This window comes from Mesoplodon mirus, assembly GCF_964341445.2.
Source record: "Mesoplodon mirus genome assembly, chromosome: 12".
In the NCBI taxonomy this organism is placed as follows: domain Eukaryota; kingdom Metazoa; phylum Chordata; class Mammalia; order Artiodactyla; family Ziphiidae; genus Mesoplodon; species Mesoplodon mirus.
Genome location: NC_138988.1, coordinates 52,598,958 through 53,089,210, shown reverse-complemented (window position 1 = coordinate 53,089,210; position 490,253 = coordinate 52,598,958). Strand labels below are relative to the sequence as shown.

General features: G+C 44.0%; 7 protein-coding genes across 15 annotated transcripts; 4 read left to right on the top strand and 3 right to left on the bottom strand.

The window, feature by feature from the left end:
• Positions 1–3,196: 3,196 nt before the first annotated feature.
• GPD1L (glycerol-3-phosphate dehydrogenase 1 like) lies at positions 3,197–124,086 on the top strand. 9 transcript variants are annotated; one of them, XM_082637555.1, is made up of 9 exons: positions 3,197–3,463; positions 18,962–19,139; positions 33,094–33,234; positions 34,679–34,817; positions 41,505–41,617; positions 52,746–52,979; positions 53,221–53,327; positions 55,315–55,443; positions 60,616–60,703. In XM_082637555.1, exons 1-8 carry the CDS (start codon positions 3,291–3,293, stop codon positions 55,406–55,408), a joined length of 1,179 nt encoding a protein of 392 aa, XP_082493681.1. In that variant the 5' UTR covers positions 3,197–3,290; the 3' UTR covers positions 55,409–55,443; positions 60,616–60,703. The 9 variants fall into 9 exon arrangements, with proteins under 9 accessions (XP_082493681.1, XP_082493679.1, XP_082493676.1 ...); XM_082637553.1 differs by having other exon boundaries at positions 55,291–55,443; XM_082637557.1 differs by lacking the exon at positions 3,197–3,463 and adding an exon at positions 4,137–4,259 and having other exon boundaries at positions 55,291–55,443.
• Positions 124,087–124,170: 84 nt separating this feature from the next.
• CMTM8 (CKLF like MARVEL transmembrane domain containing 8) lies at positions 124,171–216,176 on the top strand. The gene is made up of 4 exons (XM_082637563.1): positions 124,171–124,470; positions 209,955–210,128; positions 214,181–214,297; positions 215,744–216,176. The coding sequence occupies exons 1-4, from the start codon at positions 124,324–124,326 to the stop codon at positions 215,825–215,827; spliced, it is 522 nt and encodes a 173-aa protein (XP_082493689.1). The 5' UTR covers positions 124,171–124,323; the 3' UTR covers positions 215,828–216,176.
• Positions 216,177–227,624: 11,448 nt separating this feature from the next.
• On the top strand, positions 227,625–275,332 carry CMTM7 (CKLF like MARVEL transmembrane domain containing 7; the record flags this gene model as incomplete). The annotated part of the gene is made up of 5 exons (XM_082637562.1): positions 227,625–227,783; positions 265,402–265,575; positions 270,238–270,336; positions 272,839–272,920; positions 274,743–275,332. The coding sequence occupies 5 exons, from the start codon at positions 227,625–227,627 to the stop codon at positions 274,754–274,756; spliced, it is 528 nt and encodes a 175-aa protein (XP_082493688.1). The 3' UTR covers positions 274,757–275,332.
• Positions 259,353–263,216, top strand: LOC309813033 (UDP-N-acetylglucosamine transferase subunit ALG13-like). Its single transcript, XM_082637564.1, has 2 exons — positions 259,353–261,857; positions 262,123–263,216. Exons 1-2 carry the CDS (start codon positions 259,368–259,370, stop codon positions 262,411–262,413), a joined length of 2,781 nt encoding a protein of 926 aa, XP_082493690.1. The 5' UTR covers positions 259,353–259,367; the 3' UTR covers positions 262,414–263,216.
• Positions 275,333–316,997: 41,665 nt separating the features above from the next.
• Positions 316,998–320,977, bottom strand: LOC309813120 (speedy protein E4-like; the record flags this gene model as incomplete). Its single annotated transcript, XM_082637712.1, has 6 exons — positions 320,670–320,977; positions 319,939–320,151; positions 319,249–319,307; positions 318,679–318,806; positions 318,155–318,334; positions 316,998–317,166 (listed from the first exon to the last, which is right to left on the bottom strand). Exons 1-6 carry the CDS (start codon positions 320,776–320,778, stop codon positions 316,998–317,000), a joined length of 858 nt encoding a protein of 285 aa, XP_082493838.1. The 5' UTR covers positions 320,779–320,977.
• A 32,983-nt stretch (positions 320,978–353,960) lies between these two features.
• Positions 353,961–399,454, bottom strand: CMTM6 (CKLF like MARVEL transmembrane domain containing 6). Its single transcript, XM_082637561.1, has 4 exons — positions 399,235–399,454; positions 380,301–380,477; positions 359,481–359,579; positions 353,961–356,707 (listed from the first exon to the last, which is right to left on the bottom strand). Exons 1-4 carry the CDS (start codon positions 399,370–399,372, stop codon positions 356,585–356,587), a joined length of 537 nt encoding a protein of 178 aa, XP_082493687.1. The 5' UTR covers positions 399,373–399,454; the 3' UTR covers positions 353,961–356,584.
• Positions 399,455–420,769: 21,315 nt separating this feature from the next.
• DYNC1LI1 (dynein cytoplasmic 1 light intermediate chain 1) lies at positions 420,770–467,227 on the bottom strand. Its single transcript, XM_082637549.1, has 13 exons — positions 467,004–467,227; positions 466,737–466,810; positions 444,835–444,951; positions 443,867–444,097; positions 434,892–435,061; positions 432,283–432,376; positions 429,658–429,793; positions 428,959–429,070; positions 427,158–427,217; positions 426,987–427,031; positions 426,204–426,324; positions 424,882–425,037; positions 420,770–422,840 (listed from the first exon to the last, which is right to left on the bottom strand). Exons 1-13 carry the CDS (start codon positions 467,147–467,149, stop codon positions 422,728–422,730), a joined length of 1,575 nt encoding a protein of 524 aa, XP_082493675.1. The 5' UTR covers positions 467,150–467,227; the 3' UTR covers positions 420,770–422,727.
• Between the last annotated feature and the right edge of the window lie 23,026 nt (positions 467,228–490,253).

The window sequence follows — 490,253 nt, the reverse complement described above, 5'->3', positions numbered from 1 at the left end:
GGAGAGGGATGAATTGGGAGATTGGGATTGACATACATACACTACTATGTATAAAACAGAGAACTAGGGAATATCCTGGAGGTCCAGTGATTAGGGCTCGATGCTTTCACTGCTGAGGGCCCGGATTCAATCCCTGGTCGGGGAACTAAGATCCTGCATGCCGCATGGTGAGGCCAATAGATAAATAAATAAATAAATAAATAAAATAGATAACTGATAAGGACCTATTGTACAGCACCGGGAACTCTACTCAATACTCTGTAATGACTTATATGGGAAAAGAATCTTAAAAACAGTGGAGATGTATGTATATGTACAACTGAATCACTTTCCTGCATACCTGAAACTAACACAACACTGTAAATCAACTATACTCTAATAAAAATTAATTAAAAAAAATAAAATAAACACTGCAGCAGGCTCCCACCTGGCCTCTGCCTCCTGGCCCTGGCGATGTCAAGCTCCTCCTTTAAACCCTACAATGGCTTCTTCTGCCCTCAGGATTTAAGTTCTAATTCTTTGAAATCATTTATAAGGCCAATCATGATCAGGCACTTCCTCTACCTCCCTACCTTCATTTCTCTCCATTTACCCTGCGCCTCATACTCTTTCCCTTATTCCTTCTCCCTTCCAACCATACTGAGCTCCTTTTAGTTCCTGAGCATGTCATCTGTCTGTAATCTCTGAATCTTAGCTGATACTCTTCCGTCTGCCTGGAAGAGCTCCTTTGTGTGCCCACCCGCCGCCAGCCCCTCACCTTGCCAACAGCACCTTTTTCTTCAGGCTTCAACAAAGATCTTACTTTATTTAAGAAGCCTTCCGTGAGCCCCCAAATCTGGGACAGAGGCTTTTTTTCTGGGCTGCCATAGTAAATTACACTGTAGGGTAATTACCTGTCAACTGGCCCTGTATCTCCCTCTAAATGTAAGTATCTAAGAGGGGAGGGACCTTGCCTCTCGTTTCATACTTCATCCCTGGGACCTAGCACCGCGACTGGCACACAGCAGGTTCTCAGTAAGTACACACTGAATGAATGAGTAGTCAGATGAGTGTAAGATACAGAATCCCCAATTCCTGGCTCTGACTCCCCATGGGAACTTTGGGAAGTCCTTTTTAGTCTTGCTGTATCTCAATGTCCTCACGTATAATATGAAAATACACTACAGATTGTGGCAGTTTTAAAACCTGGCCCCCAACTTCTTTGACATTGTCTTACTGAGAGGTGAGGCTTATGTCCCCTCCCCTAGAATTTGGCCTCTGTGATTTCTTGACCAAAAGATCACATGACAGAAGTGATGCTGTGATTAATTTAGGAGTTCAAGTCTTAAGAAACTGGCAACTTTCATTTCCTTTCCCTTGAGATGTTTGCTGGTAGGATGCAGGTACGAGGGGAAGCAGCCTTTGGGGAGGCCCACCCACGTGGAGAACACTCAGGCCTGCAGCCCACCAGCCAGCAGTGGGCACCGACTTGCCAGCATGCGAATGAGCCAGCTTGGAAGTGGATCCTCCAGCCCCCTTTGACCGTGCACCCCATGTGGAGAGAGACTTCCCCTCTGATTCTGAAGCTAAAGAAATGAATGTGGTTGCTTGGAGAGCTAACTTTGGGATGCTTTGTTAAGCAACAAGAAGTAACCAGGCGGATGTTGAGCCCTGCAAGTGGAGTGTTGCTGCTACCTGACATGCAGCATTGGCTTTGGGACCCGGTAGCAGGCAGGAGTCGAAAGGCCCTGGGAGGGTGTTAGGGACAGGGTAGGAAGCTGGTGGTGAGGGCTTAAGAGAACGAAGGAAAATGTTAGCTGGAGCCAAGAGAGTAAAGGAGACTCCAGTTATATAGGAAAGTTTGGAATAGTGTTGCTGTGCCTCCTGTAATGCAGAAAATCAGAAGTGTGCTGCATGAACTCAATGACCTGGTTAAGGAGATTGCTAGGCTGAGTTTCTAAAGGGCTGCCTGGCTTCTCCTAGCTGCCTGGTGAGTTTTTACCAAGATACATGCGTACCCCAGTTATGTTGTCAGGTGCTGTCTCCACGCACCGAATCGTATACACCCTGGGACTTCTCCAGGTCCCTCAAGGGTTCACACGTCCAGTGAGACGGGCTAACTTGTGGTCCTCCAGGTTGTTTAACCCTCTTCTGGGTGACCCACAGAAGGCCAACCTCGGCAGCCCTGCCATCTTAGCTGACCAGGAGGGGGACTGGCAGAGGACCAGCCATCTCAGCACTGGATTGTCTCACTCCTCTGTCCTGGAGCTTCTCCCCTCCCCCACGACCTTCATTAAATCAATACACAAAAATGTTTATAATATATGTAAAAATGTAAAGCATAACCAACCTTCCTCTCCACTAAAACCACAATCTGTACTTTGTGTTTCCTTCCCTTCTTTTCCCTTACAGTTATACTATGTATGTATATATCCCTGTTGATACATGTAATTTTGCATGATCTTTGTAGCCAGTCTAGAAAATAAATGACTACTCACTATGTCCATCCTGGCACAATGTGTTATGCATCTCCGGTGATTGATAAACCCTGTATGATGTTGTGCAGAATGGGTCCACAGAACATCCAGGCAGTTCATTTTCATGCAGGTGCAGCTGCAGCATTGCCGAATGGGAGCGTCCATATAAGGAATAAATCTTTTAGGCAAAGCTTAAAAATGAGCCGATCCGTTGGTGTGAATCTTGGCAAAGTATGTTGACTCCTCAAGTACATGAGTTCATTACTTAATTAGACAAATCTGTTTGGTAACACAAGTGGCAAAGGGAAAAAAATGAATAAAGCTTGGATAGTCCATCTTTCACATCATTCCCGCTTTGGTATCTTTCCTGGCAAATAACTGAGAACTCACCACCAGTGAGGAGTGGAGGGCATGTTCTGTCTCACTCATTCTAAGTAGTTCCTTGCCTAAGTGTCATAAGTAACAGAGATAAATTTTTCATACAATGTAGAAGTGAAAACAAAAATAACAGTTAATCCTCTGGGCATCAAACTAATAAGCCTAGTATTTTTCTAGGTACTAGAGTATTTGTTTCCTCAGCCAGTCTCCACTGATATTTTAGTTCTCTGGTTCTCAATCTTGAGTCCTTTTGCAATCACCCCTTGAACTTTAAAAAATTTGAATGTTTTGTATCCCATTCCGGGAGATTCTGATGCAATTGGTCTGGGGTGCTGACTGGGCGTGGGGATTTTGAAAAGCTCCAAAGACTCAGAGCTGCAGCGGAGTTTCAGAAACCCTGGTTCACACCGCTTTGTCCTCCTCCTCAGGGTCCAGCGCGGCGCCTGGTGGAAAGTGATGCTCAGAATGGATACACAACGTCCTGTTTCTCAGGAAGGAGGGAAGCGTGGTCTCAGAACCGCAAACCTCCTGGTGTCCTGGGGCGAAGACCATGAGGAGGCCAGTCCTGCCAAGCCAGTGGGTGACGGCGACGCCGCCCGCGTCCAGCTCTCCCCCTCCCTAGTGCGCAGGTACTGTCCGGCCAAGTCCCGAAGGCCTCAGAAGATACACGGCCACCGCGAAGTTCGGCGGTGCCAGGTGGTTTCTTGTTTCCACAAGGGAGGCGGAAGCTGAAGAGGATGGGGTGGCCACTTCGAGCTCTGGACCAAGCCTGGTTGACTTTAGAGTCAATCCCGGATTCTCTCTCGGCTCCAAACTGCAGCCCCGGCAGCCCTTCCCGAGAGGGTCGGAGTGGGGGGCACCCGGGCCAGCCGGGTCAGGACTGCTCCGCGGGGAGGCTAGTGCAGCCCCCGGCAGCTCTTCCCGAGAGGGTCGGAGTGGGGGGCACCCGGGCCAGCCGGGTCAGGACTGCTCCGCGGGAAGGCTAGTGCAGCCCCCGGAGCCCGGAGCGCGAGTCAGGGCGCAACCGCCCGGGGAGGCAAGGGGCGGGGCGGGAGCGTCGATCTAGGGGGCGAGAACTACAAATCCCGACAGGCCTCGGGCAGGGCTGGGCGGTGCCGGAGCGGGGCCGGGAGGCCAGCAGGGCCCGGGCGTGCGCGGTGGTTCTCGGGAGTGGGGGGGCGGGTCCTCCCGGCTGTCAGCTGTAGCCCTGTGCGCTCGGGCGGGGATGGTAGCGGCCATTGGCCGAGAGGCGGGAGGGGCGGGGCTGCCGCGAGCATCAGCTGGTTCAGGCCGAGCGGGAGGAGGCGGAGGCGGAGCGGGCGAAGGCGGGCGGCCGGTCGGGGAGGCGCGCGCCGGTCTGCTGCGTTCCGGCCTGGCCATGGCAGCGGCGCCCCTGAAAGTGTGCATCGTGGGCTCGGGGAACTGGTGAGCGGCGGCGGGCCGGCGGCGCGGGCTCCGCCTGCGGGAAGCCCCTCTGCCGGACGTCCGAGGGTGCGCGTCCCCGCCGCGGCGTGGGCACCGGGCACCGCGCGTGGGGAGGCGGGGCGGGCGGCCTCGCGGCCGGGCTGGGCACCGCGCGTCCGGGGAGGCCGCGCCGAGGCACTGGGCGGGGAGGCCCTGGGCCCGTGTGCTCGTGGGGGCGGCGCGGAGAGAGGGGACGGCGCACCGGCGGGCACCTGTCTGCGCTCACGGCACTGCGCGGCGGGCGCACGGAGGCCACCTGCTCGCCACGCCCGGGGGGTTTGCGCAACATCTTCAGGGCGTTCTTCATTTCTCCTGGGCACATCGCCTGGGTCGAGTTGGAGGAGGCTCGAGCGTTCTTGCTGGGGTTTCCGAATCGAGGAAACCGAGGCAGAGGGGACTGAAGGGCGCCTGCTATCCAGGTCGAGGGCGGGGCCGGCTCTGCCCTTCCAAGTGCGGGTCCCGCTCCGGCTTCTGCGAAGTCTAGTATCTTAATAAAGTATCGGGAAGAAAATCCAAGTTCCTACAGGCCGGGCTCCCCCAGTAGCTCAGGGACTTTGGGAATTCTCCTTTGGGGGGATGTTCGCGCAGCTTTGCTTCTCCGATAGGCTTTATTTGACTTTAGCGTTTATAAAGCACTTTGTGCCAGGCGTTCTTTTAAGCACTTTAAATGTCAGCTCTTTTAGTTACCTTTCTGAAACTTACACAGTGGGATTATTTGGTGTGTTTGGGTTACTGTAGAGGAAAGTGGACTGGGGGAGAGGAGGCAGAATATGGTATAGCATCTGATATTTTCAATCTTTTTTCCACAGCTGCGCCCTATTTTTCCCACATCCGAGGGACTAGTATAGAATAGTTCAAAGTGATGTCCTTAAAGTCCTGTTTTTTGGTGGCCGGACACTTATCACAGTTCAGGCTTCTAGGAGTCCTGCAGCAATTGGTACTAGTTACTAGGTCTCCGTCTTTAAGACTTGGCCCAGAAAGTACTTCTTTCAGGAAACCTTATCTGATTCTCCACTTTTCCATCCCAGCAAGGTGAGGGGCCTCTCCCCGTGCCTCTGTTGCTGACATCTGTCATTGCAAGGTGATGATTTATTTGATTATCTGTTTCCACTCCTCCCCTCCCAGCTCTTGAGAACAGCATCTACCTAGTGTCGGGCATATGCTAAGTAAATACTAAATGAATGTCTAAAAACTAACTTTTTAATGTGAAAATGTAATTGTATATGATTTGGCAATAATTCACATTGTTTAAAAGGTACCAAAAACCCCACAAAAAAAACCAGTGAAACATCTCCCATCCACACTTGTCTCCCAAGGTATCTCCTGGAAGAAGACCAGTGTTACCAGTTTCTTCTGTTCTTTCCGGAAGAATTCTATCAGATGCAAGCGAATGTTTACATATATTCTTTTATCTCTCTGCCCTGCAAATACTAGGATATTATGCACTTTTCTGTAAACTTCTTTTTTCAACCAACAACAGAATGTTCTGTCCCACACCTAATGGAGTTTGTACCTACCCACTGCAGAGCTTCGTATGGACTTTCAGCTGGACTTTGCCAGTTCTGATCCCAAGGTCACTTGAGTGAAATGTCAGCTGCCTTGTGGGCCCTGAGACTGAAAACGCGCCCATTCAGTGTGTGTTCTTTAACATTAGTTTCCTCTTCTGTAAGAGGCCACAGGACCACAGACAGCACCTTTTCGTCCTTTGCAAGGTGCAGGAAAAGTGGCATGGCTGGGCTACGCCAGATTTGGGCCTGAAACAAGAGTTGTGAAGTGACCCTCCTGCAGCCCTGCCCCCCCGTCCCCCCTCCCCCTGCTGGCCCCATGCCCCCGGCTTCCCGCAGCTTCTCTCTGATGTACTTGACTTCTTCTTGGCTCACTCCAGCCCAAGGAAATGGAGTAGAACTTGGCTAGTGACACTGGATCAGAGCAATTGAGAAATGTGCCGATGGTCTGGGCTGGCTGCCGGTTCCGTTAATGATGGGATCAGACCGGAACAGTCGTTGGCTTCCTTGTCGCTGCCCTGGGTGCAGAGCCATGCTAGTCCTAGAGAGAGGCTTACGACCTCCCCAGAGAGATTCAGGAACTTAGGAACAGAAAAGGACACAGAGAGGCTGCCCAGGGGCCCACTGAGTGTTCAGCTCTGGTCAAAGACATTTGACTGTCTGCTCCATGCAGATACGGTGGTTTTTCCAGGGATAGGGACACAAGTGGACACCATCCCTTCCTTCAGGTCACAGATAGAAGAGGATTTGGAAAATAAATTCAAAAGAAATACAAAGTAGAATGAAATATCTGTCACAAGATTAGACGTTTTAGATTTTTGTTTTTGTTCTGAATTTTTTTTTTTGTTCTCATGTGGCATGTGAGATCTTAGTTCCCCAATCAGGGATCGAACCCATGTCCCCTGCAGTGGAAGCACGGAATCTTAACCACTGGACTGCCAAGGAAGTCCCAAGAGTAGACATTTTAAATAGTGTTTTTAGTAATGTTTCTTAAAATGTGGTCCAAAGACAACTTGCATCAGACTTCGCACTGAAGCTAGACTTGCTGAATCATATTCCCTGAGGGTGGAACAGATTTTTCCCTAAGGGATTTTAGCCGCCTGCTGATTTTGAAACAGGTTACCAAAAGATGGACCCTTCCAGATGCTCAGGAATAGGAAATTGCTTAAGCATTGTTTACATTTGGGACTTTTTTTAAAAAGAAATTTATTTATTTATTTATTTGCTGTGTTGGGTCTTTGTTGCTGTGCCCGGGCTTTGTTTGGTTGCAGAGAGCAGGGGCTACTCTTTGTTGCGGTGCGTGGGCTTCTTGTGGTGGCTTCTCTCGTTGTGGAGCACGCGTTCTAGGCACGTGGGCTTCAGTAGCTGTGGCTCATGGGCTTCAGTAGTTGTGGCTCACGGGCTCTAGAGCGCAGGCTCAGTAGCTGTGGCATACAGGCTTAGTTGCTCCACAGCATGTGGGATCATCCCGCACCAGGGATCGTACCCGTGTCCCCTGCATTGGCAGGCGGATTCTTAACCACTGCGCGACCAGGGAAGTCCCTACATTTGGGACCTTGAAGCAGCTCAGAATGCTTATGGAAATAATGATGTTACATCTATAGCTAAAAGGTGACTCTAAAGCTCACATTGGTGCGTCCCCCAATGTAAATAATCATCAATTGCTATGCAGATACCTGAAGACTGATGGGCCTGTCCCGCCCTCCCTCACCTCTTTTCCTCTAGACGGTGGGAGAGAGGAGGCCAAAGGGGCCTCTTGCATCCAGCTGAGCCCTGTTGTGCTGCCCCCTGTGGGGATGCAGGGAGGTGCTTCCTAACCGACGTGGCTTTTCTTGGTCCTGGTGACTCACAATAGCAACAGAAAGGAAAAAAAAAAAGCTTCTTAGGTTCCTCCAAAGATGAAACAAAGTTCCTTCACCAGAACCTTGGGAAGGGCACCCAGACACAGTACAAGATGCAGTTCTAGAACTAAAACCTCAGGGTTGTATTTGCAGTCTAAGTCCAGAAACACCCCACACCTCCTTGGGAGGCCGGGTCAGGCAGCGGTGGAAGGAGGCACTCGGGATTCCCACCCCCCGGGTTTCTGGCCCCATCAAGTTCTAGGTCCTTGAGCAAACTGCTTCCCTCCAAGAATCATTGCTCCTGACATGGGTACCTGCTGTCTAGGATCGTGGTGAGGATGAAATGAGATGATCTGAGAGAGTGCAAAGTGACTAGCACTCAGTAGTTGGCAGCTAATGAAAAAATGCTGTCTGGGTTAGTTCCATCATCCTTGACCAGAGCCATCACAAAACACCTTTTCAAGGTCAGCGGTTAATAAGGTGGAATTGAAACCCAGATCCTTCTAACTCCAATGTCCATATAAATTCTTAGCATTTTCAGTGAGAAGTGTACTTTTACCAATGCCAATCACAAAATGCTAAGGAATAGAGGCAGAGGAAGGGAGAAGGTAAAAGAGCGGGAGGTGTTTCCGGGAGTTATCTTTTGCCCTTGTTTTCACCACAGCTTGACTCCTGGGACTGAAAGTCAGGGAGAGCTTTGGCCTACTTTGCACTGATGAGTGAAACTGGACGTGTGGCTGACCCTTTTTGTCCTGTTGGAAGCATCTGAATGCAGCCTGGCAGCTCTTTATCCCCCAGTGTCATCGTTTTCGACTGTGCTGCTCAGTGCCTGTGATGATTCTTGCTGTACCCCCACGTGGAGAGCTCGAAACAGTTTAGGCATCTGCGTGTTAGCTCCTCTGAGGTCAAAACGACCCCTTCCTGGTCCACAGACGGCGCTGACACACCTCTACTGTGGAAGTTGGAGGGAGAGGTAGTGGCGGTTCGGGCTGACCTGGGAGGAGACCCATTTCCCTTAGGAGCCAAGCTGAGGACACCTGCCAGGCTGATCTGCACACCTGTTTCTGTTGTTGTGCAGTGTATACATCACAGCTATATTGGGGATGAGTCTGATTTTCATATCTTAGCCCTCTTTCACCTCTTTCATCATTCTTCACTTCCTCCCCTCCCTTACGGGGGATAATCATAACAGTTACCACTTAGGGTCATTTTCTGTGTCTGGGATGTGTGTTGTTTCATTTAAATCTCATAACAAGTCTGTGCGGTAGTACTGTTATTCCTGTTTTATTTTTTTTGTTTTGTTTTGTTGGTTTTTTTTTGCGATACGCGGGCCTCTCACTCTTGTGGCCTCTCACGTTGCGGAGCACAGGCTCCGGACGTGCAGGCTCAGCGGCCATGGCTCACGGGCCCAGCCGCTCCGCGGCATGTGGGATCCTCCCAGACCGGGGCACAAACCCATGTCCCCTGCATTGGCTGGCGGGCTCTCAACCACTGCGCCACCAGGGAAGCCCTATTATTCCTATTTTAGATGACAAAACTGAGATTAGAAAACTTTTCAAGGTCAGTGGTTAATAAGGTGGAGTTGAAACCCAGATCTTTCTAACTCCAGTGTCCGTGTTTCTATAAATTCTTATTATTTTTAATGAGAAGCATACTTTTACCTGAGAACAAATCCCATCATCACAAAAATATTGAGTAGCTTACCCTCCCAAAAAAGTCTAGTATAACAATATTCCACTTAAGAAAAATCAAATTGAAATGAGGTCTTAAAAATCATCCTGGAGAGACTTCCCTGGCAATCCAGTGGGTAGGACTCTGCACTTTCACTGCTTGCGGCACAGGTTCGATCCCTGGTTGGGGAACTAAGATCCTGCATGCCTTGCAGTGCGGCCAAAAAAAAAAAATCATCCTGTTCAGTTTCCCTCCAAAGGAGGCATCCCATTTCTTGTAGACGTGACATGATCATAGTTTACTGTTTTTAAGGCACCTGATCTTAAAACTAATCTAGTAAATTAATTATTAGAAAAGTCTTATATTTGAGAGGAGAATCTGTCACCTCCAGCTTCTACCCATTAGTCTGTGAGCAGTGCTGAGGCGAGCCTACTCTTTTTTTTTTTTTTTTCCGGCTGCGTTGGGTCTTTGTTGCTGTGTAGAGGCTTTCTCCAGTTGCGGCGAGTGGGGACCACTCTTCGCTGCAGTGGCGGGCCTCTCATTGCAGTGGCTTCTCTTGTTGTGGAGCACGGGCTCCAGGTACGTGGGCTTCAGTAGCTGTGGCTCGCGGGCTCTAGAACGCAGGCTCAGTAGTTGTGGTGCACGGGCTCAGTCCCTCCATGGCATGTGGGATCTTCCCGGACCAGGGCTCGAACCCGTGTCCCCTGCGTTGGCAGGTGGATTCTTAACCACTGCACCACCAGAGAAGACCGAGCCCACTCTTTTCTAAAACATGTCCCATTGGATAGAAGAGTCACATGTCCCCTAAGTCTTCCCTGTGGCAGGCCAAGTAGTATCTCCAAGCCTCTCAGTCCTTGCTGGTGGGAAGTTGTGTCTGGGGTCGTCAACCATCCAGGTCTTTCTTCTTCCCCTCATCCCTAATTCCCAGGCTTGATGACGCCAGGGACTAAGCCAGAAGTCCCCCTGCTCCTTTAAGGTTATCCTAGTGGCACTTTGCCATCATTCTACTTTGGGGCTCAGTTCCTTCCACAGTTGGGTGCTAGGAACTTAATTGATTATCTGTTGCTGCCCCACTATCTCCCCTGAAACTTAATGGCTTCAAACAGCAATCATTGATTAGCTCCTGATTCTGGGGGTCAGCAATTTGGGCTAAGCGGGGAGAGTCTTCTGCTGGTCTCACCTGGGCTCACTCATAAGGCAGCGGTCAGGTGTTTAGTGGGCTGGGGCTCTTGGTCCTCGATGCCCCCTTTCACAGTGGGCGGGCTTTGGCCAGGCTAATGGGGGCGACCGGCCACGTGTCTGTCTTTCTGCAGCAGGCGAGCTTGGGCTTCTCCATGTCGTGGCTGGATTCCAACTTCAAGAGAGAGTTCATATAAATTCCTCACATAAGTGGAATCATACAGTAATTGTCTTTTTTGTAACTGGCTTATTTCACTTAGTATAATGTCCTCAAGGTTCACTTCTTTTGTAGCATGTGCCAAAATTTCTTTCCTTTTTAAGGCTGAATGATAGTCCATAGTATGAATATACCAGCTTTTGTTTATCTGTTCAGTCCATCAGTGGACACTGGGTTGCTTCCACCTTTTGGCTGTTGTGACTAATTCTGCTATGAACATTGGTGTACAAATATCTCTTTAAGATTCTGCTTTCAAATCTTTTGGGCATATGCCCAGAAGGGGAATTGCTGGATCATATGGTAATTCTATTTTTAGGTTTTTGAGGAACCACTGTATTGTTTTCCATAGCAGTTACACCATTTTATATTCCCACCAGCAGAGCACAAGGGTTCCAATTTCTGCACATTCTAGCACTTGTTTTTCTTTTGTTTTAATATAGTAGCCACACGAACAGGTGTGAGACGATATTTTGTTAATTGCATGTGATGCATATGATCATATGGCATATACAATTTTGCATCCTGTTTTTTGTTAAATGTAACATTCTATTTGAGGCTTTTCCTCTGCAGTTTGGATTTTGATAGACAGAAAGACTTTTTTTTCCCCCCAAATGCTTGGCTTTTATTTATTTATTTGTTTGTTTGTTTGTTTTTGGCTGTGTTGGTCTTCATTTCTGTGCGAGGGCTTTCTCTGGTTGTGGCAAGCGGGGGCCACTCTTCATCGCAGTGCGCGGGCCTCTCACTATCACGGCCTCTCCTGTTGCAGAGCACAGGCTCCAGACGCGCAGGCTCAGTAGTTGTGGCTCACGGGCCTAGTTGCTCCGCAGCATGTGGGATCTTCGCAGACCAGGGCTCGAACCCGTGTCCCCTGCATTAGCAGGCAGATTCTCAACCACTGCACCACCAGGGAAGCCCCAGAAAGACTTTTTCATCTGCTTCTCCCCCTCCTTTTTTTCTCTATGTGAAGTTGTTCACATTGATCTTTTTTCCTCTGTGGTTGCCATCTTTGATTTTAAACTTAGAAAGCTTCCCTATCCAGAGATCAAATAAACATTCACCAAGTTGAATCTATTTTTAAAATACTTTATTTTTCACATTTGCATCTAATACTCTGGCATTTGATTGTACTTTAAAAGCCCTTTAACTGCAAAGAATTACACAAAATGTTAACAGTTGTTCTCCCTGGGTGGTAAGATTATAATTTTTTTTTTGTCTTTCATGTATTGCTTTTATGAATAAGAAAGTAGATGTTATTTAAACCAAAACTGATCACCCTCTTCCCTTGGATCCACATGTAGGATCAGCCCTGGGCATGGGATGGGGAGAACCTAGCTGAACCTTTGTTTGTTCTCCCTAGAGAGTTTCCTCCTTGGTAAAAGAGGGATGGTCTGTGGGGTCCTTTCTGTGCCAGTAAGCTTCTGCACCCCGTGCAGTTCTGGGAATTGTCAACCTGACTTGATAGGCATCCTGTTCCTTGGTTGATTAAAATGTCACATCTTTTTAGAGAGGAAGAGGTGAGTGAATGCCAAGGGGTTGGGGGAAGGGGGGTGTTGCCAGTGGAGGTTAGGACCTCCAGCAGGTGAGTGTCTGTCCAGCTGGGACCCAGGGAGGGAGAGCAGAGTGGTGAAGACATGGCCTGGGCTGCGGATCTCTCCTCTTCCACTGACCACCAGTGTGATCCCGGGAGTTCAGTGTGTTCACTTGAAAAATGGGGATCGTGATAGTCCCTGTCTCAGAGGGTTGCTAGGGCTTAAAACAGATAATGTGGGTAAGGTATTGAAAACAGTACTCTCGTGGTAATCAGATTGCAATACATAAATGTATCAGACCAAGTGGTTATACCCTTTCAGTTTATACAATGTTATTTGTCAATTACGTGTCAATCAAAAACAAAAAGCAAACAAACAGTGCCTGACACCTGGTAGTCAGCAAATCCCTACCCTGTGCCTCTTGCCCCATCCTTCCCTCTCCCCTTCCCTTTCCCTCTGCTCCTTTCTCAGCCTCCTCTCCCTCTCTCCCCCTGCTGCTCATAACCTCTCCCCTCCCCCCTTCCTCCACCTCCCACCAGGTGTGGACTCTGGGTAAAAGCAGAGGACAGTCTCCATGCCCCGCCCTGTTCCTGCACCTTTGCTCCACGGGCCCTTCCCTCTGGCTCGAATTCTTCCCCACCCCAACCTTAGACTTACCAGCTTTATCCCCTGTGTCCTCTGTGCCCGGCACAGTGTCTGCATGGCATAGGTGCTTAATGTGTATTCTCAACAAATGATTCTACTCTACCCCTCAGCAAACAGGAATTAGTAGAAAGTGTGGGCTTTGGAAACAGATCTGGGCCAGAACTGCTGGCTCTACGTGGACAGTGTGACCGGGTGACTTATTCGTTCTCTCTGAGCCTCTACTTCTTCATCTGTAAAGTGGGGATAACGTGGCTTCTGGAAAGATGAAATGAGCTCTTGTGTCAAATACCCGGTGTGTACCCAGCTGGCACTGGGTTGTGATTTCCCACCCCAAGTCCCTTTTAAATTTTGTTGGTTGGGCTTCCCTGGTGGCGCAGTGGTTGAGAGTCCGCCTGCCGATGCAGGGGACACGGGTTCGTGCCCCGGTCCGGGAAGACCCCACATGCCGCGGAGCGGCTGGGCCCGTGAGCCATGGCCGCTGAGCCTGCGCGTCCGGAGCCTGTGCTCCACAACGGGAGAGACCACAACAGTGAGAGGCCCGCGTACCGCAAAAAAAAAAAAAAAATTTGTTGGCATAATATTGCTGAGGGTGCAAACTAGTCTGTACTTTGAGGCCCAAGACCTGTTGTGGTAAGATAATTCATGATTCCATGGGAAATGTGATATTATATCCCGGAGTAAAGACCCAGGACTGGCCGTCAGTCGTCCTGAGTCCCCCTCCCAGTTCTGGCACTACCTGGTTGAGTAACCCAAGGTCAGAGTGACTGAGCCTCCTGTGTCATGTCTTAATCTGCCAGGTGGAGGTTTAGATGGAATTAAACCTCCTTTAAACTGCCCTGGTCGCTTTTGTTCTGCTTATTCACATAGACTTTCTTTAAAAGTTGACTTTAAAAGAAAACTTTATATCACCACTCCAAAGACTGCAAGTAGAAGGTAACAGCAGCCACCAGTAGAATGGAAACAAAACAGTATTATAAAATCCTTGCCAGATACTGGTCCCTGCCAAGGCTCTGAGTGGAGGCCGCCTCATACTTTGGGAAGAAGGGAAATTCACACAGGCTGGGGAGCTGGGAAACACCGCAACACTCACATGAGACATTCGGCGCTCTCTCAGGGAGGCCAGGAGAGTTGAAAAGGGCACACATGCGTCATTGTCACTTGGTGCTGTGTGTGTGTGGGGGGGTGTGGGCAAGCGCTCAGCCATTGGGGCTACCTCTGGCCCCCACTCCTCACTTGGGGGAAAACCGGACTCATTGCAGACCTGGCCTTTAGTAGCTGGACGAGCTGGCAGGTGGAGCGATGGCTGCTTGTGCCCTTGACCCAGCCGTGTTAACTATCTGTGCCTGACCGGGCTGGAACAGTTACAGGACAGCCCCTGAAACAAGGAGATGCCACCACCGTGGCCATGGGACCCCAGCCCCGACCATGGCTGAGCCACACACAAAGTGCCTCCATGGACTGGACTGGACGCAGTATTTTTATTTGATTTTAGGCTCAGTTCTAATATATCTGTGCATATTTTTAGACTGGTCCTCTGTAGGCCAGGCATCTTTTTAGGACAGGGTTTTCACTTATATGTGGATTTTATGTAGTTGCCTTCAAAACACACGGGTTCTTCCAAAACACTCCCTTTGCTATTTGATCCTCTTCTTACACATATGTGACAAACACATTTAGTACCATTTCAGAGCCACAGAGGAGTTTTGGGTATGGATTATACTTAAAAACAAAAACAACTTCATTCAGGTGTAATTGAAACACAGAAAACTCAGACATACTTAATATTTGATGGGTTTGGAGATAGGGATATGCCCATGAAACCATCACCACGATCAAGGTAATAAACATCCATCACCTCCAAGAGTTTCCTCCTGCCCCCATCTCCCCATTTTTGGTGGTAAGAATATTCAGTACTATGTTAGCTATGGGCTTGTTGTATAGAATATATAGCCTTTATTATGTTGAGGTGAATTATATACTTTTGAGGTTTTATAAACAACACAGAAAAGGTGGACAGCAAAGAAAATACTTGGTTCAAATGGAGATGGTACTGAAAGAGATTAAAACAGAACAAATTAAAGTGTTTTCATTTCTGATCTCCAAAAAAATATATTATTGTATAAGTTATATAGAAAGGAACAAGACTAGGCCTTATAGGCATTAGAATCTTTTTGTTCATCTCCCTGGATTCATTTTTTTTTTAATTAATTTATTTTTGGCTGCGTTGGGTCTTCGTTGCTGCACGGGGGCTTTCTCTAGTTGCGGTGAGCAGGGGCTACTCTTCGTTGTGGTGCGCGGGCTTCTCATTGCGGTGGCTTCTCGTTGCAGAACATGGGCTCTAGGTGTGCGAACTTCACTAGTTGTGGCACACGGGCTCTAGAGCACAGTCTCAGTAGTTGTGGTGCACGGGCTGTAGAGCACAGGCTCAGTAGTTGTGGTGCATGGGCTTAGCTGCTCCACGGCATGTGGGATCTTCCCGGACCAGGGCTCGAACCCGTATCCCCTGCATTGGCAGGAGGATTCTTAACCACTGCGCCACCAGAGAAGTCCCTCCCTGGATTCATTCTTGAATTGAATTTCATGCTTCTTCCCCGCGTCCATCTCCTCCCTTCCCTTCCCTCCCCTCCCCCATCCATGAGTGGCAGATCCAGTAGCTTGGCCCAGAATTACCTGGAGTTACCTCAGCGTTGCTGAGTCTCATGCATCCCTTAGCTACCACTGCAAAATAGCCCACCCTCCGCCAACTCGGTGCTGAAAATAACAAGCACACGCTGAAAATAACAAGCACACATTGTTGCTTGTGCATCTCTGGATCAGCTGGTTAGTTCTTGGCTTGGCCCGGCTCCCTCACGTGTCTGTGATTAGCTGAGTGTTGGCTGGAAGCTCTGCTTTGCCTGCTTTTCCCATCCCTGGTGAATGAAGCCCTTTTTGCTTCTCTGCAGAGGTATGGTCTTCCTCAGCACCGTTCCCATGTCTTCTCCCGGGACCCCAGCCAGGTCTGTCCACCTTGGTTCCCTCAGCTGAACGCTGGGCAGGCTAGCCTTCCCATGGATTACCTGGGTTACATCTGAGTCCTTTATGTTAAAAGTCCCTCGCAATTTAACCTTCTAATCACAGTGTCCCTCATTCCCTTTCACCTCTTATCACACACAGGATTGTGAATTCCTTTTACCTTGTTCATCTCTCAAGTGGGTGGGAAGCTTTTGAGAGCTGTGCCTTTTATATCACCAGCATCTAGCCCAAGGCATTATGTGCAGTAGGTGCTCAGGACATTTTTGATAACTGAGATAAATGCGTGAATGAATGACTGAATGAGGTCCTTGATGAAACCTGGGAGGAGGTAAAGTGAGGTCCTGCTGACCTCCCATGAGTAAAAAATGCAACTGGAGTTTCCCTTATTTTTGTTTTGCTCTTCTAAGCCCCATTTGAACACCAAAGAACAAGGTATGGTGGGCTTAGTTCTTTCTTTTTTTAAATAAATTTATTTATTTATTTATTTGTGGCTGCATTGGGTCTTTGTTGCCATGCGCAGGCTTTCTCTAGTTGCAGTGAGCGGGGGCTACTCTTCGTTGCGGGGCGTGGGCTTCTCATTGCGGTGGCTTCTTTTGTTGCAGAGCACGGGCTCTAGGTGCGTGGGCTTCAGTAGTTGCGGCACGCGGGCTCAGTAGCTGTGGCTCACGGGCCGTAGAGCGCAGGCTCAGTAGTTGTGGCGCATGGGCTTAGTTGCTGCGCGGCATGTGGCATCTTCCCGGACCAGGGCTCGAACACGTGTCCCCTGCACTGGCAGGCGGATTCTTAACCAGTGCGCCATCAGGGAAGCCCTGGTGGGCTTAATTCTTAATAGTTCCAATTCTTTTTTTTTTTTTTTTTTTAATTTATTAATTTATTTATTTAGGCTGTGCCGGGTCTTAGTTGCAGCATGCAGACTCTTAGTTGCAGCATGCACGTGGGATCTAGTTTCCCGACCGGGAATCAAACCTGGGCCCCCTGCACTGGGAGCATGGAGTCTTACCCACTGGGCCACCAGGGAAGTCCCAATAGTTCCAATTCTTAACTAACTTTTCAGCAGAAACACAGTAGGTTTGCCTCTGGTTGCAAATGCTTGGCTTCCACAGGAGGCGGCTGTAAAGGGAGAAACAGGTGTATTCCAGTAAGACTGTGGACCATGGGTAGGGGGTTCATGGTTCTAGTTTATTTTCCCACTTGATTTACTAGACATGGATTCCTAGTGTCTTATAGATCCCCTCCTCGGTTTGCTCAGTTCCCCAGAATCACACTTGCTCTCTTTGACCTTGTGTGAGTTATTAGGATAAACATTAGGGTAAAAGTGATAGTGATGGTGGGGAGATTCTCGGACTTTTTTCTGCAGGGTGTCAGAGGAGAATTGGATTAATGGATATTTAGCTAATAAACTGTCCTGCTGACAGAGAATAAGGACTTCCCAGGGAAAGCCACAGAGCTTTGATGTTTACAGCTATTCCTTTGTGAGGAAGGAGAGCACCAAAGTTCTAGATCCTTGTGCAGAGCAGCTGTTCTCAACTGGCCGCACGTCAGTCCCAGGGGAGCTTTAATAACTGCTGATGCCTGCTCCCACTCCAGAGGTACCCATTTCATTGATCTTGGCTGTGGCCTGGGACTCAGTCTCCCAGGTAATTCTATTGTGCAGCCAAACATAAACATAAGGATAACTGTCTCCAATCTGTTCTGCATCAGCTTGGTCCCACCCCCTTTCTGTCATCACCCCTTACTCCATTTCACAAATTGTCTGAATCATTAGAAAAAATCGTTAGAAAAAATAATGAACGCCCTGACACGTGAATTCTCAAGGTGCTCTTTACGATTCTTTCCTTTGCTCTTCACACCAGGAAAGTTAACTAAGAAACTATTTCTCTGTTCGGATTCCTATAAAAGAGCTTGATTGGTTCAGCCGGGATTAGGTCCCACCCATGGCCCAATCAGTGTGCACTCAACACACCTGTGAGATGAGCACAGGCGCTCGCTGACCATCATCACCTCTGCCACGGGGACCAGCCGCACACCCACGGCTCTTGTGCAGAGGACTGGCTTTAACTAGCATCTTCTCTTCCCCTGTGGGAAAGCCTGTGGGAGACGGATTCATGACCAGAATAGGTTTGGTGAATAGAGATGCAGAAAAAAGGGAGCTTCTAGAGGCCTCTGGGTGTCTGCTGGGGGGACCCATGCCCTTGCTGTGCTCCTTTTCTGGAATCCACTTGGGTCTTGTCTTTCCTTTATGACTGTACATGGAGCCTGTTGCAGTTCACCAGAACACAGCTTATCCTACGGTAGCTGCATATTAATCTCCTTGATGGATTTGAAACATAGCCTAGTTGCTTCGGAGACTTCATGAACACTTGAAGTGTTATTTTTATGCCATCCTTCAGGTGGATTTCTCTTCCTTCTGTGATACCCTCTTCCAAGATAGGTTGGTGCTTACTAGTTTCAAGGGGTGGTGCTTTCTGACCTTATAGCAAATTCTGGGGCTTTCCTGATCATGGGGTGGTATTTCCAAGTGAAAACAACTAAGTTTCAAACAGCTTGGACTTCCCTGGTGGCGCAGTGGTTAAGAAACCGCCTGCCAATGCAGGGGACACGGGTTTGAGCCCTGGTCCGGGAAGATTCTACATGCCATGGAGCAACTAAGCCCATGTGCCACAACTACTGAGTCTGTGCTCTAGAGCCAACGAGCCACAACTACTGAGCCCATGTGCCACAACTACTGAAGCCTGCACACCTAGAGCCCATGCTCTGCAACAAGAGAAGCCACCGCCATGAGAAGCCCGCACTGCAACGAAGAGTAGCCCCTGCTCGCCACAACTGGAGAAAGCCCGCGCGCAGCAACGAAGACCCAGTGCAGCCAAAAACAAACAAATAAATAAATAAATTTATTAAAAAACCAACCAAAGAAACAAAAAAACAGCTTGTGGCTGAGGCGACATCACATCTGAGTTCTAAGCTCAGTGCTTGAATCAGAACACAAGTCTCCTGAAATATAATCTAGTGCTTTTTCTCTTCTGCCCAAGTGAGTTTGTTTTCTTTTCCACTGTTTCTTTTGCAGGGGTTCAGCTGTTGCAAAAATAATTGGTGATAATGTCAAGAAACTTCAGAAGTTTGCCTCCACGGTCAAGATGTGGGTCTTTGAAGAAACGGTTAATGGGAGAAAACTGACAGACATCATAAATAATGACCATGAAAATGTAAAATATCTCCCTGGACACAAGCTGCCAGAAAACGTGGTAAGACTGGTTAATTCTAAAAGTTACACTCAGTTGAGTTAGCACTTGGGATGTGGGGAGATGGGAAAGCTGCTTCCCGGGTCTCCTGTTCCTCTCTACCACCAGGTTCATTGCTTGGTCCGTTTTGGTTTTCCTGACTCTGAACATGGGCCTTGTGTTAGTTTGCTAGAGCTGCCATAACGAAGTACGATAGTCTGGGTGGCTTAAACAACAGAAATTAATTTTCTCACAGCTCTGGAGGCTTCACATTGTCTGGAGGAAGAAATTTTCCTCTACCCTCTAGGTTCTTCTGTCTGGTCTGAGAATTAAGTTGACATGAGACAGATTAACAGGAGAAAATCAAACAAAGTTTAATAACATGTATGCATAGGAGAGAACCAGGAAAACTATGTCATTCACCAAAATGGCTGAAGCCCTCACCTTAAATATCCTCAGCTAAAGACAAAAGAGGATGTTGAAGGTGGGGAGAGTCAGTTCTGGGAGGTGATAGGGAAAGCACAGTAAACAAGGGTAAGGTGTTTACGCAGATTTAAGTCAGTGCCTGCCCCTTTCCTGAGAGTTTCTAGAGATTTAGTCCTCCCAGCTCTTCCAGGTACTTGGAGGGAGACCCCCTTACAAATGGAGATTTCCCTCATGAATGTAAATGTTTCTTACAAAAGGACAACTCCTACTTGGTTTTCAGTTTCTTCCTTGTCTGCTGTTTCTTAAAAAACAACCACCTTAAGATAATTAATGTGCCAGGGCTGCCCTGGTGGCACAGTGGTTGAGAGTCCACCTGCCGATGCAGGGGACACGGGTTCGTGCACCGGTCCGGGAAGATCCCACATGCCGCGGAGCGGCTGGACCCGTGAGCCATGGCCACTGAGCCTGCGCGTCCGGAGCCTGTGCTCCGCAACAGGAGAGGCCACAACAGTGAGAGGCCCGCGTACCACAAAAAATAATAGTAATAATTAATGTGCCAAAGAGGCATATTTTGAGGTGGCAAAATCTGCTCCCCTACAAAGCCCAAGATCAAGGTGTTGGTAGGGTTGGTTCTTCTGAGGCCTCTCCTGGACTTTTCTTCTTCCTGTGTCTCCACGTGGTCCTCCCTCTGTGTATCTGTGTCCTAAGACAGACACCAGTCATGTTGCAATGGGGCTTACCCCAGTGACCTCATTTTAACATAATAACCTTTACAAAGAGCCTGTCTCCAAATACAGTCGCATTCTGAGGTACTAGAGTTAGGACTTCAACATATGAATTTTGGGGGAACACATTGCAGCTCATCATAGGCTACTTTCTTGGCATTCAGAATGGTGGCCACATCAAAGCTAGAACTAATAATTTTACCTTTGTCTTGTGTCTCTTGGTAACTCCCTGGATACCTATTGACGAAAAATTAATCAGTCGGTCTAAGAAAGAAGTAGAAATTTTATTCGAGCCAAATTGAGGGTTATAACTTGGGAATAGCATCTCAGTGTTGAGAACTGTTCTGCCCATTAGAAGTCAAGGCATAGTTACATAAGTTTTTTGAGACAGAGGGCTTTATGTTAAATGAATTACTGACAGTTCATACAATCCAAATCTGTACAAGATAAAGAAGGAATGTTATGTTTAAGGAGTTGTCTCCTTGATGCTAAAAGAATGTTGCTCTTCATGGTTGAGCAGGTGTTTCTGCCGATGGGGAAGGTTTGGTCCATGTGTAATGCAGATACACAAAGCACAGTAGAGGGGAGAGAGGAGACCAAAGGGCAGAGAAAATTTATTTTGTTTAACTTTTTCTTGTCTTGCCACAAAATATGAATTTTATTTCACATACCCTTTCTAAGCACATGGACATTGGTCCATCCCTAGGCCAGCTAATGCACTGGTGAAACCGTGCACCTCAGATTGGGACTTGAACCCACGTGCTGGGACTCAAACCCAGCCAAAACCCACAGTCTTCCAACTGAGGTCACACACCTGGTTTCAGGACTTAATGAAGCTCAGGTTCTTGATGTCTCATCGCAGAAAGAATTCAGTGAGAGACAAAGTGAAAGGTCAGAAGTGGATTTATTTAGAGAGAAACACACTCCACAGAGTGTGGGCCATATCAGAAGGTGAGAAAGGCACCGGGGTATGGGGGTTGTCAGTTTTTATACTGGTGGGTAATTTTATAGGCTAATGAGTGGGAGGAGTATTCCAGCTATTTTGGGAAGGGGTGGGGATTTCCAGGAATTGGGCCACCACCCACTTTTGGATCCTTATGGTTGGCCTTAGAACTGTCATGGCGCTTGTAGGTGTGTCATTTAGCTTGCTGATGTGTTACAGTGAGCATATACTGAGGCTCAAGGTCTGTTGGAAGTTGACTTGTCCACCATCTTGGACCCATTTGGTTCTAATCTGTTTCTGTCATGTCCTTGGGCTCTGTCGTTCTTTCAAAGGTTGTGCCCTGCCCCCTTCCCTCCAGTTTTATTGGTCTGTAATTAAAATCAAGGTCAAGACCTAAATTACCGAATAAGATTGGAGGAAATAGAAAATGGGAAGACTGACAGTTTAAAATTCCAGCTTATTAGTCCTGAGCAGGAAAAATCTAGGTTATTGCCTGGCCTCATTCCAGTGACTTGCAGAGGAAGGAGAAGGTGAGCCTGAGAATGAAAATGGTGACCCGGCTGCTTGTGTGAGTGGAATTTATGAATTCCTGTTCCAGATTCACCCCTGGATGGCTTTCTGTAAGAATCTGTTTGAAAACCAGCCCAGGTGGCTGCCTGACTCCTAGCAGGGGAGACAGATTTCTTGGCTGATGAATGCCAGCAAGTTTGGAGATGCAAAGACCTTGCTCACTGAGGATTTCCAGTTGCCTTTGGCTACAGTGTTCATTGGTGTCAAGCCCTGTGCAGAGTAGTTTACATGTATCATCATGTTACCTGAAAACTGGGTTTACCTCTTAGATTTATTACTTGGAGCAAGTAAGGAGAACACCAAGGATCTTTCCTAAAGCAGTGTCACCCCAGCAACAAAATTGGGGAAGTTTTTTTTGGCAAGAAGTAGATTTAGTAATATAGGACGCTTGTATGAGATGCAAGCGGTCAGGCGAGGGAGCTCTGCCCTGAGGATTAAGTGGGCTACAATTTTATAGTCAAAGGCAAGGGGGAGGGGGAAAATTTGTGAAGTTTTAAGCTAAGGGAACATGCATACTCAAGAAGGGTCTTGGGTGGTGGACTGAGTGAGTCCAAGCTAAAGTGGATTGAAAGTTACAAGGGTTGGAAATGGTCAACATCATCATTCCTTAGGTTCCAGTTGATCTGGTGGTGTTTAAACCCGAGGCGGGTTTAAATCCTGCAAACCGCTTAAGGTAGTGCTTTAGGCCAGTGTAACTGGGAGTCTTTACAACTGATGTATTATCTTTGCTATTGTTACTTCTCTTGCCTGATAAGTTTGTCCTTTTGATCATTAATTACTGAGACCTGTTCAAAGGCAAGCACTGGGGCTCAGATCACAAAGTGGCTTAGGCCAAAGATGGCTTCTCTTCTGTCAAGAAAGCCATGCCTTGTTCTCTTTCTCCAGGGAACCCCATCCCTGTCTGGTTACAGTCTCATTTAATGTTCTCAGTGACCCTCTTAGGTTGGTGCTATTAGCTTTCTTACTGTGATGGTGATTCTGATTTTATAGGGGAAGAAACCAGGGTTCAGAGAGGTTAATGAACTTGCCCCAGGTCACAGAGCTGGTGGCTGGCACACCTGTTCCTGAGCCTGCTGAGTCATGGCCTTTTAGACAGTGATGACTTGATGACTTCCCTGTGTCACTGCACTAGGGCCGGGCAGCGTTTCCCTGCAGTTACTCCTGGTTCAGTAAGTGGGGAGAGGAAGGTTCCCTAGGGTTCTGAGCTGGGCAGTTAAGTTACCCAAGTGTCTGGTGGAAAGAGTAGAGGCGCCGCTGTTCCCGCGGCTCTGGAAGGCCTCTGAGGTCATCTCTAACCATGCTTGGCACAGACCATTCCTCCGAGCTTCCCTTCTCATACCTGTCGGGATCGATTACTCCTTCCCTTCTGTAGAGAGTTCCTTCCGCTCTGTGTGGACCACTCTGTACCCCCACCTGCCCCAGGCATGTGGGCTTGACTTTCTGGGGTTTCGTTCTCCCAAGGTTCCTAGCGTAGTGCTCAGGGAACATGGGGGGAGGTGAATCTGCCAGATGGTTCTCTGCCTGCACAGAGAACAGGGGAGCAGGGGGGAAGGAGGGAGTCAAGAGCCACGTCCCTCAGAGCCTGGCCCATGACTGACTCCACCCCCCACCTCCCCGGGTGCCCAGGTGTGGATGAGGGAGGAACTCTCTGCTCCCAGATGGTTGATATCTGAAGCCTTGTAGGCTCATAACAATTAGTGTATCCGTTCCCTGGACTGGACGTTTGCATGGTTTCCGGTCGTTTGCTGTTATAGACAGTGCCTCTGGGAAAGGCCTTGTCTCTGTCCCAGGGATGGCATCGCTGGGTCACAGGGATGCAGCCTGTAATCTGCCAGATGGCACCACCGGTTTCCAGTGTGATAGTGAAACCGTACAACTCAGATTAGGACTTGAACCCACGGGTGGGGACTCGAACCAACTGAAACCCAGATTGGGACTTGAACCCACTGTCTTTTAATTAAAATCATACACCTGGTATCAGGACCTACTGAAATTCAGGTTCTTTATGTCTCAGCTCAGAAGGAATTCAGTGAGAGACAAAGTGATAGGTAAGAAGAGGATTTATTTAGAGAGATCCATATTCCATAGACAGAATGCGGTCCGTCTCAAAAGGCAAGAGCACCCAGGGAGAAACACACTCCACAGACAGAGTGTGGGCCATCTCAGAAGGCCAGAGGCCTCGGGGTTACAGGGGTTGTTAGTGTTCACAGGCTGGCTAATTTCATAGGCTAATGAGTGGGAGGAGTATTCTAACAGTCTTGGAGAAGGGGCGAGAATTTCCAGCAATTGGACCCCACCCACTTTGGGGCCTTTTATGGGGGGCCTTCAGTCATGGTGCCTGTGGGTGTGTTGTTTAGCATATGCTAATGTATTATAATGAGAGCTTAATGAGGCTCAAGGTCTACCGGAAGTCGAATCTTCTGCCATCTTGGGCCTAATTGGTTCTGACCAGTTTATGTTGTATCCTCAATGGCTGTGTCCTTCTTTTAAAGGTTGTGCCCTGCCCCCTTCCCTCCTGTTTCAGTTGTGCCCATCTCCACACACCTAGTGGGGTTGGAGAACTCACATCCTTCCACATCCTTGCTGGCACTTGGTAGAGGACACCCAGGGTATTGGAAAGTTTTATTTCTTAAGCTGGCAGAAGGTACACAGGTGCTTGATCGTTTGTTTTTCCTTGTGCTTTCTAGATTCTAGAATTTGTATGTATGAAATGTCTCATAATAAGTAATTTTAAAAGTTGAACAGTGGTGAAGCATGGTGGTGAGTCGGACCTGCTGAGTGAGCCTGGGCAGCCCCCCTCCTCTTGGTAAGATGGGCCCCTGTGAGTAGTTTCCTTAGTGGTGCTGTGAGGAGTAAATGAGATGATTCACATAAATTGTTTAGTGTTAAGAATCTGTTGCAAAGCTAGGGCTTTGTTTTTGTTGGTTTTTAAAAAATTTTTATGTTTATTTCAGAGTTTTTCAAATACCTCATTCGATCATTTAAAAAGTCAACTAGTGTTAGACCAAGACCGATTATTGTTACCATTTTTTAAGATGAAAAGCCAGACATAAGATTAATTGACTCAGAGCAAATGTGGATCTAGAGCTAAAAAGTTGGCTTTACTCATTTCTGTCTTGCGGATTCAAGCAGAAGAGATGTGCTGCATTTCATCCACGTCAGATTGTTTTCTATGACGTCTGCCACTTTTGCTGATTGAGACTGTGAGTCATGCTTGCTTGGTGCCCCCAGACTGCTGCCCGCCTGACCCTTCTCCAGGTCATCACGTGCTCATATGTGACCCCTCCACAGGGGAACCTTCTGTAACAATGACATCACCATGTCATCAACTTCTCACTAGAAGCTGAGGCAGTCTGGGTTTGTGATTTCCCCTTAGACCTGAATGGAAGAACATTTCTGATTTCCTGTCACTACAGGATAAAAATTGTTGGTCCTGTGTTATGGCTGTCTGCCCAGGGCCTTTGTTTAGAGGAGGTCACCCAGGTAGAGAGCTCTTCTGCCTCGGTCCAGCTTTAACCAACCTCAGTGTGATTCCAGGATTGACAATTGCAGCATCTTCTGTGAATTACAGTTGTCATGGCATGTCATCTTTGTCGTCTTCTTTTTGTTTTTCCCCAAGTTTATTTATTTATTTATTTATTTTTGGCTGCGTTGGGTCTTCATTGCTGGGCACGGGCTTTCTTTAGTTGCGGGGAACGGGGGCTGCTCCTCGTTGCAGTGCGTGGGCTTCAGTAGTTGGGGCTCACGGGCTCTAGATCGCAGGCTCAGGTAGCTATGGTGCACGGGCTTAGTTCCACAGCATGTGGGATCTTCCTGGACCAGGGCTCTAACCCATGTCCCCTGCATTGGCAGGCAGATTCTCAACCACTGCACCACCAGGGAAGCCCTCATCTTTGCCTTCTAAGCCTTGCCAGCTCTGTTTTTTTTTTTTTTTTTTTTGCGGTATGTGGGCCTCTCACTGTTGTGGCCTCTCCCGTTGCGGAGCACAGACTCCGGACGCACAGGCCCAGCGGCCATGGCTCACGGGCCCAGCCGCTCCGCGGCATGTGGGATCCCCCCAGACCGGGACACGAACCCGTCTCCCCTGCATCGGCAGGCAGACTCTCAACCACTGCGCCACCAGGGAGGCCCGCCAGCTCTGTTTTTAAAAACAGCTTTATTGAGATAGGATTCACAGACATAGAATTTACCATTAAAGTGTACAATTCAGTGGCTTTTAGTATATTCACAAAGTTGGGCAACCATCACTGCAATCAATTTTAGAATATTTCATCACCTTAAAAAGAAACCTCAGAGCTTCCCTGGTGGCGCAGCGGTTGAGAGTCCACCTGCCGATGCACGGGACACGGGTTCGTGCCCCAGTCCAAGAAGATCCCACATGCCGCGGAGCGGCTAGGCCCGTGAGCCATGGCCGCTGAGCCTGCGCGTCTGGAGCCTGTGCTCCACAACGGGAGAGGCCACAACAGTGAAAGCCCCGCGTACCGCAAAAAAAAAGAAAAAAAAAAAAAAAAAAGAAACCTCATGCCCTTTAGCAGTCACCTCCTATTTCCTCCTGTTCCCAGCCCTAAACAACCACTAATCTACTTTCTGTCTCTAGATTTGTCTGTTGTGGACATTTCATGTAAATGGCACCATACAATACGTCATCTTCTGTGACTGGCTTCTTTCACTTAGCATAATGTTTTCAAGGTTATCCACGTTGTACCCTGCATCAGTACTTCATTCCTTTTTATGGCTGACTAATACTCTATTTTATGAGTGTACCATATTTTGTTTATCCATTCATTGGTTGGTGGACATTTTGGTTCCCACTTTTTGGCTATTATGAATGGTATTGCTGGGAACATTTGTGTAAAGTGTTCTTTTTGAGTATATACCTAGGAGTACAGTTGCTCGGTCTTATGGTAACTGTTTAACTTTTTGAGCAACTGGCCAGACTGTTTTCTAAAGTGGCTGCACCATTATACATATTCCCACCAGCTGTGTGTGATGGTTTCAATTCCTCCACATCCTCACCAACACTTGTTATTATCTAACTTTTTGATCCCAGCCATCCTAGTGGGTATGAAATGGTATCTCACTGTGGTTTTTGTTTGTTTGTTTGTTTTGCGGTACGGGGGCCTCTCACTGTTGTGGCCTCTCCCTTTGCGGAACACAGGCTCCAGACGCGCAGGCTCAGCGGCCATGGCTCACGGACCCAGCTGCTCCGCGACATGTGGGATCTTCCCGGACCGGGGCACGAACCCGCGTCCCCTGCATCGGCAGGCAGACTCTCAACCACTGTGCCACCAGGGAAGCCCCTCATTGTGGTTTTGATTTTCATTTGCCTGATGGTTAATGATGTTGATCATCTTTTCATGTGCTTATTGGACATTTGTATATCTTTTATATCTGGAAAATATAAAACAATATACCATTTGTATATCTTACATATCTGAAATGTTTATTCAGATCTTTTGTCCATTTAAAAAAATTGGGTTGTTTTTTTATTACTGAGTTGTAAGGATTCTTTCTTAGATACAAATCCATTTTCAGCTACATAGTTTGGAAGTATATTCTCCCATTCTGTGAGTTTTCACTTTCTTGATGGTATCCTTTGAAGCGTAAAAATTTTAAGTTTTGATATCATTTTTAAACTTCGTTTTGTGGCTGCATTGGGTCTTCATTGCTGCGTGTGGGCCTTCTCTAGTTGCAGTGAGCAGGGGCTACTCTTCGTTGCGGTGCACGGGCTCTAGGTGCGTGGGCTTCAGTAGTTGTGGCACGCGGACTCAGTAGTTGTGGCTTGCGGGCTCTAGAGTGCAGGCTCAGTAGTTGTGGCACATGGGCTTAGTTGCTCCGTGGTATGTGGGATCTTCCCGGACCAGGGCTCAAACCCGTGTCCCCTGCATTGGCAAGCGGATTCTTAACCACTGCGCCACCAGGGAAGTCCAAAAAATTTGAAGTTTTGAAATCCAATTTAGATATTTTTCTTTGTTACTAACTCTCTGGATTTGGTTCCTTACATAGGCCTGCATTCACTGATGTTTCCTCAGTGCCTGGAATAGTGCCAGGCGTTATTTGTGGTTTGGCTTAGTGCCAGGGACAGCAGAGGTGGTAAGGGAGAACTAACCAGGCTGGAGGGTTCTGTTTCAGTGCTTTCGGTGGTGTCCCGTGGGATGGAGGGTTAGGCCAAGATAATTAAAAAAAAAAAAAAAAAAATGACCACTGACTTGGGTAGTAGGGTTGTGAATATATCTATTAATTTTGGCTTAAAGGCTTTTGGAAATTAGAATATCAGTTCAGTAGGAGCTTCATTGTTAACTCTTTCCTGCCTGAGTTTAGCTTTCTCATTTTCATTGGAGGATTCATCTTCACTGGTGCTTCTCAAACCTAAGTGTTCCTCAGAACCACTTGGAGAATTTAACAGGGATCACTGGATCCACCCCTGGAGTTTCTGATTCACTGGGTCTCAGGGGAGGCCCAGGCATTTGCATTTCTGAGGATTTCCTGGGTGATGGTGATGCTGTTGGTTGAGGAACCACAGTTTGGACACCACTGGTCTACATAATAAGTTTATATTACTCGTATAGTATTGTGGAATTCAGGGGGTTAGCACCTTCCTTTTTTCCCCCCAGAAGCAAGCTCACTTACCACGCTGGTGTATTTATATAAGAATCGTCAGTTAAGGTCGTCTGTACCTGAGGATCATTTTTCTGAGTGTAGAGCCAAGGATGTGAATTTCACCTACAATCTTGGCCTAAGTTGAGGTCAGGAGAACAGGAGGAAACCACAATATGTTTGAACCCCTACTGTGTGCCAGCTGTACTTTGCTCTGTGTATTACTCACGCTGTTGTGTTTAACCTAAATGCTTATTCCCTGAAGAATGTAGGCGATTTGCCTGTGGTGTCCAGTTAGCTAACTGGTGGTAGAACTGGGTCAAGATGCCCACACACTGCACAGTGATAGCTAATCCAGGGGGAAACAAAAGAACCTTCAGGCTTGGCCCACAGACTTTACTGGCTCTGTTTTAAATGATTTTAATTATTATTAGTTTCTTTATTAACTTGGACGAGGAGCCCTGGATTCCTGGCATCGAGCGGACCAGCCATGATGCCTTTGTTCTGATTTGATTACCTGTCCTCCTTGCCAATGAAAGGCAAGCCCTTTTCTTCTGAGCTGTCTTTCCCAACACATTTCAGGATCTTTAATGGTGGATACCCTCCAGAAGATTTTGGCAGGTGACCCATGAAATAGGTCATCGTTTCCAAAGCAGTGTCTCGATTTGATTCAGGGTAAAAGATAAGATAGAGGCTTAGCTAAAGCTTTAATTCTGAAAGAGGGTGTTTGATTTACTGTGTTCGTTGAGGAGAGCTCATTTTGATCCTGTGTAACAGGAATCACGGGCCGTGTGCACCACACAAATGCAGCTCTGGCTTACAGGTTGCTTCTGTGGGTTAAACCCTAAGCACTTGGGCAAGGTCAAGGACAATGGAAGGACATCAGTCCAGGCTGAGTGAGCCCCCAGGCATATTGTCCCAGAGACCCGTCACACCCAACCAGCCACAAGTTCTTTGATTTGTTGAGAAAGGAAATGTAAGAGACAGGAAGAAATCCTGGGCCCTCTGGCAGCTTCCATGGGAATATTTTGTAACAGGGGACATAGGGATGGGCTGATGCCTTAAAGGTTAAGAATTTATAGGAGGTAGGTAGATTTTTCTGATAAGTAATCTCTTTCACTTGTTTCATATCACTGCAGAGTGCTGTTACTTATATTAATTTGAAAGTGCTCTGTGAAATAGCTGTTAGGAAAGGTGATTTTTATCCCCATTCTGTAGGCGGGGTGACAGGTCAGTGAACAGGAGTCATCTGTCCAGGTCCCACAGCTGATCAGTTGCAAACATGGGACACAAACATACATCTTTTCCATCTTTTCTCTGGTTCTGGTGTCTTTTCTATCTCACCATGTCAGGGAAGTACCCTGAAGAGATGGAAAGGGCGTGTGTGTGTGTGTGTGTGTGTGTGTGTGTGTGTGTGTGTGTGTGTGTGTAGGTGGGTGGGGAAGAGGAGAAACAACAGGTAGAAGGGTTTTCATTAAAATTTAAGTGGCCATATGAGAAGGGGGTCAAGAGCAGAAGTCCCTGCGTAAGGCTAGTAACCCAAGGGGGAGTGGGCAGTCAGAAGTCTTATAAAGGCTGGTGCTTCTGGCTGGGACCACAGGGAATGTGTAATACATAATGAGCCTTGCCAATCAGGGACAAGCAGAGCCATTGTATGTTGGCATCGGGGCTAATGGAATAGAATAAGTAACTGCTTTTTTGGAGGAGGTAAAATCTCCAGATGCCAGGGAACTAATAGGCAGGTAGAGTTTTGGTGATGAGTCCTTGCTATCCAGCCTAGATTACCAACCTGAAGAAGCCCCTTTGAAGAGGAAGGCAGGTTTCCCCCAGCCTTTGGGGGTATGAATAAGGAGGGAGAAGTGCTAATCTCCGGGTTGTGATCTGCTCTATGGGGAACGACTTTGTTGCCATTCAGATCAGCTTAAGCTGATGTTTTGGGTTATATGACTAAAAATTCGGGTAGGGCCGGTTTCAGGTGCGGTCTGAAACAGTGGCTTAAGTGATGTCAGTGAGGCCCTGTTTTCCTCTGTTTCTCTGCTCTGCCTTCATTCACATGGGAGCCCCTTGGCAGGTCTAGGTTCTGCCCCTCACATTTGTAAAATGGTTGTAGCTGTTCCAGACCTTGCACTGTCATCCCATACTTTTCAAGGAAAGACCCAATAGCTGTTGCAGAAGTATAAGGAAGCAACTGTTCCTCAGAAGCTCCAGCAAACATTGGCTCCTATTGTTTTATGTGCCCATTGGCTTGAACAACTTAAGGACCATCCATGGAGCAGGGGAGGTGCCCATTCCACCCAAATTGCATGGTAAAATGGGGAAGCAGTAGCTTTTGAAATGAAATCTAGAGGCACTTTTGCTAGAAAGAAGGGGAATGAAGGCTGGGCGGTAAATGACAGGTCTTGCATACCAGCCAAAGGGAGGAGGAAGTGAAGTAATGCCAGGTAGATTCCCTTGGGGAATATTTTCAGTGAGGGAGTAACTCTTGCACACGTTAGTTAATAGGCTAGACTAAGCTGTAAGGAGAGACAATAATGTGACTTTTAAAGGACAAAGGGATTTATTTCCCTCTCACGTAATAGTGGTCTAGCAGCTTTGCTTCACACCATTGTTCTTGGTCCCATCTTTCTTCATCATTTCTGTGCCATCTCCTAGATCTAGGTTGTCAACTAGCACAAAAGTAGGAAGGGAAAGTGTGGAGGAAGCAGCCACTGTTTTAAGGGCTCTGGGCCTTAAGTGGTGTGCACTGCTCCGTCTCACATTCTGTTGATGAGAACTTGGTCCTTGGCCTTCTGTAACTGCAAGGGCTGCTGGGAAATGCAGTCCTGAGCTAGGTGACCAGTGACCAGCTTGCAGCTCTGTGTTTATGGAGAAAGGGGAGAAGAAGTTTTGTCAAGCAGTTGGCATCTCCATCACAACTCCCAAACTAGATTTCCTAGGAGGCTTATCCATTCTGAATGATGTTCCTGTGGCAGATAGCACTTCCTCAGGGAAGATTCTGCATCCAGTTCCCTTCATTTGGGGAACCAGGAGTGCTTAATGGGAACTATGTCAGTTTCAGTTAGGTTCAGGTACATACGACAGAAAACCTAAAATAGGGACTTCCCTGGCGGTCCAGTGGTTAAGACCCCACACTTCCACTGCACGGGGCTCGGGTTCGATCCGTGGTTGGGGAACTAAGATCCCACATGCCATGTGGCACAGCCAAAAAATAAAAAAATTAAAAATAAATAAAGGAAAAAGAAAAGAAAACCTAAAATAACAGTGACCTAACCAAACGTTTGTGCTTTTTTTCTCTTAGATAAAAGACGTTCATCACATCTTTTATTTATTTAATTTTGTTGCCCAACAGAACTTGATTGTAAATAAAAAAGAAATCTGTTATATACTTTTCAAAAAAAAGAAAAACCATGTTTGTCGTGATGATGCATCATGATGTCAGGGACTCTGTTTTGCCATCTCAGCATTTGCTTTGCTCCTCATGGTCCAAGATGGCTGCCTGAATTCCAGCCATCTCTTCACATTCCCTCTGGCCAAAGGAGGAAGAAAGGCCTTCAAAGGCATTTCCTGGAAGTCACACGCAACACTTCGATTTACACCTTATTGCTCAGAACTTAGTCACACAGGGCACCTAGCTGCAAGGGAGGTTAGAGATGTAGCCTCCTTTCCTGGCAGTTATGAGTCTCACCCTAAACTGGGGGTTCTCTTGCTGAGGAAGAAGGGGGAGAACAGACGTTGGGCAACAACAGGCAGTCTCTGATAGAGACCACATGCCCCTGTGTCCTCACTCGGTGGCCTCACCTCTGCCTCTGGGGGGGTGTGTGTGTGTATGTCCCCATGTTAAATTTTAAAACCCATCTTTGTACTTATCTGAAGGGAAGAAATCATCATAATAGCTGACATTTATTGAGTGCCTACCAGGTGCCAGACTCTGTTCTATGTCATTTATTTTTCACAAGAGTGCTCTCGAAGTGCTTACATAGGAGAGCTTAGCATAGGACTGTTGACAGAGGTGTGGGCGGAGTCGAGAGAACCAGAAGGGCTCGGTGAAGTATCCAGAGATTAGCAGCAGCAGAAAGCCATGGCCACCCCTGAAAGGGCAAGTGGACAGACCAGTGTCACTCCACCGGCCCCACCAGAGCTTAGCGACGCAGAAGAGGGGCTGCCTCAGACCAGGTCAGGAGGTGGAGCTGTAGAAGGAAGCCAGGCCAGCACCCCTGCGAGCCGAGTAGGAGTGGCCCCAGGAGCAAGTCAACACCCTGCCTGTCTCTCCTCCCACCTTGGAGTCCCCGACAGTGCCCACCTTGGGCTGAAGCCACCTGGAAGCCAGAGAGCAAGGGTGCCTGGGGAAACAGCCCACAGAGTGCAGCCTCCTGGGGAGAGAGTGGGGCAAAGAATGGTAGAAATGGATGCGGGGGAGTGGGGTGGGGGTAGGTGGGAGAGCAACAGAGAACCACCCGCACAGGATGGTTATGACCGCCTTTTACAGGGGAGGGGACCGAGGTGGGGAGAGGGTAGGGCACTCACCCAGCTGGTAAGCAGCAGAGGCAGGACCCTGCTGGCCTCAGATGCACGTCTGCACGTCCCGAGTGGGGAAGGCAGCGCAAACACAGCTCTGATTTGACTGTCAGTCTGCACAGCGGAGGCATCTGATGCCTGGTCAGCGCGTGGAGAGATGTGTTTCGGACTGGGAGTAACCATGTCCCCCTCGCCCTCGCAGGTTGCTGTTGCGAACCTCAGCGAGGCCGTGCAGGACGCAGACCTGCTGGTGTTTGTCATCCCCCACCAGTTCATCCACCGGATCTGCGAAGAGATCACAGGGAGGGTGCCCAAGGACGCGCTGGGCATCACCCTCATCAAGGTGACGGGCCCTCGCTGCACGCCGGTTACTGGGAACTTCCTTTCCTCTTTCACCTCTTGGAGATAAGGAGCTGAAGGGAAGTTATGGCTGGTTTGGATTTGTTTTTTTAAAGATGCCCGGAAGAGAATCAAAACCACGCTGTCCACGAGCCTTGCTCCTCTCACATTTAGGAGGGGCTGCTTTCTATGTAGAGAGGGTTCGCAGGGGCGGGGGGCGTGAGAGTGGGGTCCCCCAAAGAAAGAACCACCAGCTCTGGAAATCTTGCATGGTTTGCATTCGCTGGGAAATTAATCATCTTTACTTCCCAATTCTGGGTTTATTCCCGAAAGAGAGAGTTTTTAACCAGAAGTCCACAAACCACCCACAGTGGTCCACAGATAGAATTCAAGAGTTCATGGACCTAAATGTGGGGGCGGAATTGCATTTTTATTCATTTTAACCTCTAACTGAAACAAGTGTTTCCTTCGCTTATGAGTGAAGGCCACAGGCCAGAGTTCCAATGACAGTAGTACTAGCAGGACCTTGACCCTGTGATAATAGAAATTACAGGTATTTTCGTATCACTTTACCGTGGCTTCAGATATCTCAAAGTATCATTTATGCTCAACACTACTTGGAAATTATGGTAATTATTATACCTGCCGTGACATCTTTTTATAATTACATTAATAACATACATATACTACTTGTCACATTTTTTTTTAACATTTGATAACTATATTTCAGTATAATTGTCTTCCTGGGTAATCTTATGTATTTTGCTTTATGCATATGAAGTCTGAGAATGAGTCCATAAACTTCCCCAGGCTGTCAGGGGAAGAACCCTCTGTGAGAGAGTGTGTTCCATAGTGTTCATAGGTGAATGTTTATGAAAGCAAACAGTTCAATGTCAGTCATCAATAGAATGGACAGATGAATGGTGGAATACTACACAGTAGTAAATGGGAATGGACCAGAGCATTCATGCAGCCGTGTGGGTGAATCTCCAAAGTAATAATATAGCACAAAACAGCACACAGGTGAGCAGTACAGTTTCATTTATAGGTTTTCAAAAATATACTGATATAACTTACTGTTTAGGTGTAGTTTTATGTGGCAAAATGATCAAGAAAAGCAAAGGAACAGGGCATAAAGCGTTCAGGATAGGGCTTCACCCTGGCAGGGACCAGGAAACACTAATAAGGAAGATGAACTTGGGGAGAGACACGGGACTTCAGTGGTGTCCTTCATGTTCTCTTTCTTAACCTGGGTGGTTACATTTTCATTTAGTTTTACTCTTTAAATGGTACATACACAATATGTCTGTTTACTGTTGTAAATAAGAGAGGTTTTTCAAGTTGCGTATGCCATTGGAAGTCTGAATCTAGATGACCTATAAATCAATGATCTCCTGCCTCTTGGCCTTGGTGGTTCATTTTCCCCTAACTTGCTGACATCCTTGCAGGGCATAGACGAGGGTCCTGAGGGGCTGAAGCTCATTTCTGACATCATCCGAGAGAAGATGGGCATTGACATCAGCGTGTTGATGGGAGCCAACATTGCCAATGAGGTGGCCGCTGGGAAGTTCTGCGAGACCACCATCGGTGAGGGCCACCTGGGGAAGGGACATTGGGTGTCTTAACAGGCACACTTTCTGTTTCTGGAATTTTCTGTAGTGGACTCTTCCCTCCTGCCCTTAACATTCTTGGGGTGGACATTCAGTGGGGTGGGAATTTTATGTAGGAGGCCATTCTGTGGGACTGAAGCGTTTCAGTAACCTCTGGAGTGAAAGTAAAGCCAAGGAGACCATGTTGACCTGCTGTGATCCAGTAATGCATTTTCCAGGTTAAACACAAAAACACAAGGGTACTTGTACCAAGAAGCAGGTGGTTACATCCATGGTGGGGCCTTAGAAACCCAGCTTTTCTTTCCTTTTTTTTTTGTCTAAACAACAGGAATTTATTTCTTACAGTTCTGAAGGCTAGAAAGTCTAAGATTAAGGTTTAACCAACACTTTTCTATGATGAGGGCTCTCTTTCTGGCTTGCAGACAGCTGCCTTCTTACATGGGGGTGGGGAGGTGGGATCAGGGAAAGCAAGTTCTCTGGTACCTCTTCTTATAAGGGAAACCCAGCTTTTCTTTACTCACAAGTGCCAGGATCTGGATCCTCATTAGATTCCAAGGAGATCTAGAAATTAATGGGAATGATCCCCACTTTCAGATGAATAAGCCCAAGGCCCAGAGAGTAAGTTACCTGCCCCAAGGTCACACAGCTAATATAGAACCCAGGCGTGAACTTGGGTCTCCTGTTTCTTGAAACAGAAAGCTCTTTCTACTCTTACACATTGGTGTTGTGAAAATTTTTGTTTCTTTTAAAAAGGGCTTTGGAATTCCCAAGTGCCCATATTATAGGACTCATAGAAGAGTAATACTGTTGGGTTTGCAGGTGCTTTGCAAAAGTGTATTTAAGTTTGTCTGCCACTCCAGAACTTACTTCCACTCTTGTCAAACACACCAGCAATGTGAATCATTTCTCCTTGGCAGCTTTGTTAAAGGAAGCTCTGAGCATCTGAGCAAGATCAGGCTGTCTTGAGTAAGATGGGATGTATGGGGAAAGGTTCTCATACATGCCTGTAAGTTAGGACATTTTCACTTTCTTTTTTTTTTTTTTTCTTTTTTCTCTTTTATTTGGAATTGTACAGACATTATCTGATTACAGTGGAAAATAGAGATAATCAAAAGAAAACCATTTTTTAAAAATTTCTTCAAATTTTTTATTGGAGTATACTTGATTTACAGTGTTGTGTTAGTTTCTGCTGTACAGCAAAGTGAATCAGTTATACGTATCCATATATCTACTCTTTTTTAGATTCTTTTCCCATATACGTAATTACAGAGTATTGAGAAGAGTTCCCAGTGCTCTATATGTAGGCCCTTATTAGTTATCTGTTTTATATGTAGTAGTGTGCATATGTCAATCCCAAACTCCTAATTTATCCCTCCCCCTGCTTTCCCCCATGGTAACCATAAGTTTGTTTTCTATGTCTGTGACTCTATTTCTGTTTTGTAAATAAGTTCATTCATACCATTTTTTTTAGGTTCTACATATAAGCAGTATCATATGATATTTGTCTTTCTCTGACTTACAAAAACCATTTTTAATTTCATTTAAATTTCATTATTTTTTTCTATTTGTGGCAAACTATTTACGGCTCTGGTTGTTATATACTCTTTTATAATTGTTTCATTTACTTCTATCAGCATACATCTTCATAGCTGCATTCTGTTGACAATCCATTTATCTGGGCACTTAGAAAAATTTTTTTGGGGGGGGAGAAACAATAATTTTGGAGAGGAGAGGTATCACAAATAGTAAAAGGAAGAAAACAAAATGACCTATAATAACATTACCCAGGTTGATATTTACAAGAGCAATGTAGTCACAGGTAAGAAAACTCAAACAGTACGAGAAGGTATAAATTAGAATTAAGATTGTAATTTCCCACCTATTCCCTCTTCCCAAAGAGAATCACTGTTAGCAGTTCCCATGTATCCTTCCAGAAAAAAAATTTTCATATGTATGCTAGTCTGTATATAGGTTTTATTCTTTCATAGTTAGTTCTTTTATTCATCTATGCTTTTAATGTAGCCTGTCAAATTGTTACGTAATTACTTTTATTTTTCAAAAATAATTGTTAACTAGTTGTTCCAGCTCAATCCTATTTGCCAGTAATCAATTTGCTAATCAGTTGGTTAGGATTGACTGGTTACACCAAACGTTCTATAGGGTTGAGACTTCTCCAATCCTTGATGCAAAACTGTAGATTTGAGGGACTTCCCTGGTGGTCCAGTGGTAAAGAATCCACCTTCCAATGCAGGGGATGTGGGTTCGATCCCTGGTTGGGGAACTAAGATCCCACATGCCGGGGGCAACTAAGCCCACGTGCCACAACTACTGAGCTCACACCTCAATGAGAGAGCCTGTGTGCCACAAACTACAGAGCCCACGCACCACAACTAGAGAGAGAAAACCTGCACACCGTAACTAGAAAGAAGCCTGTGAGCCACAACAAAAGAGCCCACGCTGCAACGAAAGGTCCTGTGTGCCACAACTAAGACCTGACGCAACCAAAAAAAAAAAACAAAAAAAACCTGTAGATTTTAGCTAGGATTTTTACCTGCCTCTTGGCCTTGTTTCTCCCAGTTGGGTGCATTAGACTTTTTTGGTGTGTAACACAGACAAATGCACAGAAGTTACATCTCTTCCTCTGGCTTCTGTTTACCCAGTGCTTCTACTGCCTTCTCTGTGGGTTGGTCCATGGCTGGTAAGAGTGACCTGAATTAAATTAACTTAACTGTTGAAAGTAAGATAGAACAGGAAAGTGATATTTTAAAATTTTTCTTATTTTATCTGAATTTAATTGTGAGGAAATATCAGACAAGCCCAAAGGAAGGGACATTGGTACAAAACAACTGGTCCACACTCTTGAAAAATGTCAGTGTCATAGAAGATATTGAAAGGCTAAAGAAATCTAGAGAGACCTGACCACTAAGTGCAGTGCAGGATCCTGGGCTGGATCCTGGTTGCCATAAAGGCAACACTGGGGTAATGGGGGAGATTTGAATATGGGTTGTAGTTAGATAATTGTGTCAATGTTAAATTTTCCGGATTTGATCGTTGTGCTGTGGTTATCCAGGTCTCCTTTCTTGATGACATAAGCAGCCAACTCATTTTTAATTATGACAGATTCAGGAATCTTAGTCCACTTGAGTCTTCTGTGGAGGAGGAAGAAGGTGGCATTGTTTTCAGTGTCTGGTAAAAATACTAACGAGCATGGGGAACTGCGGCACCCCCTTGTGGTGAGAACTCCCTTCCTTCTTGGGACTGACTTCACAGAGTCTGAGACTTCCACTCAACCCACAAATATTGTTCAACGTCTGTTATGTATCAGTCATGATGCTAAATGTCAAGGATTCATAAGCCCCTTCTATGTAGAAGGAGCTTCTAGGTACACAAACAATAGGGAATTATAGACTGAGATGAGGGTTTTGAAGGAGTCTTATTAAATAGGTTGATTACCTCCAAAACTTGGTGTGGAAGAGAAGTGGGATTTTCCTGTCTTTTAGTTCATATTGAGTTTGGGGAACCCTTCCACGTGGCTGATGGGCCTTCCCTGTTCTGGACCAGATGCCATGGGTCCCTGCTTGCTGCATCACTGCTTATGACTGGTAATAATAATACGGTCAGTGCTTTCTTATCCATGATTTAAAACAATAAAAGATCTAAAAATTTTAAAGGTACATTTGATAATGCCATTTGCAGCAACATGAATGGACCTAGAGATTATCATACTAAGTGAAGTGAGTCAGACAAAGACAAATATCATTTGATATCACTTATATGTGGAGTCTAAAATATGATACAAATGAACTTATTTACAAAACAGAAACAGACTCACAGACATAGAAAACAGTGGTTACCAAAGGGGAAAGAGGGTGGGGTTGGGATTAGCAGATACAAACTACTCTATATAAAATAGATAAGCAACAAGGTCCTACTGTATAGCACAGGGAACTATATTCAATATATAATATATTCCATATCCTATAATAAACCATAATGGAAAAGAATAAAGATAAATAAAAGGTGAGTTTGAGAAAATGTAAGATTGCTGTAAATCAAGCTCACCTATCTAATGGACACCATGTGTAATTTGCAGCCACAGAGGCACCAACAGATGCCACCTTGTATCAGTGGCAAATGGAGAACAGTCTTCTCCCTGCCATGTGTCACGTTACTCACAGCTGCTGATGGTTGGATTAAAGTGGCTCGAGTGGGAGGAGTGGGGGCCTGTCTGGAACGCTTGTCTGGAACGCTTGTGAGCCTTGAGGCACCAGGCAGTGGCCGTGGCGGTGAGGACAGAGGAAAAAGACAGGAATAACATCACAGTGTGAGACCGGGGCTGGTTTGCCCAACCCAGGTGATGAAACGGTGCTGCAGGTCTGGAGGACTGTTTAAAAAAGGAAGAGGACAGTTTGCTCAAGCAGACGTACTTCTAATATTTGGACAGAGGAGAACTCAGCTAAATGACATCATAGCAATGCCTGTAGAATAGAAAATGTGTTTCTTTTTTTGTTGTTGTTTCTTTTTGGGCTGCACAGCATGGCATGCGGGATCTTAGTTCCCCGACTAGGGATCGAACCCGTACCCCCTGCATTGGAAGCGTGGATTCTTAACCACTGGATCACCAGGGAGGTCCTGAAAATGTGTTTCTAAGTATTGGGTGTAGGTATTTTAAACATTTTATTATATGATGGCAGATTTCCTTAAACCAAACAGAAGTAGGGAGAACAGTATCATGACACCACTGCCCATCTTTAGTAATGATTAACTGCTGGCTGGCCTTATTTCACCTGTTTCCCACCCTCTTTCCACTCTCCCCTGGATCATTTTGACATTATATTACTTCTGGGTGTAACTTAGATTGTTGACAATCCTCTTGTTTTCTTCCTGCGTTGGAAGACCATAGTTCTGAGTGTGATGTTTGTTGCTTGTTTATCTTCTCTTTTCCCACCCCTGAGAGGAACATAGCATAGAGAGGGAGTGCGGGCCCTGGAGCCAGAGCACCTAGGTTAGAGTTGGGGCTCTGCCTCCTACTAGCTGTGTGACCTAGGGCAACTTGGTAAACCTCTCTGGGCCTCCTGTCTGTCAATGGGGCAAATCAGTCATAGGCATGTAAGTATCAGCTATCTTATTATTATTATTATTATATAGACCTTTGTGTGATCGTTGTGAGCCTAGGCTGTTTTCACACCTGATTCCTATTTAACCTCAGACAGTCCTGAGCTGCCATAGTGTTTTACTCATGAGGCTAGAGGAGGTTAAATCAGAGGTTTGCCAACTTGTCTGCCCATTGGAGTCACCTGGGGAGCTTCAGAAATTAGTGATGCCTGCTCCACCCCAGAGCTTGTAATTTAATGGGTCTGGGGTGTGGCCAGCCTTTGGTGTTTTTAAAGACCCTGGGTGATTGTAATGTGAAAACAAGCTTGGGAATAGGCTTGAGAACCTCGAGGCAGGAAGGGCCACAGTGCCATAGTCCCCAGGCTCTGTGTGGAGATCATCACGTGGGAGCTAGGTCTTGGCTGGTGAATTTTATCATCCTTATTTCTGGAGCCCTCCCAGAGCAGAGCGCCACCCTGCATCCCACCAACCAGAGCAGATCTCACATCAGGCTCTACGTGTAAAGTTTTATTTTTGTTTTGAACTGAAAGTCGCTCACCAAAAAAATAACGTGAAAAGTACTGATCCTCTGTGTCATTCTAAGCACGGTCCCAAGGGAGGGGATACAACGGGAACAAAAATGAGGACCCTTTGAATTGCATTTCCGTCTTCCACAATTGTTAGGAACATGTTTGTTGATGTTGTATCAGTTCTCTTGTTGCCATAGTGATGCTAAGTAACAAACAATCCCAGATTCTCAGTGACATCCAAAATAAGCACAGCTAACACGTCTGTCGGTCCGCTGGAGGCTGGCGGATCAAAGCTGGGGTGGTTCTGCTCCTTTGTCTCATCTTCCTGTAGAGTCCAGTGGGCCAGCCAGGATGTATTCTCATGGTGAAGGCAGAGAGACAAGGGAACCAGCCCTACTGCTGCACAAATAGGCTTCAAGCCTCCACTGTCAGGTCTATTAATGTCCCATTGACCAAAGCCAGTCACATGACTAAGCCCAAGGTCAAGGGGTGGGGAAATCTGTCCCACCACCCTCTGTGAGTCCAGGCACGTCCTCTGGTCAAGCCAAATGTTGGTAGAAAGGGATGTACTTTCCTCCCCTGGAAGGAGCTTATAAGTGTGCGTGGTAGCAAAAAATTGCAACAGTTTTAGATATCAAACAATAGAAAGATGCTTAGATAAAATATAATGCATGTATGCAGTAAAATACAAAGCAGCCATTTAAAGTAATGTAGAAAGTGTATGATGTCACTGAAAATTATTCCTGCCATAAATGGGGAAAAGCAGATTATGAAATCACATATGTTGTTCTCAATTTTGAGAAAAACTATGTATATTCCTATTTCAGTAAGTTAAAGATGTATGCCAAATTGTTAATGATCCTGTGGTGGGACTGTGGAATATTTTAAATTTCTATTTCTAGTCCTATGACTCTTCAAAATTTCCTATCAGGAAAATATGTTATTTTTGTAAGAAGAAAAACGTCATTTTAAACTGCGTTAGATGCAAACATTAAGATGAGAGGCTGTTATTACTGTCCTTTTTTCTAACCTTTCAATAGGCAGCAAGGTAATAGAGAACGGCCTTCTCTTCAAAGAACTTCTGCAGACTCCAAATTTTCGAATTACAGTGGTGGATGACGCAGACACGGTTGAACTGTGCGGTGCTCTGAAGGTACAGCAGCCTTGGTCTTCCTGCTCACAGGGGCGATCGATCACACAGGGCCACTGCTAGCGTCACTGCAGCCAGTCCTGAAGAAAGGCCTCTGTGTCCTGTGCACGTACTTCTGGGGAGAATGGTGAACGGGCGGCCTTGTTTATCACTTCCTGCCTTGCCCCAGCCTTTCCTTGGCGGTTAGATTTCCTCTCTCACTCATGGTTGGCTTTTATTTGTAAATCTGGGAGAAGGGTGGGTTTTTGTTCTTTGGGAAATTGACAGCATTAGCATTTGGAGAGCCAGGGACTACTTTGATTGTGGAGTCTTACCTGGGAGTGAAGTATTCTATTAATTTATACATTTCTCCTTACTGGCTTGAGCAGGAAGAGGAACTTGGCCCCTCTGAATGATGCTACTTTACTGGTTTGACGGTGTGGTTGGTTGTTGTTTTTTGTTTTGTTTTGTTTTCTGCGGTACGCGGGCCTCTCACTGTCGTGGCCTCTCCCGTTGCGGGGCACAGGCTCCAGACGCGCAGGCTCAGCGGCCATGGCTCACGGGCCCAGCTGCTCCATGGCATGTGGGATCCTCCCGGACCGGGCACGAACCCATGTCCCCTGCATCAGCAGGCAGACTCTAAACCACTGCGCCACCAGGGAAGCCCTGGTTGTTGTTTTTAAAGGAAGAAAACAATCTGCTGCTGACAGGTCTTTCTAAGAACAGCTTTATCTTTGCCTGTAAAGGGAAAAGATCAGATTAAAGAACCGGCTTCTATTGGCTAGTGGCTTGGGAGGGTCAAGGGAAGTTTCCGCACTTGGTCTTGGGCTCCTTACTTGTTCCCCTCTGCCTTTAAAAGTCGTGGTTGGGGTCCCTCTATCCTGACTGTGGGGGACAGCCCACGGGAAGCTGGGCTGCAACTTCTCATCCTTCTCCCCTTGGAATCAGAGCTGCCTTAGCTGCCATCTCAAAAAAAAAAAGGAAAAATAAAGAGCTTCCATGTGAATAGATACCCCCTTTGAGTCACTTTTGAGTAATTTCTTTTGTAGCAGAAGCGGCCTTTCAAGAATTTGAGCACCTAGGGTAGAAAATTAAGTAATCTGGCATTCGCCTCACTTTGTCAGGTGAAAATTGCAAAGATCAAAAGAATGCAGGGGAGACCAGTCCAAAGAGTGCCTTCCCACGCTTTCTCCAAAGTGTATACACCTTTTTTCCTGGTCAGAATTGAAAACCACTTTTTAGAATTAATATCGTGTGTGTATGTGTGGTCACGTCTCCATACAGTGAGAATTTTAGAAATGGAAGCCAACGAAAGACTTGGGCTCCCAGGCAGTCCATCTTTTGGGCCTCTCACTGTTGTGGCCTCTCCCGTTGTGGGGCACAGGCTCCGGATGCGCAGGCCTAGTGGCCATGGCTTACAGGCCCAGCCACTCCACGGCATGTGGGATCCTCCTGGACCGGGGCACGAACCCGTGTCCGCAGCATCGACAGGCGGACTCTCAACCACTGCGCCACCAGGGAAGCCCCAGTCCATCTTTTGGAATGCTGGTGGGGGATTCTCACATTGCACATGGCCTGCTATACATTTAAGATGCTGGCTTTGGCTGTGGTGTTTATTTTTGTTGGTTGAGATTCTTATGTGTTTTTAATAGTCCTTCATTAAACTAATAACAACTTGCCAGCAGTGGCACCATGAAGGCCTAATTGCTCAGCATGGTCCGTGTGCTCTAAAGCTGTCTTGAAGTGACTGGGTTATTTTTGGTGGTGGATGGGGAAGCTGTGAGAACCCGCCCAGAACAAAGGAACAGGGGGAGAAGAAAGACTCTAGATTGAGGGCTCTGGAGAAGTTTCTGCTGATGGGACCACATGCTGGTCCTGTGTCTGAACTGAGCATGGCTTTTCATGTCTGTTGGCAGGAAGCCTCCCGCTACCCATGATAGAGTGGTTCGTGGGGGGCAGAGGCAGATGGGGGTTGGGGACCATTTATCATCCTTCCCTTGGCTTTCCTTTAAAACAGGATCAGTTACCATCATTGCTGCCGGCTTGCATCAGAGCTGGGAGTTTTGAAAACTGAGAAACAGGTGCTTTGGCAGTAATTGAGTCTAACCATCCCATTGGACAGATAAGGAGATAAGAGAGCCAAAGAGTAAATGACTCAACCGGCTGTATAAAAAAATTAAATTAAATTTAAAAAAAATAAAGAGTAAATGACTCAAACTTAGCAAATATTAGCACGGTCAGAATGTGATCATGGATTTTAAGATTCAGTCCGGTGTTCTTTTGTTACTCTGGACGACCTGACTTTTCTGGTTGGTGTCCAGGCAGTTGAATGAAATGAAGCCCTCCCTTGCTACAGCCTGCCCAACCAGGGCAAATGGGCATGTGTTTCTTTGATTACATAATTAATCATTTTGTTGTTTTCTTCCTGATTATAAAAGGTAGTTTCACACAACAGAGAGATGTAGAGAAGAAAGTGAAAATGACTGATAGACAGTCCCTACATCCTGAGATAATCACTATTAATGTTTGTTGTCTCCCCTGCCAGTCTTTTTAGCAAGTACACATTTTTAAAACAAAAACTGGATCTTACTGTTCAAGCAGTTTATGTTTTACTTTTTTTAAAATTTATTTTATTGAAGTATAGTTGATTTACAATGTTAATTTCTGCCGTACAACAAAGTGATTCAGTTACACACATATATACATTCTTTTTTGTATGTTTTACTTTTTCCACATTAACAACCTTTAGTAATCTTCTCCACACTAAAAAAATTTTTGAAGTACACTTTTTTGTGTGCTCAAAAACATGAGGGCATTTGACTTGCCAAAAAAAAAAAAAAAGGAGGAAGAAACATAACAGTTCCTTACAAGGATAAAAGAAAAAGAAAATTCAAAATGCAAAATCATGTTGTACCAGTGCATCTTACTGCTTCAGAATGTCCTTCACCTCTTAGCTAAATTAATCTCTTAATCACTACGGGAGTATTCCTTTTTAAATATCAACTTTATTTAGGCATAATTTGTGTATATTAAACTACATCCAGTTAAATATATAATGCAGTGGGTTTTAACAGTTGGGTGTATATACCCTGAAAATCATCACCACAATACAGAACATTTCCATCACCCCAAACAATTCTCTATGTCTTTTTTTGGTAAATTTATTTATTTATTTATTTATTTTTGGTTGCGTTGGGTCTTTGTTGCTACGCATGGGCTTTCTCTAGTTGCCGCGAACGGGGACTTCTCTTCGTTGTGGCGTGTGGGCTTCTCACTGCAGTGGCTTCTCTTGTTGCAGAGCATGGGCTCTTGGCACATGGGCTTCAGTAGTTGTGGCACACAGGCTCAGTAGTTGTGGCTCACGGGCCCTAGAGTGTGGGCTCAGTAGTTGTGGCACACGGGCTTAGTTGCTCCGCGGCACGTGCGATCTTCCCGGATCAGGGCTTACTTGTGTCCCCTGCGTTGGCAGGCAGATTCTTAACCACTGCACCACCAGGGAAGCCCATGTATATGTCTTTTTATAGTTCATCCCTCTTTCCCAAGCCAGCAGCCACTGATCTGCTTTTGTACACTATAGAATTTTTATAATGGAGTTGTGCAATATGTACTCTTCTGTGTCTGGCTTCTTTCACTAACAGTGAATTTTTGTTTTAATGTAAAGTTTAAGAGGTACTTCATATAGAAAAGTACAGAAACCATAAGTGTACAGCTCAGCCTATGTTATTTTTTTAGTTAATTAATTAATTTATTTTTGGCTGCATTGGGTCTTCATTGCTGCACGAGGGCTTTCTCTAGTTGTGGAGAGCAGGGGCTACTCTTCATTGCGGTGTGCAGGCTTATTTCAGTGGCTTCTCTTGTTGTGGAGCACGCTTCAGTAGTTGTGGCACGCGGGCTCAGTAATTGTGGTGCGCGGGCTAAGTAGTGGCACACGGGCTTAGTTGCTCCGCGGCATGTGGGATCTTCCCGGACCAGGGCTTGAACCCCTGTCCCCTGCATTGGCAGGCAGATTCTTAACCACTGCGTCACCAGGGAAGTCCTCAACCTATGTTATTTTTAATAAATACTTTATCAGGATTAAGTTTCATTAACAGAGACCCAAAATAATAGTGGCTGGGACTTCCCTGGTGGTATAGTGGTTAGGAATCCACCTGCGAATGCAAGGGACACGGGTTCGAGTCGTGGTCCGGGAAGATCCCACGTGCCGCAGAGCAGCTAAGCCCTTGCGCCACTACTGAGCCTGCGCGCCACAATTACTGAAGCCCGCGCCTAGAGCCCATGCTCCACGACAAGAGAAGCCACTGCAATTAGTCCGCACACCGCAACGAGGAGTAGCCCCCGCTCACCGCAACTAGAGAAAGCCTATGTGCAGCAACAAAGACCCAACACAGCCAAAAATAAAAAATAAATAAATTTATATAAGTAGGTAAATAAATAATAAAACCTGTGCATTAAAACCAGGTTTAGTTTCACAAACAATTAAAAAAAAAGTAGTGGCTAAGCAAAGCAGAAGTTTATCTGTTTCTTGTGTAAAAATCCTGAATCCATATGACAACTCCATTCCACCGAATTCTCAGGGACGCAGGCTCCTTCCAGCTCACGAGGTATGGCTCTTGTACTTGTATTCCGAGATGGTGACCAGATCTCCAACCATTGCATCTGCCTTCCAGGCAGCAGGGTGAAGAAAAGGATAAAGGGCATGTGGCAGCTGTCTTTTAAGGCAGGTTCTGGGAGTCACAGTGCAACACTTTGGCTTCATCTTAATGGGCAGTTAGTACTTAATTGTGTGACTATACCTGCTGCAGGGGAGGTTGGGAAATTTCCCCCTCTCTCTGGGTAGCCATATACTTGCATGAAAGTCAGGAACTCTAGGACTCAGAAAGAAGAGAGTAGATTGGGAGATACACCCATTACCTGTGCCACAGAGGCTCGGCGTTCTTTGTAGGGTTGTCTGTGGTGAGGCTCACCACCCTAATTGCTGGGCGTGTAGGTTTCCTCCAGGGCTTTGGCTGTGATGAATGTACTGTGGGCCACAGCCTGGTGCCCAGTCTCAGCCAGGGCCACATGTGGCTGTGTGCATTTACATGCAAATTAATTAAAACTTTTTTTAAAATTCAAAATTCAGTTTCTGAGTCACAGTAGCCCCATTTCAGAGACTCAGTAGCCACATTAGTCTTCAGTGAGTCTCAGCAGCTAGTGGCTGCTCTGTTGGACGAGCAGATAGCAAACATTTACGTCATCGCAGAAACTTCTGCTGGACAACACTGCTCTCACTAAGGCAGCTTCTCATCAGGGTGTGCAGCCTGGTGGGCTGAGCGTGGGCTTGACTTTGGGCCTCCTAGACATCTCAGACAGGTGGCCTTACACAGTACCCAACCTGCAAACCATACGTGGTACCTCAGCGTAGTTAGCCTACACTTTTCAGGTTTCCGTGAGGCGAGGTCAGATGCACTCGGAGGTGGCCTCAGGAAGAGTCAGGCGGGTTGTTGGACTTACAGAAAATACTGACTTGGGTTTTAGCAGGGCCATTCTCCCTAGGTGGTGAGAGTGTTTGCATAAACTGTGGGTCACATGGGCCGCTCCTCCAGTTTTGTAGTCTTTTTGTGGGAGGGTGTGAGCGAAAGAAACAGCCCTATCCAACCCACCCCGATTCAGGATTGCAGAGACCGCACTTCGCGGAGGATGATTGCCTCTGAGTATTGCTATCACCCGGGAAATGGGCAGGGGCTTAAGGATGCCTGTCTTCTGAAAATCATGGTATTTTTAGCTCTGTATTTAAAATAGTGAATAAATTTTCACTGTTCACATGAATAGTTTAAAGCAGATCTAAATGCCCAGCGGATAGTGATAAATTTCACAGCTGAGCGATCTCATCCGGGTGCTATTCAGACATGATTTGACCAGCTCAGTGTGTTTATTTTTCTTTTGACAGTGATAAGTGGTAGGTGAGAGAGTGAGGATTTCAGGATGCATCATATGGTGATTAAACAGGCCCAGGGTCCCCTTAGGAGGGAGGGGTTGACTCTGCAGTGGCCCCTCCTCCCCGTGGTGTGGAGGCCAGACATCCAGGGGAAACTGGGAGGTGGTCCCAACCTGTGTGCGCCTGGGCCACGGGCACCCTCCTCTGCCTTTTCTCTGAGCGCAGTGACATAGAAGGTTAGAAGCACGCATTGGAGCTCAGGGCTCATGCGTTACAGCTCCTGCTTGGATGCGTCCAGTGACTGAGAGCGCAGTCCCTTTGCTTCGGTCGTTTCCGTTGGGGGGGCTCAACTCTTCTTGTTAGAAAGTTCTTGTCTTGCTGAGCTGGCCCCTCTGTGCCTTCCACTCACTGGTCTGGAGCAGCCTTGTGTGATCTGCTCCCTGGAGAGAACTAGGAAGCTGGGCTGCCAGGGCTCGAAACCCAGCTCTCCTGATCCTGACTGTACAACCTTGGGTGGGCTGCGTACCCCAGGTGCCTGAGTTTCCTTGCCTCTCACTGTGTGTAGTAACAGGACCTGCCTTGTAGGAACGTTGTGAAGATTAAATCAGTTGATAATATATGAAGCACTTAGAAACAGTTCAATAAGGTTAACTTTTTTTAAAACATCTTTATTGGAGTATAATAGCTTTACAATGGTGTGTTAGTTTCTGCTGTATAACAAAGTGAATCAGCTATACGTATACATATGTTCCCATATCTCCTCCCTCTTGCGTCTCCCTCCCACCCTCCCTATCCCACCCCTCTAGGTGGTCACAAAGCACTGAGCTGCTCTCCCTGTGCTATGCAGCTGCTTCCCACTAGCTATCTATTTTACGTTTGGTAGTGTATATATGTCCATGCCACTCTCTCACTTTGTCCCAGCTTACCCTTCCCCCTCCCCGTATCAATAAGGTTAACTTTTGTTGTTATTTTTATTATTCTTTCCCATAAATCTTTTCTCCTCCTAGGCCTCCCGCTTTTGCCTCCTGAGCCTCCATGCAGGCCCAAGAGGCAGTCCTCTTTGATATCTGGTTGCAGAGGTCTCAGGAAGGTCTCTTGGACCCGGAGAGGGGTGGGGGTGGCCAGGCCACGTTTGACATACCATGGAAGCAGCAGGGGACAGGGAACAGGGGGCCCGTGGAGCCAGGCACCGGGGGCGTGTCCCACGTGCATCACTTACCAGCCGGGCGTTCTTGGCAAGCCGTTGACCTTCAGTGAGCCAGCAAGGGGGACAGGCACACGCTTGCCGGGGTTGCCATGAGAATTTGGATGAGACCGTGTGTGCAGTGGCCTGGTGGGCTCACTGTAGGCGCTTCGTAAATAATCCGTAGGAGCCCCTTGTTGAAAGGAAGTCCGTGTTATGTCCCATCCAGTCTGTAGACGTTGGCTGGGGTTGGTTTGTCAAGTGACCTCCAGAGTGGGTCGCGTTGTGAGGAAGAGGGGGGGCCCAGGGACACAGCCCAGGAGGCATCAGAGAGCCATTTCCACAATCTAACCATTTGGAAGCTAGGCCTTGGCATGTTGCCATGGTAACTTCGATAAAACCATTTGTTGGGCTCACCAACAGTTGGCTTCGTGGCCTCTGTGGTCAGTCCCTCTGCACGGCCTTAGGTGTCTCTCTGTTGCCCCAGGGCTGTCCCACTGTCTGCAGTCCAAGGGCAGGCCACAACTGAGCCAGATTCCCTGGAGGAATGTCACCACCGGAAGAGCCTTGAGAGATCTCGTCCAAGCCCTGAATTTAACAACCAAGGCCAAGAAGGCTCAGACAGGTGGAGTGATTATCCCAAGGTCACACAGCGACAAGGCAGACTGAGAACCAGAAGCCCTCTGAATGTCACGCGTGTGCCCCTCGTATCTCCCTATGCGCTTCCTCAGTTTGGCTGCTATGCCAGGAAGGGTGACTGGGCCTGTTTGGGCCCAGCCTTGGGTGTTTTCTGTTGCTCCTGGTCTCTGCACAGTGTCCCATCTAAAAGGTCTGGCGGTTCCATCCCAGCTCAGCAGCTCCGGGGCAGAGCCGCAGAATGGACCTCAGTTCGCCCGTCAGCATCTCTCCAGCTCCTTCACTCTGCCTCTCCCCTCTCTGCACGTGATGCTGCCAGACGCCAAGCGCGCCCAGCCAGGAATCGCCCTCCCCCCATCCCTGTGCACACGCAGCAGGTGCCTGGGGCTGGTGGTTGCCGTCAGGGAGCTGCTGAGACCTACAGTCTGCATTGCCTGTGTGGTGGGAAGGACTGGAGAAGCTCACAGGTACAGGCAGAGGTGGTACCTTAGGAAAGCATGCTCCCGGGTCAGGAGGCTGGATTCCTCAGCTCCGCCTGCAGCTGTAGGAGCCGGGGTCTGCGTGGATCCTGGCCTTTGCAGAGGAATAGCCAGAACCAGAGTAAGGCCTGATGTGATTGCTGAGGAAGGGAAGGTTCATTTAGGGCCCCTGCCTTCTGGTCCCACCGAAGCTTCTAGAGGGCTCACGGGAACTTCTTCATCTGAAGTGGCCGCGTCCTGTCAGGGTGAGCCTGGCCACATCAGTGCTGTGTTTGATCTGTTTTATAAAAAACTGCATATCAACCAGAGAAGACATTTTTCCTCCCCGGGTCATTCCATTTTCTACCTTATCCCTCAGATTTTATAGTCCTGAATGTTTTTAAAAATGTTCTGTCTTTAATTAATTTTAAAAAATTAGGGGGAGTGAGGAAGAAATGTACTTATTTTAGCTTATTTCTCATTGTTACTAACTGGCTTCATAGTTAAAGGTCTCTTAAGGCACAAATCCATATATAGGCATCAGGTATTATGGCAAAATGCTTGTGTGGTTAGACAGAGGCAGAATACTTGCATTTTTTCCTGCATTGAGTGCTCTTGGAGAGGGAGCTGGTAACACGGAAAGAGCTGGGAACCTGAGGGTTGACTGGTGTCCCAAACAAGTCCACCCCCCCACCGCCACCCCCCCGTCACCTCCACTCAGGCATTACTTGGCATATGTGATTGTCTGGTTTTACATAGGATTTGAGACCCAGTTCAGATGCCACTTCCTCCATGCAGGCTTCCCTGCTTTGAAATGAAGCTTCTCCGCACAATCTCGTCCTTCTGTCTCCTGACGTGCTTTTCTATGTCTTTTCCCAGTGATATTGTCAACTCCTTGAGGACGCCCTGTGTCTAATTATGTCTTTGCAGCCCCCCACCCCCTGAGGGCACCCTCAGCCCCTCCAGGGTCCAGCGGGGCTTCCCACAGTGCACGCTCAGTACACATGGGTTGAAATGAGACCCAACCTTCAGTACCTCTTACGGAATATCGCTTTCTGCTGAGCATCATTGTGATTTGTGCACAGGTTTTATTTTCCTGCTAAGTTGGGGGTGGCGAACTTTTTCCAGAAGAGCTCGTTAGAAAATGTGGGCTTTGCAGACCATAAAGGGCTCTGCACAACTACTCAGATCTGTTGACAGCACACAGGCAACCACAGACAGTATGTAACTGAACTGGTTTCCAGTACAATGTTACTTATAACACTTGGCCCTAATTTGCTGACCCCCGAACTAGGTTATCAGCTTCTGAAGAGGCAAGTCTGTGTCTGATCTGCCTGGTGTCCAGCATAGAGCCATGCAACAACCCAGCGCTTCAGAAATGCTCATTTAGGGATTATTAAATTTATTTATTTACTTACTTACTTACTTATTTTTGGCTGAGTTGGGCCTTTGTTGCAGTGCATGGGCTTCTCATTGCAGTGGCTTCTCTTGTTGCGGGTCATGGGCTCTAGAGCACAGGCTCAATAGTTCTGGCGCACGGGTTTAGTTGCTCCGTAGCATGTGGGATCTTCCCAGACTAGAGATCAAACCCGTGTCCCCTGCATTGGCAGGTGGATTCTTAACCACTGCGCCACCAGGGAAATCCCAGGGATTATTAAATGAAACAAAAGGCAGAAACTTGATCTGCACGTATGCATTCATCATCACGCAGCACTTCTGACCCAGGTACGCTCCCAACAGAAGTGCCTGCTCACAGCCACCAGAGGTCATGTACCAGGTGTCATAGCAGAGCCATTTGTAATGGCTCCAAACTGGAAACTACCCCAATGCCAATCAACAGAACAGATAAATTGCAGTATATTTGCACAATGGAATATAATGTAGCAATGAAAATAAATGCGTTATGTGTAAAAATACGGCTGAAGCTCACAAACGTGATGTCAAATTGAGACAGAAGATAGACACGAAGGATTACACCCTGTATGATTCTATTCATATATAGTTTAAGGACAAGGAAAGTAAACCTGTGCCATTAGAAGTCAGGAGAGAGGTTACCTTTGGTGCATGGGTGACCAGGAGAAGGTCAGAGGGGGCTTCCTGGGGCACTGGTTACGTTCTACTCCTTGATCAGGGTGCTGGTTACACAGTTGTGTCTGGTTTGTGAAAATTCATCAAGCTGTGCACTTATGATTTGACCACTTTTCTGTGAATGTTATAGTTGAATAAAGCATTTTATTTATTCAACTGTAAAAGAAAAAAAGGGCTTCCCTGGTGGTGCAGTGGTTGAGGATCCGCCTGCCGATGAAGGGGACACGGGTTCGTGCCTCGATCCGGGAAGATCCCACATGCCGCGGAGCAGCTGGGCCCGTGAGCCATGGCCGCTGAGCCTGCGCGTCCGGAGCCTGTGCTCCACGATGGGAGAGGCCACAACAGTGAGAGGCCCGCGTACCGCAAAAAAAGAAAAGAAAAGAAAAAAAAAAGCCGTTTGTTCAAACAGTATTTGACCAGAGACTATCATCCATCGTTCCCATTCTGGCTGATGCCTCCCTCTGAGCACAGTTGTGGGCTCTTTGCCCTGTGAATGGGAATATGGGAGCCTGGTGCCTTCTTTCTACTCTCTCTCTCTCACGGGTACAAAAGCAGAACCCCGGGTCGTGGGACTTCCCTAGTGGTCCAGTGGTTAAGACTGTGAGCTCCCAATGCAGGGGGCCTGTGTTCGATCCCTGGTCGGGGAACTAGATCCCACATGCTGGAACTAAAAGATCCCACACGCAGCAACGAAGATCCCGCCTGCTGCAACTAGGACCCGGCACAGCCAAATAAATAAATAAAGGTTAAAAAAAAAAAAAGAACCCTGGGTCGTGTGGGACCCAGGGGAGCCAGTGTCCCTGCCTTCCCTGCATTCTCTCCCCCAGCGGGCATGTGACGGCATCCCCGGGCTTCTTGTCTCCTTTGTAGAACATCGTGGCTGTGGGAGCTGGGTTCTGCGACGGCCTCCGCTGTGGCGACAACACCAAAGCCGCTGTCATCCGCCTGGGGCTCATGGAAATGATCGCCTTTGCCAGGATCTTCTGCAAGGGCCAGGTGTCCACGGCCACCTTCCTGGAGAGCTGCGGCGTGGCTGATCTGATCACCACCTGCTATGGGGGCCGGAACCGCAGGGTGGCCGAGGCCTTTGCCAGGACCGGAAAGGTAGCCCCCGGTGTGGGATCCCGGGCTGGGGAGATCCGCTGTCCTGGGGGTGGAGGCTGTGTGTGCTGGGCTTGTCCTGCTAACTGCCATCTGCCTTTGCTTAAAAGCGCTTCAGTCCTACACCCTTTGCCTTGTATGTCATTATCTTTTCTCGGCTTGCAGCTCTCCTCCCCCACTCTGCTCTTAAAATAAGTGATGCTCTAGATTTTACAGGAGATTGTTTTCATCCTTTGTTTTTAAGACCATCGAAGAATTGGAGAAGGAGATGCTGAATGGGCAGAAGCTGCAAGGACCTCAGACTTCGGCCGAGGTGTACCACATACTCAAACAGAAGGGGCTGCTCGACAAGTAAGTGTCCCATTGTCCATGAGGCCAGAGGAGCGGCCATCATCCCCCTGCCTTGCTCACAACCCCCAGCCTGGTCAGCACGTGAGCACAGGCATTTGATGAGTGTGTGCAGAAAGTTACTGGATTAGTTCCATCCTTTGTGTGATGTGAGGGTCTATGGCAGGAAACATCTGCCTACCCTGAAAATGAGCATTTACACAAAACACGAAACGAGGGAGGAAGGCTCAGCGCTGTAGGGCATAGTACAAAATAGGAAGTTTGAGATTCTGGCTTGTCCTGCAGGGTGTTTGGTAAGAGCTACATGACGTACATTTTAAATTTTAAAAAAAGATTACTTTGTCCCTTTAAAAAAAGATATAGCCTTGTTAATGAAATGTCAAACAATTCAGAAAAGAAGGAAGGACAAGTTTCCCCCAGGACTCCAGCACTAGAGATGCCCTGTTTAAGGTGTGAGGTATAGCCTTGTAGTCTCCCCACCCATCCTCGGCTGCCTGTCCAGGCGGGTCACGTGCTAGAGGTGGCTTGGATCAGCTTGCTCTGCTGCGGGATGGAGGGAGGAAGCCCGGTAATCCCACAGAAGCTGCCCAGCGTCTGAGGCTGCCACAGCCCTTCCTCCTGTTGAGTTGCTAAGCCTGTCTCCATAATCACGATGCCACCACACCACCCAGTAAATGCCTGGGCGTCCTTAACTCTCCTGTAATAGTCTGGAGAGGTGGGTGCCTGGGAGAGTGGAGAGCTGGTCCCCAGCGTGCACTTCTCTGCACCGGGAGGTGGGTCACGGGTCTGCCATCAGCTCCCTTACCCTCTACAGGTCAGTCTAGATGCTGCTGGTCCCAAGCACCTGCATCTTGACCCTGCCGCCTGCATCCAGCTCTCCCCCTTGTTCAGCCGTCCAGTTCCCTATTGGAAGTTAGAAATGAGGGGCAACAGAGCATTTGTCTTCCTTCCTTAATTTGCATTTGATTTTTTTGAAACGGCTTTCAATGCCAGCCGGGCAGGAGGGGGAGTCATAAACAAGCCTCGGAGGAGGAGAACTACCTTTCAATCATGATTAAAAGGAAAATACCCATGACATGCTTGGTTTTCCTTACCTATTTAACAGCAGACACTGATGGGTTTGTGTGTGATTGGAGCTACTTTAATGACCGTTAAGTCTTTATCAGGAATTTTTGTTTTAAGTCTTAAAAAAAATACCTGGGTGTTTGATGATGGTGAGTCTCTCCCAATCACAGTTTTAAAGTGGCATCTGTGTGCAACCAAGGTCGAGTCCTAGGATCCCACAGTAGTATACAGATAGGATAGGGTCCTGTCCTTTGATAGGATTCTATGAGTTGACACACTGGCCTGTGTGAGTCTGTGTGTGTTGTCTAACTACTGGAGGATACAGGCTGGAACAGGTGTTCTGGGATCAGTACCTGCCTGTTTAAAAGCAAGTGTAACCAAGCAGGAGAAACCTGCCTCTCCACGGTCATGTCCCATTTTCTTCTGATTAGAAATTGACCCGGCCATCCCTGTGCTTAGTGAGGTCGCTGCTGGATTGAGGGGCACCTGCCCTTCTCCCAGGCCTAGTGTCGAGTCCCATGGGTCCACCCCCCACTGCGCCCGCCCCCAGTGGCACAAGTAGAGCCAAGTCCTGCTATTCTCCCTTTGCACCGCCGCTTACCTGGATTTCTTTCTTTTCCATTCCAGCCATCACCGTGCTGGTCTTCCTCCATTTCCTTCTCCCTTCCCTGCTATAGAAAGAGCGCTGAGCAGGAGGACAGTGGCCTTGTGTCTCATTGGCTGTGTGGTCTTGGGCAGGTCATGTTTTTAGCTGCTCTGTGCCGTTTATCCACAAAGTCAAAGGGGTAGACCAGATGACTGCTGTGGTGACCTCTAACTCAGAGGCCACCTGCTCTTAGAGAAGGAGGTCCACAGGCCTTAGGTTGGCATCTCAGTTGAGTACCAACTTTGTTTCTAACAGTGTGTCCTGTGACCCCTGCTTTAGTGGAAGCGGACCTCCCTTGGCCCCAGCCACCTCCTTCTCAGACTCCTGTGTGCATCTGTCCTGCGGTTTGGCCTGCCTGGACACCCCCTTATGAGCATCTCAGCCATCACCGCCCACAAGGCAAGCCAGGTCTGTCCTCAGAGAACCTCTTTTGTATCCTCCAGATACAGATCATTTTCCCTGCTTTGAACTTACTGTTTAGAGCAGCAGTTGGCAAACTTTCTCTGTAAGGAATCACATAACAAAGATTTCATCTTTGTAGACCACATACAGGACTCTGCCCTATAGTCTTTGTTTCTGTTCATAGTTCTTTAAAAATGTAAAAATGATTCTTAGCCTACAGGCGGCACAAAAACAAGTCACAGGCCAGACTTGCTTCTCAGGCCATGGTTTGCCAGCCCCTGGTTTAGACACTATTGCTGCTAATGTGCTATGGACTTATTGCATAAACTTACAATTTTACTTTTATTTTTCAAATTTGGGAGTGGGGGCACATGCTTTTGGCAGAAAAAAAAATTAAAGTCATACAAAAAGGCACACAGGGGCTTCCCTGGTGGCGCAGTGGTTGGGAGTCCGCCTGCTGATGCAGGGGACACGGGTTCGTGCCCCGGTCCGGGAAGATCCCACATGCCACGGAGCGGCTAGGCCCGTGAGCCATGGCCACTGAGCCTGCGCGTCCGGAGCCTGTGCTCTGCAACGGGAGAGGCCACAACAGTGAGAGGCCCGCATACCACAAAAAAAAAGAGAGAGAGAAAGAAAAAGGCACACAGGTTAAAGTGGGTCCTGATCCCTACCCCTGATGGAGGTGGATTTCTCAGGGTTCAGTGAACTTTCCACATGGCCCTTTTGTTTGTGTGATGGGTAACGAACTCCACAGTCTGCTTTGTCCCTTTTCATCACTTCAGAATTTTTTTTTTTTTTTTTTGGCCATGCCATGCAGCCTGTGGGATCTTAGTTCCCCAACCTGGGTTCGAACCTGTGCCCCCTACATTGGAAGTATGGAGTCTTAACCACTGGACCGCCAGGGAAGTCCCCTAGGATATATTTTGAAAATCATTCCACATCTGCACCTAGAGGTCTCATTTAATGGCTGCAGAACATTCCATGGTGTGGGAGAACCTCAGTTTATTTATTAACCAATCTTCTCTTGATAGACATTAAGACATTAATAGACATTGTTGGGGTTTTTCTGCTGTTGTGAAATTTGCTTTATTTAATGTCCTTGCGCCTGTGTCTTTTTGACCACGTGTGAGTATCAGGTGTTTGTATTAGTCTGCTTGGGCTGCCACAGCAAAATGCCACAGACAGAGTGGCTCACACAACAGAAATTTGTTTCTCACAGTTATAGAGGACAGAAATCGAAGGTGTTGGCAGGGTTGACCTCTCTGAAGCCTCTTCTCCCCGCATCTTCTCGTGGTCCCCCCTCTGTGTACGTCTGAGTCCTAGTCTCCTTTTCTTATGAGGACTGCAGCCATATTGGTTTAGGGCCCATCTTTTTTTTTTTGGGCACACCACCGGCGTTTGGTATCTTAGTTCCCTGACCAGGGATCGAACCTGAGCCTCCTGCATTGGAAGGCAGAGTCTTAACCACTGGACTGCTGGGAAGGTCCCACGGTCCATCTTAATGAACCCTTTTCACTTAATTACCTCCTTCAGTGCCCTGTCTCCAAATATAGTCATTCTGAGGGGCTGGGGCATTGGGTGAGTTTGGGGGAGGGGTACAATCAGCCCATAACAGTTGTAAGTTCCTTGAGGGCTGGGGCCTCATTTATAATACTGCACATCCCTGCTCATGATTGAGGCCTGACGCATCTAAGCCCTCAGTATCCATTAGTAGGATAGCTGATTTATTTGGTTTATGCCCATTTTTTAATAAAATATTTTGTCTTCCTTTCACTTTTTGAAAAAAAAATTTATTTTTTGGGAAGTATTGTTGCTGTGCAATATTATATGCTACAGGTATACAATATAGTGAATCACAATTTTTAAAGGTTATACTCCATTTACAGTTATTATAAAATATTGGCTATATTCCTCATGTTACAAATGCATGTAGCTTATTTTATACATAATAGCTTGTACCTCCTGTTCTCCCACTCCTGTATTGCCCCTCCCCCCTTCCCTCTCCTCGTGCTTGCTGGTAACCACTAGTTTGTTCTCTATATCTGTGAGTCTGCTTCTTTCTTTGTTATATTCACTTGTTTGTTGTGTTTTTTAGATTCCACATATAAGTGATATGGTACAGTATTTGTCTTTCTCTGACTTATTTCACTTAGCATAATACCCTCCAAGTCCATTTGCTGCAAATGGCAAAATTTCGTTCTTTTTTATGGTTGAGTAGTATTCCATTGTTTATATATACCACATCTTCTTTATCCATTCATCTGTTGATGACCATTTAGGTTGCTTCCATATCTTGGCAATTGTAAATAACGCTGCTATGAATATTGGGGTGCATGTATCTTTTCAAATTAGTGCTTTTGTTTTTTTTCAGATATATGCCCAGTAGTGGGATTGCTGGGTCGTATGGTAGTTCTATTTTTAGTGTTTTGAGAAACCTCCATACTGTGGAGCCACCTCCACAGTGGCTTTACCAATTTACATTCCCACCAATAGGACTGTAATTTTTTTCCACATCCTGGCCAACATTTGTTATTTGTGTTCCTTTTAGTGATAGCCATTCTGACAGGTGTGAAGTGATATCTCATGGTGGTTTTGATTTGCATTTCCCTGATGATTGAGCATCTTTTCATGTGCCTGTTGGCCATCTGCATCTCCTCTTTGGAAAAATGTATATTCACTTCTTCTGCTCATTTTTTAATTGGGTTGTTTGTTTTCTTGTTGTTGAGTTGTATGAGCTGTTTATACATGTTGGATATTAACCCCTTATTGGTCATACCATTTGCAAATATCTTCTTCCATCCACTAGGTTGTCTTTTCATTCTGTTTATGGTTTCCTTGTCCTCCTTTCACTTCTAACCTTCTTTAGAGAGTTCCCCAAACTGATCTAATTGGCTTTGTAGTTGTAGCATCTTAAAATTTAGAAAATAGCATTTAGATGGGCATTATAACTTAGTGGTTGAGTGTTGGCTACAAAGTCAGAAACTGTGCCTCAGTTTCCTCATCTATAGAGTGGAGATAATATTATCTACCTCATAGGGCAGTTGTGAGGGTTAAATAAATTACTTATTGATAGAAATCCCCCCTCTCCCTACCTCTGTATCACTTGTTAACATCTCATCTACAGAACACGTTTTGGAAATGGCTGGTCATAAAATTGCTCTTGGCTTCAAGAGCAACGCCCAGTTAAAATGCCTTGAACAGTAGGGTTATTTTTCTCACGTAACAAAGAATCTGGAGGTGGACATTATTGGTGTTGGCTCAGTGCCTCTGGATTAGAAGCTTAGTGATCTTGTTAACCTTCCCTCAAAGCTTCAAGATGGCTCCGGCAGCTCCAAGCATCACATACACAACTGCACTCAGGGGCAGGGAGCAAGGGCAGCCTGGGTAGCAGATTTTTCTTCCAGTGCCTCTCAAGGAGAGAAAGATCTTCCCCAGAAACTCTCCCAGGTGTATTGTGTCTTGCTGGCTAGAAATTACTGGGCCAATTCTAGGTGAAAGGCTGAGAAAGTGAGCCTTAGGCTATTTCCAATCTCGATAAGGAGAGAAGGGGGTTGGGAATGGTTTCGGGTAGCCACTTACCACCTGCCACCCTGCTTGAGGGACATACAAGTTGTTCTCATCTTAGGAAGAGGAAAACTCAGCCATGGAAGGGGTTGAAATCTCCAGGCTCTAACTCCCATTCACAAGAATTTATTCAACAAATATTCACTGAGCACCTGCCCCTTGCCTGCACTGGGCCAGGCTGTGCTGATGCAGAGGTGAACAAACTAGGCTTGGGCCCTGTCCTCTCGAACAGTCTGGGACCCAGTGGCCACCCTATGGCTGCATTTATAAGCTGTTTATTTATTGCACATCCACCATGTGTCAAGTGTTGTACTGTCCACCTTACACACAAGTCAGTTACTACAATAATCTTGAGTGTCCAGCTCCATTTTGCAGATGAGCAACAGGGTCAGAGGGTTTGTGAAACTTGCCCAAAGTTAATAGGCTGTGGAGTCAGATTTGATTCTCTACCTGACTCCAAAAAAACCCCAGAACATTCTGAACCTTAAAAAAACCACAGTGGGGCTTCCCTGGTGGCACAGTGGTTGAGAGTCCGCCTGCCGATGCAGGGGACACAGGTTCGTGCCTCAGTCCAGGAAGATCCCACATGCCGTGGAGCGGCTGGGCCCGTGAGCCATGGCCACTGAGCCTGCGCGTCCGGAGCCTGTGTTCCGCGACGGGAGAGACCGTAACAGTGAGAGGCCCACGTACCGCAAAAAAAAAACCCACAGTGACAGACTGTCATAAAGACATATGACTAATCAGCACTGTTTGCTGTTCTTAAATTACATGGTCATTATAGGATGCTTAACTAGATAATTTTCAGAATGGCTTTTAAGATTCCTGTGATTCTTTCAAGCTCACTTTAGGCTGTGTGTGTATGTGTGTGTGTTTAAAAGCCTGATTGAAATTATAAAATTATTTCCTTAGTGATTTTTGCCATAAAAAAATAAATAACTAACTTGCTGAGCCAGCAGTGCCCTGGGATAATGTTATCCTTTCTTACAGTGGATTCTTAGCTCACTCCTTCGTGCCGTCATCCATTTCAAACTTTCATTTATACCTGTGTTCACATCTTGGAAGAAAAGGCAGAATAAACCCCACTTCCAACATGAGATCAGCGCTTCGCTAATTGTGGGTCCCCACGTTGATTCTTTTGAGAATGTTCCAGGCCTGCATTATTTATGGTGCTGTGTGGGCTGCCTCATCTTCATTCTTGGATGATTCATTTTGGAGAAGCAAGAGCAGTACCTCCCTGCGATTTAAAATTTATTCTCCAACCTTTTAAAATAGTGACAAAAACTTGGATTCATTCTAGATTTGGCCAAGAGCCTGAGCCACAACTCTTGATGTCATTGACCACAGATCACCCTGTAAAGACTACCCTGGGATGTGAGTGTAGACAGCGCACTCCAAACAGCAAGGCAGGGGATGGTTTAGGTTGTACCAAGTTCTTACAGCCACTGTGCAGAGGCTCTCTGCAGACCAAATAATGGAGGGATGTGAAGGCGGTCGCTTTGCTTTCCAATACTAGCATATGCTAGTCTGTAGTCCGTTAGGCAGAAGAGAAAGACTAGTTGGTTCTGTGAGGTAGACCAGATGGCTTAACTTGTCTTCTCCTGTCCCCTTGACCAGGTTTCCATTGTTCACTGCGGTGTACCAGATCTGCTACGAAAGCAGGCCTGTTCAAGAGATGTTGTCTTGTCTCCAGAGCCATCCAGAGCATGTATAAAGTGAATCTTGCAACCTGTCAGGGAAAGGCCTGCCTTTCCAATCAGTCATTTGGATTCAGATGGAAACCGGGACTTGGCAACAAGATGTTTGCTTGACCGTAATCCCAACATGGATGTGTATGAATTTTTACAGGTTCATTTTTGAATTGCGAGATGAAGTTCATTGGCTAAGATGTTACTGGGCAACATCTAGACGCACATATATGAACGTGTGAGTGTGTGTTCCTTTTTCATTCTGCGGATATTTCTATGAACCAAAATTAAAGGCCCTTTTTAAAAATCACTTTTGAAATTTTCCCACTGTGGTAGCTTATCAGATTGGAACTATCGCAGCTAAAAGTTTTGGATCTAATTCCTATGTATTCCAGTGAAGGAATTTTTTTTTTCTCATTCTCTTGAGGTTAAAATTTAACCAACATTAACATGGTAAAGTGAACGAGTGAGTGAGTTCAAAGATCAACATACTGTAACTTTTAAACACTTTCTCAAAGCCAACATAATTAACTACTTTGAATTGTGGGTGATCTTTTTTTTTTTTAACAATTACTTATATTTTTTTTTTTTGCGGCACATGGGCCTCTCACCGTCGCGGCCCCTCCCGCCGCGGAGCACAGGCTCCGGACACACAGGCCCAGCGGCCACGGCCCACGGGCCCAGCCGCTCCGTGGCACGCGGGATCCTCCCGGACCGGGGCACGAACCCGCGCCCCCTGCATCGGCAGGCGGACTCTCAACCACTGCGCCACCAGGGAAGTCCAACAATTACTTATTTTTAATTAGGTAATCCACTCATATATTTTCCTCTCACTGCAGTTTTCTGCATTTTTAGCCTCTTTTCTCTTCATTAGCTACCAGAATGTGCTTTCATAAAGGCTCAGCAGTGGCAGAAGACAGAAAACTCATCTGGGACTTTTCTGCTGTGACTGACATATTCTTCTGATTAATGACACTTGTATGATGCTTTTTGTCAGGTCGTACTTTTGTGCAAGTATTTCCTTTAAGCCTCACAGATCCCCTGAAAGGGGGCTGCTGTTATTCCTCTTTTAAGGTGCAGTCACTGTGCCTTGTCGCCCAGTGAGTAGGGGCACAGCCAGAGGCTCTCAGACATCACTGAGCTGGTTTGAACTCCCGCTAATTGGTTGTCGCAAATGCCATTTGCAGCCTTTCTTGAGGCCGTCGGCGGGCTTCCTGCAGCTGAGGCTTGCGTGGGTCCTTGTCTAGAAGGATATCACTCAGTGTGGACCTCACTCCAGCAGCTTCACTTGGAGTCTCTTAGAAATGCAGGTTCCCGGGTTGCACCCCAGACCTCTGAAGCGGGGGTATTGTGTCTCTGCTTTGACATGCCTTCCATGTGTTTCAGTGCTCACTACTGTTTGAGAACCACTACTGTAGAAAATTTATTTTAGACTGGCATTTCTCAAATCATGTTCCATAGGAAACGAGTGTCCCGGGATCCAGTGGTGGTTCCGGTGTTCCCTGGCAAGGTCCAGTGAGTTTGGGAAAAGCTGCATCTGTACCCCCCTCCTGAAGGGGTAGAATGTGTGTTAGTGGAACCTGTTTATTTAGCCCAGCAAGTCCCAGACAGATTGTGGAGATTTTTTTTTTTTTTTGGCAAGGAAACTTGCCAAAGTTTCCAGGCTAAGGTGACCTTAGGACAGCTCAAGTATACCCTTCACTCTCTGCAAAAAATGAGGATGAATGACTACCTGTGGTGGTGTTCATTCTGAACCTTTACAGTTCTGGTCTGCCATGGATCTTTGACGTAGCTTTAAGGTGACACTATGAGGTACAGCCAAGTGGATGTCAACCTCGCTGAAACGCACATTGTGTGGACTAAGTGCTTTTAATTCTAGAATTAGAATGGGAATTACTGTATCTTCGTAAATGTGATTGGTTTCAGGATAGCATTACAGTTACCTTGCATAGTACTTGATAAGTGTTTAAGGGAATGTATGAATGTCTTACATATTCATGGATTTTCAGTCACTTTGAGATTTTGACCTTTTTTATTTTCCAGCTTGGGACTTTTTCCCTTCTATACCCAAAATGATTATAGAACAGGTTTTGTGGGAATTTTAAAAACTCCTATACACAGAAGTATATGAAAGCACACAAAATGCTACAAATTTCATTGATTTTAGGGCCACTGTTAAGTCAATCCATTTTTGCTTGTCTCATAATTAATCTTTTGAAAAGTTTGTACATAGGTAACAAAGTGTTGCTTTTTAAGATACATAAAGGGCTGTAAGCTAATTGTGGTGTCTGTCAAGTAGGATCATCAGATGTGAGGAATTCGGATTTTGTCTTTTGTATATTCTCATCTGCATTCAGCTTCCTACTCTGGGTTTTTGTACTTGAGCGTTTTTTCTTTATAAATGCCCTCTTACCACTCTGAGGTCTTCTGACTGTACCTCTTGAACATAATTATAATATTCTGCACATATGGAAAAAGGTAAATTTTATATAAGTTTGTGCTTTGCTAACTGTAGATATTTATTACTCTACGAGTTATCTATTTTTATAACCACCTGTGGTCCATCATTTATTTTAATTCACCTTTCTTACTAATTATGGTAATAGGGGAGGGAGACATCTAGAAGAGAAGCTTAATTTATACTGTTTCAGCCAAATCTGTGAATGTAAAAACTACACTGTTGCCTTGTATAATCCAACCTACGATAATATGGAACAAATATCTGTCTTGAAACCCATCCTAGCAGGTGGAATTGAGCTAAACTCCTTCTGGTTTTTCATTTAACTCTTAGCTATAACATTGGCCCCATGGTATCGGCCCAGGGAGTAGTGAGGTGCCACTGTACAAAGGAATCTTCAGTTTTTCCACTAGCTCTAATCTGAGCCTTTTACCTACACACGTACCATGTTTGTTTACAGACTGTAGGTGGATATAATTTGAAAGCTTGATTTAATAAACATTTAATCCCCCAAACCTGTGCTACTTATCCTGTTTTTTTTTAAAATCAGCTTATTTAATAGTTTTATTTGTTTAAGAAGCTCTTTTTTTTCTCCCTGAATTGTGTTGCATTGACAACAATAAAAAGGCGAATTTTAAAAGAAAGGCTTTATCTCTAATGCACTGCTCAAATACATCTGCTTCCATTTGTCTGTGTTCCTTTCTATTGCTTGCTGATCTTTTTATATAATTGTAAGTGTAGGATGGAGGCCTTCCAGTTGCAGCCATCCAGTGGACTGTGAGGGAAATCCCCAGGAGCCTGAAACAAATGGGGGCTGATGGCCAGAGCAGTAAGGCTTTGAGGTGGCTCTGTGGCTTCAGGGGAGGGTGTGGGAGTGCTCTCCATTATCACCTGGGGGTTTGGGCTATAAAGCTTATGCTAGAACCTCCAAGGGCTACACTGTTGGGAAGAAAAGGGCTAAGAAAACACATGTATGGGCAGAAGCAAGAAAGTTGGACTCCAGGTAGAGAAAAAGGTCTCTGCTGAAAACCTGTGATCATGCCAGCACCACAAACAGGCTTTGGGTTTGAATTTTTATATCCAGGAACCACAAGCCAAAGTTAGCATAAACGTTGGAACTTGGGCCAGTAATGCCGGTAGGTAACTGAGAGAAGCAAAAACAAAAACACCTGCAGAAATCACTCTGGATCCAGGCTGCACAGGCTTCCCATAAGTATGCACTTCCTACAAATATTCTCACTGAATATGCACTTTTAAAATTATAAAATAATTGCAAAATAGTTCATTATGAGTGGAAGTCAACAGCTTTTTGGAAACAGAAGAATTAGATGCCCAGATATTTAATTGAGCAAAATGAGAGATGCTTTGAGGGGTAATTTTAAAAATAGAGACATAAAAGGAGGATTAAAGAATTAAGGTCAAATTACTGTTGGGAGTGGAGGAACAACAAAGGAGACTTGAAAACAAACCTATTAGAACATCTTGAGATGAATATAATTTACCTTATGTCTTTGGACAGATTAAAGAGTAGATTTGACAGAGCTGTAGAGGGAATTAGCAAACTGGAAGATAGGTATGAAGATGTTAACAGAAAGTAGCAGAGAAAATGAGAATTTAAGGAGTAAGTAGAGGATAGGATAAGATTCAACATACATCTGAGAGAAGTTCCAGAAGAAAGAAGAGGGAGAGGCAATTTTTGAAAAAATGAAGTCTGAAATTTGTCCAGCATTTATTGTATGTGATCAATTTTGTTATTCTCCCAAATATATTTCCATTAAAATTTTACCACATAATCTTTATAACTTTTTATGACTACTTGTAAACTTAAGTTGACGGTGAACCCTTTCTTTCTTTTTTATTTTGAGGAAATAAGTTGTATGAGAAAGCTATAAGCATAATCTACTAATTTACTGAAGGTGTGATTGATTTGAGTACTGAAGCAAGCTGCGTCCCCTTTGGTTTGGATGAGTACTGAAACAAGCTGTGTCCCCTTTCGTTTGGATGAGTACTGAAGCAAGCTGCATCCCCTTTCATTTGGGTGGGAGGTGTAGCGCTGTGGCAAGGCTTGGGTTCAGGATCATGCTTCATTGTCTTAGTATACATTTGGTCAAGGCAGCCAAGTCCTCTTTGAAGCGCATTTTCCTCATTGTTTAAGCGGGAATAATATCCATGCAGTCTAGCTCAAAGGATTATTGTGAAGGTCAGTGAAAAGCAGGAAATCTTTTTTTTTTTTTACATCTTTATTGGAGTATAATTACTTTACAGTGGTGTGTTAGTTTCTGCTTTATAACAAAGTGAATCAGTTATACATATACATGTGTTCCCATATCTCTTCCCTCTTGCATCTCCCTCCCTTCCACCCTCCCTATCCCACCCCAGGAAATCTTAACATATTAAAGGAGAAAGATTTATAGCTGCTTATGGCAGAGACAAGGATATATATTAACTAAATTATAAAATTTTTTCTGAGATGCACAAACTACATTTCCCAGCCTCCCCTGTGGTTAGGTGATTGAATTCTGTCCAATGACATAGGGAAGAAAAAAATGCCACTTCCTAGGGTTACGATTCTGTTTGTCTTTACTCTTTTCCTGTGTGCTGACTAGATATCAATTTCCAGGATGACCTGGAAGCCGTATGTTGGCTCTTAAAGCCTGGATTCCTACATGACTGTGTGGAGAAAGTCCCCCCACCCTCAGTCCACGTTGGGCTGTGATAGTTACAAAAAACATTATTATGCCACTGAGATTTAAGTGTTATTTATTACAGCAGCTGGCATAACTTACCCTAAGATGTTGCTAAAAAGACATTTGAGGAGTTAAGACGAGATGGAACTTACAGATATATCAAGAGATTTCAGAGAATTTATACATTGGTTCCTATAGCATCCTAGTATCTATTTTGGCATCGCTTGTTTGGACACAGGAGGCTGTATTGGAATGTGGGTGGGTACACTGTGGTTATGTCTGTTCCTCTCCTCCCAGGACTAACTTGCTAAGTTCAGACTTTGTATATGTAATTGTCCCTTCTCCAGAATTAATGCCATCAAGTTCCAGGATTTATAATGTGTGCATATATATATTTTTTGGGGTCATGCTACGTGGCTTGGTGGGATCTTCGTTCCCGACCAGGGATTGAACCCAGGCCCTGGCAGTGAAAGCTCCGAGTCCTAACCACTGGACTGCCAGGGACCTCCCTAACATGTGCTTCTTTAACACTGGAGTGTCCTTAAGTTGTCTTCCTCATTTCAAAAGCTTCTAATTAGAAAAGTCATTAGATTTTCGATAAGCCTACATTCCCGCTGTCAACTCTAAAAACCTCGTCTAGGGCTTCCCAGGTGGCGAAGTGTTTAAGAATCTGCCTGCCAATGCAGGAGTCACGGGTCCGAGCCCTGGTCCAGGAAGATCCCACATGCTGCGGAGCAACTAAGCCCATGCGCCACAACTACTGAGCCTGCGCTCTAGAGCCTGCAAGCCACAACTACTGAAGCCCACGTGCCTGGAGCCCGGGCTCCGCAACAAGAGAAGCCACGGCAACGAGAAGCCTACGCGCTGCAACCAAGAGTAGCCCCTGCTCACCGCAACTAGGGAAAGCTCGCACGCAGCAACAAAGACCCAGTGCAGCCAAAAATAAATAAATAAAATTTTAAAAATAATAAAAAATAAAAACCTTGTCTAGCAGAAACCAAAAGGAGTGACTCTTCACCTCTGCTTCAAAAACTAAAGAATGAAACATCTCTGAATTTTACACATTGAGTAAAATTGAGCCATTGGAAAGGTACCTTCATCATTGAACTTGTAATTTGTCAGGTTGGTGTTATTCAACTTGTTGCAAATGGAAATACAGTGCTTTTATGCTTTGATAGAAGTGTTATTTGTGATTCTTTTTTGTTATAACTCTTATTTAAAATAATCTTTGGGAAACAGTCACTTGATTCCAAAATAAAGTCCATTTGCCCACTGCCCAAGTAGCCACTGTTAACTAATTTCTAATGTGCTCTTCTAGAATTTCATTTTACATAAGCAAATATATACTTAATCCCTTTCCCATTTTCCTACACAAAATAGAGCTTACTATACACCTTGCTTTTTTTCAATCAACATTATATCTTGACCATCTTTTATATCAGTGGTTTGTTTTAAGCAACTTTTTAAGAACTGTTTATTTTGAAATAATTATAGATTCACAGGAAGTTGCAAAGATAGTACAGAAAACTCTCAGGGCCACCCAGTTTCCCTGAATATATCAACACCTAGTTTTTAAAATTGTAAGTTAAAATAATAGTGGTAAAGCACTTTTAGCTTTACTACTCTGGTTCTCCATATATATGAATTTATTTAATCCTCAAAATTTGTCATTCCATATACAGACAGGAAAGCTAAGGCACAAAGAGGCTAAAGAACTTACCTAACAGAGATAGTAATTGATAAAGCCAGGATTCAAACTCAAGCAGGTTGCCTTCAGAATTTGGGTTCTTAAATTTTAGGTTATGTCACCTCCTTTGAGTAATGGCCGTTCTTCATGGTGAAACAAAATCAGACAGTGACTGGAAACGTCAAAGATGCAATCAATCAATTCTTCCTGAAAACGTGTATACATACACAGTGTTCATGCATGTATTAGATATTAAAACATAATACTGTTCTTCAAAAAATCTACAGACGGGACTGTGGCACAGTGGCTAAGAATCTGCCTGCCAATGCAGGGGACATGGGTTTGAGGCCTGGTCCCGGAAGATCCCACGTGCCACAGAGCAACTAAGCCCTTGCACCACAACTACTGAGCCTGCGCTATAGAGCCTGCAAGCCACAACTACTGAAGCCTGCATGCCCAGAGCCCGTGTTCTACAACAAGAGAAGCCACCGCGATGAGAAGCCTGACACGGCAACAAAGAGTAGCCCCCACTCGTCACAACTAGAGAAAGCCCACGCACAGCAACGAAGACCCAATGTAGCCAAAAATAAATAAATTTATTTAAAAAAAGGAATGGATAAAGAAGCTGTGGTACATATATACAGTGGAATATTACTCAGCCATAGAAAGGAACGGAACTGTGCCACTTGTAGAGACGTGGATGGACCTAGAGACCATCATACAGAGGGAAGTAAGTCAGAAAAACCAATATCATATAATATCGCTTATATGTGGAATCTAGAAAAATGGTACAGATGAACTTAGATAAGTTCAGAAATCAGAAATAGAGACAGATGTAGAGAACAAACGTATGGATACCAAGGTGGGGAAGGGAGGGTGGGATGAATTGGGAGATTGGGATTGACGTATATACACTACTATGTATAAAACAGATAACTAATGAGGACCTACTGTATAGCACAGGGAACTCTACTCAGTGCTCTGTCGTGACCTAAATGGGAAGGAAATCCAAAAAAGAGGGGATATGTGTATATGTATAGCTGATTCCCTTTGCTGTACAGCAGAAACTAACACAACACTGTAAAGCAACTATACTCCAATGAAAATTAATAAAAAAACAATACCGTTCTAAAACTTTCTTTTATAGTCTTAATATTGGAAAATATAGATCTCCCACATCCTTTAAATATCTGCATATGTTTAATTATATGACTTCCATAATTTATTACAGATGAATACTTAGATTGTTTTCTTTAATTATGGGAATTGCTTCAGTGAACATCCTCGCACATGTATCTCTGTTCACTTAGGTAAGTAAATCTAGAGGATAAAGTACTAGAAGTGGAATGGCTGGCACAAAGTTATGTGTTTTATATTTTAACAAACACTGCCAAATTAACCTTCAGAAGGATGGCTGCAATTTACACTTCTGACCTCATTTTCTTTTCCTGATTACTTCTATAACGTCTACTAGGGATACCTTTATAACAGAGATCTAAATCGAATCAATAAATCCGAGAAATACACAATTTTATATTTATCAAGAATTCAGGGGGATTCCCTGGCAGTCCGGTGGTTAGGACTCAGTGCTTCTATTGCCGGGGGCTCAGGTTCAATCCCTAGTCAGGAATTAAGATCCCGCAAGCTGCAAGGTGTGGCAAAAAAGAAAAAAAAAAGAATTTAGAAGTCTCTCCTACCAGTTTTACCATAAAAAGTAAAATTTTGTTATTCAAAACTACAATTTTGGGCTTCCCTGGTGGCGCAGTGGTTGAGGATCTGCCTGCCAATGCAGGGGACACCGGTTCGAGCCCTGGTCTGGGAGGGTTCCACATGCCGTGGAGCAACTGGGCCCGTGAGCCACAACTACTGAGCCTGCACGTCTGGAGCTTGTGCTCCGCAAGAAGAGAGGCCACGACAGTGAGAGGCCCGCGCACCACGATGAAGAGTGGCCCCTGCTCACCGCAACTAGAGAAAGCCCTCACATAGAAGCGAAGACCCAACACAGCCAAAAATAAATAAATAAATACAATTTGAAAAAAAAAAAAAACTACAATTTTGTTAAAAAAACCGTCTTACAGCTGTAAGAATTGGTGGTGCTGAAGGTTTATATAGGCACAGAATATGTCATGTAAGTGAGCTGTTTACGAGGAACGTTGAAATAAGAAACGTTAATTAAAAATTTAAAACATCACAAATTCACTGTTTAAGCAAAACCCCAGAAGGCTCTTTCTTGTATCAATAAAAAGCAAGCTGAAATGGGTTAAGATGCTTGTCAGGAAATTCCCAGTTCCAGTGAACGATGACCCTCCTGTCCACTAGAGGTCACTCTTTGGAAATGACTTTGCCCCAGGCAGTCGGCAGCCTGCGAAAAATAGCATCATTGTTCCTGTGGCTTTTTGGTCAAGTGGCGAGAAGGCCATGCATTTCTTATGAGCTGAGTGGAGTTTGTGCTGGGCAATTGTCCAGGATCTAGGTTTCGTTTTGACTTTGTAACCCAGAACCGTAAGTTTTGATGTTTTGCTTTGACTCTGTTCTGTATCCACTTAAACATCGGACTGGATTTTGTTGCTTCTGGATTTCTTTCCCTTCCTTGATTTTGGACTCCCACTCATGTCTGTCTTTGTTAAATGTCTGTCTTCTTCTCCCTCTTATTCTGACACTGACATTCTGGCAAAAGCAAAAATATCTGCTTCCTTTTTTTTTTTTTACAACTTTATTGGAGTATAATTGCTTCACAATGGTGTGTTAGTTTCTGCTTTATACATATACATCTGTTCCCATATCCCTTCCTTCTTGCGTCTCCCTCCCTCCCACCCTCCCTATCCCACCCCTCCAGGCAGTCTGCTTCCTTTTTGTTCTCAGGAAAGACTCCAGGAACATATTTGGGGAAATGCTTCTAAAGGATGGACCTTCCTTCCATGCTTTAAAGAAGTTTCAGCCAGGAGGGTGGTATGCAATGAAGAAAAAAACCTCTTCGCATCTGAATCTTCTCCCTGGTTTGCCTATTCATTATCTTTGGAGATAGTGTGATTTCCATTTAGAGGCTATTTTATCAGGAAGTGAATGAAATTTAAGCTTCAAGACTCTTACTTGTACTTATCCCTTCTACACAGCCTTGTACCTAACTTTGTTTTCTTACTTTTTTTGGCTGCACTGTGTGGCTTGTGGAATCTTAGTTCCCCAACCAGGAATCGAACCCAGATCCTCGGCATCAAAAGCACAGAGTCCTAATCACTGGATTGCCTGGGAATTCCCTGTATTCTTTTTCTTAAAAAGAAATCACCAAGTTCTAAAAGCTTCTGGCCCCTTACATGGAGTCCACATCTAGTTTCAAGACTTTGGAGTCAGGTCGGAATTCAGGTTCTGGCCTGGTGGGACTTTGGGCAAATTACTTAACCTCTCTGGGCTTCAGTTTCCTTGTCTGTAGAGTGTCAGGTTTCTTGAGGAGTCAGAACATGTATAAGTTGCTTCTTACAGTTCCCTGAACATATTAGGGAAGTTCAAGATGGAAAGAACGTGGGGAGAAAAAGACAAATCCATACTTGGTTTGAATTGCTTGGGGGCTTCTGCAGGGAGACGTCCAGGAGACAAGAGAACATTGTAGACCACAGATCAAAAGCGGATGAGCGTCAGAGGTGTTGGGTGAGGCCATTATGAGGTCGGATTGCCCTGAGGGAGGTCTATGAGGTGTGGAGGGGAGGGGGTCTAGAGCCCAGGAACCACTAAATAAGACTGAGGTGCCCAGGGCAAGGCCTGGACAGAGTCCACATTTCATTTTGTTTCATTTCAATCATGGCCCCAATTCCTCGGCCCTCTCTGAATCCACCTTGGCCATGAGACTTTACAGATGGAGTCTATCTCCCAGCCCTTGAGGATAGGGCTTGGAGCGTGACTGGCTTGGCCAAGGCAATGGGGTGGAGGTGATGGAGTGTCAGGTCCAAGTCACATACGTATTTGCCAACTTGACTTTCTCCTGTACCTTTGCTCTCTTTAGACTACTTCTAGGAGGTAATATGAATCATATTTTAAATATTTTACTACATACAGTAGCTCAAATTCATTTATTCTTAAATGCTAATTTTTCATTATGTGAATAAATCCCAATATAGCTATCCATTTCCCTATGGATGGCATATAAGTTGTTGAAGTTTTTTACTAATACAGAAAATAATGGAAGAATATTCCTGTGCATGCCTCCTGTGTATGTGGGTGAGACTTTCTCATGTGTGTATACTAGCAAGTCGTGGAATAGGCACACTTTAGATGTACTCAAATATTGCTAAATTGCTTTCCAAAGATTTTGGACCAGTCTGCTCTTCCCACCAGCAATACATGAGAATACATTTAGCATAGCTTAGTGTCATCATCCTAATTTTTGCACTTCTTTTTCCAATCTGATGGGTCTGAATTGATAACTGGTTGATATACTAATGTTTATTTCCCTGACTTCCAAAGAAGTGGAGCCTCTTTCCATGTGTATATTGACTTCTGGTTTTCTCTTTTGTGAATTGTCTGTGCACATCCTCTATCTCTTTTCCTGTTGGGTTGTTTGCCTTTTTTTTTTTTCAATAGACTTACTCCCACAAGGCTTTACATAATCTTTGTATTTTATATTATATATTCTATATAATATTAAAGATAGTATATAAAGAACATAATGTATATCATATATAATACATAAAAATATTATACATTCTTTATATGTTTTGTTGCTTATATGCACTGCAAAGATCTTTCAGTAATTTTTTTTTAAATAAATTTATTTTTGGCCACATTGGGTTTTCGTTGCTGCGTGCAGGCTTTCTCTAGTTGCGGCGGGTGGGGGCTACTCTTCCTTGTGGTGCATGGGCTCCTTCTCATTGCGGTGGCTTCTCTTGTTGTGGAGCACCAGCTCTAGGTGCACCCGCAGGCTCAGTAGTTATGGCTCGTGGGCTCTAGACCTCAGGCTCAGTAGTTGTGGCGCATGGGCTTACTTGCTCTGCGGCATGTGGGATCTTCCCAGACCAGGGCTCGAACCCGTGTCCCCTGCATTGCAGGCGGATTCTTAACCACTGTGCCACCAGGGAAACCCTTTCAGTAATTTTTTAACAGCTTTATTGAAAGATAATTCACATGTCATACAACTCACCCATTTAAAGTGTAAAATTCAATATTTTTTAGTACAGTCAATTATAGAATATTTCATGAATATTTAGAATATTTTCATGACCTCGTAAAGAAGCCCCCTGCCCTTTAGCTAGCTCTCCTTTCCCCCCATCCCTCCAACCCTAAGCAACAACTAATTTGCTTTCTATCTCTATAAATATGCTAATTCTGGACATTTCATGTAAATGCAATATTTAATATGTGGTCTTTTATGACTGACTTCTTTCAGTTAGCATAGTTGTTTGTTTTTGGGTTTTTTGGGTTTTTTTTTGCCACACCGCAGGCTTGTGGGATCCTAGTTCCCCAAACTGGAATCAAACCCAGGCCCCTTGGAGTGGAAGCATGGAGTCCTAACTACTGGACTTCCAGGGAATTCCCAGCATAATATTTTCAAGGTTCATCCATGTAGTATGTATCAAGATTTCATTCCTTTTTATGGCCAAATAATATTCCAGTGTAGGGATGTACCACATTTAGTTTACCGATTCATCAGCTGAAGTAATGTTTACTGAAAAATGTGACCAAAATTAAAAATTGTTCTGATTTCTGCCCATCTGATCTGATTGCTTACCCCTGTCTTCCTCCCACACATGATAAGAAAAGTTGTTTTGACCAAAATAATACAAAGGTTTATCCCTGGCTTTGAATTGTACTTTATTGATAAGAAACCTTAATCCAATGCCCATAATTAAAGAGGTAGCTCTAGAGGCCCTTGGCATCCTAAGTGTAGACCTGGATCAAGCATCCCCATCCCCTGAGCTCATTAGAAATGCAGGCTCTCAGCCTTCCCCAGACCTGTTGGGATTAAACTCCAGTTTAAGGAGATCCCCAGGTGAGATGTATGCCCATTAAAGTTAGAAAAGCTCTGCTCTACACTACTATTTCTTACCCTGCATCCATATTGAAACCACCTGGAAGGCTCTGCAAACAACAATTTTCTGAAATTCGGATTCACTGGTCTTGAGCGGGTTCCAGATTCCCTGGGCGACTCCGCTGACCTGCTGGCCTGAGAAGTGCTGATAGAGATGTCTTTTAGGGGCAATCTCAACTTTTTCCTGTAAACCACTTTAATGTAGGAATATTTATTCTATATGTCAAGGGTTTGCAGTTCTGTTTAGCAAAACTGACTGGATGGCTCTCAGGAAGGGACCCGTATGTCCCTTTTCTAAGGAATTGGAGTGTGATGGCCAGTTTCACCTTCTGCTCTCTGACCTCGCATCTTAGTGGGCATTCAAAGCTCTGCTGACGAAGATGGTCTGTGTTTCTCAAAAAACACAGCTGAAGCCCCGGTGCAGGGCATGCTGCCAGGATGTGCTGGTTTCTCTTGGTCCATTTTCAGCATCCAGTGTCCAAACTTGCTCTGCGAGGAACGGCTACTGCTTGAAGCAGTGTTTACCCCAAACTGACTTCTTTCCTGCTTCTGCCAACAGATTAAATACAATAGGAACAAACATCTTGGGTAGACACCAGGATTTGTCTCTTTTTAAATAAACCCAATCCTGATCTTATCTTTGCTAAGGAAGCTCTGGCAGCAACAAGCTGTCAAATCTATTTCCCTGCCTTCTTCTCATCTCTCCTAGGACTTCCTTCCATGTGCTGGCTTCCTCTGTGCCCTGATTATGTGCCCTGTCGTGTTGTTATGATCTCATGGCTACGATGACCAGCTCATGGTTCCAGGTGGGCAGTACAACTCCACTTTGCCTGTTGGTAGAAAGTTTCACCCCTTTACCGGGTGTTGTCTACATCTCCCTGTCACAGTCCTCCCCTACATCTGTCTCAGTGTCGCAGCCATGCCCCAGCACTGAGGCTGAGGCCACTTTTCCGAGTTAAAGGAAACAGGAGGGAGGGGGCAGGAAGATATGTCTGTTCTGTGCATCCTGCCATTATCTAACTCACAGATACATGTGCGAGGTCCTCTTTTTTTTTTTTAATTGAAGTACAGTTGATTTACAATGTTGTGTTAATTTCTGCTATACAGCAAAGTGGTTCAGTTATACATGTATATACATTCTTTTTTTTAATATTCTTTTCCATTATGGTTTATCCCAGGATATTGAATATAGTTCCCTGTCCTATACAGTAGGACCTTGTTGTTTATCCATTCTATATGTAATAGTTTCCATCTGCTAATCCCAACCTCCCACTCCATCCCTCCCGCAACCCCCTCCCCCTTGGCAACCACCAGTCTGTTCTCTATGTCCGTAAGTCTGTATCTGTTTCATAGATAAGTTCATTTGTGTCCTATTTTGGATTCCACATATAAGTGATATCATATGATATTTGTCTTTCTCTTCTTGACTTACTTCACTTAATATTTATGATCATGCCTATGTCCATCCACGTTGCTGCAAATGGCATTATTTCACTCTTTCTTATGGCTGAGTAGTATTCCATTGTATATATATACCACATCTTGTGTGAGGTCCTCTTGAACTTTCTGTTACATTATATGCAGCCACCTCAGAGCTTGGGCCAATTTGACTTATTGGAAGGAGTGACTACACAAGAATCAAAGACCCTGAGGTTCCTGAAATGCACACCCAGCAGGGCACTCACAGGTGTTGGATGGCTTCTTGGGTTCTCTCCAGGGGTAGCTGAATTGCTAAGCTGCTAACTTGACCTGCTTCTCTCATACTGTGCCAAGGAACCCTGCTTTATTTTCCAGGCACCGAGTGTTAAATCTCCTGTGTTGGTGACACTTTCCTAATTCCAGCTCTGGGACATTCCCTGTTACTTAAAGTAGGCTCCTTGGAGGGTTTTCATCCAGTCAAGCCTTCTCAAACCTGGGCAATTCAAGGTGTGCGTCTCAGTTTGAGATAGGACAGACCTCATCTGACCCAGCATTTCAAAGCTCTTTACACAGAGCCAGTTCTGTACCCGACAGAAGCCAGGATCGCTTGCTCAGCAGCTGGTACCTGGGCCGGCTGTGGGCAGTTACTCTTGGTTTTGATCTTTGCAAAAGACGTTTGCTCATTTGCTGGTATGCTGCCTCTCTGATCACACGGCATGTCTGCGCCTGTGCCTGTGCATCCTTCGTAAATAACAGCTTGTTCTTTTCTTTCAGCCAGTGCTTGCTTACCCTTACCTGCCCTTTTAATTTGTTTAAACTGGTTTCATTGTTGCAAATTAGGGCTCTAATAAATAATTCAGTAGGCTGAGCCCAAGTCCCCGCCTCCCGGAGGTGGGAGCCCCTGCACGACATTTATTGGTGATTTCCAGGGAAGGGTGTAGAGCCGTTTGCCGTAAGATTTATTTTGTCTCCAGAACAGCCCGCCACAGCTTCTGAGCCGTCTCTGATGTCCTGCTGTTCTGACAAGGATTCGATGTGAACATCGTTTCCTTTCACTTGTAACTGCAGGGGAGTCTGTGTTCTTGTTGGTGCAGAGAGCTGTCTTCTTTGTTGGTTTCTGTTAGAGAACCTTCTGAAACAATAGCCTGGAGTGTGTGTGTGTGTGTGTGTGAGAGAGAGAGAGAGAGAGAGAGAGAGAGAGAGAGAGAGGGTGGGGGGGAGAGAGAGAGGACATGAAACAATGCTCTAGGGATTGATTTCATTTGATCGTTCTGCCTAAGTTTCTAGGTTTGTCTGTCTGTCTCTCTCAGTCCCCCACCCTATCCCAGCTCTTTCTTCCCCGCTCTTGTTTCTTTTGCTCATTCCCAACCGCCACATCCAGTCCCACCCACCTTAACTGACCTTAATACACAACATTATATATAATTCCACTTTAATTGAACTTAATAAGTTCTAGTGTGCTCTGTTATTAAATGACAGCAGTCATATAAATTATTTTTTCCTTAAAGAAAAGGAAAGGGTGGTGATTTAAGTACTTTCTTTTTCTTATCAGTTTTGAAAATGCCATATGTATGGTTTTATTATCAAATTTTCCATCATCCTGTATGATCCCACTTTTTTCATTTTACATTAAATCAAGAGCATTTCCCCAGAGTATTACATATTCTTAGAAAATGTATTTGACTCTTTGTAAGTTGATGACATCTTAGTGTTTGTTTCTTTTTAATTTTAGGATATACCTAAATAACCATTGTTGAATTGCAGGTACTAGAATTACAGGATTTAAAGTGTATCTTTTAAAAGTTAGTAGCCACGTAGGTGGGCCCAACTTACTGCCCAGCCAGCTGACGTTGAGCAGTATCTTGGCAAAATACATCTTTGCCCACTGAATAGGTGAAAATGGTACCTTGATATTTTAATATTTTATTTTAACGTGCATTTCATTGATTCCCAGTGAACTGAAGACTCAGATAACAGCAGTAAGAAAAGGAAAGAAGTTTACTTGCAAGAAATATGAGACAGCCAGAAGGATCTGCTATTCAAATTAAAAAACACAGCAGGTCATTAAAGCCAAACACTGCAGAATTACCAAGGTGACTAAATTTATAGTTGGTATGTTCAGGACTGAAAACCAGCAATTTCCTTACCGGGTTATCATTTCTATGAGGTTGTGGCCAGACTTCAGACAGCAGCATTGCAAAAGTCAGGGATAAAGTTGTTTGCATTAAGTTGTCAGCACCTTACAGGCAATGCTCAGGAGTCCATTTATTCGAGGGGCTAGAATTTGACAGGCCTGAAAGTGTATTTTCCCCTAAACCTGGGACTTCATGGAAGCAAGATGTCAGTTTTGCTTCCACAAGACTTTTTATGTGTAGCAAGGATTGTGTATTTCTTCTTTTGTAACTATATATTTGTGTCTTTTGCCCTGTTTAATTTTATTGGGGTTTAGCTTTTGTTTACTAGACTACTTGTATTTTACTTGCTACATATTAAAAATCCATTGCTGTATATTGCAAAAAATTGTTTCCTGTGTCATTTGACTTTTGATATGGTTTGTGGTTTTGTTTTTATTTAATTATTTTTTAAATTAATTAATTAATTATTTTTTGGCTGCATTGGGTCTTTGTTGCTGTGCATGGGCTTTCTCTAGTTGTGGCCAGTGAGGGCTACTCTTTGTTGTGGTATATAGGCCTCTCATTGCAGTGGCTTCTCTTGCAGAGCATGGGCTCTAGCTGCGCGGCCTTCAGTAGTTCTGGCATGCAGGCTCAGTAGTTGTGGCTTGTGGGCTCTAGAGCGCAGGCTCAGTAGTTGTGGCGCTCAGGCTTAGTTGCTCCGTGGCATGTGGGATCTTCCTGGACCAGGGCTCGAACCCGCGTCCCCTGCATTGGCAGGCGGATTCTTAACCACTGCGCAACCAGGGAAGTCCCGGTTTGTTGTATTTTTTAATCATAGCTAACACATATTTTTATGTAGTCAAATCCACTGACTGTTTCCTTTATTATTTCTGTTTTGGTACCATGCTCAGAAAGTACCCAGCTGTTTCTCAGCTCTCTCTCTCTCTCTCTTTTTTTTTTGTTTGCTTGTTTTTTGGCTGGTTCACGCAGCTTGTGGAATCTCAGTTCCCCAACCAGGGATCGAACCCATGCCCCCTGCAGTGGAAGCGTGGAGTCCTAACAACTGCACTGCCAGGGAAGTCCCTCTTTTTCTTTTTAATCGAAGTACAGTTGACTTACAATGTTGCGTTAGTCCCAGCTCTTTCAATATTGCTTACAGGCAGTCCACAAAATGGGAGAAAATATTTTCAAATCATTAATCTAATAAGGGGTCAAGGGATTTTCCTGGTGGTCCAGTGGTGAGGACTCCATGCTTCCACTGCAGTGGCCCGTGTTCCCTGGTTGGGGAACCAAGATCCCGCAAGCTGCGCAGTGCGGCCAAATAATAATAATAATAATAATAAGTTAATATACAGAATTTACAAAAAACTCCTACAACTCAACAATGAAAAACCAAACAACGGGTGAAAAAGTGGGCAAAGGACTTGAATAGACACTTCTCCAAAGAAGATAAGCACATGAAAAGCACATGAAAAGCACATGAATAGATGCTCAACATCACTAGTTATTAAAGAAATGCAAATCAAAATCACGATGAGATACCACTTTCCATCCATTAGGATGGATGTCTATAATAATAATAATAATAACGAGTTAGTGAGAGGGCTTCCCTCATGGTGCAGTGGTTGAGAATCTGCCTGCCAATGCAGGGGACACGGGTTCGATCCCTGGTCTGGGAAAATCCCACATGCCGCAGAGCAGCTAAGGCTTGTGTGCCAAAACTACTGAGCCTGCGCTCTAGAGCCCGTGAGCCACAACTACTGAGCCTGCGTGCTGCAACTACTGAAGCCCATGTGCATAGAGTCTGTGCGCCTAGAGCCCGTGCTCTGCAACTAGAGAAGCCACCACAGTGAGAAGCCCACGCACCGCAACAGAGAGTAGCCCCCGCTTGCCGCAACTGGAGAAAGCCTGCGTGCAGCAACAAACAACCAACGCCGCCAGGAAAAAAAAAAAAAAGAGTTAGTGAGAACGTGAAGAAGTTGGAACCCTTGTGCTCCGCTGGTGGGAATGAAAAATGGTGCAATTTCTGTGTAAAAGAATACAGGGGTTCCTCAAAAAACTAAAATTAGAATTACCATATGATCCTGCAATTCCACTTCAAGGAACTGAAAGCAGATATGTGTACACCCATGTTTATAGCAACATTATGCACAATAGCCAAAAGGTGGAAGCAACTGAAGTGTCCATCAATGGATGAATGGATAAACAAAATTCAGTATATGCATGCAATGGAATACTATTCAACCTTAAAAAGGAAGGAAATTCTGCCATTTGCAACAACATGGATGAACCCTGAAGACATTACGCTAAGTGAAAGAAGCCAGACCCCAAAGGACAAATACTGTATAATTCCACTTACATGAGGTACCTAGAGTGGTCCAATACAGAGACAGAAAGTCGAATGGTGGTCACCAGGGGCTGAGGGGAGAAGGAAATGGGAAACTGTTGTTTAATGGATATAGGGGTTCAGGTTTGCAAGATGAAAAATTCTAGAGATGCATGGTGGTCATGGTTACACAATGATGTGAATGTACTTAATGCCACTTAAAAATGGTTAAAACGGTTTTATGTATATTTTACAACTTTAAACAATATATTGCTTATATTTTCTTTTAATACTTTATAATTGTGCTGTGGTTTTTTAGGAACAATTCTGATTGTGAAAAGTGTCAGCAATTCCTATCCACAGTGCAAGTTTCACCCGTCGGTGGTGGGAGGTTGGTTGTTGGGGGCCTGATGAAAACTAAACCAAAGGTGGGGCTTCCCTGGTGGTCCAGTGGTTAAGATTCTGCACTTCCACTGCAGGGGGCGTGTGTTTTGTCCCTGGTCAGGGAACTAAGATCCCACACACTGCACGGCCAAAAACAAAACACAAAAAACAAACTAGGGGCTTCCCTGGTGGCGCAGTGGTTGGGAGTCAGCCTGCCGATGCAGGGGACGCGGGTTCGTGCCCCGGTCTGGGAGGATCCCGCGTGCCGCGGAGCGGCTGGGCCCGTGAGCCATGGCCGCTGAGCCTGCGCGTCCGGAGCCTGTGCTCCGCAACGGGAGAGGCCACAGCGGTGAGAGGCCCGCGTACCGCAGAAAACAAACAAACAAACTAAACCAAAGGTGAGTTACGAATGGGGACAAACCCTGGGAGAGAGTTGGTGTGCCCAGCAGCCTCTTTGATGACAAGGAATACAGATTTTCTTAGACTACCTGTTCCTATTTTGTTGTGTAACAAACTACTCCAAACTTTGTAGATTGAGAACAACCTTTTTATTACATCCCATAAATTGTGTGGGGCAGGAATGTGGGCAGGGCTCAGGCTGAGCAATTCTTCTCATGATGTTGATTGAGGTCACTCAGTGGTACTAGCTAGTGGTTTGTCCGGAGAATCCAATATGGCGCCTTGGTGGGGATGCCTGGAGGGCTGGGCTCAGCTGGGACTGTCAGTTGGAGAGCCTACATGACCTATTCAAATGGCGGTGTCAGGGAAGTCAGATTTACTGCCTGGTGGCTCAGGGCTCCCTGAGAGAAGGTCCCCAGAGAACCAGATGGAAGCTGCATGGCTTTTCTGACTCAGCCTTGGAAGTCACATAGAGTTCTGCTGCATTCTGTTGGCTACAACATAAGGTCACCCCCTAGATTCAAGGAGAGAGAAATTACCTGCCACCTTCTGATGGGGAAGTGGTGAGGTCACAGTGGGGGAGTATGCGGGCTGGAGATATTGTTGTAGCCATCTTTAGAAAATGCAATATCTCCTCCTGCTAAGAGAAAGAGGATTTATTATAAAACTCAACAGAATTAGGCAAACCCTGGAATGGAAGCAGAGCGGGACCAGCAGTCACTAGTCTGTGGCCTCCTGCGAAATCTGTGCTTGGGTCCCTGTCTGCTTGGTTTTTCTTGATCTTCCTCAATTTCCTGTGACCTCTGCTCTCAACCCAACCGCCTCCACAACCTCTCACCTGTGACCTACTATGGCCTCTCCTGCATTTCTCAAGCTTCCCCCAAAATGGCTTAGTTCAGATTCCTGAGAGACACTCTGATCGGCTCCTCTGATATTTCGCAGCAGCCCTTAGCCCAGTCATGGGAGGGGCTGGGAAAGAGGAGCAGGGCAGGTGTCAGATCCCACTGCCTCTGGTTTTCACACCTGGCTGCATATTGGAATTACCTGGCAGATTTTTAAAAAATCCTCTTGGCCTGGGTCCCACATCCAGATGTTCTTATTTCTTTGGTTTGGGGTTAGAGACTGAAAAGGGGTATTTTGTAGATACATGGTACCCATGCTTCTCCCACACTCAGGGAAGGCTATGGATACCCTGGGAATGACCAAGAGGTCTGGACAGCAAGCTTGCCTGGGGCGTATCATTTACCAGACAGGGAAAGAAAAACAGGCTTTTCTTGTTCTGGGCTTTGATCTGTGTTGTTGCTTGTTTGTTTTTTTCACAAATAAAATCTCAAAGAATTTGTAAGCTAGAAGGGACCTTAGAGACAACCTAATATAACACTTTCATTTACAGATACGGAATAGGGCAACCACTTCTTCCGGGTTTGCCTGGAGCTGTCCCAGCTTAGCACTGAGAGACCCACCATGGAAATCCCTCAGTCCCAGAAAAACCGAGAAGGCTGGCCACACTATATGGAAACTCATTAGCAATCCCTCCCCGCTCTCCTCTTCTCCCAGCTTCTGGCAACCACTTGTATCTACTCTCCATCTCTATGGATTTGCCTGTTCTGGACATTTCATATAAATGGAATGCTACACTATGTGGTCTTTTGTATCTGGTTTATTTCATTTAGCATAATTGTTTTTAAGGTTCATTCATGTTGTAGCAGGTATCAGTATTTCATTTCTTTTTATGGCTGGATAATATTCCATTGTATGGATATACCACATTCATCAGTTGACGGACATTTGGGTTGTTAACACTTTTTAAAAAAAATATTTATTTATTTATTTAGGCTGCTCCAGGCCTTAGCTGCAGCATGTAGACTTCTGAGTTGCGGCATGCGGACTTGTTAGTTGCGGCATGCAGACTTCTTAGTTGCAGCCTGTGGGCTCCTTGCTGTGGCATGCAGGCTCTTAGTTTCAGCATGCATGAGAGATCTAGCTCCCCGACCAGGGATCGAACTCGGGCCCCCTGCATTAGGAACGTGGAGTCTTACCCACTGGACCACCAGCGAAGTCCCTGTTTCTACTTTTTGGCTATTATGAATAATGCTGCTATGAACATTCATGTATGGTTTTTGTGTGGACATATGTTTTGTTTTGTTTTGTTTTTGCGATACGCGGGCCTCTCACTGTTGTGGCCTCTCCCGTTGCGGAGCACAGGCTCCGGATGCGCAGGCTCAGCGGCCATGGCTCACGGGCCCAGCCGCTCAGCGGCATGTGGGATCTTCCCGGACCGGGGCACGAACCCACGTCTCCTGCGTCGGCAGGCAGACTCTCAACCACTGCGCCACCAGGGAAGCCCTGGACATATGTTTTTAATTTTCTTGCATATACACCTCAGAGTGGAGTTGCTGGGTCATATGGTAACTTTATGTTTAACATTTTGAGAAACTGCCATACTATTTTTTATAGTAGCTGTACCATTTAAGTGCCCACCAATAGTGCGCAAAGGTTCCAAATCTTCCACATCCTTGCCAACACCTGTTATTTTCTGCTTTTTTGATTATAGCCATCCTAGTGGGTGTGAAGTGGTATCTCATTGTGGTTTTGATTTGCATTTCCCTGATGACTAATAATGTTGAGCATCTTTTCATGTGCTTATGGCCCATTTGTATATCTTCCTAGAGAAACTGATATTCACATCCTTTGCTCATCTTTAAATTGGATTGTCTTTTTATTATTGAGTTGTAAGAGTTCCTTATATATTCTAGATACAAGTCTCTTGTCAAATACATAATTTGCAAATATTTTCTCCCATTCAGTGGGTTTTCTTTTCATTTTCTTGACTGTGTCCTTAAAGCACAAAGGTTTTTAATTTTGATGAAGTCCTATTTACTTTTTCTTTGGTCGCTTTTGCATGTCCTAAGAAACTATGGCCTAATCCAAGATCTTGAATATTTTTTTTTACAGTATTGAGCAGAGTACTTTTATTTTATTCTATTTTTAAATTTAATTTTTATTTTATATTAGAGTATAGTTGATTAACAATGTTGTGTTAGTTTCAGGTGTATAGCTAAGTGACTCAGTTATACATATACGTTTATCCATTCTTTTTCAGATTCTTTTCCCATATAGGTTATTACAGAATATTGAATAGAGTTCCCTGTGCTATACAGTAGGTCCTTGTTGATTATCTCTTTTATATATAGTAGCGTGTATATGTGTGAAGATTTTAACCTATGTGTTCATTTAAGAGTTTTATAGTTTTAGCTCTTATATTTGGTTTCTGATCCATTTTGAGTTAACTTTTATATATGGCGTGAGGTAGGGGCCAACTTCATTCTTTTGCATATGGCTATCCAGTTATCCCAGCACCATTTATGAAAGAGACTTCTTGCCCCATTAAGTGGTGTTGGCACCCTTGTCAAAAATGAATTGATCGGGGCTTCCCTGGTGGAGCAGTGGTTGAGAGTCCGCCTGCCGATGCAGGGGACACGGGTTCGTGCCCCGGTCTGGGAGGATCCCGCATGCCGCGGAGCGGCTGGGCCCGTGAGCCATGGCCGCTGAGCCTGCGCGTCCGGAGCCTGTGCTCCGCAACGGGAGAGGCCACAACAGTGAGAGGCCCGCATACCGAAAAAAAAAAAAATGATCATAGATTTATGGGTTTCTTTCTGGACTCTCAATTCTATTCCATTGGTCTATATGTCTATTCTTACACCAGTACCACACTGACTTGAAGACTGTAGCTTTATATTAAGTTTTGACATAGGGAAGTGTGAGTCCTCCAACTTAGTTCCTCCTTTTCAAGATTGTTTTGGTTATTCTGGGTCCCTTGAATTTCCATATTATTTTAAAGATAAGCTTGTCAATTTCTTCAAAAAAGCCAGCTGGGATTTTGATAGAGACTGCATTGAATCTGTAGATCAGTTTGGGGAGTATGCCATTTTAACAATATATCCTCCAATCCATAGTCATGGGATATCTTTCCATCTACTTAGGTCTTCATTAATTTCTTTTAGTGTTTTATAGTTTGAGTGTCCTAGTCTTATGCTTCTCATGTTAAATTATTCCTAAGTATTTTTATGCCTTTTGATATATTATAAATTGAATTTTTCTTAATCTCATTTTCATATTGTTCACTGCTAGTGTATATAAATATAATTGATTTTTGTACCGGTATACATTAGAGATATTGTGGGTTCAGTTCCAGACACCACAGTAAAGTGAACATCGCAGTATTGAGTCACATGCCTTTTTTGGTTTCCCAGGGCATATAAGAGTTATGTTTGCACTGTACTGTATTAAATGTGCAATAGCATTATGTCTTTAAAAATGTACATACCTTGGGCTTCCCTGTTGGCTCAGTGGTTGAGAGTCTGCCTGCTGATGCAGGGGACGCGGGTTTGTGCCCCGGTCTGGGAAGATCCCACATGCCGTGGAGTGGCTAGGCCTGTGAGCCATGGCTGCTGGGCATGCGTGTCCAGAGCCTGTGCTCTGCAAAGGGAGAGGCCACAACAGTAAGAGGCTCGCATACTGCAAAAAAAATAAAAAATAAATGTACATACCTTAATTAAAAAATACTTTATTGCTAAAAAATGCTAACCATCTTCCAAGCCTTTAGTGAGTCGTAATCTTTTTGTAGGTGGAAGGTTTGAAATATTGCGAGAATTACCAAAATGTGACACAGAGACACGAAGTAAGCAGATGCTGTTGGAAGAATGGCGCCATTAGACTTGCTTGATGCAGGGTTGCCACGAACCTTCAATTTATAAAAAACTCAGTATCTGCAAAGTGTAGTAAAGTGCAATAATACAAGGGCTGTATACTGACTTTGTATCCTGCAACTTTGGTGAACTTGTTTATCAGTTCTAATAATTTTTAGTGGGTGCTTTATGATTATCTATATATAAGATCATGTCATCTGCAAATAGATGACACAAAGTTTATGTCTTCCTTTCCAGTCTGGATGCCTTTTATTTCTAATATAACAAGCCTAGTAGACTTGTCAAATTGTTGAATGTTGAATAGAAATGGTGAGGGCAGACATTCTTATTTTGTTCCTGGTCTTAGGAAGAAAACATTCTGTCTTCTGCCACTGAGTATGATGTTAGTTTAGTTGATGTGAGCTTAGTTTAGTTGAGTTTAGGTTTGTTTTGTTTTATTTTTTCAAGTTTAGGAGGTTCTAGTCCTAGTTTGTTGAGTGTTTTTATCATGAAAAACTGTTGAAATTTGTCAAATGCATTTTCTGTGTCTGTTGAGATGATCATGTGGCTTTTTTCACTATTTTAAAATTTATTTTTTATTGAAGTAGACTTGAATTACAATGTTGTGTTAATTTCTGCTGTACATCAAAGTGACTCAGTTATACATATATATATTCATTCTTTTTCATATTCTTTCCATTATGGTTTATCACAGGATATTGAATATAGTTCCCTGTGCTGTACAGTAGGAGTGGCTTTTTCCCCTTGATTCTATTTTTGTGGTATATTACATTGATGGATTTTCAATTGTTGCCAACCTTGCATTCCTAGGATAAACGCAGCCTTCTCCACTCCCAGCCTGGGGACCTGTTACTATAAACCATCCCAGCCGGCCACTCAGCTCCTCCACCACTGAGGGTGCATCCAGATAAACAGGGCTCCTGGTCTGCACGGTGCCAACCTGTTCACCACTATATCTATCAGGTCCTCTGGCACCTAAATAACCTAATGCTTAAGGGCTCAGCCAAGGAAACCACTGCTCTGCTTTTCCCAACAGTCAGAAGTAAGATTCTCAAACAAAAGAGGAAAAAAAGAAATAACAGGAGAGAAGTTTGTTTCTTTGTGGTCATTCAGCTTCCCTGTTGGGTGGGCCAAGGGCCCCTTGGACCTGATTTTCTGGCCACGTCCTATGGGATCTGCGGGCTAACTTGTTCCTGGAGAAGGTGTGTTTTTTCTTCCAACTATAGCTTCTCACCTGTTTGACAGGCCTCTTAAAATAAGGTAATCCTCTCAGAGCTGGAATAAAATATGTGGACGTTTTGGGCAGGCTAATACTTTGGCATTCCCTCAAACTGATATATTTAAATATTTGCTTAGGGACTTCCCCAGTGGCGCAGTGGTTGAGAATTCGCCTGCCAATGGAGGGGGCACAGGTTTGTTCCCTGGCCCAGGAAGATACCACATGCTGCAGAGCAACTAAACTCGTGTGCCACAACTACTGAGCCTGCGCTCTTGAGCCCCCGAGCCACAACTACTGAACCTATGCGCCGCAACTACTGAAGCCCGAACGCTCTAGGGCCTGCATGTTGCAACTACTGAAGCCCGTGCACCTAGAGCCCATGCTCCACAAGAGAAGCCACCACAATGAGAAGCCCACGCACCACAAGGAAGAGTAGCCCCCGCTTGCCACAACTAGAGAAAGCCCATACACAGCAATGAAGACCCAACACAGCCAAAAAAAAAAAAAATTGCTTAATGGGAGTAGGAGGAACCGAGCTTCTATTCATGCACAGGTGTGAACACTTCACAGCGTATACCTCTGCTGGCTGGAGCAGTCAGTGCACTTAACACACAGGGGAAAGGAAAAAACAAAAAGATTTCGCTGTGTCTGCAGTGCCTCTCTCTCCAGTTTACTTTTAGGATTTTGCAGAATTAAGTTACTCATTCAGTTTATCACTTACTATCATCAAGAGCGGGCCGGGCCTCACTTTTATGTTTATTTCATTGGATTTCCCCCTTCACCTCAGTTCCATGCTTCTCCCCATGAGCACTTACTGTAATGTGTAGATTTCTTTGGATATGAACCTACTTTGGGAAAATACAGAGAATTGTTTAATGTATGTATGTATTTGAAATGCGTGTAAATGGTAATTCAACTTCAGCTGCATAAGAATCACCTGGAGGGGCTTCCCTGGTGGCGCAGTGGTTGAGAGTCTGCCTGCCGATGCAGGGGACACGGGTTCGTGCCCCGGTCCAGGAAGATCCCACATGCCGCGGAGCGGCTAGGCCTGTGAGCCATGGCCGCTGAGCCTGCGCGTCTGGAGCCCGTGCTCTGCAACGGGAGCGGCCACAACAGTGAGAGGCCTGCGTACTGCAAAAAAAAAAAAAAAAAAAAAAGAATCACCTGGAGAAAACACAGATTCCTGGGCCCCACCCCAGACACTGATTCTGTGGGTCTGTGTGGGGCTGAGATTCCATATCTTTTTTTTTTTTTTTTAATATTTTGGCTGTACTGCATGGCATGTGGCATCTTAGTTCCCTGACCAGGGGTTCAACCCTGCCCCCTGCATTGGAAGCGTGAAGTCTTAACCACTGGACAACCAAGGAAGTCCCTGTACTACATCTTCTTTATCCATTCATCTGTCGATGGATATTTAGGTTGCTTCCACGATTTGGCTATTATAAATAGTGCTGTTATGAACATTAGGGTGCATTAACTTTTCGAATTATAGTTTTGTCTGGATATATGCCCAGGAGTGGGATTGCCAGATCATATGGTAGCTCTGTTTTTAGTTTTTTGAGAAACCTCCATAGTGTTCCCCATAGTGACTACACCAATTTATGTTCCCACCAACAGTGTAGGAGGGTTCCCTTTTCTCCACACCCTCTCCAGCATTTGTTATTTGTAGGCTTTTTAATGATGGGCATTCTGACCAGTGTGAGGTGGTACCTCGTTGTAGTTTTGATTTGCATTTCTCCAATAATTAGCGGTGATGAGCATCTTTTCATGTGCTTGTTGGTCATCTGTATGTTGAGAAGTACTGTTTTAGATATCTCTCTATTATATATATATATATATATATATATATATATATAATTTATTTATTTGGCTGTGTTGGGTCTTAGTTGCTGCACACGGGATCTTCATTGTGCATTGTGGCACACGGGCTTCTCTAGTTGCGGAGTGCAGGCTTCTCTCTAGTTGTGGCACGCAAGCTCCAGAGAGTGCAGGCTCAGTAGTTGTGGTGCGCGGGCTCTCTAGTTGTGGCGCACGGGCTTAGTTGCCCCGTGGCATGTGGGATCTTAGTTCCCCAACCAGAGATTGAACCCATATCCCCTGGGCTGGAAGGCAGATTCTTAACCACTGGACCACCAGGGAAGTCCCTATTTTCTAAAAAATCTTTATTTATTTATTTATTTATTTGGCTGCATCGGGTCTTAGTTGCAGCACGTGGGATCTTCGTTGCGGCATGCGGGATCTTTTAGTTGCAGCATCTTTAGTTGCAGCACGTGGAATCTTTAGTTGCAGCATGCAAACTCTTAGTTGCGGCATGTGGGATCTAGTTCCCTGACCAGGGATCAAACCCAGGCCCCTTGCATTGGGAGCGCAGAGTCTTAGCCACTGGACCACGAGGGAAGTCCCCTATCCCTCTATTTTTAAAGTTTTATCATTCAACATCATATTTGCAAGATCTGTCCATATTATTGTATGTATCTTTAGTTCATTGATGCTGGCTGGTCCAGGAATTCCATGGTCTGCCTCTCTTCGACAGTTTACTTTTCTACTCCCCAGTGATGGGCAGACATAGCCCTCTGTCACACATAGGATGCTGCAATGAATGTTCTTCTATATGTGTTCTCACGAACTCAGGAATGAGTTTCTCTGGGCATATCCCCAGGAGTGAGGAAGGCTGGGCTATAGGTACATATTGGCAAATCTAATTTCTCTAAGTATTTCCAGACTGCTTGCTTTCCCAGGTGTCTAAACCAGACCGGCTCCCTCACACAGCAGTGGGTTAGGAGTCCATAAACTTCTTAGGAGGCATAAAGGGTTTTAAACTTACATAATGAAAGAAATCTGTCAGTCTCTATAAACAGCAAGATGAGAAGCAATATTTGGTTTCAGAAGTTTTAACAATCCAACACTGAGCAGAGATAGGTCTGTGCTGGTCAGGAAAACATATGCTTACACACACACATGCTCACACACACACACACACAAACAGACATATACAGAAACACACACACACAGAGGCACACACACTCCAGCCCAAGGGCCTGGCCTGCATCAGCACAAGCAGAAACCATTTCTATTTCCTTGTCTTACCTCATTGACCGTTACGCCACACAAATCAGAGGCTGGCAGGTTCCCAAGCCCCCGATCTGCCTCTGACCTCTGCTCTGTGAAGCTCCTAGAAGCACCTGGGCTGCTCCAGTGGCGGGTTGGGGAGACCCTAACTCTCAGACTCACCCAGCAGCTTTGGGACAGTGGCTCCACAACCCATTGTCCGAGATGATCTGACGTCACTCATGGGGTTTGCTTTCCTGTTGATTCCTGCCGCTGTCAACAATAAGCACAAAAATAGACTCTTCCTGAATCGTCCAGGCTTCAAAACGACCAGCAAAATGGTTTAGCAGATGCCTTAGTTGACCTTACACATTTCTGAAAGTTATTCTTTTTGACACTTGTAAATGAAGGTAAATTGGACGTTATACCGTCGGGGGTGCTGCAATGGCTGATGGCTTGATGGTGGGCAACATTCATTGTTGACTAGAATGGCAGGTGGCGTTTCCTGTCTACCATCCTGAATCTGGTTAACTTGGCAACAAAGCTTAGGCTGAGGTGTGGGATGACCTGGATAAGGATCTTAAAATACCCAGGGGGCAGTGGTGGGAAGGTGGTTGAGGATTGTGCACCTTGGTCCAGAGCCCAGAACTGCATTCCTGGGCATGAGAGAGGCAGGTTGGGGGCTGCTGTGATCTTCTCACAGGGATAACAGTCGGGTGATGGAAGATGCACAGCCTTTCACGCAGTGTGCTCTCCCCCATGGAAGAGCTCCAGCAGCACCTGACAGGTTTGAGAGCACCCCTCTACTGAGGGAAGAATTTTGTTTCCCCCAAAATAATGTTTATTAGGTTTCCTCAAAAACAGAAAAAGATGAAGAAGAAAACCAAAAGGGTCCATAATCCACCACCTAGGAAACTAGCAAAGGTGACAAATAAAAATACTGAAAAGTGTTTAAAACATGTTTTGTTTTTTCTGGCCACACCACAAGGCTTATGGGATCTTAGTTCCCCAATTAGGGATCGAACCCAGGCCCTCGGCAGTGAAAGCATGGAGTCCTAACCGCTAGACTGCCAGGGAATTCCCTAAAACGTTATTTTATTTTTAAAGGTTTTTTTGATGTGGACCATTTTTTAAGTCTTTATTGAATTTGTTACAATATTGCTTCTGTTTTATGTTTTTGGTTTTTTGGCCGCGAGGCATGTGGGATCTTAGGTCCCTGACCAGGGATCTTACTCGCACCCCCTGCATTGGAAGGCGAAGTTTTAAGCACTGGACCTCCAGGAAGTCCCCCTAAAACGTTATTTTAAGTTCTATCTGTTACAGTTTACACTGGTAGTGGAAATGGAGGCTTGTTTTTTTTTGTTTTTATTTTTTTTGCAGTATGCAGGCCTCTCATTGTTGTGGCCTCTCCTGTTGCGGAGCACAGCCTCCGGACACTCAGGCTCAGCGGCCATGGCTCACGGGCCCAGCCACTCCGCGGCATGTGGGATCTTCCTGGACCGGGGCACGAACCCGTGTCCCCTGCATCGGCAGGCAGACTCTCAACCACTGCGCCACCAGGGAAGCCCCGAGGCTTGTTTTTTTCAGCTGGAGCCAGTTGGTAGAAGGTCTTGACTATCCCCAAATCTCGATTTTATTCAGATGATCTCAAGTGGCTTCTTGCGTTTTGGGGGCCAAAGTTGGCGTTCAAAAGCTGAAGTGTTCAACCAAAGAAGTTGTTTTGAGAAATGTATGTGAGTTGCTTGCAGCCATCAGGAGCATATAGGTTGAAACGTCACAACTCCTTGGGGGCAGAAACTTCCAGAAAGAAATGAATTCCATCTATTGCCAAGCCTGCCGGGTTTGCTTCTTTAAACGTAAATCTCCACAGCTTCCACCCAAACCTGTAGTTTTATTGTCAGAATTGGGTCTATAAAGTAATACAATTCCTCTCTTGGGGTTGTAAGCAGAGATCCCATTTATCAGGGCCCTGGCCGCATTCCTTGTCACCCTGTGGGGGAGGGGAAGAGCAGCCTTTATGAGCAAGCCCTGTGGTGGACAGCTATTGACCCGTCTGCTCATGATAGCACTCCCCCCTCTGCTGGCTCTGTGTTTTGCCCCTATCCTGCCCCTGGTCCCATGCTTAGGGCCATCTTCTTTCAGACCTCACCCCCTAGGCCACAGTGATTGGTAAACCCCTAACCCCAAAAAAGCCAATCACATTATTCAATCTCTTCCTGCTGTAATTGGTACGAAGATCTACCCCAAGCTGGGCCAAAGGCAAGAGTGCATCCCTCTCAGATGAAGGAGCCTGAGAATCACAGATGGCCATGCCCTCCATGCCTGGGAGAAATCCACTGGAGAGAATGAAGACAATGCTAGGTGTGGCCACTGGTGTTTCCAGAAGGTGGCCACGGTCGTATTTCACATGTCACACGCTTTTCCAGAACCTGGCCACTCCCCGTCAAGAGGAGAAGTTTATCCCCAACCCTTGAAGCAGGGTGGGGCTTTGTGACTGCCTTCCCCTGATAGGGAGGGCAGAGCGTACCGTCTGACTAGGAGGCCAGCTCATAGGAGGCAATACAGCTTCCCCCTGGCTGGCCCTCTGGCACCTGCCCTTAGAATCCAGCTCTCATGCTAGCAGTAGTCACATGGAGAGACCTGCACCTGGAGCCCTCAGTGCAGATGATCACCCAGTTAACAGCACCAATTTGCCAACATGATCGCGCTACCTTAGAAGGAGCCCTTAAGTGAGGCCTCCAGCTGACACTGCATGGAGCAGAGACGAGCCTTCCCTTCTCTGCCAAACCCTGTCCAATGCAGATTCATGAGTGTAATAAGTGACTATTGTTGTTTTAATCTACTGATTTTTGAAGTGGTTTGTTATGTAACAATACACAATTGTTGGGCTTCCCTGGTGGCTCAGTGGTTAAGAATCCGCCTGGCAATGCAGGGGACACAGGTTCGAGCCCTGGTCCAGGAAGATCCCACATGCCGTGGAGCAACTAAGCCCATGTGCCACAACTACTGAGCCTGCGCTCTAGAGCCCACGAGCCACAACTACTGAGCCCGCATGCCACAACTACTGAAGCCTGTGCACCTAGAGTCCGTGCTCTGCAACAAGAGAAGCCACCACAATGAGAAGCCCACACACCACAACGAAGAGTAGCCCCCGCTCACCACAACTAGAGAAAGCCCACGTGCAGCAACGGAGTCCCAACACAGCCAAAAATAAACAAATTAATTAATTAATTTTAAAAATACACAATTGTTATACTTGGGAACATGGATAGTCAGTAAGGTTTTTAAAAATTTTTGTTGAAGTATAGTTATACAATGTTGTGTTAGTTTCAGGTGTACAGCAAAGTGATTCGGTTATACATATGTATATGTATTTTTTCAGATTCTTTTCCATCATAGGTTATTACAAGATATTGAGTAGAGTTCTCTGTGCTATACAGTAGGTCTTTGTTGTTTACCTATTTTATATATAGTAGTGTGTATATATTAATCCTAAACTCCTAGTCACAGTGGTTTTTGAGTGCTTAGTTCCATTGTCTGTGAGGCCTACCAGCACCTTCTTGAAGTAAGAGAATCCTGGTTAACACTGGTAGTCATGATTAAGGAAGGGTTCTACTGAAATAAGAAAATTTCCTGACACCCGCAGGGCCTGGTACACCCCCAAGACTGTAACTTCTGGACTACTGGATTTCAAGAGGAATAAAATTGCCCCCCAACCCACCCACCATTACCTTAAAAAAATCTATTATAACAGAGTTGCCAACTTTAATATTGTTACATTAGACCACTTTAAAAAAGTCAACTGCTATCTACTTTTACTATTATCTTATATAAGAAAGGATATTTCAACATTAAAAATGTTGGAAGGACACCATCTCAGAGTAAAGAAGAGTCCTTTAAATTGAATATATTTGCTGTCATACAAAATTTACCACATTGACATTTTTCCCTCCTTTTCATATGGTACAATGAAAAGTTTATCATTGCCAGGCATTGGTCCTTGATATCTGGATATTGGAAAATTTGCTGAGTTCTACAGGACGAGGGGAGCAAAGTTGAGGACAGCAGAGTATACTCTCTAAGAACTAACTTTAATGAACCCTGGGATAGTGGATAAAGAGGTGGTCAGCTTGGCATGGCTGGCCCTTCCTAGCAGCATTTTGTGCAGAGCTGTCCTGCAGAGAGACCTGGACGTTAATGAGGACCTTGATTCACAAAGCCGTATTGAATAGAATAGTTGGTATGTGGATTTGAGAACCAGAAGAGAGCCATCTCAGTGTTAATCACTTTTTTTTTTTTTTTGGCTTGGGCAACTTACATCTCAGTTTCCCTGAGTGATAAAAAGGAATGTCTTAGGTTGAACTTCCCAGAAACAGACTCTGAGACTAGAGTCTCATGTGAGACTCCCACAATGAAAAGGAGGGAAAAATGTCAATGTGATAAATTTTGTATGACAGCAAATATATTCATGTGAAAGTTATGTATTGGGAAGTGTTCCCAGAAGAAACCCACTGCGGAACTAGATGGTAGGATGGTCCCTTTGACTCAGGGCCACAGGGATTAAGGGCTCCTGGGGAAGGTCTGTAAATTGCCAGGCATTTGTAAGCCGGCGCCCGGCAGCCTGAGGGCTGTGTTAGGACAAAGACACCAAAGAGACTCAGCTAGAGAGCTTGTGTGAAGGGAAGTGGTAAAGAAATCCAAGGGGATGTGGAATGCTGGCACACCAACTAGGGGATGATATTCATACTGAGCACCTCATTTAGTTGTTGTGCTTGGCTCTTGGTCACTCCGTAATTTAAAAAGAAGAAGAAGGAAGAGAAGAGGAAGAAGAAGAGAAGGAGGGGGAGGAGAGAAGGGGGGGAAAAGGGGAGAAGGGGAGGGAGGAGGGGGAGGAGGCAGCGTGGGGAGAGCTGGCGCCCTGTGGAGCTGTCACTCATAAAGCAGAACTGGCAGGCTCAGCCTCATTTCTTTACTCCTCATGACCAAAGCATAAAGCTGAGGGTAAACAACGTGGGCTAAATCAGGCCTCCTCTCTTCTTGAGTCTTTTTGTTTGTTTGTTTACTTTGCGGTACGCGGGCCTCTCTCTGCTGTGGCCTCTCCTGTCGCGGAGCACAGGCTCCGGACACGCAGGCTCAGAGGCCATGGCTCACGGGCCCAGCCGCTACGTGGCATGTGGGATCCTCCTGGACCGGGGCACGAACCCGTGTCCCCTGCATCGGTAGGCAGACTCTCAACCACTGCGCCACCAAGGAAGCCCTTGAGTCTTTTTATTTATTTATTTATTTGTTTGTTTGTTTGTTTGTTTATTTATGGCTGTGTTGGGTCTTCGTTTCTGTACAAGGGCTCTCTCGAGTTGCGGCAAGCAGCGGCCACTCTTCATCGCGGTGCGCGGGCCTCTCACTGTCGCAGCCTCTCTTGTTGCGGAGCACAGGCTCCAGACGCACAGGCTCAGTAGTTGTGGCTCACAGGCGCAGTTGCTCCGTGGCATGTGGGATTTTCCCAGACCAGGGCTCGAACCCGTGTCCCCTGAATTGGCAGGCAGATTCTCAACCACTGCGCCACCAGGGAAGCCCTTGAGTCTTTTTTTTAATACAATTTTTAAAGGTTACATTCCATTTACAGTTATTACAAAATATTGACTATCTTCCCCGTGTTGTGCAATACATCCTTGAGCCTATCTTACACCTAATAGTTTCTACCTTCCACTCCCCCAGCCCTATATTGCCCCTCCCCCCCCCCACTGGTAACCACTAGTTTGTTCTCTGTATCTGTGAGTCTGCTTCTCTTTTGTTATATTCACTAGTTTGTTGTAGTTCTTTTTATTTATTTATTTATTTACTTACTTATGGCTGTGCTGGGTCTTCGTTGCTGCACGCAGGCTTTCTCTAGTTGCGGCGAGTGGGGCTACTCTTTGTTGCAGCACAGGCTTCTCATTGTGGTGGCTTCCCTTGTTGCAGAGCACTGGCTCTAGGCACGTGGGCTTCAGTAGTTGTGGCTCGTGGGCTCTAGAGCTCAGGTTCAGTAGTTGTGGCACATGGGCTTAGTTGCTCCGCGGCATGTGGGATCTTCTTGGACCAGGGCTCGAACCCGTGTCCCCTGCAAGGCGGATTCTTAACCACTTTGCCACCAGGGAAGTCCCTAGTTTGTTGTATTTCTTAGTTTCCACATATAAGTGATATCATACAGTATTTGTCTTTCTCCATCTGAATTCTTTCACTTAGCATAATGCCCTCCAAGTCCATTTATGTTGCTGCAAATAGCAAAATCTCGTTCTTTTTTATGGCTGAGTAGTATTCCATTGTATATTCTCTTGAGTCTTAAAGAGAACATTCTTCCCACTGGTAGAGGGGAGGCTGTGTTGTTCTGCCCAGGCCCCCTTTCCCTGGCTGGTGCCCCCATTCTCTAGCTGCAATTGAGTTTTGGCTCAGAGCCACTTTGCTCAAAGATGCCTACCCCCTACATGAGAAGGTGGGGCCTCCCAAGCGGTGAACAGGCTGATGTAGGAGTAAACAAGCCCAGCCCCCCGCCCCAAGGTGGGACACTCCCTCTCCAGGGTTCCTGTGAGCAGGCTGAGGCTGGACTTTGGCTGAACTCCCGTCTCCACGGAGCTTCAATCCCTGGCCCTATCCTGCCTCCCTTCATCCCTTACAGGTTTTTCCTGAGATAACAACCTCAATAAATCATGCACAGGACATCCTCAGCTCAGGCTCTTCTTTTTTTTTTTTTTTTTTTTTTTTTTTTTGCAGTACGCGGGCCTCCCACTGTTGTGGCCTCTCCCGTTGTGGAGCACAGGCTCTGGACGCGCAGGCTCAGCGGCCATGGCTCACGGGCCCAGCCGCTCTGCGGCATGCGGGATCTTCCTGGACCGGGGCACGAACCTGTGTCCCCTGCATCGGCAGGCGGATTCTTAACCACTGCGCCACCAGGGAAGCCCAGGGAAGCCCTCAGGCTCTGCTTTTAAGGAACCCAATCAAAGATAAATGGTTTAGCAGGAAGAGGTGTCAGAAGAACCAAGTCTTAAAACCCTTACTTGTTGGATGATCTTAGGTTAAGATACTTAATTTTTCTGCACCCTCTGGTTTCTTTCTTTTCTTTCTTTTTTAATTTTTTCTTTTTTTAAAATTTTATTGAAGTATAGTTGATTTGCAATGTTGTGTTTGGTTTCTTCTGTACAGCAAAGTGACTCAGTTATACAAATATATCTATTCTTGTTCATAGTCTTTTCCATTATGGTTTGTCACAGGTTATTGAATATAGTTCCCTGTGCTATACAGTAGGACCTTGTTGTTTATCCATCCTATGTATAACAGTTTGCATCTGCTAACTCCAAACTCCCACTCCATCCCTCTCCCTCCCTCCTCCCCCTTGGCAACCATAAGTCTGATCACTATGTCTGTGATTCTGTTTCTGTTTTGTAGATATGTTAATTTGTATTGAATTTTAGATTCCACATATAAGTGATATCATATGATATTTGTCTTTACCTGACTTACTTCATTTAATATGATAATCTCTAGGTCCATCCATGCTGCTGCAAATGGCATTATTTTATTCTGTTTCATGGCTGAGTAATATTCCATTTTGTATATGTACCACATCTTCTTTATCCATTCATCTGTTGAGGGACATTTAGGTTGCTTCCATGTCTTGGCTATTGTAAATAGTGCTGCTATGAACATAGGAGTGTATGTATCTTTTTGAATTACAGTTTTGTCTGGGTATATGCCCAGGAGTGGGATTGCTGGATCATACAGTAATTCTACTTTCAGTTTTTTGAGGAAACTCCATACTGTTCTCCATAGTGGCTGCACCAATTTACATTCCCACCAACAGTGTAGGAGGGTTCCCTTTTCTCCACACCCTCTCCAGCATTTGTTTTTTGTAGACTTTTTAATGATGTGGGCCCTAGTTTCTTTATGTGTTCATTCATTCATTCGTTGACCAATGAACACTGGGCTAATCGTGTGACTTACCTGCAAGATGGTTAAGAAATTACCATTATAATTCATTACCAATGAATTATAATTCATTGCAATTATAATGTGGACGCCCAATACAAACTGCAAAGCTCTAAAATGTAAGGGTTACTTTAGGGCTACATTCACACCACCCTGTTATAGCACTTAACACCTCTCAATCTCAGATTCATGTCCCAAAGGGTGAAAGAGGACTGTATTTTCCTCCATCCTAGGAACCACTGTATTTCTTCAAATCTGAAATTCTGTCAACTTTAAGATACATCATTATCTTGTGTACAATTAAGAAAGGAAAAAAAAACACCCTGTCAATTAAACTAGGAGACAATGACTCCTTACCACTTAGAATTTTTATTTTATATTAATTGATAGAGCTCTTTTAGACTTATTTTATTTTGAAAATTTTCAACCATACAAAAAAGTTGCAACAATTTTATACCATATATCCACAGCCTTAAGCTGTCAAAATAACTTTTGTATGTGGTGTAAGTTGGGGTCAGTATTCTTTATTTATTTTTTATTTTTTATTTTTTTTGGTTTTTTTGTTTTGTTTTGCGGTATGCGGGCCTCTCACTGTTTTGGCCTCTCCATTTGTGGAGCAAGGCTCCGGATGCGCAGGCTCAGCGGCCATGGCTCACGGGCCCAGCCGCTCCGTGGCATGTGGGATCTTCCCGGACCGGGACATGAACCGGCGTCCCCTGCATCGGCAGGCGGACTCCCAACCACTGCGCCACCAGGGAAGCCCCAGTATTCTTTATTTTTATTTTATTTTATTTATTTATTTTTATTTTTTTGCGGTACGCGGGCCTCTCACCGTTGTGGCCTCTCCCGCTGCATAGCAGAGGCTCCAGACACGCAGGCTCAGCGGCCATGGCTCACGGGCCCAGCCGCTCCGCGGCCTGTGGGATCCTCCCGGACCGGAGCACGAACCCGTGTCCCCTGCATCGGCAGGCAGACTCTCAACCACTGCGCCACCAGGGAAGCCCTTATTTTTTATTTTTTTTAATAGCTAGCCATTGTTCCAGCACCATTTGTTGAAAACAATGACCCTTTCCTATTGGATTTCTTTGACCTTTTTAATAAGCTTATTTAAACATATATTTGATCATATATCCCTCTTGCATTTATGTAGAAGGGAAATATATTTGTTGATTCATATATATGTACCTTATATATCATGTGTATGATATGCTACATATTACACACATATATACCATGTATGTAGATATAATATATACATGAGTAATAAAATTCACATTTGTAGTCTTATTCTTCTGAACCACTTTTTAATCCAGAGTCTTTGTGTAGATGTTTTCCAACATGATATTCTCCTCTAAGACATCAAGAATGTCATTTATTCAGGATCTCTTTAGAAAGTACTCCACTATTGTCTCTAGAATTTTTTTCCAATGACCTGATGCCCATTTTGCAAGTTTTGATTTTGTGCTTTCAAGATGCTACTGGAAGGGTCAATGGAAGATTTTCATACAACAACTAGGGCTCATATTCCTTCTTCAAATGCTTCTTAAATGATTTGTTGACCAAACCATTGAAGGGTAGCAGTTAACCAGTATCACAAACAGGAATTATAGCTAAATTCACAAATTTGTAGGCAGAGATGACTACACCACAATTGCCATGCGGCCAACAGTGATTTTAGGACACCATTAATGACCTCTCTATTTCTGAGGTGTCAAAATGTGAAAAAGAAAAAAAAAGGCTATTCCAGCATTGTGTACCCAGTGCCCGGGCCTGTGCCTGCCTACCAGGTGATCTTCAACAAGTATTTCTTGAATAAATAGATTTTTTTTTTTTATCTTGAAAAGTCCTTTGACCTTCTGTGTTCCCCTGTTCAGTAGTTCTGACCTATAAAAATACACTGTCATTACGTTTTCCAAGCCCCAAACCACCTGCTTAATAACTATAAAACTATAGTGGTAGTACCCACATTACTTTATTATTTGTTTTCTTGGATTTTGCTAAATGCAATCTCAAGAGTGAAGGATGCACCAAGTGTAGGTGTTTCCAAAATAAATTAAAACCGTGCTTTTGAGGAACTAATGCTAAGTGTGGCCTGGGAGACAGGCTTTTCTGTTACAACTAAAACATCAGTGCTATAAGTTCTGTGGTTGTGTATAGCTGCTGATTTCCATTTGAAGCAATGTTGTATTTAAATAGTACTTTAGGGATTTTGCTGGTGGTCCAGCGGCTAAGGGTCCATGCTCCCAATGCAGGGGCCCCGGCTTCAATCCCTGGTCAGGGAACTAGATCCGACATGCATGCCACAACTAAGAGTTCTCATGCCACCAACTAAAAATCCCGCACACGGCAATGAAGATCCTGTATGCCGCAACTAAGACCTGGTGCAGCCAAACAAATAAATAAATAAATATTTTAAAAAATTAAATAAATAGTACTTTAAAGAAAAACGTATTTCTCATCATCAAAAAAATCTACAAACAATAAATGCTGGAGAGGGTGTGGAGAAAAGGGAACCCTCTTGCACTGTTGGTGAGAATGTAAATTGGTACAACCATTATGGAGAACAGTATGGAGGTTCCTTAAAAAACTAAGAACAGAGCCATATGATCCAACAATCCCACTCCTGGGCATATACCCAGAGAAAACCATAATTCAAAAAGATACATGCACCCCAGTGTTCATTGAAGCACTATTTACAATAGCCAGGACATGGAAGCAACCTAAATGTCCATCAACAGAGGGATGGATAAAGAATATGTGGTACTGGTACATATAAACAATGGAATATTACTCAGCCATAAAAAAGAACTAAATTGTGCCATTTGCAGAGATGTGGATGGACCTAGAGACTATCATACAAAGTGAAGTAAGTCAGAAAGAGAAAAACAAATATTGTATATTAATACATATATGTGGAATCAAGAAAAATGGTACAGATGAACTTATTTGTGGAGCAGAAATAGAGATACAGATGTAGAGAACAAACGTATGGATACCAAGGGGGGAAGGGGGGCTGAATTAGGAGATTGAGATTGACATATATACACTATTATGCATAAAATAGATGACTAATGAGAACCTACTGTATAGCATAGGGAACTCTACTCAGCGCTCTGTGGTGAGGTAAATGGGAAGGAAATCCAAGGAAGAGGGGACATATATATGCCTGTGGCTGATTCATTTTGCTGTACAGCAGAAACTAACACAACATTGTAAAGCAGCTATGCTCCAATAAAAATAAAGAAAAAAAGAGAAATGTATTTCCAGTCTCATTACCATTAAGTATAAATGTATTCATTCCATCAATATCCTTTGTTACTTTAAATTCAGCTTATTTAAACCAGAATGGCATAGCATTTAAACCAATGTGTAGTCCATCAAAGCCCATTAAATATTCTGTGTTGACATCTATCCAGGCTTGTGACTTGATGTCAGGTTGCATATAATAATAATAGTTGTTACTAGGTCCTTCTACTATATAGATACCTTGGAGAATAATCTTATTTGACTCTAAAGAGTCCAACTGGTCTCTTATCATATTTATGGCAGGATTTTCCCCTGAACATTTGGTGTTTCAAAAAGAAATGATCTTGTCAGTTTCCTGGTTTGGATAGTATACCATAGTCATGTCAGAAGTAACCATTAGGGGAAGCTGGGTGAAGGATACCTCGGACCTCTGTACTATTTTTGCAACTTCTTTTGAGACTTAGTCAGTTCGGGCTACAATAACAAAGTACCAGAGACTGGGTGGCTTATAAACAGCAGAAATTTATTTCTTACAGTTCTGGAGGCTGGAAGTCTGAGATCAGGGTGCTGGCGTGGGTCGGGGTCTGGTCAGAGGCCTCTGGGTTGTATCCTCACGTAGCAGAAAGACAGGAAGCCAGCTCTCTGGCCTATTCTTTTCAGGCCAGTAATCCCATTTATGTAGTTTCCACTCTCATGACCTAACTTACCTCCTAATACCATCACCTGGGGTTAGGGCTTCAACATTTGAATTTTAGGGAGAAAAATATTCAGTCCATAACAAGACTATAATCATTTCAAAATAACAATTTCAAAAAAAAAAGTGATCTTTTGGATCATTATGTCTTGGCTTTATGGTTAGAATTGATTTTTACACCATTAACAAGTAAAGAGAAATTGCCCCCTGGAAAAAGTATCTTTGCATTGATATTATTAATTTTTTTCACTTTTTTTGTTCACAAAGCATATTTATTCTAAGCTTTAAAGATTTCTTTTTAGGGACTTCCCTGGTGGCACAGTGGTTAAGAATCCGCCTGCCAATGCAGGGGACACGGGTTCGATCCCTGGTCTGGGAAGATCCCACATGCAGCTAAGCCTGTGTGCCACAACTACTGAGCCTGTGCTCTAGAGCCTGTGAGCCACAACTACTGAGCCCATGTGCCACAACTACTGAAGCCCACGTGCCTAGAGCCTGTGCTCAGCAACAAGAGAAGCCACCACCATGAGAAGCCCACGCACAGAAACGAAGAGTAGCCCCAGTTCACTACAACTAGAGAAAGCCCGTGCTCAGCAACGAAGACCCAACACAGCCAAAAAAAAAAAAAAGATTTCTTTTAAAAAAAATCCCACTTAAGTTGAAAGCAAAAATGATAGTTACTTCTGGAGAGTGGAATAGGGAGGAAGTAATTTTCATTTCTGGCATTTCTTTACTGATGGAATATTATACAATGAATTTTTATTAGTTTAATAATTTGGGGAAGGAAACATGCTCAGAGCAGACTTTTCCTTAAACAGCTACAAGACTCAAATCACCCAGTGAAAATGTTCCTGAATATTCCTCATTGTCAGAGGGGAACCTTTTTCCATTTTTAGTGGTTCTGAAATTTATGTTTTAGGAATAATTTCAGCATGGGAATAAATTTATACATCAAAACTATTTCTACTACTCTGATAAATAAATATGAATTACTGAATTAAAACTGACTTTTTGCATGCATTTCCCCAAACGTTCTAGATTTTTTCATAATGGATTAGATAGTTATTAAAATTTCATAAAACATCATTTTTATTTTTTCAGGAGCAAAATATATCATTCTCCAGCCACAGCTAAGTCATACACTATAAATAATTTTATCTTTCCAGCTGTGATATTACTTTAAATGTTGAAAGATCTTAATAATTTTTTTTTTGGCCTCGCTGCATGTGGGATCTTAGTTCCCAGACCAGGGATCGAACCCGCGCCCTCTGCATTGGAAGCACAGAGTCCCAACCCCTGGACTGTCAGGGAAGTCCCCTTAATAATTTTTGACTGCATGGTAGATTCCATTTTTTCCAAACATTGGTTTTTGTTGTTGTTGTTTTTTAGCATCCAGATATACTTTTTATTTTAATTTTTTTCTTTTTCCTTTTTATTTAATTTTTATTTTATATTGGAGTATAGTTGATTTACAATGTTGTGTTAGTTTCAGGTGTACAGCAAAGTGATTCAGTTATACATATATGCATTCTTTTTCAGATTCTCTTCTCAGATAGGTTATTACAAACTTTGGTTTTTCAGGAGCAGATCTTGTTAAATAAAAAGATTCTGAGATAACAAGGTCCTACTGTATAGCACAGGGAACTATATTCAGTATTCTGTAATAGACCATAATGGAAAAGAATATATCTGTATATCTACATATCTATATATACACATACATACATACATACATATATATATACACACATATATGAATCACTTTGCTGTACACCAGAAACTAACACAACATTGTAACTCAACTATACTTCAATTAAAAGGAAAAACAGATTCTGGGGTCATTTCTATATTTGGAACACTCCCTGGCTTTTGCTCATGTTCATCTCCGTTGTTTTCCTCTGCCTGGTATATTGTTGTAACTCTATCATTTATTTTTTTCGTTTCCCAGCATGCTAATGGCCAGTTGCTGGTTAGCTAATGGGCTCCAGCACAATTCAGTAAATAGAATGAAATCATTAACACTGGACTTAGTCCATCTACCTCAGTAGGAAATATCGGTCCTTTGGTGACTGGTGGTTAATCATTCAGTAAACAACTGATAGTCTTTGTAGGGAGACACCTTTACCAAGCATGACCTGCAGTAGAATTAGGGTGACCAGGTAAGTTATCCTCAAGGTGGGACAGTTTTGAGAGTCAGAGAAGACACTTTTTTTTCTTTCTTTTGGCTGCACAGCTTGTGAGATCTCAGTTCCCCGACCAGGGATTGAACCCGGGCCGAAGCAGTGAAAGCCCAGAATCCTAACCACTAGGCCACCGGGGAACTCCCAGAGAAGATACTATTGGGTTGGCCAGAAAGTTCCTTCGGTTTTTAAAAAATATTTATTTATTTATTTTGACTGCACTGGGTCTTTGTTGTAGCACGCAGGATCTTTTGTTGCGGCATGCAGACTTCTTAGTTGCAGCATGTGAACTCTTAGTTGCAGCATGCATTTGGGATCTAGTTCCCCAACCAGGGATCGAACCCAGGCCCCCTGCATTGGGAGCACAGAGTCTTAGCCACTACACCACCAAGGAAGTCCCCCTTTGGTTTTTAAGTAAAAATAAAAGACACATTTTTCATTTTCTCCAAGAACTTTATTGAACAACGTATTCATTGTTTTGTTCCACTACCTTCTGCCATTTTTCAGGCAACTTCATAGCTCCATCTTCCCAAAACTTTTTATCTTTTTGAGCAAAGAACTCTTCCAGCTGCCTTTTACAGTCTTCCAGGGAATTGAAGTTTTTTCCAGTAAGAGAATTTTGTAAAGACTGAAATAAATGGAAATCCAAAGGTGCAATGTCTGGTGCCTAAGGTGTATGAATCAGAACTTCCCAGCCAAGCTTTAACAGTTTTTGCCTGTTAAAAAGGCAAAGAAACATGTGGTCTTGCGTTATCCTGATGGAAGATTATGCGTTTTCTGTTGTCGCTTTTTGTAGAGTGCTGCTTTCAGTTGGTCTAATTTGGAGCAGTACTTGTTGGAATTAATCATTTGGTTTTCCGGAAGGAGCTCATACTAGAGGACTATCTTCCAATCCCACCATATACACAACATCACCTTCTTTGGATGAAGACTGGCCTTTGGTGTGGTCGGTGGTGGTTCCTTTCGCTTGCCCCATGATCTCTTCCGTTCCACGTTGTTGTATAGTATCCACTTTCATCACCCGTCACAATTTGTTTTAGAAACAGAATGTTTTTTGTTATGTTTCAGTAGAGAATCACATGCGGAAATATGGTCAAGGAAGCTTTATTCGCTTAACTTATGTGGAACCCAAACATCAAAGCAATTCACATAACCTAGCTGGTGCAAATGATTTTCAGCGATTGATCTGGATATTTTGAGTATGTCGGCTGTGTGGTATAACGTTGATTGTTCTCAGTAAATGTCTCGATTTGATCGCTATCGAACTGGATTGATCAAATCCAACTGATTTGATCAATTTCAACTGGTCTACCTGACCCTGGAGCATCGTCCAGCGATAAATCTCCAGTACAAAACTTCGCAAACCACTTTTGACATGTTCGATCAGTCATAGCACCTTCTCCATACACTGCACAAATCTTTTTTTGTGTTTCAGTTGCATTTTTACCTTTCTTGAAATAAAGCATAATATGCCAAAATGTTGCTTTTTTTCTTCTGTCTTCAATATTAAAATGGCTACACAAATATTCACCAATTTTGATAAGTTTTTTTCTAAATGCATGCTAATATGACAGCTGTCACAATACAATATAACAAAATTGTTTCGAATGAAGTTAAAGACAACTAAGTCCTACCAGAGCAATCTTAGGGGGAAAACGAACGAACTTTTTGGCCAACCAATATTACCATGAGACCTAGACAAGATATGTAAACTCACACTGGCTGAAAAAACAAAACAACTGAAATAAAAATTACCATCCATTTCAGATCCCCTAGTACTTTAAAGCTATGCTTTGAAAAATCATGTGCAATTAAGTTATTTAACTTGTGAAGAACTTTTTTTTTTTATAAATTTACTTATTTATCCTTGGCTGCATTGGGTCTTTGTTGCTGCCCGTGGGCTTTCTCTAGTTGTGGCGAGCAGAGGCTATTCTTCGTTGCGGTGCGTGGGTTTCTCATTGCGGTGGCTCCTCTTGTTGAGGAGCACAGGCTCTAGGCATGCGGGCTTCAGTAGTTGCAGCATGCAGGGTCAGTAGTTGTGGCTCTCGGACTCTAGAGTGCAGGCTCAGTAGTTGTGGCGCACAGGCTTAGCTGCTCAGCACCATGTGGGATCTTCCCGGACCAGGGCTCGAACCTATGTCCCCTGCATTGGCAGGTGGATTCTTAACCTCTGTGCCACCAGGGAAGCCCCGAACTTTTATCCAAAAGACCATTGTATAAAAGGCAGTGTTTTTTTTTTGCCTCACCACAGCTCCCCGACCAGGGATGGAACCCATGCCCCCTGAAGTGGAAGCAAGGAGTCCTAACCACTGGACTACCAGCAAAGTTCCTAAAAGGCTTTTTTTTTTTTTTTTTTTGGCTGTGTTGGGTCTTTGTTGCTGTGCCGAGGCTTCTCATTGCAGTGCCTTCTCTTGCTGTGAAGCACGGGCTCTAGGCCCCTGGGCTTCAGTAGTTGTGGCATATGGGCTCATTAGTTGTGGCTCATGGACTCTAGAGCGCAGGCTCAGTAGTTGTGGTGCACGGGCTTTGTTGTTCCATGGCATGTGGGATCTTCCTGGACCAGGGCTTGAACCCGTGTCTCCTGCATTGGCAGACGGATTCTTAACCATTGCGCCACCAGGGAAGTCCCTCAAGGCATTTTTAAAAGCAAAATTGCCCAGCATAATTTTTGAAAGTTCTGTGGGCATTTGGATACATGGAGAAGGTTAAAGAAAATTTGTTCCTGGAATGAGTATGCCATCGATATATTAATTTAATACCAAAGTTAATAAACCAGCTCTAATGGAATAATTATTTGAAAGCTCCTATCCAAATCTTTCCTTTTTCACCCATTGCTATTCCCAGCACTCTTTAAAACTGCAATCCTAGCCACAGCAGATAATTATATATGCTGTCTGGCTTAAAGAGTAAATTAATTTTGCATGTAATTCCCCCCAGAATCTACATGACAGGCAATTCTATTTTATACGTTTTTTTTCAGAATGGCAATAAATAGCACAAGATAACTGATATGAAACCAACTATTTAAAATCTACTTCCTTAGATATTCCCAGTCCAAAAAGCAAAAGTTTTTCTAGAGGGACTTAGAACCTGTAAAATAAAATTCCTGCATGGGTCTTTAATGGCTGTGCCTATTGACAAATATGTTTGTTTTCCGGAGTCAGCTGCGTGGGGTGAGGTGGGCTGCATACACTCTGTGTACAGAGGCATTTAAAGGGAGCAAAGTCTTGTTTGCCATCCAAAGAGGCCACTCCATGGGGGCAGGTTAGAAGTTATATTTGCATGTGTATTGCGGATACCTGAGCAGTAGGTACATTGTGAAAAAAACACCTGAATACTTGTTACATGATATTTTGACAAATATGGGTTGTCCCCTCTCTGGATGACGGATCCAGGCCGCTATAGGGAAGAGTATTGAATTCAGGTCCTAGTTTTGAGCACCCCGGCTTGCTCTTGTGTGTGTGAAATGAGGGTTTGGAGCCCTGCGGTCTCCAAGCCCCCTTCTCACCAAAAGAGTCCAAGCCCAGTCCACAGCCTTAAGGGAATGAATCAGGTGGAGCAGCTGATGCAAACAATTTTCTTTTTTGACAGCTTTCAGGCTTAACTAGATGGCACAGTGTGCCAAAGGGGATGGGGGAGGTGACAAAGGAAGAGATGTTCTAATTCCTATTTGGATCCACAAGGCTCTGCACCTGGCCTGTGAGTCTACCAGGGATAACCTTCTTTGGGATACTTAAAGGAATAGATATTCAGAGTAATAACATAAGACCTCAGAAGTCACCTACAGCATTGCCTCATTTCCCAACAAATAATAATGATTGTTATCACCCAAATAATAATTATTACTAGTAATAAACAGTAAGAAGGCAGACTTGGGACTTCCCTGGTGGTCCAGTGGCTGACTCCATGCTCCCAATGCAGGGGGCCCGGGTTCGATCCCTGGTCAGGGAAGTAGATCCCACATGCCACAATTAAAGATCCTGCATGCCTCAACTAAAAGATCCTGCATGCCGCACCTAAAGAACCCACGTGCCACAACGAATATCCCACATGCAGCAATGAAGATCCCGTGTGCTGCAACTCAGAGCCAGTGCAGCCAAATAAATAAATAAATAAATATTTTTTAAAAAAGAAGGCAGACTCAGGTTTTGTGGGGTTTGCAGACTCAGGCTTCTGCAGTTTTGAGGGCCCTCTTGAAGAAAGAGAATACACAATTATGAGTACAAAATTAGGCAAGAAATGAAAAGGCATTGGTAGGGGTGCCCATAGAGCCTTTGGAAGGGCCTGTGCAATTGAGGGGCCTGTAGTCTTGATCTTCATGGTAAGTCTACCTTTGATGTCTATGACCAACAAGTGTTAGAATGTCAGCTCCAGAGGGTCAGGGATTTTTTTTCTTTATTGACATATAGTTGATTTACAGTATTTCAAGCGAACAGCAAAGTGATTCAGTCATACATACATATATATATTATATATATATATATATATATAATATATATATGACTGAATATATTCCTTATATATATATATAAGTAATCCAAGGCACAGAGAGGTTAAGTTAATTGCCAATGGTCACACAGCTAGAAATGGCAGACCTGGGTGTTCTGGCTTCAGGATCTATGCTTCTGGCTACACTCCTGCCTCCCAGATAAGGCTCAGGGAGATCCAGGAACCAGCAATAGTTAAAAACAGCCCGGCTTTTATTCATGCCTGAAGTAGTTCCAAGCCTCTGGCATTTGCCTACGGTATGCAATCCTTAGATAGCGCAAATAATGACTGCTCACTAGCAAGGGAGACCAACATGTCTCAATTTAGTCTTTATTAGAACCCAGACGTAGTTGAAACATATGAGAAAAGGAAGAACGGAGTTAAGTCACACTGTAAACCTACTTGGAAAAATGGGAAAAATGTTGGGTGCCTTTCCATTCAAAACCAGTGATTTCCAGGGTTCAAGGGAGTTACCTTAATCACTGTCACCCTGCTCTCAGCCCAGCCCTAGACCCAGCCCAGTGAGAGAAACATTTTCCCAAGGAGACTACCTGATATTGGGGAATTCCCTGGCAGTCCAGTGGTTAGCGCTGCACGCTTACACTGCAAGGCCACAGGTTCAATCCCTGGTTGGGGAACTAGGATCCTACAAGCCTTGCTGTGTGGCAGAAAAACAAAACAAAAACCCAACCTAATTGACATAAATATGATTTAAAAGAAGATTCAAATATATTTAAGTTGCATCCCATTCCCTCCAAAACAATTTTAAAAATCTTGCTCTGATATTATCAAGGAACTTGCATTCAAAGACATATTTATAAGGAGAATAACTGGGCCATCCCTCCAGGGAGCGCCTTCCATTTCCTTGTATCCTTGGGAAAGTGATTTAATCTTTTTTGAGCCTTTATGGTTTTCCCCCTGAAAATTCAATCAAGACACCGATGCTGAGCTGGAGGACTTCCATTTGCCCCTGTAGCTCTCCTCTCCACCCTTTCCCATCCTGCTGCGGTACCAGACTGCCCTGGAGGCTGCTCTCTTTAGCCACTCAGGAGCCTCAGCAGGAGATTGGAGGGAGGGGAGGAGAGGCCCTTGCAAGGCTAGCACAGGCTGACTGCTTCATCTTCTGTACAATGGCAGCAGAATGTTGTGAGAATCAGGGATGAAGGGAATTGGGAAGCCTGTTTCCTCTACTGGCAGTTAAAGTGAGCCCTCTGGGCCTTGGGTGAGGCCAGGGAAAGGGTTGGGGAATGGGTACCCATCTGCCACAAGCCCCTGCCTCCCAAAGCCCAAAAAAACACCACCTGTGGCAGGTGAAGAACTAAACCTCTGGGAGAGGAATTAGTCTCAGAACCGAAACTGCTTAAAAGGACCCTGTTGGAAAGCCAGCTGTGTGGTTATTAAACATCTCTTTAAGATCACAAGTTCAGTGCTTGGCCCTGCCAGTAAGAACTCTAGTGAAAGTATTCCTTGGGAAATTACTACTTGCCAGGCACAAATCCCTTAACTTACACTCACAAAAACCCAGCTAGACAGCATGTACGACTATTATCATCCCCATTTTTCAGGTAAGCAACCTGAAAGTTCAAGTAGCATGCACAAGGTAAAAAAGTTAATCATGGCTGTCTGGTTAGCTACTACTATGTAGCAAACCATCCCAAAACTTAGTGATGTAAAACAACCACCATGTTATCATGTCAGGGATTCACACATGGACTCAACAAATATTTATTGAATGACAGCTGTGTGCCACCTTCTGTGCAAGTCCCTGGGGAAGAGGAGCTTGACTCAGTTTGGAAGAAAGACTGCCAGGTAAATGCCCATCTCCAATAAGGTCATTCCAACAGTGGAGGGTTGTTCACAGTCCAGTGATGGCACGAGGGAGGCCATGACTAAGTCTTCTAGGAAGAACCCAGAGAAGGACAAGTCTGAATTGGGTCTTTTAAAAAAAAAAATTTTTTTTTTAGATGTTGGAGGTAGGAGTTTTATTAATTAATTTATTTATTTTTGCTGTGTTGGGTCTTCATTTCTGTGCAAAGGCTTTCTCTAGTTGTGGCAAGTGGGGGCCACTCTTCATCGTGGTGTGTGGGCCTCTCCCTATCGCGGCCTCTCTTGTTGCGTAGCACAGGCTCCAGACGCGCAGGCTCAGTAGTTGTGGCTCACGGGCCTGGCGGCTCCGCGGCATGTGGGATCCTCCCAGACCAGGGCTCGAACCCGTGTCCCCTGCATTAGCAGGCAGATTCTCAACCACTGCGCCACCAGGGAAGCCCTGAATTGGGTCTTGAAGCGCGAGTAGGAGTTTGTCTAGCAGAGACCAGGGAGAAGGGGCAATCAATCCAGGCAGAGGATCAAAAAGCACCACAGCATCCACAAAGAGAAAGCTCCTATTTGTTCTAAAAGTTCGACTTGAACAAAACTGTCTTAGCTTAGGTTTCCCCCAAAAGCAGACATGAGATGAGGATTTGAGTACAAGTAGTTTATTCTGGGATCTTAAGGGAACACGAGAAAAGCGCTGGGAAGTGATAAGGGGAAGGGAAGGCGGCCAATAAAGGGAGCACTGTTAAGTCAGTTACAGACTCTGGGCACCTAAGCTTAGTCCCTCGGGAAGCTCTCAGAAGTGTGCTGGAACACACGCCGCAGATTTCTCCCGACCCAGGAATGAGGACGCTGAGCTGCATATGCGCTGACTCCTCAGGGCCACGTTGAGGGGTGCCTCTCTGCTTTTGAGCTCAGTGTTCCTCCCCCGTGTAGGCTTGGTCCTCAGTCCAGCTTCCCCTCACAGTATTGAGATAGGCTTCTCTTCCAACCAATCAGGATTCAGAGGTAGGAGTATCCCGACTGCCTTGAACCAATCAGGGACCAGCCAAGGGGCTGGGGTGGGGTCAGGCTCATTCTCCCATCTTGGCAACCCTACAATGATGGAGGGGTATGATTGATGTTACAGAGGCAAACTCAAAGTCCAACAAACCCACCCTGTCACACTGGAAGTTACCCTTCGACTTCAAGACCTGGTTCAGGAAGATCTAAGGAACTGTGGCATATTTTCATAGCTCCAGGTGGCTGCTGCTTGGAGCCAGGTACTGGGGAGATGACCCAGTTCCCTGTTCGTTCAGTTTTGTCTCTACTCTGCCGTATTTCATTGGTCACTGGTGCTCCTGAAATCCTACAGATTTAAGTTCTTTGGTTTTGAGTTTCAACATCTGCCTCAACCCTTTTTAGGAAACGTGATTCTTTCCCAAGAAAAACTACGGAGTTGGGGAGATTGAAAGGTGACAAAGAAAAGCCCAGGATTGGGGTGATGGGCATTCGGGGGAGAGCACAGACCGTTTCCTGTGAGGCTAATTTGGAGAATAATAAAACAAAAGAGTCCCCTCCCCCAGCGAAGGTCACCTTGTATAAAAGAGCAATTGTTCTGCTATGGTTTTCCATTATTTCCTTCCCATGCTGTCTGCCCCGCTTGATGGACTCTGGAGTGCTTTTCAGTTCAGCTGCTCAGCGCAGGGCAAAGCATAAACTGAGCAGCCCACTTAAAAAAAAAGAAAGAAAGAAAGAAAAGAAAAACTCTCTCCTGTGTTGTGGACACGGAGGTGTTTGGAAGCCTAATATTTATTCCCCCTTCCCCTGCCCTCAAGCAGTGGTTTGGAGAGAACGCCAGGCTGACACCTAGGGGTACGGCTCTGGAGAGGGTAAGGGTTGAGAGTTGGACAGGCATACGGTCTCCAAATCAATTCTTGTAAAAGTTTAAGTCGAATCTTTAGGGCTGTATTTTTGCCTGGAGCTGTTTACCATCCTTAAGCCTACAGCAAATTGTACAAAGCAGGAAAACTGCTTTCTTGGAATTCACCATCCTAACAGAGTAGGATCTTCAGTACTGACTCCCCTACTTGCTTTTTGGCAGGGCGGGTGGCGGGTGGGGGGGAACAGGGCGAGAAGTGGGGCGGGGAATGTGGGAAGGGAAGACTCTTAAGGCCATAGTTCTCAAATTTTGCTTCCTATTACCGTCATCTGGGGAGCTCTTCAAAATCCCAATACCCAGGCTGTACTTCAGTCCAATTAAATCAGAATCCCTGGGGGTAGGGCCTGGCCTCAGTAGTTTTTAATATTCCCCAGGTGACTCCAATGTGCAACCAGGTTTGAGAACCAGGGGCTTAAAGCAGTGCTTCTAATACGCACGGAAGCACCCAGGATTTTGTTAAAATGCAGAGTCTAGTCCAGCAGGCCTGAGCAGGGCCCGAGGCTCTGCAATGCCACTGCTGCAGCGGCTGGTCTAGGCACCACTCTTCAAGCAGCAGGATCTCCAGACGTTTCTTTAACGTAAGAGAGGAATGGAGCCACTGACAAATCACAGCAAAGCAAACAGCTTTTCAGAACACACAGCTTCCTGCTTAAAAATCTTCCTGAAAATGTTCCTCTTTGCTGTTAAGATACATTGCAAGTGCCCTACCATGGCTACAAAGAATCACCTGGGGAACTTCCCCCAAAACACTGATGCCAGGATTCCATACTCCATCTCATTCAGACCAATTAAATCGAAGTTTCTGGAGGTGGGGATTGGACTTGGACAGTTTTTTAAGTTCCTCAGATGACTGATGTGCAGCTAGTTTTGAGGACCCCTTGTACGAAGTCATCTGGCCACTGCTGTTTCCGTGGGAATGCCCCCCCACCCCCAATCCACAGGGTTGTGGTGCATCGGCCATCGTTGATTGTATGAGGGAGCAGGCAGTGGGCTTAAACTACACTCTTGGACCCCTTCCCTGGGAATTTGGGTGGGAGATGCAGATTCCAGCGTGGTCTGGCTGCCCTTGTTAACCCAGGAGAAATGGGGTAGAGAAGTTTTGGCTACCATATCCCCACAGATAGACCAGGAACAGAGAAAGCTGGTTTCCTGCAGGAAACAGGAGAAGAGGCAAAGTGGTAGTGAGGACCCAGGGGTCCCCAGGTCTCCCATCTTGAGGCTGTCTATGGCCAGAATGAGTGAGACCCTCAGTGACCACCTCCTTTGTCTCTAGAAGAGGGCCAGCTTCTGGGTTGGGGGGTCTTTATGTAATTGTCCCCCGCAACTCAGAAGGTCTGATAGGACCAACAAACCTTGAATAGTCAAATAGGAAAAATCTGTAAAACTCATACTAAACACAGCACTTCTGTATCATCAGCAACTGACCTCTTCCCCTTCTATCCCCCACCATTAAAATTCCTGAAAAATGAGAAGACACTTCACAAGTTTAAAAATAAGGACTGCTAGGTTCTCAAATTTGTTCTCTTTGTAGAGGAATCATCAGCCTTGAATTTCTGCAGCTGTGGCTTCTAAATCTAGCCCTCTGCGGATGTTGGGGGTATAATTGCTTGTCTTGCCTGTTTTCTCATCTACAGCATGGAACTAAGAGCACCAATCTGATCAGATTGCTTTGAGGAGTAACTCATAAAAGTGTATTGATCACGTTACAGATGTTGTAGAAATGCATCTTATAAATGAGTCACCTTTTCCCAGAGCATCACTGTGGAACAGTGGAAAAGAGGCCTTTGGAGAAGGTTTCTTGAAATCTCAGCCCATCCATCTACGAGCTGTGTGGTCTTAGGCAAGTTTCTTACCTACTCTGAGCCTCAGATTCTTCATTCCAAATATGGGCTAACAATGCCTATTTGCAGAACGTCTGTGGGGAATGAATGAGACAATGTGTGAAGACAGTAGGTGCTCAAAGACATGTTTCCCTTCCCTCCATGACTTCACTCTTGACCTAAGGTGGATTCGTTAGGTTATGTTCTTACAGTGTTACTGTAACGAAGACTACCTAACCCTAACCCTTCTCTCCCCAAATAGCAATGGTTAAAATCAGATAAAGATTTCTTTCTCTCTCCTGTAACACGCTGAGCATAAGGCATCAGGCTGATGGGTTCTATGGTGTTGGGCACCCATCCTTTCACCTTGTCCCGCTGCCTTCAACAGGCAGCTTCCATCCTGTGGCTTAAGGTGGCAATTTCCCGCTGGTAGGAAGGAGAGACAGGGTGTTGGGGAGTGAGCCTCTCCCCTCTGGAGGCAGGGCCTGGAAGTTCTACTCACATTCCACTGGGCTGAATGGGAGCTAGAAGGCAAACTCTGGACCCCCATTTTGGGGTTGAAATCCCAGTTCTACCACTTACCATCTGTGGTCTTGGCCAAGTCAGTTAATTTCTTTGCACCTCTGTTTCCTAATCCTTCATGGGGTTATTGTGAAAATTAAATGGGTTGGTACATCTAAAGCACTTAGAATAGTTACCTGAAACATATGAGACTGTAAGTTGTTATTGTTGTTATTATTATTTGTTTAGCTATATGGCCACACCTAACTTTGAGGGAGGCTGGGAAATGTCCTTAACTAGGTGACTGTGTGCCCTGCTAAGACTCTAGAGTTCTATTATTAAAGGAAGGAGCGGACAGGGGACATCTGAAGACAGCTAGAGTCTCTGTCATGTCAGAGTTGCTAAAATCAGTCCTGTAAAAAGACTGCTGATGAGAAGCGATTGTAATCTCCAATTTGGGCCTAAAAACCCTATGTCAACTCCTCCTTGTGTGATGGGGTGGACATGATCCACTCCTAGAGATGGAGACAATCATCAAAACGATAATAATGTGAGAGGGGCTTCCCTGGTGGCGCAGTGGCTGAGAGTCCGCCTGCCGATGCAGGGGACACAGGTTCGTGCCCCGGTCCGGGAGGATCCCACATGCCGCGGAGCGGCTGGGCCCGTGAGCCATGGCCGTTGAGCCTGCGCGTCCGGAGCCTGTGCTCCGCAACGGGAGAGGCCACAACAGTGAGAGGCCCGCGTACCGCAAAAAAATAAAAATAATAAATAAATAAATAACGTGAGATTTTCCTGGTGGTCCAGTGGTTAGGATTGGGCACTTTCACTGCCCTGGTCTGGGTTCAGTCCCTGGTCAGGGAACTGAGATCCTGCAAGCTGTGTGGCGTGGCCAAAATAATAATAAGAATTAAAAATAAGAATAACGTATGAGGCTCTGTGCCGAGCGCTGTCTCAATTGTCTGTGACAACCTGTTTAGAGGTCCCACAGTACTGTGGTTTTATGAAAAGTACTTTTTACTCTTTTCCCGCCTCAGTTCTTGTTGCATGCTTATCAGCTTCCACGCACGAGGCTAGGAGTCCGTGGTGAATTCCATTCTCACGGGCAGTGAGTTTATAATACATTCCGAGGCTCTCACAGGATGCCCCCCTCTGAAAAGCACAGATCCCACAAAACTAGTCCACCTGCTCCTTCTCCGTCAGCCCCCACCCCTGACTGTGCCAGGAGACCTTACTGGCTTTTCTGGTTACAGATTCACCAGGTCGAGGGAGGGGAGAAACCCAAGTGCAGTCTGTCATCCATCCGTTAATAAGCTTGATGCTAATATGACTTAGGCTTGTGCAAATGTGGACGTGCTACCCAGGCTTTGAGCCTCTCCCCCACCATCCAAGGCAAGTACATGCTGCGCGCAAAGAAATAGCAACTTACCTGTGAACGAAGTGGATTTGACCCTGGGAATTCCAAGACAAATACACAAGGGGGTGATTCTTGGCATTATAAACAGGCAACCCCATAATACATTTTACCTTTTATTTGCCAGCAACTCTTCAAGAATGCATTTAAATGTATCTCTTTGTACAAATGGGGTGTTTCATTGGTGCTTCTCGGACTCTGGCTAAAGATCCTAGCTGCCTTTAAATTTCTCAGCATCCTCTCTCTTCAGTCAAACAGTTAATCATCTATAAACAAACCCTCCAATTAATTCTTTCTAAAGCAAAGGTAGTTGGTAAGCAAACACCCACTCCCTAAAATTGCTTGCTTAATGCGTTCCTCTTGAGAGTCCATTCTGGAGAGACTTGGGGGTATAATTACTCTGCTCTTTATCTCTGCCGTCCAATTTTTGGGTGTGCTTCTGATTTCATTTGGAAAGGTTCCTGGCGCTTCTTTGGGTGTGGTCAGCTATGTGGGGACAGGTCTTTGCTCATCCAGTACCTAGGTCAGAGGAATTTGCTCGTGGGCACCTAATTAACGCTATTCATTAGCATTAATTAACTTTTATTCATTAAAAGGTGTTGGCAACAGGACCCTCAAATTCACCTCTGTTTCAGATTGTTATAAGAGCCTAGAATTTTTTTCAGTCCTACAAAGCAAAGTCTGTAGATTAGGCCCATGGAGCCTCCACAAAGAGATATTCACAAGCACAGGGTATTTTTAGCAGCGGCTGCTTCCGATTTCCCACCCCTTTTGGAACTTCTAGGGCGGCTCCTCCAAACGCACCGGGTCTCCTTTCTGAATCCAGCGCCCACCCTCGTGGGCCTCATTCTGACACGTTCCAGGGTTTCCATTTGCTTGTGACTGATGCTGTTTTATTGTTTGAATGTGATAAATGGGCCCCTGCAAGGTGCTGCAGGAAAACTTGCCCTTCCTTCCACAGACCTCAGTCATTTTCCACTCTAGGACCTGGTGTGAGGGGTCAACTAAGCTGCCCCTCGGGAGGGAGTGAACGGTACCCCCCCCCCCGCCCCACCTCCCAGTCCTCTTCTTGAGCTTTGGTTTGGTGGAAATGTTATATGTATCGTCAATTTAATTTTCTACTTGCTTGTAAAGTACTTGCAGAAAAAGTAAAAAGCTTGACGATCACGAGAGCCTCAGGTACCTGATCTTGACTTTATTCACTCCTCTAGGAAGATGATAACACACACACACACACACACACACACGCACCCCTGCAGCTCTCAGTGACTCAAACAGGAGCGGGTATGGTATGATAACGAGCTTCATAAATGCTCGTTGATGGAATTTCTCCCCATCTCCCCCTTTGCCAAGCACAGTGTAATTAATGTTTATGGACCAAATGGAGAGGGAGCAGGCCCATTGCTTTTTACCCTGGACAGCCAGGCGGGCTGAAAACCCATCTCACCATGTATCTCAGCGAACACGAACACACCGTTCCAGCGCTTCCTGATGGGGGAATTGTGTCCTTCCTCTGGAATTTCCTCCTCTATCCCAGTTCTTTGCTTAGTTAACTTCGTTCGAATGGCCCTTGAAAACAGTTAAATGTCTGCTTCTGGAAGAAACAGTCCCTGGTCCCCAGGCTGACCATGCTGCCTTCCCACTGTGCAGGCTGACCTTGGGCCCACCCCTGGCCTGGCAGGGATCCCACCCATCACTCATTTACTGCTCTCTCCCCGCTTCTGATGACATATTCAGTAAAGGAAGGGACAGTCGTACAGAGCTGTGTAGTCCAATAGTGCACAGCACATTGTAGATATTAGATCAATGTTTCTTGAGCCAGTGGCCGCAGCTAAGAACTCTGGGGAGCCCATCTTTTTCATTGAGATCAAGACCCTTAAAATTTTTATTTTTTATTTTTATTTTTCATTTTATTTTATTTTGGCTCTGCCCAGCTTGTGGGATCTTAGTTCCCTGACCAGGGATTGAACCCGGGCCCTCGGCAGAGAAAGCGCCGAGTCCTAACCACTGGACCGCCAGGGAAGTCCCAAGAAGATTTTTTAAAAATAGAATAGAATTCAACTTAAGGCAGTGCTTGACCCAAAATAAGCCAATAATAAATTAATTACTACTTAGTTATTATTATTACACCTTCTAAACACCTAGTTCTAAATCAGCTGACTCTTAACCCCTCCAAATTTTCCCACTCTTAACCTTCCTCGGCTCCAGAGAACCCTGATCAACCCTAAGCATCCCTCCACTGATTTCACATTTCACTCACCTCTCTCTCCTCAGTAGTTCCTCCAGCCCCTCCACCCTCAGAGTCACCCTCCCAGACTTCTAGAGGGCCTCCCAGGGGGAGGGAGAGGGAGAGGGGGCTGGGAAGGGAGAAGAGAGCCTTCCCCCTTTGCCTGAATCAGGTGATGCCAACTGACGGTTTCTCAGATTCGTTGTTCAGCCCACAAAGGTGACACATACAGTCTTTTAAAATAATGGACGTTAACTGGCAATATTTAAAAACTGGTATTTTAGTGGTTAGGACTCCAAGCTTTCACTGCCGAGGGCCTAGGTTCGATCTTTGGTCGGGGAACTAAGATCCCACAAGCCGCGCTGTGTGGCTGAAAATAAATAAATAAATAAACGGGGATTTCTAGCAATACTAGGCCTAAAGTTTTGCAAGGTAGCAATCAGGTGGGGTAGAAACCCAGGTGGCCCTTTTAGAGCATTCGTGCTCTTGTTCACCACAGACCCCACCATTCTCTATGACATGCCCCTCAACTGAGTTTGAATGTTGAGCTGATTTCACTGCATTTCCAGGTTCCCAAATGTGGATTTATGGTAAGAGGAAAGTGAAATATTTCTGGTCCCTGTTTCTAACACTAAAACACAAAAATAAAGTGTGACCCGGGGGATCATATGTTTCAAGAAAAATGGGAGTGAATGGACTCCTTTGTGTAAGGTAAGAACCTTCTACAAAGTTAATATTCTAAGCCCAAGTGTATCTGGTTAGAAGACCACAATTCAAGAAGCCATTCTGAAACAAAACCGGCTGATACATTTACTTGTTTGACCTTATCTGCTAACCCCAGAGGACTTAAGGCCTCTGGTCAAATTGAGAGAGCATCTTGGAACCCAAACAAACAGACCTACAGCTTCATTGGTGAATGGATTTGGGCCCCATGTCTGCCTGTTTTCAAGTTGAGGGCAGACCAGACTGACTGGTAGCTTTCAGGACTGAGTGAAAGAACATTTTCACTTCTAAGCCAAACTCCTGCTTTCCCTACAAGACACATTAATAACAAGAGGAGGGGAGACTGGAAGTTCTGGGATGGATAAACTACAAAATCAAATGTGCTTGGAGAATCTGAACTACAGTTGGAACTAGAGAACCCTATTTATGATCAACCATAAATATTTTTATTTTCTTAACTTTTGGAAATAATTTCAGACTAATCAAAAAGTTGCAAAAAAAAAAAGATTTTCTGTAAACTTTCACCCAGATGCCACAAATATTAACATTTTACATAACAAGAGTATCAAGATTGAAATCATGGGATTAACACTGATACAATGCTGTTATCTAATCTACAAAATGTATTCAGATTTCCCCCACTGTCTCACTGAGGGTTTTTTTTTTAATTGTATATTTTTGAATTCACATGTGTTTTATTCTATTTTTTTATTTTTTGGCCGAGTGGCATGTGGGATCTTAGTTCCCCAACCAGAAATCGAACCCGAGTCCTCTGCATTGGAAGCACGGAGTCTTAACCACTGGACGCCAGGGAAGTCCCCTGAGGTTCTTTTTCCGACTCATCTAGCATTTTACCTTGCACTTGGCTCTCAAGTGTGGAACAATTCCTCAGTGTTTCTTTGTCTTTTATGACCCTGATACTTAACAAAATGTCCTTTGATTTTGGTCTGTCTGTTCTTTCCTCATGACTGAAGTCAGGTTATTCATTTTGATAAGAAGACCACAGAAGTGATGTTGCCTTCTCCTCGATGCGTCAGATCAGGAGGTACACGCTATCTGATAATACTGACTTTGACATCTGGTGGTGTCTCACAGGTCTCCCTACTGCAGACTTACTTATGAATTCATAAGTATTCAAAGGGAAAACTGTATCTTCTGGGGAGATACTTTGAGATGATGTAAATATCCTTTTTTCTCATCATACTTCCACTCACTAATTCTAACATCCATTGATGATTCTTGCCTGAAAAAATCATAATTAATTTTAAACTAGAATAATAATGAAGAGAAAGGAGTGTTAGATGAATCTATAAAAAATTCTTTATAAATGAGAATGTCCCTTGGTCCTCTTTCAGATAGTAGGTAAAAGTCACAAGGTGTCCACTTTTTCACTGAATTATTGATGAGCCTTGGGTCCCTATGGAATGGCCTGGGCTCCACGGATTCTTGGCAATGCTACATCTCATAGCTTGCTTCTTGGGTAATATGGCCTAGTGGAAACCGTATTTCAGACTCTGTATAAACCCTCAACAACCCACACGAGAACATTCTTCCATGCAAACAGATCTCCTTAGATTTCTCTGTATCTGTTTGTACCTGGCCTACTCATGCTGGTACTTGTGGTGTTGCTTCGCCTGTTCCTATAGGCTGGGTGATGTCTGTCTTACCTGTCCACCTTCTCCTCCATTTTAATGAATTAGATACCTCCTACAAGTCTAAGCTCAAAGCTCTGTTCTTCATGAAGTCTTTTATAGGAGGGCAGGGCCTACCTTTTCTTCCTCTGATATTTTTCTGCATTTAAGAATAAAGTTTGGGGGACTTCCCTGGTGGCACAATGGTTAAGAATCCACCTGCCAATGCAGGGGACACGGGTTCAAGCCCTGGTCCGGGAAGATCCCACATGCCACGGAGCAACTGAGCCTGTGCGCCACAACTACTGAAGCCAGTGTGCCTAGAGCCTGTGCTCAGCAACAGGAGAAGCCACCGCAATGAGAAGCCTCTGCACTGCAACGAAGAGTGGCCCTGCTCACAACTAGAGAGGGCCCGCACGCAGCAACGAAGACCCAATGCAGCCAAAAATAAATAAATTAATTAATCAATTAAAAAAAAGAGAAAACACAGGTGTGAATTTTCATGACTTTGGATTTGGCAATGGAGTCTTAGATATAAAATCCAAAGCATGAGCAACAAAAGAAAATAATCTAGACTTCATCAACATTAAAAAAAAAGAATAAAGTTTGGGTTTCAGCATTCATTCAATACCTCCTCTGGTGGGGAGGGAGATAAAGAAGGGTAGTTCATAGTCCCTCAAGAAGTGGTAAAGAGAGGTGCGTAAAATGAACGAATTCTAAAGCAAAGAAGAATAAGCTTTATGGAAATCTAATGGAAATCACAGAAAAGGTGGCTTTTGAAATGGGCCCAAAGGATGCAGATTTGAGCTGTGGGTGAAGGTAGGAGGCTTTCTAGGCTGAGAAAAGCTGGTTAGGGACATAAAGTGGTCACACTTACAGAGACATGTGAAAATGTATTTGGGGTTGGAATGGGAAGCATTCTAGAGCACTTTGGGAAAAGGGCTGGAAACGTAAGGTGTGCCACCTCCTAGCGGCTTTTATAGTGTGCACAGTGGGACATTAACCCAGATCTGAGCCTGGGGTTTCAGGACAATAATTCTTACAGGTAGATGAAGGGTGGATTGTATAAACATGTCATTGGAGGAATGGACATCCCATCAGGATGCTTCCAGGCAGAAGATGAGCACCTGAATTTAGGCAGCAGTTGGAAAGGAGCAGCCCATTTGTCAACAACCAGTGTATAATTGCTTCTTTGTAATTCTGAAATCTAAGAAGATGAAAACCAAAAGTTTCAAGTTTGCAGAAAATGTATTTGGTAGAAACATATGACTTAACCTGGTATGAAGTTATTCATTGTCTTTTTTTATCCCACTTCATGGATTAAAAGATGAAAAGCTGTGGATTAAAAGCAAAGGCCACAGTCCTTTGCTGCTTCTCTCATCCAGACATGGTGTCTTTTTCCCCTCTGTTTGAATCAGGCTGCCCTTATCACTGGCTTTGACCAATAGAATGTAGCAGAAATGATGCTCTGTAGATTTCAAGGCTGGATCTTAAGAGACCTGCAGCTTCTGCTTATTTTTTCCCCTCTTGGAAGCCAACTACTGTGTAGAAGTCCAACTACTCTGAACCCACCATGCTATGAGGAAGCCTAATAAGCTTCACGGGGCGGGGAGAGAGAGAGAGAGAGGCCAGGTAGAGGAGCACTGAAGTGCTCTGAAAAGCACTGAAGGCTTTTCAGCCTTTCCACACCTGCCCTGCCACCGGCTGAAAACAGCTGAGTTAATGACTCCAACCAACACCCTGTGGAGCGGAAGACTCTGCCAGCCAAGCCCCGCCCAAATTCCTGACCCACAGATTCATGAGTAAGATGGTTGTTATTATTATTTTTTTTTTATTTTTTGCGGTACGCGGGCCTCTCACTGTTGTGGCCTCTCCCGTTGCGGAGCACAGGCTCCGGACGCGCAGGCTCAGCGGCCATGGCTCACGGGCCCAGCCGCTCCGCGGCATGTGGGATCTTCTCGGACCGGAGCACGAACCCGCGTCCCCTGCATCGGCAGGCGGACTCTCAACCACTGAGCCACCAGGGAAGCCCTAGATGGTTGTTATTTTAAACCACTGATGTTTGGGAGCATTTATCGCACTGCAGTAGATAAGCCAAACACACACTTAATTCATGTACGTATTTTCATTGCCGAAAACTAGTGTATTTGATGAAAGTGCCACTCCAGACCTCACTGAGGGTGTTATATGGTGTATGGTATATGTACATTTTTACCTTTCTAAATTAAAGATCTGAGTTTTGAAATCCATTTGGCCTTAGGGGTTTTCTGAGAAGGGCTTGTCCTTTGTAATACAGAAACAGAGCTGTTTCGACTTCCTTCGTGCCTTCGCTAAATGTCCTGCATGATGCCACAGACAGCTTCTCCAGCCATTCCATGTGTGTATCTCTTATTTCCACAGCTGCAAAATTGGTTTCTCTAAACCAGTAGCTCTCAAACTTCAGTATGTATCAGAGTCTCCTGGAAGGCTGGTTCAAAAACAGCTTCCTGGCCCCTGCCCTCAGAGTTTCTGATTCAGTGGGTCTAGGATGGGGCTTGAGAACTTGCATTTCTGAGAGTTCCTGGTTGATACTGATGCTGCTGGTCCGGGTACCACACGTTGGGAACCGCTGCTCTCGGGGAAAGGGCTATATTTCTTTCTTTTCTTTCTTTTTTTTTGGGGGGGGGGTACGCGGGCCTCTCACTGTTGTGGCCTCTCCCGTTGCGGAGCACAGGCTCCGGACGCGCAGGCTCAGCGACCATGGCTCACGGGCCTAGCCGCTCCGCGGCATGTGGGATCTTCCCGAACCGGGGCACAAACCCGTGTCCCCTGCATTGGCAGGCGGACTCTCAACCACTGCGCCACCAGGGAAGCCCCAGGGCTATATTTCTTATTCTCTTTACCCACCAGCCCAAGATACTTAGCAAATGCTCATGGATGGAATTTCTCTAAATCGTCGTCTTTGTAATGCTTTTGAAGCCTTAACTTTTACTCCCTGAGGTCCGCCTGAGTAGGCCCTAGACTAAAAGAAACGAATTCCTTGTTTTGTTTTATTAGATTGTATGCAATAGTTTTTGCTTTCTCAGCTCAGCTGATAGGACATTGTGGAAAAAAATGTCCCTTCTGATCTTTTTTAAACGTGTCTTGGGGCAGATAAGAGGGAATGGCTTTGTGGTGACCCCAAAGCAACGCTTTATTTGTGAACAAGGATATTTCCTTTTGGGGGTTTCTGAATAAAATAGAACCATCCTTTCTTGCCATCCTTTCACAATACAAAAGGAGAGAGCGCCACGAAGATGCTTTTGTTGGCCATGCGCCCATCTACGCATTTTACAGATGGCACCACTGAGGCACAGAGAGGTGGAGGTCCTTGCTCCTGGTCACACAGCTGAGAAATGCAAGTGCCGGTGTTGGAGCTCGGGTCAGCCCGACCCTCTAACAAGCTGCCTCACTGTGTGGGGCTCCCTCCTCCTCTCCCGCACCCCAGGAAAGTACAGCCCGTTAGTCAGAAACTTCAGTTTGCGCAACACACACACCGTTCAAGCTTTCCTCCAACATTTCCTCCCGAGGGTTATGGGACACTGATTCATCATGACCAGGGATCCCAAATATCTCCCCGCTCTCATCTCCGGGCCAGGCGCCGGCGCCGAGGCTCCACGGATCCCGGCGATCGAGCCACTGCGAGCGCCAAGAAGCATCTCGTCTTCCAAACCCAGCGAAAAAGTTGGTTCCTCAAATTATTCCCGGCAGGAGCGGCAAGAAATCACGTCGGGCTTCGGCAGCGGAAGCGGCGGCAGGGGGAGAAGCTCTGGTTGGACCGTCCCGGCGGCCTAGCATCGATCTCGGGTCTAAGGTCCGGCCGGATCGTAATTCCAGCCGCTCTTACGCCCCTGGAGTCACCGCCCCTCCCCACCCCCTCCATTCCCGGAGCCGCAGGGTCAGGAGGCCTGGCTCTCCCCGGGGTCCAAGGACCCAGGGCTGGCCGCCACCAGGTGGAAGGAGACAGGTTAGCGGCGGCCCGCCCCCGGGAGGCGGGGCCTGGCGGAGCGGCCGCGACCCCCGCCCTCCCTCCCCCCACTCCCCGCGCCCTCCCTCCCTCCCGCTACTCCCCAAGCCCTCCTTCCCCCAACTCCCCGTGCAGCCCGCCGCCCCGCGCGCGCCAGCGCGTCCTCCCGGCCGCGAGCCCCGCAACAGGTGAAGCGGCCGCCGCTCCTCGGCGCCTCCGCGGGGCGGTCTCTCCTCGCCAGCCGCGCGCCCGCCCCTCTCCACGCCCCCTCCCCTCCGCCCGGCCTCCGCCGCCTCCCTTGGCTGCTGGCGGCCTCCCCTCACCCCGTCTCCTGCTCCGGGGCCCCCGCGCAGGCCGAGAGCCCGCGCGCCTAGGAGCAGGGGCAGCCGCGCACTCGCCGGACACGCACTGTGGCCGGACGGATCCCGGCGGGTGCCCCCCGTGCGCCCTGGTCCCCGTGCCGCCGCGCTCCCCTCCCCCCCCCCCGCCGGTGTCCCCGGGCTCAGGGCCGCGCGGCCAGCCCCGAGGCGCCGGGGGTTCCCGAGGCGGGGCCGGCCCGGCCGGGGCGCGACGATGGAGGAGCCGCAGCGCGCCCGCTCGCACACCGTCACCACCACCGCCAGCTCCTTCGCGGAGAACTTCTCCACCACCAGCAGCAGCTTCGCCTACGACCGCGAGTTCCTCCGCACCCTGCCCGGACTCCTCATCGTGGCGGAGATCGTGAGTACCTCCGGGCGGGCGGGGCTGGGGGCAGGGGCGCAGCTGGGCCCCGCGCCGTGCTCCTCGCCTGGGAGCTTGTTCACATGCTCGGGAGGGCTTCGAAGGAGTCCTTTTTGTTCAGCCTCTTCTTCATCCCCAGGTGCCGAACTCAGAGACCCCCTCTCTGAACGAGGTCTCATCACCTTGGGCTCTTTTGGGGGAGAGGGTCGTGACCCTTGGGAGGTCCATTGGAGAGAAACTCGACTTGCTGGGCCCTCTTTGTGGGCGTGGTGTGTTCTGGGAGCAGGATGCTTGGTGGGCATTGAGTTTGTGTTAATGAGTGTCAGGGACACCTGGTGCCTCCCTTACCTGCTCTCTACCTGGGTGGCCTTTTCCCTAAAAACAAAACTTTACGAAGATTAGAGGAGAGGAGAAGACTTTTTCTTTTTTTAAAATTTATCTCCCTGGTAGTAAAATCGAGGTGAATCAGGAGACGTTTACTGAATAAAATCTGAGGGTCTCTTGTCTGGTGCTCTTTGAAGACCAAAGGGTCTCCTGTTTGGTGCTGTGCACATCCTGGTTTAAGACTCAGAACGTTCCTGGGGAGAAGGCCGGGCATGTGCCTTCTCCTCTCCATAGGAAGACATGGAGGCTGAGAGGTCAAGTGATCACCTCTTAGGTCCCTTCGTGGCTGAGAAAGGACGCCGGCCGTGTTAACAGCTAGTGGTTGCCACTATTTATTGTCTTCATCCTGTGCCAGGGTCTTGTCAAGCGCTTTAGATGCCTTCGTGCTCTCATGTACCACACAACAACCCTATCCTGTGAAGGTAGCTTTAATTATCTCATTTTACATGTGAAGAGACTGAGGCTTAGAGAGAGGAAGTATGTCGCACCTGGGGGTGGTGGAGGTGGGATTCAAACCCAGGCCTGCCTGACTCCAGGGTCCTGCTCTTAACTGCCAAGGGGCATCCCTTCCAGCTGTCTAAGCAGCACCCCTTTTGCTGTATCTCGTATACTTTCACTTAAACATTTGTGGGATTGAAATCTAGCCTATATGGGGCCATGATGGTGCCGAAGTGACTGAGGACCCCAGTGGTTCCTCTGAGAAACCTTCAGCAAAACCTGTGCACATCAAGTAGCTTGCTTGCTCCTCCAGAGTCTCAGAGCCCAACCCAGACCAACTGAATCAATCCCAGATGTATCCAGTGCACGAGGAGTTTGAAGTGTTTGCTTAGCCCATGCCCCAGCTGGTTGCCCCATATAGTTCCCCCAGCTGGCATTGAGGCCTTGAGATCCAAAAAAAAAAAAAAGCTGGGGTATTGGAATCACTGTGCAGGGCCTGGCTTATAGGAATCCAACAAATATTTGCTGTGTGAATGAAGGAGTTGGCAGGCTCCCCTGCTCCAGCAGAACGAGCAGAAGCTAAAATGACAGAGATGGGGCTTCTACCCTGGGGTGGATGTGGACCAGACTTAAAGTAACACACCTCTTGTTTTCTGATTTATTGTCAATAAACTCCATGTTACATACTTTTTTCCGAAAGTTGGAAAGTGAAAGAAAAAATGTAAATGGTCCACAGTCGCGTTCTAGAAATAACCACTGTTGATATGTTAGCATGTATACTTTACGATTTCAATACGTTTTTTGAAAAAAATGGAAAAATATGTAAGAAAAATTGTCCTTATTACTACTAGAGTCGGGTTTTTATTTTTGACACGTCTATATATGCACAAGTTTGAAAGAGTCATGGTTCTACGGGTAGAAATGTAAGTTTCCGCCACCATCGCTATACCAGAGGTACCCACGTTCACATCTCTTAGAGCTCTAAATAATGTGTTTATAATTCTGGTTCTTGATTCCAACCACCCCCCCTCCCAAATTGTAGATGTTATTCAGTGGCTTCCCACTCTGAAAGATGAGGCTTTAGCTCTCTTGGACCACCTCTTCCCCACCCCCATTATACATACTCCTTTCCTGTCTTTGGGTTACATCACTAACCAGTGCTACCTTAGGATACCGGAAACACTGTTCACAGAGGAGCCACTGAGTGGTCTATGAGTGCTTTTCCTTTTCTGTCCAATTTCTTGTTTTCCCTGGAGTTTGTAATTCTATTTCCATTTTTTAGTTCTCTAGATATTTAGACACTAACTTTACCTTAGTTGTTTGAATCCCCTTTCAGGAAACTGAGACACAGCAGGTACTCAGTCAGGGTCATCCTTCTGACCAATCCTCTGGGAGCTACTGACCTCCTCCCACCCAGCCTGCTCACCTGGGCACAGCTGATGGCCTGGGATCTCCTGCGTGTCACCCTGGAGATTCTCTTCCCCTCTCTCCTGGGTTGGACCCTGTCCTTCCCATGACCTGTGTCCTTCTCTGTCTTGACTCACTGCCGCTGGGGGAACACACAGCCTCCTGAGAAAGGATGCATGTGTAAATCGAGATTTGCATCTTTCAAAATGTCTTGATTCTACTGTTACACATAATTAATAGGGTGACTAGGTAAAGAAGGGTGGATTGGAAATTGTTTTCCCTCAGAATTTTGAAAGTATTCCTCTGTTATCTTCTAGCTCTTATAATTCTTTTTAAAAAATTCCAATTCTTGATCCCCACCCCCCCACCCTTTCTGGAAGCTTATAGAATCTTCTTTCTCCCCAGAGATCTGTAACATCCTAATGATGTGCCTTCATAGGAGTCCGTTTTCTTCCATAATACTAAGGACCTGGTGTGTTCTCTCAATCAGGAAAACTCATGGACGGTTAAGGAGATTTCTAAAAATTTGATTTTTTTTTTTTTTTTTTTTTTTTGCGGTACGCGGGCCTCTCACTGTCGTGGCCTCTCCCGTTGCGGAGCACAGGCTCCGGACGCGCAGGCTCAGCGGCCATGGCTGACGGGCCCCGCCGCTCTGCGGCATGTGGGATCTTCCTGGACCGGGGCACGAACCTGTGTCCCCTGCATCGGCAGGCGGACTCCCAACCACTGCGCCACCAGGGAAGCCCAAAAATTTGATTTTTTTTAAAATTAATTAATTAATTAATTTATTTTTGCTGTGTTGGGTCTTCGTTTCTGTGCTAGGGCTTTCTCTAGTTGTGGCAAGCGGGGGCCACTCTTCATCGCAATGCGCGGGCCTCTCACTATCGCGGCCTCTCCCGTTGCGGAGCACAGGCTCCAGACGCGCAGGCTCAGTCGTTGTGGCTCACGGGCCTAGTTGCTCCGCGGCATGTGGGATCCTCCCAGCCCAGGGCTCGAACCCGTGTCCCCTGCATTAGCAGGCAGATTCTCAACCACTGCGCCACCAGGGAAGCCCCAAAATTTGATATTTTATCTTTACGTTTTCTTAGTTTTTTTTCTGAAATTCCTTTTACACTTTTTTCCCCTACGCATGTATCTTCTTATAATTTTTCTCATGGATTTGTTAACTGCTGTGTTTCCTTACTGTGAACATTTTCAGGGTCTTGGATCTCTTGCATTATTACAGTTGTCTGTCACATAGAAGTACTGTATTTGAGTTCCTCGGCTTTCTGTTTTAAAACTAACATGTTCTAGGTTGTACTGGTACAGCCAGAGGTGTAGCAATCTTCCTGTTTTTCCCTCTCTTTCCACACTTTTCCGGTGACTTTCTTTTCTTTTTTTTTAATTAATTAATTTTATTTATATATTTATTTTTGGCTGTGTTGTGTCTTCGTTGCTGCGCACGGGCTTTCTCTAGCTGCAGCGAGCGGTTGCTACTCTTCATTGCGGTGCGTGGGCTTCTCGTTGCGGTGGCTTCTCGTTGCAGAGTACGGGCTCTAGGCACGCAGGCTTCAGTAGTTGTGGCACACGGGCTCAGTAGTTGTGGCTTGCGGGCTCTAGAGTTCAGGCTCAGTAGCTGCGGCGCACGGGTTAGCTGCTCCGCGGCCTGTGGGATCTTCCCGGACCAGGGCTCAAACCCTTGTCCCCTGCATTGGCAGGCGGATTCTTAACCACTGCGCCACCAGGGAAACCCTCCAGTTGACTTTATGGAGGGAAAGTTCCTTAAAGTATATATTGATGTGTCAAAAGGTACACAAATCTACATATTCTGTTTTGATACATATCCTGAAGTTATCTTTCCCCAAAGCTGTATTAATTTAAACTGCCATCAGTAATGTGAGCCTATTAAACTAAAAATATTTTTTTACATTAGAAGAACTTTTAAAATTAAAAATGCTAAGGATCACCCTAAGTGGTATACTATGTTTTATTGATCCAAGATCGTTTTTTGTTCATGTTTTAATATCTGGGTCAGGATGCAGCTTACAATGGATGGTTTCTTGAACTTATTGAAAAATGGTACCACTGCTTCTTTATCCCAGGATGGCGGCAGGGCGGTTTCAAACTATTACTCTTCCAGCCCTTAGATTAGGTTAGACCTGCCCCCAGAAGAATGCTACTTTCTGCCTTGAAAATACAAAGTACTGAGACAAAGAATTACTAAGAACCTGACTCCCTGCTTGAGCCTGGGGGAAGTAATAGAGAACAAAACACGTTTCCCCAAATCTGTTGTCAAAATCCCTTGCCCTGGCTTTCTCACAGGGGTGAGTGATAATAGCTAAACCTGCTAAAATACTCTAGGCTGTGCCAATGTAACATCGTGTAGAAACCAAATTGTATTGGTTTCCTTCCTTTTAAAGTTTTATAACAAGCTGGAAGCAATCTAGTACTTGACCTGTGACTCGTAGGATGCTGTGATCTCATAACAGTTATGAGTATATGAAGAATAAAAGTGATTTGTCAGAAGGTGAGTTAATCTCACCCTTCCTGTTATTGGTGACTTCAAAATGAGTTATGTCATCCGTGTAATAATGTCAGATCGCCTTTCATTTACTTACTGTCATGAGCAAAGTTAGGGGAAGGACAAAATAGGGTTTCCCGAGAGCTGGAATCTAAATTATTCTATCCTGTTGAGTTCTTTTTAAAGAATAGTGAACATATTTTTTCTGCTTCACAAAAACAGTACCTAGTCTTGGTAGAAAAATTATAAAAATGCAGGTAAGAAAAAAAAAAAACCCTTTAATTCTCACCCCCACGGTGGTTACTATCAGGCATGGTACCAACCCATGTCTGGGAGTGGGGAGACTTTTCAAAAATTTTTGGTTATTGTAATGCCTGAGGTTTCTATTGGTGTTTAGTGCCCTGGGGGCCAGGGAGGCTAATGTCCTAAAGTGCCTGGGACAGTACCCAACCATGAAGAATTGCTTTGCCAGCTGCCAACAGCACCACCGTTGAGGAACTCTGGGTGAACCACTGTTTACCCCTTGGAGTAAACCATTCTAGAGTTTCTTAAGTGGTTGTATGTTACTTATCTGTATTTTTTTAAAAATGTAGTCACTTGTAAACTACTCCTTGTTTACTGCTGTGACCATCTGTGCTGGACATCTTCCATTTGTCACTTGGATGCACTCTCCACCCAGCTCTCCACCCTGCAGGCTGACTTGCACGGATCGTGTCCAGGGTCCCCTCTGATGTCCCACTGGATTCCGATGTCCTCCTGGCACCCGCAGGAGGCTGTAAGGTGGGAGGGGAGCAGGTTCCTGGGATTCCTCCCTGCTGGGGCTCAGCAGCCTGGCTGTGTCCCTCCGTGCTGGGCGGGCTGTCTGGCAGTCCTCTGCACTCGGCTGTTTTCCCTGGCTCTGCTGACTGGTCACTCCCAGCTGCTTCCTCTTGCCAGGCACTGCGTTATGGCTTGTGGTCTTCTGCACCCTGCTTTCTAAATAAGACCTTTATTAAACTCTGCTCAGATTACCCAATCTAAATGTGCCAGTTTCTGGGGAGACCTGATAAGTTACCTTTCCCCATCAGTGATTAATTTCTTCTGGCATTCTTTTTTTTTTTTTAATTTATTTATTTTTGGCTGATTGGGTCTTCGTTGCTGCGCCGCGGGCTTTCTTCTAGTTGTGGTGAGTGGGGGCTGCTCTTCGTTGCGGTGCGCGGGCTTCTTTTGTGGAGTATGGGTTGTAGGCACATGGGCTTCAGTAGTTGTGGCATGCGGGCTCAGTAGTTGTGGCGCATGGACTTAGTTGCTCTGCGGCATGTGGGATCTTCCTGGACCAGGGCTCGAACCCATGTCCCCTGCATTGGCAGGCGGATTCTTAACCACTGTGCCACCAGGGAAGCTCTCTTCTGACATTCTTTTTCTTTTTTAAAAAAATTAATTAATTTATTTATTTAGGGCTATGTTGGGTCTTCGTTTCTGTGCGAGGGCTTTCTCTAGTTGTGGCAAGTGGGGGCCACCCTTCATCATGGTGCGCGGGCCTCTCACTATCGCGGCCTCTCTTGTTGCGGAGCACAGGCTCCAGACGCGCAGGCTCAGTAGTTGTGGCTCACGGGCCTAGTTGCTCTGTGGCATGTGGGATCTTCCCAGACCAGGGCTCGAACCTGTGTCCCCTGCATTAGCAGGTAGATTCTCAACCACTGCGCCACCAGGGAAGCCCTCTTCTGGCATTCTTAAAGGCCACCTAGTATTCCATAAATATCCAGGTTCCTGCTGCTCAGTTTAGGTTTCTTTCTTTTCTGTAACAGTGTTGTAACAAACTTTCTTTAAGCTACATCTTTCTGTATGATCTTTAATGTTTTCTACAGATGAGTACTTAAGATTGAGTAACAGGGTATATGAATCTTCTTTAAAGTCAAATTTATAGAGGTATACAGTAAAATTTACCCTTTTTAGTGTAGAGTTCTATGAGTTTGGGCATAGCCGTGTTTAAAAAGCAGCTTTATTGAGATATCATTCACGAAAAGTTGATCTTTTAAAAGTGTACAATTTAGGGATTTTTAGGATATTCACATTTGTACAGCTTTCACTACTGATTTTAGAACATTTCTGTCACTGCAAAAAGAAACCTCTACCTGTTAGCAGTCACTCCTTGGTCTCCCCTGGCCTCAGCCCTTGGTAACCACTAATTTACTTTCTACCTCTATGGATTTGTCTATCCTGGTCATTTCTTTATAAATGGAATCCTATAATATGTGGCCCTTTCTGTCTGGCTTCTTTTACTTAGCATAATGTTTTCAAGGGTCATCCAGGCTGTAGTATGTCTCAGTACTTCATTCCTTTAGTTGCCAAATAATATTTCATTGTATTATATATATATATATATATAACATTTTGTTTATTCATTCGTCAGTTGATGGACATTTGGGTTTTGACTGTTATGAATATGCTACTGTGAACCTTCATGTACAAGTTTTTCTGTGGACATAGTTTTCAGTTCTCTTGGGCATTTACCTAGGAAGGGATGGCTGGATCATATGGTAACTCTTTGTTTAATATTTCGAGGCACTGCTAGACTGCTTCCAAAATGGCTGCACTGATTTACAATCCCAACAGCAATATGAGTGTTCCAATTTCTCCACATCCTCACCACGATTTTTTTTTTTTGATTCTAATCATCCTACAAGGTATGAAGTGGTATCTCATAGTGGTTTTGGTTTGTATTTCCAAATACAAGCCCTTGAATTTTAGTATCATGTTGCCAATTTCTGCAAAAAGGGAGGCTGGGATTTTTTTTTAACAAATTTTCCTTTTTTATATATATAAATTTTATTTATTTATTTATTTATTTTTGGCTGCATTGGGTCTTTGTTGTTGCGCGCAGGCTTTCTGTAGTGTGGTGAGTGGGGCTACTCTTTGTTGAGGTGCGTAGGCTTCTTATTGCAGTGGCTTCTCTTTTTGCGGAGCATGGACTCTAGGCACACGGGCTTCAGTAGTTGTGGCACGCAGGCTCAGTAGTTGTGGCTCGTGGGCTCTAGAGCGCAGGCTCAGTAGCTGTGGCGCACGGGCTTAGTTGCTCTGCGGCATGTGGGAACTTCCCGGACCAGGGCTCAAACCTGTGTCCCCTGCATTGGCAGGCAGATTCTTAACCACTGCGCCACCAGGGAAGCCCTGGCAGCTGGGATTTTAATATGGATTGTGTTCAACCTGTAGATCAATTTGGGGAGTATTGCCGCCTTAAAAAAATTGTTTTCCAATTCATGAACATGGGATGTCTTTCCATTTATTTAGATCTTCTCTAATTTCTTTACCAATGTTTTATAGTCTTCTGCATACATGTCTTGCATTTCTTTTGTTAAATTTATTCCTAAGTACTTTATTCTTTTTGATGCTATTGAAGATGGAATTATTTTCTTAATTTCATTTTCAAATTGTTCATTGCTAGATCATAGAAATCCAACTAAGTTCTGTATCCTTGACCTTGTATCCTACAACTTTGCTGACCTCATTTATTAGTTCTAATAGTTTTGTGTGTGTTTGTGTGTGTGTAGGGGGTGGGGTGGGGTTGGCCTATGTGTTTTTAAGGCTTTTGATATTACTGCCAAGTTGTACAGAAAGGTTTAAACTGATTTGCATTCCCTCTAGTGGTGTTTCAGTGTTTGACAGGGTTTGTTTTTGCAAATGCTCAAACTTTTAATATTTGCCCATTTTCTTGGGGTGGGAGATGTTCAGATTAATAAAAACTGACTTGGCATAAACACGCACCAGGCAGACCATCAGCTAATATTCAGGGGAGCCTTGCACATGTGACAAAAAGCAAACTTTAAAAAAATTTTTATTGGAGTAGAGTTGATTTACAATGTTGTGTTAATTCCAGGTGTACAACAAAGTGATTCAGTTGTACATATCTCCACTCTTTTTTAGATTCTTTTCCCATATAGGTAGGTCATTAGAGAGTATTGAGTACAGTTGGCTGTGCTATACAGTAGGTCCTTATTAGTTATCCGTTTTATATATAGTAGTGTGTATATGTCAATCCCAAACTCCCAATTTATACCCTGCCCCAACCATAAGTTTGTTTTCTACATCTGTGACTCTATTTCTGTATTGTAAATAAGTTCATTTGTACTGTTTTTTTAGATTCCACATATAAGTGATATCATATATTCGTCTTTATCTGACTTCACACAGAAAGCAAATGGTTTTTGTTTGTGTTCCTGTGATTATTAAAATTGAACATTTTATATATGCTTATTAGCCATTTATTTTTTCTTTTAGTAACTACCTGTTGTTGTTTTTTTCCTTCACCCATTTAAAAAAATAGGGCTCTTTTTTTTTTGGCCGGCTGCATGGCTTCTGGGATCTTAGTTTCCTGACCAGGGATTGAACCCGGCCCCTTGGCAGTGAAAGCGTGGAGTCCTAACTACTGGGTCACCAGGGAAATCCCGGGGCTCTTTCTTTCTTTAAAAAATGTTTTAGAGATATTAAAGGGAGCAAAGACGTTAATGAAAATTACCTCCCAGGAGGGAAATAAGATTGGTTTTGGGGATGTGTTTGAATAGGGATGTTTGCTTTTTAACTCCTTATCTTTTGTATGGTTTAAACTTTTTATAATGAGAATATATTTATACATTAATGTAATTACAGAAGCTTAAAGCAGTGTGTTCATTGTACAAATAAATTTAAAATCATGTATATATAGAGTGAAAACTGAATGTCTTTGGTCTCCTCTAACCTACCTCCTTCACTCCACATTTCTTTCTTTTTCTTTTTTTTGGCCGCGCCCTGTGGCGTGCAGGATCTTAGTTCCCTGACCAGGGATAGAATCCGGGCCCCCTGCAGTGGAAGCACAGAGTTCTAACCACTGGACTGCCAGGGAAGTCCCTACCATTCACATTTTTCTGTACACTTGTTCTGTACACTTGCAAATACACACGTAGTATAAAACAAATACACATGAATGATTGTATTACGTATTCTGCAATTTATTTTTCATTTAATAATATCTTGATATTTTTCCATATCGCTTTTTGTTGATTTATGTTTCCTGTGTATTATGGGTATTAATTTTCTTTAGTCATTTGTTATTAGTATCATTCATGACATTTTTCATCAAAATAAGTTTCTAATTTGCATGAAATCTAGAGTGTTACCTTTATTTAGCCTTGCGGGGTTTAGTTTGCTTAAACATGGCTTCCTTATCCCCAGGATTACACAGATATTTGAAGAAAATATAGTTTCTTTAAATGCTAAAAATATTTATCAGTAGGAGTTCTCTGGTGCTCCAGTGGTTAGGATTCAGTGCTTTCACTGCCATGGCCTGGGTTCAATCCCTGGTTGGGGAACTGAGATCCCGCACGCCGCACGGGGTGTATTTATTTATTGATAAATACAAATTATACAATAAATACATAAATTAAAAAAATAATTTTTTAAAAATTTGCCATCTAAAGCTGTAAGTTCTTTCTGTGTGGATACGAATGTAATCTCACTTTTTTCCCCCAAATGCATAGCTAGTTGTCTCACCATTAATCATATTATATTCCCACATATGTGTAACTATTTCTTGACCCTGTTCTATTTCTGAGTCATTTCCAAATTGACTATAGCTTTATCATGCATTTTAATATTCAGTAGGGTAAATCATACAAATTTTTCTCTTTCTTGCTGTGCTTGTATACTTACACTAACAGTTAGAGGTGATTTTTTTTTTTTTTTTTTTTTTTTTTTTTAAGCTAATTGGGCCTCTCACTGTTGTGGCCTCTCCCGTTGTGGAGCACAGGCTCCAGACGCACAGGCTCAGCGGCCATGGCTCACGGGCCCAGCCGCTCTGTGGCACGTGGGATCTTCCCGGACCGGGGCACGAACCCACGTCCCCTGCATCGGCAGGCGGACTCCCAACCACCGCGCCACCAGGGAAGCCCTAGAGGTGATTTTTAAAATCAGTGTTCCTTACATTCCACTACAACTTTGATTGAGATTGCATTAAATTTATAAATTAATTTGAAGAGATGTCCTTATAATATTGAATTTATCACCTAGGAATATTGTATCTCTCTATTTATTTAAGGTCATTTGATGCTCTTGAAGTTGTAAGTTTTATCCAGATGAGTCTTATGTACTTCTTACTATATTTGATAAATAGGATTTATAAAAAATGAATTGGATTTGGCAATTTCTGACTATTTGTGGTTTGTAAGAAAGCTGTTGATTATCTTGTTTTACTCTTGTGTGTAGCCATTTTATTTGAGTAATTAGTTCTAATAGTTTTATTATTTTTTTTTGTTTTTTTTTTTTTTTTTTTTTGCATTACGCGGGCCTCTCACTGTTGTGGCCTCTCCCGTTGCGGAGCACAGGCTCTGGACGCGCAGGCCCAGCGGCCATGGCTCATGGGCCCAGCCGCTCCGCGGCATGTGGGATCCTCCCGGACAGGGGCACGAACCCGCGTCCCCTGCATCGGCAGGCGGACTCTCAACCACTGCGCCACCAGGGAAGCCCAGTTTTATTATTTTATAAGTAAATTATAGTAATATCTGTGAAACAACGATGGTTTTCTTTTCCTTTTTATATTTATACTTTTTTTTTCATTATTACATAGGTTAGGACTGCCAGTGTAATATTGAATGATTGGGATGAGATGGGTATCTTTGGCGGACTCATAACTTTAATTGCGGTGTTTCTAATGCTTTAATGATAATACAGGTTTTACTGTAGGTTCTGGTAGATATTCTTTATTGAAGTAAGGAAGGTAGGTTTAACTGTGTAACTATTTTAATCAGGAATGGTTGTTGAATTGGGGAGATAGGATTTGGTTGGGGGGTGGGGTGCCTTTTTATTAGGTGATCATATAGGTTTTTGTTTTTTTCTATTTGCTAATGGAGTGAATTGTATTAGGAAATCTAATGTTGAATCATTCTTGTACTCCTAGGATAATCTCTGTTTAGTTATAAGGTATTCTTTTAATAAACTAGTGGATTTAAAATTTTTTTTAACTCTTGGATTTGATTTGTTAGTATCATATCTGAGGGTTTTGTGTCTATGTTCATATATAAGACCAGCCTTGTAGATCACTTTGCTGTGTTCTATTTTGTCTGATTTTAATACTGCCACTCACCCCAGCTTTTTTTGGCTAGCATTTATCTGATATGTTCTTGTCCCTTTTTAATTGAAGTGAGATTCACATAACATACCTCAGAGATATTGTGGTTCCAGACCACCACAATAAAGCAAATATCAAAATAAAGCTACTCACATGAATTCTTGGGTTTCCAAGTGCATATAAAAGTTATGTTTATACTATACTGTAAGCTATTATGTGTATAATAGCATTACATCTCAAAAAACAAATGTACATACCTTAACTAAAAATACCTTGTTGCTAAAAAATGTTAACCATCACCTGAGCCTTCAGTGAGTCCTAATCTTTTTGCTGGTGGAGGGTCTTGCCTGGATGTTGGTGCTGCAGACTGATCAGGGCGGTGGCTGCTGAAGGTTGGGGAGGCTGCGGCAGTTTCTTAAAACAAGACAGCAGTGAAGTCTGCCACATCAATTGACTCTTCCTTTTATGAATGATTTCTCTATACCACGCAGTGCTGTTTGACAGCATTTGACCCACAGTAGAACTTCTTTCAAAATTGGAGTCAATCCTCACAAACCCCGCCACTGCTTTATCAGCTAAGTTTATGTAATATTCTAAATCCTCTGTTGTCATTTCAGCAATCGATTAAGTTCACCATCTTACATGGACTGGGTTCATGGTGCCCCAAAACAATTAAAATAGTATCATCAGAGATCACTGATCACAGATGACCATAACAAATGTAATTAAAATGAAAAAGATTGGGACTTCCCTGGTGGTGCAGTGGTTAAGAATCTGCCTGCCAATGCAGGGGACACGGGTTCGAGCCCTGGTCCGGGAAGATCCCACATGCCATGGAGCAACTAAGCCCGTGTGCCACAACTACTGAGCCTGCGCTCTAGAGCCTGCGAGCCACAACTGCTGAGCCCACATGCTGCAACTACTGAAGCCTGCGTACCTACAGCCCACGCTCCGCAACAAGAGAAGCCACCACAATGAGAAGTCTGCGCACTGCAATGAAGAGTATCCCTCGCTCGCCACAGCTAGAAAAAAGCCCTTGTGCAGCAACAAAGACCCAACGCAGCCAAAAAAAAAAATTAAATAATTAATTTAAAAAAACAAACAGAAAAAACCCTACTTAACATAATGAAAAAGTTTGAAATATTGTGAGAATTAACAAATGTGACAGACACAAAGTGAGCAAATGCTATTAGAAAAATGGTGCCAATAAGACTTGTTTGATGCAGGGTTGCCCCAAGCCTTCAATTTGTAAAAAACACAATATCTTTGAAGTGCATTAAATCAAAGTGCAATGCAATGAGGTATGTCTATAAAATTAACTCTTAAAATGAACAATTGAATGGCATTTAGTACATTCACAATGTTGTGTGATCACTTCTATCTAGTTCTGGAACATTTTTATCTCCTCAAAGGAAACCCTACCTTTAATTTTCTTCCTTTTTGTCATCTGGTTATGCCTTCTGTATTGATCATATAACTAGATTTTAGTTCTATACTGAGTCTGAGAATTTGTCTTTCAATATGGAAATTTTTAACACATTCATATTTATTGTGATAACTTATTTAGAATTCTTGGTTTTCCTTATTTTTCCTCTAGTGATTGAAAATTATAAATTCCATTTCTATTTTGTTTGGAGTTACTTTTAAAAATCTACCCAAATTATTTATACATATTTTTCTAACTACCCAGAGAATTAAGATGTGTAACCACATTCCATTCAGGAGATAACACTTAACCTATTCCTCACTATGCACTTTGTGTTAGACAATTTTTTGTTTTTTTAATAACCTTTATTGAGATATAATTCATATACCATACAGTTTACCCACTTAAAGTGTACAACTCAGTGGCTTTTGGAATATTCACAGAGTTGTGCAACCATCACCATAATCAATTTTAGAATATTTTCATCGTCCCAGAAAGAAACCCCATGCCCATTAGCAGTCATTCTCCATTTCCCCACAGCTCTCCCTATGCTATCACTAATTCTACATTCTGTCTCTATAAAATTTGCCTATTTTGGACATCTCATATAAATGGAATCCCACAATATGTGATCTTTTGTGACTCTCTTCTTTGACTTATCCTGATATTTTCAAGGTTCATCCATGTTGAAGCATGAATCAGTACTTCATTTCTTTTTATTGCTAAATATTATTTCATTGTATGGCTACATTTTATCTATCCATTCATGAGTTCATGGACATTTGGGTTGTTTTCACCTTTTAGCTATTGGTAATGCTGTTAAGAACATTTATGTACAAGTTTTTGTGTAGACATATATTTTCGTTTCTCTTGGATGTATTCCTAGGAGTGGAATTGCTGGATTGTGTGATAACTTTATATTTAACTGTACGAGGAACTGCCAGACTGGTTTCCAAAGTGAATGCACCATTTTAAAATCCCTGGGCTACTTTAAAAAAAAATGATTTCTTGGAATAATTACTTGCCAGTTGTCTGAAGCTTTCCACCCATATTGCCAAACAACTATTTTGACAACTACAGGTTTAATTTTTTTCATGCTGTTTTTTGTGTTATTTGCTTTCTTGGTTTATTTTTCACTTTTGAAGTACCTCCTTGAGTAATTCTTTTAGCAAGGGTTTGAAGGTGTTGAATTTTTTGAATCCTTGCACATCTAATAACATCTTTCTTTTACCTTTATACTTGAATAATTTGATTGGTATAAAATTGTAGGTCTTAAAATTTCTTTTCATTAATTATTTGAAGATGTTGCTTCATTGTCTTCTAGCATCTGGTGGTGTTAATAAGAGACCTGATGGTCTGGTAGTCCCTGGACAGGCCTGTAAGGTTCAGTCCCCCCAACCCCCCTTGGTCTCATGATTGCCATTCCCACAGATTTAGTTGCAGTACAACATTACATGAATGATGCCTTGCACATTAAACTACCTATGAGAATGTAGAAAGCTGGTGTTGATGGTGTAGCAAGAAATTTTAGGTGGAATGTTGTTACTATATCAGGGTGAAATGGCTCATGAAAGGCAGTTTTGCAACCATATGAGGTAATTATACTGGAGCATCAGGTTGATGTGGTTGGGAGTAAAAGATTGTTAAGCCTCCACCTGGAGTTTCCTGAGTCCTGGTGGGATCTGTGCCTGGGCAGGCTGAACGCCCTCATTCCAGCCTGGGAGAAATCAGGAAGACCTTGAAACCCCTTTCTCAGGACAGCTGTAGCCAGATGTTCCCTGCTGAGAACATGTCCTTTGCATCAGTTGCAGTAAACTGTGAGCTTTATAGTATTTAAGTCAAAGACTTGTTTTACTAGGCTTCAAACCCACTCTTCTGGGGGAATTAGGTTCTCACTTCCTTTTTTTTTTTTTTTATTTCCTTTTAAGTAACCAAATTAAAAAAAAAAAATCTCCCTGAAAGCTTTTGGAATTTTCTCCCCTTCTTTAGAGATCATATGCTGTACCACTATGAATCCAGAAGGGCATTTTAAAATTCATCTTTCCCAGTACTCGTTGGGCCCTTTATAACTAATATTCAAATCTGTCTTCAGTGCAGGGAAATTCCTTGTATTTCCTGCATCTGTTTTTTTTCTGTTTTCTCTTTCAAAAAATAATCTTCATTCAAAAGACGTTCCAGAAGAGATTAAACTGTCTTCAATATCTCCTAACTTTTTTTTTATACTTTCCGTTTCTTTGTTCTTTTGCAGAGTCCCAGGACAATAACACTTCCAGCCCAAATTCAGGTGGTTTTCTGTTGAGTATGTTCTGCTCTTCAGCCCAACTCCTGAATTTTTATTTTGGCTTTGATAGTTTTAATTCCCAACATTTTGTCATTCTTTTACTTTGTAGTCTGATTGCTTTTTTACTGAATCACTTTAAGACTCTTGGGTATACAGTTGACCCTTGAACAACACAGGTTTGAATTGTCTGGTTCCATTTACAGGTGGGTTATTTTCAATAGCAAATACTGCAGTATCACATGATCCGAGGTTGGCTGACTATAAGTTATACTCAGATTTTCAACCGCAGAGGGTCAGAGGTGGTCCTAACCCCTGCGTTGTTCAGAGGTCAATCGTATTTAAGCTTTTCTTAGTTTACAAAGAGACCACTTCTGCTTGTTGAGTCTGTTGCTTCTATACGGCTGTTTTCCTCAATCATTTGGTGTTTCATGATTGTCGATTTGTAATTGTAGATGAGATGGTTGGAGACTGTTTGCTCAGCTTAAGTGAGAATCCCTGTGCCCCCAGCAGCAAATGCAGGTTTTCACCACATGACCTGCATCTAGTGTCTTTTTCTCAGAGGAAAGGAATTATTAATGGGGTAGAAGGGGCATTGGCAGTGTGGCTGCTCAGGCTTTGCTATGAGGTGTGCACATAGCTTGTTGAAGCATCTGGAAGTCTTGAAGCTTTATCTTGGAGACTGTTTCCAGAAGTAACTGCTAGAGGGGATGTGGAGAGAATGATTGACAGCTCTCTAAGTCTTTAAATTTAGTCCTTATCAGATTACTCTTGGATCATTCCTTTTCCCACTTCTGCTGTTACCTTTAATCTTTGAATTTTTCTGAGCGTCTGCTTGGAAATTCCCCTTTTTGATGGTCCTCTGTTTTCCTCTCCAGGGCTGAAGACTGGAAACCCCATTGCTTATCCTTAGTTTGTTCCCACATGCCTCCCAGGAATCCCTCATGGCTATAGATAGTTGCTGTTGCTCTTTGCAGCTTCTCAGCACTACTGTGTATTTTAAAATTATTTGCATGTGTGTGGTGTTTTTTGTTATTGGTCATTTCAGTGGAATTTGGGAAGGATGGAGAGAGAAACATACAGGTCTAGTCAGCTGCCTTGAGAGAGAAGTTCTGCTATTTTGTTATTCATGTAAAGGCATTTTTTATGGATATAAAGAGTATTGACCTCCTTTCTGTGTTGCAGACATTTTTTTCTAGCTTTTCATGCCTTGACTTTATTTACACAGTGTAAAGCTTATCTTTAAGTTTAATCAGTCATTTTTTTTCCTTATGTCTGGTTCATTAGAAAATTCTACTTCTCTAACAAAACTGAATATAATTAATTATACATTAATTTTTAACCTGTGTTTTTCTTATAGTACTTTTTAATGTTTAATCTTAATTATTTTAGCTGAAGGTAGAAAGTTGGGCTCTAACTTTGCTTTTAGACATCTTCTCAGTCGTCCCAACATGATATAATGATAATCTATATATCTATTTTTCATTCAGTAATCTGGGTTGCTCTCTTTATTTCATTTATTTGGTTCTTGTATCGACTTGGGCTCAATTCTGTACTTTCTAGTCTATTCCAGTCTTTGTTCCCAAGTTTTAAAATCTGTCATTCTAGGATACATTTTACCATATGATAACATAAACCACCCCAGCCATAAATTTTAGAATTTTCTAAAAAGTCATTCACTGCTGTGTCCCCTCTCCTCTGTAAAATTATCTTGGCTTTTGATTGGGTTATTATGTAATACATAGATTAATGTTTGGAAAAGGGATTTATACTACTTTATAGTTCCTAAGAAGAAGACTCATCAGCTGTTCCCTTGTCTTCTGTTACATCTTCTTATTGATTCTTAAGCTCTTCAAGGTCTTTTCCAGTCTATAATGCTGTGAGTTTTACAGTGTAAATTAATAATGCGTATCTTATTTATTCAGTCATCAAATATGTGTTGAATAGTTATTGTGTTCCAGAACCTTTGTCTAACGTTTAGAATATAGTGGTATAGCACCTTTCTATTTTTATTTAAAGGAATGATCAATGATAGGATGTAAGACATGAAAAGAAAAATATGCTTAGGATGATATCGAAGGGTAGTTTTTAAAAAATCCTTAAATTTTCAAATTTGAGCAGAAACTCAAGAGGCATTTATTCCTTGCTGGCCTTTCGTCTTTTATTCATCTCAAGGACTTATATCTGAAATTTAACACATGCAGAATACAATTTGTTTCCTTTTTTTGCTAAGATTTATGGCTAGAGTTATTCCCAGGAAGGTAGTAGTACTTTTCCTTAGATGAGCATTTTACCATTCATTTTCATTTAAAATTAAATGAATTTCCATGTTTATTATCTCACTTGATATGAAGCCAGCCCCAGGTTTTGGGGAATCCCTTCTTTCATTCCCATTTCTAGTTGAGCCATGATTTGAGGAAGCAGTTCTCAAATTATATGTGAATGAGTCAGCCACACCTTTGTGGGGTGCAAGGGGAAACAGTTCCATTGGTTGCTTCTACCTCTCCCATACGTACCCATGAGATTCATGGTAACCAGCCCAGTGGAATCTCCCTTCCACGGGAACGTACTATATCCACTGTCTCGGTCAAGGTTCAGTTGCAGACGACAGCATCCACTTTAGCTAGTGGGAGCATCAGGAGACTTATTATTATAAATCACTAGATGGCTTCCAAAATTTTTGGTAGAGCTGGGGGAGCAGGCTCTAGGCTGAGCTTCCAGCAACACTTCCCAGTATAACACCACAGAACTGGCCTATCCTAGGAAGGCAAAGAAGCAGGATCTCCTCATTGCTGCTGGATCTTGGACCTCCATTGTGACACACGGCCCCACGTGCCCCCTGACTTATCTGTCAACACTCTGAAGCTAGGGATGGGACACTGGGATTTCAGTTACCGCTGCCAGAAAAAAACAAACGCTGCCTTGGCTGAGTCTGCCAGTGGGAATGCAGAAGCTGCTGAAGCCTGTCTTCTGGCCTCACGATGTGGTCTTTGGCTTCTAAATCCTGCATGGGTGTGTCTGCCAGAGCTCCATCATGTGTTGGACCTGAGCTGTGGCGGTCTGGCTTTCCAGCGTCTCGTGAGAGTGAGCAACGCTGTGAGGGGAGGGGAGTGGAGCTGAGTGGCTCCATGTGCAGTGCTTGCTACGGCCACCTTCATTGGATTCTACCAAGGTCACTGTGTTGGAGGTGGAAGACCTCCTGTGATTTGTCACACTTCTAGAACATTCTAAGGACTTGCCCTTTTTCCATTTAGATGTGCATTTTCTTTTCTTTTTTTTCTTTTTTTGGACATGCGGCTTGCGGGATCTTTGTTCCCCGACCAGGGATTGAACCTGTCAGTTCCGCCAGAGAATTCCCTCTAGATGTGCGTTTGATTTCTAGCTCTGTGACCTTGCATGACCAACCTAAGATTTCTTGAACTTCCATTTATAATAATGAGAAGGGTGATGATGACTTCACAGGTTAGCAGATGAAGTGAGCTAAAATATATGTAAGCCCTGTCTCAGAGGGAAATATTAGTTTATTTCTTGGGTAAATGTAGGTTCATTTCTTCCCTCAGTAGGTCCAGACTCTGTAGATTAACCCGCCTCGAACAGGGCTGCATTTGGAATGAGTGGCCAAATCTTAGTTTCTTGTGAGTTCTCATGCACCCAGCAATGAGCATGAATATAGAATTTAGCCTCTGTGGTGTGTAGTGGGGTTAGGGTTAGGATTAGAATTTTAACTAAAGAAAGCTTAAAAGTTACATTGAGAAACACAAAGACCTGCTTATTTTAACTTTTCAATACGATTAGTTCATTTAGACTGTGAAAAATTAGTAGAGTGATCTAGCCACAGTTATGAGTGATGCCAGGTTTGTAGATGCAGTGGAAAGATTTCATCTATTTGTGTTCCTGTGTAGACTTTACTCAGAGAAGGTCTAAAAAGCCACGGGGTGGGTCCGTTTTCCAAGGGTCTGAGTTTAATGCAGTGTTTTGGAAAACATGCAAGGCATTGACCTTGCTTCTTATCTTGCCTCCCCCTTACCTTCATCTATCCCAAATCTAATTATCAGAAGTGCCACTTTCTGGGGGAAAAATAATTCAGAGGAGAAAGACATGTTTATCATTGATTTATAACCTGCCTTGTTTCCAGAAAGGACTTGAGGCAGGACAAAAATCTTTGAATTGAAGTTTTTAAAGGATGCAACAAGAAATCTACATCAGTCATGGATTGGCAGGCATCAAAGATCACTTTAGAAAAAGAAACACTTTATCTGAAGCACTAAACTTTGAACAGACTTGAAGGAACATTCTTGAATAAGATTCTTGGAGGCACAAAGCCACTGTGTTGCCCGACACCGTGTGCGGCCGTCAAGGGGAGAAAGTATGGAAGATTTGTCAGCCAGTCTTCCTTCAGCTTTAGGTTTACTTTCGGGGGAACAAAGTCTGTGTGCTTTGAGGCCCTGCCTTTCTCCGGATTTCACAGGCCCAGAAGTTTCTTTAGAGATGGATGTTTGAGGAGATCTCAAATAGCTGTATTTAATATTCTCCTAGCTTATAGTTTGGAAGTCATGGCTAAGGTTCCTTTAACTGTGACATGAATCTTGAGCGGTTTTCCTTTTCATTCACATTTCAAATCATGAGCTGATGTTCACACTGCCCTGGGAGGCGAATGTTGGATTTTTTTAACTTCCCTTTATGTGATTAGGTTGATTTAGTGACAGGTGCAAGACCAGCGATCAGGTTAACTAGGCCACTCGTTAAGATCAGGCTGGCTTAGCTGCCAGCTGTGGAACGAAGCTCCGGTGGGAGTTGGCCCTCACATTTCCCAGCTCCTGAGGCACTTAAAAAAGGTGGAGCCACAGTCTTTTCATGGCTGACATATAATTAAGAAGTGGGGAGGTGTGTCCTCTGCAGACTTTATGATGCCCCCAGAACTAAGATTCCTTCAAACTTTTTTGTGTGAAATAACATACATCACTAAACCCATATATAATTTAAAGAATAATAAAACAAGTAATCATATGCTATCCACTCAGTTTAAGAAATAGAACATGACCTTATCTTAGAGGCCCCTGGTGTGCCCTGCCCACTTCCCCAGAGGTAACCCACTGTCCTGGCTTTGTATTCTGTAAAGTTCATGGTCCGGCCATTCTTTAGCCTTGACTTATTTTGACCGTTAACAGAATATAGTATCACGTGATATTTTCTTCTACGACTTGCTACTTTCATTCATCACTCGGCATCTTCCACGTTGCTACATGTGTATTCACTCGCTTTCCAAGTTGTAGTCCATTATATCAATGTACTGTCACCTGCCTCTTCTGTGTTGATGGCTGCCTGGACTGCCATGTTTTAGATGGATTAAATTCTCTTTTTTGTGTTTCTCTTTTTTTTTTTCCTTTCTCCTATTTGTTTGGAAGTTATGCTCTGTCCGTTAGTTAGGTAGATTCTCTACCTATTGTAACAAGCAGGCTTAGTCTGTCATCCAGGTTAAAATGAATCCGTAGTTTTCCCTTGCTCTTACACAGAAACAGAGACCTTGGAACTCTAGCTCAGATGACGTCCCTCACAGTTTAAAATATGGTCTAGCCATTTAGTTCTGTCCTCTTCTCTACCTACAAGATAGGCATGACACTTGTATACAATCAACAATTTAGTTTTATCCACAGCCCACATGGTTGCCTGACATCTTTGCTCACTGTTCCTTCTTCCATCTCAGACCTCCCATCTGTTTTTGTTTTTCTGAAAATCTTTTTCTTCCTCATTCTTGAAAGATTATTAGGCCAAATTCCAAACTGACGGTCATTTTTGTCTCAGTTCATTGAAGGTATTGTTATTTTGTCTTATTGGTTTCCATGGTTGCTGTCAGAGTTGGCAGTCAAAGCGTAATTCATCATTCCTTTTTTTTTTTAAATGAATTTATTTATTTATTTATTTTTGGCTGCATTGGGTCTTCGTTGCTGCGTGCGGGCTTTTCTCTAGTTGCGGTGGGCAGGGACTACTCTTTGTTGTGGTGTGCAAGCTTCTCATTGCGGTGGCTTCTTTTGTTGCGGAGCACAGGATCTAGGCATGCGGGCTTCAGTAGTTGTGGCACGTGGGCTCAGTAGTTGTGGCTCGTGAGCTCTAGAGCGCAGGCTCAGTAGCTGTGGCGCACGCACTTAGTTGCTCCGTGGCATGTGGGATCTTCCCGGACCAGGGCTCAAACCCATGTTCCCTGCATTGGCAGGCGGATTCTTAACCTCTGCGCCACCAGGGAAGTCCCCATCATTCCTTTTTAAATGAACTGTTTTTGCTTTTAAAATTGTCTTTGTATGTACAGCAATCTCATTATAATAGGTCAAGCTGAGGATTTCTTTTTATATATCCTTGGGTTTAATTGGGATTCTTGAATCCAGTGATTGATCTTTCAACAATATTGGAAAACCCTCAGCCATTATCTATTGAAATGTTGAAAGTATTACCTTTGTCATTTTATTTCATCTCCTTCTGAAACTCTAACTAAATATGTGTTAGATCCTCAGACTCTATCTGCCATGTCTTTTATTTATTTATTTATTTTTTCTGGCCACACTGCGAGGCTTGTGGGATTTTAGTTCCCTGACCAGGGATTGAACTCAGGCCCATGGCAGTGAGAGTGCCGAGTCCTAACCCAGGACCACCAGGGAATTCCCTGCCGTGTCTTTTAAATTGATAATTTCCAACTCTGTGTTCTGATATACATATGTATCAATGTTATTGCTATATCTTCCATTTTAATAATTCCTTCTTTAGTTTAATTTATATACTCAAATTTTAATTTCAATTCTCTTACGTTTCTAGAAATTCTTTACCTTTTTCCTATCTACTATGCCTATCACAATCTTCACAGACCCAGACCCAACCCAAAGGAGAGACTGCATATGGCTCTAAATTGAAAGGCAGATTTTCCCCCTCTACCATTGCCAAGGGTATTGGTGAAATGGCTCAGAACCTCAGTATCCCTGTAGGTGGAGCCTAAAGGCCTCCTGCCAGCGTTCTCTTGGTCTCCTGCCTCCTCCCCCATCTCCCCTGCCCTTCGTTGTTGCCCGTCTCCCGTATCCATAAGAAGCCCACCAGCCCAAGTGCTGGGTTAGTTTTGGGCACTGACCAGTGATGGGGGCTGGAGCTTGGCCAGTGCAAGCTGACCTCTGCCTCCATTCTAGTGTTCTTGTGTCACCCTTCCCTCCTGGCTTACTCGCCCTCCTCACCTCCAAATCCATCTGCCTCTGTTATGCATCTTAATCCGGTGAGGGCGCCACAGAACAAGGGTTCTGCAGCAGGCTAGGAACCAGCTCCCTAGAGGGCAGATGACACTATAAATAGGAACTACTTCTTCTATAACGTGATTGGTTTTGTTTTGTTCATTGTGCTCCTTGAGCAACAGTAATGCCCTGGTATTTCTCCTGTCGTTACATCGGCTCGCGAGGATGTCACGTGGTCTGCACCTGTCTGAGCACCTTGATGGGCGTCATCGCCTCTGAGCAGTGAGAAGAGTTGCCTCTGGTTAACCGTGGACCTTTGTGTGGGTGATTCCCCTGCGTTCCTGGGCAGAAGGAGGGCTCAACTGAAGTTGCGTCACCAGGAGATTACTTTTTAGAAGGATCCCTTGGGGCCCTGCCCGGCGCCGATGCCACTCAGTTGGTGGATGAGCAGTGGATGTCATACCTTCTAGGTCTTCTGCCACCTCCCACTCCTTCTCCAGGGAGCTGTCTGTCTGGGTGAACCTGTTCAGTGAGGCTCCAAGCCCTTCCATAGGAAACTGAGGGATGCCTTTCTCACCACCTATTTTTTTTGCACAAATGGGTGACACCTCCAGACACTGCTGTCCATCCCTGTCTCATGAGAAATTCTTTAATCTTGAAAAGAAGCGGGAAGGGAGAGAAAGAAAGGGAAGCGTTCACCCTGGCAGAGGCCGCTGGTATCCAGGGAGGCCCTGCATGGTGGGCTGCAGGCAGGTCAGACCCCATGGCTGCTGCTGCTGCTCTCGGGCTTGGACAGCTGGTGCTCTGGAGGCGGAGTTGCTCTGAGGCCTGTATTGAGTGATAAGAGTTTGCACGAACTCTCTTGTGTGGCCCAAACATTCAGGACTCTGAATGTCTTGTCACTGTTGTCACCCTAAATTGTTATTTGTTCTGATGACAAGTCTTTGTTTCAGAGAAGCCCATGAAACAGAAATGAGCCTGGCCTGTATAGTGTTGAAAATCAGAATTCATTGCCAATATGTAAAAATTAGATATTTTAAGAAAATTTAGATTTCCCAGGACTTCCCTGGAGATCCAGTGGTTAGGACTCTGTGCTTCCACTGCAGGGGGGCACGGGTTTGATCCCTGGTCGGGGCACTAAGATCCCGCATGCCACACAGCAGCATGGCGAAAGAAAGAAAGAAAGAAAGAAAGACAGACAGACAGAAAGAAAGAAAGAAAGAAAGGAAGGAAGAAAGGAAAAAAAAGAAAGAAAGAAAGAAAGAAAGAGAAAGAAAGAAAGAAAGAAAAAAGGAAAAGAAAATCTAGATTTCCCTGTTCTCTTGGAAAATTGGATCAAGGCACAACCTGGGGCCTACAGTCCCTCATGGCAGTCATTCTCTGGAACCAAAAGGTGGCTGGCCTCTACCTGTAAGAGTACTGGTTAAATGCATGTTTGACTATTGTGACAAAGACCAAGATACGGAGCTTAAACCAGGCAGGAATGTGTTTTTCTTGCATTCAGCAGCCAAAAGGCTGGTTTCCCAGAGCAGATAGGATGGCTCCAAGGTGCCAGGGATCCAGCTGCTTCTGTCTTGTTCTCTCTCTGCCCTGAACAGTGGGTTCATCTATGGTCCCAGATCCTACTTTGTTTCCCACCGTCATGTCTGCACCAGGCGCCAGTAGTAGGGCAAAGTGGAGGCTGCACCCCTTCAAGACCCAACCTGGAAGTTGCACGTGTCATTTCTTCTCTTTTGGCCTGTCCTGTTGGTTTAGCCACATCTGGCTGCAGCTAAGGCTGGGGAAATGTGGTTTCTGTCTCTATGGCTGTGTGAATAACTAAAACCCATTTCTTCATAAAGAGAGAAGGTGAGAGTGGGTCCTGCTTTATGCCACTGCAGGCCCTGTGTTCACCTCGATGCAGCCCTCCACCCCGTCCAGATTGCTCACAACTGAGCCCGAGAGTCATAGCTGTTCATTGCCTTATACCTCACGGGTTTCACTCATTTTGTTACCTGCTTGGTCCCAGTAGACATTTGAGGTTGCTTGCTCAGCTTTACCCTGATCATCTCTTTCAACACACCTTCAGGCTTTTATACTTCCGCTACCTCTGTTTAGAGTTCCCTTCCCTCCTGTTCAGGCCTGGCAAACTCCTTCTCAGGATAACTCTGCCCCTTCTTTCCCAAGTTGAGTTCTCCCTGCTTTGTCCCATCCTAATACACAAACTGCTAATTCTACACGATACCTGTCACTTACCTTTATATCCTCGATGCCTGGCAAAGCACCTGGTGCATAACAGGGTAATGATCAGTACCATTTATTGAGTGTTTACTCAGAGAAAGACACTTTGTAGAACTTGTATAAACATTTTTAATGTACCACAATGAAATAGCGTGTTAATCGCGGCCTTTCTAGTTGTAGATGATGGAAACTTGACCCAAACTGACTTGAACAACAGCAGAAAGGAGAAGCATTTATTGGTTCATGTATCTGAGAAATGGAGGTATGGGTCTAGCTTCAGGTATGGCTGGAACCAGGAGCACAAATGATAGCAGAACTTAGTCTTTCTCCATCTCTTGGCCATGCTTTTTTCTGTGTAGACTTTGTTCTCAGGAAGGCTTTCTCTACATGATGACAAAGATGCCACCCACAGTTCAGTATTATTTTTATAGTTACTGATTCCAGGGAAAAAAAAAAGAACATGAATCTTTTTCTTCATAGTGGTAACCGAGTGCTGGAGGAGGTCTCGCATTGGCCTACCTTAAGTCGTATGGCCATTCCTGGTCCAGTCAGTATGGACAAGGAGATAGAACACACTGGCCACACCTGGGTCATCTGTCTACTTCTGGTACCAGGGGATGGAGTCATCCCCTCTCAAATTACATTGCAGAAAAGGTAGCTCTCCAAGGAGAGAGAAAACAGGCAAAAGCATGAGCCCACTATATCTGGAACTACCCTTATCCCATTTCACAGATGAGGCTAAAAGAAGTTATGGTGATGTGAGATCACAACCAGGAAGTGGCAGAAGTGGGATTCAAACCAGGTCTTTCTGACTCCAGATGGTGGGTGCTTAGTTCACTGCACCCAACTGTTTGGAGAGTGAATGACCCTGGAACTCCTGTCTTTGTTTGGGGAAAACTGAGGTTTGATGCCTTTATGTATGACTGTCAGAATATGGAATTATCTAGTATCCCCACCATGGGAGGATTTTGTGTAGAAGTACACATGTAGCTATAAGCTCTGCTTTCCCTGGAATACATCTGGTGGCTATACCTGAACACACTTTCCTTGGCTAGCAAAGAACTCATTTTACATTAATGGAAGTAGGAGGAGTCAGGTAGCTGGATTCTTCTCTTGGAACATTTTGGTTACTTTAGCACATGCATTCCCAATGGAGGCAATATTATCTGCAAGGGAGCGAAAACTTGTTCCCAGTGGGGGGAAACAAAAAAAAATCTTACTCTTTTCATGTATAAGTGCATATATATGTATAGTACACAAATAGATATATGGTTTAGCTGTGGTATTTTTAAAAATAGTTTTATTTAGGTATAATTTACATACCATAAAATTCACCTGTTTTGGGCTTCCCTGGTGGCACAGTGGTTGAGAGTCCGCCTGCCGATGTAGGGGACACAGGTTCGTGCCCCAGTCCGGGAAGATCCCACATGCTATGGAGCGGCTGGGCCCGTGAGCCATGGCCGCTGAGCCTGCGCGTCCGGAGCCTGTGCTCCGCAACGGGAGAGGCCACAGCAGTGAGAGGCCCGCATACTGCAAAAAAAAAAAAAAAATCACCTGTTTTTAAGTGTACAGTTCATTGTTTTTTAGTAAATTTACAGTTTTTCAAAAATTAAATATAGTTAATTTGCATTATTGTGTTAGTTTCAGGTATACAGTAACGTGATTCGTATACATGTGTGTATATATATACACACACATGCATGTATATTAGATTCTTTTCCATTATAGATTAAATATGGTATTTATGGTATTAAATATGGTCCCCTGTGCTGTACAGTAGGACCTTGTTGGTTATCTGTTTTGTGTATAGTATATACATATGTGTATATGTTAGTCCCAAACTCCTAATTTCTCCCTGCCCCCCATTTCCCCTTTGCTTACCATAAGTTTGTTTTCTATGTCTGTGAGTGATTTGTCTGTGGTATTAGAATTGCATGAGGAGACTCTGCTCTCATGGGACCCCTCTCAAAAACAACAGCAAATTTCTTCAAGATCATATACGCCTCCAGTTATCACACTTTTCTCTGTTCCTCTTTGCAGTAAAACTTTCTTGAGGATCTCGGTTCCCCGACCAGGAATCGAACCCAGGCCACGGCAGTGACAGTGCTGAATACTAACCACTAGACCACCAGGGAACTCTCTGCAGCAAAACTTCTTGAAAGACTTGTCTTTATTTCCTAATTCCTCTCATCCCATTTGCTCTTTTTAAAAACTGAATTATAATTGATATGCAGTATTATATTAGCTTCAGGTGTACGCATAGTGATCACCACTGTAAGTCTAGTAACTATCTGTCGCCATGCAAAGTTATTACATTATTATTGACTGTATTCCCTGTGCTGTACATTACATCCCTGTGACTTATTTATTTTATAACTGGAAGTTTATACTTCTTAATCCCCTTTGCCTATTTTGCCCGTTGCCTCTGGCAACCACCAGTTTGTTCTCTGTATCTGTGAGTCTTTTTCTGTTTTGTTTTATATGTTCATTTGTTTTGCTTGTTATTCCACATATGAGTGAAATCATATGGCATTTGTATTTCTCTGTCTGACTTATTTCACTTAGCATAACGCCATCTAGATCCATCCATATTGTCACAAAGGGCAAGATTTCATTATTTTATTTTATTTTTATTTTATTTATTTTATTTTTTATAAATTTATTTATTTTATTTTATTATTTATTTTTGGCTGCATTGGGTCTTCATTGCCGCGCGTGGGCTTTCCTTACTTGCGGCGAGTAGGGGCTACTCTTCGTTGCAGTGCGCGGGCTTCTCATTGCGGTGGCTTCTGTTGTTGTGGATCCCGGGCTCTAGGTGCGCAGGCTTCAGTAGTTGTGGCATGCGGGCTCAGTAGTTGTGGCTCGCAGGCTCTAGAGCACAGGCTCAGTAGTTGTGGCTCACGGGCTTAGTTGCTACACGGCATGTGGGATCTTCCCGGACCAGGGCTCAAACCCGTGTCCCCTGCATTGGCAGGCAGATTCAAACCACTGTGTCACCAGGGAAGCCCTATTTTATTTTATTTTATTTTAAATTTAATTTAATTTATCGCCATGCTGCGCGGCTTGTGGGATCTCAGTTCCCAGACCAGGGGTTGAACCTGGGCCATGACAGTGAAAGCGCCGAATCCTAACCACTAGGCCACTAGGGAACTCCCAAGATTTCATTCTTTGTATGGCTAATACTCCACTGTATATGTGTGTATATATGTATATAGACACCACATTTTCTTTATCCATTCATCTGTTGATGGACACTTAGGTTGCTTCCATATGTTGGCTATTTTTTAAAAAATCTATCTATCTATCTATCTATCTATCTATCTATCTATTTATTTATGGCTGTGTTGGGTCTTTGTTGCTGCTCACGGACTTCCTCTAGTTGCAGAGAGTGTGGGCTACTCTTCATTGCAGTGCACGGGCTTCTTATTGCAGTGGCTTCTCTTGTTGCAGAGCACGGGCTCTAGGTGCGCAGGCTCAGTAGTTGTGGCACATGGGCTTAGTTGCTCCGCGGCATGTGGGATCTTCCCGGGCCAGGGATCGAACCCATGTCCTCTGCATTGGCAGGTGGATTCTTAACCACTGTGCCATCAGTGAAGTCCCTATATGTTGGCTATTGTAAATAATGCTGCAATGAACGTAGGGGTATATATATCTTTTCTAATTAGTGTTTTTATTTTTCTTTGCTTAAATACCCAGAATTTGAATGCTGGACCATGTGGTAACTCTATTTTTAATTTTTTGGGGAACCTCCATACTCTTTTCCACAGTAGCTGCACCAATTTACATTCCCACCAACAGTGCACAAGTGTTCCTTTTTCTCCATATCCTGGCCAACACTTGTTATTTCTTGTCTTTTTGATGCTGGCCATTCTGACAAGTGTGAGGTGATATCTCATTGTGGTTTTGATTTGCATTTCCCTGATGATTAGTGATGTTGAGCATCTTTTCCTGTACCTATTGGTATTCCATATGTCCTCTTTGCAAAAATGTCTATTCAGGTCTTAGCTCATTTTTTAAATTGGTTGTTTGTTTTTTGGATGTTCAGTTGTATGAGTTCTTTGTATATTTTGGGTATCAACCCCTTACTGGATACATCATTTGTAAATACCTTCTCCCATTCAGTAGATTGCCTTTCCATTTTGTTGGTGGTTTCCTGTACTGTGCAAAAGCTTTTTAGTTCAGTTTAGACCCCCCCCCCTTTTTTTTGTATTTTTGCTTTTGTTGTCCTTGCCTGAGGAGACATATCCAAAAAGATATTGCTAAGACTGATGTCAAAGAGCTTTATTGAGAGTTATCATAAATGGATGTTGAATTTTGTCAAATTCTTTTTCTGCATCTACTGAGATGATTTTTATCCTTCGTTATAATGTGGTATATCATGTTGATTGATTTGCAGATGTTAAACCATCCTTGCATCCCTGAAATGAATCCTACTAGATCATGGTGTATGATCCCTTTCGCATATTCTTGAATTTGGTTTGCTAATATTTTATTGAGGATTTTTTGCATCTGTGTTCATCAGGGATCTTGGCCTGTACTTTTCTCATCCCATTCACTCTTGAACCCACTCCAGTCAACCTGTCACTACCCCACCCAGCCAGCTCTGGTCACCACTGGCATCCACTTTGCCAAACCCAACAGTAAACTTTCAGTCCTCATCTTACTGAAGCTGTGTAATACATTGACACAGTTGACCACTCCTTTTTTCTTTAAATACCTTCTTTTCTTGGATTTGGGGTTATTGTCCTAAATTCATTCTCTTTTATCTCCTTGGATGTCCTCCTCATCTTCTTTCCTGGTACCTCCTCATCTCCCCAACTCTAAACATGGGAGTGTGGGGACTCAGGCCTTACAACATTTTTCTTGTCTATCTGCACTTATTGATCTCCAGAATCATGCTTTAAATGCTCTCTCTCAATGTCTGTGACTCCCACTTCCTTTTTAAATTTTTTTGGCCACACCACGTGGCATGCAGGATCTTAGTTCCCTGACCAGGGATCGAACCCCGTGCCCCCTGCAGTGGAAGCGCAGATTCTTAACCACTGTACCGCCAGGGAAGTCCCTATGATTCCCAATTTCTATCTCCAGCTTGGACCTCTCCCCTGAATCTTCCCTGAATCCCAGATTTGTATAGGTCTCTTCTTGTATGTTTCATTGGCAACTCAATTTTCGGGAAATATGGGGGTCAGAGAAACATGTTAAAAGAACTCGCAAGAATGCAGTTAGTGGGGGCTTCCCCGGTGGCGCAGTGGTTGAGAATCTGTCTGCCAGTGCAGGAGACATGGGTTCGATCCTTGGTCCGGGAAGATCCCACATGCTGTGGAGCAACTAAGCCCGTCTGCTGCAACTACTGAGCCTGTGCTCTAGAACCCGCGAGCCACAACTACTGAAGCCCGCATGCCTAGAGCTCTGCAACAAGAGAAGCCACCGCAATGAGAAGCTTGCGCACTGCAACAGAGTAGCCCCTGCTCGCCACAACTAGAGAAAGCTCGTGTGCAGCAATGAAGACCCAACGCAGCCAAAAATATACAAATAAGTAAATTTAAAAAAAAGGGGGGGGGGCTTCCCTGGTGGTGCAGTGGTTGAGAATCTGTCTGCTAATGCAGGGGAGACGGGTTCGAGCCCTGGTCTGGGAGGATCCCACATGCCGCTGAGCAACTAGGCCCATGAGCCACAACTACTGAGCCTGCGCGTCTGGAGCCTGTGCTCCGTAACAAGAGAGCCCGCGATAGTTAGAGACCCGCGCACCACGATAAAGAGCGGCCCCCGCTTGCCACAACTAGAGAACACCGTCGCACAGAAATGAAGACGCAACACAGCAAAAATAAAAATAAATAAATAAATTAATTAATAAACTCCTACCCCCAACGTCTAAAAAAAAAAAGGGAATGCAGTTAGCAAAATCCAGACTGTGTCTATAGGACAAATTACCCAATTTCTTCAAAAAACAAATTTTAAAGAAAAAATAAAGTGAGTAATGGGAGACAAACCTTATAGATTAAGAGAGACTTAAGAGATAAATGTCCGTGAGTTACATTTTAGGGACCTTATTTGTATGTTGATTAAACAAGCCAATGGTAAAAACAATTATGAGATAATCAGGGATATTTGAATATTGACTGAGTATTGGTATTAAATACTGTTAATTTTTTTAGCTGTGATGATGGTGATTTGGTTATACTAGAAAAGAAAGTTAAAATCTACCCAGAATGTTATCAGTTCTTCCCACCTCCAGTATTACCACCCTCAGCCAAACCAGCATCCTTTCTTGTCTTATTTTTACAGTTGCCTCTTAACTGATCCCCTTGCTTCTGCCACCCCAGCCCCAGTCTGTTTTCAGCAAAGCAGCCACGGAGATCCTGCTAAGATGTGTCATGTTATGCCCCATCCATTTCATTTGGAGTAAGAGCCAAAATCTGTTCAGTCTACAAGACCCCATGCCCCACTCCGCTCCTGGGTCAGCCTCTCCAGCTACTCGGCTTCCTTGTACCTGCCTTATTTTTCTCCATAACATGTATCACCATCTGACAATCTGACATACGTACTTTTGTGGGGCTGATACTCCTACTAGAATGAGAGCGATGTGAGAGTAGGGACTGTTTATATTGCTCACTTCTATACCCCCAGGGCTGGAAATATCTCGTTACACATCATAGGCACTAAATAAATGTTTGTTAAAAGAAAAACATGTTTCATGGAGGGGAGAAGTGGAGGACATTAGGGAAAAAATGTTTACAAAGGTTCCTTGGGAATGAGGGACAATCATGCAAAAAGGTTGAGAAATGGGCCTTAGCCCAAGTCGTGGGAAAGCGCGTGATCATCTAGGAGCTGCTATTACCCTCCTTACTGTATTGTTCTTTGCTCTTTTCCCTCGTGGGACAATCTGTGTCATTTTATCCGTGACAGCTACATGTCATGGAGCAGAACTTGGCTAATTGACTCTTACAGGGGAAAGCCCACTTGAATTTCTTCTTTCTGGACTGAACCACAATCTCTTGAGCTCATCCTATGTGGCTAATGTTGACCATTGCTTGGGACTCTTCCCCCATGATAAGATGTTTACTGCCTCTGGCTCCCAGGATTGATCTTGACACCAAAAACATCTTCAGTACATTTCACACACGTGCACATACCCCCATTTGAGAACTAGGGTACAGAGAGCCTTTGAGGAGGAGTAACAGAGAAATGAGGCAATCCATGCAGAGACTCCAATGCACTGTTAGTTTCTGGCCAGAAAATGATGCTCTGGATATTCAGAATGCCTTTGGTGTCTTCTCTGAAACTCCGTTTATAATTATCCACTGGGTATTTTATTTGTAGCCCACTTGTTTCTAAAAAGGATTTGAAGTAGCTTTAGGAGTATATATAAACCCCCACGCAAATATACACTTACATTTAACAAAAGAAAATGGGAAAAACTCTAGCCCGGGAAAGCAGGAGGAAGCAGGTGAGTGAGCATCGTGGTGGTGGCGGGTAGGAGGGGCCCACTGCGCCCCACGCTCTCTGCTGCCCACCGACCAGGAACTGGGGAGATGTGCTGCCCCCCACGACTGCCGCACTCTGCTTTGTCACTCATAAGTTTTTATTTCTTTTAGTCATCATGTTGTGTTTTTTATTGAAAAATCTAAGTAACTGATTCTATAGCATCATCGAAAAAAGTGTATTTAGGACTTAGAGTAGACATTCTAGATGATTCGTGTGTGCCTCCACCTCTGGCCAAGATCACAGTTCAGAAAGGCCGTGAACTGTCCCTATTCGTCATGGTACTCTGGTACCTGGAAGGCAGGAGGAACTCGATAAATATTTTATTGAGTAAATGAATGGTACTACTGTTCTCCTTACTGGAACAGAAGAAGCCAGTCAATTGTTTGAGGGAGAGTTTGTTTGGTTGCTTGGTTTTCTTCCTGGTTCATTTTGTTTTGTTTCTCTCTTTTTAAAAAAATTAATTAATTAATTAATTAATTTTTGGCTGCATTGGGTCTTTGTTGCTACACGCAGGCTTTCTCTAGTTGTGGTGAGCGGGGGCTACTCTTGGTTGTGGTGTGCGGGCTACTCATTGCGGTGACTTCTCTTGTTGCAGAGCACGGGCTCTACAGTGCAGGCTCAGTAGTTGTGGCACACAGGCTCAGTAGTTGTGGCTCACGGGCTCTAGAGCACAGGCTCAGTAGTTGTGGCACATGGGCTTAGTTGCTCCGTGGCATGTGGGATCTTCCCGGACCAGGGCTTGAACCCGTGTCCCCTGCACTGGCGGGCGGATTCTTAACCACTGCGCCACCAGGAAAGTCCCTGTTTTGTTTTTCTTGTGTGTGTGTGTGTGTGTGTGTGTGTGAATTTTTTTTTCTTTTTTTAATTGAAGTATACTTGATTTACAGTGTCGTGTTTCAGGTATACAGCACAGTGATTCAGTTATACATATATATATTCTTTTTTTCAGATTCTTTCCCCTTATGAGTTATTACAAAGCATTGAATATAGCTCCCTGTGCTGTACAATAGGTTCTTGTTGGTTATCTACTTTATATATACTAGTGTGTGTATGTTAATCCCAAACTCCTAATTTATCCCTGCCCCCCTTCCTGGCTCTTTTTGAGAGTTCTCTCATGTGGGCAGTTATATCAGGAATGTTGAGTGGTGTCCTGGATCTTGTCCTCAGAGAAGCTTGGGTGAAACTTCAGATGCAGGGTCCATGCAGCCTTTCCTTGTAGAGGGAAGTTGCAGGCCTGGCATCGCAGGGCAGTTGAATGAGGGAGCATTTCAGAGTCTCCAGCGATGCAGTCTAGGCACATTTGACCTGACCCAAGGAGGAAGCTTAGGACCCTCAGGGCACATGGAGAGCAGCCCCTAAATGTTACTGCTTCTGAGGCAGCAGCGGGTACGTGCTGGAGGCGGTTCGGTTGGAAGTTAGGTAATATAGTAGTAGAAAGCAGGGACCTTGCACAGAATTATACATAAGCATATACCCCAAAAAAGTATTTGCAGAAATGGATGAAATCCACATGATTTCTGTAGACTAGTTAAGTGTATTGTGCCTGTCTCAATGTATCAATGTCCTGGTTTTAATAAAGTACTACAGTTAACGTAAAATGCCGCTATTGGGAGAAGCTGGGTGATGGGTACCCAAGACCCTTCTGTACTGTTTTATGAGTCTATAATTTAAAATAAAAAGTTTGTGTTTTTTGGGGTTTTTTTTTTTGTTTGTTTTTATAGCAGGGACTGGCAACGGAACTGACTTCCGCCTCACCCTATCCTGTGCTGATTGGTGACTTTTTCCGTATCCCTTATCCCGACTGATAACTACATACTGCTCTTTGCCTTTCTCCCCTTGGGAATATAAAGTCCTTGAAAGCAGAAGCTGTATCCGTTTTGTTCACTGCTAAATTCCCCCCTACTTAGCACAGTGCCTGGCACCTGTTTTTTGTACTCAAATGTTTGAATGAAGGTAGCACAGGTGACTTTGAAGTTGAGGCTGTTCTGGTTTTCTGACAAGGAGAACAATGCCACCTCCTTCGGGCATTGGGAGAATTAAATGTCTGTAATGTGGGTGGAACTCAGGGCCTGCCTGAGAGCAAACACTCGACTCAGGGCTTGGCACACTTTCCACAAAGAGCCAGAGAAAATGTTCGGGGCTTTGCAGGCCATGCAGCTCTGCACCACAGTGAGGCAGCCATGGGCAGCCTGTAGCTGAGTGAGCCTGCGTGTGCTCCAGTGCAATTTTATTTGCAGACATTGAAACTTGAATTTCTTTCTTTTTTTAAAAATTTTATTTATTTTTATTTTTTGGCTGTGTTAGTCTTTGTTACTGTGTACAGGCTTTCTCTAGTTTTGGCGAGCAGGGGCTACTCTTCATTGTGGTGCTTGGGCTTCTCATTGCGGTGGCTTCTCTTGCGGTGGAGCACAGGCTCTAGGCGTGTGGGCTTCAGTAGTTGTGGCACGTGGGCTCAGTAGTTGTGGCTCGTGGGCTGTAGAGCGCAGGCTCAGTAGTTGTGGTGCATGGGCTTAGTTGCTCCACGGCATGTGGGATCTTCCCGGACCAGGGCTCGAACCTATATCCCCTGCATTGGCAGGCGGATTCTTAACCATTGTGCCACCGGGGAAGCCCTGAAACTTGAATTTCATGTAGTTTTCACTTTATGAAGTATTTGTCTTCTTTTTTTCCCCAACCATTTAAAAATATAGAAATCACCCTTAGCTCATGGGCCTGTGGGCTCTGCCTTTTTCCCAAGCTCGTTCTCCATGTTAGTGGCTACAGGCACACACAGAAACTCTGGAAACTCGAGACTTTGGGGCAGAGTCAGTGTTCCCCCACACAAAGGGGTAAGTGTAACCATCCCTCTCTGGGCTGGGAGGAAGGCCGCTCCTGGGGCCTCAGCCTGCATTGTCCAGGAAGCCCCATTTCCTGTGTACATATTTCACAAAAATCCCCTCAGCTCCAGGCACCTCTCTATGGACTGTTCTCCAGATGAACTTGTCTCCTGGAAGGTCAGATAGATCTGGGCTCAGCCTGCCTGAACAGCCTTTCAGCTCTGGGAGGGCGGCAGGTCCCTCAGTCCCTCTGAAACCCAGTTGCCTCCACGTTAGAACTGGAGTTGTGATGTGCAGTGGAGTCAGGTTTGTGGTGCTTCCCATCTTTTATTTTGAGCTGGCTGACATCCACTGAATCCCCTTTTCTGCTTAAGTAGTTACACTCATCCAATAAATACGTCAACATGTTGCTTTGAGAACTGACACACAACAATATGTAAGGTCCCTAGCACGTAACCACTGTATTTTTTTTCAGTTTTAATATATTTTTATTAAAGTATAATTGATTTACAATGTTGTGTTAATTTCTATTGTCCAGCAAAGTGATTCAGTTATACGTATATACCTACATTCTTTTTTTTAAACAATTTCGAGTTGGGTTTTTCTTCTATTATATCAGTGCATTTTAATAATATTTATCTTTGCCTGTTATTTTATTTTATTTTTTATTTATTTATTTTTGGATGCATTGGGTCTTTGTTGCTGCGCACGGGCTTTCTTTAGTTGCAGCAAGCAGGAGCTACTCTTCAATGCGGTGTGCGGGCCTCTCATTGCAGTGGCTTCTCTTGTGGAGCATGGGCTCTACTCATGCGGGCTTCAGTAGTTGTGGCACATGGGCTCAGTAGTTGTGGCTTGCGGGCTCTAGAGCACAGGCTCAGTAGTTGTGGCACACGGGCTTAGTTGCTCCGCGGCATGTGGGGTCTTCCTGGACCAGGGCTCGAACCTGTGTCCCCTGCATTTGCAGGCGGGTTCTTAACCACTGCACCACCAGGGAAGTCCCAACCTTCTTGTTTACTATTTTATGTATATTAGTGTGTATGTGTTAATCTCAACCTCCTAATTTATCCTCCCCCACCACCTTTCCCCTTTAGTAACCATAAGTTTTCTAAGTCTGTTTCTGTTTTGTAAATTAGTTCATTTGTATAGATTTTTAGAAAGTGATATCATGATATTTGTCTTTGTTTGACTTTCTTCATTTAGTGTCATAATCTCTAGTTCTATCTGCATTGCTACAAATGGCATTATTTCATTATTTTTTATGGCTGAGTACTATTCCAGTGTATATATGTACCACGTCTTCTTTATCCACTCCTCTGTTGATGGACACTTAGGCTGCTTCCATGACCTGGCTATTGTAAATAGTGCTGCAGTGAACATTGGGGGTGCGTGTGTCCTTTTGAATTATGGTTTTCTCAGGGTATATGCCCAGAAGTGGGATCACTGGATCATATGGTAATCCTATTTTTAGTTTTCTGAGGAACCTCCATACTGTTTTCCATAGTGGCTGCACCAATTTACATTCCCACCAACATCGTAAGAGGGTTCCCTTTTCTCCATACCCTCTCCAGCATTTGTTATTTGTAGACTTTTTAATGATGGCCATTCTGACCAGTGTGAGGTGGTACCTCATTGTAGTTTTGATTTGCATTTCTCCAATAATTAGCGATGTTGAGCATCTTTTCATGTGCCTATTGGCCATCTGTTTTTCTTCTTTGAGGAAATGTCTGTTTAGGTCTTCTGCCCATTTTTTGATTGGGTTGTTTGGTTTTTTTGTCCTTGAGTTGTATGAGCTATTTGCATATTTTAGAAATTAAGCCCTTGCGCATAACTACCATTTTTATTGGGTACCTTCTGTGATATTTGAACCCAGATGAGGTAAGGGAGTTCCCAGCTAGAAAGGAATACAGTAAGATTGTCACCATTTTCTTAGACACACACATACACACCTGCTCAGTTCTCTCAATTTGAAGTTTTTTCTTCAATATTTTATCTTTATCAGAATTAGCATGACACATAGTCATGAATTTTTTTTTTTTCAAAGTTTTACTTAAACCTCCCAGATATTTTGTTCCTAACCAGGTTGGGGGCCAATGTGATCATTACTTTTACTCTTAAAATCACGAAATACTTCAGCTGCTAATACTATTAAACTATTACTAGGTGAATTATTTTCTCAGTGTTCAAATAAATTTTAGTGTTAGATTTATTGGGTGCTGATAAAGGTTTATATTTTGTCATTGTGTATGACAGGAACTACAGTTATTCTACCAAATCAGAATACATTTAAATTAGAACATTGGATTTAGCGTGATATAAGTTTAGTAGAATATATAAATGCATCTTGGGAGGCTTTTAAAGGTTGATTAGATTGATAGAATCTGAATAAATACTTTAGAAAATTAGTCTTTGTATAAAAATCCTCATTATTTCATGTATCTTCCAGCTGTATGGAGATGGCCAAGTCAATTCCATTTCTGTACACAAGCAATAAACAGTTTGCAATTATAATTTTTAAAACTTACTGTATATGACCTTTATAGAACAGAGCTATGAAAGATGAAGATCTAAAAAAATGGAAAGCTATACTGTGTTCATGAATGGGGAAGCATCAATATTGTACAGATGTCAACTCTTTCCCAAATAAATTCATTCAAAATAATTACAGTCCAAATCACAAAACCTTTGTGTGGGTAACTGTAAGGTATGTGTAACTTAAGCTGCTTTTAAAATGTGTTCCTATGTGAAGCAAGATAGTCTGGGGCCAAATTTCGAGTACTTTGGTGCTAGATTATTTAGTTTAGATGTGATCTAATATGGCAGTGTTTCTTAGGCTGGAGTCAGTGTTTGTGTTTTCAGAAATTAAAAAAAATTTTGAGTAACTGTAGTGTTACAAGCAAATTCTGGACATTCTGAGTTTGCCCAAGGGTTGCCAGGCATCTTCAGGGCAGACACTTGTGATGTGTTTGCATCACCTTGATGCTGAGCTGTAGTCATCCATCATGGGCTAATGACAAAGGAACAAACAGACTGATTATATAGGGGTCTGGTTAGACCAAGTGAGGCCAAGTAATGCCACAGTTCATGAAGGGGCTTGCGGCAGCTGGAGTAAAGTGACTGGAGAATTGTATTTCCACACTGGATATGACATGGCTAGTAAACACAAAACAACTGACACAACTGCTTTCAGTACCGTATCTCAGTTGCAAAGAGTGTCTGGTTTCATAAAATCTTGCTACTGAAAAATAACTAGTGTTGTTGATTAGAAGTTTATTGGATTTATGGTTTTGTGTTCTATTTAATTGCAAGTTTGGTTTGGTTTATCAGTGTGGAGGAACCTGTAAGTAAAAGATGTGTGTTTGGGAATTCCCTAGCAGTCCCGTGGTTAGGACTCTGTGCTCTCACTACTGGGGCCCGGGTTCAGTCCCTGGTCAGGGAACTAAAATCCTACAAGCCGCGAGGTGTGGCCAAAAAGAAGAAAGAAAGGATGTACGTTTAGTTCTCATTCATACTGACATTACATGACTTAGCCATCACTGAGGGTTGTTGTAAGAATTATGTTCACTTTAAAGAGGCCCATGTACTATTGAAGATGGAGAAATACTAAAACAGGCTAAGTAGGGCTGGAATATGATGTAGATTTTATTTTTCTTTCTCTGCTGGCAACCTCATGGGAGATGAGAGGCAAAGATGAGTTTGGGTGGAGAAGCATATTTGTTGTAGGTCAACTGTTGACAAGTCTGTAGGCATTTCACTTAATCAGATGAAGAAATGGAGAAAAGTTAAGTGACTTATTGAAAGCCACGTAGCTGGAAGTGAAACAGAGAGGATGCCAGTTCAGCCCGCATCCCCTTCTACCAAGCTGTCATGCAGGGATGAGTGGTGGCCTCACTGGGATGGTCACAGTTGGATCCAGGAAAGGAAGGAATATGGAAACCTTATTTCTTGAATTTTCCTTTTCCCACCTAAAGGTCTGAGGTACCCGGCACCCGCCTGGTTTGTGGTGAGTTAAGCCAGTGACCTGGGCACAAGTCCTGGGCCCTACATCCTGCCCCCTTACACCTGGTTCCTCCTGTGTGAATTTATTTTTTAGAGGAGGAGGTGGCCTTTGCCGCCACTCTGGATGGCTAGTGGGATTTATTTTCCCAGCCTGTATGACTTGGTAATTTAACATATAGGGTATGAATTAGGTGAGATTCTATCTCCTTAAACCCCTCCCATGATCTGTAGCTCTCATTTTCTTCTGTCCAGGCTTACCTCGTGGCTTGATTTTTAACAAAATGCTCTGGAAACAGAGAATGTTCCGTGTTTTTCAAGGCGGTTATTGGAGAAAATATTCAGAAAAAAAATCTGAGCATTCCTGAGTTTGAGTTTGAGCGTGGGAGAAATGTCTGCCCCCTCATTCAACCCACATCACCTTGGGTCGTGACCTCCTTGTGGTGCAGGGCAGCTTGGAATTGGAGGAGATTCCCAAGGGGCGTGGAGCTCCTCTTACAGAGGTGCCTCCTTTCACAGATGAGGAGGCTGCGCCTGGAGACCGGGGTGTGGCAGAGCCGGGCCCCAAGTCCCAGTGTGGAGCCTCTCTTGTTTCACACACATCACGACTTTGTGTTTCTGTTTTCTTAATTGCACTTAGTTTCCAAACAGGCATATACTAGGTAATATGTCTACATGGTTCAAAAGGCAAACTTACGCGAAGCTGTGCACAGAAATATTGCCCCCCACCCCTGTCGTTAACCCCGCCTCTCACACAGGACAGCCTTAGGCTTCTTCTTTATCCTTCTGTCACTTCTCTAGGCTGGGGTTCCTCAGCCTCAGCACTGTTGACGTCTGGGGTTGGGTAGTTCTTTGTTGGGGGACAGGGGGCTGTCCTGTGCATATGCACTAGATGCCAGAAGCACCCACATGCCTCATGACAATCAAAAATGTCTCCAGATGTTCATCAAACGCCTCCGGGGGCAAAACTGTTTCAAAGTTGAGAACTGCTTCTTCAGGCAAATACAAGCATCTTTATTTCCCACCTCTTTTTACCTTAACAAGCTCTATACACAGCTCCTCTTCCTGCGATGTCTGTCTGCCTGTCTTTCTGTCTGTCTGCCTATTTTTACTTTTCCGTGTACAGATATCCCAGCCACCCCCCCCCCACCCCGGGTCCTCAGCTGCTCGCATCCTTGGTGGCGGCACTGTGATGGAGTCAGCGAGTCCCCCTCGTTGGGCCCTGGCTTGTAGGCTGCTGCTGGTCAGCCGCTTATTCATGGCCATGGTCCCCTTGTGCAGGTGTATCTGTGGGATAGGTCCCCAGAAGTGGGGCTCCTGGATCAAGGGTAAACTTCTCTCATTTTGGTGGCTCTTGCCAGCTTTCCCCTCCACGAGGGCCGTGCCCTTGGGCAATCCCATCAGCTGTTTCCCCATTGCCACACCATCGGTGTTGTAGAAACTTCAGATTCTTGCTGGCTCTGTAGGTGAGCAATGCCACGTGTTTCCTCATCAGCCAGCATTACATCTATTAAAAAAAATTTTTTTTAATTTTCTATTTTTTTGGCTGCGCCGCATAGCACGTGGGATCTTAGTTCCCCAACCAGGGAAGGCACCCCTGCCCCCTGCAGTGGAAGCTCGGAGTGTTAACCACTGGACCACCAGGGAAGTCCCAACATCTATTTTAATAACCTTATTCATGGTGAACAAGGTGCTCAGTGAAATGCAGCCTCATCTGCTTTCCCGCGTGGCAAGTGTCCTGCACTTGTCCATTTCTGGGTCTTTGCTCTTGCCGTTCCTCCCCCAAGAATGCTCTTCCTCCTCGCTTTCAAAATTTTCACTGTCCTTTGAGGCTTCCAAACGCCATCTCCTCTGAGATAGTTGAAGCATAGGACAGACCGTGGATGCTTGTTATTGTGTATCTTTATTCAACCTGGCACAGTTGGAACCTGTTTTCCTTTGTAGGAATCTGGTTTCCCTTTGCCACTCCCTTGAGACAAGCCACGTGTTCTGCTTCTGGCCCCATTACTGGCCTGATGACCCTGGGGAGATCACTTGTTCTTCTGGAACATTTATTAAATGACCTGCTGGGGCTGCAGTGTTGCTTCACTCTGAGGGCTCTGTCGACGTTATTCCCTGGGAATGGCGCCCGTAGGGTTGCTTAATGTGCTGTGTTGCTTCAGATGTTCCTACTGGATTTGAGATTCCATGGGTTGCAACCTCCGCCTTCCTCACCCAGGTTTTTCTTGGGAAGATCAGTGCCTCGTTCAATCACAGAGGCACAGGAGGGGTGTGTGTGTGCCCACGTTTGCGTGGGTGCCTTTGTGTGTTGTTGATCCTTGGCCCCGCCAGTACAGGGCAGCAGAGCAGCCCACCTACTGTCCACGTTTTTATCGTTTTAATAAGCCTCAGGAGGTTACCTTTTCAGCTCATTCCCTATGCGGTTGCTCTCAAAAGATGGTGGTTTTTCTGGGAGATTTGTGTTTTAGTCACTGGACAAAGAATCAATCCCCGTATTCTGTGTTAGTGTAAAAAGATGATTTTAGGGAAATTGCCCTCTACTTTTGAAGAGGGATCACACCATTTCCTTGCCTTGAATGGACACAGTCTGAGCTTGAACTTTTAACCAGGCTACTCTCTTCTATGAAGCAATATTTGTGACTGAAACTCCCCTTGTGGAATAAATGGTTGCCTCACCCAGACAACCCCATAGCTGGTCTCAGCCCTGTCACTGCTGGGGTGGATGCTCCAGGTTGCTTTGTCTGCCTGAAGTCCCAGTAGTGTCGTTACAGCGTCTTGCAGAAAATGGTGGTGAAAGATAATTTATTCTATTGTTCACCGGCCTTATCTGGAGGAATACTTCATTACCAGCTTGTGGTAGTTAAAGAAAATAAAGTTCTTAAACTCAGGGGGCTTTGGCAGTTTAAAATAGGAAAAGAAGATCTGTATGTGGGAAGAATTTGGGGGAATAGTTTGGGTACTAATTTAAGGACTTGGAATGTTTGTTTATGAGGGAACTCTGGATGAGAATAGCCAGAGAGAAGTCAGAGATGCCAAGGAACCCCAGGGCAAAGGCAAAGAGGCCTGGTTTGTGTTCCCCAGCACATTTCATGGTCATTGGCAGTGTTCCTTGTTCATAGAATCCCCACACACTCTCGATAATCTCCTAACTAAAAACTTCGAGCATTGGAAGATCTAAAATATGAGACATGCAATTGGCATGTGACTCATTGCTTTTTTTTTTTTTTTTGCGGTACGCGGGCCTCTCACCGCCGTGGCCTCCCGCGTTGCGGAGCACAGGCTCCGGACGCGCAGGCCCAGCGGCCACGGCTCACGGGCCCAGCCGCTCTGCGGCATGTGGGATCCTCCCGGACCGGGGCACGAACCCGCGTCCCCTGCATCGGCAGGCGGACTCCCAACCACTGCGCCACCAGGGAAGCCCTCATTGCTTTTTGAAATCTTTCCTTAAAATTTTTTTTCAGAATTCTTGGTCTCTTTCCAGAGAAACCTTAGCAGGAATTTTTCTTTACATCCAGCTTTGCTTATAAAATGAAAACAGTCCTGATTTTATATTTCATTTGCTCTCCCCTATCAGCCAGCCCCTCATCACATGGCTAGTTTAAACCCATCGTGGTTGGGTTCATTTTTCGAAGAGTCTGATGTATTTCCACGGAGGACAGTCCGAGGTCCTAGACAAACAACCCGAGGTCAGAGGATGTTGCGGCACCATTTTCCAATGTAAGTGTCTCTTCCTTCTACTCCTCCTTTTGGAGATGTGTTCAAAAGGGAGCATTGGTTTAAATCAATGAAAACGTTGACTTAGGTTACCCTGTATTTTGTAAACACGTTGGAGGACTTCGGTTTAACCATAAGAATGCCAGGATTCTATCTAGTTTGGCTGTTCCTACACTAGACATACGTTTTTCTTCTACAGGAGTCATTAACTCAAGGGGAGAAACATCAAAAACTCGTGGAAAGATTTAAGAAAAATTTATCCAGAACTGACCAAGTGCCCTTTCTGTATCCTACTAGAATGTTGTCTAACAAGCCTCCTGAAGATCATCTGATGTTCTAAGGCAGAAGTCAGCAATTTTTTTTTCTATAAAGTGTCACATAGTAAATAGTTTAGGCTTTGTAGGCCATTTGATCTCTGTGGTAACTACTGAACTCGTTGTATTGTGAACACAGACATAAACAATGCATAAATAAATGCATTCAACTGTGTTCCAATAAACCTTTATTTATGATTGATATTTGAATTTCATGTAATTTTCATGTGTCATAAAATATTTTTCTTTTGATTTTTTTCAATCATTTGAAAATATAAAAATCATTTTTCACTCACAAGCCCTGTGAAAACAGGCTGATATTAATAAGTTGCAAATGATTTTTGTCCAATTAAGATGTGAATGATTTCTCCCAGGTAGGAAAGGCCCATCAAGGCTAAAGCTTTATGCCCTGTAGGACATTAATTAGTTTTTGGGTTTTTTGTTTTGTTTTGTTTTGTTTTGTTTGGCCACACCACGCGGCTTGTGGGATGTTAGTTCCCTGACCAGGGATCGAAACTGGGAGCTCAGTAGTGAAAGTACGGAGTCCTAACCACTGGACAGCCAGGGAATTTCCTAACTAGTTTTGTATCAGAATTTCTAGTCTATTCCAGAGTTCATTTTTTCCATAAATTTTTTTCCTCCACTTCGGTTTTTGTGCCCTCCTTTGAGCCAGCTTTGTCATCCTACTGATTCCTTCATCAATGAGTTAAATCTTTGGCATGTCTCCCCTATATTTACATGAGAGGCAAGTGTTTAAATTTTCAAAAAGTATACTTTGACAGCCACATGGATAAAAAGCAACATGGTACCTTTTAAATAACAATGTAGAAATTTCTGTTCATTTCTGTTTAAAACTAAGAACAAGGCAATTCAATAAATCATTCAATATAAAAGATTTATGCCCTATCTTCCAACTTGCCAGATGAGTGCAGGAAATGGTCAAGGTAGGGTGGAGGTGGGTGAAGAGGGGCAGAGGGGAGACACAGCTCAGGGGGATCTCTTGTGCCCGCTTGGGCTCAGGGGAGCTGTAGCATTGCTTCTCCAGGCACAGTGGTGACATTGTACTGGAGATTCCTGACAGCTCACACAGTTTTCCAAGAATGCTTTTTGGCTCCAGCCAGAGGTTCTTATTATTGATAGTCTTAAAACAAAGAAGGAGGAAAAATGTTTTTTTCAGAAGGCATTAATGTGGAGAAGCTGGGTGGTATTCCAGAGAACATTGGACTGGCTTTAGAGGTTCTGAGTTTTGAGTTTGTAGCCAACTAGCTGTGTGACATTGGATAAATCAGGGCACTTTTGTTTTTGCATATCATATGTAAAATGGAAAGCTGGGACTCTCTAGTCATTAATATTCCTTCTGGTGCTGAAAATTTTGTAACAAAAATAGACTCATTCCTTTGGTGGAATTAAGAGTAGTCACTAAATTCTAATTTTTTTTTCCTAAATAAGAATAACATACTCTGTAAATGACAAGGACCTACTGTATAGCACAGGGAACTACACTCAATATCTTTTTTTTTTTTTTTGCGGTACGTGGGCCTCTCACTGTTGTGGCCTCTCCCGTTGCGGAGCACAGGCTCCGGATGCTCAGGCTCAGCGGCCATGGCTCACGGGCCCAGCCGCTCCGCGGCATGTGGTATCTTCACGGGCCGGGGCACGAACCCGTGTCCCCTGCATTGGCAGGTGGAGAGGCTACTCTTTATTGTGGTGTGTGTGCTTCTCGTTGTGGTGGCTTCTCTTGTTGAGGAGCACAGGCTCTAGGCATGCTGTAGTTGTGGCACGCGTGCTCAGTAGTTGTGACTCGCGGGGCTCTAGAGCGCAGGCTCAGTAGTTGTGGCACACAGGCTTAGTTGCTCCGTGGCATGTGGGATCTTTCTGCACCAGGGATTGAACCCGTGTCCCCTGCATTGGCAGGCGGATTCTTAACCACTGCGCCACCAGGGAAGTCCCTAAACTCCTTCATTTAAATTTCCGATTTAACATTTTGCCACACTTGCTGTACCTCCTTGTGTGTGTGGTTTTTTTTAAAATACATCTTTATTGGAGTATAATTGCTTTACAATGTTGTGTTAGTTTCTGCTTGTGTATTTTATTTTTTGTTCAGTCACTCTGAAGTTGCAGATATGACAGTCCCTAAATACTCCAGTGTATCTCCCAAGAACAAAGATACTCTATAATTGCAATCCCTTTATCACACTGAAGGAATTTAGCATCAGTTCAGTACTATATAGTTAATGCAGCCCATATTCGCATTCCCAAGATGTTCTTTAATGTCCCAGTATGTCCCTATAATGTCCTTTCCCTCCACCTTTTCTGTTCAAGGATTCAATCAGGATCACAAATTGCATTTGGTGGCCATGTCTCTTTAGTCACTTTTAATCTAGGAACGTCCTCAGCCTTTTGTTGTCTTAGGACACTGACATTTTAGGAGTCCAGGCCATTTTCTTCTGGAATGTTCCACAGCCTGGTTTGTCTGTTTCCTCATGATGAGGTTCAGGTTAAACAGTGTGGGCAAGAATACAAGGTAGGTGGTGCTGTATGTTTCTGACCAGGTCACATCAGGAGGCACATGATCATGGCTTGTTTCCACAGCAGCATTGCTGAGTGTGGTCTCCGGGTTACAGGGGTATCTGCCAGATCTTGTAAAATGGGGCGCTCTTGTCATAAGTCTGTGGGGCCCTCTTTTGAGACCATGTGAGTGTACTCCTCCCCAATAGACTTTCACCCACTGATGTTCTTCTTAGCCCTGTTTGATTTGTTGTTGGAGGCTGCAAGGGAAAAAGAAGTAAAAGGAAGGGCGTCCAGTCAGATCCTTGTAGAACCGTCCCTGTGGCTCCTTTCTTTGTATAATTGCAAGAAATGAACGATGTGCGTGCTCTGTCGCTTCCAGATTGTTTCACTCCGTCTATATGAACAAAAGAAGCTTATTGAGCTCCCTCTCCCCATAGAGAGACCTCCAAGGCAAATATTTGTCTGGAGTCAGTAGCCTACAGTGATTACTGAAGGTCTGGGTGAGGTTATTGAAATGCCTGGTGTTTGCCCTGGTGGCGCACACAAGACAAATGAGGCAGAATTATGTGAGCGTGGTTACGCATTGGTTTTCATGTTTAGTTAATAGGACAGAACAGGGATGTCCGCTTCAGCAGCGCTGGCTAGATAAACAGCCTCTGCAGTGTCATGAGAAAAATCTGCAGCATCTACCGCTGGCTTAAAGGGACATTTAAACTTTGTAAATAAAAAGTTTGACTGTAAAATGGATAACTAACAAGGACCTACTGGATAGCACAGGGAACTATACTCAATATTTTGTAATAACCTATAAGGGAAAAGAATCTGAAAAAAATACGTATAACTGAATCAGAGTGCTGTACACCTAAAACTAACATGATACTATAAATCAACTATACTTTAATTAAAAAGAAAAGGTTTGACGAAAAACTTAGAAATATTTCTGCATGGATGTGAAAACTCAAGTGGATTTTGTATTGAATATTTCATCTCTCCCCTTAGGGTAGTGAGCGAAGACACTAGTTTTGAGCTACTAGGTGAGAACCATCGAAGAAGGAAAAATGTTGGCAATCTGAATCCTCCTGGAGAAGTATTCTGTAGAGTGTGGTATAATTTAGTCATCTGAGACGTTATTTGTTTCAAACACGTTCACTGTTTGTAAAGTGCCATCTCAGAATTGTAGCATCATGTAGCCCAATCCTTTATGGCAGTGGTCCTCAACCAGGGAGTGTTTTTTTATTTTTATTTTTTTTGCGGTACACGGGCCTCTCACTGTTGTGGCCCCTCCCGTTGTGAAGCACAGGCTCCGGACGCGCAGGCTCAGCAGCCATGGCTCACGGGCCCAGCCGCTCCGCGGCATGTGGGATCTTCCCGGGCCGGGGCACGAACCTGTGTCCCCTGCATCGGCAGGCAGACTCTCAGCCACTGCGCCAGGGAAGCCCCCCAGGGAGTGGTTTTGACCCATAAGGAACGTATGGCAAAATCTGGAGATTTTCTTTTTTTTTTGGCTGCACCTCATGGTTTGAAGGATCTTAGTTCCCCAACCAGGGATCGAACCTGTGCCCCCTGCATTGGGAGTGTGGAGTCTTAACCACTGGACCACCAGGGAAGTCCCTGGAGGCTTTTTTTTTTTTTTTGGCGGTACGTGGGCGTCTCACTGCTGTGGCCTCTCCCGTTGCGGAGCACAGGCTCCAGACGTGCAGGCTCAGTGGCCATGGCTCACGGGCCCAGCCGCTCCGTGGCATGTGGGATCTTCCCGGACCGGGGCATGAACCTGCGTCCCCTGCATCAGCAGGCGGACTCTCAACCACTGCGCCACCAGGGAAGCCCCTGGAGACATTTTTGATTGTCACAACCGGGAGGGTGCTATTTGGCATCTACTAAGTAGAGGCAGGGGTGCTGCTAAAATATCCTACAGTAAACAGGACACCGTCCTCCACCACACATACATACTACCAACAACAAAGAAATATCAGGTCTAAAATGTCAGTAGTACCAAGGTGGAAAAGCTCCTTTTTACAGGATAAAAGAGTTCTGTTATCAACAAATGTTTGCAGTATATGAGGTACTGGGTGTTCCAAGAAAATTAAGACACTGTGCTCAAAGCTGATGATCTCATTAGGAAAACAGACCAGTAGACAATCACCAAACTCTGTTAAATGCATGTTCTTAGTTTACAGGCCACCTTAGCTGTTGGAGAGGAACTGATGCATTAGGCTGAGAACAGGCGCTTCCTCTGAGCTGGAGTTTACAGGATGAGTCAGCGTGGAGGGTTACGAAATCACTCTTCTGTTCATACATTAGCATTGACCTCTGCGAGGCCTCTTATTGTTTCCCCTTTATCCTCCTTTTCCTCTACACCATGGCAACCATACTTAGGGTTTAAGTGTAAGTCTTTGATTTTGCATGTTTCCTTTTTTTCCATAAAATGCGTTTTATTGACTTGTGTGGATATCTTAACACAATTGCATTTGCATAAATCATCTCACTCACGTTTTTTTCTAGTTAGCTCTATGCTGTTAGAATCAATTTATTTTGCTACACACCCGTCTGTTCTGTTGCTTCTAGTTGCTGCATGGTACTCCTTGGAGTGTGTGTTATCAGTTAGTTATGCTTAGCGACAAACCACCACAAACTTAGTGACTTGAAACAACAGTCACTCAGTTTTCCTGAGTCTGAGTGATTGGTTGAGTGGTTTGGCTGATCTGTGCCTGGCCCTGGTCATCTCAGCGGGTATCACTCATTCATCTGGGGTCTGCTGGGGGCTTGGTAGTTTCAGAGGTCTTTGGTATATTGTGGTCATCCTCTGTGAGGCTAGCCCAAGCTTGGTCACATGGTGGCAGGACAGGAGTCCAAGAGAGGGAAATGCACAAGGCCTAGACTTGGAACTTACACACACTCATTGCCATCATATTCTGTTGGCTAAACCAAGTCATACGTTCAACCCATATTCAAAGTGTGGGGAAATACTCTACCTCTTGAAGGAAGGAGTGGAAAAATCACATTGCAAGGGGCATGGTAGTAGGTTAATTGGGGCCATCAATGCGATTAGTCAAACAGAGTGTGCGTCCATCACCTTTTACCTATCCTGTCTCCCAGGGATGCTTGGCCAAGTTCCTTCCAACCCTGGATGCTGTGATAATCATCCTTGTATATTGTCACCCGTGGACCTGTGTGAAAATATGGGGGACACAGTCCCAGGAATAAGATTGCTGAGGCATAGCATATATCTACACTTAGTTTGACTACATGCAAACATTCTTCAAGACACTTGCTGTAGGCCTCACTCAGACCAGCCGTGCCGTGTTCTTGTAGTCCCACACTGCCGCCATCTCTTTGGAAGCACCCAGGTTAGGCCAGCTGAGACATGATGAGGACCAGACGTAAGGCCCTAGAAATGGAGAGAAGAGGTAGAATTGACCTGGCGTGGTAGCCGATTGGATGGGGAAGGTGAGGGAACAGCAAGAGTCTGTGGTGTCACCTGCCTGGCTCGTCTGGGTAGGTGGGGATGTGGCATTGGGGTATGGGAAGAAGGGACCCTGGGGGAGAGAAGAAGTCCTTGGCGTCAGTGTTAGCACACCTGCGTGTGTGGATGTGCAGCTGGAAAGAAGTTGAGGTTAAAAGTGAGGATCTGGGCACACACGATGAGGGGAGGTGACTGTGGGCTGGAGTTGTTGGGGGCAGAGGCTCTCAAACCTTAGGATCACCAGGAAGATCGCTAAATCTCAACTCACTGATCCCCCCGCAGGGTTTCTGACTCAGTATGTCTGGAGTGGAGCTTCCAGGTGACACTGCTCCTGGTCTGGGGACCACCAGTGTAGGACAAGAGGACAAGTGGAGAAGGCCCTGGAGGACCATGTTCAGGGAATGTGCAAAGGAAAACAAAGCAGCAAAAGAATCTGACAGAGTGTAAGCTCTTAGAAGACAAGAGGCTGCTGCTTTAAGAAGAAACCGAGGTGCAACTTAAGGCCATTCCCGTTAGGAGCACAATTCAGAAAGAAAAGAGAAAAAAGGGAGATGGAGAGAAGCATATTTTTCTTCTTTTATTATTAGTAGTAGTACTATTATTAATATTAGTATTATTACTATTATTATTATTCCTACTGTTACTATTTCAGGATGGAAGAGACATAAGCTTCCTTTTCAGAAAAATAGAAGAGGAACCGTGGCTCCCTCAGGCTCCACCCACCTCTTGTCTCTAATTTGGCCTGGGTAGGAGGATGCCTTCAGGCTAAAGGGTCCTGCTCTCAGCAGCATCAGACAACACAGAAGCAGGTTCATGTCTACAGACTGTTGGGGACCTTAGTGATGTGAACTAAAAAACAAGCAAGCTGCAGAGTAATCTGTTGAGTTTTCTATATGGGGAGAAACAAATGTATAAAGTTGCCTGCCCATCTCTGTGTGTATATGTGCTCGGAAGAAAACAGACGATTTGCAGGGATGCCCCTTAGCACACACCTGGGCACCTCCACTGCCCAGGTCCTTCTCCAGAGCCTTGGAGTGTTGGGTGGGACAGTGGGAAGGACACTGATATAGGACACAAGGAGATTGGGCTCTGTCTTTGTTCACGACCTCGGTGTTACTTAACCTCTCTGTGCCTTGGCTTTCCCGTCTGCAGAGCCTGGGCCCCCTGCATTGGGAGTGTGGAGGTTTATCCGCTGTGCCACCAGGGAAGTCCCCTAAGTTCAATTCTTTTTTATTTATTTATTTATTTATTTGGCTGCGTTGGGTCTTCGTTGCTGCACGCGGGCTTTCTCTAGTTGCGGCGAGGGGGAGCTACTCTTTGTTGTGGTGCTCAGGCTTCTCACTGCGGTGGCTTCTCTTGTTGCGGAGCACGGGCTCTAGGCGCACGGGCTTCAGTAGTTGTGGCTCGTGGGCTCCAGAGCGCAGACTCAGTAGTTGTGGCGCACGGGCTTAGTTGCTCCGCGGCATGTGGGATCTTCCTGGAGCAGGGCTCGAACCCGTGTCCCCTGCATTGGCAGGCGGATTCTTAACCACTGCGCCACCAGGGAAGTCCCAATTCTCTCTCTCTCTCTCTCTCTCTCTCTCTCTCTCTCTCTCTCTCTTTTTTTTTTTCCCCTAAGTCATAGAATATATGGACTGCTGTGGGTTTTTTTTTTTTAATGTCAAACATTTTCCATTTATAAATATTTCAGGGCTCCACGCTCAGCTCACATCCAACTGGTTGTGAGTACAGATTTGGAAGTCTGTTTGCCAATATGGTGGACATTTTCCTCTGATAAGAAAATGCTTTTGTGTATAATTTATTCCTAAAAATGCAGGACAAGCCACTGTTTGAAAATGGAACACCAGACTTACATGTTACTATTAGAGACCTGGATATTGGGAAGTGGCCTGGAATCTGAATTTATAAGTTTTTCTAACCATCAGGGTGGTGGAGGACCTCTGACATCACCTGTCACTCCCAAGCTGTGTGACCTGGGACGGTCACTCAGTCCGGGCTTCTCTCCTCATCTGAACTGAGACTGGTGATAGAATTGACTTCAAAACTGTACAGGGTCTAAGTGTGTGGGTCCACGGAAAGGGCTCGAAGCACCGCCTCGCTCTTAGGGGCTGCTCAGTAAATGTTAGCTCATTTTTTATGTAAGGACTTAAAACATAGATTAAACAGTAAGCATGGAAAATTGTGATTACTTCTTTAAAGTAAACTCTTCATGTCTGACCTGGTTCATCTCAACTGAAATGACATTTAGTAGGAAAACAAGCATTCATGTCGGAGGAAAGACAATGCTAAAGGGAAGGAGGAAAGAGATGCTCGGAACTTTGTCTGGGTTTTATTTTGAAATTCACATATTGTTGGTGGGAAAGTAAATAAAAGTAAATGGAAGTCTAACCTTTATGAAGGGCAGTTTAACAGCAGGTATTGTAGGAACAGGCACAGGTACTCTTTGACTCAGGAGTTACACTGCTGTATAAATCTACCCCACAGCGAACCCGAATGCATACAAAATGGTATTTGTACAAGGTGAGCCTTTGCAGCACTGTTTGCAGAGCAGGAGACCGGAAACAAACCCAAATGTCCACCAATGCGGAACTAGCAAAGACTCTACACTCAGGAACATTATGTAGCAGTTTAATGAGACGTAAGGATGCTTTCTAAGTTCTTGGGAAAGAGCTCCAAAACATATTAAGTCAGGACAGCAAGGGGAGGCAGAGGGGGAGAGTTAAGTGTAATTTCGGAAAGATGCGCAAGAAACTAATAACAGCGTTTGCCTCTGGGCGGAGGCAGGGAGCAGGGGAAGCTGTGGGAGGAGAGACCCAAGAGGGATCCAGTGACCTGGAGACGCCTTGCTGTCTGACTCTTTATACTTTTCCATTTCCGAGCCATGTCAGTGTATTACCTGTTTGATGAATTAAAATAATCAGAAGGAATTTCCACCACAACCTTCCACTTTTGATAAAGGTGACAGCAAACTGTTGCCAAACAGTGCTGAGACCTTGGGAATTTCTCTCCATGTTTAGGTCTCGGGAATGTGTAGTTTTATTTTAATTTTATTATGGGAAATTTCAAACTGAGGGTAATAAACTCCCATCTACCCACTGCCCAGCTTCAGTCATTTTTTTCCCTTGCTTTTTATTTATTTATTTTATTTTTTTATACAGCAGGTTCTTATTAGTCATCCATTTTATACACATAGTGTATACATGTCAATCCCAATCTCCCAATTCATCCCACCACCCACCACCACCCCCCACCACTTTCCCCCCTTGATGTCCATATGTTTGTTCTCTACACCTGTGTCTCAGTTTCTGCCCTGCAAACTGGTTCATCTGTACCATTTTTCTAGGTTGCACATATATGCGTTAATGTACGATATTTGTTTCTCTTTTTCTGACTTACTTCACTCTGTATGACAGTCTCTAGACCCATCCACGTCTCTACAAATGACCCAATTTCGTTCCTTTTTATGGATGAGTAATATTCCATTGTATATATGTACCACATCTTCTTTATCCATTCATCTGTCGATGGGCATTTAGGTTGCTTCCATGACCTGGCTATTGTAAATAGTGCTGCAGTGAACATTGGGGTGCATGTGTCTTTTTGAATTATGGTTCTCTCTGGGTATATATGCCCAGTAGTGGGATTGCTGAGTCATATGGTAATTCTATTCTTAGTTTTTTGAGGAACCTCCATAGTGGCTGTGTCAATTTATATTCCCACCAACAGTGCAAGAGGGTTCCCTTTTCAACACACCCTCTCCGGCATTTGTTGTTTGTAGATTTTCTGATGATGTCCATTCTAACTGGTGTGAGGTGATACCTCATTATAGTTTTGATTTGCATTTCTCTAATATTTAGTGATGTTGAGCAACTTTTCATGTGCTTCTTGGCCATCTGTATGTCTTCTTTGGAGAAATGTCTATTTAGGTCTTCTGCCCATTTTTGGATTGCGTTGTTTGTTTTTTTAATATTGAGCTGCATGAGCTGTTTATATATTTTGGAGATTAATCCTTTGTCCGTTGATTCGTTTACAAATATTTTCTCCCATTCTGAGGGTTGTCTTTTCGTCTTGTTTATGGTTTCCTTTGCTGTGCAAAAGCATTTAAGTTTCATTAGGTCCCATTTGTTTACTTTTGTTTTTATATCCATTTCTCTAGGAGGTGGATCAAAAAATATCTTGCTGTGATTTATGTCAAAGAGTGTTCTTCCTATGTTTTCCTCTAAGAGTTTTATAGTGTCCGGTCTTACATTTAGTTCTCTAATCCATTTTGAGGTTTTTTTTTGTGTATGGTGTTAGGGAGTGTTCTAATTTCATTCTTTTACATGTAGCTGTCCCGTTTTCCCAGCACCACTTATTGAAGAGGCTCTCTTTTCTCTATTGTATATCCTTGCCTCCTTTGTCATAGATTACCTGACCATAAGTGTGTGGGTTTATCTCTGGGCTTTCTATCTTGTTCCATTGATCTATATTTCTGTTTTTGTGCCAGTCCCATATTGTCTTGATTACTGTAGCTTTGTAGTATAGTCTGAAGTCAGGGAGTCAGATTCCTCCAGCTCCGTTTTTTTTGCTCAAGACTGCTTTGGCTATTTGGGGTCTTTTGTGTCTGTATACAAATTTTAAGATTTTTTGTTCTAGTTCTGTAAAAAATGCCATTGGTAATTTGATGGGGATTGCATTGAATCTGTAGATTGCTTTGGGTAGTATAGTCATTTTCACAATGTTGATTCTTCCAATCCAAGAACATGGTATATCTCTCCATCTGTTGATATCTTTAATTTCTTTCATCACTGTCTTACAGTTTTCTGCATACAGGTCTTTTGTCTCCCTAGGTAGATTTATTCCTAGGTATTTTATTCTTTTTGTTGCAGTGGTAAATGGGAGTGTTTCCTTAATTTCTCTGTCAAATTTTTCATCATTAGTGTATAGGAATGCAAGAGATTTCTGTGCATTAATTTTGTATCCTGCAACTTTACCAGATTCATTGGTTAGCTCTAGTAGTTTTCTGGTGGCATCTTTAGGATTCTCTACGTATAGTATCATGTCATCTTCAAACAGTGACAGTTTTATTTCTTCTTTTGGATTCCTTTTTCTTCTCTGATTGCCGTGGCTAGGACTTCCAACACCATGTTGAATAACAGTGGTGAGAGTGGACATCCTTATCTTATTCCTGATCTTAGAGGAAATGCTTTCAGTTTTTCACCACTGAGAATGATGTTTGCTGTGGGTTTGTCATATATGGCCTTTATTAAGTTGAGATAGGTTCCCTCTATGCCCACTTTCTGGAGAGTTTTTATCATAAATGGGTGTTGAATTTTTTAAAAAGCTTTTTCTGCATCTATTGAGATGATCATATGGTTTTTCTTCTTCAGTTTGATAATATGGTGTATCACATTGATTGATTTGCATATACTGAAGAATCCTTGCATCCCTGGGATAAATCCCACTTGATCCTGGTGTATGATCCTTTTAATGTGTTGTTGGATTCTGTTTGCTAGTATTTTGTTGAGGATTTTTGCATCTATATTCATGAGTGATATTGGTCTGTAATTTTCTTTCTTTGTAGTATCTTTGTCTGGTTTTGGTATCAGGGTGATGGTGACCTTATAGAATGAGTTTGGGAGTGTTCCTTCCTCTGCAATTTTTTGGAAGAGTTTGAGAAGGGTGGGTGTTAGCTCTTCTCTAAATGTTTGATAGAATTCACCTGTGAAGCCATCTGGTCCTGGACTTTTGTTTGTTGGAAGATTTTCAGTCACAGTTTCAATTTCATTACTTGTGATTGCTCTGTTAATATTTTCTATTTCTTCCTGGTTCAGTCTTGGAAGGTTATACCTCTCTAAGAATTTGTCCATTTCTTCCAGGTTGTCCATTATTTTGGCATAGAGTTGCTTGTAGTAGTCTCTTAGGATGCTTTTGTATTTCTGCGGTGTCTGTTATAACTTCTCCTTTTTCATTTCTAATTTTATTGATTTGAGTCCTCTCCCTCTTGATGAGTCTGGCTAATGGTGTATCAATTTTGTTTATCTCCTCAAAGAACCAGCTTTTAGTTGTATTGATCTTTGCTATTGTTTTATTGTTTCTATTTCATTTATTTCTGCTCTGATCTTTATGATTTCTTTCCTTCTGCTAACTTTGGGTTTTGTTTGTTCTTCTTTCTCTTGTTCCTTTAGGTGTAGGGTTAAATTGTTTATTTGAGTTTTTTTTTTGTTTCTTGAGGTAGGCTTGTATAGCTATAAACTTCCCTCTTAGAACTGCTTTTGCTGCATCCCATAGGTTTTGGGTCGTCGTGTTTTCACTGTCATTTGTCTCTAGGTATTTTATGATTTCCTTTTTGATTTCTTCAGTGATCTCTTGGTTATTTAGTAATGTATTGTTCAGCCTCCATGTGTTTGTGTTTTTTACGTTTTTTTCCCTGTAATTGATTTCTAATCTCATAGCATTGTGGTCAGAAAAGATGCTTGATATGATTTCAATTTTCTTAAATTTACTGAGGCTTGATTTGTGACCCAAGATGTGATCTATCCTGGAGAATGTTCTGTGCACACTTAAGAAGAAAGTGTAATCTGCTGTTTTGGATGGAATGTCCTATAAATATCAATTAAATCTATCTCGTCTATTGTGTCATTTAAAGCTTGTGTTTCCTTATTAATTTTCTCTCTGGATGATCTGTCCATTGGTGTAAGTGAGGTGTTTAAGTCCCCCACCATTATTGTGTTACTGTCTATTTCCTCTTTTATAGCTGTTAGCAGTTGCCTTATGTATTGAGATGCTCCTATGTTGGGTGCATATATATTTAGAATTGTTATATCTTCTTCTTGGATTGATCCCTTGATCATTATGTAGTGTCCTTCCTTGTCTCTTGTAACATTCTTTATTTTAAAGTCTATTTTATCTGCTATGAGTATTGCTACTCCAGCTTTCTTTTGATTTCCATTTGCATGGAATATCTTTTTCCATCCCCTCACTTTCAGTCTGCATGTGTCCCTAGGTCTGAAGTGGGTCTCTTGTAGACAGCATATATATGGATCTTGTTTTTGTATCCATTCAGCAAGCCTGTGTCTTTTGGTTGGAGCATTTAATCCATTCACGTTTAAGGTAGTTATCGATATGTATGTTCCTATGACCATTTTCTTAATTGTTTTGGGTTTGTTTTTGTAGATCCTTTTCTTCTCTTGTGTTTCCCACTTAGAGAAATTAGTATTTGTTTTAGAGCTGGTTTGGTGATACTGATTCTCTTAGCTTGTGCTTGTCTGTAAAGCTTTTGATTTCTCCATCGAATCTGAATGAGATCCTTGCTGGGTAGAGTAATCTTGGTTGTAGGTTCTTCCCTTTCATTACTTTAAGTATATCATGCCACTACCTTCTGGCTTGTGGAGTTTCTGCTGAGAAATCAGCTGTTAACCTTACGGGAGTTCCCTTGTACGTTACTTGTCGTTTTTCCCTTGCTGCTTTCAATAATTTTTCTTTGTCTTTAATTTTTGCCAATTTGATTACTGTGTGTCTCGGTGTGTTTCTCCTTGGGTTTATCCTGTATGGTACTTGCTGCACTTCCTGGACTTGGGTGGCTATTTCCTTTCCCATGTTAGGGAAGTTTTCGAGTATAATCTCTTCAAATATTTTCTCGGGTCCTTTCTCTCTCTCTTCTCCTTCTGCAACCGCTATAATGCAAATGTTGTTGCATTTAGTGTCGTCCCAGAGGTCTCTTAGGCTGTCTTCATTTCTTTTCATTCTGTTTTCTTTATTCTGTTCTGCAGCAATGAATTCCAGCATTCTGTCTTCCAGGTCACTTATCCATTCTTCTTACTCAGTTATTCTGCTATTGATTCCTTCTAGTGTATTTTTCATTTCAGTTATTGTAGTGTTCATCTCTGTTTGTTTGTTCTTTAATTCTTCTAGGTCTTTGTTAAACATTTCTTGTATCTTCTCGATCTTTGCCTCCATTCTTTTTCCGAGGTCCTGGATCATCTTCACTATCATTATTCTGAATTCTTTTTCTGGAAGGTTGCCTATCTCCATTTCATTTAGTTGTTTTTCTGGGGTTTTATCTTATTCCTTCATCTGGTACATAGCCCTCTGCCTTTTCATCTTGTCTACCTTTCTGTGAACGTGGTTTTTGTTCAACAGGTTGCAGGACTATAGTTCTTCTTGCTTTTGCTGTCTGCCCTCTGCTGGATGAGGTTATCTAAGAGGCTTGTGCAAGCGTCTTGGTAGGAAGGACTGGTGGTGGGTAGAGCTGGCTGTTGCTCTGGTGGGCAGAGCTCAGTAAAACTTTAATCCTCTTGTCTTCTGATTGGTGGGGCTGGTTGTTGGTTGTTTGCCCAAGGTGACCCAACACTGGAGCCTACCCGGGCTCTTTGGTGGGGTTAATGGCAGACTCTGGGAGGGCTCACGCCAATGAGTACTTCCCAGAATTTCTGCTGTCAGTGTCCCTCACCTCACCGTGAGACACAGCCACCCCCTGCCTCTGCAGGAGACCCTCCAACACTAGCAGGTAGGTCTGGTTCAGTCTCCTATGGGGTCACTGCTCCTTCCCCTGGGTCCCGATGTGCACACTACTTTGTGTGTACCCTTCAAGAGTGGAGTCTGTCTTTCCCCCAGTCCTGTTGAAGTCCTGCAATCAAATCTCGCTAGCCTTCAAAGTCTGATATTCTAGGAATTCCTCCTCTCGTTGCCAGACCCCCTGGTTGGGAAGCCTGAGGTGGGGCTCATAACCTTCACTCCAGTGGGTGGACTTCTGTGGTATAAGTGTTCTTCAGTCTGTGAGTCACCCACCCTGCAGTTATGGGATTTGATTTTATTGTGATTGCGCCCCTCCTACCATCTCATTGTGGCTTCTCCTTTGTCTTTGGATGTGGGGTATCTTTTTTGGTGAGTTCCAGTGTCTTCCTGTTGATGATTGTTCAGCAGTTAGTTGTGATTCTGGTGTTCTCGCAAGAGGGAGTGAGCACATGTCCTTCTACTCCACCAAGTTGAACCAATCCCAGTCATTATTAATTTATGGTCAGTATTGTTTGCTCCGTATTCCTACCCATTCTTCCTCCAGGAAGATGTTGAAGGAAATGTCATTTCATCCATAAACATTGTGGTGAGTAGCTCTAAATGATAGGAATTAACTCAATGTTTGAAAATATTATATTTTAAAATAGAAAAAATATTTAAGTCAGCTTCTCTCTACTCCCCCACCCCCCATCACGATACTGTCTCACTTGAAAATTGACCATGCTGGGGTTTTTGTTGAAATGTTAATTCTCAGTCCATACTTTAAAAGGTTTTACCACTTCATTCATCACTTCACCTTGCTTTTTTTTTTTTTTTTTTGCGGTATGCGGGCCTCTCACTGTTGTGGCCTCTCCCGTTGTGGAGCACAGGCTCTGGACGCGCAGGCTCAGCGGCTATGGCTCACGGGCCCAGCCGCTCAGCGGCATATGGGATCTTCCCAGACCGGGGCACGAACCCATGTCCCCTGCATCGGCAGGCGGACTCTTAACCACTGCGCCACCAGGGAAGCCCTCACCTTGCTTTTTAGGTGCTCTCCAGAGAGCTACTTCCAGCATTTTCTATGTGTGAAGTTTGTTCTTCTCAGTTGGACGGTCTGCTGACTTCCATCCTGTGAACACATAGTTAACGATGCTGTCGCCTGCATTGGTGGTTCCACTGATCCATTTAACACTCGCTCTAATGAGCTAAGAAGGGGAAAACACCACAAAATATTCAGATATTGGTGCAAACTAGCTCTGCTGAGAAGGGAGGCATGGCAGAGCTGTCAAAACCATCCTCGAAAAAAACAACCCTCGGTGGAAATAGTGGTTTGTCAGTTCACGTTGGGATACTTGACATAAAAGGCTTTGGGAGCTGCAATCAGTAATATGCAGAGTGGACTTGAAAGTCCAGGCCCCTGTGGACGTCCTCCTGCAGGCGTGCTCCGCTGGAGCAGCTCTGTCGGAGAGGGAGTGCCCCGAGAAACTTCTGCTTCTCCCCCCGAGATCTGTGAGTCTGTTGTTGAAAACCTAAACTGACCCCAAATGGTGCCACTCCCTCAGATCCTTAGTCAGTTTCCCTCGTACATCTGAAATCAAATCAGACTTTGAAGAAATGAAAAAGCCAAAAAGTGGAAAGAACCCAAATTTCCATCAGCTGATAAACAGACAAACACCATGTGGTGTGGTATACAATGGAATGTTATTCAGCCATTGAAAAAAATAACATGCTGCAACGAGGAAGCCAGACACAAGGGCTGGGTATCGCATGATTCCATTTATATGAAATGTCCAGAATAGGCAGATGTGTAGTGACAGTAGATCAGTGCTTACTCAGGGCTGAGGGTGGTGATGGTGGGAGGAAAGGGGGAGGGATTGCTGATGGGGAAGGGGTTTCTTTAGGGTGATGAAAATGTTCGAAAATGATAGCGACAGGTGTACAGTTCTGTGAATACACTAAAATGCATTGCATTGTACACTTTAAATGGGTGGGGTTTATAGTGTGTAAATTACATCTCAATAAAGCTGTTATTAAATAGCACTGGATTAATTTATATGCCTCGAGATGTACCTGAACCTCTTCCTTGGCATCTGTTTTTGCTTTTTGTCCTGGACTTGGGGTGTGGTAGGTGAGATGAAGGAGGAAGGAGATGTGGTTTCCTTTCATCTCTGAAACTCCATGTAAACTTAGTTTCTCTCCCCGCAAAATCACTGGAAAACAGAAGTGACTTTATTTGACCCTGTGATCTTATTTTACTTCCCGTCCTTCATTCGGGGTTAGGACAGTGGTTCCTTTAGCAGCTAATGGCTTCCTTTCTTCTCTACCCAAGAACCCCCCCCCAAACCTATTTTAAAGCATTGTTGTACTTCTTTTTTTTTTTTTTTTTTTTTTTTTTGCGGTACGCGGGCCTCCCACTGCTGTGGCGTCTCCTGTCGTGGAGCACAGGCTCCGGACGCGCAGGCTCAGCGGCCATGGCTCATGGGCCCAGCCGCTCCGCGGCATGTGGGATCCTCCTGGATCGGGGCACGAACCCATGTGCCCTGCACCAGCAGGCGGACTCAACCACTGCGCCACCAGGGAAGCCCCATCGTTGTACTTCTTGGGCAATAGTCGGTGACTTTCCTTTTCTGGAGTTTTCCTATGTCGGCGGTTACTTTGGTCTTGAGAAATCAGTGCTAGTATCGGCTAAGAATCAGCCGTTTTATTTATATGACCCACAAGGAGACAGGATTTAAATACAACACCCAAGGGGATTCCCTGGCGGTCCAGTGGTTATGACTCTGCATTTCCCCTGCTGGGGGCCTGGGTTTAATCCCCGGTCGGGAAACTAAGATCCCGAAAGCCAAGTGGTGAGGCCAAAAAATTTAAAAAATAAATATAAATAAAAGCAACACCCAAGTCAGAGGTGTATTTTCCTCTTGGTGTAAAAGCTGTGCCAACATGCTTCCCAGGGAAACGTGGCACTATTTAAACGGCATTGGGGACCTAAGTGAGGCTTGGGTCTTGCACCAGCTTGTTCACTTGACAATCTGCTGAAAATCGAAAATTGTATGGGGAGCGGGGGAGGACCACACAGTTCGTGAAAGTGTACCTGTGGGCGCGCGTGTGCGTGTGTGTGTGGACTGACTCCTCGGGCCTCCCTCCTGGGACACAAGAGGGAGAGGCACATCCTGTCCTGACCTCTTCAGGGAGATGTTCTGGTGAGCAGCAGCGTGCCTCACAGGTAGGGGAGCCCCACCATAGTATCCCAAACCGCTTTTTAGGTGCAAGGAAATTGTGTCTGTAATCTGCTAGACCAGGAGTTGGCAGACTACAGCCTGGGGGCCAAACCTGTGCTGCTGCCAGGTTTCAGGAATCTTTGTTCAAACCCAGCCATGCCTATTGGTTTGCATATCAGCTGCTCCCAGGCCTCAGCCACAGAGATGAGCTACTGCAACTGTCTGTCCTGAAAAGCCTGAACTATTTACTCTCTGGCCCTTTACAGAAAAAGTTTGCTGACTTCAGTGCTCAGTGATGAATTCCCTTCCCACGGGAGTCCGGGAACAGGCCTATATCCGTGGTACTTGGAACTTGGGCACTGTGTGTGTTTGAGAGGAAAAACCACAGGTCTCAGAGCTAAACTACAGAACCCAAGTTAGCAGGCAGTTCAATCCAGATTATTCTGCATGGCATGTTAGCTCTGTATTAATCAGATGGCTTTTTCTTTTTTTTTTTTTCCCTTGGAGTTATCAAGTAGGTCATTATTTTTGGTCATCTTTCAAGTGTTCTTTAGTGGTGGGTTTATAACTTATTAGGAGCATTTAAAGTCATTGAGGAGCTGGCATGAAGCTAATTTACATTTTGCATGACATCAAGTTTAATATTTTATCCATGAGGGTTTTAATGTCCTCGTGGATTGGTAACCCAGGTAACTTGCTTGCTGGGCCACTTTTTTTTTTTTTTTTGCGGTACGCGGGCCACTCACTGCTGTGGCCTCTCCCGTTGTGGAGCAACAGGCTCCGGACGCGCAGGCTCAGCGGCCATGGCTCACGGGCCCAGCTGCTCTGCGGCATGTGGGATCTTCCCGTACCGGGGCATGAACCCACGTCCCCTGCATCGGCAGGCGGACTCTCAACCACTGCACCACCAGGGAAGCCCTGGGCCACTTTTAATGCTGTCCTGGTCCCAGACACCTGTTGAGTTCTTTGCTTACAGGGTTTCTAGGAATTTCCTTCTCTCTACAGATGGTGGCAGTGGAAGAGGCAATGGTGGCAGCCACCTCCCCCCAAACCCAGCCATGGCTACAGTTGGGTGGTCTGGGGATAGGCAGCTGACCTAAGTCGGCCCATCAGTGGTGTCCCCAGGAAGTTTTTTTTTTTTAAAGTATTTATTTATTTCGGTTGCGCCAGGTATTAGTTGCGGCACGCAGGATCTTCACTGTGGCATGCAAACTCTTAGTTGTGGCATGCATGAGGGATCTAGTTCCCCAACCAGGGACTGAACCCTGGCCCCCTGCATTGGGAGCGGGGAGTCTTACCCACTGGACCACCAAGGAAGTCCCTCCCCAGGAAGTTAGACTTGAGACTTGAGTTGCTGTCATCTCTCCCTAAGTGACCAGAGCACTGACACTGGCAACATGGGTGGCCTTTTTCTTCTCCGTGGCTGAGTTACAGAGAAATCCAGAGGTGGAGACAGCAGAGGGAGCTTCTTGCCTTCCCCAGGGCATCTTGGTCGATCTTGGTTCCTGTTTCAGCAAAGTGGGTGTTTTAGGGGTGGGTGGGGTTGGACCTCCTGGAGAACCGCATGAGCTCTCACCACAAACGCTGGCCCAGCTGCCAGCCCTGGGGCCTGACCTTTCCCATAAGCAGGGAGGCAGTGAGGTCCAGCCTAATGGTTGTCAAACAGCCTGAGGATGCTGGAGCAGATTCAGGCGGTTTGGTTGGAAGAGGTTTGGTCCTCCCGACTGCACTCTGACAGCTGCTAAGCTCCCGAGGCCGGCAGGGCTGGGGGCGGAGACGGGACTGCGGGGTGGATGTTGTGGACCTGCCCTGGTAGCTTTCCACTTGCCACTCATCTGCCAGGCTTCCTGTCCCCAGTTCGCTTCCTCAAGATGCATTCCTGGGTTTCTGGGAGCAAGCATCAGCGGTAAAACAGCCATTTCCGCTTCTTCCTCTGACTCTCCATCTTCGTCTTAAGTAGTTTACATACACAAGCTCTATGTATAAAAAGCATGTTTTTAAATCTACACCAGCAGGGCCAGACTTTGACTCTCAAACTTGGTAACTTTCACCCATAATGTAGCTCTGTAGTTTCTACCCCTAATAATCCTCCCACATAAATAGTTCCCCGTAGCTCCTGAACCAGAGGCCGAGTCATCACAAGCTTTGCCTAGTATCCAAGAGACTCCCAAGAGCTCTGAGGCTTTGTCACCAAGCGGTGTCTGTCATCCAAGGAGTCTGACCTGCTACATCCCTTTCGGCCTTTTTGAGCATAACTCCAAAGAGGCGGCCCAAGATCTTATAAGTGACCACAGCCTCCAGAATCAGAAAATCAGGTGCAGATCCTACACCTGCTGCTGGCTTTGGGCAAATTGCCATCCTCCCTTCTGTTTCTGCATTTTAAAATGCGGACAAAATTACCGACATTGTCAAGTTGTTGCCTTGATAGGTGGTGATACGTAGGAATCCCCTAGCCCATAACATGGACTCAAGGAATGCTAGTTGTTTCTTTTTTTTTTTTCCCCTGTGTAAAATGATGCAGACCCAGCCCAAGGCTGATCAGTTCTGCTAGTTGCCAACACATTTGGGTGGATGCAGCAATGAATGGCTTTGAAACTGGCCAAGCGAATTTGGGGTATTTCTGGTGAACTTTGACTTGGATGCCAGCCCCACGTTTCTACAACTGAGTTGGCTGGGCTTTCTTTTAACATCAGGGCCCTTCCCTTCATTTCTGTGTGTTCACAATGATGAGACCTTTCACTGGTGGCTTGCAACACGATCTATTGGACCATTTACTTAAGAAGAGTAAAGTGTGGTGTTGGGGGCCTGGTCATGAAGCTGTTTGCTTGTAACGTGAAAACATTTCTCCCGTCTAGGAGCCCTACCTCATGAGTAGCGGAAACCTCCTTCCATCCACAAATGCCTTCTAGTTATCCCCCGTGAAAGATGTTCTCTGGGCTCTCCTTTCCAAAGACAACATGGACTTGTTATAAATATTATAAATGCCTATTTGTTAAAATGTTCTGCCTCCAGTGGGCTGCTGCCAATTTAGTGTAATCATCCCAGGTTTATTGGCCTGTGTGTCCTCCTCTTATGTGAAGCTCTGTCAGGCCTCTCTGCGAGAGCACAGGAAATAGCAGGTGGACCTTTTTTCCTCATTTAGGGAATTATTACTGTTAAGCTCGTCTAAGGGAAAAGGAGGCTGGGGTCTCTCACGTCATCTTGCCCAGGAAGGAGCTTGGTGAACTGTTTAAAATTTCAGCTCCTTTGGCAGCAGCATCTTATTCCAGTTTTAATGGGAGCACTGGTTTGTGACCATGCCCGGTGGAGCATCGCCTGCCTATTTAAATTATGAAATAAACTAAGGGGTTTCTAGGTGTTAACTCAGCTGCAGGGAAGAAGTTCCAGTAATAGAGATGCATTGTTATTGGCAGCCTTAAAAAAACCTCCATGGTCGCCTGTTCTTCAGAGAAAAGTCCAAGCTGAGCCACGGATAATTAGCTTCTCCCAGGGGAGGGGAGGGGAGGGGACTTGTCATTTTTAGACACTCAGTGGAAGGAAAATGTGTCAGTAAGTATGCAAATTAACAAGTCTTGTTTCTATAAGCCTGGGCTCATCAAGTTTTTCAACCAAAAATCTCCCCAGCCTCTGAGAGTGAACTCAGGGATCTGAGGGTGAGGCTTGATGCTGCCCAGGTGGATTTTTTTTTTTTTTTGGAGTTTTATATTTTATTTTTAAAATTCCTGTGAGCCTTCTCCTCTGCAATATTTCTGGTTTTGATTTTCAGTGAAAAGGTACTGTCTTAGTCCGTTCGGCTGCTTTAACAGAATACCATAGACGGGGTGGCTTATAAACCTCAGAGATTTCTCTCTCACAGTTCTGGAGGCAGGAGGTCCAAGATCAAGGTGCTGGCAGATTTGGTGTCTGGTGAGAGCCTATTTCCTAGTTCATAAATGGCTGATTTCTCACTGTGTCCTCAATGGCAGAAGGGAAGAGGGAGCTTCCTGATGACTTGTTTAGAAGGGGCCTAACCCCACTCGTGCACCGGCCTCGTGCAAGCTCCACCCTGATGACCTAATCATCTGCTAAAGGCCCCGCCTCCAAATACCATCACATTGGGGGTTAGGTTTCAGCATGTGAATTTGGAGGGGACACAAACTTTCAGTCTATAGCTGGTATTTAGTTATTTATCTGTGATAGCACTTTTCCCCTAACTTACCCCCAGATCTTCGGATAAAATTGATGCTAAGATAATGTGGCTTCCCATACAACTGTGCTGCGGTGTTGTTTTCTGTTTGTTTCGTCTCCCTGGCTACACTGAGCATTCTTCAAGGGAAAGAGCCGTGTCTTTTTTCTTGTACACGCTGGCCTCGTGCAAGCCCATCTCTTTGGTTGTCCTGGTGTACAGTAACCTTAGTGCCCGTCATTCAGCTGGTGGAAGAAGGAATGTGGCAAAGTGCCACATCCTCCCCAAGATTAGTCATGTGTACAGTATTCCTGGACAGTCACAAAGGAAGTCCCAAGGGGCCAGTGGCTGACTGTAAAATGCCGGGTTGAGCATCTGAACCCACGGAGTGGAGGGACATTACCCTCCCAGGAGCAATGGTAGGTGATGGCATCACCTAGGATGCAGACACTTAATGGGAGCCGTGAAATAAGCCGGCTCAGGACAGCTGGCTTAGAACCTTCCCTCAGGATCGCAGGTCTGCTCCTAAGATGAAGCAGACGCAGCCAGGTGGTGCAGAGGCCAGCCCGGCAGGGGCCCCGGCACTCCCCTGACCTGCTGGCTGTCCAGGCAACATTACGTTGAAACAGATCCTCCCGATGACGAGCCGCGCTCGATTACATGACCGGTTCACCCCATGCAGCCATTGCCAAAGGAGATTTTGAAGGTGTGCCAACTCAGAAATGCTGATGCCAGAAATATCTGTTTCCAAAAGTGCCTCTGGTCCTGTCATGCCCTCCTGGTGAATAAGATCTGAACTCCTTAACCTGCCGCCCTGAGCTCTCCACAGTGTGGCCCCAACCACTCTGTCCCTCCGCGTCTCTCGCTGCCAACCCTCTGTCTTTGCCCACATCCTTAAAGTGGGTGGGAGCCAAGCCCCCGCCTCACCACTGCCTGCCATCCTGGCCTTCCTGAGGCTGTCAGTCCTCTCCGAGCACCCAGAGTCATCTTTTGCTTCTCCTGAATGAACCTCTCAGCATTTCTTGACGTGATTGCACTTCCTAGGCCCTTACCCTGGGCTGTGCTGCCATGTTGTTTTCTGTTTGTTTCATCTCCCCGGCCACACTGAGCATTCTTCAAGGGAAAGAGCCGTGTCTTTTTTCTTGCACGCGCTGGCCTCGTGCAAGTCCATCTCTTTGGTTGTCCTGGTGTACGGTAATATGAGTGCCCCTCATTCAGCTGGTGGAAGGAGGAAAAAATGGAGTTTCAACACAGATGTGCTATAAATAGATGCAGACTAGGAAAACTCAAGTTTACATGGAGTTAGAAGGTAATTATGCTCCCAAACAGGATTTTATGCATCCTCTTGTGAATGGCGCTTCTCTAAGGCTTTTAAAATAAATTTTGATTTACAGCAACTTGATAACCTCTTTTAGGAAAAAAGCTAGAGTGAAGTTTGAATTTGAGACTCCCAAACAAGATTGCCAAAATAATCCCATTGCATTTTTCTTAATTACAAAATATCAGATTCAGCACGTGAGGGGTTTTTGGAAGGCAATTGGAAGGGTCCAGTCCAAACCACCAAATCGTATAAGCTGTGCTGCGGCCTCTCCTTGCCCTTAATGTAGAGAGAAAGTTCATTCTTTATATGACAGGTCAAAAAGACTGAAGTGTAGAATATACTGATAATGGACACTGCCTGCACAGTCTTCAGTAATATGGCAAGTTAGCCTCCTTCTCCGTGGATTCTTTTCTGTTGCAGTAGTAGGTGAACCTTCAATCAGTGAATATTAAAACCCATGAATATATACCTATATGTGTGCTATAGAGGTATGTGATCCTCACCAGCAAGAAAGAAACACTTAATTGGTTTTTTGAAAAGATCAACAAAATTGACAAATCCTTAGGTAGGCTAACTAAGAAAAGAGAAGAAAGACCGAAACAAAATAAGAAATGAAAGAGGAAACATTACAACTGATGGGACAGAAATAAAAATGCTCACAAGAGACTATTGTAAACAATTATATGTCAACAGATTGGGCAATCCAGAAGAAACAGATAAATTTCTAGGAACATATAATCTTCTAAGACTGAATTGTGAAGAAATTAAAAACTTGAACCAGACGTATAACTTAGAAAGAGATTAAATCAGTAATCAAAAACCTCCTAAAAAAGAACCAAGGACAAGATGGCTTCACTGGAGAATTCTACCAAACATTTAAAGGAGAATTAACACCAGTCCTCTCAGACTTCCCAGAAATTGAAGAGGAGGGAGCACTACCAGACTTATTCTATGAGGTGAGCATTACCCTGATACCAAAATGAGACAAAGATACTGTAAGAAACCTGCAGACCAATATCCCTAATGAATGTAGATGAAAAAATCCTCAACAAAATACTAAGAAACCCAATTCAACCACACATTAAAAAGATTATACATCATGATCAGGTGGAATTTATTACTGGAATGCAAGGATGGTTCACCATATGAAGGTTAATGTATAACACACCACATTAACACATGAAGGACAAAAGCTGCATTATCATTTCAATTGATGCAGAAAAAGCATGTGACAAGATTCTACACCCTTTCGAGATAAAAATGCTCAACAAACTAGGAACAAACTCAACATAAGTAAGGCTATATATGAAAGCCCATAGTTAACAATGTACTCAATGGTGAAAAACTGAAAGCTTTCCCTCCGAGATGAGGAAAAAGGCAAGGATGTCCACTCTCACCACTGCTTTCAACATAGTACTGGAAGTCCTAACCAAACTAAGTAGGCAAGAAAAAGAAATAAAAGTCATGCAGGGCTTCCCTGGTGGCGCGGTGGTTGAGAGTCCACCTGCTGATGCAGGGGACACGGGTTCATGCCCCGGTCCGGGAAGATCCCACATGCCGCGGAGTGGCTGGGCCCGTGAGCCATGGCTGCTGAGCCTGTGCGTCCAGAGCCTGTGCTCCGCAACGGGAGAGGCCACAACAGTGAGAGGCCCACGTACCACACACACACACACAAAAAGTCATGCAGATAGGAAATGAAGAAGTAAAATTCGCTCTCTTCCCAGATGATATGATCTTGTATGTAGAAAACCCTAAATATTTCACCAAACAAAGCTCCTGTTAAAACAAGTAAATGAATTTAACAAAGTTGCAGGATACAAAATCCACACACAAAAATTAGTTGCATTTCTATGCACTGGCAGTGAATAATCTGAAAAGAAAATTAAGAAACAATCCCATTTACAATAGCATCAAAAAGAATAAAATACTTTGGAATAAACTTAATCAAGGAGGCAAAAGACTTGTACAATGAAAACTACAAAGCACTTCTGAAAGAAATTAAAGAAGACAAATAAATGGAAAGACATCTGTGTTTGTGGATTGGAAAACTTAGTGTTGTTAAAATGTCCATACTACACAGAGTAGTCTACAGATTCAACTCAATCGTATCAAAATTCCAATGGCATTTTTTGCAAAAGCACAGAAAAAAATTTTTTTAATAACATCTTTATTGGAGTATAACTGCTTTAAAATGCTGTGTTAGTTTCTGCTTTATAACAAAGTGAATCAGCTATACATATACATATATCACCATATCTCCTCCCTCTTGTGTCTCCCTCCCTCCCCCCAACCCTGTCCCACCCCTCTAGGTGGTCACAAAGCACCGAGCTGATCTCCCTGTGCTATGTGGCTGCTTCCCACTAGCTATTTTACATTTGGTAGTATATATAAGTCCATGCCACTCTCACTTCATCCTAGCTTACCCTTCCCTCAAGTCCATTCTCTGCATCTGCGTCTTTATTCCTGTCCTGCCCCTAGGTTCTTCAACACCATTTTTTCTTTTTTAGATTCCATATATATGTGTTACCATATGGTATTTGTTTTTCTCTTTCTGACTTACTTCACTCTGTATGACAGACTCTGGGTCCATCCACGTCACTACAAATAACTCAATTTCGTTTCTTTTTATGGCTGAGTAATATTCCATTGTATATATGTGCCACATCTTCTTTATCCATTCATCTGTCGATGGATACTTAGGTTGCTTCCATGACCTGGCTGTTGTAAATAGAGCTGCAGTGAACATTGTGGTACATGACTCTTTTTGAATTATGGTTTTCTCAGGGTATATGCCCAGTAGTGGGGTTGTTGGGCCATATGGTAGTTCTATTTTTAGTATTTTAAGGAACCTCCATACTGTTCTCTGTAGAGGCTGTATCAATTTACATTCCCTCCAACAGTGCAGAAGGGTTCCCTTTTCTCCTCACCCTCTCCAGCATTTATTGTTTATAGATTTTTTGATGATGGCCATTCTGACTGGTGTGAGGTGATCACCTCATTGTAGTTTTGATTTGCATTTCTCTAATGATTAATGATGTTGAGCATTCTTTCATGTGTTTGTTGGCAGTCTGTATATCTTTGGAGAAATGTCTATTTAGGTCTTCTGCCCATTTTTTTTTTTTTTTTTTTTTTTTTTTTTTTTTTTTTTTTTTGCTGTACGCGGGCCTCTCACTGCTGTGGCCTCTCCCGTTGCGGAGCACAGGCTCCGGACACACAGGCTCCGCGGCCATGGCTCGCGGGCCCAGCCGCTCCGCGGCATGTGGGATCTTCCGGGATCGGGGCACGAACCCGTGTCCCCTGCATCGGCAGGCGGACTCTCAACCGCTGCGCCACCAGGGAAGCCCCTTCTGCCCATTTTTTGATTGGGTTGTTTGTTTTTTTTGATATTGAGCTTCATGAGCTGCTTGTAAATTTTGGAGATTAATCCTTTGTCAGTTGCTTCATTTGCAAATATTTTCTCTCATTCTGAGGGTTGTCTTTTCGTCTTGCTTATGGTTGCCTTTGCTGTGCAAAAGCTTTTAAGTTTCATTAGGTCCCATTTATTTATTTTTGTTTTTATTTCCATTTCTCTAGGAGGTGGGTCCAAAAGGATCTTGCTGTGATTTATGTCATAGAGTGTTCTGCCTATGTTTTCCTCTAAGAGTTTGATAGTATCTGGCCTTACATTTAGGTCTTTAATCCATTTTGAGTTTATTTTCGTGTATGGTGTTAGAGAGTGTTCTAATTTCATTCTTTTACATGTAGCTGTCCAGTTTTCCCAGCACCAAAGCACAGAAAAAATTTTAAATTCATATAGAATTTCAAAGGATCATGAACATCCAAAAAATCTAGAGAAAGAAAAGTAAAGCTAGAGGCCTCACACTTCCTGATTTCAAAACTTGTTATAAAGTTGCAGTAATCAAAACAGTATGGAAATGACATAAAGACAGATGTCAAGCTGAGTACCATCACTAGTTTTCAATCCCAAGGGAGCAGAACATCTTGTACTGATCACCAATCTCAGGCAGCACTTCAGACACTTCTGCCACTGCACCTTGGAACTGGAGTTACCAAGAAAAACACAACTGGATGGGACATTGCTTTACCTACGTGGAGAAGAGACATCAGTTTCAGTAGTAGACATCAGTCCCTCCTCACTAGGCAGCCCCCCTGGTGGCCAACACAGAGCAGTTGGCCTGTGAGCACCCTTCTTAAGCCACAGCAGAAAGGCCCCAACGCTTCCCCTTTGGAGTCTGAAAGCTGGGACATGCCTGAGGGCCATTGTGTACATACTAAAGCAGAACAAAGGAACACTCATTGCGCTTGAAACACGGAAAGATATTCCCACACAAGGTGATAAGCCCTGCACAGGCTCTCTGGGTTCTTTATCTCTTGGTAATGCTGTGTTCCAGGCCCAAGGCCCATTCTTTTTTTTAAGGGAACTTGATTGATTGATTGATTGATTGCTGTGTTCGGTCTTCATTGCTGTGAGGGCTTTCTTTAGTTGTGGTGAGTGGGGGCTACTCTTCATTGCGGTGCGTGGGCTTCTCATTGCAGTGGCTTCTCTTGTTGCAGAGCATGGGCTCTAGGCACATGGGCTTCAGCAGTTGTGGCACGAGGGCTCAGTAGTTGTGGCTCGTAGGCTCTAGAGCACAGGCTTCATAGTTGTGGCGCACAGGCTTAGTTGCTCTGCAGCATGTGGGATCTCCCTGGACCGGGGCTTGAACCCGTGTCCCCTGCATTAGCAGGCGGATTCTCAACCACTGCGCCACCAGGGAAGTCCCTGCAAGGCGGATTCTTAACCGCTGGACCATCAGGGGAGCATGTCACCGGTGCCTTTCCAGCTCCGTGGAAGCAAGACCTGACTGCTGAGGGATCCGAGCCCTCGGCTAAAGATGAAGCACAGCCTTATTTCCTGCACTCAGAGTCACTTAGACACCCAAAGGGCACGTGGACCGAGGGAAGGACAGACTGCATAGAACAGCAGCCTGGACAGAGAGCTGCAGAGCCCCCCACATCCAGCACATTGATCCGGCTTCCTCAATGTGAGGGTTCGGCTTTTCACACCGCAGCTGTGGGTCGAGTGCTCGGCATCTTTGGTGGAGGAAAGCGGTTCATAATCCTCCTTGCTTGATTTTTATTACAGTGCTTTTAAGGTTGACTTTAACGAGCGGCCGTGTGACTTCTGATACTGTTTATTTACAGTGTCTGAACTGCTTTGTCTGATCTCCTCCTTCTCCTGGTGCCTCAAGGGTGGAGGACAGAGGTGGAGCCCCACCGCTGGGGGGACGTGCCCACAGGGGGCCTGCGATGCAGTAGAGTCAGCACACAGGAAGGCTCGTTCGTGTGAGATGCTTCCTTGACCTCAAGCATAGCTGTGCTCCTGTGGGCAGTGCTGGGAGGTTCCATAGCAGAAAGGAGTCCTCAGACCCGGCTTTGTAGACTGTGGATTTGGACCTGACCTTACACTGGGGGTCATGACTCTCGGCACCACGCGGCTGTGTGTGGCTGAATGAGATGAGTGATGTAACTGGCAAAACCATAGGCAGACACCGATGCTGATGAGAGGCAAGACAGTTACCGTCGTGATGGGATGGAGGGTCCCCGCAGGTCAAAGAGGAAGGTGCTGCTTTGTAGAGATCCCCGCTCCCCATAATTCCTTTCTTCTCCTCCTTCCTATTGCTTCTTCCCTATAAGCCTTTCATCTCTCTTCTGTTCCTTAAAAGGTATCCCTTTTCCTTCCGCCCTTTGCCTTTTATACCCCAGCGCTTCACCAAAACGGAAGGAAGCCAGCATTCAAAGAACTTTGCTGAAAGAAGCAAGCAGGGCTGGGAGCCGGGCCGGCGTCTGACCACAAAGGGCTCCCTCAGCCTCAGGGACTGAGGAGGCCTTTGGGTGTCACTGAACCCAATCCCTTCACCCTGAGAGTGCTGCTACCACACAGTTTGCTCTGTTTTCTTGAAGCCTCTAAGCTATTTGACCAGGACTGACTGCTCCTTTGCTTACTGGTGACCCAGGACCATGAAGCCAGTGTTGTTCACCGATTCATGGAGAATATTGAGATGATGTGTGTCCTTTGTGAGGTCTGAGATCTTTGATCAGGTCATTGTCACCCAAGATCCCTCGTAAGCCCCTGGTGTATGGGGTTTGGGGGAAAGGAGGGAAGGAAGGTGGGCCTTCTCAGAGCTGAGCTGCTGGGGGCTTTCAGAACACGTGGCTGGACCCCTCCCCCAGGGATGCCGATTCAGTGCTGGGTGGCCTGAGAATCAGCATTTCTTCTTCTTCTTTTTAAAAATATTTATTTATTTGGCTACGCTGGGTCTTAGTTGCGGCATGTGGGATCTTTAGTTGCAGCATGCGAACTCTTAGTTGTGGCATGTGGGATCTAGTTCCCTGACCAGGGATCGAGCCCGGGCCCCCTGCATTGGGAGCGCGGAGTCTAAGCCACTGGGCCACCAGGGAAGTCCCAGAGTCTGCATTTCTAACAAGCTCCTTGGAGGTGTGACTGTTGCTCTGGGGACCACACACTTGGAGAAGCAAGGCTCGAGGGCAGAGGTTGGCAGATGATAGCCTGCCAGCCAATCCAGCCTGCCACCTGTTTTTGTAAATAGTTTTCGTGGAACACGGTTACTTCCATCCTTTTGCATATTGTCTGTGGCTGCTTTCATGCCACAGTGGCAGAATTGAATAGTTGTGATGGAGACCATATGGCCCAGAAAGCCCAGAGTATTTACTGTGTGGCCCTTCACAGGAAAAGTGTGCCAGCGTGTCCTCTAGCGCGTCCTTAATGCCCTGAGCCCCGTGGTTCTAACTACAGGAATAGACCCCACTTTATTTTACTGGCTGAATACTCTAGGACCCTTACTGCCAAGATGCCAGCTCTGCTAAGCATTGCATCATGTTTCCTAGAGGAGAAAAGCATGAGACCAGTAATCACTGCTGTTTATGTAGCTCTTTGCAGGTCACAAAACACCTTCAGACCCTGCAGCAACCTAGATGGTGCCATGCCCATCTCATGGAGGCACAGACTGAGGCTTAGAGGGGCCAGAAAGTTAGTGACGAACTTAGGTCTTCAGTCCTCCCTCCCTACCACTCTGCCTCTGGACACAAGCCCACATTGGATGAACTTTGTGTATTAGTCATCTATTCTGCGTAACAGATTACCCCCAAGCGACACAGTTTTAAACTGCAGTAAATGTGTATTATCACTCGCAGTGTCTGTGGATCAGGAACTCAAGATCAACTTAACTGGGCAGTTCTGGGTCAGGCATTTTCCTGGGGCTCAGTCAGGTGTCTTCTGGGGCTGCAGTCAGTTAAGACTTGACTGAGCCTGGAGATCCATTTCACCAAGGCAGTCACTCGCCTGGCTGGCAAGTTGGTGGGAGGACTCTGTTTCTCTCTGTGTGGGCCTCCCCGCAAGACTGCTTGAGTGTCCTCACAGCGTGGCTGCTAACTTCCCCAGAGCCCAGGAGAAGCTGGATCCTTTTTATGACCTAGCCTCCCAAATCACATAGCATCATTTCTGCCACACTCCGTTCAACAGAAACATTTGAGGGGAGCCTGTACTCAAGAGGTGTGTCAAAGAATTTGTAAATATATTTGAAAACCAGCCCAGTATGCAGATTTCCATTCAGTTGCCTGCTGGGACTATTGAGGTTCTGTGGTTTCCCTCAGAGCAGGCCTTTAATTGATCATAGATGTCACACTAAAGTTCCAAGCAAGAGCAAGGTTAAGTCACAAACTACTAGCATCATGTAGGCCTCAAGCTTTGTTCTGCTCTGCAGCACCCAAGGGTCTCCTTGAGGAGCAGTCAAACAGGGCCAGAGGGAGACACCCACCCTCATGGTGTGTGAAAGTGGGAAGACGACCAAGAAGAAAGTGGTTTGAAATACCCCTGGGTGATTCACATATGCATCTCCCAGGTGCTGGTCCCCCCACTCCCATTTGAAAACTGCTTTCCTATCTCTGTCTTCCCCATTTCCCAGATTGGGAAGCAGAGGCCCGAAGAGGCACAGTTTCTTGTTGAAGAAAGCAGCAGGTATTAAGCATACTTCAGTAAAGCTTAGTTGGGGCACGTGGATTAAATTTGCCCTTCCAAGTCTTTGTATTAATTAATCCTTATCGCAAGCCAGCTGAGTACATTTCTTGTCAGATCTTTTTCCAGGCAACATCTGGGTCTAATGGGTGGGTCCCAGACCGAGTTTATTCTTCCACATCCTGCCACCTCTGTGGAATGTGCTTCAAATGTAGGAACTTATCCAGACAGATGGTAAACTCTGATCTCATCCCACGGAAGAGGGACCGTAGCTCCTAAATCTTTCATGAGCAGTGTTCGGGCACCCTCTAGTGGGTAAATGGAAAAGTTCGCCATGCTTGCTGAACAGAAGCACTACTGATGTGGAAGGGGCGTGGAGGTGACGCGACGGCACTCAGCAGGTGTAGGGAGCTGTCATCTTGAGTATGATACAGTTCCTCGATGGTGCAGGGAAAGGGTGCACGCTTTTTCCCTATCATCCCCTCTGGCTCAATGTGTTAATAATCTGGTTTATTTGAAACAATGCAGGAAACAAAAATACAACAACTATATGTGCATGTGTGTATATTTCCTGATGCAGAGAGTAAGTGTGACGGTTAACAGGATTGGCTAAATTTTTTCTGTAAAGGTCCAGATAGTAGATATTTTAGGCTTTGCAGCCAAAGGCCATGCACTCCGCTGTTGTAGCATGAAGACAGCCTTAGATAACACTTAAATGGATGAGCATTGGCCATGTTTGTGGATTGTACATAACAGGCAGTGGGCTGCGGGTGACCATGGCCCACAGTTGTCAACCCCCATGAAAAAGAAGGAACTGGATTGTGTTCATCTCTCACACGAGGTGGTAGAGTCCTCAGGAGTGGGAGCTCTTGCCCTGCTCACCTTTGGACCCTGAGCACCCAGCACCGTGTCTGGCTTGTAGCAGGTGCTCACGGCGTGGTTGCTGACCTGAGATGGCTCTGATGTCAACCTCTGTAACATATCAGCTTTCTTCCAGGATTTCTTGGTCTTCATTGAGTTAAAAACAGCAACTCTCTGAATCGGATGTTTAAAGCATCAGAGCAGATAGGATTTGCAGCCATCCCTGTTTTCTTTCTATTTGTCTCTTTTAAATGAACCAAGGTGCCACGTGAGAGGCCAGCAGATAATAGGCTTTGTAACGATGAGCTCGAGCACTGCCTGGTGGCCCAGCATCAGTGGGCAGCTCTGAGGAATTTTGTTTTGCAGAACCAGGCATGGGTTTGCGTCAAGGCATCTGCTCATTTTACCAGAGCTTATTTCTGCCCAGAGACTTGTGCTTGGGAGGGGTTGGCTGGTGGCATTCTAGGTGATGCTCCAAACCAGCACAGCAAGAAAACAGAGCAGGTGCCGGCCTCTTCAGCCTTGCATGTGGCTGGCCCTCAGGGCAGGTTTGTGGTCTGCCAAACGCTCTGTTTTTGCCATTATTAATCACAATAGTAGTTATCATTTATAGAGCATCTTGTCTCATGTGAATTCTAGAAAATACATTTTATCCCTGGGTACAGATGAAGAAACTGAGGCACGGAGAAATTAACTGATTTGGGGCATGTTATTGATATTATGGGGCACCATAGTTAAAAGTCTGGACTAAGTTATGTAACACATAGTGCCTGTTTCTCCATTTGTAAAACGGTCCTGATGAAAGTTATTCAGAGGGCAGCTGTGTGGGTTAAAGTGAGGTGAGGCATGTAAAGCTCTTCCTTACTCTCTAGGACATAATGTGTTTTTACTATTACCTGGGGCCTGGGCATATAGTAAGTGCTCAGAAAATATTGGTTAAAGAGATAAATGTGATTTGCCCAGTCACACAGCTGGTCAGAATTCAAAGCCTGAATCTTTCTACCAGGCCAGATGGCCTTGGCATTGTACCATTTAACCAAATAGGAACGGAGGACATGGTAACCATGATATTGAGGGTGTCCACACAGGCAGAGAGGGCAGAGCTGAAGGGTCAAACGCTCCTGGTTCACTTAGCCTGGCATCTTCTTGGGCATCTTGGCCATAGGAGAGGCCTCAAGTTCAGTCCGTATGTCAGGGAGCTGGACATAGGTAAGACCCCTTGGCTCCCTACAGGTGTAAAAATCTTGAAAGATAGAGAAGAGGATACTGGGAAAGGAGGAGGGGACGGATTCCTGGGAGCGACTGTCAACCCTGTTAATAATACTAGCATAATAGTAACAACTGACCCAGCACCCAGCTGAGCCCAAGCACTGCTGTGCATATATCAACTCACTTTGTCTTCCAACAACCCTATGAAGAAAGTTTCCGTATCCCCATTTTACAGATAAGGAAACAGGCTCAGGTTGGTAACTTGGCCAAGGACAGGCTGGATCTGGAGTACCTGATTTCCCCACTGAGCCAGCTCTGCTTCTCAGTCTGACGTTACCGCGAGTGCTAGCACCACCCCAGCCAGAGAATGGGGAAGTGGAGAAGGAGAGGAAGACATCAGGACCCGATGCTCCAAATTAAAATAACATCAGACTAGATGTTTGGTTCTGCTCTGACCACTAACTAGCTCTAAGCTTGTTGATCCCAAGCATCTCCTGAGCTTCTCTTCCAGCATTCACATTCTTTGGCCCTCAAACCGCTATGGAATGAGTCTTGACTTTGAGAAAAGGTGCTGTCTGGAGACTGACATCCGATGCCAAGCCATGGGTCAGTCTCCTCTGGAACTGAACTTCCACCTGACCTTCGTGTATTGGGTCGGAGCCTGTGGGAGACTCACGTCATCAGTGGGATGTCTTTGAGATCTCAGAGTCTTGGCTTTCCCCCATCACCCAAATGTTGCCTGGCTAACCCCCATTCACCTACTTAATCTTAAACTGCCTCTGACCATCCAGACCTGGTTGGGTCCTTGTGCTTTACATTCCTGTATCAGCCTAGTTTCCTTTCGTAGGACCTAACCACAGTTCATAGTCGAATACCCATTGACGGACCTTTTCCAGAGGCAGAGACCACGTCTGTTTTCCCACATCAATGCACCACCGGTGCACACTCAGTGAGGTTTTTTTTTAAAAAATAAATGATTTATTTATCTGTGGCTGCGTTGGGTCTTCGTTGCTGCGTGTGGGCTTTCTTTTTAGTTGCAGCGAGCGGGGGCTACTCTTCCTTGTGGTGCGCGGGCTTCTCATTGCGGTGGCTTCTCTTGTTGCGGAGCACGGGCTCTAGGTGCATGGGCTTCAGTAGTTGTGGCACGTGGGCTTAGTAGTTGTGGCTCGCGGGCTCTAGAACGCAGGCTCAGTAGTTGTGGCACACGGGCTTAGTTGCTCCGCGGCATGTGGGATCTTCCTGGACTAGGGCTTGAACCCCTTGTCCCCCGAGTTGGCAGGAGGATTCTTAACCACTGTGCCACCAGGGAAGCCCTCAGTGAGGTTTTTGAATGTTTGAATGTTGTCACGTGTGGGTGGTATTAAACATGGCAGGAGGAGACAGCCTGGCATGGTCATATTGTTTGGTTCTCTCCTTGCAGAACACATAAGAGAAAGTCTACAGTAGCCAGTTTTCGACGCCACTTTATTGCAAGGAATTAATCTGGTCAATGATCTAAAGCCCAATGAGGTATTTTGGAGGTGTGCTGAGCTCACACCTGGATCAACACAACTCCCCCGGGGCAAAGCCAGCTGGAAACAGCTGGTGCGTTGCTCCCAGGGTAGCCTAGGGTAGCCTAGTTCATTGTCAGAAGTCACCTGTCTGTTTTCAAGGCTGAAGGACAGATGGTGCCTATCCCGGTTCCAGGCTAAAGTCATAAAGAAATCAGCCAACCTGTAGTGCCTCGAAAAAACCCTGGCTCATAAGAGATGCTCAGTGTACATTTGAATAAATGAGAACCTTTCAACTCCTCTGAGCAGCAGAACAGCTGTCACAAAGTTCAGAGGCTTCAGAGGCAGGAGAGAACTCACAGACAAACTCAGTGTGTCTTTCAGTGTGATTTTTAAAAATCTAAGGCATCTGTTTGCTTGGTCCACAGGACCCTAGAATAAGGAAGCTGCGTGGGGGCATGTGCATGCGGAGGATCCAGCAGGGCTGTTGGAATCAGCTTGCTGACGGTCTCAAGAGGTCACGACGTTGAAGGTTTTCAGTTTTAAACTTTCTTCATAGAAAAAACACAGATATCTGGTACCATTCAGGAAGCAGGGTGGGTGGGGCAATCAATCTCATTCCATAAGGCAGTTAATTGAAATATTCAGTCCAGGGCTTCCCTGGTGGCGCAGTGGTTGAGAGTCCGCCTGCCGATGCAGGGGACACGGGTTCGTGCCCCGATCCCGGAAGATCCCACATGCCGCGGAGCGGCTGGGCCCGCGAGCCATGGCCGCGGAGCCTGTGTGTCCGGAGCCTGTGCTCCGCAACGGGAGAGGCCACAGCAGTGAGAGGCCCGCGTACAGCAAAAAAAAAAAAAAAAAAAAAAAAAAAAAAAAGAAATATTCAGTCCATTGCATCATCCCTATTGCTTTCCTCTCCTTGTTATCATTTGTTCAGGCCAATATTCAGTATTTATTATCTCTGTGTAAATATTAGAGTCAAGTGTTACAGTGAACACTTAACTACAAACAGCTGCTAATAGTTTCTTTTGGTATTTAGTGACGTTAATAACATACATATTTTTTAAGAATTTGCTCACTTTTCTTTTCACCGGGGCACGAACCCGTGTCCCCTGCATCGGCAGGTGAACTCTCAAACACTGCGCCACCAGGGAAGCCCCCTACCTCGCATTTTTCTAATAGCCTTTCAGTAAAGTTTCCCACAAGCCATTCCCATCAGATAATCAGAGTTCTCATTTTTATCTTGGATGCATTTCTCCTGGGGATCTCCCTTCACCTTGGAATTCCCTTTACCTTTCTGTTGGGCTGACTTTCTGGTTTCCTGGATCCCTTGTCTTCCTCTTTCTTGGCTTCCTCCCTCACTTGGGGTGGAGCAGATTCCCTAATTGACTCACCAGTTTAAGAAGAAGGTAAAGGGGCTTCCCTGGTGGCACAGTGGTTGAGAGTCCGCCTGCCGATGCAGGGGACAAGGGTTCGTTCCCCGGTCTGGGAAGATCCCACATGCTGCAGAGCGGCTGGGCCCGTGAGCCATGGCTGCTGAGCCTGCACCTCCGGAGCCTGTGCTCTGCAATGGGAGAGGCCACAACAGTGAGAGGCCCGCGTACCGCAAAAAAAAAAAAAAAAAAAAAACAAGAAGAAGGTAAAGTGACAAAAGGCACGGTGGTGATGGCCTTCACCATGCCTGTCTTTTGTTTTTGGGTTTTTTTATTATTTATTTATTTATTTGGCTGCACTGGGTCTTAGTTGCGGCATGCAGGATCTTTTAGTTGTGACATGGGGGGGATCTTCCCTGACCAGGGATGGAACCGGGGCCCCCTGCATTGAGAGTGTGAAGTCTTAACCACTGGACCACCAGGGAAGTCCCTGTCTTTTGAGTCACTCGGCTCCAATCTGACCGGGTTGCCTTCTGTGCCTGGGTCATTTGTCATGCATGCCTGGATTTCCCCTCCTTCTGGGGATTACCCTCAGCTTTCTCCCACAGAGTTCTGTTGGTTTACTCAATAGTTTCTCTTTTAGAGTTTATACCCTCATTTCGTTGGGTCATATCCTTCAGTAGATTACTGAGAGAGAATGTGTGGAAGGTGGATTTTTTTTAGATGTTGCATATCTGAAAAAAAAAAAAGTCTGCCTCTTGCTCTTCACTGATTATTTTCCTGGGTAATTTCTGGGTTAGAAACCACTTTCCAATTTGAAAGCATTTGCCATTATTTTCGAACATTCTGTCTGATTCTGGAAAAGGTTAAAAGCCTTTCTGTTTTCTGATCCTTGGTGGTTCTTTGATTGTTCAAAACATCTTCTCTTTGCACCTGAGGTTCTGAGATTTCTGAACCTCGGTTGGGTCTGTTTTCATCCATTATGCTGGGTACTCAGGGGAGCCCCTTCCAAAAATGTGTCACTTTTGTCTCCTTTCCTATTCATCTCATTCTGATGATAATTTTAGAAGGGTTTGGGGAAGGAACAAAGTTAGATTCATGTGTCCATTTTGACATCTTTACCCAAAAGCCTAAAATACATGCTGAAGCTACAGGAATTGGTGCTGGCACAGCAGTCAACACAGATGAGTGGAATAAAGTTTCCAGAAACTGACCCAAAATGTGAGAAGTCACTAGTAAGTGATAACAGATCACCTGACCATCTGCTAGAAAAAAAATAAAGTTGGACTTTCTTCACCCCGTATATAGATTCAATTCTAGTTTGTTTAAAGATTTAAGCATACACACAAAACTATCAGAAAATATAGGAGAATATTTTTATAATCATGTGCTGAGGAAGCCCTTCCTAAGCACATAGGAATAGAAGAAGGCTCAAAGAGCTACCAGTTAACTGTGTAACAATTTTAAACTCCCATGTGACTAAAGACTGAATTTTAAAAAGCTGGATGGGAAAATATTGCCACATACGTAGTTTGTTACCATCCCTGTTATGTAAAGTTTTCTACAGATCGGTAAGAAAGTGATTTTTTTTAAATGTCAGTAAATCAGAACTAGAAGTGGTTAATAAGCATTTGAAAAGATGCTCTTCCATCCACACAACTGATCAGGAAAACGCAAACTAAAATAAACAAGAAGGATACAGTACATCTGTTTTTAGTGTGTGGTCCCTGAACCAGCAGCATCCCCTGGGAACTTAGAAATGCAGATTCTCAGATCCCTTCCTAGACCTACTACTAATCACGAACTCTGGGGGGAAGCCCATCCACCTGTAGGTTAACAAGCCCTTCAGTTGATTCTGATGTTTGAGAACCATTGCTGGGCAGCTGAGAGAGTGAACAAATGACGTTCAGTGTCGTGGATGAATCTCACAATGTTGAGTGAGAGAAATCAAACATGGGAGCATGGGGCTTCCCTGGTGGCGCAGTGGTTGAGAGTCCGCCTGCCGATGCAGGGGACACGGGTTCGTGCCCTGGTCTAGGAGGATCCCACATGCCGCGGAGCGACTGGGCCCGTGAGCCATGGCCTCTGAGCCTGTGCTCCACAACGGAAGAGGCCACAACAGTGAGAGGCCCGCATACTGCAAAAAAAAACACAAAAAAACCAAAAAAAAACCATGGGAGCATGGACGATAGGATTCCATGTCTGTGAAGTTCCAAAACAGGATGACAGAAACCAGGGGGGTTGGGACCCTCGGAGGAGGGAATGAGTAACTAGGCGTGATGGAGCGCCCCCCACCCCCCGCCGCCGCCGCAGCGGTGCTAGTCATGTTCTCTTTCTTGAGTGGATGCTGGTTGACACAAGTTGGTCCAGTTTGTGAAAATTCATTGAGCTGCTCACTTAGGATTTGTACACTTTTCTCTGTGCTGTACTTCAGTCAAGCAGTGAAGGACAAAACATGAGATCTCTTTTGTTTTGTTTTTTAGTCAGGTTTTTAATCATTTAAAACCTGGGCATTTAATGAGGTTGGAAGGGAAGAGCAGACATACTCAGATGAGAGGATGAATTAGCACAAGTTTTTTGATGAGTAATTTGACAGTACCTCTAAAGCTTAAAATATTCCAGAAATTCCACTTCTAGAAGTCTATCCTGGAATTCACGTTTGCAGAGGTATACATTATATAAGAATGTTCCCTGGGTATTTTTTGTACAAACATAAAGGAGACAACTTAAATTTTTCTCCATAGGGAACTGGTTACATGAATTATGGAAAACTGGGCAGCTGTTAAAATCGACATAGATCTGGAAAGAGGTCCTTGGTGGCATGGCTGACTGAAAGAAACAGGTTATAGGCACCATATACTGAGTGATCCGTTTTTTTGTTTGTTTTTTTTTGTTTGTTTGTTTGTTTTTGTGGTACACGGGCCTCCCACTGTTGTGGCCTCTGCCGTTGCAGAGCACAGGCTCTGGACGCGCAGGCTCAGCAGCCATGGCTCACGGGCCTAGCCGCTCTGTGGCATGTGGGATCTTCCCGGACTGGGGCACGAACCCGTGTCCCCTGCATCGGCAGGCGGACTCTCAACCACTGCGCCACCAGGGAAGCCCCAGTGATCCGTATTTTTAAAGGAGAAAGAAAAGGATTTGCAGGTGGTAGTTAGAAATGCAAGCGAAAGAAGTTAGGAAGGCTCAATGTAAAATTTTTATATTGGTTTCTCGAGAATTTACAACTGGTGTTTGTAACTTCTTTGTGTGTTTTATATATAGTTTTTATACTGCTGTGCTTATTTTTACCTGCACTTATCACTTTCTTAAACTTTTTTAACTCTTAGATTTACCATTCCAAAAAAAAGGCTGGCTTAAAATAATGTTTATCAGTGAAAAAACAAACAGTATTTTTGTACTCTAAACAAAGATGTAGTTACACGCACACACACACACACAGAGCTGAGTAACATTTTTGTAGAGTGCTTTTCATCAGTATTTGTTATAGTGAGAGACAAAAAGTGTGCTTCTGGATATATTTCACTTACCTAGGAAATTCACTTGGGTAGAGTAATTCTTTTCTTGACAGTTCTTTTCCTGTGTTTGCTAGTAAGATCTTGGGTCAAGGATTCCTGTTTTTTGAGAGACAGCTCAGTTAGCGATATTATCTCTGTGTGTAAAAGATGACCGCCGCTAGCACATTAGACAGAGCGTCTCTGGATAGTGGACTCCACTTGCTTTAATAATGAAAACATTTTCACATTCAGAGCCAAGAGCTGTTAGCTGAGCCTGTTCAGCTGGCACAAGCTTATGCTGGCAACTCTTAACCTCTTGCACCCTCCTGGAGAGACAGCTGCCACGTTGCAGTGGCTCTTCCTGTGGTTATTTCCTGTGTGAATCAACAGAGAGCCCTTCTGACCCCTTCAGTTTGAATCAGGAAGCCCTTGTTGTTGTTTCAGACCCTGCCATGCTGGATGAGGTGTGTTACCTGTCTTACTGATCCAATGGAATAGCACACCTGTGTGTGTAGATGACCTGTCAGTTGTGATGAATTCTGGGCCAAAACCCCATGGGTGTTGAGGCTTGGCACTTTCTGGGATTTTATCCTGTTTTGTGCTTCTTCACTTTCAATAAATTTCGTTGCCACAGATGTAAACACAAAAATACATCTCCATTAAATGTTTCTTCGGAATTCATATATGACATCAAGCAGATAAAAAGAACATCAACTTTCAGGTCTAAGGAGAGGAAGCAGCAGCACTTAGAGTCTGTTCCCTGTTCCCCAGCACAGACATCCAGACCTCGCCAGGGAGGTGGGCTTGTCTCAGTGGACAGTTTAAAAGGTCCCCTGGAAGGCTGTCTGAGGACTAAGTGATCCTAACAGGAAGTCTTCTTTCCTAAAGAGGGGCCTGAACTCTTCCCCCTGGACTGTCCACTTCTAACCCCATCCTGAGGTCTCTGGCTCCCCTAGACTGGATAGGTTGTAAACTGAGCCCAGGTCAGCCCTTTAACCTGTTCCTGTTGCATCCTTCCAGCTGAGGAAGTGACACCCTAATCCACTGGGGAGTCTTTCCAGAAACCTGGGGGTAATTCCACTTTATCCTAATCTAATCTGTCAAATCTTTGAAGGTCCTGTCTCCTTCTGAAATTTGCCTTGAATCACTCACTTCCCAGTATTCACCAGCATCTTGGTGTTGGACGCATCATCTTCTTCCACTTGGATTATTACAGCAGTCTCCGAACTGTTTCCCTACCCCTACCCCCCACTCTGCTTGTCTGTTCTCGCCGTGCAGTCAGAGTGATCTTGCAAAAACTTAACCTGATCTTATCATTGTCTTGCTCAGAATCCTCCTGTAGCTCTTAGGATAAAGTACAAAATCCTTAGGTCTCCTGGGCCCACGTAATCTGACCCTCCCCAAGCCCTCTAACATCTTGTACCCATGTCCTAATGTCCTCCACTCTCCTACAGGTTCTAGAAGGCCCTTCCCCTGGAGCCGTCTGCCCATGCCATGCTCTCTGCCTGGGACGGTGTCTTCTGCCCGTCTTACTAGCTCCCAGAGGGTCTTCAGGCTCTTCCTCAGCACAGCCCCCTCGGACATTTGTTGTTCCTGCCTAAAAGGTCACAGCCCCCGTCACAGACCCTTGTCACACCCTTTATTTCCTTCAGAGCATTTTCACAACTGTAACTATTCAGATTTTTCCCCCATGAGACTCTAAGTCATGCATGAGCAGGTCTGTTTGGTTTCTGCCCTGCTGTATCCTCGGGGCCCGCGGAGCAGGAAGCCCGGCCTGTGGCATGTGCTCAGGGCAGGTGCTCAGGTGTCAATGCCGAATGACCAGCTTTGTGATTAGAGTCACTTTCCTGTCTTGTCCCACATCCCATGGAGAGAGCTGAGACAGGAAGGAAATCGCCTGCCCCGAGTTACACAGCAGCCAGATCTGCTGCCAGAGTCCGTCCCACACGCCTGATGCTGTCTCCTGGGAATAGGGTTTAGATGCCAACTTTCCTATGAGTAGGAATAAAGTCCTCCTGGGCCCTGGAAGGCCTCCCTCCTTGAGGACCAGAGACTCACACGGCGTAGGCCAGCATCCTTCCTTCACTCAGTGGTGATGTGGTGGGGCTTCGGGCTTGTCTTGCTCTGTAGCAGCAGTGAAGTCGGGTGACCGTTGCTGGAATAAATGCATGACTTATGTCTTGTTCCCTTCACAGGTATCGGGAACATATTCCAGCCACAGATGTGTGTTGTTTTGTCCCTCTTTATTAGTGCTGACATTTAAAAATCGAGATCATCACGTACAAACTTGAGTTTCTGTGTTCTCCTGGGGGTGGGGGTGGGAGAAAGATTGAGAAAACCAGCCCACACCTGCCCGGAGCTGGGCAGAGACTTCCCCCAGAAACAAGGCGTGGGTTTCTTGTTTGTCCTGGTCTCTGCCCTGCCTGTTCTGTTCATTCATTTTACCTTCCTGGCATTTGCAAGAATGTGAGCTTGCAGCCAGATCACATTTGGTACATGTACCCATATATATGAGTAAAACTTGTAATTGACACTTTGTATAATTGCTTTTTTCTCTGTCCCCACTTCCTCCTCCTTCTTCATTTTCTCTTCCACCTCCCTTTTCTTTTCCATGGCCTCTCCTCTTTTACAGGTTCTGGGACTGCTGGTATGGACACTGATCGCTGGAACTGAGTACTTCCGGGTCCCTGCATTTGGCTGGGTCATGTTTGTAGCTGTGTTTTACTGGGTCCTCACCGTCTTCTTCCTCATCATCTACATAACGATGACCTACACCAGGATTCCCCAGGTGCCCTGGACCACGGTGGTAAGTAAACCATGGGTGTTCTTCCTGTCCACTGCCCATTAAGTAGGACGGAATTTAGTCCTTCTCCAGACAATTCGGGATTGTCAAAGCAGAGGGCAAAGCCAGGGAGAACCCAGCACAGGTGTTTTACACCTGAGTGTGAAACAGCATTGTTGGAAGGTCCAGGAATTCCTTTTAGGCAAAGTAGCAAACCGGTCCTCAGAAGAGTGAATCAAGAGAAGCTCTGTTCTCTGTTTTATTAATTCCCTATAAGCAGTGTCATCTAAGAACAGGTGTGTCAGGGCATAGCCTCTGCAGATCTTCTGTCCTCCAAACCCCTCCTGGGGCCGTGGCTTTAACCCTTTTTGTACCAGAGTTCTTTGATGTTGAGAGGTGAAGAGTTAGAATGAAAAATGAAAGTCACTGTTAGAGCAACTAGGTGACCTCACATGGGGGAGCAAGAGTGGTCCAGAGTGACTGGATTCTTGGGCTTCCCTGGTGGCGCAGTGGTTGAGAATCCGCCTGCCGATGCAGGGGACACAGGTTCGTGCCCTGGTCCGGGAAGATCCCACGTGCCGCCGAGCGGCTGGCCCCGTGAGCCATGGCCGCTGAACCTGCGCGTCCGGAGCCGCAACGGGAGAGGCCACAACAATGAGAGGCCCGCGTACGGGGGTTGGGGGTGTGTGTGGGGTGTGGGGGGGGTTGGGGGGTGTGGGGGTGTGTGTGGGGGTGGGGGGGGTGAATAAAAAAAGCCTGACTGGATTCTTGTCCTGACTCCATTCTGGGTGCATGATTACAAAGGGAGCCACAGCCTAGGGGTGGGGCAGGGGGAATAGATAAGAAAATGTGTAGATTACAGAACCTGTCTTTTTCTGCTTGGGTGCCAAAACAGAATACTCTAGACGGGAAGCTTCAGTGACAGAAATTTCTCTCAGTTCTAGAGGCTAGAAGTCTAAGATCAGGTGTCAGTATAGTTGGTTTCTGGTAAAAGCTCTCCTCCTGGCTTGCAGATGCCTGCTGATCTTGCTGTGTCCTCACATGGCAGAGAGAGAAAGAGAGGATGTGAGCTCACTTTCGTCTCTTCTTAGAAGGGTGCTAACCCTCTCAGGGGGACCCCACTCTCATGAGCTTCTCTAACCCTAATTACCTCAAAGGCCCCGTATCCAAATACTATCACGTTGAGGGTTAGGGCTTCAACATATGAATTTGAGGGGACACATTCAGTCCATAATATTCTGCCCCGGGCCTCCCTGGTGGCGCAGTGGTTAAGAATCCACCTGTCAATGCTGGGGACACGGGTTGGAGCCCTGGTCCGGGAAGATCCCACGTGCCACGGAGCAACTAAGCCCGTGTGCCACAACTACTGAGCCTGCGCTCTAGAGCCCACGAGCCACAACTACTGAGCCCACGTGCCACATCTACTGAAGCCCACGCGCTCTAGAGCCTGTGCTCCGCAACAAGAGAAGCCACCGCAATGAGAAGCCCACGCACCACAACGAAGAGTAGCCCCTACTTGCCTCAACTAGAGAAAGCCTGCATGCAGCAACGAAGACCCAACACAGTCAAAAATAATAAGTAAATAAAAATAAATAAATGTATAAAAAATATTATACTAATATCAATAAAAATAATAACATATTTAAAAAAATTCTGCCCCCCCAGTCTTGACCATCTCACATGCAAATACATTCGTTCCATCTCAGCATCCCCCAAACTCATTCCAGCATCAACTAAAGTCTTGATCCAAAGTCTCCTTTAAGTGTCATCTGTGTCAGATATGGGTGGGGCTTGAGGTACAGTTCATCCCGAGGCAGAATTCCTCTCCAGCTATGAACCTGTGAAACCAGACAAGTTGAGTGCTTCCAAAATACAGCGGTGAGACGGGTACAGATCGGCATTCCCATGTCAAAAGGGAGAACTAGGAAAGAAGGAAGGGGTGACAGGTCCCCAGCAAGCCCAAAAGTTACAAGGCAAATTCCATCTGATCTTGAGGCTCCAGAACAAGCCTTGTTTTGGTTCAGTGCTCTGCCGTCCCGGTGCACTGGGGTAGCATTGTCACCCTGGTGTCTCTTCAGGGTGGCCCTGCCCCTGGGGCACTGGGTAGGGACATCCTGACTCACAGAAATCCCACCCTTTGAAACTGAGGAGGAACCAGCCTGCCCACTGGGCCCGCAATGAGAGTGGCAGCCCTGAGGACCTCTGAATCACCTTCGGATGATTCATTGTTTTCGTGAAAGATAAAGCTATTTCGCAGTCAAATAGTTCTGTGGTTCTGTCCCATAGAATCCAAGAAGTCCCACAGCCCTCCTTCATTTTGGCCCGTCTGCATCCCCTTCAGTTCAAACTCGTAATGTTTCTACTGGTATAATCCCTTACCTATTCCTGGCTTCTGCTGAGATGGTCGATTAGATCTGTGGCTTGTACCTGTAATCTCTTTATCCAAAGGCTGTTCGGCCACACCCTGAGTGTTCTGAAAGAGCTTTCTCATGTTTCACAATATGGCTGAGCTGAGAACTTTTCAAATCTTCAAGTTCTGGTTCTTTTTGGTTTTGTTATTTTTGGTTTTTTGGCTGCGCCGCACGGCGTGTGGGATCTTAGTTCCCTGAGCAGGGATCGAACCCGCACCCCCTGCATTGGAAGTGCGGAGTCTTAACTACTGGATTGCCAGGGAAGTCCCAGTTTTGGTTCTTTTTTGCTTAACAATTCCTTCTTCAATTCATCTCTCTCCTTTTGCATTTTCCTCCAAGCTGTCAGGGGAACCAGGCCACTCCTTTGGCACTTTGCTAAAAAAATTTCCTCAGCTAAATGTTCAGTGTCATTGCTTGAAGTTCTCCCTTCCACAAAACACTAGAACAACTTTCAGACAAGTTCTTTGCCACTTTATAGCAAGGATCACCTTTCCTCCAGTTTCCGATAACATATATTCCTCATTTCCATCTGAGACCTCACCAGAATCTCCTTAAACATCCATATTTCTAGCGTGTGCCTCAGAACTCTCCAGCCGCTCTTCATTAGCCAGTGCCAAAGCCACTTCCATATTTTTAGCTATTTTGTGACAGTTCTGAAGGGACTCAAAGTCTTGGTCTCCTGACTGCTGGCCAGGGTTCTTATTTTGCTGACCTCTGGCTTAGAGCATCTATTAGTCTGTCTCTCCTCCAAACCTAAGCCTCCCTCATTGATTTATTACATTAAGAACTTAAAATATTGCCTTTAATGTTACTGGGTTTTTTTTTTTCATGTTTAACACCGCTCCCTTCCGAAACTCCCTGGTTTTAAAATGCTCTGATTTGCATTTTCAGAATTTATCATCATGAGGTGTGTCCCCATTTTATAGCTAAGGAAACTGAGGTTTGGAGCCTCCTGACTTTGCACGGGTTCACGCACAATTGGGCCCATGTCTCTCGACTTCCATCCAGCAGTTTTTTCTGATGTCATCCTGCTCTGGGCACTCCTCTGCCTGAGTAGTGAGTAGAGCCCTGGCCAGCAGTCAGGAGACCCCTCCATGTTGGGATTCCACACTCACTCGTGTGAAGAGACCAGAAAGTCATGCAAGTGAGCGTAAACTCTGTTGAATCCTTGCCACCCAGATGCACTGACTTAAACAACCGCAGGATATTCTTCACAGAGAAGTAAGCTGGAAATGTGCTCCCAGGATCGCTACCTCTTCTGTTGTTGTTGTTTTTCCCCTTCCTAAGAGAATCCAGAAATCTGGATTTCTGTGTGAACTCCCCCAGTTTTAAGATGTTTACAGCCAAATTTTGAAAATTTTACTTGCTGCTGGCAGATGCTAGACGTCAGACGTGTCTGCCTTCTGGTTGGGATATTTTATTTGCTGCTCCAACTGCGGAGCCCCTTTGCAACCCCTCAGAGCGTTGGTAAGCGAGGAAGCAGCGTGTACCAAATACCCCCAAGGCGCCAAGGAGCTGCCTTCTCATCGCCCTTGTCCCCTGCCCCCCTCACGAGTCCAGGTGGGCCCCTTGCCACAGCCGGGGTGCGCTTCTGGCCGCTTCTGAGGTCCGGGTGTGCCCAGACCTTCCCAGGCTCCCTAAACACTCTGCGCCTCTGTCTCCCAGGGTCTGTGCTTTAATGGCAGTGCCTTCGTCTTATACCTCTCAGCCGCTATTGTGGATGCGTCTTCTGTCTCCCCGGAGAGGGACAGTCACAACTTCAACAGCTGGGCAGCCTCGTCGGTGAGTGAGCACTTCATCCCCATGGTCTCCTCCTCCCTCCCCAAGGCCGGCTGAGGATCTGGGCGAGGAGGACAAAGTTACCTGCAGGGAAAAGCATCACCTGCGGGAGGGACACCTTGGCAGTGAACTTACTGGTTTGAGCATCATGGGGCCTCCCGATGGCCTGGAGCACAAAGTGGCTGAAAGAGTCCACTCGAGTAAAAGCCAAATGCTAGAACAAAATAACTGTTTGAGGGAGAAAAAATGTTTGAGGGATTCTAAGAATAATTCTGCTGCCTACAGTGTCAGTGGGAGAGAGAGGCAGAAAATGAGCACACTAGGATTCTGTTTGTTGAAGTAGAAATGTTTGTTTATGCTCTAAGGATGCCTAGGAAGATAGACACCAGCAGAGGCTCCTTCCAGGGACTGTGATGGACCATGAGGAGCATGGGATGAGGGGCTTCTACTTTTTAATTTATGCGTTTATGTACTGTTCGCATTTTTAAACTATAAGTGTATATTTTTCAAATTCAAAAAACGAATTTTAAAAGTTTCTCTGAGATGGGCCTTATAATATTCCATCCGCAGTAGAAGTGATGGGGGCGGAAGGCAGGCAGTTAGACAGGAAGACCAACAGTATGATGTTAAAGCTGGTGGGTGATCCATGGGTGTTCATCGTATTCTTGACCTATATTTCAGAATCTCTATTTAAGGGTAAAGAGCGTGGGTCCACGTGAGATTAAAAGTCACAGGGCTCAAGTTAGCACACAGCAAGAATCAGCTGGGCAGATGCAAACTAGTACATATAGGATGGATAAACAACAAGGTCCTACTGTATAGTACTGGGAACTATATTCAATAGCCTGTGATAAACCATCATGGAAAAGAATATGAAAAGGAGCATACATATATGTATAACTGAGTCACTTTGCTATAAAGCAGAAATTAGCACAACATTGTAAATCAACTGGACATCAATAAAATTTTTTTTTAAATGAAGAATCAGGTGGAACTGGGCTGTGGTTGCCCCAGGAGAGGGCCTGGCGTTTTCCCAGCTCTGCACTCACATCCCATGTGGGCCCCTGGCTTCCTTCCGCCCACTCAGCTTGTTTGTGTAAACTGAGCCTGTGACAGTGTGAGGTTAAGCTTTGGTCTAAAATCACCAATACTAAATTAGAAGTACACAGGCTTTTCTCAGATGCACACCACCATATTCATCCCCACGTGAACACCCTGGGCTTATTGGAGTAAGACTACAGGCTTTCCAGATAGGTTCCAAAAAAGAAAAACAGCCTAGCCTGAAATTATTTCAGAAGGAAGATAATTGAACCAATAAAGCAGGTTTAGATGAGAAAGCTTGGAGTCAAGGGATGCCATAAGTGCATTATTCAGTAGAGGTGAAATGACAACTTTTGCTAATTAGGATGTGCCCTAAACCCCCTTTCTATTATGCTTTGTTTTCTCCAGTTCTTCGCCTTCCTGGTCACCATCTGCTATGCTGGAAACACATATTTCAGTTTTATAGCTTGGAGATCCAGGACCATACAGTGATTCACCATTTTGAGAATTAAAAGGGAAAAAAAAAGGAAGAATCTCACTGTAAAAACAGCTGTAGGTATAATGTATATTTCCAGAGAATTGTATTTAACTAATGTTTTTATATACTTAGTTAAATTTGCTCACAGTGGTTTGTTATAATTAAACTGGATACTTATTTGCAAAGTGCTGTAGCTTATAATGAATCTTAAATATCTTGTTGATGTCTTCATAGACCTTATTTTCTTAGGCAATGTATTAGAAATAGATAAATTGCTAATATTAAGAATGCATCAAGTTTGTAAACCTAACTTTTAAAAATGCCAGATTCTTTTTTCATTAAATGTTTTACAATCCAGGGTAATGTGGCGTCTGACTCAAGAAAGGAGATCTATTGCTGAAGCCTGAAGCTGGGGGCTGTGGGGAATTCTTCATCCTCATGGGGTTGCCTGGGGTGATATTGCCAGGAGACACTGTCCACAGCCCCCAGGCCAGCATGGTCAGAGAGACCCTTCTCCCCAGGTCTGGGGATCACCGGCGGCATGTCTCACATGCCAACTGGTTGGCACAGAAAGCATCTAATGAGACACTAGCCGTAGGACTTAGTAATGAGCTCGCCTTAAGTGGTGCTCTGAGCACAGTGGCTGATGTGCTGGTGGTATTTTTTTCTAATACAGATTAAAATAAGCTCATAACCATTAAAAGGATAAATACTTCCATGTACCTTAAAACCCATCTTGCTGCCCACAGAGACACAGGTACCATATTAGGTGGAACATACCGGACCAAAAGGCTCCAAATCTCCAAGCCCTAATATTTTGTAACATTGTTATTAGATATTTTGAGACAGTGGGAAGAACCCTGTTCTGGAGGCAGATGTGCACTTAGAGGAAGTGTTTTTAGGCAAGATGGTTCTTGCTGGAATGGCAGTGTATCTTGGGTGAGTTTTCAAACTGAAAAACAAAAAACCACTGAAACGTTAGTTTAGTTGATGGTAGGGAGAGGGCTCAGCCGTGCACTCTGTGGACATGGCCCCGTGGCCACCTCTTTTCTGCTCGTGTGGCAGTGCTGTTTTCTTTCTGTTGTGTGTTGTTTGCATTGGTTTTCCTGTTCATCTAATTCCTTAGCCAAGCTGTTTCCCCCTATAAAGGAGAGTTGGGATTTCTTCAGTGTCTAATGACACCCACCCCAGACCTTTGAAAGGAACAATGAAGAATGTTCTTGGGTTGTGTGTCCAAAAAGGTAGGGGGGAGGGGACACCAAGAGGGAGAGGTGGGGTGGAGGGTGGGAGTGGGTTGGCGTGGGGAACACGAGAGGCCTCTTTGGGTCCCGCGTGTAGCTGTGAAGCTTCAGCTTCAGTGATGCAGACCTGCAGGTGACCAGGGCTACGATCTTTCTGGAGCGGCGTTCCCAGTCATCACCCGGACAGCCTCCGACTCGCTGATTTTGCAAGAAGAGCTGAAATAACTAGTCAGGGTTTGTGTGTGCTGCCGCTCTGTCCATCTCTCCCTCTCACACTCCCAGAAGCATGTTCACCTTGCATGTACCTGGTGGATTTTTTTTTAATTGAAATATAGTTGATTTACAATGTTGTGTTAGTTTCAGGTGTACAGCAAAGTGATTTGGTTATATGTATATATATACACACATATTCTTTTTTACATTCTCTTTCATAACCTGGTAGATTTTTAAAGTACTTTATATTGCAATCAAGTCTCCATAAGAGGTAGAAAAACTGTAACCTAATAGGTCTGTTTCTGGAAACAGTCATAAAGAAAGAAGCCTGCTTTTATGATTGTGTGTGTGTGTGTGTGTGTGTGAGTATGATTTCTATAATCATGGACACATATATAGGAAATAACTTCCAGAGTAAAAGATTTCATATGCCACTTTGAAATGTCTTCCAAATAGACCACAACCAGCCGTAGGCCTTTCCTGAACTGGTAGCGCCAAAGAGATCTGTTTCAAGAGATCAGTGATTCATTTGCATCCTTGCGGAGGGGACTTGCTGTCATGTCTTTATATATGGGTTTTCAAGAGCATGACCCTTTGTGTTGCCTTAAAAGTTCATCCCAAAAAACCACCAAAAAACCAAAAAACATTTATTTTTGGCTGAAAGGAAATTATTTCTTCTTTTGAATGCTGAGAGACTTTGTTCATGAATAATTTTTAAGTGTGGGTTTTTAGACAACAAAATGATTCTCTGTTATTCAGCTAAAGCTATAAGTTTTGAACTGGCTTTAATTTTTCTCTCGAGAAAGAAGAAAAAAACAAAAGCAAAGCCACATGCAACACAGCCAGCATAACAAGAAGAATAGGTTTCTGGGGTTGAAAAATGTTGTTTCAGGGATAGTATAGAGTGTGCTTACACTCTGCTGTCTATGCTCGCTGTCTGCATTCACCTCTCAGCCCTTCCAGAACCATCACGTTCTCTTTGATAGAGCTGGGTGGATTTTAATTTGATGTATTTCCACACTCGTGGCAAATCAATGAAATGCTTTAGGCATTTAATCTCTCTCCATTGCTATTTCCAACTCATAGCCCCCAAAGGTAAATATTTAGCCAATATTTTAAAACTGTAAGAAAATCTAGAGACAAGAATGTTCAGTGTCAGTTGCTTTTGTACATTTTTAAATTGCTCCCTTCATAGGAAAATCCCTTCAGGGTATCAGCACACAAAAGATTTTAAATACATAAAATATCTCTGTGTAGAGGACAGACATTTAAAACCACTAACTGAAGATGCAGCCCTGGGTAGAATATCAATTTAAAAGTCTGTATTTCTGTTCCCTAGACAATTATTAAATTAAAAAGAGAGATTTTCACAGAAAAAAACAATCCAGGCATACAGGCAGACCTCATTTTATTGTGCTTCACCTTAACAACCTTCACAAATTGAAGGTTTGTGGCAACCCTATGTGGAGCAAGCCTATCGGTGCCATTTTTCCAGCAGCATTTTCTCATTTCATGCCTCTGTGTCACATTTTTGTAATTCTCCCAATATTTCAGACTTTCTCATGTTTCTTATGGTGATCTGTGATCAGTGATCTTTGATGTTACTATTGTTCATTGTTTGGGGGCACCACAGCCATGCCCATACAAGATGACAAACTTAATCAGTAAATGTGTGTGTTCTGACTGCTCCACCAACCAGCCATTCCCCATCTCTCTCCCTCTCCTCAGGCCTCCCTATTCCCTGAGACATAACAATATTGAAATTAGGCCAGTTAATAACCCTACAGTGACCTCGAAGTGTTCAAGTGAAAGGAAGACTCACATGTCTCTCGGTTTAAATCAAAAGCTAGAAATGATGAAACTTAGTGAGGAAGGCATGTCCAAAGCCCAGACAGGCTGAGAGCTCGGCCTCTTGTGCCAAACGGCCAAGCTGTGAATGCAAAGGAAAAGTTCTTGGAGGAAATTAAAAGTGCTCCTTCAGCGAATACACGAACGATAAGAAAGCAAAACAGACTTAATGCTGATACACAGAAAGTTTTAGGGGCCTGGTTAGAAGATCAAACCAGGGGCTTCCCTGGTGGCGCAGTGGTTGAGAGTCCGCCTGCCGATGCAGGGGACATGGGTTCGTGCCCCGGTCCGGGAGGATCCCACATGCTGCGGAGCGGCTGGGTCCGTGAGCCATGGCCGCTGAGCCTGCGTGTCTGAAGCCTGTGCTCTGCAACGGGAGAGGCCACAACAGTGAGAGGCCCGCGTACCGCAAAAAAAAAAAAAAGATCAAACCAGCCACAACATTCCCTTAAGTCAAAAAAAAAAAAAAAAAAAAGCCCACCTAGAGCCAGGTCCTAAATCTCAATTCTGTGATGGCTAAGGGAGATGAGGAAGGTGCACCAGGTCCTATATCTCAATTCTGTGATGGCTAAGGGAGATGAGGAAGGTGCAGAAGAGAAGTTTAAAGCTAGCAGAGGTTGGTTCATGAGGTTTAAAGAAAAAAGCCGTCTCAACATCAAAGTGCAAGGTGAAGCAGCAAGTGCTGATGTAGAAGCTTCAGCAAGTTGTGCAGAAGATCAGATAATTCATGAAGGTGGCTACACTAAACAGGAGATTTTCAGTGTAGACAAAACAAGCTTCTACTGGAAGAAGATGCCATCTAGGACTTTCATAGCTAGAGAGAAGAAGTCAGTGCCTGGCTTCAAAGCTTCAAGGGACAGGCTGACTGTTGTTAGGGGCTAATGCAGCTGGTGATTTTAAGTTGAATCTAGTGTTCATTTACCATTCTGAAAATCCTAGGGACCTTAAGGGTTAGGCTAAGTCCACCCTGCCTGTGCTCTGTAAGTGGAACAACAAAGCCTGGATGACAGCACATCTGTTGACAACATGGTTTACTGACTCTTTTAAGCCCACTGTTGAAACCTACTGCCCAGAAGAAGATTCCTTTCCAAATATTACTGCTCATTGACAAGGCACCAGGTCACCCAAATGCGCTGATGGAGACGTACAATGAGATAATGTTGTCATGCCTGCTAACACGACATCCATTCTGCAGCCCATGGATAAAGGAGTCATTTCAGCTTGTTATTTAAGAAATAACATTTTTCATAAGATTTTGCCATAGGTAGTGATTACTGTGACGGATCTGGGCAAAGTCAATTGAAAATCTGGAAAGGACTGATCTAGATACCATTAAGAACATTCTTGATTTATGAGAAGAGGTAAAAAATATCAACATTGACAGGAGTTTGGAAGAAGTTGATTCCAGCCCTCAGACTTTAGTGGAGGAAGTCACTGCAGATGTGGTGGAAATAGCAAGAGAACTAGAATTAAATGTGGAGCCTGAAGATGGGACTGAATTGCTGCATCTCCTGATCAAACTTGAACAGAAGAGAGTTTGCATCTTATGGATGAGCAAAGATAGTGGTTTCTTGAGATGGAGTCTGCTCCTGGTGAAGGTGCTGTGAAGGTTGTTGAAATGACAACTGAGGGTTCAGACTGTTAGTTGATAAAACAGTGGCAGGGTTTGAGAGGATTGACTCCAGTTTGGAAAGAAGATCTATGGGTCAGATGCTATCAAACAGCACTGCAGGCTGCAGAGAAGTCATTTGTGAAAGGCAGACTCAATTGATGAAGCAGACTTCACTGTTGTCCTATTTTAAGAAACTGCCACAGATGCCCTGACCTTCAGCAACCGCCTGATCAGCAGCCATCAACATCCAGGCAAGACCCTCCACCAGCAAAAAGATTAGGACTCCTGAAGCCTCAGGTGATAGTTAGGATTTTTTAGCAGTAAAATATTTTTAAATCAAGTATGTACATTGTGGGGTTTGTTTTGTTTTGTTTTTGTGCGGTATGCGGGCCTCTCTGTCGCGGCCTCTCCTGTTGAGGAGCACAGGCTCCGGACGCGCAGGCTCAGCGGCCATGGCTCACTGGGCCCAGCCACTCCGCGGCATGTGGGATCCTCCCGGATCGGGGCACGAACCCGCGTCCCCTGCATCAGCAGGCAGACTCTTAACCACTGCGCCACCAGGGAAGCCCTAAACAGAGCTTTTATATGCACCGGGAAACCAAAAAGTTTTTGTGACTCGCATTATCGTGGTGGTCTGGGACCAGACCCGCCGTATTTCCGAGGAAAGCCCATATAAGCCTGGGGCAGATGTGTGCACACTTACACTGAAAAAGGGCAACCTGAGAAGTATTTCCTAACTTGGCCTTTCATAAATGTTCTGGCTATGTTCTTGCTGCCAGTTGTAAGCAGACAGCTGTAAAGGAAGGTGAGGTAACTGTTCCAGTGCTGATGACCTAGGATAATGGGGAAGATTAGAATATGTGTTGTTATAAGTAAACTTAGGTGTTCGGTGTATATAAAAGAGGATCAGGTTTGGGGGAAAGTGCTTGGCAACCTAGAGGTGATGATTTTTCAGAAACTTAGGAAGGTGAGTGGCAAGCAAGTTGAAGAGACATCCCATTTGGAAGGTGTGTTTTGAGAAAACTTGTGTGTCAATGGAAGACTTTTTTCTAGAATATTCGGAATAACTCATCCAGGATGTAGCCAACCTTGTTGCTGCCTCAGCATCCCTTCTCCCCGCCTCTTGTTATCCGACTACCCTAGTTTTTATTGCACATCCATACCACCCACTTACACCCCAGCAACTTCGGGGAAAGTCAGCTCCGCTGTGCTCTAGCAATGGCCTAAGCCAGTCCCACCTCAGCCACAGCGACTGGTTCAGGCAGGGGCACGCGACCAGGCTTGCTGGGGAGTTCTGGGAAAGGAGTTCTGAGGAAATGCGTAGGCAGGAAGTTGTTGGCAAATATCTTGCGACCACAAGGAGAAGCCAGTCGCAGGATGAAGGTGACTGGATGAGAGATGGAGGGGGAAAGAAACTTCTTAATGATGACATCATTGAGCTTCCAGCTCCTCCAGCATAGTGGATAGAGAACATCTGTACTGTGAGGAAAGGAACCAGGTGAAAACTACATACGCTGCAGGGATGAAGTGGTACATTTCCAGAAATCTATTTCACTATACATATGAAGAGCCTTAAAAATTATCCATTCCCTTGAACTTGGGGATGTTTCTCTTAGGAGTCTAAGATTCATGCACAAAGATGCTAGTCCTGGTCTTATGTATAATAGGGAAAAAGAACTAAATTAGCCTAAAACCCTAACAGTAGGAGAATGATTCAATAATTAATTAAATCCATTGAATGAGACTTTAGAAATGAATGCACTACAACCCAAGTTTAATCAGAGTCATCATCATTAATGATTTAACTTTGTATTTTTAACACATTTTTCAAGCTGTGCTTGAACTGTGGTTGCTAGATTGGTTATTAAAACGAAAATCAGTTGTTAAAGTACTGTCTTCCTAAAAATATATAATGGAGAAAAATAAGTTGAGCACACACAAAAAATCAATGCTCCCACTAAAAACCCTTTGTGAGTAATTTTTTTTTTTTTTTTTTTTTTTGTGGTACACGGGCCTCTCACTGCTGTGGCCTCTCCTGTTGAGGAGCACAGGCTCCGGACGCTCAGGCTCAGCGGCCATGGCTTACGGGCCCAGCCACTCCGTGGTATGTGGGATCTTCCCGAACTGGGGCACGAACCCGTGTTCCCTGCATTGGCAGGCGGACTCTCAACCACTGCGCCACCAGGGAAGCCCTGTGAGTAATTTTTAACAGGAAATGTTTGCAGTATAACTTGGAGTTTACAACAGGCAGAACAAACGAAACTGTAAAGGGTGGTGGGATCATGGGGTGATTTCAATTTTCTTTGTTTTTTCTGAATTTCCCCCAATTTTCTACGATGAGCAGGAAATACCTTCATCATCAGGAAATAAACATTTTAAAATAAAAGACGAGAAGGCAGTGGTTTCAGCAGGTCAAAAAAACAAAAGGATCCTTATTATTTGTGGAAAAATTAACATCTTCAAGTTCTCTTATAAAGGTGGGCAGGTGACCAGAGCAATTGCATAAAAACCATTCAGAGGACTATGCCCATTCCTTGGTCTCCTTTTGAAGGGAAGTGTAGTCATCTTTGGTCATCATTTATTTCATTTATGAAAGATTTCATGGATAAAGAAGGAAAAAGAGCCTCCTTTCCTCTCCTCCCTCTCCCCTTCCTTCCTTCCCCTGTCCTGGTAACTTCATAGGAATACTGATGCTGATAGAAAATATTAGCACAAAAAGCTAATAATTCCTTACATTTGTATGTTGCTTTGTTACCTTTTTTAACATTTTCAGATTCATTTCTGTTTGAACCTCAAAAATGAGCGCTATCAGCCCATTTCACAAATAGGAACACTGAGGTCCAGATAACTTCACTTGTGGGCAGACCAGCAACCAAAGTCCCATCTCCTCATTCCAGAGGTCAAGCAAATAAAACCAGGACCTTTACGCAGACTGTCCCACTGCTAAAGGAGTTAGGGGTCCTCCATTGCCCCACTCTTGCAAGTGTACAGCCCCAAAGCATAGCAAGTCACAGCCAGTGGAGAGCATTCACAAAGCAGATGGTCTACAGGGAGCCTACAGTCTACTTGAGGAGTCATGGCAGCACACAGGAAATTATCAGAAAATGAGAGAAAATTGTCCAAGGTCAGCTTCACTGCTGATCCATCCAGTGTCACTGTGCTCTCATCAACCACTGCCAGACATCAGTCTGCAACGTGACATCCACCATATAGGGTGGGCTTTCCAGAGACACATTGGGCGGGGGTGGGGGTAATTCGGGGACCACCTGTGTGAGTCAGCACCAAATTCTCAAGTGTAGGCAGGAACCAAGTACAAACATCCTGAGCGGGGCAGCAAGCGTTAGCAATATTTCGTGCCCCTCAGTTGTTTACAGACGTTTCTTGGGGGTATCGGAGGGACGTGGTACAAGGCATGTAAGCTGGTCAAGGTTTATGAACAAAAAGGGCAGATCTGAACCAAGGGCAGCCCAGAGGTTTTTGCTTCGTTGTTTGCTTGCTTGTTTTTTGCTAGGTCCTGGCTCAGAATGCTGTTTGCCCGTCTGCCAGTGCCCCAACCTAGCAGACACAGCCGTCCTCTATCCCGGCCTATTTCAGGGTCCACTAACGTGTACCAAATGCCTGAACATGTGTAATCTCATTCACTCCTCACAGCAGCCCTGTGAGTAAGCAGCGCCGCCCCCTGCTTTGCAGATCTGGAGATTCCTGCTCCGAGGCACCTGGATTCCCAGCCAGGTCTTCTAATTCTGAATCCAGTGCTCTTTCCACGCTACTCTTTTCTTGAATCTCCAGATAGGTTTCCCCCCATTTGCAAGTAGAAGATTGTTCCTTATGCACAACAAATAATGCAGAGTGAGCATTCATGTTCAGACTTAGTTTTAATTTAATAGACCAGTAAAACTGATGTGACCTGTTAGTCACACCTGATAGTCATGATTATTCTTGGGCTTCATGGCAATTAAGCATAAATAAATGGTTCTTCCACTATCAAATTGAAAAGCAATAAAGATGCACCGTTGTGTCCCAGGCATTGTGATTGGTGCCATGGATGACAGGATAAAGGCCCAGAAGAGCCTGCACACTGTTGAGGACTTGCTATATGCCAAGCACTGTACTGAGGACTTTCCAGGCCTTAATTAATCTAATCCTCATAGGAGTCATGTCAGGTGGTATTTTCCAAAGATGACTTGACAGTATCACCATGCAACTTCCTAATCAAATGATGGGAGCCCACCAGGGTCACCTTACCCTTACTGGGAAGTGGTGGGAAGTCAGGGAAGGCTTCCTGGAGGAGGAGGGGCCATCTCAACCACACACACTGAAGGATAAAGAGCTGTTAACCAGCCGTCGGTGGAGAAGGGAGTTCAGACAAACACTCAGAGGCATGATATAGCAGAGGGCGTGACGTTCATTCAGGCTTGAGCATGGGGTCCAAAGGAGTGGAAGCTGCTAGATTTGGCTGGAGAGGTGGCAAGACAAGATGGCAAAGGTGGGTGGGCCCCCTCTTTTGAGTGCACCCAGCCCTGCACCCACCAAAGCCCTTCCTCCCCAGGGGGCAGCCCTTCCCACCAAGAAGTCATTGCCCCGTGTAGACACCTCCGTGTACTTGGCCGCAGGTCTGGTCTGTGGAGCCTCTTCTTGCACTCCGGGCCAGCACGCAGCTCTTGTGCTGCCAAGCCTCTCGCTCGGGCTTTTAAGTGATCATGATAAAGCGATTAACGCAGAGGGGCCACCACCAGTGATTATTTCCGATCTAAGCTGGGTGGCACGTGGGCCAACGGCAGTCCAAGAAACCCAGCCAAGTCTCAGCTCCAGTGGATTCCGGAAACGCCAGTGGTTCTCAAACTCCGTCATGCATCTGAATCACGTGGGAGGTGGAGGGCCGACCTTGCCAAAACACAGATTGCTGAGCCTCACCCCCCAGAGGTTCTGATTCAGCAGGTCTGGGGCGGATGGGGGTGGGGTGGGGCTAAGAATTTGCATTTCTCACCAGTTCCGGGGTGATGCTGGTGTTGCTGGTCTGGGGACCATACATGGAAAATCACTGCACAAAAACCATTCAGAGGACTATGCCCATTCCTTGGTCTCCTTTTGAAGGGAAGAGTAGTCATCTTTGGTCATCATTTATTTCATTTATGAAAGATTTCATGGATAAAGAAGGAAAAAGAGCCTCCTCTCCTCCCTCTCCCCTTCCTTCCCTCCCCTGTCCTGATAACTTCATAGGAATACTGATGCTGATAGAAAATATTAGCACCAAAAGCTAATGATTCCTTACATTTGTATGTTGCTTTGTTACCTCTTTTAACATTTTCAGATTCATTTCTGTTTGAACCTCAAAAATGAGCGCTATCAGCCCATTTCACAATTAGGGATAGGATTTAGAAGATGGCTGGAGAATTGGATGAAGGCCCCTGGAAGGAGGGGAAATTATCCACTGCTGGGTTTTTCTGCTTCCCTGAAGCCCTCACTTCAAAAAAGACCCCCTGTCATCTCCATGATGGGTTCCGAAGCCTTGGAAAAGTACAAAAGTGAAGATGTAAATCTGTATGGAAAACGACATGCATCTGGAGCTGTCACAGAGCGCCTGCACGGCTATCACATTGTCACAGCAGCCCCGAGATGCAATTATCTTTGTTTTATAGAGAACGAAATGGAAGGCACTGTGACTATTATCTAAACAGAAAACAGGTATTAGAGGCAATTTTTTTTGGTCATGAAAACTTTGAAATGTACGCACAAGTAGAGAACATGGTATTACGATTCCTGAAATGCCTCAGCTTTGGCAATGATGGTGCTCAACTTGAGTGGTCATCAGAATCACCTGGGAGACTTGTCAGAACAGATTGCGTGAGTATCTCCACATTCTAGAATTATCAAGACTTTGCCACATTGACAGTCTTCTGATGACAGGACAGCACTAGCATCCAATGATGTCATGAGGTAGATTTTTTGTGTTATTTCGAAACATTTGGAGATATATCAAGTTTGGCCACAGGGACACTCTGCTCAGAGAGAACACTGATAACATTTCATTTCTGTAGTCCCGCTTGCTCATTTTAAAACTAACCCGGAAGGAGTGCAATGTAGCATCTCTAACTGTTTGACAGCTTCTGCTAGAAGTAAACCTATGTTCACCTTGTGACCCAGCAAACCCACTCATTAAGTATTTTCCCGGGAGAAATGAGAGCTGTCCACCAAAAAATCTCACCAGAATGTTCACCACAGCTTTATTGGGATTAATCTCGATGCATCTTGTTGAGTGAAAGAAGCCAGACACAAATGAGAATATTCTGCATTATTTCAAGTACATCAAGTCTGAGAAGAGGCAGAACGAATCTATAGTGACAGAAAGAGGGAAGGAGCAAGAGGGAACTTTTTTGGGGGTATCGGCCCGGTATTTGTTGCTGTGGGCGGTGGTTACACAGGTGTACATTACATACACATACAGAACAATTAACGGAGCTGAACACGGAAGATTTGGACATTTCAGTGTATGTGAGTTATACTTCAATCAAGTACCCTTAGCACCGCAGCCGCACCCACACCAGATCCCAGGAGGCTGACACCCAGCTGTGCCCGGGCCTCGCCCATCTCGGAAAGGCCACGGCCCCTGGCGTCCGTTTCTCTCCTCCCTCCAAGCCCAACTTTCGCGACTCCCCGAGGGCGGGGGCTGCCGCCACCTTTCCGGAGAGCTCGGGCCAGGCCCTCCCCCGCGCGTCCGGCGGAGGCTGGGTGGGCGTCCTCAGCGCGGGCCGGGGGCGCGGGCCCCGCCCCACCCCAGGACCCCGCCCCGGCGCTCCGCCCCGCCCCGGCGCCCCGCCCCCGCGGCCCCACCCAGTCTCTCCGCTTCTGGCCTTCGACCGCGGCAGCGGGAGGCTCCCGGCCGGCGAGGGCCGCGCGATGTCGCACGGACCCGGGCTCGTCCGCACCACGTGCAGCAGCGGCAGCGCCCCGGGAGCCGGGGCCGGCGCGGGGCAACTGGGCGCGAGCTCTTCGGAGGGGCTGCTGGACCCCGCCTACCCCCGCACCTACGCAGCGCTGCTGAAAGTGGCGCAGATGGTAAGAGAGGCCCGGGCGCGAGCCGGGGTCACACGGGGTGGCCGCGGCAGGGACGCGCTCGCGGCGGGAGCATCGCGCCCCGGGCGTGGGTCTCGCCGCCCAAGTCAAGTTGGAGGGGGCTTCCTCGGGCGAGTTGCGCGTGCAGCCCCCGCGCTGGAGCTCGGCGCACCCAGCCGGCCTGCTCGCGCCGCCCCCGCTCGGAGGTCCCAAGTTTTTCCAGCCACTCTGCGGAGCCTGCGAGCTGGTGACCGAAACCACGGCCAAAGTTCCTGTGTGTCTTTCTTCCTCTTCTCGGGCCGCGCCGCTTCGGACCCAGGCCGAGGGTGGAGAGCGGCCGGACGGCGGCGCTCAGGCCGCGGAAGCCGACCTTCTCCCGCCGCCTCTTTCCCCGGACCCCTCGCCGCAGGGCTTCCTGCTCGGGGCTCACCCTCGCCCGAGCGCGGGGTCTGAAAGCCAGGCGTTCACGGGGTAGAAAGCCCTGGGACCCTTGGGGCAGCCGTCCCGGGCCCTGCCCCTCAAGTTCCAAGGGCGGGCCCGTTCTCGGGGCCGTTGGACGGCAGTGGTCAATGGGGAAGGCCTTTTGGGGAGCCGGTACTTATCTGGGGAGAGCGGGAGTCGCCGGAATGGGGGTCACTGTGGAGCGGGCAGGACGAAGGCCTGGGCGCCGAGTGCCACCGGCGCTGCAGGGACCTCCAGCAACGCAGACCTTGCCCGGCCTGTTACCCTGTTCCGCACTCTTCTCTGCCTTCCCATGTTTTTCTTCCTTACAATTTTAAAATTTTAAACACCTTTCCCGTTTGTTCGGTAAGTTTTGAAACTGGGCTGGGTTCTTTGTGACTCCACTCCTTGTCATGTCTGCAGCCAGAATGGTGAGGGGGAAGTGGTAGTTTTGAAAGGGGGGGTGAAGGAGGGGTTGTGGGTTAGACGCAAGGTCACAGACCCAGAGGCAGGGCGTACCAAGGTGGGCCAGCCCCAGGCCTGGACACAGGGTGAGGGCTGCCCAGGCATCCACAGCTCTGTTACTCTGGGTGCTGAGTGTGTGTAGAGGGGGCTCTGGTTTCCTGCTTGGGCCAGACCTGAAGGGAAGAGGGACTTAGTTCCCTTTTCTCAAAGAAGAGCGTCTAGATGGACTAAAAATTAGGAAGTAGAGGCATTTTAGTTACTTACAGAAAAAAATCATGCTGAGCTGTGTTGGTTTTGAGCAAGGCATTCTGGGGGTTCAGGCTAAGAGATCTGATCAGCCAAATAGAGGGGACCAGCCTACTTCCCCATCCTTAAAAAAAATGGGTGGGAGTGGGTCAGGCCTTAGCTGAGCATTGGAAAATGTATCAGGAGCTGAATGATGAGTTTGGTGGAGAAAAATCACGGTCAGACCCTCTGTTTCGGTCCATGAGTTTAATGGACAAAGATTATGGAGAAGAGAAACCTCTGTTTCACTCTAAGCTCCTAAGCTAGCCTCTTACCTCAGGCTCTTGTGCCAAGTTGCAGGTGACAGTGATGGGCCGCTTGTTCCAAAGAGAACAAAGACTTGGAGGATTGCTTCTCTGTGTGCCCAGAGGACTCTCACATCTTCCTCCCCTGGGGACTGCCGTGTGGCTGCAGGCTGGTTTGAGCAGAGCCCCTGGGAGTGAAGTTGCCCTTGCTGGATGGTCATATTACAACAGAGAGACCATTTAGTACTCTCTGCGTGGGCCCCTTGTCCATCTCTTCCCCATTCTCCTCCTTCTCCTCTTTTCTGGGAGTCTCCCCAAGTCCATTACTCGAGGAAGGAATGTCCATCTGGAACCTCACAGAGTGTAAGCTGGAGCCGGGTCTCCTGGCATCACCTGGATCCCTGAGGGGCCTGAGCTGCAGGGATCCAGAGGGCCTTGCTCAGGGCTCCACCAGCACTCCTCATGAGTCTGTTTGTTCAGCAGACGTTGTGAGTGCCATGTTCATCTCCATTTCTGCGGAAACAGATGGATTTGACAGAGCCCTTGCCCTCAAGGAGTCTTTGGTTCTGAGGAGACACACAAGTCCCCAAACCCCGTGGTTGGGGAGATGAAAGCTCTGTGGTTGCCCACATAAGGGAGGAAAGATGGAGGGAAGACGAAGGTGACATTTGAGTTGAATCTTGGGAGATGAATGTGGGTGTGTTGGGCTGGGCGTGCCCCGTTGGCCTCACCATGTCCTTATTCAGTGTGCGAAAGACAGAGCTGGGTGATGCTGGGGTGGTGGAAAGGAAGGAGGTAGGGCGAGACATGGGCCAGTGTTGGGCAGTTAGTTCTTCCCCTTCCCACCCTGACATGTAGAAAGAGGCTTCTCTCACTTCTTGAGCATCTGCTCTCTTCTTACCTCTGTGCAAGCGAGGCGTGTGGAATACAGCCGTTAACAAGATAGATCCTTTCGGCAGTGACTGGGACATTTGCAGAACCATAATAGGGAAGGAGAATCAGAGTGTAGTTTCATAAGCAGTAAAGATGGAAATTTAAGTGTCTTCCAGAAGGTTCCTTTATTTTATTTTTATTTTTTGGCTGCACCACGGGGCTTGTGGGATCTTAGTTCTTCGACCAGGTATTGAATCCAGGCCCTTGCAGTGAGAGCACAGAGTCCTAACCACTGGACCGCCAGGGAATTCCAAGAAGCTTCCTTTATTTACTCAGTAAATATTGAGCACCTGCTGTATGCTAGGGCAGTGTGGAAAGCAGAGTAAACCAGACAGGTCATCTCCTGTTCTCTCTATACTGTAATAGGGAAAGTATTAATCAATTGGTTTTAAATATAAAATTATAAACTGGGACAAAAGCTATGAAAGAGAGGTCCTCAGTGTCATAGAGGATTAACTAGGGGGTCTGCCCTGTCTGGGAGGTAAGGATGGGCTTCTCTGAGGAAGGGATATTTGAAGGATGAGGGAACAGTGTTAGCAAAAGAAGGAAGAGCACAGACAACGGCTCTGAGGCTGGAGGAAGGAGTAGTGATAATGGTTGGAGGGAAGGAACACGGCTGGGAGTAATGTGGGTGAGTCTGGAGAAGTATGCCAAGACTAGACTATCTAGGGTCTGCCAGATAGTGCTGAGGATATGGTCCTTATTCTGAGACTATCCCAGAAGTAATCATGGTATCAACCCACCACTGAAGTGATGGTTCTCAACCTGGGGCTGTACAGCCCCCTAGGGGTCATCTTGGAACTTTGTGGAAGCTTTTTTCAGTTGTCACAGGGATTAGGGTCATATTCAGGATGCATTTTATTCATTTCATAGAACGAAGAGGTACTGCAAGTACTTATTTACGCTTCTAAAGAGGTGGATTGTCAGAAATACGATTGAAGGAGCCTAAGTGGGTGTGTGAGTCGGGGGAGACTGCCTGAGTTTTCTGGCCAGAGAGAGCATCCTAAAGACTTTCTAGGAGGTCGGAGCAAGTATGGTCTTCCCTTGGACATTCACAGCCGAGATTCCAAATGGAGTTAGACTTTGGGGGATCGCAGCCTCCGATATAACCGTGAATAGAATATAACCGTGAATAGAGTGGAGAATGAGCCAGCATAGCCCAGAATGGCCCACCCCTCCGTGTTCTGTTTCAGATCATTTGGTTCCCAAATGCAACCTGCACCCCCATGCCCTGTTTCCTGGAAGCTGCAGAGTTAAGGGCAGCGAAGAACCTCACTGTCAGGAGTCTTTGACCCAAACCCAATCCCGATCCAAGAACAAGAAACAGCTGTCCATCAATGGTCAAACAAATAAAAATGATAAGACATAAGTTATGGGCTTTGTTCCCAATAACAGAAGTAATACTTGTTCATCGTAGAAACTTTGAGAAACACAGGGAAGAAACCAGAGTCTCCCACTCCCTCTCCCCCAAGATTGATATTTAAAGTAAGATTTTCTACTATTTCATAGGAGAGAGAGAATTTGTGGTTGTTGGTTTTGTTTTGGTTTTACAAAAGAAGGGTGATGCTCTACAGTTTGTAAGTTTTTTGCTTAATATGTAATGAATGATTTCTCATGTCACTTAAGGTTTGTCTGCAATTAGGTTTTGAACAGCGTTTTTATAGCCAGTCACTAATGTCCCTTAGTCTGTGTGACCAGCCCCCTCCCCCTTTTTGTGGCTCAAGGAGCTTCCAGTTCTGCCTATTCACAAATAAGACAGTGATGAACTCCCCTGTAGAGAAGTTTTGGTGTGCAAAGCTGTAAATACTTCCCCGGGATAAATGGCCCTCACCTTTCACAGAGAGAGGAATGGAGCACCTCTTTCCCTGCTGAGCATGCTGGCATTAAATAACTATCTAGACTTGTTAACATCTAGAATCAATAGTTGTCCCTTTATCATCCAGAAATTTCAAGGAGCCAAATGTGATAGTAGTAATATTTTAAGTCATAGTAGTATTTTTGGTGTCTGATGGTTTGGAAAAGGAACAGTGACATGGATGGACTGGGAAATTTCGTAATGCTTTTATTTTATTTTTTTAGAGCTTAATAAGAAAAGATTTATTTCTTCAGAGTTTATATCAGTCATTGGTTGCTGGTGTGAAAATTTATCTTTTTCACAAGTCACACAGTGCAAGGCTGATGGAGTCACCACCGTGACTTTGGGACACCCTCTATGACACATGCCTTCTTCAGTTGAAACCAAAGAAGATAACAAGCACATAAGGATCTTACAGGTTCTCTTTTATTCTTTGGCTCAAAGGTGATACCATTGGTCAGAAGCAGCCGCATGTCCTTTCCAAAAGCAAGGGGTCTTGGAGAAATCATCTTCTGTATGTCCAGTATGAAATGAGAACTGTATAACGTCTACTGCAGCCTTTCTTTTCATCAAATACTTTTAAAGGCACTTGTATTTAAGCTATGGCAACAGCCACGTACATTGGAAGGATGATAGTACCACGAGGGTATGAGGCATTATTTATTCAGGCTGCAGAGCATGTGGATTTCCTAACTACTGGCAAGAATTCCCCTCCAGGGCACCCCAAATAACTGCCTGTCCCCCCTTACCCCCGATTGGGAACCACTGGCTAGAGAAGATGGTCCTGATGCAAATAGCAGCTGAAGGGTCCATGAGGCTGGGGGACCAGGGTGGGAATGGGGCTGGTGCATTGTCCCGCATGAGTCCGGACAGAGTTGCACAGGGTTTCTGGCATTACAGTGGGTCCTGGAGACCCTCCAGGACATTCCGAGGCCTCCCTGTGTGGGTCAGTGCATTGATTTCAGTTCTGTACCAGGGAAGGCCTTCTCTCTGCTCCCTTCCTCCCATCCCTCATCCCCCACTCTCAGTGCTGGCACTTCCTGCCTGGGCCCCTGGCTGTCCATCTGTTTCCTCCCCCTGCCATCTGCCCGAGGTGCTGCCCCAGGCCTGCTGCCTGGGAGCCTCCCTCTGACCCGCCGCCTGCCAGATGCTCTCCTTCTTTGTCACCAGTTTGGCTCAGCAGTTCCTTTGCCCACTGCTCACTCCCGGGCATTCCTCTCTGGGGTCCTTAGCAACTCCTGGCATCCGTGGCCTGGCTCAGGGCCTGGTGCTGGCAGCTGGTCCTCCAGCCCCGGGTCTTCCTGAGAGATGAGGGCTGGCAAGGAGAACGGGGCCTCTCCCCAGTGCAGCCCTGTCCTGCTCCCTGGCGGAAATGAGCACCGAGAAGCTTCTCAGTGTCCTGCTGAGAAAGCCTTTCACCTGGTTTGTGTTTTACTTCACAGCGGCAGTGACAAGGCTATTCCTTTCCCTTGAGCAGCCTTTTACTTTACATAAATAGAAGGATAGATTGATTGATAAAGAGAAATTGTCCATACAGTGGTTGCCACACATTACTCATGGAAGAGGTTGCTGTGAAATTTAAGAGTAAAGAGGGTGTCATTTTCATTTTTTAGAGATGGAGAAAGTGAAGGGAATTCAGAAGGGAATGAGAAGGAGGGGGGAGAAATTAAAGGCTTTCGGGTACAGAGTAACTTGGACCTTCTGGAAGGCAGAGGGAGTGATTAAATATAGCATGACCCTCCATACCTCTTTACTCACTTCTTCCTCTTAGGTTTTCTTTATTCCCCTAAGGAGGTGGCAACAATGCTAATATTGTTTATAAAGAAGTCTTTTTTAAACTTTTCCTCTCAAATGATGAAAGTGATACTTAACTAATCATCATAGCATCTGTCACATGTTGAGTTCCTGTTAGGTGACAGCCACTGGGCTGGGTGTTCTACATGTGTGACCTCATTTAGTCCTCACGATAGGTAGGTCCGATCATTATCTGCCCCTTACAGATGAGGAAACACAGAGAAATTAGGTAACTTGCCCAAAGTCACAAAGCCATTAAATAGTGAAGCAGTTAGAGTCCAGATCTTGAGCTCATAAAAGGACAATTTGGGGTTATTTTTTATCATTATCAATATGCCATGAGAATTTTTCCAAGTCATTAAACCTTATTTGAAAAGGATGCTGTGATAACTCCACATGGTAGTTGGTTGGACCATAACTTATCCATTTGTCTCCTCATGGGTGGGCAGACGGTAGCAGAGCTAAAAGGAGGTGCTCTGAGATATGACAGCAGGTACTAATGACAGTTTCACCTTTTGCCAGAGATGAACTCAGCCAGAGTGGGGAAAACCCCTCACTGGGGTATAGGCCAGACAGTGTGTGTCGTATTTTATAGAGCGTTTCGCATGTACTCTCTGGGCTGCTGGAAAGCTTAAGAGGAAACCATTAGTATCATCTTTGTGTTTAAGTCCTAAGTTCCTCCTGCGAGGAGAACTAAGGTTTGGGTGTCTGCTTTAGTATGTCAGGCAATTTTACATGCAGTTTCCCTTTGTTTAACCCTTAATGACTCTGTTATTTATTTTCCCTTTCTGTTGGTTGAATGAAGGCTGAGAGGGTTTGTAACTTGCCCAAGTTTCAAAAATTCCATTAAATTCTGGAGCCAGCATTTGAGCCTAGGTGTGGCCAAGGCCCAACCCTTCCCCACCATGGTGTGCTGTCTGTCTGTGTATGTATGGCAGACAGGCTCCCAGGCTAGCCCACTGTGGCAGACACACCCTAGGGGACCCCCAATGAGTCACAACCTTATGTAATTCCATCCTCTTGAGTGTGGGCAGGACCTGTGACTTGTTCTAACCAATAAGAAATAGCAAAGATGATGGGATGTCATTCCCATGGTTATGTCCTATGCCAAGGTGAAGGGATGCTGCAGATGTAATTAAGGTTCTAAATCACATGATTCTGAGTTGATCAAAAGGACATTATCGGGCCTCCCTGGTGGCGCAGTGGTTGAGAGTCCGCCTGCCGATGCAGGGGATACGGGTTCGTGCCCCGGTCTGGGAGGATCCCATATGCCGCGGGGCGGCTGGGCCCGTGAGCCATGGCCGCTGGGCCTGCGCATCCGGAGCCTGTGCTCCGCAACGGGAGAGGCCACAACAGTGAGAGGCCCGCATACCGCAAAAAGAAAAAAAAAAAAAAAAAAAAAGGACATTATCTCCAGGTAGGCCTGATCTAATCAGGTGACAGCCCTCAAAAGAGGTACAGTTAAGTCCCCCACATATGAACGAATTCCGTTCCAAGAGTGCGTTCGTAAGTCCAGTTTGTTCGTAAGTCCAACAAAGTTAGCCTAGGTACCCAACTAACACAATCGGCTATATAGTACTGTACTGTAATAGGTTTATGATACTTTTCACACAAATACTAGATAAAAAACAAACACAAAAAATAAAACATTTCTAATCGTACAGTCCAGTACCTTGAAAAGTACAGTAGTACAGGACAACAGCTGGCACACAGGGCTGGCATCGAGTGAACAGGCAAGAAGAGCTACTGCCTGGAGGAGGGAGAGGAGGTGGGAGATGGTAGAGCTGAAGGATCGTCAGCAGTAGGAGACGGAGGGCAAGCTGCAATTCCACTCACGCCTGACGTTGATGGCACAGGTCTGGTTCCCTGCTGGATTCAATTCTCTCTACCCTCGTGAACAGGGATCCAGTGATAGTCGTAGCTCTCACTGCTGGTAGATCCTTTTGTCTCGTCATAGATGACATGGTAGCCCTGGATTGCGTTTTGAATGGCTGCTGCAACCTTCGTGTACCGTTCTACGTTCAGGTCCTGTGCTTCAGAAACTAACAGTGCCTCCTCAAGTAAAGAAAATCCCCATGCCATTTCCTGCATCGTGAATCTCTGTGGATATCCTGGGCTTGAATTAAAGATACTGTACTACTGTACTCTCTACAGTACAGTACTGTGCAGTAAAGTACACAAAAGCACAACCACTTGTAGAGGATGCACGCACGTGACAGTGTACGCCAGACGTGTGAACTAACTTATGTGATTGGACGTGCGAACACACATTCGCATCTTTGGAAGTTCGCAACTTGAAGGTTCGTACATAGGGGACCTGCTGTACTGGGTTCTTCCCAAAGGAGAGATGCTCCGGCTGGCCCTGGAGAAGTAAACTGCCTTGCTAGGAGAGGGCCTGGCAGAGGACCACGTGGCGAGCATCTGTAGGTTCTGTCTGGAAGCTGAGAGCAGCCCTCTACTGACAGACAGCCAGAAAACAGGGACCTCATTCCTATAGCTGCAGTAGCATATGAGCTTGGGTGAGGACCCCAAGCCTCAGATGAAACCCCAGTCTGGCCACCACCTACACTGCAGCCTTGAGCAGAAGTCTCTTGCCAGGGCTCCTGACTGGTGGGAACTGTGAGATGATAAATGAATACTGTTTTAAGCTACCAACTTGGGGTAATTTGTTATGCAGCAGTAGACATCTCACACACCCACAGAAGCCTGGGCCTCCTGCATCAAATCTGATGCTCTCACGGCTGCTCCTTAGCAAGAAAACATGGGGCAACAGCCGTGCAGGAGACAGGAGGTACAGTGGCCACTTTTTTTTTTTTTTTTTTTTTTTTGCGGTATGTGGGCCTCACACTGCCGTGGCCTCTCCCGTTGCGGAGCACAGGCTCCGGACGCACAGGCCCAGCGGCCATGGCTCACAGGCCCAGCCGCTCCGTGGCATGTGGGATCTTCCTGGACCGGGGCACGAACCCATGTCCCCAGCATCGGCAGGCGGACTCTCAACCACTGCGCCACCAGGGAAGCCCCTGCAGTGGCCACTTTTACAATAACAGTTATACAAGTTTTTATCTGGGCTGTGGTCACATGTCATTGAATTCCTGTGGCGTAAATCTGTTGGCTGAGTTCTTGCTCTTGGCATTGTGCTGAATGCTTTAAATGCAAGAACTCACTCGTCATTACAACATCCCTAAGAGGCATCAGTACTTCCACTTTACAGATGAGGAAACCGTGTGGGGGAATTTAAATACCTTCTGTGCAGCTACTAGACATGTAGGAACGGCCTCTATAGCCCAGTAGTCCCACTGTCCTCCAGGGTCACTTCCCAGAGCCATTCTAAAAAATAAAAATCCTTATGCAAACAGTAATTATGGTTGTACAATTGTTAAAATTGTATTTGGTTTTTTTGAACAGATAACATTCACATGATCAAGATTTTAAAAGTTCAAAAAGTCCTCCAATTCTTGCTTTCCCTTCCTGGAGGCTACCAGTGATACTGGTTTCTTGTATATCCTTCAGGAGTTATTTTATGTTTTGATGTGTGTGTGTGTGTGTGTTTGTCCATCTTCTTTTCATCTTGGGGATAATTCCGTATGTGTTCAGTGTATTCTCATTCTCCTCATTTTCCTTAACAGCTGCATTGTGTTCCAGAGAATAGATTTACCATAATTTATTTACCCAGTCCCCTCTCAACAGGCATTTAGGTTATTTCCCATCTTTTGTTAGGTCGTAGTGCTGTTGTGGATACCCTTGTACATAATCATAGTTCTGTGTGTGTACAAGGTAATCAGAAGAATAAACTCCTAAAAGTAGAATTCCTGGACCAGATGTTGCCTGCTCGTGGAAATTTTTTCATCTGTCCTGTAATTTAGATTCTCACACATCTCCTGTGATCTTCTCCCAGAGGGTTTCAGGGGTCTTCCACATTTATTGCCATTGAGAGACTCTGCTTTGTGTTCAGGTTCAGAGTTCCACTGCTCTAGACTCCCACTTAACTTTATTTAAGATGTTAAGAAACAGAAAAGTCTAGGGAACAAGAAGACCTGCATGACCAGCATTTTTCTTAGAATTTCCCAACATCCATCACAGGGAGTGTTGAAGTCAGCTTCCCTAAAAGCAGAGCTAGAGATGGGGATTCTCGTGCAACTGGTTCTGGAGTGAGGGCAGCAGTCAAGGGCAAGAGGAGGACTAGACAGATGGGTTTGAGAAGTCTCGCCTCAGCCTGATCTTGCGAGGAGCTCTGGAGAGTGAGGTGCACCACAGAGATGCTTCTCTAGCCGTTAACGAGTCATAACCTTTTGGCTGGTGGAGGGTCTGGCCTTGGTGTTTGATGGTTGCTGACTGATCAGGGTGGTGGATGCTGAAGGTCGGGGCTGCTGTGGCAATTTCTTAAAATAGGGCAACTGAAGTTTGCCGCATAGATTGACTCTTCCTTTCACAAATGATTTCTCTGCGGCCTGCAGTGCTGGTTTTTTTTTTTTTTTTTTTTTTTTTTGCGGTATGTGGGCCTCTCACTGTTGTGGCCTCTCCCGTTGCGGAGCACAGGCTCCGGACGCGCAGGCTCAGCGGCCATGGCTCATGGGCCCAGCTGCTCCGCGGCATGTGGGATCCTCCCAGACCGGGGCATGAACCCGTGTCCCCTGCATCGGCAGGCGGACTCTCAACCACTGCGCCACCAGGGAAGCCCTGCAGTGCTGTTTGATAGCATTTGACCCAGTGGAGAACTTCTTTCAAAATTGGAGTCAATCCTCTCAAACCCTGCTGCTGCTTTATCAACTAAGTTTTTGTAATATTCTAAATCCTTTGTTGTCATTTCAACACGCTTTATAGCATGTTCACCAGGAGCAGATTCCATCTTAAGAAACAACTTTTTTGCTCATTCATAAGAAGTGACCTCTGTTCTGTTCTAGTTTTATCAGGAGATGCAGCAATTCAGTCCCATCTTCAGGCTTCACGTCTAATTCTAGTTCTCTTGCTGTTTCCACCACATCTGCAGTGACGTCCTCCACTAAAGTCTTGAACCCCTCAAGGTCATCCATGAGGGCTGGAATCAACTTCTTTCAAACTCCTGTTAATGTTGCTATTTTGACTTCCTCCCATGAATCATGAATGTTCTTCATGGCAGCTAGAATGGTGAATCCTTTCCAGAGGTTTTCAGTTGACTTTGCCCAGATCCATCAGAGGAATTCCTATCTATGGCAGCTATATAGTCTTAACAAAATGTATTTCTTAAATAATAAGACTTGAAGTCAAAATGACTCTTTGATCCACAGGCTGCAGAATGTTGTGTTAGCAGGCTTAAAAACAACATTCACTTTGTACATCTCCATCGGAGATGTTGGGCGAACACATGCCTTGTCAACGTGTGGTCATATTTTGAAAGGAATCTTTTTTTCTGAGCAATAGGTCTTACCAGTGGGCTTAACGTGTTCAGTAAACCATGTTGTAAACAGATGTGCTGTCACCCAGGCTTTGTTGTTCCATTTAGAGAGCATAGGCAGGGTAGATTTAGCATAATTCTTAAGGGCCCAGGATTTTCGGAATGATAAGTGAGTATTGGCTTCAATTTAACATTGCAATAGCCCCAAACAAGAAAATCAGCCTGTCCTTTGAGGCTTTGAAGCCAGACATTGACTTCTCTCTAGCTATGAAAGTCCTGGATGGCATCTTCTTCCAATAGAAGTTTGTTTTGTCTACATTGAAAATCTATGGTTTAGTGTAGCCAACTTCGTGAATTATCTTAGTTAGATCTTCTACATAACTTGTTGCAGCTTCTACATCAGCACTTGCTGCTTCACCTTGCACTTTTATGTTATGGAGACGGCTTCTTTCCTTAAACCTCATGAACCAACCTCTGCTCATTTCAGACTTTTCTTCTGCAGCTTCCTCATCTCACTCAGTCTTCATAGAATTAAAGAGAGTTAGGACCTGGATCTCGATTAGGTTTTGACTTAAGGGAATGTTGTGGCTGGTTTGATCTTCTAACCAGGCCCCTAAAACTTTCTGTTTATCAGCATTAAGTCTGTTTTGCTTTCTTATCATTCGTGTATTCGCTGGAGGAGCACTTTTAATTTCCTCCAATAACTTTTCCTTTGCACTCACAGCTTGGCTGTTTGGCACAAGAGGCCGAGCTTTCAGCCTGTCTGGGCTTTGGACATGCCTTCCTCACTAAGTTTCATCATTTCTAGCTTTTGATTTAAACTGAGAGACATGTGAGTCTTCCTTTCACTTGAACACTTAGAGGTCGTTGTAGGGTTATTAATTGGCCTAATTTCAATATTGTTGTGTCTCAGAGAATAGGGACACTAGAGAGGAGGGAGAGAGATGGGGAGCAGCTGGTCGGTGGAGCAGTCAGAACACACACAACAGGGACTTCCCTGGTGGTCCAGTGGTTAAGACTCCATGTTTCCGCTGCAGGGGGCGTGGGGTCGATCGTGGTCGGGAAACTAAAATCCCACATGCCGTGGGGTGCAGCCAAAAAAACCCCCAACAAACAAACAAACAAAACCCCACAACACTTACTGGTTAAGCTCACCATCTTTTTTTTTTTTAGTTTATCTATTTTTGGCTGCGTTGGGTCTTCGTTGCTGCGTGCAGGCTTTCTCTAGTTGTGGCAAGCGGGGGCTACTCTTCGTTGCGGTGCGCGGGCTTCTCATTGCGGCGGCTTCTCTTGTTGCGGAGTACGGGCTCTAGGTGTGCGGGCTTTGGTAGTTGTGGCACGCGGGCTCAGTAGTTGTGGCGCACAGGTTCAGTTGCTCCACGGCATGTGGGATCTTCCCGGACCGGGGCTTGAATCCGTGTCCCCTGCATTGGCAGGCGGATTCTTAATCACTGCGCCACCAGGGAAGTCCCAAGCTCACCGTCTTTCATGGGCATGGTTTGTGGTGCCCTGAAAGAATTACAATAGTAACATCACTGATCACTGATCACAGATCACTATAACAAATATAATAATAATGAAAAAGTTTGAAATACTGCAAGGATTACCAAAGTGTGACACAGACATGACGTGAGCAAATGCTGTTGGAAAACAGGCACCAATAGATACTCCAGGAGATCAGTGACGCCAGTGCTATTGTAAAAAATGCAATAAAGCAAAATGCAGTAAAACAAGATATGCCTATATTTAGCGCTATGATCACCATTTCAACATATAATTGTCTTAGTGTCATTTAGAGATAAAAAATTGATTTCCAGGTGTAGTGGGTCATCTGGTCCCCCTCCCCTCAAATTTATATCCCCGTCCTAAACCTAGGGACCTGTGAATGTTACCTTATTTGGAACAAGGGTCTTTCCAGATTTAATCACGTTAAGGGTCTTTAAATGATTATCTAGATTTTCTGGGTGGGCCCTACATCCCACGACAAGTGTTTTTATAAGAGACTCAGCAGCAGGGTTGTGGGGAAGGCGATGGTGATGGGAAGATGGGGCAGAGCTTGAGTGATGCAGCCATGAGCCAGGATGGCCAGAGCAGCCGTGGAAGCTGGGAGGAGTAAGGAGCACACCCTCCTGAAGTCTCCAGAGAGAGCTCAGCCCCGCCAACTCCTTGATTGCAGCCCAGTGATATTGATTTTGGACTTCCGGCCTCCAGAACTGTGAAAGAATAAATTTCTGTTGTTCTAAGCCACCAATTTTGTGGTAACTTGTAACAGCAGCCACAGGACACTAATAAAACCAATTAAAGACTGTCCATTGTGGGCAAACTTTTCATAGTTTGTCCTTTTAATTGATTATATATTTTTAATATTTATTTATTTGGCTGTGCCGGGTCTTAGTTACAGCACACAGGATCTTTAGATGTGGCATGCATGTGGGATCTAGTTCCCCAACCAGGGATCGAACCCAGGCCCCCTGCTTTGGGAGTGTGGAGCCTTAGCCGCTGAACCACCAGGGAAGTCCCTAGTTTGTCCTTTTAGAAGCGCTTTGCTTATTTCTAGGCATGAAGTTTTGGAGAGGTGATGGCCACCCTCCGCCACTCTGGCTGGCAGTTACGCCTCCATCTTCTTTATTTTAGCACATTTTTTTCCTTAATAGCTTCTTCAGAGAGAGAAGCGGTCCTTGAATTTTTGCTGAGAAAAGCAGAACCATAAAGACAGAGCAGACTTGAAGAGAGAGAGCCTCAGAGTCATTCTCAGATGGCAGGGTGGAGGCAAAAGATGAAAAGTGGGTTCCAGAGATGTGCTGTCTGGCCTTCCACAGACAGTAAATGAAGTGTCCCCAATTCCCCCAAACTGTTAGAATGCCACATAAATTTTACCGCATTCTAGTAGAATCTTTACAGATAAGAGACTGCAGCTCAAATATGTCTTAAAATGGTCGAGTGAACCCTGCTTAATTTACTGCTTGTGAAATAGTTGCTGTTTTCAATGTTTGTAGAAGTGCCCAGTGATTTGTCTCTAAACCGTATATACCTTTGTAACTTTTTATTTATAAACAATTCCAGATATACAGAAACTTTGCAGGAACAGCACAAAGAACTCCCCACATACCCTTCCCTCAGGTCCTCCGGTCGTTAACATTTTGCCACATTTGCTTAATCATTTTTTACTTACATACACGTTATTTTTTTTCCTCTGGACCATTTGAGAGTGAGTTGCAGACATGATGCCCTTTTGTCCCCAGTGCTTCAGTGAGCATTTCCTAGGAAGGACCTTCTCTTACAAACTGCAGTACGGCTCCCTCCGTCAGGAGATCCGTGACACCAGTGCTGTCGTGTCTAATCTATCAGCCTCACTCGGGTTTCACCAGTTGACCCACTAACGTCCTTTTTCTGGTCTATTGTTGCCTTCAGTGGTTGTGTCTCTGTAATCTCTTCAACCTGGAACGGTCTCTCTTATCTTTCGTGACTGACGTTTGTGAAGAGTCCAGGGCAGAGCAGCCCCATCGTTGGATATTGAAGTTGGTTTGGAGGGACCCTCTGATTCTCCGTGTTTTGTGGCTACAACAGAGGCAAAAGAGAAAGAAAGGAAAGAAAAGTGTTTGGATCATGGTGACTGATCTCCCTTTTAGTGCTTTTGTTTTCACAAAAGTCCCTTTTGCAGACTTCCTATCTGGAGGTAATAGTTCAAGTTGAGCTTAACTGCATGTCCTGTTAATAAAAAGAAAAAGCAAAAATGGCTTAGCTCAAAGGTAACATCCTTAGCACTTCCCTGGCGGTCTAGTGGTTAAGACTCCACGCTTCCACTGCAGGGGGCACAGGTTCGATCCCTGGTCGGGGAACTAAGATCCTGCATGCCTCATGGCTTGGCCAAAAAAAAAAAAAAAAAAAAAAAAAAGGTAATATCCTTGGGACAGCGGCTAAAATTGCTTGGGCAATTCCTCACAACAGCCTCTATCATTTAGTTACTGTTATTTTCCTTTCTTTTCTTTTTTTTGCCATGCACCCTAGTTCACAGTAATTTACGCCAGAGTTCAGCTGAAGTATTTAGCTGTTGACCAAAAACCTGTGCTCCCTCTCCCAGGGTGCAGGCTTGTTTCTGGTCGGCAGCTGTGCAGCCATGCAGCTAGCTCTCACCCATGGAATGAGCATAGAAGTGTTATTTGTCGCTTCCTGTTTGAGGCTCTTAAGAGGCAGGATTCTCTACTCTTTGTTCTGTCAGCTGTGTGCAGAGGACTCCAAGGCCCTATTTTTCATATTTATGGTTTTGTTTTGTTTTTTGGGGGCTATGCCACATGGCTTACAGGATCTTTGTTCCCCAACCAGAGATCAAACCTGGGCCCTCGGCAGTGAAAGCGCTGAGTCCTAACCACTGGACCGTGTGGTTTTCCCCTTTTTTTCCTATTTAAAGATAAGGAAACAGAAACAATCCCAGGTCTAGGGACGGCCTGCTTCCCCCTGTTCTGTTGCCCAGTTCTGTTTTCTTCCCAGCACCTCTTTAGCTGAAATCCCCTTGCTCACATCTTCATTACCTGTTGGTGGTGGGTCTTCTCTACCAGGACCTGAACTGCATAGGAGCAGTGACCGTCCTGTCTGGGTCACCACAGGGTGCCTGGAATTTAGAAAGCACTCAGGATCTTTTTTTCTTGTTGTCGTTTTTGTTTGTTTGTTTTTGCTTTTATTTTAATTTATTTTTTATTGAAGTATGGTTGATTTACAGTGTTGTGTTAATTACTGCTGTACAGCAGAATGATTCAATTATGCATGTGTATATATACACACGTTCTTTTTAAAAAATATTCTTTTCCATTATGGTTTATCACAGGATACTGAATATAGTTCCCTGTGCTATACAGTAGGACCTTGTTGTTTATCCATTCTGTGTATAATAGTTTGCATCTGCTAACCCCAGCCTCCCTCTCCATCCTTCCCCGACCCCCTCCTCCTTGGCAACCACCAGTCTGTTCTCTCTGTCCGTGCAGAATCTTTTTTTTTTTGAATGAAATGAAAGAAGATTTTCTTTGCCAAAGCCTCTGGTAATAGCACTCCTTTCAGAAAAGTCAGCTTGGGTGAAGTGCTTGAGAGACGTGGACCTCCTCAGAAGACCCAGTAATGATCATTATTAATCATGATCATTAATAGGGATAATGAGGGAGAGGGGAGTGGCCCAGCTGTGGAAGGGCCCGGGGCAGTCGCTTCAGGCCTGCAGGCCAGGAGGCAGGAGCTTGCGGGGAGAAGCTGGATGCCCGATTTTATTTAGTTGGGTCAACAGCTTTCCACTGACCTACACACTCAAAACGGGGTTCCGACGCCAAAGCCAGCAGAGATGAGCCGAGGGATGAGAGAAGCGTCTGCCGGTTTGTCAAGCTGTCAGGATGGGGCTCCTAGTTTAAAGCAACACCAGCAAACACTGAACAATGGCATCGCTGTAGTGGATTAAAGGCTGAGAGAATAGAAGACCTGATGCAGCCAGCTCACTTTCGGATTTCTAGTTCTGGCTCGAGTGATAAACCTTCGTGTGGTCCTAGTCGTGGCTCTTTGTCTGGCAGAGGCTCTGCTTCAGGTCACTGCATCAGATATTTATTTGATGCTTCCTCTGTCCCAGCCCTGTGCCAGATGTTGAGGGGGACAGCGGTGAATGAGGCTGATCAGACCTTTCCCCTTGGGCAGAAGATCTGGACACTATACAGGTGTTGTATTTCATCACCTCCAAGGCCGCATTGTTTTAGGCACTGCTAGGAAAGGAAGCCAACGTTAACTATATGAGGATGCAAATCTCTTATCATTTAGAAATTTTATTTTATGCTCCTTGAAAGAGTTCCTTTAGACTTAACTAAATGGAGATTTTATATATTCTTGTGAATACATAAAAAGGAAACTTAATGAAGGAAAATAAATTGGTTAAGATATTCCTAAAGTAGCCCTCTTCTAAATTTCTTTTTTTTTTTAAGGACTCTTTTTAAAGAAATCCTTTTAAAATATCTTTGCATACTCTGGTCCTCTGTGCCATCCAAAGCGTGAGCAGTGCAGCATTCTTTAGAAGAATCCGTGAAAGAACTAAAAGCTACTGGTGCTGGGCTCGTAAGCTGGCCTTTGACTCCTGCTTCTGGAAATGATGCTAAATGTGCCTGTTTCACCATCTCGCCATCTCAGCCCCACAACCTCTGGTTCCCAGGGCTTCGAAGAGTGCTCCGCTCTGGCCTCTGGGATTTTCTTCCATGTGCTGACATCCATTCTCAAGTTTTGATGCTGGCACATGGCAGACAATGGTAACTGCTCCACAGGTGCTGTCTGGTCTGGCCGGCAGCAGGTGTAGCTCCGCCTCCGGCTGGCGGGAAGGGATGGTGTGAAAAGACGAGGCGTCTTTGAATCCGTGAAGTGTGATTAGCATAGGGGCCCAGATTTTGCAGGAGGGGGCAGAGGGTGCCCCGGGTCCTCCCAGCCTGTGCTCAGACCTTCCCAGCAAAGGCGCCTCCAGGCTGAGACCTGAGCGTGGGATGATGGCGAGGCAGGAGGAAAAGGCGGGAAGAGCGTTCTGGAGGAGGGAACGGCCCGTGCAAAGGTGTAGAGTTTGGAAAGATTCTTGATCGGTTCACAGAACGGGCGTTTTGGTAGTGGTGAGGTATGGAAGCGCTGTCAGCCATAGACATCAGTTCGTCATGGTTCTGTTAGGCTTTGACAGCTTCCCCATCATTGTCAACTGCCTCATCAAAATTGCTGGAGGAATTAATCAAGCAGTGAGGGTGTTAATTTACCTGTTTCATCTGGGTCTTTCATTGAAAGTCTAAACAGGATAAACTGGGAAAAGGTTTCTTGACACCTCTGTTCAGCTGCCACCCTTCCCTGGCCGCAGCATTATTTCCATGGTTCGGGTCTACTCACAGTTCTCTGTACATTGCTTTTTAAAGTTCTTATAATGGGGAATTTTCTTTTTTTTTTTGCTGTACGTGGGCCTCTCACTGTTGTGGCCTCTCCCGCCGCGGAGCACAGGCTCCGCGGCCATGGTTCACGGGCCCAGTCGCTCCTCAGCATGTGGGATCCTCCCAGACCAGGGCACGAACCCACGTCCCCTGCATCGGCAGGCGGACTCCGAACCACTGTGCCACCAGGGAAGCCCCATATAATGGGGAATTTTCAACATAAAAATATTGAGACTATTATAATGACCCTGCATCCATCACCCAACTAAAACAGTTCTCAACACACCGTCAATCTTGTTTTATGTCTGTCTCCCAGCTACCCCATGGATTGTTTTGAAGCAAATCCTAGATTCCATATTTCAGTATGTATACTTTTTAATAGTGACCACTATTACTATATTATATTATATTGTTATATTACTGTTGTCATAGCTTAAAAGACAAGCAATATCAAATATCCAGTCTGTTCAGGTTTCCCCAGTTATGTGTGTATGTGTCTAAACAGTTGGTTTGCTCAAATCAGGATCCAGATAAAAACCACACATTGTATTTTGTTCATGTGTCTCTCAAGTCTCTTTTAATCTATGGCTTCCTCCTCTTCCTTCTTTTTCATTACAATTTATTTCTTGAATAAAGCTGTTCATTCATTCCTGTGGTTCACTCCCATTGAGTAGATGCGTCTGAGTGCATCCCTGCAGTGTCCTTAACAATTTCTTCAGTCCCCAGTATTTCCTACCAGTTGGCAGTTAGATCTGCAGGTTCAGTTGATTGTGGTATTGATCTTGAAACCTGTGACATTGCTAAACCCATTTATTAGTTCTAGAATCTTTTTCTGTAGATTCTGTTGGGATTTTCCACATAAATAATCATGTTGTTTACAAATAAAGAAGTTTTGTTTCTTCCTTTTCAATCTACATGCCTTTCATTTCCTTTTCTTACTGCAACCTTTGGAAATATGTTGAATAAGCGTGGTGAGAGAGGACATCCTTGTTCCCTATTTTAGGGGGAAACATGCAGTCTCTCATTACTGAGTACATTGTTAGCTTTAGATTATTTTGTAGATGCCTTTTATCAGGTTAAGGAAGTTCCCTGCTATCCTAGTTTGCTGAAAGCTTTTATCATAAATGGATATTGAATTTTGTCAAATGCTTTTTCTGTATCAGTTGATACGAGTATTTAGGTTTTCTTCTTTGGTCTGTTAATACGGTACATACATTGATTTTCAAATGTTGAACCAGCCGTGCATTCCTGGGACAAACTTTAGTTAATTCTTGAGCATTTATGTTTTTTTATAGATTGTTGGATTCAATATGCCAATATGTTGTTGAGGGTTTTGGTAGCCTGGAAAGAGCTGATCCAGCAGCTCACTAATGACCCAGCCCACTTCCAGACCTTCTCGTTGAGACATTCACATACTGATAAGCCAGCGCGGGTTGTTCTGAATCCTTGTCTCTCATTCCTCTTCCTGTGGTTGCTGCTCTTTTGGGCTTTACCTGTGTCTCACTTCTGCCCACGAGTTAGAACAGCATAACGTAGTGAAACTCAACTCAGAAACAGGATGTAAAAAGAAGCATTTGAGTCCAGATCCAAGGTGATTTGTCTCACCTTACTGAGATCCTGCTCTGTGCCCGGCCCCAGTGCAGCCCTGGGGACAGTGTATTTGTGCTGCATTTATCTGAGTGGTCTGGCTCCCTCTTAGCAGGTGCACGAGAGGGGGCTTTGTTTAGGAGGCACTTTATGTTCATGTCTCTGTCCTTCCTGCTTCCTCCACAGGCATCTAGACCAGGGCAGAGACAGGGCTGCTCCGTGGGGACCGAAAGGCCCTGTGTCTTACCACCAGGCAGCTTTTACAGCAGCCAGGAGGCTCAGGGTGACCCTGCAGGCCTGGTGAGGGGAAGTGTAGGGAGGGGCCAGGTTCCAGCCTTACCGGTTATTTTGTAAGCGAAGGTCAAGGGGGTGGGGAACTTTCTGAAGGAAAGTCTTTGTTTTCACCGGGCACACAGGTGACTCGAAAGTGAGAGAGCAAAGGAGAGTGAGGCATCAGAGAAGGGCCTGCCTTGGGGAGTGATGTCACTGAAGCTAGGGGCACAGGTCACAGTAACTGTGCCCTTGAACCGAGGACACGGTGGCTGGAGAGGGAAGAAGACAGGGGCGAGGTGTCCATGCCAGCCCCATGGTCTTGTCCTCTCTGGGGAGTTGTTCTCTAGAATTGGGCCAGAGAGCAAGAGAGGGGGCACTGGTGGCCCGCAGGAGAGGGAGGCCTGGCACATTTTTCTTTCATGAGTGGTTTTGTGCCAAGGTCTGGACAGATGGGACTGACAGCTCATTTGGAGCCTGTGGTCAGCAGTCTGAGGAATCCGAGGCAGCCCCCTCCCGAATGGGCTCACAGGGGGAGTTTCCTGTTGGCCTCCGCCTGCCGTGATGCGGGGGCTGCTCCCCACGTCACCCCCAAGGGTCCCCGGAACATCTGTGCCGCCTGCCGTCCTCCTCCCACCCACCTTCCCTGCCCGTTCCTCTGGCTGTATGTCTGATTCTGCTCCTCGTCCCCTGCAAGGATGGACACAGCCTCCTCCTAACTGACCCCGCACTCCTTCTCCCCCATCTCCACTAGATTCATTTTCCAAGCCTGCAGTTCTGTTCTGGTTCTTCCCTGCTCAGTAACCTTCGCTGGCTCCCCCATTGCCTGTCTGGAATATCTACTTCCTCAGCCTGGAATCGGACGCGCCCCCCGCCCCGCCCCTGCCAGCTTTGTCACGCACATGTGTGGTTTGCCTGCAATGGAGAACAACTCACCTGTCCCCAAATACGCCCCGTGCTTTTCCACCCCACGCCTTCCCACCAGGTTCCCTCAGCTGGAAGCCTCCTTTTCCCTTCCCTGTGTGTTCAGATCCTGCCTCCTGTGGGTCCACACTGGGCCACACCCGCTCTTCACAGAGGACGTCCCTGGCCTTCCTCTCCTCCAGCATCCTTCCTCACAGACGGTACCTCCCTGATGGCACTCGTCCCCTGTTTTCTTTTTAGGTACCTGTGTCCGGGTCCGAGGCTCCTCTCCCTTTGGGCAACATGGGTGTCTAAGCTGTCCTTACGTTGTGCTCACTCCTGGTGACAACTCGCTGCGCTTAGATGAACCACCATTTAAGTGCTGCTCTGTGCTAAGAGCTTCTCAAAATCATCCTGTTTATTCTTCCCAAAATACCTCTGCAAGGACTTTTTAAAAATTAATTAATTTATTTATTTTTGGCTGCGTTGGGTCTTCATTGCTGTGCGCAGGCTTTCTCTGGTTGGGGCGAGCAGGGGCTACTCTTTGTTGCGGTGCATGGGCTTCTCATCGCGGTGGCTTGTTGCAGAGCAGGGCTCTAGGCCCACAAGCTTCAGTAGTTGTGGCACGCGGACTCAGTAGTTGTGGCTTGAGGGCTCTAGAGTGCAGGCTCAGTAGTCACGGTGCACAGGCTTAGTCGCTCCGCAGCATGTGGGATCTTCCCGGACCAGGGCTCGAACCCGTGTCCCCTGCATTGGCAGGTGGATTCTTAACTACTGCACCACCAGGGAAGCCCTATCCCCATTTTAAAAATGAGGAAACTGAGGCCCAGCGAGGTTAACTGGCCCATTAGTAATTGTGTTTGTTAAGTGACTGTTTGACCTATCGTGGTTGCTGGCCGTGCTTTACTGTTCCCCTTCAGCCTCACTCATTCTGATTGGAGGTGGCCTTTGGCCAACACTCAGGCGTCCTTCTCCACTCCTCACAGGATACCAGACGACAATCATGTATCCTTAACCACTGTGGTTTTCCATCAGTGACACATGCTTACAATCATTTAATGGTTCTTAGGTACTTGCTTTGTCATTTTTTATCCCAGACTAATTTCTTTTTCCCCCAGGCTGGTACTGATTTGGCATCATGCTGCCTGGGTTTTTAATCAAGGTATCCCACACCCACATTCTCAAATTCAGCAGGTGCTTACTTCTGGCATGTGCCCAGGGCTGAATACCAGGCCTCCTGCTGGGGCTGGCCGCACAGCTTCTTCAAATATTTACTTCCCCAGGATCTGGCCAAAGTACTGAGTGGCATAACCCTTTCTTCTTCATCAAGGTTTCCGTAGGATTGTCTTTGGCAAAGTGGAAACCAGTGTAGCCTTGTGTCCCTCAGCAGGGCTGGGAACATGGTTAGGACTCAATAAATAATCACTGAATAAATAAGTTATTCTTCTTTCTGCTTTAAAAACTGGGGTCGCCTGAATGGGAAACCAGGAAAATTCTGAAAACAGATGCATCGGTTAGCTTTTGCTGCATGACAAACAGTCGTAAAATCTTGGTGGCATCAACAATGAGTGTTCATTGCTCACATGACGGAGGTCAGCTGGGGTTGACCTTGCTAATCATGACCCGGGCTGGCTTCCATGTCTCGAGGTTAGCTTCCAGTCTGATCTGAGCTGGGTTCGGCTGGAGTAACTGGGTTCGGCACTATCCATGTGTCTGTCACCCTCTGGGAGCCCAGCAGCTTGAGTCTCGTGACATGGTGGGAGGTGGCGTTGTCACAGAGCTCATGGTGGGCAGTACCCACTCCCCAGACTCAAGGAGCTGCCTGTGCTCAGCACTGTGTAGACAGTTGCCGCCCTGAATTAAAAGAAAATCAATACGTAGATGTATGTGGTAGGAGGATCTTCTTTTCAAGTGAAATCTTACCGGGAAGCATAAATAAGTGGTTCTCACCAGCTGAGCCACTCGGGGTGGGCCGAGAGGATGCCAAGGCAGCCGTCCTGGGCTCCTGCTTTTCCCTCTTAGATGCCATGGCTGCAGGAAGCCCAGACCGAGAGCTCGAGGATGTAGCCTCTGACTGTCACTGGCATTTTTCATTTTTCTCAATCGAACCCGGAGCCTCCAGGCCCAGGCAGTTTTTGCCCCATCAGAGCCTCTCGTCGAGGACGATCCAGGACAGGCATCCTCTCGGATGCGATGTGGGACGGAGGTGGGGATCTATCGAGCCATCCTCCGCCGTCCCCTTTCCAGCGGCTTCGTTATGTAATAGTCAGCGACAAGGTTCTCGGAGGCGACAGCTGCCTTCCAGCTGAGCTGCCCCAAGAGCATCTCCGCAGAGGGGACGTGTCTAAGCCAGAGTGCCAGGTGCGAGACGCAGATGTGATCTCTCACCTGGGCCCACCACTGCCCTCTGAGCGGACCTCAACTTCCCCTTGCAAAGAATCAAAACACGAAACCCAGAACAATGCATATGCAACTTTCAAAGCAGACCAAGCGGGACCTTTTTTTTTGTTTAAGCGCTTGCTCCAGCTGCTGTGCTTGCACAGCAAATCACGCCCAAGGTTAGTAGCTGTAAAACAGGCACTTATTACGCTCACAGAGTCTGTGGGTCAGGAGCTCGGGCAGGATGCAGTGAACAGGGCTCGTCTTTGCTCCAGGATGACTGGGCTGCATCTGGGAGACCTCGAGAGCTGGGGCCGGAATGACTGAAGACTAGCTTTCCTCACGTGTGGTGGTTGATACTGGCTGGTGACCAGCCCTCAGCTGGGGTTTTGGCCAGACGCCCACCCGTGGCCTCACCAAGTGACCTCTGGTGGGAGAGTTCCAGGGGTGCGTCTGCAGATGGGGGGGCCACAGGGAAGCTATGTCGGGGCCCCTAACCCAGCCGTGGGAGGCCTGCCCTGTCACTCCCACCACATTTCAGGCGGTGCCAAGGCTGCCCAGATTCAAGGGCAGTGGATGGCTTCTGCTTCTTGGTGGGGAGCAGCAAGGCTCTGGAAGAAGCACAGGAGCCTGGAGGTGGTGCTGTGGCCGTTCTTGGAGAACATAGTCAGCCACAGTGTGCTAATGGGGTGTCGGATGTTCCCTGTACCCTGCACTGCTGAGGCCGAAGGAATCAGAATATCTGGTTGCAGAGAGTTTAAGCTTCTTGTGCAGCCCGGTCTGGTCCCATCCCGTCTCCTACCACAGGCCATTGAGTCTTCAGGGAAAGCTTTACAGTTAAAGCTTTGCTGATGAAGTCATCTGCCCAGTCCCACAGCTTGGGGGAAAAAAACACATAAAAGAGGCAGGAAGCAGGGTGCTGTGGTTAAGAACCGCATTTGGGAACCAGATGGTGGAAAAGACTGAATCCCATCTCTGTGCAAATAGCTCTCTGGCCTGGGGCAGGCACATCTGTTTCCTCATCTGTAGAAGGGGAGTCATAATAGCACAACCCTGTACCAGGCACGTGGGAGGTACCTAATGGGTAGTAGCCATTCGTGAGAATAATCATCATTATTTCAGCACTTTGTAAAAAGCTCAGGTCCCAACAAGGGCTGTGGACCCTGCCCCTGCTCCCCCTGTCCTGGAGAAGATTCTTGGCAGTCACCCTCTTTTATTTTATTTTTATTATTCATCAGGGAACCTCTGAGAAACACTAGCTCCTACTGAGTCAGACCCTGGCTGCACACAGGGGTCTCATCATCTGATTTTATCCTGATCTTAGAATCTTAAAAAAGAGCATTTAATGTATTTTCTATGTTTCCCCCTGTTCTAAGTTAATACTGTGTTTCCTCAATTGAAAACCCACCGCTGGGGAATTCCCTGGCAGTGCAATGGTTAGGACTCAGCGCTTTCACTGCCGAGGCCTGGGTTCAGTCCCTGGTTGGGGAACTAAGATTCTGCAAGACTAGAAGCCAAACAAAAAAACCCACCACTGTTTCAATAGGATAATTTACTAGAGATGGCATTACTGGGTCAAAGGATATGCATTTTTTAAAGATATTTGACAATTCGGTGTTGAGCCCAGCAGTGCCTCCCAAGCCCATGCTCAGTTTTTTTTTCTTAATTCATTTATTTTTGGCTACGTTGGGTCTTCGTTGCAGTGCGTGGGCTTCTCATTGCGGTGGCTTCTCTTGTTGCAGAGCACGGGCTCTAGGCGTGCGGGCTTCAGTAGTTGTGGCACGCGGGCTCAGTAGTTGTGGCCCACAGGCTCAGTAATGGTGATGCACGGGCTTAGTTGCTCTGCGTCATGTGGGACCTTCCCGGACCAGTGATCGAACCCATGTCCCCTGCATTGGCAGGCAGGTTCTTAACCACTGCGCCACCAGGGAAGTCCCCCGTGCTCAGTATGAACCCTCACATGTTAGTTCCCTGTTAATCTTATTTCACGGTTCATTGCATACTTATTTGGGGTGAAGCACCAGGACTTCCCACGTGTTAACTGAAGTTAATCCTCATCGCATCCTTAGAGGGTGTACTGTCACCTTCATCACCTGCTGTAACAGTCACCAATTCATGCCCAGTCCTCCTTGAAATACATTCTCATCCCCTTACTCTTCCCATATTATTTTTAACAGCTTTATTGAGGCATAATGTACATATTGTAAAAGCTACTCATTTTAAGCATACTATTAAGTGATTTTGCATAAACTGACAGGGTTGTGCAGCCATCACCGTAATCCAATTTTAGAACAGTTCCATCATCCCCCAAAGACCCCTCATGCCCACTTGCTCCCATATTATTGTGAAGCAGCTCCTATACTACGTTTTGGCTCATCCATAAATATTGCAGGGTGTGTCTCAATTGCTGGGCACTCCCATCTGCTTGTTGTGGTGGCCCCTGCTAAGGCAGCCCCCCTCCTGCTTGTGCCCCCAAAGCAAACCCCTGCGTCCAGTGCTGCCTCCTGTAACCTGAGAGCCAAGGGGACAGGATTGCGGAGAACAGGCTGCAGTCCGCCCACAGGCCATGTTTACTGCGGGGTCCCGGTGAGAATCCAGTTTCACCCCAAATGCAGTTCTGCACACGTCACTGAAGGCCTCTTCTGTGCTGGGCCCTGTGAGTACAGCAGGGAATTCGCTCTGGGCCCTGCCCGCGTGCCCACAGCTGACCCATCTCCAATGAGGAATGCAGTGGCCAGCGGTGGCCTCGGCTGGGGTGGCCAGCTTGTCAAAGCGTCACTCTGGCCTGATCCACACCTGAACGTGTGCGTGTGTATTTTGCACAGCTTCCCTGGTGACCCCTTGCTTCTGGGGTTAAAGCTCGCAGTTGTTTCAGATGCACAGGAGAACCACAAACGTACTGGTCTCCTCCCGCGCGTAAAAGGTAGGGCCTGTCCAGGGCGATGCTTTTTCCTTTCTCTGTTCCCCTCTCAGCACGAGGCAGCAGGAGTGTGGCCTTGCCCAGTGCCTGGAACGTGGAAGGCCTCAGGGGTGCACCGTAAACTGTATTCATTCATTCCAGCCACAAATAACCATGGAGAGCCCACGCACCATTCAGGGTTCCTGGCTCTGGGGCAACAGCAGTGAGCAAAACAGATCAAAGCCCCCATCATCAGGGGGCTTATGTTCGGGGGGTGACAACAAAAATAAACAGGTGAAATACATAGCTTGCTGGGGCTCTAAAGCAGAGTAACCGAGTGAGGAGAGACTACAAATGATAAAATACTTAATCTTTTTAAAAAGCAGAGTATAAAACTGTATATAGTATGTAATCCAATCTTCAAAAAGGAAAAATAATACATATGTGCTCATAACATCCATATGTGGAAAGAAATACCCCAAAATACCAGGGGTGGTGGTTATCTCTGAGAAGTGGGATGATCGGTGATTTTTGTTTTCTTAAATAGACACCTGTATGAGTTAATTTTCTATACTAAATAAGTATTGATTGTGTAATTAGAGTAACCCTGTCAGTTGAGCAGGACACTTGACATGACCGCCACTTTTAACGGGCCCACCTTTCTGAGTTGGAGCCCCAGAGCCCTGCCTCCGAGTGGGTGGGACTCTGAATCAGGGTAGGGTTCCCTTCTTTTATCCGGGGTCCCACAGGCTGTTCCGTGCTCGTCCCTAGTGGGAACTGGACAGAGAGTTCAAGACCTTGACTGAAAACAGAGGCAAGAGCCAGGAAACCGTCCTGGAGAGAAACAAACAGGTCCTGTAGGCAGGGCAGCATCATGGTGGGGAGCAAGGACATGCAGTCGCATGCCGGGGGCCCAGCCGGCGCTACTTCCCTGCTGTGTGACTTTCAGCAAGTCACTTAACCTCTCTGTGCCTTCTTTTCCTTGTAAAATGATGGCGGTAGTATTTACCTTCTAGGACTGCTGTGAGGATGAACTTGGTTAAAAATTGTAGAGCACTGAGCCCTGGGCTTGGGTGTAGTAAGTGCTCACGAAGGGCTGTCCTTTGTGGAGCATCAAGTCAAGGATGGTCAGTGCGACAGAAAGGAAGTCCACGTGGGAAACAAGAGACCGGGTGGCAGCCAGGCATTTTACAGGGCAGCCCCCCACGACAGTGCATCCTCCTGGTCAGTGTCAGTGGTGCCAAGGTAGAGAGACCCTGAATCCAGTGAAGCCGCAGCTGATTAAAAGGAAAGGGTAGGGCCTCCCTGGTGGCGCAGTGGTTGAGAGTCCGCCTGCCGATGCAGGGGATACGGGTTCGTGCCCCGGTCTGGGAGGATCCCATATGCCGCGGAGCGGCTGGGCCCGTGAGCCATGGCCGCTGGGCCTGCGCATCCGGAGCCTGTGCTCCGCAACGGGAGAGGCCACAACAGTGAGAGGCCCGCGTACAGCAAAAAAAAAAAAAAAAAAAAAAAAAAAAAAAAGGAAAGGGTAGATCTGTATATGTGCCATTAAAGAGCTCCAAGACGTGTCATAAAGTGCTTTTTACAACTTGACGTGTGATCTTTGTAATACAAGAAAGCAAAATAAGTGAATTTTAATAACCAATGAATAATCCTTTGGCACGTGGCTGTTCGTGAGATTGCACGGGGCCATTTCCTGGTCCCTAGAGGGGGCTTCACCAGCAGACAGGTGCGTCTCCCCGTGCCCCAAGGCAGAGCTCAGCCACAGCTGGCACACTGCAGAGTCTCCTGCCTGCCTGCCCGCTGCCAAGCAGAGTCACTAGGGGCCTGCTTGAATCTACAAATGCAGTTTCCCATCACTGCATCATCATCCACATCTCTGACTTTTTGAACAAGCTTGGCTTTCATCTCCTGGGCTTTTCCAGAAAAGCCTCTTAGAGTTGGTCTGAGGCCTTTTGACGTTGCCTTTTATCAGTTACTTTCCCTCTTCCTGCCTGTCTCTCTCTGAGACATTATCCCAAGGTCAGAATAAAAACGCTGCGAGAGGGTGGGGTGGGTGACCTGCTGGCATCCAGCCCCGGGCTCTCAAACAAAGGTGTCTGGTGCCATCTGCAGCCAGACACAGGCACACTCAGTGCCCCAGACGTGGCAGGGCATCGGGGGACAGGCCTGCCGAGGGAATGTCCCTGGGCACAGGCAGCCAGGACCCTGAGACCACCAGAGGTCATCTCCTGAGCACTACGTCAAAATTCCATTTCCTCCTTGAGGGCGATCCACCCAGGCCTGGCCTGCTGGACTTAGGGACCAGCCTGTTTTAGTTCCAAAATTCTCAGGGGACGATCGTCTCTTTCAGGTAATGTTCAGTGTGCTTCGTCTCCTGTGAGATTGAAACACACTGCTGCTTTCACAAAAATTATCTCTTCTTTCTGGTAAGAATTCTGATAGCATGGAGTCAGAAAGGACGCGGTTTGAGGGAGAGGAAGTTTCTAGTCTGAGGGAAAGCCAGTGGCTGTACACAGCGCCACGGGGCGTCTGTGAGACCCGGCTTTGAGTTGAGGGTCCTTGCAACGTGACTTTTAAACCCCTGGACGTTTATGTTAGATACCTTATTTTCAACTTTCATGACAGTTCATTATAAAAGAACAGACCTGGGGCTTCCCTGGCGGTCCAGTGGTTAAGACTCTGCACTTCCACTGCAGGGGGCATGGGTTTGATCCCTGGTCGGGGCACTAAGATCCTACAGGCCGCGCAGTGAGGCCAAAAAAGATAATAATAATAATAAAAAGTAAAAAAAGAACAGACCTTTTTGAGAGGAGCTAGGAAGCACCCAGAGAAACAAGTGAGTCCTTTTAGGTGGTATCACACTGACGTTACTCTAAACAGAACCAGGACTTCGTTGGTGGTCCAGTGGGTAAGACTCCATGCTCCCAAATGCAGGGGGCTCGGGTTCGATCCCACATGCGTGCTGCAACTAAGAAATCTGTGTGCCACAACTAAAAGATCCCACATGTCTCAACGAGGATCCCGAGTGCCTCAACGAAGACCCAGCACAGCCAAAAACTAATATAAATTTTTAAGGAAAAATAAATGAATAAACAGAACCGTATGTGTCTTCCAAAAGCCTCTCAGCCTTCTTCACTTCAGTTTCTCTGAATTCAGGCTTTTCTCACTGAGAACAAGAAAAGGTCCTAATAGATAAACAACAGTGTCCTACTGTACAGCACAGGGAACTATATTCAATGTCTTGTAATATTGAATAATAGAAAAAGAATCGGGAAAAGAACATACATGTATAACTGATATATATATATATACACACACACACACACACACACACACACACACATAACTGAATTATTTTGCTGCACACCTGAAACTAACACAACATTGTAAATCAACTCTACTTCAAATTTTTAAAAAGGGTGGGGGAAGAAGAGGTCCTGAGAGGGCTGGTTGCAGGCGGTGGGGCAGTCGCCCACATCCCAGGCCTTTTCTCTCCGTTGTCTGTTCTTTCTTCTGCTTCACCTTCCTGACTGCCCCCTGAGTATTGATCTAGAGGATTCAGGGCACTTGCAGAGGTTACCCACTGGCCCTGGAGGAGTTCTTGAAGAGTTTAGAGTCAATCAAGTCTCTCTTTTTTTCTTAAGTGCACTAGCTAAGATGCTGGCTAGCTAAAGTAGTAATAAATGACTCCTTCGGCAAAAAGGACACTTTCAGTAGTGTGCACAAGTACACACCATGTGCTGTCTAAATGAGATTGTCCAAAATTGGGCTCTGCTGGAGAAGAGCACGTGGTAGGTGGCCTGAGACTCAGGGGTCAGAATTCAGAAAGTCTTATTTCACAGATTTCCCAGAGAGGTCTGAGACAGTTTGGGTAGAGCAATAATGTACTTCCTGCTGCACGGCGCCCAGCCCCGGGGCTCAGAGGGGAAGACCTGCCCGGGCCCCTTTCGTTGGCTGGGGAAACTCCCACCCACGTGTCTGCAGACTTTGTCACAGATGAAGACTTACAAAAATTATTCTATCTTTGAATTAGGTGCAAAACAGCTTCTCCACCTAGAAATCCACTGCATAATCCTGGGTTATTTGCATTTTAAGGCAGGCCTTGAGTTAAAATGCCCCAGTGTGTGTGAGAGGGTCAGTGCAAGGCTGGGGAGACCCCCCCAGACTCCCCAGAGAGACGAGGCCTGGAAATGGGGGCTTATAGGGCAGCAGAGCTCTGACCATCATGCATACTCCTGAGTGAAGCAAAGCCTCCCTTTGAGGCTTATAACAACCTCAAGGTGTGAATCATTATATCACTGTGGCCGGCTGGCTGGAGAGGAACTGAAAAAATGAAAATCCTCATGCTGCTCATTAGCAAAGGGAAATACGCAAATGTTGAGGGTCCTGTGTGTCAGGGCCACACTCTTCTGCTTTGATCTGTTAAGCAGAACATTCTTCACGCCTACTTTAGGCTCAAGCTGAGTGTTCTTTGCTAGCTGGTGTCCCTGTACCCGAGGACCTTGGTAGAATGCTGGCAGTGAGGGGCTTTGGAAAATAGAGTTTTTAGCGTTAGCCACTTTAACCAGCGTTAGATCCATTTCGTGATCTAATTCTCATTGCAGACTCAATTTTCTACAGCGGGGTTTCTCCACAGTAGGACAGTAGTTTGAAGGCTACACTTGAGGCCTGATAGTTCTGTATTACGGGGCCTATCCTGTGCATTGTGGAGGGCGGGTAACATCCCCCCTGCAGCTGTGACAACCAGGAATGTTTCCAGACACTGCCAAATGTCCCATAGGACACGAAATCACACACACACACCCTTGGAGAATCACTGTTCTGTAGGAAAGAGGCAGTGTGAAATATTTAACCTTTGTCCTAAATTAGTTGTGCTTTTAAAATAGACCCTGAGAATCCCACCCTTCCCCAACAAGGTAGCTCTGCAAGTTCCTTCTTGCTCCCACATCTCCTTCTCAAGTCAAGTTCTCTATTCCTAGGAGCATCGGCTCTTCCTCTTGTTTTCACAGGGTCCCGCCTTATCCTGGACCAGCCCTTTGCTTCTCCTGCTCCTGAGAAGTGCCAAGATTCTGCAGCGCTGACTCCAACTGCCTTCTCGTGCCTAGACTTCGGGCTGCTTTCTGGATACCTGCATAAGCAAGCCCTGTCACTGCTACCCATTCCTACCTGCACCCTGCTTTTTCCTTCTTGTCACACCTGTGTTATTTTCTCCCCCTCCCCAACTCCACCCCCTGTGCACAATGCATAAAGGATGGAAAAAGTACTGCGGCCAGAAGTCTCTGAATGAGGCATCAATGGATGAATATTTAGGCAGCTTAGGGCTGTTTCGAAAGCTGACTGCCAAGGATGCCTCTTGCCTCTTTCGGGCTATTTCAGAGCAGTTGTTTTGCAGCCAGGTCCATCACTTGGAAATCAGGAAGGCTTGTGTCTCATATATGAGAGAAAATCAACAAACTTATGAGTCTTATGTGGAGGGATCTTTTGAGAAATACCTGGAACGGTTGGGAGATCCCAAGGAAAGTGCTGGCCATCTGGAAATAAGAGCTCTTTCTCTAATTTATAATCGGGATTTCATTCTTTATCGCTATCCTGGCAGGCCTCCAACTCATGTCACAGATAATGGCTATGAAGACAAGATTCTACTCTGCTGTTCAAGTAATGGTCATTATGATTCAGTGTACTCAAAACAATTTCAGTCAAGTGCAGCTATTTGTCAAGCTGTGTTGTATGAAATTCTCTATAAAGATGTGTTTGTTGTGGATGAAGAAGAGTTGAAGACTGCAATTGAGTTGTTTCGAAGTGGTTCCAAGAAGAACAGGAACAATGCTGTGACTAGAAGTAGGAATGTCCATATTGACTCCAAGAGTTCAACTCAGGATAGGACTGAAGAGTGGGGTGCCTGCTGCAATGTTGAAAATATACCAGAGGGGTACAATCAAGGAACAGAAGAAGCAAAGTCTCCAGAAAATCCATCAAAGATGCTCTTCCCTTATAAGGTGCTCAAAGCCCTGGATCCAGAAATCTATCGTAATGTAGAATTTGATGTTTGGCTGGACAGCAGAAAAGAACTTCAAAAATCTGATTATATGGAGTATGCTGGGAGACAGTACTATTTGGGAGACAAATGTCAGGTTCACTTGGAATCAGGTGGAAGATATTATAATGCTCATATTCAGGAAGTTGGAAATGAAAGCAATTCTGTAACAGTCTTCGTTGAAGAATTGGCAGAAAAGCATGTTGTTCCACTGGCTAACTTAAAACCACTTACCCAAGTAACACCTGTTCCTGCCTGGAATGTTACACCCAGTAGGAAAGGAAGAGGTTACCAGAAAATTTCCTGCGGCTGTGTCCCAGAAATGGCTATGTCAGAGATGGACATGAAGCAACGGAGGAAGATGTTCAAGAAAATTAGAGGGAAAGAGGTTTATATGACTATGACTTACAGCAGGGGAGACCCCCTCCTCCCACCCATGCTTCAGCACAGTATGCGTTATGGGCATGACTCTCCAATGCACTGCTCACAGACAGCTGGCGGTGTTATGTCTAATGGACGTTTTCATCCTCAACATTCATCTCAGGGACAAGGTCGGGGATATGGGACGCCCAGGGATTCACCTCGCTTTATAAACAGGCACAACATGGCAGGCCCTAAAGTTGGTTTTTACCCTGGCTCGGGTAGAAGGTGCTGCCAGAGCTATGATAACTTCTCCTATAGATCTCGTTCCTTTAGACGTAGTCACCGCCAGATGCATTGTATGAATAAGGAGTGCCAGTTTAGCTTTGTTCCAGAGAATGGACAGATGCCCAGGGGCTTGGAAGAAACCATTACTTTTTATGAAGTTGAAGAAGGGGATGAGATGTCTTATCCAGCTTTACCTAATCCTGGAGGGCCCTCTACAATGGTTCCTGCTACTTCGAGATACCATGTTGCAAGGCGAGGACATAGCTCAGGCAAACAGACTCTGAATTCAGAGGAAGGTGATGGCCAGAGTGACAGTGGGGGATATCATGAAGAATATATTTATCCTTCAGAACAAGACTATGAAACTTCAGGTGTTTACAGCACAACTGAATCTACAGCAAACTTGTCTCTTCAGGACAGAAGACCATGTTCTGTGTCTCCTCATGATACAGTTACCTCATACAGCTACCCCCAGAAGGTGGTGATGGTGAATTCTGCGGCAGTTGCAGCTCCCTGTGCAAATATTATTCCAGCTCCAGTCTTGCCTCACTGTGCAGCAGCTAATCACGCTAGTGGTACCACTTCTGTGTCCTCACAGAATGCTCTACAGCCTCTGTTTGTATCTCCGCCTACACAGGGCAGGCCAGCATTCTATCCATACCTGGCTGCTCCTGTTCCCGCCGCTGCTGCCTCTCTACCACCTCCACCTGCTCCACCTCCTCCTCCTCCTCCACCTCCTCCTCCTCCTCCTCCTCCTCCTCTTGAGGTGACAGACGCTTCAAACTTCCCACCACTACCTCCCCCTTACTCCTGCGATCCACGTGGCGGTGATCTGCCTCAAGATGCGAGCGTTTTGCAGTACTATTTCAATCTGGGATTGCGGTGCTACCACCAAAGCTTGTGGCACTCCATGGTCTGTGTGCCGCAGATGCAGCAGCAGCTTCATGTAGAGAACCATCCAGTCTATACTGAGCCGCCACCTCTGGTGAACCAAACCATTCCTCAGTTATACAGTGAGGTGGGGAGACAAGACGGCACACAGGCAGATGTATCAGCACACGGAAACAAAGAGGGAAGAAAAAGTCTCTTGCCTCTTCGGCAAGTCCAGACTTTTCCCAGACTCCCTCCCGGCTAGCCGTGGTTGGTTCACGCGGACAACGCCATTCCTCTCCCTGGGATCCAACTGAAGCCCGAACTTCAGCTCCCAGCCCCGCCCGCCCCATCAGCTCCGAAGCTCCCCTTCTCCGCCACCAGCAGTCTCCGCCCTCGAAGGGGCTTCTAGTGTGGAAACCTTTCCTCCTTCGCAGCGTCCTCCCACTGTTGCAGGTACTTTTCCAAATGCTGACCCTGCATCTGTCCCCCATGGAGCATTCTGTTATCCAGTGGTGTCAGATCCCTATGGGCAGCGACCTTTGCCAGGTTTTGATTCCTGCCTTCCTGTTGTGCCAGATTATCCCTGTGTTGCCCCCTGGCATCCAGTCAGTGCTGCATATGTTGGTTCTCAGGTTCGTGGTGCTATGAGTCCTGGGCCACTTGCCTATATTGCTTCACCTCCCTCACCTTCTCATTATGTACCTCAGAATATGGAAGATTCAGTAGTATGACGTGTTCTTGCACTGCCATTTTTCTTGTTGTTTGGTTTTTAAAAAGTGTTTTATGTTAATGTTTAAGAGTGGTTAGAGTGGTTACTGTTGTATCTGTTTTTAAGATTATTTTATCTTTTGATTTAAAGTAGTTCTTTAAAATAAAGGAATATTTCTTTGGGTTGTGAATAAGGACATTGAGATGAATGTACATGTAGCCCCATATTTGAGCATATTTCATTGTATTCAGCTGTTTTCCTGTTAGCCAGCTTGTCAACTTTGTGTTAGCTGATGGTACCAATTGATAAATGGAGTAAATCTTATGAACTATTGCCTTGGTTCCGATGTCACACATCATATTAAACCATGCAAAATTGGAAAAACTTCTACTTTTTCCTAGAAAATGAAACAACAAAACCAAGCGCATTTGCTTCTGAGTAACTAGCTTAATATTAAGTGAGAGTTCTCTTCAGGTTTCTTAAGAATTGTGTGAACTGAGTTGTGTTCTGTGATATTAATCAGTTCTGAAGGCACATGGCGCTCTGCTTTAGATTTATCCCATGTGGTGTTGTTTAATATTGGATTTATGTAACCATTTTCCTGCACAGGATTGGTGTCTTTTGCACATTTAGCAGTAAATAAAAATTAGCATTTAAAATTGAAAAAAAATAAAAAAATAAAATAAAATAAAATAAAATAGACCCTGAGACTTTATGTACATTTAACACCTGCGTGTTATTGGTTGATCCCCTGTGTGGGATGAACAAGACTTTGTTCTCTGTGAGTGGCATTCCCAGAAACTCAGAATATTCTCTCCCCTCTTCCAGTCTGCCCTTCCATGGTATTCTTATGTTGCTAATAATTGACCTGATCTGTTCATTCATTACTAGGTCATTAGTTTATTAATTCTGCACACTCATTCATTCATGTAATAATATACTTAGCAAGCTCTCACTGCAGGCCCAGGCAGGAGCAAGCACCACCTTGTAGCCAGGATTCCCACACATTTGATGGCACATCTGCCTTCCTCAGGTCGTTTGTGGTGAGGGCTCACAGTTTTTGGAAGGCGAAGCTGCATCTGACTTGGAGGAACACGATCCCTGGAATCAGACAGACTAAGGTTCAAATCGTGCCTCCGCAGCTTACATTGGACGTAGCCTTAAGCTAATTATGGAGGCTTGTGTGCCTCCATTTCCCCTTATGAGCATGGGGGTGATCTTGTTGACCTGGCAGACTTGTGGGGAGTCTCAAGGAGATCATGTACATCAAGCATCAGTAAGTGGTAATGATGAGGAAATTCGTAAATTTTCTATGGCAGGACAAACAAAAAAACGAAAACAGCAACAACAAATGACATGCCCCCTTTGTGGTAGGCCTTACCCCATGGGCAGTGTGCATCTGCATTACACATTAACCAGACCTCCTCAAAGCAGGAGGATGAGATCAACATTTGAGAAAAAGCTGGCCCCTTTCTTCACATGCCAGCATTGTAATTCTATGATTAATATATTTCTTTTTCATCTTCTATAAGGGGTTGCATTGACTAAAAAGTTTGTCTCTACGTGCATAATTGAAAAAAAAACACTTGAGGAACTGTGTACACAATGCTAACCTGTCAATATGATACATAATTTCTTTGTCTCAAAAATATATAAAGGGCTTCCCTGGTGGCGCAGTGGTTGAGAGTCCGCCTGCCGATGCAGGGGACACGGGTTCGTGCCCCGATCCCGGAAGATCCCACATGCCGCGGAGCGGCTGGGCCCGCGAGCCATGGCCGCGGAGCCTGTGTGTCCGGAGCCTGTGCTCCGCAACGGGAGAGGCCACAGCAGTGGGAGGCCCGCGTACAGCAAAAAAAAAAAAAAAAAAAATATATATATATATATATATATATAAAACTGTGGGACTATCCTGGTGGCGCAGTGGTTAAGAATCCGCCTGCCAATGCAGGGGACACGGGTTCGAGCCCTGGTCCGGGAAGATCCCACATGCTGTGGAGCAACTAAGACCGTGCGCCACAACTACTGAGCATGCGCGCCTAGAGCCCATGCTCCGCGACGAGAAGCCACCGCAGTGAGAAGCCCATGCACTGCAACGAAGAGTAGCCCCCCGGCTTCCCTGGTGGTGCAGTGGTTGAGAGTCCGCCTGCCGATGCAGGGGACATGGGTTCGTGCCCCGGCCCGGGAAGATCCCACGTGCCGCAGAGCGGCTGGGCCCGTGAGCCATGGCCACTGAGCCTGCGCGTCCGGAGCCTGTGCTCCGCAATGGGAGAGGCCACAACAGTGAGAGGCCTGCACACTGCAAAAAAAAAAGAGTAGCCCCCACTCGCCACAACTAGAGAAAGCCCGTGGGCAGCAACGAAGACCCAACGCAGACAAAAATAAATAAATAAATTTATTAAAAATATATATAAAACTGCATTTCTAACGCCTGATCAATGGAGCAGCTCTCAGAGCTTCTGATGTTTCCCAGGTTATAGTACTCAGTTTGGCCCGAATACAATTCTCTTTTCTTTCTTCTTAGCTTGCTGGTTATTTGATTTTTCATTGACAGTAACTTACTGTCTGCCAGCTGGTAGGTTATACATATGAACTGACATTTTGGTGGGTCAAAAACAGTCAAATATTGGCAACTTCCTTCAGTTCAACCTAAAATGGGAAACCTGGGGTTCAATATCACGCCGACTCTGTGGAGGTCCAGCAAATAAGGGAGGTGGTCCTGCCTGGTTATTTCCAGAATTCCTGCTTTCTCCCTGAGGATGCATCCTGCCGGCACATGGACCTCAGAGAACAGACCACTCCCTGCCGTCCTCAGCGTTCACAACGGCTTGTGTTTCAAAAGGTTGTACTGTGGGAAATTGCACTGTTCCAGCCAGTTTTTGATGGGGTAACCTGGATCGTGGCAGCTCCTCGGTTCCCTGTGGTGGTTTGTGTTTCTGTTGTTTTGTTGTTCATTCCCTGGGTGCCCATCTTGGGTGGGCATTTCTCTGATGTCTCTGTGTTCACGTCCCAGGTCTCACTGCTGATTGCCTTCATCTGCGTGAGGAGCTCTCTGTGGACCAGCTACAGTGCCTACAGCTACTTTGAAGTGGTCACCGTTTGCAACTTGATCATGATTCTCGCCTTTTACCTGGTCCACCTCTTCCGCCTGTACCGCGTGCTCACCTGTATCAGCTGGCCCCTGTCGGTAAGGGAGTGGCCGGGCCTGCTCTCGGCTTGCACGAGTCAGGATGCTGGCTGGGCGCTGAGACCTGACGAAGTCCGTCCTGTCTGCCTACCCTGCCTCCTGCACCATCCTTGGCTGCTTCAGCTCTGAATTTCCCACTGTTGGGTGGACTTCTATGCCTCATGTCCCACTGGTTTCTAAAACTCACCACTGGTTTCTAAAACTCACCTTCCAGCTACAAGAAGGCTGTGCCTTTCACCTCGGTGCTTGTTTTCTCAAGTGACAGACAATGGTCTGTGTGTGTGTGTGACTTGGAGGAGGAACATGGAGGGAAGAAGCTGATAGGGGTAATGGGTATTTACACTGTGTGAGTATTGATAAGATTTGTCAGCTAAAGTGGACTGGCAGAGTCTGAGGAGACATGTCAGAAGTTGCTAGGGTTTTTTCTTCCCACTCTATTCTTTTTAAAAACAGCTTTATTTATATATAATTCACATGTCATACAATTACCCATTGAAGTGTACAATTCAATGAATTTTAGTGTATTCCCAGACTTGTGTAACCATTACCTCAGTCATTTTTAGAATGTTTTCATCACCTCAAAAAGAAACCCTGTACCCTTTAGCTGTTACCTCCTATCCCTCATCACCTCGAGCCCTGAGCAACTACCAATTGGCTTCCTGCCTCTGTAACTTTTCCTATTCTGGACATATCATATAAATGGACTCATATATTTGGTCTTCTGTGACTAGCTTCTTTCATTTAGTAGAGTGTTTTCATGGTTTATCTATGTTGTAGCATATATCAGTACTTCATTTCTTTTTATAGCTAATATTCCATGGAAAGGATATACCACATTTTGTTTATTCATTCATCATTGATGGACATGTGGCAATTATGAATTTCCACCTTTTGGCAATTATGAATCATGCTGCTATGAACATTTTGTGTACAAATTTTGTGTGTGGACATATTTTCATTTTGCTTGGGAATATACCTAAGAGTGGAATTGCTGGGTCACATGGTAACTATGTTTAATTGTTTGAGGAACTGCCAGACTGTTTTCCAAAGTGGATGTACCACTTTACATTCCTAGCAGTGGTGTATAAAGGTTCAAATTTTTCCACATCCTTGTCAACGCTTGTTATTTCCGACTTTGAGATTTTATTCTAGTGAGTGTGAAGTTACAGCTTGTGGTTTTGATTTGCATTTCTCTGATGACTAACGATGTTAGTCATCTTTTCATGTGCTTTTTGGCCATTTGTATATTTTCCTTAGAGAAATGTCTTTTCAGATCCTTTGCCAATTTTTTGATTAAGTTGTCTTTTTATTATTGAGTTGTAAGAGTTCTTTGTATATTCTAGTTAAATGTCCCTTATCAAATATTTTCTCCCATGATTTTTTCTTTTTCTTTTCTTTTTGTCTTTACTTTCTTGATAGTATCTGTTAAAGGACAAGTTTTTTATTTTGATGAAATCTAATTTATATTTTTCTTTTGTTGTTTATGGTTTTGGTATAATATCGAAAAAGCCATTGCCAATTCAAGATCATGAAAATTCACCTCTGTGTTTTCTTTTAAGCCTTCCATACTTTTAGCTCTTACATTTAGGTGTTTGATCCATTTTGAGTTAATTTTTGTAGATAGTATGAAGCAAGGATTCAGCTTCATTCTTTTGCATGTGAATATCCTGTTGTCCCAGTTATCTGTTGGGAAGGCTATTCTTTCTCCCATTGAGTGGTCTTGGCAGCTTGTTGAAAATTAGTTGGCCACAAATGCATGGATGTATTTCTGGACTCTCAACTCTGTTGCATTGATCTTACTATACTACCTTGATCACTATGGATTTGCAGTAAGTTTTGAAGTTAGGAAGTGTGAGTCTTCCCATTTGTCCTTTTTTTTCAGGATTGTTTGGATTTTTGCCATTCCGTATGAACTTTAGAATCAGCTTTTCAGTTTCTACAAAGAAGTCAGCTGGGATTCTAATACGAATTGCATTGAATCGGTAGATAAGTTTGGAGAGTATTACCATTTTAACAATATTAAGTCATGATCCATGAACATGGGAGGTTTTCCCATTTATTTAGATCTTTTAAAATTTCTTGGGCTTCCCTGGTGGCGCAGTGGTTGAGAGTCCACCTGCCGATGCAGGGGACATGGGTTCGTGCCCCAGTTGGGGAAGATCCCACATGCTGCGGAGTGGCTGGGCCCGTGAGCCTGCGCATCCAGAGCCTGTGCGCCACAATGGGAGAGGCTGCAACAGTGAGAGGCCAGCATACCGTCAAAAAAAAAAAAAAAAAATTTCTTTCAACAATGTTTTGTAGTTTTCAGAGCATGAGTTTTATACTATTTTTGTTGAGTGTGTTCCTAAGTATCTTACCCTTTTTGATACTATTTCAAATGTAATTATTAATTTCATTTTTGGAGTGTTCATTGCAAGTGGATAGAAATACAGTTGATTTCTGTATATTGATCTTGTAGCCTCAATCTTGTTGAAATCATTTATTAGATCTAATAGATTGTTAGTGGATTCCTTAGGATTTTCTATCTATAAGAGCGTACCATCTGTGAATAGAGACAGTTTTACATTCCTTTCCAATCTAGATGCTTTTTGCTTCATTTTCTTGGCTCATTGCAAGAAATTAGTTGAATGTTGCATTAAAGTGGCAAGAGCAGATATCATTATCTTGTTCCTGATTTTAGGAGGAAAGCACTCATCTTTTATCATTAAATATGATGCTAGGTGGGGGGTTTGTAGGAGGTTTATCAAATAGAAGAAGTTACCTTCTAGTCCTACTTTGTTGTTTCCATCATGAAAGGGTGTTAGAATCTGTCAAATGCTTTTTCTTTGTCTATTGAGATAGTCATGTAGGTTTTCCCCCCAGGATTCTATTAATATGGCATATTACATTGATATTCACATGTGGAACTAACTTTGCATTACTGGGATAAATTCTGATTGGCTGTGGTGTATAATTCAGTTTATGTGTAGCTGGATTTGGTTTGCTAGGATTTTTGCATTTGTAATCATAAGATATATTATTGGTCTTTAGTTTTCCTGTGATGTCTTTGGTTTTGTTACCAGGGTAATATTGCCCTCATAGAATGATCTGGGAAGTGTTCCCTCCTCTTGTGTTCTTTAGAAGAGTTTGGGAAGAGTTGGAATTGATTCTTCTCTAAACGTTTGGTAGAATTCTGCAGTGAAGCCACCTGGTCCTGAGCGTTTCTTGTGGGTAGTGTTTTTATTATTAATTCAAATTCCACTTATTATAAATTTTATTCAGATTATTCCTACTTGAGTCATTTTCAGTAGCATGTCTTTCTAGGAATATCTCCATTTCATCTAAGTTATCTAACTTATTGGCATATGATTGATCATAGTATTCTTTTAAAATCCTTTTTATCTCTGTAAAACCAGTAGTGATGTCCCCGCTTTTATTTATTTTTGGCCACAGCTCTTTGCTTGTGGGATCTTAGTTTCGAGACCAAGGATTGAACCCAGGCCCCAGCAGTGAAAGCACTGAGTCCTAACCACTGGATTACCAGGGAATTCCCATCTGTCTTTCATTTCTGATTCTGGTCATTTGAATGTTTCTTTTTTTTTTTTCTTGATCAGTCTAGCTAAAGGTTTCTCTATTTTGTTGACCTTTTCAATGAACCAGCTATTGATTTCATTGATTTCCTCTATTTTTCTTCAGTCCTCTGTATCATTGATTTCTGCTCCAATCTTTATTTCCTTCTTTCTTCTTGCTTTAGGTTTAGTTTGCTTTCCTTTTTCCAGTGTCTTAAGGTAAAGGTTAGGTTATTAATTTGAAACCTTTCTTCATTTTTAATATAGGCCTTGAAAGCTATAAATTTCTCTCTGTAGCACACCCCACCGTCAGTGACCCTAAGCCCCAGTTCTCCTCTGATCTGGTATTTGTGGGGAGGGGAAAGGATGAGGCGAAGCATTCCTTTGTTGTCAAATGATAGAGGCCCCGCCTCATCCAGGGCCTGCAAAGACCCCATTTTATCATGGAGAGTGAATGGGGTGGACATGGATGCCCCTGTGGACCCAAGGGAAGCAAAGGCGGAGTCAGCCCTTCCTGCAGACCCCTCAGCAGTCTGGCCTGAGGGCACACTTCCAACAGAAAAGAAGAGGGAAGACAAAATGAGGACAGAACTGGGAGGACTTTTGTTCACGGAATGGGGAGACCCTCCAGGCAGCCACCAAAACCAGCACATTGCTAGCCCAGAACTTTCTCTGAAGCAGAAGCGAAGGCACACATCTTTTTAAGGGGCTTTGCTTCTCAGAGCTGGAGCTTCATTTAAACTCTCCATCCTTGGAGTTGGAAGCAGCTCATTTGCTTGTTAGTAAGCTTTGGCCGGAGGTCAAGGTACCGTGGACAGATTGACCTCAGGAGTGGAGTGGTCCTTAGGGGACATCTCTCCTCACCCGAGAAGCATCCTTTCTCTTTGTCGCCTCTCTTCCTGCCTGCCTGGCGTCTTTTCTCTCTTGTGTGGCCTCATCCTGGCTGGCCTTCCTTTCTCGTTGCCAGTGAGCTTCGCTGCTCCTGCCAGGGTGTTACAGGGAGAAGAGGAAGTGTCACTCCCTCCCTTCCATTCATCTCTCCTGGCACCCAGGTGCCTCTGAGAACCAGGAGTGGAGCTCCCTACCCACTGCTCTGCTTTGTTTTTGCCCCCAGGAACTCCTGCACTATTTAATCGGTACCCTGCTTCTCCTAATCGCGTCCATCGTGGCAGCTTCCAAGAGTTACAACCAGAGCCGACTGGTGGCTGGAGCGGTGAGGACATTCTCCGGGAGGCGGCAGGAGTGAATTCCTGTTCCAAATGCTCATTTTCTTCCTCTCGGGGCAGCAAAGGGGTTGTTCTCTGGGGCCTTTCTTTCTCAGAATCAGTCCGGACCTTGATCCACCAGCAGTGGTCTGCAAAGAGCCTTAAACTTGGGCCCACGGTGGAGGGTGTCAGAAGGTGGATGGGCAGGGCTGTTACAAACTCAAATGGCCCCAGCGGCCCAGGCCTCTTTCTCTTACAGCCACTCCTTAAATCAGGGGGCAAGTAGGTTTTAATTCTCATGTTCACCCTGGTCATTTGCTCATGGCTGTCTCAGCCCCGTTCAGGGAAAGGTTCTGATGCCTTTTTCCAGCCCAGGGGAACATTATTGTGATCAGCTAGTGATAATCTGCCGTGAGTCCTAGCTTTGCCATTCCTGACTTTTAACAGTATTCAGTCCAGGAGATAACACTCCTGTACCTTTCATAGGTGAAAACTGACACATCTGCTAACCTGAATAGAAGTAGCATGGAAGTGGACAAAACAGTGCTATGGGAGCGATATATATTTATCACACAGATACACATATGTGTATATACATTATTGTAAAAAGATCTATAGATTGGTGTCATCTGATTTCTGATTTAGCTAATTGTTTACAGTTTGGAAGTCTGTAGGCCAGAACTGATGTGCCTCACTTTTCAAACGAGTTTTAAGAAAAGCTCTCTGTGTGATAGTCACTCACTTCCACACGGTACCAAAATTCTCTTGACTTTGGGCCAAGAGTGGGTGAGTGCGTGGAATTCCACGGAGGGGTGGAATCTGCACGGGGCAGAAGGTCACCGCGGAGGGGCAGCCAAACCCCTGAGCACTCGTGCCCCTTAAGCACCTTCCCCCCCTCCCCAGGCAGTTTCCAAGAAGAGGAATGGTTGCCCCCTGCCCAGCTGCAGGCAGGCTGGCAGAGGGGGGACAGAAGAGCTTGGCACCCGCTGTGTTTCAGGACCATGCGGGGAGATTCCCACTGGGTTTCCTCATTGAAGTGGCACATTACAATGTTAGCCCTGGAATCCCAATAAACCCCATTTGTCATACACGATCTCTGTGCCTAGGACCAAGCATGGGCCGGGCGAGGGGCCAGAAGAAATGAAAAGACATGGTCCCTGCTGCTGAGAAAGTGGTGATCTAGCTTAGGAGGCCAGGGCACATGAAACAATTAGCACACAAGGCACTGTCATCCCGAAGAGCATTGTGTAGCCCTATAATAAACTGTTCAGTTATGCAGTGTGGACAGTTGGAGACTGGGATGGTGTATAATGTGCTAATTGTGTGGAACAGACAATGAGAGGCCAGGACAGGCTCTAATAGGCTGATTATGTGGTGCAGACAGTTGGTGCAAAAGGAGCCACGGCAATGGACGGGGTCGGGGGTGGGGTGACGGGCAGCCACGTGTGGAAACCAGCAGTTAGGTTGGATAATCCTGCGCTTGGTCTGGCTGCTCCTGGGCTGGACCTCAGGGAGCTCCCAGCCGTGCACTTGGAGGGCCCGAGGACACCTGGGCAACAGGCAAGCAGAGGTGGACTCTGGGCTCAGATCTCTGGTCTGGCCCTTGCTGGCTCCACATTCCTGGGCTGAAGAGTTGACCTCCCGTCCCTGATTTCCTGAGCTGAAAAATGAGGGCGGAGAGGTAACAGCCGTGCCCACCTGGCAGAGCTGTGCGGGTTCCTTTAAAGGCCTTAGAACACTGCCTGGTACGAAGTAAGCGCTCAGTCAGTGTTAGCTGCTGCAGCTGCGAGTGTTGTTGACAAGTCAGGAGAGGCTACAGGCTTCCAAGTTCCAGGCCAAGACACCTGAGTCCCTGCCTGCTTCTTGCTCCATCGTTTAATGAGCCACCGTGAGGCCCTTTCCTTATCACAAATGAGGCGGCTGCTCTGCTCTAGGTGCTCACAGCCGAGCACAGAAAGGAAAGGCGCGCTGCCTGAGCTTACTTCAGCCTAATGTTACTTAAATACATGCAAACCTAAGACTAGGTATTAGAGCCTCAGCTTCTGGCTCCAACACAGCTGTAAAGCCAGCCAGACAGAAAGCCTTTATGGATGAAGTGCAGATGATGGTACCACACCAAGAAAATCCATTTGAACGTTAATGTGTTAAAAACCCAAATTAAAGTGTACTGTTCCTCCTCTTTCTGTCTTATTAGCCCAGGATAATTAAAGTGCGGTGGCTTGGCCCCAGCTCGGCTGTAAACATAAACCCGAGCGTGGGCAGGTAGTTGCCTAGAGAAGAGGCGAGGGGTGGCGACCGGAGGCCTGACTGTGTCCCAGCTGCGGGCCCGGCTAGGGCCCGGGCGTCACCTCCACACCTGAGCGAGGACAGGTGGCCGGGTCACTTGAGTCCCTGAGCTCCCTCCCAGCCACAGCTGGTATAGGAAACAGGCCCAGGGATGAGCAGCAGAAAGGGCTGCCCGAGTGACTGCCCTTGGCCTGGGCGCTTCCTGCCCCCTTTCTCCCGTGCAGATCTTCGGTTTCCTGGCCACCTTCCTCTGCCTGGCGAGCGTGTGGCTGTCCTACAAGATCTCGTGCGTGACCCAGTCAACAGGTGAGTTCTGGTCTGAAAACAGATGACCAAGAAGGTTCCCTCTGCTCAGGAACGGGAGGACACAGGCTCTGGAGCTCGGCAGTCGGGAACCACCCTGCTGCAGAGGACCCTGTGCTCCGTCTCGTCTCCACAGCGCCCAGGGGCACCCTAACATCTACGTCTCTGATGGCCAAGCGTTTTCTTTAAATGAGTTTCCTAACGACAAAAATAAAATGTAATACATATAGAAAATCGAAATAAGAAAAAAATTTTTAAAAATAAAAACCATTATCACACTACCCAGAAATAGTATCTGCTGGGTGTCTATCCTTCCTGCATTTCCTCTCTGAGTATATATAGAGAGATGTGCTTGTTTTGTTTGTTTGGCTGCCCCGTGTGGCTTGCAGGATCTTAGTTCCCCGACCAGGGAGCAAAACCATGCTCCCTGCAGTGGAAGCACGGAGTCTTAACCACTGGACCGCCAGGGAAGTCCCAACACATGTGCATTTATTAAAGGATCAGAGTTGATGTATTATTTTGTAACCTTCTCTTCTGCTGCTACCTAGCCTCCTATCAGGCACTTTCCCCACATCATTAGGTGTCCTTCTCTGGCATCCTTCATGGCTCCACGGTGTTGCACTGGCTCCATTGCATGTCGGTGCCGTAGTTTACTTGTCTCCTATTTGAGGGCATTAGGTTTGTTTTTTTATTTTTTAAAAAAAATTCTTTCCTACTAAACAGTGCTGTAATGAATATCCTTGTAAATATATCCCTATACACACACTTAATATTTTTTATCTTTAGAATAAATTTCTAGAAATAGAATTGCTGAAAGTCAAACCAGCTATTTCGGTTAATTTACTTCTTTCTTTGATCCAGCACTTCCTTTCTTTCTTCTTTTTCTTTGTTTTTTAAAAATACAGTAAAAATATCGAAGCACCTTACCTTGCCCAGCAGAGAGGTTGCCACAGCAGCGCTTCAATCTTAATGGTCCCACTGGCAAAAAGCTAACAGGGGCCTCCCTGGTGGCGCAGTGGTTGAGAGTCCGCCTGCCGATGCAGGGGATACGGGTTCGTGCCCCGGTCTGGGAGGATCCCATATGCCGCGGAGCGGCTGGGCCCGTGAGCCATGGCCGCTGGGCCTGCGCATCCGGAGCCTGTGCTCCGCAACGGGAGAGGCCACAACAGTGAGAGGCCCGCATACCGCAAAAAGAAAAAAAAAAAAAAAAAAAAAAAAAAAAAAAAAAAGCTAACAGAAGGCTAGGTGAAAGGAGCCAGTCACCAAGGACCACATATTGTAGGATTCCATTTAGGGAAAATGTCCAAAATAGACAAATTCACAGAGACAGAGAGTAGGGTAGTGGTTGCTTAGGGCTGGCGGGAGGGGATACAGGGGTGACTGCACATGCCTGTGGTGCTTCTTTTGGAAGTGATGAGAATGTTCTAAAATTGGGGTAGCTGCACAATTCTGTGAATATAGTGCAAACGGCGGAATTGAACACTTTAAATGGGTGAACTGTATGGTATATGAATTATATGTCTGTGAAGCTGTTTAAGAAAAAATGAATGATGAAAAAAGAATGCGAAAAAGTTAATAGGTAATGTCTAAAAGTAATCTGTAAGTGTAAGTATACATATACTAGGTAAAATTACGGAGGAAGAGCCAAAGGAAACAGCTGAAGAAGTTACAGTACCTCTGAGGAAGAGGCCTGGGGTGGAGAGGAGCAGGGAGGTGGATCATCATTGCCACGGGCGGTGGTGCGGGCGGGGGGAGGCAGCGCATGCGCAGCCGTGGGGCAGCCCTGCCGGCCGAGCTCTCCCAACTCTGCCGCTTCCTTCCCCAGATGCCGCCGTCTGATGCCCTAACAGCCCGCCAGCCCTGTAGGAGGCGCTGCAGGACGTGTGACCCACGCGGATGGAGGGGCTTGAGCCGGCGGCCGCAGGAGAGACCGGGGTCTGGGTCCCCGGGCCGGTGGGTGCGGGACGGGCCCTTCCTCCGGCTCCTGAGCGGGTCCAGCCTCTCTCGCCAGCCTTCTTCACTTCCTCAGAGAATATTCCTCCCCGTCCGGGAAAGAAAAGCAGCCTCCAGGGAAATCTGATCTCTCTCTCTCCTGCTTTAGAACCGCCTCAGGGACTGATGCCCCCCTCCCCCAGTTAAGGTGAAGGGGTGGTTTTTGAATACTCTGCCGAACCCTTCCCCTCTCCCCAGCCCTCGGGGAGGGGCGCTGCCTTAAATCCTCTTGTGAAAACACAGCCACCTCCTAATTTATCTCGCTTGGAAATCTGGTCTTGAAGGTACCCTCTTTCTTAAAGTGAGGCTTACGGGAGCACCATGCGGTCAGCCTGTCCCCAGATAGGAGCTCTTGGCTCCTTTCCTGTTGTTACCATTGTGTACGTGTTTGTGTGTTTTTAAATAAAATGTTGACTTGGCCAATTGCAGAAGGATTTCTTACTAAGTTAGAAGAAGGCTGTGAAGTGAGCGCTACCTGGGGGTCCACTGGAGGTAAGAGGAGCAGAGGGTGCAGATGGTCCTGGCCTCTCAAGATTTGAGTATTTTCTTTTTTTATAAATTATTTATTTAATTTTGGCCGTGTTGGGTCTTTGTTGCTGGGCGCGGGCTTCCTCTAGTTGTGGAGAGCGGGGGCCACTCTTCCATGCGATGCGCGGGCTTCTCTCATTGCGGTGGCTTCTCTTGTTGAGGAGCACTGGCTCTAGGCGCGCGGGCTTCGGTAGTTGGGGCGCACAGGCTTAGTTGCTCCGCGGCATGTGGGATCTTCCCGGACCAGGGCTCGAACCCATGTCCCCTGCATTGGCACGCGGATTCTTAACCACTGTGAAACCAGTGAAGTCCTTGTGTATTTTCAAAGTAAATTGATATAAAGGGTGGAAGCCAGTACTGTTTACACAAGACTCAAAAGCAACACAGGCAGCCTTTAAAAAGAGGGCAGTTCTAATACATGCTACACCATGGATGAACCTTGAAGATATTATGTTAAGTGAAATAAGCCAGACACAAAAGGACAAATACTGTATGATTTTAGTTACATGAGGTGCATAGTGTAGGCAAAATTCAGAGAGACAGGAAGTAAAATGGTGGTTGGTTGCCAGGGTCTGGAGGGAGGGGCCCTGGTGTGAGTGTTTAATGCGTACAGTTTCCATTTGGGAAGATGAAAACATTCTGGTTGGGACTTACATGGTGGTCCAGTGGTTAGGACTCCGTGCTTCCACTGCAGGGGATACAGGTTTGATCCCTGGTCGGGGAACTAAGATCCCACATGCCGAGAAGCCAAAAAAAGAACAAAACATTCTGGAGATGGACGGTGGTGATGGCTGCACAATAATCTAAATGTAATTAATGCCACTGCACTGTATAACTAAAATTTGTTAAAACGGTTAACTTTTATGTTATGTATATTTTACCACGATTTTTTCTTTTTTTAAAGCAAGGCAGGACCTTCTGTCTAAGGCACCTAAGTAGCTGCAAAGCTACTTGGGAAATGGAGGAAGGCAGAGGTCCAATTACGCACACCCCACAGCAGGCACCACAGCCCAGCAGAGGCCAGCACCGTGTTTTCACAGCTAAGCGTCGCAGGTGTAAAGGATACAGGCTGCAGGATGTGTGTGTCTTCTCTACACCAGGTGCTCTCTGGGGCTGCTCACCCAGGGGGAGTGCCCAGGCGTAAGCCAAACTCTGTCCCAGCACGGGGAGGTGACCCACTGAGCAGACCCAGCCAGGCAGGACCAAGCCAAGGTGTGAGAGGAGGGAAGACTGGACCCATGGCGGGAGGATGGGAGTCAGGTACCTGCCCCAAGGACCAAGAGCCAGCCTTGGCTCATCGTGGCCACTGCAGGCCCAGGATAGGGTGTTGGCACCTGGGGCACTAGGGACACTGGGAGATGAGACCAGAGTGGGTCTGCCCACATCATCTCCCACGAGCGGGCAGCTCCTGGCCAGCAGAGACCTGGGGAGGAGGGCTGGACAGTGGGCTGGTGCCCTTTGTCCAGCAGGCCTCTGCACAGGTGTTTTCTCACCACCCACAAGAAAGACTGCTGCTCAGAGAGGCTCTGGAAAACAGCTTAGCTGTGCTTCTCTCTGCAGGAGGTGGCGTGCAGCCATAGCACTGCCTCTTTCTCTGAGGGCCCCGCTAGGAAGCGCATCTATCCTGAAGATCGGGCCGTGGAGTAGGGAGACCCAAGGAGACAGCCGAGGGGAAGTGAGGTTAGGGCTAGAGCTGGGATTTGAGTCCAGGTCCTCTGCGGGGGCAGGCAGGGCGGGGCCCGAGCCAGCCTGTGCCAGCTGGTTTCCTCCACAGGCGGGTAGCCCTGGTGTCTGCAGGAGGCCCAGAGAAGAAAACAAGTGTGTTCTTTCTTTTTTTAAATAAATTTATTTATTTATTTTTGGCTGTGTTGGGTCTTTGTTTCTGTGCAAGGGCTTTCTCTAGTTGCAGCGAGTGGGGGCCACTCTTCATCACGGTGTGCGGGCCCCTCACTATCGCGTCCTCTCTTGTTGCGGAGCACAGGCTCCAGACGCGCAGGCTCAGTAGTTGTGGCTCATGGGCCCAGTTGCTCCGCGGCATGTGGGATCTTCCCAGACCAGGGCTCGAACCCGTGTCTCCTGCATTGGCAGGCGGATTCTCAGCCACTGCGCCACCAGGAAAGCCCCACAAGTGTGTTCTTGACGGAGGCCCTGGCCTGACACAGCCCTTGTGCTGCATTGGGCCTGGCGGCTTCTCTTCCAGACATGGTGACCTGCTTGGCCCTCAGCCTGGGCCTCCAGCCAGGACGCTCAGGTGACCCAGAGCTGTCCTACTCCCTGTGCCACCACCTCCCAGGCCTCATCCTTAGCAAGGATAGCTAATTTCTGTTGCCATGGAAACACCGCAGACCTTTGGGCCCCTTCTCAGCCCCATCTTTTCCCCACTGTAGTGGTTTCTGAACTGCGGCCTGTGAACTCTCACAGGTGCTCCGAGGAGCTCACAGATGTCAATTTTATGTGCAAAATATATGTTAACATATTAAAACGCACACTCTTCTGTTATCAGTGGCAAACACTGAACGGTGGGAACCCCTGGGCTGGCCGTGCTCCAGCACAGGCTTCCTGGCCTCATGCAGACCTTGGGGAAGGCTGGCCTTGTGCTTGGGCTGGTCCAGGGAGACGCCAGGAGTGGGAGGTGAGTGGCTGAGAACCTTCCACGACGTCCTGGGCGAGCCAGGCTTCCTCCAACTCCTGCCACCAGCACCAAGCAGCAGAATGAATGGAAGATGAGGCTACAGCCCCAGTTAGCTCCTTCCTCCAAATCATACGCTTTTCAAATTAATCCCATTACTCTTCTAGACTCACTTCATAATAAGTCAGTGTTATAAATGTAAATGAGTTATTTATATGAATACTATATTTCCTGTTTTATATAATGGAATTTCATGGGGGATTTAGATTGAGAAAGGGGATTTCTCTGCTTTAAAAAAGAAAAGTCAGGCACCCCCTGCACTGAAGGGAGCTGCCAGGCTGCCCACGGGGCACCAGACAAATGGACACAGCGACCGGCCCAGGTTGGAGGGGGCAGGACACCGGGAGAAACTTCCTCAGGTGCCTCTGGACCTTGTAAGGAGACTGAGGCCGCTGGTGGCTTGTTGAAGATTTACTGTAATTTTCTGTATAGATAAGTAATTATGCAAAAAAAAAAGACCATGATTAATATATAAAGTTGTGCAAAAGAAGAAATGCTATGGTATGAAGCGTTGCGCAGGGCTCAGTTCTGAAGAGTGATAGCCGCCAGGAAAATGGGCGCTCTGACTATTGCTCTGACCAAAACTGTAAAAAGGAAAAAGAAAGCCTCATTCCCCAAGTGACTGAGAGAAGTGGAAATCTGGATTTTTAGGCCAAACAAAACTTGCGTGGGGCTGGCTGCGGCCTGCGGGCCCCAGGTTTGCTACCCGGCCCCGGAGCGGCGGTGCTGGGGCGGGTGGGCGCGGGGGGTCGGGGGGGGAGACGCAGGAAGTCAGCTGCTTCCTCCCGACCGCTGGGCCGGGGCGGGTCCCTCCCCGGGGAGCGGGAGCCGGGTCCCCAACCCGAGGCCCGCTGCCCGGCGCCGCCGCGGCTCCTCGGGGGGCTCGGCCTGCCTTTCTACGGGAAACTCACCGGACCCCGCAGGTGGCCGCCCGCGCCCGCAGCGCCGCCTTTTGGTGGCCGCGGGGAGCCTAGTTCGTCCGACTCCAGGGTTCGGGAACAGAAGCACAACTTGCACGTTTTATTTGGACTTCAGGCGCTCAGATGAATCATAATCTTCTGGTTCGTGACCGCGGCCTCCATTTAACTGTAACTACACGCTTCCCATCGCCCCCCGTCCTCTTCTCTTCCGAATCTACCATTCACCACACCTTTGCTTTTCTTATTACATAATTCCAGCGTCGCTCGATGTATTGCCTAAAAAGTGCAGCTAAGTATGGCAGTTAGTTATTAAACCCCACGCTGTATGTCATCCTTTCGCTGTGTTGCTGTAACAGACACCGCCTTTTAGGAAGCACTGGACATCCTCTTGGCCCCCCCATCTCTTAATCCAGCCGGCACCGCCTGCCTGCCCTGCAAGGGCTGTGACCAGTTTCACTCCAGCGCAACCACGGAGCTGGGCTGCACGCTTCACTGACAGCTCTTAACTGTCACACCAGAGCTTTACCGTGGTCGCCGCCAGGGGTGTCCAGCCCGCAGGTGCAGGAGTTCCTGCCCCGTGGGGTGATGCTGGCTAATGGGACATAGGAGTCAGTGGATATATTTGTCCTCCTTCTCTCCCGGGACAGACTGTCCTGAGGCAGGTTTTATACAGTGTCTCCAAGGACAGTCCCATGGGACCATGCAAATGATCACAGAGGGTGGTCCACTCGGCAGCGCATCCTCCTACTGGCTGGTTCTCTCTCCTTCCCGGCTTCACTGCCCACGTAGATGGTTCATCTGGATCTGTGGGTACAAGCCGACAATATGCGGCAGCTGCACCAACAGCCTTACTCAGAAGGCAGTAGTGGAGATTGGCGGCCCCAGTGGCCAGAGCTCTGAGCATCTGACTCATCCAAGGAAAGAAAATACACAGCCTCAAGGGGGCAGTGAACGGCCAGGGACCCCAAGAAGTGGGTGGACAGAAAGCCACTAAGATTCTCAGATGATCAAGTCGTTTGAACAAGAGGTGAGTCACCTACCAAATAAAAATCCTGGGTAATGAGGCCACTGAATGCCAGGAAGAAGGCAGCCCAGGAAAATTCCTGCACAGATGCATCTAATTTACGACTAAAAGCCAAGTCAGGTGATTGACAGCCTTAAAGGGGCGGGCGGAGTGGACCAGCAGAGGCAGAAACCTGGAGCGAGTCCACGGCTCCTGTGCAGCAAAGAACTACTCAGTGTGAGCTGATACCACTCAGGCCGGATAAACTACAGCCATGAGACAAGCAGGGACAAGACTCAGGTACAGGATCGGGTGGCGGGATTCATCCCCACCCAAGGGGAAGCCCTACATATTCCTAGACTCTGTTATAGATACTGCCGGTGGTTTTGTGGGGTTTTGTTTGGTTGGTTTTGGTCTGGACTGTGCTTGCTGCTCTTTTGTAAGAACCTGCTCGCGGGATCCGTTCATCGCATCCACTGTTGGTGGCTCATGTAAGGGGTCAGAGGCAGGGCCGAGGACAGGGTTTCCCCATAAAGCTCGCCGAGCATTTGAAACAGTGCCTTTTCCTGGGAGAAGAAAAGGTACAAGGTCTTTTCACCCAAGGTTTTGGATGGCCAGGGCTGCTTCACGTAGCTTCCAAGCTTCCTTAGAAGTTGCACCCCGCTGTCTGGCCGATGGAAGCTGGGAGCTTTACTGTGGACTCGGGGCGCTTAAATAAGAAGGTGGCCAATTTCATTTCCGCAGTGCCCGACGTCTCCAAAGTGGATGGAGGAGCTGCTGCCATCATACCTGGCCCTAAGTTTGCAGCCTGGGGTACTGCTAACAGTTTATTTTTTAAATGGGGGCGTGGGGGGGTGAGGGACGGGTGGAATCAGTTTGCCTTCACCTGGCACAGCACACAGCACACTTATTGCCCTGAATTCTCCAGTGAGAGAGCATCAGTGGTTTGGACACACCTGGTATCATGTGAACTGTTGGTGGGTATGCAGGCATTGTAATGGCTCCACAGAGAAAACTGCTTTGCTGCATCACCCAAGCACAGCTGATGAAAGACAGATGGGCCCCTCAACGAGGACAAAATCCAAGTGACCTGCCTTCCAACTAACCATCTTGGGAGCTGCGTCACAGCCAAAGAGACATTTCACAATCAATTAAGGACAAACTTTGTCGTAGCCACTGCTTACCAAAAGAGGGGCCCCACCCCCAACCTGGCCACTTTGCATATTGGCTGTTGGAGACAGGAGTACGTCCCAAACCTGGAAATAGTCCCACAGCCTCCGCCCCAAGTCATCAGACGTGTGGCCACCTTTGAATGAGGGCCCCAAAAAACCAATAATCTTGGAAGCCGTTTGGGCAGCAATGAAAGACGCCTTACCCTAGCACCTCTGTCTCCTTCAGACCTAGAGGAAGTACAGGTGTCTGTGACCAACCACACAGCTGAAGGGGGCCTTTGGCAACGCCCACTCCTCCAGTTCTCCTGGGCCTCTGAGCTTTTGAACTTGAGAACTTTCTCCTACCGCTGAGAAGTGACTGTGAGAATGACTGAGCTCTAATCAAAACAGCCTCCAACTTGACATCCTGCAATTCTGAACTAAATTCCATAGGTGGGAAAGTTCTATCATGAAAATATCATGGATCTTCCAATTAAGGCCAGCCCCTAAGCCTTTAACTAACTTTACAAACATGTGTCTTCCCTACTGGGCTGCTGGTTTCATGAAGGCCAGCTGACAAGAATCAGTGACAAAGGAGCCCACTGACCTCCAAGGTGAGCAGGTCCTCTATGATGCTAGAGCCTTTCAGTGAGAGCAAACGGCCGATGGCCCACAGCAATGGATGCCCCTTGTGATGAGCTGAACTTAAGGTGGGACTTCTAGCCAGAGTGCACCCTCCCCCCAGGATTTAATGAACAATATCTGTATATAAGCTCATGGGCTGTCACTAATGGCCTAGCTGTAGTGGTCAGGTCTTTGGGCCACCCAGGACTGGACTTGTAAAGACATACCATATATTGGGTTCATCCCCCTTGGAAACATAACTAATTACAGACTCAATATTTATATTATATGTATGTTTAGATGAAGCAACCACATCTAGAGAAAAGTGTTGAGACAAACATACATGGAAAAAGCCAACATGTGTGACCATCACCTCTACCACAGACCAGTGGACTGTGCTCAAGTCCACCATGGGTAAGCAACCACCATAAAGCTTGAGATGCCCAGTGAGAAATCATGCAAGCAACTCTTCACTGCAAAGACTTGTATTATTTGCCAACTATAGCAGAATCCTCAGTGATGACTTCCACAGGCCAGCTGGTCTGTCTTCACCTATTTACAACTTGCACAAGGTGATTACCGCCTCTGTCTACCTGAGCTCCTAGGTACTCAAGGACTTTTGCACCTGCTTTGACCTCAACAGATGAATGCGTGGATGTTTCATTTCATTCAAATCTATGTAGACAAACTTGGACACTTTATCCCAGGTATTCTGTGGCCACCTTCCTCTGCCCACTGTCTACTTACATTGGAAAATGGCAACTCCTGAGTCCAGAAAGGAGGATGATGTGGCTCATCCCTGACGGGAGATGACAGATCTCAACTGATCAGGTGGGAACATGTCTGACCCCAGAAATACACGGAGGTCAAGGGGACATGAGTAACTTTTTTTTTTCCCTTTTACAAGTATGGACCAACAGTTTCAAATGTCCTTCCCCTAATCTTCTGGTTCTCATGATGTTGAATATGTCACCCTCATCTAACCCAGCTGCAGGGCCCCAGGGCCAGGAGTGGATTAAGACAAATTTGGATGGCCCTGGAGGTTCATTTCCTCCCTCATTTTGGTAGCTTATTGGAGAGATGACTCTAAAGGTCTGAGTTAGCACAATGGAAAAACATACTGATTCCAGCCCTTGAGTTTGTTTTTTTTTTAAATTTTTATTGGAGTATAGTTGTTTTACAATGTTGTGTTAGTTTCTGCTGTGCAGCAAAGTGAATCAGTTATACATTTACATATATCCACTCTCTTTTAGATTTCCTTCCCATTTAGGTCACCACAGAGCACTGAGTTACCTGTGCTCTACAGTAGTTTCTTAATAGTTATCTATTTTATACATAGTAGTGTATATATGTCAAGGCCAATCTCCCAGTTCATCCCACCTCCCCTTCCCCACTTGGTAACCATAAGTTTGTTTTCTACATCTGTGACTCTTTCTGCTTTGCAAATAAGTTCATTTGCACAATTTTCCTAGATTCCACATATAAGTGATATTATAAGATGTTTGTCTTTCTCTTTCTGACTGACTTTGTATGACAATCTCTAGGTCCATCCATGTCACTGCAAATGGCATTATTTTGTTCTTTTTTATGGCTGAGTAATATTCCATTGTATATACCACATCTTCTTTATCCATTCCTCTGTCAATGGACATTTAGGTTGCTTCCATATCCTGGCTATTGTAAATAGATGCAATGAACATAGGGGTGCATGCATCATTTTGAATTATAGTTTTCTCTGGATATATGCCCAGGAGTGGGATTGTCCAGCCCCTGAGCTCTTGAGGGTCTCCTTTTCCAATAAGGCCACTCTTCCAGAAAGCTTCCATTCTTTGAGAGTTGAATGATTACTCGAGTGCCCCCTGTACCTTCTGTACGTACACATGGGAGCACTGTGGGGTGGGGTGCCTCTCTGCCTGTAGTCTGTTTATGTCCTGAACAAACTATAGGCTAATGAAAGCTTGGGGAACTGCACACACTCAACTTCTAACCTGCTTGATTCCCCCCAATATGCCTTACTTATATGTGTACCAAGAGGCACAGTGTCATATTAAATTGGATATCTTTCCATATCAGTAGAGAATTTCTGTATTCCATTCAGTGAATGTATTCCCCTACAGATTCACATTTGAGGGAAAATAGTCTTTAATCAGAGGATGCCCATCAGGGTGGCAGCTACCACCCTTCGTTGTGAGGGCATGTGCTCAAGGAAGTAGAGACATGGGTGGGATGTTAAAACAGGATAAAACAGGGACCTGAAAAGCACTTTCCCTTTGGGGCTTGTCCCTCTTGCTTCTCCCACTGCCATGAGAACATGTTTGGGCCAGCCTGCTGGCAGGATGTGAGAGGCACATGGAGGAGGACCGGTTTCCCCTGTTGACAGGGAGATGACCCAGAAGCATAAGCTTCCAGCCAACAGCAAGCCTATGCCCAGACTTCAAGTCAGCCCTGCCAAGGACAGAAAAGCCACGCAACCTAAACTATGACCCACAGACTCATGAGCTAAATACATAGTGTTAAGTCACTGAATTTGGGAGTTACTTAGTATGCATCATTATTTGTGGAGATAATTACAGAAGGCACCAAGGGGGGTTTTAGAACTTCAGGGTCTCCAACTACACCTCCTGCTCCATAGAGGCTGGTTTTATTAAGAGCTGGCTTCTGGGAATTCCCTGGTGGTCCAGTGATTAGGGCTCCGGGCTTCCACTGCAGGGGGCATGGGTTCGATCCCTGATCAAGGAACTAATATCCCACATGCCTTGCAGTATGGCAAAAAAAAAAAAAAAAAAAAAAAAAAAAAGATCTGGCTTCTCTGTTGACCATGTAGATTTTAGGTTAAACCCTAACTTGAGAGGATTTCAAAGGCAGAAGCAATGTGTTGACATTGGTTTGTCCAGAGCCAGGATTAGGTTCCAACTGGCTACTGGCTTCTGGTGGAACAATCTTTTTGTAGATGTTAAATATTCTGACTGTGAGGGAAGGGGGGTAACTGGTGGCTGGGAAAGGTATTCAGAAGCTAGGCCAAGTGTACAGGTGGTTGAGTCGAACTTGAGGATCAAATAAAAAGGGCTGAGCCATTGGAAACCTGGAGTTAGCACTTCCAAAGGATACAGTGGAACCAATGTGAGGAAGATTCAGTAAACCCAACAAATAGGAGAATTAGCATCAAAAGAACTTAGGATCTTCATAGAATAATCGAAAGAAAATAAAGTAAATGAAGTTAAAAACTCAGTGGAGCTGCTATACTGTAAATTAGAGTTAAAATTCAATGAATAAGTGAAATACAGCTTAAGAAAAATATTAGTGTTTGAGGCTACCATCCAGAATGTAGCACAGAGAGATAAAGAATTAGAAAATATTAAAGAGTTCATTGTTATAGAGGATGGGACTTCCCTGGTGGTCCAGTGGTTAAGAATCCATCTTGCAATGCAGGGGACGCTGGTTCAATCCCTGGTTGGGGCACTAAGATCCCACAGGCCACAGGGCAACTAAGCCCACACGCCACAACTAGAGAGCCCATGTGCTGCAACTACAGAGCCCACATGCTGTGGAGCCTGTGTGCCACAACTACAGAGCCCATGCACTCTGGAGCCTGCATGCCACAACTAGAGAGAAGCCCACACACTGCAACGAAAAGCCCATGTGCTGCAACTAAGACCTGACACAGCCAAAAATATATATATATTAAAAAACCCCACACATTTCTCATAAAAAAAAAACTTTACAGAGGACGGAATGAGAAGGTCCCACACATGTCTGATGCAGAATCTAATCCAGAGGAAGAATAAGGAGAGCTTATTTCAAAGTGGAAAACAAATGAGAATTTTCTAGAAATGAAGAACATCAATCCTCAGACTAAGGAAGCATACCACATCCCTCTCAAGTTACATAAAAATAAATCCACCTAGATGTCTTCCAGTGAAACTCAATACCAAATGCAAAGATAAAATCTTAAAAGAACCAAAGATGACCTACTATGAATGTAGGCTCACAGCAGATTTTTTTTGCAATGTTAGAGCCCAGATGACAATGGAATAATATCTCTGAAGGATTGAGATTAAAAAAAAAAAAAAAAACTGTCAATCTAGAATTCACCATCCAGCTTAGCTTTTTTTTTTTTTTTTTTTTTTTTTTTGCAGTACGCGGGGCTCTCACCGCTGTGGCCCCTCCCGCTGCGGAGCACAGGCTCCGGACGCGCAGTCCCAGTGGCCACAGCTCATGGGTCCAGCCGCTCCGCGGCACGTGGGATCCTCCCGGACCGGAGCATGGACCCGTGCACCCTGCATCAGCAGGCGGACCCTCAACCACTGCGCCACCAGGGAAGCCCCAGCTTAGCTATTTGGTTTTATTATTGGCTGCATTGGGTCTTTGTTGCTTCGTGTGGGCTTTTCTCTAGTTGCGGCGAGCAGGGTCTACTCTTCGTTGCGGTGTGCGGGTTTCTCACTGTGGTGGTTTCTCTTGTTGTGGAGTAGGGGCTCTAGGTGCGCGGGCTTCAGCAGTTGTGGCACGTGGGCTCAGTAGTTGTGGCTCACGGGCTCTAGAGCGCAGGCTCAGTAGTTGTGGCACATGGGCTTAGTTGCTCCGCGACACGTGGGATCTTCCCAGACCAGGGCTCGAACCTGTGTCCCTTGCATTGGCAGGCGGATTCTTAACCACTGCACCACCAGGGAAGCCCTCAGCTTAGCTATTTTTTAAGTGTAAGGGCACTCTTGCTGAAAGGACAACTAACCTTTGAGTCAGAAGAAATTGGAATCCAAAAATAAGTAGAATGTAAAGAGGCAATGGTGAGGAAAAAATATATATATTGGCAAGTCTAAAAAAGCAATGGTCGCATAAAACGACAATAATAGCTAACTTGAGGGAGACGTTAAAACAAGATAAATTTAAATGACTAGGCAACAACAATGCAGTAGATGGGAAGAACTGATGGGTATTCATTCTAAGGTGAGTTTTGTTTGGGAGATGGGTAGGAACACTGATTAAATTTATACGTTTGTATAAAATCAAATATGCATTCTAAAAATGTAACAGTATTACTGAAGAATTTTAGTTAATAAAAGTGGCAGGAATTACAGAATTATAAAGTCACCATTTTGCAACCCTTACTAAAATACAGATTTAGACAAAGGTCAATGGATGAAACTTTTCAGCTAAAAAGGTGATGGGAAACTTTACAGTGGGAGGAGTCAGGCTATCAGCACCTGAACCCACTGATTAAGTGTGCACTAAGCGTGGCACTACGTCAGGGTACACACTGCCTGGTGAAGTGCACAGCATCACCTACAAGAAACGCTTAAAACAAGAAGAAGCCTAACCTGAATTTAAGCAAGACTTTAGAGCTTGCTTTCTGTTTAGAGGAAATACTAGCAATAGAGGAACAAGATAAATAACACAAGAACACAAACAGATAACTCCAGAATGTGAGATGTCTTACAGGAATCCAAACTATTAGAGGGAAAAAAATAGAAGCCAGCAACATTGCTGAATACAAAGTAATCAAAATTAACCCCATCCTTGTTCCACAATTCTAATCAGAATATGTAATCTTTAAATAAAGATCCCATTCTGGGGAGTTTCCTGGTGGTCCAGTGGTTAGGATTCCATACTCTCACTGCCGAGGGCCCGGGTTCAATCCCCGGTCAGGGAACTAAGATCCCACAAGCCGCATTGCGCGGCCAAAATAAGAAAAATATCCCATTCTGGGTAGCTACAAAAATTAGGATGAACCTGACAAAAGACGGGCAAGACTTTTATGAAGAAAACCATGAAACTGTACTGGAAAAACAATACAGGACCTAAATCAGTGAAGATGCTATGTTCATGACTGTGAGGTTCAATAATAAATCATTTTTCCACAAATTAATCTATTAATGCAATTCCAAGAAAAAAATCAAAAAGGTTTTTTCATTTTTTAATGAAACTTGCCAAATCCGCCTTAAGAATTCATAATGAAAACTAAAGTGCCTCTGTAATCTTCCTCTCCATTTTATTGTAAACCCAAAACTTCCCTAAAACGTCTTTAAAATTTAAAAAGTGCCAAGAATAAAACAATTTAGAACTTGCCATATCAGATATTAAGATTTTTATTCAAGACTGTGGTATTAGCAAGGGGAAAAATAGCCCAAGAAAGTTAGCACCAGACCCAGGCATATACATAAACCTGGTAAATGACAGGGGCAATATTGTCTATTAGAAGAGCAGAGTCACTCACTGAAATAATAAATCAGAGGGGATGAGAGACTCACACCACACACAAAAATCAAGGCAGAAGCAAGTATTAAATATAAGATGCAAATCCTTAAACATTTTAGAAAGAAGAGAACGTCTCTGACCTTGAGGTAACTACAGAAACAAAGTTAAAATATAATTCACAGAATATGAGAAGATATTTCCAAGGCATGTTCCAAAGGGTTATATCTATAATATGTCAAGAACTCTCAAATGAAGAAAATACTCAATATTTAAAAAAAGGCAAAGGAACACTGCTATATATAAAATAGGTAACTAATAAGGACCTACTGGAACTCTATTCAGTATGCTGTAATGACGTATAAGGGAAAAGAATCTAAAAAAGAGTAGATATATGTATATGTATAACTGATTCACTTTGCTGTACAGTAGAAAGTAACACAACATTGTAAATCAACTATACTTCAATAAAATTTTTTTAAAAAACGATGAGGCTGATTTTTGGCTCACTGATAAATTTAAGTATGGTGAGAGGCAGTGCATGAGAGTTGGAAAATATCCTAAGAGGTGAGAGAATTTGAAGAGGTTGGAAGGATAATTCAATTTTAGATTTTGTGTAGTCAGGTTGATTTCAAGGGCCAGAATAAAACCTGACACAGTCACAGCCAGGGCAGTTCATTTCCAATAATGAGGCATAGTTATTTGTGGAATTGTTGGTGGGGGAATATTGTTGGAGAGAAGGAATCCAGTGAAGTTGCTTCTGGGTAATAGACATTTGATGGAATTGATTAAGAGCAGGTGTTTTCACTGATGAGAATTAATGTAGAGAAGCGAGGTTGCCCTGCGATCAGGAAGAAAAGAATTCCAGTGCTGTAGACAGCTGGGAGCAACGCGGTGATGAGAGTGACTAACAGGGCTCAGGTGTTGGTATATGATGCGTCAGGAGTTTCCATCATTAGGTTTTTGGAATGAAAACCTGTGAGGTCTTCCTGTTCCCGCGAGGCTTCCGATGACCAGAGATGTTGCGGTAAAAGATACGGCTTTCTGTAAACTTCCTATTGTTCGAATGTCTTGTTCATCGTTTGAATCGTGGCTCATGGATCCGGAGCATAGAAACGATATGGCTTTGAAGAAGGTGCGTGTACAAATGTGCAGCAAGGCTCAATGAAGTTGATTCTTGCCATTGTTACTCTGATGAGGCCTACTTGGCTGGAAGTGGAGAAAACAACCATTTTTTGGATGTCGTTATGGGTGAGAACACCCGTTGCTGTAAAGGGTGTGGTGATTGCTCCTAAGCGTAATGCTGTTTCTGAAGGAACTTCTTATTTTCTACTAGGGGATAAACGTGAATAAGTAGAAAAATGCTGTTACCAGTCTTGCGATTTTGTACTTGAGTGGAGCAGGGCTGGGGGTGGGGGAGGGGTGGGAGGGGTAGGGCCTTTCTTTGCTGAGGGAGTTCAAGGGGATAGGCCAAATGTGGTGGGTTTTTCAGCTGCAGCTGGAAAAGAAGTCCTATGAAGGGTAAGTTTGGGTAGTCTAGGTTATGTATAAAAATTTGTTGTAGGGCTTCCTTGGTGGCGCAGTTGTTGAGAGTCTGCCTGCCGATGCAGGGGACACGGGTTCGTGCCCCGGTCTGGGAAGATCCCACATGCCGCGGAGCGGCTGGGCCCGTGAGCCATGGCCGCTGAGCCTGCGCGTCCGGAGCCTGTGCTCCACAACGGGAGAGGCCACAACAGTGAGAGGCCCACGTACCGCAAAAAAAAAAAAAAAAAAAAAAAAAAATTGTTGTAAATCCCATGCATTTAAGTTGAATAAGAATCATGCTATCGATATAAGAACGAGTATCTCCCATGCGGTTATAAAAGATTGCTTGACAGGGAGTTCCCTGGTGGCCTACTGGTTAGGATTCCGTGCTTTCACTGCCAGGGCTGCTTGGATCCCTTGTTGGAGAACTAAGATCCCACGAGCTCCATGGCATGGCCACAGAAAAAAAAAAAAAAAAGATTGCTTGAAGGGCCACTGGATTTGCAGCTGCTCGGCCATGTCATCATCCAATCAGTAAAAAAGATATAATTCCAACTCCTCCTCTGATGAAAAGTTGGAAAAGATTGTTGGCAGTACCAAGAATTAGTATTGTAATTAGAAAGAGGAGTAAGTATTTGAAAAATCAGTTAATATTCGGGTCTGTGTATATATATATATATATATATATATATATATATATATATATATATATATCACGTTGAGAATTCTATAATAGATCATGTAACAAATAGTGCTACCGGTACAAATATTACTGAGAAGTCATCTATTTTGAAGCTAAGTGATCATTTGAAGGTTTGGAGGGTGACTCAATGTCAGTTTGAAATCATTATTTCTTGGCTTGAGTGAATGAATAATATTGTGGGGATCAGACTGGTAATAAAGCCTCTGAGATAGTGGTTTTTATGTAGGATGGATATATGTTACTTTCATAGATGTTAGAGTTTGTTGTTATAATTGGTGGTGTTAAAATAAATCATGTAACTAGTGTGAAAGAGGCAAATAAGTTTATTCAATTTATTTGGAGTTGCACCAGTGTTCTGGCTCCTAAGATCAAGGGATGACTACTATCCTTTAAAAGTCTGAAAAAGCCATCCTGTTAGGTATGGAGGAGTGAATTAGCAGTTCTTGCATGCTTTTTTGGTAAATAAGAAGGTTTGAGCTTCTGTTACTAGATGCACAATCTAGTGGGTTTTTTTAAACTATATTTATGGTAGAGGGGCCCCCAAATAACCTGGGGATTAAGTGATAGGAGTAAGAGAGATAAGAGGTGGACAGTTATAAGGGCATTTTCTCATGTCAGTGATGGTTTCATGTTATTAATGTAATGTATATATTTACCTCGTTGTGTTATGATTAGCATTTATAGGGAGTCTAAAGCAGTCATTACTATTTTAATTCCTATGAGGATAATGGTAATGTTTGATCATGAGAAAGATGATATTACTACAAATAGTACTCTAGGAACCCTCCTACGCTGTTGGTAGGAATGTAAATTGGTACAAGCACTATGGAGAACAGTATGGAGGTTCCTTAAAAAACTAAAAATAGGGCTTCCCTGGTGGCGCAGTGGTTGGGAGTCCACCTGCCGATGCAGGGGACGCAGGTTCGTGCCCCGGTCCAGGAAGATCCCACATGCCACGGAGTGGCTGGGCCCGTGAGCCATGGCCGCTGAGCCTGCGCATCCGGAGCCTGTGCTCCACAACAGGAGAGGCCTGCGTACCTCAAAAAAAAAAACTAAAAATAGAACTACCATATGATCCAGCAATCCCACTCCTGGTCATGTATCTGGAGAAAACCATAATCCAAAAGGATACATGCACCCCAATGTTCAGTGCAGCACTATTTACAATAGCCAAGACATGGAAGCAACCAAAATGTCCATCAACAGAGGAATGGATAAAGATATATATTTATGTAGCATTATATATACAAATATATATAATATTCCATTATTTATATATATATATTATGGAATATTACTCAGCCATAAAAAAGAATTAAATAATGCCGTCTGCAGCAACATGGATGAACCTAGAGATGATCATAGTAAGTGAAGTAAGTCAGACAAAGACAAACATCATATGATACCACTTATATGTGGAATCTAAAAAAGGTACACATGAACTTATTTACAAAACAGACATAGAGTCACAGATGTAGAAAATAAACTTATGGTTACCGGCAGATAAATTGTGAGATCGGGATTGACATATACACACTACTCTATATAAAATAGATAACTAATAAGGACCTACTGTATAGCACCGGGAACTCTACTCAATACTCTGTAATGACCTATATGGGAAAAGAATCTAAAAAGAGCGGACATATGTATATGTATAACTGATTCACTTGGCTGTACAGCAGAAACTAACACAACATTGTAAATCAACTCTAGTCCGATTAAAAAAATTCTCCAATTAGAATGAGAGTTGGGGGTAGGGCTAAATCTGTAAGGCTTGCTGGTCATAATCACGTTGCTGTGAAGGGAGGAGTGTTGGTGGGCCTCTGTGCTGGGATGCTTGTTTGGCTGTGAATGCGTTGGTGGTATGTTTGCTGGGAGAAGAGTACACATGATGTGAGGCGGTGGTAATTGTTAGGGTGGCAGCTCCTCTATAGCTTCAAAGTGTTTGGATGAGAATGGCTATGACGACTAGTGCTGTGCAGCTGACTGATGAATATGTGGTGAGTGACCGTAAGTCTGTTTGGTGTGAAGAAATGGAGCGAGTGAGAACTATTCCTGGTCAGGAAAGGATGAGAAAGGGATATGCTCTGAAATCTGTGTGTGGGTTTAGAATTGTTGTGACCATAGCACGCTGTAGCCTCCACATGTTGGTTGTATGGCTGCAAGGACTATGGATCCTGCACTGGGGGCTTCTACCTGGGCTTGGGCGGTCAGAGGTGAAGGCTGTCGGGAGGTGTTTTTACACTGAAGGCTATTATGCCTGCTAGTACCATGAAAATGTTAGATCAGGAGTCGGGTATTATTTGTGTTTGATGTTGAATTATTAAGAAGTTTAAAAATATTTTTTAACTGAAGTATAGTTGATTTACAGTGTTGTGTTACCTTCTGCTGTACAGCAAAGTGACTCAGTTATGCATATATATACATTCTTTTTTTATATTCTTTTCCATTATGGTTTGTCATAGGATATTGAATATAGTTCTCTGTGTTATACAGTAGGACCTTGTTGCTTATCCATTCTGTATATAAAAGCTTACGTCTGCTAATCCCAGCCTCCCTCTCCATCCCTCCCCCACCCACCTCGCCCTTGGCAACCACCAGTCTGTTCTCTGTGTCCGTGAATTATTAAGAAGTTTATGGGCTTCCCTGGTGGCGCAGTGGTTGAGAGTCCGCCTGCCGATGCAGGGGACACGGGTTCGTGCCCCTATCCCGGAAGATCCCACATGCCGCGCAGCGGCTGGGCCCGCGAGCCATGGCCGCGGAGCCTGTGTGTCCGGAGCCTGTGCTCTGCAACGGGAGAGGCCACAGCAGTGAGAGGCCCGCGTACAGCAAAAAAAAAAAAAAAAAAAAAAAAAAAAAGAAGTTTAATGAGGGCTTCCCTGGTGGCGCAGTGGTTGAGAGTCCGCCTGCCGATGCAGGGGACACGGGTTTGTGCCCCGGTCCGGGAGGATCCCACATGCCGCGGAGCGGCTGGGCCCGTGAGCCACGGCCGCTGAGCCTGCGCGTCCGGAGCCTGTGCTCCGCAACGGGAGAGGCCACAACAGTGAGAGGCCCGCGTACCACACACACACACACACACACACACACACACACGCACGCACACAGTTTAATGAGCCTGTAGTACTGTGGGTGTGTCCTAGTGCTGCTGAGAGTGGGTGGGATCCCGTTAGCGTGCAGAATGAGAAGGTCCTGTGTGAAGTCGTTCTGTTTCATTATCTCATCGGGTAATGACAGTAAGTGTTGGAACTAGTGCTGCTTCAAATAAAATATAAACTAGGATTCGTTCTATAGCAGGCAACGTATGATTAGAAATATTTGTAGTATTACTAGTATGGTGATGTAGAGGGTTTTTTTTTTTCTGGGTTAGGGATTCTTGGACAGGTGGGATTGGCTGGCTAGAAGTATGAGTGGCAAAAGTCGTGTTGTTAAAGCTAATAGTGGTGCTGATAGGGAGTCAGAGAAAAGAACTAGTGAAGAGCTGAGGCTATAATCGTTAAATTGGCTGAGAAGAAGTAGGCTTATTCAACTAATCAGTAAGCTCTGGGCTATAGGGTTACTTCCTATTCTATTATTCCTTGATAATCCTGTTAGTGGTATTAATATAATTGTAGGGATAATGATTTTTGACGTTGGAGAAGGTTAAGATTTTGCACCTAGTTGGTGCCATACATGTTTGATTATTATTATTACTCTTATTATTATACCCCTATTATTACTAACAGGGGTAGTCCAAGTGCAGCTTTGTAAGCTTCAAATACTAGTAGGAAAATGGGTATTCTGCTGGCTAGAGTGAAATGTGTGTTTAGAATTATTAGGGTTGCTATCATGAATTGTAATAATATTATTCCTTCTCAGCATAATATCTAGTGAGGATATTAGGTGAGATTAGTATATTAATAATCCTACAAGAGATACTGTACATACTAAAATAATATTTATACATACTAAAGGCACTTGCTAATTATGAACTTAATCATAATCTAATGAGTTAAAATCATTCATTTTAGCTTAAACTAATGATCATATTCAGTTCATTCTAGTCCTTTTTAGATTCATGCATAGGCCAGGCTCGTCGCTAGTAGTATGATTAGAAACAGAGCTAAAATGAGCATTTTAAAAAAAATTGGGGCTTCCCTGGTGGCGCAGTGGTTGGGAGTCCACCTGCCGATGCAGGGGACACGGGTTCGTGCCCTGGTCCGGGAAGACCCCACATGCCGCGGAGCGGCTGGGCCCGTGAGCCATGGCCGCTGAGCCTGCGCGTCCGGAGCCTGTGCTCCGCAATGGGAGAGGCCACAACAGTGAGAGGCCTGTGTACTGCATTTATTGGAGTAGAGTTGATTTGCAGTGTTGTTTCAGGTGTACAGGAAAGTGATTCAGTTATTCATATACATACATTCATTCTTTTCCAGATGTTTTTCTCATATAGGTTAACACAGAATATTGAGTAGAGTTCCTTTGCTATACAGTAGGTCCTTGTTGGTTACCTGTCTTATATATAGCAGTGTGTGTATGTTAATCCCAAGCTCCTGATTTGTCCCTCCCTGAACATTTCTCCTTTGGTAACTATAAGTTTGATTTTGGTATCTGTAAATCTGTTTCTGTTTTGTAAATAAGTTTATTTGTGTCAGTTTTTTAAAAAATTAGATTCCACGTATGAGTGATATCACATGATATTTGTCTTTGTCTGACTTCACTTAGTATGATCATCTCTAGGTCCATCCATGTTGGTGCACATGGCATTATTTCATTCTTTTTTATGGCTAATATTCCATTGTATGTATGTACCACATCTTCTTTATCCATTCCACTGTTGATGGACATTTAGGTTGCTTCCATGTCCTCGCTATTGTAAATAGTGCTGCAGTGAATATTGGGGTGCATGTGTCTTTTCGAATTATGGTTTTCTCTGAGTATATACCCAGGAATGGGATTGCTGGATCATACGGTAGCTCTGTTTTTAGTTTTTTAAGGAACCTCCATACTGTTCTCCATAATGGTTGTACCAATTTACATTCCCACCAACTGTGTAAGAGGGTTCTCTTTTCTCCACACCTTATCGTTTGTAGACTTTAAAAATTTTTTTATTTAATTAATTTATTTTTGGCTGTGTTGGGTCTTTGTTGCTGTGAGCGGGCTTTCTCTAGTTGTGGCGAGCAGGGGCTACTCATCGTTGCGGTGGGCGGGCTTCTCATTGCGGTGGCTTCTCTTGTTGCGGAGCACAGGCTTTAGGTGCACAGGCTTCAGTAGCTGTGGCTCGTGGGCTCTAGAGCGCAGGCTCAGTAGTTGTGGCGCATGAGATTAGTTGCTCCACAGCATGTGGGATCTTCCCAGAACAGGGCTCAAACCCGTGTCCCCTGCATTGACAGGCAGGTTCTTACCCACTGCACCACCAGGGAAGCCCACTGTTTGTGGACTTTTTGATGATGGCCATTCTGACTGGTGTGAGACGATACTGCATTGTAGCTTTGATTTGCATCTCTCTGATAATTAGGGATGTTGAGCATCTTTTCATGGAGCATTGTCTTTATTTGTTTGGGATCCTCAGGGTAAAGGTACAATAAAAGGAGAGCAACCTCTAAGTTGAAGGTAAGAAATGTCATAGCCACTAAGAAATTTTATGGAACATGGTAAGCGTGCCAATCCTATGGGGTCAAATCCGCACTGATAGACACTTGTTTTTTCTGTGTAAATATATAATGGAGGGGCCAGAATCCGATACATACAAGTAGTGAGGCTGGTGTTCTATTTGTGATTCACGTCAGTATAAGATTTTTCTTTTTTGGATTATACTGACACTGATTGGAAGTCAGTTGTACAATTTAATACTAAAAGAGTAAGATCCTCAATAATAAATAGATATGCAAAGGAATAGTCATGCTATGTCTACAAAATGTCAGTATCAGGCTGCAAAGTCCAAGTGGTGATCGGATGTAAAGTGAAATTTTTTTTTTTTTTTTTTTTTTTTGCGGTATGCGGGCCTCTCACTGCTGTGGCCTCCCCCGCTGCGGAGCACAGGCTCCGGATGCGCAGGCCCAGCGGCCATGGCTCACGGGCCCAGCCACTCCGCGGCATATGGGATCCTCCCAGACCGGGGCACGAACCCGCATCCCCTGCATCGGCAGGCGGACTCTCAACCACTGCGCCACCAGGGAGGCCCTAAAGTGAAATTTTAATTGGTGTAAGAAGCAGACGATTAGGAAAGTAGAATCAGTCATTCCATGTCGGCCGTGGAATCCTGTAGCCATGAAGAAAGTTGATCCATGTACGCCACTTGAAATTGTAAAAGGCGTTTTGTACTATTCTGAGGCTTGTAGAAGTGTGAAGTAAACACGCGATGCAATTGTCATAGAAAGGGCTTGGAGCGTATGTGTTTGGTTTCCTTCTGTGAGGTTGTGGCAGGCTCAGGTGATGGGTACCCCGGAGGCTAATAGGACTGAGGTGTTGAGGAGTGGTCCTTCTAGTGGGTTTAAGGGCAGATGCCTGGGATGGTCAGCATCCGCCTAGTTCAGGTGTGGGGTGAGGCTCGAGTGATGGAAGACTCAGAAAAAGCTGGTAAGAAAGAGGGCTTCTGAAATCATGAAGAGAATGAGTCCGTATCGAAATCCTTCTTGAACAGTTGGTACAGGATGGCCTTGGAAGGTGCTTTCTCGGATGATGTTTCATCATCACTGATATATTATTAGAGTATTAGTAAGCCTTGTGCTATCAATAATATTGAATTAAACTGAAATCCTATGACGAGGCCAGATGTTATTAGGAGGGCTGGAAGAGCTCCTGTAAGGGGTCAGGGACTAGGATTTGCTCTGTGACATGCAGGGGTTTGGTGTTGTCATTTAAGTAGAGACTTAAAGTAAGTCCCCTATATATGGACCTCCAAGTTGCAAACTTTCAAAGATGTGAATGTGCATTTGCATGTCCGAGCACGTAAGTTAGTTCACGTGTCTGGTGTACACTGTCACATGACTGCATCCTCTACAGTTGTGCTTTTGTGTACTTTACTGTACAGTAATATATAGAGTACAGTAGTATAGTGTCTTTATTTCAAGCCCAGGACATCCGGAAGCAGGCATAAAAGCAGCGGTGATGTAGCTGGTACTACAGGACTACCCAGACATCACTGGATCGTTTTTTCAAGAGAGTAGATAGAATTGAATCCAGCAAGGAACCAGAACCTGTGCCATCAACGTCAGGCATGAGTGAAATTGCAGCTTGCCCTCCGTCTCCTACTGCTGACGATCCTTCAGCTCTACCATCTCCCACCTCCTCTCCCTCCTCCAGTCAGTAACTCTTCTTGCCTGTTCACTCAAAGCCAGCCCCTGTATGCCAGATGTTGTACTGTACCATTGTACTTTTCAAGGTACTGGACTGTAAGATTAAAAATGTTATCTTTATTTTCTGTGTTTGTTTTTTATGTATTATTTGTGTGAAAAGTATTATAAACCTATTACAGTACTGTATAGCCGATTGTGTTAGTTGGGTACCAAGGCTAACTTTGGACTTATGAACGAATTGAACTTACGAATGTGCTCTTGGATCGGAACTTGTTCATATGTAGGGGACTTACTGTACTATTAGGGTGAATATGAAAGCTTGAATTAGGGGGAGAGCAAATTCGAGGATCGTGAGATAAGAATAATGACTGTCATAAGGGCTGTTGTGGTCCTAATATTGAATAGTGCTAGAGTTGCCCCTCTGATTCAATGAATTAGCAAGTGACCTGCTTTAATATTGGCTGTTAACCGTATGGCTAAGGCTATTGGTTGCCTAAGTAGGCTTATAGTTTTGATGATGACTAGCACAGGGATAAGAGGCACTGAGGATTCCTTGTGATAGAAAATAGGGAAGGGGACTTCCCAGGTGGCTCAGTGGTTAAGAATCTGCCTGCCGAAGCAGGGGACACGGGTTCGATCCCTGGTCCGGGAAGATCCCACATGCCGCAGAGCAGCTAAGCCCATGCGCCGCAACTACTCAGCCTGTTCTCTAAAGCCCGCGAGCCACAACTAATGAGCCTGTGTGCCCCAACTACTGAAGCTTGCGTGCCTAGAGCCCGTGCCCTGCAACAAGAGAAGCCACGGCAATGAGAAGCCCACGCCACAACGAAGACCTAACGCAGCCATACGTACATACATACATACATACATAAATTTAAATTTAAAAAAAAGAAAAGAAAATAGGCCAAGGATGCTTTTGTTTTGTGGGGAAAACCAGTCATTACATTTCCTGCTCATAGAGGGATTGCTAGACCTGAATGCATTGAGAATTGTGTCATGGGTATAAATGAAGGTGGTAGGGGTCTTAGTGAATTTGTTGACCCAATAAATAGAATGAGTGATCAAAATATTTGTGTTCAGGTCTGTCCTCTGTGATTATGAATGACTGTTATTTGTTTTGATGTTCATTGGACTCGTCATTATTGAGTAGAAATTATGAGGTTGGGCTTCCCTGGTGGTGCAGTGGTTAAGAATCCGCCTGCCAATGCAGGGAACATGGGTTCGAGCCCTGGCCCGGGAAGATCCCACATGCCATGGAGCAACTAAGCCCGTGCGCCACAACTACTGAGCCTGCGCTCTAGAGCCCATGTGCCTAGAGCCCGTGCTCTGCAACCAGAGAAGCCACCGCAACGAGAAGCCCGCACACCACAATGAAGAGTAGCCCCCGCTTACCGCAACTAGAGAAAGCCCATGTGTAGCAATGAAGACCCAACGCAGCCTAAAATAAATCAATAAAATAAATAAATTTGTATTAATAAAAAAGAAATGATGCGGTTGTGGATTCGTGGGTTAGGAGTGAGGAATACAATGCTTGGGACTAGAACAATGAAGATAGCAATAGGAAGTCCTGTTATTGTTGGGGTAATGAAAGAGGCCAATACATTTTCATTCATTTTGTTTCTCAAGGGCTGGATTGTTTTTGTGTTTGAGTGAGTTTTAGTTCTGGGTTTAAGTGATAAACATAGTTTGAAATGTTTCATTGAAATATAATAAATACGGCTAGAGTGATTGATGAAATAGTAATGAATCGTGCTGATGTCTCTAGTTGTGGCATATCATTAAGGGGAGGTTTAAACTCCCATCTTTAACTTAAAAGTTTCATGCAGTTTAGCTTCTTAATGAATTTATGATATTGTTGCAGATCAATTTCTTGAAATACTTTAGTGGAAGTAATTCGAAGATGATAGGTATGAAGGTATGATTTGCTCCACAGATTCCTGAGCACTGTCTGGCTGTGTTGATATAAGGGTTGTTTGGTTTCAGCATCCTGGAGTAGCACCTCTTTTTAGGCCCAATGAAGGGCCAGCTCATGAGTGTAAAACCTCTTCAGAAGAGGTTAATGTTCGCATTGTCACTTCTATGGGTAGAACTACTTGGTTATCTCCTTCTAACAATCGCAGTTCTCCTGGCTTTAGGTCGGAGGCAGGGATCACAGAGGAGTCAGAATTTAAAGCTTCATAATCTGTGTAGTTGTAACTCCAGTCTCACTGGTGCCCTAGAGTTTTTACAGTCAGAGAAGGATGATTGATGTAAAGAAGTCATAAAGATGCCAAGGCAATTAAGACTGGGACGATGGCTGTTAAATTGTTCAGATCGTTTCGACTTCTTGTGCATCTCTTGTGTTTGTATGTGTTAGTTTAGTCGTTAGTATGAGTGAAATAATATAAGGAACCAAAGAGCCAATGAAAAATAGGATGATTCGGGACTTCTGAGGTGGTCCAGTGGCTAAGACTCAGCACTCCCAATGCTGAGGGCCGGGGTTCGATCCCTGGTCAGGGAACTAGATCCCGCATGCTACAACCAAGAAGTCCGCATGCCGCAACTAATGTCCCAAATGCCGCAAGTAACATCCCGCATGCAACAACTAAGACTCGGTGCAGCCAAGTAAGTAAATTAAAAAAAAAAAGATGTTTCATGTGTGATCATGGAAATGTAGGAAGCTCTTCTATCATGGGTGATGTTGCATCTTGAAAGCCTAGTTGAAAAGGATATGCCATGGAGAGGGATAGGGCTTTCACCTATAATTTAACTTGGACAAAGTTATGTACTTTTTACCAATATCTCATTTTTGAGAAAGACATAGTGCTTACGGTATTGGCTTGAAACAGTAGAAGAGGGTTTGGTTCCTTCCTTTCCTAGTTTTCTTTTCTTTTCTTTTCTTTTTTTTGGCTGCATTGGGTCTTAGTTGCAGCACACGCAATCTTTGAGGCATGTGGGATCTTTTCGTTATGGTGAGCGGTATGCTCGGGTTTCTCTCTAGTTGTGGCATGTGGGTTTTCTCTTCTCTAGTTGTGGTGTGCAGGCTCCATAGCGCATGGACTCTGTAGTCAGCGGCACACAGGCTCTCTCGTTGAGGCTTGCGAGCTAAATAGTTGTGGCTTAGTTGCCCCGGGGCATGTGGGATCTTAGTTCCCCAGCCAGGGATTGAACCTGCGTCCCCTGCACTGGAGGTGGATTCTTTACCACTGGACCACCAGGGGAGTCCCCTAGTTGTTTTATTTTATTTATTTATTTGGCCGTGCCGTACATCACGTAGGATCTTAGTTCCCCAGCCAGGGATCAAACCCGCGCCCCCTGCATCGGAAGGGCAGAGTCTTGACCACTGGACTGCCAGGGAAGTCCCTTTCCTACTTATTTTAGACTGACATAAGTGGGTTCTTCAAATGTGTGATATGGTGGAGGGCATCCATGTAATCACTCTAAGTTGGGAGTGGTTACATCTACTGTTGAGACCGCTCGTTGTGATGCAGGTGCTTCTCAGATGATGAAAATTATTAGTATGACTGCTGTAACTGAAATGCAGGAACCTATTAATGAAATGGTATTTCACGTTGTATATGTGTCAGGGTAGTCAGTATATCATTGTGGTATTCCAGATAAACCGAGGAAATGTTGTGGGCAGAAGGATATATTTATGCCTACAAATATAAGTACACAATGGATTTTTGCTCCTGCTGAAGTGAGTGTATAAGCTGAAAATAGCGAGAATCAGTTGCACAAAGCCTCCTATGGTGGTGAAGACGGCTCCTAATGCACAGTGGAAAAGTGCAACTCCGGAGTGTGTGTCGAGAAGGACAGTATCTAGGGATGAGTTGGCTCTAACAATTCCTGTTAAACCACCTGTAAAAGGAAAAGAAATCCTAGGGCTCATAATATAGCGGGGGATCATTTGATGTTACCTCTGTGAAGAGTGGCTAATCAGCTAAATTCTTTTATTCCTGTGGGAATAGAGATAATTGAAGTAGCTGATGTAAAGTATGATTGTGTATCAGCATCTGTACCTACTGGTATAGATGGGCTCATGACCTAAAAGGTCAACAAACATATGAAAAGATGCTCAAGCTCGGGCTTCTCTGGTGGCGCAGTGGTTGAGAGTCCGCCTGCTGATGCAGGGGACACGGGGTCGTGCCCCGGTCCGGGAAGATCCTACATGCCACAGAGCAGCTAGGCCCGTGAGCCATGGCCACTGAGCCTGCGCGTCCGGAGCCTGTGCTCCGCAACGGGAGAGGCCACAACAGTGAGAGGCCCACATACTGCAAAAAAAAAAAAAAGATGCTCAAGCTCAAATGTACATGTATTTGACTGTGTTAGGGCCTCAGATGCCATAGCTGAGGTGAAGCATCCCCCAAATTTAAAAAATACTGAATGGGGGGACTTCCCTGGTGGTCCAGTGGTTAGGACTCAGCATTTTCACTGTCATGCCACAGGTTCAGTCCCTGGTCGGGCAACTAAGATCCCACAAGCTGCAAGGTGTGGCCAAAAAAAAAAAAACCCAGAAAAAAACCTGAAGTGGGAGGGATCCTACTAGTGTGTAGGAAAGAAATAAAGTCCTGCATCAGTCGTTCTGTTGGACTATATAACAGGGTAATGATAATAAGTGTTGCAACCAGAGTTGCTTCAAATAAAATGTAAACTAGGATTCGTTCTATGGCAGTCATTTTTCTTTCTTCTGGAAACATTTTATTATTTTTTATTGGAGTATAGTTGCTTTACAATGTTGTGTTAGTTTCTACTGTACAGCAAAGTCAATCCACTATAGGTATACATATATCCCCTCTTTTTTGGATTTCCTTCCCATTTAGGTCACCACAGAGCATTGAGTAGAGAGAGTTCCCTGTGCTATACAGTACATTCTCATTAGTTATCTATTTTATACATAGTATCAGTAGTATATATATGTCAATCCCAATCTCCCAATTCATCCCACCCCTCCTTCCCCCTTGGTATCCATATGTTTGTTCTCTACGTCTGTGTCTCTATTTCTGCTTTGCAAATAAGACCATCTATACCATTTTTCTAGATTCCACATATATGCATTAATATATATATTTTTTCTCTTTCTGACTTCATTCTGTATGACAGTCTATAGGTACATCCACATCTCTACAAATGACCCAATTTCATTCCTTTTACAGTTGAGTAATATTCCATTGTATATATGTACCACACCTTCTTTATCCATTCCTCTGCTGATAGACATTTAGGTTGCTTCCATGTCCTGGCTATTGTAAATAGTGCTGCAGTGAACATCGGAGTGCATGTGTCTTTTTGAATTATGTTTTTCTCTGGTTATATGCCCAGTAGTGGGATTGCTGGGTCATATGGTAGTTCTGTTTTTAGTTTTTTAAGGAACCTCCATAGTGGTGTATCAATTTACATTCCCACCAACAGTGCAAAAGTGTTTCCTTTTCTCCACACCTTCTCCAGCATTTATTGCCTGTAGATTTTTTGACGATGGCCATTTGACCGGTGTGAGGTGATACCTCATAGTTTTGATTTGCATTTCTCTAATAATTAGTGATGTTGAGCATCTTTTCATGTGTTTGTTGGCTATCTGTATGTCTTCTTTGAAGAAATGTCTATTTAGGTCTTCCACCCATTTTTTGATTGGGTTGTTTTTTTGATATTGAGCTGCATGAGCTCTTTGTATATATTTGGAGATTAGTCCTTTGTCAGTTGCTTCATTTGCAAATATTTTCTCCCATTCTGAGCGTTGTCTTTTCATCTTGTTTATGGTTTCCTTTGCTGTGCAGAAGCTTTTAAGTTTAATTAGGTCCCATTTGTTTATTTTTGTTTTCATTTTCATTACTCTAGGAGGTGGGTCAAAAAAGATCTTGCTGTGATTTATGTCAAAGAGTGTTCTATGTTTTCCTCTATGAGTTTTATAGTGTCTGGTCTTATATTTAGGTCATTAATCCATTTTGAGTTTATTTCTGTGTATGGTGTTAGGGAGTGTTCTGTCCAGTTTTCCTAGCACCACTTACTGAAGAGGCTGTCTTTTCTCCATTGTATATTCTTGTCTCCTTTGTCATAGATTGGGTGACCATAGGTATGTGGGTTTATCTCTGGGCTTTCTATCCTGTTCCATTGATTTTTGTTTCTGTTTTTGTGCCAATACCATACTCTCTTGATTACTGTAGCTTTGTAGTATAGTCTGAAGTCAGGCAGCCTTATTCCTCTAGTTCCGTTTTTCTTTCTCAAGATTGCTTTGGCTATTCAGGGTCTTTTGTGTTTCCATATATGGTAGCCAATGTTAAGATTAGAAATATTTGTCATTTTACTAGTATGGTGATGTACAGTTTTTTCTGGGTTAGGGATTCTTGGACAGGTGGGATTGGCTGGCTAGAAGTATCAGTGGCAAAAGTCATGTTGTTAAAGCTAATAGTGGTGCTGATAGGGAGTCAGAGAAAAGAACTAGTGAAGAGCTGAGGCTATAATCATTAAATTGGCTGAGAAGAAGTAGGCTTATTCAACTAATCAGTAAGCTCTGGGCTATAGGGTTACTTCCTATTCTATTATTCCTTGATAATCCTGTTAGTGGTATTAATATAGTTGTAGGGATAATGATTTTTGACATTGGAGAACGTTAAGATTTTGTACCTCATCAGTGCCATGTATGTGTGATACTATTACTAACAGGGGTAGTCCAAGTGCAACTTTGTAAGCTGCAAATACTAGTAGGAAAATGGGTATTCTGCTAGAGTGAAATGTGTTTAGAATTATTAGGGTTGCAAATAATTATTAGGTTGCTATAATGAATAGTGATAATAGTATCCCTTCTTGGCATAATATCTAGTGAGGATATTAGGTAACATTGGTACATTAGTAATCCTACAAGAGATACTGTACGTGCTATAATAATATATATATTAAAGGCACTTGATAATTATGAACTTAATCATAATCTAATGAGTTTAAATCCTTTATTGTAGCTTAAACTAATGATCATTTTCAGTTCATTCTAATGCTTTTTGGGTTCATTCATAGGCCAGCCTTTTTGCTAGTAGTGTTAGAAACAGAGCTATAATGAGCATTGTTTTTAGGTTATTTGTTTGGATGCTCAGGGTAAAGGTAAAAGGAGAGCAATCTCTAAGTCGAAGAGAGGAAATGTCATAGCCACTGAGAAAACTTTTCTGGAACAGGATAAGCGTGCCAACCACATGGGGTCAAATCCACACTCATAGAGACTTGTTTTTTCTGTGTAAGTATTTAATGGAAGGAGCCAGAATGTGATACATACAAGCAGTGAGGATAGTGCTCTCTTTGTGATTAATATCAGTATAAGATTTGTTATTTTTTGGATTATATCAACAGTAATTGATTGAAAGTCAACTGAACGATTTAATACTAAAGAAGAAGATCCTCATCAATAAATAGATATGTAAAGGAATAGTCATACTATGTCTACAGAATGTCAATATCAGGCCACAGATTCCAAGTGGTGATTGGATGTAAAGTGAAATTTTAATTGGTGTAAGAAGCAGATGATTAGGAAAGTAGAATCAATCATTCCATGTCGGCCGTGGAATCCTGTAGCCATGAAGAAAGTTGATCCATATACACCATCTAAAATTGTAAAAGGTGTTTTGTACTATTCTGAGGCTTGTAGAGTGTGAAGTAAACACGCAACGCAATTGTCATAGAAAGTGCTTGGAGCGTGTGTGTTTGGTTTGCTTCTATGAGGTTGTGGCAGGCTCAGGTGATGGGTATGAGCCATGGTCTTGAGCCATGCTCTAGAGCCTGCGAGCCACAACTACTGAGCCCGCGTACCACAGCTACTGAAGCCCACTCACCTAGAGCCCATGCTCTGCAACAAGCGAAGTCACCGCAATGAGAAGCCCACGCATCGCAAGGAAGAGAAGCCCCCGCTAGCCGCAACTAGAAAAGAGGCCGCATGCAGCAACAAAGACCCAATGCAGCCAAAAGTAAAATACATAAATTTTTAAAAATTAAAAAAAAAGAATGAAATCTTGCGATTTGTGGCAACATGGATGGAGCTAGAGGGTGTTATGCTAAGTGCAGTAAGTCAGACAGAGAAAGACAAATACTGTATGATCTCATTTGTGTGTGGAATCTAAAAAACAGAACAAATGAACTAATGTCACTAAACAGAAAGAGACTCACAGATACAGAGAGCAAACAGGTGGTTGCCAGAAGAGGGTAGGTGGATGAGTGAAATATTGGAGGGAGATTAAGAGGAACAGATAAGCAGTTACAAAATAAATGAGTCATGGGAATGAAATATACAGCATGGGCAATACAGTCAGTAACATTATAACTTTGTACAGTGACGGATGGTAACTAGACCATAACTAGAGTTAATCTTGGTGATCATTTTCTAATGTACAGAAATATTGACATTATGCATCTGGAACTAACATAGTGTTGTGGGTCAGTTACACTTGAATTAAAATTTTTTAATCCAAACGAAAAGAATAGTGTGCCTCGTTAACTAGAGACGCTTAGTCATACAGCAATTCTCTAGAACATATTCATCCTGTGTAACTGTAACTTTATACCCGTTGAACAACTCCCCATTCTCTCCTCCCCCACCCCTGACAATTTATGTCTGACTCTTCTAGATATCTCATATAAGTGGAAACACACAGTTTTGTCCTTCTGTGACTGACTTACTTCACTTATCATAATGTCTTCCAGTTATATCCCCATTGTCACAACTGGTAGGATTTCCTTCTAATAAGTCTGAATAATATCCTATGTATATACCCCATTTTCTTTATCCATTTCTCTGTTGATGAAAATTTGTGTTGTTTTCCTATCTAGGCTCTGGTGAATAATGCTGTAATGACTATAGCGGTGCATGTATCTCTTCTAGATATTGATTTCCTTTTCTTTGAATATACAGGCTATATTATATTGTATTATATTCTAGTATAATTATTGTGCTTCCAGGATCTTGTGTTTTTCACAAATTGAAGGTTTGCGGCAACTCTTTGTTGAGCAAGTCTGTTGGCACCGTATTTCCAACAGCAGTTGCTCACTTCTTGTCTTTGTGTCATATTTTAGTAATTCTCACACTATTTCAAACCCTCCATCAGCAAAAAGGTTACTACTCGCCGAAGGCTCAGATGATGGTTAGCATTTTTTAGCAGTATAGTATTTTTAATTTTCTTTTTGTTTCGGCTGTGATGCACACCACAGCACGTGGGATCTCAGTTCCCCGATCAGGGATCAAACCTGCGCCCCCTGTAGGAAGGCGTATTCTTAACCACTGGACCAACAGGGAAGTCCCTAAAGTTTTTTTTTTTTTTTTAACATCTGTATTGGAGTATAATTGCTTTACAATGTTGTGTTAGTTTCTGCTGTATAACAAAGTGAGTCAGCTGTATGTATACATATATCCGCATATACTCTCCATCTTGCGTCTCCCTCCCACCCTCCCTATCCCACCCCTCTAGGTGGACACAAAGCACTGAGCTGATCTCCCTGTGCCATGCGGCTGCTTCCCACTAGAAATCTGTTTTACATTGGGTAGTGTATATATGTCCATGCCACTGTCTCGCTTCGTCCCAGTTTACCCTTGCCCCTCCCTGTGTCCTCAAGTGCATTCTCTACGTCTGTGTCTTTATTCCTGTCCTGCCACTAGGTTCATCAGAACCACTTCTTTTTTCCCTTTAGATTCCATAAATATGTGTTAGCATATGGTATTTGTTTTTCTCTTTCTCAGTTACTTTACTCTGTTTCACAGACTCTAGGTCCATCCACCTCGCTACAAATAGTTCAATTTCGTTTCCTTTTATAGCTGAGTTATATTCCATTATATATACGTGCCACATCTTCTTTATCCATTCATCAGTCAGTGGACACTCAAGTTGCTTCCATGTCCTGGCTATTGTAAATAGTGCTGCAGTGAACATTGTGGTATGTGTCTCTTTTTTTTGTTTGTTTTGTTTTGTTTTGTGGTACGCGAGCCTCTCAGTGTTGTGGCCTCTCCCGTTGCGGAGCACAGGCTCCGGACGTGCAAACAAACAAACAAAAATCATTTATTTATTTTTTATTGAGGCATAATTTTTTTTAATTAAAATTTTTTTTTTTAAATTTTTGGCTGTACGGCACAGCTTGTAGGATCTTAGCTCCCCAACCAGGGATTGAACCTGGGCCACGGCAGTGAAAGCACCAAGTCCTGGACCACCAGGGAACTCCAATGAGGCATAGTTGATTTATGATATTAAATAAGTTTCAGGTGTACAACATAGTGATTCACAAATTTTACAGGGTACGTTCCATTTATAGTTATTATAAAATATTGGCTATGTTCCCTGTGCTGTACGATATATCCTTGAAGCTTATTTATTTTAAACACAGTAGTTTGTATCTCTTTTTTTTTTTTTTTTTGCGGTACGCGGGCCTCTCACTGTTGTGGCCTCTCCCGTTGCGGAACACAGGCTCAGCGGCCATGGCTCACAGGCCCAGCCACTCCACGGCATGTGGGATCTTCCCGGACCATGGCACGAACCCGGGTCCCCTGCATCGGCAGACGGACTCTCAACCACTGCGCCACCGGGAAAGCCCCGTGTCTCTTTTTGAATTATGGTCTTCTCAGTGTATATGCCCAGGAGTGGGATTGCTGGATCATATGGTAGTTCTGTTTTTAGTTGGTTTTTTTTTGTATAAATTTATGTATTTTTATCTATTCATTATTTTTGGCTGCGTTGGGTCTTCGTTGCTGTGCGCGGGCTTTCTCTAGTTGCAGCGAGCAGGCGCTTCAGTGTTGTGGTGCGTGGGCTTCTCATTGCGGTGGCTTCTCTTGTTGTGGAGCGCGGGCTCTAGGTGTGTGTGCTTCAGTAGTTGTGGCTCGCGGGCTCTAGAGCGCAGGCTCAGTAGTTGTGGCACACGGGCTTAGTTGCCCTGCGGCATGTGGGATCTTCCCGGACGAGGGCTCGAACCCGTGTCCCATGCATTGGGAGGAGGATTGTTAACCACTGCGCCACCAGGGAAGCCCTATTTTCAGTTTTTTAAGGAACCTCCCTACTGTTCTCCGTAGTGGCTGTATCAATGTACATTCCCACCAACAGTACAAGAGGGTTCCCTTTTCTCCACACCCTCTCCAGCATTTATTGTTTGTAGATTTTTTGATGATGGCTATTCTGAGTGGTGTGAGGTGATACCTCACTGTAGTTTTGATTTGCCTTCTCTAATGGTTAGTGTTGTTGAGCATCCTTTCGTGTGTTTGTTGGCAATCTTATATCTTCTTTGGAGAAATGCCCATTTAGGTCTTGTGTCCATTTTTGGATTGAGTTGTTTGTTTTTTTGATATTGAGCTGTGTGAGCCGCTTGTATATTTTGGAGATTAATCCTTTGTCAGTTGCTTCATTTACAAATATTTTCTCCTACTCTGAGAGTTGTTTTTTTGTCTTGTTTATGGTTTCCTTTCTTGTGGAAAAGCTTTTAAGTTTGATTAGGTCCCATTTGTTTATTTTTGTTTTTATTTCCATTTCTCTAGGAGGTGAGTCAAAAAGGATCTTGCTGTGATTTATGTCATAGAGTGTTCTGCCTATGTTTTCCTCTAAGAGTTTGATCGTGTCTGGCCTTACCTTTAGGTCTTTAATCCATTTTGAGTTTATTTTTGTGTTACGGTGTTAGGTAGTGTTCTCATTTCATTCTTTTATAGGTAGCTGTCCAGTTTTCCCAGCCCCACTTATTGAAGAGACTGTCTTTTCTCCATTGTATATTCTTGCCTCCTTCATCAAAGATAAGGTGACCATATGTGCGTGGGTTTATCTCTGGGCTTTCTATCCTGTTCCATTGATCTATATTTCTCTTCCCTAAAGTATATTTCAATAAAGGTATGTACATTGTTTGTTTAGACACAAGGCTGTCGCACACTTAACAGACTACAGTATAGTGTAAACAGAAGCTTTTCATGCACGGGTACACGAAAAAATTCATGTGACTCATTTTATGGCAGTTTTCACTTCATTGCAGTGTTCTGGAACTGAAGCTGCAGTGTCTCTGAGCTGGGCCTGTATACCCAGAAGTGGAATTGCTGGATCATATGGAAATTTTATTTAAAAGATTTTGAGAAAACTCCATACTGTTTTCCACAGTGCCTGCACGATGTTACATTGCTGCCTACAATATGCAAGACTTACGATTTCTCTACAACTTTGACAACTCTTACCTTAAAAAAAAAAGAAAAATTGTAGGCATTCTAACAGATGTGAGGTAGTATCTCATGATGATTTTGATTTGCATTTCCTGGATGATTAGTGACGTTGAGCACCTTTTCATATACCTGGTACTGTGTTAAGTATTTCAAACACACATACACACACACAAAGGGATAGAAGGAATCTTTTGGAAGTGACGAGTATATTACCATGATTGTGGTGATGGTATCACAGGTGTGTGCATATGTCCAAACTCATCAAGTTATATACATTAAACATGGGCTGGATTTTGTATATCAGTTATACGTAAATAAAACTGTAAAAGCCCAGCAAAAAGTGGTGTATTTCATGAGCCGGTGAAGCCCAGATACATCTTTTCTCCTCTCCCAGGGGTGAACCCAAGCAGCCTTTGAACTTGGCTCACTTCCTGTTTCTTCAGTTTCCCCTTCTATTAATTTTGTGTTTCTCCTTTGTTTTCAGATTAAACCTAAGTGGTTCCCCATTTGTCGTAGCAGTGATTCTGAGTTTGACTCTGTCGTTTGAAGACTTAATGGTCTCTAAAGGGATTAAGTTTCTACAGAACCAATCTCAGGTAGGTGAGATGTAACAGGGAATTTAGTTTGTTAATCTTTTCTTAGTCTTTTCTGTTTGTCTATTTGTCTACTTTGACAAACTCAAATCAATTAAGAATCTCTTGCACAATGGGAGGAGAACGGCTCTTTAATATCTAGACTGGTGAGTGTTTATTCCTGACCCAAGTCTAAGACTTAAAACTGCAGGTAAAAGTTCCATTTCTCTGTATGTCTGTGTGTCTGTAATTCAAAAAGGTCTTTACCTCTGACAGTGCGAGTATGTAATGTTTTCCTACTTCTGGATTTATTAAAGTAGATTGTAGAGTCTCTTAAATTCAAGGGTTTCTGTCCTGATTGGCTTACAAAGATACAAATCTGCTTATAAAAATTATATATCCTTAAAATTCTTAGAGAGAAAAGAATTAGACCTTCTAATATTTTAAATGTGCTAGAGAAGTATTCTTATAGAAATGAAGCCAGGGAATTCCCTGGTGGTCCAGTGGTTAGGACTCGGTGCTTTCACTGCCAGGATCCGGGTTCAGTCCCTGGTCAGGGAAGTAAGATACAGCAAGCCTCTCGGTGCAGCCAAAAAAAAAAAAAAAAAAAAAAACCAACTCAGAAATTTAAAAACTTCAAGTTTACATAATTTAGGTAAATCTTTGACAAATGAAGCTAGTTTAATATTTCTGGTTTAAAAACATTCATTCCTATCTTATTTATCAGTATTAGGCATACATTTTAAAGAATTCTACTTGGGTGTGTTCTTCCTAAATTTATAGAGGTGTGCCCATCAAATAAGCTAACATTACTTCTACTTAATATTTAAGGTTATCAGAAATGTAAATTTTTGTTTAACCACATTTAATTTTTATTCTGACAAACTTTCTTTCAACAGTAACTATGTTTTGTACTGTCTTAGCTTGTCGATAAATTCCAAGATCTTTAGTTTACGTACACCCTTGAACTGATACTAAATTGTGTTACTTACTGGATAATTATTGGATACCGAGGTCATTTCTACGCAAGACAGAAACATGAAACATTCATTACTAAGCATAATCTCAAGTTATGTGCTCTTGCTGCATATTTTTTTTGTTACCTAGAGGCTCTGTCTATGGGTGTGTTAATGAATGTGTTTGTCTCTGCCACTTGGAGAAGATGTGTAAGGGATGTTTGTGGCTGTGTAAAGTTGTTATGTGTGTTCATGAGCTCTGCTAGCCTAAAATACTTATGTGTGATGGGCAGTTGTCAATTATTCACTCCTAGTTTTCTTTGTGAAATTGAAGTAAATTTGGTTCAAAGTTATTAATATAATATGAATGAGTGTTGACCAATAGTGATGTTATCGGCTGGAACAGAACTCAGGTTCAGCTGCTCATCGCTCAGAAGTCAGTGTTCCAGAGACAAGGGTTGGTGGAAGAAGAAAGATGCTTATTCAGGAAGCTGGCAACCTGGGAAGATGGTGGGCTAGTGTCCCCAAAACCATCTCCCAGTTGCCAATGAGAGGGGAGAGGGGTTGACAGGGAAAAGACGGGAAGTCTCTGGGCAGTGCCGGTGGGGGCTCCATGCAGAGTAGCACAGTCAGCTCTGACCGTCGTCTTGAAATTGGTCATGTAGTGGTGTGGTCAGTGTCATGTTGATTGTTTCAGGCACAGTTAATCTTCAACTCCAGTGTTGGTTTGTTCCCATTTCCTTGAGGCCAGTTCCTGGAATTGTGTAAGCCATTGGTTCAGGTCTGCTCCAGATGGAGCAGCTTGTGTCATAGATCCAGTCTGGTCATCGTACAGTTAGCTTTCTCCTCTTGTAGTGGTTTTAGTATCTGCAAAACAAGTTAGGAGTGTGTGTCTGACACTGTTACTTATGTCCTTCGGGAGGAACTAAAGATTCTGTGACTGCTGTTGTCCTAATCATTAACTACTTGAACCTGTTCTTTGGTGACTCAGGGGAGGCCTGGGAGACTGCAGCTCTTTTAAAAACAAGAGGCAGGGGACATGGAAGGGCCCTGCAGGGTCCTGCTTGGTTCCAGCAACCGAGAGGTACAACTTTGTATGCAAGATAATGAGTTGTAATTTTGTGTATTAACAGGAACAAAAATAGTTTGGTCCTAAAGTAAAATGACTCATTGTTCCAGCACCAGAAAGAGGATAGTGAAGGACACAACCTGAATGAGTATAGAAAGTTGTAGGAGATGGGTGGAAAGGGAATTTTATTTGTCTGAGCCGAAGGTGGCTCAGTTTTGATGTTTATTCCAGAGATTTTCAAAAAAGAGCTTACGGTTCTCTTAGTATCAAATATTATATTGATACAAAGCTGGAGGCTGGTTTCTCTCTGTATAAATGATAAATTTTTTTCGTGCAGTATTGGTCTCTTTAATAAGTGGTTGGAAATGTTCTCTAAATCTGCCTAAACAGTAGAGATTCTGTATCTCAGTGGAAGAGCTTTCTGCACCTAGTTCTGAATTCATCCGGCCTTATTATTTTTTGAAAATAAATGCACAGGGACTTCCCTGGTGGCTCAGTGGTTAAGAATCTGCCTGCCAGTGCAGGGCACACTGGTTCGAGCCCTGGTCTGGGAAGATCCCACATGCTTTTAGAAACTAGAGCACGGAAAGAGTAAGGTTATGTGAAATTTGAAATGCTAAATATTGTCATAGTGTTAAGCAGTTTGAAGGTTGTTGGAAGAAATTATTTGTCATTCATTCAAGCAATAAACATTTGATGAATACTTGCAAAAAGTAAAAAATAAAAAAACCTCTAGAGCCTGCAAACCACAACTACTGGAATCCACGTGCCTAGAGCCCATGCTCCGCAACAAGAGAAGCCATCTCACTGAGACGGCGATGCACCACAACGAAGAGTAGTCCCCCCGCTCACCGCAAGTAGAGAAAGCCCACGTGCAACAACGAAGACCCAACGCAGACAAAAATAAATATATAAATAAATGTATTGAAAAAAAGAAAGAAAATAAATGCACAACAAAATTTCTGCATTTCTGAGAAAATTAAGCTTCCTTAAAACTGTGTTCTTTTTGGTCTGTTTTTTTTTTTTTTTTTCTTTTAAAGTGTACTGTCAGGAACTGCATGGCATTGCAGGAGTTAGGACTCTGCGCTTCCACTGCTAGAGGCCTGTTTTTGATCCCTGGTCAGGGAACTAAGATCCTGCAAGCTGCGTGGCGAGGCCAAAAAAACAGCCAAGACAAAATGATCATACCTTGGTCGTTAAACAAAGTCAAGGACCTTTAGTTCCTCCTCAAGGGCTATCGGGTAATATTCTGAGCCACGTCCTTGGAGCTGTTTGGCAGAGACTGAAACCCCCAGCAGGTGGAAGAAGTTAACTGCATGCTGCCCACAAACACGTAGACCCCAGACCAGTTGGAACCAGAAGGCTGATGATGTTGAGTCCCCGTTACCTCACCACCAACCAATCAGAAGAACGTCCGTGAGCTGATCACGCACCCTGTAATCCTCTCTTCAACATGTAGCCCCTTTCTCTTTTCCCTGTATAGTCCTCAAGCAAAACCTCAGGAGGGGAGAGTTGGTTCTTCGGGCCATGAGTCCACTTTCTCCGCTGGACTGCCAGCTTCCTCAATAAAAGCTATCTTTCCTTTTACCCAACACTTGTCTCTCAGTATTGGAGTCCTGAATGATGCAAGACCTGCCTCATCTTCTGTAGTTTTCTCTACATGAAAAATAATTCAGGATTATTCTTCAGAGTTAAGAAATGTGGTTGGATAATCACAACGCCATTAAGCAACACCTCGTTGGACAGCAAAGAGGCGAAGCCAACTGGTAATGACCACACATGTCATGACTGTGAGAAGACTTTCATCTTTATTGTAGTTCCCCAAAAGCTGCATCGCATGGTACTCTTTAATAATCTAAAATAACATACAAAATAACATACAAATAACATGCTGAGACAAGCTAAAAAATTACGACTGAATTCCCACAATTCAATAATGAGAACTAAAAAAATAAAATTTATGCTCACAAGAATTGGGGGGAAATACCCACCAAGCTATAAGTAGAATGGAAATATTATGTAATAGATAAAATGTATATTATGTAATAGATAAAATCAACAATCTCTCTTGAAAATGTGAGTAAAATTGTATATATGTGTAAATATACAACAGCTATGATACTCATCAGAACACTTTGTAGGAACAAGATGTTTCAAAATGACGATTTCAAAACTATTTAAAATAAATATATAAATATAAAATATAAAAATACAATAATTTTATAGGTGACATTTTCAAAATAAGCCAGTGAAAGTTGTCATCAGTCAGAACCCTATGGCTCTAATTATATATTTTAAAGTTATTCCCTCCTATTCTGAGCCCCTACACTCCACCTTCAAACACTTCTAGACTGGGGCAAACAAGTGTATAAAAAATTGGACCTCCAATGTTCATCTCAGGGGAGATGGGAATGAAATGATCTGAAAATTGGGATGGTGCCTTCCAAAAGGGTGGAATCTGAAAAAACCCTGTTTTCTTACTCTCCTGCCACAGACTCCTAGAAGCACGCCCCGCTCCTAGGAGTATGACACGAAAATTCTCCTCAGCTCATTCTAGAAGATGCTGGCTTCTTCCCGATGATCTGCACAAGAGGCTTCTCCCTTCCTTCCTCACGGCTCTCACCAGTGTCTGGATTGACCTCGTGTTGAACATCCCCATCTCTCCTGCACTCTGTGATCTGGAAGTAAGAGAAGGAGCAAGGATGTCAGATTTCAAAGTGGCAACTGTCCAGATATAAAGGTTTTCACATTCTTAGTCAATTCTAACCAGAATTGAGACCCATTTATGATTGCAGTTTTATCTCAAGTTCTCCATTCTGAACCCCAATCCTGAACCATTCATTGTTTTCAAGTGCGATTCTTGGACTTTGGTGACCCTGACTCCAAAAACTACTGAATACACCTAAGGTCAGGCCCAGTAATCTGCTTTATAGCCCAGACTCCAGGTGATTCTGCTCAGGGAGCTGGCATTTGGAGAATGCTGCTTTAGTCTTAACTCACCTTGGTCCTTTGGCACCACTTAAATTCTGAACTTGGAAGCACACTACGGACATCACTGACAAGTCAACATCGTGGACCAGGAGACCTGAGGCCGGATCCCTAAACCTAACCCTGCGTGCTAATGTGTATGTAATTATTAATTTTTCATTTATTTACTTATTTTCTTTCTTTTATTTTTGGCTGCATTGGGTCTCTGTTGCTGCGTGTGGGCTTTCTCTAGTTCTGGTGAGTGAGGACTACTCTCCGTTGCTTCTCATGACGGCTTCTCTTGTTGCAGAGCACGGGCTCTAGGTGCACAGGCTGAGTAGTTGCGGCTTGCGGGCTCTAGAATGCAGGCTCAGTAGTTGTGGCTCGTGGGCTCTAGAGCGCAGGCACAGTAGTTGTGGCGCACAGGCTTAGTTGCTCCGCGGCATGTGGGGTCTTCCCGGACCAGGGCTCGAACCCATGTGCCCTGCGTTGGCAAGCGGATTCTTAACCACTGCTCCACCAGGGAACTCCCTGGATGCTAATGTTTAAATAATACTGAGTCCTAAACTTGGTTAGTGTTATGGGCTGAATGTTTGTGTCCCCCCAAATTCTTATGTTGAAATCTTAAAATCTTAACCCCTAAGGTGCTGGTATTAGGAGGTAGGGTCTTTGAGAGGTTATTAGGTCATGGGGTAGAGCCCTCATGAATGAGATTATTGCCCTTGTAAAAGAGACCGTGCTGTGTTGTTTATAAGCCATGCGGTCTGTAGTAGGGCAGGTTGAATGCACTAAGACAGCTAGTTTGCAAGATTTAAACCAAATGTCTGCTCAATCCTCTGCCCACATCTAGAACTCTAATGTGTCAATTGCAATAAGCCATGCTGAAGGTGGCATTCCTTAACCTTCAGTCGTTGTGATAAACCCCCTTGACCATAAACGTGAGGGGGAAAAGGTGAATTGTACAAGAAGAATCATTGGTCCAGAAGTGGTGAGTCAAGGGAAATAAAGAGTCCCAGTGATGTGGCCATAGGCAATTTGAAAGTAAATTTGGATGAAAATAAAGCTAGTCATAATTCATCTTTTCTTATTGAACGTATGGGCTGTTCTATCTAATATCCTGTTTGTAGACATTGACTTTGTTGTAGGTAAATGCTAGAACCCATATCCCTGAAGAATGTAAGGCCAAAAATGAATGAAAAAGAGAAACTGGAAACACAGTATATGGAAAACAATCACCATCTCGTCAAAGCTGTTATTTGGACCCAATTGCTTTGGGTGAAATGACTTCAGTGAGACCCATGCATCTGGGACAAACTGGTTTCCCCGAGGTCTGGCGCCCACGGGCCCCGTGGTGCTGGTGTCTGTGTGTGGCTGTCAGTCCGTGGCTGGCGCTGAGTCCACATGTGGCTGTGTGCCCGGCTGGCCCCCTTCACAGCGTGAGAGGTGATGTGGGTCCAGCAGTGGGATTCCTCCGATTTCCTCAGTAGACAACACGTCATTCCACCCGCACCTTTGTGCACGCAGACCTACCTTTGCGCAGGCCGATGACCTCAGGCCTGCGTGGTCCTGGGGCCTCTGGGGCAAGAGGGCGTGATCTCTTCCCCACACCCAGAGCTCTGGATCAAAAGCCTGGATCTGGAAAGACAAACAGCCCCTGGCAATGAGGATGCCGCTGCCTCCCGTTGCCCGGCCTCCGGTTCCTTCTCGTCTCTCTCCAAGTCCCAAACCGAGTCCCCCATGATCCCCACCTCCTCTCCGGCCCTCCCCCTCCCCGAGACCACCACAGCCCGCCCACCTACTCGCACTCTTCCCAAGTGACCCTCCTCTTCCAGCCCATGGAACGGATGAACCGCAAACGCAGTTTGTGGAACAAGGCATGCTGGGAGCGGTTCTCTCCATAGAGGAACGAAACGATGGCCTGCTTGGGGGCCTGGTTGTCCTCTTCCATGTCGCTGGCCACATAGCTGGGGAAAGACATCAGGTCGCTGTCATCAGGACAGGAAGGGCCTCCACTTGAGATCAGCTTCCCAGAAAAGAGGCAGGCTGAGCATCCTCACACGACCCACCCAGCCCTGCCCAGCGTCACCGAGAGCCACCCAGTCATCAAGGAGACACTGCCAGGCAGGACCTTCGGAAGGGTGCCTCTCACACCTTGATGATGAGGCCACGATCCAAACCCCCCGTTCCCTTCAACTTGTTTTATGTGCACACATCTCTCTCCCTATGTTGTAGGTACATGTACAGTTCGTGAGGGCAGGAGCTGATCTGATCTGTTTCTGCATTCATCCCTCTCTTAGCAAATGACACATTTAGGGCTTGGTTCATATTGATGCATGAATTCAACAGCCTTTTGTGAATCTCTGTTCCCACCACCTCATATTCCCCAGCATGTAGGGTGTACTTTATAACGTTTGTTAGATGAATGAATGAATGGACATTTTATCTCATGGCCAAATGCAATACTGATTACCTGGAAGACTCACAATAACAAACATTTGCCAAATGAAAAGAATTGTGCTGAGTGTTTTGGGAATGCATTGACATTTTGACGATACTTGCCTTCCACATGGTGTCTAGTCTAGTGGGACTGGGGAAGGGGAAGGGGGGAGATAAGAAATGACTATAATGCAAAGCGTCACATTATAATACGATTTTAACTAAAGTGCCTCCGGGATGCAGAAGTTAGGGAGATTGGGCATTGTGAAGGTTTTGGTGTTTGAACCCACTTTAAGGATAGGGTCATTTTCTTCAGATAAATGTGTGGGAAAGATACCTGGACAGAAAGCCCAATAGGAACTTAGAGGGCAGGGTATTTGGAAGGAACAGTGAAACACAGGAATAAAGTATCAGGACAGTGTGATGGAGATTGCAGAGAGAGTTGAATTCCAACCCAGAACTCTGGCCTTGATTTGGCATGTCATTAGCCAATGAAATTGTGTGAAGCGGTCAGACCTGTGGTTTGGAAGGATATTCAGGCAGATAGAGCCGACTGGCTTGGGAGACTTGGAAGAAACATCAGTGGGGAGCATTTGACACCAGATCCGTGCTATGTGATACGGGCCCCGATTGTGGCATTTGTCATGGGAACGCAGAAACGGAAGATAATCATACTTGGTGCTGATGTGGGAAGACCTGAGACCGGAGAATCAGAACCGGAAACGTCTCAAGTCTGTTTACTCGGGGGGCAGGATGGTGTCAGTTCTTTCTTCCTCTCCTCTTAGGAAGGTTTCGCGTTTTGCTTTGTTTCGTTGTGTTTTAATTAACATTAGGGTAGTTTGTTTTGACAATGAATGGTATAAAAAACAGAACTTGGTTTGAAAAAGAAACCACTGTACCATAATCCTGTCATTTTCACACCCAGAGTAAACAGTACAAAGGGATTTAAAAAAATAGATGAAAAGTCGGAGCCCCACGTCTCTCCCTCCGCCCTCCCAGGGTAGTGAATATTGATGGCGGGGATGGAGCAAGGTACTCACAGAGCTATGAAGAAATGGATTCTCTGGAATTCCCAGGAGAAGAGCCCGGCCCGGCTAACATAAGCTATCACCATGGACAGGAGATACCGATGGAAAGAGGGAAAAAAACGTAGGAGACAGGTCACATCCTGGAAGAGGAGAAAGAGTGGGAGGGAGAAGGGAGCAGGGCATGAGGAATGGGTGATGCCACTTGGAGGAGAGACCCCTGTGTGGGGTGAGCCTGATTATTTGGGGAAGGGGAGAGGACAGAAGGTCAGAGGTGGTGGCGCTCCCAGGATGGGAGGCTGTGGGATTGAGGGCGTGGACTTAGGGCTGCTGGCACAGGACGGTGTTCAATGAACCAGAGCCAAGCCGAGTCCCCAGGAGCTGAGAGGAGAGGGGACTTAGGCAGCAACCACCAAAGGGGCACTCCTGGGGCTCAGATCCCAGAGGGGACCTCAAGGCCCCTGGAGGGAAGTGTTGACAAGGCATGAGGTTGGGAGGGGAGTGGAAACGTGGGTGTAGAAAGCACCCAGTGCACCCACCCAGGACAGGCGCTGGCGCAGGAATCCATCTCAGTGGGTGACTTACCTTGTCAGATACTTCCAGGTTTTTGTCCCTTGCGAGGAATTTCTTGACGACGGGATCCTCTGTGAAAAGAGGGCAGATGTTGCCAGTGGGAACAGGGCTGTCGTGGGAGCATTCCAGAGCCAAGAGGGAGAACCGTGCCCCCCTGGGGAAATGCCAAGATGTGGCCCAGGGTGAAGCTGACGGGAAGAGGGGAGGGAAGACCATTCACTGTGGGAGGAAAGGGGGTGACTCCCCTTCTAGGGGGGCCGAGTGACAGGGAGTGATGCCCCTTCATCATGCATTTACGTACCACTGCAGAGGCCATCGAGTTACTCTCAGCCAATGTCTCAATTGACAGTCATGTCGGGGTGAACATGGCTTGTAAGCCCCGCCCCCCGCCATATGCCAGTAAGATTCAAAAGGCCAGTAAGAGCTAGAGTCTCAGGTACAGTTGAAACCAAGCAAAGCTAATCCTGTATCATTTCTAAATCTAACCTAGTCTTGTATCATTTCTAAATTTAACCTCATCCTGTATCATTTATGTGTCCCCTGTATCCTTTATCCGTAGACAGTCCGCCAGGGATGGAGAGCGCACCAAGTAGCAGGGAATTCTTTTCCACCGGAAAAGTGTAGTCATGGGAAGTTTTTGTCTGCTTGTTTTTCAAGTATAGGATTGGAGGGTGCTGGGTGGGGGGAGGGGCGGGTCCTTACCGAGCATCCTGTTGAACACCTCGTGGTGCTCAGGCAGCACTGAAGACACCCGCTGTCGCTTCAGCTTCATCTTGAGCCCACTCAGCGACTCCACGACTGAGGTGTCCTGGGCCTCAGAGGCCGTGTTGCCCTCCACCTCCGCTCTGAGTGCCACTGACCTCTTCCTCTTACAGTCGGGGCCCTGAGGCAGGGGGCTGCAACCGGCCCAGGGGGCTGACGAAGGAGAAGAGGCTACAGTATGACGCACTCGTCTTGGGAATTCAGCCACTGGTGACCACCCAACCCCACCCTGACTCCGCCTCCCCCTCGAAGCACCCCCGGGCTTTCCAGTCTCACAGACCGCTGACCTTGCCCCAAGTCATCTTTCCATCTTTCTCTGTCCATATCTACCTATCACCTCCCTGACTCTTTTTGTCATTTGTCTAGCTTCCTGTCCTCGAAACTCTTTCTCATGGTAGATAATTTCTCCCACCAAGAAAAAAAAAAAAGAACCCTCCCCTTGTTTCCTCTCTTCCCTTCTCTCATCCTTGGATCTCATCTCCTAACCCTCTTTCTTGCTCCCCAGGTGTTCCGTGTCCCCAGCTCCTGTGCTCTCCTCCCTCAATCCCTCGCTTTCTGAATGTCTCCTTTCTTTCATAGGCATCTTACGCAGGTGCTCCTTCCCGACCTCTGTACCCTTTCCTCCTTACTGGTCAAGCCTCTGAAATTCCTTCTCGTGCCATCTCCCTCACCTGACGGTCCTGGGCTTTCTTCATAGACAGTCACCTCCAGGGGGTACCCTGAAGAGCTGGACTGAGAGTTCTGGTCCTCAGCCTGGGAACTTGGTTGACGATTGTCCATGATGTCTCCTAAACTCTTCCCTTCCTCGAAGCCTAGACTCTGCTTTGTCCCAACTCTTCTTCTGGACTTGGGCTAAACACAAGTGGTCATCCCTTCTCCAAGCTGTGGGGCAACTGTCAGTGGAGAGAAGCTCTGGCGAGATTCTGTTGTCTACTACTGCTGCCAAGCACCACGGAATCTGGTCCTTCCAATCAGAAAGGTCGGAAGCCTCTAATGTCATAATCGGAGTTTGAAGGAAACCAGTTTGAAGGAAAACGCAAGTAACTGTCAGACCTATGTGTGCACTTGTCCCAGAGATCAGGGGTAAATGGTATCTCCTGCCACTGACCCAACCTCTGCCCGTCCTACAAAACCCCCCTCAAGGGGTCCAGACCCCTCTTTACCGCTTCCCAGCAGGTGCACTGTCCTCTCCCTGCTGGACTCTCCCTCTCCGTCCCATTCCTTTTCCATAGCCTCGTGGGAGAGTGGGGAGAGGGACAAGGAAAGTTAGGGGAAGCAGCAACGGTTCAGCCTTATAAGAGTGAGATAAGGGCTTCCGTGGTAGCGCAGTGGTTGAGAGTCCACCTGCCGATGCAGGGGACACGGGTTGGCACCCCAGTTCGTGAAGATCCCAAATGCCACAGAGCGGCTGGGCCCGTGAGCCATGGCCGCTGAGCCTGTGTGTCCGGAGCCTGTGCTCCACAACAGGAGAGGCCACAACAGTGGGAGGCCCGCGTACTGCAAAAAAAAGAAAAAAAAATCGAGATAAGTATGTAAAAAAAGAGCCCAGGTACATTGACTAACTGGATTAAAAAGTTACGTTAAAACTCGCAATTTGGCAAAGCTCTTCTGCTCAATGTTTACTGACACTGTGTTCAGAATTCTGTACTGGGGGAGCACACGTCCGCTCCCCTCAGGCACCTTTCAGTACAAGAGCCATTTGGAGAAGCTAAAATCATAGAAAACTACAGGTGCTCACGCATCCTTCAAAGGGTGTCTACAAACAGACACACAGACACACACACACACACACAAAGGGCACCTTTGGATGTCACAAAGTCCATGGATTGTCCAAAGCCTGCCCCTCGATTCCAATTAATAAGTTGTAGTCTACGTATCAAAATTTTGAGAATGTGGTATCACTGTTGACCCAGAGATTTCACTACCTGAATAAAAATGTCACATGTACAAAAGACTAAATGGAAAAATCTCCAGTTCAAGACAGATTATTTTTCTGAATAAAAATGTCACATGCACAAAAAGACTAAATGGAAGAATTTCCAATTCCAGACATGTTATTTTTCTATGAAGGTAGGAAGTATAGGGTAGCCGAGATGCAGAGAAGAAAATAGCCAACTCAGGGTCATGCAGTGTCACTGGAAGCTTCTGAACCTCCCAACTCATACTTGCATTCCTCCCCTGGGGGTCTGAGTCTTGCTTTTTTTCTTGGGTTTCCCTGGGGGCACAGTGGTCAAGAATCCGCCTGCCGATGCAGGGGACATGGGTTCGAGCCCTGGTCCGGGAAGATCCCACATACCACGGAGAACTTACGCCCATGCGCCACAACTCCTGAGCCTGCAAGCCATAACTCCTCAGCCCGCGAGCCACAACTACTGAGCCCGTGCGCCTAGAGCCCATGCTCTGCCGCAAAGAGAAGCCACCGCAATGAGAAGCCCGCGCACCACACCGAAGAGTAGCCCCCGCTCGCCGCAACTAGAGAAAGCCTGTGCACAGCAACGAAGACCCAGCACAGCCGAAAATAAGTAAAACAAAAATCTTAAGGAAAACAAAAAAAAGAATTCTCATTGTTGTGCAACCATCCCGACCATCCATCTCCAGAGTGTTTTCATCCTGTCAAACTGAAACTCTGTCCCCATTAAACACTGACTCCCCATCACCCTCCCAGCCCCTGACACCCACCACTCCACTTTCTGTTTCTATGAATTTGACCCCTCTGGGGATCTCACAGAAGTGGAATCATGTAACATTTGTCCATTTGTATCTGGCTTATCCACTTAGCATAATGTCTTCAAGTGTCATCTGTGTGGTAGCCTGTGTCAAAATTTCCTTCCTAGACCCCAAAGCCAGTGTGGACAGTACACAGTGAGTGAGAAGGAAATAAAACCGTGGGTCTGAAGAAGTTCAGACGTATGCCAAGTGCAGCGGGAAACCAGTGGAGGAGAGGTGTCGTGATCCAGTTTGCACTGAAAGGGAAACAACTGATTTTGGCTGCTGCATAAATGGATGGGGTGGGGATTCAGTAAGAGTGGAAGTCGGGAGACTCAGATATGCTTAGGAATTTGGCGTGGTAGTCCAGGAAGACGATGTCTGAGAAGATGGAGAGAAGTAAACAGGTTCTCTGTATTTGGAGGGAGAATCAGCAGGGCTCATCGGGGGATCAGATTGGAGGCAGGTAGGGGGCGCTATTTCTGTTTAACTCTGTGTGCACGTGTGTGCTTATGCCTCTACTGCTGAGACTTAATTGTTTCTACAAAGAAACACTAACCTTTCCTCTTAACAGTGGAATTGTTGAATTTTCACTGTTTATACAAAGAAATGTCAATCTTTGAAAAATACATAAATGGTCTTTGTATCAATTAGAAACTTTCCTTCCTGTTTGTGGGTGAATAATATCTGTTGTGTGAATATACACACTACATTTTCTTGATCCATTCATCTGTCAATGAACACTTGGGTTGTTTCCACATTTTGGCCCTGAATCTTGCTTTTGAATTATTGTTTGGACTTTGATGAGAAGTATCTCTGTTGTTCAGGATGTGCCCAGAGGTTTATTTTGTCTTTTGATCACTTACACATTTCTAATTAGCCCAAGCAATGCATACGTAGAGTCAAGTCAGTTCATCCAAGGTGCAGGGACTGAGTGTCTCTTTGGTTTGCACTCGTGGACTTTCTGAGATGTTCTAGGTCTCAGAGGCCACGCAAAGAGTGTCCGAGGTCCTCCAGAGCTGCCACAGCCCGGGTCTCCTCAGGGTCCGCACTGCTGGGGAAAGCACTGCTGCTTGAGAACCTGTGTCCCTCTGCTGTAGACGTTGCATTGTTAGGAGGCAAATGAATTCAGATTTGTATTCATCATGCTTTCAACCATCACAGCTGATTGGGTCCTTGTATAACAAAACAGAAGTTCACTCTCCCTGTTGATTAACAGGCTTTCAAATATTGGAAGGTTTGTATTCTGTCCCCGTGAAAATTTCTCTTGTGTACTGTGAAATACCCTGATTGCTTTATCTAGTCTTCAGATCTGGATTTGCATAATCCCACCCCACCGCACCTTGTCCAGATGTGCTACAGTCGGGTGGGACCCATCTTAAGATGTGTTGGTATGTTGTCCAAAAATGGCGTAAACAGCCCAGATTGAATGTGATGTTGTAAGTGAGCAGGACCTTGTGGGGCCTTCTTGGGACGGATTCTCCCCATGTCTTCTGCCTGCTTCTTGTCTTTAGAAAATTTTAGCCTCCTAGGCTTCCCTGAGTTCAAAACAAACAATTTAATCAGAGAAGGGAGAAAGTGCAAAAAGAAAGGAAAAGAGTCCAAAAAGACCAAATAATACTAGTGTAGCCGTTAAACAAAGTCAAGGACCTTTAGTTCCTCCTCAAGGGCTGTAGATACTGTTCTGAGCCATGTCCTTAGAGCTGTTTTGCAGAGACTGAAGCCCCCAGCAGGGGGAAGAAATTAACTGCATGCTGCCCACAAGCACGTAGACCCCAGACCAGCTGGAACCAGAAGGTTGATGATGTTGACCTCAGATTACCTCACCACCAACCAGTCGGAAGAATGTCCACAAGCTGACCACACACCCCTCAACCTCCCCTCCCTCACCCACTCTTTTGTAATTCACTTTAAACATTTTTTAAATTTTATATTGGGAGTATAGTTGATTTACAGTGTTGTGTTAGTTTCCGGTGTACAGCAAAGTGATTCAGTTATATGTATACAGATATCTATTCTTTTTCAGATTGTTTTCCCATTTAGGTTATTACAGAATTTTGCTTTTTTTCATGGCACTGTGTGGTTTGTAGGATCTCAGTTCCCTGACCAGGGATTGAACCTGGGCCACGGCCATGAAAGACCAGAATCCTAACCTCTGGGCCACCAGGGAACTCCCTAGGTTAATACAGAATATTGAGTAGAGATCCCTGTGCTATACAGGAGGTCTTTGTTGATTGTCTGTTTTATATGTAGTTGTGTGCCTACGTTAGTCCCAACCTCCTGATCTATCCCTCTCCCCCACCTTTCCCTTTTGGTAACCATAAGTTTGTTTTCTATGTCTGTGAGTCTGTTTCTGTTTTGTTAAGAAGTTCATTTGTATCACTGTCTTAGATTCCACATAGGAGTGATAGCATATGGTATTTGTCTTTGTCTGACTTCCTTCACTTAGTATGATAATCTCTAGGTCCATCCATGTTGCTGCACATGGCATTATCTCATTCTTTTTTATGGCTGAGTAGTATTCCATCACACATATGTACCACATCTTCCTTATCCATTCCTCTGTCGATGGACATTTAAGTTGCTTCCATGTTTTGGCTATTGTAAATAGTACTGCTATACATATTGGGGTGCATGTGTCTTTTTGAATTATGGTTTTCTCTAGGTATATGCCCAGAGTGGGATTGCTGGGTCCTATGGTAGCTCTAGCTTTAGTGTTTTGAGGAACCACCATGCTGTTCTGCATAGCGGCAGCACCAGTGTACATTCCCACCAAGAGCCTCACCCCATCTGTAAACACCTTTCCCTGAAAGCCATTGGGGAGTGGGGGCCTTTTGAACCCTAGATACCTGGACCCCTTGCTTGTTGCCCTGTCATAAACGTGGCACTTTCCTTCACCATGACCTGGTGTCAGTAGATTGGCTTTAGTGCGAGCGGGCGAGTGGACCCAAGTTTGGTTCAGTAACAGCGTGTTTGGAGACAAGCAAAACTATCACCTCGCCTCCTCTCTTTTCCTCCTGTGGATGCAGTTTAGTATAACAACGGCTGTAGCTCTAGTGCAGAAATATCGGTAGAGTGAAGCAGAAGTGCTTTGTCAATACAATCCTTTGGGCATGAGAGTCACGTGGAGAAAATATTCCAACACAGATGCCTGGACCCAGCCTCACAGATTCTAATTGCACAGCACTGAGCTAGGGCCTAATTTTAACCTTCTCAGTTGACATGCTTCTGATTCGGGAATGTCTGGGTGGGATGTGCCACCCAGGCTGGTGCAGTAGAGGGTCTTCAAGGCGTCGTTGAATGCAATAAGCAGGAGGGAGGAGAACCGTGACCTGGATTTCACCCAGGCAGCCTCTGGCGGGGCTGTGGCCGTGCCATGGGTCCACAGCTGAGCGGACGTCTGTGTCAGCCTCCAGTCCTCCTGCCAACGGGTCTGTGACAAGCCCTCCAGCGGCCTGGTGCTGCTGCGGATAAGCAGCCCTGGGATCAGAGTTCAGCCCAGGCACCTACCTGGTACATACATAGTGCATGTGCTGCTGAGGAAACTGCCCTCTCCACCAGGAAGCCTGGCGCACATCCTCCCGTACAGCCCTCAGAGGGGACCAACCCTGCTGACACCTTGATCTCAGACTTCCAGCCTGCATAAATGTTGGACAGTGCATTTGTGTTGCTTAAGCCCGCCAGTGTGTCGTACTTTGTGATGCAGCCCAAGTAAACTGCTACGACCTGTATTTTGAATAAGAAGGAATTCACATGTGATGGTCACTTTCCTGCTTCCCCTGCCTTTATTTTTTTATTTTTATTTGTAAAAAATTATTTATTTCTCTTAGGCTGCATCGTGTCTTAGTTGCGGCACGTGGGCTTAATTGCCCCGTGGCGTGTGGGATCTTAGCTCCCGGACCAGTGTTCCCAGGCTTTGAACCCACGTACCCTGTATTAGAAGGCGGATTCTTTACCACTGGAACACCAGGGAAGTCCCTCCCCTGCCTTGAAAGTAAGACGTGTCGCTGAGCTTCAAAGAAGAGCCTGTCCTTTTCTGTTAGATTAGAAACTTGAGTTTTCTTCTTCAACGTTGCGTTTCCTGGTTGTGGTAGGTGTGTTAGTGTTGAAAAAAATGGTTGAGAGACTTTAAGAGGAAAATGATTTTACAAATCCTGAAGATGGGTGCCAGTTATCTTGATAAAATTGGTATGTTAAGAGACCCAAAATAAACAGGAGAAAACACAGGCAACTACTTAGGAAATGCAGGATGGGAAAGGCTTCTTCAAGTACAGTGTCAAAGCCGATGAAAAGTATGAAGTGAAAGTGAAAGATCTGAACACAAAATATCTTTTTAAGTGTCTGTATAACAGAATGTGAGAGTAAAAAATTAAGTTAAAAAGATAAAGAACAGGGATTGACAGATACACACTTGTATATGTAAAATAGATAAACAATAAGGAGCTACTGTAGAGCACAGGGAACTATGTTCAATATCTTGTAATAACCCATAATGGAAAAAAGAACCTGAAAAAGAATACATATATTCTTACATAAATACATGTAACTGAATCACTTTGCTCTACACCTGAAATATTGTAAACCAAGTATACTTCAATAAAAATAGATAAGTGACAAAGTAGGGAAAATATCTGTATTTAATAGAAATGCAGATACAAAAAGAGAAAGCTTTTTATTGTAAATACCCATATATATGAAGAGATCTTAATGAAACCAAACTAAAAGGTGGCCATTGCTGCTTCTGGTCAAGGTGAAATCGCAGGGTGCAGGTTTACCCTCCTAGCTTCGACAACTTTAAAAAGAGGGAAATGTATGAAATGACGGTTTTTCGCCTTTTGGAGAGAGGGGTGAGTCGTGAGAGACATCAGCTCACTGCTGGACATCCTGTTCATTGGGATGACTCCGTACTTCTTATTCCCTTTTTTAGAGCATTTCCTCAAGACAACTTGTAATAGAAATACTTCCAGAGAGTGTCCAGGGCAGGGGGCTGGGGAGCCCAGCATGTCTCTGGGCTGAAGGGATAGAGTGAGGTTTGAGGTGGGCACAGCAGCTGGGGTTCACAGGCCACCCCAGTCGTCTGCTGAGAGCCGGTCAGTGCACGTGGGTGAGGTGAGAACTGGAGGCCTGGTGGCGGACTGATGGGCGCACTGCCCATCCAAGGTGCTTCCGAGCAAGGTACTCCGTGTAGCTGACGTCTTTACGTGGTGAACATGGAAAATGCGAGAAATGCGCCCTGGAGGTTTGCCAGGCTCAGGCTCAGAGGAGGCGTGGTCGCTGTCATTCCCACACAAGCAGCATTTCATCAGTGAGAATTCAGGCAGAGGCCACAGTCAGCAGCAGCAAGAACTGGAAAAGACCATTCATGGCTCTAAGCAGCCACTTCCAAGAGCAGTTTTGGAGAAGCACACATTTTGTGCAGGATTCATTTAATGTGGCAGTTCAGCTGGGGAAATCAGGAATGCGTTAGGTGCTTACTCATTTGGATGAATCATCACTTCTTATTTCCGCTTTTAGAGGATTTCCTCAAGACGCTTGTAATATAAATACTTCCTCTGTCCCTTTCGTAAGTATCTGAATCTTTTTAAAAGGTAAATCAGTCTCTTGCCAGCATTACAACCCAGGAATGTTTATGTTAAGGACCTCAGAGCTATCTTCTTTATCTCTCTGTCACCAGGGGAGTTTAGGCTAGGTGTTAGGCACTTTCCTCTGCGCTATAAGTACCTGCTTGTCCTAGAGACAGGAGAAGTTGTCTTTCTCCTTTGGATAAAGGGTATTAACTAGCATGGACAACCACCAAGATGACCAGGTGAATTTAGGATGTACTCTGAAAGAATGTATGCCATTTTTATGGTGTTGTCAAGTCTTTTCACATGAGACAAGTTCCCGTTTATCTTGAGAACGTGTATGCAAAGAATTTATCTGCTGAGCTATAAAAAAAAAAAAAAGGTGAGGTTGATTTCATTTGCACAAACATTAGTGGTTCACCTGTGGATGCACAGCACAGGCTGGTTTAATGGTTATTCAACAGTAAAACCGTTTTCTTTATCTCTACATTTGTGGAGAGGATTTTCTCGGTTGGCGGGAGGTTTTATTTTTATTTTTATTTTGTGTGTTCGTTAATTAATTAATCAATGAGACTGCACTGCGCAGCATGCGGGATCTTAGTTCCCCAACCAGGAATCAAACACGTGCCCCCTGCAGTGGAACCTAGGAGTCTTCACCACTGGACCACCAGGGAAGTCCCTGGAGATTTTATTTCTAACTTTTCCCCTAGCAGCTTTTAAGGAACAGTTGGCCAAGAACACAGTTATATCATTTCATCCCCAAAATAGTGATAAATCATTACCCTTCTGATTCCATTTTGAAAAATGATATCTTTACCTAACATAAACAGTATCCTCTTTAAGAGGTAAGATCCCAGGTATCTGTTTTCTGTTTTCGGTTTGTGTGTACCTTCTGATTTTCATACAGTTTTTTTTTTCTTTTTCTTTTTCTTTTTTTTTTTTTGCGGTACGCGGGCCTCTCACTGTTGTGGCCTCTCCCGTTGTGGAGCACAGGCTCTGGACACGCAGACCCAGCGGCCATGGCTCACGGGCTCAGCCGCTCCGCGGCATGTGGGATCTTCCTGGACCAGGGCACGAACCCGTGTCCCCTGCACCAGCAGGCAGACTCTCAACCACTGCACCACCAGGGAAGCCCCCATACAGTTTTTAATGCGTTGGTTGTGTAATCTTTTTTTTAAAAAATCTTTATTGGAGTATAATTGCTTAACAATGGTGTGTTAGTTTCTGCTTTATAACAAAGTGAATCAGTTATACATATACATATGTTCCCATATCCCCTCCCTCTTGCGTCTCCCTCCCACCCTCCCTATACCACTCCTCCAGGCAGTCACAAAGCACCAAGCTGATCTCCCTGTGCTATGCGGTTGCTTCCCACTATCTATCTACCTTACGTTTGGTACTGTATATATGTCCATGCCTCTCTTTCGCTTTGTCACAGCTTACCCTTCCCCCTCCCCATATCCTCAGGTCCATTCTCAAGTAGGTCTGTGTCTTTATTCCCGTTTTACCCCTAGGTTCTTCATGACATTTTTTAAAAAATTCCATATATATGTGTTAGCATACAGTATTTGTCTTTCTCTTTCTGACTTACTTCACTCTGTATGACATACTCTAGGTCTATCCACCTCATTACAAATAGCTCAGTTTCGTTTCTTTTTATGGCTGAGTAATATTCCATTGTATATATGTGCCACATCTTCTTTATCCATTCATCCGATGATGGACACTTAGGTTGTTTCCATCTCCGGGCTATTGTGAATAGAGCTGCAATGAACATTTTGGTACATGTCTCTTTTTGAATTATGGTTTTCTCAGGGTATATGTCTAGTAGTGGGATTGCTGGATCATATGGTAGTTCTATTTTTAGTTTTTTAAGGAACCTCCATACTGTTCTCCATAGTGGCTGTACCAATTCACATTCCCACCAGCAGTGCAAGAGTGTTCCCTTTTCTCCACACCCTCTCCAGCATTTATTGTTTCTAGATTTCTTGATGATGGCCATTCTGACTGGTGTGAGATGATATCTCATTGTAGTTTTGATTTGCATTTCTCTAATGATTAATGATCTTGAGCATTCTTTCATGTGTTTGTTGGCAGTCTGTATATCTTCTGTGGAGAAATGCCTATTTAAGTCTTCTGCCCATTTTTGGATTGGGTTGTTTGTTGTTTTGCTATTGAGCTGCATGAGCTGTTTATAAATTTTGGAGATTAATCCTTTGTCAGTTGCTTCATTTGCAAATATTTTCTCCCATTCTGAGGGTTGTCTTTTGGTCTTGTTTATGGTTTCCTTTGCTGTGCAAAAGCTTTGAAGTTTCACTAGGTCCCATTTGTTTATCTTTGTTTTTATTTCCATTTCTCTAGGAGGTGGGTCCAAAAGGATCTTGCTGTGATTTATGTCATAGAGTGTTCTGCCTATGTTTTCCTCTAAGAGTTTGATAGTTTCTGGCCTTACATTTAGGTCTTTAATCCATTTTGAGCTTATTTTTGTGTATGGTGTTAGGGAATGATCTAATCTCATACTTTTACATGTCCCTGTCCAGTTTTCCCAGCACCACTTATTGAAGAGGCTGTCCTTTCTCCACTGTACATTCCTGCCTCCTTTATCAAAGATAGGTTGACCATATGTGCGTGGGTTTATCTCTGGGCTTTCTATCCTGTTCCATTGATCTATCTTTCTGTTTTTGTGCCAGTACCACACTGTCTTGTTTACTGTAGCTTTGTAGTATAGTCTGAAGTCAGGGAGCCTGATTCCTCCAGCTCCGTTTTTCGTTCTCAAGATTGCTTTGGCTATTCGGGGTCTTTTGTTTCTCCAAACAAATTTTGAAATTTTTTGTTCTAGTTCTGTGAAAAATGCCAGTGGTAGTTTGATAGGGATTGCATTGAATCTGTAGATTGCTTTGGGTAGTAGAGTCATTTTCACAGTATTGATTCTTCCAATCCAGAAGCATGGTATATCTCTCCATCTATTTGTATCATCTTTAATTTCTTTCATCAGTGTCTTATAATTTTCTGCATACAGGTCTTTTGTCTCCTTAGTTAGGTTTATTCCTAGATATTTTATTCTTTTTGTTGCAATGGTAAATGGGAGTGTTTTCTTGATTTCACTTTCAGATTTTTCATCATTAGTGTACAGGAATGCCAGAGATTTCTGTGCATTAATTTTGTATCCTGCTACTTTACCAAATTCATTGATTAGCTCTAGTAGTTTTCTGGTAGCATCTTTAGGATTCTCTATGTATAGTATCATGTCATCTGCAAATAGTGACAGCTTTACTTCTTCTTTTCCAATTTGGATTCCTTTTATTTCCTTTTCTTCTCTGATTGCTGTGGCTAAAACTTCCAAAACTAAGTTGAATAAGAGTGGTGAGAGTGGGCAGCCTTGTCTTGTTCCTGATCTTAGTGGAAATGGTTTCAGTTTTTCACCATTGAGGGCAATGTTGGCTGTGGGTTTGTCATATATGGCCTTTATTATGTTGAGGAAAGTTGCCTCCATGCCTACTTTCTGGAGGGTTTTTATCATAAATGGGTGTTGAATTTTGTCAAAAGCTTTCTCTGCATCTATTGAGATGATCATATGGTTTTTCTCCTTCAACTTGTTAATATGGTGTATCACATTGATTGATTTGCGTATATTGAAGAATCCTTGCATTCCTGGAATAAACCCCACTTGATCATGGTGTATGATCCTTTTAATGTGCTGTTGGATTCTGTTTGCTAGTATTTTGTTGAGGATTTTTGCATCTATGTTCATCAGTGATATTGGCCTGTAGTTTTCTTTCTTTGTGACATCCTTGCCTGGTTTTGGTATCAAGGTGATGGTGGCCTCATAGAATGAGTTTGGGAGTGTTCCTTCCTCTGAAATTGTTTGGAAGAGTTTGAGAAGGATGGGTGTTAGCTCTTCTCTAAATGTTTGATAGAATTCGCCTGTGAAGCCATCTGGTCCTGGGCTTTTGTTTGTTGGAAGATTTTTAATCACAGTGTCAATTTCAGTGCTTGTGATTGGTCTATTCATATTTTCTATTTCTTCCTGATTCTGTCTTGGCAGGTTGTGCATTTCTAAAAATTTGTCCATTTCTTCCAGGTTGTCCATTTTATTGGCATAGAGTTGCTTGTAGTAATCTCTTATGATCTTTTGTATTTCTGCAGTGTCAGTTGTTACTTCTCCTTTTTCATTTCTAATTCTATTGATTTGAGTCTTCTCCCTTTTTTTCTTGATGAGTCTGGCTAATGGTTTGTCTATTTTGTTTATCTTCTCAAAGAACCAGCTTTTAGTTTTATTGATCTTTGCTATCGTTTCCTTCATTTCTTTTTCATTTATTTCTGATCTGATCTTTATGATTTCTTTCCTTCTGCTAGCTTTGGGGGTTTTTTGTTCTTCTTTCTCTAATTGCTTTAGGTGCAGGGTCAGGTTGTTTGCTCGAGATGTTTCCTGTTTCTTAAGGTGGGATTGTATCGCTATAAACTTCCCCCTTAGAACTGCTTTTGCTGCGTCCCATAGGTTTTGGGTCGTCGTGTCTCCATTGTCATTTGTTTCTAGGTATTTTTTAATTTCCTCTTTGATTTCTTCAGTGATCACTTCGTTATTGAGTAGTGTATTGTTTAGCCTCCATGTGTTTGTATTTTTTACAGATCTTTTCCTGTAATTGATGTCTAGTCTCATAGCATTGTGGTCAGAAAAGATACTTGATACAATTTCAATTTTCTTAAATTTACCAAGGCTTGATTTGTGACCCAACATATGCTCTATCCTGGAGAATGTTCCATGAGCACTTGAGAAAAATGTGTATTCTGTTGTTTTTGGATGGAATGTCCTATAAATATCAATTAAGTCCATCTTGTTTAAAGTATCATTTAAAGCTTGTGTTTCCTTATTTATTTTCATTTTGGATGATCTGTCCATTGGTGAAAGTGGGGTGTTAAAGTCCCCTACTATGAGTGTGTTACTGTCGATTTCCCCTTTTATGGCTGTTAGTATTTGCCTTATGTATTGAGGTGCTCCTATGTTGGGTGCATAAATATTTACAATTGTTATATCTTCTTCTTGGATAGATCCCTTTATCATTATGTAGTGTCCTTCTTTGTCTCTTCTAATAGTCTTTATTTTAAAGTCTATTTTGTCTGATATAAGAATTGCTACTCCAGCTTTCTTTTGATTTCCATTTGCATGGAATATCTTTTTCCATCCCCTTACTTTCAATCTGTGTGTGTCTCTAGGTCTGAAGTGGGTCTCTTGTAGACAGCATATATATGGGTCTTGTTTTTGTATCCATTCAGCCAATCTGTGTCTTTTGGTGGGAGCATTTAGTCCATTTACATTTAAGGTAATTATTGATATGTATGTTCCTATTCCCATTTCCTTAATTGCTTTGGGTTCGTTATTGTAGGTATATTCCTTCTGTTGTGTTTCTTGCCTAGAGAAGTTCCTCTAGCATTTGTTGTAAAGCTGGTTTGGTGGTGCTGAACTCTCTCAGCTCTTGCTTGTCTGTAAACGTTTTAATTTCTCCATCAAATCTGAATGAGATCCTTGCTGCGTAGAGTAATCTTGGTTGCAGGTTTCTCTCCTTCATCACTTTAATTATGTCCTGCCACTTCCTTCTGGCTTGTAGAGTTTCTGCTGAGAGATCAGCTGTTAACCTGATGGGGATTCCCTTGTGTGTTATTTGTTTTTTTTCCCTTGCTGCTTTTAATATGATTTCTTTGTGTTTAATTTTTGACAGTTTGATTAATATGTGTCTTGGCGTATTTCTCCTTGGATTTATTCTGTATGGGACTCTGTGTGCCTCCTGGACTTGATTAACTATTTCCTTTCCCATATTAGGGAAGTTTTCAACTATAATCTCTTCAGATATTTTCTCAGTCCCTTTCTTTTTCTCTTCTTCTTCTGGAACCCCTATAATTCGAATGTTGGTGCATTTAATGTTGTCCCAGAGGTCTCTGAGACTGTCCTCTGTTCTTTTCATTCTTTTTTCTTTATTTTGCTCTGCAGCAGTTATTTTCACTATTTTATCTTCCACCTCACTTATCCGTTCTTCTGCCTCAGTTATTCTGCTATTGATCCCATCTAGAGTATTTTTCATTTCATTTATTGTGTTTTTAATCGATGCTTGATTCATCTTTAGTTCTTCTAGGTTCTTGTTAACTGTTTCTTGCATTTTGTCTATTCTATTTCCAAGATTTTGGATCTTGGAAATAGAATCTTGGATCATCTTTACTATCATTATTCTGAATTCTTTTTCAGGTAGACTGCCTATTACCTCTTCATTTGTTAGGTCTGGTAGGTTTTTATCTTGCTCCTTCACCTGCTGTGTGTTTTTCTGTCTTCTCATTTTGCTTATGTTACTGTGTTTGGGGTCTCCTTTTTGCAGGCTGCTGATTCGTAGTTCCCGTTGTTTTTGGTGTCTGTCCCCAGTGGCTAAGGTTGTTTCAGTGGGTTGTGTAGGCTTCCTGGTGGGGGGGACTAGTGCCTGTGTTCTGGTGGTTGAGGCTCGATCTTGTCTTTCTGGTGGACAGGTCCACGTCTGGTGGTGTGCTTTGGGGTGCCTGTGGCCTTATTATGTTTTTAGGCAGCCTCTCTGTTAATGGGTGGGGTTGTGTTCCTGCCTTGCTAGTTGCTTGGCATAGGGTGACCAGCACTGTAGTTTGCTGGTCGTTGACTGAAGCTGGGTGCTGGTGTTGAGATGGAGATCTCTGGGAGATTTTCGCTGCTTGATATTATGTGGAGCTGGGAGGTCTCTTGTGGACTCGTGTCCTGAAGTTGGCTCTCCCACTTCAGAGGCACAGCACTGACTCCTGGCTGCAGCACCAAGAGCCTTTCATCTACCCAGCTCAGAATAAAAGGGAGAAAAAGTAGAAAGAAAGAATTAGTAGAAGAAAGAAAGAGAGAGAGAAAGAAAGGAAGAAGGAAAGAAAGGAAGGAAGGAAGAAAGGAAGAAAGGAGGGAGGGAGGGAGGGAGGAAGGATGGAAAGAAAGAAAGAAAGAAAGGAGGGAGAGAGGGAGGAATGAAAGAAAAAGGAAGAGTGAATGGAAGAAGGGAGGGAGGGAGGAAGGAAAGAGAGAGAAAGAAGGAAAGGAGGGGCGGAGGGAGGGAGGGAGGGAGGAAGGGAAGGTAGGAAAAAAAGAAAGAGCAGGTAAAGTAAAATAGAATAAAGTATGAAATATAGTAGCGTTATTAAAATTTAAAAGTAATTATTGAAAAAAAAAACCGGACCGATAGAACCCTGGGACATATGGTGGAAGCAAAGCTATACAGAGAGAATCTTACACAGAAGAATACACATACACATTCACAAAAAGAGAGCAGGGGGAAAAATCAAAAATCTTGCTCTCCAAATCCACCTCCTCAATTTGGGTTACTTCGTTGTAAAAAGAGGAAAAGGGCGAGAAGTCTGAAATCTTGCTAAGTCCACCTCCTTAATTTGGGATAATTCGTTGTAAAAAGAGGAAAAGGGGGGAAAGTCTTAAATCTTGTCCTCAAAGTCCACTTCCTCAATTTGGGATGGTTCGCTGTCTATTCATGCACTCCACAGATGCAGGGCACATCAAGTGGACCGTGGAGCTTTAATCCGCTGCCTCCGAGGCTGCACAGAGAGATTTCCCTGTCTCTTCTCTGCTCTCACAGCTCCCGGGTCTCAGCCTTGGACCGGCCCCGCCTCTGCGCGTAGGTCGCCGGAGGGCGTCCGTTCTTCGCTAAGACAGGACGGGTTTAAAGGAGCCGCTGATTGGGGGGCTCTGGCTCGCTCAGGCAGAGGGGAGGGAGGGGCGTGCAGAGTGAGGCGGGCCTGCGGCGGCAGAGGCCGGCGTGACGTTGCACCAGACCGAGGCGCTCCGTGCGCTTTCCCGGGAAAGCCGTCCCCGGGTTCCGGGACCCCGGCAGTGGCGGGGTGCACAGGCCCCCCGGAAGGCGGGGCGGACAGTGACCCGCGCTCGCACACAGGCCCCGCAGCGGCGGCAGCAGCAGCAGCCCCAGCTTCCCACTCCCGTCTCCGGGATCCGCGCCTTTAGCCGCGGCTCGCGCCCGTCTCCGGCGCTTCCCAAAGCAGCCCTCTTAATGCCCTCTCCTCGCGCACCAGGAAACAAAAGGGAAGAAAAAGCCTCTTGCCTCTTCGGCAGCTCCAGACCCTTTCCCCGGACTCCCTCCGGGCTAGCCGTGGTGCACTAACCCCTTCAGGCTCTCTTCCTGCCGCCAGCCCCAGTCCTCTCCCTGCGCTCCGACTGAAAGCGGATACCCGAGCCTCAGCTCCCAGCCCCGCCCGCCCCGGCGGCCGAGCAGACAAGCCTCTCGGGCTGGTGTGTGCCTGAGGGCACCTATTCTCTGTGCCGGAATCTCTCCGCTTTGCCCTCCACACCCCTGTTGCTGTGCTCTCCTCCGCTACTCCGAAGCTTTCCCCCTCCGCCACCTGCAGTCTCCGCCCGCGAAGGGGCTTGTAGTGTGTGGAAACCTTTCCTCCTTCACGGCTCCCTCCCACTGGTGCAGGTCCCGTCCCTATCCTTTTGTCTCTGTTTATTCTTTTTTCTTTTGCCCTATCCAGGTATGTGGGGAGTTTCTTGCCTTTTGGGGGGTCTGAGGTCTTCTGTCAGCGTTCAGTAGGTGTTCTGTAGGAGTTGTTCCACGTGTAGATGAATTTCTGATGTATCTGTGGGGAGGAAGGTGATCTCCGCGTCTTACTCTTCCGCCATCTTCCCAGGGTCCTGGTTGTGTAATCTAAACAGCTACAATTTCTATTTTCTTTTCCTTCCGTGGGTAATATTAGTTTGTATCGTGGCTGGGCATTTATTGTATTCTAGGATTTGAATGAAAGTTGTAGTGTTTCAGTTAAGCGAACGTGATGCACTCCTTCCCCTCTCCTGGTGGTGGGGGAATCTCAGATGTAACCCGAAATGTCCCAGGGCCGGGAAAGGACCAGGGACCCTGGAGGCCATCACACAGCCCCCACTTGAGGCCACACCTTTCCTTGATCCCTAACAGGAGTGAAGACAAATGGGCAACTGAGTCCCTGGTCCAGGCGGCCCACGCTCCCAGCACAGCAGCTCTTCAGCGCCAGATGAGATGGAGACATTTCAGACGCTCCCTGTCTTGACGGCGCGGAGACTTCTGGGAAATAGAGTCCTGGTACCTGTCCCACTCTCCGGGCGGGCTTTGGCAGGCGGACTCCGGGCGTCCTCCTGCGCAGGTGCGCCTCAGGGTTTGTGCGTGTTGGCGGCAAGCGCAGCGTCGCCGCACCGCCCTCGCTTCCTGTGCGTGCGCCCAGGTCGTCGCTAGCCGTCGTTTCCCCGTCTTGGCCTCTTGCGGGCGAGCATTTCGGGGCCTGCGGGGCTGGACGCAGTCCTGGCCGGCCGGCAGCCAGCGGGAGCGGTGTGTGCGGGCGAGGGCTCGCGCGGGCCGGGCGGAGGCTGGAACTGTGACCCCTGAGCTCGAGCCGCGGAGCCCGCGTTTGGGCCGGAGTGGCCGAGCGGCCGGTGGCGGTGCAGTGCCAGACCGTCTGCAGCGCGCGGCCAAGCGAGGTCCCGGGAGGGACGTGGGCCTGAAGGGAGCTGGTGCCGTAGGCCCAGAGCCGGCTCCTCTGGCCCAGTGGTCTCGGGAGGCGGAGCGAAGGGACCCCGAGAGAGGAGCGCGCCCGAGGAGCAGCCCCCGGACCGGAGCCTCGGGAGCCCGGGGCCGGTGAGCGAGTCCCGACGGGGTAGGTGTTGCGTCTGCAGGCCTGCAGGCGGTTGTGGAGCCTGCGGCCCTTGGAGAGCGGGGCTTGGGGTAGCCCGCCCCGGGCCCCGCGGTAGAGCCACCGGGAGGGTTTGACCGCTTCCCGGAGGTGGAGGGGCCGGGCTGGAGGACAGGGGATGGGGCTCCCGTGGGACTTGTGAGCTCTGGGTGTCCTGGGGGAGCAGGGTCCACAGGCTCGGCCGGGACATGCCGCGTCCTCCCCTCCGTCCAACCCCGATCCTCCTCGTCCTCCTCGTCCTCCCCCTCCTGTCGCCGTCTCGGCATCTCGCACGTGTGTCTCAAGGCGCGTCAGCACCTTGGTTATCTAATGTAAGCGTCCGCCGCCCCCCTGGGTTGTGCCCTGTGGAGTCGCCCAGTGTAATCGGTGCAGGATGAGTCTGCAGGGCTTCTGTCCTGCTGCCTCGGGTGAGGAAGGAAGCGATTGGGCCTGAGAAGGGAGGTGACTTGTCCTAGATCCTCACCGGGTGTGCACGTGGGGTCGCTCACAGGACTCCAAACTCCTAGGGCAGGTGTTCTGTCCACGTAAAGTCAGTTTTAATAAAAGATGTTTTTGAGCGTCGCACTTAAGTTTGTAAAGTTTGTACGAATAATTGCAAGACTGAAACGCACCTGAGTGTGTCCCTTTATTCTGGGTATCCTGTGGATGTTCTGATCTAAGTTGTTAAGAGACTTAGAAGAGGTAAACTCTAAGCGTTTTTTAATTTCATATTTAATGACGGAGGTTTATTTTAATAGGATTCAATGTACACTCGCTACTGAAAAAAAAGGTATCCCCTCGGGTACCACAGTCACGTGGGAGTTACAGACCTGAGGGTGGTTGCTCCCTCCTTATTCTCACAGGCCCTTCTGAAGGTGAAAGGACGGGTCTCCCACAGGTGTCTCCTGTGGAGCGCGGGGCGGGTGCTCGTGCACCCCGAGCCGCTTCAGTCGTAGCTTCACTGCCTGCGTTTTCCTTCTCCAGGTCCGCCTCTGCTGTCCCAGTCCTGCACGTTGTTCCAAGAGCAGCGGAAAATGAATCAGCCTCTGGTGAGTTTTGCTGTTTACGTGTTTACCTGCTGCTGTTCTTTTGTGATAACACCTTGGGAGGCGAATAGTTCAAAAGTTAAAATGGGAAAGTAGGAGTAGGTAAAAGATGTGGTTAGACAAAGCGTAGAGGAGCAGGTCAGCACCAAGTGTTTCTGGCAAGTTCTACGTGTAGATCCCACGATCCTCTTAGAGCCACAGTACAAGCCTCGTGTTCTTGACATCTGTGGCAAAACACCATCCCTTGCTCGACTTACGTTGTCCTGCCGAAGCACTTTTGTTCTCGGGTGTTAAAAGGTTTCCTTGAGGATCCCACTGTAGGCCGGGAGCCTTCCTGAGCGACAGCCCCTAACATGTTGACATTGGTGCCTTCCTTGTGCTTCCTGTAAGCCGAGAGCGTGCTGTTCAGGGAGCACTCAGTGCATATAACTTGTCGGTTCAGTAGAACACCGTTGTCACATAGGTACATTGTTTTCAGTGCTCAGTCGAGGGATGCAATGAGGATCATCTGGAAGAACAGCCTTGTCACCCTTCCAGTAAATTTCCCTCTTTGTCTCTTACAATCTCAGAGGGTCGGGTTACACACCATGCAGTGAGGTCTCTGGCAAAGATTCCTTGTTTCCCAGCTGAATTGTATCGTGCAGCCTGCAGTCTTGGTTCTGCCCCTCCCCGGAACCTGATCCGGTTGAGGTGACCTGGCATCCAGCATACAAACCAGTGGAGATTTGCCCGTCGTCACCTCAGACCACTGTCGCCTTCCCTTCTGCAGAGTCTGCTATGTTGGTTTCTGTGACAGATCTCTCCTTGCTCTCTTCCTGACTGATTCTCTCTTTTTTTTTTTTTGCTGTACGCGGGCCTCTCACTGTTGTGGCCTCTCCCGTTGCGGAGCACAGGCTCCGGACGCGCAGGCTCAGCAGCCATGGCTCTCGGGCCCAGCCACTCCACGACATGTGGGATCTTCCCGGACCAGGGCACGAACCCGTGTCCCCTGCATCGGCAGGCGCACTCTCAACCACTGCGCCACTAGGGAAGCCCCTGACTGATTCTTTCTTCCGCCCTCTTTGTGTGTTGTCTTTTCACCCTTGGTTCATGACTCTTCAACCCGTCTGATCTCAACCTCTGGCGCTTTTCACCTCCAACTCTGTCAGTTCTCCCACCTGGACCAGATAGATGCCTCTGTCCAGCCACTTGCCAGCATCTCTGTGGAGTTTGTCCAAAGGGCACCTCGGATTACTAGATCTAGTAGATCCAGAAATGATTATTTACAGCTCCCCTGCCCCTTGCCTTGTCCTTTTGTCCCTGGCGGCTCATTGTTGCATCATCCAGCCTGTCACCTACCCAGAAAAATGAGTTCATTCTGAAGTCCTTCTGCATCCTCTGTTACCACGTTGTAGGATGAGGCTTGTTAATGTCGTATTCCAAATGGTTTTTATTCGTTCTCCTTCATCCCATACTTGCTAGCATTAAAACAGCTTATCTTTTCATTTCTGTAGTTACAGAAACTTTTTTTCTGTGCCGCTCCCTCTTTCTTCCAGCAGCTCAAGTGTATTCTCCACGCTGAGTATTTCTCCTAAAATATTAATCACAGCATTTTGTCTGCATGTGGGAAGCACTTTAGAGGTTCCCTGGGTGACTGGACAAACGAGGTTGCCGTTCTGTGGAGCCATTAACCATCGAGCCCAGCACTGGGGGGAGGTCGTACCTCGCTGATGATGCGTTTGGATGGATCTGTGGGGTAAAATCCTGATCAGAGAGGCTTAGGAGAGAGGAGTGGGAGAACTGGGTTTGTTCTTTTGCCAACTTTTTCAAGACATTTTGCTGTGACGGGGAAAATAGAAACTGGACAGTAGCTGGGGTAGGAGCTGAGGTCCGGGGAGGATGTTGTGTTGTGTTGTGTTGTGTTGTGATGGGAGAAATAACAGTGGGAATGATCCAGTAGATGCGTGTGGGGGAGGGGAGAGCTGCTGCCCGGGGTCCTGGAGTGGGGCGGGGATGGCAGAGCTGGGTTGCAGGTGGGGAAGCCCTCCGATGGCTTCTCTGTTCTCAGGGAAGCAGCTCCTCAGCTGAGGGTGAGGGTGAGGTTGGGGGTTTGAGGGGAGAGCAGAGCTCTGGGGCCCAGCTCCATCGTGACCATCAGCACACACAGTCCAGCCAGCTGGGAAGACTGTACTTGCCTTCCCTGCCTGAAAAGCCACCTCCTTTCTTAAATGTGGGAGTAATTACTCTTTGGGGAGCCTGTGTAATTACATGGGTGCTTCTCAGCTCAAAGCGAATTGAGTGCTAGTTCTGGCCACAGACGTTTTCTGCTCTGCTGATGGAAGGGTCCCCAGAGGAAGTGTCCTGCTTGCCTGGCTCTTGGCTTCGGGGACCCTTCACACCATCTAGTGTTGTGTCTTTTATCTGAGACATAAACATCAAATGTCTTCAGGTTCTGCATGTGATCTTAAGAAGCAGTTCTCTGCTTCCGGGAGCTTCTGTTCTCCTCGGGAAGGGCACTTCACAGACGCACTTACAGGAGAGGACGGGAATCCTGCCCGTCGATACGTAGGGAACTCCAGAGTGCTGACAAAGCAGAGCCTGCTTTTATTTATTTATTCATTTAAATTTTTTATTTGTTTACTTCTTATTCAGTTTCGGCTGCGTTGGGTCTCTGTTGCTGCGCGCGGGCTTTGTTCTCTACTTGCGGCGAGCGGGGGCTACTCTTCGTGGCGGTGCACGGGCTTCTCATTGCGGTGGCTTCTCTTATGGCGGAGCATGGCTTCTAGGCATGCGGGCTTCGGTAGTTGCGGGTCACAGGCTCAGTAGTTGTGACACGCGGGCTCTAGAGCGCAGGCTCAGTAGTTGTGGCACATGGGTTTAGTTGCTCCGCAGCACGTGGGATCTTCCCGGACCAGGGTTCAAACTCGTGTGCCCACCATTGGCAGGCGGATTCTTAACCAGTGTGCCACCAGGGAAGTCTGAGAGCCTGGTTATAAATGCATTGTCAGAGCACGTGGCTCAGTGAATCGCGGAAGGGTGATGGCCCTCAAGTGACCAGGACTTAGGTAGCTGCAGAGGTTGGCGAGGCTCTCAGAGCACCATGAGGTGGGCTGGATGAGGCTCCTGAGGTGCTGGTAAGGACCTCCTTCCTTAGGATGTGGGCCTCCCGTCAGGAAGAGCGGGACGTGAATGCAGGCAGACCCTGAGGTTGACTGAAGAGCCTCCCCTCTGTGCTGGTTTTGGTTTCATCCTGTGGAGAAACTGAAACCTTGTAATTGGGGCAGTGAGTCATCTGATCAAAAGATGTCATGTGTAGGGCTTCCCTGGTGGCGCAGTGGTTGAGAGTCCGCCTGCTGATGCAGGGGACATGGGTTTGTGCCCCGGTCCGGGAGGATCCCACATGCCGCGGAGTGGCTGGGTCCGTGAGCCACGGCCGCTGAGCCTGCGCGTCCGGAGCCTGTGCTCCGCAACGGGAGAGGCCACAACAGTGAGAGGCCCGCGTACCGAAAAAAAAAAAAAAAAGTCATGTGTAGAGACTGTGGACGGCATGAAACGCGGGGTGGGGTGCGGTGGGTCAAGTCAGGCGGACTCTGGGCTCCAGCGCGATGCCCGACAGGAAGGGGCGAGGCCGCGGCGTGTTCCCGCTCATCCTCGGCCCCGGTAAGCAGTATGGACATTCCCTTGGGGTTTTTCTGACTCATGAATGAGGTTGAGAGTATTTTCACGTGCTTAGAAGCTGTTTCTTCTTTTTAATTGGTAGACAGTCTTTACAGCAGTTTTAGGGTTACAGGAGAATCGAGCAGACAGCAGTTTCCTACACCCGTCCCTCTGGGTTCCCTCCCTTGGTAACATCTCTCGCCTGTGTGGCGCGTCATCTCAGTGATGGATCGGCATTGACACCTAATTCTCCCCTGGAGTCTGTAGTTTATATTAAGGCTCACTCTCTGTGTCCTACTGTTCAGGTTTGGACAGGTGTGATGACCTGCAGCCACCACTGCAGTGCCACCCAGAACCATTTCACGGCCCGAAACATCCCTGGGGGCCACCTGTTCACCCGCCCAGTGCCCCCAAGCCCCCGACAGCTGCTGGTCTTGTTACTGTCTGTGTATTTTTGCCCTTTCCAGAATGTCACGTAGTTGGAGCCCTTCATTCTGTGGTCTTTTCAGACTGATGTATTTCTGTTTTTATATGAAGGGCCTGTTCATGTCACTGCCCATCTTCCTGCCCCAATACTGTCTTGTTTTCTTTTGTTCTGTTTTGTTTTCCTTGTCTTATTGGCTTTCAGAGTCGTCTTAAATGTTTCTAAATTTTTCCAGTTGGGGTCATGTTAGTAGACATTGTTTTCCAAGGTTTATTGTCTTTTTCCTGTATTTTCCAGCATTGCTATGTAATTCCTTCCTTTTTTTTACTTTGAGAGGTTGAATACTATGCGTTTCAAAAGTTTCTCAAAATCAGCACGTTTGTGTGGATAAGATTCCTAGTTGAAGAGCACCCTCCTTGGTACTGGGGTGCAGCTTCTTTGCGGGGGTAGGTGGGTGAGGGGGGAGGAATGTGTTGGTCTCGTGGTTCCCTTTCTGTTGGGTCTCAGTTCCCCTTTCTGGTTCTGGGCACTGCATCAGCCACTCTCCTGGGACAGGCCAGGCAGGTGGGGTGCTCACTTCCTGGCTCTGGAGGCTGTGTGTGTCTGAGAACACCTCTGTTTTTCCCTGAGGAGCGAGAGGACTCTTTTGGTTGGGGAGCGGCGTCCTAGGACTGTGGCCCTTGGGCCCCCGCTGTTCTGTGTCATTTGGGCCCCAGCCATGCGTGGGAGATCTCTGACACAGGGACACAGCTGTTAAAGTCCACTTGGGGTTGTGTCATTTACAATCCTCTGAGGAATACTCCTTTTCTCTAATGGAATTCCAGTGCTTAAGCTTTCTAGCCACTCATGAAAAGAATCTGAGAAAGGAAAGGAGACCGGTCCTCTCTGCCCCCAAGCAGGGGAGTGAGCCGACACTGTTAACCTAACACTGAGAAAGTGGCTTGTGGCAAATGTGTAACCAGTTCTGAGTTCTGTTATTATAAGGCTGTCTGTGGAATCTTACTGTACCAAGTGGTCTTTTAAGACACATACATCATGGGTTGTTCCCTTGTGTTTTGAAACTAACCTAAAACCCCTAAATACTTGCAGTCCTGATTGCTTTCTTAATTTGTTATCCAGGTTTCCTGAAATCCATTTTCTTAAAGTTTAAAGTGCAAGAAGAGTGCAATTTTCTAATCTTCCCTTTACATAAAAGTGAACGTGGGCAAGCCACTTAACCCATCACCAAATAGAAAATCATCTGGAACGTTCACATTAATGCTGTTTTCAAGCAGTAACAGTGCATATATTTTTATGCCCATTACCAGTGAAAACTATAATGTTTTCTTATTGTGCTGTTTTTTTCTCATCAGGCAAAATGACAAGCAATTAGAAAAGCCCCACAAATCACCCATTTTGTGAAATTACAAATGCAAAACCGGAAAGTAGAATAAGGTGCGCGTGATTCTACTTAGGCATTAAAATTAGAGTAGTTCATGGTCTGATCCCTCACTCTCTTGCATTTGGTAATAACTTTCAGTGTGTGAACGTGTGGGCCCCCAGTCCTCATCCAGGCACCCACAGGTGTGACCGGTGACGCCTGAATGGAATATGCGCAGAGCTTCTGGAAGACTTGCTGTCGATTTCTGAGACAGGCTTCTCGAGGCTGAGCCGAGGCAGCTCTGCACAGACGCTCTTCTGCCTTGGGCGGCAACCAACTCTTCCCCCCTGCCCCCCGCACCCCGTGTGTCCTGTCAGCAGCTGGGCACCCTCAGCCTTCCCAGGCCAGCAAAGCCTGGGTCCCGGACATCTCTGCATCTGGAGCTGGGGGTCAGGTGACCTGGCATCTCAGGGGACCTTGCTAACAGGACCCACCCTGCCTCTTCGATTGTTCCACATAAAGAACTTTGATTTTCAGTCAATGTCAGGAGTTTGTTGCCATCTGAAACGGCCTCTGAGCTTGACGTGGTCTTTTCCTTAACCTCCTCCACACCATTCCTTAGTTATGCTGCGGCACGTGGGGTCTTAGTGTCCTGACCAGGGATTGAACCCAGGGCCCCTGCATTGTAAGGCGGATTCTTTACCACTGGACACCAGGGAAGTCCCTACCCTTATGTTTTAACAGTTTTGGAGGTCTTCACAGAGATCCTGGATGGATTCACCTAACATCACCAGGTAAACTTCGTTTCAAGAGTAATGCACCTCATTCCTCAAAACTTTTAAAGTAGAACTATTATAAGATCCAGAAATTCCACTTCTGTGTATTTTTTCGGAAGAAAACAAAAACACTAGTTCAAAAAGACACATGCACCCCTGTGTTCATTGGGCATTATTTATAATAGCCAGTGTATAGAAGCAACCTATGTGTCCATCCATAGATGAATGGATAAAGAAGATGCATCATATATATATATGTATATATATAGGTATACAGACACACAATGGACTATTATCCATTAAAAAAAAAAATGAGGGGCTTCCCTCGGGGTGCAGTGGTTAAGAATCCGCCTGCCAGTGCAGGGGAAATGGGTTCAAGCCCTGGTCCAGGAAGATCCCACATGCCACGGAGCAACTAAGCCTGTGTGCTGGAGGCTAATTGGACTGAGGTGTTGAGGAGTGGTCCTTCTAGTGGGTTTAGAGGGCAGATGCCCGGGATGGTCTGCATCTGCCTAGTTCAGGTGTGGGGTGGGGCTCGAGTGATGGAAGACTCAGAAAAAGCTGGTAAGAAAGAGGGCTTCTGAAATCATGAAGAGAATGAGATCATATCGAAGTCGTTTTTGAACAGTTGGTACAGGATGGCCTTGGAAGGTGCTTTCTCGGATGATGTTTCATCATCACTGATATATTATTAGAGTATTAGTAAGCCTTGTGCTATCAATAATATTGAATTCAACTGAAATCCTATGACGAGGCCGGATGTTATTAGGAGGGCTGGAAGAGCTCCTGTAAGGGGTCAGGGACTAGGATTTACTCTACGACATGCAGGGGTTTTGTGGGTCTTTGTGTGTTGTCATATACGTAGAAACTTACTAGTAGGGTGAATATGTAAGTGTGAATTAGGGGGACAGCAAATTCAAAGATTGTGAGTAGGAGAAGAATAATGACTGTCAGGACTTCCCTGGTGGTCCTGTGGTTAAGAATCCTCCTTTCAATTCAGGGGACACAGGTTTGATCCCTGGTTGGGAAAATAAAATCTGACATGCCGAGGGGCGACTAAACCCGCGAGCTCTAGAGCCTGCATGCCGCAACTAAGACCCGATGCAGCCAAATAAATACTAAAATAAAATAATGATGATGATGACTGTCGTAAGGGCTGTGGTGGTCCTAATATGTAGCAGTGCTGGAGTCGCCCCTCCGATTCAATGAATTAATCAGTGACCTGCTCTAATATTGGCTGTTAATCGAATGGCTAAGGCTATTGGTTGACTAAACAGGCTTATAGTTTCAATGATGACTAGCACAGGGATAAGAGACACTGGGGTCCTTGTGGTAGAAAATAGGCCAAGGATGCTTTTGTTTTGTGGGGAAAACCAGTCATTACAGTTCCTGCTCATAGAGGGATTGCTAGACCTGAGTGCATTGAGAGTTGTGTGGTGGGAATAAATGAAGGTGGTAGGGGTCTTAGTAAATTTGTTGACCCAGTAAATAGAATGAGTGATTGAAGTATTCGTATTCAGGTCTGTCCTCTGTGATTGTGAATGGCCATTATTTGTTTTGATGTGCATTGGACTCGTCACTGTTGAGTAAAAATGATACGGTTGTGGATTCATGGGTTACGAGTGGGGAATACAATGCTTGGGACTAGAGCAATGAAGATAGCAATAGGAAGTCCTGTTATTGTTGGGGTAATGAAAGAGGCCAATACATTTTCATTCATTTTGTTTCTCAAAGGGTGGATTGTTTTGGCATTTGAGTGAGTTTTAATTCTGGGTTTAAGTGATAAACATAGTTTGAAAATTTTTATTGGACTATAATAAGTAGGGCTAGAATGATTGATGAAATAGTAATGAATCCTGTTTATGTCTCTGGTTGTGGCATATCATTAAGGGGAGATTTAAACTCCCATCTTTTTTTTTGGTTGCATTGGGTCTTCGTTGCTGTGCGTGGGCTTTTCTCTGGTTGTGGCAAGTGGGGCCTACTCTTCGCTGTGGTGTGTGGGCTTCTCATTGCGGTGGCTTCTCTTGTTGCAGAGCATGGGTTCTAGGCACATGGGCTTCAGTAGTTGTGGTAAACAGGCTCAGTAGTTGTGGCTCGCAGCCTCTAGAGCGCAAGCTCAGTAGTTGTGGCGCACGGGCTTAGTTGCTCTGCAGCATGTGGGATCTTCCCAGACCAGGGCTCGAACCCATGTCCCCTGTGTTGGCAGAACGATTCTTAATCACTGCGCCACCAGGGGAGCCCTATTTATTTATCTTTTGGCTGCGTCGGGTCTAAGTTGTGGCATGCGAGATCTTTCGTTGCAGTGCACAGGCTCTTCGTTGTGGTGTGCGGGCTTCTCTCTAGTTGTGGCGTGTGGGCTCTGTAGTTGCAGCATGTGGGCTTAGTTGCCCTGTGGCATGTGGGATCTTACCAGCATCCCCTGCATTGCAAGATGCATTCTTAATCACTGGACCACCAGGGAAGTCCCCATAATGGTTCATTTTTTAGTTTTTTTTTGATTTGATATATGAATATATTGTGAAATGAATACCACAAAAATGTAAGTTAACACCTACATCCCTTCACATAATTACCCTTGTTTTGCATGTGGTGATAATGTTTAAGGTCTACTCTCTTAACTTTAAAGTATATAATACAGTATTGCTAATTACAGTCACCATGCTGTACACGAGACACCCAGAACTTACTCATCCTATAGCTAGAAGTTTGTACCATTTGATCAACATCTCCCCACTTCCCCCACTCCCAGCCCCTGGTAACCGTCATTCTACTCTCTATTTCTATGAGTTAAATTTTTTTTAGATTCCATATATAAGTGGGAACATACAGTTTCTCTATGTCAGACTTATTTCACTTAGCACAATGCCCTCATGGTCCATGCTGTCACAAAAGGCAGGATCTCCTTCTTTTTATGGTTGAATTATATAAATAAATATTCCACATTTTCTTTATCCACTTGTCTTTTAATGGATACTTAGGTTGTTTCCATATCTTTCTATCTATTGTGAATAATGCTACAATGAACATGAGTTGCAGATATCTCTTCAAGATAGTGGTTTCATTTCCTTTGGAGTTAGAAATGAAATTGTTGGATAATATTATATATTAGTTCTACTTTTAATTTTTTGAGGAAACTCCATACTATTTTCCATAATGGTTGTACCAGTTCACATTCCCATCAACAGTGCACAAGGATTCCCTTTTCTCCACATCTTTACCAACTCTTGTTATCACTTGTCTTTTTGATAGCCATTCTAACCGGTGTGACCCATAGTGGTTCTTTAATGAATAATTTGACTGTGTTCACAATAGGTTGTAATAGGCCATATGGTCCAGTGATGTTTGGTCCTTTTCGAAGTTGTATATAACCTAGTACTTTTTGTTCAGTTGATGTAAGGAATGCTACGGCTGGAAGAATTGCAACGAGTATTAAGATATTAACTATAAACACTGTGTTAGGGAGAGGAGTGGAACCTCTGATTATAAAGGTTTAAGTTTATGAAGTTACTGGACTCTGTCACCCTAACAAACCCGTTTCTTGAGTAATTAGGAATTAATTAAATTAAGATTATATCATTAATTTTTTTTTTTTTTTGGGCTGCGCCACACGGCATGTAGGACCTTAGTTCCCTGACCAGGGATCAAACCCACGCCCCCTGCACTGGAAGCACAGTGTTAACCACTGGACCACCAGGGAAGTCCCTATATCATTAATTATTTTAAGGTGCTTTCATAAAGTAGGCTTTATTTCTCTTGCCCTTTCAAACTGGGAAAAATATAGAGTAGATAGAAACCGACCTGGATGACTCCTGTCTGAACTGGGATCAAGTAGGACTTTAATAGTTGAACAAACAAATCTTTAATAGTGGTTACACAATTGGGGTGTCCTGATCCAACATCGAGGCTGTAAACCCTATTTCGATATGAACTCTAGAACAGGGTTGTGCTGTTAGCCCTAGAGTTACTTGTTCTATTGATCAATTTTTTTGGATCAATAAATGATAAATTATTTTGACTAGTAGGTCTAGATTTTAATCACTCGGAGGTTTTTTTGTTCTCTGAGGTCACCTGGACCAAAATTGTTAACCCGCATGAAATTTTTGTTGTCCCTTAATCGTTTATTTTTTGGGTTAATTAATTAAAGCTCCATAGGGTCGTCTCGTCTTATTTTGTCATTGCCACCTCTTCATGGGAAGGTCAATTTCACTGATCAAAAGTAAGTGACAATAAAACCCTTGTGTGGCCATTCATACAAGTCCTCATTTAGAGAACAAATCGTGATGTTACCTTTGCATGGTCAGGATACCTCGGTCGTTTAACAGATGTCACTCACTGGGCAGGCAGTGCCTCTAATACTTCTTATGCTAGAGGTGATGTTTTTGGTAAATAAGTGGGGTTTGTATTTGCAGAGTTCCTTTCACTTTTTTAAAATCTTCCTTAGGTGCATAACTGTATAAAGGTTAACTGTATTTGATAAATAGTTTATCATTGGTTTCGTTTATCTACTGTTAATTATCAGTATAGCATTGGTCACTGATGTAAGCTTATGCAAAGAGAAATATTTCTTGTTACTCATTAACATTACTGCTTCTATTAATTAATAAGTCCAGTATTAAACTAGGAGTTAATTTGTTGTTGGTATTAAGATAATTATTTTGTTGGTAATTCCATGGCAGTCCAGTGGTTAGGACTCTGCGCTTCCACTGCAAGGGGGCACGGGTTCAATCCCTGGTCGGGGAACTAAGATCCCGCAAGCCACATGGTGTGGCCAAAAACAAAACAAAACAAAACAAAAAAAAGAGAGAGAAGATAATTATATTGTTGAGCTTGAATGCCTTTTTTTTTTTTTTTCTTTTTCTTTTTGCGGTACGCGGGCTTCTCATTGTTGTGGCCTCTCCCGTTGCGGAGCACAGGCTCCGGACGTGCAGGCTCAGCAGCCATGGCTCACGGGCCCAGCCGCTCCACGGCATGTGGGATCCTCCCAGTCCGGGGCATGAACCCGTGTGCCCTGCATCGGCAGGCGGACTCCCAACCACCGCGCCACCAGGGAAGCCCCATTGAATGCCTTCTTAATTGGTGGCTGCTTTTAAGCCAACTATGGTATTGTTTATATTTACTCTCTAGATAAGGTTGTATCCTGTTTCTAAAAAGCTGTACCTTTTTAGATGAACATTTAGAAATACATTAAGGGCTTCCCTGGTGGCGCAGTGGTTGAGAGTCCGCCTGCCAGTGCAGGGGACACAGGTTTGTGCCCCAGTCTGGGAAGATCCCACATGCCGCGGAGTGGCTAGGCCCGTGAGCCATGACCGCTGAGCCTGCACATCTGGAGCCTGTGCTCCGCAACGGGAGAGGCCACAACAGTGAGAGGCCCGCGTACTGCAAAAAAAAAAAAAAAAAAAAAAAGAAATACATTAAAATTTATAGTTTTTTTGGTAATTTTAAAAGTTGAACTAAGTTTCTGGACAACCAGCTATCACCAGGCTCATTAGGCTTATCACCTCTACTTATAAATCTTCTCACTATTTTGCCACATAGGTGAGTTTATTCTGGTAAACTGTTCATAAGTAGCTCATCTGGCTTTGGGATATTTAACTTAAATTCTCTTTGTTAAATATTTACTAGTTAAATCACTATACAAAAGGTAAAAGGAATAAACTTTGCTTTTTATTACTTTTAATATTTCTTTCATCATTACCTTATGGTACTTTATAATGTCAAAAAATTTGGGGGGACTTCCCTGGTGGTGCAGTGGTTAAGAATCTGCGTGCCAATGCAGGGGACACAGGTTTGAGCCCTGGTCTGGGAAGATTCCACATGCCATGGAGCAACTATGCCTGTGTGCCACAACTACTGAGCCTATGCTCTAGAGCCCACCAGCCACAACTACTGAGCCTGTGTGCCACAGTGCCACAACTACTGAAGCCTGCGCACCTAGAGCCCTTGCTCTGAAACAAGAGAAGCCACCACAATGAGAAGCCCACACACCGCAACGAAGAGTAGCCCCTGCTCGATGCTACTAGAGAAAAAGCTCGTGTGCAGCAACGAAGACCCAATGCAGCCAAAATAAATAAATAAATAAATGTATTAAAAATAAAAAGAATATAAACAAATTGGTTCCACCACTTTGCAGACCCATTTGGAAATATTTAGCCATGTTGAAATTGCATATACCCTCTGACCCAACAATTTGATTTCTTAATACACACCCAACACATGTACACAAGATGTTCCAAGTATGTTTGCTCAATACAGCACTGGTTGAAATGATCAAGAATTTAAAAAATTTTTTCTATCAACATAGGAATGATAAGTAAATCGTGGCATGTAGTATACGTATGATGGAACACCAAGTAGCAGTTAAAATGAATGAACTAGAGTTACAAGTATCAGATGAATTTCAAAATACTATTGACTGGGACTTCCCTGATGGCACAGTGATTAAGAATCTGCCTGCCAATGCAGGGAACATGGGTTCGAGCCCTGGTCTGGGAAGATCCCACGTGCTGTGGAACAACTAAGGCCGTGCACCACAACTACTGAGCCTGTGCACTATAGAGCCCACGAGCCACAACTACTGAAACCTGAGCACCTAGAGCCCGTGCTCTGCAATGAGAAGCCACCGCAATGAGAAGCCCGCGCACCACAACGAAGAGTAGCCCCTGTTCACCACAACTAGAGAAAGCCTGCACACAGCAACAAAGACCCAACGCAGCCCAAAATAATAAATTTAAAAAAACATTACTGACTAAAAAAAGCAAACTATACCACGCTGTACATTGTTTATGGATACATCTATATATATGTCAGGCAAGAAAAACAGGAAAGATATCCACCAAATTCAAGACAGTGTTTACCTTTGGAAAAGGAAAGAGAATAAGATCAGAGGTGGTGGTACTTTAAAAGTATAACTTCATTTTCTCTTTAAACAAGGGCCTTAAAGCAAATATGGCAAAAATGTTACGATCCACTAAAGCTGGGTGGTATCTACAATAAGCATTATCCTCTGTACTTCCAGTGCTTGACATATTTCAAAAATTTTTAAAGTAGCTAAATGCAAAGATATCAGGGAAAGAAAAATACTTCCCACTTTTGTTAAACCAATTTTCTATGGTAGACATTATTTGTAGAATTATAATTTAGTGTAAGAAATAAAACAAGTTTTTCTATTTTAAATTGTTTTGGAGTAGTCAGGCCTACAGAAATTTTTTGCTTTTAATTTTAATTGAAGTACAGTTGACTTACAATGTTGTAGGAATTTCTTAAACTGGAAATTTTATTTCTGCTAGCTAGGTCACAATCCTTTACATGCTTATGACAGACACTGTTGATCCCTAACCCATGACGCTTTCTCTTGCTAACAGAACCAGTTTTGTTCAGGTATCAGAAGGCTATAGGCTTCAAAGGATTTTCACAACCTAAGGGGAGGAATCTTGATTACTTTAAGCCAATCACAGCAATTCTAGTCTCCATGTTAAAAAGTGATTTGGAAACAGGCATTTAATATCTCCTAGTAAGATAAGTAGGTGAAGTCCACCAAGGGGCCTCTGTGAAAAAGGAACACCTTGGAAGGACATGGAAGAATCAACAACCTCTTCTCTTCTGACCTTTGGACGTTGTACAAGCAGATGATGCCTGGAGATGTTGCCACCATCTTGCGAAACCATAAAGGGTCAATCCAGAAAACAAAAACTCTCACAGCAGAAGGTGGATGGGCAAGGACTTCCCTGGTGGCCCAGGGGAAAGACTCCGTGCTGCCAATGCAGGGGGCCTGGGTTTGATCCCCAGTCGGGGAACTAGATCCCACATGCATGCCGCAACTAAGACCCAGCATGGCCAAAATAAATAATAAATAATAAAAAAAAAAGGTGGATGGGCAGAAAAACATGGAAAGAGCCTGGGTCCCTGGTGAGCCACTGAATTTACCAGTTGTGGAACTGCCCTACCCAGACTTCTTGTGAAATAAATTTTCCTTACTGTTTAAGACCCACTTACTTAATTACGTTTCTGCTCCTTGCAGTTGATTGCACATTGATAAAATCACGTTCCTTATCAAAACAAAACACAAAACTCTGAAGAATGTACAAATTCCAGTGAGTTCATGACGACTATAAAGACCTTATTATTCTGTACGTCTGGAGGCAGGAATTTTGCAAACTACACAAATAATTGTAGCTTTACCAGAACCACCTCAGTTTTGCTTCACACTTTCCCAATCATTGAACAGCTTGAAAGAGAATGTACCTATTTTGTTTTTAGGATGGTTGGCCACACTGAGAAATGTGATCGAGTCCAAATTTGCTGCTTTGGGAGTATTTAAAGGCATATTTAGTCCGTAATATTCCTTTGTAACTTTTTTTTTGCAGTACGCGGGCCTCTCCCGTTGCAGAGCACAGGCTCAGCGGCCATGGCTCATGGGCCTAGCCGCTCCACGGCATGTGGGATCTTCCCGGACCGGGGCACGAACCCATGTCCCCTGCATCGGCAGGCAGACTCTCAACCACTGCGCCACCAGGGAAGCCCATTCCTTTGTAACTCTTCACACACGGCTCCCTAAAAATGTTGTTTCAATGTGTATTCCAACTTTCCAAGAAGAGGGACAGCCCATGGGTAGGAGCTGGACGTCTACCCATGCCCCACGCCCAGGTAGATCCAAAGTCCAGTATTCTTACCAAGGTTGTAGAGCCAACTCCTAGAACTCTGGAGAAAGCTTTCATTTAAACACCATGTTTTTATAATAATTAAACAACTACAAAGGTGTGAACAATAAAGTGTGTTTATTTAAAAAGAAGACTACAAAATTTGACACAGAGATATAAAAGACTCAGGATTTAAAATTATTAAATACAAAAATGATTGGCTATAAACAATGTAAAAATACATTTCCCAGTCCCCAAACAGAAGTATAGCAATTATAAAATTTTTGTATGTGCATTTCCCTTATCATTTTTAAGAACCATTCTAAACAGCCTATTTGTGTAGAATATAAATTTACCATAAATGTTAATAAATTATTTTACATTTGCGTTAACTGGGTGTGCCCTTTTCTGTAAGTAACAGTATTTTTGGTTTCAAGTTCACCTTGAAATTTTGAAATTTTTATTTACCACAAAGATCTTTTTACTCCTAACTAACTCCTTCTACAATAGAAGACGGAGGCTAATCAGCCATGGGTCCTGTAAAAAACAATGTGAAGAAAGGTTCTAGAGTGACCCAAAATACCAGTGAAGATATTACCTTTCGGTGGCCAGCTAAGAGGTCCATTCAGCGCCAATGAAACAAATGGAAGTGAAACCTCAGAACACGCAGAGCTTAAGTAAGTTCCACGCCAACATGCTGTGGATGTGAGGCCAGCAGAGGACATTCCATCAAACTCAACTGAGCCCAGTGCATGAGTGGGGACCCTGAGGTAGCCCAGATGGTCTGCTCTGAATCCCAGCTGGGTGCAGATGATACTTAAAAGGACAACGGTATAGCTGGATGTGAAATTTGAGAACCTGCCTATCATGAGCTGCTTATCTTTGAACCCAAGACCCAGGCTATTTCTCCTCTCTCAGACAGCACACCTAGTAAAAACAGCATCCAAGATTGGCTTCATTATCTCCCAAGCAGGTAGTGGTGACATCGCCACTAGCACTAGCATCCAAGCTCTGATACAAATGGATAAGGTTCTGAGTCGGTAAGAGCAGAAGCTGTGTCTGGCCACCTGCGTCCGAAAACCATCCACAACACACAATGGGCAGATGAGAAATTTAAAAAGGATGAGGTCATTAAACTGTCTCACTGGAAACATGATTCCACTCTTTCAGACAGAAAACCTACTAGCCCAGGAGACTTTCACCGAAGTACTGAAGGATGTGATTGCATGGGCTCATTGCCTGAGCCCTACAGTCTTGAGTCAAAAAAATCTACCAGGAGGACAAGAAAGGTCTAGTCTGTGAACCACTTGGTCAGAAAGGTCCCGTTTAAATAAAAAATTAAAAAAAAAGGACCCACTTTAAGAAAAGTCTTGCTCAAGGTGCCCTGGCTGGCTGGCTCTAAGACAGACTGCCAGCAACAGACAGTTCTTCCAGATTATCAGAACTGGGTATGAAGTGTCTTCTGAGAATGGTTTCTTACACCATCAACAGTATTAAACTGGGCAGGAATCTCTGGATATTCACTTTCTTAAGAAGGTCTCCTTTGAAGAGAAACCAGAGCAATTCCTATGTGGGAACAAGAACCCTAAAGATCCTGCTCTATACTCTATGCAATTAAAAGGGCCCAAGATTCTGGAGAATCTGCCATCAAGGAAGCCAGAGCCAGAGGCCCAGCTATGCCTGATGAAGTAGTACATGGACCATTCTGATAAGGAGACAGAAAAGGGAGGCTCTCAAATCAAAAATCAAAGATTGAGGTTTCAAAAGAAGGCTGGCTCCAAAGAAAACACTGAACAAAGAAAACACTGAACAGAACCTGCAGAGCTGTATTAACTTCAGTAGAAATAATCATATGGCAAAAGGGAGCAAACAATTTTCTGTCTTCTAGTATGAACTCATCTCTTCAGGCATCTGGAAGTGGTTGAGGCCTACTTTTATAACTACTTTCACTGCACTGTGCAAAAGTGTATCTTATCTTTGGTCCTTAGTCATGATAGCAGTTTCTTCCATTTTTCTATCTTTCTATATAAAGATCTTTTTTTTACTTGATATTGACAACCAAAGTACAGTATAAACATGGGGTTACTGATGCTGTTGCTTTTATGTAAAATATCAGCATCTCCCATACATTTTCTGTTAGGCTATAAAAGGTCTCAGAAAAAGTTTATTATTATCCTAAAATATTACGGTATAATTTTAACTCTGAGTGAGATACAGTAAAGCCTGGGTTTTACATTTTAAGGAAAAAACCTAGACCAACATTTAAAATATTGATCTCTTAAATATACATTAAATTTTATCTAGTCATCAAAAAGCAAAGTTATAGTTAAGCAAATTAATTTAAAAATGAAACCATTTCTAAATGGATAAACTTAATCATGCTGTTTATACAGCTATAAAGCATAATTTGAAAGCTAAGCCTAGTAACAATGACAGAATAATTTATCATCAGTTGAGCTATGTGATTTAAACAAACAATTGCCCTCACCTCCAAACAAAACAAAACAAAACTTCATCTGACACAAGTTTCAACTGTTACCAAAAAAAAAAAAAAATTTTTTTTAAACAAAAAGCCCTCTGGCCCAATTTGTGGTGACTGACACACAGTCCAATCAATACTGATCAAACTGCCTTTCTGCCTTGCGCTCCAAAAGAAGTGGTTTAATAATGACAGACTCTACAAGACCTTCTGCCAGGGCTCAGGCACCATGCAGTGGCGACGTAACACCTGTTCCCCTAGAGTCTCTAAGCATTAAGTGGTTCACTAACAGTAGCCTCAGGTTTTCTTGGCCGGGGCTCCTTACGTTTTTCATAGACCATAATGAAAAAGTCAGACAGGAACACAAAACTTGCTAGAAATCCAAACACCTGAGGAGGGAAAAGGGGGCAAAGATTATATGAGGAATGCTGCAATATACTCTCACATTTCCTACTTGGCTCTGATCGTGTTTAATACAAGCAAGACAATTCATCAATTTATCTTATACACATCATTCTTAACATTAGTGGTTAAAAAAATTTTAAGGTCATCAAAAAATGGAAAGAAGTTACAAAAAAAATCCAGAATAATGGCCATTAGTCAAGGTCTCACAAAATATTAATGTCCTGTCTTGTGTGTGTGTGTATGTGTGAGGTGCCAATCTATGAAGCTAAGGTTAATAGATGAAAAACAAAATCCTACAACATGATACAAAACACCGGATTGTTAGCAGTGGTTTAGACTGACAGATGAGAAGAGCAGGCAGCCATGCCTAGGTAAAAATGGAAAAGGTTATTTGTATCAAAACAGAAATTCTATTTTGAAGATACTTTTAGGTTAAATGGTTCAATTACCTAAAAAATATTTTCCAGCTCACTGTCACACTGTAATGACACAGCAACATGACGCCACTACCTACTACCTCTTCCTTAAATCACTTCCTCATTGTACTCTTCTAACATCTAATCAAACATTCTGAGAATTCTGTCAAGAGACAGAAGACCATGGTGCAAATTTAGCTTCTTCACTAGGAAAACGCTTAAGGAAGGGGGCCAAAGAAGAGCTCTGTAAAAAGAGAAAATCGATGTAGGTTACGGCTAAAGTCCCAATTCTAAGGCTCCATCTCCATGAAGTTTAACATTTTGTTGTCGTTTGCTGCAGTCTCTTGCCCTTCACACCCCATCCCTCCATTCTGCCTCATTTCACTGTAAAGCAAACGGAGCTCCCAATTCATTAATTCACCTGGATGTCCCCAACACAGCCCACCAAAATGTAATTATCAATTCCACCCCTCAAAACCCAAGTCTCTTCTCCACTCTGGAGTCTGTATTTTGGCTTGATGGCATCTGTCCCCTTACTTGACTGGCAAATTTATTTGACACTTTAAAGGCAGATCAGATGTCATCTTGTCTACGAAGACATCTCTGACTGCCTTAGAGAGCTCCAGTCCATAAAGGACCCTCTATGCATATAACCCAAATGATCTTCTAGCTCTTCTGCTCACATCACAATTTTTTAAAAAATGGACTCCCTCACCCATTTCAGTCTATATAATTTTCATAATTTAACTAGTTGCAAAAGGTAATTTCCAGCATATTATAAATACTGAGCTTTTAAACCACCAGTCGCTCTTAAATATACCTAATGAAATCTGAATACTGTAACATTCTGACATACCACCTAATTAAAACACATAAATAAGCTTTTTTTTAATAGCTGGTAATTTTAGGACATGCTTTCTTTCCCCCCACGAACTCAACATTTCCTCAACTTTATTTTACTTCCTCCACAGGATTTTACAGTAATACATTTTTACACTAGAAAGTATTTTACTGATTCACCCTATCATATTCTTCTGCAACAAAAATATGATTACAAACAAATTAAGCATAAGGCTTCTTTTCTCTTCAACTGGTTCATGTATCCATGACTAAATAGTACTTATTGCTAGAATGCATCAAGGTTCGGCATTAATTTTATTGTTTTGTTTTTACACGTGTAAGTACTAAGAAACCGTGTTCACATAAATAGGTAGATATGTTATAGCTATCTAATTCTCTGAACTCCTTTTGAGTTGTTCTATCATAAAAGGCAGTTTTAATGATCTATTAGCTGACAGTTCAATTAATTACAACTTCAGTTTTCTTATGAACAGAGCAATAATTGGAAATCAGCTGACTGGTAAGAGGACTTGTTAACGAGTTGTTAGTTGTTCATGTTCACAGCACTGGCACCAATTAAGTCCATGATCCTTGATTTGCGATTCTGAAGTCCAAAAAGCAACAAAAACTCGAAGTTTCATGATTTACTTGGCTCAAAATTGACACAAGGTAAAACTCTTTACAGTCTTTACCTATCTCTTTTACTGTGAATATTCAGATGCTTCAGAAAAATTAATATGTTGGATTACAAGGTGCTGCCCAGGCCCTCTGAAGGTGTGTAATACAGTATATGCACAGTATTACCTTTCTAAAATGCAGAATATTCTGAATTCTAAAAAACATTTGGTCCCTCAAGGATTTCAGATAAAAACATTTACTTATCTATCTCTTATACTAAGCTGAACTTTGGGGTCATTTCTCCTGTCTATTCTCTACACCTAAAACAGCACATGATATGTAGGTGTGTTTCTGTTGAACCAAAAAGGGGAGAAATATGAGATAATCAAGTCAATTTTACCACTTCCATTAGCAATAAAGTTCATACGTGGCTTCAATGGATTTTTGTTAACAAAACTCAGTCAAATTCTAAAGACAGGTTCTAGGTTTTTTTTGTTTTTTGTTTTTTGTTTTTTTTGCGGAACACGGGCCTCTCACTGTTGTGGCCTCTCCCGTTGCGGAGCACAGGCTCCGGACGCGCAGGCTCAGCGGCCATGGCTCACGGGCCCAGCTGCTCCGCGGCATGTGAGGTCTTCCCAGACCGGGGCACGAACCCATGTCCCCTGCATCGGCAGGCGGACTCTCAACGACTGCGCCACCAGGGAAGCCCAGGTTCTAGGTTTTTAAGGCTATCATATTTATTTGCTTTTAGGCCTCTAATCAAATTACACTAAAAAATAAGTTAAAAGACAAACCACTCTCCCTTATTGTATAACCTGTCAAGTACTTTCCAAATTCCATATTTCTAAGCAAATAAAAATAAGCAAAGATAAAAGGTACTTACAATTGCAGCAAGTTCAGCCGCGGTACTGTCATGTGTCGAAGCGAAAAGGATGGATGCCACCAAAAACACCAATCCTGTTCCCACAGTAATATAAAAATCCTACACATACACATAAAACATAAGGAATACAGCATGGTTAGGGTGGCTGAAAACAAATGTTTTAATTTTTAACTTTTAAAAAACTTCAGTGACTTTTTTTTCTTGACTCAAACTTACATACTTCAACTTCTAACTTTTCAATAAGCCTGGTATTTGATAAATACCCTGTAAAGGACACTATGCACACTCTGGACAGGGCATATTCAGAAAGTACATCACAAGATAATGTTTTAATAAAAATAGTTATCCATTATTACTTATTTGTGGAATCTAAAAAGTAAACAAATGAGTAACAAAGACCCACAGACACAAAGAATAAACTAGTGGTGACCAGTGGGGAAAGGGAAAGGGAAGGGGCAAGATAGGGGAAGGGGATTAAGAAGTACCAACTATCATGTATAAAATAAATAAGCAACAAGGATACATTGTACAGCACAGGAAAATCTAGCCGTTTTTTGGTAACTAACTTTAAATGGAGTATAATCTATAAAAATACTGAATTGCTATGTTGTTCACCTGAAACTAATATGATATTGTAAATTCAATTATATTCTATTACAAATAAATGAAATAAAATAAAAACAGTTCCCCAAAGGTCATGCATGTGTGTGCTTATCTTTTTCTCTAGGATGTATTAATTTTTAAAAAATATTCATTTATTTATTTGGCTGTGCCGGGTCTTAGTTGCAGCACGTGGGATCTTCGTTGCCGCGTGCAGGATCTTTAGTTGCGGCATGTGGGATCTAGTTCCCTGACCAGGGATCGAACCCGGGTCCCCTGCATTGGGAACACGGAGTCTTAGCCACTGGACCACCAGGGAAGTCCCCTCTCTAGGACATATTAAGATCAAAGCCAAAGGATTTATTAAATCCCACATTACTTCCAGCAAAGAACAGCATTTTTCTTCCCTTTCAACATAATCCATGCTAGGATGGCGTCTCTGAGAGTACTTCAGTGCTTTTAAAGCACTTTGGAAAAAGAGAGACTCAAAAGGATCACCCATCATTAACTAAAGACACTTAGGCTTTCTTGGAATAGCATGTTGTTTTCAATTGTGCCAAGGGGGTAATCCAACATGAGCTTGTATGATGAGATTATCTACTACATAAAAGCATCCACATCTCATCATAATGCAGCTTACAGCAATGGAATTCTTCATGGTTTCCAAGTGCTCTCTCAGGCATCACCTCATGAGGTTCGCTCTCAAATGCCAACTGAAAACAGTGCTTGACATACATACTTGATTCAGAGGAGAAACTGGAAAAATGATAGCCACTCCAAAGTGTTTTAAGTCTGATACTTTGAGTTTTCTGAAATGCAATCTCCACTAAACCTAGTATCAGTAAAACTACCCAAAACAGAATTCACTATTTTGTTAGTTCACTTAAGAAATTTCAGAGATTTCCTCTTTGCTTCTAAAAGAGGTGTTTTTCTGCAGCACTTTCTCTTTTTTTCTATTCCTTTGAACTGAATATTATTTAAATCTGTTACATACAAATATAAAACTATTTACTAATATTTGGAGTACACTCAAGGAGGTATTTAAACAAGACAATCATTTTGAGACAGAATAATGCAGTATTCAATAAACATGGGTTCTAGAGCGAGACTACCTGAGCTCACATTCCAGTAATATTACTTCTTAGCTACATGATTGAATTAGTTACCTAACATCTGTGTGCCTTTGTTTCTTCATCTGCAAAATGAGAGTAGTAACAATATCGTATTCATAGGTGATTCTATAGATTAGAGTTAATCCATGGAAAGTGCTCAGGTCAGTGCCAGAAACACAATAAATGTTCCATAAACACTGGCTATTGTTATTCTTGATACAATGGGACCCGCAAGAGCATGGGATAGAAAAGATTCTCTTTCCAAAAAGATTACTGTTCCTCCCTAGACTCCCTAGACACTACCACCACCACACACTCAAAACATTTTCTCTAAAACAGAAAACCCCTTACATAAAGATTTTTTTAATTTAAGTATATTAATAAGCAGACAGTAAAAGTAATTTTTAAACCATTCAAACAAACATGACTTCCTTATGATGTTAGGTGAAAAGTAGAACATACATACTCTACAATTACAACTGTGTTTAAAACTTTCTATAAGACCCAAAAGACATACAGTACAATATTTACAAAAGCTGTTTTAGGATGAAATGACTAATTTTTCTTTTTTTCCTCAGTATTTTAAAATTAGTATTTACTCTAAAATAACTTCTTAAATGCTCAAGTTTGATGTAATAACTGCTTTACATTTTGCTTAGTTTGACCATTATACTAAACTGGAAAATATTTTATTGTTTCTTGTCAAAAAGATCAATGTTCTTAAACACTACAGATGCAGCACTAAAAAACTATAAACATTTCTAAAAATATTTTTATGGAAAGTAGTGCTATTTTGCTGTTGAGATAAGAAATGAAAAAAATATTTTCAATCTTTAATGTTTAAAACATAAATTTACACATTCAAGCTACAAATCAACCAGCTCAGATGCTAGTGAATTTTTCCCTTGTCCAAATCTTATCACATACTGATCTGTAAAAAGGACGACTTTTCAAAGATTAAAAATATAATTAACAAAAGTTCTAAGATATTCTCTGCATCCTCTTCTTAATACGTACTTCATAAAACAAATGGGTTCTGTTGTCATTGCTATACAAAGACTCTTGTGGTGACGATATTTGCCATAATAGCATCTAAAGTTACTAGGGCAGTGGTTCTAGCAGCATTCTGCCTAGGCCACATGATGGACTGCAGAGTGTGAGAGTTTCCTGGGTTCAAATCTGTTTATTTTTACCCTCACTGTGTAACTTCGGACAAGTTACTTAACCACTCTCAACCTAAGTTTCTTCAACAGAAAAATGGAGCATTGAGGTGTGAAGATTCTAAATCACAGCACATAAAGTGCCTGGCACACAGTAAACACTGACAGCAGCTATTATCGGGTAACATAATGGCAACTGTCATATATTGGCCATACCAGGAACTGCACATATGTGTTCATCAAAGGCTTAATGGATTTGATTCAGACTCTGTTTTTCAAAGTTATTTTTTTAGCTGTTTGGTATCAACTTCTTGTTTTTTAACTTTTCAAACGTAAAAGAATCATTATATATATATGTATTTTTTATTAAAGTACAGTTGATTTACAATATTGTGTTAGCTTCAGGTGTACAGCAAAGTGATTCAGTTATATTTTTTCAGATTATATTCATTATAGGTTATTACAAGATATTGAATATTGTTCCCTGTGCTACATAATAAATCCTTTTTGCTTATCTATTTTATGTATAGTAGTTTGTATCTGTTAACCCCACACCCCTAATTTGTCCCCTCCTCCATTCCCTCTCCACTTTGGTAACCATAAGTTTGTTTTCTATGTCTGTTAAGTCTGTTTCTGTTTTGTATGCAGATTCTTTTGTATTATTTTTAAGATTCCACATATAAGTGATATCATATAGTATTTGTCTTTCTCTGACTTACTTCACTAAGTTTAATATTCTCTAGGTCCAGTAACTAACATATTACTGCAAATGGCAATATTTCATGCTTAAAGAATTAAAAGAAGGGAATAGGAGCTCCAGTCAAAACAGCAGAGTAGAAGGACGTGGAACTCACCTCCTCCCACAAATACACCAAAAATACCCCCACAAATGGAACAGTTCTCACAGAACACCTACTGAACACCAGCAAGAAGACCTCAAACACCTGAAAGGACAGGAAAAATCTCCATGTGACCAGGTAGGACGAAAGGGAAAAAAAAAAAGGGAAAGAAGGACGGGATCTGCGGCCATGGGAGGGAGCTGGAAAAAGGAAAGGTTCCCGCACCCTGGGATGCCCCCTCACTGGCAGGGAGATCAACCAGGACAGAAAGGGAGCTTCAGAGGCACAGAGGAGAGTGCAACAACCGGTCTGTGGGAGGCAGAACAAACAGAGACTTGCACAGAGAGCCGTGCCACCGCCCTGCGCATCCCAGCCTGAGACGCACATCTGCTGGTACGGACAGGGGCTGGGTGCTGAAACTCAGGGTTTAGAGGACAGAACAGGGAGAGGGCTCTGTTGGCTGTGTGGAAACAGCCTGAAGGGGCTGGAATGTGGTGTGGTCGCAACTGGGGATGTTTGCGGAAGAAGCCCAGGCCTGTCACAGAAGTGAAGCGCCATCGTTAAGTGGCGTACGAGGAGGCAATGGAGGCCGCCATAGCAGCCTCTTTCTCACGTGCCAGCCCCCACCTCGGCAGGCTCCAGGCGAGCACACCCCAGCCACCGCCTTGGGGGCTCCTGCCTTGACAGGCTCCGGCAAACCAGCTGCTGCCTTGGCAGGCTCCGGGCGTAAACGCCAGTAGGTTGCCCACACACAGAGGCAGAGCTGAAACCACAGCTGGACCCCAGCAGCCACGCAACTTAGGAGGTAGGGCTGAAATCTCTCCCTGCAGCTGTGCAAGCCACAGACTTACACCTCCGCTGCCAGCCGTGTAAAGTCAGCACATCCTGGGACAACCTGCAGCACATCCAAGGGACAACAGGTCCTCCCATGGCTGGGACAGATGTGGCCTTAGCAGCTGTGGGCTTTGTGGGCACATGCATGTGGGGACTGGGCTGGGCCAGGGTCTGAGCTGCCTCCATAGCCCCCACAGCGGGTCCAGGTGCACAACTACTGTAGTCCTGGAACCTGACTTCAGTGGATCTGCACTGGTGGCCGCACTGGTGGCCTTGTGAAAACAGGGCCAGAGGGACACCAGGGCTGACTGATGGCATTCCCAAGGTTGAGACAGGGGCAAGGGCAGTGCCAACAACAGTGTACTTTGTGAGCCCGCACAACAGGTGACAGGTGAGCACACTCACTTGTGAACAGCTCTAGCAGATAAATAGTGGCTCCTCTCCCAATGGGAGCACGCCAATCCCACCTACCTTGCACCATCACTCAGAAATGCATCTGGGGGCTTCTACTACAACAACTAGGGAACAAACCCAGCCCCTGATAGAGCAGTGAAAACCACAGAGCAAGGAGGAGGCCCCACTCAATATGCAGTGCAGGTTCTGGTCACCACAACACCAGTCACACCTCCTAGCAAGGGGATAAACAACAGCCAGCATACACCGAGGAAAGAGGTGGCAGGCATCCAAGCTAAAAACAGCCCTCGCACCAAAAAATATCACACCCACAAAGGCTACACAGGAACACTCTCACATAAAAACAGCCCTCCAAACCACAGTAGATAATTGTTTGTCCTCAACTCATAAACCAAGAGAAATATAAGTAAAATGAAAAAGCAAAGGAACCACTCCCAATTAAAAGATCAAGAGAATTCCCCAAAAGAACAAACAACAAAACAGACCTCTTCAGTCTAATAGACAGTAAGTTCAAAAACGAGATAATGGGGCTTCCCTGGTGGCGCAGTGGTTGAGAGTCCACCTGCCAATGCAGGGGACACGGGTTCGTGCCCCGGTCTGGGAGGATCCCACATGCCACGGAGCGGCTGGGCCCGTGAGCCATGGCCGCTGAGCCTGCGCGTCCGGAGCCTGTGCTCCGCAACGGAAGAGGCCACAGCAGTGAGAGGCCTGCGTACTGGAAAAAAAAAAAAAAAAAAAAGGAGATAATGAAAACACTGAAGAAGTTAAGGAGTATTGATAGAAATGCAGATTACTATAAAAAGAAACTAGAAACTATAAAAAAGAAACCAAGAAAAATTAGAGAACTCATTCACTGAGATGAAAGTTGAGCTAAAGGCAATGAATAGTAGAACGAATAATGCAGAAGAACAAATGACCTGGAAGATAGAATAATGGAAATCACCCAAACAGAACAGCAGACAGAAAGGCAAATGAAAAAAAAATGAAAGCAACATAAGAGACCTGTGGGATAATACAAAGCATGCCAATCTACGCATAACTGGGATCCTAGAAGGAGAAGAAAGAGAAAAGGGAATTGAAGATGCGATGGCTGAAAACTTCCCAAACCTAAAGAAGATAACAGATACCCCAGTACAGGAAGCACAGAGGGTCCAAAACAAGATAAACCCAAACAGATCTACACCAAGACATATATTTCTACAGAAATGTTGCAGGCCAGGGACTTCCCTGGTGGTCCAATGGTAAAGAATCTGCCTTCCAATGCAGGGGACACAGGTTCAATCCCCGGTCGGGGAACTAAGATCCCACATGCTATGCGGCAGCTAAGCCCATGCACCACAACTACTGAGCCCATGCACCTCAACTAGAGAGAGAAAACTCAACACACCACAACTAGAGAGAAGCCCATGCACTGCAACGAAGAGCCCACACGCTACAACAAAAGATCCTGCATGCCGCAGTGAAGATCCCATGTGCCACAACGAAGACCCAATGTAGCTCCCCCGCCCCCCCCCAAAAAAGGTGCCTATGGAAAAAAAACATGTTGCAGGCCAGAAGGGAGTGGCAAGATACATTCAAAGTCCTGAGAGGGAAAAATCTGCAATCTAGGATACTCTACCAGCAAGATTATCATTTAGAATAGAAGGAGAGATAAAGAATTTCTCAGACAAGCAAAAACTAAAAGAATACAGTAATACCAAACCCATCCTAAGGGAAATATTGAAAGGTCTTCTCTAAATAGAAAAGAAGAATCTATAGAAAAGAGAAAATCCTAATCAGAAAGTAAATCACTTAAGTAAGCTCATATACAGATTTTAAAAAAAAATGAAAAATTTCTGTGGGGGCTTCCCTGGTGGTACAGTGGTTGAGAGTCCGCCTGCCGACGCAGGGGACATGGGTTTGTGCCCCGGTCCGGGAAGATCCCACATGCCACGGAGCGGCTGGGCCTGTGAGCCATGGCCACTGGGCCTGCGCGTCCGGAGCCTGTGCTTCGCAACGGGAGAGGCCACAACAGTGAGAGGCCCACGTACAGAAAAAAAAAAAAAAAAAAATGTCTGTGGAAGTGATGATAACCACAATGAACAGCAAAAGGAAGAACATGAAGATGTAAAAGAAGACATCAAAATCATCAAATGTGGGGGAGGAGAGGAAGAAAATGTAATTTTTTTTCCCTAGAATGTGTTCAAACCCATATGAGTACCAGTCTAAAGCAAGTGGGAAGGGTTAATATACTTGAAAAACAGGGCAACCACAAATCAAAAACACACAATAGGTTCACAAACACCAAAAAGAAGAGAACATAAGCATAATACCAAAGAAAGTCTTCAAACCACAAAAGGAAAAACAAAAAGGGACAAAGAAGAAATATAAAATCAACGGGAAAACAAGGTTTAAAATGGCAGTAAATATGTATCTATCAACAATTACTTTAAATGTCAATGGACTAAATGCTCCAATCAAAAGACACAGAGTGGCAGACTGGATGAAACAAGAGACTACCTACACTATGCTGCCTACAAGAGACCAACTTAAGGGACTTCCCTGGTGGCGCAGTGGTTAAGAATCCGCCTGCCAATGCAGGAGACCCGGATTCGAGCCCTGGTCCGGGAAGATCCCAGATGCCACGGAGCAACTAAGCCTGTGCGCCACAACTACTGAGCCTACGCTCTAGAGCCTGCAAGCCACAACTACTGAGCCTGTGTGCCACAACAACTGAAGCCCATGTGCCTAGAGCCTGTGCTCTGCAACCAAAGAAGCCACTGCAACGAGAAGCCCACGAACCGCAACAAAGAGAAGCCCCCGCTTGCCGAAACTAGAGAAAGCCCGTGCACAGCAACGAAGACCCAACGCAGCCAAAAATAAATAAATAAATAATTAAAAATAAAGACCCACTTTAGGGCAAAGGCCACATATAGATTTAGAGTGAGGAGTTGGAAAAAGATGTTTCATGCAAATGAAAACGACAAGTGGGGGTTGCAATACTCACATCAGACAAAATAGACTTTAAAACAAAGGCTATAAAGAAAGATAAAGAACACTATATAATAACAGGATCACACAAGGAGAGGATATTACACTTGTCAACATGTATGTACCCAATATAGGAGCACCCCAATACATTAAAGAAACACACACATAAAAGGAGAAACTGACAGGAGTACAGTAATAGTAGATTTTAACACCCCACTCACAACAATGGACAGATCTTCTACACAGAAAATCAATAAGGCAACAGAGATCCTAAGTGATACAATAGAACAGTTAGACTTAGTTGGTATTTTCAGGACATTACACCCCCAAAAAGCAGAATACACATTCTTTTCAAGCACACATGGAACGTTCTCTAGGACTGACCACATACTAGGGCACAAAACAAACCTCAACAAATTTAAGGGTATAGGAATTATTTCAAGCATCGTTTCTGACCACAACAGCATGAAACCAGAAATCAACAACAGAAAAACAAGAAAAAAAACAATTACATGGAGACTAAACAACATGTTCCTAAAATAACCAATGGGTCAATGGTGAAAGCAAAGAAGAAATTTAAAAATACCTTGAGGCAAATGACAATGAAAACACAACCATACAAAATCTATGGGGAAATTCCCCAGTGGTCCAGTGATTAGGACTCCATGCTCTCACTGCTGAGGGTCCGGGTTCAATCCCTGATCAGGGAAGTAAGATCCCACAAGTCATGTAGCGCAGCCAAAAAAGATAAACAAAATCTATGGGATGCAATAAAAACAGTTCTTAGAAGGAAGTTCATAGTGACACAGGCCTTCTTTAAGAAACAAGAAAAATCTCAAGTAACTAACCCACCACCTAAAATAATCAGAAAAAGAAGAACAAACAAAACCTAAAGTCAGCAGAAGAAAGGAGATAATAATGATCAGAGAGGAGATAAATAAAATAGAGATTAAAAAAATAGAAAAAAAATCAATAAAACCAAGAGCTGGTTCTTTGAAAGGGTAAACAGAATTGACAAGCCTCTGGCCAGGTGCACCAAGAAGAAAAGAGACAAGACCCAAATAAGCAAAATAAGAAATGAAAGGGGAAAAATCACAACTGATACTGCAGAAATACAAAAAAAACTGTAAGAGAATACTATGAACAATTATATGCCAACATATTTGACAATCTAGAAGAAATGGACAACTTTCTAGAAACATACAGCCCACCAAAATTGAATCAAGAAGAAATAATTTGAACAGACCAATCACTAGAAGTGAAACAGAATCTATAGTAAAAAAAAAAAAAAAAAAAAGCAAAAAAACTCCCTACAGGGACTTCCCTGGCTGTCCAGTGGTTAAGACTCCACGCTTCCAATGCAAGGGGCAAGAGCTTGATCCCTGGTCAGGGAACTAAGATCCCATATGCTGCATGGTGTGATCAAAAAACTAAAACCAGGGCTTCCCTGGTGGCACAGTGGTTGAGAGTCCGCCTGCCGATGCAGGGGACACGGGTTCATGCCCCAGTCTGGCAAGATCCCACATGCCGCCGAGCGGCTGGGCCCGTGAGCGATGGCCGCTGAGCCTGTGCATCCAGAGCCTGTGCTCCGCAGTGGGAGAGGCCACAACAGTGAGAGCCCCGCGTACCGCAAAAATAAAACTAAAAAAACCAAAACTCCCTACAAACAAAAGTCCAGGACCAGATGACTTCACAGGCAAATTCTACCAAACATACAAAGAAGAACTTCTACCAATTCTTCTCAAACTCTTCCAAAAGACTGAAGATGAGGGAACACTCCCAAAGACATTCTATGAAGCCACCATCACTCTGATACCAAAATCAAACAAAGATACCAAGAAAGAAAATTACAAGCCAATATCTTTGACAAATATAGAGGCAAAAATTATCAACAATATAGTAGCAAACTGAATCCAACAACACATAAAAAAGATCATACACCATGACCAAGTGGGATTCATCCCAAGTTCACAAGGATGGTTCAACATACGCGTATCAATGTAATACACATTAACAAAAGTCAAAAACATATGGTCAGGCTTCCCTGGTGGCGCATTGGTTAAGAATCCGCCTGCCAACGCAGGGGACACGGGTTCAAGCCCTGGTCCAGGAAGATCCCACATGCCACAGGGCAACTAAGCCCGTGTGCCACAACTACTGGGCCTGTGCTCTAGAGCCCGCGAGTCACAACTACTGAAACACACGTGCCTAGAGCCTGTGCTCCACAACAAGAGAAGCCACCGCAATGAGAAGCCCGTGCACCACAACTAAGAGTAGCCCCCGCTCACTGCAACTAGAGAAAGCCTGCGTGCAGCAGGCTTTATAATATAGCCAAAGATAAATAAAATAAATAAATTTTAAAAAAGAGAAAAATAACATGATCATCTCAATAGATGAGAAAAAGCATCTGACAAAATTCAACATCCATTCATGATAAAAACTCTTGCCAAAGTGGGTATACAGGAATATATCTCAACATAATGAAAGCTGTTTATGACAAACCCACAGCCAATATAATACCCAACAGTGAAAAGCTGAAAGTCTTCCTGCTAAAATCTGGAACAAGGATGCCCACTCTCACCACTTCTATTCAACACAGTATTGGGAAGTCCTAGCCACAGCAATCAGGCAAGAAAAAGAAATAAAAGGTATCCAAATTGGAAGGAAAGAGGTAAAATTTTCACTATATATAGATGACATGATACAAAACATAGAAAACCCTAAGGATTCCACACAAAAACTACTAGATCTAATACATGAATTCAGCAAGTAGCAAGATACAAGATTAATATTTAGAAAACAGTTGCATTTCTTTACACTAACAATGAAATATCAGACAGGGAATGTAAAAAAAACAATACCTTTTAGAACAGCACCACCACTACCACCACCAACAAAAAACCCCTAGGAATAAACCTGACTAAGGAAGTGACAGACTCACATGCTGAGAACTATAAAGCATTAATAAAGGGAATTAAAGAGGATTCAAGGAAATGGAAAGATATCCCATGCTCTTGGATTGGGAGAAAACTGTTAAAATGGACATGCTACCCAAAGCAATCTACAGATTTCATGCAACTGCTATAAAATTATCCATGACATTTTTCACAGAACTAGGACAAATAATCCTAAAATTTATATGAAACCATAAAAGACCCAGAATTGCCAAAGCAATCCTTAGGAAAAAGAACAAAGCAGGAGGTATAATCCTCAGAGACTTCAGACAATACTACAAAGCTACAATAATCAAAACAGCATGGTTGGGCTTCCCTGGTGGTGCAGTGGTTAAGAGTCTGCCTGCCCGTGCAGGGGACATGGGTTCAAGCCCTGGTCTGGGAAGATCCCACATGCCACGGAGCAACTCAGCCTGTGGGCCACAACTACTGAGCCTGCGCTCTAGAGCCCATGAGCCAAAACTACTGAGCCAATGTGCCACAACTACTGAAGCCCATGCGCCTAGAGCCCGTGCTCTGCAACAAGAGAAGCCACCACAATGAGAAGCCCGCGCACCACAACGAAGAGTAGCCCCCACTCACAGCAACCAGAGAAAGCCTGCACACAGCAATTAAGACCCAACGCAGCCAAAAATAAATAAATAAATAAATAAATAAATTTATTTAAAAAAAAAAAAACAGCATGGTTTTGGCCCAAAAACATATGGATCAATGGAACAGAGTGGAGAGCCCAGAAATAAACCCAAACACCTATGGACAATTAATCTTCAACCAAGGAGGCACGAATATACAATGGGGAAAAGACACTCTCTTTAGCAAGTGGTATTGGAAAAGTTGGACAGCCACGTGCAAATCAATGAAGTTAGAACACACCATCACACCATACACAAAAATAAATTCAAAATGGCTTAAAGACTTAAATATGAGACATGACACCATAAAACTCCTGGAACATAGACAAAACATTCCGACATAAGTCGTACCAATCATACCAGTCACCCAAGGCAATAGAAATAAAAGCAAAAATAAATGGGACCTAATCAAACTTAAAAAGCTTTTGTAAAGCAAAGGAAACCATAAACAAAACAAAAAGACTACCTATGGACTGGGAGAAAATATTTGCAAATGATGCGACTGACAAGGGCTTAATTTCCAAAATATACAAACAGCTCAAACAACTCAATAACAAAAAAAAGCCCAATTAAAAAATGGTCAGAAGACCTAAATAGACATTTCTGCAAAAAAGATATACAGATGGCCAATAGGCACAAGAAAACATGCTCATCATCGCTAATTATTAGAGAAATGCAAATTGAAACTACAATGAGGTACACCACCTCACATTGGTCAAAACAGCCATCATTAAAAAGTCTACAAATAATAAATGTTGGAGAAGGTGTGGAGAAAAGGGAACCCTCTTACACCGCTGGTGGGAATGTAAATTGGTATAGCCACTATGGAAAACAGTATGGAGGCTCCTCAAAAAACTAAAAATAGTTACCATATGATCCAGCAATTCCACTCCTGGGAATATACCCAGACAAAACTGTAATTCAGAAATATACATGCACCCCAATATTCACAGCAGCACTATTTCCAATAGCCAAGACATGGAAACTACCTAAATGTCCATCAACAAATGACTGGATAAAGAAAATGTGGTGTATATATATATACGTGAGTGTGTGCGTGTATACACACACACATACATACACACAATGGAATATTACTCAGCCATAAAAAATAAAATCACACCATTTGCAGCAACATAGTCTGATGATCTCTAGGTCCATCTAAGTGAAGTAGGTTAGACAGAGAAAGACAAATACCATATGATATCACTTATATGTGGAATGTAAAATACAACACAAATGAACTTATTTACTAAACAAACAGACTCGTGGACTTAGAGAACAGACTTGTGGTTGCCAAAGGGGAGGGAGGGTGGGAAAGGGAAGGATTGAGAGTTTGGGATTAGCGGATGCAAACTAGTATATACAGGATGGATAAACAACAAGGCCCTACTGTGTAGCACAGGGAACTATACTCAGTATCTGTGATAAACCATAGTGAAAAAGGATATATATATGTATAACTGAATCACTCTGCTGTACAGCAGAAATTAACACAACACTGTAAATTAACTATACTTCAATAAAATTTTTTAAATGCAAAAAAATAAGTGAAAGAAGGCAATAGATTCTAATGGTACAAAACTTAAGAGGTACAAATGAGTATACAGAAAAAAGTAAATCGTAGGTGTATGATCAATATAGGACCCAACGCTTGCTTCTCATTAATTTAAACCAATAAAATCTTACTGCTTTGTATTTATCCAGTTCTCTATTTATTTTTGTTGCTGCACACGGGCTTTCTCTAGTTGCAGCGAGCAGGGGCTACTCTTCACTGCAGTGCAGAGGCTTCTCACTGCAGTGGCTTCTCTTGTTGCGGAGGATGGGCTCTAGGCGTGTGGGCTTCGTAGTTGTGGCTCGTGGGCTCTAGAGCACAGAGCTCAGTAGTTGTGGCGCACGGGCTTAATTGCTTCGTGGCATGTGGGAATCTTGCCAGACCAGGGATCGAACCCATGTCCCCTACACTGGTAGGCGGATTGTTTTTGTTTTTTATTTTTATTTTTTTAACATCTTTATTGGAGTATAATTGCTTTACGATGGTGTGTTAGTCTCTGTTTTATAACAAAGTGAATCAGCTATACATATACATATATCCCCATATCTCCTCCCTCTTGCGTCTCCCTCCCACCCTCCCTATCCCACCCCTATAGGTGGTCACAAAGCACCAAGCTGATCTCCCTGTGCTATAAGGCTGCTTCCCACTAGCTATGTATTTTGGTAGTATATATAAGTCCATGCCTCGCTCTCACTTCGTCCCAGCTTACCCTTCCCCCTACACATGTCCTCAAGTCCATTCTCTACATCTGCGTCTTTATTCCTTTCCTACCCCTAGGTTCTTCATGACCATTTTTTTTCTTTAGATTCCATATACATGTGTTAGCATACGGTATTTGTTTTTCTCTTTCTGACTGACTTCACTCTGTATGACACACACTAGGTCCATCCACCTCACTACAAATAATTCAATTTCATTTCTTTTTATGGCTGAGTAATATTCCATTGTATATATATGCCACATCTTCTTTATCCATTCATCTGTCGATGGACACTTAGGTTGCTTCCATGTCCTGGCTATTGTAAATAGAGCTGCAGTGAACATTGTGGTACATGACTCTTTTTGAATTATGGTTTTCTCAGGGTATATGCCCAGTAGTGGGATCTGCTGGGTCGTATGGTAATTCTATTTTTAGTTTTTTAAGGAACCTCCATACTGTTCTCCATAGTGGCGGTATCAATTTACATTCTCACCAACAGTGCAAGAGGGTTCCCTTTTCTCCACACCCTCTCCAGCATTTACTGCTTGTAGATTTTTTTTTTTTTCTTTTTGCGGTATGCGGGCCTCCTACTGCCGTGGCCTCTCCCGCCGCGGAGCACAGGCTCCGGACGCGCAGGCCCAGCGGCCACGGCTCACGGGCCCAGCCGCTCCGCGGCACATGGGATCCTCCCAGACCGGGGCACGAACCCGCATCCCCTGCATCGGCAGGCGGACCCTCAACCACTGCGCCACCAGGGAGGCCCCTGCTTGTAGATTTTTTGATGATGGCCATTGAGACTGGTGTGAGGTGATACCTCATTGTAGTTTTGATTTGCATTTCTCTAATGGTTAGTGATGTTCAGCATACTTTCATGTGTTTGTTGGCAATCTGTATATCTTCTTAGGAAAAAATGTCTATTCAGGTCTTCTGCCCATTTTTGGATTGGGTTGTTTGTTTTCTTGATATTGAGCTGCATGAACTGCTTGTAAATTTTGGAGATTAATCCTTTGTCAGTTGCTTTATTTGCAAGTATTTTCTCCTATTCTGAGGGTTGTCTTTTCATCTTGTTATGGTTTCCTTTGCTGTGCAAAAGCTTTTAAGTTTGATTAGGTCCCATTTGTTTATTTTTGTTTTTATTTACATTTCTCTAGGAGGTGAGTCAAAAACGATCTTGCTGTGATTTATGTCAAGGAGTGTTCCTTCTATGTTTTCCTCTAGGAGTTTTATAGTTTCCAGTCTTACATTTAGGTCTCTAATCCATTTTGAGTTTATTTTTGTGTATGGTGTTAGGGGGTGTTCTAATTTCATTCTTTTACATGTAGCTGTCCAGTTTTCCCAGCACCACTTACTGAAGAGGCTATCTTTTCTCCATTGTATAGTCTTGCCTCCTTTATCAAAAATAAGGTGACCATATGTGCGTGGGTTTATCTCTGGGCTTTCTATCCTGTTCCATTGATCTGTATTTCTGTTTTTGTGTCAGTACCATACTGTCTTGATTACTGTAGCCTTGTAGTATAGTCTGAAGGCAGGGACCCTGATTCCTCTACCTCCATTTTTCTTTCTCAAGATTGCTTTGGCTACTCAGGGTCTTTTGTGTTTCCATACAAATTGTGAAATTTTCTGTTCTACTTCTGTGAAAAATGCCATTGGTAGTTTGATAGGGATTCCACTGAATCTGTAGATTGCTTGGGGTAGTATAGTCATTTTCACAATGTTGATTCCTCCAGTCCAAGAACATGGTATATCTCTCCATCTGTTTGTATCACCTTTAATTTCTTTCATCAGTGTCTTATAGTATTCTGCATACAGGTCTTTTGTCTCCTTAGGTAGGTTTATTCCTAGGTATTTTAGGCTTTTTGTTGCAATGGTAAATAGGAGTGTTTCCTTAATTTCTCTTTCTGATCTTTCATTCTTAGTGTATAGGAATGCAAGAGATTTCTGTGCATTAATTTTGTATCCTGCTACTTTACCAAATTCATTGATTAGCTCTAGCAGTTTTCTGGTAGAGTCTTTAGGATTCTCTATGGATAGCATCATGTCATCTGCAAACAGTGACAGATTTACTTCTTCTTTTCCGATTTAAATTTCTTTTATTTCTTTTTCTTCTCTGACTGCCATGGCTAAAACTTCCAAAACTATGTTGAATAACAGTCGTGAGGGGCTTCCCTGGTGGCGCAGTGGTTAAGAATCTGCCTGCCAATGCAGGGGACACGGGTTCAAGCCCTGGTTCAGGAAGAACCCACATGCCGTAGAGCTACTAAGCCCGCGAGCCCATGCGCCACAACTACTGAGCCTGCGCTCTAGAGCCTGTGAGCCACAACTACTGAGACCGCAAGCCACAACTACTGAAACCCGCAGGCGTAAAGCCTGTGCTCTGCAACAAGAAAAGCCACCGCAATGAGAAGCCCGCGCAGCGCAACGAAGAGTAGACCCCACTTGCCACAACTAGAGAAAGCCCACGTGCAGGAACAAAGACCTAATTTAGCCACAAATAAATAAATAAATTTTTTAAAATAAATAAATAAATAATAGTGGTGAGAGTGGGCAACCTTGTCTTGTTCCTGATCTTAGTGGAAATGGTTTCAGTTGTTCACCATTGAGAATGATGTTGGCTGTGCCTTTGTCATATATGGCCTTTATTATGTTGAGGTAAGTTCCCTCTATGCCTACTTCTGGAGAGTTTTTATCATAAATGGGTGTTGAATTTTGTCAAAAGCTTTTTCTGCATCTATTGAGATGGTAATATGGTTTTTCTCCTTCAATTTGGTAACATGGTGTATCACATTGATTGGTTTGTGTATACTGAAGAATCCTTGCGTTCCCACTTGATCATGGTGTATGATCCTTTTAATGTGCTGTTGGATTCTGTTTCCTAGTATTTTGTTGAGGATTTTTGCATCTACGTTAATCAGTGATATTGGCCTGTAGTTTTCTTTCTTTGTGACATCTTTGTCTGGTTTTGGTATCAGGGTGATGGTGGCCTCGTAGAATGAGTTTGGGAGTGTTCCTCCCTCTGCTATATTTTGGAAGAGTTTGAGAAGGATCGGTATTAGTTCTTCTCTAAATGTTTGATAGAATTCACCTGTGAAGCCATCTGGTCCTGGGCTTTTGTTTGTTGAAAGATTTTTAATCACAGTTTCAATTTCAGTGCTTGTGACTGGTCTCTTTGTATTTTCTATTTCTTCCATTCCAGGTTCAGTCTCAGAAGGTTGTGCTTTTATAAGAATTTGTCCATTTCTTCCAGGTTGTCCGTTTTATTGGCATATAGTTGCTTGTAGTAATCTTTCATGATCCTTTGTATTTCTGCAGTGTCAGTTGTTACTTCTCCTTTTTCATTTCTAATTCTGTTGATTTGAGTCTTCTCCGTTTTTTTCTTGATGAGTCTGGCTAATGGTTTATCAATTTTGTTTATCTTCTCAAAGAACCAGCTTTTAGTTTTATTGATCTTTGCTACTGCTTCCTTCATTTCTTTTTCATTTATTTCTGATCTAATCTTTATGATTTCTTTCTTTCTGGTACTTGGGGGCTCTTTTGTTCTTTCTCTAATTGCTTTAGGTGCAAGTTTAGGTTGTTTGAGATGTTTCTTGTTTCTTCAGGTAGGACTGTATTGCTATAAACTTCCCTCTTAGAACTGCTTTTGTTGCATCCCATAGGTTTTGGGTCATCGTGTTTTCATTGTCATTTGTTTCTAGGTATTTTTTGATTTCCTCTTTGATTTCTTCAGTGATCTCTTGGTTATTAAGCAGTGTATTGTTTAGCCTCCATGTGCTTGTATTTTTTACAGAGTTTTTCCTGTAACTGCTATTTAGTCTCATAGCATTGTGGTCGGAAAAGATACTTGATATGATTTCAATTTTGTTAAATTTACCAAGGCTTGATTTGTGACCCAAGATATGATCTATCCTGGAGAATGTTCCATGAGCACTTGAGAAGAAAGTGTATTCTGTTGCTTTTGGAAGGAATGTCCTATAAATATCAGTTAAGTCCATCTTGTTTAATATATCATTTATAGCTTGTGTTTCCTTATTTATTTTCATTTTGGATGATCTGTCCATTGGTGAAAGTGGGGTGTTAAAGTCCCCTACTATGATTGTATTACTGTCGATTTCCCCTTTTATGGCTGTTAGCATTTGCCTTATGTTTTGAGGTGCTCCTATGTTGGGTGCATAAATATTTACAATTGTTATATCTTCCTTCTTGGATTGATCCTTTGGTGTCCTTCTTTGTCTCCTGTAATAGTCTTTATTTTAAAGTCTATTTTGTCTGATATGAGAATTGCTACTGCAGCTTTCTTTTGATTTCCATTTGCATGATATATCTTTTTCCATACCCTCACTTTCAGTCTGTATGTGTCCTGAGGTCTGAAGTGGGTCTCTTGTAGACAGCATATAGATGGGTCTTGTTTATGTATGCATTCAGCCAGTCTATGTCTTTTCGTGGGAGCATTTAATCCTTTACATTTAAGGTAGTTATCCATATGTATGTTTCTATTACCATTTTCTTAATTGTTTGGGGTTTGTTATTGTAGGTCTTTTCCTTCTCCTGTTTCCTGCCTAGAGAAGTTCCTTTAGAATTTGTTGTAAAGCTGGTTAGGTAGTGCTGAATTCTCTTAGCTTTCGCTTGTCTGTAAAGGTTTTAATTTCTCCGTCTAATCTGAGTGAGATCCTTGCTGGGTAGACTAATCTTGGTTGTAGGTTTTTCCCTTTCTTCACTTTAAATATGTCCTGCCATTCCCTTCTGGCTTGCAGAGTTTCTGCCAAAAGTTCAGCTGTTAACCTTATGGGGATTCCCTTGTATGTTATTTGTTGTTTTTCCCTCACTGCTTTTAGTATTTTTTCTGTGTATTTAATTTTTGATAGTTTGATTAATATGTGTCTCGGTGTGTTTCTCATTGGATTTATCCTGTATGGGACTGTCTATGCTTCCTGGACTTTATTAACTATTTCCTTTCCCATATTAGGGAAGTTTTCAACTATAATCTCTTCAAATATTTTCTCAGTCCCTTTCTTTTTCTCTTCCTCTTCTGGGACCCCTATAATTCCAATTTGGTGCATTTACTGTTGTCCCAGAGGTCTCTAAGACTGTCCTCAATTCTTTTCATTCTTTTTTCTTTATTCTGCTCTGCGGTAGTTATTGCCACTATTTTATCTTCCAGGTCACTTATCCGTTCTTCTGCCTCAGTTGTTCTGCTGTTGATTCCTTCTAGAGAATTTTTAATTTCATTTACTGTGTTGTTCATCATTGTTTGTTTGCTCTTTAGTTCTACTAGGTCCTTGTTAAACGTTTCTTATATTTTCTCCATTCTAGTTTCAAGATTTTGGATCATCTTCACTATCATTACTCTGAATTCTTTTTCAGGTAGTCTGCCTATTTCCTCTTCAGTTGTTTGGTCTGGTGGATTTTTACCTTGCTCCTTCATCTGCTGCGTGTTTCTCTGTCTTCTCATTTTGCTTAACTTACTGTGTTTGGGGTCTCCTTTTCGCAGGCTGCAGGATCCTAGTTCCCGTTGTTTTTGGTGTCTGCCTCCAGTGGCTAAGGTTGGTTCAGTGGGTTGTGTAGGCTTCCTGGTAGAGAGGACTAGTGCCTGTGTTCTGGTGCATGAGGCTGGATCTTGTCTTTCTGGTGGGCAGGACTGTGTCCGGTGGTGTGTTTGGGGGTGTCTGTGACCTTATTATGATTTTAGGCAGCCTCTCTGCTAATGGGTGGGGTTGTGTTCCTGTCTTGCTAGTTGTTTGGCATAGGGTGTCCAGCACTGTAGCTTGCTAGTTGTTGAGTGGAGCTGGGTCTTAGCGTTGAGATGGAGATCTCTGGCAGAGCTTTCGTCGTTTGATATTACGTGGAGCTGGGAGGTCTCTGGTGGACCAATGTCCTGAAGTTGGCTCTCCCACCTCAGAGGAACAGGCCTGACACCCGGCCTGAGCACCAATACCCTGTCAGCCACACAGCTCCATCTGTTATTTCTCTTTTTTCTGCTTTTTTTCTCAAGAGTTTCTTCCTCCTGTTTTCTGTTTATCTCCTGTCTTCTTTGTCCATTTTTTCTTGATTGATCTCCCTTTCACTTTCACCCTGTAGCTCTCTCTGGGCTTCTATTTCGACAGCAACAATGGGACTCTGGATGGCGTGGGCCACTTTTTTTGCCAATTGGCCGAGGAGAAGTGTTTGTAGGCGGATTGTTAACCACTGTGCCACCAGGAAAGTCCCTCTCTTCTTTTAATAGTTAAAATTTACCCTAACTTTTATCTCTTCCCTCAAAACTGAGAATTCTTTCATAAATCAACCCTGATAGTTACAGCTCCTGATAAACCACTCCTGATAACTTGAACGCTATTGAAGAAGTAAACTGCTCAATTCTTTCTTCCTTAAATGCAGTAACTATGTAAATTATCTCATCTGTTATCTCAAAAATCCATATTATACTCAAATAAAAACAGAGGGTCAGCAGACTAAGTCTTTAGAAAGTTATACATCTCTAATTCTGTGAGTATAAAATTCTCACATAGACTCTTATTAAAAGGTAAATTTCTATGCAATAAATTTAACAAATACCTTCTAAATTCACTTATAGAGATCTTTCTTTCATAAAATAAAATCAAAACAAAATAGGTAGAATTACATGTTTTGTTTAAAGGCTTCAGAAGTATCAATATATCACATTAGTTCACTACTCCATCTCTTACGTCTGGCATAACGCCTGGCCTACGATAGGCACACAATGAATAATTGTACAACCAGTGAGTGACAGTCTGAAATAGGAGAAATCAAAAGTGACAAAATCCTAGTTTTTACAAAATACCTCATGTGAATTAGATTAAACCACCAATAACTAAATTATCAGCAGTGTCTGTCACTCTCATTCTAATTTCACCTTCCCCCTCTACCATACCATCTGGCAGGGAAAAACTGAGTTGCTTAGAGGCAGAGCTGGAACAATGGATAGAGTCTTTTCCTGTTACTGAGTTATGAAAGCATTACGACTGTGAACAATACAACTACACAAGATCCAAAAATATCTAAATTCTTGTTATAGGGATTATATTTTTTCATGCTTACCGATGACTTGACTTTTGCAGGATCAACTTTGTCATAAACTGGAGTGCAGTACACAATCAGCATAAGGAGACTCAGCAGAAAGGCACTGCAGCTTACAAATTCGAAAAAGTAAAGGCCTCCACACAAAGTACATTGTGACACAACTTCCTCACAGATAAAGGCCAACAGAGACAGCACCTACAAAAGAAACAAAACATTTTGCTTAAGTGTTTTTCAGGGAAACCTACGTTATTCAGAAAACACCACCTGTTCACTCAAATATTTATCAAGTGGAGACTCGGCAAACAAGATTACTGAATGAACCCGATCTACACATAATTTACACTCCAGTTGCCTTGAAGGGAATATAGGTACACAGATAATTAACTACCTACTGTGTGCTAAATGCTAGAACAGGAGAAATCCGAGGTGTTGTTATAAGAGCACACAGAAAAGGCACTCAACCTGGAGGTTGGGAAAGGCTTCCTGAAGGAAAGCTGAGACCAGAAGGACAGTAGAGTCAGTTGTGGGGTGAAAGGTAGGGGGAAAAGTTCCAGGCAGAGAAGCAGTGCACAGAAAGACCTAGAAATGAGAGAGCTTGGTACCTTCTCACGCCAACCACACACAGATATCCCACAAGCCCCACTCAACTGTGAAAGTGAGTTGAGTCAACATGGCTAACGTGTCAGAGGGGAGGGGATGGCAGCACAGAAATGATGAAATGAGACCAGAGAGGTAATAAGCAGAGGCCAGATCTAAATGCCTCCTTTTACTAGTTTAAGGAATCTGGATTTTAAGCGTTTTTAAAGCAAAGGGGTAGGGACTTCCCTGGTGGCGCAGTGGTTAAGAATCTGCCTGCCAATGCAAGAGACACGGGTTTGAGCCCTGGTCTGGGAAGATCCCACATGCCATGGAGCAACTAAGCCTGAGCACCACAACTACTGAGCCTGTGCTCTGGAGCCCGCGAGCCACAACTAGCATGCCCACGTGCCACAAGCACTGAAGCCTGCGCGCCTAGAGCCCATGCTCTGCAACAAAGAGAAGCCACTGCAATGAGAAGCCCATGCACTGCAACAAAGAGTAGCCCCCACTCATCGCAACTAGAGAAAGCCTGCACGCAGCAATGAAGACCCAACGCAGCCAAAAATAAATTTTAAAAATAAATAAATAAATGTATAAAGCAAAGGGGTAACATGATGAGGTTTATGCTTTTAGTAGTTCTTTATAGCTACAATATAAAGAAGGGACGGGGAGGAGAGATGGGGGAGAGACGGGGAGGGGGAGACAGTGGGGGAGGGCAAAACTGGGGCTGGACATCCAGTTGGGGAAGCTGATGTAAGAAATCAGAGGAAAGACAGTGAGCAGGGTAGTAGTAATGGACAAGAGTGAAATCACTGGAAGATGCAATAGAAGCCCTCATCAGACAGGATGAATACAAACGGAATAGCAAACAAGGTAATACATATATGCTTAAACCATTTTATTTTCATTTAAAACAAAAAGGCACATTTATTTATTCAGTCTTTTGAAATGGGCCTTTTCTTTGAGAATGCACCTGACTGGAATTCCCCATCACGTTTTCTGCATTAATCACTTCCATCATTTATGACTACCATTTCCAGACTGATGTTATTTGAAGTGGAGCGAGATCTGGGACACCTGAGAAGCAGCACGCAGAATCCTTCTAGAGTTGGACGAGTTTTACTAGCCTTTCACAGTTGCCTTGCTCTTACTTAATTCCACTGCAAGTATTTTAGTAGCTTTTTTGGTCTTTCCAAAGCATTCAATTTATTTTCATAGAAACAATTCCTTTTCACATTCAATTTTAGTCTTGCAGTTATTTAACTGGCCATAAAAAGTATAATTTGGGGGACTTCCCTGGTGGTCCAGTGGCTAAGACTCTGCAATCCCAATGCAAGGGGCCCGCGTTCAATCCCTAGTCAGGGAACTAGATCCCCCATACTACAACTAAGAGTTTGCATGCTGCAATGAAGATCCCGCATGTGGCAGTGAAGATCCCATGTGCCACAACTACGACATGGCGCGGCTAAATAAATTTTTTTTAAGTATAATTTTTATGCATTTGCATTGAATGGAGAACAGTTATCTCTGGCTAATTCGGCAACTCAATTAAACGCAGGTGGTTTTAACAGCACTCCCACTGTTGTGTGATGTGGTATTAACACACTGATGCCTCACTGAAGAAAGAAGAGTTTTTCTTCTTCTTTTTAAGAGGCAAGGGTGCTGGGAAGAGAATAAATTCCATTTTAAATATGCTGTATATGAGAGGTCTGCAGAAGAGTTAGGTGGAGCTGGCTAGGAGGCAAAAGGATATATGGGTCTGGAGCTCAGGAGACAGGTCTGAGGTGGAGACCAAGATGTGGGAGATTACCTAGAATGAGGAAAGTCGGCCCTGTGCAGAACTGTGAGGAACCCCAAGATTTAAGGGATGAACAGAGGGGGAGACACCAGCAAAGGACAATTAGGAGCAGCAGACCAAGGGGTAGTCGATCAAGAAAAAAGTATTTCTACTCAGAGCAAGTAATCAAGAGTGCTGGGGGCTTCCCTGGTGGCGCAGTGGTTGAGAGTCCGCCTGCCAATGCAGGAGACACGGGTTCGTACCCCGGGCCGGGAGGATCCCACATGCCACGGAGCGGCTGGGCCCGTGAGCCATGGCCACTGAGCCTGCGCGTCCGGAGCCTGTGCTCCGCAACAGGAGAGGCCACAACAGTGAGAGGCCCGCGTACCGCAAAAAAACAAAAAAAACAACAAAACAAAACAAACAAACAAAAAAAGAGTGCTGAATGCTACTCACAGTACTGAAATGCTTACATGAGACTGAGCTACAGGGTTGCTGGTGACATCAACAGGACCATTTCAGTGTGCTCAGGGAGGCAACCTAGATTACTGTACTGTACACTGGAAGTGAGGGCTGGACAAGGCAGTGCAATAGAGACAGCCCAGTCACCCAGTGCAGCTTTGAGTGGCCAGATAAAGGGTAGTAGTGGATGAGGTCAAAGGGAAAGGAATTTCAAGACAGGAGAGAACTGAGCATGATAAATGCTTAGACAGAAACCTGTAAGATGTCTAAAGACAGAGAAAGAAAAGAGGATCTCTAAAGGCAAGATTCAGGGCTCAAGGTGTGAGGCTAACTCTTCTCTAGAAATAGGAAGGAAGAGAGAGAAGAGATTCACTTGTGCAGTTTGTGTGGGTTTTGCAGAAGCTGAGGGAATTTCCTTCTGGGTATTAAACCATCAAAATGACTGATGACCCAAGTGAAAGCCTTTTGGGAAATGCCGTCTCACACAAGTCAGGCCAGCAGGAGCAACCAGATATATTAATGGCAATAAGACTGCTACCAAAATCAACACATACATTAAGTAGGCAATCAAAATTTTATCCTACTAAACACTTTCATCAAATCAGAGGTCAATAGTACAGCCACTCTGGAAAACAGTTTAGCAGTTTCTTTAAAAACTAAGCAAGCAACTGCTGTATGACCCAGCAATTGCATTCCTACATTCTGTATATGACCAAGAGAAATGAAAACTTACGTTCCTGCAAAAACTGATACATGAATGTGCATAACGTTTTACTCATCAGAGACCCAAACTCTAAACACTACAGATGTCCTTCAATGGTTATACAAACTGCGGTAATCCATACCATGGAATACTACTTAGCAATAAAAACAAACTTGGTATATGCAACAATCTGGATGAGTCTCCAGAGAACTATGCAAAGTGAAAAAAATCCAATCTCCAAAGGTTACATACTGCATGACTCCATTTATATAATAACAAAGCTTATAGAGATAGAGAACAAATTAGTGGTGGCCAGAGTGGAGGGGAGAGGTGTGGCTATAAAGGGGTGGCATGAGGGAACCACGTGATGATGGAACAGTTTTGTTTTTTAATTTTTATTCATTTTTTTTTTTTTTTTGGCTGCATTGGGTCTTTGTTGCCGCGTGCAGGCTTTCTCTAGTGGCAGTGAGCGGGGGTTACTCTTCATTGCAGTGCACAGGCTTCTCGTTGCGGTGGCTTCTCTTGTTGCGAAGCATGGGCTCTAGGTGCGCGGGCTTAATAGCTGTGGTGCACGGGCTTAGTTGCTCCGCGACATGTGGGATCTTCCCGGGCCAGGAATTGAACCTGTGTCCCCTGCACTGGCAGGTGGATTCTTAACCACTGCACCACCAGGGAAGTCTGATGGAATAGTTCTGATTCTTGATTGCAGCAGTGATTAAGGAAGCTACACTTGATAAAACAGCATAGAGGTACACGTAGACGTACACGTACACACACACACACACACACACACGAATGCAAAGGACCTCCCTTTACATTTTGTTTTTGCAAGTTCCTGTGATTCTACAATTATTTCAAAATAAAAAGTTAAAAAAATTCAAATCCAAATTGGCATCTAAACCTCAAAGGGATTTCCTCCTTCCTGTTGGCAATACAAAATTCATATATTCCCACAACTGAAAAGAATGCATGTAAGGACGAAAATAGGTCCTATTGCTGTGATTTCCTGTAAGTTAATGAGGCATAAAATGGTCCAGAATATCCCAAACAACTTCCTCACATCAGACAGATGTTAGGCAAGGCCTTCCCAGTCACCGCACCACAGGATAAAGCGACACACCAAGACAAGTCCCAAAAGGTCATTGTGTAAAAGTACTTCTTCACCTGTAATTATAATTACAAGAGGAGTTTTTATAAGTCTACGGTATAATAAGATACCAAATGTCTTAATATTCCATTTGCTTTATTCTTGACTCTGTTAAATCTTGTCCAAGTTTTAGGAGTTTCTCTATGAGACATTTGCAAAATATACCTGAGGTGTATGAAAGTCAATTAACTATGAGAAGATATGAGCCTAAAACTCTAATTGGGGTGTGAGAATAGTTGATCTTGAACTATTCTTCCCTACAATAATGAGATTATCAGGAACACTCATCAGTGCAGGCTATAAGACAATAAAATCTTATCTGTAGTAGAGACAAAGACTGCTTATCTACTCTCCCTAAGAAGAGGGCAGGATCCAGCTGGGCCAGAAGCAATCAGTGACAAGTCATTACAAGACCTATTCCAAACTTATTAAAGGAGTCATTCTTACTGACCTTAAGCCCTAAAGCAGTATCAAGAGGAGGGTTCTGCATGGACATCCTAGAGAATGAAGGGGTACTAGATCAAGTTCGGGATTTACTAGTTCCTAGTCCCAGATAAAGGCCAAGAAATCAGCACTGACAAGCTATATTCAGTATGAAAATTTCCCTTGACTCTCCATCTCTGATGCTACTAACCTTCCTTTAAAATCTCCCACAGCACTGTACAGTCTCTAATACAAAATAAAGGGATCATTTCACAATATACACAAATATCACATTATTATGCTGTACATCTAAAACTGTTACATGTCAATTATACCTCAATTTAAAAAATAAGTTAGAGGGAGACCTTCAAGATGGCAGAGGAGTAAGATGTGGAGATCACCATCCTCCCCACAAATACATCGGAAATACATCTACGTGTGGAACAACTCCTACAGAACACCTACTGAACGCTGACAGAAGACCTCAGACTTCCCAAAAGGGTGCGCAAGGAGAGGGGATTCAGAGCACCGCCTAAAGGAGCTCCAGAGACAGGCGTGAGCCACGGCTATCAGCACGGACACCAGAGACGGGCATGAAACGTTAAGGCTGCTGCTGCAGCCACCAAGAAGCCTGTGTGCAAGCACAGGTCACTCTCCACACCTCCCCTCCTGGGAGCCTTGTGCAGCCTGCCACTGCCAGGGTCCTGTGATTCAGGGACAACTTCCCTGGGAGAACACACGGTGCAACTCAGGGACTGTTGCAATGTCATGCCAGCCTCTGCCGCTGCAGGCTCGCCCCACATTCTACACCCCTCCCTCCCCCCCTGGCCTGAGAGAGCCAAAGCCCCCTAATCAGCTGCTACTTTAACTCCATCCTGTCTTGGTAGGGAACAGATGCCCTCAGGCGACCTACACGCAGAGGCGGGGCCAAATCTAAACCTGAACCCCAGGAGCTGTGTGAACAAAGAAGAGAAAGGGAAATCTCTCCCAGCAGCCTCAGGAGCAGCGGATTAAATCTCCACAATCAACTTAATGTATGCTACATCTCTGGAATACCTGAATAGACAACAAATCATCCCAAAATTTAGGCGGTGGACTTTGGGAGCAACTGTAGACTTGAGGTTTGCTTTCTGCATTGGATTTATTTCTGGTTTTATGTTTATCTTAGTTTAGTGTTTAGAGTTTCTTATCATTGGTAGATTTGTTCATTGATTTGGTTGCTCTCTTCCTCCTTTTTTTTTGAAATATATAGATATATTTTTTTCCTTTTTCTCTTTTTGAGCGTGTGTATGTGTATGCTTCTTTGTGTGTTTCTGTCTGAACAGCTTTGTTTTTACCATTTGTCCTACAGTTCTGCCTGTCCGTTTTTTGTTTTTGTTTTTAGTACAGTTTTTAGCGCTTGTTATCATTGGTGGATTTGTTTTTTTGGTCTGGTTGCTCTCTTCTTTCTTTTTTTTCTTTTTTTTATTACTTTTTAACTTTTTTAATAATTATTTCTAATTTTTTATTTTAGTAACTTTATTTTTTTCTTTCTTCCTTTCTTTTTTTCCTCCCTTTTCTTCTGAGCCATGTGACTGACAGGGTCTTGGTGCTCCGGACGGGTGTCAGGCCTGTGCCTGTGAGGTGGGAGAGCCAAGTTCAGGACACTGGTCCACCAGAGACCTCCCGGCTCCACGTAATATCAAACGGTGAAAATCTCCTACAGATCTCCATCTCAACACCAGCACCCAGCTTCACTCAACGACCAGCAAGCTACAGTGCTGGACACCCTATGCCAAACAACTAGCAAGACAGGAACACAACCCCACCCATTAGCGGAGAGGCTGCCTAAAATCATAATAAGGTCACAGACACCCCCAAACACACCACCGGATGCGGTCCTGCCCACCAGAAAGACAAGATCCAGCCTCATCCACCAGAACATAGGCACTAGTCCCCTCCACCAGGAAGCCTACACAACCCACTGAACCAACCTTAGCCACTGGAGGCAGACACCAAAAACAACAGGAACTAGGATCCTGCAGCCTGCAAAAAGGAGACCCCAGACACAGTAAGTTAAGCAAAATGAGAAGACAGAGAAACACACAGCAGATGAAGGAGCAAGGTAAAAACCCACCAGACCAAACAACTGAAGAGGAAATAGGCAGTCTACCTGAAAAAGAATTCAGAGTAATGATAGTGAAGGTGATCCAAAATCTTGAAACTAGAATGGAGAAAATATAAGAAACGTTTAACAAAGACCTAGTAGAACTAAAGAGCAAACAAACAATGATGAACAACACAGTAAATGAAATTAAAAATTCTCTAGAAGGAATCAACAGCAGAACAACTGAGGCAGAAGAACGGATAAGTGACCTGGAAGATAAAATAGTGGCAATAACTACTGCAGAGCAGAATAAAGAAAAAAGAATGAAAAGAACTGAGGACAGTCTTAGAGACCTCTGGGACAACAGTAAACGCACCAGCATTGGAATTATAGGGGTCCCAGAAGAAGAAGAGAAAAAGAAAGGGACTGAGAAAATATTTGAAGAGATTATAGCTGAAAACTTCCCTAACATGGGAAAGGAAACAGCTAATCCAAGTCCAGGAAGCACAGAGAGTCCCATACAGGATAAATCCAAAGAGAAACACGCCAAGCCACATACTAATTAAACTATCAAAAATTAAATATAAAGAAAAAATATTAAAAGCAGCAAGGGAAAAACAACAAACAACATACAAGGTAACTCCAAAACGTTAACACCTGATCTTTCAGCAGAAACTCTGAAAACTAGAAGAGAGTGGCAGGACATATTTAAAGTGAAGAAAGGGAAAAACCTACAAGCAAGATTAGTCTACCCAGCAAGGATCTCACTCAGATTAGACAGAGAAATTAAAACCTTTACAGACAAGCAAAAGCTAAGAGAATTCAGCACCACCAAACCAGCTTTACAACAAATGCTAAAAATAAAAACTTTTCTAGGCAGGAGACACAAGAGAAGGAAAAGACCTACAATAACAAACCCCAAACAATTAGGAAAATGGTAATAGGAAAATACATATCGATAATTACATTAAATATAAATGGATTAAGTGCTCCCACCAAAAGACACAGACTGGCTGAATGGATACAAAAACAAGACCCACCTACATGCTGTCTATAAGGGATCCACTTCAGACCTAGGGACACATTCAGACTGAAAGGGAGGGGATGGAAAAAGATACATCATTCAAATGGAAATCAAAAGAAAGGTGCAGTAGCAATTCTCATATCAGACAAAAGAGACTTTAAAATAAAGACGATTACAGGAGACAAAAAAGGACACTACATAATGATCAAGGGGTCAATCCAAGAAAAAGTTACAACAATTATAAATATTTATGCACCCAACAGAGGAGCACCTCAATACATAAGGCAAATGCTAACAGCCATAAAAGGGGAAATCGACAGTAACACAATCATAGTAGGGGACTTTAACGCCCCACTTTCACCAATGGACAGATCATCCAAAATGAAAATAAATAGGGAAACACAAGCTATAAATGATACATTAAACAAGATGGACTTAACTGATATTTATAGGACATTCCTTCCAAAAGCAACAGAATACACTTTCTTAAATGCTCATGGAACATTCTCCAGGATAGATCATATCTTGGGTCACAAATCAAGCCTCGGTAAATTTAAGAAAATAGAAATCGTATCAAGTATCTTTTCCGACCACAACGCTATGAGACTAGATATCAATTACAGGAAAAACTCTAAAAAATACAAACACATGGAGGCTAAACAGTACCCTACTTAATAACCAAGAGATCACTGAAGAAATCAAAGAGGAAATCAAAAAATACCTAGAAACAAATGACAATGAAAACACGATGACCCAAATTCTATGCAATGCAGCAAAAGCAGTTCTAAGAGGGAGCTTACAGCAATACCATCCTACCTCAAGAAACAAGAAACATCTCAAACAACCTAAGCTTACACCTAAAGCAATTAGAGAAAGAAGAACAAAAAAGCCCCCAAGTAGCAGAAAGAAAGAAATCATAAAGATCAGATCAGAAATAAATGAAAAAGAAATGAAGGAAGCAATAGCAAAGATCAATAAAACTAAAAGCTGGTTCTTTGAAAAGATAAACAAAATTGATAAACCATGAGCCAGACTCATCAAGAAAAAAGGGAGAAGACTCAAATCAATAGAATTAGAAATGAAAAAGGATAAGCAACAACTGACACTGCAGAAATACAAAGGATCATGAGAGATTATTACAAGCAACTACCTGCCAATAAAATGGACAACCTGGAAGTAATGGACAAATTCTTAGAAAAGCACAACCTTCCGAGACTGAACCAGGAAGAAACAGAACATATAAACAGAACAATCACAAGCACTGAAATTGAAACTGTGATTAAAAATCTTCCAACAAACAAAAGCCCAGGACCAGATGGCTTCACAGGTGAATTCTATCAAACATTTAGAGAAGAGCTAACACCTATCCTTCTCAAACTCTTCCAAAATACAGAGAGGGAGGAACACTCCCAAACTCATTCTATGAGGCCACCATCACCCTGACACCAAAACCAGACAAAGATGTCACAAAGAAAACTACAGGCCAGGGACTTCTCTGTTGGCACAGTAGTTAAGAATCCTCCTGCCAATGCAGCTGACACGGGTTTGAGCCCTGGACTGGGAAGATCCCACATGCCACGGAGCAACTAATCCCATGCGCCACAACTACTGAACCTGTGCTCTAGAGCCTGTAAGCCACAACTATTGAGCCCACGAGCCACAACTACTGAGCCCGCATGCTACAACTACTGAAACCCACGCGCCTAGAGCCCGTGCTCTGCAATGAGAGAATCCACCATAATGAGAAGCCTGCGCACCACAACGACGAGTAGCCCCTGCTTGCCATAACTAGCGAAAGCCCGCACACAGAAACGAAGACCCAACGCAGCAAAAAAAAAGAAAGAAAGAAAGAAAGAAAACTACAGGCCGACATCACTGATGAAAACAGAGGCAAAAATCCTCAACAAAATACTAGGAAACAGAATCCAACAGCACATTAAACGGATCATACACCATGATCAAATAGTGTTTATCCCAAGAACGCAAGGATTCTTCAATACACGCAAATCAATCAATGTGATAAACCATATTAACAAACTGAAGGAGAAACACCATATGATAATCTCAACAGATGCAGAAAAAGCTTTTAACATTATTCAACCCCCATTTATGATAAAAACTCTCCATAAAGTAGGCATAGAGGGAACTTACCTCAACATAATAAAGGCCATATATGACAAAACTACAGCCAACATTGTTCTGAATGGTAAACAACTGAAACCATTTCCACTAAGATCAGAAACAAGACAAGGTTGCCCACTCTCACCACTATTATTCAACACAGTTTTGGAAGTTTTAGCCACGGCAGTCAGAGAAGAAAAAGAAATAAAAGGAATCCAAATCGGAAAAGAAATAAAGCTCTCACTGTTTGCTGATGACATGATACTACACATAGAGACTCCAAAAGATGCTACCAGAAAACTGCTAGAGCTAATCAATGAATTTGGTAAAGTTGCAGGATACAAAATTAATGAACAGAAATCTCTTGCATTCCTATACACTAAGAATGAAAGATCAGAAGGAGAAATTAAGGAAACACTCCTATTTACCGTTACAACAAAAAGAATAAAATACCTAGGAATAAACCTACCTAAGGAGACAAAAGACCTGTATGCAGAAAACTATAAGACACTCATGAAAGAAATAAAGATGATACAAACAGATGGAGAGATATACCATGTTCTTGGATTGGAGGAATCAACATTGAGAAAATGACTATACTACCCCAAGCAATCTACAGATTCAGTGGAGTCCCTATCAAACTACCAATGGCATTTTTGACAGAAGTAGAACAGAAAATTTCACAATTTGTATGGAAACACAAAAGACCCTGAGTAGCCAAAGCAATCTTGAGAAAGAAAAATGGAGGTAGAGGAATCAGGGTCCCTGCCTTCAGACTATACTACAAGGCTACAGTAATCAAGACAGTATGGTACTGACACAAAAACAGAAATACAGATCAATGGAACAGGATAGAAAGCCCAGAGATAAACCCACGCACATATGGTCACCTTATTTTTGATAAAGGAGGCAAGACTATACAATGGAGAAAAGACAGCCTCTTCAGTAAGTGGTGCTGGGAAAACTGGACAGCTACATGTGAAAGAAAGAAATTAGAACACTCCCTAACACCATACACAAAAATAAACTCAAAATGGATTAGAGACCTAAATGTAAGACTGGAAACTATAAAACTCCTAGAGGAAAACATAGAAAGAACACTCCTTGACATAAATCACAGCAAAATCGTTTTTGACCCACCTCCTAAAAAAATGGAAATAAAAACAAAAATAAAAATTGGGGGCTCCCCTGGTGGCACAGTGGTTGAGAGTCCGCCTGCCGATGCAGGGGACATGGGTTTGTGCCCGGTCTGGGAGGATCCCACATGCCATGGAGTGGCTGGGCCCGTGAGCCATGGCCACTGAGCCTGTGCATCCGGAGCCTGTGCTCTGCTGCAAGGGGAGAGGCCACAACAGTGAGAGGCCCGCGTACAGCAAAAAAAAAAAAAAAAAAAAAAAAAAAAAAAAAAAAGATAACCCTCAGAATGGGAGAAAATACTTGCAAATGAAGCAACTGACAAAGGATTAATCTCCAAAATTTATAAGCAGCTCATGCAGCTCAATATCAAAAAAACAAACAACCCAATCCAAAAATGGGCAGAAGACCTAAATAGACATTTCTCCAAAGAAGATATACAGACAGCCAACAAACACATGAAAGGATGCTCAGCATCACTAATCATTAGAGAAATGCAAATCAAAACTACAATGAGGTATCAACTCACACCAGTTAGAATGGCTATCTTGAAAAAAATCTACAAACAAATGCTGGAGAGGGTGTGGAGAAAACGGAACCCTCTTGCACTGTTGATGGGAATGTAAACTGATACAGCCACTATGGAGAACAGTATGGAGGTTCCTTAAACTAAAAATAGAACTACCATATGACCCAGCAATCCCACTACTGGGCATATACCCTGAGAAAACCATAATTCAAAAAGAATCATGTACCACAATGTTCACTGTAGCTCTATTTACAATAGCCAGGACATGGAAGCAACCTAAGTGTCCACACAGATAAATGGATAAAGAAGTTGTGGCACATATATACAATGGAATATTACTCAGGCATAAAAAGAAACGAAATTGAGTTATTTGTAGTGAGGTGGATGGACCTAGAGTCTGTCACACAGATTGAAGTAAGTCAGAAAGAGAAAAACACATACTGTATGCTAACACATATATGTGGAATCTAAAAAAAAAAAAAAAAGTTTCTGAAGAACCTAGGGGCTGGACAGGAATAAAGATGCAGACATAGAGAATGGACTTGAGGACACAGGGAGGGGGAAAGTTAAGCTGGGACGAAGTGAGAGAGTGGCGTGGACTTATATATATTACCAAATGTAAAACAGATAGCTAGTGGGAAGCAGCCACACAGCACAGGGAGATCAGCTCGGTGCTTTGTGACCACCTATAGGGGTGGGATAGGGAGGGTGGGAGGGAAACGCAAGAGGGAGGAGATATGGGGATATATGTATATGTATAGCTGATTCACTTTGTTATGCAGCAGAAACTTAACACACCACTGTAAAGCAATTATACTCCAATAGGGCTTCCCTGGTGGCGCAGTGGTTAAGAATCTGCCTGCCAATGCAGCAGACACGGGTTCGAGCTCTGGTCCGGGAAGATCCCACATGCCGTGGAGTAACTAAGCCCGTGCGCCACAACTACTGAGCCTGTGCTCTGGAGCCCATGAGCCACAACTACTGACGCCCATGCTCCTAGAGCCTTTGCTCTGCAACAAGAGAACCCACCACAATGAGAAGCCCGCGTGCTGCAACTGGAGAAAAGCCCTCATGCAGTGATGAAGACCCAACACAGCCAAAAATAAATAAGTAAAAATTTAAAAAAATATATACTCCAATAAAGATGCTGAAAAAGAGAAAAGTTAAAAAAATACAGTGTATTGAGTATCATGTATCCAACATTGTAATATATATAGGAACATGTAATAACAGAGCAAAAGATCAATGTATAAGAAAAAATAAGAAAACAATAATTTTATATCTCATAATTGAGCATTTGTTATACACAAATTCAGGAAATCTCAGGAAAATGTTCAGATCCACCTGCACTGATAGCTGGAGAAAGGTGAGTGGAAAAGCAAGACTCAAATCAGGGCCAAGAGACACACAGGATCAGGATAGGCAGAGGGCATTCCAGGTGCAGCACAAAAGGAACAGATTCATGCCAGCAAGGATTTGCACAGCAGCCCAAAAGGGATAATAAGGCAACCAACCTAACTGGATGGGAATTGATGAGGAAAATGGTTAAGGAGTTGAGTGACAGTGATGATCGTGCCAGGGAGTATGGACTTCTAGATGCAGGCACTGCCTGTCTGGTTTAGTTGGTTAGCAGACAGGAGGAGCAGAGGTCCGGATGAGGCCTGAAGGAACATCAACAGTTCAAGGGGAGGAGGGAACAGGGCAACTTGCACCAGACAAGCAAGTCACAGGAAGTTTAACACTTCTTTCCTAAACTCCTTAAAAAGCAAGGACTTCCGGGACTTCCCTGGTGGCGCAGTGGTTAAGAATCCACCTGCCAGTGCAGGGAACACGGATTCAATCCCTGGTCTGGGAAGATCCCACATGTCATGGAGCAACTAAGCCCGTGTGCCACAACTACTGAGCCTGCGCACCTAGAGCTCATGCTCCACAATGAGAAGCCCACACACCACAACGAAGAGTAGCCCCCGCTCGCCACGACTAAAGTCCATACGCAGCAACAAAGACCCAATGCAGCCATAAATAAATAAACAAACAAATAAAAAATTTTTAAAAACAAGGACTTCCCTGGTGGTCCAATGGTTGGGATTCCACGTTTCCAATGTAGGGGGCTGCACGGTGCGGCCAAAAAAAAGAAAGGAAGTAAACACACTCCTCCAAATTGTAAATCTAACAATGATGCTGCGGAGTGTATGAGTGGTGTGAGGGCTGAAGTGTGGCTTATTTTATTAATCATATATATGTAAGTAATCATATATATTTATGTTTATATTTGTAAGCAGACACTTTTTTGTATTAAAAAGAAAAAAGATGTGAAAGTTAAGGGAGGAAGTTTGAGAAATGTGTGGTCACCAGCATTAAATACCAAAGTGGTTAAAGATTGGAAAAGAGATAAAGTCACTGAATTGCGTAAGGAAATAATGGTGAATGCAACCCATAAATTTAGAGGCTCACTGATTACTTTCTGGTAAACAGTTTTGCTCTCAATGGCATGAAGACATGTACTAAAGATTGCTTACTGAATATTAGGCTAAGCACCTAACAACAGTACGTACATGCAATGCGGCTCCTTCTAATGACGAAATTTTACCCAAACATAATTAAGGGAATTATCAAGCTGTTAGAGTTGGGAGAGCCCTTGGAGAGGACAGTCTTCCAGCCTCATGCTTACAGTTGATGGACTTAATCTCTGACAGACTAAATCCCAAGTTAGCCAGGCACAGACAAGAACCCGGGTCTCCTAACTCCCACTCTGTACTTGTTTCCCCCCATAAAGCACTGTTCATTAAGTTCATTTTACAACTATGTATGTTTGTGTAGGTTTTCCCTGTAAGTTGGGTTTTTGAAGTTACAACCATAGTTTTGTGCATTTCCCCTTTTGCTGTTAAATCATACATTAAAACCAAGGTGCTAGGGTCAACACATTTGGGAAGTCTTAGTGACTAAAGATGGTCTTACACTTCTGGTGACTTAAATATTCAGATAATGACTACCCTGTGTCTCCATTTCAGTTTCACTACCTTTTCTGAAACTTCAGTCATCACACTACATACTAATTCTCCATCATTTAGCAGTCTACCACCAAAAAACTCATAAAAAGAACGGTTTAACGTTTGCTATTGATTATAAGGCTCCATCTACACAATTATATTAGTCTGTGAATTTCTGAATTTGCTATTAAAAACCTTGTAGTGATATATAAGGTTCAAGTAAACAAATCAGTCGCCTGAAATCAGGTAAGCCTCCCTTGCCTTCGGCAAACATTTATTCTCCCAAAGGTTCGAAGATATAATTTGCTGACATTACAGATCTTCTTCAAGGTAAAAACAGAGCATTTCAATTTAGTACCTAACAGTTTTCACATTTAAATCATGAAAACAGCACCAACATAATACAAACTGTTTCTAAGTGATCTGTTTGTTGGCACTTACAGAGTAACAATATTTATAATTTAATAAATTTAAATGACTGGTGAATTCTAAATCAAACTGCTTGCCTGAAGAGCCATTATGGGGACTTCCCTGGTGGCGCAGTGGTTAAGAATCCGCCTGCCAATGCAGGGGACACGGGTTCAATCCCTGGTCCAGGAAGACCCCACATGCCACAAAGCAACTAAGCCCGTGCACTGCAACTACTGAGCCTGTGCTCTACAGCTCGCGAGCCACAGCTACTGAGCCCATGTGCCACAACTACCGAAGACCGCGCACTCTAGGGCCCGCCTGCCGCAACTACTAAGCCAGCGTGCCCCAACCACTGAAGCCCACGTGCCTAGAGCCCGTGCTCCGCCACAAGAAGCCACCGCAATGAGAAGCCCCCGCTCGCCGCAACTAGAGAAAGCTCGCGCTCAGCAACGCAGACCCAACACAGCCAAAAAAAAAAAAAAAAAAAGAAGTCATTATAATCATAGTACTATGTAGCCTTCAGGACATTCAACTGGTACCATAAACACAATGTTGGCTTGTGGCAGAGAGAATATCACACATACTTAGATCACTGCACCAGTTTACTAGCAAGGAATTAGGTTGCCAAAGGTCAGTTCTCCCCTTAAAAACAAACTCCCTCAAAAATAACAATAACAACAAAAACGTCACAAAATAAAATATGGGCATAAGGGCCAGTCTAAGGGTAGAATAAACTAATAAAGTGACTGCATCAATTTAGACCTGCAATGACTCCTTATGGTAAATTCTCAGCTGAGTCTATTTTTTCTTCAGCTCTGGAAGGGTGGATGGACAAGCCTTTGAAAAAATTAAGGTCACATCTGAATGGCAGACAGAGCCATGTAACTCCCAGAGCATGTTAACTCAAGAGCTGGTTATTCTCTTTTCTCTCTAACCTCCCCTTCTGTTTGCAGGCTCCGTTCTCTATCTACCCTTTGGTGTTCAGCTCTGTACCAGCAAGCACATCCCACAGAGCCTCAGAGATTTCTAAAAATCTTAGGAGTGGAAAGAACCTCAGAGGAAATCCAATGCAACTTTCTAGGACTCTAAGAATTTCCTAAGTACACAGTGTTTTTTAAGTTTTAGAATAAGATTCATTTCCCTTTTGGGGTCTTTGAGAATCTGATAAGACTTATGGGTCTAGAATAATGTACCCAAACACAGAAATGCACTATATTTTGAATAAAATGTCATAGGGCTTGCAGGCCTCTTATTAAAGTACCTCCTATTTTTTTTTTTTTTTTTTGCGATACGCGGGCCTCTCACTGTTGTAGCCTCTCCCATGGCGGAGCACAGGCTCCGGAGGCGCAGGCTCAGCGGCCATGGCTCACGGGCCCAGCAGCTCCGCGGCATGTGGGATCTTCCCGGACCGGGGCACGAACCCGCGTCCTCTGCATCGGCAGGCAGACTCTCAACCACTGCGCCACCAGGGAAGCCCAAAGTACCTCCTCTTTTGATTATGGGTTTCTCCACTACGGTTGTTTCCTTCTTGGAGCTTTCCAATTCTATTTAATTAAAAAATAAGTTATCTAAAGTAAAACAACTTAAAGGCAGAGTTTGAGTTAAGGTAAAGGAGACTTTGCCTGTTGCCCCTGGCTGGATGACAGTTTTCATTTATTCCATATATAACTTCCTTGGGACTTTCTGGGTAACTCCTATAATATACTGTTGTGAAGAGGTAAGACATTAAAACAGACAAAGCAGGAACAAAAAGAAAACCATCAAAATGAAAGGCAATAATGAAATATTTTTTAAAATCTATATTAAAGAAAGTGTTCTTGTAACATTACAAGTTCCCCATAAACAGAGGGAATTCCCTGGCGGTCCAGTGGTTAGGACTCCGAGCTTTCACTGGGGAGGGCACAGGCTCGATCCCGAGTCAGGAAACTAAGATCCCACAAGCTGTGCAGTGGCAGTTTTTATTCTCTCACTCTTTCTCCTATGGATGATGGAGAACAAGCAGGAATAGTCTAACAACCCTTGAAAGGCAAACTCATCTTCCTCTCTTCTCCACATCCAAGTAAAAAGTCTATCCAAACTTCTGGCTGTGTTCTATTCTGAAGATATGGAACTACAGTTTACTAAACTATAAACAAGGTAATGGGAAATTTTACTTTAGATTTGCCAGTTCTGATTAGAAAGGAAAAATAAAGGCAACTAAAAGCAGATTTAATGGGCAACAGACTAGAATTGATGATGTCTTTTGAGCAGCAAGAGTGCTTCAGATGAATATTATAACCCTTTTCTGTTCTAAAGAGTTCTACTATTTATGCAGAAACATTTTAGCTCTAAGGCAGAGAAACATAGCTGATATCTAAAAGTCAAGTGAGAGCTGACAAGAGGAAGAGCAGAAGGAAGCCCTTCTGGGTAGAAGGAACCGCCCATGCAAAGGAACAATGGCAGGAGAGAGCTGATGACACCTGGTAAGAACAGAAAGGTTGCCAGTATGGAATTAAAAGGAGATAGAGCCAGACCCTTGGGTTCCACAGGCCACAGTGTCACTTGCTTCCAAGTGACTCCCCAATTATTCTCAGAAGTGATCATTTTGGTGGCTAAAAAGTACTGTTTGTTTTCTGACTACTATTTTTCTATCCAATAAAAGTAGGTCATCTGAGTTCTAAGAATGTAAGTTCTGGTTACCTGATTTCTAAGAACTTAAGATTTTCCCAAGGAAACTAACTGGCTATTTTCACTTGGTTGGTTCAAAAAACCAACCCAACCCATAAACACTCTATAAACAGTCTGAGTTTTCCTCTTGCAGAAAGTGTTATCCATCATTGGTTAAAACAGAACATAGGAGGAGCTTAATATGTGTGTAATCTGAATTAAAATTTAAATCTCCAAGATGTTTTGATATTTTCAGTAGTAGGTTTAAGGTCCTTAACCAATGCCCAAAGTAAACTGAAACTCAGCGACATTGAAAAAGAATGCCCTCGCTCTGCTACCTGCACACAACACACACAAAAAGCTGTCCTTTTGACTTCGTATTTGGTACACACATATTGCTCATTCAGAAGTAATTCTTTTCCAGTCAATATAAAACTTTTGGGAGACAATTTATTGGACACATACATCTCTATGCCTTGTGTAGTATCGGAAGACTTTGTCCAACAAATTAAACTGCCCCCTTGGGCTCGCACCAGGAAACCCGCAAGAACCAGAGAAAGATAAACAAAAAGCGTTTCATAGTCTAAATACAGGCACTTTGGGAGATAATGCAGAGTTACAGCTGGGAGAAGAGCCGAAGTCCTACAGAGGAGGAGAGAAAGTCTAAGCGTCTGACTTGAGTCTCTGACGCATTTCCTGCGCCCGCCAAACACGCTCGGTGGTCCTAGGTCGCCGTCGGGGACCCAGCGGGGGAGGGACCCGGGATGAGGGGGCGCCGGCGGGAAGGGGGAGCCCCGAGGGGAACGACCCCTCCCCAGGCGGAGAGGGAAGGAACTGGAGATGTGGAAACGGCCGCTCCTTAACTGCCAGTTGAGAGCCGCTCGACTGTCTCCTCTCGCCCGCCCCGGCCGCGGACTCACCAGCTGAAGGAGTTTGATGATTAGCCGGGTCCCCTTGAGCCGGCGCAGGGTGAAGTAGGCGACGAGGCCGCTCCGGGCGCCTCTGGCGGGGCCCGGGTGCGCCTCGGTGGTGGATCGGTAGACCGCTCCGTTCTCCATCGCCTACGGTCCGGGAACGCAAGGCCGCAACTGGCGTCGCAGACTTCGCCGACTCCGCTACCAGGACCTTCACTTCCTGGGCCTCCGCCCCACTTCCGGCCGACTCCGCCCCTGCCCCGCCTCCTCCAGAGCCCCGCCCCCTGCCTCGAGGCCTTACCTCTTTCCCAACTTGTAAAGATCTGCGGAGAGACTCAAGGAAAGGGAACAGCAGGTGCAAATGTCCTGAGGATCCAGTGAGCTCGTCTCGTTATGAAACGGCTGGTGTGGCTAGGTTAAATAAGGGAGAAAGAGAGGCGGTGAAGTTGGAGATGTAGGCAGAGGTCAGATACTGTAGAGGCCTTGCAGAGCAAGGGAAAAAATTGGATTTCATTTTAAGTGCTATGGGTTTCCTTGAAGGACTTTCAGGATTTCTCCCTCCTGCTTCTCTCTGAATTCCTTCTAGGCTTAATTATCAAAATAGTTTCATTTACTTGTCTCTTTTTTGTTCACCAGCTGCTACAGCCCTATATGTTAATTTTGTGTGAACTTAAAGATACTCATCAAGGAAGGTAATTATATTTTAGCAACTGAAGTTGATCAAGTTACATGCTAGGCACACATTTTCTCCACAACAATATAATGTGAGTACTGTCATTACTTTCATTTTACAGATGAGAAAACTGAGGCTGGAACCCAGTCCTCCCAGGTACAAAAGCCCCTCCATGTCCCCCAGTTCTTGTTTTTAAAAAAAGGCTTTGGGCTTCCCTGGTGGCGCAGTGGTTGAGAGTCCGCCTGCCAATGCAGGGGACACGGGTTGGTGCCCCGGTCCGGGAAGATCCCACATGCCGCGGAGCGGCTGGGCCTGTGACCCATGGCCGCTGAGCCTGTGCGTCCGGAGCCTGTGCTCCGCAGCGGGAGAGGCCAGAACGGTGAGAGGCCTGCGTACCTCAAAAAAAAAATATTCCTGAAACACCACCCTGTTACCTCAACACCAACCAATCAGAAGAAAGTCATGCCCTCTGCAACTCTCACCCCAAATGTTGCCTTTAAGACCCTCCCCTGAAAACCATCGAGGAGCTCGGGTCTTCTGAGCATGAGCTCTCCATTCTCCTTGCTGGGCCCTCCGATAAATGCAGTACTTTCCTTTACTACAACCCAGTGTCAGTAAACTGGCTTTGCTGCATGCTGGGCAAGAGGACCCAAGTTCGGTTCAGAAACAAGACCAAGAGGCTGAGTATCACATCCAAGGTCAAACACCCAGGGACAAGTGGAATGTAGGCCTAGGCAGTCTGACTCATGGCCTTGCTGCTAACCACTAAGCCAGCAACCTCAGCCTGTAACCCATCTCTCCATTAGGGCCTTGAAACCGTGTTAAAAGGAAGGGTTACTGCTGCCCTCTGCTTCCACATTTATCTTCTGTTCTCCACAACCCCAAACCTCCCTTTCTTCCACCTGTAACAAAACAAAAGCTCCCATTCAAATGAATAGAGACAAATAGATACTACTCTGCTGGAGGGGGTGAGGGTGGGGGGTAGGGAGATAATCTACAGTCAGCCCAAACTATCCTTCTGTCTTTGATTAAACACATTCTTAACCTCTTGCTGAGGTCAAGCAGCCACCAATCCTGGCCAGTAAAGCCACTGTGCTTTCACAAGGGCTACAAGAATTCACTGCCTTGTTATTCTTCAAGTCACCATCATCCCAAATTAGACACTACCTGTGTCTGAAATTTACTTTGAAATTCATGAAAAAAAAAAGTTAATGAACAGAGAGATGGATGAAAGGAGAGATTTGTGATAAAGCAACTGTGATAACATGTTAATGGTGTAGTACATGGGTGTCCACTGCACAATTATTTCAACTTCGGTTTGGATATTTTCAAAATAAAATATTAAGGGAAAGTTACAAAGAAGAAGGACACTTAGAGGAGAAAAAATGGACGACTCTCAACGCTCTTGGTTTGTTTACGGTGCACTTGGGAAAGTCTAAAAAGGTTCTCTGCTTCTCTTTGAACTTAGAAGAGGATAGAATGTAGCCTGTGATTCACAAACTTCAGGGTGCCGAAGAATCATCTGGGAAGTTAAAGATAAAGCTCCTGGGAGATCCAGCCCCAAAGTGTCTGGATTTGGGTGGGTCTTGGGAATATAATTTTGTAAGAAGCTCTCCAGATACTACCGGTGAGAAATCTATCCACATGTGGAGGAACACTGTTTCATAACACGATGGGAATGAAAGCTATTAGGTAGGAGACAGCAGACGTGCCATAACCTCCTTTGCTCTGATTGATTTGGGGGTGCCTAGCATTTAGACACTAATATCCCTGCCAGTTAAAAAAAATGTGCATTGCTTATTGTTTCTTAATAAATTAAAAGCCCAACTGAAGATTTTAGGTCTTCATGAACAAATACTTGTATAGTTGGCCCTCTGTATCCATGGGTTCTGCATCTGCAGGCTCAACCAACCACAGATAGAAAATACTTCTTTAAAATTCCATAAGGTTCCATAAAGCAAAACTTGAATTTGCTGTATGTCAGCAACTACTTACATAACATTTACATTGTATTAGGTATTATAAGTAATCTAGAAATGATTTAAAGTGTATGGGAGGATGTGCATATGTTATATACAAATACATGTTTTTATATAAAGGACTAGAGCATCTGAGGATCTTGGTATCCAGGGAGAGTCCTGGAACCAGTCCCCCCCACCCCTGGACATCACAGGATGACTGTACTAGGGAGTCCTTTGGATGGGGGCAGCCACACAGAAAACTTTCGCTTCATTAATGAATAAATAACACTGAATAGTTAAATGCTGGGACTTGCTACATTGAAATGAGAAATCTTATTTATGGAGAAAAGATACACTAAATAGAAGAAAGGAAGATTCATTTAAGTTTTGGAGAGTATTCAGTTTTTTCCTTTAATATAGTTAATATTTTTTAAATGAAGGAAAACATTCACAAAAAGAGATAGTTTGGGAAAATATAATTTGAGATTTTCAACATTAAAAAAATAATTTGGGGCTTCCCTGGTGGCGCAGTGGTTGGGGGTCCGCCTGTCAATGCAGGGGGCGCGGGTTCGTGCCCCGGTCTGGGAAGATCCCACGTGCCGCGGAGCGGCTGGGTCTGTGAGCCATGGCCGCTGGGCCTGCCGTCCGGGGCCTGTGCTCCGCAACGGCAGAGGCCACAACGGTGAGAGGCCCGCGTACCAGAAAAAAATAAATAAATAAAATAATAATAATAATTTGGTGCTACCTTTTCAGCTGAAATTTTAAGTTTCCAGCAGCTCCTACTGAAAAAACTTCATGGCTCTCTTATCTATGTTAGCACAGTTAGGCAGTAATGTGGATACAAATTTGGACCACAGACACTGTCCTACAAAGAGGCCACAGAAACAAGAAACATACCTAACAGACCAGGTCACAAAACAAAGTGTATGTGCCATAAAAGAGATACAAAGTAAATGTTTTGGGAATTCAGAGTAGAGGGAAATGACTTTCAGCTAAAAGGATCCGCATGGTAGAGCTTCAAGCTGGGGGTTAAAGAACACTGAGCTTTGGACATGCAGAAAGAGGACAGAGGGTACTGCAGGCAGAGGGGCAACAGGATGGAAAGCAAAGAGCCTGCACATAGAACAGAAGGAGGAAGGACAAAGGGTTGTCAAGGAGGATAAACGGAGGGTCAGATTTTGGAGGGCCTTAGAAATCAGGCTAAGGAACTAGCGCTTTCCTTTACTGTTGAACAATGAGGAGCCACCGAAGTAGGGAAGTGAAGTGACCAGAGCTCTTGCTTGAGGATATTTTTCTAGCAGCCTTGTGTAGACTGGGCTGGTTACAAACAGCCAGGTAGGGGCTGCTGTAGAAGTTCTGGAAGTAGGAAAGAGAGGCTCAAATTCAGACAGTGGTCATGGAAAGAGAGCAGAAGGGATGGCTTGAAAAGACCCTGTGGGAGGGAAAACCAGTGCGATTTGGCGATTGATTTGTTTGAAGAAAAAGGGAGGAATTGGAACAGATGCTAAACTTTCAAGCCATGTAACATAGATTGACAGAGACAAGGAACATAGGAGGAATTAACTCTTGTCAGGATCAAAGTATAAACTTCAAAAAGTGAAAAACATGATGGTCCTCCAAGTATGTCAGCATGCTTCAAAGACTTATTTAACTTACTAGCGATCAAAAGAATGCAAAAATGGTTCAGAGAATTATATGAAAGATCGTGGTATGCATGTATATGTCTGTGAGTGTGTCTATGTATGAAATAAAGCTGGAATAAGATTACTAGGTTAGACCTGAAACTGGCTAATGTTTAGCCATTAACTAAATGGCTAATTTGTAATAATCACAAATTACTGCCTTTGTGATTAACTCTAGCAGAGAAATTATTTTCACTTCTATCAGAAAAGAGTGAAGTAAGTCAGACAAAGACAAACATCATATCATATCATTTATAGGTAGAATCTAAAAATTGATACAAATGAACTAATTTACAAAACAGAAACAGACTCACAGACTTAGAAAACAAACTCATAGTTGCCAAAGGGGAAAGGTGGTGGGGGGGAGGGATAAATTAGGAGATTGGGGGCTTCCCTGGTGGCACAGTGGTTGAGAGTCTGCCTGCCGATGCAGGGGACACGGGTTCGTGCCCCGGTCCGGAAAGATCCCACATGCCGTGCAGCGGCTAGGCCCGTGAGCCATGGCGGCTGAGCCTGCACGTCTGGATCCTGTGCTCCTCAACGGGAGAGGCCACAACAGTGAGAGGCCCGCATACCACAAAAAAAAAAATAAAAAATAAAAATAAAAAATTAGGAGATTGGGATTAACATAGACACACTAATATATATAAAATAATCAACAGGGGCCTACTGGATAACACAAGAAACTCTACTGAACACTCTGTAATAACCTATATGGGAAAAGAATCCAAAAAAGAATAGATACATGTCTATGTATAACTGAATCAGGTCGCTGAGACTTGAGACTTACACAACACTGTGAATCAACAATACCCCAATATAAAATAAAAATTAAATTTAAATTAAAAAGAAAAAAAAAGAAACACCTACTATATTCCCCTCAGGCCTTGGAGACCCAAGCTGATGTCCCATCCCTGGAGCCTGAGGAGGCTTGGGTCCCAAGGCTGGACTACCCTGGGATTCAGGGAGTTAGAAAGGATGTGCCATCAAATAAGCCTCCCTTGGCCCTCTAGTGCCTGGTCCACTCTGGATGGGACCACAATCTCCAGATTCAGGCGGGGCCTCTTACAGCTAAACCAAGCCCAGTGCACACAAAGAAGGGTGGACCCTCTGGGCTGGAAGAGTTTTGAAAAGTCACCTGGTCTCCACATCTCCTGGTGGTGGGGTTCTCACCTCCAGCCTCCTTCCTTAGAATCGCCCCACCTCCAGACGAAAGCACCCTCAGTGTAGCGGTTTTCTAGGGGTTGGGGTTTGACTAGGGAAAGGTGAAAAGTAAAGGGGAAGAAGTAATGAGACACAAGTCCTCAGGCCTTTGTTCTGGCACATTCCACTCTAACTGACAACCTAGGAACACCACTTTCGCTAAAGGCTCTGGTTGCCTGAGTAACCAGACCTGGGCATGAAGAAATCCTGCCACCTTGTGGCTATTTACCACAACAACAACTTTAAAACCTCGACTTAACGGGCACTTCCTTCTTTACAAGGCCTGAGGGGCTGTATGTGACACCTGCCCTCAAGAAATGTCCTGGGGTTGGGCTTCCCTGGTGGTGCAGTGGTTGAGAGTCCGCCTCCCAATGCAGGGGACACAGGTTCATGCCCTGGTCTGGGAAGATCCTACATGCCGCGGAGCGGCTGGGCCCGTGAGCCATGGCCACTGAGCCTGCGCGTCCGGAGCCTGTGCTCTGCAACGGGAGAGGCCACAACAGTGAGAGGCCCGTGTACCGCAAAAAAAAAAAAAAAAAAAAAAGAAATGTCCTGGGGTAGGTCATCAAAAAACAATTCAAGGGACATCCCTTGTGGTCCAGTGGCTAAGACTCCAAGCTCCCAATGCAGGGGACCCGAGTTCGGGCCCCGGTCAGTGAACTAGACTCCACATGCCAAAACTAAGAGTTCGCATGCCGTAACTAAAAGATTCTGCATCCTGAAACTAAAAAAAAAATCCCACATACTGCAACTAAAAATCTGGCACCGGCAACAAAGATCCCACGTGCCGCAACTAAGACCTGGCACAGCCAAATAAATAAATTTTAAATATTTTTTTAAAAAGAAAAACATAATTCAAAACAGGGCAGACTTTCAAGAGGTAAATTTTACTCACACTGTTTAAAAAGAGAAAACCACACAAAAAGATGCTCAGCATCGCTAATTAGAGAAACGCAAATCAAAAATACAACGAGGTATCACCTTGCACCAGTCAGAATGGCCAACCATCAATAAGTCTACAAATGATAAGTGCAGGAGAGGGCGTGGAGAAAAGGGAAACCTCCTATACTGTTTGGTGGGAATGTAAATTGGTAATGGCCACTATGGAGAACCCTATGGAGGCTCCTTAAAAAACTGAAAATAGAGCTACCATATGATCCAGAAATCCCACTCCTGGGCATGTATCAGGATAAACCATAATTCGAAAAGACACATGCACCCCAATGTTCACTGCAGCACTAGTTACAATAGCCAAGACATGGAAGCAACCACAATGTCCATCGACAGATGAATGGATAAAGAAGATGTGGTACATGTACACAATGGAATACTACTCAGCCATTAAAAGGAATTAAATAATGCCATTTGCAGCAACACAGATGGACCTAGAGATGATCATACTAAGGGAAGTAAGTCAGACAGAGAAAGACAAATATCATGGTATCACTTACAGGTGGAATCTAAAAACTGATACAAATGAACTAATTTACAAAACAGAAAGAGACTCACAGACTTAGAAAACAAACTTATGGTTGCCAAAGGAGAAAGGTAGGGGTGGAGAGATAAATTAGCAATTGGGATTAACATAGACACACTAATATATATAAAATAGATTAGGGGTCCCCAACCCCCGGGCCACGGACCCATGCTGGTCCCGGCCTGTTAGGAACTGGGCCGCACAGCAGGAGGTGAGTGGCGGGCAAAAGAGTGAAGCTTCATCTGCCGCTCCCCATCATTCACATTACAGCCTGAACCATACCCCTGCGCCTGCCCCATGCGTCACTGGCGGCGGGGGGGGAGGTCAGTGGAAAAATTGTCTTCCATGAAACTGGTCCCTGGTGCCAAAAAGGTTGGGGACCACTGAAATAGATAATCAACAAGGGCCTACTAGATAGCACAGGGAACTCAACACTCTGTAATAATCTATATGGGGAAAAGAATCTGAAAAAAATTGATATACGTCTCACTGATCAAGTTACTGTATACCTGAAACTAACACAATGTAAATCAACTATACTTCAATCTTTAAAATTAAAATAAACAAAGACAAAAAATTATTTGTAGCTTATATATCTTCTATAATTAACATCTAACGTTATAGACTCTGGGCCCAATTCAATAATAAATAGTAAGTAAAATTATCTTTCCCTAGACCACTGATGACCCTTCAGAGGGTATGGGGGACAATGCTGTAGTTTAGGGGTTTGTAAACTTTTTTCTGTAAAGGGCCAGATGGTAAGTGTCTTAGGCCATGAGGGCAATGCAGTCTCTGTCATAAGTACTCAATTCTGTTGTTGTAGAGTGAAAGCAGCCATAAATGATACATAAATAAATGCTATGTTGCAACCATATCCCCATAAAACTTTATAAAAACAGGCACTGGGCCGGATTGGCCCACAAGCCACAGTCTGACAATCCCACTCTAGTTCAGTAGTTCTTACCTCAGATTCTCAGCAGAATCACCAGGAATGCCTGTCGAATCACAGATTTCTAGGGCTCCAACCCGACAGTTTCTGACTCAGGAGATCTTGAGTGGAACTTGGGGGTCTGTATTTATATCAAGTTCCAACGTGCTGCTGATGCTGCTAGTCCAGGACCACCTTTTGAAAAGCACTGCTCTAGTCTGATATATGGCATTGAAAGGGCACTTGGTAATCCTTCAGCCTTATTTTCAGGTTTTGGATCTTTTGTCTAAACAAAGCCAGGGTGAAGAACTCAGACTAGGACACACCAAGGTTTCCGTAGTAAGGAAAGAAGTAAGTTCAAGTGGAGTTCTTAGTACCTAGTTTCAAATATGGAGCTGGAGGAGATAAAACATTTGGGCAACTCATCAAACAGATAGAACTGTGCAAATGTTCAAGGAAAGGGAGTTCCCTGGTGGCCTAGTGGTTAGGATTCTGGGCTCACTGCCATGGCCTGGGTTCAATCCCTGGTCAGGGAACTGAGATCCCCCAAGCTGCATGGCCAGAAAAAAAAAAAATTCAAGGGAAGAACCTACAGAGAGAAGAAGGATTTAGGCTAGGACTTTGGCAGGAGTGGGAGAGAAGGTGAACAGGAGTCACAGAAATAAAGGCATGTTTAGAGAGCAGGATAACACAGAAGTAGTGTCATAGAGGCAAAGAAAAAGGTCTCAAGTTTTCCTCGTCAACAAAGTGTTTGGTGCTGTGTTGTGCCAGGTAAGCAAAGAAAAGTTTGGATCAGAAATCTCCTAGGGATGATAGTTTATCAACAAGATTAGAGGATAAGCAAATAACTTCATCAATCTCCACATTTTATGTATACCAGCAGAGGGCTGCAATGGCAAAGGAATGCTAGTGATGCCTTTCATTCTAGGCTTTCTGCACTCCTGTGCACGGAGTTAATTCCTCAGAGGTATTTGGGGGGAAAAGACTCTAGATAACTTAGCCTTCTTCCTCAATATCAGTTGGGTATTTTAGTTCAGGACAGTCTGATTGCTTGGGTGGGAGATGTGATGGAGCAAGGTGGAATCTTTTGACTGCTTTGGGAAAAGAGGGTGGGGTCCAGTTTGGGATTTAGATTACAGGGTGTCTCTGTCATTACAAGGCCACTCTTAACACAGGGTGCCTCACACTGAGCATCATTAAAGATTCCAGAAAACAATCTGTTTTCCCCTCATCATCGATTAAGTATTAGTGTTTGAAAATGTGAAGCATTAACAAAAGTTCCAGAAGTAAAAACATACAAAAAGGTACACTTATGTGTTCAGTCTATCTGTTCTGTCTCATTTTGCTCAATCACCCTCTGCAGGTAACGTTTTGTTTGCTTCTGGTTATCTTCCCTGTGTTTCTTTAGTGGAAAGAGACTTATACTGTCCTGAAGTTGCTGCATGTCAGTTCATAGAAGTCAGCTTCGTTTCTTGGTTTTGTTTTTTTTGAATAATTACATTGAGTGGCCATACCTCAGTTTATTCACCCAATTTCCTATGAATAGGCATTTAGATTGTTTCCAATATTTTGCAATTACAAATAATGTCACAATGAATAACTGTTTGAATATTATTTTTGTATTGTCAGATATGTATCTTTGGGGTAAATTCCTAGGTAGATATTAAGTTTGTGTAGTTGTGTTAAATACTGCGAATTGCCCTTGCGAGAGGTTATACTGTTTTGCACTCCCAGGAATAGTGAACACAACTGTTTCTCCAACATCTCCACATCTCCCACAAAGTGTAGTATCAAGCTTTGAATTTTCTTTGTTCAGATGGGGAGAAATAATATTTTGGTGTAATTTTAATTTGCATTTCTCCCTGAGGAAAACTGAACATACTTACATATGTTCAAGGGCTATTTTTATGTTTTACTTGTCTGTTCATGTTTTTTGCCTATTTATTTATATTCTATAAGGACTTTAGTTCCCCCACCTCTATTTTTAGAGTTCTTCAAATATTAGGTATATCAGCTCTTTATCTGTGATATAACTACTATCTCTCAAACTTTTTGCTTGCCTTTTGGCTCTGCTTATGGTGCTTTTTGCCATCATGCTTTCTTTTCCCCAATTATTTTTAGGTAGGTGAATATAAAATTTTTCTTTCATTGCATGTGGATTGAGTTAAAGTTAGAAAGCCTTTCCCCACTCAGATACAAAATAATTTTATGTCTTCGTTTAGTAATTCTATGGTTTCATATTTTATATTTAGTTCTGATACATTTGGAGTTGATTCCTGTGACTGATGTCAGGTATGGATCTAATTTTATCTTTACAAATAGCTATCAGTTGGTATAATCCCATTTTATACATATATGTATAAATATATACACATGTATAAATATATATGTGTGTATATATATAACTATTTTCTTATAGAAACAAGCATACAAGGCAGTAGGCGTTTCAGAAGTGGTCTAAGTACATTAATATATTTAGAGCAGATAGCTAAACATACTTGAATAATCATGGGACTAGTATTTAAGGAATTTATGTAAATTAAAACTCCTTCCCTGGTGGCTATGAAAATTTAATCTGTGCAACGATTTAGTTTAGAAAGGACCCCACAGCCTCAACTTCATTTACCACATTTGTAACTCTACACCTAAGCAGGTTGTCCTTGACACTACACAGACGATGGACTAAGGCTACAGAACAATAAATGACTTACAGAGTCAAGGGATTAATAAATGGAGTAATCCAACTCTTCTGCCTCTTTCCAGGGTCTTCCACAGCGTCCTGGCACCGCAGTTCTTGCATATGAAGATGCTCGTGGCTTTACAAAGCCCATTTAAGGAGGAGGTGGTGGCTAAGACGCTCATATCTTGCAAGGTAGGGTTGGACTAAGACTACTTTACTTGAAAGTTAATGCTCTCGAAATATTAAGCATCTACTGCAGTTAAAGAGCAGCAAAAGCTTTGGGAGTACAGCAAAAGATGTGGCCATCCCCAGCAATTTCACTCCTGGGTGCATACCCGAAAAAAATAAAAACACTAATTCGGAAAGATACATGCACCCGAATGTTCATAGCAGCATTATTTACAATTGCCAGATATGGAAGCAACCTAAGAATCCATCAACAGATGAATGGATAAAGAAGATGTGGTACATATATACAATGGACTACTACTCAGCCATTAAAAAGAACGAAATTTTGCCCTTTGCAACAATATGGGTGGACTTGGAGGGCATTATGCTAAGTGAAATAAGTCAGACAGGGAAAGACAAATACTAGGGGATTAACCAGGGGGAATTCAAGGAGAGTGGACCAGGGCAGCACACAGACACAGGGAGACAGGAACACAAGGTGCAGGTGGCTGCTCCAGGCTCAGATATGATATCATTTATATGTGGAATCTAAAAAATACAACAAACTAGTGAATATAACAAAAAAAGAGGCAGACTCATAGATATAGAGAACTAATGGTTACAGGGGTTGGGGAGTGGGAGGCACAAACTTCTGGGTATCAGATAAGCTCAAGGATATATTGTACAACATGGGGAATAGAGCCAATATTTTGTAGTCACTGTTAATGGAAAGTAACCTTTAAAAATTGTATAAAAATTTTTTTTAATTAAAAAAAAAAGATTTGGTTATCACCTATCTTTTTTTTTTTGCGGTACGCGGGCCCCTCACTGTTGTGGCCTCTCCCGTTGCGGAGCACAGGCTCCGGACTCCCAGGCTCAGCGGCCATGGCTCACGGGCCCAGCCGCTTCGCGGCAGGTGGGATCCTCCCAGACCGGGGCATGAACCCATGTCCCCTGCATCAGCAGGCGGACTCTCAACCGCTGCGCCACCAGGGAAGCCCTCACCTATCATTTTAATAGTATTTCCCATCTGAGTAGAACTTGAAAAGACCAGAGTGCACATGCACAAAACACAGAATAATAGGAGACTAACCCAGGTAACTACTGGCAAAGTTGTAGCATTAAAGACAGAACACACTTTAACAGAAAATGTTTAGAAGAGTCACATCCTACAGGACGTCAACCAAAATTTCTGAACCAAAGCCTTGTTTTAAATTCTAAGGCAACACAGGACAAAATCAAATGACTGATTTTGGCTACTGGGTTATAATGGCAGTTCTGAGTGTGCTCAGAGGACCCCTAGAGGTCTTGAGAACTTTGCTGGGATTCCATAAAGTCAAAACTATTCTCATACTACTACTAAACTAAGAGGTCATCTGCCTCTTTCACTGTGTGAACATTTGTTTGCACCGCAGGTGGAGTAAAACTGCTAGCACTCTAGCACAAGGCAAGGCAGTGGCACCGAACTGAACTTGTAGTCATCGTATTCTTCACCACTCTACCACTCTGTGGGAAAATATAAAGCCAAGTTCACTTAAGAATTCCCTTGATGAAGTAAAAATTAATTTCACTAAGTTGCAACCATTTAGTACCAGTTCTTCTAAAATTGTGTGAGGAAATGGAAGGACACGTGTACCACTTCTGCTGCTTACAGAAGTGTTTTTGTGCTATCGAGTGGTAAGCTGAACTGGCCACTTCTTCCACCAGGCTTACTTGAAAGAACTACTTACAGCCCAACTGGTTTTTCAGATGTATTTGGCAGACATTTTCTCAGAAATGAACAAAGTGAGCCTGTCAGTACAAGGAGTAAAACTGACAGTATCTGTTACACCGATAAAATTTGAACTTTCAAAAAATCAGAATCTTGGAAAATTTGTATCCATCACTCAGCCTGAGTTTCCCACTTAATCTTTTCTAATGAGATCTGATAATAACTAAATAAATGTGATTTGGGGAGACATTTTATAATGGGACATGTCAATATTTGGAAGAACCCTGTAGTTCAGTGAACTGATATTTTCTAAATCCAGTGAATAATGTTACAAAATCACATAAGGGTAAAAATCCACTCAAAGGGCAAGAAAGACCAATGGATTCCACACTGCAATTAACCTTTAAAAAACTAACACTTGTCAAGCTTTAGTATCAGAAAAGAAAATTCACAATTATCTGGAGAAGCTATTAAAATACTCCTACTTTTTCCACCTACGTATTTGTGAGGCTGGATTTTCTTCCTGGAATTCAAATAGCACATCAGATCAGACGGAATACAGCAGATGAGAGAACCCAGTTGTCTTCCATTAAGCCAGGCATCAGAGCTTGTAAAAATATAAAACAACAATACCCTTCTACATACTTTTAGTTTTGTAAAGTGTAAAGTTGTTTTCTATAAAAAGTTACTTTAACATGTAATGGAATTACTATTGTTATTTATAAATGAATATTTTAAATTTTTCAGCTTTTATTATATGGCAAATACAGGTAAGTGACCACATTAACAATAATTCTTTGGGGTTCTTTTTTTTTTTTTTTTTTTTTTTTTTCCGTACGCGGGCCTCTCACTGTTGTGGCCTCTCCCGTTGCGGAGCACAGGCTCCGGATGCGCAGGCTCAGCGGCCATGGCTCACGGGCCCAGCCGCTCCGCGGCATATGGGATCCTCCCAGACCGGGGCACGAACCCGTATCCCCCGCATCGGCAGGCGGACTCTCAACCACTGCGCCACCAGGGAGGCCCTGGGGTTCTTAATAAGTACAAATATAAAGGAGTCTTGGGAATTCCCTGGTAGTCCAGTGGTTAGGACTCAGCACTTTCACTGCTGAGGCCCCAGGTTCAATCCCTGGTTGGGGAACTAAGACCCCCCCCCCAGGCCTCGCACAGGGGGTGGGGGAAGGAGTCTTGTGACCAAGAGTTTTAAGAATCACCCATATTTGAATTTTAGAAAAAAATCTTAACCCAGCATAAGACAGAAAAGAATTGTCACCAACTAATTCTAAAAAGATTTTGGTGATACAATGAGATCAAGGTACTACTCTGCCCCAAACGTGTGTGTCTGTATATATTACTCTCCCTCCCTCTCTCTATATATATAGTCATATATTGAGAAATTGTAAGTATCATTATTTTATGATTATTTCTCAAAGTATAACTCTATCCATATATTCTCTAATTATCTGATTGAGAAATACCTTTTAAAAATCCTTGAATTTCATATACCTCTTCACATTAATTACTTCATGTATTTTTTATTGTATGTATGGACTACAATTTTTCCTATAATTCTCTGACGTGATCATGATCACAGGATAACTCTTACACATATAGTGAGAATTCCCTGATATCATTGTCTACAATCCTATTTCAGCATGGGGAACCACTATTTGATAAAGACATTAATAAGGTGCTACATGAAAGAGGAATTCCTGTATTCTGGCATTTTACCAGTTTAAAAAGCAAGTACTGGGGCTTCCCTGGTGGCGCAGTGGTTGAGAGTCCGCCTGCCGATGCAGGGGACACGGGTTCGTGCCCTGGTCCGGGAGGATCCCACATGCCGCGGAGCGGCTGGGCCCGTGAGCCATGGCCGCTGAGCCTGTGCGTCCGGAGCCTGTGCTCCACGACGGGAGAGACTGCGGCAGTGAGAGGCTCGCGTACCAAAAAAAAAAAAAAAAAAAGCAAGTACTTTCTCTAAAACGAAAGCCCACATACAAAAACTGTAATAGATATTACCATTTGGGCTATTGTTAAGTTCCACAACAAGCCTTATAAATTGATATCTGATAGTTTTAAAGAAGCAAAACTAACAAATATTACACCAATCTTACACAAACTGTTTGTTTTAATATTTATTTATTTATTTGGCTGAGCCGGGTGTTAGCTGTGGCATGTGGGATCTAGTTCCGTGACCAGGGATCGAACCAGTGCATTAGGAGAGCAAAGTCTTAGCCACTGGACCACCAGAGAAGTCCCACAAATTCTTTACAAAGACTACAAAGAGGGAATACTTTCCAACTTGATTTATGATGTCAACATAATCTTGATATCAAACAATGACAAAACCATGAAAATTACAGGCCAATTTTTCTCAGGAGCATGATGTAAAATCCTAATAAAATATTAGCAAACCAAATCCAGCAATATAATAAAACTAATACATCAAGATCAAGTTAAATTTATTTCAGGGATACAAAGTTGGCTTAATGTTTCTAAAAGGTAATGTAACTGATACCATTAACAGAAAAATTATCTCAATAAATAAAAAAACATTTTATAAAATTCAACACCCATTCATGATAAAACTTATGATATAAAGTAACTAGGAAAGAAGAGAACTTTCTTTCTGATAGAGTATCTACAAAAAGCATGCAGCAAATATACTCAATAGTGAAATATTTAAAGCTTTCATTCTGAGATGGGGAACAAGATAAAGATGCTTCCTCTCATTGGTTCTATAGAAACCTATACTGGAGCATAGGCGTCACAAAGCAAAATAACGTTAGAAAAGACTAAAACTCGTTATTTGCAGATGACATAATTGTATGTAGAAAAATATAAAATAAATTACAGATGGTGCACCTTTCAATAGCTCAGCTGGGAGAGCAGAGGACTGTAGACAGGACACATGTAAAATAAACTACGGATGGACATTAACAAATGAATCTGAGTAAGGTTGCTGGATGAGATCAATATGAAAAAAGTGTATTTCTACATACCAGCAACAAAGAAAACATCTTAAAAGGACGCCATTTAAAACAGCATCAAAAAGGGAGTTCCCTGGCGGTCCAGTGGTTAGAACCCTGAGCTTTCACTGCTGAGAGCCCGGGTTTAATCCCTGGTCAGGGAACCAAGATCCCGAAAGCCACACGGTGTGGCCAAAAAACTGAATAAAAAATAAAATAGCCTAAAAAAATTAGCTGGGAAAAAATCTACCAAAAGAAGGTGCGGGCTTCCCTGGTGGTGCAGTGGTTGAGAATCTGCCTGCCAATGCAGGGGACACGGGTTCAAGCCCTGGTCTGGGAAGATCCCACATGCCGCGGAGCAACTGGGCCTGTGAGCCACAACCACTGAGCCTGTGCGTCTGGAGCCTGTGCTCCGCAACAAGAGAGGCCGCGATACTGAGAGGCCAGCGCACTGCGATGAAGAGTGGCCCCTGCTCGCCGCAGCTACAGAAAGCCCTCACACAGAAACGAAGACCCAACACAGCAAAGATAAATAAATAAATAAATTTAAAAATGTCCAAAACAAAAAAGCTAAAAATTAAAAAAAAAAAAGAAGGTGCAAGATGATACACTGAAAACTACAAACACTACGAGACTGAAGGCCTATATAAATGGAAGGATATTCCTGTGCATAGCTTGGAAGATACTGTAAATATGATAATTATCCCCAAATTGATCCATAAATTCAATCTCAATCAAAAGGTCACTTCTGGGCTTCCCTGGTGGTGCAGTGGTTGAGAGTCCGCCTGCCGATGCAGGGGACACAGGTTCATGCCCCAGTCCGGGAGGATCCCACATGCCGCGGAGCGGCTGGGCCCGTGAGCCATGGCCGCTGAGCCTGCGCGTCCGGAGCCTGTGCTCCGCAACAGGAGAGGCCACGACAGTGAGAGGCCCGAATACAGCAAAAAAAAAAAAAAAAAAAGGCCACTTCTTTGGTGTGGCAACTGACCACTTGATTCTAAAGTTTATATGGAAATGCAAAGGGTCAAGAATAGCAAAAACAATCTTAAGGAAAAACAATAGGGGAGGGCTTAGGCTGCCAGATAAAATTTTAACTACAGACATTGAGACTGTAGTACTGGTACAGGGTAGAGAAACTGGCAAATGGAAAAGAACAAAAAGTCCAGAAAGAGATGCATGCATAAATGGACAAATTATGACCCAGGTGACACTGCAGTTCAGAAGGATGATACCCCCCACAGAGTGGTAATGAATTAATTGAACACCACACTAAAAAAAAAAAAACAACCTTTTTCCCGTATTTCATAGCATGCACAGAAATCAATCCCAGATGAATTGATGAACTGTAGAAAAGTAAAACAATAAAGCTTCTAGGAAAAAAAAAACTTAGACTATCTTCATGACCTTGAGGGCAAGCAAAGACTTCTTCAAAACAGGTAAAAAAAAAATCAATAACCATAAAGAAAAGCTAGCAAATGGAACATTAAAATCAATTTCTATTCATCAAAAGATAGCAATGAGAGTGAAAAGGCCAAACCACAGAATGAGAGAAGATATTTGCAATACGTATCTGACAAGGACTAGTATTCTGAATACGTAAAGAATGAGTTAGTAAGAAAAAGTCAAATATCTCCCTATTTTTCTGAGGGGGAAAAAAAAAGAAGACTCTTAAGATTCTTCAACAGGTACTTTACAAAAGAGGATATCCAAATGGCCGATAAACATGAAACATGCTTAATTTCATTAGTTTTTAAGGAAATACAATTAAAACCACAATGAGATCCTATTGTATAAATAAAAAACCTGCCAGAATGATAGACAATAGCAAGTGTATGCAAAGATGCAGAGCAGCTGGAACTCATATACTGCTGGTAGTAATGCGAATCCCTTTTAAAAAATTGATATGTAATTCACATACCATAATTCACCCTTTTGAAGCGACGTCAAGTTTTTAGTATATTCACAAGACTGTGCACTGTATAATTCCAGAACATTTTCATCACCCTCAAAAGAAACCCTATACCTATTAGCAGTCACTCCTCATTGCCCTCTCCTCTTGCAACCACTAATTTACTTTATGTCTCAAAGCATTTGCCTATTCTGGACATTCCATATATAAATGGAATCATACATTGACTTTTTTGACTGGATTCTTTCACTTAACATGCTTTCAAAGTACATCCATGTTGTAGCATGTATCAATACTTCATTCCTTTTTCTTTTTTGGCCACGCCATGTGGCTTGCAGGATCCTAGTTCCCTTGGCAGTGAAGCACAGAGTCCTAACCACTAGACCACCAGGGAACTCCCATTCCTTTTTATAGCTGAAAAATATTCCATTGTATGGATACATCACATTCTGTTTACCCATTTGTCTGCTGATGGATGTTTTGTTTGTTTCCACCTTTTAGCTATTATACATAATGCTGCTATAAACATTTGTATACAAGTTTCTGTGAGGACATACGTTCTCATTTCTGTTGGGTATATATCCAGGAATGGAAGTGCTAGGTCATCTGGTAACTATATGTTTAACCATACTGTTTTCCAAAGTGGTTGCACCACTTTACATTCCCACCAGCAATGTACAGGAGTTCTAATTTCTTCACATTTTCACCAACACTTATTTTTTATTTCAGCTGTGAAGTGGTATCTCATTGTGGCTTTGACTTGCATTTCGCCAGTTACTAATGATATCAAGCAACTTTTCATGTGCCTGTCATTTGTATATCTTCTCTGAAGAAATATCTATTCAAATACTTTGTCCATTTCAACACTGGGCTGTCTTCCTATTGAGTTTTAAGAGTTTTTATATATTCTGAATACTATACTCTTATCAGATATATAATTTGCAAATATTTTCTCCCAGGAATGGGACCTCTTATAACTTTGGAAAAACTTTGGCTAAACATTTAACACCTGCTAATGCTGAATATACGCATAGCCTTTGAATCCAGCAATCCATGTCTACATATACACCCAAGAGCGAGGAGAACATGTTTTCCACAAGACACATTCAAGACTGTTCATAACAACACAATTAGTAACAGCAATTGGAGAACTGAAACCACCCAAACATCTTGTGGTAGGTTGACTATTGGCCCCCCAAGGATGTCCACATCCTAATCCCTGGAACCTGTGAATGCTACCTTACTTGGCAAAGGGACTCTGCAGGTGTGATTAGGATTTTGAGAGGGGGAAATTAGACTTTGGGATTCTGGTCCACCAAGTAAGGAGTCTGGAAGTCATCTCTCCATCCTAACAAGTAAAAAGCTGAACAAACTGAAAAATCAACAACTCTTCTTACATCTGTCAGAGAAGTGAGGTCACAGGGCCAACTGCAGTCCTCCATATTGGAGAGGCAGGCAGGTGGACACAGAGAACCACAACTTACTGAAGCAGAAATTTCCAAGCAGAAACCTCTAAGGGAGACAGTGCTGGGGTAAGAAAGCTGAAACTGTAACTGACAAATTGCTGGAGGCTCAGAGTGGACAAGTCTGTGAGTTAAAAAACCCCAGTTAGAAGGGGATCCCCACTGCTTTGTGAGTTTTACCTCCTGGAGCCCTACCAGGGTCTCAAAGGTAAAATCAGAGAAAAATCCCCTGGTGCTTCCAGTAGGGGAAGGAAGAAAGTAACCGTTTTGAAATGTCAGAGTATTCTCTTCTTAACAAGGCCTGCCCTCGAGAGAAGGCATTTTATCAGAGCCTCCTTAATTGGGGTTTATCAGAGCCTAAACAACCTGGTAGAAGGGAAATACCCAACTCCAGCTCCCTCTAGCCATCCTGTCTCACCTATGGTGTGTAAGGGGGCAGGGGGAATGGAGAAGCACTTATGAAGTTCACAGCCCAGGGACACAGGTTCACTGAGACCTAATCATAGGACTACAGAATGCCTCCCCTCTCCCACACCTCACCACCAAAGTGCTAAAAGGTCTATTCACTGGAGTTCCTTTTACCTAGTACAGCATGTCCAGCTATCAACAGAAAGTTACAAGGCGTAAGTAAAAGGCAAACAAATACAGTGTGAAGAGACAGAGCAAGCATCAGATTCAGACACGGCAGAGATGTTGGAATTATGAGACCATGAATTTAAAACAACTCTGATTAATATGTTAAGGGCTTTAACAGAAAAAGTAGACAACACACCAGAACAGATGGCTAATGTAAGCAGAAACATGGAAATTCTAAGAAATAATTCTTTTTTAAAGGTAGAGATTTAAAAAAAAAACTGACAAATGATGAATGCTTTCCATGGGCTCATTAGTTGATTAGACATGGCTAAGGAAAGCATCTCTGAGCTGGAGGACCTGTCAACAGAAGCTTCCAAAACTAAAAAGCAAAGAGAAAAAAGACTGGGGAAGAAAAAGAGGCAACAGAATACCCAACAACTGTGAGACAACTACAAAAGTTGTAACATATATATGAAAATGCCAAGAGAAGACAGAAAATGACAGAAAAAGTATGTGAAGCAATAATGACCGAGAATTTGCCCCAAGTTAATGTCAGATACTAAACCACAGATCCAGGAAGTTCAGAGAACACTAAGGATAACCACCCCCCCAAAAAAACACTACACCTAGGCATATCATATTCAAACTGCATAAAATCAAAGACTTAAAAAATCTTAAAAGAAGCCAAAGGGAAAAAACACCTATGGAGGAGCAAAGGTTAAGAATAACATCCAATTTCTTTACAGAAACCATGCAAGCAAGAGTGACGTGCTGCGGGAGCTTATACTGGATTACTCACGTGGGCCAAAGTTTAATCCCATGGATCCTGATACACGGGAAGCAGCAGGGTCAGAGTGAGAAGCAATGTGATGGAAGCAGAGAGTAGAAGATGCTATGCTGTTGGCTTTGAAGACGGAGAGGGGGCCAGGAACCAAGGAATTCAGGCAGCCTCTAGAAGCTGGAAAGGAAGGAAACAGATGCTCCCTGGAGCCTCCAAAAGAAACCAGCCCTGCTGACAGTTTAATTTAACCTAGTACAGCTGATTTTGGACTTCTGACCTCGAGAATGGTATGATAATAAATCTGTATTAAGCCACTAAAATTTGGTAAATTGTTACAGCAGCAATAGGAAACTAATATATACCCATCAATAGCATACTGAAAAAATTACAGTGTATTTGCACAATGAAATACTATGGTGCAATAAGAATGGATAACTACTGCTATAGGCAACAAAATGGAGGAACCACAGAATACTAAGAAGCCTGACACAAAAGAATATAAATGTAAGATTCCATTTATATAAAGCTTAAAAATAAGTAAAACTTATCTACAGCTTTGGAAGAAAGGGCAGTAGTTACTTGGTGGGTGGGAGGACTGACAAGGGGCACAAGGGAAGCACCTGGGGTGCAAATAACGCCATCTTTCTTGATCCTGGTGCTGGTTATATGTGATATTTGTGATATTGTGATATTTCAAACCATACACCTGTAACTTGTACACTTTTCTGTACTGTATACTTCAATAAAAAGTGCTAAAAAAACAAACAAAAAAGATTAAGTAGTTTAAAAACAAATTTCCTTGCAAAAATAGGGACAGGACTTCCCTGGTGGCGCAGTGGTTGAGAGTCCATCTGCCGATGCAGGGGACACGGGTTCGTGCCCCGGTCCGGGAAGATCCCACATGCCGCGGAGCGGCTAGGCCCGTGAGTCATGGCTGCTGAGCCTGCGCGTCTGGAGCCTGTGCTCTGCAACGGGAGAGGCCACAACAGTGAGAGGCCCATGTACCACAAAAAAAAAAAAAAAAAAAAAAAAAAAAAAAAGGGACAAAAATAGGTTTAAACGCAGTAAACACAAGATTTTTGATTAGTTAAAACTGAACCCCAGGGCTTCCCTGGTGGTGCAGTGGTTGAGAGTCTGCCTGCCAATGCAGGGGACATGGGTTCGAGCCCTGGTCTGGGAAGATCCCACATGCCGCGGAGCAGCTGGCCCCATGAGCCACAATTACTGAGCCTGCGCATCTGGGGCCTGTGCTCCGCAACAAGAGAGGCCGCGATAATGAGAGGCCCGCGCACCGCGATGAGGAGTGGCCCCCACTTGCTGCAACTAGGGAAAGCCCTCGCGCGGAAACGAAGACCCAACACAGCCATAAATAAATAAATAAAATTTAAAAAATTTAAAACTGAATCCCATATAAAGTGAACAATTACAATTACTTCAGGTAACAATGTAATTCTGAGGATTTTCTAGTACATCTCCAATGTCACACAGAAAAAAAACATGAGTTGGTCTAGACATGCAAACACAGCAGACATACCAAAGTATACCATAATGCACGGTCTGCAATTCTCTTCATTAGTTTCACTTACTTCATCAAGTACTACTAGTTTAGAAAAACTGGTCTTTACAACACCAGGACTACAGAACCCCTTCCGGACTGAAGATTTTATCAATGGCATTTTTCATCTCATATTTTATTAAACAAAATATTTTTGCAAATTAATTTTTCCATGCCCACAAACATCCTAAGTTTTTCCCACACTGAAACAAATTATAACCCTCTCATGTATCTTTAGTATTTACATTCAACCATTAGGAGCCAAATACTATTATAAAACCAAACAGATTTTAAAGTTCTAATGAAAGAATTATGTTTGATAGTAGAGATACTGTCCTCAAATATTTTGTTGAAAAAAAATCTTTGGAATATATATTTTAAAGTTATAACAAAGACCAATGTAAAGGGTAGTAACCATTGTCCCCCAATTACCTGAAATTACACAATAGGTCAAATGTACATGTGTTCTTTAGTTGAACTTCAGTAGGAAAATCAAACTATTCTCATGAAGGTTCCAAAACAAGCACTGAAATCTGAGTATTGAAAAGGTGGAACTATTACCAGGTGATCTCACCTGTAAGGGAGTAGCTATGTTTCGGTGCACTTGCCAAACTTTTAAAACAGCTTCTGTCCATTAAATAATGATAAAAGGCTCTATTTTTTCTACTAGGAATGCTGATGTAAGATTCTGTAGTTCGAGACATGTTGATGGGGAAGATGTACTGATCAAGGTAAATTCCTTTGACAAGGCAGTGAATCTCATGTACTCGTCTCTTAGAAAGAAAAAAGATCAGAAAGCTTAATAATCCTATTAAGTCAAACACTTTAAAATACTAACAAATCTTATTCATTATATGATAAATACAAATTTAAATATAAGAGAATGCAACAAGTTATTTGAACCTGAATGCAGAGAATAAATACTTTATTAACTGATTACAGTTGAAAGTCACAAACAAAAAAGGGGTATATTAAGGCAGAGCCATATATATATATATCAATATATATAGAGATATATATAGAGATATATATATAGATATGTAGATATATATATATAGACAAATCCAAAGACTGTTACCTCTTTACATTTTAACAACCTCTGCATTTTTCTTTTACACATTTAGGCAGTGTGCTTTCTTTTCTTCTCAGTTAAAGAAACAAATCTTGACCAATATTTCTAAATCATATTTTGATGACAACTTACAGGATCATGGATTGAGACAATGACTAGTGTATCAAATGCTATCTGATCGTTTTCTCAGCATATTCCATGTGTGGTGGTATATTTATGTTGGTGTAGAAAATCTGACAACTGATCATCTTCTTTTCCAGCAAAACTAACACATAATTTTTTTAAATGATTTTTTAATAGTCTTAACTAAAATAAGCTTGGACTTCCTCCCAAGTAAGTCGAATGCCCAAAGCATATTATTTTCTGCCCTTCTCAAACCCTCCTATATGTTTTAAGTAGCCTTTAGAATATGATCGCATGGCTGTATTTCAGATCTATAAATGTGAGTTTTTCAAAATCCGAAATTACTTCCTTATGCAAAGTGGCAATGCAAACAGCAATCCTACATAGTGTAGAATAATTTTTCTTCTGTACACTTCCCTATTATAAAATGGGCAACCACATACACAAAAAAGACATGAATTTATTAGTCCATCTGAAAAAGCACTCCAGCTCCCTAATTCCACTTTTGAAGGAGAAGGCAGAGGCAAGTTTACATTATCCCAGAAAACTGAATAAATGGCTTTATTTGGTATCTTCAAGAAGCTTCTCCTTCCGTAGGAGATGTGGATGCCGTAGGAGAAGCTGTAACTGGTTTTCGTGCAATTCTGTCTAGTTCCGCGTGAACATCTGATAGGACAGGCTTCTGGCCTATTTAAAGGAAAAGAAACCAAGATTTAGACATAAGTCAAAATATCCTTAACACCAATGTGTCTTCATTTAACAATTGCCAACAGTTTCATTAACTTTATCTAAAACACAGTTATATAAACGTCCTTAATTTAAAAATAAATTCCCTTTTTTTTTTCTTTTTTGGCCTCACCACTTAACATGCAGGATCTTAGTTCCCTGACCAGGGAGCGAACCTGCACCCCCTGCAGTGGAAGCAAAGTCTTAACCACTGGACCGCCAGGGAAGCCCCTAAATTCCCTCATTTTAAATTGTGGGGTCTGTTATCAAATAGAAGTAAAACTAGCATCTACCATTTAATCTCATAAAGGTATACTTTTTTAAAGGCATAGAACAATAGGAACAGTAAAAGAGAAAAATAGCAACAAAATTTCGGAATGTGGAAACATGAGTGAGTGGTAATTAAATCAGCAGTATCAAGAAAGGTAATCTTCAACACAGAGTGCGAGAAGCCAGAAAATAATTCAATTTATACCCAGAAACCTGTAAAATGTTCAAAAATGGTAGCTGCAGGTACTTGTGAAAAAGGTGGCAAGAAGGTATGATTAAAAAAGGGGAATGGGTTAAAAAGTCTGCTTGAAGAGCAATTATAAAAACAACAAAAGGAAAAGACTTCATCAAAATTCAAAACTTTTGTGCTTCATAGGACACTCAAGAAAGTGAAGGGATAACCAACACAAGGGGAGAAAACATTTGCAAATCCTATATCTGATAAGGGTCTAGTAAAGAGGATATATAAAAAACACTTAGAACTCAACAATAAGAGAAATAACCCGATTTTAAAATGGGCAAAGGATTTGAACAGACATTTCATCAAAGAAGATATACAAATGGTTATTAAACACATGAAAAGATTCTCAACATAATTAGCTATCAGGGAAACGCAAATCAAAACCACAATGAGATACAACTTCACAGCCAAAATGATGGCTCTAACCAAAAAGATGGACAAGTGGTGATCATTTTATAATGTATAAAAATATCAAATCAGGCTTCCCTGGTGGCACAGTGGTTGAGAGTCCGCCTGCCGACGCAGGGAACACGGGTTCGTGCCCTGGTCCGGGAAGATCCCACATGCTGCGGAGCAGCTGGGCCCGTGAGCCATGGCCGCTGAGCCTGCACATCCGGAGCCTGTGCTCCGCAACAGGAGAGGCCACAAGAGTGAGGGGCCCGCGTACCGCAAAAAAAAAAACACACACAAAAAAAACCAAATCACTATGTTGTACACCTGAAACTAATATAATATTGTAAATCAATTATATTTCAATTAAAACACACACACAAACAGAGAGACATTTTGGACTTGGTTAAGCAAAACCAAAAAAAACAAAACAACTAAAACACAAAGATGAACAATAACAACTGTTGGAAGGGATGGAGAAAAACTGGGGCCCTCATAAACTGCTGGTGGGAATGTAGAATGGTATAGCATTTTGGAAAACACTTTGGCGGTTCTTTAAAAATTTAAACATAGAGTTACCACATGACCCGGCAATTCCACTCCTAGATAAATACCCAAGAGAAATGAAAACATGTCCATCAACTGATAAATGGATAAATAAAATATGTATGCATATCCATACAATGGAATTTTTTCAGCAGTAAATAAAAACAAAATATTGATACATATGCTACAACATGGATGAACCTCAGAAACATTATTTTAAAGAAGGCATATACTATATGACTCCATTTATATGAAATCTCCAGATAGGCAAATACAAAGAGACAGAAAACATTGTTTGTTGCCCAGGAGGACTGCAGGGGAGGGAAGGATAACTGCTAATAGGCTGGACATTAGGCAAGGATAACTGCTAATAGGTTGGATGTTTCTTTTTAGGGAGAAGAAAATGTTCTAAAATTAGATTATGGTAATGGTTTACGTATGTCTGTAAATATACTAAAACTTTGAATTGTACACTTTAAATGAGCCAAGTTCACGGTATGTAAATTATATCTCAATAAAGCTGTTTAAAAAAAAAAAAGCTCCCGGTAACTATACCTGACTTTTTGGCAGATGGTGGTAAACCACTGCTTCCACCTCCAGCCCCACCTCCAGGGCTACCACTACCAACACCAGGGCCTCCTGGGGAACCAGTCTTTTTACTCAGCAAACTATTGAAGAAATTTGCCAGGACACCTTCACTTGTAGCTCCAGCTATAAAAAAAAAAAAAGGTAAGATAAAAAACTTGTACTCAAAGCATTCAACTTTTCTATAAATTATTATTGTAGAATTATACACAGAAAATGTTCCAAATTCAAGTTTAATCTTTTGAGGCTGGGTAACTTCTCTAATCTACTCATATATGAAACAAAATATGAGTGTTAAGAGCATAAGATAATTATTAAAAAATTAGAGTGTTATTTTTTATTTTTATTTTTTTAATTTATTTTTTGTGGTATGCGGGCCTCTCACTGTTGTGGCCTCTCCCGTTGCGGAGCACAGGCTCCGGACACACAGGCCCAGGGGCCATGGCTCACAGGCCCAGCCGCTCCACGGCATGTGGGATCTTCCCAGACCGGGGCACGAACCCGTGTCCCCTGCATCGGCAGGCGGACTCTCAACCACTGCGCCACCAGGGAAGCCCTAGAGTGTTATTTTTAAAAGGCAAAAGGCATTTAAAACAGATTGTTAGATGCAAATATATCTCTCTCTTGAAAGGCGTTCTTCAAAAATATAACTGTTGAGAAATATTTGCTTCATGTATTACAAAAAGTTACCCAATGCTATATGAAAACCAGTAGAAGTTCTAAGATATTAATGGGCAAAGGATAGCAATAAACAATTCACAGAAGAAAAAACAAACAGAAAGGAAATACTAGGGGGAAAAGCTCTTATTAGTACTTAGAGAATGCTGATTAGGTTGTGGGCAAACTGCAACACTCAGTGATATGTAAATTGAAGAATTCATTTGAGAAACATCACCAAAAGGCATAAAAAGGTACAAACTCTCACCTACTAATCCCACTTATGGCAATTATTCCTATAGAAATAACTATAATGCATATAGTTTTTTCCTTTATGTTAACTGCAGATAACCCATTATAGGAAAAACATGAATTTCTTCAATGACCTACCGTAGCAGAATGATTAAATATAACACAAAGCTTTCATAAAGCTCACAGCACAGAGATGATATGTTAAGACTATACCGTAAAATGGTTCACAGTCTGATTAACTATGAGATTGTACTGACAGACACAAAGATTAGAAGCTATCGAATAAAAATGAAAATAGCTAAAGCAAAAGGTGGAATGACTCTAGGTAGATTTCTATTGTTAAATGTATTGTGTTGCTTTCTCTAAGAAAGAGAGAAATGTACCTTTCATGTTTGGATCAATTTTTTTTGACCCAGCAGGGATGGGTGACACACTGGCAACATTGGACGACACAGATCTGTTTGGTGTTCGAGGGGAGCCTCCTGGGACTCTTGGCGAGGCATCCTAAGTAAAAATAGGAAAGCCATAATTACAGAACCCTGAAACTTTCAACTTCACAGAAATTATCACAAAAAGAAACTACTTTGCAACTGTCCCCCATATCTTCTACTGGTCCCTTTACGCTGCAAGCCCTGGGTAGAAGTGTTTAGCAATTGTGTTCTCATTATTAGAATACCAGAGACCCATTGCATTTTAGAATACTAACTTTCCCTTCAACGGAAAAATAAGAACATATTGAATATGAGGTGTGGTTATGAGTATAAGCTTGGGAGTCAGATCTGGACTCCAATCTGGACTTGCACCCCATCCCACCAGCTGTAAAATCTCAGGCAAGCCATGATGTCCTCCAAAGCCTCCATTTCCCCACCAGCAAAATGGGGGACCTGCCTCATCTGGCTGTTGTGAGGATTTATAAAATAGCACATATAAATGGTCTGGCACAGTAACTCATGTGGGACAAATGTTGCAAAGTAGATATTTATGATTTCAATATTCTAAACGGGAGTGAAGTTTTATCTTTTAAAATCTCACAAATTCCAGGAGAATCCTTAATTCAAGTTTATATCAAAGCATACCCATTTGAGACAGGTATATAATTAAGAAAAAAAGAACTAAAACAATATGCACTGCATTTTAATAATTGTGTCAAAATCTGTAATACTGACCACAGGCCTTCCAGCTGCAGTTGGTGGTTGCTTTGCTAAAAGGGACTGAAAAACACACAAAAACTCTAGGTTAGATATTCAGGCATGTATTGCTGTATTTTTAAAGAAAATATGTACAAGAATAGTTTAACCATTAATCATACTAAGTCTGTTTCTGATGTAATTTCATACCTGTAGCTTCATAAGAAACACTTGGTCATCTTCGGCCACAATTTCCTTCTCATGCACAAACTGAAATCAGCAACACATAAATGAGCAAGTTGCATATATTATGTTAATGTCATTCATAACTTACTCTCTAGATTAGAATAATTTTTTAAAAAAACACCAAGAATATGAACATTACCTAAACCATATTTACATGGGTGAGCTGCCCTCCCCAAGGCCCTACAGCAGAGTTGTCTGATACCTATCTGCAATAATATAAATGTCCTATATCTGTGCTGTGCAATACGTTAGCCTGTGGCTACTGAGCAGCTGAAATGTGGCTACTGTAACTGAGAAACTGAATTTTTAATTTTATTTAGTTGTACTTAATTTGTATTTAAAAGCTGTATGTGACTAGTAGCTGCTGTATTGGACAGCACAACCTGAGAGCCATAAGCATATCAGTCACGCTTATAAAATCTGCTAAGCAACAGTTAGGTGCTTTAAAAGGGCCAATAATATCCCAGCTGAGTGAAAATCAACTTGTCCCTGGTTTCCCTGAAATAAAAACATAATGCCTCTTATACCTGCTGAATAATAAGAAAAAAAGGAGTTGCAAATGTCTCCCGCTCCTCCTATTTCTGTACAAGGCAAGCCATAGTCTATTTTCCACCCAGTAGCCAGAGCGATCCTTTGAAAGGTTAGGTCAGATTATATCACTCCTCTGCTCAAACTCGCCCCCCCCACCCCCGTCACTTTCCATCCCACTCAGCACGAAATCCAAAGTCCTGACTGCAGCCTAATGATGAGGCCTTTCTCTCCTACCACTCTGGCCCTCTGGGGCTCTTTTCCAGCCTCTCTGGCCCCCTCACACACTCCTGCCTCAGGGCATGTGCACTTCCCGTTCCCTGTGCTTTCAACATTCTCCCCTCTCATCAGAGACATGCCCTCATCATTTCTAAAACTGCAGCCCTCCCCACCTCGGTCCTCTCACTCACCCTTCCCTCACTCGGCTTCATTTCCATAGCACTGATCACCACTTGAGAGGTGGCATATATACTGATTCACTACTGCATCACCCTCCTATTCAGCACCTAGTGCCTAAACAGTGGCTCAATAAATATTTGCGAAATGAATAAAAGACAACTTAAAGCACAATTTTGCTGGTAAAAGGGAGAATGGGAAAAATTGGGTTTTTTTTTTTTGATGTGTGCATTTCTTTTAACAGACATCCAAACCAAGTAACACACTAACTGATTTTTCATTTGACGTTACTTTTCTTATTTCTAACTGCTCAATGTAAATATTTGGGTTTTTAATTAAGAACTTGATTATATGTTAAATCAAAATTACTTTTTCCCGAAACATGTTCAAATTAGCCAGTGAGAAGTACTACATGCAAACACTCATTTTTATACAACTTTTCATAAGCATCTATACTATCTAACCATAAAACACCATATACTGCTAAGCAAAATCAAGATATATAAAAGAAGAATACCTTCTGAAATGATATTTAATAGTTATAAGAATGACATGTAACAGTAAAGACTAAAATTAAATCTAGGAACCTGGCAGCCCCTGGACAGCTGTGGGCTAGTATGAATAACTAATGACCATGAAGATGCAAGATCTGCCTAGACAGACAGAAGCCAGTACAATTATTCTAACAAGGTGTTCTTGGCTTTTGGTTGAGCTCTAGGTTGTAAAGTTCACAACTTGATAGAAAAGGACCCCCTTACCTTTCTACCTACAATCTTAAAATTATGAACTTCCCCTTCAGTTTAAAAGCCTAAATATTGAGACTATACACTAAAACTGTTACCTTTCGGACAGGTGGTTTAGTTATGATGTCTTCAAAATTATCTTCTGCTTTTAACATTTGAAAATTTTCATGTAATATTCCTATCTTCTTATCATTATCCCATCCTGCTGGACTAGAAAGAAATGCACATGACAAATTCTCAAGCATTTATATAGTCATTCTTTCATTCAATCCATGATCATATTAAGGGGAATATTTTTATGAAGTTAAATTTGACCAATTATCGAAAATTAATCAGTTTTATTATAATGTTCAAGTTTACTAATTTCTACTTAAAATTATTATCAATCTTCCTGATTTTAAAACTGTCATTACAGGTTTTTTGGGGAGAGCGTGGTAATTATTTTTACCTCCCAATTTATTCAGATAACTTTTCAAAGCATTTCTAGATTATACATTGGGTCCTTTATGTATCGTAACCAATTAGAGAGTAGATACATTGATATATGCACCCAATAGATAGTTTAGTTATAATAGCAAGCCTTTCAAAAGGGTTCAGGCCAGCAGTAAAACTAAAAGGCAAAGATAAATAAATCAAGGCAGGTTATAAATAAAACAATCTAGGAACAGATTCTCACCTACTCATCATGGAAAAGTCTACTAGTCTCACTTCAAATGAAAATGAGATGATGATGATGATGCACCATCGAACTGGAGCAACAACACATGATAAAACAATACATTTAAGAGTATACTTACATAAATACTGCATCTTTTTCCACAACAATAGCAGGAATCTTATAGGGAAATCCATAGAGTTTCTGAACAATGTATTTATATACTAAATCTATATTTTTGTTTTCTTTTACTGAAGTGTAAATAAGTGCTGCACCATCTGAATGAACACTGTTAAAGAAATTTTTGGACAAACTCCATCAACAGGTACCATAAAATTTTGTGTTCTCAGCTTAGCATTTATGCATATTAGTTTCAAAGATAATTTCCAAAGGTATAATTACATGGTAATCAAGACTTTCAAAACTATAAAATACTTATATACAGGCTAAAATGCAAATAAAACTATCTCTACATAATTGATTTAACTTAGGAGGGCAAAACTCTCATTAGCCAAGAAAGTAAAGGTAAATGTAACAACTGACACCACTACTACCTCTGCATTTAAAGCATCTGAAGCGGCAATTTCTTTTTGTCTTTACCCTTCCTAAACTTCATGAAGGAGGGATATCATTTATCAAACGCTGTTTCGCCTTTTCAACAAGAGTGGTTTGCACTAGTGGCTCTGACAGTGTTTACTAGTCCAGGAATTAGGACTTGGGGGAGAAAGCTCAGGAGATTTACTGAACAGAGAAGATGAACCGTCAAGAACCATCAGGAAGCTTTCAGGAACAATCAAAGGCAAAAGTAGACTTCATGACCAAAACGCTAGCACTAGCCATTGGGTCTCAAGAGAGATGATGACTCAGGCCAAGAGGAAATGCTGACAATGGTCTAACTTCTGAACTAGGATACTCGTAGTTTCTAGGACACAAACCAAGGCTTATGAACCTTAAAATGGTATTGGCTAAATACTACTTGTCATAATACTTAATTTGGTAGAAACAAACATCATAATCTTAAGTAAATGCTTAATTGTGTGAACTTTTCATGAATGATCTTTCTCACAAGAGCCAATTTATAATTTGGAAGATTTACACAGCTGGAAAATTTGCAATGCAATTAAAATTTTTTAGTTTTTAAAATAAAGATGATTTTGAATTGTCCTCACTGACACACACACACACACCTCTATCTTTTTTATTTTTTATTTTTTTGGCTGTGTTGGGTCTTCGTTGTTGCATATGGGCTTTCTCTAGTTGCAGTGAGCCAGGGGCTACTCTTCGTTGCAGTGCACAGGCTTCTCATTGCATTGGCCTCTCTTGTTGCAGAACATGGGCTCTAGGCGCATGGGCTTCAGTAGTTGTGGCTCATGGGCTCTAGAGCGCAGGCTCAGTAGCTGTGGCACATGGGCTTAGTTGCTCTGCAGCATGTGGGGATCTTCCCGGACCAGGGCTCAAACCCGTGTCCCCTGCACTGGCAGGCGGATTCTTAACCACTGCGCCACCAGGGCAGCCCCCCTCTCACTATCTTGAAGTGATTTGTTGTTTTGTATTCTTTTAAAATCAACCAGCTCTACTAAAGGTCTGTAATTATTGTAGTGGACAGTCTCCTTCCTGATTACATCTCTATATGTACATTTCCAAGTGTAGCTTTAAATAAATGTTTAAAGAGACTGTTTGTTCTCAAATTTTCTAATCTGCAAAGATAACAAAAAAGGCTATCAACACCTACTTCAATTACTTCTTTTTGTTTTCTTTTGCAGACAAATGCCCTTTAATTCAATCCAACTAACCATTATGTGACATGAGAAGAGAAAGTGCCATGGAGGACAAAGTACTGAAGGAAAAAGGGAAAAGGGAAACTCCCAGTGTCGTGATCTTATTCATCATTCAACGAGGTTCTTGCCACGTGGTCCTTAAATTAAACGTCCATTAATGACGATGAAAAACTACAGATACTATAAACGTGTACATTACTTATTCCTGTCTACTCCTACTATCTATCATTTCTTCACTTTTCAGACCCAAAAGCTTTGATTGGTGAATGTAACTGCAAAACATCTGATCCAAGGGGGCAAGTGAGAACACCTCTCTTCGGTGCTTTCAAGCTGTTTGAAGTTTTCAACACGAAATTCTCTTAAAAGCATTCACTCATTTCATCCTTTGTTTAGTTATAAATGTTATTCACTGGCTCATATAATCCTTGCAACCTAGACTACACAAGATTCCTTATGCTAGGTTTTCTAACCTTGTGATCATCAAAATTACCCAGAAAGCTTTTTTAAAATTCAGCATAGATTCTCCAGCCTCCCCTTGGAATGTTCCAATTCAGTAAGTCTTAGATGGGCACAGCCAGATTTAAAAACCATTGCATTAGACTATAGTGGAGATAACATACTAAACAAATTAAAAACAAGAACACACAAACCCAAATATTGATCTTTCCCTACCACCCACCCCCAAGAAATGAATACCAGTTTTCAGCGAGAATGTTTTCAATGCCAACTTATTAGAATTTTCTACATAAGTCTGATTATTTTTCTTAATCACAGTATTTTAAAAACAGCAAATCAAAGTTACATATTTCAATACTTGCTTTTATATCTCAAAATACCTAGATATAAATGATTTGGGAATTGAAATTTCCAACCAGAGGCAGGAGGAAAAAAGTTTATGGAATTTCTGAAGTCATCAATTTATTCCTTTACTTAAACAAACAAACAAACAGCTAAGGAACACTGCACCAATCAATGTATTAAAAGGATACACTGTAAACAAAACTTCCGGATATGAGACTGAATAAAATCGAAATGCTCATCTCTGTAGTCATGTTCTTTCTCCAACACACTAATGGCATCACACTGAGTTAAAATAATTTAAAAAACAATATTAACTTTAAATAATAATATAATGATTTAAACAGTTCAATGTTGGGTGAGGGAATATCACAAAACTACCACTCTGATACAGTGACTGATCAGTAGAACCTAGAATATTAATTACTCCTATATGTCTAGAGACTTTTAGTTGGAGTCTTAAGACTAATGAATACTTTTATTTCTTTAAAAAGCACTGATTTCTATGATATATTGAATGTGATGAGAACACCAAAGAGAAAGTTTTAGTACATAAAGGAATAAAGAATATCAGGACAAGCTTATAATGGGCGGTCATACTTGCTAACTCAACGACTTATGTCCTAGAACAAAGTTTTTAAGATCTAAAATCTATTCTAGTTCTATAAAACACTCTGTATATCCAGGGAGTCTGCACCTCTCACTATTTTCCCTTTGTTCCTCTGCTTATTTGATAGCTCTTAATTGACTTTTATTTCTTTTCTGGCGCTTTTATTCACTCTCACTTCAATTTCACCAACAGCAAAAAAGGGGAATTACAGGCTATTTCTGAAATGTCACCTGTACAATCAATGAAACAATTCTGAATTCTGCTTGCTACAAAAAAAATGTTAGGAAAAAAATTAAGGCATGTTCAAACATCATGATATCCAAATAACTTCATCAAAACTTTTGAGAATTGAAGGTTATGAAATCTAAAAATAAACAATGTCCATCATACCTAATATTAGTTTGGGGGCAAATTTGATGTCATTTTTTTGATATGTAATTTTTTGTTATGCATATATACATAGAACAGTCTCCTTATATAACATGAAAAAACGCATACTGTCCATGTTATATAGAACACTGAGAGTAATTATTTCAAATTATTAAAGATACTTATAATTATTATACTGTTGACTTATGACATTTTTGGTGAAGCATGATAGTTTAGTAAACTTTTTAAAACATTTTTAACTGAAATATGAGGATCTGGCAAAAAACCTAGTCTCTCTGAGTCTCAATTTCAAGCATCTTTAAACTGAGTTGAACTACCATTCTTCATCTATCCTGAGACACACATTCCCCCATCCCCCCTCACACTTTAAAAGCTCTTAAACTGAAGCAGAACTGACGGTGTCTTAGATTCTGTGAAATACTGTAGATGATCTCTTTTGGCTTGAAAATTTTATGAATCTATGACTCATTTGATACTGATTCGGGTCCCCTTAAAGCTTGACATTTTTTCTTTGGAAAATAAAGAGCTTTTTATAAGGCAAGTTGTGGTGTAAAAACAGGAAAATATCTGCCAATAAACAGCTCTTTGCCAAACAAAATAAAACCCAAACAAACCGCAGACAAAAGGATTCTATTGTAAGAGTTTAAGCACAGTTTTATGCAAAAGATATAAGTAATTAACTACACCTGAATCACCATTTGAAAAGCAGACAATAGACTTTGACTTAATTATTTTAAATGCTCCCCCACATTCCTTTGTTATTGATAATTTTTGTAGTTTTTAAAGTAAAACTTAAGCTATATTTACATTTTTTATCATTTTTATTCCAAAGGTGAGTAAATTCCACACCCTTCTTCATTTAGATGTGAAAATTTTACATTACAAAAAACATAATAATTTTAGATCTCAAAAGTGTTTATATGTTCTGTAATTATCTTAACTATTCCATGGCTTACACAGTAAAGACATACTACTTAGGACCAAATGGGGAGAAGATGAACTATAAATTATTTTTTAAAGGAAATTTGATTGTATTATAAAGTGTATACAGTGACAGAACTACATTAACAGAATTTTTTTTTTTTTTTTTTTTTGTGGTACGCGGGCCTCTCACTGTTGTGGCCTCTCCCGTTGCGGAGCACAGGCTCCGGACGCGCAGGCCCAGTGGCCATGACTCATGGGCCCAGCCGCTCCGCGGCCTGTGGGATCCTCCCGGACCAGGGCACGAACCTGTGTCCCCTGCATCGGCAGGTGGACTCTCAACCACTGCGCCACCAGGGAAGCCCCTAACAGAATTTTTATAATAGTAATCCTTCCAGAATCTCTTAAATAAATAAAAGGCCTTTGATAACTGCATATCAACTTTACATAATGATTATTGATACACCTTTAAAATTAAGTCTATTTTATTTTAAGTACATTTTCTAATATCAAGATATCAGTATATAAAACTTACTGTGGAAAAATAGTTTATTTTATAAAGTTGATAGTTTTCATCTTACCTGTAACTATCTCTACTAAACTGACTATACAATTTGAAGTCTAACTGGAATTAGGAAAATGAAATTTGATCACAAATTTTAGAATATCTGAAGTAACATTTTCTTTCAAAGAAAACTATGATTAAGTTCACAAAACAAACATGTGAATATCATTCAATATTTTAAACTATTATATCTACTTATTAAGAAAAGTTACCTAGGAAAACTAATGTGTCAACTCCAAAAGAAGCCTACAAAATAAAACAGTTGTTCACCCTTGGTTAGTATCAGTAGTAGAATCTGTAGGAAGCAAACTAACCTTTGTGCAAACTACTAGTACTGGAATGCCCAAGTTCTGTGTCAGTGTATCTGCACCCAGAGGTAAAACCACACTGTCGTCTTTGTCCTCCTGTGATGCGGTATTTCTTCTCTGAGGAGAAGCTGGGAAATCTTCTCCTGGCTCTACATATTCTTGAAAGTCTCTAATCACTGAAAATCAAAGTAAATAATTTAATACATAGTTTAGAAATGGCTCTTTATTTCAGCAGGTAGCTTTTCTGCCATCTAAATACATATGTTACTAGAGTTCACACTTAGTCTTGTGTTAAGAAACAAAAAGGTTTTGAGAAATCCAATTCAAAGACAGTACAGAAACTCTGGACCCACATTAATTATCAGGAGGCAGAATAAAACACTGAGTGGCTCCAAAGAGTGGGGTTCAATGCAGGCCTGGTTCAATCTGTGCAAATTACTGTGGGCAAGTCACAATTGAGCTCTGTCCCTCTACCCTCTCTAATTCACAAACAGCACTGAAAGGATAAAAGAAAAAATAAATATGGGGGGGAAGGTTTCCACAATCTAAAAGACAGTTCCAGATGGCTTTCTAATATTAACTTCCTTTCTCAAAACCCTTTATTCAGGTCTCCTCCTCTTTACCTAGGTGCAATCTTGAGCCATGTTTATCCTATAACCCCCCAAAAAACTAGGGAGATATTACCAATACTAGTAAGTTTTTAGAACTCGTTTGCAGAATTGCCAAAACCTTCACTTAAAAAAAAAGTTAATGTGGGAGAGGAACCAAGATGGCGGAGTAGAAGGACGTGCTCTCACTCCCTCTTGCAAGAACACGAGAATCACGACTAGCTGCTGGACAATCATCAACAGGAAGACACTGGAACTCACCAAAAAAGATACCCCACATCCAAAGACAAAGGAGAAGCCACAATGAGACGGTAGAAGGGGCGCAATCACAGTAAAATCAAATCCCATAACTGCTGGATGGGTTACTCACAGACTGGAGAACACATATACCACAGAAGTCCACCCATTGGAGTGAAGGTTCTGAGCCCCAATCTGGGGGTCCGGCAACGGGAGGAGGAATTCCTAGAGAATCAGACTTTGAAGCCTAGTGGGAATTGATGGCAGGACTTCGACAGGACTGGGGGAAACAGAGACTCCACTCTTGGAGGGCACACACAAAGTAGTGTGCGCATCGGGACCCAGGGGAAGGAGCAGTGACCCCAGGGGAAACTGAACCAGACCTACCTGCTACTGTTGGAGGGTCTCCTGCAGAGGCGGGGGGTGGCTGTGGCTCACCGTGGGGACAAGGACACTGGCAGCAGAAGTTCTGGGAAGGATTCCTTGGCGGGAGCCCTCCAAGAGTCTGGCATTAGCCCCACCAAAGAGCCCAGGTAGGCTCCAGTTTTCGGTTGCCTTGGGCCAAACAACCTGACAGGGAGGGAACCCAGCCCCACCCATCAACACTCAAGTGGATTAAAGTTTTACTGAGCTCTGCCCACCAGAGCAAGAGTCAGCTCTACCCACCACCAGTCCCTCCCATCAAGCCTCTTAGATAGCCTCATCCACCAGAGGGCAGACAGCAGAAGTAAGAAGAACTACAATACTTCAGCCTGTGGAACAAAAATCACATTCACAGAAAGACAGACAAGATGAAAAGGCAGAGGGCTATGTACGAGATGAAGGAACAAGATAAAACCCCAGAAAAACAACTAAATGAAGTGGAGATAGGCAACCTTCCAGAAAAAGAATTCAGAAAAATGATAGTGAAGATGATCCAGGACCTCGGAAAAAGAATGGAGGCAAAGATCAAGAAGATGCAAGAAATGTTTCACAAAGACCTGGAAAAACTAAAGAACAAACAGAGATTAACAATACAATAACTGAAGTGAAAACTACACCACAAGGAACCAATAGCAGGATAACTGAGGCAGAAGAGCGGATAAGTGACCTGGAAGACAGAATGGTGGAATTCACTGCTGCAGAACAGAATAAAGAAAAAGAATGAAAAGAAATGAAGACAGCCTAAGAGACCTCTGGGACAACATTAAACGCAACAACATTTGCATTATAGGGGTCCCAGAAGGAGAAGAGAGAGAGAAAGGACCAGAGAAAATATCTGAAGAGATTATAGTCAAAAACTTCCCTAACATGGGAAAAGAAACAGCCACCCAAGTCCAGGAAGCGCAGCGAGTCCCATACAGGATAAACCCAAGGAGAAACATGCCAAGACACATAGTAATCGGCAAAAATTAAAGACAAAGAAAATTACTGAAAGCAGCAAGGGAAAAATGAAAAATAACCTACAAGGGAACTCCCATAAGGTTAACAGCTGATTTCTCAGCAGAAACTCTACAAGCCAGAAGAGAGTGGCATGATATACTTAAAGTGATGAAAGGGAAGAACCTACAACCAAGATTACTCTATCTGGCAAGGATCTCATTCAGATTTGATGGAGAAATCAAAAGCTTTACAGACAAGCAAAAGCTAAGAGAATTCAGCACCACCAAACCAGCTCTACAGCAAATGCTAAAGGAACTTCTCTAAGTGGAAAACACAAGAGAAGAAAAGGATCTACAAAAACAAACCCAAAACAATTAAGAAAATGGTCATAGGAACATACATATCAATAATTACCTTAAACGTGAATGGATTAAATGCTCCAATCAAAAGACACAGGCTTGCTGAATGGATACAAAAACAAGACCCATCTATATGCTGTCTACAAGAGACCCACTTCAGACCTAGGGACACATAGAGACTGAAAGTGAGGGGATGGAAAAAGATATTCCATGCAAATGGAAATCAAAAGAAAGCTGGACTAGCAATACTCATATCAGATAAAATAGACTTTAAAATAAAGAATGTTACGAGAGACAAGGAAGGACACTACATAATGATCAAGGGATCAATCCAAGAAGAAGATATAACAATTATAAATATATATGCACCCAACATAGGAGCACCTCAATACATAAGGCAACTGCTAACAGCTATAGAAGAGGAAATCGACAGTAACACAATAATAGTGGGGGACTTTAACACCGCACTTACACCAATGGACAGATCGTCCAAATGAAAATAAATAAGGAAACACAAGCTTTAAATGACACAACAGACCAGATAGATTTAATTGATATTTATAGGACATTCCATCCAAAAACAGCAGATTACACTTTCTTCTCAAGTGCGCACAGAACATTCTCCAGGATAGACCACATCTTGGGTCACAAATCAAGCCTCAGTAAATTTAAGAGAACTGAAATCATATCAAGCATCTTTTCTGACCACAACGCTATGAGATTAGAAATCAATTACAGGGAAAAAAACGTAAAAAACACAAATACATGGAGGCTAAACAATACATTACTAAATAACCAAGAGATCACTGAAGAAATCAAAGAGGAAATCAAAAAATACCTAGAGACAAATGACACTGAAAACACGACGATCCAAAACCTATAGGATGCAGCAAAAGCAGTTCTAAGAGGGAAGTTTATAGCTATACAAGCCTACTTCAAGAAACAAAAAAAATCTCAAATAAACAAACTAACCTTACACCTAAAGGAACTAGAGAAAGAAGAACAAACAAAACCCAAAGTTGGCAGAAGGAAAGAAATCATAAAGATCAGAGCAGAAATAAATGAAATAGAAACAGAAAACAATAGCAAAGATCAATAAAACTAAACGCTGGTTCTTTGAGAAGATAAACAAAATTGATAAACCATTAGTCAGACTCATCAAGAAAAAGAGGGAGAGGACTCAAATCAATAAAATTAGAAATGAAAAAGGAGAAGTTACAACAGACACCACAGAAATACAAAGCATCCTAAGAGACTACTACAAGCAACTCTATGCCAATAAAATGGACAACCTGGAAGAAATGGACAAATTCTTAGAAAGGTATAACCTTCCAAGACTGTACCAGGAAGAAATAGAAAATATGAACAGACCAATCACAAGGAATGAAATTGAAACTGTGATTAAAAATCTTCCAACAAACAAAAGTCCAGGACCAGATGGCTTCACAGGTGAATTCTATCAAACATTTAGAGAAGAGCTAACACCCACCCTTCTCAAACTCTTCGAAAAAATTGCAGAGGAAGGAACACTCTCAAACTCATTCTTTGAGGCCACCATCACCCTGATACCAAAACCAGACAAAGATACTACAAAAAAAGAAAATTACAGACCAGTATCACTGATGAATATAGATGCAAAAATCCTCAACAAAATACTAGCAAACAGAATCCAACAACACATTAAAAGGATCATACACCAGGATCAAGTGGGATTTATCCCAGAGATGCAAGGATTCTTCAATATACGCAAATCAATCAATGTGATACACCATATTAACAAACTGAAGAATAAAACCCATATGATCATCTCAATAGATGCAGAAAAAGCTTTTGACAAAATTCAACACCCATTTATGATAAAAACTCTCCAGAAAGTGGGCATAGAGGGAACCTACCTCAATACAATAAAGGCCATATACAACAAAGCCACAGCCAACATCATTCTCAATGGTGAAAAACTGAAAGCATTTCCTCTAAGATCAGGAACGAGACAAGGATGTCCACTCTCACCACTATTATTCAACATAGTTTTGGAAGTCCTAGCCATGGCAATCAGAAAAGAAAAAGAAATAAAAAGAATATAAATTGGAAAGGAAGAAGTAAAACTGTCACTGTTTGCAGATGACATGATACTACACATAGAGAATCCTAAAAATGCCACCAGAAAACTACTACAGGTAATCAATGAATTTGGTAAAGTTGCAGGATACAAAATTAATGAACAGAAATCTCTTGCATTCCTATACACTAATGATGAAAAATCTGAAAGAGAAATTATGGGAACACTCCCATTTACCACTGCAACAAAAAGAATAAAATACCTAGGAATAAACCTACCTAGGGAAGCAAAAGACCTGTATGCAGAAAACTATAAGACACTGATGAAAGAAATTAAAGATGATACCAACAGATGGAGAGATATACCATGTTCTTGGATTGGAAGAATCAATATTGTGAAAATGACTATACTACCCAAAACAATCTACAGATTCAATGCAATCCCTATCAAATTACCGATGGCATATTTTACGGAACTAGAACAAATCATCTTAAAATTTGTATGGAGACACAAAAGACCCCGAATAGCCAAAGCAGTCTTGAGGGAAAAAAACGGAGCTGGAGGAATCAGACTCCCTGACTTCAGACTATACTACAGTAAGTCTGAAGTAATCAAGTAAGTAGCTTACTATACTACAGTAAGCTACAGTAATCAAGACAATATGGTACTGGCACAAAAACAGAAACACAGATCAGTGGAACAAGATAGAAAGCCCAGAGATTAATCCACACACCTATGGTCAACTCATCTATGACAAAGAAGGCAAAGATATAAAATGGAGAAAAGACAGTCTCTTCAGTAAGCGGTGCTGGGAAAACTGGACAGCTACATGTAAAAGAATGAAATTAGAACACTCCCTAACACCATACACAAAAATAAACTTAAGATGGATTCGAGACCTAAATGTAAGACCGGACACTATAAAACTCTTAGAGGAAAACATAGGAAGAACACTCTTTGACAAAAATCACAGCAAGATCTTTATTGATCCACCTCCTAGAGTAATGGAAATAAAAACAAAAATAAACAAATGGAACCTAATGAAACTTAAAAGCTTTTGCACAGCAAAGGAAACCATAAACAAGACGAAAAGACAACCCTCAGAATGGGAGAAAATATTCGCAAACGAATCAATGGACAAAGGATTAATCTCCAAAATATATAAACAGCTCATGCAGCTCAATATTAAAAAAACAAACAACCCAATCCAAAAATAGGCAGAAGACCTAAATAGGCATTTCTCCTAAGAAGACATACAGATGGCCAAGAAGCACATGAAAAGCTGCTCAACATCACTAATTATTAGAGAAATGCAAATCAAAACTACACTGAGGTATCACCTCACACCAGTTAGAATGGGCATCATCAGAAAATCTACAAACAACAAATGCTGGAGAGGGTGTGGAGAAAAGGGAACCCTCTTGCACTGTTGGTGGGAAATGTAACTGATACAGCCACTATGGAGAACAGTGTGGAGGTTCCTTAAAAAACTAAAAACAGAATTACCATATGATCCATCAATCCCACTACTGGGCATATACCCAGAGAAAACCATAATTCAAAAAGACACATGAGGGCTTCCTTGGTGGCGCAGTGGTTGAGAGTCCGCCTGCCAATGCAGGGGACACGGGTTCGTGCCCCGGTCCGGGAAGATCCCACATGCTGTGGAACGGCTGGGCCTGTGAGCCATGGCTGCTGAGCCTGCGCGTCCGGAGCCTGTGCTCCGCAATGGGAGAGGCCACAGCAGTGAGAGGCCCGCATACCGAAGAAAAAAAAAAAAAAAAGACACATGCACCCCAACGTTCACTGCAGCACTATTTACAATAGCCAGGTCATGGAAGCAACCTAAATGCCCATCGACAGACGAATGGATAAAGAAGATGTGGTACATACATACAATGGAATATTACTCAGCCATAAAAAAGAACGAAATTGAGTCATTTGTTGAGACGTGGATGGATCTAGAGACTGTCATACAGAGTGAAGTAAGTCAGAAAGAGAAAAACAAATATTGTATATTAACGCTTGTATGTGGAACCTAGAAAAATGGTACAGATGAACCAGTTTGCAGGGCAGAAGTTGAGACACAGATGTAGAGAACAAACGTATGGACACCAAGGGGGGAAAACTGCGGTGGGGTGGGGATGGTGGTGTGCTGAATTGGGCGATTGGGATTGACATGTATACACTGATGTGTATAAAACTGATGACTAATAAGAACATGCAGTATAAAAAAACAAACAAACAAGGAAACTAATACTAAACTTTCTTTGGGTTATTTGTATGGAAATATGTTAATATAAATGTTTCAGACATTACATGAAATTTGTAAAAATCTTATATGTTCTGGTATAATGTTGTAAGTCATAATTCTAGTTATTACTTTAAAATGTATATCTCAGAAATAACTAAATTTCCTTGTCAATTGCATTATTATGAACTTTCATCAAATCTTTAACCATGGTCATTTTTAAGTCTTTTGTCATTTACAGAGAGTTCCGGGTGTACTCTGATGCTTTCGCAAAAATGTTCCTATAAAAGGGTTTCATCTTCAAGGAATTCATGGAAAAGACTCTGACAAGTACAGGTTTCTGGTAACTGACTATACTGCTGAAGTGAATGAATGAGCATTTTCAGAACTCTAATGGAAAACTGATGAATTCATAAAAGTGCTAACAAAAGATTAAGATAAAAAAAATTAATTACATGGGACTGAGTGAACTGATGAGGATGATTATCATTTTTGTGATTTTCTGTTTGAATAAAAAAAAAGTTAATGTGAATATACCAAGAGCGTTAACAATGTATACTTTAATTTAGTAATTACTCTTCAAGGAATTCTTAAGGGACCAGTGACACACACAGTGATTTCCATACAACTGATTTTCATGTTTAAAGGCAAAACAACAAATTTGGAAACAAATTATCCACAGCACAGGATTAAAACAGTATATGTATGTGGGAATATTATATATAGAGAGCCACAAAGAAGGAAAACTGTCCTAAACTTGCATGGGGTCAGGAAGAGGGAATCTTGAACAGTTGAGCATGATTTCACCAGGAACAGAGGGGCATACGTATACCTTTAGCAGCTCTGGTAGCTATCACCCTTAAAATCAGAGGCTGAAATATAACTGGTTCTCAAGTTTTAGCATGCACCAGAAGTTTCTGATTCAGCAGTCTGGGAAAGGGCCTGAGAATGTGTATTTCCGACAAGCTCTCAACTGTACTGATACTGATGCTGCTGGTCTTAGGACCACACACTGAAAACCACTGACTACTATAGCATAAACTTAGAGAGGGGGAAAAAAAGCCCCAGAGGTAATGGCCAACAAGGAAAAAAAGGTATAGATTAAAAGCAGTTAGACATCCTTTTCAATAATTTAGGACATACATTCTCTTAAGTTTTTACTGTTTCCGTGCATATAAATTCCAGTAAGCTGTCAAACTTCCCCTAAAAGTTATCAGCTAACAATAGCAAAGAACAGCAGCATATCTTTTTTTTTTTTTTTTTTGCGGCCTCTCACTGCTGCGGCTCCTCCTGTCGTGGAGCACAGGCTCCGGACGCGCAGGCCCAGCGGCCATGGCTCACGGGCCCAGCCGCTCTGCGGCATGTGGGATCCTCCCAGACTGGGGCACAAACCCGTGTCCCCTGCATTGGCAGGCGGACTCCCAACCACTGCGCCACCAGGGAAGTCCCCATATATTTTCTTAAGCAAAGTGCAACACTGACACATGAAGAGCTCTCAGTGAAATTAAGAACTATGACAAGTGGCTTACAACTTGTTAGAAATGACCCGTATCGAGAGGACACAGCAGTGAGAGGCCCGCGAACCGCAAAAAAAAAAAAGAAAAGAAATGACCCGTATCATTTTCATAATTTCCATGAAAATTTCCAACTTACATGGGCATGTACAAAATATATTATGTACTTTGTAAATCATAAAACCAGCTTAACATCTTTATATTTATGTTGTTACTCAACATCATTATGGACATACTTCATTTGACAAGGTTAGTAAAGATTGTTCTACTTATCAAGAAACGAGACTACTGAAAATGAGCAGCTGAAGAAAGATTCAAATTTTTTTATCCTGAAAACCCGCTTTCCAAAATGAACACATACGGCCTTTTGGCAAAGAAGAAGAGGCGCCTCTACTAAAGAGTCTGCCATTATGTATATGTTTCCAATGTAAAACTATATTAAAACAGCACATCATTCAAACTGAATTTCAAAAGCAGTACTCTCATTGAGTTTCCTTCATTAAACCTTATTCAAAGTCAAAAGTTCCTAACAATTCTGATAGTCAGCTAGGACATTTTGTCTTTGAAATCTATATTTTCTAGACTACTCACACTTTTGTTCCATTTCTTTCATTTCTTCAGGAGGAATTTTCAATTTGTCAATGTGTTCTCTAACAACACTTGCCCATTTCTGTAAAGAATCCAAAGCAGTCCAAGGCTTTGACATATCAACAACCAACATAACTAGAGTGTCCTTCAGAGAAATGGCATCCAGTGAAAATTTAAGGAGGCCTTTGTGATACGGGTCTCCATCCAAGATCCATACATTACATCTTGTTTGATCTACAACAGACAAAAGAAAGTTACCAAGGCAACAGGATAAAGTCATTTCATCAGCCAACTAACAATACTACTTGGTATTTTAAGGCATCTCCACAGGAGATGTCTCCTTTGGCAAGGTTCACCTACTTGGGTTACATCTACCAATTCAGTAAAGTGCTAATGAATGCTCAAGAAAATGATTTAACTGCCAACACAGAAAATCAGCATCCTCTACTTCATATTTCTCAATCCCAAACCACAGACTGAGTAACATGTTTCTATTCTTACCATCAGCAGATAGAGCCATGCATATTCAAGTTATTATATACGAAAATGAGAAGGCAAGTGATCTATAGAAGAAAAAAATGGCTGATCAGATAAGAAAAGCTGGGGAGTAAATGACACTTTCATGTCGAAAAATGAGACGATGGTAAAAAGAGGGCAAAACAATCATAGGATACTATTATTTCACTATCGGAGGGAAAATGAACTGAAAAGTTGAGATTCTTCAAGGTTAGCAAGAAAGCTGAAGTCTGCACACCAATACCTTAAGACATTTAAAAATACCACTATATGAATCCCAATCTCAAACCAATAAAAGTATGCCCTAACATAACTATTTACTGACTGGCATGACACAGTAGGTCTCCTAGTAAAAAACGACACGCTAAGAAAAGTCAAAGACTAATATTAATATGAACAGCAGTGCAACTTGGAAAGACTTCAGTAAACTTACATTACAAATAAACGACACTCACCATCCCTGTCTTCATCATGAACATTTAAGTACAAATATTCCAATCCTCTTCCTTTCTTGTACTCCTCTATTCCCTGAATTTTTCTTATTAAGCTTGTTTTTCCAGCTCCATCTTCACCTGTAAAAAAGGACAAATCTTTAAAATTATAATATGGACTATTTAAGAATGCTTTCTAGTGTACCAAGAGAAAACCCAACTGGAACTAGCTTCAACCAAAAGGGTAATTTGATGCAGTGGGGGCTACTCTTCGTTGTGGTGCACGGGCTTCTCACCGTGGTGGCTTCTCTTGTTGTGGAGCACGGGCTCTGGCGTGTGGGCTTCAGTAGCTGTGGCATGTGGGCTCAGTAGTTGTGGCTCACGGGCTCAGTAGTTGTGACTCACGGGCTCTAGAGCACAGGCTCAGTAGTTGTGGCCTCATGGGCTTAGCTGCTCCGCAGCATGTGGGATCTTCCCGGACCAGGGATCGAACCCATGTCCCCTGCATTGGCAGGCAGATTCTTAACCACTGCACCAACAGGGAAGTCCTAACGTATCTTTAAAAGGGTCAAAAATTTGAGTCTGTTTCAACTTCTTTTTTTTTTTTTTTTTTTTTTTTTTTTTTGCTGTACGCGGGCCTCTCACTGCTGTGGCCTCTCCCGTTGCGGAGCACAGGCTCCGGACACACAGGCTCCGCGGCCATGGCTCGCGGGCCCAGCCGCTCCGCGGCATGTGGGATCTTCCGGGATCGGGGCACGAACCCGTGTCCCCTGCATCGGCAGGCGGACTCTCAACCACTGCGCCACCAGGGAAGCCCTCAACTTCTTTTTAATATTTCAAATACGTATTTTATATACAAAAGTTTCTGAAAAATATATATACTCGTAGATAATCTTAAGCATAAGCAAAAAGAATAAAACCATAATAATATCCGTTAGAAATAATCACCGATAACTTGGTTATCTCTGATGGTAAGATTATGAGTGATTCCTTAAGTAATAAGTTCGTGTCTTCCTTTTAGTTTATCTAACTTTAAAGGTTTAAGTCAACAGGTTCAGAATAGATTTTGCGCCCGAATTCATGGTATCAAAAATATTGTCAATCGTAGCTGCACACGCTCACCACTCTAAGTTCTTGCAGCCATCAGCACAGTGTGGCTGCTGCCTTTTTCTAAAGTCTGACTGCAAGTGGAAGGGGCCACCCCCACTTATCATGAGACCAGAGTTTATTCCTCCCCAGTGAATACTGACCATCATTCATTTCACTGGACTAACGGCTCTCAAAAATGCATCAGGATAACCTGGGGGGCTTGTTAAAACACACTGCTGGGCCTCACCTCCTGGCTTTCTGAGTCAGTAAGTCTGGGGTGGGGCCCATGCATCTGCATTTCTAACAAGTTTCCGGTGTTGCTGATGCAGCTGGTCCAAAGACCACACTTTGAGAACTTAGACGTTTAGACGTCACTTAGACGTTTACTACACTAAGCCAAGCACTAGGATTACAAAGATCCACAGGTCAAAGTTGCTGTCCTAGGAGCTCATAAATTGGAGAGGGAAAACAAACAGAAGACAATTTCAAGATACTGTCATTAGGACTGCACTAGAGATGTGCAACAAGCAGGAAACCAGACCAAAGGGAAGATCCTGGATTTGCTTGGAAGTCAAAAAGGGCTTTACACAGAAAGTAACACTTCAGCCAGATCTTGTAGTGTTAATGGACCATAGAGAGTTAGTCATTCCAGGAAATAGGAAAGCATATACAGAGGCCTGGAGACAAAGAAATGTCCTTCTAGAAGGGACAAATAATTTGAATGCATGAAATTTAGAATGTAAGGGGGAAAAGGAGCCAGAAAGTGAGAATAAAAAGGGAATGCCAGATCACGAAGGGCATCCTATGCCAGGCTGAGATGGTTAGGCTTTATCCTGAAGAGTCACTGGCAGTATTTAGGTATTTTAGAAAGATTGCTATCACAGAGGTGTGGAAGAGTGACTGACAAGGGTAGGCTTGGGAGTAAGGAGACTAGATAATAGACAATTACTGGAGTCCTAGCAAGAAATGAGGTAGGTCTGAACTAAAGTATTAGTGGTGTGGTGGGACAGCTGGACTCAAAGGCTGATTTGGCTGGGAGCTGGCAGAAAGGTTAAGGGAAACACAGAGGGCAGAGAAGACCCTCCCTTGCCACAGCTACAGTAGCGCCACCCCTCCTGTTCTACCACTCACCTTTAGGTGGTTGGTCCTAAGTCTTCCTTGCAAGCTTCCACCCCGCCCTCCGCAACATTTGTGTCTCCCAGGGTTCCTTCTTCAGACCTCTATTCTTCTCGCTCTACATATAATTCTAGGGGAATCTCCACACAAGACTTCAATACCACCTATAATCTGGTGACTCACAGACTTCCTTCCAGCCTCAGTCTCTCCTGAACTACTTACTGGTCACCATTATTTGGATGTCCCATAAATAACTCACATTTCGATATGCACAGAAGTATTAATATCATTATCTTGCATTTTTCCCCCCAAACATTCACTTACATAATTAATAAAAGAGTCCCACATCAAGGCCCTTATCCACTGTTCCCTCTATTTAGAACATACTCTTCTATGTGTTACCTAAGCTTCTTCGTAACTTCCCTCAAATACCACTTCCTCAGGTAGGCTGTTGTCCCTAACCACCTCATGTAAAATCACAACCTCAATCAATCAATAAAATCACAACCTCCCAACACCCCTACTGCTTCTTGTTTTTTCTCCATTGAACTTACTAACATAATACGGCTTTTTCTTTTTTTTTGCTTAGTCACTCCCTACCCCCCAAAACTCCAGAGGAACAGGCATTTTTGTGTTTTGATAACTGCTGCATCTCCAGTGCCTATTAACTCTTCATAGTGAAAAGTATATTCCTAATCCTCCTACACAGTAGCCACTGACAGACTGTCTCAAACAACAAAAAAATATGCCAAGATATTAATACAAGTTTCACAAATCCCTGAATGAACAAATACAAATTCTGTCCCCTTACCCACTTAGGGAGAGTTCTTCTTTTTTTTTTTTTTTGGCCGTGCCCTGCGGCATATGGGATCTTAGTTCCCCGATCAGGGGTCAAACCCATGCCCCCTGCAGTGGAAGCATGGAGTCTTTTTTTTTTTTTTTAATAAATTTATTTATTCTATTTATTTATTTTTGGCTGCATTGGTCCTTTGTTGCTGCACTTGGGCTTTCTCTAGTTGCGGCGAGCGGGGGCCATTCTTCATTGCAGCACACGGGCTTCTCTTGTTGTGGAGCATGGGCTCTAGGCGCGCAGGCTTCAGTAGTTGTGGCATGTGGGCTCAGTAGTTGTGGCTCGTGGGCTCTAGAGTGCAGGCTTAGAAGTTGTGGCACACGGGTTTAGCTGCTCCGCGGCATGTGGGATCTTTCCAGACCAGGGCTCGAACCCGTGTCCCCTGCACTGGCAGGCGGGTTCTTAACCACTGTGCCACCAGGGAAGTCCCAGCACGGAGTCTTAAGCACTGGACTGCTAGGGAAGTCCCGGGAGGGTTTTTAAACTTTAGTGTGCATCACTGCAAAAGCCTCAGAAGTCAGGACAGAAAAGGGATGAAATTTCAAGTCCATCAATGTGCTTCTATATAAGAAAAATTAAAGGACTGTAATTTACCTCCCTTTGCCCACAGCCTAGTCAAACAGAACCATCAGTGGCTTCTGCTTCCATCTCTATGGAAGCAGCAGTAGCAGCAAACACACAGTGCCTACCATATGCATTTAACCAGCAGTAATTCCAACACTACCGCAACTCTAGCGGAATGATGATTACCTCCCATTTGAGGATACCTGGGGCTCAGAATTGTTAAAGTATCTTATCCAAAGTCTCAAACAGGTAGGAAATGACAAGGCCAGGATCTGAATTCACATGAATTGAACTCCAAAGCACCCTCTTTCCAATATACAACAAATAAACAGTAATTAAATCTTTAGAAGACTATTAAACATACTGCTTATTATTTTTGTATTATGACAAAAGAATAAGACATTCATACTTCCAGGGGTCACTTATTTTCAGCAGAAAAAGAAAAATGATTTAATGCATTCCTCTCTGTGGGCAGCCTCTGAGTGATGATGGATGGTTATGTTCCCATTCTCCTGATTCTACCTCTAAGGATTGGGAATGAAGTTTGTTTTACCATACTAGTATTTTCTTCTCTCCTGGAATTTTAAACCTTGGGGACCCATTTTAAGAAAAATTTTACAACATTAAATTTGGAAAAAAAGAGTATACTGTCAAATAAATGGAATACGGTAAATATGGTAGTTAGAGATTTTTAAACGGTAAATATGGTAGTTAGAGATTTTTTTCCTCCCATTCTGTGATTTGAAATTTCTCATTTCTGGTAACAAATTACAAGTGTTCACAATGAGAATAAAGAACATTTCATAAACACACATGGGTTATAAGGAACTCTAACGACATCCTCTCTACTTAGAGATGAGGAAGCTGAGGCCAGGCCACAGTCACAAAGACTGTGGGAACATGGTGACAGTAATCCAAACCTCCCAAGAGAATCCAAGTCAACCTTCTCAAGAGTGCAACTCCCCTTTGTCCTCAGAAGAAAATACAATGAGGGAAGAAAAACAGAAGAATATCTTATTCTCAAGAATATTCTAAACCTAACTAACAAAGAAGATGTTTGAAGACGCACTTTGCTTGCCGAAACAAAGTCTTTCTGGGAACAAAATTTCTCCCGTCTTCAACTTTAATGACATTTGGAAGTTACAGTTGGTTGAAAATTAAACATTCATATTCTACACATTTTAAAATAAGTCTTAAGCCTCAATTATAATGACCATTTTCTGTTGCTGTCACTTTTTTTTTTTTTTTTACACCTAAATGAACTCTGACATGATCTGTCTTGATGGCAAATGCAGACATCTGAAAATAGATTTCCTAAAAGGTCTGAAAAGGCCAATGAAGACATACTCTGTAAACAAAATCTCATTTGTTACCTACTGTTTCCAGAAATCTCATCTGAGGTATTTGCAAAGATATAGTCTTGTTCTAGGGTTATACACATCTTCCAACCACATTATTTGTTAGACTGCTTTTTCTCTCTGTCTTAACCCATCGGCCTCCCAGTTCTCTTCTCTCACTATATAAACATTCCACTCAAAACTGAACATTCACCAAGTTCATACCACGCTCTAATCCATTCTGTACCCTGCAGCTGAGTGATCTTCCTGAAACAATCATGCCATTCTCCCTCTTAAGACCTTGAAAGGGATTCTAGTTAACGATATTCATGCTGAAGTATTTAAAGGAAAATATACCAACATCTGCAATTTACTTTGAAATGCATTTTTTTTCATAGTTGCATGGTGAGACACATATGACAAGGCAAAAATAGTTAAATGTTAACGGAAGAATCTGGGTTTGAGTATATGAATATTAACTGTAAAATTCCTTCAACTTTTCCGTATATTTGGAATTTTCATAAAATGTCAAAAAGAAAACCCTAAGGGTCTCCCTGCTGTTCTCGCAGTAAAGGGCAAACTGTAAAGGCCAATGTCCCTTGCAAAGGCCCCCTCACCTTTCCTGCCCATCTCTCACCATGTCCCACCACCTGCACGCTAGGCTCCAGCCATTCACAACTTCTTCCAGTGCAGCAGAGAGGCCTTGCTCTCTCAACTCTAAATCTTCGCACACGCTTTCACTTCTTTCTGGAACATTCTTCCCCTCTCCTTACTGCACCTGGGAGAACCCTACCTTATCCTTCCTGTCTCAGTTTAGTCTCCTCTAAGAAGCTTTCTCTTACTCCAGAAGTCCAGTTAAGCACCCTTCTTTGTACTTCCACAACATTCCACACACTTCATATACTTCACTGTAGTGTGTCAGCTTATTTGTGTGTTTCCTTCAGTGTGTCACGTCTGTCCCCTTCTTTCAACAAATATTCTCTGGGCAAGTCATCTTAACAGTAAGCAAGATATAAAGCCCTTGCTTTTAAGATGCTTACAGGAAAGAAATTATCCCATTCTTAACGGGTACTTGCTTGCTTGCTCGCCAAAACCAGAAACCGTATCTTAGTCTCTCTGGGCTGCTATAACAAAAACACCATAGGCTGGGTGGCTTTAAACAACAGACATGTATTTCTAACAGTTCTGGAGGCTGGGAAGTCCAAGATCAAAGTGCTGGCAGGTTTGGTGTCTAGTAAGGGCTGGCTTCCTGGGTCAAGGACAGTTTCCTCACTGTGTCCTCACATGGCAGAAAGGGTGAGAGAGCACTCTGGAATCTCTTTTGTAAGAGCCCTAACGCCATTCAGGAGGGTTCCACCTTCATGACCTAATCACTGGCCAAAGACCCCACCTCCTAATGCCATCGTATTGAGGGTTAGAATTTCAACATGAATTTGAGGGGACTCACTCACTCTATAGCACCTGTCCTATACACAGAAGATCCTTTACCAACATTCTTATTTCTTAATCACAACCACATGGAGTCTCTGTTTTCATAACTATACCTCATCTGTCATTGCTTATCCTGGGCCTTTACCACAATCTACTATAATAATTCATCACTCATATCTATAAAATTCAAGCGGCTCCCTCTCATCAATAACAGATCATAAAACATACCTCCTTCACTAAACTTAGGAAAACTTTCTTGTCATTGTACTGAGTTGTCAGTATTCAGCTGCCTTGCTACAGCCAAGCTGAACTAAGTTTGAAGATACTGTAAAGTCCGTCATGAACCTTCTCTTTATTCTATTATACAATTAGAAGGATCAAAAAATGTTAAAATTCAGGATGCCTATGTTTTGAATTGATGGACATTTAAAAATCATCTTTAACGGCCTAACCATTCAATAAACAAAAGCCATTAAATTCCAAGTCATTTTTGGAAAACAAAACACAGAGCCTAATAGTATGAGTAAAATGAAGTAAAAATTACATACTTCATTCTGTCCAATTAATATACCTTTAGAGTGGCAAGTAGGGCAACGGGGTCTGTGTGGCTTCAAACAATGCTCAAAGAATGCACCTACGTAACACCTATGAACTTTAAGAAAGTTTTATCTTCAGTTCCTCAGCCTTCAGCTGGCAGCGAAACAGACACACCAGCATTAAGTGTGCCAGCCAGATAGTTAATGATCTGTAAACATACACTTGTACAAGTAGAGAGTTCCTGTTTAAACAGACTAAGATGAAAGCCCTTCTACAAAGCACTCTTTAGTGATGATGTTAAAATTATTCTCTAAATAGTTCACCTAAATGTGCATTTCTGTATTAGGTTTTCTTAAAGAAGGCATATTTTAAAGATGTTTTTAAAACAAATCAGGGAATTCCCTGGTGGTGCAGCAGTTAGCATCCCATGCTTTCACTGCTGATGGCCAAGGTTCAATCCCTGGTTGGGGAACTAGGATCCCACAAGCCATGGGGCACAGCAAAAAAAAAAAAAAAAAACAACCATAACTAGAGCTTCCAAGACAAGAGGGCAGAGTAGAAAAATGTGAGCCCACCTTTTCTTACAAAAACACCAAAATCACAACTAACGAATAATCATCAACAAAAAAACGCTGGAACCTACCAAAAAGATATCCTACATCCAAAGACAAAGAATAAGTCACAATGAGGCACAATCACGATAAAATCAAATCCCATACCCACTGGATGGGCGACCCACAAACTGAAAAATAATTATACCACAGAAGTTCTCCCACAGGAGTGAAAGTTCTGAGCCCCACGTCAGGCTCCCCAGCCTGCAGGTCTGGCAATGGGAGGAAAAGCTCCCAGAGAATCTGGCTTTGAAGGCCATTAGGGTTTGATTGCAGCAATTCCACAGGACTGGGGGAAACAGAAACTCCACTCTTGGAGGGCGCACACAAGGTTTCATGCACATCAGGACCCAGGGAAAAAAGCAGTGGCTTCATAAGAACCTGGACCAGACCTACCTGCTGGTATTACAGGGTCTCCTGCAGAGGCAGGGGGCAGCTGTGGCTCACTGTGGGGACAAAAACACTGGCAGCAGTAGTTCTGGGGAGTACTCAGGGGCGTGAGCCCTCCTGGAGGCGGCCATTTTCTCACCAAGACGCGGCCCCTCCCAACAGCCTGTAGGCTCCAGTGCTGGGATGCTTCAGGCCAAACAACCAACAGGGTGGGAACACAGCCCCACCCATCAGCAGACAGACTAATACTTAAAGTCTTCCTGAGCATACAGCTCCCCACTAAACACACTCCCTGACACAACTCTGCACACCAGAGGGACAACACCCACCTCCACCCACCAGGGCAGGAGCCAGTCCCTCTGACCAGGAAGCCTCCACAGGCCTCTTAGACAGCTTCATCCACCAGGGGGCAGACAGCAGAAGCAAGAAGAACTACAACCCTGCAGGCTGCAGAATGGAAACCACAATCACAGTAAGCTAGAGAAAATGAGATGGCAGAGGGAAATGTCCCAGATGAAGGAACAAGATAACACCCCAAAGGAACGAAGTGAACTGGAGATAGGCCATCTACCTGAAAAAGAATTCAGAGTAATAATAGTAAAGATGAGCCGAGATCTTGGAAAAAGAATGGAGAAACAGATCGAAAAGATACAAGAAATGTTTAACAAAGACCTAGAAGAACTAACGAACAAACAGAAATAAACAATAAATAACTGAAATAAAAAATACACTAGAAAGACACAACAGTAGAATAAATGAGACAGAAGAACAGATAAGAAGACAGAATGGTGGAAATCACTGCCGCAGAACAGAATAAAGAAAAAAAGAATGAAAAAAATGAAGACAGTCTAAGAGACCTCTGGGACAACACTAAACACACCAACATTCACATTATAGGGGTCCCAGAAGGAGAAGAGAGAGAGAAAGGACCTGAGAAAACATTTGAAGAGATAATAGCTGAAAATTTTCCTAACATGGGAAAGGAAACAGTCACCCAAGTCCAGGAAGCACAGAGAGTCCCAGGCAGGATAAACCCAAGGTGGAACATGCTGAGACACATAGCAATCAAACTGACAAAAATTAAAGACAAAGAAAAAATATTAAAAGTAATAAATAATATACAAGGCAATACTCATAAGGTTTTCAGCTGATTTCTCAGCAGAAACTCCACAGGCCAGAAGGGAGTGGCACAATATATTGAAAGTGATGAAAGGGAAGAACCTACAACCAAGAATACTCAGCAAGGTTCTCATTCAGATTTGACAAGCAAAAGCTAAGAAAATTCAGCATTTCCTCTAAGATCAGGAACAAGACAAGGATGTCCACTCCCACCACTTTTATACAACATAGTTTCGTAAGTCCTAGCCACAGCAATCGGAGAAAAAAAGAAATAAAAGGAATCCAAATTGGAAAAGAAGTGAAACTGTCACTGTTTGCAGATGACATGATACTATACATATAAAATCCTAAAGATGCTACCAGAAAACTACTAGAGCTCATCAATGAATCTGGTAAATTTGCAGGATACAAAATAAATACACAGAAATCTATTACATTTCTATACACTAACAACAAAAGACCAGAAAGAGAAATTAAAGAAACAATCCTATTTACCGCTGCATCAAAAAGAATAAAACACCTAGGAATAAACCTACGTAAGGAGGCAAAAGACCTGTACTCAGAAAACTAAGACACTGATGAAAGAAATCGAAGCTGACACAAACAAATGCAAAGATATGATATACCATGCTCTTGTATTGAAAGAATCAATATTGTCAAAATGACTATACTACCCAAGGCAATCTACAGATTCAGTGCAATCCCTATCAAATTACCAAAGGCATTTTTCACAGAACTAGAACAAAATAATTTTTAGTTTGTTTGGAGACACAAAAGACCCCAAACAGCCAAAGCAATCTTGATAAAGAAAAACAGAGCTGGATGAATCAGGCTCCCTGACTTAGACTATACTACAAAGCTACAGTCATCAAAACAGTTTGATACTGGCACAAAAACAGAAATATAGATCAATGGAACAGGACAGACAGCCCAGAAATAAACCCACACACCTATGGTCAGTTAATCTACAACAAAGGAGGCAAGACTATACAGTGGAGAAAAGACAGCCTCTTGAATAAGTGGTGCTGAGAAAACTGGACAGCTACCTGTAAAAGAATGAAATTAGAATATCCTTTAATACCATACACACAAAAAAACCCCAAAATGGATTAAAGAGCTAAATGTAAGACCTGACACTATAAAACTCTTAGAGGAAAACATAGGAAAAACACTCTGACATAAATGGCAGCAATATCTTTTTTGATCCATTTCCCAGAGTAATAGAAATAAAAACAAAAATAAACAAATGGGACCTAATTAAACTCAAAAGCTTTTGCACAGCAAGGGAAACCATAACCAAAATGAAAAGACAACCCATAGAATGGTAGAAAATATTTGCAAATGATGCAAGGGATTAATCTCCAAAATCTACAAACAGCTCATGCAGCTCAATATCAAAGAAGCAACCCAATCAAAAAATGGGCAGAAGACCTAAATAGACATTCCTCCAAAGAAGACATACAGATGGCCAAGAGGCACATGGAAAGATGTTCAACATAGCTAATTATTAGAGAAACGCAAATCGAAACTACAACGAGGGACTTCCCTGGTGGCGCAGTGGTTAAGAATCCGCCTGCCAATGCAGGGGACATGGTTCGAACCCTGGTCCAAGAAGATCCCACATGCCGTGGAGCAACTAAGCCTGCGCGCCACAACTACTGAGCCTGCGCTCTGGAGCCTGTGAGCCACAACCACTGAAGCCCGCACACCTAGAACCTGTGCTCCGCAATAAGAGAAGCCACCACAATGAGAAGGCCGCACACTGCAACGAAGCGTAGCGCCCGCTTGCCACAACTAGAGAAAAGCCCACACGCAGCAACGAAGACCCAATGCAGTCAAAGGGGAAAAAAAAAATGCAATGAGGGCCTCCCTGGTGGCGCAGTGGTTGAGAGTCCGCCTGCCGATGCAGGGGATACGGGTTCGTGCCCCGGTCTGGGAGGATCCCATATGCCGCGGAGCGGCTGGGCCCGTGAGCCATGGCCGCTGGGCCTGCGCATCCGGAGCCTGTGCTCCGCAACGGGGGAGGCCACAACAGTGAGAGGCCCGCATACCGCAAAAAAAAAAAAAAAAAAAAAAAAAAAAAAAAAATGCAATGAGATATTACTTTACACCACTCAGAATGGCCATCATCAAAAAGTCTACAAACAATAAATGCTAGAGAGGGTGTGGAGAAAAGGGAACCCTCCTACGTTGGTGGGAATGTAAATTGGTACAGTCACTATGGAGAACAGTATGGAGGTTCCTTAAAAAACTAAGAATAGAGCTACCATATGATCCAGCAATCCCACTCCTGGGTATATATCCAGAGAAGACCAAGGTTCAAAAAGGGGACTTCCCTGGTGGCGCAGTGGTTGAGAATCTGCCTGCTAGTGCAGGGGACACGGGTTCGAGCCCTGGTCTGGGAGGATCCCACATGCCGCAGATCAACTAGGCCCGTGAGCCACAACTACTGAGCCTGCGCGTCTGGAGCCTGTGCTCCGCAACAAGAGAGGCCACGATAGTGAGAGGACCGCGCACCGCGATGAAGAGTGGCCCCTGCTTGCCACAACTAGAGAAAGCCCTCACACAGAAACGAAGACCCAACACAGCAAAAATAAATAAATTAATTAAAAACAAAAGTACCAGGCTTCCCTGGTGGCGCAGTGGTTGAGAGTCCACCTGCCGATGCAGGGGACACGGGTTTGTGCCCCGGTCCAGGAAGATCCCACATGCCGCAGAGCGGCTAGACCCGTGAGCCATGGCCGCTGAGCCTGCATGTCTGGAGCCCGTGCTCCACAACAGGATAGGCCACAACAGTGAGAGGCCCGCATACCGCAAAAATAACAAACAAACAAAAAAAAGTACCAATGCCACCGTGGATGTGAGGATTAAATTAGTCAATGCTTTAAAAAAAAAAAAAAAAGGATACATGCACCCCAATGTTCATTGCAGCGCTGTTTACAATACCCAGGACATGGAAGCAACCTAAATGTCCATCAACAGAGGAATGGATAAAAGGGATGTAGTACATATATACAATGGAATATTACTCAGCCATTAAAAAGAATGAAATAGTGCCATTTGCAGCAACATGGACGGACCTGGAGATGATCATACTAAGTGAAGTAAGTCAAACAGATAAAGACAAATATCATATGATATCACTTATATGCGGAATCTATAAAAATGATACAGTGGGGCTTCCCTAGTGGCGCAGTGGTTAAGAATCTGCCTGCCAATGCAGGGGACATACACGGGTTTGAGCTCTGGTCCGGGAAGATCCCACATGCCGCAGAGCAACTAAGCCCACGCGCTACAACTACTGAGCCTGTGCTCTAGAGCCCGCGAGCCACAACTACTGAAGCCCGCACACCTACAGCCCATGCTCCACAACAAGAGAAGCCACTACAATGAGAAGCCCGCACACCGCAAAGAAGAGTGGCCCCTGCTTGCCACAACTAGAGAGAGCCTGCACGCAGCAACAACGACCCAATGGAGCCATAAATTAATTAATTAATTAACTTTAAAAAATGATACAAATGAACTTATTTACAAAACAGAAACAGACTCATAGAATGAAACAAACTCATGGTTACCAAAGGGGAAAGGCGGGTGGTGGCGGGGGGTGGGGGTGGAGATAAATTGGGAGTTTGGGATTGACATGTACACACAACTATTTTTAAAATAATCAACAAGGACCTACTGTACAGCACAGGGAACTCTGCTCAATATTCTATAATAACCTAAATGGGAAAAGTATTTGGAAAAGAATAGATACATGTATATGCATAACTGATTCATTTTGCTGTACACCTGAAACTAAAACAACATTGTTAATCAACTATACCCCAATATAAAATAAAAATTTTAAAAAACCGTAACTTTTCATTAGATCAAATTCTATTATAATAAAGTTATTTTCATGTCCTCATCCAGGCACTGGGCAACTTTTTCTGTAAGGGACTAGACAGCAATATTGTAGGCTCTGCAGGTCACATAAGGTCTCTGTCACATATTTATCTTTAGTTCCCCCCCTCCAACTCTTTAAAAAATGTAAAAAACAAACAAACCCCATTCTTAGCTTGCTGGCCATACTAAAACAGTCTATAGGCCAAACCCTGTCCTAGTGGATGGACCAAAAGGAGGAAAGATTTGTTGATCCAATTACAGTGAAATTCTCCATAGCAAATAAGCCTGTATTTCAAATTATTTGTCTGAACCCTATTCAAATAAGTCACTCTCTGTGAGTGAACCAAGTACAGGATCCAAGCACTTAAAAGAACTTCAGTTTTACCATAAAGCAGTAACAGCCATCAACTCTCACTTCTCAGCTCAAATTTGAAAACCAAATTGATTACAAAAGAAAAACTCCACACAAAGTCACCAAAACAGTATAGAGGTAAAGGTGTGCTCATGATATTGTTTGATGTCCTCAAAAGATCTAATTCAACAATACGATGTACTGTCCATAAACTTTATAATGATAATTTAATTAATGAATTAAATATGTGAAGATCTAGGGGATGTGATTTCCAACTATAACATTGTCACCATTAGATGTGTGAACCCAGACAAGTCAGGTATTTCCCTGACAGGTATTGCTCCCTGTCTTCTAAACAGAGGGGGAGATAAATCCAGACAACCTCTGAAGTGATGGATTTAAAATTCTTTGACTATTACAATTCATACCTCCTTGATCAGTGACACACTAGAAAAAAAATTTTTATAAGACATCAACAGTGTTTTAAAAAGATAACATAAAAACATGAATCATGAAAATGAGCAGTCAGAACACTAAGTACACACAATCCGTTAGCAACAGCTATCTTGAACACTTCCCATGTATGCCACTGTTTGAAGTGTTTTACTAACATTACCTCATACAATCCTCACGATAATCCTAAAAGGCAAACAGTATAATCTGAAAGATTAAGCAATTTGCTAAAGAAGGGTCGGTCAGGATTTAAATCCAGCAATGCTCCTCCACACTATTATCACAGTCACTGATCAGGAGCAGCTTCCAGTCTTCTCCCCCCAGCTCAAGACAGACAGGGATGACAAAAGGTAAAATTAAGCAGCACTCTGCCTCCCCTTCCTCCCAGTTTCCTTTCCTGCTACTGTGGAAAGCTGAAGCACTGTACTCTTCTTGCTCAGCACAGGTTTGTGTGCCTGATGCCTGCTTTCTATGCAGACCTTTGATTCACACTTCCAAACTTCTGTAGGAAACTTTATGGTCCACAGCATCATGACAGAGAGAATTCTAACATGCCATATTCCTTCTTTACCCAAATAAGATACCAACATTGTAAAATTAACATTTTTGATTTGGCTTTGTATGATATAAAATAAATCATCCTATTTTACCTGAAAGCTCTGGTGACAAGAGCCATGAGGAGTCATCACTGGAGGTACTTTTTGGCTTGGACCTTCTGCATGGCCTTCCATAAATTATCTGATGACCCAGATAGGGTGGGGGGTTTTGATCTGCTGTCCATCTCACAAAGAGCATCTCCTCCCTTTCCTCAGCCAGCAAGAGCAGGGAGAAACTTAACCAGCTGTAGCATCTGCACCCAGTGACTCAAGACTACCTCCCTCCAATACGTCAAGGAGTGCACATACAATGGAAAGTTAGACAAACCCAACCCTGAATCCTAGCTCAGCTGTGTAACCTGGGGTTCAAAGCCCTCTTCTCCAAAACAGTGAACATGCTACATAGTAAAGCACCTAGCAGAACACTCAAGTAACAAGCATAATATATGATACTCCCACCCCATCAGTTCCCTACCTTTGAATAACATTCAGCAATCCACATCAAATTAAAAAATATAACTTATCCCTTTATCATTTCTCTCACTCTTGCAGCCTGACTAGACATGAACTGAAAACCACTGAGTTTAATTCAATAAACATTCCCAAGGCCAACAAGTGCTGATCCCAATGGTTATTAACAGTTCCTATGCTCCAGAAGGTCAAAGTCACACTAATGCAATAGTTCTTAATTAACAAACATGATATATATTTTACAATAAAACTGCCTTTAAATTAACATGCCAATTTTTAACCTACCTACCAGATAGGCAAAGATTAAAATGAATAATCCTTGGTGTCAGCAATAGTGCTAGACAAACAAGCACTTTCACATACTGATGGTGGGAATGTAGAATGGTACAGCTTTCCAAAACTACTGTTTAGTAATATACAAAAAGACTTAAAATATATATACTTTTGACCCAGCAATTCAACTTAAAAGAATTTATCCCAAAGATAATATTTGGCAAGTGGAAAATGGGGTATAACAATAATAATCTGTTTACCAATCTTATAATTATGATAGAGCCATATATTTTATTCAGTCATTAAAAGGGAAGAAATCCATATCTACTGCCACGCAAAAAAAAACCCTCTGATACATAAAGAAAAAAAATCTGACTTCAAAACACAAGGTATGAGCCTATTTTGTTTAAAAAACAAATATACACATAGAAAAAATGAACATTCCTATCCTCATAGATTTTTTTTTCTCTCTGGCAAGAAACATGTATTACTTTTATAATTTAAAATAGTGAATACTAATTTTAAGAGGAAGGTATGTTACACATAATTTCTTTCAGTTCTTTTAATCCCAGGAACTATGAAAGAATCTCAGTTAGGAGGCTGTAATTTGCCCACAATCCCACAGCTTCGAATGGTAGGAAGGGCTGACTCCCACACCTGGGGGCCTCTAGTTAAGGACTCTTCCACACCTGAGCGCCCCGGGCCTTTTCACCAGGTTTTTAGCTACAGCAACACATTCCCTTAGTCCTGCAGTGTCTCCTCCCCACCCTACTTAGCAAAATTTTACTCAGATACCACCTTTTCCATAAAAACTTATGTAAGCTATTTAGCAATTATTTCAGACTGACATTTGATTTTTTTACTATATACTTTGAGTCTTTTCCCACAGAAGGTTATAAGCTCCTGGAGGGCAGGGACCTAGTGAGCCCCGTTTCCTCCAGATGACCCAGCAGAGCATTTTATGCACAGCACGTTCTAATAAACACTTGATGAACAAATAAATAAAGAGGTCAACTGTGAAGTCTAACAGCCACTGCCCTGACTTTACAAATAAGGCCCCAAAATGTTAGTCCATGGTCACTCAATAGTAACAGTCCCATGCTGAACTTGGGTCTTTTCTTTTTCCTAACTCAGAGCTCCTGTGTGTTTTGCATTTTCAAAGTACTTTTGCTGACCTTCTCTCACATGGACTTCACACCGGCTGACTTACCACTGTATTGGCCGACATCTGTAGTTCTTCCAGCTCTGTTTTCTGTTTTTGACAGCAGCACTAAGGGGAAATACATGAACCACTCTTGACATTTCTTAAACCTGCGTTGAAACTATACCTCTAGCTGGAATAAAGTAAAAGCTGGTCATCAATCACCCAATGTTTATTTACTGAGCACCTATTAGGGGCCAAACATCATACTCCATTAACCAGAAACCTTTATTAACTGGCACCTGTGCTTACTGATAAAACTGATGCCCGTAATAGCCTAAAGCAAGGGTCTACAAACGAGCCCACAGGCTAAATCTGGTCTGCTGCCTGTTTTTGTAAATAAAATTTTACTAAATACTGCCACACCCATCCACGTATGGATTATCTATGGCTCTTTGGGGGCTACAAGGGCAGAGTTGAGTAGTTACAACAGAGACCATTATGGCTCACGGAGCCTGGATTATTTACTATGTGGCCTTAATAGATTGCTGACCATCATAAAATATCAATATGCCATTGGACTCTCAAAAACATTTTATATTTTTTAGCAGTAGTGACACATAACAGGCAATAGTTTCCTTAATCCTTTGAAAATTACCAGTCCAGTATCATATATGTGGTAACACTATTCCTTGCATCACATTCCCATAACCAATCATGCCAGAAAACAGCATCAACTGATAAAAATCTGTGTTTCCCACAAGTCATATAACCTTGGGGATCTTTAATCCCAGCTTCTCCCAAAATTAAGTTTCTGACTGAACAATCTCATTATTTTTAGAGTAAGTCCTCACACAGAAAATCATTCACTTCTTTGACAAGTTACTTCTCTGAACAGATCTCTAGTCCAGTGTATATCTTGAGGTTTCCTACTTGCAATAATTCAAACATAATAGAAACTAGTTTTACTCCTGATGATGCTCAGTATTTTGTGGGGTTTTTTTTGGCTGCACACTATCCTGAATTATCACCTTCGGGGAAAAATGCAGACTCGAGATTGCTTCCCTGAGTGGAATCAAACAGCCCATGTATACAAAGAAATACTTTACTAATTTAAATCCAATTGCAATATGTTCTCAAAACATTTCTTTAAAAATATACAACTCACAAGCTTTACAATTAGAAATAATTACAGAATGTCAGAAAAGATAAGACTTAAGAGATGACTAAATCCAAATATCTTAATTTACAGGTGAGAAAAATGAGGCTTACATGATTTACCGGAAGGGCCAACTAGTTTTCATTAATTCATGCTGGCCTTAAATCAGGAAGTTATACTGATGTCTTATCTATAAGCCAGGCACTGTGCTGGGGTCCAGGGCTACATATGTATCTTCACAGACAATGAATTCAATTAATCTTTATCAGTGAGATTTTTTTTGCAGTGAGACAGATTACATCACGATAATCAGATAAAATTCCTTAATAACTGCTAAACATCTTCTTGCTTTTCCTACAAAGAAAGCTCTCTTCCTGTAGAGAGACAGTCCAGTGGAGCCAGGATGCACAATTCAGAATCCTGATGTTGCCCCTTTCTGGCTATGTAACCTCACAGCAATTTACTTAACAGCTGTGTTTGTTTCCTGATCTTTAAGGGGATAATCACGGTATGTAAACAATCCTTATGTGGCTGGTACAGGTAAGTGCTCTATAAATTTTAAGTATCATTGTTGTTATTTTCCTTAGGTAGTTTTCTTATCAAAACATGGTTAAGTAACCAAGGTATGGAGAAAGTGCCCTCAAAAACAGCTATTGAAATACATATAATTACAATCACTGTTGTAAAGTTTGATTAAATATAAAGGGTAAAGAGGAAAAAACAGTTCTTAAAAGGTCCATTTATAAGTTAAATCCTACTTAAAATACATGCACAAGAAATTTTGCCCTTTAGGGACTTCCCTGGTGGTCCAGTGGTTACGAATCCACCTTCCAATGCAGGGGACGCAGGTTCGATCCCTGGTCAGAACTAAGATCCCACATGCAGTGGGGCAACTAAGCCAGCACACCACAACTACTGAGCCCACGCGCTCCAGAGCCCACAAGCCCTCGCGCCAGAGCAAAAGACCCTACGTGCCACAACTAAGACCCAACGCAGCCAAATGAATAAATATTTAAAAAAAATTTTTTTTTCCTTTTAATATTACGAACAAACAAGTTCATTCGCAAAATCTTTCATGAAACATTGGTTAAATGCTAATGCCATCGTGTTTCTGGGTTTCACTAGAGGTCAGGCCCGGGTAGAGTAAATGACCGCTTCAACACAAATGCCATGGCAACAGACGTGTCCCTCATTAAGCTACATCCTAGACTCCAACAAATATTTGGATTTTACTTTAAAATAATCATTAGTATTTTTACTCAAAGATGGCCTTTTAAAAAAAGTTATGCAGTAGGAAGAGTACGTGGCACCTCCTCCCTTGAAGGAACTTCTATCAAGTTGGAAAACCAGGCCAGAGTCACAGAAGGCAGGGTCTTTACAGCTGTGTGACCTCGGAAAACTCACTGAACAGGTCTCCAAGATTCAGTACCTCATCTATAATTGGTGTTAACATCTATCTCCCAGGTTTTGGGGGGGATGGGGAAAGGGGGATAGAGGAGGCAAACTAAGATTCGTATGAAAATGCTTTGAGGATGGCTTACACACATGCACACATTGCTAGTTCTGACCCCTTTCACTCACAGGCAGTGGGAGGGGAGGCCGTGTAGCAAGGTAAAGTTAAACTGCAATTTGTGTTTGGGGTACTTAAGCCTTGATCAATGTTCCTATTCTATACAGTTGCTGGAAATGTAAAACCTTGTTATAGTCTCAGATTTGGTTTTTTAAATATGAGACTCCAGAGATCACCGTAATTCATGAAAGATATATTAGGGCCAAGCATCCTCCTGCCTAGCACCTTCAAACTCATAACAAAGAAAACCACAATCCCTATTTCTCTATTTCTCCCCTCTACCAGCATAAACTGAATGCAGCCATAATATGTGATGGTAAAATGTCTTTAAGAAATCTTTAGAGGTATTCTAGAAAATTAAAGCTATTTATGTAATCAGTATAAAAATCTGTTATCAGCTTTTTCCAAAGCTGAAAAGGACTTTGATGAAAATCCCAATAGCAACAGTACTCAAAAAATTTTTTTTAATTTTAAGCTTGTATAACTTGATACTAGATGGACCTTGGTCCAGTGGTTAAGACTCTGCACTTCCACTGCAAGGGGCACAGGTCCGATCCCCACTTGGGGAATTAAGATCCTGCGTGCCGCATGGTGTGGCCAAAAAATAAATTAAAAAAAAAAAAGCTTATATAAAAGGAAATTTAATCTATTCTAAGTTTGGAAGGATGGAGGTCTAGAGCCTCTAAATATATTCAGCCATATGCACTGACCCAGTGTCAAAGGCAGATTAAAAAACGGGTTTAAAAAAAAAAGCATGGGGGGATTCCCAGGTGGCGAAGTGGTTGAGAGTCCGCCTGCCGATGCAGGGGACACGGGTTCATGCCCCGGTCCGGGAAGATTCCACATGCTGCGGAGCGGCTGGGCCCGTGAGCCATGGCCACTGAGCCTGCGTGTCCCAAGCCTGTGCTCCACAACGGGAGAGGCCACAACAGTGAGAGGCCCGCGTACCGCAAAAAAATAAAATAAAAAATAAAGCACGGTGCAACCTCAGTGCAAATTAGGAATGTTAAGAAATGAACAAAACTGTCATTTTTGTTTCACTAAAAACAGAACCATGTTACTAACATCTAATGCACAGGAATAATTGGGAGGAACTTATAAAATGAAAACAAAATTCAGGAATATTATCTTTACAATGGCAGTATTTGAAAAGAAGTCTTATTTAACTTAAGAGTATTTGAAATATAACCCACTTCAATGAGGTCACTTTGCTTTAGGTCCATTTTAGTTTAGCACTTAATAGTAATTTGTTTAAACTAGTAATCTGAAAACATTTTCTGAATTTTTTTTGCTCTTGGATCCTAACCTATATCTGCCCTATAAATATGTTATGTAGGCACTAACTCAGTTTTTAAAGAGTTGTGATAAAATATTTTCTAATCCAGTTAAGAGACTCATCACAAAAAGTCACTGTGCTGTTATCACTTCACAAACATTATCTCATTCAGTTCTCCCCATAACACTAGGAAGTAGACATTATTATTTCTGTAACATCCATTTTAAGGAAGAAGAAACTGAGGGTCATATAAGTCAAAGAACTTGCTTAAGATCATAAGACTAGTATGTGACAGGGTCATGAATGAACCCAGGTGAATCCGCAGTAGTGGTACTTTCAATCACATTAAAAACAAAGGTAGAGACTTCCCTGGTGGCACAATGGTAAAGGATCCGCCTGCCAATGCAGGGGAGCCGGGTTCGAGCTCTGGTCCGGGAAGATCCCACATGCCGTGGAGCAACTAAGCCCGTGTGCCACAACTACAGAGGCCCGCGCGCCTAGAGCCCGTGCTCCGTAACAAGAGAAGCCACCGCACTGAGAAGCCCACGCGCTGCAACAAAGAGTAGCCCCCGCTCGCCGGAACTAGAGAAAGCCGGAGCGCAGCACCGAAGACCCAACACGGCCAAAAATAAAAATAAATAAATAAAGTGATATATATTAAAAAAAGAAAAAAAGGTAACACTAATTTTTCAACTAGCTCCAGTAACTTTAAATAACGCCAAGAATCATATACTGTAGATTATCTAGAGTTCATGAAAAATAATTTGTTTCTATCTAAACATTCCCATTAGAAGCGGACCCTGACAAGTATCATTTGACTTCTTTGTTTCCCTTCCTGTTTTTAAATGAACATTAAAAAGTCTTGAGACATCAATAACAAAGTTTTAAAATTCAACGATCATCCTATAAGCCAAACTTCAAATTTTCACATCTAAATAATATGAAAGAAATCTCTAAATTACTTTGGAGCTAAGCCTGCAAAAATGTGAACCTGTGAATTGTCCTCCACGTCCACCCCCAGAGTCAGTAAAGAAACAAAATACATAACTTCCAGAGAGCAGAGGGAATATAGAACAATCAGGAGATTTGAGACGTTAGACCATTTCTCATTATTACACCCATCAGGCCGAAGGGACTGAACGAGAAAGGTAAACGTTTACTGCACTTCACAAATTTCAGAATTATAAGTGACAGTGAAAAAGGCAGCTGCAACACGAGCCCACTGTACCCGTAAAAGCTGAATCAAATAATTACATTTATCACTACACCAGGTCTAATTTCTAGCTTCTGTAAATTATACAAAGTGCCGGCTATTAAATATTGATGGCATGCCATTTGCACTGGAGCTGTCGCGAAGAGCCTCCTGCTACCAATTTTTGTCATGAAAGAAAAAAGTCCTTATTTTCTAGGTAAACCCCAAGCCACTAGAATCTCTCAGATGGGCTATCGCATTGTCCTTCCCGGAGGAAGCTGTCAGGGCCAACCCCACACACCCAGGGGAGGAGAAACTTTCAGGGGAGGGCGGGTCCCTGCAGGTCCCGGGGCAGGGGTCCCTGTTCTCCTTCTCCCCCAGCTGTCAGCCACAGGACGGGCGGCGGGGCGGGGCCAGCCCCGGCTGCCCGCACAAAGCGAGCCAGAGAGCGGCGGGCGGACCCAGGCCACGCCGGGGGGCCGCGCAGGGCGGAGCAGGTGGGGGCACTTACCCAGCAGCAGCACGTTCTTCCCCGCGGGGAGCTTGGAGCGCGAGCGGGTGGAGACCTCGCTGAGGATGCAGGACCTGGCGGGGAACAAGGCGCACGCTCAGGCGGGAGTCCCGCGCGGGAGGAACGGCACCGGCCTCGCGCGCCCGGGCGGGGGCGGTCGAGAACGCGGCGGCCTGGGCAGGGCGCCGAGCTCCGGCGGGCACGCAACCCCGGGGCGTCCCCGGCCCGGGGGTGCCGGCGGGGACCGGGGAAGGGTGCGGTCCTTACCAAAGGTTCTGCCCGTCCTCGTCGTCCCCTGCCGCGGCGCCGCCGTTGCCCGAGGTTAGCTCGTTGGCCAAGGGACCGCCCGTGTAAGTCGAGGTTAATCCCGCCTGAGAGGAACCGAAAGACCCGACTCGCCCCACAGCCGCCATCTTGGTCGGGAACACACCGGTCCCAGCAAAGCTGAATGAGCCAGGAGGCGGCGGCGGACGCGGCGGAGGCGGAGGCGAGAACCCGGATATGCAGCCTTCGGCGCACGGCAGCGGGGCGGGGCCTGCGGGGGTGGGGCCCAGGCACTGCAGGGACTGACGGAGCGAGATCCGGCGAACTGCGCGTGCGCAGCAGGCCGCCGGCCGGCGAAGGGGAAATGCGCGTGCGCAGGTGGCCTGGCGAGCTGCTCTCCTGCAGCTCCAGTCTTCCTGATCTCAGCGGGTTGAAGCGCTTCTCGCCACCCCCTCCGCAGCCCTAGGCTGCAGCTGGGCGCGCTGGGGTGTGTCAGGTGAACAGTGCTCCCTCCCACTCTTCAGTCGGGTCCACAAACCCCGCAGCGGGTGTGGAATTCCTGCACTGTCATTGCCGTCCCGCTTGCTGCAATTGGAATTGGTTGTTCTTTGTACGTAATACAAAAGAGATTCCTAATTTCATCCTGGAATCTGCTTTCACCATTGTTCTGCAGATTCTCTTTGCCTCATTCCTGTGTCGTCTTCTTTCTTATCTTAGTGGAGAACTTTCTCCATTAGTTTTATGAGAAAAAAGTGTATGGCTACATTTTTGGAGACCTGTGTATTCAATCAAGGCCCAGATGAAGGCTTAATGAAGGAACTATTTACAAAGGTGTGACTGATCCGAAGAGATGTGGCTAGCAACAGCAGGAAGATTTAGGGCTGAAGGGGAAAAAGGAAGGGATGTTTGCTAGAATCCAGAGAGCTGCAGCTATAGGAAAAGTGTTGATCAGCAAGATCTGTGGCTTTGCGTAAAGGAACAGCAGTAACCGCTCTTTTTGCCCTGCGGTATCCTGCCAGTGTCTCACATTTGCAACCCTACCAAAAGCCAGAGGGCAATCAGTGATAGTTTGCCTGGGTATAGAATTCTTAAGTGGCAAATTATCTTCCCTTAGGTTTTTCAAGGCCTTGACCCCTTGTCTGCTAGATTTTAGTGTTGTCCCTGAGAAATCCAAAGTCATTCTGACTCCTAATCCTTTGTTACGTGTTCTTTTTTTTTTCCCCTACTTGGAGACTTTTAGAACTTCCACAGATTTCCACTAACACATACATACCCCCTTCCAGTGCCTGCACTGTCATAATAATTATCCTGCCAGTTATCATAGACAAATAATCCATACCCTTACACTAAAGCAATCTCTCCACTTGTGCACTAGATTTCATTTCCTCTCCTCCACTCAAGGACATTGCTCCAACAATTCTCCCCCCTCTTTCTCTATATAATCATTTATTGATTTCAACTGGATCATTTTCTCTTAACCCTGCTCCTTCACCAGCTACTACTATATTTCTTTCCTCCCTTTTACAGCAAAACTCTTTAAAATATTTGTCTTTATATGCTGTCTTCGATTCCTCTTCCCCTTTGCCCTTAGAACCCACTTCAATCAGACTTTTACCCCATGACTCCACAGAAACTGCTCTTATTCTTCTTATCAATGATCTCCTTGTTGCTAAATCCAATGGTAAATTCGCCTTCCTCGTCTTTCTTGACCTTTCAGCAGCATATGGTACAGCTGATCACCCCTTCTAAATATCCTTCTTCACATAGCTTCCGGGTCACAATGTTCTCTTGTTTTTTTTTCCTGCCTCACTAGCTCAGTCTCCTCCACCATTTCCTCATTTTCCTGACCACTTAATGTTACAGGACTCCTGGGCTCAGCCTTTGTTCCTCTTATCTATACTCACTCCTTTGGTGATCTCATGCAGTCTTGTTGCTTTAAATTCCATCTGTATGATAAAAACTCCCAGGTTTCTCTCTCCAGCCCAGAGCTCCATCTAGAACTCTAGATTAATACATCCAACTGCTTTTTTTAAAAAAAATTTTTGGCTGCGTTGGGTCTTCGTTGCTGTACACGGGCTTTCTCTAGTTACTCTTCGTTGAGCAGGGGCCACTCTTTGTTGCACCGCGTGGGCTTCTCATTGTGGTGGCTTCTCTTGTTGCGAAGCACAGGCTCTAGGTGAGCAGGCTTCAGTAGTTGTGGCGCATGGGCTTAGTTGCTCCGCAGCATGTGGGATCTTCCCAGACCGGGGATCAAACCCATGTCCCCTGCACTGGCAGGCGGATTCTTAACCACTGAGCCACCAGGGAAGTCCCCCAACTGCTTCTTCCACATCTCCACTTGGATGACTAACAGCACGTTTCAAACTCAACATGCTCCACATGGAGCTGCTGACCTCTCCCCTCAAATCCCGCTTCACCCATCACCTTCCCCACTAGGTAGCGGCTCCTTGTTGCCTCAGCTATTCTTGACTCCTCCATTCCTTTCACACTCCACAATTGAATCCATTAGGAATCCTGGAGTCTCTACCTTCAAAATATACCCACAATCCAACTTCTTATCACTCATTCTCTGATACCAGTTTGAGCTATCATCTCTTGCCTGAATTGCTGTAAAAGGCTCTTCAACATGGTAGCTGGAGAGATCCTTTAAAAAGGAGTTCCCTGGTGGTCCAGTGTTTAGGACTTGGTGCTTTCACTGCCGAGGCCTGGGTTCAATCCCTGGTTGGAGATCTAAGATCCCGTAAGCCAGCGTCACCCCCACACACACACACCTGAAAAAATAATCAAATCATGTTACTCCTCTACTCAAAACCCCACAGTCACTCCTCATTTCAATCAGAGTAAATGCCAAAGTCCTTACAATGACCCACAAGGCTCTACGGAATCTGGCCCCCACTGCCTCTCTGGACTTTTCTGCTCCACCCTGTCCCTCAGTTTCTCCCATCCAGCCACACTGGCTCCACTGCTGTTCCTTAAACATATTGTGTATCCTTTTGATTTAGCTGTTCCTTCTGCCTTGAAGGAGATAAAGAGCTGCCCAAACCAATATCTTCCCCCAGATAGCTACTTGGCTAACTCCCTCTCCTCCTCCAATATCTTTGCTCAGTTCTCAGCCTCTCAATGAGGTCTACCCTGACCACCTCATTCAATGCTGCAACTTAAATCTTCACCCCTGCAATTCCAGGTTCTTCTTACCTTGCTTGCCTTTTTGTTTCCCATAACACTTACTACCTTCTAACATAGTATAAAATGTACTGATTATTACCTCTTAACATAGTACAGTCATCCCTCGATATCTGCAGGGGACTGGCTCAGGACCCACCCACAGATACCAAAATCCATGATGCTCAACTGTATATAATGGGGTAGTATTTGCATTTAACCTATGCACATCCTCTCATATACTTTAAATCATCTCTAGATTTCTTATAATACCTAATACAATGTAAATGCTCTGAAAATAGTTGTAAATACAATGTAAATGCTATATAAATAGTTGCCTGCACACGGCGAATTCAAGTTTTGCTTTTTGGAACTTTCTGGAATTTTTTTCAAATATTTTTAATCTGAGCCTGGTTGAATCTGTGGGCATGGAACCCGCAGATACAGAGGGCTGACCTCAGAATTTACTTATTTATTGGAACTTAAGCTCTTGAGAGCTTCACTAATGTACCCCAAGCACTTTGTGCCTAGAACATAGCAGACGTTCAGTGAAGATTTGTTGAAGGTATGAATAAAGGAACATATTTACTGCTTGTCACCAGGTTTCTAAAATTTCAGGATGATGATGATGATGATGACGATGTGTGTGTGTGTTTCAAGAGGAGCAGGGGATACAAAAAAATTCTTCAACGCTGGAAAGCAGGAGCTCTCTTTTACAATATTTTAAACACTTTTTGATATAAAAGTATTCCACGTCCTCTTGCTACTTTAACAGGTTTCCTGAATACTGATTTAGCTATTCTTGAAGGCTCTGGGCCTCTTTAGGTTTTTCAATAATATTCAATAGTATCCTGCTGTTGTATGGGGAAGTCTTAGATCCTGCTGGGATACGCCAGGGTATACCCCAGATATCCTTTTTGGTTTCGTTTCTAATTCAGCTGAGCCTGGGCGCCTGGAAGTGGGAAATGGAACACTAGTCAGAGAAGGGACAGCTCCTCTCTCCAGCTTTCCATCTCTCGGGAGCTACGTCTCTCCTCTCTCTCTGTCAACCATCATCCTCTGCTTACTCATCAGCTTCCTCAAGGCCACAGTTAGGTATTTCTGTATCTCAAGAAAAAGCAATCATTTGTCAGGCACAAGAGCTCTGCAGAAAACTGCTTAGGGAGGGGAACCTTCTGGAGGGCTGAGGTGGGGGAAGCAGGCCACTTCCTCTTTCTGCCAGGGATGCCTCCCTCTGAGTTTGAGAACTGAGACAAAGCAGCCACCCCTCAAGCTGCTTCCTGTCGTACCAGCTTCCACAGGCCGCCTCTGGCAGATTTTCAAACAAGACTTGCTTCCCCCACTGCGCCAAATGCTGGCAATCACAGTTGATACAAATGCCAGCTGAAAAGCCAAAACCAAAAGAAAAAGGAAATAAGCAAGGCGATGAGTGGCCCCTTAAAATTTGACTTTATGAACAACTTGAAAAATAAAAGTGTCAGAACGAACTTCAGAGTTTAAAGAGTGCCCTCTCCTACATGGTATGAATTTTTTGTTGTTGTTGTTAACATCCCTGACATGTGAGACAAAACGGTAATGCTAGAATTGGCAGAGTCCTTGCTTACAAGTCAGTAAGAGTAAGTCCTTTCTTACTCTCCAGCAGGAGATCCAGGGATCCAATTAGAGGGAAAAGAGACACTGAATCTTGGTTTTTTTGCTTTCCTTTGAGTCATTGTTATCTCACTCTAAGTACCTCTTTAGAAAGAATACAATGATGGGTATTTAATTCACTTTTCAGTCACCAATCCCTCTAAATTACAGATCTAACCTCTCTCCTACCACTCACCTAGGATTTTTATCAGGTGAGCCCTGACAGAACTTCATATCTTAGACAAAGAAAGAGATGGGGAAATACCTGACAGGAGAAGATGGAAATAGACATTTTTAGGGGCTTTTTTTTTTTCCCCTTCATAGGAAACAGCAGAAGAGAATCTCCTCTATTTCTGGGTCTAAAATGAAATCCATGCCCCTCCTTTTTAAAAAATAAATGCTTGTGTATGCATTTGTGTGTGTTTGTGTACAAGCATACTTGAGGATTACGGTTTACAAAGAAAAAATGTTTCATTTTCTTATAACTGTATCACTGAAAAATAATATGCCCTGAATAGTTTTTAAAATTCCAGAATAAGACAATAATTTGAATTGTCTTGTCATTTTGGACTGAGCTCCTCACCACAATATCCATGTTCATTCCTGGAAAATGGGTGATGAATGAAAGGGTAACAACCTGTAAATCAATCCACATCCACATGGAGTAGATGTTCTGTGAGACACAGGGAAAACAAAGACACTTTATCTTTTAGGCTAGAAGAATGTTTCTTCATTTTTAATACAGAACAATTAGGATTTTTAGAATGCTTAGTTGTCATTGTTGTTTTAATCTGTTCTTTCCCACTAAAAAGAAGAAAGAAAAAGTTTCACTGATTAATATATTGTTAGCTGGATACTTCTTACATATGGTTTTGGAGGATCTCATTTCCTTGTAATCAGATACTCTGAAGTTCAAGTCCATTACCTTTTCAAAAGAATAGTGATTTTAATGCCGCTTACTTCTTAGATTTCCAGAATTACACTCTGCCAGCCTCTTTACTTCCTAAAGGAGAAGATATCTAATAACTGACTTTATAGATTGAGATCTGCCAACACTACATCATCAAGGTCATTAAGTTTTTCTGCTCTGGGGGCTCTACATGAGGCAAAAAATATGAAATTCCATGGCATTTTTAGAAATGCACTGTCTTTTGGAGCTGCAGGTGATTTCATGTTCATAACAATTTAGTCTACTTTAGTCTAGAGCTAATTATGGTTTCTTATTGCTTTTACTAAAAGTAAGCCTAGAACATAACCTATTATATTCTGCACCAACAAAAACATTACGTTTTCCCCACATGGGAAAAAGGATGAATGAGTTGCCCAGTGGGAAGTTTCTTATAAGCAAAATGAATCAATTAGTTTACACCATGTAAGATTAAAGAGTTGTTTATTCGAAGGTGTTTAAGGAGACTCTAATGATCTTCAACTTTTTACTATTAGAAAACAGAAAGTTAGAGTTGTCAAGTACTGTAAAGGTGAAATCGGGAAGCAGAATGTCCTATCCAATTCTTCCTCAGAAAATCTCAGGATTGTGTTGAAGAATCAACCTCATCTTTTATTTCAGTTCATTGGTAAATGATGACAGGTAACCTAATAGAATTTTCACCCTAGTACATATATATATTTTTAATACACTGGCTCCAGCCTAAGGAGTATATTGTCACGTGACCTCATGGTTTAAAAGTTTGTTTTTAAATAGCAGCAATATTATATTGAGTCTGATATTTTAGACCCTGTCCACACCATCAAACCTAATTATTGGATTAAACAATGTTAATGATAAATCAAGAGATAAAACAGCTGATTTGCAGGGACTTCCCTGGTGGCACAGTGATTAAGAATCTGCCTGCTAATGCAGGGGACACGGGTTTGATCCCTGGTCCAGGAATATTCCACGTGCTGTGGAGCTACTGAGCCCGCATGCTGCAAATACTGAAGCCCGCATGCCTAGAGCCCATGCTCTGCAACAAGAGAGAAGCCACCACAATGAGAAGCCCACACACCACAACAAAGAGTAGCCCCACCCTTGCCACAACTAGGGAAAGCCCGCGCAGCAATGAAGTCCCAATGCAGCCAAAAAAAAAAAAAAAAGAAAAGAAAGAAAGAAAAAGATAGCTGATTTGCATCATTTAGATGAAATAAAGTATTTGGATTCAGCGTTTGCAATGAGGTGCATGGGGTCATGGGTACAGCCCAGGCTCCAGAATCAGACCAATTTGAGTTCAAATCTAGACTCTGCCACTTATTATGTGACCCTGGAGTTGTTTAAACTGTAAAGCCTGTTTCCTCACCTCTAATAGAGTTGTGAGGTAAACAAATGGAATCTGACATATAGTGAGGACTCAGCAGAAACATTTACTGTTATTCTTATTTGAAATAAATTTATTAGGTGTTTTGTAGAGCAGCGTTTCTCAATGTTGAAATGGTTTAAATGTGCTCACGAATTCCTTAGAACCTTGTTAAAATGCAGATTCTGATTTAGTAGGACTGGGATGGGGCCTGAGAGTGCATCTCTAACAAGCTTCCAAGTGGGTATCTATACTGCTTGACCACAAAGCAAGGATATGTGGCAGAAAGAACTCAGGCTTTGGATTTATCCATCTGCAGACTGGGATCCTGGCTCCAAACATGTTAGCAGTATGACCTGGGCAAGGTCAAGCTTTCTCATCTCTAAGATGGAGATAATAATATGTATTTCTAATTAAATCAATCTTCTTTAAATAAAAAATAGTGAACTCAAACAATACCTGACATATCGTAAGTACTTAACAAATCTGAGTTCAGTTTTTCTATAAGAAATGCTTTACTGGTCCATCCAGTATGGGAGACTTATGGTAGTTTTGAGACTATAGTAGTTTTCCTTCATGGAAAAGCTAAAAATTCCAATCTTTGAAAATTTCTTAGAATTCGATCATTATGAAATCCACTTCAACGTTGATTTAAAAGTTTTGTCATTGCATGGCAAGCAAATGTTGTGGGAACAGATTGGGAAAATGCCCCAGGCAAGTGGTGGCACCTAAAGCCAGAGTGGGTAGAATTTCTACAAGTAACTGAGATAACTGAGGAAAGAAGCTAGCTTGTGAAGCATTTTATTTAACCGACAGTATTTTTACCTTTTATAGTATGGAAAATGTCAAACATATATCACAGTAGAGAGGAGGTATAATGAACCCGTCACTCAGCTTCAGTAGTTACCAGCACATGGCCAGTCTTATTTTAGTTTGACTCTCACCCTCTTCTTCCATCTCTGAATTATGTTAAATCAAATCCAAGACATAGTATTATTTCACCCATAAATAAATATTTCAATACATATTTTTAAAAACCAAGGACTCTTCCAGTGGTTAAGACTCCAAGCTTCCAAGTGCAGGGGGCGTGGGTTCGATCCCTGGTCAGGGAACTAAGATCTGGCATGCTGCACGGCATGGCCAAAAAAACAAACAAAAACCATAACCATTATACCGTTATAATAATTATTTCAAACATACTGCAACTATTGAATTTATAGCATATATTTAAATTACCATCCAATTTTTACTATAGTTAATGAGATGCATGTATACATGTTAAAATAGAATTCAAAATAGCCCCACACTTAAGAACAAAGTAAATAATGCTTGTTTCCTAAACACTGCTGTTGTCAAAGAGGGCAGGGCAGTCATTTTGCAGGACTGACATCCTCAGCATCCTTCCCCTCACTGCCAGTTCTTAACTGATCTGCCAAGTCTAGGTGTTGATTTCCTCTCCACATTGTCCTCTGTATTCTGAGCCTTCCCTGTTTGATTCTCTCCAGCTGACAGAAAAGAGACTGCTTTTAACTTTTGCCAGGAGCAGGCCCTTCCAGGCAAGCTGATCTGAGTTCGAAGCTCACACGGAGAGCGTAGGGTTCTAGGATCTCATAAAATGTTAGACCTGGATGGGACTTCTTAGTTCAGCCACTAGATCTAAAAACTGAGGTGCAGGATTGTTAAGTGACTTGCCCTGTTTCAGGATTACCTAAAAACCTCTCAAAATAAGGGCAAGTTATTGCACATCTGATCTGATCTTTCCATAATGGTAAAATTTCAATCAGGAAATTTGATCTCTTATTTTACAACATTTGGTTAGCCTCTCTAGCTTCCTGCTAAGGGCCAAATTTTTGTTTTCCTTTTTTTGTCTTGGACATTTAGAAATATACATGATTAGAGCAAAATAATTAAAGAAGATGAAAGGTTTTTCAGCGTTATCTCATTGAAATCCTTTTTTGAATCCATATAAAATTTCCATTTCAATTTCTAATTATAAAATATTTCAAACGTATAAACACCAAAAAGTAATATATATCTATTGTTATATTAATATGCATTAATAATATGCACATTATGTAAAAGTAACATAATATCACCATAGAACGTCTTTCCCTCTTAGAATTTATTTTTATCAAATATATTTGACATATAACACTATATAAATTTGAGGTATACAGTCCTGTTAGAAATTTTTAAAGGAAGTCCACTTTTCCAGTCCTTTCTTAGAGGTAGCCTCGTCTTGAAAATAGGTGAATTTTGGGACTTCCCTGGCAGTCCAGTAGTTGAGACTTCTCCTTCCAATGCAGAGAGTGTGGGTTTGATCCCTGGTGGGGGAGCTAAGATCCCACATGCCTCGTGGCCAAAAAACCAAAACATAAAAAACAAGCAATATTGTAACAAATTCAATAAAGACTTAAAAAAAAGTCCACATCAAAAAAAATCTTAAAAAAATAGATGAATTTCATTCTCATGCAGATGTATATTTGTATAGTCAATAGTAGGTTTTAAATTTTTACATAAATTTTATTTTAATAAATTTATTTATTTTATTTATTTTTGGCTGCATTGGGTCCTCATTGCTGCACGCGGGCTTTCTCTAGTTGTGGCGAGCTGGGGTGGGTGGGCTACACTTCGCTGCGGTTGGTGCGCCTGCTTCTCATTGTGGTGGCTTCTCTTGTTGCAGAGCACGGGATCCAGGCACGCGGGCTTCAGTAGTTGTGGCTCGAGGGCTCTAGAGCTCAGGCTCAGTAGTTGTGGCGCACGGGCTTAGTTTCTCCGCGGCATGTGGGATCTTCCCGGACCAGGGATTGGACCCATGTCGCCTGCATGGCATGCAGATTCTTAACAACTATGCCACCAGGTAAGTCCCTACAGGAATTTTATACTATGTGTACATTTTACAAATTGCTTTTTTCACTTAATATTATATTTTCAAGATTGAGCCATGTAGATATGTAGGAGGGTCTTGGATCATTCATTTTAGTTGCTATACAGAATTCTGCTGTATGAATAATCCAGTTTATTTAATCCACTCTCCCTCAAAGGAAGAGTTAAATTGTTCTATTAGATATCTTCTGTTAGACTTATCACTAGGTACCCTATAGTTCTGGTAAATAGGCTAAATGGCATTGATTCATTTGTTATTTATTAATGGAATAATAATAAATTAAGGTTATGTAATTGTTGGTTTCTGGTATATCAGCATGCTATTGTTGTTTGTATGTTGATACTTTATCCACCAATTTTGCTGAACTATTTTATTCATTTCAAGTAGATTTTCTTGTGGGGGAATGGTATCATAGCCCACCACTTTCCTTAGTACTTCTTACTGTAACAAGATAGAGAAATTTGGATTTATCAGAATTTTAGGGGAAAGGGTAGCTGAAAGCTAGAGAAATAGATGGCTTGGTGGGCCTGGTCCTCTTGAGAGAAGCAGCCAAAGCTTGGGGACTGCACACCCAAGGCTCTGTGTACAGAGGGTGTCGTGGTTTTGGAAACGGGGGGGCGGGGCCTGAGGCGCTGAATGGGACCTCGCAAGATGGCAGAGACTGTGTGATCTGCGATGTGATCCCCTCCTCTGTGTCTTAACATGTTTTCAGTAAAAATAGAAAACAATCTTATGCTTAGTCCCATTGATATTCTTGCAGGAACCACCGAGGAGATGGAGTTTTGTATCCGGACATGATGCAGGAACAATAGAACTGAAGCTGCCAGGATCCAGACAAGCATGAGGAGGTGGAGTCTGAAATCCTGGGGAGGCACCTGGTAGGAGGGCCCCCCTCCGCGACACTCAGATGTGCATTGACAGTCATGTGATTTGCATGTGGAGAATGCACTGTCCAAAGACAAGAGTCACTTCCTTTTTTTTGCCAAAATTTCTTCTTTCAAAGTCTGAGTTTGCTCATTCTTTGGCCCTCTTGAAATTAGAGTATGATCCGAGGGACACGGGGAAAAAATCTCCTTCAAATTATCTCCTTAGTGGCATGTCACAGGGCAAAATTCCATCATTAGATTCATTTCTTCAGGGCGCCCTCTACACACGTAATGAGTTATGGCCTTATGGCTTTGGGGGGTTTATTCGGCCCCGCAGCATGTGGTTCCCCAACCAGGGATTGAACCCGTGCCGCCTGCACTGCCAGCGTGGAGTCTTGATCACTGGACCACCAGGGAAGTCCCTGACATTATGGTATCTGAGGAAATAATAAACCAATACTGGATAACTAATTAATGTTAACGTAGATTAGCTGATTCATTTCACCCACCAATAAAAAGGAAAAGACAACGGCAAAGAGCTTGGAGTGGAGGGTCAAATTACCCGGCTTGAACCCTCACTAGTCCACTTACTAACCCTGTGCTCTTTGGAGCCATTACTTAATTTCTGTTGCCTTAGTTCTTCTTCTACAGAATGGAAATTAATAAATAGTACTTACCACATAGATGGCTGTGAAAATTAAATGAGTTAAACTTTGTCAAGCACTTAGAACATTCCCTACCTCATAGAAAGCACTATTTATTATTAGCTTTAATTACTATCATCATTGGAGAGGAAGTAAAACTCTGAGGAATGGCCCAAAGGACAGCTTATTTTGAGGAAATAAAGAGATGGGGGAAATCTACCCACAGTGTATGACTGAAACCAAACAATCGGGGGCAACGGAGGGAGGGGACATCAAGAGTGAGAATGGAGGCTTTAAAGAAGAGGGACAAGATAGAAATGGTTTCTCTTTTGAAGTTTCACACAGAACAATGTCTAGATGCCTGGTCCTTGCATTTAGGGAATTATAAAAGTTTGTCACCAGATATACCAGGTGGTCAGCTTTTGCTGCAATAATGCTGCATAAAAGGGCACCCCGCGGGCTTCCCTGGTGGCGCAGTGGTTGAGGGTCTGCCTGCCGATGCAGGGGACACGGGTTCGTGCCCCGGTCCGGGAGGATCCCATATGCCGCGGAGCGGCTGGGCCCGTGGGCCGTGGCCGCTGGGCCTGCGCGTCCGGAGCCTGTGCTCCGCAACGGGAGAGGCCACAACAGTGAGAGGCCCGCGTACTGCAAAAAAAAAAAAAAAAAAAAAAGGGCACCCCGCAACTCAGCAGCATACCACACTAAGCATGTACTTATGGCTGTGGGTCTGCAGGTCAGCTGGAATTGGTTCCAGACTGTGGGTCTGCTTCACAGGGCTCCTTCTGTGGTCCAGGATGAGGGCTAGTGGCTACCCGGGTCACGTTCTTCTCCTGGTGGAGGTCAGAATCTTCCAGAGGCCCGGGTGCAGAGTTCACAAACACACACACAGAACTGACAGTGTGTCGGCTCTGCCCACATTCCATTGGCCAAAACAAACCACATGGCCAAGCCCAGCATCCATGGGATGTGGAGGTACTGTTTTCCCATGCAGGTGGGGCAGAGAAGGAAGGAATATATTCTGAACAAAATTCTCACTTTTCACACCTTCTGTCTAAGACTTTATAGTTGTTGTTGTTGTTGTTTTTACTTATTTATTTATTTATTTTTGGCTGTGTTGGATCTTCGTTGCTGTGCGCAGGCTTTCTCTAGTTGTGGTGAGCGGGGGCTACTCTTCGTTGCACTGCGCGGCCTTCTCATTGTGGTGGCTTCTCTTGTTGCGGAGCACGGGCTCTAGGTGCGCAGGCTTCAGTAGTTGTGGCACATGGGCTCAGTAGTTGTGGCTCACGGGGTCTAGAGCACAGGCTCAGCAGTTGTGGCGCCCGGGCTTAGTTTCTCCACAGCATGTGGGATCTTCCCGGACCAGGGCTCGAACCCATGTCCCCTGCATTGGCAGGTGGATTCTTAACCACTGTGCCACCAGAGAAGTCCAAGATTTTATAGTTTTGATTGTGTCTCGTCTCAGCCTTTATTTTCTTAGACTGAAGAATTTCAGTCTCTTTCTTCTCTCCTGATTTGCTTTCATTTTTTGGTCTCCTCACCTTGTTAGATGTGACCCATTTTGTTGGCCTTCTCAATTATATCCCTTCTAGATTATATGTACACATTGAACAACTGAGCATCGGGGTAAAGTTGGAAATAGATGCCAACGTCCTTTTCAGGGATCAAGATGAATAAACAGAGTGAAAGGAAACTAACATTTTTGGAATTAACTGCATGCCCGGCACCAAGCTAGATATATTCTTCCTTCCATGTTAGGAATTCTTCATACACTGTCTCTTTCAATCCTCACAGATCAAACACCTGTAGGGGTGAGGCAGGCACATGAGTGAAGTGAGTGGGATGTTCTCAACCTTGAGTGAGCATGAGAATCAGCTGGAGAGCCTGTTCAGACACAGAGTGCTGAGCCCCACCCCAGAGTTTCTGATTCAGGAGGTGGGAGTGGGGCTACGTAAGAATTTGCATTTATAGTGAGTTCCCACATAATGCCGTTGCTTCTGGTCTGGGGGACACATTAAGAACCGCTGGACTAGAATTGGGTCCTGGCTCCTAGAAGCAGCCCAGACAACAAATTGACAACTTTGGGAGGGTCACTTGGCCTGTAAGTTTCCATTGCCTCGTCAGTACAATAAGCATTTTGGATGAATTCTACCATTTTATGAGCCTATGATTAAGAATTATCTTTAAAAAAACAACAACAAACATCAAAATACCTGGGGCAGGGAATTCCCTGGCAGTCCAGTGGTTAGGACTTGACACTCTCACTGCCAAGGGCCTGGTTTCAATCCCTGGACCGGGAACTAAGATCCCATAAGCCGTGCAGTGCAGACAAAAAAAAAATAATAATAATAATAAATAAATAAAATACCTGGGACAGGTGGCCGGGGTGGTGGGGGGAGGGGGGGTGAGCGGGGCACATATTGACTGGGAAGGAGCATAAGGAAGACTTCTGGGATGCTGGAAATGTTCTAGGTCTTGATCTGGATGTTAGTCGTGTGTGTATACCTAGGTAAAAATTCCTTAAGCTGTACATTTAAGATTAATATACATCATACACTTTAATATATGCATATTGACCTTAATAAAAAGGTCAAGATGGGCTTCCCTGGTGGCGCAGTGGTTGAGAGTCCGCCTGCCGATGCAGGGGACACGGGTTCGTGCCCCGGTCCGGGAAGATCCCACATGCCGCGGAGCAGCTGGGCCCATGAGCCATGGCCACTGAGCCTGCACACCCGGAGCCTGTGCTCCGCAACGGGAGAGGCCACAACAGTGAGAGGCCCACGTACCGCCAAAAAAAAAAAAAAGGTCAAGAATATGATTCTTGCCAAAAAAATTTTTAATGCTTTTACACTAATTCTAATTTTTATTTTTAGTGGGATACAGCTAATGTACTTTCTTTTTATTACCTTGCATAAATAATATATACCAACATAACAAAAAGTGACGGAAAATAAAGTTTCAACATCCACACATCCATGCAGGTAGGGGATATTAAATTTGCTGCCAGCATGAAGCTGGCTCCTCATTCTGTTTGCCTGGAGAGACCAAGGCAGAAAGGAATCTTGGGGGTATTGCTGAGACTGAGGTAGAGATGGGAGAACACATCCTTCGGTGTTTCGTAAATTCAGCCCGGCCATCACAGGGACCTTTGGTTCCCAAGTGACCACAGTGAGTATCATCTAAGTGATCCACTTTATCTGAGCATGAAAGATTTTATCTGTTTCTCAACTAAAGGTGAGACAGACATCAGAGGTACAATTCATTTGCATTGACTCAATTAAATGCATTTGACCAAAAAAACAAAACACAGAAAAGAACAAAAATATTCAATCATGCAGCTAATTATGTCTGGTATTCAGGATGTATGCTCTGGAATTCTGAACTGAGAGGAAAGTGGGAGATAGAATCCACTGATCTCTGAGTCAGGCAAGTCAGTCCTTGGCTCTCAGTCGGGTACTGGAGCAAATGTGCACATCTCTTCCCAACTCTGTGTTCAGTGACATCATGTTGGTAGCTTGAAATTGGCTATGGTGGGAGTATTCACCCCATAGATGTCACAAATGCTACAAATCAGGATGCTTTATTTCAGAGAGCCAGCTAACTGGCACATCACTGCTCACCTGCCTCTCGTAGGGGGCTGTCTGGCCACACTGAATGTGCTTCTAGTAAAGGTACGGGTTTTTTCATACAACATGAAGCCTAACTGCAAGTCAGCTACTTCATCTGGTGCTCAGCGGAAGAAACAGCTCCTGCATTGCAAACAAAGCTGGCTGCTTGGGGCTTACATATAAAACTGGTTTTGTGTCTACAGCCCTGTAGAGTAATACTTAGTCTAAAGCTATGTAGTGATTGATTTCAGGCTTTTTTCAAATATCAATTCAGGGTAGTTCAAAGGTAATCATGTGCTGATTTAAGACAGTAGCTGCTGTGCAAGCTCTGGCTTCTAGGTGGACTCATTCCTTTACTGATATGCGGGTCCTAGAGCAGCCAGTGATTCATTTCGGTGTTAATCAGTGGAAGTCTGGGCCAGATCTAACTAGCAACCAGTGTTGCATCTTGATACACAAACCAAGGATACTTTATTTCTGTCAAGACATTACTGTGATAACATGATCTGCTCAGAATTTACTGAGAATCATGGTGATGTTTTAGGAGGAGCGTTCACTCTGCCAGAGGTAAGGGGTTTGGGGGTTTAGTCTAGGACTTGTATCTAACTAACTGAGATCTTGCATTACATTGTTTCACTTCTTTGGGCTTTGGAGACTTTATCTGAGGGATGGGGGTACGTAATAGTGGAAAACCTCATGTCCTTTCTACCTCTGAAAGAAACGAAAAATTCAAACCAGCTTGCAGCCTGTGTGTAACCTGCAGCTGTAAAAAGACAGTTGCACTAAGAGTCCATTGACAGATGAATGGATAAAGAAGATGTGGCACATATATACAATGGAATATTACTCAGCAATAAAAAGAAACAAAATTGAGTTATTTGTAGTGAGGTGGGTGGACCTAGAGTCTGTCATACAGAGTGAAGTAAGTCAGAAAGAGAAAGACAAATACCATATGTTAACACATATATATGGAATCTAAAAAAAAAAAGGTTCTGAAGAACCTAGGGACAGGACAGGAATAAAGACACAGATGTAGAGAATAGACTTGAGGACATGGGGAGGGGGAAGAGTAAACTGGGAGGAAGTGAGAGAGTGGCATGGACTTATATACATTACCAAATGTAAAATAGATAGCTAGTGGGAAGCAGCCGCATAGCACAGGGAGATCAACTCGGTGCTTTGTGACCACCTAGAGCGGTGGGATAGGGAGGGTGGGAAGGAGATGCAAGAGGGAGAAGATATGGGGATATATGTATATGTATAGCTGATTCACTTTGTTATAAAGCAGAAACTAACACACCATTGTAAAGCAATTATACTCCAATAGAGATGTTTTTAAAAATAACAATAATAAAAAATAAAAATATAAAAACATAAAAAAGACAGTTGCACACATAAATATGCAAAGGCTATATGATGTGATGGAAGAGGACACTATGTGCCACTTCCCCAGTATATCCTCTCTGGCCCCATTAAGTGAGTCCCTGCAAAGGATTAGAGCAGTGTGGCACTGTGGCCAGGAGCCTGGTGAAATTGCTACCACTTTCTGGCTTTGTGACTTTGGGCACATTACTTAACCTCTCTGAACCTTAGTTCCCTTATCTATAAGTTGATGGGTTGAATACCTACTCACAGGGCTGTAGAGGATTAAATAAAACTAAGTATGTGAAGGGGCTTTGTAAGGTAGAAAGCATACAACAAATATTACCATTAGTAACTGTAGCTTGGAAAATAATTTAAGATGTCGGAATTACAGTGAAATTCTCCATGCTTAATAATAAGAATAGAACAATAGTCTTCAAAAGAGATGTTCTGTCTAGAATACTGATGTGTTTATAAAGACCAATTAACTCTTCATAACTCAGAAAACAGTTTACAAATAAGTTGATTAGAGATTGAACAATGGATTATTCTGTCTGAAATTATTAGGCTTTTTATTTCTCCTTCTTCTTGCTAATAGTATGTACTAAGATTAGAAGAAAATGAAAGGCAAGAGAGAGGGGTGCTGCCTGGAAAGGGACCAGCTGGCCACCTGGTGGTCCTCCCGGCTGACACCCTTATTGCCCTTCCCCTAACACTTAGTCACCAGGTCATTTCTCAGGGACAGATTCACATTACCAGAGTTCAGAGAGACTGATGTATAAACCAGAATCTCAATCTCATTAATGTACAAGGAGAGATTTAACTGCTAAGGGGCTGAATATTTGCTCTCTTTTTTGCCAATAAGTTCTAGACACTTACCCAAATAACAACTACATATAACAGAAAACCCAAAATTACAGTGGCTTAAACAAGATAGAAGTTTCCCATAAGAGAGGTCTGGACATACACAACATATGATATAATATATGGTACTATATCAGCATATCCAGACTGATACAGTAATTTCACTGTGTCTTCTGGGACATAAGCTTTCATCTCTCTATTCTGCCATTCTCAGCCTGTGACTTCTATTCCCAAGGTCACCTCATGTCCCAAGATGACTTCTAAAGGCCAGCCGTGATGTCCATATCACAGGCAGCAATTAGGAGGAAAGAAGAAACCACTTGGTTTTCAGAGACTTTCCATTAGTCCCATAAACACTTCCACCTATATGTGATTGGTGAGAATCTCACAGCCTCATCTAGCTGCAAGCGTACTTGGGAAATGTGGTCATTTAGGCAGGCATATTGCTTGCCCAAATAAAATTGAAGTCTGTTATCAAGAAGGCAAGGAGGGGCTTCCCTGGTGGTGCAGTGGTTAAGAATCTGCCTGCCAATGCAGGAGTCACGGGTTCCAGCCCTGCTCCGGGAAGATCCCAATGCCGCAGAGCAACTAAGCCCGTGCGTCACAACTACTAAGCCTGCGCTCTAGAGCCTTTGAGCCACAGCTACTGAAGCCTGTGCGCCTAGAGCCTTGTGCTCTACAACAAAGAGAAGCCACCGCAATGAGAAACCGGCACACCGCAAGACTAGCCCCCGCTCACCGCAGCTAGAGAGAGCCCACGCACAGCAACGAAGACCCAACGCAGCCAAAAATAAATAAATAAATTTACAAATAAAATAAATAAATAAAAAGAAGGCAAGGAGGGGACTTCCCTGGTGGTCCAGTGGCTCAGACCCTGCACTCCCAATGCAGGGGGCCTGGGTTCGATCCCCGGTCAGGGAACTAGATCCCACATGCCGCAACAAAGAGCCTGCATGCCACAACTAAAGATTCTGCATGCCGCAATGAAGATCCCACATGCCACAACTAAGACCCAATGCAGGCAAATAAATAAATATTTTTTTAAAAAAAAGAAGGCAAGGAAAAGGACGTTGGGTCGGGCATTTCTGCTGCAGCCGTCAAATTATAATCATTAGGTGGCTGAATGAATGAGGAAAGAGAGCTAGATTTATGATTCATGATTTAAGGTGCTAACATTTAAGGCTGAGCTTCCAAACTTCAGTATGCATTTGAATCACCAGCGATCTTGTTAAAATGAACATTCTTATTCAGAATATCAGAGATAAGGATGGAAATTCTGTGTTTCCAACAAGCTCCCAGATGATGTGGGTGTGTGGACCACACTTTGAGTAGAAGCATCTAAAGCATCATTCTTAACATTATTGGTGTTTTCTCCAACAACTGGAGGAAAACAGCTGATGCAGCTGGAGTAGTACATGGGAACCCAAAGGCAAGGGGTGCTTTGGTGTCTGAAATTGGAGTGAGTAGAAACTGGCTAAAGTGGAACAAACAGTTTGCTTCAACTGAACCTAATGCAGCAACTTTTCCCTTAGAGCATCTGCCCTGTCTGCAGACAGACTGAAATTCCTTACAGGAGAGAGCTGAGAAACAGGGAGGACAGGGAGCAGTTCGGGGAAAGCAGGTGCCCTGGATGTCACGGTCTTGACTCAGAATTCTTGTCTATTGTCCTGCCTAAGAGAACAGACCTTGGCTATACTGAGGCAGGAGTTTAATTTTGCACTGCCTTGGGAAATGTCTATGGAAGCCCCTTGGGTAGGGTCAAGACCATCCAAAGGCCTATGGCCCCAAGATATCCACCTTCTACCACCCATGGGTAGAACCAAAATTACAGCATCACACATCTCTAGCTTTGCTTTGCTCCCACCTAGCCTGCAGACCTCCCTGGATCACAGAGCTTTTGTTGTATGTGAGGGTCCATATGTCCATTCACTGCCCATCACTAGTTAAGTCATTGCAACAGAGCCAGAAAATGAGAGACAGCTGGGATATATTTTAAACTCCTAGGGAAATTTTTTAGTGAAGAAAAGTCAAAAGAGAATTGTGGGAAAAAAAGGTACTATATATCTCAAATATTTATTTATTTAGTTATTTTTATTTTTAAAAAAAGATTAAAAAAATTTTTTGGCTGCACCTCACGGCATGCGGGATCTTAGTTCCCCAACCAGGGATCGAACCTGAGCCCCCTGCAGTGAAAGGGCAGAGTCTTAACCACTGGACTGCCAGGGAAGTCCCCTCAAATATTTATTTTTAATAAATTTATAATTTAACATATACACAAAATGCAATGATTGAACATATATATAAGGTCAAAGGACAAAATCTGAGGCCCTTTGTGATGTTGAGGACAAAGTCAGTGGCCCTGTCTGCTCCCTGAGATAAGCCTTGGGAAGCTTGGGTCCAGATGCCTGCTCCACCGCCCCATTCCCAATGTGCTTAGGTGGGCTCAATGGCATGAGCTAACAATTGTTTATCCAGTGTTTACTCTTGTCTTCTTCCTCACTCACAACACTGCAATTTTGTCTCTGGGCAATGTGCCAGTTAAAATATGTTGTCTCCCAGTCTCCCATACAGGTTAGGGCAGACCAGGTGACCCATTCCTAGCCAATGGGATTTGGTCGGCAGTCTATTGGATGAGCCTTCCGCAAAATTATTATTTCAATGATAGAGAAGGAAAGACTCAGCAGACATATGGATTTTGCCCTTCTGGCTTCCTTCTTTGAATACAGATGTGATGCCTGAAGGTAGAGTAGTATTTTGTAGTCAAGAGAATGAAAGTCAAATGCTAAGGATGGAAGAGCAGAAAAGTGCAAGAGATCTGGGTTCCTAAGGGCATTGTGAATTTGCTATATTAGGCTTGAACAACCTACCTCTGGACTTCTCCATATATGAGAAAAATAATTCTTTATTTGGGACTTACTGTCGCTTCCCAAGGAGGTGTTGGGCTGGTCTGGCGCTCCAGTCATGATAAACACCAGTGACAGCTGTATAATCTTCACTGAAAAAGCTCTCTGTGTAAATTGAGTTGTAATCAAGTGTGGCCTCAGTGGCTTCTTCCAGGAAGCTGGGAGTGTCTGACTCCATTGCAAAGCCTGTGTGTTCTCCAAGGACCTGTCAGGAGTGGAGTTTAGGTCAGTAGTGAATTCTAGACCAGTGGTCAAGTCCAGGGGTGGTGTGGGGAAAGTCACAGCCAGGGCGAATAAGGCAGAGAGGATCAGGGCTTTCCTGGGTGAGGTGCAGAGGGCGAGTGCGGGGTACTTTCCAAGGTAAGCAGGAAGGCAGGCAGGCCCTGCGTGTGACCCCCTTCCTACTCCCCTCTTCGTTCTCCCCACTCTTCACCCCTTTCCTTCCCTCCTTGCACGGATCCTCACATGTCCTATTGCATTACCTTGAAAGCCCATCACAGAGCAGTGATTTACTTTGCCAAGCGGAAAACAGTGCCAAGTCATTGCATAATCCCCTCCGATGTTCAGAGTTCCTGAGCAGCTGCTCTGGAGGTGGATGAAAATAACCCACCGTTTCAGTTTTTATAACGCATTCAGGAGTGAGAATGTTATTTTTAGGGCACGATCATTTCAAAGCTCTTGCTGGCCTGGGAGGAAATGTCTCCAGTGCTTTAGGGAAATGACTTAGGTTCTCTTTTCTTTTCCAGCCACTGTCCAGAATGAGTTCTTTCTTTGTAGTAACAGGAAATGATTCATTGCTCATATCCAACTGAGAGAGTTTCAAACCATTGGAATTTAGGGTACTTTCCTGCTTTATGGCCTATGCAGTAAGTGAACTTGATATCCCTAATTCCACCTTGGTTTGGGAGGATAAAGGTGATGTCTTTTATTCCAAATGGCCCAAAGCATTGTCAGGTACGCATGGAGTGAGGCAAGGATTTTGGTACATGAGGTTTATTGAGGACCACAGTGAGGGAGAGGAGAAAGGAGGGTGGAGAAACAATGAAGCAGATGCTCATCAACAGGTCTCTGTCATGACCCCTGTGGCTTCATCCTCTGAGGACTCTGAAGGTCCTGGAACATGCCTCAAAACCATCTCACTGAGGGCGGAAAGGTGGAGTGTATATACACCCACTCCCATCCCTCAGGGACCAAGGGGTGAGTGTGGGGCATTAATTATGTGACGCCTCTGGTCTGCCCTAGAGTGGACTGAGCAGCCCCACTTCCCAGGGTCAGAGACTGTCTTCGACAGAGAGACTAGGAAGTTCTCCACGAAGCCGAAGGACATATGGGTGGGACACTGACAGCATCTGTGACAAGGGTCAGGGTCCGATTCATAAATGAGCCATGTGACCCACATTTAAAATATACAGTATGGGGACTTCCCTGGAGGTCCAGTGGTTGGGACTCCGTGCTTTCACTCCTGAGGGCCCAGGTTCGATCCCTGGCTGGTGAACTAAGACCCCACAAGCCTCTCAGCCAAATACACACACACACACACACACACACACACACACAGAGAGACACACACACACAGTATGGACTTCTGAACAACCATTTTTGCCTTGCAAGGTCTATTTGCTTTTTTTTTTTTTTTTTTTTTTTTTTAATTTTTGGCTGCACTGGGTCTCCGTTGCTGCACGCGAGCTTTCTCTAGCTGTGGCGGGTGGGGCCTACTCTTCACTGCGGTGCGCGGGCTTCTCATTGCAGTGGCTTCTCTTGTTACGGAGCACAGGCTCTAGGCACACGGGCTTCAGTAGTTGTGGCACTCAGGCACAGTAGTTGTGGCTCGCAGGCTCTAGAGCACAGGCTCAGTGGTTGCGGCGCATAGGCTTAGCTGCTCCGCGGCATGTGGGATCTTCCTGGACCAGGGCTCAAACCCGTGTCCCCTGCATTGACAGGCGGATTCTTAACCACTGTGCCACCAGGGAAGCCCTGGTCTATTTGCTTTTAAGTAAAGAAGCAGAGAATCCAGCTGTAGGTATTGGCTGTGGAGCAAAAGCAAATTGGAATTGAAGCCTTTACCATCAGCAGTTCCCATCCCCCTTCTCCAGCTCCACCCAAAGTAAATGAGGTCACCCTCCCCCTGTAGAGTCAGCACAAGTCTGGGCAGAAGATGACGCCGTTGACTCTCAGCTGAAAACCAAGACAGCAGCATTTGCAAGAGCCAGGAAAGAACAGGGCTCAGACTCTATCATCTGTATCTAGAGAATGCAGGGAACAATGCTAAATACCTGTGATGGCCATGACGATGAAGCCCACCAAGTCAAAGATGTCCAGCAGATGCTTGGTGCCTACACTAGAGCTCCTGCAGACAAATAAGAAGTCCCAAATATGTACTGTTTTAAATACTTTTGTTTTCTTTTTGTTCATAAAAATAATACATACTTCTGGTAATTTTACAAAACTTAGAAAATACAAAATAAGGTAAAGAAGGGAAAAAATCAACTGTAATTCATGTTCTGATTTTGTATAAATACATAAACAAGATAGATAAATCTATATATAAAGAAAATTCAGATCTTTTATAATATAATCATGTATTAGAGCCTGTTGGGATCCTTTTACATACATGGTTCTATATCCTGTTTTTCATAAAGCATATCATGGGTTGTGTGAATCTGTATGCCACTGACAAATTCACAGTGTCTCTGTCATCTGAATCCTACTCCTTCACCTAGATATGCCATAAACCATCTGGCCATTCTTCTATGAATTTGTGGTGAACATCTTTGTGCTGACAATCTGACCGCTGGGTATTTTGTTGGGATGTACTCTCAGGTGTGGGATTACAGAGTCAAAGAGAATGAGGCCAAGGGTCTGGGGACCGAGTGAAGGGGCGGCCTCCACTCAGCAGTCCCTAGAGAGAATCTGTGACAGAGATGACTCTCTTGGCTAAGGAGTTGCAGGCCAGGCAGGGTCCTTAAGTTTGAGGGAACCCTAGAGATAGCCTCCTCCCACACCCTCTTTGTTGTTTTTCAGATAGGAAACTGAGTCCCCA

Coding starts and splice junctions, on each gene's coding strand:
- GPD1L (XM_082637550.1), top strand. CDS start 3,291: ATGCTCAGAATGGATACACAACGTCCTGTTTCTCAGGAAGGAGGGAAG. Junction 41,618..52,745: donor AACTGTGCGGTGCTCTGAAG/GTACAGCAGCCT, acceptor TCTCCTTTGTAG/AACATCGTGGCTGTGGGAGC. Junction 52,980..53,220: donor CCTTTGCCAGGACCGGAAAG/GTAGCCCCCGGT, acceptor TTTGTTTTTAAG/ACCATCGAAGAATTGGAGAA.
- CMTM6 (XM_082637561.1), bottom strand. CDS start 399,372: ATGGAGAACGGAGCGGTCTACCGATCCACCACCGAGGCGCACCCGGGC. Junction 380,478..399,234: donor TCATCAAACTCCTTCAGCTG/GTGAGTCCGCGG, acceptor TTTCTTTTGTAG/GTGCTGTCTCTGTTGGCCTT. Junction 359,580..380,300: donor CTGCAAAAGTCAAGTCATCG/GTAAGCATGAAA, acceptor GTGTATGTGTAG/GATTTTTATATTACTGTGGG.
- CMTM8 (XM_082637563.1), top strand. CDS start 124,324: ATGGAGGAGCCGCAGCGCGCCCGCTCGCACACCGTCACCACCACCGCC. Junction 124,471..209,954: donor TCCTCATCGTGGCGGAGATC/GTGAGTACCTCC, acceptor CCTCTTTTACAG/GTTCTGGGACTGCTGGTATG. Junction 210,129..214,180: donor AGGTGCCCTGGACCACGGTG/GTAAGTAAACCA, acceptor TCTGTCTCCCAG/GGTCTGTGCTTTAATGGCAG.
- LOC309813033 (XM_082637564.1), top strand. CDS start 259,368: ATGCATAAAGGATGGAAAAAGTACTGCGGCCAGAAGTCTCTGAATGAG. Junction 261,858..262,122: donor AAGACGGCACACAGGCAGAT/GTATCAGCACAC, acceptor TCGCAGCGTCCT/CCCACTGTTGCAGGTACTTT.
- DYNC1LI1 (XM_082637549.1), bottom strand. CDS start 467,149: ATGGCGGCTGTGGGGCGAGTCGGGTCTTTCGGTTCCTCTCAGGCGGGA. Junction 466,811..467,003: donor GAGGACGGGCAGAACCTTTG/GTAAGGACCGCA, acceptor GTTCCCCGCCAG/GTCCTGCATCCTCAGCGAGG. Junction 435,062..443,866: donor GAAAGAAATGGAACAAAAGT/GTGAGTAGTCTA, acceptor TTTGATTTTCAG/TGATTAGAGACTTTCAAGAA.